We start from the raw sequence: 533,329 nt of genomic DNA, 5'->3' as shown, positions 1-533,329 counted from the left end.
AGAAGTGTCTATTCATGTTTTCTGCCCATTTCTTCACTGGGTTATTTGTTTCTCGGGTGTGGAGTTTGGTGAGCTCTTTATAGACTTTGGAGACTAGCCCTTTGTCCAATATGTCATTTGCAAATATCTTTTCCCATTCCATTGGTTGCCTTTTAGTTTTGTTGGTTGTTTCCTTTGCTGTGCAGAAGCTTGTTATCTTCATAAGGTCCTAGTAGTTCATTTTTGCTTTTAATTCCCTTGCCTTTGGGGATGTGTCGAGTAAGAGATTGCTACGGCTGAGGTCAGAGAGGTCTTTTCCTGCTTTCTCCTCTAGGGTTTGGATGGTTTCCTGTCTCACATTCAGGTCCTTTATCCATTTTGAGTTTATTTTTGTGAATGGTGTGAGAAAGTGGTCTAGTTTCAACCTTCTGCATGTTGCTGTCCAGTTGTCCCAGCACCATTTGTTAAAGAGACTGTCTTTTTTCCATTGGATGTTCTTTCCTGCTTTGTCAAAGATGAGTTGGCCATACGTTTGTGGGTCTAGTTCTGGGGTTTCTATTCTATTCCATTGGTCTATGTGTCTGTTTTTGTGTCATTACCATGCTGTCTTGATGATTATAGCTTTGGAGTAGAGGCTAAAGTCTGGGATTGTGATGCCTCCTGCTTTGGTCTTCTTCTTCAAAATTACTTTGGCTCTTCAGGGTCATTTGTCGTTCCATATGAATTTTAGGATTGCTTGTTCTAGTTTCGAGAAGAATGCTGGTGCAATTTTGATTGTGATTGCACTGAATGTGTAGATAGCTTTGGGTAGTATTGACATTTTGACAATATTTATTCTTCCAATCCATGAGCAGGAATGTCTTTCCATTTCTTTAAATCTTCTTCAATTACCTTCATAAGCTTTCTATAGTTTTCAGCATACAGATCTTTTACATCTTTGGTTAGATTTATTCCTAGGTATTTTATGCTTCTTGGTGCAATAGTGAATGGGATCAGTTTCTTTATTTGTCTTTCTGTTGCTTCATTGTTAGTGTATAAGAATGCAACTGATTTCTGCACATTGATTTTGTATCCTGCAACTTTGCTGAATTCATGTATCAGTTGTAGCAGACTTTTGGTGGAGTCTATCGGATTTGCCATGTATAATATCATGTCATCTGCAAAAAGCGAAAGCTTGACTTCATCTTTGCCAATTTTGATGCCTTTGATTTCCTTTTGTTGTCTGATTGCTGATGCTAGAACTTCCAACACTATGTTAAACAACAGCAGTGAGAGTGGGCATCCCTGTCGTGTTCCTGATCTCAAGGAAAAAGCTCTCAGTTTTTCCCCATTGAGGGTGATGTTAGCTGTGGGCTTTTCACAAATGGCTTTTATGATCTTTAAGTATGTTCCTTCTATCCCGACTTTCTCAAGGGTTTTTATTAAGAAAGGGTGCTGGATTTTGTCAAAGGCCTTTTCTGCATCGATTGACAGGATCATATGGTTCTTATCTTTTCTTTTATTAATGTGATGTATCACGTTGATTGATTTGCGAATGTTGAACCAGGCCTGCATCCCACGACTGAATCCCACTTGGTCATGGTGAATAATTGTTTTTATATGCCGTTGAATTCGATTTGCTAGTATCTTATTGAGAATTTTTGCATCCATATTCATCAGGGATATTGGCCTGTAGTTCTCTTTTTTTATTGGGTCTCTGTTTGGTTTAGGAATCAAAGTAATACTGGCTTCATAGAATGAGTCTGGAAGTTTTCCTTCCCTTTCTATTTCTTGGAATAGCTTGAGAAGGATAGGTATTATTTCTGCTTTAACCATCTGGTAGAACTCCCCTGGGAAGCCATCTGGTCCTGGACTCTTATTTGTTGGGAGATTTTTGATAACCAATTCAATTTCTTCGCTGGTTATGGGTCTGTTCAAGCTTTCTATTTCCTCCTGATTGAGTTTTGGAAGAGTGTGGGTGTTCAGGAATTTGTCCATTTCTTCCAGGTTGTCCAATTTGTTGGCATATAATTTTTCATAGTATTCCCTGATAATTGTTTGTATCTCTGAGGGATTGGTTGTCATAATTCCATTTTTATTCATGATTTATCTATTTGGGTCATCTCCCTTTTCTCTTTGAGAAGCCTGGCTAGAGGTTTGTCAATTTTGTTAATTTTGTCAAAAAACCAACTCTTGGTTTCGTTGATATGCTCTACAGTTTTTTTAGATTCTATATTGTTTATTTCTGCTCTGAGCAACCAACTCTTGAGTTTAGCTCAGGTCATGATCTCACAATTCATGCAATTGAGCCCTGCATCAGGCTCTGCGCTGACAGCACAGAGCCTGCTTGGGATTCTCTCTCTCCCTCTCTCTGCCCCTCCTCCACTTGTGCTCTCTATCTCTTTCAAAATAAACAAACTTGAAAAAAAAAAAAAAAACCAAACCTATAGACTTTATCTAAGTCACTGACTCTAAGTTTCTTTTGATTTTAAAATAAAAAGTAATGATACTTTGGGGCAGCTACACATGAAAAGAAAGCAAAACTAATCAATATCTAATTTTAAATGGTGATATTTACATGTAACAATAACTGTCATATTATCAAGATAACTCTCCAACTTCTCACTATATATGCTCCATGCCTCAGGGCGTTCACTTCTGTCAGGAAGCAACTTCACCACTATAAAACATACTTTATAGGAAGTGAAGAAAGAAAGAAAGAAAGAAAGAAAGAAAGAAAGAAAGAAAGAAAGAAAGAAAGAAAGAAAGAAAGAAAGAAAGGGAGAGAGAGAGAGGAAGGGAAGAAAGACTTCTGGGTGGTTTGTGATAAAAAAAAAAAAAAAATCTCATTGCTTAGAATAGGAAGCACCATGGCCACAACCATTGCTGGGGTTTTTGTGGCTGGTAAATTACCAGGAAGGAGAGAGAACATGAATCTACCTTCTTTTATACCCACCCTACCTATCAAAAACAGTCCTCTTTTTCATGCCTTATTAGATGTCTGTCCAGGAGGATAACACAGGAGACCACAGAGGAAATAAGCTTACTTCAGTGTAAGAGACCATTTATTTACATTTTGAGGTGGAGTAACCACTCCAGGCTCATCTTTTTTTATTCCTTTCAAGGAGATGATTGCTTCAGATAAGCCTGCCACTCTTTTCCTACCCGGAGTTCAAGTGCTAGTTGTCCAGAGGAGACTTTAAACAGAAGGTGTGTTGCCTAAAATAGGGTCCTATCAGCAGTTTAAGGAGTTTTGTATTCTAGTCACTTGTATTGTACTTATTATAGAAATACACACATTGCTGATCCAAGCAAAACCACATGGCGCATGAGATAGAAATAGGTCTCAGCAGGGTCATCCCTACGGGGGGCTGAATACTTGTTCTGCCCACCTGGAGAACCAAAAATATTAGGCAGAGAATCTGACCCAATTCAAGTACTTCTCCTGAGTAATATAAGAAGGCTTAGGAGTTTGTTTGATTATTTATTGGTTGGTGAATTGATTGGTCAATTGGCTCAGCATCTTAAAGTACAACTAAAAACAATGTTCAAATTGATTAAACTTACCTAATGGAGCATATTATAAAGAATGTAGAATATATAGAGACAGACACAGCATACACAGACCCCACACCACAAATACAGGCAAACTGGTGGGAACAGCAGCACCTCTCTACTGAGGTACTGGTAAAAGTGTTAACCAGGAGCAGCTAAAGGAATCATGCAGACTGGTTCTATACAGATCCTTTTTTCTTTATTTGTCCAATGTACATAATTTACAAACCTCTTTGATGGCTATATAGAACTATGTTCTATCTTCATTGGTCACTTCCTTTCACCAAAGCTGATGAATTTTCTGACTGAAATTGCTCAAAGTTCAGATTTACAAACTTTTCAACTGTTACAGCCTTTATTCAACTGCCCTAAACAACATGGATTTCTTTCCCCTCTGCTCTCATTGGAGGTGATTCCACCCCTGGCAAGAATTAAACGATTTCTAGGCTAAGTGCTACCTCAAGGACTCTCTTCTCATTATTCAAAATAAAAATCATTAGGGCTTCCTCTGCCAAATTGTTGTTGAACAATTTCAGGCTCACTAATGGGGGAGGGGGGGGCTTAAAAAAACTACACAGATGAATGATAAACAATGTGTAGTATATATAATGGAATATTATGAAACATAAAAAAGAATAAAATCTTGCCATTTGCAATCACATGGAGAGACCTAGAAGGTATTATGCTAAGTGAAATAATTCAGATAGAGAAAGACAAACACCCTATCATTTCACTTATATGTGGAATCTAAAAAATAAAACAAATGAACAAAGAAACAAAAAAACAGAAACAGACCCATAATTACAGAGAACAAACTAGTGGTTGCCAGAAGTGGGGGGAAAGGGGACGGTGTAAAATCGATGAAGGGGAGTGGGAGACACAGGTTTCCCATTATGAAATGAATACATCACAGGAATGAAAGCTATAGCATAGGGAATATAGTTAATGGTATTTTAATAGTGTTAAATGGTGACAGATGGCAGCTACACTTGTGGCAAGCACAGCATAATATACAGAATTATCAAACCACTGTGTTGTATACCTGAAATTAATGTAAAATTGGTGTGCCAACTATATTTTTAAAAATACACTACAAAATCTATAAATTAAGGAAATCTCATTTTACAAATGTGTTCACTGTAAGATTCACTTAAAGAACACATTCTTCTACCTCCTTTGACTTTTGACATTATTTAATTTATATGCCACATTTTAGATTCACATTAATTGAGCAAAATTGGCTTGCTGGTCTTCCTAAAATACAATTTCATTCATTTACAAGTATGTACTGCCACAGAGAGTCATTTACAAATACACATTGTCTATAAGGTTCTAGTATATTAAAAGCTAAAACAAAGCAATGGAGCCCACTACTATAACATACTCTTTCCACAAGGTAAAGTTTAAAGTTCCTTCTGCAAATCCCTGACAGGGATAGTCAGGTGAATTATGGTGGTAAAAATAAAAAGATTATCTCTAGGGAAGATTCAAAAGTGACAGATGGGGATTCCCATGTCTAACACAGTGGCAGACTAGACAACGTGAAAACCTTCTACAAATGCTGACTTTGCATATTCACACCCTCTTAAACACATTCCTTAGAAAACTAGAAGGTAAGAGAAATAATCCCCCAATGCTAAAAAAATATCAAAGCAGTTCAAATGTACTGAAGTTTTGACTACTTGGGAGTGGAGATGTCAGTATCTATTTCTATAAAATAAGATCATAGTTTTAAAGACTATATGGAGACAGAAAGACCTTAGGCTCAGATAAAGCAAGATGTTGAAACTCGGGCCATATCATGAAGCCAGAACCCTCAAACGGCAACATCCTCAGTAAGAAGTGAACTAAGAAACTTTCTGCTCACATCAAAGAAAACAAGAACTGTTGTCTATCTCACCTTGACTCTGTGCATCAGTTATTGACCACTGCATAACAAACACCCAAAACTTTGTGGCTTAAAGCAACAATGATTTACTATTTCTCAGAATTTTGTGGGTTAATTGGTGATCTTCCCCTGTCTGCCCCAAGGCATTCCTGCAGTTTCAGTCAGAGGTCACTGGGAAAATCTAGAAGATCCAAGATTTCATCCCAGATCTGGAGCCTTTGTGCTGGATGTCTTCCTTATGACCTTCATTCTCAAGATAATTAGACTAGGTTATCCTACATCTTTCCTTGGGCCACACTTGCATCATGGACTGACAGCTCCCCCAGCCTTCCCCTGCTCCCTCTCTACTTTCTTTCACATAGGCACTTTCCTATGAAAATCCCCATACACTTAATCCCATTTTGGTGTCTGCTTCCAGGAGGACCTGGATTAACACACTAATTCATAATAACTATAAACTGGGAAGTAATTATTTGCTTAACAAAGTAATTCTATTAAACAATGAATTCCCTTGGAGCACTTTTACCTTTTTTAGCTTGAAGTTTTTTAACCTTCAGAAAGTACTAAAGATAACATAATAAACACTTATGTACCCAACACCTGTAAGGGACTAAATTTAGCACATTTTATGTGATTTGATTGAAATATAATTTTTCTAAAGTTAGGCAAGCTATGATTGGATTAGTGTTTTGCCTCTCAGAAATACACTGCTCTGTTCACCTCTCCAAATTCATGAGGCTCTAGGACAACTCAGGAAAATTAGTTGTCTGATTCCTCAATGTTCTGAATAATAAAAACATTAGAGGATTACAATAAACAACCTATAATGTGTACCATTTGTTCATTTTTAATTTGGGGGCCATTTGATTATAAGCTTCCTTTAAAAAGATCCCATGAAATGCCTCTGCAAAGTTAGCATAGTGGTTCATCAGCATTTTTACTCATCAAGTAGGAAAATGTAAGCCTTGAAATTCCAAATGTCACAGTGATTCACTTAGTGGGGTACCATAGGTGTTACTTAAAATCCATTATTTTTAAGAATAATTAAACCAGAAAAGCTTTAAAGACCTATATTTCAAAATAAAAAGAACATTCTCAGAAGAAAACACATTTGAAAGCAATGTTTTTATTGTAAATATTTTGTAATAGTAGAGGAAAATGTAAGAACTTTTTATCTCTAACTAAAAAAAATACATTTTCAGAAGGCCTTGGGATTCCTTTCAAAAAGAAATGTCTTCCATAATTTGTATAAATGAAGCACAGTTTTTATTTCTAACTTTGTATCAGTCATGAAAAGATTTGTTTACTTTCCTCTGAGTTCACTTATTCACTCACTCATATATATAACTTGTTATTAAAGAACACCAGAATATTTAGATGTAGTTAATGATCCAGTTATGTTGACCATGTAACAGTAAAACTCCAGAAATCAAAACTTAATTCACATCTGTTCAGAATAACAATAAAGGTAAATATCACTGTTTAATTCCATGCCACTCAACTTTTTTCTAAACTCTGTTGAAGGTGCAGCTTTAGGAAGCTTTTCTTAACTATAGTCTCCTATCTGCTTCTTCATTAGGACACTCTTATAAATGAAAAATAAAAAGGTTTATATATTGAAGAACATGGATTTTTATTTGAACGTGTTTGCATAATCTGAGTGGTTCCAGACACATCTCTGCTTCCAATTCTTCTGTACTGTCCTCAAGGCTAAATTTTCTACTTTCTTTCAGGAGATTTTTATTCTGTCACTCTACTGAATTTCCTCCAGCCATGACATTAGGATTAGATAGCTGTCAGAAACACCAACGAGATGACCAAAACTCAGAGACGTGGGCAGGAATGTCTGATGCCACTGTCTCTCCTGCTAGAATCTTTCCTCCAAAGAGTGCTGAAGAATTTGTGTTTAGTCACATTGAGCACAATATCTCAAAGGTCATAATCTTAGTCTATTCAGGCTGGTCTAACAAAGTACCACACGCTGGGTGGTTAATGAACAATAGAAATTTATTTCTCATAGTTCTGGAGGCGGGTCTAAGATCAAGGCACCACCATAGCCACATTTTGGGCCCTCTTCTGATTCAAAGCCAGCACCTTTTCTTGCTATGTGTTCTCACATAATAGAAAGGATGAGGAGCTGAATGTCTTCCTTAAGAAAGTCTTCCAGAGGCTTCAGATGAAAGCAGAGACCCATGTCAGAAACATGGGCTGAGGCATCTTTTGCCCTCTCCATCTGGTTTGTTCCTCACACACTGCCAGGCCTTACCAATCCCCTAGTCGGTCATCAGTCATCAGTGCAGGCTCCACAAACCTGTGCATCACCGCTACTGCATTATCCACTCTGCCCTCCTCAGTTCCCAGGTGCACGTGACCTGTGCTGGACCAACCAGCACTGCCTGGTCTCAGTGAATGATCTAAGGGAAAGGGCATATGGCCCATGCCAGGTTCCCTTTCTCACCTGGAATTGTGTAACTGCATTAGGATAGAAGATTCTCCTTCTTCTTGAGGCAAGATGCTATAAGGCTCCAAGCCAGAATTAACCTAAGGCTATGTGCCCTAATAAACGGGAAAAGCTCTTGTGAAGTAGGAGAAAATGAAGTAAACAGGTAGAGGGAATCAAAACCAAAAGAATGAGAAAGAACTCTGAAAACTTTTGATTATCTTGGTCAAAGACAGCTCTCCCTTATCCTTTTCAGAGTTGGTTAGATGAACCAATTAATTTCCTATTTTTGTTACAGCGTGTGCAATTAAGTTTCTGAAACTTAGAACCAATGAGTCCACACTAATGTTTTCTACTTTTTGTGCATAGATAAAACCACAAGTTAAACAAGTTTCATTGTAAGATCATGGGCTGATTTAAAGTTGCTTTACTGAATGTCATACTTGAAAGGAAGATCTCGGTATTTTCTTTTATCACGCTTACTTGACAGTATGCTATTCTTGTCATAGCTTCCCCTCATAATGAATATATAGTATCACAATCCACTATTGTAACAGAGAGAAATAAAATGAAATTTGAAAACCAAAATGCTGTATCTCTTTCTGTATTCTGAAAGGGGGATAATGGATGAGATATGGGGACAAATCTCCACTCTGTTCTGTTCCTCTTGAAGAGCCATATAGAGAAGGATGGATAGGTGGGCCCAAAGTTGACATTCTATTGCTTAGCATAGCCCTATGAGGGTCTTCAGACATACAACAAACATCCAAGGACTAAGTTTAGAGACAGGGGTTGGAGAAAGCTGAACTAATCTGTACATAAAAGGAACAAGAACTAGGGACAAAGAAGCAAGAGAAAAAAAGGAAAAGATGGAAGGAGAAAGAGAGTCCCACACATATACCCAGAAACTGGAGCCACGTTGTGCTATGAGGCTCTTTTGAGAACAGGGAAGCCGAATATTTAATTTAGTAAGTTATCTGCTTCCTGAAGTTGTAGTGTAAGTAGGACACCCATATAATTTATGACTCAAACTTGTGCCCTTTGAGAGTAAAATGGGGTGCTATTAATAATCATGCAGTGTCAATAGATATAAACCAGGGCTTCCACATGCAAACCAGACTTACTGTCCCCTCAAGCATAACCTTGTTATTATCCTCATTATTCAGTGAAGTTGGCCACACCCAGATGATTTGTGTGAGGTTCTTAGAGGGAAAATAAGAAAAACTCTGCCTCAGATTTTGGATGGTGAATGCTGAACAGGAACAACTTCCGCATGACTGCTAAACTCCATTCACCACACTGCCCCAGTGGGGTGAGGACTGAGAGCATGGTCATGGTGACTAAGAGACAGGCCGGTTGGGGATATGTAACCCTCACTGCATGTGAATTTGGAATCAACCAATCATTTGAACACTGGCCAACAAATTAGTTACACCATGTTCCACCTCTGTTGTACTTTCTTTCTCTCCTTTTCAGAGATTAGATTATTAGGAGTTAAATAAACTCTCAACTGGAAAACAAAAATTTTTCATTTTAATTTTTAAAAAATGTAATAGATGCCTCTTTCCCTATAGCATCTCTGCTATACAGTTCTAACTTCTACAGTTTCTCCCTTTACTCATCTAAAAAAGGAAGAACAACATTTTGGGGTCTTTCCAGAGTTCCCAGGCCTACCCAGGTGGCCAGATAGAGTTCCAAGTGTGTTAGAATATGGCAAGAACATTCCCTGTGGCTGACAGCATACATACCCCTGAGTTTTACAGCCTGTCCAGAAGTCACAAGGCAGAAAAAAAGAAGTTAGTACAATGATTATCATGAGTTCTGATATCATGCCCTTCCCTCACTCTCAAGCATGCAGACATTCACACAGACTTAGATTTGAATCCTAGCTCCATCGTTTACCACTAGCCTTGTAAATTAACGATGATATTAACTACCCTACCTGAATCTGTTTCTTCCTCTTTAAAATGGGATGATAGCACCTAACTGATAAGGAGATTATAAAAATCAAATCAGCGTATCAGGCATCTACTGTGCCTTACTTCATATTTTCTTGGAACAACTTCTTTATTCCAGCCACTGTACAGCCTCATGCAGAGTACCAGTCTCATGCAAAAATAATTCAACAGCCAAAGAGAGCTACATCATTTGGAGGGGTCAGTGCAAAATGAAAACAAAAGGCCCCTGATTCAAAGATTATTGAGAATTTCAAGACAACGATATGAGTGAATTAAAGCTAAGCACTTGGTTGAACATATTGCACACGCATGGAGCCAGTCCTACTGCTCCTCCTCTCCACTGTAACGTCCATCTCTCCTGTTCTGCCCCAGGACTTCTCGGACACCATGGCACTCATACCTGTGCAGTCTGGAAGCCTGAGTGAATTACAACTACAGAACAACCCTGGAGCAATGGATGATGGGAGGCGGTGAATAAATGCCACCCTCTTCTGTCGCTTAGGTGGACAATCAGAGGTGCATTCTACATGGCTCTTCAGAGGCTGGCAGGAAAGGATCCAGCTTTAGCCACTCACAGTGTAAAGAGCCTGATGCTGAGCCCATGAATCAGCTTTGCCTCCTTCCCTTCCCCACACACAAGCTGTCTCAGGCTTAGACAGGGGTACTCTTTTGGTAAAGTACTCTATGAAGACCTGGCTTATCGAAGCCCTCCTCCTCTCCCCTTCTGAGCTGCAAAATCCAGTGACCAGAAAAGTAAAGTGAGAATCAAATTCTGACCATAGCCCAGAAAAGAAAACAAAAAGAGAACTTTATGTTCATCTACCCTTCCATCCTCTCAGTTTACCCCTCCCCAGCCATCCACCCCTCCTCTGCCTTAATACCATATACTCAGGTTTTCTTTAAAACCCATCTGGTTAGTCCTTGATACAAAATTCTAAAGATTCTATTTATTGAAGTCCTATTTTCCCTGACATTCATTTGGCCTTGGTCCTGTAATAATCTCACTAGAAGAGAAAACATGATCATGACTCAGGCTCTGAATGAGAAAAGAGTAAAAGTCATTATTTTTTACCAATAATACAATAAACTAATTTAAAGGAAGTAAAGTACTCTCAAGACACTACTTTAAAAGAATAAAGAACAATTGGATTCTTGGCTAGCTATGAAACACATTCTGATAACTATAAAAAATTTATATATTTCACTTGTTTTATATCATATGTTACAGTATTGTACTTTGTTCTCCCAAAAATAGTATCCATTCTTTCATATCTTTTATTCATCAGCACAGTTATTCAATAATGTCACTAAGAGCCATATTAGAACAGGAAAATTGTATGAAACAATAAAATGACCTTGGCTGAGCACATATTGGTTGTACCTCCAATCTAGTTTCTGCCAGCTACTAGATGCCTACTCTTAGGCAAATTTCTGTAAAAAACCAATTATCTGACAGGATCCAAACTGACACTGTATCAGTACCACAATTAGATTTTTCTATAATGCTGAGTATTACACTCCTAATATCACATATACCAAAATACCTCTCAGTTTTCATCATTAAATCTACAATACAATACTTACAAAAGCACAGTACTGTAAATAGAAAAGTATATTCTAGAACCCACTGGACATGATAGATTGTAACACACTAGTAAATCAATACCTATAAATATTATAAATAATATAAATATTAGTTTGATCTTTCACGGTGTAATTACTAACATGTTGCACGTTTGGTAATTTATTGCAGGAGATTAGGGTACATAGTATCTTCATTAAACATATTACATGAAGCTTAAAAAATTATTATGTCTGTAACTTAAACCATAGTTTCTTTTTTTAACCAAAATCATAACACACTATTTAGGTAATTTTGAATAAATGTATTCCACATTTACTCATTCAATAAATATTTCTTGAAGACTACTATGTGCCAAGGGATAAAATAATACATAGAAATGGATTCTAGCCTTTGGGAATTTATATGCTGGTCAGGAAAACAGACAAGTAACAAGCAGTTAGAATACGGAACAAAACTACTGTAGAGTGCACTGAATCCATACATAAAAGGGTCAGGGAAGCTTCTAGAAGGAAGGGACAATTACGCTGAGACTTGTAAAATGAGTAGTAGAGGTTGGACAAACACAGGAGAAGTGCAAAGACAGAAAAGATTTAAGTCAGAGAAAATATATGTTCAAGGCCATGAAGGCAAAAAACCAAGGTATATTCTTTGAGGGACTGAAATAGATTTCACATAGCTATATTATCCAAAGTTTTAAAATGCTTTGTATTTCTTAATGTGAATAAAATTTACTTAATATAAATTAAACCTTTCCTTCCTGCTCTGGCTGCTCCACTGTTGGGATGGACGCACCATTGACACCCCAATGCCTTTGATGTGTTGATGCATTAATACCACTGATGCCCTGGATGCAGTCCCCAGCTAATTGTCACCAAGAGAGACTCTATACTTCCCTCTCTGACAACCTAATCATAACTGTTTACCTGATGTTATTTTTAAAAATTCCGTGCTTTCTTATACAAACTATTAGTTATAATTAATATGCCTTAGGTATCAGAAAATACTATAATACCAAATTTAATTTCCTCATTGTATAGTTGACCCTTAGATAAAACAGGGGTTAGGAGCGTCAACCCTCTGCACAGTGGAAAATTTATGTACAGCTTAACTCCCCAAAACTTAACAACTGATAGCCTACTATTGACCAGAAGCCTTACCAATAACATAGTGAATTAATACATATTTTGTATGTTATATGTATTATATACTGTATTCTTAAAATATTCTAGAGAAAAAAATGTTAAGAAAATCATAAGAGAAAATACATTTATAGCATAGTACTGTATTTATCAAAAAATATCTGCATATAAGTAGACCTGCAAACCCATGCTGTTAAAGGGTCAACTGTATATGTTTTCATTTTCAGTTTCTGAGGTATCGCCCAAAAATCTTGATGCTCTCATTCTATCCATTTACCACTGAAATCCATAACCACAAAGGGTTTGAAGAGTTAGTTAAAAAGCTGAACATGAGGATTATCCAGTTTATTTTCAAATGAACAAATATTTTTGGCTAAAACCTTAACCACTCAGATCTATCCACTACAGAATGACACATTTTTCAGTTGCAAATAGGGGTCTTTAAGAAACTAGAGGTTTCCCAGAAGAAAGGAGCCTATTTTTCCAGGTGGCTGCAGATTTTTCAATGCTCATTTGTCTCCATTCATTGTGACACAGTTGAAGGCTTCTCCCACCAAAGACCCACAGCAGTTTTGATCAATACACCAACCAGAAACAGGCTCTTATTATCGTGTACTGTTACACAGATTTTCTTCTAATGATTTCTCAACTCTTTCAAATGTAACCAGGGAGAAAAGATTCTTAACTTTGCTACACATATATATATATTCAAAACCAAGTTTCTTCTATCTTTCTCAAAAGTAAGCAGCATGTCCTAGTCTGATGCTGGGCACCTAATAGGATTAACTGAGAAAAAATACAGACAGTGTATCAAGGTTACTAATTTAGAAAGACTTCCAAAAACATTGATCAGGAAAAGACCAACAGACTAGAAGGAAAATGGACAAAATATATGAACAGACAGTTTACAGAAAAGGAAAGGAAAAAGGCTCCGGAATGTATAAAGTAATGTACAACTTCACTCGAAATAAGAAAAGTACAAATTAAAGCAACACTCACCCACTGTTTTTTGACTATTAGATAGGCAACAACCAAAAAAATTAATAATACACTATGTTGGTAAGTGTATGGAGAAATGGGCAATATTATATATTACTGGCAGGTATGTAAACCGATTCAACTTCTATGAAGTGCAATTTTGCAATATATACCAGGTAATCAACTCTTAAACATAGAAAATTCCTTTTCTAGGAATTTATCATATAAATTGAGTCAAGCATGTATAAAATTATATATGTATAAGATATTCCACTGCAGCATTATTTGCTATTGCACAGACTAGAAACAACCTACATGTCTATCAATAGATGATTGATTAAATAAATGACATATCTATTCAAAGAAATATTCTATAGCCATAAAAATTAATGAGAATTCTCTTTTTGTAACAATATGAAGTGATTTCAAATGTTGAATTAAAAAAAAACACACAAGGTATAAAATCATATGAAGAGTATATTACCATTTGGATAAAAAGAGATGAGGAGAGTATACATATACTTATTTGTACATGCATTAAACACTTCTGGGAGCATACTTACAAAACTGATAGCATTGCTTCTGTCCAAAGAGGGGAACTGAATGGCTGAGGAATGGAATGGAAGGGAAGGGAGATTTTCATTAAAGCCCTTTTTTAATTTTTTTAAATGTTTATTTTTTTAATTTTTTATTTAATTAAATTTTTTTTTTTTTTGAGAGAGAGAGAGAGAGAGAGAGAGACAGAGCCTGAGCAAGTGAGGGGCAGAGAGAGAGGGAGACACAGAATCTGAAGCAGGGTCCAGGCTCTGAGCTGTCAGCACAGAGCCTGACACAGGGCTCGAACTCACAAACTGTGAGATCATGACCTGAGCTAAAGTCAGATGCCTAACTGACTGAGCCACCCAGGCGCCCCAATGTTTATTTATTTTTGAGAGAGAGAGAGCACATAAGCAAGGGAGGGGCAGAGAAAGAGAGGGTAACAGAGGATCCTAAGCAGACTCTGCACTGACAGCAGAGAGCCTGTTGCAGGGCTCAAACTCACAAACCATGAGATCATGACCTGAGCTGAAGCTGGACACTTAATTGCCTCACCCTTTTGTAATTTTTGATTTTTGAACCATGTGGATATATTTCCTATATAAGAAATAAAATTTAGATTAAAAAAAAAACACCTTAGGCTGAGAGTATCAGGAGCTCTGATCACTGGTTCTATCTCAGCCTCTCTGGTCTTAAATCACCTCATGTCTCCAGGGCTCAATTTTCCCTTCAGAAAAGAATTAGACTGGCAAATCTCTAATTGTAAAGTTTTACACATATATAAGAAATCATAGCTGCAGGGGAGAAACAAAATAATTCTTTAATGCATTTCACATACAAAGCTTAATGGTGGTTCTGGCCAACACAACTCTGATTCATTTCCACATAATCATATAGCAAAAGGCCAGATTCTATGCAAACAGTCCTACTCTCTTACAAATACGTGACATCAACATGGTCTTTATGGAAATTGGAAGTATACCCCAAGAGTCCCCATAACCACATGCCAAACAAGCAGGTTCCTGTCATTCTCCAACTTAGGACTCCTGAAAATAGATGGTTCTTACTTTTTTAACACAGCTCACTTAAGGAATGCCAAAGACCCCAAGGCCCATCCATCTCACCCATTCTCACTATAGGGTACATCTGCTTCATTCAATATACAAGTATGCTGGTTCACATCTGTGCATACACAACTTAGTGTTGCATATACAACTTAGTGGCTGGCATACATTTATGTATACAATAAAACATACTATACATATTTACCTAAAGGTAAATTTGCTTATTTTATATAATATATATATTATATATATTCCACTAATACACATATATAAAAGTAACCTTAAAGTAATAACTTACCTTAAAATCTATTTTGATAAAAAGAGCTACAAATATCATTGTTGCAAATATGCAAACATCCTACAGTGTACAGTTAATCAAACAACTCACAATACTCTAACAGTAACTCATAATTACAAGACAAAGGAGCATCAACTAAAATCATTCCCACAGTCAAGAAAACAAGGATGATGTAGGGATAACTGAGTGCTTTTCCTTGACATTGTGGGAACTGCAACTATCTACATGGGAACAAGTACAATAGAAGTTTTGTAAACTCACCAAATACATAGTAGCCAGACTCTTTAGTCACATATATACTGACTTAGAGCCCTCTAGTTACCTATTAATTTTTCTCATGAAAACCAAATTTTAGTCAATTGCAATGATTCACTTAATAGATTATTGGTTAATCAACCCTTACTCATAACTTAAAAATGAAAGTCTATGAAACATGTCAGTTGCCTCTGTAAAACAGTTTGTAAAACAGTACTTATTCCAACCTCACAGGATTGTTTGGAAGATCCCATGATAGAAAAGGTTGTAACAATCATTTATAAACAGCAATGGGGTTGTTAAATCCCCCATTAAACCCTAAAATGACCCTGGCTGCAAAAGCCATGACCTAGAGCTGCCAGGTACAATAACTGCTGAATTGTTAAAGGTCTCAGAGGATCTTCGCAAGACTGAGGAAATTAGGATAAATGTTAATGTTTAGTTGAGTGACTGAAATTAAAGTTATTTATAACTGTATAACTAGAAAATTATATATTGAAGATGCACTCATAGATACATAGAGATAGATAGAGATATAAGTAGATATAGATATCCACATATATAGATACAGATTTGAGCAATGAAACAGATTGCCCAACAAATACAGCTTACTGAAACACTCAATCTCTAGTTTCTGGTAAACAACTGTTGAAGTAGCAAAACAAGCCAAATTTTCACATTCTCCAACTGGGAAATATGCCCTGTAGATATTTAATAATGTATTCTGCTTTTTTGAAATTATTATATTAGTATATACAAACTTACCTTGAGGATCTGTTTTAATTACAAATGTGTCATACATAAACCATGTGGAATCATTTCAATATGTTCATTATCCTTTGCCCCATTCTTCAATTCACAAAGCAAGTTTAATTGTGGTATATTCATCAACTCTTCTATAGTCTTAAGATTTCCACAGATATTAGTTCAGCTGAAATTTCTAGAAAATAGTCCTCTGGCAGGTTACCCCTGATTGGGTTCCACTTCAGAGGACAGTATTAATCAATGTACTGGAAAACACATAAGCACCAAAACCATATTAAATCTAAGCTCCATCCCATAGGGCTCTGATTATGTAAATAGATTCACATATTTTAGTGAGAATATTAGCAGCCACAATTCTTCCTCAAATGAAACCTGAAGCAGTCACGCAGATTAGCACCAGTTTAACATTTTAAAACTTTGTTTTTAATCAGGCTTGGGAGGAAACGATTGTAGCCTCCCTGGTTATTTATTCTCCCTTCTTCACTAAGGTACCATGAAGCTTAATTATACTTATGTTGAGGCTATTTGCTCTTCTGAAGTTTAAGTTTATATGAATGTTCAATCATTAAATACCTGCAGTGGAAACATAAAAAAAAAATCCTTTCTCCAAATCAAGAGACTCAGGAAATCCCAAACTACCTGAAACTGGAGGAACTGAAACGTAATTAGTTAATAGATATAGTAATACTTATTTGAAACAACAAACCAGAATTTGATTCTGGGATGAGGAGCCAAAATGGAAAGCCACAGAGAGTGAAAATAGAGGCAAACTCCTAAAGAAAGCTAGAGATCTTCAGGAGAAAAACAAAAGTAAGAAGTTATTACAATTGGGTGGAGTATTAAACAGTGAGGGCATCTGAGGTGATTTTTTTTATAAGGATGAAGTGCCCTGAGGAGAAAGGGTCTAATCGAATTGGAGTTCAAGTGGCTGAAAAGAAAGCAATTTTGACCAGTCATCAAAAAAGTGGTTTTGAGATGAAGACTAAAACAAAACAAAACAAAACAAAAACAAATCTTTCTTTCCCAATAAGGAAAGATGAGACCAGAGAGAAACAGCTCTATCTTTATACTAAAGCAATTGTTTTGTATCCCTTTTCCTAGCACGACACAAGTCAAATGATGTTTTCATTTAGGACACATCCCCCACAAGCACAAATACATGCAACTATTTACATTTCATCCCTCTCTCTCCAACTTTGGAATTGTAATGTGTGACTATACCATCTTTATGGGATAAGCACTCTAATGTGTGGGAAAGGCAATTATTCATTACTTGGAACATACTTCACAAATGACTCCAACAATGTCGCTTGTTACCCAACCAGAGCTAAGACAAATTAGGAAGGGTAACTAGAAATCCCCAGGAAAGACTAAAATATCTGACTACTTGTAATAAGCTCATGAGAACCCATAGGTTAAAAGAATTTGATATTCCCCAAAGACTCTAGAGTTGAGCCCTGTTACTCACTACCAGTCCGCCATATTAGGAGCCAAGATACCTGTACCAAGCTCACATTACCTTCTATTTTGAGGTTAAGAAATCAGAACAAACAAAATCCAACGCAAAATCTTAAATTTTGGAACCCTTTGAAAATCTATCAGCTCACACTCCCAAACAGAATTTTCTAAACAATGTTTTATAAAGGATAGACCAAGAAAAACAAAAGTTGGCCACCAAGGGAACTTGCTTCTGACTTGGAAGTGGTCAAAAATATGAAACTAAAGACTCACTACAGGGTACTGAAATACACAGAGAAAGATCAAAAAGTCTTTTTCATTTCACATCTTTTAGGAAGCTTATTTTGTGTATATCTCCATTATCTGAGATGCAGTACTTATCGTCATTACCATGCAGACTAAAACTGACGCATATACACCCTGCAAGTTTATTTAATTTTTCTGTTTGTCTCATCTCTCCAATTAGATTGCAAATTTCATATTATCAGGATTGTAACCCTCTTAGCCCTTAGATCAATGCTAAGCACCAAGAAACCATTCTGTTAAATTTTTATATGATTAACTAATAAAGCGATTTTAATTAATTCCTACCATTTCTCTAACATTGTTTTCTTACTGTCTATTGTTTTCTGTGGATTTATGTAAATGCTATTACAGTTAAAGTGTGTCTGTGTGTGTGTGTGCGTGTGTGTGACACACGAAGGCAACTGGCAGATATCATAAATTGCAAATTAAGAAAAATGTCTGCCTTTAAATCAGATACATCATCAAAAACGAAATATCCTTTTCATCTTAAACAGCAATTGCTTTTAGCATGGAAATCTTATCAAACTCTTGGGATAAACAGACCAAAATGTACGTCAAAATCCAAGGAATCTTTTTGTTCTATATATCATACTCCTAATGATATAAGTTGTGTTTATTTTAATATATCATTCTAATGGTTTCTTTTTGCATCAATTTTACTATTGAAAGTTATCTTCTTACTTCTAGTATTGCTTTCTTAAAGCAAGCTTTTACAAAGATAAGTCTGAGAAAAATGTAAATCTCAGTAAGACAACATAGAGAACTTACACAGAGATTCACATTTACAGCCACTTTATTAAAATCAAAATTAAAGATGAGCAGTGCCTAATCGTATGTCCCTGGCCAGTTTTATAGAAATCCCAAATTAGAAAACACCACAAAAGCCAGCAACTAGATTTTACTGTTATGCCCATTATGGGGAAAATTACAATGAGGAAAAGAGATCAATAAAAATCCATGTGTAGGTAACTTGAATTCCTCAAGGAACAGAAACAGGTTAGGTCTTTGGTTCTCAACTCTTACTAAAAGTTGAAACTGAGCTTTTAAAAAATACCAATGTTTGGGTCCCAGCCCCAGAGATTCTGATTTACTTAGTCTGGGGAGGTCCTAGGGATCTGCAGTTTTAGAAGCTCTTCAGATGACTGTACACCCAGATTTGAGAACCATTAGGTTAAATGATACAAGATTACAAATAAACTTTCTTTAAAAATTCTTACATTTTCCATGTGTCTACTTCCAATACTAATTCATACAAAGTCTTAACTTTAAGTACAAAGAGTTCAAAGTTACCCTTTTAAGTACAGCCTGCTTTATGTAGGCTTAAAGCAGTAGGTTTCCCCTGAAAACCATCTGCCAAAATTATACTATGTATAGCTACAGCCAAAATTGTAAAGACTAAGTTTATAAGTAATGTTAACTTATTAATTCTATTGCACCTCCATGGACTCTTTTGGTCTGACGTGATGAAAGCTAATCAATCTAATTTAAATGAAAGAAAAAGGGAGAGTGGATTTATCAGCTAATAACTGGAAAAGACTGTAATAGACCTAACATTACACACACCAGATCCAGGGCTCAAAATGTCACCAAGACTTGCTTTCTCATTCTCTCATATTCCCTTCCTCCCATTCTTAGCTCTACTTCTCCCTAGATGTTGGTCTCAATCTCTGCCAATGAGTTCCTCCAAATGATAGAAGCCCCAGGTTCACATCTTAGCAGCATCTTTACCTGAAAAGCAAAAGAGAGTCTTTCCCACTCCTCTCCAGAAGAAAAGTCCCAGAAAATGACTCTGATTACCCCGAATTGGATCATAAGCCCATTGTAAAAATATCAAAATATTATCTATCTACAAACATACTACTCAACAATCAAATTAAGTTTTAAAACATTAATAGGAATGAAGATGGGAAAGCAGAGAGAGTAAAAGCTCAGTCTAGATAACTCTATGTTTGGAGCAAAATATACCTTACAGCAGATATAAAAGTTGAATTACAGAAATAGTCAAGGGTCATATCAAAGACAGAATTTTATCTTAAAGAGTTGAATTCCATTTTTATTCTGAGAGCTAAGAAGGCCACAAAAGGGTTTCAGCAGAGGAATGAAATAATCAGATTTGTTTTAGGAAGATTACTTTGCCATGTCGTTATAGATTGAAGAGAATGCATTTTAAAAATAGGAACCAGTTAAAAGGATATTGCAGTTAACCACAAGAAAAGAAATCTAAACTTATACTAAGGCAGTAATAAGACAAAAAGAAACAGGAAATGGTCTCAAGAGATTTTTTAAGAAGGTGGTAACTACTGTAACTAGATTGTGTGTGAAGTACTTAGAAAGGGAGCGGATTCAGGATAACTCACTGATTTCTGGCGTAGGACACTTGGAGGATAGTGATGCTATTAACTAAGAGAATTCAGGAAAAGAGGCAGATTTGGAAGGACTAGTTTATAAATTCAGTTTAACATATTAAGAGTTATCTATAGGCTAAAAAATGGAGGTTAATTCTTGCCCATGTCTGAGCCTGGTTCTCAAACCTTCCAAGTACTGGATATAAATTCCTTTTCTGTTTAAGCTAACCAAGGGTGGTTTCTGTTGTTTGCAAGCTGTAAGTTCAGCTGCAAGATCAACTTTAATTGTAAAGTCATGGTGCTGGATGGGGCACCTGGGTGGCTCAGTTGGTTAAGCGTCCGACTTAGGCTCAGGTCATGATCTCACAGTTCGTGAGTTCGAGCCCGCATCAGGTTCTGTGGTGACAGCCTGGAGCCTGCTTCAGATTCTGTGTCTCCCTCTCTCTCTGCCCCTCCTCCACTCATGCTCTCTCTCTCTCTCTCTCAAAAATAAATAAATATTTAAAAATTTTTTTTTAAAGTCTGGTGCTGGATGATTAGTGAATAAATATACTAAAGTCAGTACTCCAGACAAAGGCAGAACTAAAAGCAGTGCTCAGGATGATGAGCCATGTGATATTTCTAATCGACATACAGGCAAGGCAAGTTAGTCAATAACCCCAACTAGAAGGGTGTAAGGGTTGGCATAAGCCCCAAGGAGATACAACATGAAAAGAGGAACACAAGTTTTGAAGTGGACAAAATGGATGCTGATCTCCCCTCACCTCTATCCAGATCTGTGGTTTGGAATACCAAGGAGGAGCACAATGACTTGGCCAGGATGCTAAGGGGGTGGGGACTTTAGAGGAAAGCCAGGTCTATAGTGCAGATTTCTTTCTTTTTGGCCCTTCAGTATCCGAATCTTAGGACAGAGGCAGTGCCCTGGCCCCTGCAAAGAGGGCACTCCCATGTAGCCTAGGTTCAGCTAACTCCATGTCCCGCGTTCCACCTGAAGGCAGTCATGTAAGGCATGTAAACGTGCAGCCAACTTGAGAAATTCCTCATGGCACAGGCAGCAGCTTTAATGACAAGCAGGATATGAGGCATATTGTAAACATTAAATACTCCAACATATGATATCCCCCAAGCAACAACAGGGTAGGAAAAGACTCCCAATACTCACTTTATCTTTAAAGGCACCATTTTCTGTCATGTCAATGTATTCTTTGGTCTGCTCTAATCTGGCAATTTGGGCAGCATAACAGAGGTAGGGGGGTTGTCGACCAGGGAGAAATAGACAGGTATGTCAATTTGAAAAACAGCAGCTGGTAATAATTATAAACATAAAACATCTTGGTATTATTTTAACTCTAAAATATTAATTTCCACATATACCACATGTATTTTATTATTGAACTAGAGAACATGGGTGGCTGATAGTCCATGGTAGCATGATGTAGACTGGAGCCAGTGGCAGCCCCCTAAACAAATTGGCCCAATACTGCACTTGGGCTGTGATTCCAGCAGCAGCTGCCCCAGCTTCCCTTGGTTCTTGCCCATTTTCTGAGTCTGGTTCTCAAGCCTTCCAAGTACTGGGCATCTTTGCAATAAATTCCTTTTCTATTTAATTTAGCCAAGGGTGGTTTCTGTCATTTGCAACCAAGAATTCTTCACAGCTACGAGGGACAAAGGTTTTTATAGGCAAAATGAAGGGTGTCATATGCTAGAGTCCCCGGCTCTGTTAAGACCCCTAAATTGTAGTATTAGGAGTTTCAGAGTTTCTAAACATAAAAGCAAAAGTTCAAAAGAGAAAAGTGATGTGACAAACAAAAATTAAAGTGTTTCTATATCAAAATATACCATAACTAAAATTAAAAGGCAAACCAGAAGAGTATTTAAGAAAATGGCAAGGTATCCTAAGGGCTTTCCAAAATTAGTAATATGTCCTATCTCTGGTCCAGACTGTGTGTTGGTTCTTTGGATCCTCACGAGAAAGAAATTATATAAAAGATAAAACTTGTCAAAAGATTTCACTCTCTTTTTCTTATTAAATGCAGGGCCCAGTAGAACTACCTGTACAACTCCTACCTCTGCCTGAAGGTGAGAGTCTACAACCAAGTAAACCATTCCTGGGTTTGAGAGATGAAACTCACTCGGCAATGAGTGTTTTGGTGACAGAGGGATGGTCCTTGAACTTAACAGAGTTAAGCCTCCATGGGTGTAACAACAGTCTTATCAAGGCAGGGCAGAGAGTAGACGCAGGGTCGGAAGAGAGTATTGTTCCCATCACATTGTTTCTCACTCAAGCAGGAAGTTATGATTCGAACTACATTGCTAGTTATAATTTTCCTTTACCTTACATGGGCTACCTAGGGAAACATGTAAGGCAAACAACCATGATTGCTAAATGAAAGGGTTTCTAGCAGGTAAGTAGACCTTCCACGTTTTCTTGTATTGATTATATAGCCCATGTCTGGGAAAGGCACTGTTAAAAAAAACAACACAAAACAATTCAACTGAGTAAATCTGAAGATCTAATTGGCTTTATCAACAGTTCATGAATAGGTAATATCTCACCTACCAAACAGAAGGGAGCTCTGAGGAGTTGTACAAAATGGAAGGCTTTTATAAGCAGAAGGAAGGTGGGACATGGAAGGTAAATGAGTAGATTATGCTGGTCAGGAAACTCCAGGCTGATTGATTTAAAAATCTGCTCCTGGGACAGGCTGATACTGCCTTTAGGTTAGGTATTAAGTCTTGGTGGGGCTTGGCAAAGTGACTCCATTTGGGGCCTATTGTTTCTTTATAACAGCACAAAGACTGGTTGCCTCACTTACACAAAGCAGCTCATGGTCACAGTCCAGGCATCCCATGTGCTTCCCATAAAAGGAAAAGATAACTTCCTAAGTGTCAAGTCTCATGGAGTAGACTGTCCCAACGTTCTCCCTATCTATATAAAATCACTTTTTTCTCAGCATCTTGGACTCAGCTTCAGCCCCACAGCAGTAAACTTACATATGACTGATTATGCAAATTAATGAATTGAACTCCAATGAGCTCCGTTTGTAATTGTGAAACCCTTTGCAATTATGAGCAGCCCTGTTAGTCTGGAGAATTCCAACATACAGGAGGTCCAAAAGGCACAGTGGAAAAAACTGACAGAGGGCAGTGTGGGGGATGGTTTGAAAGGAAGAGGTTGCAGCACGGAACCAGGCTAGAATAGCCATATTGGAAAGGACAAGCCTGAATGGGCTGACATTTCAGGGATAGGGAAGATGATACAGCTAGAGGCAAAGTGAGGTTAGCTAGGCATAGTTCTGACTGGAATGCATCACAGGTTACTGTGCTGAGACAGAGTAAAGAATTGAGTGTTGTCTTGTTACTGCAGGACAGGCAGAAATCTCTACAGAGAACTGACCTGCTCTGGGCTCTGAACTGAACACTGGCTGGGAGAAAAAAAAAAAAAAAAGTTTTATGCCTTAGCAAATTACAGGCACCAGGGCACTGAGTTGTCAGATGAGGGTGAGGCCCATGTCAGAATGGAAGTAACCAAAATTTTGGCAACCTTTTAAAGAAGCAAAGCAAAATGACAGTAAGGAGATCTCCTCTGTCCTCATACTCAAACTCACAGGATTCCTGTTTGACTTTTACCTTAACACGTAACTTTCCAATCAGTATGCTTCCATTCTACACTCTGTAAATTCTAAGCCCAGGAGGCCAATAACGGTGTCTGTCTTGTTCCACACCACATCCTTAGCACGTAGCACGGTGCCTGATAAATAGGTGTATCATAAATATTTGTTGAATTAATGAATGCATTAGATTTTTGACCCAAGTACCACATAATACTCTATCATCATATCTCCCACTTTATCACAATACACTGAAAAATTTAAGAGGAAACTTCTAAAATATTCTTATGTCATTTTTCAGGCCCTTTTTCTTGGGTAGGTACAAAACTATTATGTCATAGATTACGAACTTAGAGCAAACTCTAACAATTGAAATAATAAGTAAGATACTAAGGATATAATGAAAGTAAAAATAACGTATACCAACACATGAAATCTTCGACATTTCACCGAGGTGGGGATAAGCTCTTGATATTCATTCCATCCCTATGCACACTACATTTCTATCAGGTGAGTGCACACGTTGCTATATTTGGACAGGGGGTGGTGATTGGGAGGCAGTGGTATATGACTATCAGAACAAGAGCAGCTGTATAACTTTTATTTATTTTTTTTAACTTTTTTTATTTTTTTAAAGTAGGCTTCACACACAGCACAGAGCCCAAGCAGGGCTTGACCACTTAACCAACTAAGCCACCCAAGCACCCACAGCTGTATGACTTTAAGCAGAAATGTCTTGACATTCATAGAATAAAGTTTTCTAAAATATTAATTTCCACAGATATTTCAGCAATAAACTGTGGAACACTGGAAAAAAATTACATAAAAAAACATGAGTGGCGACATACGAAATTCAGAAACATCCTAAGTACATTTTGCTTAGTAACAATCTTACCTGTATATGTCTTTTAGTAAATGCTTGTTACTACCTCAGAGAAATGTGGCACAGATTTGTAGCCCTTAAAGATTTCAAAAAATAATCAATTCTAAATGAAAAAAAAAAAAAGACTAATATTCCCCAGGTATTACAAGTTTTACCACTTTAGCAACTTTAAATTTTTCGGGGTGTGCCTGGGTGGCTCAGTCAGTTAAGTGTCCAACTTTAGCTCAGGTCAGGATCTTATATCTCATGGGTTCAAGCCCCGCATTGGGCTCTGAGCTGACAGCTCAGAGGTTACAGCCTGCTTCAGATTCTGTGTCTCCCTCTCTCTCTCTGCCCCTCCCCACTCGCACTCCATCTCTCTCTCACTCACTCTCTCTTAAAAATAAATAAACATTAAAAAATAATAATTAAAAAATTATAAATTATTTGGAAACTATGCATTTACAGTTGAGCTAATATTACAGAACAGTGTGGAGTTATTCAAATCATTAACTTTCTCCAGTCATAAATATGGAAGAAAACTATTTTGCTTAGAAAAGATTTTTCCCCCATGAAGAAAATATGAATATCTACTCTCAGTAATCTGCCCACCTATACCTGTCTTACAATCTTTCTGCTCCACTGGTTTTTTTTTCTTTCAAGAAAGCCATGAATGTTATTGCAAAATTACATCTTCCTCAATATTTGTGTAGCTTTAAATCTTTGGTTAATCCTCTCCTTCTGGAAAACTCTCTCTTCCATTTGAGATAAGACAGTAAACAATCACTTAACTTCCCTGGGCCACATAAGTAAAAGAGAAATAATATCTACGCTACACAGTTATTGTGAGGAAAAATTAGACACTGTCTGTAGCAATCCTTTGTAAACTGAAAAGTTTTGTAGACCTATTAGTGTCTCTCAATATTTGGCAACTAAAATTTTGGCTCATTCCATCAAAGATCTATCATCCCTACAAACATCTTCAACTTTAATGCAAATAATCCAATCAAATTCCAAAAAAATCTATGTTTAATATATTAAACACCTATTCAATGAGTTTTCCCATATTAATTGTGCTAGGAACTAAAGTTTCAAAAAAGGAATAGTCAAGGAGGAAGGAGAAAATCGTATGGGCTCAGCTGTCCCAATGTATTTAACAGAAGAGAACAACCTTGAGCCTTGTTGTATACAAGCATAATCAAAATGCTTGACTTTTTTTAACTGAAGGTTTTTTTTTTCTCCCTTTATGTTTGTTCACTTGCTAAATTTTAAGAATGCCTAGAGAGGAAACCTAAATTTTATTTAATTAAAGCTTTCAGAGCATTGAAGTTGCTATAGAACACTGTGCTCTCAGAGACAATAAACCATCCTTCCCATCAGTATGTTTAAAATCATAGTGCAATTAATATCAAACACATTTTTTAGTCTTAACACATGGAAAGGCTGACAATCTCTCAAGTCCTGATTCCTTTATTAACTGCCTAACTTCATCAGAAATCATTAACAGCATGTTTCTGGTCCTAAGCCCTAAGGCCTCTCTTATTTGGGTGAGCTTGGACAGATCATGTATAAATACAAAAACTAGTTTGTCAGCCAAGGCTATAGTCAGACTCTCCACGTTTCCTCTATGCCCTACCCTAGTGCCTGCTAGCACTAGACTTCCCAAGAGTGAAAGTGAAACTTAGTGGAAGCAGCCCTAAGCCCTTTTTATCAGTTATTCTGGAGAGAAGAGAGAACACTAGAAAGGAAGGGAAAAGGAAGACACCCAAAATACATTACCACTTCCAAAAAAATATCATGTGAAAAAAGTACATTTACCCTCTTTGTACCTCCGTCAAACTTTCCCCATTATGCCACATTCAACGCCACACTCCAGCTGTATACACCTGAGGACTTTACTCCAGATCTGAGTTGCTTTTCCCTAGCAGGGAGAGAGGGGCAAGCATGAGTTCCTTGAGCCCACATCGAGACCACAATCAGCCACTATAATACCAATTTAACCACTTCAATCATGTTTTGTTTTATGAAACTCAGTCCTTAATTTACCAAAATGATAAATCCATTCACAAAGGAGGAAATTTAAAAGGTTATTTTTTAAAATTTGCATGCAAGTGCTATTTGGACCCACCCCTATCTGCTATATCCATTAAGCTCTTGTTTTTAGTTTCATTTTTGGTGAGCTAAGAGAACAGAGACCTCTCCCTATTGAATGCCCTGAGTACCTCTCAAACTCAACTTTAGTAAGGTGAGTTGGGTCAAAATACATATAAAGACTGGCTTTTGAAGAATTACTACTTCTGAGATGATATCAATGAAAAGAAAACTTTATTCCACCTTATAGAAACCATACTTTATCAGAGCTAGAAGGAACTCTGGACTCCATCCACTCCAAAGCTTTGCACATTGGGCTCTCTACCATAGTAGAGAAGCTTGGGAGTTACTGAAAGATAAAGGGATGGCTTAATGAATAGGACTTTGCTGCCCAAAACCATCCCACCCCTTTTACCTCTGTCTTATCTGAGGTTTCTGCTCAGTTTGTTTGGCTGTTCCTAAGAAAAAAAATCCCGATGTTAAATATAAATTCAAAAACCAAATGACTCCTTGTTTTCCAGGCAAGGAAAGGTCCAGAGAGATAATATGCCCAAACTGCTAAATTATGGCATAGCCAGATGAGGATGCAAGCCTTCCCACTCCATAATATATACTGCCTCCTCTCCAAAAACATCCTAACAGGGTCAATTACACAGGGACAGAGAGAACCTGTGCAAACTTAACATGTTTTTTTCTAACTCAAATTACTTTTTTTTTTTTTTTGCAATTGGAATAAGAAATCAAATTGAAAGTCTAACAAATTAGCCACTAGACTACATGACTTAAGTTTTAATTAATTAAAATGAAACAAGATGAAACATTCAGTTACTCAGTCACACTAGCCATATTTCAAGCATTCAAGAACTATTGTGACTATATTCAATAGCTACAGTGACTACTGTTTGACATCACAGATACAGAACAGTTATATCACTACAGAAAGTACTATTGGAAAGTGATGGTATAGACAGTATCCCAGCACTGTCTAAACAAAACAGCATTTGATTCACATGTCACAATGCCACCAACAGATACTAATCACCTCAATTCAGCATTATAGTCCCTTTCAAAGAAGAATAGGGCAAGATACACATTTTACTCCCCACTTTCTTCTATTTAGTTGAAAGCACAAATACGTCACACAGAAACTTTGGAATTTTTCCTGTCACACTTTTAATACAGCTAAATCATGTTGAAGGAGAAGTACAGAAAAAAAGTATTTTTCAACTGTAACTGTTAATATTTTCCTTCACATAATCTTATGTGAAGCAAATACAAATGGAAATAGCATTGCCAAGATTTTTTTAATAGGGTTAGGTGGGGAATCTGGGAACTCTATATTGATACTTTAAGTTCATTATTACATTCTCTACAAGAATCAATCCAAGTAAAGTTGATCCAATTTTTCATAATTTAAAAGGAAATTCCTACAGTAAGATACATTTTATGATGATACTCTAAAGGACCATAAAGCATGTGAGAAAATAGTATTATCATTAAAAAGATTTCAGTTTGATGTTGAACCTGGCCCCAAGGTGAGTCAAATTGCTTCAGAAATTCTTTGGCAATGTAGTAAAAGATAAATTAGCTTTTTAGAGTCAAAAGCATTTCAAAATGGAATTCAATGAAAAAGAACTACTCTAAGATAAAAATTATATTAGAGACAGAAAGAAAGGAACCTGGAAAATTTTACAGCAAGCCCTCGTTTCCTGGCATTAATCAGTTTTACATAAAGGTGAATTTAAGTTTAGTGCCTTTACTACTCTTGCCAGAACTCTTAACAAAAATCAGACACTTACCAGTCTAACAAAACAAGGAAATAACTATAATTTAACACTTTCTTAAAAACACAGTCAGATATGATCTGGTATTACCATATGGAAATGCCCATTTTAGGTAATCCCCTTATTAAAGTGTGTAGGGCAGGGGCACCTAAGTGGCTCAATTGGTTAAGCATCAGACTCTTGATTTCAGCTTAGGTCATGATCTCATGGTTTCATGAGTTTGAGCCCCTCGTTGGGCTCTGCTCTGACAGTGCAGAGCCTGCTTGGGCTTCCCTCTCTCTCCCTCTCTCTCTCTCTCTCTGCCCCTACCCTGCTCACACTGTCTCTGTCTCTCTCAAAATAAATAAATAAACATAAAAATAAAATTTAAAGTGTGTAGTGCATATTTCTATACACTGATTATAAAATCCCTTTATTTACACTATTTCGTTGTTTTATTCATTCAGCAAGCATTTATAATGTACATATTATGTGTGAGGCACTACAGCTAAGTGTTAGAATATAAAGACACAGCTGTTACAGTTCTTGCTCTCAAGGAGTTTATAATTTGGAGAGAGAAATTTGCAAATAAACGGTAATAATAAAAACAAAGCAGTGAGCAATTATTATGTATCAACTCACACTATCTTAAGTGCTATGATAAAAGTATATAAAGGATATACAAGAGAGGGTTCCTAATCCAGACCACAGAGAGACTGGCCTTTAGGAAAAGGGAAGAGGCGAGAGAACTTGGCAGGTTCAAGGGCAAAGGAAAGGTCTTGGAAAGAGAAAAGCAGATGCTTATCACTTGGAAAGGACAGGTACCCAGAGTAAGGCTAACAGTCATGGAAGGTATATTGTGATTGTCTGGAGTCCAGTTGCTTTCGTTTGGGACAAACTACAACCCTGGATGGTGTCAAAGGCTTTGTGAAGCTTCAAACTGGCAGCCTGGGCTTTGGACTTGGAGGCTAGCCCGCAACCAAGGCCCTAAGTGGAAAGGCAGTCTAAGGACAACAGCAGTTGGCCAATCAGCAGTTTATTATAAATGCTCTAGACCCACAGGTGCTAAACCTCAGGTATGGCTGGAGCTTTCTTGACAGTGGAAGCCAGCCCTCTGTTCTGTAGCAGGCAACAGCTAGGCTGAGATTCATTCCCCAGGTAGGTCCCAAGTATGGTCTTCAGGCGCAGTCAATCTGTTTCTTCTAGCTGTAGATGGCTTGCACTAGTTCTTAACTGTTGTATTTTCAGGAATTTTGCAAGTTGTTAGGGTGACCAACTATCCTCATTGGCCTAGAACTGTCTCAGTTTTACTCCTATGTCCAGAGAAACTCCTCAGTCTCAGGTACAGCTGGCTGCCATCAGACTGGTAACCTAAAATCAGTCATGGTGGGAATACATCTGCAATGAAAACTGGCAAACACAATAAATCAGTCCCAGGCTTTCCCCTCTCCTCATCCCCACAGGTGGTTTTTAAATATTTCCTAGCATGCCACTAGATTCCTCTCTCTGCTGTAAACATTTATTTATTTTTAAAAAGTATCAAAAAAGGAATTGCTGGGGTGCCTGGGTGGCTCAGTCAGTTAAGCATCCGACTTTGGCTCAGGTCATGATCTCATAGTTCATGGGTTCAAGCCCCCCATCAGGCTCCATGCTGACAGCTCAGAGTCTGGAGATTGCTTTGGATTCTGTGTGTGTCTCTTTCTCTGCCTCTCCCCTGCTCAAGCTCTGTCTTTTTCTCTCTCTCTCTCTCTCTCTCAAAAATTAATAAACATTTAAAAATAATAAAAAAAAAGAAATTGCCAGGGTGCTTTCTGAGATCAGATTATATTGTTATATTTGCTATGTCCACTGACAATGGAAGAGGACAGCACGCTAAGACTAGAAAGGGCCTCTGTCTGCCCCAATGAGGGGTTGCTGAGCAGGCTCTCAGACCTCTCTACTCCCAGCAACAAAGGTCATCTGCTTCAGCAGGAAGACTGAAGGCTTTGACTCCACTTCCTTCCTGCTCATTCACTACTTCTACCAACTCATTACTTAGTCACCTCACTCACATGTTGAACTGTTACATCACTTATTTAACTTTATCTCTCAATTCTTTTATTTAATCTACCATGTGCCTCAGTTTCAGCTTTCCATCTAACTTTACCTTTAACTCAGTTTTATTTTTACTTTTGTCCTTATTTCATTTTCTTCACTTTTTTTATTATTGAAATGCAATTGACATACTATGTTGTATTAGCTTCAGGAGTACAACATTGATTCAACAATTCTAAACATGACTCAATGCTCAACACAATAAGTCGAGTCACCATCTGTCACCATACAACATTATTACAACTTTATTGACTATATTCCCTTTGCTGTACCTTTCATCTCTGTGATTTATTTATTTTATAACTGGAAGTACAAACTTCTAGTTGTCCTTATTTCATGTTAAAATCATTAATGTTACTGCTGGAGTTTTAACTTGTCTTATCCTAATTCTTTTCTCTTTTCCTTTGCAGTTTTTAGCCTCTCACGCATTTCTTTTATTTCCTTTCTACTATCTTAACCCTTTCCTATTTCTCTAGGATGTAGTCTTAACTTATTCCCATGTTTAAATCATCTTTCATTGACTTATCTATATAGGAAGGAATGTGAACAAGATAATCTGGAGAGCATCCACATTAGATTCCTGGAAGTGTGGAGGCTTTCTTCTCCCTGCCCACATCACCCCTCTACTCACGTCTCTCAATTCCTTCAATAATGCATTATTTCTGCTCTCAGAAACCCATTCCCTAGCCCAGTACAAGATGGTTCTGCAAAGCACCTAAGTCCATTCCCTAACGATGCTAACCACATAGTCGATGCTAACCACATAGTCGACTTGTTATAAATGTTTCCAGTCAATCCCATTTACAACTACCAAAAACCGTAAAATATCTAAGAATAAACTTAACCAAAATGTGAAAGACCTGTACTCTGAAAACTGACAAAAGAAATTCAAGAGGATGAAAAGAAATGAAAAGACATTCCATGTTCATGGGTTGGAAGAACAAGTATTATTAAAATGTCTATAATACACATCTACAGATTTAATGCAGTCACTATCAAAATACCAACAATATTTTTCACAGAACTAGAACAAACAATCCTAAATTTGTATGGAACAACAGAAGATCTCGAGGAGGCAAGGCAATCTTTAAAAAGAAAAACAAAACTGGAGGTATCACAATGCCAGATTTCAAGTCATATGACAAAGCAGTAATAATTGAGAGAGTATGGTACTGGGATAAAAACAGACAAATAGATCAATGGATTAGAATAGAAAACCCAGAAATAAACCCACAATTATATGGACAATTAAACTTTGACAAAGGAAAGAATATCCAATGGGGAAAAGACAGTCTCTTCAACAAATAGCATTGGGGAAACTGGACAGTCACATGCAAAAGAATGAAACTAGACCACTTTCTTTCACCATACACAAAAATAAAATTAAAATGGATTAGACTTAAACGTGAGAGGTGAAACCATAAGAATCCTTGAAGAAAGCATAGGCAATAATCTCTCTGACATCAGCTATAGCAACATTTTTCTAGATATTTCTCCTTGAAACAAGAGGCACAAAGGCAAAAATAAACTACTGGAACTACATCAAAATAAAAAGCATCTGCACAGCAAAGGAAACAGTAAACAAAATTGAAAGGTGACCTACAGAATGGGATATAAGAAACAAGGGGATAGTATCCAAAATATATAAAGAAATAATATAACTCAATACCCAAAAAAACAAATAATCCAGTAAAAAATGGGCAGAACATATGAACAGACATTTCTCTAAAGAAGGCATTCAAACAGCCAACAGACACATGAAGAGATGCTCAACATCATTCATCATCAGGGAAATGTAAAGAAAAACTACAGTGACACATTGTTTCACACATGTCAAAATGGGTAAAATCAAAACACAAGAAACAAGTGTTGGTAAGGATGTGGAGAAAAAAGTGGGAATGCAAACTGATGCAGCCGTTGTGGAAAACTGTATGGAGGTTCCTTAAAAACACTATATGTAGATTCCTTAAAGAATTAAAAATAGAACTGCCCTACAATCCAGCAATCACACTACTGGGTATTTACCCAAAAAATATAAATACATTGACTCAAAGGGATACATACACCCCTATGTTTATAGCAGCATTATTTACAATGACCAAATGATGGAAACAGCCCAAGTGTCCATCAATAGATGAATGGATAAATATGTGATATATATACAATGGAATATTATTCAGCAATAAAAAAGAATGAAATCTTGCCATTTGCAACAACATGGATGAGCTAATAAGTCAGTAAGAGAAAGACAAACATCATATGATTTCACTCATATGTGTAATTTAAGAAACAAAACAAACAAGCAAATGAAAGAAAAAAAGAGAGAGACAAACCTAGAAACAGACTCTTAACTATAAAGAACAAACGAACGGTTACCAGAGGGGAGGTAGGTGGGGAGATGGGGGAAATAAGAGATGGGGGTTATCATGATGAAAAAAAAAAGAAAATGATTTTAAAAAAAGGAAAAAAGTGTTGCCTGTCAAGATTTCAAACTGTCACACTCATCAGTTTCCAAATAAACAATAGATCTGGAGCAAACCAAGATAATCACAGGTCATGAGCCAAGAGAAGATCTCGATAGGAAGGGACTGCTTACTCTTTCCATCCTAATTCTTACAAGATGTCACATTCTTCTTGGAGGAATTTTTTTTTTTTTTTTTTTGAGAGAGAGAGAGAGAGAGAGAGAGAATGCATGCAAGCAGGGGAGAGGGGCAGAGGGAGAGAGAGTGCATGCAAGCAGGGAGAGACAGGCAGAAGGAGAGAGAGAGAAAGAGAGAGGGAGGGAGAGAGACAGAGAGACAGAGAGAGAGAGAGAGAAAATCCCAAGCAGGCTCTATGATCAGTGTGAAGCCAGACTGAGGGCTCAATCTCACAACCATGAGATCATGTCCTGAGCTGAAATCAAGAGTCAGACACTTAATTGACTGAGACACCCAGGTACCCCTTGGAGGAATTTGTTTTATTTTTTATTTATTTTATTTTTATTTTTTATTTTTTTTAATTTACATCCAAATTAGTTAGCATATAGTGCAACAATGATTTCAGGAGTAGATTCCTTAGTGCCCCTTACCCATTTAGCCCATCCCCCCTCCCACAACCCCTCCATTAACCCTCAGTTTGTTCTCCATATTTATGAGCCTCTTCTGTTTTGTTCCCCTCCCTGTTTTTATATTATTCTTGTTTCCCTTCCCTTATGTTCATCTGTTCTGACTCTTAAAGTCCTCATATGAGTGAAGTCATATGATTTTTGTCTTTCTCTGACTAATTTCACTTAGCATAATACCCTCCAGTTCCATCCACATAGTTGCAAATGGCAGGATTTCATTCTTTTTGATTGCTGAGTAAGACTCCATTGTGTGTGTGTGTATACACAATGTGTATATATATATATATATATATATATATATATATGTACTGTGTATATATATATATGTACTGTTTATGTATATATATATATATGTACTGTGTATGTATATATATATATATGTACTGTGTATGTATATATATATATGTACTGTGTATGTGTATATATATATATATGTACTGTGTATGTATATATATATATACACATTGTGTGTGTGTGTGTATATATATATACATATATATACATATGTATATATATATACATATATATACATATGTGTGTGTGTATATATATATATATATATATACACACATTTTCTTTATCCATTCATCCATCGATGGACATTTGGGCTCTTTCCATACATTGGCTATTGTTGATAGTGCTGCTATATACATAGGGGTGCATGTGTCCCTTCGAAACAGCACACCTGTATCCCATAGATAAATGCCTAGTAGTGCAATTGCTGGGTCATGGGGTAATTCTATTTTTAGTTTTTTGAGGAACCTCCATACTGTTTTCCAGAGAGGCTGCACCAGCTTGCATTCCCATGGAGGAATTTGTTTTAAAAACCTCTTGAGGTCAGGCTCTTCCCCAGCTCTTTTCATCTTGGAGGGATAAAAAGCAATCTATATCAAGGGCTACTCTACAAAGAACATAATTTAAAGCAGCATTTGTGTTTTGCCCCACTGGATGGTTCTTAACCTGAGGCATGGATTCCTGTGCTTAGATGCTCAGGCCCCCCAGGAGAGGTGTCTTTGGAAATGACAGAGTAGCTCCTCTCACTTTCCTGTTCAGGATTCAGTGGATGTGAGGCTCATGACTGGAGTACAGAGGCCAAGAGGCTGTATTACTTTGATATCCTATTAGATAAGGGGAAATTAAATATTGCCTTGGTACCTCCAATTTAAGGTTTCTCTTTTTCCACATATTGAGAAATTGAAGATAACCTTAAATCAGAATTACAAAATATAATCAAAAATATAAATCTGCCCTTCCTAATACCTGTTTTTCAAGACTTTCAGGTAGCTAAAATAATTCTGTGTTCTCACAATAATAAAAAATACAAAATACAACTAACAAGCATTATGAAGTATTTCCCTAGGCATTTCTCCTTCAGACCCCCCGATAACACTATAAAGTTGGTTTTTTTCTACAAATGAGGTATTCTTACAGGTAGAAGTGAGATTTGTATGCCAACCTCCTAAATGCAAGATCCCATGCCACTTTCACTGTGCCGCATGAGGGCCCACTCTCTTTGAAAAATGAAAGACTAACTTGCATCTATTTGCCATCCAGAAACCTATTCATTTTAGCTTCAGATCAAAGCTGAGTTTCCAGGAGACAGAAGACTGGATGGCTGACGTCCTAATAGGAAGATCTCAGTCATATCACAAACCAAAAAGAAAGGGAGAGAGTTAAGACAGAAAAATCAGAGATGGATATGAGACAAAAGGGATCCTAACCAAATGTAAGCCATTTCTATAGTAGCAAACATAAATTCAGTAATAAAAAAGGATTAAGGCTCTAATTCAAGATGGTGAGACAGGAAGACTGAACTCACCTCCTCCATGGAACACACTAAATTATACCTATTAACAGAACTCCCGAAAAACTAAGGGCTAACTGAATAGCTAGTGAACAACTAAAGACAGAACAAGCGAGATGGAGACACAATAACAAAGTGAACTCCCACCCTTGATGCTATCTGGGAACTGCAGTGGGGAGGAATAATACTGAAGGACTGGGAACAGATTCTTCTGTTCTTGGGCACAGAAAAAAAAAAACAACTCACATTTTAAAAGAGCAACTAGCACATAAAAGAGACAACACTAGAACTCTGCCAAGCAGTAGAGGAGCTGCAGGAAATTTCTCCAGGCAGACAGACTAGAGAACAACATAGCTTATGTTCCCACCCCAGCTAAGCCTGAATGGGAGCAAAGTCCAGGCACCATTGGTGGGCAGGTCCAATTGTCTTGGTGGGCTTGCATCTCCAGTCCACAGGCCCACACCGGCCCTAGACACACTGGGACACAGAAGAAAAGTGAAGGTTTACAGGGGCCAGGGAAGTAATGCTCTCTCAAGGGCCCAGACCGAAGCAGGGTCTGGCCACCATAAGGAGTGGTTCAGATGCCATAAATGGAGGATCAGATCATCACAGATGGCTTACAACCTCAGCAAGCACAGGGTACACAGGCCCACCTCAGCCCTACCTGCACTTGGGAAGCAGTTAAAAAACCATGATTTAGGGGGCAAGGAAACTGCAGGAACACTCTCTCTTCCACCACCTTAAAATCCCAGAAAGGAAGACACTCCAGCTCACAGTGAGCTTGCAACCTCAGTGAGCCCAGGGTCCACAAGCCCACACCTGCCACTCTGTGATGTGGGGGCACAGCAGGTAAGCCATAGTTTTATGGGGTTTGGGGGCTTTTTTATTGTTTTATTTTATCTTGTTTACTTTTTTAAAATGTGTCCTGTTTTGGTTTTATTTTTTTATTTTTGGTTTTGTTCTTCTCTTTTTTATTTTTTCTTTTTTTTCTTCATTCTTTTTTCTTTTTCTTTTATTATTATTTTTTCTTTATTCTCTCTGTAAAAAGCCACAGTTGAAAAGAGTAACTATCCTGAAACCAATACTACACTGTATGTTAACTAACCTGAATTTTAATAAATGAAATAGTAACTAGCATATACAATCACAGCTCCAGCCCAGCCAGAATAAGTAACCAGACACACACAGTCTGCATCAGGGTCGCCACACACAAGATCATTCTTTCAATTTTAGGAGAAGTAGCCAATTCACTTAATCCATACAAATACACACAGAAAATTAAGCAAAATGGGGATACAGAGGAATATGCTTCAAAAGAAAGGGAAAAAAAAACCTCAGTAAAAGAATTAAATGAAACAGAGATATGCAATATGCCCAATAAAGAATTTAAAGTAATCTTTATAAATATAATCACTGGGCCAGAGAAAAGATGGAAGAACTCAGTGAGACCTTCAATAAAGAGAAAATATTAAAAGTACCAATCAGAGCTGAAGAATACAATAACTAAAATTAAAAAACACACAAGGGAATCAACAGGAGATTAGAGGATGCAGAAGAACGTATTAGTGATCTGGAAGACAGGATAATGGAAATCAAACATGCTGAACAGCAAAAAGAGAAAAGAATTTTTTAAAATGAGGACAGAATAAGAGATCTCTTGAATATCAAATGAAAAAACATTTGCATTACAGGAATCCCAGAAGGAGAAAGAGAAAGGTGTAGAAAACTTGTTTGAAGAGATAACTGAAAACGTCCTTAACCTAACAAGGAAAATAGATATCCAAGTCCAAGAAGCCTAGAGAGTTCCAAACAAGATGAACCCAAGGAGGTCAATACCATGACACATAATAATTAAAACGCCAAAGGTTAAAGATAAACAAACAAACAAAAAGGATCCTAAAAGCAGCAAGAGAGAACAAAAAGTTACCTAGAAGGGAAAACCCTGTAAGACTGATTTTTCAGCAGAAACTTTGCAAGCCAGGAGTGGCATGATATATTCAAAGTGTTGAAAGGAAGAAACCTACAATCAAGAATGGTTATCATTCAGACTTAAAGGAGATATAAAGAGTTTCCCAGACAAAAGAAAGATAGAGGAATTTATAACCATTAAACCAACCTTACAAGAAATGTTAAATGGATTTCTTTAAGTGGTAAACAAATGGCCATAATTACACATAAGAAAATGTGAATAAAAAGATGTAAAATATGACCACATATAAATAAAATGTGGAGAAGGGAGCACAAGGGAAGAGAAGGGGTAAACAAAGAAATTTTTTTCTGTTTGTTTTTTTGGGGGGGGGGTTAATAATGTGTTTGAACTTAAATGATCATCAAATTAATATGGACTGCTATTTACTTAGGATGGTATATATGAACCTCATGATAATCACAAACCCAAAACCTGTAATAGATATACAAAAAAATAAAGAGAGGGGCGCCTGGGTGGCGCAGTCGGTTAAGCGTCCGACTTCAGCCAGGTCACGATCTCGCAGTCCGTGAGTTCGAGCCCCGCGTCGGGCTCTGGGCTGATGGCTCAGAGCCTGGAGCCTGTTTCCGATTCTGTGCCCCCTCTCTCTCTCTGCCCCTCCCCCGTTCATGCTCGGTCTCTCTCTGTCCCAAAAGTAAATAAACGTTGAAAAAAAAAAAATTTTGAAAAAAAAAATAAAGAGAAAGAAAGTAAAACAAAACACTGTAGATACTCAATGATCACAAAGAAAGAAAGCAAGAGAAGAAGAAAGGAATAAAGAAGAGCTGAAAACAGAATTTTTAAATGTCAATAAGTATATACTTATCAATAATTACTTTAAGTGTAAATATCCTAAATGCTCCAATCAAAAGACAAAGAGTGACAGAATAAACTAAAACGCATCTGTATGCTGCCTATAAGAATAAAACAAAACTCATCTGTATGCTGCCTATAAGAGACTCACCTCAAACCTAAAGATGCATACAGACTGAAAGTGAAGGGATAGAAAAACATTCACCGTGCAAATGCAAGTGAAAAAAAAAAAAAAAAGCTGGGGTCACAATACTTATATCATACAAAACAGACTTTAACACAAAGACCATAACAAGAGACAGAAGCATTACATAGTGATAAGGGAGTCAATCTAACATGAGGATATAACAATTATAAATATCTATAGACCCAACACTGCAGCACCTAAATACATAAGGCAAACATTAATGGACATAAAGGAAGAAACTGATGGTGATACAATAATAGTAGGGGACTTTAACACTCCATGTGCATCAATGGATGTATCATGCAGACAGAAAATCAATAAGGAAACAACATCTTTGAATGACGCATTAAACCAGATGATCAAAACATACAGAACATTTTATCCAAAACAACAGAATAAACATTCTTTTCAAGTGCACATAGAACATTCTCCAAAACAGATCACTTGTTAGGCAAGAAAATAAGCCTCAATAAATTTAAGAAGACTGAAATCATACCATGTATTTTTCCAAAAAAGACATACATGGCCAACAGACACATGAAAAGATGCTCAACATCACTCATCATCAGAGAAATGCAAATCAAAACCACAATGAAATACACACACACACACACACACACACACACACACACACACACACACACACCGTTAGAAAGCTAAAATCAAGAAGACAAGAAACAAGTGTTGGCAAGATGTGGAGAAAAAGGAACCCTTGTACACTGATGGTGGGAATGTAAATTGGTACAGCCACTTTAGAAAATAGTATGGATATTCCTCAAAAAATTAAAAATAGAACTACCATATGATCCAATAATTCCTCTACTGGGTACAGTAAAACCTTGTTCTGTGAGCGTTCCACAAACAAGGAAACATAAATTTTAACTTGATAAAACAAGCAATGTCTTGCAATACAAGCAGTACGTGATGCCAAACATCACATGATCACAACTGAGGCAATGGTTCTTTCTCTTTGCGAGATTGTGGGTGATCATCTTTCATGCTCAGACGCTCGGTCGCAGGCCATGGTGTTTGGCAGAAATCAGTGATTTTTCAGAACTTTGGAAGTTGCCCACAACTGGCACTACTGTATTTTTTGTCACTTCAAAGAACTTATGGAAAGTCCTTTGTTTTACCATACAAGAGTAAGCTTAAGAATGCTTTGCTTCATTCTAGGCCAGGCTTCCTACAGATATAGACCCTTTCTTCTGCTGCCTTATTGCCAGTTACATTAAATACAGTATATGACAAGAGTTTATTAATACTCTACTGTAGTCAACATATATTAGTGATAGTGAGTCATCCTACACAATAACCCTCCTCTCTCTGCACCAGCCATGAAGATTTTCAAAAGTGACTGAAGGTTAATTTGTTTATTTTTGTTTATATTCTGTATTTTATTATTTTGTATTATATTACAGTATTTTAATCATTTTTGTATGAATATTTTTGGGTTGTGGAACAAATCATCTGAGTTTCCATTATTTCTTATGGGGAAATTCACTTTGATATACAAGTGCTTTAGATTACAAGCATGTTTCGGGAATAAATTACACTCTCAAACCAAGGTTTTACTGCATTTACCCAGGGAAAATGAAAACACCATTAGAAAAGATATATGCACCCCCATATATTTAATGCAGCATTTTTTGCAACAGCCAAGACATGGAAGCAACTAAGTGTGCATCAGTAGGTGAATGGATAAGGAAAATGTGATGTATATACACAATGGAATATTACACAACCAAAAAAGGATGAGATCGTGGCACTTGAGACAATTTGGATGTTATCTAGAGGGTATTATGCTAGGTAAAATAAGTCAGACTGAGAAAGACAAATAGCATATGATTCTACTCATAAATGGAATCTAAAAAAACAAAAACAATGAATAAACAAAAATCAGAATCAGAACTGTAAATACAGAGAACTGATGGTTGCCAGAGGGGAGGGTGTGGGAGGCTAGCAAAACAGGTGAAGGGGAGTAGGAGATACAGGAGGAATATGTTCTAATACACACACAAATGCGCACACACACACACACAATACTACTACTACTGCTACTACTATTACTACTACTACTACTAATAATAATAATAAAAAGAGGGTAGGAGGAAACTTTGGGAGGTGATGGATATGTTTATGGCCTTGATAGTGATGATGGTTTCACGATGTATACTTTATCCCCATACTCCTATGTTGTACGCATTAAAGATGCATCAGTTTTTACATGTCAATCACACTTCAATAAATCGTTTAAAAATAAACAAATAAAAGTGTGGGTTTTGGAGTGAAACAGACTGGGGTTCAGGTCCCAGTTTTGCCACTTATTAGCAGTGTGACTTTGACTAAATCATTTGAATTCTCTGAATCTCACTTTACTCATCTGTAGAATTAGGACACCATGGATAGAATAATATGATGTCTGGGATTGTCTTTTTAATAGTCCAGGTGGGAGGAGTGGGCAGGGGTATAAAGTAATCAAAACTGGTCACAGGTTGATAATTGTTGAAGTTGAATGATGGGTATATAAAGGTTCATTATATCATTCTCTTATTTTGTGTATGTTCTAAATTTCTATATTATAAAGCTTAGAAAAATTAATTTGAAAATATGAATGCCTCACCAGAAGACATGGGTAATCAAAAGGAACTGTTGATAATTCATGAAAGAAATACAAATGGCCTAGTATTTTTAAATGTTTTATTTTACTAATAATTTTTTTAAGTTTATTTATTTATTTTGAGAGACAGAGAGAGAGGGGGGGAGAATCCCAAGCAGGCTCTGCACTATCAGCACAGAGCCCAATGCAGAGCTCAAATTCATGAACCACGAGATTATGACCTGAGCTGAAATCAAAACGCAGATGCTTAACTGACTGAGCCATCCAGGTGACCCTTACTAATAATTTTTAAATGCAAATTTTACAAATAAAAATAGTACCTCTTAAGTGATGCCCCAAACCAACAACAACAACAAAGTTTGTGGACTGATCATATCTGATTTCAAGATGTTTTATAAACTATAGTAATCAAGATAGTGTGGAAGTGGCATAAATAAAGGCATAGCTTAATGAACAAAACTGGAGTGCCTGAATGGCTCAGTCGGTTCAGCATCAGACTCAATTTCAGCTCAGGTCATAACCCCAGGGTCCTGGGATCGAGCCCTAAATGGGGCTCTGCACTGAATGTGGAGCCTGCTTAAGATTCTTTCTCTCTCTCTCTGCCCACCCCCTCAAAAATGAAAATAAAAATAAAAACAAAACAAAATGAAACAAAACTAAGAATCTCACAATAGACACATATATCTCTGTCAATTGTTTTGACAGATGCCAAGGCAATTCAGTAGCAGAAAAGAAAGATTTATCAACAATTAGTGCCGTATGAACTGGTTATACATTTGGAAAAAAATAAATGTTGACATTTACCTGACACTATACATAAAAATAACTGTAAACAGATCACAAACCAAATTGTATAAAACTTCTAGAAGAAAAAATAATAGAAAATGTTAATGATCTTGGGTTTAGTTAAGATTTTTTTTTTTAATTTTTTTTTTCAACGTTTATTTATTTTTGGGACAGAGAGAGACAGAGCATGAACGGGGGAGGGGCAGAGAGAGAGGGAGGCACAGAATCGGAAACAGGCTCCAGGCTCTGAGCCATCAGCCCAGAGCCCGACGCGGGGCTCGAACTCACGGACCGTGAGATCGTGACCTGGCTGAAGTCGGACGCTTAACCGACTGCACCACCCAGGCGCCCCTAGTTAAGATTTTTTTAAATAGGACACAAAAATCACAAACTAAAAAAAGGAAAAAAAACACAAACAGAACTTTGTCAATATTTTCTCTTTAAAAGACACTGTTATACAATTTACAAGATATAGATCAATTCCTCAAAAACCACAAATTATCAAAAAACTACCAACACGAAATAGATAATGTGAATAATCCCATAACTATTAGATGAATTTATAATTAAAAGCTCCCTAGGGGCGACTGAGTGGCTTAGTTGATTAAGCGTCCAACTTTGGCTCAGGTCATGATCTCACGGTTTGTGAGTTCAAGCTCCACATTGCACTCTGTGCCGACAGCTCAGAGCCTGGAGCCTGCTTCAGATTCCGTGTCTCCCTCTCTCTCTGCCTCTCCCCTGCTCACACTCTGTCTGTGTCTCTCTCCCAAAAATAAATAAACATTAAAAAAATATTTAAAAAGAAAATGGAAGGGAAAGAGGGGAGAGGAAAGGAGGGGAGGGAAAGGGAGGAAAGGAAAGGCAAGGGAAGGCAAGGAAAGACAAGGGAAGAAAATGGGGAGGGAGAGAGAGACAGAGAGAGAAAGAACTGTCTAGAGGAATTCACACACAAAAAAATTCTACAACTAATAAATGGTCACAGGATACAAAATCAACACACAAAAATTAATCACATTTTATTTAGTAACAAAAACATGCAGAAACTAAAATTTAAAACACAATACCATTTACAATTGTGCCAAAGAAAATGAAACGCTTAGGTGTAAATTTGACCACAGCATGTACAGTGGGGTGGCAGTGTGGTATGGGATTGAGGAAGACAGGTTAGCAGTGATAAACATAAGTAGAACTAAAAGTGAAAAAAAAAAAGAAAAAAAAAGACATGCAAGGATCTGTATGCTGCAAATTATAAAATACTGTTTAAAAAATTCAAAGAAGACCCAAATAAACAGAGAGCTATAGCAGGGTTTTAAAGATTCAAATATAGTAAATACATCAATTATTCCTAAATTGATATATATAGATTTAATTTATCCCTATGAAAATTCCAACAATATTTTGTAACCAGCAACAGGCAGAATAATAGCACCCCAGAGATCTACATGTCCTAATTCCTGGATGTAAGAGTTGTGTATCTTGACAATGGTGATAATTACACAAATCTGCATGTGTGATGAAACTGCACAGCCCTATACACACACTGGTCCATGTAAAACTGGTGAAGTTTAAATAAGCTCTGTAGATAGTTCCAATGTCAATTTCCTGACTTTGATATTGTACAACAGTTATTCAAGATGCAAGATGTTACCATTGGGGGAAACTAGATAAAGGGTACACAGGACCTCCCTACATATATTTCTGCAACTTCCTGTGAACATATAATTAAAAAAAAAAAAAACTTTAAAACAAACAAAAGACATTGCTGAGAAAATTAAAAGGCAAATCTCAGACTAGGAAAAAACATCTTAAAACCTATTAAACAGAGAACTTGTACCAAGTATATATAAAGAACACTTACAACTCAATAATATAAAAAACAAACAACCAAATAAAAAACAGGCAATGATTTGAACAGATTCTTCACTGGAGATATACAGATAGCAAATAAGTACATGGATAGAGGCTAAAAATCATTTGTCACTAGGAAAATACAAATTAAAGCCACAATGAGCTATTACTTCATGTAATAGCTAAAATCTACATGATCATACCAAGCATTGACAAGGATGTAAACAGGAAATCTCATTTGCTGCTTGTAGAGAATATAAAATAATACAATCACTTTGGAATACACTATTTCTTAAAAAGTTAAACTTATACCTACCATATGACCCAGACATTCCACCCTGAGGTATATATCCAAAAGAGATGAACACATAGATCTATACCAAAATTCACATACAAATGCTCACAGAGACTTTATTTATAATTTCCCCACACTAAAAACACCATAAAGGCCTACCAAAAAAATTAATGTAGGGAAAATTTTAAGAATTTTCTTAATTGACCCCCAGTAACCCAGTAGAATCCCCTCTTCTTGGACTGTGAGTGGAACCTGTGAATAGGAAATATCACTCCCATGATTATGCTATATAATAAGGGAGATTATCCAGCTGGACCAACCTAATCACATAAGTCCTGTAAAAGCAGAGCCTTTTATCTGGCTGATAGCAGCGATCAGAAGCACAAGAAGGATTTGACACACCGCTGCTGGTTCTGAAAGTGGATGGGAGTGCAGCTTCCGCAAGCTGAGAGCAACCACTGCTGTGGCCCAGCAAGGAAACAAGCAACCTGTCCTACAACCACGTGGAACTGAATTCTGCCAACTATCTGAATGAAGTTGGAAGCAGATTCTTCCTGAGAGCCTCCAGATAAGAGTCCAGCTTGACCAACCCCTTGCTTTTAGCCTTGAGACCATAGGCCAAGAATCCAGTCTAGCCCACCTAGAATTCTTACCTACAGATTTGTGAGATTTAAAAAAAAAAAAAAAAAAAAAAAAGATGGTTTTAAATCCCTATGTCTGTGGTAATTTGTTACACGATAATTAAAAAAAAAAAAAAAAAAAGTGACACACACTCTGGTACCTAGATGTGGGATGCTGTGGTAATACCTAAAATGTGACTTTGAAACTGGGCAGGGGGCAGAGACTGGAAGAATTTGGAGGAGCATGACTGAAGTCCTGAACAAACTATGAGTAGAAATGTGGCAGTTAAAGATGATGCTGGTGAGAGCTCAGAAGAAGTAAGGAACATGTCACTGGAAACTAGGGGAGGGAAATCCTTGTTATATAAAGGCATAATATGTAGCCAAATCATATCCTGCAGTTATGTGGAAAGCAGAATTCACAAGTCATAAACTTGAATATTTAGCTAAGATGTCCAAGCAAAGTGTTGAAGGTGCTTCCTAGTTTCTTCTTGCTGCTTATAGTAAAATGCAAGAGGAGATAAACTGAGGGGAAGTGTCTTAAGGAATCAAGATGCTGATTTAGGAAATTCTTGGCCTTTCCAGGTGGCAAAATATGCTAAAAGTAAGAGAGTGCTTCTGAAATCATGGCATAAAGAAATGGCTGGGTGGGTGACTGTCCAACCCTTTGATGAAACCTTGGAAAGATTAAAAGGCCAGAGTATTCAGGCATACAAAAAATCCTTCAGAGAGATGAAGAGTATTCCTAATAGATCTTCTCAACCAACCAAGAGGACTCAAGGAAGTTTAAGAGGATTGGCCCTCAGTCATTTCAGGAAAAGGCAAAAAAAGAGAAGGGATTATCTTTTCAAAATCTGTGGATCTGGCTCTTGTCTGATGAGTGAATCCCCTTGAATTCGAAACAAGGTCCACAAGGTTCTTGAGAATTTTAGAGCAGCAGAAATTATACCAGCTTAGGCTGAAAGGGAGAGAGTATAAAATTAAAAGAAAGCTGTCAATTATACTCCAATTATACTCCAATTATACTGCCAGGAAGCAGGCTGATAAAAGTAGTCAGCTGTAAACACATGCTACCTTTCACAGAAAAGGAAGGATGACACAAAGGATGAAAACCAAAGCCAAGAGAGATGAACCATAGCTCAGAGGGTGGAGCCAAGAGCCCTAAGTGCTAGCAGCCAGGGTTATTGCCAGGCCTTACTAAACTTATATTGAATCCTAATCAAGGAAGTCTGCCTAGAGTTCACCTGGCTAGATTTTCAGACTGATTTGGATTTAAGTAAGGCCATTTTTTCCCCATATCTTCTTTTTTAACTAGAATAGCTATAACTCTAATGCTTTAACTGTCCCGCTATTGTATGTTGGTTGTGTTAGAAGCAGGTCACTTGTTTCTTGAGTTCCACAGGTCCACAAATGGAGAGGAAATTTTCCCAGAAGCTGTACTTAATGGATTATACCAGAAGCTTCTGTTCTAACCTGATTTAGATTTTTTAAATGATGAGATTTGGGGCTTTTAAGTTGATGAAATTTAGATGAGATCATGGACTTTGAGTTCATGCTATAATGAAATGATACCCTTGCAAACCTTGGGAAGGGCTGAATGTATTTTACATGTGAGACAGACATGGAATTCTGGGGGCCAGAGGCTGGGCCCATGGTAGGCAAAATTCTAAGAAAGACTCCCAAAGAGCTTCACAACTGTAAAGTCTCCTCCCCTTTGAATTTGGTTGGAACCTGTGAATATAATGACTTTAACACTCACAAAAGGGAGATTATTCAAGTGGGTCTAATCTAAGCATAAATGCCCTTTAAAAGCAGAGAATTTTCTCTAGATGACAGCACATGGAGAAGTTAGAGTCGAAGCTAGTTACTGAAAGTGCTATTGTGACTTTGAAGATAGAGGGAGCCATGGGCAAGGACTGAGAGTTGATCCCTAGCTGACAGCTATCAAGGAAACAGAACTGTATTGGGCTATCAACCTGAATGACCTTAAAAATGGATTTTCCCTAAAGCCTCGATAAGAGTTCAGCCCAGCCAACACCTTGTTTTTGGTGTTCTGAGATCCTAGGCAGTGACCCAGGTGAGATTGCCAGAATTCTGACCTACAAAATTGTAAACTAATAATGAGTGTTTTTTTAAGCCATTATGATTGTGTTAATTTGTTAGGGCATCTATGTACAATTCTAGAAAATGCACACAACTCCACGGTACAGAATGCAGATCAGTGATTGTCTAGGGATAAAATGTAGAGGGGTAGTTATGGTAGATGGATTATATAGGATCTTGACAAAATCTTGGGAGATAATGATAACATGTTTATTATCTTGTTTGTGATGGTGGCTTTGCAGGTACACATATAAGTCAAAGCTCATTAAACTATCCATTATAAGTATACACAATTTGCATCAATTATACCTCAATACAGCTATAGAATCATAAAAATAATCCTACAAGAGGCACCTGGGTGGCTCAGTTGGTTGAGCTTCCAACTCTTGATTTCGGCTCAGGTCGAAATCGTCTGAGCTCACAGTTCAGTTCATGAGATAGAGCCCGATGTCAAGCTCTATGCTGACAGTGTGGAGCCTGCTTGGGATTCTCTCTTTCCCTCTCTCTATCCCTCCCACTCATGCTCTCTCTCTCTCTCTCTCAAAATAAATAAACATTTAAAATATAATCCTGCTAGACAACTCTAGAAAAGATGCCCAAATAACATTCTCATTCAAAAGGTAGAAGATCTAGAGAAACAGGTAAAAAAGCCTCAATTAATTTAGCCTCTAGTTCTATTAAATTGATCAAATAAACTGCATGTACTAATATCCTCTGGATTTCTGGAGAAAAAATTTTTAAAATTTACAATCTAGAAAGAACAGAATGCTTTCTTTGCAACTTCTCTGAACTCACACATTTTAGCTGCCTACTGTCTAGTAACATCATCAGAGTTATTCCTACAGTTAGAAAATAAACCAAAATTTAATCAAGACTTGTTTCCTATTCTCTGTTTCTCATATTGCTTAGTGATCTCTAAGTGATCTGCTTCTCTAAACTTGTGCATCACTTTCCACCTATTCCATCCTTTAGTCTTTGACTGTATACTGTGGTTTATTATGTTCTAATGGTTTCTTACATGAGTCTTACCTAACTCAAAGATATTTGAGGCCAAGAGTCAGTTTATTCATTCATTAATTATTGGCAGTTCTAGGTATATGCTGGTATGAGAAACATAAATAAAAATTTTTCCTACCTCCCACAATGTATTCAAGAGGATATGAATTCATCTATATGTTTGTTTGTTTTCAGTGAGCCACCTAAAGAATAAACCACTTTCTGTTTTCATGATAAATGTGAGAAAAAAACCTATCTGGATAATCCATATATGTGGAAAATGGCTCTAAGGGCAAGTATAAAAGCCTCCCTTTAGAAAGAAAAAAAAAAGTGGATCATGAAATAAAAGGTGTTGCCAGGAAGACTGTAAATACAGAGAAATAAGCATATACATTGAATAACTTCTAGGTACCAGGTCCTATGTTAGATACCTTCACATATGTTACTTCACTTCATAATAATCCTACTAGGTCTAAAGATTACCCTTCTTATTCCTCAGAAAACAGGATAGCATAGTTAAATACTTATTCAGACACTCAGAAGATAAATATCAAGACTCAATATATAGATCCAGCTGATCCCACAGCCTAGTCTTTTTTTCTGACTGAGGAAAATCCATGAGCAAAAGTAGAGAGTCCTAAATTCAAATAACAACAAACAGTCCAGTTTGACTAATAATCAGGATGTATGCAGGTGATTTTGGGAGAAGAAGCTAAAAATCAAACTGGGTGCCTTATATTTTTTGTTAAAGATAGTGACCAAAAATGATTTTAATACTACAAGTGACCATTCATTTGCCTTAGCTGTCGTCCAAACTTGTCCCATGTTGTGTCACAGTTATCTGATAATCAGGCCAAAGCCTAATTGGAAAAAGTAAATGGTGAATGAAAAAAATTTTTTCCTCATGTTCTCCACCCCTAGAGATAAATTTGTTTTTATACAGTCCCAAGGATTTGGACTGCTACTGAAAAAGTCCAAGAGGTTCTCCTCAAGTTCCCAGAAGCCCCAGAAGATTTAGGTAAACTCCTAGTAATATTTAGAGGGAAAGGTTGATTGTGGAGTTATCATGGTATTCTGACTTGCTTTCAAGCTGGAGGAGACTAGTCAATAGAACCATGAATTTAATTAAAACCATCTACAGAGTTCTGGGTTGGTCCATACATCCAAACACTGACAACAGGTCACCATGGTACATATAATAATTTGCACCTGTACTTACCTTATTTACTCTCTCCTTTCTAACCACTTGAATAGCTGCCTTCAAATCCAATTCTATATTCTGCAGAAGAGTTTCCTTAAAAATGTGAGCTTAAAATGCCTAATCTGATTGAGGGACACATGATTGCATGGTAAATGTGCTAATGGCTTATGTCAACGGGTTTAACAGCTTGTCTGATTCTGAGTGATTCTGAGTGGAACTCGGGCTATTAGTTCAACCAATGTCACTAAAATCTCTAACAAAAAATACTGTGTTAAAAACTCAAGACTGGTGATATCATATATTGAGAAAGGTTTGTTTGGATCATTATATATAAACCATTCTAAATCGCTTCAGGCCACCCAACAGATCCTCTGATTATTAGCTAATGAGCCTATTATTAAGATCTCAGGTTCATTAGCAAACATGATACAACATAAAGTGCCTTAATTTAGGAATCAGAATTCAAGTCTTAGTTATTGCTTATTAGCCATGTCAGCTAGCCTCTATGAACCTGTTCCTTCATTATAACTACAACTTCATAAAACTGCTTTGAGCGTAAAGTGACATAACTGAAGTTCAAGAACTCTGATAACCAGAGAGCTATGCCAACAGCACTGTGGTGCTTCCCAGAGTGTGGTAGGCCAGTGGTGCATGATAGGAGTCAAATGAGGTGAACTGGAGAGCATCTTCAGGGAAGGGAAGCCCCTTTAATGTAATTATAATCCTCCTCTGAATCACTATCAAGAAAAAACCCAAAGTCTCACTAAAGCTGAATATATAAAAATTCACTAAAGATATGTCTCTAGGGTACCAAACCTGAAAAGGTATGTTTAGGGTTTCTGATAAGAATGAGTTTGAGTCACAGAATTGGAAGAACTAGAATAGGACAAAGTAAATAGAGCCTATAACAAGGACAGAGCAAAGGGAGCAATTAAAGCCAGGCCCAGACCTAAGTCATGGACTAAACTCTCTGTCCTCTTCCAAGAAAACAACCAGCCCACAGTAATGTTCGCCTCTCGAAAATGTTGACATCCAAGAGAAAAATCCTATTCCCCACTGGTGCCTTTCAGACCATTGGAAGAAAAAGGCCTTATTTACTTGGTCTTTACCTAATCAACTAGAAAATCCCTTTGGTGGCTGTCTCAGTCAGTTCCAGGCTGAATAAACATTTATTCTTCAGGGTTCAGGAGGGCCAAAGCTCAAGATCAGGATGCCAGCATGGTCAGGTTCTTGGTGAGAGCTCTCTTCCTGGTTCTGTCCTCACCTGGCCTCTTCTTGGTGTGTGCATGCAGAGTGAGGTTCCATAAAGCCATTAATCCTATTATGAGGGCCCTACCGTGATGACCTAATCTAACTCTAATTGCTTCCCAAAGGCCACACCCCTAAGTACCATCACTTGAGGGTTAGGGTTTCAGCATATGAATTTTGGAAGGGTACAAACATTCAGTTTGTTGCACAGCAGTTGCACATAAAAACCAAGTTCCTATAAAGGGTAACAGATCATCTAGCAAAGTGTAAGAGATCTATTTTGAACCAAAATTAACATGACATGAGCCTAAAGTCTCTGAATGTAGAAAAAACATCAGAAAGGCCACCAATCAACCACCTATGGAAGTCATCAAAGAACAATGCAGAGTAACTATGAAGTTCAGAGTCAGCATGGCAGTACACAATCAAGAGCTGAAGCCCAACACTAAATATGGCCTTTGTTTTAATTTGTTTTTAGTTACTTGTTTTTAGGCAGGACCACAATGGGAATGATGGATTTCAAATCTTCCTCATGTAAGAAACCAGGTACAAGCTAGGAAATCTGATCTCAAGAAAAAGATCAAGAAAATATGATGTTCAGACAGAAAAACTCTATGGAGAGTATTCAGGTGAATCTCCTGAATTTGAGTAGAGATTGTGATAGAAAACCTTTTTGACCTGAAACTGAAAAATATGCAAGCAGTTCAAACATTTATTGATCACTTAAAATATTCCAAGTCCAGTTCTAAGTGCCTTACGTGTATCAACTCATTTAATCCTCATAACTTAAGAGGTAAGTATTATAGGGGCACCTGGGTGGCTCAGTCGGTTAAGCGTCTGACTTGGCTCAGGTCATGATCTCGAGGTTTGTGAGTTCAAGCCCCACGTCGGGCTCTGTGCTGACAGCTCGGAGCCTGAAGCCTGCTTCGGATTCTGTGTCTCCCTCTCTCTCTGCCCCTCCCCCACTTCTGCTCTGTCTCTCTCTATCAAAAATAAATAAAATTTTTTTAAAGAGAGATAAGTATTATTATTGCCCATTTCTATGGATGAAGAGGCTAAAGCATAGAGACTTAACTAACTTTCTCAAAGTCTTAAGCTACTAGCTGAAAAAGTTGGGGTTCAAACCTAAGCAAGTTGGCTTCAGAATGCACTGACTGCTACACTGAACTTATTACCATCTATACAAAAGAGGCCCTTGCCTAAAGTGGCCAAGAAACTGAAAGAAACTAAGTCAAACTTTGACTAGAGGATACAAATAAAGGCTGAGTAATAGGGTCTATCCCTTTGCCTGAGCATTTCCAAGCATCCTAAAAGACTTTAAGTCTGTAACAAAATATGATAGAAAAGAAAATCCTAAGAAGTTTTAAAGGTAATATAAAAATCTCTGAATGAAAATATCTTATTAAATAAATTTGATAATAAAGTTCATTAGGTCAGTTGGCTACACTCTGGTAATGAAGTCAAAGGTTAATCTTAGTCTGGCCTTTTTGTTCCCACATGGCATATGACAGTTCCGTTTTCCAGAATCATCCTTTGTTCAAAAAAGAGCCCAACACTTAAACAGGAATTACAAACAAGGCCCAGAGTTTGTACACCTTAGGAGCAGAGGTAAGACTAGAACCACTGTTTCTTAAAAAAACAAAAAAAACAAACTTCTGTGTTTTGAATACCAGACTCAGTGAATAAAAATTCTCTTTTTCTCTCAAGTATCAGGATTTGTGATGCAAAAATAAAAGTCCAAAAACTTGGTGAGGATAAAATGTTTCCACAAACTATATAAAATCTATAAATACTACAAGAAGCTGGAAAGAGTTTCAAATGAGGTTTGGAGAGGTTTGCTTCAAGCTTAATACCTTTTTCCATTTCTGTAACAAGTTAGAGTATCCCTATAAATACAAAGTTCAGCCTATATTACCATATTCACACACTCAAAGAATGAACAAACTTCAAAAATAACACTTCTCTTTGGCAAAATCAGTAAATGAATTAATTTTGTCATATAATCATTTCAATCTAACATTTTACTTAGCAGATAAATATTTATAAAAAAGCTGTAAATTGTATAAATACTTTTGTCAAAATGCTAAGGGAAAGAAGCCAGACACAAAAGATTACATGTTCTATGATTCTATTTACATGAAATTCTAAAAAAGCAAAACTAATGGTAGAAAACAAATCATTGTTTACCAAGGGCCAGGGGTGGGAGGAAGGGAATGACTGTAATTGGATACATGAGTTTTGGAGGTGAAGAAAATGTTCTATATTATGACTATGGTGGTAGATAGACAACTGTATATACATTTTCTAAACCCATCGAACGCTATACTAAAAACTGGAGAATTTTATGTGAAATTATATCTCAATTTGAAAAAAGATTATACATAATAAATCAGCATGCCTTTCAAAGAATCATTTCAGTAAAAATATTTTACTTAGTAAAGAAATATTTGTGGAAAATCTGTAAATAATATCTTTTAAATCATAAGCACTGTTTATTTTCTGACATTTTTATAAGAAATATTTCTTAAATATTCTTCTAGAAAACAAAGCAAAACTATGAAGCACTTGAAAAGTAACTTTGAATGCAATTTAAAACCCTCTAAAATGTTTCATAAACACAACACAATGATGACTTGGTAGGTCTTTCAGTATTTTTTCCAGAATGTAACAGTATACCGAAGGTCATAAGTTTAGGTTGCACAGGGGCCAAGTAGACAACACAAGTGAGTAGCACGGAGCAAGTGTTAACTATAGTAAACTGCAAAACACAGGTCCCTTCCCAAGTGAGCTGCTACCAGTGGTTCCTACTTACTGATGCCAGGAAAGAATACAGACCACAGTGCAGCCAGAGCTTCTGATGTTTAAAGAAAAGCAGAAATCTAGACTTTATGTGAAATTCCCTCATTTTTTAGAATGGTGGTTTAAATTTTTTTTACAACACCATAGGGCCAAACAAAACATATCCATGGGCAGAATTATGACCTCTGGTCCACAGTGCATGCTTTCTGAACTTTTTCAGTAACAAAGTCTTGTCATTTTTCTAACTGCTTGCCTTTTTATTTACAGTGAATCTGGAATAATGGGGAATACTAATGCAACTGAAGTAAATTCATCTCAAAATTACATAAAGACTAGTCACTTATGGTCTTTTGCAGAAAAACCAAGTCCTGTTTACATTTCTAAGCATACTGGTTGGTAAGAAAAGGAACAATCAGTTAGAATGAAGGAAGAAGGGGTGGGGAAAAACTGAAGAAAATCACAACTTTAAGACCACAGTCAGCTTCTAGACTCCAGAGCAACAAAATAATCCATGTGTTGAAATTTGAGAACTTCATTGCCCCAACTAGTCCAACCCGGCTGTAAATTTCGAGCAAACAATTCCAAACATTCCCCATCTGGCTTGACATAGTCTTTTAGAACCTCTGTCCAAAAAAGAGAAAAAAACATAAAAATTATTATTAAGAAAGGAATCAATTTCCTTTTAGCAGTTAAAAGCAAAGAACAGGGATGTTTCCTTTTAAAAAAGGGGTGGGGAGGAGGATAGCTAATTAATTTCAAGGATTTCATCACAGGCTTTACTATTTATAGTTAGAAATCATTTGAAATGAGCACTCCTGAGATTGGGGATAATACCATCAGAACTTTGAGAAGTCCTAATTTATCAGGTTTCATTTGTAGATGAGAAATAAGGATTTTAACACCCACACAGGTGACTTTTCAATTTTCCAATACTGACACATCTCCTGAGTACTAACTTAATTTTTTAATAAATGTAATCCACGCATGAAAAATAAGTGTATAGGAACAATACAAAAACAATTCACTTAAAAAACTGAGATAAAAATATAAGTGTCTGCAAGCATATATACTAGCAAAAGAGCAGTAAATGAAAAATTAGGCATCAATAAAAATATTGAGAACACATAACTAACAAATATAACAATATCCTCTTAGCTATAACTGGATATAGTACATTCCCTCATTTCCAAATTATAGACCCTTTTTACCTAAAATTTCACCATACTATTTCCACAGATAAGTATTTTTTATTTAATGTATATATGTATTAATAACTACTGAAAACTTTATTTTTGAGAAAAAAAGTACATCATATATATGGTGACTAAATGCTATGACATACAGTGACAGAAAGAATATACCATAGAAGCCTTTTTTTAAAGTACATGTTCATTTGGATGACAATATTTAAATCAATTTAACCTTGATCATGTTCTGGTTAGCTATATTAACATTACAGGAACTGGGTATGAAAATAATAATTGAGGGATGAAAAGTCACCAGAAGAGTATTTTCTAAATATAGTTCTTAACTGCTATACAAGATTGAGCTTAGAAGAAATCTATCAAATTCCCTTTAGGAATGATAAGTATTCCTTAGGAGTACTTGATATAGGTAAAATTTAAAAGAAAATGTATTTAAAGTTGCAGAGAGGGAGGGAGGCAAACCATAAGAGACTCTTAAATAGTGAGAACAAACTGAGAGTTGATGGGGGTGCAGGAGAGGTGAAAGTGGGTGATGGGCATTGAGGAAGGCACTTGGGATGAACACTGGGTGTTCTATGGAAACCAATTTGACAATAAATTATATTAAAAAATTTTTTTAAAGAAAGAAAATATATTTAAAAACACGTTTCATAATGTTCTCCAGTTGCTCTCACAGCAAAATAACGGTTTATTTGTTTAAAAGCATTGGTATTATTCACCAAAAATCAAGGAATTTATGAAGTATTCATTGTCTATAACCCAAATGAACTCAAATTTGGGCTTTGATAGTTTTTAGGAGATGCCAACATGAGGCTTCTAGTTCTTTTTTAAGTGTATAATTATAACTAAATGTCATTAAGCCTGAAAGAAAATTTCCCCAGAGTCTTAGAGGACAATAAACCTATATCACATTTCTATTTTTTCCTCATGAATTCAATGCCTTACCAACCTCAATTCACTTTTACTGTCATCTAAGGTTATAGTGAAGGAAGATTTTGTTTGTTTTTGCTTATTTGTTCGGTTTTTCAGTTTTTAGGCACAAAGATGTTAGCAACTCTATTTTAGACCCTTAATCTGGAGTCTAAACTGGAGTCAGACAGTCAAAATTGTTTACTATTCTGAGCACTCACTATAATTAGTGCTATGGAATTTAACAAAGGAAACAGTTATCCATGTTTTCTAAGAGCACACAAGCTAGTAGAAAACGATGGCCATGTACTTGGAGTTGACAAATACAGTACATAAAACCTAAACCCATTTACTACTTCCTACTTTCCCAAGGTAACATATTTCTGCATGTGTTTTTTTTTTTTTTTCTGGTTGAGAAAACTAGAAAATCAAGGAGCAATGTTTTTAAAATGTTAACCACATTTCAAAACAAAGCAAAAGAAATGAGAGCAAATTAATGAAAATGTTTTCTTTTCTAATCTTAAGTATCAATTTAAAAGTAAACTCGAGATCTTAGAAGTTCTAACCACAAGGAAATATATTTTATAACTGTGTGTGGTAATGGATGTTAACTAGACTTGTGATCAGTGACTATTTCTCAATATATACATACACGAGCCATTGTGTTGTATATCTGAAATTAATATTATATGTCAATTATATCTCTATTTTTAAAAAGTAAATTCCAATGTATAAATTTAAGTATGAATATGATATATACACATACTTAAGATAATTACATAACATTGGACATTAGTAAAACATGCTACTAACCACAGAAGAGGAAATAATCCGTACATAGCCAGTCATTCCTCTTTTGCTCTAGGAGCAAAGGGGCAGGGCCGGGTGGGGGGCGGGGGGGGGGGGGAGAAGCAGCTCGAACAACTGTGCACAAAACCTCATCAAACTGTGTTTTACTCTTCAGACAGAAACTGTTAGTGAATAAAGTAGTAAAAGGGAGTAGAGATTCCTCTAAGGTAAAATATGAAAACCAATTTTGATTCAAATACTTTCATAGTTTTCCCACCTTAAATCTTTAAATTTAATAAACATTTATAAGGTTATGTGATAAGTTATAGCTATTTATGACTTATATATGTATCTTTTAAAACATTTTTTATAGTTAGCAGTAGAAATCAATTAAAAATTTTTAAAAATCTTAGTGTTTCTAGAAGTAAAAGAACATTTCATTTTACAAATTTGCACAAAACAGTTTAAGAACCTTTACATGTAAGTTCTAAGCATATATATAGGACATGTAGTATCCCAAATCCCAGAGTTATGATTTCAGAGTAAATTACAGTCAGAAATCTGAAAATTGTTTTTTGGTGGCTTTAGTTTGTATGGCTCTGTACTTCTGTACGTGCACTTGCTAGACATAGTAACATGAATTCAAAAATACAGAATTACAAATACTTCTTGTCTACCACTACCTAACTAAAACATAAGGATTACATATATCAAGTCATATAGATTTTTCCCCCCCAAAAATCTTTCTTTTCAAAATGTTCCAAATCCTAAAAATATGTTTGTGCTGCTCTCTACTGGGAATATGGCAGAACTACACTTCATACACAGGCTATAAAACTAATTTTTATTAGCATTAATAAAAGACTAATTTTTACTTACTGTTTTAAAACCTTGCTTCTTAACACTAATATTTAAACATTATTTTATTCTATGTACAAGGAATTGATGAATATTTTAACTATAATCTTGGCATGAAAGTTTAGGTCTTAGCATTTAGATTTTTAAAAGTAAAAACATAAGCCCTGGGGTGCCTGGCTGGCTCAGTAGGAGGAGCATGCAACTCTTGATCTCAGGGTCATAAGTTCGAGCCCCATTCTGGGTGTAGAGATTACTTAAATAAATAAAAACTAAAAAAAAAAAAAAATCCCTAAGAAAAACACTAAATTATTCTTTGATACTTAACTGATAAAATTCAAATGAAAAGAATACAAATTAGATTTCCTCCATCAAATATAACTGGTGCCAACCATTATTTTCTTCTCAAAGAACAGTACAATCTCACTTTTCATTTAAGTCACATATTTAATGCATTAAAGAGTCTACGATAGTACACGGCTTAAAGACAATTACTCATTCAGCATTTCTCTAAGTCAAAGAATGGATCATCAGGTAAACATCTGAATATTTTTCAAATTAAGCAACACTACAACACTACAAGACTCTTCTGTATAAGCAATTTAAGATAAAAGAAATTCTAAGTGTTATCAATATAAATTACCTTGGGAATTTATATTCACTTTCCTATGTATTCTAGCTCTATCCCATATTCTACAAAATAATATGATAGGTTGGGAACCTTATAGTTTTCCTGAGCAGCATCTTGAAAGTTTTTGGTTTTTTAAGTGAGGATCACAAAATCAATACAATAGATATTCCTAAAGAAAATTTTTAATAGATAACTCATATCAAATTTGGTGTCTCTCATGAACTTACAATTCTATTTTTTTAAACTATCACTTGAAAAATTTAGCATATACTAACCTTCCACTATATGCTACAGAATTTCAAATACATTATAATCAATCCTCACAACTCTAAAAGATTAAATACCATTAGTCTCTCTTTAAATGAGGACTTTCAGGTAGAACATGTTAGAGTAACATATAGTAGCAGAGTCAGGATTCAAACTCATGTTAGTCAATCTCCAAATCCAAACCTTTCCACTATTCCTTGGTGCTTAGTTTTGCTGAATGATGAACATTACACCAACGCATTAAGACTAGTAAGAACCGTAGCCTGCAGCAATTACCTTTCCAGAGGTTCAGAATAGCAACACCAGCTCAACATAAAACTGAGTCTCTACCAAGTATCAAGGGGATTCTAACCATGTCTCTGACTGCTATTCTAAGCACCTGATTTCAGAACAAGCTAGGGACAGAGCCCTCATAGTAAAATAAAGCCACTAGTAGAACTACAGTCCTCAGATGCCCCATCAGTCTATCAAGGACAGTGGGGCAGTAACAACCAAGGGGAACCTAAATAAATGGTATTAAGGGGAAAAGCAGAGGTGAAATAAAATGAACCTATGCGGCGCATCAACAGTTCATAATCTTATTCAACAGTCTTTAGATGGAACCAGTCTCTGACCACCTTCTAACTACTTTCCAACCTTCTTACCAGGCACAACCTCTAGGACCAGCCAACACCATTTTTTGTGGTTAGCTCCTTATTGCTGACCAACAATGAGCTCCCAGATTTGTCAGAATTATTCTACTGAAGTGTCAACCACCTGATCAACCTGGATCTGTGGGCCTCCTACACCTACTTCTTAGGGCTTCTATTTTGACTGTGACAATATGACTTTGGAGGGCCTGGGCACTTCTTCCACAAGTTGGCCAAGCATCTCTTGGAAGACGCAAAACCAGTGCAGCAGCTGTGCCATCTGCCAAAGCATGAAGAAACCCTCCCAGGATGAGTGAGGCAAAGCCCTCATTGCCATGGAAGTTGTCATGGCCCTGAAGAAGAACCTGAACCAGGCCCTTCTAGATATGCATGCTCTGGGCTCTGTGTACACAAATCCCCATCTCTGTAACTTCCCAGAGAGCCACTTCCACATGAGGAGGTAAAATTCATCAAGAAGTTGGGTAACCACCTAACTAACCTCCACAGGCTGGATGGCCACCAGCTGGGCTGGGCAAGGCCAAGTATCTCTTTGAAAGGCTCACCCTCAAGCACAATTAGGAGCCTCTGGAGCCCAGCAGCCTTTGAGGGACCCCTCCACACCCCCTGATGTCAGAGCTTCTGCCTGCACTTCTCCCTGCAGCCACTAGGCAGCTCTTTAACCATCATGGAGCCCCCTCTCAAGTCATGGACCAAATGAAAACAATAAAGCTTTTGCAGCAAAATAAAAACAAAAAACACTATTCATAAATTCTTCTATAAAATTTTAGAGAACTAATAAAAATAAACATCTGATTTAATTTCCAAATGTCTACACCAAATACTAAATTTAATCCTTTTCTCAATTTGACAGAAGTCATAACAATTCTATTTTATAAAAACATACCAGCAAGCGGTGGCTTATGTGAGTGAAGAGTACAGGGCACACTGACAATTAACTTGTGATCTGGAATAGGAAGCACTTTTACATCTGCATTCCTAATTAAAACAAAACAACAATGTAAATTATACTTTAAAGGACAATTTTTCATATATAAGCCACAGTTGCCTTGATTTTTTTTTTTACTTTTCAAATACTATCTGAATTTAAAAATAAATTCAAGAATAGAAAAAATAATCAAAATCAACAATTTAAGTATTGAGACATTAGTGATAATTTCCTTTTCTTCAATAATGGCAGTTACACACTATATAAAACAAAGGATAATATAAAATTTCATGTGCCATACCATTCATACTTTTCTGGTCTGGGCCATTTTCAGATTTTCAAAAATGTAAAAATTTAAGGAAAATCAATGATCATTATGCCGTTAATTTTATAAAATGTATAATTGTATACATTTATACAGTTTTGAAAAATCATCTTTCCTACCTTAATGGTACAGCAGTTTTTTCTCGAACTCTCCCCAATACAAGACCTTCATAAGGCTTTTTGTGTGGAGAATCTAATGGGAACACAAACTCTCCTGAATTGGTGATCTGATAGGAGGAGTCAAAAAAACAAAACAAAATTAAACCATACATCTGTAAATACCCAGGAAAGAGTCTGGCTTTTTATCTATCACTATACAATTTCCACCAAAGAAAAAAAAATTATTAAACCTCTAGGCTAGTGTTAATAAAAATATAATGTAAACCACAAATACAAACCGCATTTGTAATTTAAATTTTCTACTAGCAACATTAAAAACGTGAGAAGTTGGGGCGCCTAGGTGGCTCAATCGGTTGTGTCCGGCTTTTGATTTCAGCTCAGGTCATGATCTCATGGTTCATGAGTTCAAGCCCCACTTCAGCTCTGAACTGACAGCGCTGAGCGTGCTTGAGATTCTCTCTCCCTCCCTCTCTCTCTGCCCCTCCCTAGTGCGCACATGCACACACTCTCTCAAAATAAATAAACATTAAAAAAAAAGTTGGAAGCATGTGGTAAAAATAATTTTAATTATATATTTAGCTTAATTTCACATATCCAAAATATTATTTTAATATGTAATCAATTCAAAAAGTTACTGAGGTATATCACATTTTTTCTTTCATACTGCCTTTGAAATCCAATGTACATTTTACACTTAGCATCAATTCAATTTTGAACAGCCGTAATTCACGTGCTGAAGAGCCACATATGGTTAGTGACTATCACATTAGACAGAGCAACTATAAGGGACTAAAATATTTTAAATATCACTTTACACATAAAAATCTACTTTTCATTAAAATTTATTCCTGGAAGCCATGTCATCATTAATTCATTTATTCACTCAAATAACATTTACTGATTACTGATAATATAAATAAGTAGATTACAATAAAGTATATTCCTTCACAGAAAATAGTGTCATAAACATTGTCAGAGCGAGAATTAGTAATAAAACAACTCAGGGATTGATAAAATAGACAATACTTAGTCTAATCCCTTGGCATTATAAACCCAGAAATTCAATTTTACCATTTCACCTGGAGTTATTATACTCTCAAAGACTCACTTAAGCTAATCAAACTGAAAACACTATAATAACAATATCAATTTATTAACCATTGAAATACATATTTTCACTATCAGAATATTCATATCTATGATCTATGGAACACTTTACTCAACATCAAGATACCTAAAAAGCCAAATCGGTAAAGTCCTTTTATCACCTCTAGGACCCATAAGAGATAGATCTCTTTCACATAGTGCTGTACAAATACAGACAAGTTCTTATTCTTTGGATATCTTCTATATTCCATGCAAATTACTCCTTCTGTTATAACAGTACATATAGTTACCTAATAGTGTTTCATATCACTTACTGCATTTTTGTCTTAAACTCTAGGCTTATCATATCATCTCTCAGAACTGATTACTACTACAAATAAATAACTTAGCTTTTATGTGCTAACATTTTATTGGTTTTGATTTCAGAAGGTACCTTTTCCCTGACTTTGGCCCCAGTTTCTGACAATAAAAAACCTGTAATAATGTACAAGGTAGAATGGGTTTTATATTCCTGTCAATGTCCACATCAACCAAATCAACCAAAGCTTAGCCCAGGGTACAACATGAAAGCACAGATACAACTATTAATGTTTTTTTCCAAGTCCATTAAAATAGGTGCAAATAAACAATATACACAGCTTTTAGAAGATATACCAGAAGAGCCTTTAGTGGCTCAGTTGGTCAAGGGTCCCAACTCTTGATCTTGGCTCAGGTCATGATCTCACGGTTCGTGGGATCAAGCCCCATGTCAGGCTCTGCACTGACAGCACAGAGCCTGCTTGGGATTCTCTTTCTCCCTCTCTGCCCCTCTCCTACTCATGCTCTCTCTCTCTCAAAATAAATAAATAAACTTTAAAAAATAAAAGAAGATATACCAGTAGACTACAAAATACATAGGAAGAACATAAACATAGAACTCTCCTGTCTAAAATGAATATATCAGCTATATAAATATTAAACATTCAATTGACAAGTTGGCTTATCTTTTTAAAATATAGGAGTGCTTCTGCAGGATTCATCTAAGTAGACAGAATCTTTAAAAAGATGTCCAACGGACTCTGAACTGATGCCTTATTTTTCTGTATTTTTTTATTTTTATAGCAAGCAGAGATATTAAAGACCAGTCAACCAATCCAAGAGTTGGAATCATTTCTTTCAAAAATAGGCATAGCAGCACATAGGCACTGAGGACCTATGTTAAAATTCAAAGTATGTAAGGTTCTTGGTTCTTTCCACCTCTTCCATGCTGAGTTACTTGGGTATTCTCTCTCCCATCCCCAGCAACAAAAGAAAAAAGAAAAAGAAAAAAAAAAAAGAAGGAAAGAAGTTGCAAACGGTGACTGAAATTGTGGATGTGAAAAGAGGAAGAAAATGAAGGGTAAGACTATTTCTATGTTTAGTGCTAAACAGATTTTCCAAAGTTTTTGTTTGTTGTTTTTAAACTACAGACATCAGAGCTTTTTAAAATGTCATCCTGATATCTCCCTGAGTGACTTCCTAAGGCCAGCACGTTGGGACTCTACTATAAAAAGACACAGAACAAATAAGCAAAAAGCCTCCAAGAATAAGAAAATAAAAGTATTTAGTAAAAAAAAAAAAAAAAAAAAAAAAAAGTATCAAATTAAAAGTTTTAATTAGACCGTGTTAAAGGAGTAGAGCAGTAACATGCTAAGCATTAAAAATTACATGCTACATTTATGTGTAAGTTATGTGACTTACATGGCACGCTATATAACAAGTTAATTTCTGAACTTACTTTTACCCAGTGCCATTCAGCGACTACCTCAACAGACCAAGAAGGATAAAGTTCTTCCTTTACAAAACGCAGGTGCTTCTGTCTATTGGTCACCCAAGTAATAACAAGGCAGTTTGGAGCAGCCAGTTTAGGGATAAGTATCTCCTTTATTTGCAGCGGTGATAAATAACTGTACCTACAAATAAACAGAAAAAAAATATTAGCAAAATTCACTGCAAAAAGGAAGAATAAGCAGAGAAAAGACCCATATAATACTGACTCCACAAACACAGAGCTCTTATAGCAGTTTATTTATATAACTAAATATGAGGCCACAGTGACACCCAGTGGACATACTATTACATGCAAATTGGAATTAACCCATTTTCATTTTTAACAGTGAAAAATTGCCAGGCTATATTTATCATTTTTAACTGTATTACATTTCAGTAATTTCACTAATATGCTTTTCTCCCATTCAAAATTAAACAAACATTATTGCTTGTTTTTCCTAATCCTACAATATACAGGGACCCTATCACACAGTGAGTCTTGAAACCACCAACCCTGTCTATCATCCTGCTTCTTTTTTATTCCTAATCAATTCTACTGGGCTCTCTGAAACCTTCATACTTTCATTTTTTAAATATTCTATATAGTCTTGCACCTCTGAATCATTAACAGTACAAACTTTGATTTCTCTTGCTAAAACTACTTGCTCTGTAATATCCAATTTAAAGAATGTGGCCCTTTCTCTAACACTCAATACACACCAGAAAGAGAGAAGGGTCAATATTCTCCTAGCTCTCTTATTGCTGCTTCTAGGCTATACTCCTCCATCTGCATAAAATCCACTTCTCCTTGAGGGACATGCCATCCAGCTATGCTAGACTGTAATGTTCTATCAAACCCATTTCTTCCGCACTCCCCATAATCGATGAAGCCTTAAGCTCTAAGAACCTTCTCCCTTACCAACACAAATCTTGCCATTATCCTGGGCAATTTCAAGACACAATTTATATAATGTGCACACTTTGCCTAATCTTCCCGTAAACAAATACAATTACATTCATCTCAATATTCCATTCCCAGTGACCCCAACCTGGACCTTGGCATCACTCATACTTAATTCCATCTCAAACTAAACACCAATCTCTGGCAGTAAATACCTATCTCTTACCTATTCTTTAACCTTACCAAAGCATCCCATGACCCATCCCTCTACTTTTACTGAGTCTATCATTTCTTCCTGACCACATGTTCCTCTTCTCAACAGACTAGCAATCATCAATCATTTCACTGTCCTCTCATTAGCACCCTAAATTCCCATCCCCTCTTTATCCTTCACCCCACAGCTCCTTCAAACCTCCAATCTTCAAATCAACTTCCACACAATTCACTTCTACTTCTTCATATGGGGAAAATCTGATGGTGGAAAACGCAGAAGTGAAGAATTGGCTCAATTAAACCCATTCTGAGGTTCTCAAAACTACTAAAACTACTCATCAATTCTTTTATTTATTCTTGGTCAACTACAAACCCTCAACTCTTTTCAAATCTCTTGCCCAAATTCACTATTAGCAGATGAAGTTAACTCATATTATCAGTAAAAATAAAAGCCAACAGACTCCTTCAATTTCCTAATCCTCTCTTCTTATATACCTTCACTTATTTCTATACATTTCCTCTTAAATGAAATGGTATGGCTTCACCTATTTAAAGCTTATCAGTCCAGCTGTGTTCTCTTATTCCCATTTTCTACTATCTTATAATGCTAATTATTCCTCTCCTTTGTATTTCAACCTCACTAGTAGTTCCTTACCATCAGCCTCAATATTAAAGGAAGAAAAGAAGAGAGAAAGAGGGGAAGGAGGTAGTGGAAGAGAAAAAAGACAAGAAATTCCCTCAATTCAGTCTTCTAATGTCTACATCTAACCTAAGGACTGGTATGCATTTAGTCTTTCTACTTTCTTCTACGTTATTCCTCAATGGACTATAATAGGCTTCTACTATTACACCTGTTCTAGAAAAAGTAAATGACATCCTAAAGGCCAAATGCAATCAATATTGGAATCCAACTCTCATACACAGCAACTGTATGATATAAGGAAGTGATCAATAAGTATTTTCTTAAACAAATAAGTAATATAATTCAGATCTCCTGCACCCAAGTTTTCTGCCATCCAGACCAGTGCTCTTCCAGTAGGCTAGCATTTCATATAATCAAAGTGATAATTTAAAAAAAAAAAACTAAGGGGAGCCTGGGTGGCCCAGTTATTAAGCATCTGACTTTGGCTCAGATCATGATCTCACACACAGTTTGTGAGCTCGAGCCCCGCTTTGGGTGAGCCCCACTTCTCCCTCTCTCTCTCTCTCCCTCTCTGTCTCTCTCTCTCTCTCTCACTCTCCCTCTACCCCTCCTGGAATTCTTTCTCTCTGCCCCTTGCTCTTTCAAAAAAATTTTTTTTAATTAATTTAAAAAATTAAAAGCTTGGGGCTCTTGGGTGGCTGTCAGTTGAGCATCCGACTTCGGCTCAGGTCATGGTCTCACAGTTCATGAGTTCAGGCCCCGCATCGGGCTCTGCGCTAACAAACAGCTCAGAGCCTGGAGCCTCCTTCGGATTCTGTGTGTGTGTGTGTGTGTCTCTCTCCCCCTCCCCTGCTCATGCTCTGCCGCTATATCTCAAAAATAGATAAATGTTAAAAAAAAAATTTTTTTTAATTAAAAACTAAGTTTGCCACAGTGTGAAAAACATCAAGTCAAAAATTTGAAGTCTGATGTTCCCAATAACTACAGATTCTTTGACTGTCTTAATTTCATTTAATTGGGTTTATTTGCCACGGGTAGTGGAGAATGAAATATTCCATTTATTAGTGTTATTCTCCTAGAAGTTATTCAACAAATTCTAAAATATGCATCTTTATCACCAAGGTAGTATTCTAGGCAAAAAATGTTTCACCTGAATCTAATCATGAAAAAATAATCAGACAAATCCAAATGGTAGGAAATCTACAGAAAAGTGGCATGGGATCTTAAAAAAGAGTCAATAACCTGGAAAAAAAAAAAAAAAAGCCAGGAGATGGTTGTGCAGTAAAGGAATAAAAAAAAATAAAGACCAAACGTAATGTATGATCCTCGATTAGAGCTTAAATCTGAAAACCAAAAAGAAAAATATAGCCATAAATAATAGTTTGAGAAGAGATAAAAAAATATATATATATTAGTATTTAATGTATATTTGATACTATTATATTTTACAATATTAAACTTTATTGGGAGTAATACTGGTATTATAGTTATGTAGGAGAATATACTTGTTTTTAGGAGACACATGCAAAAGAATTTGTGGGTGAAAGCATGATGTCTGCAACATCAGATAAAAAAGCAGACAGATGGAGAGCGAGAAAATACACACAAATGTGGTACAATATTAATAACTGATGAATCTAGAAGAAAGGTAATTTGACATTCATGTACTATTCTTTCAAATTTTCTCAAAATTTGGAATTTTTTAAATCAAAAGTTAAGAGAAAGAAGCAATACAATAAACATTACAAAAAGATCATAAAGACACACCTATAAGCTAAATGGGAGAAAAAAAACAAAAAAATGTCAAAATATGCTGTGTAAAACCATTACAAAATATTATAAAAGGAATAAGTCTATTTTTCTGATTTATAAAAGCTGCCCCCAAAAATGCAGGACTTGTTTACTTTTTTAAAGTTTACTTTTTTAAAGTTTTACTTTTCTAAAACTTCTAAAAAGGATAAGAATAACCTAAAAAACTATCAATTTTCATTAAAGTAAAAAGCAAATGAAATTTAGACTGAGTATTTTTTTTTAAATGTTAACATTTATTTATTTTTGAATGAGACAGAGACAGAGTGCAAGCTGAGGAGGGGCAGAGAGAGAGGGAGACACAGAAACTGAAGCAGGCTCCAGATGTGGGACTAGACTCACAGACTGCGAGATCATGACCTGAGCCGAAGTCAGCCGCTTAACCAACTGTGCGACCCAGATGTCCCTAAACTGAATATTTTAAAAAGTAATTCTTAGAGCATCTGACTTCAGCTCAGGTCATGATCTCACAGTTTGTAGGGTCAGCCCCGTGTCGGGCTCTGTGCTGATAGCTCAGAGCCTAGAGCCTGCTTTGGATTCTGTGTCTCCCTCTCTCTCTGCCCCTCTCCTGCTCGCACTCTGTCCCTCTCTGTCTCTCAAAAATGAATAAACATTAAAAAAAATTTTTTTTTAAGTAATTCTTAGAGAAAACTGGAATACATTACCAAAGAATATCATAAAATTGGACTCTTTGATTCTTTTCAATTTAACACTGAACTCTAATGAGAAGCAATTGGGAACAGTCTTTTCAACAAATGATGCTGGGACAACTGGATATCCAAATGCAAAAGAATAAAATTGTGATTTTATCTGATTTCATATGTAAAATTAAACTCAAAATGGGTCAAAGCCCTAAATATGAGAGCTGAAACTCTTAGAAAACAGGTGTACGTCATTGTGACCGTGATTAAGGCACTGGTTTCTTTTTTTTTTTTTTTTTTTTTTTTTTTTTGAGAGAGAGAGCAGGCACAAGTGAGTGAGGAGCAGAGAAAGAAATAGAGAACTGGGGCTCACCCAGAGCTCGTGTTTTACCCAAAGCAGGGCTCGTGCTCTCACCAAGCAGGGCACAAGCTCACCTGAAGCAGGGCTCGATGTGGGACTCAAACTCATGAACTATGAGTCAAATGCTTAACGACTGAGCCACCCAGGTGCCCTAAAGGCAATGGTTTCTTAAACACAATACCAAATGCACAAGCAACAAAGGTTAAGTTTGACTTCCACAAAATGTAAAACTTTGTGCTTTGAAAACAGTAGAAATTAAGTGAAAAGGCATCATGGCAAATAGGAGAAAATACTTACCAATCATACAAGGTAAGGGCCTAGAATCCAGCATATATAAAGAACTCTTAGAAATCAACAAAAGACAAATAACTTTAAAATGTGCACAGGATCTGAACAGTCAATTCTCCAAAGAATATATACAGATGATCGATAAGGACATGAAAAGATGCTCAATATCATTAGTCATTAGAGAAATGCAAATCAAAACCACAAGACATCACTTTATGCCCATCAGGATGGCTATAATTTAAAACAAACATCAACAATAAAAACAGAAAATAAGGGTCACTAAGAATGTAGAGAAACTGGAACCCTCATACACTGCTGGTAGGAATGGAAAATGGAAAATGACACATACAATGTGAAAAATAGTTCAGGGGCGCCTGGGTGGCTCAGTCGGTTGAGTGTCTGACTTCGGCTCAGGTGATGATCTCACGGCTCATGAGTTCGAGCCCTGCGTTGGGCTCTGTGCTGACAACTCAGAGCTGGAGCCTGCTTCTCATTCTGTGTCTCCCTCTCTCTCTGCCCCTAACCCACTCACATTCTGTCTCTGTCTCTCTCAAAAATCAATAAACATTAAAAAAAAAGAAAAGAAAAGAAAAATAGTTCAGTGGTTCCTCACGAGCTAAAGGTAGAATCACCATATGATGCAGCAACTCTATTCCTAGGTAAATACCCAAGATAATTGAAAACATGTTGCCTGGAATTAGTCAACTACAATGCCTGAAGGAACAGGCCTTAAGACTGCCTCTCTTCTACAACTAACTAGTTTGGGCAGTTTCTAAAACCACTCTGAAGTTCAATAATTTGTCAAAATGACTCATAGAACTTACTGAAAGCTATTATAATCATGATTACAATTTGTTATAGAAAACGATTTACTACAGTTTTTCATGTAAAGGTTATTATGCTTTATTACAGATTAAAATCAGGCAAAGGAAGAAATTCAGAGCAGAGCGGGGTTGGGGGGGTGGGGGGTGGGCGCTTCCAAACACAAAGCCTCCAGTGGTCCTTTCCCATGAAGTCAGAATGCATTACCCTCCTGGCATCAATGTGTGATAATGCACACAGAGTATTAATAACCAGGGAAGTTCACCCCAGCTTCAGTGTCCAGAGTTTTAACTGGAGATGCATTACATACGCATGACAGAGTGACTAACTGCCCAAGTGGTTGAACTCAGTCTCCAGGTCAACTAATACCATTGGGACTCAAAGCTCCTACCTTAAATGACACCAGACTGTCTCTAGTGTAGACAGTCCCTACCCTAAAACTGTTTATGTAACCAGTCTCCCAACTTCCCCACCCCCCAACTCAAGCACACTAAAATAAAAATAATCCTATCAGATATAATATAGATTACCTCCCAGAAGCTGAAGACAAAGGTCAAACTTCTGTTTGGGCAAGGCCAAATTCTTCAATACACGTGTTCATGGAAAAGCTTATATACAAATGCTTATAGCACCATTACAGCCAAAAGCTGGAAATCATGCAAACATCACCAACTGCTGAACCTATAATATATTAAGGTATGTATGTATGTATGTGTATATATATATATATATACGTATATATATATATACATATATATACGTATATATATATATATCTACCTACCTCGATATATATGGATATATATGGATGTATAGATATATCCATTCAATAGAATATTGTGCAGCCATTAAAAAGAATGAAATACTGATATATGCTAAAACATGGATGAAACATGAAAACAAATATCAAATGAAGCAAGCCAGACACAAAGGCCACATGTTATATGATTTCATTTACATGTAATGTCCCAAAAGGTAGGTTCATAGAGACAGAAGGAAGATTAATGGCTGCCAGCGTATGGGCAAAAAGGGGAACTGAGAAGAACAAAGATTCTTTTGGGAGTGATGGAAATATTCCAGAATAATATAAGGTAATAGTTGGACAACACTATAAATGAATTAAACCACTAAACTGTACACTTTAAAGTGGAGAAAATGGTTAATTTTATCTCAGTTTTTAAAAACCTATATTAGCACCCTTCTCTCAAAGAGCACACAATCTAATGTTTATAATATAATAACAAAAGAAAAAAGAGATCACTCACCCTTGTAACTAAAATACAGAACAGACTGAAAGCATTAAAACTTGCTAAGAGGGTCCAACATAGCAACATAAGACTCTGAATTCACCTCCTCCCACATGCTAAATCTAGGCCTATATAGAGACAATTCCTCTGGAAGAAGACAGGGCTGATTACACAGCTTCTACACAACAAATGGTAAAGGGACCAATAGGAAAAAGTAGGAGAAATATGGATAAAACAGGAACCCCACTCCTGACTAGGTGACCTAGAGGAGAGAAGAGTATTGATGAGAGGCCAGCACACTGACTCACCTGCTCTCAGGCATAGCAGTTTAAAAGGCAAATAGACTGTAAATGAAGGAAACACATTTACTCACACTAGAGCATTGAATAAAGAGGTATAAAACCACTGGAACTCTCACTGGGGTTAAGAGGCATTTTTACATTCTACATCCACCTTCATACCATAAATAAGACCAGGGTCCAGGTACTCTACCAACTTGCTAGGGCCACCCCAGCACACTCTAGACCTCTGGCCCACACCAGCTCCAGCTATCCCTCAAAGACAGCCCCCACACAGTACACAGGTCCCTAGCCATGTCAGCCCTAGCTCCAGCCATCCTGCCAAGTCAGCCCTGACATAACACCCTCCAGAACCCAATGGGCCTATGCCAAATCCAGCCATTCCACAAAGGCAGCCCAGCATAGCACATCCACATAGGACATACCCAGCCTACACCCACTCCAGCTCCACCATTTCCACAGAGGTAGCCACAGCACATGTCCCAGGACCTCCAAGCCATGCCCACTCCAGCTCTAGCCAGCCTGCCAAAGTCATCAGGCACACTGCCTATACAGCAGGCAGTCCTACACAAGGCCACTCCTTCAATACCAAGAAAGTTAGCTCTTTTAGCTAATTCATACAAACACACACAGAAAGTCAAACAAAATGAGACAGAGAAATACATTTCAAACACCAGAAAAAAAGAAAAACCTAAAGAAAAGAAGATAAGTAATTTACCTGATAAAGAGTTCAAAGTAATGGTCATAAAGATGCTCACCAAATACAGGAGAAAAATGGAAGAACACAGTGAGAACTTCAACAAAGAGAAAGAAAATATTAAAAAAGAACCAATCAGAGCTGAGGAATAACTGAAATGAAAAATACACTAAAAAGAACCAAAAGCAAATTACATAAGAGAGAAGGATGAATCAGCAATCTGGAAGAGAGAACAGTTGAAATTATACAGTGAGAATGGCAAAGAAGATTTTTTTAAGGAGGATAGTTTTAAGGGCCCTCTGGAACAACAAGCATAAAACATTCTCATTATATGGGTCCCAGAAGGAAAAGAGAGAGGAAAACTGCCAGAAAATTTGAAGAAATAATGCCTGAAAACTTCCCTAACTTGGGAAAGGAAATACATACCAAATGCAGAAAGCATAAAGAGCCCCTAATAAAATGGGCCCAAAGAGCTCCAACAAGACATATTATAAATAATAAAATAGCAAAAGTTAATGAGAGAATGTTGAAAGCAGCAATAAAAAAACCAATAGTAATAAATGAGGAAAACTACATAAGATGATCAGCTCATTTTTACTTTAGAGAGCGAAAGAGAGAGAGAGCACACACACAAGCTGGGGAGAGGGACTGAGAGAAAGAGAGAATCTCGAGCAGGCTCCATGCTCTGTACAGAGCCTGATGCAGGGCTAGATCCCATGGCCCTGGGATCACGACCTGAGCAAAAATCAAGAATCAGACACTACACTAAACCAAATGAACCACCCAGGCACCCTGATCAGCTCATTTTTCAGCAAAACCTTTGCAAGCCAGAGGGAGTACCAGGATATATTTAAAGTGCTGAAAAGGTAAAACTTACAACCAAAAATACCCAGCAAGGCTGTCATTCAGAATTGAAAGAGAGATAAAGGGTTTCCCAGACAAGCAAAAACTAAAGGAATTCATACTAAACCAGCCTTACAAGAAATGTTAAAAGATCTTCTTCAAGCAGAAAATAAAGTACCATGACTAAAAATAGGGAAATATATGAAAGAAAAAAATCTCACTCATAAAGCCAAAAACTATAGTAAAGGCAGCAGTAGATGAACCAATTAAAAAGCTAGTATTAGGATAAAGACAAAAAAAGTAAACTTGGGCACCTGGGTGGCTCAGTCGATTAAGCATCCGATTAAGCATCTGATTTTGGCTCAGGTCATGATCTCACAGTTCGTGAGTTTGAGCCCTGCATAGGGCTCTCTGCTGTCAGTGCAAACCCTGCTTCAGATCCTCTTTCTCCCTCTCTCTCTGCCCCTCCCCAACTTGCACATGCGCATGTATGCACACATACTCTCCTTCTTTCAAAAATAAACATTTTTTAAAAACTTAAACTCAACTATAGCTACAATAAGTAGTTAAGGAATACAAAATTTAAAAAGATGTAAAATATGATGTCAAAAACAGAAACAACAGATATACAAAACATAAAGACAAAAGAACCCAAACATAACTCTAAAGAAAACCATAAAATCACAAGGGAAGAGACCAAAGGAAGGACAAAGAAACACAGAAGAACTACAAAAACAACCAAAAAACAATTAAGATGTCAGTAAGTACATACCAATCAATAATTACTTTAAATAAAATGGGCTAAAATGTTCCAGTCAAAAGACATAGGGAAGCTTAATGGCTAAAAAAAATAAGATCCATCTATATGCTGCCTGGAAGAAACTCACTTCACATCTAAAGTCACATATAGACTAAAAACATAAAGTGATGGAAAAAGGTACTCCATGCAAATAAAAACAAAATGAAGGCTGAAGTACCAATACGCATATCAGACAAAATAAACTTTACAACAAAAGATAAAGAAGAGCATTACATAATGACAAAGGAGCCAATCCAAGAAAATGATACAACAGTTACAAATATTTATGAGCCCAACATAGTAGCATCTAAATATTTAAAGCAAGTATTAAAAGACCTAAAGGGGGGCGCCTGGGTGGCACAGTCGGTTAAGCATCCGACTTCAGCCAGGTCACAATCTCGCGGTCCGTGAGTTCGAGCCCCGCGTCAGGCTCTGGGCTGATGGCTCAGAGCCTGGAGCCTGTTTCCGATTCTGTGTGTCCCTCTCTCTCTGCCCCTCCCCCGTTCATGCTCTGTCTCTCTCTGTCCCAAAAATAAATAAAAACGTTGAAAAAAAAAATTAAAAAAAAAAAAAGACCTAAAGGAAGAAATTGACGTTAATACAATAATAATAGGGGACTTCAATACCCCACTTACATCAATGGATACATCATCCAGATAGAAAATCAATAAGGAAATATTGCCCTTAAACAACACACTACACCAGATGGATGTAATAAATATATACAGCACAATTCACCCCAAAACTGCAGAATGCACATTTTTTTTTAATGGCACATGGAACATTCTTTAGGACAGGTCATGTGGTAGGCCACAAAACAAGTCTCAATAAGTTTAAAAAGACATGGAGCATCTTTTCCAACCACAATAGTATGAAACTAGAAATCATTTATAAGACGAAAACTAAAAAAAAACCATAAACATGTGGAGACTAAAAACTGTTACTGAACAACCAATGAGTAAACAAAGAAATCAAAGAGGAAATCAAAAAATACTTTGAGACAAATGAAAATAGAAACACACAGGGTGCCTGGGTGGCTTAGTTAAGTGTCCAACTCTTGATTTCAGCTCAGGTCATGATCTCAGGGTCATGGAATTGAGCCCGTCTGCTTAAGATTCTTTTTCTCTCCCTCTGCCCCCCCCCCACTTGCATTCTCTCTCCAAAATTAAAAAAAGAAATAGAAAAGAAAAGAAAAGAAAAGAAAAGAAAAGAAAAGAAAAGAAAAGAAAAAAGAAAAAAAGGAAAGGAAAGGAAAGGAAAGGAAAGGAAAGGAAAGGAAAGGAAAAGAAAATGGAAACACTTTTCCATCTTTTTGCAACTTTCCAAAATTGCAGCAAAAGCAGTTCTAAGAGAGACGTTCATAGTGATACAAACCTATCTAAGGAAACAAGAAAAATCCCTGAGGTTTGGCTGTAGGGTACTTGGGTGTTTGGGAAGGAAGAATTTTTAAGTTTACAGGTCTAATAATTAGGAAACCAAATTACTATACTTATTGATAACTGAGAATTCTGTAATTTGGAGTAAACATGTACTAAAATGAAAAGGGGCTTTCAGTTGAGGCTAGGGAGAATAAACTGTTTTCCCAAAAGGACACTGTGACAGCTGTGTGTCAGACCTCTTGAAGCTGGCATGTGGGGGCATAAATGAGGGTTCTTGCTTTCCAGAAAGGAAGGGAAGTTGTGGATAGTCTGTATGGTTGGCCTGCTGGGTAGTGACACTCAGGCTGGTCCCAGGCCATGAGCAACAGCTGACATGAGATGTAGAAAGAAGGGGCAATAAAACAGCTTGTAGCAGAAAAAACAAAAAGAAGAAAGAAGAAAAATCCCAAATAAACAATATAACCTAAACTAGAAAAATAAGAACAAAGCCTAAAGTTAGTAGAAAAAAGGAAATAACAAAGTTTAGAGTGGAAATTAAAAAAAAAAAAAAAAAAAGATTATAGTGGCATAACTGAAATAGAAACTAAAAAAGAAGAAGAAGAAGAAGAAGAAGAAGAAGAAGAAGAAGAAGAAGAAGAAGAGAAGGAGGAGGAGGAGGAGGAGGAAGAAATCAATGAAACTAAAATCTGGTTCTTTAAAAAGTTAAAATTGAAAAACCCTAGTCAGACTCATCAAGAAAAAAGAAAGGGCTCACATGAATAAAATCAAAAATGAAAGAGAAGTTACAACTGAAACCACAGAAATACATAGGAGACTATGTATCACAGAAGAGTACTAAAAAGAATTATGTGCCAACAAAATGGAAAACATTGAAGAAATGCATAAGTTCCTGGAAACACACAACCTTACAAGACTGAATCACAGAGAAATAGAACATCTGAATATACCAATTACAAGTAATGAAATTGGATCAGTAATTTAAAAATTCCCAGAAAACAAAAGTCCAAGACCAGATTGCTTCATATATGATATCTACTAAACATTTAAAGAGGAGTTAGTAACTATTCTTCTCAAATTATTCCAAAAAATTGAAGAGGAAGAAATTCTTCTAAACTCATTTTACAAAGCCAGCAGAACCCCAATACCAGAATCAGACAAAGATACCACTAAAAAAGAAAATTACAGGCCAATGTCCTCAATAAACACAGATGCAAAAATCCTCTTCGAAATACTAGTAAATCAAAATCAACATGTTAAAAGGATCATACACAATGACCCAGTGGACTTTACCAATATAATGTACCACATTAACAAAATTAAAGATAAAATATGATCACCTCAATAGATGCAAAAAAAGCATTGACATATACAACATCCATTTATGATAAAAACCCTAAAAAAGTGGATACAGAAAGAACACACCAAGTATAATAAAGGCCATATGTGATAAACCCTCAGCTAAAATCATACTGAGTGGTGAAAAGCTGAAAGCATTTCCTCCAAGATTAGGAGCAAGACAAGGATACCCATTCTCACCACTTATTCAGCATAGTACTGGAAATCCTAGCCACATCAATTAGGTAAGAAAAAAAAAAATTAAAGGCATCCAAATTGAAAAAGAATAAGTAGAACTATCACTACTTGCAGATGACATAATAATCATCTATAGAAAACCATAAGGCTCCACTGAAAAACTATTAAAACTAAAAAAATATCAGGAAAATCTCACAATACCAAATGAACATACAGAAATCTAACCCATTTCATTTATGTACACTAATAATGAGCTATCAGAAAGAGAAGTTAAGAAAACAATCCCATTTACAATTGCACCAAAAAGAATAAAATACCTAGGAAAAAATTTAACCAAAGAAGTGAAAGACCTGTACTCTTGAAAAGTGTAAGACATAGATGGAAAAAACTGAAGACAAGACAAATAAATGGAAATATACACTGTGCTCATAGACTCGAAGAATTAGTATCGTGAGAATGTCCACACTACACAAAGCAATCTACAGATTTAACGCAACCCCTATCAAAATACCAATGGCATTTTTAACAACTAGAACAAAGAATCCTAAAATTTGTATGGAACTACAAAAGCCCTAAATAGCAAAAGTGGTCTTAAGAACAAAGCAGGAAGATCGTGCTGATTTCAAAGTATATTAAATGTACAATAATGGTACAAAGAAACACACATACATCAACAAAACAGAATAGAGAGCCCAAAAATGAGCCCATACATGTACAATCACCATTTAGCAACTACCTTAAAAATAAGTGATTTGGGCAAGACTCATCAATGAATGCTGTATTACTTTTTTATTGCTACTTTCAAAAATGTCAATTGCCAGGATGCCTGGATAGCTCACTTGGGTTAAGCATCAAACTTCAGCTCAGGTCATGGTCTCACGGTTCATGAGCTCCAGTCTCAAATCAGGCTCTGTGCTGACAGCTCAGAGCCTGGAGCCTGCTTCAGATTCTGTGTCTCCCTCTCTTTCTGTCTCTCCCCTGCTCATGCTCTGTCTCTCTCTCAAAAATAAACATAAAAAATTAAAAAATTTTTTAAATGTCAATTTCCTGAAACACCTGAGAAAAGTTCCTGAGAAAAGACTCAGGAACTTCCAAATTAAAGGATACTAAAGAGACATGACAACTGAATATAAGGCATGATCCAGGATTTTATTTTGCCAAAAATTTCCGGGATAACTGATAACCTGAATAAGGTCTATATATGAGATACTAGTGCTATATCAATAACAGTACTATATCAATGTTAATTACCTATTTTGACAATTGCATTATGATTACATGTGAGAATTTCTTTGTTTTTAGGAAATATAGAATGAAATATTTCAGAGTAACTTTTTCTCTTAAATAATTTATTTTCAAATGGCTTAGAAAAAATTATGTATAGATATCTACATACAAACACACACATAGAGGATACAAGAATACTCTGTATGATTCTTGCAACTTTAAGAGAAAAATATCCCAGCTCATAAACAAAAAACGACAAGAAAACTGGAGATAATTGTGGAGATAAAGAAATTTCACATGAAGTTGAAGTCAAGGTAATAGGAAGTGTTCAAGTCTAGACCTGAACATTCAGGGGAAATATAACTGAAGATATTCACTAGTATAAGAGAGGAAAACTTAAAGTTTAAAAAAAAAAACTATTAAAAGGAAATGTCCTCGAGGCACCTGGGTGGCTCAGTCCATTAAGCAGACTCTTCAGTTTGGCTCAGGTGGTGCCTTACAGTTTGTGAGATGGAGCTCTGCACTGGGCTCTGTGCTGACAGCATGGAGCCTGCTCGGGATTCTCTCTCTTTGTCTCTCTCTCTCTCTGCTCCTCCCCCCGCTCAAAATAAATAAAAAAAAGAAAAAGGAGAGGCGCTTGGCTGGCTCAGTCGGTTACACGTTCAACTTCGGCTCAGGTCATGATCTCGTGGTCTGTGAGTTCAAGCCCTTCATGGGGACCTGTGCTGACCACTCAGAGCTTGGAGCCTGCTTCAGATTCTGTCTCCCTCTCTCTCTGCCCCTCCCCCCATCTCTGCCCCTCCCCCTCCCTCTCTCAAAAATAAACATTAAAAAAAAAAAGGAAATGTCCTCTTAGTAATTAAACTGATTACTCTAAGAGATGACATACAAAAAAGCTGACAAAGTAAAAAAGTTAAAGATAGGGTAGACAAATTCATTCATAGCAGCTACTGAGGAAAACTATACAAGCATACCTCAGAGATACTGCAGGTTCAGTTCCAGACCACCACAACAAAGCTAATATCACTTTAAAAAAGTGAGTCAAGCTAATTTGGGGTTATGCTTATACTACACTCATCAACTAAGTATGCAACAGCAATATTTCTTAAAAAACAACACACATATTTCATTGCTAAAAAATGTAACCATCATCTGAGTTTTCAGTAAGTTAATCACTGATCACAGAATACCATAACAAATATAATGAAGAAGTCTGAGATATGGCAAAATGTGACAGAGAGACACAAAATGAGCAAATACTATTGGAAAAATGATGCCAAAGACTTGCTGAATGCAGGGTTGCCAAAAACCTTCAATTTAAAAAAAAAAAAAAAGGCAATAACTGCAAAGCACAACAAAGTGAAGCACAATAAAACAAGGTATGCCCATATTTTGGTACATATTTCCAAAGTTAAAAATTTGATATCAAAGAAGGCAAAAATGTTGCCATTTGGTGTTATAGAAATATCCCTGAACTGGTTCAGTCAGTAACCTCAGTCATTAATAAGTATATCACTTGTGACACTTTTATTTTACCTATACATAGTTCTAATCCAAGAGAATTACCTATTTAGGGAAATTAAAAATTTAAGTGAAAAGGGGCACTTGGGTGGCTCAGTTGGTTAAGCATCTGACTCTTGATTTTGGCTCAAGCCCACCACACTGGGCCTGGAGCCTACATAAGATTCTCTCTCTCCCTCTCCCTCTCCCTCTGTCCCTCCCAGGCTCACGTGTGCCCTCTAAATAAATAATAGACACATAAATATTTTTAAAAATAAACAAAATTTAAATGAAAATATTTTAGTAGTTTCAGACAAACTTTATCTCAAAATAATGCTTTTGGCATATGTAACTAGAATTTACAAAAAAGGACAATATCTTTTAGAAACCACATCTAATAAGTAATTTATTTATTCTTACCTGTTACTCCTTTTAACTGATTTGTTCTGCCATGGTGGATCTATCACAATTACATCATATGTTTTCCTACCTGAAAACAAACACACAATGTATTTCAGAAAATACCTTCCATAGATGATCACTTTAAAACTAAAGTGCAATGGGGCACCTGGGTGGCTCAGTCAGTTAAGTGTCTGACTTCAGCTCAGGTCATGATCTCACGTTCTGTGAGTTCGAGCCACCCCGCGTCAGGCTCTGTGCTGACAGTTTGGAGCCTGGAACATGCTTCAGATCCTGTGTCTCCCTCTCTCTCTGCCCCTCCCCCACTCACACTCTGTGTGTGTCTCTCTCAAAAATAAACATTAAAAAATAAATAAATAAATATTAAAAGTGCATTTACTACAGATACAAATATAATGGAATGCAACAAAAGGATTTGTAGCATTTATTCAAATAGAATAATTTAACATAGAAAAATTAAATTTCCCTTATAATTTAGTACAACTAGAATTTTAACATAATTTCACCTATTGCTATTTATTCAAAGACTACCTGAAAATAACTACAGCTCACTTAGCTAGATACCAATCATCTGTAAATGCCCTATAAATCTTTGTAGCCATGTTAATATGGTCCTTTCAAATGTAGGAGGGGTTAGTTTTTTGGGGTTTTTTGGGTTTTTTGCTTTACTTTTTTTAAACTTTCTTTTGAAATAATTTATCTTAAACCTGATATGCCCACCATAATATAACTTCCCCAATTGTCTATAATTGCCTTTTTCTGGCCCAGGATCCAAACCAGGATCACACATTGCATCTAGTTGCCATGTGTCCTCAATCTCTTCCACTCTGGAAAAGTTCGTCTTTTTTTGTCATTTATTATCGACACTTTGAAGGCTACTGGCCAGTTATCTTATAGAATGTCTCCTAATTTGGGTTTGGTACTTCCTCATGATTAAATTTAGTTATTAATTTTTGGCAAGAGTATTACCAAAGTAATCAGGAAATAAGAGATGTCAAAATGTCTCATTATTGGTGATACTAACTTTAATCACTTGGTTAAAGTGTTGTCTACCAAGTTTCTCCAGTTTTCCCTTTGTAATTAATAAATATCATGTAAGGAGATATTTTCAGACCATGCAAATATCCTATGTCTCATCTTTTCACCTACCACTTTGACATCCAATTACTATGGTGTTTGCCAGATAGAAACTTTCTAGTTCTATCAGTCTATCCACATTTATTAATTGGAATTTTACTGTAAGGAAGAGCTGTCCTTTTATAAACATAGCTTTTATAAACATAGCTATATTTTGGTAAATCTAGAATTTCATACATAATCAAAACAGTGCGAATTAAAATGAGGAAGTAACAGTTTTCAAACTATTAGAGTGACAAATATCAAAAAGAATGGAAAACAGCATTCAAAATAGCATAATTTCCCATTAATTTATTATCCTGTCATCTACCCTGAAGAATCTGACATGAATAACCACTCGTATGTAACATGGCTTGATAGCAATTAAAAGAAGCTTTTCCTTAATGAACTATGTCAATTAATACCTTAAAATGTTGCTATTAAATGCCCAAATAACAATAAATAGCAAATTTAAATATTTCTTTCCTACCTCATCTCTTAGATTATAATAGTAACAATTTATTAAATATATATAAGTCCCTGACATAAGCAATTGATGCATATTAATTCACTTAATCCTCAAAATGACTTTCAGAAGTAGGTTATTATCATATCCATTTTATAAACTAGGAAACCAAGGCTCTTTTTATTAGCCCAAAGACTAACAGTTAAGCTTCAGAATCTAAATCCAAATTCAGCTGTGGACTTCAATCTTTAAATTGTGTTAACATTATACAGGAAAATATTTCAAGAAATTTTAGACAATAAATGTGAACATTAGCTTAATATGTAACCTAAAAGGTTATGGTGTAAATATTCATATCTGAAGTGTTTCTAATTTGCTATAAAGAAAAGTTAAATAAAATTGTTTAGGGGTGCCTAGGTGGCTCAGTTGGTTAAGCATCTGACTTCAGCTCTGGTCATGATCTCATGGTTTGTAGGTTCAAGCCCACGTTGGTCTCTGTCCTCACAGCTCAGAGCCTGGAGCCTGCTTTGGATTCTGTGTCTCCCTCTCTCTGTGACCCTCTCCTACCCACACTCTCTCTCCAAAAAAAATTTTTTAATTTTTTTTTTTAAATTTTAAATAAAATTGTTTGGCCAAAACCAAATGTGTCCTGAATTCCAAAGTACAGAGCAGCAACTGTGTTTGCTCTCATGGGGACTAATTACTTTTTGATGCTTTGTTCATAATTCTTATTTTTTAATTTTTTTTTAATTTTTTAAACCCAAACTCAGCACTTTTAAAATTTTTAAACAAAATTACACAGAGAAAATGAAGTGTTTACCCTATCCTCATAAAATGTTGACCCTCATTCAACATTCAGACTAGCTCTTGACTTTTAATGCCACAGAAAAATTGTATTTTTCTAATAGCATAATTACTTACAGTTCAGAAGTGGATGCATGCAAGAAATGTCAGACAAAAGAAAACTGCTTTTTGGTGGCACCAGGTATTTCTGTCCCATTAACGTAATGATTTTTGTAAAGCTAGAGTTGTTTTCAACAATCCGTGAAAATAAATCCTGTTCTGTAACAGACATATCCTCTTCCGTCAATTGTAATGCCTGCAGTTCCGTTTCATTCAAAAAAGGCAAATGCTTTGCCATTGCACATAATTCTGACAAATTGCAGGTATCAAGTGGTAAAGTAATGGGCTCACTACACTTGTTCCATTTTTCAGAAAGTGGATGAAGAAAGCCACTTTTGAGGCCTTCTTGGATTAACTCCGAAGAGCCATCCAAAATCAGTCCCCTGATCTGTAAGAAAAATTTGTTACAGTATATTAAAAAGTCATTAACATTAAAACAATTACCTAAATCATGAAATTCCTACTATGTTTTGAGTATTTGAACTTATGGATGAAATCAATATTTTTAAAGCTTACACTAAAATAATTTTAACATACAATGTAAAAATAAAACTATGTGAGTATACCTTTGAAGTACTGTTTCTTAAATGTGGAATGAAACAAACCTCATAAATTCACTTACAGTTAAATAACTAAATAATGCACATTAAAAAAACACATTCTTAAAAATGTATTAAAACGAAGGGTGCCTGGGTGGCTCAGTCAAGCATCCAACTCTTGATTTCAGCTCAGGTCATGACCTCAGGGTCATGGGATTGAGCCCCAGGTTGGGCTCTGGCTGAGCATAGAGCCGATCAAAATTATCTCTATTCCTCTGCCCTTCCCTACTCACCACCCCCCCCCAAAAAAAAAAAAAAAAAAAAGGTATTAAGATGAATTTGAAAAAAAACAAAACAAGGGTGAATTTGATAACATGCATGCTTCCAAAAGAAAGCAGAATTTCTAATCTGTAAAGCAAACTAAGTTTAAATCACATATAATATTGTTTCTTTAGTGATCCACTTTTAAAATAAACATACATTTTAACTCTAATATAGTACTTAAATTGTAAAGGAAAAAGCAACTGTTGGGGCACCTGGGTGGCTCAGTCGGTTCAGTGTCCGACTTCAGCTCAGGTCATGATCTCGCAGTTTCTAAGTTCAAGGCCCGCATTGAGCTCTGTGCTGACAGCTTGGAGCCTGGAGCCTGCTTTGGATTCTGTGTCTCCTTCTCTCTCTGCCCCTCCCCCCAATCACACTCTGTCTCTCTCTCTCAAGAAATAAACATTAAACAAAATTTTTTTAATAAAAAAAAAAGAAACTGTTAAATGAACATAAAAACACAGTTCTGCGAAAATATAACTACAATAATTATAAAATTGAAATCTAAGTTCCACTTCTGGACAAGATGGAGTACCAGAAGTCAGATTTCACTTTTCATCTGAAATTACTTTTTACAAATGTATAAAATGTGTAATTTATTAAAAAGGCTTTCAGACCTTAGATGGATGTCAAGTAATGAAGAACAGTGGTCCCTAAAAAAAAGGAGAAACAAAATGATTTCTCCAGCTTACTACCTTGAGAGTTTCCAGGCAGCAGCACAGAGAAGGAGACCCATTCAGAGTCCATGAGTTGACTTGGGAAGATGGGGCTGGAAAGGTCTGGAAAGGTCAAAGCAGCTAGAATTTGCCAGGCAGGATACCAAAGAGGAGACTACACAGAGAGTTCTTATAAGCTGCAGAAGGGTCCACTTAAGTCTACCCAAGGCCAGGGAAAGAAATAGATGTGAAATGATCATAGGAAAAAATACACAGAGCTCATAGAGAGCTGGGAACAATGCTCCCAACAGCCAGAATGGAAAATCTCCTAATTTACAAAGCAACAGGTAGACTACTCAAAAGGGTATTGCCTCAATGTTGGGGAGAAAAATAACTCTAAAATAAAGGCTGCTCTGGTTCTAACTAAAAAAGCTTAGAGCAAGCTTCAAAACCTTTGTTTAAGAAAATCACAGGGTGCCAAGATGGCGGAACAGCCTGGAAGTTTTTTGGGGGCCTCTCATCCCTGAAATGCAGCCAGATCAACACTAAACCATACTGTACACCTAGAAAACTGATGTGAGGGTTAACACAACAATCTGAACAACCTGAACCACAGAACTCGGCAGGTACATAGCATGGAGAGGTGAGCTGGGGGAGAGAGAAACAGCGGAGGGTAGGGAGCTGTTTTTGCTTGTGGAGAGAGGATAGAGACAGGGGGAGAGCACAGGAAAGCATCCACCAACCCCCAAAAGCAGCTGGAGAGAAAAGAAAGAGTACGCAAGGGACTGAAAAAAAAAAGTGGGGGAAAGGAGAAAGGAGAGGGTTTAAATTCCACTAAGACTCTAAACAGAGGGAGCACAGAGTCTGAAACTCCACAGCTCATTACCCAGAGCTGCTGTGATAGGAACAGCGAATCCCCAGGAACAGAGAACGAGATCCAAGGGGTCCTCAGGCCACACAGGGAGGGGCGGTTCCCCTGCTATGAGGACATTTGGTGGAGGATGTGTGGTCACCCCATAGGCAAAGATCCCAGTGGACCTGAGAATGACCACATTGGCTGGTGCTAGAACAAGAACTTTAAGGAGGAAGCCTGGTGCCAGATGTGTGTTGTAATTTACCATAATCCCTGAAATGCTGCTGCTATACAATCACATGAACTTTTTCTGGGATGGGCTGGCACCCAGCCACAGTCTTTGGGAATCAGCAGCAGCAGGGTCCCATGAATGTTCCTGGGGGCAGCCGAGCACCTGGCCATTGCTCAGTGAGATGCTCCGCCAGAGGGTCAGAATGGGTCAAAGTCACAGTCCCTCAGAAGTGAGGAGTTGGGAAATACAGCCACACCTGGGAAAAACTCAGGAGGGAGGTGCCACCTGGCAGCCTAATGGCTTGGTAATGGAATGTAAAAGTGGGGAGTGGATAGAACCGGAGACAAAGGAGGGGTGCTCGATTGCCAGTCAGGGAGAGCACAGAGTTCTGATACTAGAGTCTGGGTAGCTGGGTGACACCATACTCAGCCCTCACACACATGCGCATACACACCTACATGCACCACAACAATCCACCCCAGTAAGCTAAGCAGCGACATCTAATGGAGAATGGAGCCGTTACACTAAACCCCGCCCAACTTGGCCAACCTCGTGCTACAGGAACACAAGTCTCTCCACCTGCTTAGTTACAGACTATAAAGTGCTTCATACTGCTTAGTTACAGACTATAAAGTGCTTCATAGCTTGACTTCTAGGGGAAACTGATGTAATTTCAATTATCTTCAGCCTGTTCCCTGGTCCATCTATTCAATTTTTTTCTTTTTCTTTTCTTATTCTTGAATACAGAAACAGAAGAAGTTTATTTTTATTTTCCATTTTTATTAAAAATATTTTTTTAATTTTTTATAATATTTTTCACTTTTCTGTAAATTTTTTACATTCTATTTTACTTCCATTATTTCATTTTATTATATTTTAGTGTATTCACTTTTTCAAATTTTCAAACATTTTATTTTTCTGTTTTTCTTTTCTTATTTTTTCCTTTTCTTTCTTTTCATACCTTTCCCTTTTTTCTCTACTATACCAAGCTCCTTTCAACAAACGGACCAAAACACACCTAGGATCTAGCATCACTTATTCAATTTTTTTGTGCTGATTTAATTTTTTAATTTTATTTTTTTTTACCTTATTAATTTCTTTTCTTCCTTCAAAATGATGAAACAAAGGAATTCACCCCAAAAGAAAGAATAGGAAGAAATGACAGCCAGGGACTTAATCAACACAGTACAAGCAAGATGTGTGAACCAGAATTTAGAATCACAATAATAAGAATACTAGCTGGGGTTGAAAATAGATTAGAATCCCTTTCTGCAGAGATAAAAGAAGTAAAAAACAGTCAGAATGAAATTAAAAATGCTATAACTGAGCTGCAATCACAGATGTATGCTGTGGCGGCAAGGATGGATGAGGCAGAACAGAGAATCAGCGAGGATAAACGTACAGAGAATAATGAAGCAGGAAAAAAAATGGAGATTAAGGCAAAAGACCACGATTTAAGAATTAGAGAAATTAGTCACTCATTAAAAAAGGAACAACATCAGAATCATAGGGGTCACAGAAGAGGAAGAGAGAAATAGGGGTAGAAGGGTTATATGAGCAAATCATAGCAGAAAACTTTCCTAACCTGGGGAAAGACACAGACATCAAAATCCAGGAAGCACAGAGGACCCCCTTTAGATTCAAAAAAACTGACCATCAACAAGGCATATCATAGTCAAATTGACAAAATACTCAGGCAAGGAGGGAATCATGAGAGCAGCAAGGGAAAAAAGTCCTAAACCTACATGGGAAGACAGATGAGGTTTGCAGCAGACCTATCCACAGAAATTTGGCAGACCAGAAAGGAGTGGCAGGATATATTCAATGTGCTGAATCAGAAAAATATGCAGCCAAGAATTCTTTATCGAGCAAGGATGTCATTCAAAACAGAAGGAGAGATAAAAAGTTTCCCAAACAAAAATTAAAGGAGTTCCTGACCACTAAACCAGCCCTGCAAGAAATTTTAAGGGGAACTCTCTGAGGGGAGAAAAGACCAAAAAAACAAAACAAAAACAAAACAAAACAAAACAAAAGCAGCAATGACTAGAAAGGACCAGAGAACACTATCAGAAACTCCAACTCTACAGGCAACATAATGGCAATAAATTCGTATCTTTCAGTACTCACTCTAAACGCTCCCATCAAAAGACATAGGGTAATAGAATAAGATCCATCTATATGCTGTTTACAAGAGACCCACTGTAGACCTAAAGACACCTTCAGATCGAAAGTAAGGGGATGGAGAACCATCTATCATGCTAATGGTCAAAAAACGAAAGCCAGAGTAGCCATACTTATATCTGACAATCTAGACATTAAAATAAAGACTGTATCAAGAGATGCAGAAGGGCATTATATCACAATTAAGGGGTCTATCCACCAAGAAGATCTAACAATTGTAAACATTTAAGCTCCAAATGTGGTGGCACCCAAATATATAAATCAATTAATAACAAACATAAAGAAATTCATTGATAATAATACCATAATACTAGGTGACTTCAACATCCCATTCACAGCTATGGACACATAACCTAAACAGAAAATCAACAAGGAAACAATGGCTTTGAATGAAATACTAGACCAGATGGACTTAAAAGATATATTCAGAACATTCATCCTAGCAGCAGAATATACGTTCTTCTCCAGTGCACATGGAACATTCTCCAGAATAGATCACATACTGGGACACATATCAGCCCTAAGTAAGTACAAAAAGATGGAGATCATACCATGCATATTTTCAGACCACAATGCTATTAAACTCTAAATCAACCACAAGAAAAAATTTGGAAAGGTAACAAACATGTGGAGACTCAAGAACATCCTACTAAAGAATGAATGGGCTAACCAAGAAGTTAAAGAGGAAATTAAAAAGTACATGGAAGCTAATGAAAATTATAATACCACAGCCAAAAACCTCTGGAATGCAGCAAAGGTGGTCATAAGAAGGAAGTATACAGCAATCCAGGCCTTCCTAAAGAAGGAAGGTCTCAGATACACAACCTAACCTTACACCTTAGGGAGCTGGAAAAGAACAGCAAATAAAACCCAAAACCAGCAGAAGACAGGAAATAATAAAGATTAAAGCAGAAATCAATGCTATCAAACCCCCCCCCCAAAAAAAAAAACAAACAAACAAACAGTAGAACAGATCAATGAAACCAGAAGCTGGTTCTGTGAAAGAATTAAAATTCATAAACCCCTAGCCAGTTTGATCAAAAAGAAAAAAGATATGGCCCGAAAAAATAAAATCAAGAATGAAAGAGGAGAGATCAAAATCAACACAGAAGAAATACAAACAATAACAAGAGAATATTATGAGCACTTATATGCCAATAAAATGCGCAATCTGAAAGAAATAGACAATTCCTAGAAATATATAAACTATCAAAGCTGAAATAGGAAGAAATAGAAAATTTGAACAGACCCATAACCAGTAAAGAAATCGAATTAGTAATCAAAAATCTCCCAAAAAACAAGAGTCCAGGCCCAGATGGCTTTCCATGGGAATTCTACCCAACATTTAAAGAAGAGTTAACACCTATTCTCTTGAAGCTGTTCCAAAAAACAGAAATGGAAGGAAAACTTCCAAACTCTTTCTATGAAGCCAGCATTACCTTGATTCCAAAGCCAGACAAAGACCCCACTAAAAAGGAGAACTACAGACCACTTTCCCACACGAACATGGATGCAAAAATCCTCAACAAGATACTAGCCAACCGGATACAACAATACATTAAAAGAATTATTCACCACGACCAAGTGGGATTTATACCTAGGATACAGGACTGGTTCAATATCCACAAAGCCATCAATGTGGTACATTACATCAATAAAAGAAAAGAACCACACGATCACCCCAATAGATGCAGAGAAAGCATTTGACAAAATCCAGTATCCTTTGTTGATGAAAAACCCTCAAGAAAGTAGGAATAGAAGGATCAAACCTCAAGATCATAAAAACCATATATGAAAGACCCACTGCTAATATCATCCTCAATTGGGAAAAACTGAGAGCTTAGCCCCTAAGGTCAGGAAGAACACAGGGATGTCCACTCTCACCATTGTTAATTCAACATAGAATTGGAAGTCTTAGCCTCTGCAATCAGACAACACAAAGAAATAAAAGGCATCCAAATTAGCCAGGAGGAGGTCAAACTTTCATTCTTCAAACATAACATGATGCTAAACCCAAAATATTCCATCAAAAACTGCTAGAACTGATTCATGAATACAGCAAAGTTGCAGGATATAAAATCAATGCACAGAAATCGGTTGCGTTCCTATACACCAATAATGAAGCAACAGAAGGAGAAATCAAGGAATAGATCCCATTTACAATTGCACCGAAAACCATAAAATACCTAGGAATAAATCTAACCAAAGAGGGAAAAATCTATACACTGAAAACTATACAAAGCTTATGAAAGAAATTGAAGAAGACACAAAAAAATGGAAAAAGATTCCATGCTCCTGGATAGGAAGAACAAATATTGTTAAAATGTCAATACTACCCAAAGCAATCTACATATTCAATGCAATCCCTGTCAAAATAACACCAGCATTCCTTAAAGAGCTAGAATAAACAATCCTAAAATTTGTATGTAACCAGAAAAGACCCTGAATAGCCAAAGCAATCCTGAAAAAGAAAACCAAAGCTGGAGGCATCACAATCCCGGACTTCAAGATGTATTACAAAGCTATAATCATCACGACAGTATGGTACTGGCACAAAAACAGACACTCAAATCAATGGAATGGAATAGAGAACCCAGAAATGGACCCACAAACATATGGCCAACTAATCTTTGACAAAGCAGGAAAGAATATCCAACAGAATAAAGACACTCTCTTCAGCAAATGGTGCTGGGAAAACTGGAGAGCAACATGCAGAAAAATGAACCTGGACCATTTTCTTACACCACACACAAAAACAAACTCAAAATGGATTAAAGACCTAAATATAAGACAGGAAGCCATCAAAATCCTAGAGGAAAAAGCAGGCAAAAACCTCTTTGACCTTGGCCACAGCAACTTCTTACTCAACATGTCTGCACAAGCAAGGGAAACAAAAGCAAAAATGAACTATTGGGACCTCATCAAAATAAAAAGCTTCTGCACAGCAAGGAAACAATTAACAAAACTGAAAGGCAGCCGATGGAATGGGAGAACATATTTGCAAATGACATATCAGATAAAGGGTTAGGATCCAAAATCTATAAATAACTCATCAAACTCAACACCCAAGAAACAAATAATCCAGTGAAGAAACGGGCAAAAGACATGAATGGGCAAAAGACTTCTCCAAAGAAGACATCAAGATGGCCAACTGACACATGAAAAAAAATGCTCAACATAACTCGTCATCAGGGAAATACAAATCAAAACCACAATGAGATACCAACTCACACCTGTCAGAATGGCTAACATTAACAACTCAACTCAGGCAACAACAGATGTTAGCAAGGATGTGGAGAAAGAGGGTCTTTTTGCACAGCTGGTGGGAATGCAAACTGGTGCAGCCACTCTGGAAAACAGTATGGAGGTTCCTCAAAAAATTATAAATATAACTACCCTATAACCCAGCAATTGCACTACTAGGTATCTATCCAAGGGATACACATGTGCTGTTTTGAAGGAGCACATGCACCCCAATGTTTATAGCAGCACTATCAACAATAGCCAAAGTATGGAAAGAGCCCAAATGTCCATCAATGGATGAATGGATAAAGATGATGTGGTATATATATACAATGGTGTATTACTCAGCAATCCAAAAGAATGAAATCTTGCCATTTGTAACTATGTGGATGAAACTGAGGATATTATGCTAAGTGAAATTAGTCACTCATAGAAAGACAAGTATCATATGACTTTACTCCTATGAAGAATTTAAGATACAAACCAGATGACCATATGGGAAGCGAAATGAAAAAGAATATAAAAAGAAGGAGGGGGACAAGACATAAGAGACTCTTAAATATGGAGAACAAACAGAGGGTTGCTAGAGGGGTTGTGGGAGGGGGCATGGGCTAAATGGGTAACGGGCATTAAGGAATCTGCTCCTGAAATTATTGTTGCACTATATGCTAACTAACTTGGGTGTAAATTAAAAAATAAATAAATTTTTTAAAAAGAGAAAAAAAAGAAAAAGGAAAATCACAAAAGGATCAGCCAGTTTCAAAGTAACTTTGTCCAAGACAAAGTTCAGGAATATTTATAGGAATATGATGGGGTGCCCAGGTGGCTCAGTTGTTAAGCGTCTGACTTCAGCTCAGGTCATGATCTCTCAGTTCAAGAGTTTGAGCCCCACACTGGGCTCTCTGCTTCAGCACAGAGCCTGCTTCAGATCCTCTGTCTCCCTCTCTCTCTACCCCTACCCTGCTCATGAGCTCTCTTTCTCTCTCTCAATAATAAACATTTTGAAATTTTTAAAAAAAATGATTATTTATAGGAAAATGAAAATATTTAGTACCCAATAAGCTACAACTGAAACATCTTACAATAAAATTTAAAATTACCAGGTATAGGGGTGCCTGGGTGGCTCAGTCAGTTTAGCATCTGACTCTTGTTTTCAGCTCAGGTTATGATCTCACAACTTGTAAGTTGGGAGTTCCATGTCAGGCTCTGTGCTGGTAGTGGGGAGCCTGCTTGGGATTCTCTGTCTCTTTCTCTTTGCCCCTCCCCCACTCTGTCTCTCTCAAAAAACACAAATGAAAAAAAAAAACTTAAAAAAATTATCAGGTATACAAAGAAAGAAAACACAACATAATGTTGGAATAATCACACATAGGAATAATACAGATGATACAAACAGTAGAAATGTATGAATAGATTTACTTGTAGCCCATTTAAAAGATTGAGAACAAGAGCAAAAAAAAGGATAATAAGGCACTTATCATAACCATATTCATATGTCCTAAAATGTAAAGCAAAAAATGAGAATGTTCAGAGACATAAAAACTACTAAAAAAAATTGAGCTTCCAGAGAAGAAAACTACAGCATACCACAGAAATATTGTGGGTTGGGTTCTAGACCACCAGAATAAAGCAAGTTATCTTTATAATAAAGGGAATTATTTGAAGGCAAGGGCTGTAAGCTGTATTTTGTAAACCAGACATAGTCTATTAAGTGCTCAAGAGCATTATGTCTTTAAAAATAATGTACATATCTTAATTAAAAAACACCTTATTGCTAAAACATGCTAACTATTATCTCAACTTTCAGCAAGTCATATTCTTTTTGCAGACGAAGGGTCTGGCCTCCATGTTGACGGGTGTTGACTCATAAGGGTGGTGGTTGCTAAAGGTTGAAGCAGCTATGGCAATTTCTTAAAATAAGACAACAATGAAGTTTGCCACATCAATGGATTCTTCCTTTCATGGACATCAATTTCTCTGTAGCATGAATGCTGTTTGATAGCATTTTACCCACAGTAGAACTTCTTTCCAAATTGGAGTCAATCCTCTCAAACTCTGCTGCTGCTTTACCAAGTTTATGGAATATTCTAGGGTCTTTGTTGTCACTTCAACAATTCACAGCATCTTCACCAAGAGTAGCTTCCACCTGAAGGAACTACTTTCTTTGCTCATCCTTCAGAAGCACCCCTCATTCATCATAAGCAAACCCTCACCCTTTAAAGTTCTGTTATGAGATTGCAACAACTGGGTCACATCTTCAGGATCCACTTTTAGTTCTCTTGCTATTTCCATCACATCTGCAGTTACTTCCTCCACTGAAGTCTGGAACCCCTCGAAGTCATCTTTTAAAGTTGGAATCAACTTCTTCCAAACTCCCAGTAATGTTGACATTTTGACCTCTTTCCATGAATCACAAATGTTCTTAGAGACATCTAGAATAGTCAATCTTTTCCAGAAGATTTTCCATTGACTTTGTGCCCAGATCCATCAGAGGCATCACTGTCTGTGGAAGCAATAACCCTATGAAATGTATTTCTTCAATAAGACTTGAAAGTCAAAATTACTCCTTGATCCATAAGCTTCCAAATGGATTTTGTGTTAGCAGGCATGAAAACAACATTCATCTGACTGTACATCTCCATCAGAGCTCTTGGGCAACAAGGTGCACTATTTATAAGCCCTATTTTGAAAGGAATCTTTTCTTCCGGTGAGTAAATCTCAAGAGTGGGTTGAAGTGATTCAGTAAGCCATGTTGTAAACAGATGTGCTGTCATCCAGACTTTGTTGCTCCACTTAGAGAGCACATGCAGAGTAAATTTAGCATAATTCTTAAGGGCCCTAGTATTTTCAGAAGGGTAAATGAGCACTGGCTTCAACTTAAAGTCACCAGCTACAGTAGTCCCTAAAAAGAGAGTCAGCCTGTCTTTTGCACTGAAAGTCCTAGATGACATCTTCTTCCAATAGAAGGCTGTTTCATCTACATTGAAAATTTGTTTAGTGTAGCCACCTTCAGTAATGACCTTAGCTAGATCTTCTGGATACAGCTTCTACTTCATCACTTGCTATTTCACCATGCACTTTGATGTTACGGAGATGGCTTCTTAAACCTCATGAACCAACTTTTGCTGGCTTCAAACTTTTCTTCTACAGTTTCCTCACCTCTCAGCCTTCATAGAATTGAAGAGAGTTAGGGCCTTGCTCTGGACTAGGATTTGACTTAAGGGAATGTTGTGGCTGGTTTGATCGCCTATCCGTACAACTCAAACTTCCTCTATATCACCAATAAGGCTGAATGTATCATTCCTATGTTCATTGGGTTAACACTTTAAATTTCCTTCAAGAACTTTTGCTTTGCATTCACAACTGGGCTACCAGTTTGGTGCAAGAGGCCAACATTTCAGCATACCTCAGCTTTTGACATGCCTTCCTCACTAAACTTAATCATTTCCAGTTTTTGATTTAATGTATGAGACATGCAACTCTTTTTTTCAGTAGAGCACTTAGAGAAAATTGCAGGGCTATCAATTAACCTAATTTCAAGGCCGTTGTGTCTCAAGGAATAAGGAGACCCAAAGAGAGAGAGACAAACGGGAGCAGCTGATGGCTGGAGGAGTCAGAGTACATAATATTTATCAATTAAGTTTGCTATCTTATATGTGCACAGTTTGTGGTGCCCCAAAACAATTGCAATAGTAACATCAAAAATCACTCATCACAGATGACCATAACAAATATAACATAATAACAAAATTTGAATTACCTAAATGTGACACAAAGTGAGCAAATGCTGTTGGAAAAAAATGGCGCTGACAGACTCGTTTGATGCAGGGATCCCACAAACTTGCAAAGTGTATAATAAAACAAAGCACAATAAACAAGGTATGCCTGTTCAATATAAAAATGAAATATACACTAGGTTGTACTCATAGCAGGCACTGAAGAAGAAAAGATTAGTGCACTTGAAAACAACACACTACACAAGTGTCTAAACGAAAAGGACAGAAAAAATATTTGAAGAGGTAATGGCCAAAAATTTCCACATTTGCTAAAGACTATTATTCACAGATTCAAGCTTAACAAACAAAGGAGGGGAAAACTGCCTAAAGGAACATTATAATCAAATTGCTAAAACTCAATTATAAAGAAAAAATGTTCAAAACAGCCAAAGACTTCTACTTTCAACCAAGATGGAGTAACAGGAACAATAACTTTCAAGATACAGAACATCAAGTAATAAAGCACAGTGAAAGAAATCATAGGTAAGGACTACTGACTGCCCCAGCTAAGACAACAAGAAGGAAGAATCTGGACAGAGGCTGGGAGAAATCCAGAGCTGAGCAGACAAAGCAGAGAATATGGGGAGATCATGACAAGATTTCACAGGACAGAGCACCAGAGAGGAAAGAGCCACCCAAAGGGAGAACTCTGTAGATGTATAGGTAGTCACCCTGGAAAAATTCCCCTAAGTACTCATGTGCTTAAGTGTGTGAGAGAACTATCCAAGGCCAAGAAAAGAACCACCCAAAGGACAGAAGAAAAAGTGCCAGTTCCCACAGAGCCAACAATATTGCCTGTTTACAATATTCAGACTGAAAAACCTCATGATTCACAGGACAAATGGGAGACAATTCACCATGAGTCTCTGTGAGAGGAGAGGCACTGACAGTTTTCGTTCCAGAATAAATCCTCAAGGTTATGTGTACAGCATGGAAGATAGATACTGCATCTCCCTCCAAGGTAGAGGGCAGATTTATTTCCTGTCCAAGTTAATACAAAGGCTCTTTAGGCTAAACGGTTAGACAGATGTGCTTGCAACCCATTTAAAAGACTAGGGTTTCCATTCTATTGAGGATAGAAAGCAAATGGAATTCTCATGCATTGCTGGTGTGAAATGCAAAACAGTACAGTCACTGTGGAAAACAATTTGGCATTTTTTTAATAGAGCTTAATAAACATTTACCATCAATCCAACAATACTACCCCAACATGGAAACTTAAAAATTTACTAACAACTCTTTAAAAAATAATAATAAAATAATATAAATAAATAAAATAAAAATTTACTCTTAGGCAAATCTCTAGAAAACCATAATATTTAAATGAGACTTTGTATCACAGTGCTTAAAATACAACATATCACAATATGAGATGTTTCAGTGCCCAGAGAAAAATTTGTAACGCTGAATACTCCCATAAACAAAAAAGAAGTAAAAATGTGAATTAAGAAAACTCAAAAAGTCAGGAAAAAATTAACGGAAGGATTAAATAAATACAGATTAAAGCATAAGTTAGAAAATAAAAATGATAAAGTTAAGAAACAACTAATAAATTAGGTAAGCCATTCGCTAATCTATCAAGAAAGAGACTAAACATACAATATGAATAATGAAGGTGAAATAACTATAGACACAGACTATGCATAAATTTTAAAAACTTAATGAAACAAATAATGTTCTAAGATAACATACTTTACAAGACTGACTACAAAAGAAAATGAAATTTTTTTAATCTAAAACTTATTTCCAAAGAAGAAAAAGGTTAAATTGTCAAAGGAAGTATGTCCAGAAAAGATAACATGCTGAAATACTTGCAAAGAAGAGCTCTACCAAACTTAAAAAAAAAAAAATTTTTTAATATTTATTTATATTTGAGAGAGAGAATCAGCACAGGCAGGGAAGGGGCAGACAGAGAGGGAGACACAGAATCCAAAGCAGGTTCCAGGCTCTGAGCTGTCAGCACAGAGCCTGACATGGGGCTTGAACCCACAAACAGTGAGATCATGAGCTGAGCCAAAGTCAGATGCTTAAACGACTGAGCCACCCAGGTGTCCCTCTACCAAACTTTAAAAAAAAGATTACACCAAAGACTTGGGGAGGGGGGAAAAAAAGAAAAATTTCCAACTTCCAATATTGATGTATACAAATATGTGTATATAATTATGCATAAACAAGAACTATATATCAGATTAATCTCACTTATCATTATCTCAAATAAAATGTTAACAAATAAAATTTAGTAGAACATTTGGAAAATAATACATCATGGTCATTTGGAATACATACTTCAAATACAAGGATGGTTGCACATGAGGAAAAAAGTCAAAGGAAAATATTAGGGGAAAAATCAGCTATTCAATCTCCACAGATGCCTAAAAAAACATTTCATAAAATTCAATAAGCATGTTTGATAATAACAATAAATAAGAAGAGATGAAAATTTCTTTAACATGCTATTTGCAGCTCAGCCCAAAAGCCAGTATTATGCTTAGTGAGGAAATCATGCCTACGGATTCAGGAACAAGACAATGATAAATACTCTATTAAATATGATTTAACATTGTATTTTATTTTCCACCCTGTAGAATTACAGAACACAAATTAACTAGAGATACAATAATTGGAAAGCTGTAAGTAAAAGTATTACTATTTTCAGGAGTTTTAAGTATTACTTAGAAAACACAAGAGATTAAAAGAAAAAAAACTATAGCAACTTAAGAAATTGACAAGACTTTTATAAAGAAAATCTTATAAAAAGACAACAGAAACTGAAACAAATGGGAAGACATATTCATGTTTGGGGGCAGAATCATCAATATCTTAAAGACCTCAGTAAGCCTAATTTAAAATTTTAAGTTTAACTTGATGCAATAAGAATTCCAATTGCTTCTTTTTTCTAACCAAGTTAAAATTGATCCTAAAATTGATACAGAGGGATGCCTGGGTGGCTCAGTCGGTTGAGCCTCCAACTTTGGGTCAGGTCATGATCTCGCAGTCTTGTGAGTTCAAGCCCCACATCCAGCTTTGTGCTGTCAGCTCAAAGCTTGGAGCCCGCTTTGGATTCTGTGTCTCCCTCTTTCTCTGCCCCTCCCCTGTTCACACTCTCTCCCTCTCTCTCAAAAATAAACATTAAAAAAAAAAGAAGGAAATGCTCTAAAATTCATATGGAAAAATAAACAAAATAGAAAAACCGTGTAGAACAAAAGCAATAAGGATGGGGGGGAGGTGAGCACATCAAATAGTAAAACATATTATAAAACCTGAAAAGAGACTCGAAAATAAATGAATTAAATAAAATCATAAAGTGCAGAAATAAACTCAAATACATATGTGAATTTAGTATATCTAGCATCTCAAAACAGCAGAGAAAAAACTCAACAGATGATGGCTGGACAAATGGGCAGTCATCCAGAAAAAACAAAGTTAGACCCTTAACTCTTGCTTTACACCATAATGAAATCTAAATGAATCAAAGATACAAATGTGAAATGAAATCATAAATATTCTAGAAGAAAAAATGGGGAAATTCTTTTAAATTCTTGAAGAAGAAATACCTTTTCAACTATGACTCAAAAATCTGGAACTCACAAAAGAAAAAATAATAATAAATTCAACTAAATAAAAATACAATACTTATGAGGTAAAAAAAAAATCGTAACTAAAATTAAAATGACAAACTGGTAAAAATATATTTGCAATTTATATCATAGACAAAGAACTAATTTCCCTAACATATAGAGAGAGCCTATAAATTAAGGACACAATTTTTTTAACATACAAAAGAAACAGTTCACATAAAAAAATACAAATGGTTTTTAAACGAATGTGAAAATACTTAACTACACTCCTAATAAGAGAATGCAAATTAAAATCACACTGAAATATTATTTTTTACCTATCAGATTGGAAAAGATCAAAAACAATACATCACATACTGTAATGGTAAGGATGTGGGAAAATACGTAGAATTACACATTTCTGGTTTGCTAATAAGAGGATAAAACCTCTACAGTAGCAATTTGACAGTATCTACCAAAAAGTTCAAACCTCTGACCCAGAAACTTAATTTCTTGAACTGTATCCTGCAAGATATACATGTGGAAAATGGCATGTGTATAATATACCTAAATGTTAGCAGCTAAAGACTAATTAAAGTATGAAAAAAAATGAGACATAAAGCAGTTTGTAAAGTATGTTCAACTGAGGGGAAAAAAGCAAGGTGAAAAACTGGGTCAAGTATGCTACCATCTAAATAAAAAAGAAGGGGAATATATGTATTTATCATCTTTCACATATGAACACCACCACTCTACGAATGCACTGGGAAGAGGAAGCGGGCGACTGAAGGATGGGGATTAAAGAAAGACTTTTTACTGCATACTCTTTGTACATTCTGAAGTTTACCAAATGAATGCATTATCATCCAAAAATAAATAAATATTAAATAAATAAAATAAAATGCAAGTCTGGTCATGTCATCTGCTTTCAACAGCTTCCCACCACCCTTAATATTAAGTCTAAATGTCTTAAGCTGGGCTTGTAAAACCTTACATGATCTGCAACTTATCTCCCCAGTTTCACCTCTAACCATTCTCTCTACATTCCACAGCCCAGCCACACTGAACCTTTTACAGTTCCTTAAATAAACTTTATTCCATCTTGCTTCTGAACTTTAGCAAATCCTATTCTTCTCAAAGACTAGAATATTCTTCATCACCCTCTTCATATGACTAATGCCTACTGCAAAGACTCAAACAAAATCACTGCTTCCATAAAGCTTTTCTTGATACCCCGCCCTCAAGTCTCAGTTGGACACCCACCCTCTGTGCCCTCCTAGCATCCTAGAATTCTATGATAGTGCTTTTTAATATATATAACAGTTTAGTTTAATTGTGTCCCTCAAGAACATAAGTTCTGGGATGGAAACATTATATCTACCTCTACTTCTACTAAAGTCCCAGGGCTAACAATGTCTGGTATAAAGTTGGCATTTAATGAATATTTATAAGTAAACTGAATTAATTTAATTAGTGAATAAATGTATAAATAAGTAAATGAATTAGACAGGAAGGAAGGGAGGGGCACAGATAGATTCAGTAAAGAAAATAATAAGACAAGCTCTACTACAGGCTTTTCCTTAATATATGTTCCTTAAAGTCATCTACATATCTTGTCTATTAACAGTCCTCGTACCAACCTTGAAAATTCTATTATAGCCAACAGATTTTAATTTCTATAAAATCGTTAATTGATAACAAAATGGCCATATATTATCTTTATTCAAATTTACTACTGAAACTAAGAGTTGTAAATTAGATTTTGTAAATATTCTATTCTATGACTTAAGAGTTTGATTGCACTCTGTAGCACATAAATGTTTCACAATTTATAGTTATCATTAACAGTCACAAGTATTTAGCAATCCGAATGCACATGAATTTAAGAAATTCTATTCTCTAATTTCATTTAACATCTTAAAATTATTAATCTTTCTTATATCAGACCCTGGATTTTTGCATACTTCTGCAGTTTAATCTTGCAAGTAGCATTTCCAGGCAATAGAAAGAGTTCTAAAATTAACAAACTAGAGAAGACTTTTGGTATTGAAAGATTTAGCATTTGTATATTCAACTATCTTCAATACATGTAAAGTCCAATGTATTAGTGGAAACCACAATGAGATAGCATTCCATTCTTACTAGGATGGCTTGAAAGAAAGAAAGAAAGAAAGAAAGAAAGAAAGAAAGAAAGAAAGAAAGAAAGAAAGAAAGAAAGAAAGAATTACAAGTATTAGTGAGAGTGTAAAGAAACTAGAATACTTGTGCCCTGCTGGTGATAATGTAAAAAGGGTGCAGCTGCTGTGAAAAAGTATGACAGTTCCTCAAAAAGTTAAACATAAAGTTATTATATGGTCCAGCAATTCACATTTGGGTACATACCAAAAAGAATTGAAAGGAGAGACTGAAATAGATACTTATACACCAAATATTCATAGCAGCATTATTCTCAATAGCCAAAAGGTAGAAAGAACCTAAATGTCCATCAACAAATGATTGCATAAAAGAAAATGAAGTATAGACATACAATGAAATACTACTCAAACTTAAAAAGGAATGAAATTCTGACAATGAAATGGATCTTGAGGACATTATGTTAAGTGAAATAAATCAGATACAAAAGGATAAATATATGATTCCACTTATATACCTATAATAGGCAAATTCAAAATATAGAAGGTAGAACAGAGGTTACCAGGGGCTTTGGGAAAAGGAAAATGAGGAGTTACTTAACCAGTGTAGACTCTATTTGGGATGATGAAAAAGTTCTGGAGATGGATGATGGTGATTAGGGCACAATATTGTGAGTGTACTTAATGCCATTGAATTATACACCTAAAAAATATAGTTAAAATGGCAAATTTTGTTATGTATATTCTCCCACAAAAAAGATTAAAAAACCATAATGTCCTATCATCATATTAATACATGCCCAAGACTGTACTTATTATCATCCCTCCTAAGCCAAATTCCAAACCCAATTTTTCCATTTCAGTCAAAGGGTTCCTTAGGGAGTTAAAGCTTAAAATACTTGCATACCCTCTGTTTCCCCTCATTTCTTTAACTACTAGATCCCTTTATTGCTATGTTCTAAAAATGTATCTTTTACATTGTTCATGCTTTCTTCTGCATCTTAATAAGTTGTTTTAGCTACGGACAACAGACTTTAAAACTTATCAAATTTCTAAACTTAACCAATATAGCATAAGTTCACTTATGTTAAACAGTAAACTAATAGAAATATATAAAGTTTTAATAAAAACTGGTTTGAACTGTTTATTACTGCTAAAGTAACAATAAATCACTCCACTATTAAATTCTAACCTTGATCAAAATAATTAATCTTTAAGAATATCCATATTTATTTTGTACATTTATACAACTTCACATTAATCTTCCAATGTCATCAATGAATATTTTATACCTTACCTTTGTATGGTATTCCATAGCGTCCAATTCACCTTGATTGAAAACAACACATCTTTTACGCTTCTAAAGAGTAAATTACAGGGAAAAAATTATGTTGCCATCTATCACAATATTGATAATTTGAAATATATTAGTATTTCTTTTTCATCACTTTTCCATAGCATGTATCTCAGTCTTTAAGAGGTGATAATTGACAACTAAGGTCAAAATCAGTGAAAAGGGCATGGACTAAATAAAAAATTCTATTTTTATTTATTATTATTATTATTATTATTATTATTATTATTATTAGCTTAATGAGTGATACAAGGTCACCTTAGCTTTATCTGCCATTAATAAGAACTAGTACCAATGATAAAATGTAGCACAGACATCCAGGTAACACAAGAAAGCTGATGCTGTATAAAGTTACAAGTGTTATCTATCAGTTAATATATATGGTATAGTTACTCCCAACTTCTTCGTTTCTGAGGAGAGGATCTATCCATGTTCCATCTTTAAAAAAAAATCCAATGTATTTTCAATAGCTCTTTATGATTGATTTGAGGGCTAGGTACAAATCAAACATACTAACACAGTTCTATCTGTAACAACTCCATAGAAAAGAACATGTAAGACAGTACAAAATAGAGCAGGAACTTCCTACTTCTTACTGCTGAAACAGCAGTGCTTGCCATAGTCACAAATTCCTAGTAGGCTAATAATAAATGTTTGCTGGCTGAATAAATAAAAGGTCTTAAGATTAAGCTAATTGTACAATTTGCTTTGGCATATCAGAAATAAGGTAAGTTTTGTCAAGATAATTCATTAAATAAGTTTATCTATATTTTTCCATACTGAAGTGAGAAACTTATCCAACATAACAGTATACACATTAAAAGATGTCCATACTTGGTAAACTGCAAATGCTGGTTATTATTTGTCTGAATTAGTAACAGTAATGATAAATCTATATAGTATTTTACTGAAATCTCCATTCTATGGAGATTCTATGGAGATTTTCCATTCTATGCCTGACACACAGCAAATGGTCAATAAATATTTGTTGAAAGAAAAAAATTATAAGAATATTAAAAGTTCTACTTTGGGAAACTAGAACAATGTAATAAATTATCTCTATTACTTTCTTTATTCTAATTCTTAACATGCTTTCTCATTTAATATCTTTCTTTATGGACCTCAATTATAAGATCCATGAGGGCAGGACTTGTGTTGGTCTTGTTTCATCCCTGTATGTACAACAGCACACAGAAAGATCCAAAACAAAACAAAACAAAATGAACAAATAAAAAAGATCTCAAACATTTGTGGATGAGTAATAAATGTTATTCCTATCTTAATATAATCTGATATGGACTTTATATAATCACCTCTGAACTCTTCAGAAACATAAGAAGTATTAAAATATAATTTGATCCTGTATGGTACTCTTGAAACTTCACCAAAAGACTGCACCAGTGTATAAATGGACAGGTCTCTAAAAACCTCCCAAAGTCCATATACTGCTTTAGAATTTTGCAGAGAAAGCAGCATGTTGTTGAAAAAAACAAATGTAAAAAATGCAATTAATACAAATGACTAAGCAGAAAGAGTTTTGTTTGTTTAGTTCGGTTGGTTTAATTTACACAGCATTCACTTTTGAGCAAACATTGCTTGCTTTTGAAATATGCAAATTTGGTCTTCTAAGAATGCCAGAACGTTAGTAAAGAGTTCAAAATTATATTGGATACACTAAAGCCTTCCTACACTTTATTGATTATTTAGACATAGTAAATTACAAGATATTTGAGATACTGGAATAACAAACTTCTTTTGTGTGTTCTGTAGAAAAATAAAAATTTATTAAAACTTTCTACCTTTCCAATAATAGAATTGAAGTTTTCTTCTTTAACACCACTCATTGGATCCTCCTTTTCATTCCTTTGTTGGCATTCTTTGTAAACAGCTGGAGTTATGTAAGGTTTGGTGACATTAAATAGCTCAGATCGAAAAACATATTTCTGTATGAAGACTTCACTATTTCCTCTGTCATCATAATCTGGCTTAGAGGCAGAGTCAAAAGCAATAAACGTAGTAGAGGTTCCAAAAGAGGTCAAACAAGGCTCGTGATACTGGTGAAGTTGATAGTTTATGTTGTTAATGAAAGAAAGATGATCTAGTAACCATCCTGGTGACAGCTGATGCACCACAGACATTTTCTTCTTTAAAAAAAAAAAAAAAAAAACCTCTGGAAATTAAGGTCTAGATATAAAACCCAACTTTCCAGATAAGTTCTTAAATGTCCTGCATTTCCATAAAAATACACTTCATATACACAGGTAGATTTCACGTATAAGAATATAAACTTGACATTTAAACAAAAGAGAATTTGACATTCATGATACATTAAGGAAAAATGTAATGTTTTAATATAAACTTTTAATTTCAGGGTTAATTCAAAATTTTCAGCCAATTTAGCAAAAGAGAATTAAAACTTGATCTTATTTCTGGAATCTCAATTGAATCCTCCCATCTTCCTGGGCCCTCCACACAACTTTCTGTTTGCTCCTTGAAACTGGCCACTAGGTCCACATCCTCCAAGTCAGGGAGTCATTCAAGATAGTGTCCTGTCAAAGCAAAGAATACTACATTACCTATGTGAATCCACCCTTTTTAATGAGATAAACCTAGAGAGGTCACAGAATTTCAAGAGGAGTTATTAGCTGATCAGCCCTTTTTTTTTTCAAAGCACATTTTCTGTAAGTCAGCCCATTCTCCAGTAATAATACTACCCTGTTTAACCAATGCTACCAAAAGAGTGCAAAAAGGGTAAAATGAAAGACTGGTCTAGGCAGAGCACAATTTTAACAGATATCATAAGTATCAAACCCTAGCAAAATTCAAAATTGCAAGGTTATGGTTAAGGTAATTGGTTCTGAGCAGTCCTCCTCCAGCAACTAGGTTTTTCAAAACTTCCTTATCTTTTTATAAAAGATGGTAAAGTTCTCAACATTGCTTACTAAATCCAGTGTAATGGAGAACTTAAGAGAGGGACAGAATAAAATACGTATAAGGGGTTAATAGCACAGTTAGTAATACTAGACTTAGATCCAACCTTCCAACTCCAGGTAGCAGTACGGCCATGGGCAAGTTATTTGATCTCACTGAGCCCCAAATTCATCATTTTCTAAGACATCTCAGATGGCAGTTTAGAGAATTAAATGACATAATCTACATGAAGTGCTGTGCAGTACCTGACACATCGCATTGTTCAAATACTACTAGTAACGGTAATGCTGGTGCTGGCCCTGCCTTCAGAGTCACCACTAATGTAGTATCTAGGGAGAGCCAAAAATGTAGTCGAGAAGACTGAAACTCAGAAAAGGCGACGTGCCCCAAACTTCAATTCTAGTTAACCGCACAATTGCTCCAACAATCAGGTATCCGGACTTTGGCTCAAAGGTTTCCTTCCACCCCCACCACTCTCCAGGTACTGGGCAGTACTCGTCTCTGACTTCAAACTCAGCGAAGCGGAAAGTCTTATTTTAGCAAAGTAAACTATTGTGCTTAAACTCTATTTCACCTACCTCTCTGCTTCACACCGAACCCCACCCCCCAGCCCCGTGGGTTCCTCCTAGCTTCACTCGCGGGCCACCGCTAGAGGACCATGAAACCCTAGCGAGCAAATTGCCAACCCGAACCCTAGCGGTGACCACTAGGGTTCGATCCTCGAAGCCAACTACACCCTACCTCAGCATTAACTATCTCCTACCTCACTGCTTCCTCTGTCAGAAAATTGCACGACGCCTCCCAGACTTGCATTATGAAAACAGCACCCTTCTAAAGAGTGGTCATGAAAGACGCCACTTGCACAGCAAAGCAATTTCTCCTTTCCTACGAGCCGACGGGCGCGGCCATGTTGCTGTACGGAAAACGTGTTTCCAGGGCGATTTGGAGCGCTCTGCCCGCTAATTAGCGACGCAGAGCGCCCGCGTCTTCAGCGCTAACTTTAGAAATCCGACCAGACGTTGGAGCGGACGTTTGCACTGACCAGAGACACCAGTATGCTGAGTGAGACGATGGGACGCGCTCAATACGCACCGTTCCAGGGACTGGGAGCGGCGCGTAAGATTTGCGTAGCCGCGCGACGTACGTGATGACGTAAGCGCCGGCGGAGATTTTAAAATTCGAACCGCGCTGGCGGGTGGAAGGAAGAATTGGTGTTTTGGCGGCTGCTGTCCTGTCCCTCAGATAGTTGCACAGGTTACAGAAATTCGGTCCCTGGGTCGTGTCACGAAACTGGAAGAAAGGTAACTTTGGGTTAATTTCGTGCAGGCAGAAGTGTTCTGAAGGGAGAAAGTGATGGCGCCAACAACTTAGATTTAGAGGTCCTGAGGGACGTTTTAGTGTCTACTGTTGTGAGAGGCCTCCGGGGCAGAGTCTGTGCGAGGCGCGTTTCCCGGAGTCTATCAATAAATTTCTACTGACAGTGATTTACCGAGGGAGAAGAGGAGGGACTAGGAGCATAGTGGTGGGGAGAAGACAGGCTGGAGGAAAGGGGAAGAATTGATACGCGCAGGGAGTGGAAGGACAAGATGAACTGTTTCAGATGTTGCGTGAGATACTCCTAGTGGGCGTGTAAGGAAGTCTTAATCTTAAATTAGGTTTTAAGTAGAGATTTGGAGTGCACATATAGGTGAGTGGGAAAGTTGAATGGATAGTAGAAATGTATAAAGGAGAAGAAATTGGTGGCCTATCGAAGATGGAAAGTGTAATCAGTTTGAAAAAAATGTTTTTAATGTCTGTTTATTTTTGAGAGAGAGAGGGAGCGAGCGAGCGAGTAGGGGAGGAGCAGAGAGAGAGGGAGACACAAAATCTGAAGCAGGTTCCAGGCTCCAAGCTATCAGCACAGAGCCCAATGCGGGCCTCGAACTCACAAATTGTGAGATCATGACTTACCTGAGCCCAAGTCGGTCGCTTAACGGACTAACTGAGCCACCCAGGTGCCCCGGAAAATGTAATCAGTTCAAAAGACAAATGACAGCCCAGAAAAGAGAAGGGATAACAGCAAATGTCCACTTCCCAGGAAGCCAGGCCAGGACCTGAGAAATCTTAAGTGTATAGTGTCGAATGCCACACAGAGATGAGAAAGGATCGAAAGTTTTGTCAATCATGAGTATCCTAGGAGGCAACAGTTTCAGTAGATATGCAGGAAATGAAGTGTTAATTTTCTCAGAAATGAGAATCAGTAGACCATTTTGTGGACAGATAATTAATCTTTGTTAGAAGAGGGATTGAAGTAAGTGGGGCAGTGATTGAGTATAAATGGGAAACAGTGGGTTAAGGACAGAACAAGAGAGATGGAGGTTAGGAAAAGAGAATAGCTGTATTCTCTAAGACCAAAGAAAAGGAAACATGTTGAGGTAGTTCTTGTCAGGCCGTCTCTGACTTTTTCCCGGTGAAGTCAGTACAGCCAACAGCAGTAATGTGGTCTAGGTGAGGATTCAAGGCTTTAACTACCATAGATACCCTTGCAAAGGCAGGAATTATACCTTATTTATCAGTGTATCGTTTCAGTTGCCTTGCACACTCCCAGTGTACACGGTAGGCAGTAAGTAAATATTCGTGTGTGTTGAATAGTTTTAAATGAAGTTAGATAGATTTCCCTGCAAATGAGGGCTTCACCTGCCTGAACATGAGGGCCCAGGAAAACATTATCTTGAAGAAACAACGGAACTTGGCTGCCTTCTGTTTGAGGATGAAGATAACAGTTGGTGCTTAATGCACCATCTATATCTGAAAAGATTTTTTAATATTGAATTCGTGAATGCAGGTAATAAGCATGAAGCGCAGTTCAGTTTCCACCGGTGGTGCTGGCCGCCTCTCTATGCAGGATTTAAGGTCTCAGGATTTCAATAAACAAAGCCTCCATACCCCTCAAACGTAAGTACCTCACACCTTACTATCTTGGACAAAGAAATCTGTAAAGACGGTTAATACAAAAATGTACTATGAGTGATGTTCTGATGAATCTTGTTTGCTCACGGTGGTACCCAATTTGGGGTCAGTGAAGGGTAAAAACTGGCATGTATTACATGTGTTTTATCTAATTTGTTCCTTAAATTTCCAAAGCTACACCCTTTGCCAGGCAACCTCTAAAAAAGACTGAGTTCCCTGCCAGCACTCTTTTCCTTATTTTCCTCCTTTTTTCTAGACCTGCTAATGTGAGTGGGCTCATTGCTACAACTTTGAATTTACTAAAGTATATCCAACCAGCAAAATTCTTAATCAGAGTTATTCAATGATAAGCTGGTTTAGAATAACCTACAGAACCACTTCTTCAAACTGTTTTCTCATTATTCACTGGAAAAAGGGGTGTATAGTTTACTATCATAAACTAGTTTTTCTCTGTGAGTTTCTTCTAATTAAGAGAAGACTATTTGTGAGCCACTGTAGAGCTATATCAGTCCTTCCCTAATACCAAGGTACAAGGTACTTGCTAACTGTACTTAGGCCACTTATGTTTATGTAGTATAAGCCCCTGCTACTTTTAGAAATTTGAAATATTTGTATCTTTTCCTTCTGAATCAGATAAATTTGTTGTACTATTACACATTACATACACTGAAAGATTAAATTTATGCCTCAAATTGTATTGGAAGCCAGAAGGCTGCTATTGTCAATGTTTTGATTCTGTTGTTTAAATAATATGTGTTTTTAAGTGTAGCTGCAATCCGACAGAGTAGGCCTTAAAAGAAAAATGTTAAATGTAGCTATCATCCTCTGACTGGAGATACTTACTTTTAAGTCTTTTTCCTGTTACCCATAAATGTACATACTTTAAGATAATTGAAATCAGAATGTAGATATGTTTTTTTTTTCTGCTTTCTTCTTAACACTTTAGTATTCCTGCTTACACATGTTGTTAGGTTAGCCTATCCCATTTATAAGAAGCTATGATTGCTACTAAAAATTTTCATGATTCTGAGTTATTTTTATAGGTAATGGGGAAAAGGTTTTAGTTCCAATGTATTTCTAAAAGTTTCTTAAACTAATATTTTTTGTATTTATTTTTTAAAGTTTTTGTTTGTTTGTTTGTTTGTTTTTCCATTTTGCTAAAGCAAAGAGAAGCCAGGCTTTGGAAAGTTGAGTATAAACAAACCCACATCTGAAAGAAAAGTCTCTGTATTTGGTAAAAGGTAATGATGTTTTTTTATTAGTTCTAATGAAGGTGTTCTCAAAAAATTAGATGGCATGGTCCCTTACAAGAGAAAGTTATAAACTAGCTTTCTTCTGTTTTAAATAGTTATATGGTTATATCTGCTTTAGATAGAGCTAAGAAATATATCAGCACTTCAGACCACTGTTTCATATTATAAGTGAATAGTTGATTGAAAATCCTGTATCTAGCTTTCAAATAGTATGGAATCATAGCATTTTAAAATTAAAAGGAACCATCATCTAGTTTGACATTTTAGTCCCCAACTTTTTTTATACTCTTAAATATTAAGGCTCTTTAGAGATGAAATGTTTGTTACCTTATGAAAAGTTTTTGCCTTGAAATCAAATTAAGGTATTTCTGGTAGTCATTCCAGTTGATGAAAAATCGTAAGGCTTTTTTTTTTTTTTTTTTTTTTTTAATTTATTTTAAGAGAGAGGGAGAAAGTGTGCACCCACCGGCAGGAGGAGGAGCAGAGAGAAAGGGAGAGAGAGAGAATCCCAAGCAAGCTTATGGTGTTAGTGCAGAGCCTGAGGCATGACTCAAACTAACCAATCATGAGATCATGACCTGAGCTGAAATTAAGACGCTTAACGGACTTAGCTACCCAGGTGCCCCTTAAGGCATTTTTGTAATGTAACTTTTCTCTTGGTGGTGAACTTAAGAGATAATGATGATTATTATAAAATTTAACATTTACTGAACATTTTTATAAGCCAGATGTTGTTTTAAATGCTTTATCTATGTTAACTCTTTTAATCCTCAAAAGCACCCTATGAATAGATATTGTCATTGTATCCATTTTATAGATGAGGAACTTGAAGCACAGAGAGCTTATTTACTCAAGGTCATAGAACTAGCAACAGAGACAGAATTTGAAACCACAGACTCTGGTTCTAGACACTATGTTCTTGAGCTATAAATTGAATGATACAGTATTTGGATTGGTTGAGGAATTCTCTTAAAATTTAAAAAAATATCTAAGGGTGCTGTTTTGTGTAGAATACAAGCTGTGTCTGGGGTACCTGGGTGGCTCAGTCTGTTAAGCATCCAACTCTTGATCTCATCTCAGGTCTTGATCTCAGGGTCATGAGTTCAAGCCCTGTATTGGGCTTCACACTGGGCATGGAACCTACTTAAAAAAAAAAAAAAAAGGGGGGGCGCCTGGGTGGCACAGTCGGTTAAGCGTCCGACTTCAGCCAGGTCACGATCTCGCGGTCCGTGAGTTCGAGCCCCGCGTCGGGCTCTGGGCTGATGGCTCAGAGCCTGGAGCCTGTTTCCGATTCTGTGTCTCCCTCTCTCTCTGCCCCTCCCCCGTTCATGCTCTGTCTCTCTCTGTCCCAAAAATAAATAAAAACGTGGAGAAAAAAAAAAAAGAAAGAAAAAGAGCCAAGTCTATACACATATTCCTTTTATGGTAAAAAAAAAAAAAAAAAAATTAAAGATTAAGTAATAGCAGTATGTAGAAAAGTGGTTTTCAAATTAGCAAATTGTCAGGAGAAAAATAGCTAATTAATCCAGGCCCAAGCTAAAGAACTTTTAGAGCCTTGGCAGGAGAGAACTTGCAAGCAACAAGCAAATTTGCAGGGAGAAATAAAGCTCTGATGAACGGAGTTCAGGTGTTAGAGCAATGTTCATTGCAACTTAGTTTTGTGGCACTTGTTCAATAAGAAAAATTATTATTCTCAGGATACTTAATAAACTACAGTTGTTAGCTAAATTGGGCCCCAAAGTTAGGCAAAAGGAACCATTATAAAGATATAAACAAAGTTTTGTTTGGGGGGGAGAAGGGCTTAAAATGGAGCATATACGTTGTATCCATTAATAACTAAAAAGTAGAACCCTGTATATTTATGGTAAATAAAAATCAGATAAATAATATTGCATGACACAAAATATTCATGAAAAAAAAGCATGCACAACCTATTTTAACATCTCAAAAGCAATTTTCCCACAAGAAATGATGGCAAATGAAGGGGTTGAGAGTGAAGAAGCGATGATGAAAAGCTAAAGAGGATGGTGAAAGGATTTAGATTATTGGATAGACTTGGAGAATGGTTGATACAGAAGATCTAGTAGACTCAAAGTTTAGATGATAGTATAAGTGTTAATGCAAAGCACCACAAGTGCATTTTTCTTTCCACCTCACTTTATACTTCTCATTGTTTGCTCTTTTTCTTTGCTTTGAATAAGAGAAAAGAATTGAACTTTAATGTTTGATGCTATTAAAATATAAAATCACCTTGAAATAATTTACACTTGACCACAGAAGGAAATAGTGTTGACTATTTATGTTTCCAGAACGAGTGGACATGGATCCCGGAATAGTCAATTTGGTATATTTTCCAGTTCTGAAAAAATCAAGGACCCAAGGCCACTTAATGACAAAGCATTCATTCAGCAGTGTATTCGACAACTCTGTGAGGTATTTAATGTTCTCTTAAGTATTTTCCATTAGTTTTTCTATTATCAAATGTTTGACGTTTCATAAAAATTATTGTAGTTTCTTACAGAAAACGGATATGCGTATAGCGTATCCATGAAATCTCTACAAGCTCCTTCTGTTAAAGACTTCCTAAAGATCTTCACTTTTCTTTATGGTTTCCTGTGCCCATCATATGAACTTCCTGACACAAAGTTTGAAGAAGAGGTTCCAAGAATCTTTAAAGATCTTGGGTTTGTATGTTATATTTCTTATTAGCCTAAAAAGATTGTTGGAACACAGAGAAGAATCAAACTCAATTGATTTGTGAAGATTTTGAGTCAGAGAAATCATCTTTTAAGTTGGTCACTGTGGGCAGCATATGTTAGGATAAATTTAAAAGGAGAGAAAAACCACTGTTTGGAGGTTATTCCTGGACTATTGAAGATGATAGATCATAAGGCCTTCCAACTACTGACGTGAAAAATAAATAGGATGGGCTGGGTTCGACAGATTCTATAGAAGCAAAAAAGACAGGATTGAAGCGCTGGAGAAAGTGGGATGGGATGAAGTCAAGAAGGGCTGTGTAGAATAAACACAAAGAGGATGGATTTGAGGATGAAGAGTACACTCATTGGAATACATTGAATTTGAGGGAACAAACAATCTTTTACAAGTCCAATATACTGGTTGTAAATCAAGCTCTGCAGCTTTAGGGATATATGTACAAAGTAATCTGCAGAGAAGAAACCAAAAAATACACAAAATCATTTGAGAATAAGATAACCAAGGACAGAATCTTGATAAATATGTTACTTCTAAACAAGTCAAGACTGTTGATATATATGTGGAATTTTTCTAATGTAACTTCGTGCTTAATTTAGCCCTTATTTTCACAAAATGAACATTGTTAGCTTATTTTTTTTCCCAATTTTTCATAGGTATCCTTTTGCATTATCCAAAAGCTCCATGTATACAGTGGGGGCCCCTCATACATGGCCGCACATTGTGGCAGCTTTGGTTTGGCTAATAGACTGCATCAAGGTATTTGATTTTTCATTTTAAAATGTATATGTAGAAAAGATTTTTTTTCCCCTCAAGGTAGTGTTATTTCTCTTTCAGTCTTTCTTTTGCTAGTTATGTCACAGTCTGCATCAGTTTTAATTTTTCAAAGCACATTTGATTTTAAGTTCTTCAAACTGTTAATAAATTGCTTCCAGAGGTGAGAGGAAGTAAGTAACACATTGGCAAGAAGATCATTTTCACAAGGTTTTAAAGCTTTTTAAAAAAAGTTAGTAGGAAATTATTTCTTCCATTATATACATAATTTGCTTTTCTCTTTTTTTAACTGAAATCCATATTCACTGGAAAAAATTTTGGAAAATACAGAAAAGCACACACAGAAAGTAATGTACCCATAATCCCCACAACTCAGAGACAACAATTTAAAAATGTTGCTGGACTGTAGTTTTAAAGATGGATTTTTGCTGCACAATTTAATGTGTTTTTTTTTAACTTTGGATATATACTGACAAATTCCCCTTCAGAAAACTTGCACCAGTTAAAAGCTCCTCAACAATGTGTGAGCATATGCATTTTCCCACTCTGTACACATCATTATTTTAAAATCTTTACCATTTGAGAGGTGAAAAAAAAAAGCTTGTTTAATATATATATTATTAAAGCAATTATGTTTTTGTATGGTTTGTCATTGATATTTTGTGTGTGTGCTTTTTTAGCCTATTTTATATTTCATTTTTTTGCTTCTGCTATTAATTTGAGCCTTTATATATTAAATGCTTTATATGTTAGCTTATCAATATTTTTAATGAACACATGACAAGCAAAAACATCATCTTTTCGTATTTGCAATTTTTGTTTTCAACTTGAACATTTTTCACATTTATTACAACTGCCTGTCTTTTGCCATTTTTCTATTTTCTTACTGATTTGTAGGAGCACCATTTTGTACATCAAAAACAATCAAATTGGGGAAATTAACTCTTATGGATATGGTGCAATTATTTTTTTCCTTTTTTTTCTTTTGATTTATTTACTCTATTTTGACTGTTGAGAAATATAAAATTTTATCTAGTCTAATTCAGTCTCTTCTTTTATAGTTTCCGAGTTTCCTGTCCTTCTTAGTGCTTGGAATCCTTAAAACTAATACTGTCCCCCTGGCATTCTCTTGGCTATTGGCAATCCCTTAACAAAATACAGGCAGGCACTACATGGATGGATTTTGACCCAAAAGACATCTCAGTACTTGCAGCACCACCATTGTCAAGATAGGAGTAGAAATCCAATACTATAGCCCATTAATACAACTCACATTTTACTGAACTTTATATATAACATTTGTGCATTCAGTTTGTCTCTTCTCAGTGATATCCATGGGCAGTGGATAGCTACCTCTCTGTTCCCACCACCAAATCCTTGTATTGTCAGAAGAACACTTTACCCTTGTTTGACTAAGCAGCTTATGTCATTCTTATGTGATTGGGAGATAGCATTTCCACAGTGATGCAGGAGCTCATGGAGTACCTGTATTGGCTTCTGTTGGAGAGAGACCCCTTGAGATGCCTCCAAGTGTGTTATATAGGTTGAAATCCCCTCCTTCCTATCTTGGTTTGCTTGAGGTGGTAGAATTGAACACTATAACAGTGTTAGAATCAATGAGAAATCATAGGCCTCTTGTTCTAATTATCTTTCCCAGTTAAGAATCCTAGAAATTTAGCCAGACTTAGGATGGCTCCTTTAGTCTCTGATTTGAAAAAAAAAAAAAATTCTACTTTTTTCTCTACTGTGTTTTTAATTTCATTGTATTGTAAATATCTTTATAAGATAGCTTGAAATTGAAAGAGTATAATGTCTCCCACATTGTTCTTTCTCAGGATTGCTCTGGGTATTTGTGGTCTTCTGTGCTTCTATATAAATTTTAGAATTATTTCTCTACCCCAGTAAAAAAAAAAAAAAAAATGTCATCGGAATTTTGAAAGGGATTGCATTGGTCTGTAGATTATAGATAGATGGCTTTGGGTAGTATGGACATTTTTTTTTCTTTTTTTTTTTTTTTAACGTTTATTTATTTTTGAGACAGAGAGAGACAGAGCATGAATGGGGGAGGGTCAGAGAGAGGGAGACACAGAATCTGAAACAGGCTCCAGGCTCTGAGCGGTCAGCACAGAGCCCGACGCGGGGCTCAAACTCACGGAGTGTGAGATCGTGACCTGAGCCGAAGTCGGCCGCTTAACCGACTGAGCCACCCAGGCGCCCCTAGTATGGACATTTTAACAATATTAATTTTTCCAGTCCATGAACACAGGATTATCTTTGCATTTATTTGTGTCTTCAATTTCTTTCATCAATGTCCTATAGTTTTCAACATAGAGATCTTTCACGTTGTTATTTAAATTCAGTCCTAATTATTTCATTGTTCTGATGGTATTGTCAATGGTGTAGTTTTCTTTCTTTTTCAGATAATTTGCCATTAGTATTTGGAACTGCTACTGAGTTTTATATTTTAATACTATGTCCTGCAACACTACTGAATTCATTGATTAGGTCTAACAGTTCTTTATGGAGTCTTTAGGATTTTCTATATATAAAATCATGTCATCTATAAATAGCCATAATTTTACTTATTCCTTTTCAATTCTAATGCCTTTTATTTCTTGTTTTATTTTCTTGGCTAGAACTTCCAGTACTAAGTTGAATAGGCGTGGTTGAGAGTGGGCACCTTTGTCTTGTTTCTGACCTTAGAGGAAAAACTTTCAACCTTTTACCATTGAGTATGATGTTAGCTGTGGGCTTTTCATATATGCCCTTTATTATGTTGAGGTACAATTCTTCTATAACTAATTTGCTGAGTTTTTATCATGAACAGATGTTAAATTTTGTCAAATGCTGCCTCTCCGTTTGCTGAAATTATGATTTTTTCATTCATTCTATTAATGAGTTATATCACATTTATTGATTCATGCATGTTGAACCATCCTTGCATGCTGCAGTAAATCATACTTGATGATGGTGAGATCCTTTTAATGTACTGCCAAATTTGGTTCGTTAATGTTTTATGGAGAATTTTGCATCTATATTCAGCAGGGATATTGGCCTGTTTTCTTATAGTGTCCTCATCTGTCTTTGGTATCAGGGTTATGCTGACCTTATAGAATAAGTTTGGGATTATTCCCTATCATTCGAAGGATTCTAAGGATTTGCATTAATTCTTTAAATGTTTGGTAAATTTCACCAGTGAATTCATCTGGACTTGGACTTTTCTTCACTGGGAGATTTTAGATTCCTGATTCAATCTAATAATTGATCTGTTTTCCTGTTCAGATATTCTCCTTCCTGATTCAGTCTTGGTAGGTTGTAAGATTCTGAGAATTTATCTGTCTTCTATGTTGTTAATTTTTTTGCCATACGTTGTTCACAGTGGCCTTTTATGATCCATTGTATTTCTGTGGTACCAGTATTAGTGTCTCCTCTTTTATTTATAATTTTGTTGGTTTAGGTATTCATCTCTTTTTTCTTTGGTTAGTCTAGCTTAAAGGTTTGTTGATTTTGTTTATCTTTTCAAAGAACCAACTCAGTATTAGTAATCTTTTCTATTGTTTTCTTGTTCTCAATTTTCTTTGTTTCTACTCTATTGATTCTTTTCTTCTAACTTTGAATTTATTTTGTTCTGCTCTTTCTACTTCCTTGAAGTGTATAAAGTTAGGTTCTTTATTTGCGATCTTTCTGTTTTCTTGATATATGCTTATATAGCTGTAAACTTCCCTCTAAAAATTGCTTTTGCTACATCCCATAAGTTTGGTATGCTGTGTTTCCATTTTCATTTGTCTCAGGATACTTTTTCATTTCCCCTTTAATTTCTTCTTTGATAGATTGGTTGTTCAGGAGAGTGACGTTTAACTTCCATGTATTCATGACTTTTCCAGTTTTCCTCCTGTTGTTGATTTCTAGTTTCATATTTAGAGAAGATACTTGGTATGATACTTGATCATACTAAGACTTATTTTGTAACGTAACATATTCTCTCCTAGAAAATTTTCCTTGTACTCATGAGAAGAATGTATATTTTGCTATTGTTGTATAGAATGTTCTGTAAGTGTCTGTTGAGTCCCATTTGGTCTGTAGGGTTTTCAAACTGCTATTTATTTATTCTGTCTGGATTATCTCTCCATTGTTAAGAGTGTAGTATTAAAGTCTCCAACTATTGTGTTGCTGTTATTTCTCCTTTTAGTTCTGACAGAATTTGCTTTATATATTTAGGTGCTCCAATGTTGTTTGCATAAATATTTACAAATGTTTTATCTTTTTTATAATGTTTATTTATTTATTTTGAGAGAGACAGAGAGGGAGTGCACCAGTTGGGGTGGGGGCAGAGAGGGAGGGAGGGTGAGAATCCCAAGCAGGTTCCACACTGTCAGCACAGAGCCTACCAGGGGCCAATGTTTTATCTCCTTAGTGAATTGACCTTTTTGTCATTATATAATGACTTTCACTGTCTTTTCTTACCATTTTTACTTTAAAGTCTGTTTTGTCTGGTATATCTTTTTTCATCCCTTCACTCTCAGTCTGTGTCTTTAAAACTAAATTGAGTCTCTTGTAGGCAGCATATTTTTGAATCTTATTTTTTGTCCATTCAGTCATTCTGTGTATTTTGGTTGGAAAGTTTAATCCATTTACATTTAAAGTAATTATTGGCGAAGGGTGCCTGGGTGGCTCACTCAGTTGAGAGTCCAACTTCGGCTCAGGTCATGATCTCATGGTTCGTGAGTTCAAGCCCCACATCAGGCTCTGTGCTGACAGCTCAGAGCCTAAAGCCTGCTTCAGATTCTGTGTCCCCTCTCTCTTTGACCCTCCCCTGCTCACACTATGTCTGTCTGTCTCTCTCTCTCTCTCTCTCTATCAAAAATATTTAAAATGAAATAAAATAAAATAAACAAATATTAAAGTAATTATTGGTGGGTAAGGACCTATTGCCATTTTTTTAAATTGTTTTCTGACTGTTTTGTAGGTCTGTTGTTCTGCTTGGTCTTTATTCTACTATCTTCTTTTGCAGTTTGATGATCTTTGGTATCAGCGTGCTTTGACTTTATCATTTTTTTATGTATCTACTTTGTGTTGTTTCCTTGTGGTTATCATAAGGCTTACATAAAACATCTTTAAAACTATACCATTCTATTTTAAAGTGATAATTTCAACAACTTCATAAACTTTACACTTTCACTTCTCTTTTTACATTTTAGGTTATTGATGTTACAGTTTACAAACTTTTTATATTGTGTTTCCGATAACCGATTATTTTAGTTATGGTTCTTTTTAACACATTTGTTTTTTAACTATTAAACTAGAGTTGTAAATTAATTACACAGTACCATATTAGAAAACCAGACTTTGTATGTTTATCATTACCAGTGAGTTTTACACTACCTTCATATGTTTTTACAATGTTGATTAGCATTTTGTTGCTTCCACTTGAAGAACTCCCTTTAGCATTTCTTGTAAGGCAGATCTGGAGGTGGTGAACTCCGTTAGCTTTTGTTTTGGAAAGCCTATATCTCTCCTTCATTTCTGAAGGACAGTTTTGCCAGATAATGAATTTGGGGTTAACCTTTTTTTTCCTTTCAATATATGTTTCAACATAGCCCAGTTTGGGTTCAACCTATTTGGGGTCTTTTGAACTTCATGGATCTGGATGTCCATTTCTCTTCCCAGGTTTGGAAAGTTTTCACCTCTTATTGCTTTAAATATATATTTTTGATGGGGCATCTGGGTGGCTCAGTTGGTTAAGCATCTGACTTTTGATTTCGTCTTTGGTCATGATCTCACAGTTCTTGAGTTCAAGCCCCACATTGGGCTCTGTGCTGACAGTGCAGAGCCTGCTTGAGATTCTCTCTCTTTCTCCCTCTGTCTCTCTGCCCCTCTCCCACTCACATTGTCTCCACCTCTCTGAAAATAAAGTATAAAAAAATGTTTTTTAATAAAAATAAATATACTTTCTGTCCCTTTCTCTTTCTCTTCTCCTTTTGAGATTCCCATAATGCAGATACTGTATCATTTGATGATGACCCATAAGTCCCATAGTCTTTCTTCACTGTTTTTTCATTCTTTTTCCTTTCTGCTTCTCTTACTGGATAATTTCAAATGTCCTGTCTTCTAGCCCACTGATTCTTCTGCATGGTCAACTCTGATTTTGAAACTCTATTTAATTCTTTAGATAAGTTGTTTTTTTTTTTCAGCTATCATTTGTTTAATTTTTTTTTTTTAGTTTTGTTTCTTTGTTGAATTTTTTGTTTTATTCTTGAATGTTTTTCTTTTATTTATTTATTTATTTATTTTTTTAATGTTTGTTTATCCTTGAGACAGAGCACAAGCAGGGTAGGGACAGAGAGAGAGAGAGAGAGAGAGAGAGAAAGAGGGAGACACAGAATCTGAAGCGGGCTCCAAGCTCTGAGCTGTCAGCACAGGGCCTCATGCAGGGCTCGAACTCACGGACTGTGAGATCATGACCTGAGCTGAAGTCGCATGCTGAACCAACTGAGCCACCCAGGCGCCCCACATGTTTTTCATTTAAAAAAAAAAAAATGTTTATTTATTTTGAGAGAGAGTGCAGGGGAGAGACAGAAAGAAGGAGAGAGAGAATCCCAATCAGGCTCCATGCTGTCAATGTAGAGCCCAACACGGAGTTCAAACCCATGAACCACAAGATCATGACCCAAGGCAAAACCAAGATTTGGACACTTAACTGACTGAGTCACCCAGGCGCCCCTCTTATATCATTTTTCTAATTTTGTTTAGTTGGCTCTGTGTTCTTATAGTTTACTAATCCACTTTGAGAGGATTATTCTGAATTAGTTCATAGATCTCCATTTCTTTAGGGTCAGTTATTGGAGTTTTATTCATTTCCTTTGGTAGTGCTATGTTTACCTTATTTTTCATGATCCTTGATTCCTTGTGATGGTACTTGCACATTTGAGTAAGTGGTCTCTTCTTCCACACTTGAGAGGATCTCTTTGGCAGAGACAGTTCTTTACCAGTCAGCTCAGATTGGGTTTTTAGATGTGTCCTTATAAACGTGGGGTTTATATCAAGGTCTGTTTTTGGGAAAGGTCACTGTCCATGCTCTGAGGATAGGGGAGAGAGGGAAGTGCTGCTGTCTGAGAACAGTTAGAGAGGACTGCTGGCTTGGTTCCCTGTCCAAGTGAAGCTATAGGGTAGGCTCCACAATTTCCTGGTCAGGCTTCCTAGATAGTTGGGACCAGCTACTGTAGTCAGCTGTAGGCAGTGCTAAAAATTAGCTTCCCTGCTTTGGTGGGGCAGGAGAATAGCCCCAAAGCCTCCATGGCTTGTTTGGGATCCGAAACCAATGGTATAAGTATGTGCTGAAATCCCTGGTCAGAAGAGGCTACCACTGATTTTTGTCTACATACAAGGAAAGCCATGAGCTATGCTCTCTCTTTAAGTGTCACTGTCAGTAGGGCTGTAGGATGGACCACACAGCCTCACATATCCTCTTATTAGGTTCCCTGGTCAGGTGGGCTGAAGAGTGTAAAGAGCACTGGACAAGACAGCAACTTAGATTCCATGCCTAGGAAGGGGGGGAGGGGGGCATATACATGCCCCAGGATTGGAAAGACTCTTGTTTGGGGATCAAACTAGGCAGGACTATGCTCTAAGTTCCCTGGCCTAACAGGCCACCATCCCAGCCCTGCAGATGGTAGGGCAACCAGTCAGATTCTCTACTCCAGTGCCACTGTAATCAGAGTTACAGGGTGAGCTAAATATACTCCTAGGTGCTCTGGTTAGGTTTTCTGGTTAGGTGGGACCAGAGGCTGTATTTGGCTTTGTGGGCTACTGAGATTTCCATGAGCTCTCGTTAGGAGGGTTGGAGGCTGTAGTCATCAGTGGGCAGGGCTGTGGATTAGATTCCCTACCAGAGTAGAAGAAGGAGGCAGAACAGACCCCAAGACCAGCAGGATTCTTCTTGGGTAGCTAATCAGGCAAACCTTTGGCCAGACAAGGTTTGCTGGCTTGGCTCTGCAAATGAACAAAGCCCCAGCCAAGCTCGCTTCACATGCTCCTGAGCTAGGCAGTTATTATCTAGGTGCTCCAGCTGGGCTTTCAGGTTGGCCAGGGCCAGAAGCTACACTAGCAACGGGTGGGGTCGTGAATAAGTTCCCCTGCCTGAGCAGAGCGGAAGAACAGACCCCAAAGGCTCTTTGTGGTCTTCACTTAAGCCAACCCATGCCCCAAGTTTTCTGTCCAAATGAGGTCACCAGCTTTCTCTGTGGATGATCAGTTCTGCCTTCCAGGCTCTTAATTCTAAGTGTTTGTGAGCCAAACAGCTTTTCAGGTGTCCCAGCTAGGCTTTCTGGTCAGATGGGGCTAGGAGCTACAACCGAGCAGTGATTAACTCCCCTGCCTGGGCAGAGTCATTTGTCCCTGTATAAGGGTCTTTTTGAACTTTGCAGAGTATCAACAATATTCACGTGGACTTTTGACATGACAGCACTTTCTTTATCTACCCCAATGACAAGGTAGAAGATTCTGTTCTTAATCTTGGGCTCTGCTATACATGTCTTTCAGATTTAGTTAAATCTGATTGTCACTTGAGACCTTGTCAAAGGAAGAAGTAAAGGATGAGTTGATAGAGCTCACCTACATCCACCTTAGATATACAAAAAAAGTCTTATGACTGCCTTTGGAATAGGAAAGGTGTAGATACGGCAAGCAGCTCTGGGCTAAGAACAATATTCTCGCTCAGGAATCTGGTGTGTAAGTCCTAGGATAAGAAAAGTTAATGAAACATTTTTAGCAGAAACCACATTCTTTTACATTCCTAATGCATAGTCCTTTTCTTAGAAGCTTAGTGTGCATTATACTAGATACACATTTATATATTTATATTTTATAGCAAATTCACTTATGTTTTCTAGAGTATTTTTCATGTTTGGAAGGTTATATTTTTAAAACAACTTATAGGGGAACCTGGATGTCTCAGTTGGTTAAGCATCTGACTCTATTTTAGCTCAGGTAATAATCTCAGGGTCGTGGTATCCAGCCCCACAATTGGCTGTGCACTGGGCGTGGAGCCTGCTTAAGATTCTCTCTCTCCCTTTGCCATTTCCCACTCGTTTGCTCTCTCTTTCTCTCTCTCTCAGAAAACAAAAAATATAAAAACACGTGTTCCAAAATGGAATTTCTTTGCCTTAAAAACTTTTAGCCATTTTCTTTTTAGCTTATCAATTATAAATATCTGAATATTTTGCTATAATGTATTCTCTATTTTTCATTTTCAAGCTTAAACAATTGTGTTTCTAAAGATTTTCTATTATAATCAATCTGAAGTTCATATTTATACATACCAAAGGAGTCTGTTGTTGATATGTAAGCACCAAACTTGAATTCATAATCTTTCTGGTTCACCTGTGGCAAGTTTTTTTTAGATTCTCAGAGTTGCATTAAAATGTATGTATATGCTTTCAATGGATTAATAGCAGCATAAAGATCAGCATATTTTATAGAACTAAATATGGAATCCATCCTTTTTTAATCCTAGTGGATTTAGTTACTGAAATATCAAAAGGATATTTTAAGCCTCAATAAAATAACGTCTCAAGAGACTTTCATTCATGCAGTAATTTAAATCCTTCTAAAAATGACACTAAAACAAATTTGTCAAAACATGAAAACTATGTGTTTTTCTCCTAACCTTTATCAACTTAAATATGTTGCTTGTGTACTTATCAGTTACATACCGCCATGAAAGAAAGCTCACCATTATTTGATGATGGACAGCCTTGGGGAGAAGAAACTGAAGATGGAATTATGCATAATAAGGTACCACAAACATGAGAGTTATCTTGGTATCATTAACTGTGTCACTATTGAAATTAGTCTTTTGTATAAGTTGTCTTTTTGCTTCCTGAAAAACTTCTAAAACTGATTTTTTTTTTTTATGTTAATAGAGGGGTGCCTGGGTGGCTCAGGCGGTTAAGCATTCAACTTAGGCTTAGGTTATGATCTCATGGTTCATGAGTTTGAGCCCCACATTGGATCTCCACAGAACCCACTTTGGATCCTGTCTCCTTCTCCCTCTCTCTGCCCCTCAGTTTCTTATGTGCTCTCTCTCTCTCAAAAATAAACAAACATTTATAAATAAATAAATAATAAGCAAACAAATATTAATAGATTTACTCTTGGAATCACATTGTAATTTCTTAAAACTAAGTAGGCATAGAAATTTCAAATGTTGGGGCTCTTGGGTGGCCGAGTTAGTAAAGCATCAGACTTCGGCTCAGGTCATGATCTCATGGTTCGTGAGTTCAAGCACTGCATCGGGGCTTCAGCACTGAGCCTGCTTCGGATCCTCTGTCTCCCTCTCTTTGCCTCTTCCCGGCTCATGCTCGAGTGCACACTCACTCTCTTTCTCTCTCTCTCTCTCAAAAATAAATATTAAAAAAAAAAAAAAGGAAATTGAAATGTTAACTAAGTTAAAAATGCAATGAAATTAGAAGTAAATCATAACATTATTTTATGTATAGATGTAATATTTCTTTATGTTTTAGAATGAAGATATCAATACTGATAACATAAGTCTAATATAATTCTTTGCCAATACAAAGCATAATCTTTGAGTCTTAAAATATTACATTGTAGGTTTTTTGTTTTGTTTTGGCCTTTTTAGTTAAGCATATTGCCACTTAGATCTGAGTTATCACTTCAAAAAGGGGTTGAGATAAAAGTAAACAGGTGGTCAAAATTGGTTCCCAAACCATACTTTATTGGAACTGAAACTATGTAACTAACCCCACCCTGTTTTCTAAAATGAGCAAATTTACGTGTGTAAATGGAGCAAATACCAACTCCAAGGAATAGTTTATAATATTGAAATTAAACATTAATGTGCCCTAGTACATGTAAAAGATCACCATGCAGGTCCCTAAGAAGAAAAACTATTTTCTGTTTCTAATTCTAACCTACGCTCTTTGAGCATCTGACTTGAAAGTGGCAAGAACTTCAGTTTCATCTTTTATTTCTACCTGGGAGATAGTTCAAAGAGGTATCTGAGTTTTTTTGTTTTGGGGTTTTTTTAAACAGAGAGTAACCCTACCTTTTACTGCTTCAGCAATGACCCCTGCTGGTGAAATAGTTAGAAAGCCTTTGATCCTACTTGAGAGAATTTTCCTCCCATGTTGCAATATGTGTACTGGACTAGATTTAGTTGTACCTCAGTTTTCAAGCCAAATATAATTACAGCATTTATTAAATATTAATTTTTTTATATTTATCCTAAAGGTTAAACCAGTAAAAGGTATTTTCACTCTTTTAGCTATTATTTCAGATGAAAATATACAAAGCAGCACTTTGGAAATTATAAAGTGCTATTTTTTAATTAAAGAGGGTTATCAAAATATCCAGTTTCACCAGATTCTTTGCCTCAGCTTTGTAGATCCAGAAACTCAGTTTGTTACTGGCAGAGCATTTGACTGCAGAAATTCAATTTGTTTTTTTAATCTGCAAAATCAAAATTGACCAAACTTAAAGAAACTGATTCATTGTCACCAAATTCATAAGAGACTGATCTGAAAGAGAATGAAAATGTATTAATTTATCATTAGTGGTATACCTTTCCAGTTAGAAGAATGCTATTCAGGGTATCCTTTCCATATCAACCAAATAATATGAAGGTTGCTTAATTAGAGAATCCGCACAAAGGGAATTGGTTTGTCTTGAGGGATATTTCTTTCATCTAGGCTTTGGAAAATTCTGATCAGCCATCCTCACCTCCTAACAAAGTATGCATCTTCAAAGTGACCAAAGCACCACATAACTACAAACTGTAGTGTTACTTTCTTTTGGATAAATATTAAGGATTCTAGTACTCTACTGTTTAGATCTCTACTAACCATGCCACTTTTGAGACTGAAGTAACAATGTATTTATAGCCTTCATTCTGATTTTCACAGCTAGACATTGTCAGTTTGATTGTACCTAGGTGATCATCAATTCATTTACCTTTTTCATAAGGTTCATTCATAGGGATGATCTATCCCTAAAGGTAAATGTGCATTTTATGTTGAATTTGTTTATTTTTTTTTAATGTTTATTTATTTTTTTTTTTTTTTTGAGAGAGAGAGACAGAGCAAGAAGGGGGGGAGGGGCAGAGAGAGAGGGAGGCACAGAATCCAAAGCAGACTCCATTCCAGGCTCTGAGCTGTCAGCACAGAACCTTACATGGACCTCTAACCCACAAACCATGAGATCATGACCTGAGCCGAACTCGGAGGCTTATCCAACTGAGTCACCCAGGCACCCCTGAATTACGTTTATTAATAAGCTTCCTTATTTGACCTCAAAATTCTGAAGGTGTGGTTTCTTTACTAAAAATCACCATTATCCAAATTTAAGTGTTCTTTTCATTCTCATTCACATTAGAAACAGCAGACTAAGCAAGTCTGTGTAACATAATTATATATCCTAGGTTTGTGTCTCATTTATAGGAGTTCATATAACTACTTAGTAGTCTTGACCTTTATTTTTTAATTCAAATTTAAATTCCCACTTAGAAAAATGGAACACACTAAATAGAGAATAATGGCTTTTTCTAAAATCTGCTTAACCCAATCAGTTGTTTTTGGACTACACCATAAAATGCTATGAGAGTTTCATGACTGGTGCCGACAGCTTTGAAGAGATGAACACAGAGTTGCAGTCAAAGCTGAGTAAGTGTTCTCATTCCTAGTGTGCGTGCTTTTAGTCATGTATTAAACTCTATTCATGGAGCTATAGCTTATTTAACCACACCCAGTGTTTAGATGAGCTATTCTAAATTTGTTTGGATGCCTACTGATTTTTGTCTTCATTGTTTCTTTGATGGAGAAAAGTTAGTTAAGCTGAAAGAATGCTGATGTTAGAGTCAGACCTGAGGCAAAACCCCTTCCTGCCTATGTGACCTTAACAAATTAATTAACCTCTCTAACAAAGTTTTGCAAGATTAGGTAGCTGTGTACATAAAGTATCAAACACACTACCAGGAACACAGAAGATAATCACCAAATGTTATTCCTGTGATATCCCTATAATATTCTTGCTTTACTGTTTGAGTAATTAAAATTAATGGGCCATTATATTTCCAAAGAAAAAAATTCTTTATTTTTCCACTCAGTGATAATCTAGTGACATTCAGTATATACTAGCTAACTCTAAAATGTTCCAGAGGTATTCTTTTACATTTCTTTCCTTTTATTGACATAGTCTTGTATATAAAATAGTAGAACTGTGGGTAAAATAGATAAATTTAATGGAATCAGTGGAATCCAATGGAATCAATCCAAACAGGAGAATATCACCTTGCCACTACTGGCAGAAAAGTTGAAAGCATTTCCCTTATGTTGCCATGGGATGTATCTTGCTGAAGTAACAGGACAACTTCAACTTGTCCAACATAAGAAAGGGACCAAGGTAAACGATGTTTCATTTTAAAAGAGGAAAATTCACAGTGATCTAATATAAAAAGCATCTAGTGAAGTTTTTGGTGTTTTTTTTTTTATAATTAGTTAAGCCAATTAATAGTATTCATTTATTCAAACAGTAATTTATTATATGCCTACATTGGTCAAGCCACCATTTAGGCACTGAGAATACAGTCATGAATAAGAGATAGAAAATCCCTGCTCTATGAGGCTACCTCTAACAGAGATGATAATCAAATAACTGTAAACCAAAGGGTGGCAAGTACTATGAAGAAAAATAAAGCAAGGTAAGGGAATAGACAGTGTAGTAAAGGGAAAGGTTTGCTATTTTAGAGGGTAGTATATCCTTCACTGGTAGTATTTTGACCAGTCTAGAAGGAAGTGAGGGAGAAACCAGTGGTGAAAACCTGGGGGAAAATGTTTCTAGACAGAATTGAGATCTCACTAAGTTTTGGGGTTTTCTCTCCAGAGGATTTATTTAATGTAGATGCTTCCAAGCTGGAATCATTAGCAGCAAAAAACAAAGCATTGAATGAACAGATTGCAAGATTGGAACAAGAAAGAGAAAAAGAACCGGTTAGTAAACATGCTTATTATCAGTAGGCTCATATACTTAGCTCTTTTGGATTTTTGGATTTCCTTAGAGAACGCCAGCTATTTCTTTCCCTAAGATATAAATAAATAGCAAAATAAGCTTCTTAAAAGTTAATTTTTTTACATTGGACAGAACTCCCCATGAAAACATGTTTGGTGTCTCTAGAGCTTTGTTTTCCCTTGTGATTGATCAGTCTTGTGCTAATGGTGTTCACAATATGATGAAAGAGTCTAACCTACTTACATAAGACCAAAAAGATCTTTTGAACAAGGTCCCCATGTTACACACCTCTAGGGAACACTATTTACAAGAAGCCCTGAGTTATGTAGTTAATGAAAAGGGAATGGTGTTAAGTGGGTTTATATAATATATTATATTCTTAGGGTTTTCTAAAAGCTAAGTGATAATATCCAGATATCTAATTTTATTTTGTGTATTATACTATTGAACTATCTAGAGTGTTCTGTAAAATATCAGATTTTAAATGTTTTTGCTCCTTCATCCTGGCCCTTGACTTTTTGTATCCCAAACTGACTTCCTGAAAACTACATCTTAATTAGGTAGTAATGCCAAAGTTTCCTTTTAGTTCTTTTGACTTCCTCTAAAAGTGAAAGGAAAATGTAATATACTTTTCTCTAAGATGAATTTAAATAATATTGTGTCACTTTTAAGTAAGTATGGAATGGTTATCAATAAGAATATGTTCTTTTCTTTTAAAGAATCGTCTAGAGTCATTGAGAAAACTGAAAACTTCCTTACAAGCAGATGTTCAAAAATATCAGGCATACATGAGCAATTTGGAGTCTCATTCAGCCATTCTTGACCAGAAATTGAATGGTCTTGATGAAGAAATTTCTAGAGTAGGTAAGTACAACCAATGAATGCTAAAAGAAGACATTCAGACTGGAATGTGGACTTTCCTGGGGTTTATCACATGCAGAGAGAGCTTTGTCATCCATATCTTTTTTCCTTTAATGGTGAGTGGCTATAGCAGGCTACCAAGTTTTCAGTGCCTTCTACATATATTAGTTTTCTGAGGCTGCTATAAAAAAAAAAAAAAAAACACAAATTTGGTGGACTAGAACAATAGAAATTTTTTGGCTCACTGTTCTAAAGGCTAGAAGTCCAAAATTTAGCATGGCTAAGCTTCCTCCAAGGACTCTAGGGGAGAATTCATTCCTCATCTCTTCCAGCTTCTGTTGTTCTTGGCATTCCTGAACTTTTGGCCATGTCACTCCAGTCTCTTCTTCATCCTCACATTGCCTCTTCTGTGTATCTGTCTCTCCTCTTTATGTTAATTTCTCTCAGCCTCTATCTTTTAAGGACATTTGTGATGGCATTTAGGACCCACTAGATAATCCAGGGTAATCTCATCTCAAAATACTTAATGTAATTATACCTGCAAAGCCCCTTTTCCAAATAAGGAAATGTTTATAAATTCCAGGGATTTGGACTACGTAACTTTGGGTGGCCATTAATTAGTCAACCTACTGTACCTTCTAACGTGTTTTCAGGTGTCTGATTTTTTTGAAGCAAAGAGGGACCTAACTTAAGAACATATACTACCTGATATAAATATTTATTCTATTCCACCTTGTAATTAGTAAACCAGATTCTTTAATCTTTGCTGGCTTCAGTCTACTACAATTATCTTATGATCCATCACTACCTCCTAAGCTACTTGGCAGCTTAAGCTGATTGGAAAGTAAGATGAAAAGATGGAACTACTATAATTCTCTGTAAGGAAGAGCCCAACTAAAGAACGTTTGTTTATATCCTTGTGTGTTCCTAACTTTGTTTTCATAAGCACGTATCAGTCATAAAACTCTAATAATACTGTGACACATGAATTAATTGATAGTTCTGTAGTGCCAGAAGGAGAGCAAAGAAAGGTATCCATAAAAGGCAGAGCCATTGGATGGCACTTTACCAAATGAATAACTCTGTGGACCTACTGTGCTATTTTTTCCAGGTGTTTGCCTGCTTCAGTTTTATTCTTGTAGGATTTTACAGGCTGTGTCTTTCCCACATAGGATTTGTGTAGATAGTCCTTAGGATATTTGATTTATTTCTTAGTCTATGGAATATTGACCATCTGTCAAGTCAAGGATAATATTTGTCTGGGGTATTTGTTTAATCAGTTTATTTTTTTCCAAACTCTAATTACATATATTAGATTTACTCTAAACCAACTCTAAATAATTTACACTTGGTCCCTAATGTTTGTTCTCCGTGATGACAAGAAGCCATAGACTAATTTTTTATTACAGCAATATTTGTAATTAAATCAATAATTTATAATATTAATACTCTGTCTTCCTCATTGGTATTTAATTAAGACAATTTTCATACTTTCTACTTGTGAGAATTTTTTTCCAATAATTACAAGCTGAAGAGGTGAAAGAGATACTTTAGCAATCATTTACCATTCCAGATTGACTTAGTTTGAGATAATTTGATAACTTAATCTAAAATGTTTTTATTCTGAGTATTTTAACTTTATTGATTATTTAAAGTCATTTGTGGCCAAGAATGAAAGAGACCTATTTAAACTGTATGGATAATGTACATTGTGGATTTTTTGTGCAGATTCCTGTGATAAATATAAAAAATTTTACTTAAACCAACTATTAATTTATTTTGAGCTCAGATTGGAGCTTTCCAAGTATAGTGCTAAAACTGAGTTATAACAAAGCCAAGATCTTGATCCTGTCAGCCTTTGGGGTGATTCTCATGGCCCCTTTGGTCATGAACTTCCTCGTCCACCTATCCCAGACTGCTTAAAAGTACTATCATATTCTTTATAAGCTATGAATAACAAAAGGTTAGAAAACACTATTCTGTATAACCCCAAATATTTTAAGTTTGAAAACTTCTTTCTCTTTAAATGATCATTTCCTGTTTGTAAGTACCATTTTGTCTTAGTACAATATAGTCATTTTTTGTTACAAATTTTGGTAAATAGACAAAGCAAGAACTTAACCATTATAGTTACTTAATATCTGATAAAACTACTGAAAATGTCAGTGAAACAAAATGTATTTAAATACAAATTTTTTGTTTGTTTGTTTGTGAAAAACTTGTGGGTTTTCTGACTTACTGAAGAGAATCATACTGGAGTATTAAAAGCATTTGAATACCAGCAGACTATCCCTCTTTTTTTATTTTTTTATTTTTTTATTTTTTTTAACATTTATTTATTTTTTGAGACAGAGAGAGACAGAGCATGAACGGGGGATGGGCAGAGAGAGAGGGAGACACAGAATCTGAAACAGGCTCCAGGCTCTGAGCAGTCAGCACAGAGCCCAACATGGGGCTCGAACTCACAATACCGCGAGATTGTGACCTGAGCCGAAGTCGGACGCTCAACCGACTGAGCCACCCAGGCGCCCCCAGACTATCCCTCTTAAGTGTAGTAATTCTCAATCCTAATCATTATGTGTGGGGCCATATTTTTTTCATATAGCACTTTCTGAAAATCATAGCAAGCCAATAGGGAAATATGTTCCTAACATAAAACTTTAATTGTACCATCTTTCAGGAATGTTATTAACAAAGTGAGATAAAATAGAATTATCCCCCCCCAAAAAAGAAGAGAAAATATATATATACATAACTTGGAAATTTAGAAATCTTAATCAACTCTATTAAATAATGGCATCAATTTCTTTGTATGAATTGAAAGAACTTAACAAATTTTTTTCAATGCAGAACTAGAATATGAGACAATGAAACAGGAGAATACTCGCCTACAGAATATTGTTGATAACCAGAAGTACTCAGTTGCAGACATTGAGAGAATAAATCATGAAAGGAATGAACTGCAGCAGACTATTAATAAATTAACCAAAGACCTGGAGGCTGAGCAACAGCAATTGTGGAATGAAGAGCTAAAATATGCCAGAGGCAAAGAGGCGGTATGTCATACCATTTTCAGAGTGGCAACTCAGAGCTGACAGTTTGTAAAGACCTATCCCTGTTAAGAAAAACTGAGTGGGTAGAATAGATTGGCTAAAAAGGTAAAACTTTTTGCATTGACATTTTACTAAAATCCACTCATCCTTTTATGTCAAATCAGTAACACCCCAATTTCTTTCAGTCAGATTTAAGTTAACTATGTTTTTTAGCAGTGAACCAAGAAATAAAAAAGTCTCTAAAGCCGTGAAAATAATTTTCATAAACCTTGTGCCTTTCATTCAATGTGAGTCCATTCTTCCTTTACTTATTTACTATTCAAACATTTATTTAACACCTGTTGTGTGCCACTTAGAAGAAGCTGGGCTTAGAAGAAGCCAGACTCCACTCTCCCCTTGAGTAACTTCCAATCTAGTCAATATTTTTCTACCATGAGATCAGACCCCGTTTGCATGGGGTACTGAGGAAGCATATAGTATACCTAACCCAGATGTAGTGTGTGTGGTATGGGGAAATGTATGAGGTGATTTTTAGAAAGGCTTCCTTGAGGGTGCCTGAGTGGCTCATTCAGTTAAGTATCTGACTTCAACTCAGGTCATGATCTCACAGTTCATGAGTTCAAGCCTATGTTGGGCTCTCTGCTGGAGATAACAACTGAACTGAATTGGGAAGTATAAGGAAGAGTTATCTTGGCAAGTTTAGGGGAGTCAGCAAACAGCATTATGCCCTCTGGCATCAGAATCTTTTCATATGGCTGCAGGTTAATAGCAAGGGATAGGGACACATAGCAACAGATAAAGACTTAAGAGAAAAAGTATAGACTAGATGATAAAGATTCTTTTCTTATTTAAAAGTATGGACTGTATCCTAGAAGTTCCAAAAAGCCCTTAAGATTTTTAAACAGATAACTATATTTCAGAAAGATCTTGTTTTGGGTCATGTGAAAAATGGATTGGAAGGGAGCAAAACAGATAAGGATCTTTGGCAGCAATGTGGTGAGAAGTTATGAGCTGAATTTAGAGTGTATTAGTGGAAATTCAAAGAAGTAGGTGGATTCTGACTACTTAGGTAGAGTAAATAAGACTTGATGAAAGAAAAGGGATACATTCACAGTGTCTGCCTTGAGCAATGGGACAAGCAATAGTAAAACTCACTCTGAAATAGAAGTTGCCAGTCAGGAATGGAAATGGTATGCTGACCTGTTGTGTCCATGGGGTGTGCAAGTGAAAATATCTACTAATCTATTATGTATCTGAACCGCAGGATAAAATAATGTAGGTTTGCAATGTAGATTAAGTAAAACTCAGTATGTATTATGATTGAAGGCATAAGGGTAGATGAATTCACCAAGGAAAAATACATAGGAGGAAGGGAGCACCAGCATCTTGAAGGACGAAGGTCCCTTAAGAGAAGCCTAAAAGAGACTGAGGACTAGCCAGAGAGGTCAAGAAGATAGAAGCTGAGAAAGGAAGAGTCAGGAAGGAATTAACAGTGTCAAATGCAATAACAGGATTTAAACATTTCTGTCAGATTCAGTAACGGCAGTCACTCTCGAACTTTACCACAACCAAATTATTTGACTTTATTTCAATTTTGTAGGTGGTACATTATCCTTTTAGCCAACATTGTTGAAAAAGTGGGCTCATTGACCATATGAATTTCTAGATAATTAAAGTCTGTCCTTATTTTTGTTGGCACTCCCTTATAAATGTTCCATACTTCTGCCTTGCTTAGAGCTATGCACTATTTTTCTTACTTTTTTTTAATGTTTTTTTATTATTGAGAGTAAGAGAGATAGAATGTGAGCAGGGGAGGGGCAGAGAGAGAGGGAGACCCAGAATCTGAAACAGGCTCCAGGCTCTGAACTATCAGCACAGAGCCCAATGTGGGGCTTGAACCCATGGACTCCGAGATCATGACCTGAGCTGAAGTCGGATGCTTAACTGACTGAGCCACCCAGGTGCCCCTCTCTTACTTTTTAATGTAGCTCTCAATAGACGTGAACTTTTTCTTAATGGTTCAGCATAATTTATGGACATGACACCAATGTATTCTAAAACAATAAATTAACAAGTTGTCTAGGGACCAAATGTTTTCCTATCAAATAATTTCAAAGTGATCTTTTTCGCAATATACACTATTACATTCCTAAGGAAAAAAAATGTAAGGTAAGACTCTTTTTTAAGAAAAGGTAGTAAAACATGTCTTTCTAAGGGCTCGCTCTCTCTCTCTCTCTCTCTCTCTCTCTCTAAGTTTATTTATTTTGGGAGAGAGAAAGCACGAGCCAGGGAGGAGCACGGAGAGAGGGAGAGAGAGAATCCTAAGCAGGCTCTGCACTGTCAGCACAGAGCCCAACACAGAGCTCAAACTCATGAACCTCGAGATCATGACCTGAGCCAGAATTAAGAGTCAGACACTTAACTGACCTAGCCACCCAGGCGCCCCTCTCTCTCTCTCTCTCTCTTTTTTTTTTTAATGGAAAAAAACCAGACTACAGAGTTTCAAAATTAAATTTTGGTTTGAAGTTGTCTACCCTAATATTTGTTTATCTATACAGTAGGTATAGTACTAAAATTTATATTTCACTGAGAAAAATTTAATCTCTGTTTTGTTCCAAAAGTAATGAGGTTTTCTCTTCTACTACTTCAAACACTTTCCTTAGTACATTATTTCTTACATATATTTACCACTATTGTTGAAATAAAAAAATGTAGTTCAAAGAAAGCAGCTGTTTTTGCCCAATAAGACAATACTGGTTTTTACTCCTGGTCACCTTATAAAGTATGTTATCATTATAGGCATAATACAATAGTTTCTTTGTCAGGTTTTAACTATTTTACATTTTTAAAAATCTGTATTTTACACACCTACATATGTAATTTTTAATGTGGAATGGACAGTTCAGCATGAGCAGTAAACATTGTCTCCTTTTTTAGCCCTATTTCACCATATTTTTGCTTTGCCTTGCCTATCTGTACTCTCTCATCCTCCTTATCCTCTACAGAATCTCTGTCCTGTGTATCAAGGAGAAACATAGACATTTATAAGAAGTAGACTATAGTGGTGATCCCAGAAGTCTTTGAACCTAGAATTTGGTAAACCTATATTTTAACCCTGGATTTGCCATTGCATACCTGTGTGACCTCAACCTGTTATCTAACCTCTCATAGCCTCAGTTTCCTTATTAATAAAGTGAGGTGTTGTTGAACTACATCAGTGAATCTGAAATGAGTTCCTTCAACATACATTAACAAATATATTTTTTCTCTCAAGCACTATGTGGGAAAGGGGAGTTTATGAATCTCTGGACCAGGTGAACTCTTAAGTTTAGCTAGCTAAAATTAGCTGTATAAATACTGTTTATTTGGAAGATCAGGATAAAAGAAGAATTTTTTTTTTTTAAAGAAGAATATTATTTAGGAAATAGGTAAGCAGTGATCTAATGAAGGCCAGAGTAGGCCATAGACCAGAAAACCTTAGGGTACTAAGAGAGAGAGAGATTAAAGAATGATAGCAGAATGTAACAGCTCAATGTAAACATTTATCCATCATCTTTTTTCTGAACTTATTTTTATTCCGCATGCCACCTCTGGCTGGTAGTAGCCTTCTGGATCTATGTTGAGATAGACACTGAGCCTGCATCTGCTCATGAGGAAAAGGTGTGATCAGTTTTCACTGTCTTAATTGGCTGTAGAAAGAATAAATGTGCCACACATTTACTCTCCCTGCAATAAGACGTGATGAAGTGCATGGGCTTGTGAAAGCTGTTTTCATTTAGATAAATAAAATGTTAGTGAAGAACAGAAGCAACTACCTCTAAAACCATTTAGTATAAACACAAATAGAGCTACATATCTTAGTACTCCCTAGAGAGCTACCGTATTACAAATTGGAGTAGTTGAAATTATTTCCTGATTCATTAGTAAGAAATCTTAAATGTAATATATATCTACTAAATGCCAAGTACTCTTCTAGGTCCTGAGGGGATGCAGCTGCTTTCATTGAGCTTGCAATGAAAGTGAATAAACATGTCAAGTAGTAATAAGTGCCATGAATAGGGGCTCCTGGGTGGCTCAGTCAGTTAAGCATCTGACTTTGGCTGAGGTCATGATCTCACAGTCCATGAGTTCAAGTCCCACATCGAGCTCTGTGCTGACAGCTCAGAGCCTGGAGCCTGCTTCAGATTCTGTGTGTCTGTCTCTGCCCTTGCCCCACTCATGCCCTGTCTCTGTCTCTCTCTCTGTCAAAAATGATAAACAAATATTAAAAAATAAAAATAAGTGCTGTGAATAAAAATAAAGTAAGAGGATTAAGAAATTTGGGGGGCTACATTTGAGCAATGTAATTTCTGATAATGTAATTTGAACAGAGCCCTGAAGGAAGGGATAGAGACCAGGTAATATGGAATTGTTTTACTAAAATATTTTTGTTAAGGGGTATGAGCCTGCTTGGGATTCTCTCTCTCCCTCTCTCTTTGCCCCTACCCCTCTCATTCTCTCTCTCTCTCTCTTTCAAATAAACATTTTTTTAAAAATAAAATATTTCTGTTAAAATAACATTTGAGACTTAAATGATTACATTTCACTTATTTTAGATAAATGAAATGTTTTATTTTTTAGGGGCTCCTGGGTGGCTCAGTCAGTTGGTTAAGCATCCGACTTTGGCTCAGGCCATCTCATGGTTCATGGGTTCAAGCCCCACATCAGGCTCTGTGCTGACAGCTCAGAGCCTGGAGCCTGCTTCGCATCCTGTTTTTCCCTCTCTCTCCACCCCTCCCCGGCTCGTGCCCTCTCTCTGTCTCTCAAAAATAAATTTAAAAAAAGAAGAAATGTTTTACTTTTTAAATTGATAAATCCAGGGGTGCCTGGGTGGCTTAGTCAGTTGAGCATCCGACTTTGGCTCAGGTCATGATCTCATGGTTTGTGAGTTCAAGCCCCACGTCAGGCTCTGTGCTGACAGCTCAGAGCCTGGAGCCTGCTTCGGATTCTGTGTCTCCTTCTGTCTCTGACCATCCCCCGCTTGTGCTCTGTCTCTGTCTCTCAAAAATAAATAAACAAATGTAAAAAAAATTTTTTTTGAAAGATAAATCTAAAGTTTGTGTTGTTTTCATGATTTCTCTGCCTGGCACTTTAAAAAGTAAATTTTAATTTATACCTAGATATGGATTCTTGTTCCGAGCTATTTGGAAATGAGAAGAACATTAGGAAGAACAGTAAGATAAGAACAGATAAGAAAGAACAGTGGGATATTGCTTACTAATTATAGTTTTTAAATTACCCTACAGATTGTGAATAATATCTTTCATTCTTATATACCAAATTACAAAACTAAAAAAAAAATACGTATAATTTTTGTGTAAAATTGCAGATGCCAGTTGAAAACCATATGGAATAGGGCTATTTGGTTTACTTTAACATTTATTTTGGTGTTCTTACAGATTGAAACACAATTATCTGAGTATCACAAGTTGGCCAGAAAATTAAAACTTATTCCTAAGGGTGCTGAAAATTCCAAAGGTTATGACTTTGAAATTAAGTTTAATCCTGAAGCTGGTGCCAACTGCCTTGTCAAATACAGAGCTCAAGTATATGTAAGTAATCATGAGATTAATTAATCTTCAAAAGATTTTTAAATGATATGATTGATGTTTATTTATTTATAACTAAGAGTTTAAACATCAGCCTGTTCATGACTGAGGTCAGAGCATGGAAATAAAACACTAAAACCTTTTATCTTCCATCTTTTTGATAATTAGAAATCTATTATACTTTTTGAATTACAAAGCCTTTTCTTCCTCTCTACCTACTTTATCAACTCAACTATCCAATAGAAACTTTGATTACATTTAAAATACACACCAGGATGGGGCGCCTGGGTGGCGCAGTCGGTTAAGCGTCCGACTTCAGCCAGGTCACGATCTCGCGGTCCGTGAGTTCGAGCCCCGCGTCGGGCTCTGGGCTGATGGCTCAGAGCCTGGAGCCTGTTTCCGATTCTGTGTCTCCCTCTCTCTCTGCCCCTCCCCCGTTCATGCTCTGTCTCTCTCTGTCCCAAAAATAAATAAACGTTGAAAAAAAAAAAAATAAATAAAATACACACCAGGATTATAAAGAGAAAAATTACCTGACTCTTAATCTTAAATTGCTACTTGTCCCAATAGAGACAGATATAAGTAAATAATTGCTATATATGTACTTTATTAGAAATGTTTACAAGATATGGTATTGGTCAATTCTTGCCAGAATTAAAGAGAAAGAAAAGTTTCTACAGAAATGGTGAACCTGGAATGAAGTCTTAAAAGATGAGGTATTTATTGGGATGGTCTGTGGGAAAGAGTTTCAGGTACAAGGACACACATGAAGGCATGAAATATAACAGGACATTAAGTAACACCAGTAGTCAATAATGAAAAGTGTGCACCTAATTTTTAAATATGTCCAAGGATGTAATTTGGAGAAGAAAATTTTTAAATCGTTCTATTGCAACTTCTTAGTTATTCACAGATATTAGTATTTTAGTAGCCCCCACAGAAATGTCAACTTTCAAAATACTTAGTTTTTGAATAAAGAATATCAGAGTATAAAGCTATGCATTTTTCCCTTGAGAATCATTCATTCAATACATTATTTATTGAGTACATATTAAGTTCCATACCAGCTAGGTGCTAGAGATGAAACACCCAGAAAGATACAGTTCCTACTTTCCCAATGATCACAGTTTATTTGGTGAACAGACTGTGATGAAATAAAGTCAGACTTATTTTCAATAGAAAAAAATCCACCCAGTAAACATTTAATCTTTTACTGAATTGTTTCTCAAGCAATAGCTGGGTAGGCAGGTAGACAGACACTAGTGCAAGAAAATAAAACCTGCATCAAATCAGTATAGGAAGGATTACCCAATACAAAAAGAATGCATATTCTTGGAAAAGGGGAAAGTTTTTCTGTGATCTTTGGACATAGTTTTACATAATAATAGAACAATAGAAATAGAAATAGCATTCAGAAGGTGCAACCCAACCATCACAAATAATATTTGGAGAAAAGTTCTTAGATTAAAAAGGCATTGCATCTTTCAAAGAAAAAGAGCAGCCAAAATTAAAACTCCGCAATTAATAACTTCAAAAGACCTACTAAAAACATAGTAACACAAAATTTTCTTTTGGTGATGAAGATGATTTGGAACAAGAGGTGGTGTGGTTACACATCATTGTACTAAATGCCACTAAACTATACACTTTAAAAGAAGTAGTTTTATATTAAATTCATTTTAACTTAATGATTTCAGTTTAACCATTTTAAAGTGAGTTTGACCTCAATTAAAAAATAGTGATGGGAAACTATTAGAATAGAGGACAAACATAAGGAATGCAAGCAGATTATGAGCTTCAAGACTGGTGAACATGTGGAGAAGTAGGGAGAGTGGCACACCCAGAGGGCATGGAAGCTCTGCATCCCTTTCCAAGTACCTTACGCTCTGCATCTCTCCCATCTGTCTGTTCCCGACTTTTATCATTACTTAAATAAACTGGTAAACATCTGCTTATTCTGGACACCCATCTTGCTTTTTTTCACGGAACAACCTCCCCTGGTTATCTCTCCGCAGTTGTATTTCAAGATCTTCCCAGTTCTTTTTGCAGCCTCAGACTCCTCCATGTGTAACTTATTCAGTCATGCCCTGCTGGTGGATATTTGCTGTGTTTGAAGTCTTTTCTATTATAGTGGAGTTCCAATGAATAGCAAAAAGAAGAAATACAAGCAGATAATTGTGAAACTAAGCAGTTGAAAAGGATTAAGAGAAAAATACAAATTGTTTTCAAGAAAGATACTGCATTAAAATAAGTATACTTATAAAATGTTTAAATAATAGCAGTGAATCTCCAGAATGGATAAAGCAAATCTAAAATTTTCCAGGTATTGAGAAGCAAAAGCAAGTTGCATTCTACAGTTAGAAAAATTACATTGAAAATTAGTTTTATTGTCTTATTTCTGATGTATTAATTTAGTTTAAAAATATCATAGCTTCACTTTTTTTTCCTCCAAAATTGGCTCCTTCTATTGCAATGTGTAGATGCCTCATGAGAAATTTTGTAATTTCATATATCGTATGGATCTCCTAATACTATGTCTTTTGTAGGTGCCACTTAAGGAACTGTTGAACCAAACTGAAGAAGAAATTAATAAAGCTCTAAATAAAAAAATGAGCTTAGAGGATACTTTAGAACAAGTAAGTAACAAAACAGTTATTAAAAGCAAAAGTAAGGGGAGCCTGTGTGGCTCAGTCGGTTAAGCAATGACTTCGGCTCAGGACATGATCTCGCGGTCTGTGGGTTCGAGCCCCACGTTGGGTTCTGTACTGACAGCTCAGAGCCTGGAGCCTGCTTCGGATTCTGCGTCTTCCTCTCTCTGTTCCTCCCCTGCTCATTCTCTCTCTCTGTCTCAAAAATAAATGTTAAAAAAAATTGTTTTAAGTAAAAAAAATAAAAGCAAGAGTAAGATATTTAACACTTAAATGTGATTTGTAATTTTTAATTGTTAAGGAATGAACTTTTAATAAGATATTATGGAAAATGAGAGTTGGGTATACCCTTGACTTGGAAACATTTGAAGTAATTTTTTAAATAACTTAAACATTCTAGGCTTTACATATCATTGATGAAGTGATACAAAACTGAATAAATTTCCCTTGACTTTAAATGGAGAATTTCCTCCTTCAACTTGAAATAATTTAATATCCTTTTTTTTTTTTAAGTTTTATTTTTATTTAAGTAATCTCATACCTAGTGTAGAACTCAAACTCACAACCCCAAGATCAAGAGTTGCATGCTCTTCCAACTAAGCCGGACGGGCACCCCTTAATATCCCTTTTTGTGCTTAAAGGAATTTGACATGGCTCCCTTAAAAGTAGATATATATCATTTGGGGCTAGAGGCTAAGTAGCTCTGATAAATTAAGAGATTTTTATTTATCAAATTTTTCACTCCGCACCATGAAATTCAGGGGAACTCAAATGCCTATAAAAGTCTATTTCCAAAAGTAAGTTTCAGAAAGTTCCTGCTTCTAAGATACTTGAAACATGATATGACCAATATCTCTCAGAGAGAACAGTACTATTGATTTGATAATCTTTAAATATTGTTATACTTGATTAAGAAAAGTTAAGAAGCTACTTCTCAACTGCAAACAGAAGGTATTGTTTATGTGACACCAAATAATTGAAGGAAAACCCCAGTTAATTCATATCTTCAAGAACTGTTGTGGCATTTCAAGATACAAAATCCTATCTTTACCTGGAATAGAAATTTTTTTTCTCATCTGGAAATAAAACCTATGCATTAAACGATTAATTATGCAAGTAACCCACGTTTTTTACATGTTAACAAATTGTATCAAGATTTACTTTGTATTAGAAAGAATTTCCAATCAAAAAAATAGTAAACTTTGTAACATTAGATAAGTGGGCAGTTTCATGATACTACTGTTATTATAATTTGGGGTTTCTGTAACATCACACATTGGAAAGAAGGAATTGGGACTGCTTTAACAGGTACTCCACAGATGTGACTGTTATTCAAGATGAAGTCTTCCCTTAGCTTCCTTCAGTTTGATTTCTCTCTTCTGTTGGAATGGGCACTAAACCTATAGATTTTCAAACTGAATTGAAACTTTTTAAAACTTTTTTTAATGTTTATTTATTTTGAGAGAGAGAGATAGAACAGGGGAGGTGCAAAGACAGAGCATTCCAAGCAGGCTGTCAGCACAGAGCCCAGCACAGGACTCGAACCCACAAACCACAAGATCATGACCCAAGCTGAACCAAGAGTTGGACGCTCAACTGACTGAGCCACCTAGGCACCCCAGACTTGAAACTTTTTAAGGGCTATAAGCAGGAAATTTAGGGGGGTGAACAAAATGGGGATTATAAGATGCATACTATAGGCTAGGCCCAATATTAATATTCCAAAGGTAAATATAACAAGTTTATATGAAATATAAACTACCATTTGGAGGAAAAGACTGACCTGCGGTTATGCTAATCAGATTTGCATTTTTGCAAAACCCCTTTCGACATAGAAAAAAATGACTTGTGGGGAAGCAACTAAAATTGTTAAGAGGTTAAACCAAAGTACAAATAGAAGGAAGTGGACAGGTTTAGGAAATGTTGAGGTAGAACCCAAGCATTTTTGATGGACTTTTAAAGCTAAGAGAGAAAGAAGCACTGACAGTGACTTCCATTTTCCCGGTGCGGGTAACCCTGCAGAGAAAAAAATGAGTGCATGTGACCAGGAGAGTACTAGAGATGTTGCGCTTACTGTTTACAGAACATAGACCTCCAAAAGGAAGCTGAAACAATAGATTCAGAACATAGGGGAGAGATCAAGTCTAAAAATATACATTTCAGGGTCTTTACCATATACATGATACTTTGAAGCCAGATGTGAGTGATATTTCTTAGGATATGTAGAGGAAAGTGGCAGAGGATTAAATCTTGAGAAATAGCACCACTTAAGCAATTCAAGGAAGGAGATTATGGGGAAATTATGGGGAAAACTCTTAGAAGTGGACAAAATAGTTGGAGATCACTGGAAGAGAAAATGCTATAAAAGCCAAAAGCCAAAGTAGGGAAGACTTTCAAGAAAGTCCTGATTTTAACTCAACTACTTATTGTAGTGTTAGTTTTCTCTCTCTCTCTCTCTCCCCCCCTCCCCCTCCCTCCTCCCTCCTCCCTTCCCCCCCCCCTTATATCATATATACCTTACACCTATACAGTGGTATATATACATTATATCAAAACTAGGGGAAAAAAATGATTAGTAATATCATATGCTTCAGAGACTGAAGATTAAACTATTTCTTAAATTTGACAATTTAACCAAATTAAGATAGCATAAGATAAAATAGCTATTTGACATAGTAATGGCTAAACGTAAATTAATGAATTAAAATAATTAAACAAATGCTAAAATTTCAACTGGGTAAATTTGAAGATCTAATTGACTTTACTCAGCAATTCATGAATTGGGCAGTATTCCATTTAACAATTAGAAACTCTAAAGGACTACAGAAAGGAAAACAATTTTTTTTTTTTAATTTTTTTTTTCAACGTTTATTTATTTTTGGGACAGAGAGAGACAGAGCATGAACGGGGGAGGGGCAGAGAGAGAGGGAAACACAGAATCGGAAACAGGCTCCAGGCTCTGAGCCATCAGCCCAGAGCCCGACGTGGGGCTCGAACTCACGGATCGCGAGATCGTGACCTGGCTGAAGTCGGACGCCTAACCGACTGCGCCACCCAGGCGCCCCAGGAAAACAATTTTTAATACAGGACAAGGAAGTCACACACATACACACAAAAGGATCATTTCAGGCAAGATTTCACCTCCCTTTGAAAGACAAAAGGGTCTTATGAGGTGGATTACCTCAGTGGTGCTAACCAGAAACTCCAGACTGACCTGTTAAGATTATATTCCTGGGGAAGGTTGAAATTGCAGTTAGGTTGAATATTAAGCTCTGGTTTGGTGACATGGGCCCAGCACAAGTAACTCCATTTTGAACTGGTAGTTTCCTTTAGTTTTCCCCTTTTGATCACGCTATCACCTTGATTGAGAGATACGATCACAATTTAAGGCATCAGCACCACTTGCAGCTTTTGTTGTTCCTTTGTGTGATATCCATGACCTAAGTCATGACATTTGTGCTTAATCTCTGTGACAGTCACAGGTCTCAGTTCTAGGTTCATATTCCTTAAGTCTGTCATTCTTTTCACTTTTCTGATGTTCTAGTCCTAGGGAGATCATTTGCTTGATAGTTCAAGGCTGCAAACATACACTTAAAGTTTTTGAGAGAATACAACATAGTAGGAGATTTTTATGATTATAACAAATAAGTCCAATGTTTGGACTGTACTTTCCAACCATGGTCCCCAAGACCCAAACCAATCAAAATCAAGTAAGTCAAAGAAAGACCCCACTAAAGGAGTCATCTTTTTAAACCAAGTGGCTTACTCAGTGATCTTATATAACTGAGTTTCAGTTTCCCCAGAAATGTTAGTCCAGGTGCAACAGGTAGTGTTGGCCATAGCACAAACATCTCCCTGGTCAGTTAAAAGATAATCAAGGGCTGTCCTGTTACCAAGAACAACTTTGGCCAGAGTCAAAGGAAGCTAATTTTGAGTCATGAATGCCTCCTACGAAATCCCTCTGACTTGACAGTTTAAATTTAGGGAGTTGACCAGTGAGGTATCTCAGTATGGGCAGTTAGAGGCACAGTTAAATAACCTAAGAGGCATTATCCAATTATATGTTAGCCATTTAGGCCTTCATAGTCCCAGGGGGGATGATAACCACCACAGACAAAGAAAAACCCTGTTGGGGCACAAATCATTCCCATTAAGGAAGTCCTGTTAATGGATTAAATCACAAGGATTGCTGCATTTACCTATACATACCAAGGGTCAGTTAGGTTTTGTCCTAGCCTGAAATAAAAAGTTGTTCCAAATACCCAGTTAGCAATGGTCTGGGAGATACAGATGATGGCTTTATCTTTCCAGAACAGTGCCAAAGTAAAGGAAGAGAATAGAAGATGTCATGTTTAGTTAAAGTATGAAGTCTTGATCCAGTTTCTTGAGAAGAAGCCGTCTACCTTGCTGTCAGCTATTTCTCTTCTTGGTCAATTTGATTGGGAAGTCTCCATCATTTGCACAGGACTAGATGTCAGGCAGAGCCTTCTTCAGCTGTGAGATATGTATTTAGGGTTCAAGTCCCTGAAATCTTGCTGCCATCTGGGTAGTAAGGAAGTAGTAATAGTCCCTTTCAAGGAGATTCAAGGCAGTCTTGGTTCTTAATGTTCCAAATCAGAAGTCGGGGGAGAAAAATGGAAACATTAATTTGGACAGTTATAGCCAGATATTTGAAGAAATTAGAAGAATCCAGGACCTAGTCCAATCTATAGGTATGTAACAGAACCTCAGAGACAACAGGATTAGAATTTAATATCTACACAGGTTCAAACATAATTTTTCTCTCTACAATTACCCCCATTTTACCCAAGATAACCACAATAAAACTAATTTATATGCATTAGACTTGGCCTGATTAATTACATAAGAATAGCAAGAAAAGTGATTGACCATATAAGCTCTTTTTAAAATTACTTTGCTGGAAACTTGTAAGCAAGGTATACCAGATTGATTTTTGCAAGGGGCTTTATTGACTCCCTTAAAGTCAACCTTAGTTCCTTAAGAGTGTCCAGTCATATATGAGTCTATGCAAACCTCTCTCAAATATGAAAATCCAATCAAAGCCTTGATAATATACCCAATATTTCCAAGTGTGTGTCTTATTACAAGGAGACAGATTGTTAATGAACTTCTACAAATAACTAACTGTATTATCATGAAAAGAATACTCAAAAGAGTTTCCAAAATCTGGACCAGGTAGAAAAAGTAAATGTTTCATCATTGCTTATAAAGATATACTTTAGGAGTGTCGGGGTGGCTCAGTCTTGGTTAAACCTCTGACTCTTGATCTTGGCTCAAGTCATGATCTCATGGTTTGTGGGATGGAGCCCTGCATTGGGCTCTGTGCTGACAAGCGCAGAGCCTACTTGGGATTCTCTCTCCCTCTCTCTCTCTGCCTCTCCCCACCCAGATACATAAACTTTAAACATATATATAGATACACACACACACACACACACATAACCAAATTGTTGTAAATCCTACATATCTTAAGACAAAGGTGTCCTTAAATCTGGAAAAGCAAAACATTAGACAGCATTTCAAACAACAAATCATAAAAAGTTATCATCCTCCTCAATTCATTCAGTTCCATGTTACTAATTCTTATTATACTTGAATACAGTTTACTGTTAGTTTTGGAAATTCTTACCCAGTTCAGTTTTATGATCATAAAGTTATCAGAAATCTTTACTTGTCAAAAGCCCTTTCCTTACATCTCCTTGAAGATGAAGTATTTTTGCAGGAAACTATTGCAGAGTATCGGGGTAAAACAATAACAGTCTGTGAATGGCAAAAGACTTGTAAAAATGTCCATTGTTGAAATCTGATTAAAGTTCACTGTAATGGAATTGACAAGGAAAGTTGGTTATTTCAGTAACATGGAATATTTTAAGATAATAAGTGAAATTATGACTGATAACACTATACCAAGATATATTAGACTTTGGGAATTTAGTACAATTTCTAGAAAACATATATTTACATAAATACAATAGAAAGAAAGCTTAGTCTTCTTACTTGACAATACTTCCTGCATAATTTAACATATCAAATAAGCCTAATTAGTTTAGCATCTCTTCTTTTTCTGGAGAGATAACAAGTCTTTTGGGAGGTTCTAGAAGCCCTCCAGAAAATCTCAAAGTTAGTTTGAGGTTGAAAAGTTAGTTTGCTTTGGAGAAGTTTGTAGGAATATCAAGAGGTTTTAAGATACTTTGTCAAATAAGATCATAGGTCACTGTTAAATAATACTTAGTTATCCATTTAACTATGGTGACAAAGACTTCACAGACAAATACAGAAAGTAAAATAGTTATAAGTAAAACTTAGCTCTTCTAGTAGAGAATGCTCAGCTTTCTTAAGTAATCAAAGACCTGATAAAAACAACACAGGAAATTATTTTAAGAAAACAAAATCTTTGCTTTCTAGGCAGATTACTTTAAAAGTTAAGAAAAAAGTTTGCTTAAATTTCTAAATAAGAGTGGACCAGTAATCTAAGAAAACTTTGCTCTATTAACAGAAAGAAAACCACATTCTAAGTTTGTACTAGCTTATTTTTTATATTAAAACTCTCTTACTTAATTAAATTTATTCTTTTTTTTTTTAAATGTTTATTTGAGAGAGAGAGAGAGAACAGGGGAGGGGCAGAGAGGGGGGGAAGAGAATCCCAAGTCCCTGATCCGGGGCTCAGACTCGCAAACCGATCATGAGCTGAGCCAAAATCAAGATTTGGACACTTTACCGACTGAGCCACACAACAGCCCCTAAATTCATTCTAATCAGCCAACCCTGACCACACATAGAATGTGTTTCCCTTATTATTTCTAGCAATTTCAGTTACACATAGTAGAATTTTTAACCCTCGGAAACTTAATTGCTAGTGAAATCTAAGTTAAGAAATTATAAATTGTCTTTTCCATTACCATTATATGAATTAGCAGACTAATAAATACTTTTTTATGACTTTAAGAAACATGTGCTTTCTCACAGAAGATTTGTCAGAGCAGCATAACACATGTTTACTAGTAGACCCACATAGCTTTATAGTTCCTCTGTAAAAGGAAGTAAAAAGTGGATAAACCGATATTCAGTAATTAATGTTTCAGTATTTTATCTTATTTGGAAATAATATGAATAGTGAATGAATTTAACGCAACTCATCGTTTAACTTAACCTAGCAAAACTTTAAAGTTCCAGGTTAAAAAAAAAGATTTGGGAAAACTATTTAAAAATTCACCTAAAAACTTTTTATCTAATTTACATCCATTTAATATACTTGTTCTTTACTGTGTTTATTTTTTAACATTTTTAAAGTTTATTTATTTATTTGGAGAGAGAGAGAGAGATGCAGAATGCCAAGCAGGCTCTGTGCTGAGGCTCTAACTCACAAACCAAATGATTATGACCTGATTGAGATCAAGAGTCAGTTGCTTAACTGACTGAGCCACCCAGGTGCCCCTTTACTATGTTTAGTTTACCCTCCAAAAGTTTATTAAACAAAGTCACCCATCAGCCCAAGCAAATTTTTCTTGCTGACAAATTTTGTAACAGATAACATTAACTCATTTGATTGAGAAGCCCAGGTGGAATAAGATTTGTATGTAAGTATTTTATTCAATGTTGATAACTCTTAAGGAAGGTTTATTTTAATTAAATCAACAAAGTTAAGCTAACTTAAGCACTTAGGTGATATGCATTCAGAAAGCATTTGGGTTAGGGGTGCCTGGGTGGCCCAGTCGGTTAAGCATCTGACTCTTGGGTTTTGCTCAGGTTACAATCTCACAGTTAGTGAGTTCCAGCCCTGCATCAGGCTCTGTGCTGACAGTGCGGAGCCTGCCTGGGATTCTCTCTCTCCCTCTCTCTTTGCCCCTCCTCTGCTCTATCAAAATAAAAAACTTTAAAAGAAAGAAAGAAAGAAAGAAAGAAAGAAAGAAAGAAAGAAAGAAAGAAAGAAAGAAAGAAAGAAAGAAAGAAAGAAAGAAAGAAAGAAAGCATTTGGGTTAGTTTCTATTATATTTTAACAATTTTTATGAATACTTTAAGCACTTATTTAAGTCCAGTTAAATAGAGCTTTTTTACAGACTAATTTTAGTAAGACCGTCCAGAGGCAGAAAATACCACACATCTATAACACACATATAATAGACACACATAAACATGTAAACAGAGACCTTATAACTTGTGTTTTTCATTTTTTTCTTGATAAAAACTACCTTCCTGAAGTTGTACTTTAACATGTACATCTCAAAGGCACCAGGAAAGAATACAAGTTACAAGTCATTTAAGATAAATAGAGGAGGTTTGGGGATTGTTTAAAATAAAAATAGATGAATTTTGTATTGTCTCTAGGGCTGCATTTCTAGTTTTGTAAAGAAGTGAGTAAATTTAAAGATCTAATTGGCTTTGTTCAACAGTTCATGAATCAGGCAGCATCCCATTTAACAAACAGAAAAGAGCTTCAAAGGACTATAGAAAGGAAAGTTTTTAAAGGCAGGACAAGGAAGTCATAAACCAAAAAAGAGGATTATTTCAGGCAAAGTCACCTCCCCTTGAGGAACAAAATGGTCTTATTAGGCAGATTATTACCTCATTGGTGCTAACAAATTCCAGACTTGACCTGTTAAGATTACATCCCTGGGGAAGGTTGAAACTGCAATTAGATCTGGAGAAACAAAAACATAGTTATGAAGGAACTTGTCTATTCTTTTTTTTTTTTTCTTTTTTAAGTTTATTTATTTTGAGAGAGGGAGAGCATACAAGCAGGGAGGGACAGACAGAGAGAATCCCACTCAGGCTCCGTTCTCACAGCAGGACTCAATCTCATGAACCTTGAGATCATGACCTAAGCCAAAACCAAGAGTTGAACATTTAACCTACTTAGCCACTCAGGTGCCCTGGAGCTTGCTGTTCTTGATTACTGGTTGCATTCTTATTCTGTAGGCACCAGATACCATTGAAGATTTTTAAGAGAAAGCAGAACACCTGTGTATTTTTTTTTTTTTAATGTTTCTTTTATTTTTGAGAGAGAGGGAGGGAGACACAGAATCAGAAGCAGGCTCCAGGTTCTGAGCTGTCAGCACAGAGCCCAATGCGGGGCTCAAATGCATCAACCATAAGATCATGACCTGAGCCAAAGTCAGACACTTAACCAACTGAGCCACCCAAGTGCCCCAACACCTGTGTATTTTAGTAAGCCCACGATGTTGGCATTTTGAAGACTAAGTTAGAGGTACATGAAACTAGAGACACACAGTTAAGAGACCTAACAGTATCCTGAGTGATAAGTAAAGCCTCAAACCAAGGCTATTGCAGTGACAATGGAAAAAAGAAATATAAAGATTGAGACTATGTAATATAGTGGTCTATTTGGATGTGAAGGTTAAGGAAGAAAGAAATTAAGAATGCAGGTGTCCACCTTTGGTATATGCTGTTAAAGGAAAAGAAAAATTAGCCATGACACTTAATGGTGGTAAGGTAGACTTTATTCAAGGGGGAGCTATTACAAAGAAGTTTTATAGTAGGTGAGAAACATTGGGCTTATCTCCAAGTACAACTGAAAGAAAAACTGGGAATTAATAACCAAGGAGTAGTGTGCAGATCAGTGGATAAAAATTTACTGAGGGAAATGCTAGGGGTAAGGGAGGATTCTGTCTAAACCGACCTAATAGGGTTTATACTGAAGGCAGGTCAAGGTGATCAGATATCAACTGGGAGATGTTGGAGAATGAGGAACCTGATTAGATATTGAGGTTAGGGATTCTGATTAAATTGTCTTAGCATGGTTCTTGCTAAATCTGAACAATATAGAGGACAAACACAAGCCAGAAAGAGAGGTCAGGGGCACCTGGGTGGCACAGTCATTTAGGTGTCTGACTTTAGCTCAGGTCATGATCTTGCAGTTTGTGAGTTCAAGCCCCTGTCGAGCTTTGTGCTGACAGCTCAGAACCCGAAGCCTGCTTCAGATTCTGTATCTCCCTCTCTCTCTCTCTCTCTCTCTGCCCATCCCCACTCATGCTCTGTGTCTCTCAAAAATAAATATTTAAAAAAAGAAAGAAGAGTTCAGGAGAGCATGAATGGTTTGGTCAAGAAGAGGATCTTTCAGTGGTGACATTCTAGAACGTTGATAAAGAATACAAGAGAAGGGTATAGAAGAATTTCAGGCTGGGGTATGCTGAGTTTCAGGTCTCTAGGACATCAGAGTGGAGAATGCCCTGTAGGAAGTTTAAGTTTGGGCATAGTTGTAAATAAGTATCTCTTAGCATGTAGTAATTAAAGCCAGGAGATCTTTCAGGTGTGAAAATGAGAGAGAGACAGAAAGAGAGAGAAAGAGAGCTCTCACAAGTGAATAGATAAGAATACAGCAAAGATCAGAATCCTGGGAGAACATCCACTACCAAAGTACAAGCAGAGAAAGAGAAATCTGTAAGGAAGAATTAGAAGGACCTCTCAAAACTTAAAAGAGAAAACTAGGAGCTTCCATGGTCATAGAAACCAAGGAAGGGAATTTCAGGAGGGAGTGATCAGCAACTACAAATGTTAGATAGATATCTAATAAGATTAAGTCTGAAAGGTGTTCATTGACTTTAGTAATTGAGATGTTACTGGTGATATCTGCAAAAGCAACTTCGTGAAGCAGAGGAGCCAGAAAGCATATTATTATAGACTGAAGTTTAATGGTAGTAGAGGAAGATGCTGTAGAATATGAATAGTCTACTCTCTATGAACTACTACAAATTAGACTATCACAAAAGTTTGAGTCTGAGGAAAGAAAATGGAATAATAGGAAGTGGTGTATGGAAAAGGTTTTCATTTTTGTGCAGTGGGGTTTTTTGGTGGGGGAGGGAGTTGTTTGGTTTTAAAGATGAGTGCGTTCAGGGGCACCTGGGTGGCTCAGTCGGTTGGGCATCCAACTTGGGCCCAGGTCATGATCTTGCAGTTGGTGGGTTCGAGCCCTGCGTCAGGCTCTGTGCTGACAACTCAGAGCCTGGAGTCTGCTTCAAATTCTCTGTCTCCTCCTCTCTCTGCCCCTCCCATGCTCATGCTCTGTCTTGCTGTGTCTTTCAATAATAAATAAACATTAAAAAAATTGTTTTTAAGATGAGTGCATTCAAGGGAAAGATAGTAAAGTTTAAGAAATTATGATCAAAAAGGATTGATGGGTTTGAATATGGTTCATGAAGAAATATGAAGGCTTGGGGTCCAGAAAAGAGCTAAATGTGTTGCTTATCTTCATGAGTAAAATGGGTGTCCTGCATCCTGAAACTGACTGGAAGGAAGAAGGAAAGGTCTCAAACAAATATTTTGGTTGGGTTGACTGAAGGCAAGAAGTGATGGAATTCTATTCTAGTGGCTTCTGTCTTCTCAATGACAGAAGAAAAAAAATCATCTAATTAAAGTAACTAATGATATCTTCTTTGCTTATAAACTGCTGGACACTTGCTTATTGAATGAATGAGTGAATGAATGAATGAATGAATGAATGAAAAATACTAGAAGAAGTATGCCAAATATGAATAGTGGTTCTTTGGGATTGTAGTATTATTGGTAATTGTTATTTTCTTTAAGCTTTTCCTTATTTGCCACCATGGAAATGTATATTTTTGTAACTGGAGGGAATGTTCAATTGATGAAACTTTGATAAAGCTTACATGGAAGGTAGAAGCTGCTCAGAGATAAGTAAACATGATTTTGACCAAACATGACAGCCTAGTGGAAGTCTGATTATTTGGGTGTCCATTGGTCTTATTGCAGGTAAACTTAATGCAACAACTTGTTTAATTTAGTAGTTATTTCAGAAATAACATGTCTTTAGACTGGAAGTTTATAGTGTCAAGGCCAAGGGCACATTGTCCCAAGATGTGCCATTTGGCATGCAGCTTATTTAGAGCTGAAAACATTCAAGGCCCAAAAGACTCAGAAACTTTGATCTCCATCCCCTAACTGCCTAAAAGAATTTAAAGGATCTGCTCCCAGAAGACAGCTATCACCACAGATAACTACAGTATAATATAAACTGGGGGTGGTAGACAGGGAGGAACTTAGCAAAGTCCCTTTGTTAAAATTCCTTTCTGTGTCCCATTGTGTCTGTGTGGCCCAGCAAACATTTGTTCAACAAACACTTACTCTTTTCATCTTCCCATGAATTGCTGTCCTTTTCTTGAAGTCCCAGGCCCCTACCCTTATCCTTAGTTCAGGATAACACTCATACTTCATTTTGCCTGTCTTTAGAATCTCATATCTTTGTGGATTCCCCATACATACGAGATTAAATTTGATTCTCTCCTGTTAATCGGTCTCATGTCAGTTTAATTCTTAGATCAGCCAAAAGAATTTTAATGGCAGAGAAAATTTTTTCCTGCCCAACAGTAGCTTCAGTAACTCCATCCTTTAAAATAACTTGAAAGTCAGGTGGTATAGAAAAGTCCTTGGAGTTAGTAGAACATGTAGTTTGGAGTTCGGGGCATATGCTGGTTGCATGATCCTAAGTGAATAGCATTTATTCTAGCCAACTCTTCTCATTTGTAAAATAGGAAAAGAATATTCCTTACTAACGGACTTTGATAATTGAATGTGAAGTATATGCAAGTTTTTTTTAATAAATATGTAGTCATTTTACCATCCTATCTTTTACCAAATAACAATTGCTTCATTAAATTTTTCCCAAATATATATATAAACATAATTTTTTTATAACTTCATATATGTGTTGAATCGTTCTTTTAAGGAAGGATCCAGCAGGGCGCCTGGGTGGCGCAGTCAGTTGAGGGTCCGACTCTTGGTTTTGACTCAGGTCATGATCTCATAGTTCGTGAGTTCGAGCCTCACGTCAGGCTCTGCACTGATGGCTTGGAGCCTGCTTTGGATTCTGTCTCTCCTCTCTGCCCCTCCCCAGCTTGTGCTCGCTCGCTCTCTCACTCTCTCTCAAAAATAAATAAACTTAAAAAAAATATATCCAGCTTATTTATACATTTTGCTATATTCTGTTTCATGCAAGAAATACCTTCTTGGTCTAGCTGGAAAACGTTCCGTATTAATTACTGGTATCACCTGGTATTAGCACTTGTTGACAGGAATTGAACTTTGGAAACACTTTTTTTTCTTTAGTTTTGGTTTCAACAGATCTTAAAGCTCAAAGTTTAATAAGACTAAATGTGGTTACTTTATTACTTTTTGGAAGGAAGCACTGACTAATAACCAGTTAGCAGACATCAATGAAATCACTATTCATACTTCTCTTTTCTCCTAGAAAGTAAACAAATTGGAAACTAGATAGCTAACAAAATAGATCAAGTCTAAGTAAAGCTAGACTTCAAAACTAGAGGGCAAAACAACTTATATGTACTAATAAATTAATATTAAAATGTTAAGAGTATATGTAATATGTATAATATTGTTACAGTATAGAGCTTAAAGACACTCCCACAGCTACTAGTGGAAGAAGTTATTGGTATCATTATTTTACTGAGAATTAAGCCACATTTTTTATTCCTAACCAATGCCACTCTGCATTTAAGTATTATATGTTAAAAAACATAAGTTTTTTTGTTGTTGTTTGAAATTCCTCTTTGGGGAATAATAAATTTGGGGTATAAATGATAGGTGAGAATAACATGGTTCAGTTAGTAGACTTGATAATATGAAAGTTCTATAACTTATTAAGATGTTTTTGATGTATGGTTGTGATTTCTCAACCAAACTTTTTTTCCCCGAGTTAAATACAATGATAACAGAAAGCAGGAGAGGTGTAAGAACTCTGAAAGAAGAAGTTCAAAAGCTGGATGATCTTTACCAACAAAAAGTTAAGGTAAGAACTTTGTCATAGTCTATATAGGTGAGCCAAACTATGTCATAATATTTACATGTTCCGACATCTAACTGAATCTCTAAGCCATATCCTATAACTTGTGTTTTAGTCTCATCTTCCAAAGTTTATTTTAAAGAGTTATTTTGTTCTTTTAAAGGATTTTTTTCTGGAATTGGGCTGTTATATCCTAGAACATGTTTACTGTCTAATTAATATTTTAGACTTGTTTATAAGATTCTGCATGCTTGTAAGACCAAAACATGTTTTAAAAATAATCTCTTCTACCTTTTATAGAGATTTAGTGTTAAGTACTCCTAAAGCATAAACCTCCAGTAAGGCCTGTGTATGTGGGATAGCCTGTAAAGAGTCATTGCAAACTGACTCTCTTGACCAAATTTCAAAGACCATTCGTATGAAATCTAGAATGTGGGTTCATTTCCCACCACCTCTAATTCATCCCCTTTCTGGCCAGCATTTTACTTAGGGAAGCACTCATGTGACTGTTCATTACCACCTATCCAATTTAGGTGAAAATTTTAGTCATACCAATATTATTTACTTGGTTACACCAAAAAAGTAGCAGGAATTGAAAACTTATCTCTTGGCCTTGTACTGTATTATGTTTAGGGACTATACATTTTGTTAGGCAGGGTAAAATTTTTAGAAAATATGCCACGGTAATGTGATCTACATGTGAAATATGAGGCAATTGGTAATCATTTGTATATTTTCATATGTTCTCCATGACAGTACCTCAGTTTATTCTCTTAAAGCACTTCAGTGAAAGGCTCTCATATTTCATTTTGAGAAACCTAAGAATTGATGACCCTGAGCTCCTTTGCCTGTGCATAATTAATACACTTGTGAAATAAAAGTAGTATGAAAGTGACCCACATTTTTGCCTATATAAAAGGCCTTTTTGATGATCATAGGAAAAATTCAAATCAGTATCATAAGATTTCCTATAGTACATACTTGAAAGTACTGCTGAGTGAATTCTATACAGGCCTGTTGAGAAGGTCACATTTAGATTGCATTTAGGTTGACACTATAAAATTCCCAACGGAGCATTTTAAAGTCTCTTACATGTAAAATAGTACACATTCTGAGAATACAAATGGTGATGCGACCTGATTTTTTTCAATGCTTCACATATATATGGTACGTAGAGTATACATAGTATATGGAGTATATAGAACTTGAGTATCACACACCACAAGGGTGGCTTTATCTTGATAGGAAGCTGAAGAAGAGGACAAAAAATGTGCCAATGAGCTGGAGTCCTTGGAGAAGCACAAGCACCTGCTGGAGAGCGCTGTTAACGAGGGCCTCAGTGAAGCTATGAATGAATTAGATGCTATTCAGCGAGAGTAAGTTTGTGTCACCAAGATTTATAATGTGTATTTTCAGGTTAATTATTTAACTTTTTACTAGATCTTCATTTATTTGCTTTGATTTATATTATAGAGCTATTTGGGGGAGAAGGAGTAATGAACAGTACTTACATGAAAGCAGCTTATAACTTGAGATACTGTCCCTAAACAAATATATTCTGCAACTATTATAAAAAATCATTCCTTTTTAAATGTTTTTATTTATTTATTTTGAGAGAACACATGCATGCAAGCAGGGGAGGGGCAAAGAGAGAGGGGGAGAGAATCCCAAGCAGGCTGCATGCTGTCAGCACAGAGCCTGATGCAGGACTCCATCCCATGAATAGATCATGACCTGAGCCGAAACCAGGAGTCAGATGCATAACAAGACTGAGCCACCCAGGTGCCCCAGGAATCATTTATTTTTAGATCTAATTAATAAATAACTTTTAAACCCTGAAAACAACATAAAATTTTAAATCAATTTAAATACTTTGGCTATTTGTTAGTATTTTTAAGATATGTATACTTTCTAGAGATCACATGTATTATATAGTAAACTATATACTATAAATCATACAATCGTTCTATAACACAACTTGTGTCCTCATAATAGGCACCACAAAATCATGCAATAAAAAATCAGGACTTATAGGAAAATTGGGATTAGGGCACAACACTCAAAATCTCTGTCAGTGACACACAAACAAAAGATAGGAACCTAACAAAAATGTTAGCACAATTGTACACATTGTAAATGGTTAAGAAATACATAAATGCTATGATAAATATGACACTTTATCTTAAAAAGACTTGAAGTTTGCCTATGGGAATGAGCATTCAAGGGTTGCAACTTGTAAATTATTGAGATGGGGTGGAAGGAGGATTACCTAAAATCAGATGGAAAGTTTTTTTTTTTAATGTTTTTATTTATTTTTGAGAGAGAGAGAGAGAGTGAGTACAAGCTGGGGATGGATAGAGAGGCGGACAGAGGATCCAAAGCAGGCTCTGCACTGACAGACCCAGTGTGGGGCTTGAACTCACAAACCATGACCTGAGCTAAAGTCAGACACTTAACCAACTGATCTACCCAGGTGCCCCTCAGATGGAAAGATCACCAGATGTGGATGCATGTGGCTCATCACACAATGCAATGAACTGACAGAGCTGGTACACACACACATTTGTGGGCTAATGTGTTTTGTGTATTCCTTTGCATCTGGATTCAGCTGAGTACAGCTTTCTACGTTCACTTAGTGTTTCTCAAGAAGGTAAAGGCATATAGGAATGCCTGGCTGCCTCCGTTGGAAGAGCATGCAACTCTTAATCTCAGGACTGTGCGTTTGAGCCCCATGTTGGGTGTAGAGAGTACAAAAATAAATAAATAAACTTACAAAAAAAAAAAAAAAAAGGAAGGAAGGAAATGGCATAAGCAAATACAAATTTTGCATTATGCTCAAATTGCTACATAATATATCAGTCCAGTTGGAACAAATACATATTTCCAAACAAGCAGCATAACTATATATTATGTTACATTTCTCATCGCTTCTCGGCCTTTTGGCTAAGATCAAGTGTAGTATTATGTTACATTTCTTAGAAGTTCTTCATTATCAAATTACACACTGTCAAGTTTTCTCTCTTGGTTTCCCTTATTTTAAACCTTACATAGGAAAAGTTTTAGCCACATTGTTTATTAACAGTAACTAAAATAGCGACATCCCTTTTTGAAAGAATATTCTGCCTTTTTGTGTATAATTCTCTCATGCAACCTATGTAAAATCAACATACCGAATAGGTAATCCATATGCTCTTTTTTCTAAAGTTTCAATAAAGGGGCCCTCAACTAAAAAATTTTCACTTTTAGGTTAGAAGTACAACCCTTCAGAAAATCATACCTCTTCATTTGCTTATTTGTAGTTTAGGGATAAAAAACTCAGCTGAAGGGTTTTTTGGCTTGCAGTTTTTGTTTTTAATTTGAATTTGCATGCCTAAAGGTAAAGACTCCCACTCCCCCATTCAAATGTATTTAATGCCTTGCCCCTGAAAGCATTTAAGTTTACAGTCTTTTTGGAGATTCAATTAAGACCATTTGCTCCCAGGTTTTATATGTTAAAGCATGAGGTTTTGGTGCTGTATTGTTTTGTTGCTTGCAAAGGATCTTTGAAAATGTTTTTTGGTGTCAATGGTTGAGAAGTAAACAGCACATATACAATCACAACGTGGTCTTATTGAATATGAAAAGAAGTGAGCTAACTAGAACTGATACATTAAGTTTTTCCTAAGCAACACAAGTAAGACTGTTTATTCTACAGATACCAACTAGTTGTGCAGACCACAACCGAAGAAAGACGAAAAGTGGGAAATAACTTGCAGCGTCTTTTAGAGATGGTTGCTACACATGTAGGGTCTGTAGAGGTAAGTGTATGAAGGTCTCCCCTACATGCTAAGAAAGCTTTTTAAAATGATATTTCCGTTTTGCTTCTACAGATACAAATGATAAATTGCATTTCTATGGAAAATATGTTCTAGTGAAAATTTATCAGAAGAATCTTGTTTAGTGGTATGGTAAGGGGACATCTGTGCATTTCATAAAGTAATCTGTTTTTTTCACATAAACAGCATATAATGATATTTATTATATCATGATGTGCCAAGCCACATTCTGCATACTGAAAACATATCAACACACTTTAGAATCCACTAAAATGAAAGAACATGTGTTATGACAAATATTTTTCCTCTCTGTTAATTTCATGTAGAGTACTTATAAAATATTGAATAGAGTACTTAGGAAACATGAAGCATAGCTTGAAAGTTCAACAATAACACTGTTCCTCCAATCTGCTGTATGGAGTCCAAAAGCCAAGGCAAATGCTAAACTTTAAAATTCCTGGGTAGTTTTTTAGATGGCAATATATTTCCAATTGTGAATGGATTAAGAGGAAAAAAACTCATTATATCACATTGACAGTCTTCCATTTATTGAAAACAGAACATATGGTATTGTTACAGCAAATACGTGACACCCAGAAAGAGACAAGTGACACGCACTCGGAAAATCAGAAAAGACTGTTTATTTTGCACCAGTGCTAGCCCTGAGGAGTCACCTGCAAAGGCTGAGCCCTGAGCCCTGGTGCTGGCCTTCTTTCATGCCTGGCTAGCTTCTAGGCACTTGGAAACATTCTATTGGCTGCACCATGGGGTGGGGTACTATCGGTTGTACTACATGGGCAGCTGGCTGATGCAACTGAGGCAAGCAAGATTACAGAAGCCAAAAGCATGCAAGGGGAGTATCCAGCCTCAGACATCTGGCTGGCCCCTTTTTTATCTGCTCTTGCCCGCATTCCTTCTCATTACCCCCTCTTGATTCTCAGGCTTCTGTTGCCTTAGAGAAAATCAGTTTGTGGGGGGCAGGGAACCCCTTGCTGTCACAGGAGGAGGGGCAAAAACCATTCTGGCTTCTTCCTGCTGAACAGGGGCATCAAAGGGAGGGGTGTGATAGGTAGGGTTCTTCATCCAATGGGGAGTAGTGACAGCTATAATGGTCCAACTGGAGCATCATCTGGAGTTTATAACTTCTAGGCCAGAGGAAACAAACCTGGTTAGCATGTTCAGAATATAAGGACCAAACAGGAGGGCTATGAAAAGCATTAGGAGAAGACCAGCTAAAGGGAGGATCCAGGATGCCCAGTTCCATATGTTGCTCCAAGAGTTCCATGAGTCTGCTAATTCTTGCCTCTGTTTGATGATCCACTCCCTTAGTTGTTGGGCCATATCTCTAACTATCCCTGATTGGTTAACATAGAAGCAGCATTCCTCATTTAGAAAGAGATACTGTCCTCCTTTGTCAGGAGTTAACAGGTCTAGCCCTCTCCCGTCTTATAAGACTACTGCTGCTAAGGAGTCTACTTGATCCTGTAAAACCACGAGACATTTGGCCACTCATTCTATGTCATCCATTAGGTCCTTGGATAATTTATGATAATAAGTGGTTGAGGAGTTAATAGGGTAACATTTACAGTTGCCTGTGTGATTGGAGTAGCTGCTTAAAGGGGCGGGGGGGCCTGTGGAAAGCAGAGCCATCAGCCTCTGGCCAGACTGGGATTGGTATCATTGAGGAGGCGATGAGTTGTACTCAACACCTGGTGCAGACAGGGATCTAAATCAAGTGGTCTGCCCAATTCAAGTCTAGGCAAAGGCCAATAGGTTGGGTTAGCAGTGACCCAACAGGCATGGAGAACATCAGGGCAGGTTGGATCAGGCAGCCCCCAATAGCGTCTTATTTTTATTTTTCCCATCCAGTAAGTTCTCCCATTCCTGTTAAGGTAGTGATCCTCCTAGCATTATAACATCTGTCTGGCATGTGGGGATAAACAATGGCACAGAGGCATGGTATTATCTCATCTTTTATGGCCAGAGGAGCAAGAGAAGGAATGGGAATAGGGAAGGGAATATGAGCAGAGGAAGAGATAGTGGAGTAATAGGGCAACCTGGGCCTGTAATATAGGGCTTTCCCTCATGGAGGCAAAAGACAGCAGAAGATCCTTTGACACATCCCTCCAGTCAGGGAGGAAGGTTCCAAGAGTGGCAGTGGTAAGTGGAACAAGTACACGGTAAGTGGAGAAGATTCCTTTTGAGCATGTTAGGAACAGGTATATGTGCAACAGGGATAGGAGACAAGGCTGATTCAGCATTGGAGAGAATGATTCCATCCTGAGGTAGGAGACAGTTATAAAGGCAGAGAACAAACATGCAGAGAAAGATATCAATCACAACTCAGATCATATACAGCTAAGGAGAATAAGGCAGCCTGACACTAATAAGTAGAGGAAGGCTAACAAGGGTTTGTGACTGAGGTGCCAATCTGCAGGAATAACTTGTGTCGGCCCCTACAGCAAAGAGTATAGCAACAAGTATGGAAAGAGAAATAGGGATGACAATGAAATTTGAGAGAACAAGTTGCTGTAATTCACTTAGGTCACTTCATGATTTCCTTAAGCTTCTGGTTATAGAGTGTTCTCAGGTGTTGGCTGCAGGCTGCTTATCGTCTGCCATCTTCTTAAGGGTGATCTGTAGAGGACTTTTCTGGTTAGCAGTTACTTTCCATTCCAAGTGGTTATCAGGTGACAGATGGGCTGCCTCTACTCGTGAACGGTGGATCCAGGCAGTTAGTCCTGCAACCTTGAGGGCTATGGGCATGGTTAGCACAACTAAATAGGGTCCCTTCCAGGTAGGTTTCATTGGTTCCCTTTGCCGATCTTTTATCCAAACCTGATCCCCAGGTTTTTGAGGGTGTAGAGTTGTTCCTAGGGAAATGGGTATCTTGTCTGTCACCCATCTATGTATCTCAAATATAGTTTTCCCTAATCCTTTTAGTTGTTTTTGTATTTCCAAATTCCCTAGCTCTGTCAAGTCTCCCCTGAATTTGACTAGTAGGTGGGGTCTTCTGTATAGGATCTCAAATGGGGAGAATCCTATTTTTGTCTGTGGTGTACAGCATATTCAGAGAACTAGGGGTAGTATATCTGGCCGGGGCAAGTTAGTTTCCTGACATAGTTTGGCCATGGCTAATTAAGGGTCTGGTTCACACATTCCACTTTCCCTGAACTCTGGGGCCGGTAGGCTGCATGTAAGTTCCATTGGATACCTAGGGTTTTGGACTTGTTGCAGCACCTCGGGCACAAAGGTTGGGCCGTTGTCTGAGCCTATGGTTAACGGCATTCCATGTCTGGGAATGATACCCCTTAGCAGAGCATTAGTTGCTTCTCTTGCTTTTTTGGTGAGTGTAGGGTAGGCCTCAACCCAACCTGAAAATGTGCAGATGAATACCAGAAGAAATTTATATCCTCCACTGGGTCTTATTTTGGTAAAGTCCACCTCCAAATTTTCAAAGGATGCTTGACCACAGCATTAGATTCCCATGAGCCCATTAGGGCCTTATTTAGCGTTATTTTGAGCACAGGGGCAGTGTTGAGAGATCGAGGTACAGAGGGATGGGAGTCGAGCAATTACATAGTAACAGCTCAGTAAGATTTCAAGGGCGGTTTTTCCTAGGCGGGTGAGCTCATGCTTTTGGGAGAGCCACCTGGTGGGCTAGCTGTTCCCATATATATACTCTTTGGTCTAGAAGTACCCACCATCTTTCTTTTGTCTGGCTTCTCTTTTCCTGTTGTGCCCATTTTGTTTCTTGGATTATGTACCTTGGGGAAGTTGGCAGTTCCAGGACCAGCATGATTTTTGAAGGTGTTTTTTGTTCTCCTGCTGCTTGTTTAGCTGCAACGTCTGCCCATCAGTTACCTTCTGCCACTGAGTCTTTTTCGTGTCCCTTGCAGTGAATGACTGCTACTTCCCTTAGTTCCCAGACTGCACTTAATATTTTCAGGATTTCTTCCTGATTTTTTATTTCTTTTCCTCCTGCAGTCAAAAGTCCTCTCCTTGTAGAGAGCCCCATGTATATGTAAAGTGGCAAAGGCATAGCGCAAGTCAGTGTGTATGTTGACCCATTTGTCTTTACTGAGTTCTAGTGTTCTTATTGGGGCCCACAGCTGCTCTTTGGGCTGACCACCCTTGTGGAAGGGCCTTTGCTTCTATGACCTCAAAATCAGAGATTACTGCATAAGCGGCATGTCTTTTGCCTTCATTCATGAAGCTGCTGCTATCGGTGTACAGGATGAGGTCAGGATTTTGTAAGGGCCTGTCTGATAGTTCGGGTCAGCTAGAATATACTTCATCAAGTACCTCTAAACAATTATGCTCTGGGGGCCCCACCGCTGCCAGCAGGAAAGTGACAGGGTTTAGAGTTTTTACAGCTTCCAGTCTTATTCATGGGTCTTCCTATAGTATTCCCTGATATTGTGTCATCCCAGCATGAGTTAGCAAGTGTTGCCCTCTGGCATTCATCATGGTAATAACAGAATGGGGAACCTTAATATTTAGGTTTTGTCCCAACATGAGTTTATCTGCTGCCTTGATTAAAAGTGTGGTGGCTGCCAGGGCCCTCAAACAGGGTGGCCATCCTACTGAAACTGAGTCAGTCTGCTCTGAAAGGTATGCCACTGGTCTTTGCCAAGGTCCAACGAAATTCCTGGGTGAGAACCCCCAGGGCTACCCCATTGCTTTCATGTACGAACAGGTTGAAATCTCGTGGTACATCTGGGAGTCCCAAGGCTGGTGCCTCTGTAAGTTTTGTTTTTATGGTCTTGAATACCTCTTCTTGATTAGGGTCCCAAAAAAGGGGTGCCCTTTCTTCCCCCCTTTAGTGCTTCGTATAGAGGTCTAGCCAACTCCGAGAACCCTGGGATCTATATTCAACAGAATCCTGCTGCTCCCAGGAACTCTCGGATCTGCCCACGGGTAGTGGGAACTGGAATGGCACAGACTGCCTGTTTCCTTTTGGCTCCCACCATCCATTTACCTTGGGTAATTTTGAAGCCCAAATACTTAACTTCCTGTTGACAGATCCGTGCCTTTTTCTTTGATACCCGGTATCCCGCCTCTGATAGTAGCCTGAGTAGGGCCCTGGTTCCTCCCAGCTTTTGGTTTGCATGCAACTGGCTAGCAGGAGATTGTCCATTTATTTATTGGAGGAGTCCCATCCCGGAAACCTGGCTAAGTCAGATGGCAGCGCCCCACAAGTTTGGTGAATTTTTGAATCCTTGTGGCAGCCTAGTCCAAATGAATTGTTCCTGTGCTCCTGTGGTAGGGTTTTCCCATTCAAAGGCAAATAGGGGTTGACAATTAGGCCTTAGCTAGAGACAGAAGAAGATGTCCTTTAAATCCAGACATGTGAGCCATCCTGCCTCAGAAGGTATGAGTCCTAGTAGAGTGTATGGGTTAGGCAACCCTGAATGTAGTGTGATGACTGCTTCATTAATTGCTCTTAGGTCCTGTACAGGGTGGTAATCATTTGTCCCAGACTTTTTCACAGGCAGCAGGGGAGTATTCCATGGGGACTGACGTCATTTTAGAAGTCCCCATTTGAGTAAACTGTCCAAGTGTGTCTCGATCCCCAGGTGTGCCACCCGTGGGACCATATATTGGTGTATTTTGACTGGTTGAGTCCCTGGCTTTAGGTCAGTTAATATTAGGGGGTGGTTTTTTTTGCCAGACCAGGGTGGTTTCCTTCTGCCCAAATTGAAGGGAATTCAGCTTCTAGCTTGGGGGCCACAGTTGGCTCACCAGGAGGGGAAGTGTATAATCTCCGTTCCTCTTCTCGTGGAATCATCAAGGACAAAATCATGGGCTGGGTCTTTTCATTTAGGCACAATTGTATCTCTCTATCCAAAGTGAAGGCTATTCCTGCCCCCAACTTGTCAAGGAGGTCTCTACATAACAGTGAGACCAGGCAGTCAGGTAGATACAGGAATTCATGAACTGCTTGGTGACCACCCAGCTGGCATTGTTGGGGACCACAAAATGTCCTTTGGGTTTGCATCTCAGTGACTCCTATGATGGTGACTTCTCGACCAGACAGAGGTGCCACCTTCTGTGTCACACAGAGTGTTCAGCCCCAGTGTCGACCATGAAGTCTATTGTCTAGCCTTGGGCTTCATTTTGACCATGGGCTCATGGGGGTCCAGTTGGATAAAGCCAGTTTTTCCTAATCAGAGTCCACTCCTGCCAGTCCAATCAGGTCAGCCTTGTGTGGTTCTGGTTAGTAGTGGCAGGCTGGAGCAGAAGTTTTTGGTTTTCCCTTTTGGCATTTGGGGCATTCATTTTTCCAGTGTCCAGATTCCTTGCAGTAGGCACATTGATCCTGTTCCCGTGGTGCCCTTCATTTTTGTTCTTGAATCCCTTGTGGTTTCTGTGGGGCCCCTTCTAGAGGGGATGGTCGCCCCAAGGCTGTGACCAGCAGAGCTGCCTTTTGTTTCATTCTTTGGTCTGCCTCCTTTCTAGCAACTCAATCCCAATTTAAAAAAACCTTGTTGGCAATTTTCAGTAGTTCAGTGGGATTCTTTCTAGAGAATCCTTCCAATTTTTGGAACTTCTGTCTAATGTCACTTTGGGCCTATCCCATGAAGGTAGTATTGACCATGTGCTGGTTTTGGGGGGCTTCTGAGTCGAATGGAGTGTAAAATCTGAAGGCTTCACGTAATCTTTCATAGAAGTCAGCTGGACTCTCCTGCTTTTTAGGACCTCAGATACCTTTGCCATGTTGGTGGGCTTTTGGCCCCTGCTTTTACCCCTTGGAGGGAGGCAAGTCAGTATCTTTCTAATCTGGCCCTTCCCATTTCTGTGTTGGGGTCCCAGCAGGGTTCTCTTCGGGCATAGCCTCCCATGCCCAAGCCTTAAAGTCTAGTTGTCCATCTGGTGCCTGAGTCTGGAGCCTTTTTCTGGCTTCGGTGACTATTCATTGGTGCTCTTCTGTGTTGAAAAGGGTGAGCAGAAGCTGCTTACAGTCAACCCAAGCAGGGAAGTGAGACTGAAATATGAATTCTAGGAGATCTATCATCACCTGCGGCTTCTCAGAGTAGGGCAGTATGTGCTGTTTCCAGTTGAGGAGGTCAGTAGTGAAGAATGGTTGGTAGTAGAAAATTGATCCCCCCTCTCATAGGATCCCGTCAATGGCATCCTAGTCTCCCCTAGTCTCCCACAGTGGCATCTGAATTGCCATTAGGGACCTTGGACCTTGAGCTGTAGACCTAAGGCATCTTCCTACCGGTTCAGGTGTCTCTGGTTGGGGTGGACTGGCTGCTGGCGGAGATGAGACTGATGGGAGTAGACTGTCAGGCAGGCGAGGTTTCCCTCCCTCAATTGATGGGGTGCTGGGGGCATATGGTGGTAGAAATGGAAGAACTTCTGAATTTTCCTGGAAGATGGGGGGTAATTTTTTCTGCTGTGAGGTCTTCTTCTCGCCCCGTGGCACTAAGACCCTTCATTGTCCCTTACTATTAACGCAGAACCGGACTCAAGGAAGCTTGACTGGGGCTATTTCCAGCCATTGATCGATGTATGGGAATGGGTTCTGGTGGCCCGGGTCTCCAGTAACTACTTTATAAACAGCTTGGACTGTGGGGACATCTAGGGTGCCCTCAGGGGGCCAGCATATACCGAAGGTAGGCCATTCTAATTCACAGAGGGTGTGTAACTTCCCGGGGGTCAATTTGACCCCATAGTCACCTGAAAATCCCTTTTTAAAATTCTTAATCATATACTCCAAAACCGTTGGTTTTGAGGAATTTCCCCCCCAATCCTAGTATCCTAGATGGGTCCCTCCCAATGTACGATGTCACAAGACAAACACAAGAGAAGAGGTTGTTTTATCTGCCTGGCCACTCCCCTCATGGGGATTAGACATCTCTTAGCATTGGCAGGTCAGTATAAAACCCCTGACTTGGATCCTGCCTTGAGCCATATGAGGTCATCGGAATTTCAGGGTAGGACCCACTCAAGCTCTGTAACCAAAACCGTGGAGCACAGGCATTCAACACACACATTCAGACAGATTACAGACTTCCACCCAAGACTTCCCTGTTCTGTGTCGTACCTCTGTCGCCTGGGAGGTGATCAAGCTCCCCTTTCACCTCTAGAGTGAGCCTGAACTCACTCTGATGTCCCCAGGACACTTACGATCTGACATCCTGAAACAGGCCTTTTCTATTCCCCTGGAGTCCGTTCAAGCACAGTGGTGGCCGGCTGTTGTCAGGCCCGGCAAGGGTCGGGGTCCAGTGAAATCACCGGTGGATACGCCTTCCTTTCCGTCACATGGGCTGGTGATAAGTGGCCTCTCCGCTGGCCTCCAACAGTGGTGGCTCAACAGGCCAGCGTGGCTGTCGACTTCCTGGCCAACGCACCAAAAATGTTACAGCAAATACTTGGCACCCAGGAAGAGGGAAGCAACATGCACTCAGGGAATCAGAAAAGACAGATTATTTTGTACCAGTGCCAGCCCAGCAGAGTCCTCTCCAAAGGCTAACACCTGAGCCCTGGTGCTGGCCTTCTTTTATGCCTGACTAGCTTCTCGGTACTTGGAAACATCTTATTGGCTGCATGGGGGGGGTCACTATCGGTTGTGTTATGCAGACAGTTGGCCGATGCAAGAGGCAAGCAAGATTACAGAAGCCAAAAGCATGCAAGGGGAGTGTCTGCTTCAACATCTGGCTGGCCCCTTTTTTATCCTCTCTTGCCGGCTTTCCTTCTCAATATCCTACCTCCCCTCCTTTCTGCTAAAAGACATTGATCTGCATTTTCTTGTTTGCCAGTGCTCTTCACTTTCCTAAGAACTAGGAAAAACATGCTGGATCCTATATCACAAAACCTGGATTCTACCTACTTCTTCCTAATTCAGCCACTTAATGGTTCTATAGCCTTCCATGGATTCTTTTTCAACCAGTTAATTTAAATTTTAACCAGAGACCAGAAAACTATTTGAGTAATTACTTTCTCATTCTCCAAAGGATGATGTATAATAGATGCCTAAAATAAAAATTCATTCACAACATATAATGGTTGGCACATAATTGGCAAGTATGGAAGGAGCACATAAGTCTACCAATCATCTTTAAAACCTAATATGGGGAAATTTTACAATTGGTGAAGTTTGAAGAAAACAGGAGTTTGTATCTAATGGTATCTTTAGATGGAATATTTTTCCTCTGGGGCAAAGCATTTCTTTGAGCAGTTGCTGGTTGGAGCCTCATGTAGGTCCTCATGTGGCTTGGTATTCTAGACTAGGAGACAGCAAACTACATATAGTCCACAAGCCAAATTATTTGGCCCTTTTCGGGAAGAGGTTTCTGACTCCTGTTCTAGACTCCTTCCTTCTTGAGGGGCACAAAATCTTTTTTGTCTGTTTAGATGCTCAAAAATTGTTGTTAAGCTATAATAACTAATCCATTGTAGTATTGATGCATATAAACCAATCTCTCTGATTCAGAGTACAGAAATAGATGATGAGCAAAGACAAACTGATTCATGAGAGAGGTACTATTGCAAACCAGTGGGGTGAAATGAATTTTTCAATTAACGGAGTTGGGATTCCTACCTTAAACCCTAGAAACAAATCACTTCAAGATGGATTAAGAAATTAACGTGAGGCTAAATTTTTAACTTTTAGAAGAATTACGGGCACTATATATACACCTCAGGAGTTGTAAAGAAGTTCTTAAATTAGACACAAGGAGTACAAACCACAAAAGAAATTATTTATAAATTCAGCTTTGTTAAAATTAAGATCTCTATATCAAAACATAAAGAGTGGAAAGGTAAGCCACAAAACAGTAGATGATATTTTTTAAACAACTTAATAAAGGGAGGCACCTGGGTGGCTCAGTAGGTTGTATCCTGACTCTTGATTTCAGCTCTGGCTCGTGGATTCAAGCCCTGTGTTGGGCTCTGCTCTGACAGTGTGGAGCCTGCTTGGGATCCTCTCTCTGTCTCCCTCTCTTTCTGCCTCTCCCCTGCTCATGCAGTCCTGCTCTTGCTCTCGCTCTCGCTGTCAGATAAATAAAGGGAAGGGGCACCTGGGTGGCTCAGTCAGTAGAACGTCTGACTTCAGCTCAGGTCATGATCTCGCAGCTTGTGAGTTCGAGCCCAACATCTGGCTCTGTGCTGACAGCTTGGAGCCTGGAGCCTGCTTCAGATTCTGTGTCTCCCCCTCTCTCTGCCCCTTCTTTGCTTGTGCGTGCTTTCTCTCTCTCTCTCTCTCTCTCTCTCTCTCTCTCTCTCTCTCTCTCTCAAAAATAAACATTAAAAAAAATTTTAATAAATAAAGGGAAAAAAACAACTAATAAAGAATTAACATCCAGATACATAATGACCTCTGGAAAATAAGTGCAGAAAGTGGGCAAAAGACTTGAATGGGAATTTCACAGAAAGCTAATATGGCCAATAAACATATGAAAAGATACACCACTTCCCACCCTTAAGAAATTGGCAAAAAAAAAAAGTTTGAGAATACTAAATGCCAGCAAGAATATGGAGAATTGCAAGTTTTTATTTATACTGCTCAGGTTTTAAATTGATGTTAACAATTTTAGAAAACAATTTGGCAATAAAATGGTACAGTTCCATTCTAGGTATTTAATTAAATTTTTACACTGTGTGCTGGGGTACTGTACTACGTTGGCTAGTATTCCCCCCAAAATTCATGTCTATCCAGAATCTCATAACATGACCTTATTTGAAAATAAAGTCTTTGTGGATGTAGTAGTTAAGACGAGGTCATACTAGATTAGAGTAGGCCCTCAATCTAGGGACTAATGTCCTTATAATAGTCCATGCGAACATGGAGGCAGAAATTAGAGTGACACACCTGCAAGGTAAGTATTACCCAGAACTGCTAGAAGCTGGTAAGAGGCAAAGGATTCTTCCCTAGAGCCTTGAGATAGAGTGGCCCTGTCAGCATCTTGATTTTGGACTTTAATCCTCCAAAACTATGAGAGAATAAATTCCTGTTGTTTCAAGCCATCTAGTATATTGTAATTTGTTACAGTATAATTGAAATAGTAAGAAAACAACCTGGTTATTGGCAAGTACACACACCATATCAAAAGCATTAAACCATCATTCACATGAGAAAACACCCTATATTAGTTTCCTGTTGCTGCTATAACAAATTACCCCAATTTAATGGCTTAAAGCAACACAGATTTATTTCCTTATATTTCTGGAAGTCATGAGTATAAAATGGGCCTCCCAGGCTACAATCTTTCTAGAGACTCTAGAGGGGAATCTGTTGTTTTTTTCCATTTTCTAGAGGCAACTACACTCCTTGGCTTGTGCCCTCTTCATCTCCAAAGCCAACAGCACAGCATCTTCTATCCCCTCTGACCTCTTCTGTCTTTATATTTTCCCTCTGACTCTCACACTGCTGATTACCTCTTACCAGGACCCTTGTGATTATATTGGACCCACCAGGACAATGCAGAATAGTCTCCTTTTCTTAATATCCTTAACATAATCACATCTGTAAAATTCCTTTGCTGTGTAAAGATAACATATTCACAGGCTCTGGGGATTAGGCCATGGACATCTTTGAATAGGCTGCTATTCAGCCTACCATACCTGGGAACAAATAAAAATTCGTTTGTAGTAAAATGGATAAGTAAATGTTGATATATTCATGAGTAGAAACTATATAGCAGTACATAAATAAACTGAAACTATCTGCATTAACATCAGTGAATCAAAATACTGGGTGGAAAAAAGTCAAAGAATATTATATTTAATATCATTCAGTAAATATGAAGGTTAAAACCAGGTACCACTAAACTAGTATATTGTTTAGAGTTACATACATACATATCTGTGTGAGGTGGAGGGTAAAGTATAAAGAATAGCAAAGCACTGTTCAGGAGAGTGTTTGGCTCTGGGGAAATGATTAGGAAAGGGCATAAAAGGAGATTCAAGAGCATCCCTTTTACTCCTGCCCTTAACAGTTGTTACATGCTTGTTTGTACACTTCACAATTAAATTCTTTGAAAGAAATTAATGTTTTTTATATTAACAATTGTTTATTGTTTCTACTAGAAACATCTTGAAGAGCAGATTGCTAAAGTTGATAGAGAATACGAAGAATACATGTCTGAAGATCTCTTGGAAAATATTAGAGAGATTGGAGACAAGTATAAAAAGAAAGCTGCTCTACTTAAGGCTTCTGATGAATGAAGATAAAATTAAGCAAGAACTTTATTAACAAGTGTAAATTTTTAAATGTCCTTTGTAGGTTTGAAAAATCTCTTAACATATCCTTATACCCCTCCTTACAATGAAGTCTCATGACCATATCTTCCCAAGCCTGTGAAATATTTTTATATCTTTTATAAACCTAGTTTATTAATTTAAAGTATGTATAACCTGAAATTATGATAACTTGTTGGATTGTTGTCTTTAGGTGTGAAAGACTAGTTGTATTATGTACCCAGAGTTAATAAAATTACATCAATAAAGTGTGTTTTTCCCTGATTTCTCAACTGAACTTCAGATGGTCAGAAGATAGTTATTCTCATCTAAACCAGGAGTCAACAAACTGGACCACATGCAATCACACCCATTCATTGACATATCTGACTGTTTTCATACTACAATGGCAATGTTTATTATAGGAGACAGAGACCATATGGCCTGCAGAGCCAAAAATGTGTTCTATCTGGCCCTTTACACAAAGTTTGCCAGTCCCTGGTATAAACTATACAAATGTCAGGACTCTTTAACTAAAAACATGGTCCAACTCACTCCTTATTCAGAGCCAAGAATCTTTCTGGTTTCATGCTACCATTACTCTGAAATAAGCAGAAGAATATGGAATGTGAGAATCAGAAGAAATAAAATAATCTTCTTCAATCCCCTTAGAGATGAGAATTCATTTCTAGAGAAGTTCTCATTTACCTCTGATGACACCTCTTCATAGCAGTAGAAGCCACACAGGAAATTACACATTACACAACTCTGACTACAGCCAGCCACAGGAGCTGTGAAATACGTATGTTTTGGATGGTGAGGAAGTGGTAAGATTTTTGGAGGTCTAAATTGTTAGGAAGCTCCTTAAATTGAACTGACATCTGCCCCCAGTTGAACTTTCTATTCAAACTTTATTACAACTCTAATGCAAGTCAGAATGAAGAACATGTTAAAATGAAATGTACACAATATAAGAGCCCAGAATGGAATTCCAGCAAAACTTTGTGAAAGGAGGTCACACAGCCTGAGTGAGTGGGTTGAACAAAGACAGGTCATAATTGAGAGATAATAGGACACGATTAATAGTCACCAATGTAGTCGAGAATCTTGACTCTTAACATGCAGCAGAACCTTCGTCAATGATGGAAATATTTTATCTGCACTATCCAGTATGGTGCCAGCCATATGTATCTATCATGCACTCAAATGACACATCTGTTTATTACAAAGACAGCTCAAGAGGTTTACCACTCAAATGTGGTATGGAAATTGCAGCATTAGCATCACCTGGGACTTGGTGTTTTAGTTAAAAACACTCTTGGCCCCACCTACTGAATCAGAATCTGAACCTTTTATAGTGTATTGACATAAACTATACATATTTAAATTTTTGTAAGTTTTTTTTTAAATTTTTTTTTTCAACGTTTATTTATTTTTGGGACAGAGAGAGACAGAGCATGAACGGGGGAGGGGCAGAGAGAGAGGGAGACACAGAATCGGAAACAGGCTCCAGGCTCCGAGCCATCAGCCCAGAGCCTGACGCGGGGCTCGAACTCACGGACCGCGAGATCGTGACCTGGCTGAAGTCGGACGCTCAACCGACTGCGCCACCCAGGTGCCCCAAATTTTTGTAAGTTTTGACATCCATATACACCTAGAAAACCATCACAAACTAATGAATATATCCATCACCACTAAGTTTCCTTGTGGCCCTTTGCAATCTTTTCTCTTGCCCCTGACAGCTGTCCCACACCTATCCCCAGACAAGCACTGCTCTCCTTTCTGTTACTGTAGTATAATAATTTAGTATATATGTTTGCATGGCTTCTTGCGGAATATTTTGAGATCTATGTTTTTTTGGAGGTCCAGGTTGCACTGGATATCAGTAGTTCATTTCTTTTTGCTGACTAGTGTTTCATTATATGAATATATTGAGTTTGTTTATCCATTCATCTGTTGGGTATTTGGGTTCTTTACAGTTTCTTACAAACGAAGTCATGAACATTCAAGTGTTTGTACGGACATATGCTTTCATTTCTCAGGTAAACACCTAGGAGTGGAATGGCTAGTTCATACAAGGTAGGGGCATATTTGACTTTTATAAAATTCGTGAAATATTTCCTATAGTGATGGTACCATATGTTCCTACCTACAGTGTATGAGACTTCCCAGTTGCTCACATCCTTACCCACATATAGTATGGTCAGTCTTTAATTTTAGACATCCTAAAGGGACCTAAAGGAGTGTGGTCCTATCTCATTGTGATATTAATATGCACTTCCTTAATGTTAAGCATTTTTTCATCTGCTTATTTGTCAGCCATATATTTCATGACGAGGGTATCTTCAAATATTTGCCCATATTTTTACTGGGTTGTTTCTTATTACTGATTTGCAAGGCTGTTTATATGTTCTAGGTATAAGACCTACATGTTTTGGAAATATTTTCTCCAGGCCATGGCTTGCCTTTTCATTTTCTTAATAGTGTCTTTTGAAGAGGAAAAGTTAATTTTGATGAAGCCCAATTTATTTCTACTTTTATACTTTCTGCATTTTGTGAAGTATTTAAGGAATCTTTGCCAAACACAAAAAATCTTGCCAACATCGCTATGCTTTTCACCTATTTTATTCTAGAAGTTCTACTGGTTCTTTTGGTTCTACTGAACCAAAAATCAGAATCCAAACCTGAATCTTTAAGAGGTCTCCAAGTTGGGGCACCTGGGTGGCTCAATCAGTTAAGCAACTGACTTCAGCTCAGATCATGATCTCACTGTTCATGGGTTCAAGCCCCATATCAGGCTCTGTGCTGACAGCTCAGAGCCTGGAGCCTGCTTCAGATTCTGTGTCTCCCTCTCTTTCTGCCTCTCCCTCACTCATGCTGTCTCTCTCTGTCTCTCAAAAATAAATAAAAACATTTTTTTAAAGTTTAAAAAAAATAAAAGCCCCCCAAGTTGTTTGTATTTACATTAAAATTTGAGATGCACTACTTTAAAGTCACCACTAAAGTATTATTAATGTAATATTATTTAATAGTGACTTTAGAAATGAAAGGAAAGACGTACTAAGTTCAACCAAAATTATTGCCTAAGCACAATCTCAGACATGTTCAAGAGGCAAAAGTGATCAGCAAATTTGTAGGACACTTTTCACTCAACATATTTTACCTCACTTTACATACAGTTTCCTTCTGAATTCCTAAGGACAACGCATGTCTACACCATTGAGGTAGATATTATTCCAGTTTAAAAGTTCTAAGAATCCTAGAGTCAGAAAAGGCTTTAGATATCATACAGTTCAACTTCTCAATCAGTAAGGAATACTGCCCCTGGCATTTTTTTTTTTTTAAGTTTATTTACTTGAAAGAATGTGCATGTAAGCTAGCAAAGGAGGGGCAGAAAGAGAGGGAGAGAATCTCAAGCAGGCTCCATGCTGTCAGCACAGAGCCCAGTCCCACAAACCATAAGATCATAACCTGAACTGAAATCAAGAGTCGGACACAACCTACTGAGCCACCCAGGCACCCCTCCCTTGGCATTTTTGTAGATGATGTATCTAGTCCTGGTCTGAATACTTTCAGGGATAGGTCTGCTTTCAAATTCCTTAATTACTTCAAAGCATTGATGGTTGCACAATGCTACTTGCCAGAAGGTTCTATCTTATAATGGCCAAAACCTGCCTTCATGTAACTTCCTCTAGTTCCATCTTTTTGTCATAGAATATTTATCATAGTCTCCAGTTCCATTTAGGGACTCCAATGATCTATTATTGTTTATCTTATGTTCAATCCCGTGCTTGATGAAATCAATCTCTGCAATTTTTTTAGAAATTTTTTGTTTATTTATTTTGAGAGAGAGTGAGTGGGAGAGGGGGACAGAGAGAGAGGGAGAGAATCAAAAGCAGACCCTGCACTGTGGCGCAGAGCCCGACACAGGGCTTGAACTAACGAACCATGAGATCACAACATGAGCCAAAATCAGGAGTCAATGCTTAACCAACTGAGCCACTCAGGCACACCACAGTCTCTTCCCAATTATTTTAATCTCTTTGTTATTCGACCTTGTTTTCAATGTTACTATGTCCTCTATGGAAGTATCTTTATTTATTTTATTTTTTATTTTTTTATCTTTATTATTTTTAGTTTACATCCAAGTTAGTTAGCATATAGCACAACAGTGAATTCAGGAGTAGATTCCTTAATGCCCCTTACCCATTTAGCCCATCCACCCTCCCACAATCCCTCCAGCAACCCTCTGTTCTCCATATTTAATAGTCTCTTATGTTTTGTCCCCCTCTCTGTTTTTATATTATTTTTGCTTCCCTTCCCTGTGTTCATCTGTTATATTATTTTTGCTTCCCTTCCCTATGTTCATCTATTTTGTCTCTTAAAATCCTCATATGAGTGAAGTCACATGATATTTGTCTTTCTCTGACTAATTTTGCTTAGCATAATACCCTCTAGTTCCATCCACATAGTTGCAAATGGCAAGATTTCATTCTTTTGGATTGCCGAGTAATACTCCATTGTGTGTGTGTGTGTGTGTGTGTGTGTGTGTGTGTGTGTGTATATGTATATATACATATATATATGTATATATACATATATGTATATGTATATATATATACCACACCATCTTTATCCATTCATCTGTCAATGGACATTTGGGTTCTTTCCATACTTTGGCTATTGTTGATAGTGCTGCTATAAACATTGGGGCGCATGTGCCCCTTCGAAACAGCATACCTGTATCCCTTGGATAAATACCTAGTAGTGCAATTGCTGGGTCGTAGGGTAGTTCTATTTTTAATTTGCTGAGGAACTTCCATACTGTTTTCCAGAGTGGCTGCACCAGTTTGCATTCCCAGGAGCAGTGCAAAAAGATCCTTTTTCTCCACATCCTCGCCAACATCTGTTGTTGCCTGAGTTGTTAATGTTAGCCATTCTGACAGGGGTGAAGGGCTATTTCATTGTGGTTTTGATTTGTATTTCCCTGATAATGAGTGATGTGGAGCATTTTTTCACATATCAGTTGGCCATCTGGATGTCTTCTTTGGAGAAGTATCTATTCGTGTCTTTTGCCCATTTCTTCACTGGATTATTTGGTTTTTGGGTGTTGAGTTTGATAAGTTCTTTACAGATTTTGGATACTAACCCTTTATCTGATACATCATTTGCAAATATCTTCTCCCATTCCATTGGTTACCTTTCAGTTTTGCTAATTGTTTCCTTCGCTGTGCAGAAGCTTTTTATTTTGATGAGGCCCCAATAGTTTATTTTTGCTTTTATTTCCCTTGCCTCTGGAGACGTGTTGAGTAAGAAGTTGCTGTGGTCAAGGTCAAAGAGGTTTTTGCCTGCTTTTTCCTCTAGGATTTTGATGGCTTCCTGTCTCCATTTAGGTCTTTCATCCATTTTGAGTTTATTTTTGTGTATGGTGTAAGAAAGTGGTCCAGGTTCATTCTTCTGCATGTTGCTGTCCAGTTTTCCCAGCACCACTTGCTGAAGAGACTGTCTTTATTCCACTGGGTATGCTTTCCTGCTTTGTCAAAGATAAGTTGGCCATATGTTTGTGGGTCCATTTCTGGGTTCTCTATTCTGTTCCAATGATCTGAGTGTCTGTTCTTATGCCAGTACCATACTGTCTTGATTATTACAGCTTTGTGATACAGCTTGAAGTCCATAAAAGTATCTTTCTTTAATTTTAATTTTGAAATAATTTTACTTTAGGAAGTTGTAAGACTGGCACTAATAACCCCTTCACACAAATTCCCTAGCTAATATTTTACTATTTTTACTTATCATTCTTTTCCCCTGCCTTTCCTGTTTATCTATTTATCTTAACTTACTTGTGAGTAATTTGCAGATGTGATATCCCTTTACCTCTAAATATTTCAGTGTATATTTCTGGAAAACAATGACAATCTTTTATACAACCATAAGACAATTACCAAAAACAGAAAATTAATATAGGTACATTAGTACCTAATCTACAGAATGTACTCAAATTTTGCCAAATGTCCTAAAAATTTCCCTTATTAGGATTTTTTTTCCTGGCCCAGATCCATTCCAAGATCACACATTCCAATAGTTGTTAAATCTATTTACTCTCCTTTATGCTGGAAGAGCTGGTCATTCCATCTTTGACTTTCATGATCTTGGTATTTTAGAAGAGTCCAGTAAATTTATAGACTGTCCCTCAATTTTTGCTTAATTCATTCTCATGATTAGATAGGATATGTTTCTTGTGGATATCACAGAAATGATGTTACATTCTTTTCAGTAAATTGCATCAAAAAGTACATGATATTTATTGGTACCATTAACGTAAACTTTAATCAGTTGATTTTGTTGGTATATGCAAAGTTCCTATTTTCCCCTTTGTAATTACAAAGTGGGGAGGATACTTTGGAACTATAAATATTTATAATTAAGCTTTCACCTACTACTTTTAACATCTATGTCTCTTGAATGATTTATCACTATGATAGTTGCCAAAAAGTGATTTTTTATTGAAATATAATTGACATATAACATTATATTAGTTCCAGGTGTACAATGTAATGATTCAATATTTGTATATATTGCAAAATTATCACTACAACAAGTCTAGTTAACATTCATCATCACACATAGTTGCACGTTTTTCTTGTGTTGAGAACTTTGAAGATCTACTTTCTAAGAAACTTTCAAATATGCAATACAGTTTCATTAATTATAGCCAACCTGCTATACATTAAATGATTTTTAATTTTCTAATTCCAGGGATGCCTGTATGGCTCAGTCAGTTAAGCATCTGACTCTTGATTTTGACTCAGGTCATGATCTCATGGTTATGAGATGAAGTCCCATGTCAGGGACCATACTGGGCGTGGAACCCGCTTAAGATTCTCTCTCTCTCTCTCTCTCTCTCTCCCTCCCTCTGCCCGTCTCCCCAACTTGTATTCTCTCTCCAAAAAGATTCTAATTCTAGAAATGTTTAGTTGCAAACTGATTTTTAATTTCTAATTCTATTCATTACTTCTATATAATCAGTTGGCATTCTACTCTAAGGAAGAAATTGCCCTTCTCCACTGTTTATTTCCATTAGTATGGACCTCTAGACCTTATTTTAATCAATGGGTTGTAATCTATAACTATCATTATTTATTTTTATTGTTAAGTGGTCCCAGGTTTGACCAGTGAGAGTCCCCTTCAGGCTGACTCCTCTGTCCTTTTTTGACATTTCTCTGTCATTCTTTAGTATTTCCTCCTTTCTGGCATATTACCATGTTTCAGGCCCAGTATTTACTTTCTCTGCTCAATCCCTGGTATTGGCCAGTTCTCCAAGCATGACTGGTCTCTTTTAGGGGACAATAATATTTAGAAACCAAAATCTGAGCACTATATGTGTTCATTGCTCCTAACATGCCAATGCTTTTAGGTCTTCGCCAAGGACAGAGCTAGAAAATATAAGCATTCATATACATACATATATCTATACATTTCTATCTATGTCAATATATTAAAAACCATGAGTTCATATCAATATCTCCAGTTCCAATCCAATACCACACAGGTGCTTAATACTAATAGGTTCAATAAGCAAGAATTCATTGGCTTAGGGACACTTTTTCAGAATATGGAATTTACCACCCTGGAAAGGACTCCAGAGGATGGGGCAAACTCACTGATGAGGTGGCTCTTAGACTAGATAAGATGATGGGTAATTCTCAGCCACGTGGAAATGCCTGAGTTTCCCTGGCAGGAAGTAGAGGAAGAAATAGAAAGGCTGAGGGAAGTGAGAATGTTGTAATACATAATGTAAAGCCAGAGGAGCTCCCAGTGTTTCACAGGAGGACTCTGAGGACAATCCATGCATGAAGGCCACAGAGACTGTCCTGGGGAGAAGGGCAGCAGTATCACTAGAAAGCTCAGTGGTAGCTCTTCTACAGACTGGGTTGATGGGAGAGTGGGAGAGGCAGACATAGAGCTCAGCTCATGAACATTTATGGGGATAATGGAGTCCTGAAGTAACGAAGGCCCACAGTGATGGACAAGTTCAGAAAGGCAGTTAAAGGGGCTTAATCTGAAAAAGTTTGTGGAGGTGGTTAATAAAAATGGTATCTTTAGGGGCAAAGAGAAGGACGGAACTAAGTCAACTGTCTTACCCTCTGTGATAGTATAGTCCAAAGAAATATGAGCTGCTTTGATATCATACCGATCCAACAAAGAGGGGGGGTGAGGGCAGTAATATATTTTTTAATTGATATACTATACTTCAGGGAAGTTTTAGATTGACAGAGAAATTGCACAAGGGTGATTTTTAACTCTATAATTAACTAAAAGCAAGAATACTAGAGCCAAGAGCTAAGGATGGTCACCTCTATAAAAAGTCATAATCTCTTGCTCAGTTCCTGGATCTGGGCCATTTTCAGATCTGAATCCCATTGGCTGAAGTGGTAGCTGAGCCTCTAGAAGGAAGGACCTAGCAACACCATGACAAGTGTATACACTGAGGATTCCCCCAGTCCCCAAAGAGACCCACAGTGACTCACTTGAGTGATTGTACAGTGTGGAAAGAAGACTACCCAGAAAGGGGAACCTGGGTGGCTCAGTCTGTTAAGTGCCTGACTCTTGATTTCAGCCCAGGTCATGATCTCATGGCTTGTGGGATTGAGCCCAGTATGGGGCTCTGCTCTGTGCTTAGGATTCTCTCTCTCCCTCTCTTTCTGTTTCTCCCCTGCTCATGCTCTGTCTCTTTCTCTCAAAATCGACAAATATACATGAATAAAAGACAACTAACCAGACAGTTTTAGGACTATTTGACACAGGATCTGACTTGACATTAACCAAAAGCACCAGCACAGTCGGCCCATCTATGACAACATGACCTTTAGGACCAGCTAATGGAGTCCTGGCTAAGATCTGGCTCATTGTATAACCATTGGATCTATGAACCCACCCAAAGGTCATTTCCTCAACCTCCAAGTGCATAACTGAAATTGGTATATTTGGGATTTGGAGTATACCCCACGTTGCATCTCTGGTTTATAGCATAAAAGCTCTGATAGTGAAGAAAGCCATACGGAAACTGATGAAACTGCCTACCTACCCAAGATAGCAAATAAAAATAACATCACATACCAGGGAGGATGGCAGACATTAGTGCCACCATTAAAGACCTGAAGGATTCAGAGGTGGTAAATGATTCACTATCATATCTCCATGATATTCACTAGTCTGGCTCTCTCAGAAACAGGGTGGCCCCTGGAGAATGACTAGGTACTCCCACAGACTTACTCTAGTTAGTAGACCCTTTCCCATCTACTATGCCTATAGTATCACTGATAGAGCACATCAATAAGTCCTTGGGTATATGGTATGCATCCACTGATTCAGTGACTACATTCTTTACCGTATCAATTGAAAAGAGGATCAGAGCAGTTTGCATTATTGCGAGATGGACAACAATACTCATTAATAGTCTTTTACAGTGTTGTCACAGGCTATGATAACTCTCCTGCCTTCTACCGTAATACATTGAGACAACCTGGACAACATACTGATCCATTATATCAATGATATCCTGATTAGATAGGATGACTACGAGCTGGCTAGGATGGTGGTGATATGCTCCAGACGATTGGAGATAACCCTTAAAAAGATTCATCAGAGACTTGCCGCCTCAGTGAAGTTTTTAGGGCTCTAGTTGTTAGGGGCATGCTAGGATATCACTTCCAAAGTAAAAGACAAATTGCTACATCTTGCATTCCCTACCATATGAAAGAAAAAGTGCCTGGTATACTTCTTTGAGTTCTGGAGACAACACACTTCACACCCAGGAGTATTATTACAGCTCATATATTGGGTGACCTGAAAGGCTTGAATGGGGCCAAGAACAGCAAGTCCAGGCAATGGTGCAATCAGCCTTGCTTCTTGAATCATATAATCCTGCAGACCCTAGTATTAGGGTGGCAGTGACAGGAAAAGATATATTACAGAGCTTATGTAAGCTCCAGTGAGAGACTTAAGTGGCAGATCTCTGTGGTTCTAGAGTAATTCATGCCACCCATGTAGAGAAGTGCATACTCTTTGAGAAAAAGCTCTTGAGGGTAGAGACAGAACACTTGACCATTGGGACATTAAGTGTCTGTGCTTCTGGAACATCCTACTGTGGCCCGTGAAGTCATAATGTCAGACAAGTCCAACAGCAGTCCATCATCATAAGATGAAAATGGGGCAACCAGGATCAATCTGAGCAGGACCACAGAGCACAAAGGAGCTGTCAAGCAGGCAGTTCTGACCCTCATTTGACATACTACAATTGCACCCGTGTTCCTTCACCAGCTTTCACCTATAGACAGAGAAGATCCCATACAACCCACTGAAAATGGAGGAAAAATTCCAAGCTGGGTTTATAGATGAGTCAGCTTGTATATAGGATCCAAAGGGGAAATACTCACCAGGTGCATTGCAGCCACATTTGTGAATAGTCTTGGAAGACTGTGCCAAGGGAAGATCTTCCTAATGGGTAGAAATGAACTATGAGCAGTGCACCTGGATAGGAGAAGTGGCCCAAGATGAGAGTATAAAACAGCAACAATGGCTTGGCTGTCTGGTCAGGGCCTAGAAGGCAAAGGACTAGAGGACAGGAGACAAAGTTATCTGGGGTAAAACCAGGGGATGAGCATATGTGAATGGGTACCAAGCGTGAAGATTTTTGTATCACATATTAATACCCACCTGAAAACATCTACTGCAGAAAAGCCACTGTCAAATTACTCATCCAGCTGGAATTAGACAGCACTGATGTGATGGGCACTTGAGGGGACTGGCCATGCTGTCAGAGATGGTAGTTCTGTGTAGGCCCAATAGCAAGGACTCCCACCTACCAAGACTGACCTAGTTACTGCTACCTCTGAATATCCATCTTGTTAGCAATAAAGACCCGCCATAGAGCCCCTAACACAGCACTATCCTTGGAGGAAACCAACTGGCCACGGGGTGGCAGATTGACTATATGAGGTCCTGTCCATCCCAGAAGAGCGAACACTTCATTTTCAGAAGAAAACATAGCTATTCTGGATAAGACTTTGCCTTTCCTGTCCATAGAGCTTCAATCAACACCCCTGCCTGGAGCTTATGAAATACTTGGAACATAGGCATGATATTGCATACACATAACATCTTAATAATGAAAGAAAAGTATAATTAAACCCATAATTATGGAAACCTATAAACATGGGGTCGTATCATGTACTAGACTATCCACAGGACTTTCTAGAACGCTAGAACGGCCTTTTAAACATGCAACTGAAATATCAGCCTAGAGGGAACACTCAAAAGGATAGGGCCCTACCCTTCAACACATAGCATATTTATTAAATCAGAGAGCTCTGTTTGGATCTGTGTCCCAACAGGAAGGCTAGCCGGGATGGGAATCAAGGAGTAGAGATGTGTTTTTCCACTTGTCATCATTCCTAGTGACCTACTGGAGGTTTTCTGCTTCTCATTCCCAAAACTCTGCAAGATTAGAGGTCCTGCGTCCATAGTGGACACATTCTTGCCAAGTGACAGAGCAACAGTCATGTTGAACTATTGGTTCCAGCTGCCACCAGGACACTTTGGACACCCTATGGTCAAGAGACAGCAGAAGACTAAAGGAGCCACCATCACGAGAGGGACAAATGACTCTGCTCAGCAGGAGGAGCTAGAGACACTTTTACAAAATTGTGGCAGAGCCAGGTGATCCACTGGGTCACCTCCCAGTATGCCCTTGCCCCGTTGTAACCATGAACAGATGGTTCAGTTTTGGGGTGCAGCAACCTCAAACTGGGAAGGAAATACCTATCATATGTTCAGGCCTTTCAAGTATGAGAGTTTGATTCATAGCACCAGGTAAGCCCAAGTGATAGTTGACAATGAAGGAATTTCAAATGGACAGTGGAAGAGGGAGAGAATGAATACCAACTGTGGCCCTGAGATCAACCACAGCAACAGAGGCTGCCATTATTCCTACTAACCACCCTCTTGCATTCTCTCAGTAAGAAATATCCATGAAAAAAGCATGGGGGAGTTGCTCTCTGAGCCTTTGTGAAGAAGTAGATATCTGTAGCACAATAGCTGAGCTTGTTCCCCTGCTCATTCTCTCTCTCTCTCTCTCTCTCTCTCTCTCTTTCTCTCTCTCTCAAATAAATAAAAAACACTAAAAAACAAAAAAGAGTTGAATGGTCAAGTAACTGAGCCACCCAGGCACTCTGCTCCAATTTCTTTCTTTTGTCTAATTGTATTGGCCAGCAAAGCAAATATAATATTGAATATTTGTGAGAATGGCCATCCTTGTCTTAGTGGAGATGCTTCAATTGTCTCTCCATTAATCATAATACTAGCTTTTGTGCTGAGCTAGATATATCATGTTAAGGAAGTACTAAGCTTTTTTTTTTTTTAAGTAATGGTGGTTGAATTTTATCAAATGACTTTCAAGCATCTATGACATTGAATATATTACTTTTCTCCTAATATTTTCATCTGATTATTTTCCTAACATGTAAACATCCTTGTATCCATAGAATAAATCCTGCTTGGTCTTGGTCATGATGTATTTCTTTTCTTTCTTTCTTTCTTTCTTTCTTTCTTTCTTTCTTTCTTTCTTTCTTTCTTGTGTGTGCTGCTGGATTCTGTTTGTTAATATTTTATTTAATATTTTATTATTACATTGATATTCATAAGTGAGATTGGTGGTCTGATATATATTTTTTTTAACTTATGTCAGGTTTTGGTATCAATGTCATATTCACTTCAAAGAAAGAAATTAGAGAGGGGTACCTAGGTGGCTCAGCCAGTTAAGCAACTGACTCTTAACTTCAACTCAGGTCATGATCTCACAGTTCATGAGTTCAAGCTCTGTGACAGACTCCATACTGACAGTGCAGAGACTGTTTGGGATTTTCTTTCTCTGTCCTTCCCATGCTCATGCTCTCTCTCTCAAAATAAATTTAAAAACTTAAAAAAATTTTTTTTTAAATTAGACATTTTCTTTCTTTTAAAAATTTATCTGGAACTGATATCAAACTATTAGAATTATATGCTTTTATTTTTTATTTATTTTTATTTTTATTTCTTGAAAGAGAGAGAGAGTGTGAGGGCAAACAGGGGAGGGAGCAGAAAGGGACAGAGAGAGAGAGAGAGCGAGAGAGAGACAGAGAGAGAGAGGGAGAGAATCCCAAGCAGGCTCCATGCTCAGCACAGGGCCCAACGAGGGGCTAGATCCCACAACCCTGGGATCACAACCCAAGCTGAAATCAAGAGTCAGATGCTCACCTGAGCCATCAGAGCACTCCTAGAATTATATGTTTTTAAAGTTTGTTAGAATTTCCCATCTTGTGTGCTGCTTTTTGTGGGTGTAGTTCTTTGACCATTTTACCTATTTCTTCTACAAAAATCAGTTTTAAGTCTTTGTTTTTAATCTCTTCTATAGCCTTGGTAAATTATATTATTATAGACATTTTTTTATTTAATCCAGTTTTTGAAAGTGATTTGCATAGAAATGAACTAAGTAATCTATTGCAATTCTTCTTATTTTCTGTGTTTTATTATTTCTCCTATTATATATTATATATAAGAATATATTATATAAGAATATGTTATTTCTCCTATTATATATTAGGTATAAGAATATATTATATTCTTACATATTTGTTCTCACTCCTTTTTCCTTGTACCAAGTAGCTAATTGTTTCTTCACTGAACTAGTTTTTTTTAAATTAAACCTTATGTATTTCTGTTGTCTAACTTATTAATTTTTACTTTTTTCCTTAATAAATAACTTCTGCTTTTTCATTCCACTTATTTTTTGTTTTTTATTTTCTTTCTAACTTTTTTAAAAAGATTTATTTTATTTTTAGAGAGACAGAGTTGTGCAAGCAGGGGAGAGGGCAGAGGGGGAGAGAGAGAGAGAAAGAGAGAATATCTTAAGCAGCCTCCACTCTCAGTGCAGAGCTCAATGTAGGACTTGATCCCACAAACCTGTGATCATGACCTGAACTGAAATCAAGAGTCAGATGCTCAACCAACTGAGCCACCCAAGTGCCCCTTTCCCTAACCTTTTGAATTAGATTCTTAATTAATTTATCTTAATTCTTTTTTTTTAATCTAAGTATTTAAGACTATGAATTTTCCTCTGAATTCTATCTTAGTAGTATTCCACAGATTTTATTTGTTTCTTTATTTTTTGGTTTTTTTTTTTTTTTTCCAATTTACTATAGCACTTTATTTTTCTCACACAATGATATGTTGCTGGCACCTGATGTTCTCACCTGATAGTGGAAAACCAAAATTTGTTGTCATCTCTTAAATAATTGAGAACTGTCTACAAAAACTTTACATGAATTAAAAGGATGAAAAAACAGGTAAAAATGCAAACTGCTTTCCAACCCAAGAGAAGTAACGACCCACCATTTCTGGTGGGGAAAATATAAGATAAGAAAGGAAACTGAGTGGGAAGGGTTGGAATTTGCCAACCCTGTTAGATTAGCAAGACAGAAATAACAACTGGTCCAAGAATTCTTTCCAGCTTCTAGAGAAATCTTGGGATAGTCAGTTCTTACACATTAATACTCTACACATATCAAGAAATGGATGACCTCACAAATTCTCACCAAGCCAATGGATTTCTCTTCCATAAACATGTTCTCTCACCTCAGTTAGAAAGTGACTAAGCCATATGTACTGATGGTTTAAATCAAAGATACATGCAAGGTTTTAAACATATATCAAGATAATAGTTAACTTGAATACAACATCAAAATCAGCAGCGAATTCTACAATCCAGTGCTAATGTCAGATACAATGTTCAAGGATAAATTTCTTTTCAAAGGCTTATTCCAGTTTCATGAGGCCAGCATGAGGGAGGCAAATGTATACTTTTGAATAACCTCATGCAGCAAATGTTATACATCTTCTTGCAGTCCGTTTAGAAACACTTGCAGTGGATGATGGAGAAGCCCAACTTGTTCTTCTCCTGCTTACTGGTCCACACCTGCTGGAAGGTAGACAGTGAGGCCAGGATGGATTCCCCACTCCACACTAGGTACTTACTCTCAGGAGGAGTGATGATCTTGACCTTCATTGTGCTGTGGGCCAAGGCAGTGATCTATTTCTGCATCTTATGGCAGTGCCAGAGTATGTGATGGCCCTGCCATATATACTGTGTTGACATACAGGTCTTTCTGAATGTAAACATCACACTTCGTGATGGAGTCGAAGGTAGTCTCATGGATGTGATCTCATAGGACTCAATACCCAGAAAGGAGAAATGGAAGAACTCCTCTGGGCAGAGGAACCACTCATTGTTGATGAGTACTGACCACTGGGCCACCCATAATTCTTCCCCTGGTAGGAGGAGGACAAGATGATAGCCATCTCCTGCTGCAAGTCCAGGGCAACATAGCAGAGTTCTTGATGTCATGTACAATTTTTTGCTCAGCAGTGGAGGTGAAGCTTTAGCCATGCTCCATGAGGATCTTCATGAGGTAGTCAGCCAGGTCCCATCCAGCAAGATCCAGAGCCAGGATGACTAGGGATGAGTGTAGCCCTAGTATATGAGCACCGTCTGGGTGACCCCATTCCTAAAGTCCATGACAGTACCAGCAGTGTGACCAGAGGCATAAAGGGACAGCATGGCCACATACATGCCTAGGTGTTGAAGGTCTTAAACATGATCATAGTCATCTTCTCTCTATTGGCCTTGGAGTTTAGGAGTGCCTCAGTCAACAGGACCAGGTGCTCCTCCAGAGTCACATGTAGCTCGTTATACAAGGTGTGAAGCCAGGTTTTCCCCAATTCATCACAGTTGGTGATGATGCTGTGCTCCATGTGGTACTTCAAGGTCAGGCTGTAGCAATTGCTCTGGACTTTGTCACCTATGTAGCTGTCCTTCTGCCCCATGTCCACCATGACACCTTGGTGTTGGCTGCCTGACAACAAAACGGAATACGTCTGGGGGTCATCATCTCCATTAAAGCCAACTTTACACATACCAAAGCCATTATCAATGAGTTGTATGGTGATTTCTTCTTGTATTGCAATCCACGAGAGCTGGGAGGAGAGGAGCCAGGAAGCTGAGCCACAAGAGCACGTGGAATACAGGCTGACTGCAGCAAGTAGCATCCCAAGTTTTTGTATGCTGTGTTATTATTGTCTACAGCTTCAGTTGGTGACCTCTGTTTGTTGTCGACATTGTTTAAAATAGTTTTATATTTCCACACAGAAGAAATTTTATCCCCCTGATTTTTATTAATTTCTAGTTGTATTGGATTATAATCAGAGAATACTGTCTTCATTGTTTACTGTTTGGACTTTGCTGAGGTTTTTATTTGTGGCCTAATAGATTTTGTGAGTGTTCATGGGCAATTGAGAGAGAAGAGTATTCCCTTCCTGAGATATTTCATTTAATATGTTATCAATTAGATATACCTTATCAGCTATATAACTAAAGTTTCCATAATTGACTTGTTTTTTTTTTTTTGACTTGATCACTCATACATTGAGAAACACAAAGATTAAGTGATTTTACCAAGTTCTCATTAGTAAATAGTAATGTTCTTTAGTGAATAGCAAAACTGAATTCAAGCACTTTGGCTTCAGGACCTCCACTCCTAACTACTATACCATACCGACTTTCAGGGGCGTTCATTAAATTTTTCTCTATGTGGTATCACTGGGGTGTCAAACCATTCAGAAGGAGGAAGAGACATCTCCCAAGGGAACAACTTGAAATCAATAAAAAGGATTGCTTCCCTAACTCCTATGGAGTTTGGTCAGTGAAGTTGCCAAGGGTGTGGCATACTTAGCCAAGGTTGCAGTGTGGCGGGGCAGCGGAGATGCAGTTAAATTTGGGATGGTAAATGTCTAATATCAAGCAACAGAGGGAGTGGGAGACAAGTTCCACCAACGATCTGTATGAGGGTTATGATAGTGAGATAGTCATCCCTTACAGACTTCCCAACCTCTGACTGGGAAGGAAGATATGAGTTCTCAGGCATGAGACTCCACCTACCAGACAATTGCTGGGTTAAGATACAAAGGGGGAAGGCCCCTGACTTGTTTGCCTGTGAAAAGGAGGTGATCAGACTCCATTGTGGTGGAGGATAGGGTAATGAGTAGCTCTCCACCGGCAAAACTTTCAATTCCTAAAGAAGGTGCTGAGGAAGCTAGTTTGTTCACTAGCAGAGATACGCTCACCTTGGAGAAGTCCTGTGGTATTATGTCTAAAAGAGGACACAAACAGAGCAGTACAATTACAAAGAAAAATTACTCCCTGCTTATCTTTCAGCCTCAGAAGTAAAAAGAACATCTGTTCTCTACAAATTAGTTGCCCAAGCTTATAAAAGAAGGCCTTTAGGTCCTTGCTCACAAGAATGGACAATGCAAAACTCCACGAATGTGGTGGGAGAGAAATGGAATGGTTATAAAACTGATTCCCTAGGTATCTGACAGTTTTGGATTGGGGAAGATAGAAGTAGGTCTGTTTGAGAGGCTTCGTTTCTTAGGCACCAGAAAGGTGAAGATCCAAGTTATTTGGACCTTGGAAAAGGAATTCCAGATCTGCTCTCATACCTACACCCTCATGTCTCACATCCTGGAATAGAAATATGGAGAAGTGAAACAGCTGGTTATTTGAAATTGCCCATTCTCAGGGCGCCTGGGTGGCTCAGTCAGTTAAGTGTCTGACTTTGGTTTGGGTCATGATCTCACGGTCTGTGAGTTTGAGTCCCGCATCAGGCTCTGTGCTGACAGCTCAGAGCCTGGAGCCTGTTTCGGATTCTGTGTCTCCCTCTCTCTCTGCCCCTCCCCTGCTCATGCTGTGTCTCTATCCACCTCTGAAAAATGAATAAACATTTTAAAAAATTAAAGAACGAAAGAACAAAAGGAAGAAAGAAAGAAATCGTCCATTCTCAGGCACCAAGAGAAGATGTGGAATTAAATCAAGCCAGAAATGAAGTTGGCCATGGAGGAGGGGAAAGGCTAAAGTGGCTCTCACACATCCAGCAGGATGCCTCTGGAGGAAGGTGATGGGCAAGCAGTAGGTACTGAAGGCAGCAAATCCCATATGACCCTGCGGTGGATACACCCAATCTATGGGTGAAGAGAAGGTGAGTAATTGGATAACTGGCAACTGTGAACAGCATATATTCTGGTGTCTTTTCTTAGGGAAACTGTATCCTGGGGCAAAGAAAGGGAACGTGGGGAGCTTCATTAAGTGAGTAAGATAGTGTGGCTTCTAGTGAAAGGGAGAATAAGGGGACTCCAATTCTATAGGACAGTCACTCTGAGAATTAAAGAAGTCATCCAGAACTAATACAAGCCAGTTAAAGCCCAGCAACCAAAGAAAAGACCACCAAGCCATACCTGTTTTTAAAAGTTGCGTTTATTGAACTTGCTATAGTTAAGAGGAACTGGTCATGAGACGTCTCAGTAAGATAGAATAGAGTTTGTGCTTGTGCTGGTGGGTTCTGAGAAGGGCTGGGTTCTGAGAAGGGGCCATGTCTGCAACTACAGGATAGTCTTCAGTGTGTTTCATTAGAAACATTGTTGTGTTGGCCTGAATCCTGTTCAAAACATTATTTATCATAGTCTGATTTATCATATCATAGTCTGACTAGCAGAGTTGTGCTGCACTTTCTCAGGCTGAAATTAAGATTAAAGGTCCCAGTTGGGGACCGTAATTTGGCTAAGTAAAAGGCCATGGAAAAGCTTCAGTTGCATTGTAGCTCTAGGGAAGCACTCAAAGAAAAATTCCAAGAAAGCAGACCAATTGGAAATATGGCTTGTGTAGAGGCAGGAGGCTGCTTAGCAGTAATCAAAATATCTAAGGTGAGCCTTACCTCAGATACCCAGTGTTTCCTGCACTTCCATGGATAACCTACTCTGTGAGGAGATTTCAGCACATTGGGAGAGAATAACAAAATCCTATTAAGTATAAGATACCATGTACTTGCCCTTCCTGTTGTCGTTGGCTTTGAGCTAGAATACACCTTGAGGAATTTGGCTTTGAGTTGTAAGCAGTCTTTTTTCTTAGAGAAGCAAAATTGGAGACAATACACTATTTACTATAAATTTCTGTTTGTTCTGAAAAAGCTATAGGACAGCTAAATGGACAGGTTTAGTTTCATACTGTAAGGCCATAAGGCAAAAATGTTTTCTAAAATGGAAAGGGTTGAGATACTGTGAATCTAAAAGTCTAAAATGTTCATAGGACCCTATGAAGTATCTTGTGTGTGTGTGTGTGTGTGTGTGTGTGTGTGTGTGTGTGTGTGTGAGTACTTGCAACTCTACTCAACTTCTTTCTTTTTTGAGAAACCTTTTTTTAGGTTTAGATCACAGAAACAGGAGGAGGGACACACCCAACAGCTGTAGAAGCAGGAAATATCTACTCTAACACTGAAGAACAAAAACACGAAAATTGAGAGTGTTTGTGCATATTTTGTTCCAACTAACTTTCTTGAAAAAGTCCACATTTCACCTACATATGATGGGCAACAGGGATGCTTGGTTCTCTTTGTACAATGTATCCAGTATGATTTAGGCGGTTTTATCTTTGCAACCTTATGTTTTCCTTTGGAGAGTATTTCTTTTCTAAATCACATTCCAGAAGCAATATGGGAGCTAAACGCCATAAGACAGCAGGGAGGCAATGAGTCACAGGGGTGATGTTCACCTCATACTGAAGGAGGGTCTGTGAAGAGAAACAGACCTGAGTCCGGCTGAGGTCAACATGAACTAAATCACTGATGAGAGTATTTAGAACTAAAAAACAAAGACACTGAGGAATGCGAAAAATACAAGTTGTCCTTGTTTCTCATAATTGATGTGTTCATGTAAAAGTAAATGAACCACTTGTGTCTCTCTGATGAGGATGCTGACTCCTACCTTTGTGACAGGTCAGCTGCCTTGTAAGGGAAGAATAAGTAAGATCCAGTTGTCAGGAAAGAGCTTCTCTTTCAAGAAAGTGAAACCTAGATAGGAAATGGAAACTTCGTCCATGAGGGAATTTGTGTTTCTCTCTGAGCTTTGTTTGGGAATGAACTGTATGTTTGAGAGACTACTAACAGGGGCAGACCACCTCCACCCATCTTAAGGCAAGGGCTGTAAGCTGCAAAAGATTCACCAGTGTTTTATAAATCAGATTCTATATTCTTTTCTATATCCATCACTCTTTTGTCCCCTTTGGTCCAGTCTTTCTCAAAATATGGTATTTGGACTACCTCCATTATAATCACCAGCCACCACAATAGAGTGATTATTTGAATGAAGTGAATCAAATGAATGTTCTGGTTTTTCAGTGCATATAAAAGTAATGTTTATACTATACTGTAGTCTATTAAGTGTGCAATAGCATTATGTCTAAAAACAATGTACAAATCATAATTTAAAAATAGTTTATTGTAAGGGCACCTGGTTGGCTCAGTTGGTTAAGCAGCTGACTCTTGATTTTGGCTCAGATCGTGATCTCACCATTATGAAATCACGTCCTGCATCAGGCTCTCTGCACTATCAGCCTGCTTGGGATCCTCTCTCCCCTATCTCTCTGCCCCTCCCCCTGCTCGCTCTCTCTCTCTCTCAAAAGAAATTTAAAAAAATTTTTAAATAATAAAAATAAATAAAAATGCTTTAGTTATTAATAGTTCTCCATCACCTGAACTGTCAGTGAATCATAACTTTTTTGCAGGTGAAGGGTCTTGCCTGCATGTTGATGGCTGTTGACTCATTAGGGTGGTGATTGCAGAAGGATTTCTTAAAAGAAGACAACAGTGAAATTTGCCACATCAATTCACTCTTCCTTTCATGAACGATTTCTCTGTAGCATGAATTCTGTTTGATAGCATTTTACCCACAGTAGAACTTCTTTCCAAATTGGAGTCAATCCTCTCAAACCCTGCTGCTGTTTTACCAACTAAGTTTATGGAATATCCTAAAGCCTTTGTTGTCACTTCAACAATGTTCACAGCATTTTCACCAGGAGTGGTTTCCACCTGAAGGAACTACTTTCTTTGTTCATCCATCAGAAGCAATCCCTTATCCTTTAAAGTTCTATCACGAGATTGCAGCAATTTGGTCACATCTTCAGGCTCCATTTCTAATTCTAGTTCTCTTGCTATTTCCATCACATCTGCAGTTACTTCCTCCACTGAAGTCTAGAGCCCCTCAAAGGCATCCAGATGCATCAGAGGAATCACTGTCTGTAGAAGCTTTAGCCCTGTGAAATGTATTTTCTCAATAGTAAGACTTGAAAGTCAAAATTACTCTTTGATTCCATGAGCTGCCAAATGTATGTTGTGTTAGCAGGCACGAAAACAGCATTCATCTTATTGTACATCTCCATCAGAGTTCTTGAGTGACCAAGTGCATTATGAATAAGTCCTATTTGAATTTTTTTTTTTCAACGTTTATTCATTTTTGGGACAGAGAGAGACAGAGCATGAACGGGGGAGGGGCAGAGAGAGAGGGAGACACAGAATCAGAAGCAGGCTCCAGGCTCTGAGCCATCAGCCCAGAGCCTGACGCGGGGCTCGAACTCATGGACCGTGAGATCGTGACCTGGCTGAAGTCGGATGCTTAACCGACTGCGCCACCCAGGCGCCCCAATAAGTCCTATTTGAAAGGGAATTTTTGTTTTTTTCTGAGCAGTAGATCTCAACATTGGGCTTAAAAGATTAAGTAAGCTATGTTGTAAACAGATGTGTCATCATCAGACTTTGTTGCTCCACTTAAGCACACACAGAGTAAATTTAGCATAATTCTTAAGGTATTAAGGATATTTAAGAATAATAATTAAGAATAATCAAGGTATTAATATTAAGGTATTAGTTTTCAGAATGATAAATGAGCACTGGTTTCAGCTTAAAGTCACCAGCTGCAGTAGGCCCTAGCAAGAGAGTCAGCCTGTCCTTTGAAGCTTTGAAGCAAGGCATTGACTTCTCCTCTCTAGCTATGAAACTCCTAGATGGCATCTTCTTCCAATAGAAGGCTATTTTGTCTACACTGAAAATCTGTTGTTTAGGGTAACCGCCTTCATTGATAATCTTAGCTAGATCTGGATGATTTGCTGCAGCTTCCACATCAGCACTTGCTGCTTCCCCTTGCACTTGGATGTTATAGAGATAGCTTCTTTCCTTAAACCTCATGATCCAACCTCTGCTAGCATCAGACTTTTCTTCTGCAGCTTCCTCACCTCTCTCAGCCATCTTAGAATTGAAAAGAATTAGGGCTTTGCTCTGCATTAGGCTCTGGCTTATGGGAATGTTGCATCCAGACCACTAAGGCTTTCTCCATATCAGCACTAAGGCTGACTCAGCTTTCTTATCATTCATGTGTTCACTGAGTTAGCACTTTTCATTTCCTTCAAGAACTTTTGCTTTGCATTCACAACTTGCCTAACTGATGCAAGAGGCTTAGCTTTTGGCCTATCTCAGCTTTCAACTGGCCTTCCTCACTAAACTTAATTGTTTCTAGCTTCTGATTTCAAATGAGAGATGTGAGACTCTTCCTTTCCCTTGAACACTTAGAGGCCATTGTAGGGTAACAAATTGGCCTAATTTTAATGTTGCTATGTCTCAGGGAATAGGGAGGCCTAAGGAAAGGGAGAGAGACAGGGGAACAGCTGGTGGGTGTAGCAGTTAGAACACACAACATTTATCACATAGGTTTGCTGTTTTACATGTGCACAGTTCATCATGCCCCAAAATAATCACAATAGAAACATCAAAGATTACCATAACAGGGATGTCTGGGTGGCTCAGTCAGTTAAGCATCCAACTTCGGCTCAGGTCATGATCTCACAGTTCATGGGTTCAAGCCCCGTGTCAGGCTCTGTGCTGACAGCTCAGAGCCTGGAGCCTGCTTTGGATTCTGTGTCTCCCTCTCTCTGCCCCTGCTCCCCCTCCCCCCACCACTCCTGCTCTGTCTCTTTCAAAAATAAATAAACATTAAAAAAATCACCATAACAAATATGATAATAGTGAAAAAGTTTGAAATACTGCAAGAATTACCTAAATGTGACACAGAGACACAAAGTGAACAAATGCTGTTGGAAAAATGGCACCAACAGACTTGTTCGATGCAGGGTAGCCACAAACCTTCAATTTGTAAAAACGCAGTGTCTGTGAAACGCAATAAAGTGAAGTCTAATGAAATAAGGTATGTTTGTACTTGACTGATTTAAAATATCTGGGCATGGAACCTAAGAATCTGTATGTTAAACACCCCTTACATGTTTTTCTTATGCATATTTCGGCCTGATCGTCCCAGCAGGATCTCAGCTGTGCTGCCAGGAATTAAGGAGAAGATCTGTGTTTGTGACAGTGATAGAGTTTTAAAGAGGGAGCTGGTGGTGAAAGCAACGTAAAGAGATTCCCAAGTGCAAGATTGGAGTTTCAATATCTAGCTGTTTTATAGAGCCCGTGTGTAAATTCACTTTCTATTGCCAACTGAGAAGACTTTAGTTTGTTATTGCAGGAGGTGGTAATTTCCTGTAGACTTTGACTCTTTCTTTCTAGAGAAAGGCTATAAATACCTTATCTATAATTTGCCACCAGAGGAAGCCTGAAACTTCCAAGTTGGGCTGCTGTTAAATCCTTAAGAAGGTGGCTTTCGTTGAGCCAGTCAATGTCTTTCTGCAACCATCTGAGTAGGATCTCTCTCCGGTGTTCAGTTCTATCTTCTCCAAGTACCAGAATGAATCCTCACCAACATTTTATTTGGAGCCAAAGTCAAAGGTTGGAAAGTAATGCCCTGGCTTCTGTGTGGCCTCACAGGGCCTCTGATGTACCCGAGTGCTCATACAGGACTGGTAGGAACCTTAGTAACAGTGAATACTTCCGCCTTTAATATTTTCTCCCCCACTCACTTGCCTGCCATGCCCACCCCACTATATACTTACACATTGTTAGTCCCAGCCTTCCTGCCTCCTTTCCTTTCCCTCTGCAGGAGTTATTCCAGTACTAATCTGTAAAAGCAAAACTCACACTTTGTCCTGCTCCCAGGATGATTAAGAACATCACACACTACAGTTAGAAACAAAACAAAACCATTTTGCACTGTTAGGTAAACTGAAAATAGTAGGGTATTCCTGTCTTGTTCTTGTCTCCAGAATAATACACCCTGGAAAATTTCCTGCAAATCTGGATTCTCTAGAAAAAAAGTTGGGTGTTTTTTCCCATTGTCAATAGAATAATGTGAATTTGGTACCTCTGATCATTTTGCCTTTCTTTCCCTTTCAGTGTGTTTTGAATTTGGTGAACCAGTCTTTCTGGAGTCCTCAAAAAGAAGTCTGACACCTTCGTACTGATGACACATTTAGGAAAGTTTGTCCAACCTTTCCTAAATGGGTCAGTTTCCTGAGTATTCCTTTGGTGCTCCCTTCCAGCCCTTTGTATTGTGCCCTCCAGAACCCCTTACATTTTACTAAGATCATTATATTTTCCCATCACCATAAAAGTATCGTTATCCACCCAGTGGCCTGAACCTAAGAACCTGGTAGTCATCCTTGACTCTTACTTCCCCCCACTCCCTTCTCTTATATCTTAAAAGTCTTTCATACAAGTTCATAACACAACCATGACTTATTTATTTATTTATTTATTTATTTATTTATTTATTTAGATGTGAGAGTTTTTATGTTTTAATCTGTTGCTTTTTTGAGAACATCTCTATTGAGATATAATTCACATATCATAAAATTCACCCATTTAATGTGTACAATCACAGTCTAACCTTAGATATTTTTATCACCCCAGGAAGAAATCAGCACCCTTTAGCAGTTAACTACAATCTCTCACTTGGGTTCCCACAGGGCTTAGTTTAAGTGATCCATTAGTGATCCATTCTTCATACTACAGTCAGAGAATTTTCTAAAGTGCTAATCTAAATGCACCGTATCCTAGATTAAAAACCTTCAATAGTTCCTTGGGGTGCCTGGTTGGCTCATTTGGTTAAGTGTCCGACTTTTGATGTTGCCTCTGGTCATCATCTCACAGTTTGTGAGTTTGAGCCCCACGTCAGGCTCTGCACACTGATCCTGCACAACCTGCTTGGGATCCCTCTCCTGCCTCTTCCCCACTTGAACTGTCTCTCTTGCTCTCTCAAAATAGATAAATAAACTTAAAAAAAAACCCAAAACCTTCAATAGTTTCTTACTCCCATTGTTGTCCTGAGAGAGTACAAAACCTTTAAGTTGACTCCACGGCCTTTAAGAACTAACCCTTTTCTGAATTCAAGGATAAACAGTATTTTACAGTCATCTAGGGCCCATGAGGGACCTCAGAAAATTGATGAACCCCATGAATGTGGATGCAAAAGTTGATATGTGCTCGGATATGTTCTCCTCTCGTGGAGAAAAGATGATAAATTGCATGAGATTTTCTAGGGTTTAGAATATCTGGAAGAACAGATTAATTATACATAGTTTTACTCATCTTATAGTTTCGTAATGTTTGTACTTTTATTTGTGGAGTGGGAGACACAACCACATTTTCAAAGTCTGAGATTTCTAAAGATCATTCTGGCCTGGGGTGTGGGCTATGCAGCCCAGGGCATGAAAGTCTTACTTGGTAGAATAAAGTCTGTGTGAGCCTAGGTTAGGTTAGTTAAACTAATCATGTAGGGAGGTGATTGGTAGAGGAAGAAAGAGCCGAGAAGGGCCACAGAAAGGGGAGAGGAGGTTATGGAGGGAGAATGGAATGTCAGTGCAGTGAGGCTGATCATTATACCCTGTGGGTGGGATGGGGTGGAATGCTCTTTTGTACATCTTTGAAACCCCAGTGCTTGGCACACAAAAAGCATAGGATTGGCCGCAAGTGCTGAATGGATTAACGAATGAATACTTTTTTTTTAATCATTGTTTTTTTTTTAATGTTTATTTATTTTGAGGGAGAGGGAGAGAGAGAAAGCAGCGGAGGGGGAGAGAGAGGAGAGAGAGAATCCCAAGCTGTCAGCACAGAGCCTGTGGGGGAGCTTGATCTCACAAACTGTGAGATCATGACCTGAGTTGGTATCAAGAGTCAGACGCTTAACCGACTGAGTCACCCAGGCGCCCCATGGATGAATACTTTTAATAAGGCATCACAGTTATTTGTTTCTGTGCCTGTTTTATTCATCTCTGACTCACTAATTTTACACGCAGTATTTGTTGTATTGCCCTTAGCTGAATAGCGAGATAGAGGCTAAGTTTGGCACTTGGGAGCACATGTTTTTACTTGTAGCTTAGTTCTCTTGTCCCTGCCACCATGCTGACTCTTTAATGCTGTATGAGAAAAATATGCTCCTCCGAGCCTTCTCAGAGCCTCCCAGACACTTACAAACCACAGTTTCTTTTCTGACAGTTTCATTTCTTCTCGGCTACACCTCTTATGCATAAGCAACATTTTTCTAAAGCTGTGAATTTCAAATATTCAAACCCTTGTATTTTAGGTAAATATAGATGTTTTATCTAATGTATTTAAAAGAGCACAATAAGTGTGTACTTTTGAATCTGCCATGGTACATAATGTCTTAATGGTAATAGACGCCATCTGAAAAGCTTGGTGTATTTGCCAGTATAGCACTTTGCCTCCAACTTCTAACTGATCAAAACGAAGTCTACTGAAACTGAAACTTTCAGAAAAACAACTCATTTTGCCTAAATTTTAAACAATACTAACAAATATTAGAATTTATTTTTAATTACGTTTATGGTTCTTGCTAGAGAATAAGTTTTCAAAACAATGACACACCTTAATATTTTAGCCCTAAGTTCTACAGAGTTAGAGGATTTCAAGAAGATTTGATACTTGGTGTGAATATACATTGAGGTTACATAAAGAACTGAATTAATGGGAAAAAATGGTTCAATTCACAATATTAAATGAATCCCAAATGAATTTATCTATAGTGTATAAGTGTTCAGGCTTCAGAGTCAAATAAATTTGGATTTTCATCCAGCTCTGTCAATTACTAGCCATATGACCTTGGACAAGTGATTTTCCTTTATGTCTCAGTTTCCTCATTTACAATATAGAAATAATATCTATCTAGCAGAATTAATTGCAATAAGTGCCTCAATCACTCAATAATTATTGGCAGTTATTATTATGACTACGTTCACAGTAGGAATATCAATCTGCAATATATCAATTAAGGTTTTTAGTTGCAAGGAAAAAAAAAACTATCCCTGGCTCTTTTAAAAGAAACATTATTGGGGCACCTGGGTGGCTCAGTCGATTGAGTGTCCGACGTCAGGTCAGGTCATCATCTCACAGTTCGTGAGTTTGAGCCCCGTGTTGGTCTCTGTGTTGACAGCTCAGATCCTGAAGCCTGCTTTGGATTCTGTCTCTCTGTCTGTCCCCTGCTTGCACTCTGTCTCTTTCTCTCTCAAAAATAGATAGACATTAAAAAAATTAAAAAGGAATGAATCTCCATTAATAAAAAATATAAATAAATGACAGAAACATTATTTTTGACAGGAATCTGTGTAGCTTGTGGATTTCCTGGGAGGTTGGAAAACCCGACTTAATAGCTACATAGCCAAAAGTATGACTAGAACCAAGAACTGCTTCCGTGAGAACACCACTGACAGCTCCAGAGTGGACATCACTCTACCCTAGGCTAAAGTGCCTCTGTTGCCTCCACTGGCTGGATGCGATGGTTGCTGTTTCATTAATGTCTGATTGGTCACATGAGTGTGTCTCAGAGGCCTGGGAGACTAGAATAAGGAGTTTCTGCCACTTACAGCCACACATTCAGTCAGAGATGTGCTCTGTCTGGCACCTAAATTTATATGATGGGAATCCTTCAAATATAGGAGATTGAGAGGCTGCATAGCCAAAAAAACACAAGTATGCATTGTACTTCCCAGGGAGAAACAAATATATGAGATTGCCTTGACTCCTCTCTTTTTCCCATTCTCCACAGCCAATCCATTAGCAAATCTGTCAGCCTCACCTTCAAAATATATCAAGAACCTGACCACTGCACCTCAGCTCCCTCACTACCAGCCTAGATCAAGCCCTTATTATCTCTTGTCTGGATTATTGAGTCAGCCTCTAGCCATTAAGCCTCTTACAGTCTATCTTCAACATAGTCATCAGAGTAGTTCTCTTAAAAAATGTGTCAGATCATGGGGCACCTATCTGGCTTAGTCAGTTAAGCATCTTGATTAAGACTCTTGATTTCAGCTCAGGTCATGATCTCACAGACCACGGGATCGAGCCCCGTGTCCAGCTCTATGCTGGCAGCGTGGAGCCTGCTTGTGATTCTCTCTCTCCCTTTTTCTCTGCCCTTACCCTGCGTGTGCTCTCTCTTTCTCAAAATAAATAAATAAACCATTTAAAATTATATATGTCAGACCATATCACTCCTTTGCCCAAAGTCCTCCAATACTTTCCCTTTTATTCAGGGTGAATATCAAAATTATCACAGTGACCTACAAGCCTCTTTCCATTAATCCTTCTCTCCCCCATTTCTCTCTCTATTATTTTTATTCCCATCCTCTATTACTCTATCACAACACCAACTATGCTCAAAACTCAGGATCTTTGCACTTATTTTTCCCTCTGCCAGGAACATTTGTCTCATTGATCTTTACAGCTTGCTCCTTTACTTCCTTCAACTTTCTTCTCAAATATCATCTTATCAGAAAATGTTCTTTGTCCGTTGTATAAAATAGTGACCCTCCGGCTCCTAGGACTCCCCTCCTTTAAAATTTTTCTCCACAGCACATTAATCATCATTCGACATTCTGTATATTTCATTGTTAAATTGTTTCTGCCTCCTCCTATTGAATATGAACACCATGAAGATAGGAATTTTGATTTTATCCTCAATGTTTAGTTGGCACACAACAAGCATTTGATGAATGAATGAATGAATGAATGAACAACAGATCTTTAATTATCACTTTATTTATCCTCTAAATAAGGTACTATAAGGTACCCTATTTACTGTACTAGATGTCCAAAATAGCGTCAGCACAAAATGGTGTTCTTACAGTTATGTTTTTAGGATAGATCTTATTATTCCACTCACACATATATAATTTTTCTCTTGCTTTTGATTGCTGATAAGCTTCTCAACATGGGGTATGAGAGGGTGGAGAAGTCACAGGGTCATTCTAGTCCAGAGGGTCAATTTTAGTTTTAGAATTTGAAGGAGAAGTTTTCTAATTTTTTTTAAGTTTATTTATTTATTTATTTTGAGAGAGAGCATTCACAAGTGGGGAAGGGGCAGCGAGAGAGGGAGAGAGAATCCCAAGCAGCCTCTGTACTGTCAGTACAGAGCCAGACACAGGGCCTGAACCCACAAAAAGCAAGATCATGACCTGAGTCAAAACCAAGAGCTCAATAGGCTGAGCCACGCAGGAACCCCAAGAAAGTTTTCAATTTTGTTCCTCTTTAAAAGTTTGCCACATGCATGTTTATATACAAATAGAATCAAGTTTTTCCATTTGGTTCAGTTGGGCAAAATCATGAAAATCCAGGAAGGAAAAAAATTTATGTAAGCAGTGAGTGATTAGAAAATTTATTCCTTCTGTTGTTAGGAAACTTTGTCTGTTAGTCCAGTAATGGAATCAGAATGCACAGAGTAGTTAAGAACACTATGCAAAAGGGTTTGGGGGAATCTCATAGTGAGCTTGATGTGGAGGCAAATAACAGCTTTCCAAGCACAATTAAGTCTTTAGTCTTAAGTAATACCAGTCAGTTTTAAAAGTTTATACTGCACTCAGTTCCTTATTAAACTATGGGTTTTGCTACTGTAGAAATGGCAGTTAACCACAACCTCAAGTATCTCTTATGTGAGAAAACACTAGGCAAAAAGAGGAAGAGATCATCACTCCTTCAGTGACACTTAAAAATAAACTACATGACCTGACACCCCTGAAGAATAAGGTGAGGTGGTTTTCTCTATTGGAAATAAAAATAAATAAATAAATAAAACTAGATTATTAAAGCAGTGCAATATTACCAGAGAGGAAAAAAAAAGATTAACCAAAACAACACTCTAGAAAACCTAGGAACAGCAGAATGCATTCAATTACACAAGATATAGCAGAGAAAAATAGGCTGACTATTTAATAAATGATGCTCAATAGTTAATTATTTGTTAAAAAAATGAGATCAGTTCCTTTGTCAAGTATGATACAAATAAACTCCATTGAAATTAAAGAAAACAATTTTTAAATGGAAAAAAATTTTAACTTTAAGAATAAAATTTGAGAAAACATTGGAAGTAGAGGAATTTTTATTTTTTTTTAATGTTTATTTATTTTTGAGAGAGAGAAGCAGACACAAATTCCGAAGCAGCCTCCAGGCTCTGAGCTGTCAGCATAGAGCCTGACATGGGGCTCAAACTCACAGACTGCAAGATCATGACCTGAGTCGAAGCTGGACACTTAACCAACTGAGCTACCCAGGCACCCCTATTTTTTTTAAGTTTATTTATTTATTTTGAGAGAGAGAGAGAAGGGGGAGGAACAGAGAGAGGGAGAGAGAGAAAATCCCAAATGGTTCTGTACTGTCAGGTGGAGCCTGACACAGGGTTCAAACTCATGAACCATTAAATCATGACCCAAGCCAAAACCAAGAGTTGCATGCCTAACCGACTGAGCCATCCAGGCACCCCTGGAAGTAGAGGATTGTTAAAAGGAGACCACAAAACACTAACCGTAATGGAAATAATTGATAAATTACATTATATTAAGATCAAGTATTACTGTTCATTAAGAGATCTCCCAAAGAAGGAACAATACAAGCCACAAACTGGGGAAAGATGTTAACAAGATATACAAGCAGCCATGGTTTAGTAGCCACTATATAGACAGAACTCCTAAAAATCAATTGTAAATGTCAGATAAACCTATAGAAAATGGGCACACAATGTGAGAGGCATTTCACAGAAGGGAAAACACAATGAGGGAATACACATATGGAAAGATGCTCAATCTCATTTATAAGGAGGGAAATGCAAATTACAACCATAATGAGATAGTATTTCTCATTCACCAGATGAACAAAAAAAATTTTTTTTTAATTTTTTTAATGTTTATTTATTTTTGACAGAGAGAGAGAGAGAGAGAGAGACAGAGCATGAGCGGGGGAGGGGCAGAGAGAGAGGGAGACAGAATCCGAAGCAGGCTCCAGACTCTGAGCTGTCAGCACAGAGCCCGACATGGGGCTCGAACCCACAGACTGCGAGATCATGACCTGAGCCGAAGTCGGTCGCTCAACCGACTGAGCCACCCAGGTGCCCCAGGACAAAAAAAAATTTCAAGTAAAAAACACTCCTAAGTGTTGACAAGGGAAGGGAGTGGGCAGTAACTCTTCTACAGTCTTGCTTAAAATTTTGGCCTTATCTGGTAAATTTATAAGTACACATACTCTATGACACTTGATATATATTCTATGCGGTATATCCATTGCATAAGAAAGTCAGAACATAACACACAAATATTCATAGAAGCCTGATTTTTAAAAAGCAGAAACAAACAAGAAACCCAAATCCTAGAAATAATTAAAACATCTATTGAGCCCATCTTCCTCCCAGGAGAGGCTGGTGGCATAATGGTCACCGTGCTCCTCCATTGTTGTGTGGCCCCACAAAGTTGGCCCCAGTGGGGACCTGGGCATCCCTTGGAGGTAAACACAGCAGATGGGGACAACAGCTTCAGGGAAGCAGGATATGCTGCCATGTTGGACTAGATCAATTCCTGTCTGGACCATATAGAGGAAAAATGAACACCTCCACCCCTGCTTCCAGGAGCTGCTTGAGTCCCACTTGATAGTTGAGTTCTGCCTTGGGTTCCAGCAGCAGATGGGGGAGGGTCCTAGTGATGTCAGCCCCCAGGCTCTGGGAGCCCCTAACCAACCCCAACCCTACCTCCCTGGGCTAGGCTCTGGCCTAGGCATTCATCACCTGGTTTAGATAGCTTCTCAAGGGCTGACCTACAGGTCATCTGGGCCTCCCCTTGTTGTGCCTGGATCAGCCCCCTCCTGGCATCCCATTTGGGGGTCAGGTGTGGGCCTGCCACCCACCCACCTTGCCTGCCTGACCAATTCTTGGGTACTCCACTCTGCCCAGGCCTTGAACGACCACATTAAATGGGTCTCCAACATAATAATAAATAATAATAATAATAATAATAATAATAATAATAATATGTCCATTGATAGAATGGAAAAAATGTATTATATCAAGAAATATTGTATAGAATGAACTACAGCTACATGCATCAGCATGAATGAATGTCACAAATATTCGAGCAAAAAAAAAAGTAGTTGCAGAAGAATATATAAAAGTATATGTGATAACTGTGATTTATAATATGAAATGTATATCTGATCTTGCTGTTCCTGACACATAGCCCTAAAACCCTTAGAATTTCTTAAGTGGTAAGAGAGATTCATAACAACCCCCTTACAACTATTTCTGAGTTTATGTTAATGAGGGGATTCTTAGAAAGCCCTGAGGATGGAGGTTGTTTGCCAGTGGAAACAACCAGGATTGGAGGAATTTTCAGTCCCACCCACCTACCACCCATCTCCTAGGAAGGGAGAGGAACTGGAGGTTGAATCAGCCACCAATGGCTGATGATTTAATCAATCATGCCTATGTAATGAAGCCTCCACAAAAACCCAGAAGGATGGTTTGGAGAGTTTCTGCATTGATGAAGGCACAGAGGTTCTGGGACAGTGGAGAGCCGAGAGAGAGACAGAGAGAGAGAGAGAGAGAGAGAGAGAGAGAGAGAGAGAACATGGAAGCTCCATGTCCCTTCCCCCATACCTTTGCCTAGACATCTCTTCCCTCTAACTCTTCTTGAGTTATGTCCTTTTATGATAAACCTGTAATCTGGTAAGTAAATGTTTTCCTGAGTTCTGCGAGCTGCTCTAACCAATTAATTGAACCCCAGGATGGGGTAGTGGAAACCTCCAATTAATAGCCATTGTGTCCGAAGCACAGGTGACAACATGGACTTGTGATTGAGCATCTGAAGAGCAGAAAGGAGGCAGCCCTGTAGGACGGAACCCTTCACCTGCGGGATCTAATTAAACTGTAGGGGCCCTACTGGTGTTGCAGAACTGCTTGCTATGTGGGAAACACACATCTAGGGCCAGAACTGAGGTAGTGTTGTAGTGGAATATTGAAAGTAGAGGAGACACACAGCGAGTGTTGTTTTTCCTTTACACTATATAAAATTCAAAAATTTTTGGAAACCAAATAACCTATCGTAAACAAAAGGAAAAAATACCTACACATTTCTTTTTTTTTTCAGTATATGAAATTTATTGTCAAATTGGTTTCCATACAACACCCAGTGCTCATCCCAAAAGGTGCCCTCCTCAATACCCATCACCCACCCTCCCCTCCCTCCCACCCCCCATCAACCCATAGTTTGTTCTCAGTTTTTAAGAGTCTCTTATGCTTTGGCTCTCTTCCACTCTAACCTCTTTTTTTTTTTTTCCTTCCCCTCCCCCATGGGTTTCTGTTAAGTTTCTCAGGATCCACCTAAGAGTGAAACCATATGGTATCTGTCTTTCTCTGTATGGCTTATTTCACTTAGCATCACACTCTCCAGCTCCATCCATGTTGCTACAAAGGGCCATATTTCATTCTTTCTCATTGCCATGTAGTACTCCATTGTGTATATAAACCACAATTTCTTTATCCATTCATCGGTTGATGGACATTTAGGCTCTTTCCATAATTTGGCTATTGTTGAGAGTGCGGCTATAAACATTGGGGTACAAGTGCCCCTATGCATCAGTACTCCTGTATCCCTTGGGTAAATTCCTAGCAGTGCTATTGCTGGGTCATAGGGTAGGTCTATTTTTAATTTTCTGAGGAACCTCCACACTGTTTTCCAGAGTGGCTGCACCAGTTTGCATTCCCACCAACAGTGCAAGAGGGTTTCCGTTTCTCCACATCCTCTCCAGCATCTATAGTCTCCTGATTTGTTCATTTTGGCCACTCTGACTGGCGTGAGGTGATATCTGAGTGTGAATACCTACACATTTCAAAACAGAAAGTACCTTAGTAGTAAAGAGATGTTATTTTGGGAGGGGCCTTCAAAATATCAAGAATACTATTTTTCTTAAGTTGAGTGGTGGCTATACGTCTTTAACAGAAACTTAGGTTATATATACTGTTATATGTGGAATAGAAGAAAGAAAACAAATGAACAAAGGAAAAAGAGACAAAAATCTAGACTCAAATACAGAGAAGAGACTGTTGCAGTGGGTGGGGGGGGAGATGGGAGAAATACATGAAGGAGATTAAGAGTACACTCATCGCGTGGAGCACTGAGAAATGTATAGAATGGTTGAATTATTATATTACAGACCTGAAACTAATATAACACTATGCTAATTGTACATCAGTACAGAAAGTGTTTTCTCAAAAAAGATCATTGATATTTTTGGAATGTTTGTTACAGGAACAAAAGCTGACTGGTATTGATGGCAGACATGGGGAATTTCCTATTGGTGGCAAAGGTACCCCATCTCCTTTAGTTAAAGAATATTTGGAAGAACAAGTAGCAGAGCTTTGGGGCCAGTCTGGGTATAAGTTTTGAACATATTGACTAACCTCTTTGAGTTCCAGGTTGCTAAATTGTAAAACGGCCTTTCTGGGGTGGATGTGATACTTAAATAAGATAGTTTATGTAAAACCCATTGCTGTAATGAGGACATACAAAACATGTGTTTTCTTCCTAAACATGATGAAGGAGCAGAGATGAATACTTGAGGAATGACTGAGTGAATGAGTGAATCCTTCCAAATCTGTGTCCTATTCATTGGAGCACCCCCAAGTCTGCATGTGTTCTTGTACCTTTCTTCTTCACGGCTGTTTTTTTCTTTTAATGTTTATTTATTTTTGAGAGACAGAGAGAGAGAGAAAGAGAGAGACAGACCAGGAGGGGGGGGGCGGTGCAGAGAGAGAGGGAGACACAGAATCCGAAGCAGGCTCCAGGTTCTGAGCTGTCAGCACAGAGCCGGATGCGGGGCTCGAACTCACGAACCATGAGATCATTACCTGAGCCGAAGTCGGAGGCTTAACCAACTGAGCCACTCAGGTGCCCCTGTTTTTTGTTTTTTCTTCAGCCGCTAATTTATCCTGGGCAGAGTCTGAGAAGGGTTATTCTGCTTCAAACAAGAATCCTGGGTCTTTAAAATGCTGCAGTGCTGGCAGTCCAATATCTGGGGACCTTCTTTGCTTCTTCAGTGACATATCTTTTTCTGCTGGATAGATTTGTCCAGTTTTAAGACCTCTCTAGCCGTGGTGTCCTCCTCCCACCAGCAGAGCCCCCCAGGCAATAGGCTGGATGGGGTGTGACCAGGGCTACAAGGCTCAGAGGCCCAGGCCAGGGTGCTGCTGGCCCTATGGTCCTGGCAACTATATAGATTTGTTTTGAAGGAAATACTAATCAATGTTTTATTATCAAAAGGTGAAAACACAATCAAACCGTTAATTTAAAATGTTTAAGGTGTTTTATTCAAAGTTGGTTCTTTAAGTGACATGGAAATTAAAGCTAATATATCAGGAGAAAGTTGGGAAAGGCTTATATGGCTGGAGATATATTCTGAGATCTTAGCTTATTTTAACACGTTTTTCCTTCTTTGATTTTCCCATAACCAACCCCACCAACTGCCTACTGTAATTCAAGAAAATAGCAGACTGTGTGATTTCTTGCCCCAGGAGAACTTTGTCACAATTACTTTGGTGGCCCTCAAAGACCCATTTCTCCCATATTCTTGCCTGTGGTATCATCCCTTCCCTTTAATCTAGGTTGGCCCTATGACTTGCTTTAACCAATGGAGTATGGCAGAAGTAATGCTGTTCCAGTCCTAAACCTTCAATTTTGCAAGCTTCCACTTTTGTGCTCTAGGGGGAGTCAGCCACTAGTCTGACTACACTGAGACCACCTCTATGAAAATCCTAATTTAGCCATGAGGAAGAGTTGAGAAAGAGATCTGAGGGTCCTGGCCAACACGCCCAGCAGAGCTCCCAGCAAACAACCAGCGCCAACTTGCCAGCTATATGAGTAAGGCATCTTAGATGTGACTCCTCAAAGAACTGCCCAAGTTCTTTGGGCAGAGTTCTTTTTTTTTTTTTGCCCAAGTTCTTTTGGGCAGATACCATCAGGGGCAGAGAAATCTGGTTCCACCAAGCCTTGCCAAAATTGCCGAATCATGAGAAAATGAAAAATACTGTTGTTTGGGGGCATCTGGGTGGCTCAGTCGGTTAAGCGTCCGACTCTCAGTTTTGGCTCAGGTCACAATCTCATACATAGTTCATGAGTTTGAGCCCTGCGTTAGCAGTGTGGAGCCCGCTTGGGATTCTCTCTCTCCCTCTCTCTCTGCCCCTCCCCCACTTGCTCACACACTCTCTGTCTCAAAATAAATAAATAAACTTAAAAAAAGAAACAAAGGAAAAAATTATTATTTTAAGCCACTAGGTTTTAAGGTAATTGGTTATACAGCAATAGATAACTGAAACAAGGTGCAGAGTAGAAAAGATACATCCCCCCTGGGAACTTTTTTTCTAAAGACCTAAGCTCTTAGAGGAATTCAAAGGGCTTTGGAGAGGGGATGAAAATGAGTGAAGGACTTCTAGGGATAGATAGAGTACCTTGAAGAAAGATGAAGAGAGATGGATTAAAATTAAAATTAAAGGGGCACCTGGGTGGCTCAGTGGGTTAAGCATCTGAGTCTTGATTTTGGTTCAGGTTATGATTTCACGGTTCGTGGGATTGAGCCCTGTGTTGGGCTCTGTGCTGACAGTGCAGAGCCTACTTGGAATTCTCTCTCTCTCTCCCTCTCTCTCTCTCAAAATAAATAAACATTTGAAAAGAGTTTGTTTATTTATTTACTTATTTATTATTTTTGAGAAAGAAAGCACAAGCAGGGGAGAGGCAAAGAGATAAAAAGAGGGAAACAGAATCTGAAGCAGGCTCCAGGCTCTGAGCTGTCAGCGCAGAGTCCAACATGGGGCTTGAACCCACAAACTGTGAGATCATGACCTGAGCCACCCAGGTGCCCCCATAAGTAAACATTTTTAAAAATTAAAATTAGGGGCGCCTGGGTGGCGCAGTCGGTTGAGTGTCCGACTTCAACCAGGTCACGATCTCGCGGTCCGTGAGTTCGAGCCCCGCATCGGGCTCTGGGCTGATGGCTCAGAGCCTGGAGCCTGTTTCCGATTCTGTGTCTCCCTCTCTCTCTGCCCCTCCCCCGTTCATGCTCTGTCTCTCTCTGTCCCAAAAATAAATAAACGTTGAAAAAAAAATTAAAAAAAAAAAAAAATTAAAATTAAAGAAAGATTCCCTCTGGGCTGGTAAGAAGAGTGGGTACTCCCAACTCTCCTAGCTAGCTATATAGCACACCTAAGCAGATGAGATCAAAGCCTTGCAAGTGGTTCCCATGTTCGAGGTAGCACAAAAGCAACAGGAAGCCATCAGATCTAAAGAGGCCATGTTGACAACGATGAGCTTCTCTCCCCACTACTCAGAACTTGGAACTTTTGCTGTTGTTGTTGTTGTTTTACCTTTTTTATTTTTGAGAGACAGAGAGAGACAGAGCACAAGTGAGGGAGGGCCAGAGAGAGAAGGAGACACAGAATCTGAAGCAGGCTCCAGGATCTGAGCCGGCAGCACAGAGCCCGACACCAGACTCGAACTCAAGAACTGTGAGATCATGACCTGAGCCAAAGTCGGATGCTTAACCGACAGAGCCACCCAGGCGCCCCAGAACTTAGAATTTGTTAAAACTAGAAACAAAGGAACCTCCAGATGTTTTCTACCAACCTGGTAGATTGGGGCTCAGAGTCATAAACAATTTTAGCTGTCAAAGTCTGAACTCAGTCTGAGTCACCGAAATTGTCCTTACCTTTCTTTACCTTAAGAAGTGTACTTAAAAAACATTTGGGGGGCACCTGGGTGGCTCAGTAGGTTAAGCGTCCAACTTCGGCACAGGTCATGATCTCACAGTTTGTGAGTTCGAGCCCTGAATCGGGCTCTGTGCTGGCAGCTCAGAGCCTGGAGCCTGCTTCAGATTCTGTGTCTCCCTCTCTCTCTGCCCCTCCCATGCTCATGCTATGTCTTTGTCTCTCAATAATAAACGTTAAAAATTTTTTTTAAAAGTTTTGTTTTTTGAGGGCTGCCTGGGTGGCTCAGTTGGTTAAGCCTCTGGCTCTTGATTTTAGCTCAGGTCATGGTCACACAGTTGATGAGTTTGAGCCTCACATGGGGCTCCATGAGGTCAGGGTGGGACTCGCTCTCTGCCCCTCCCCCTCTGCTTGGGATTCTCTCTCTCTGCCCCTCCCTCTCTCTTCCCCTCCCACTCTCACACGGTTCATACGCTCCCTCTCAAATAAACTTACAAGAAAATTTTGTTGGGAAGATAGGAGTATTCAAAAACTCCCTTTCCTTGCTCTTTATATTCTAGGTATTTTATTTGAGGAGAATTTAACTTCATCAGCAAATCCTAACAAGACTGTAATTTCTCCCCCTTCTTTCTGCCAACTGTCTTAGACCTATAATATTTTATCAAACTGGTCTCATCACAGTACACAGACAACAGCACTAACCCAGAATCAGCAGGGATTTCTGTAAGCTTCCTTGTATTGTGGGATAGGACCACTCAGGAGTTGGGCTATATGACTAGCTTTGACAAATGACATCAGCAAATGCAATGCAAGCAGAGCTTTCACAGGCATTTGCACATTAGAGTTTTTCCTTTTGAAATTCTGTGACAGCCAAGTAAGAAAACCAAGCTCATTAGAGATGCCTAGTAGAGGTAAACTGAGCTTCAGTTCCCAATAGTCTCAGCTGCCAGCCAAGTGAATGAGACCATCGTGGACTTTAGCCCCAGTCAGGCTGCTAGGTGACTTCTGTTGTAGATGTGATCTCAAGTGAGACCAGCAGAACTGCCCAGTGAAGTTGAGTCCAAATTTCAGAATCATGAGTAAATACATGGCTCCTGGTTGAAACCACTAAGTTTTTAAAATTTTTTTAAATTATTTTTTATTTTTTTAAAGCTTATTTATTTTGAGAGAGACAGAGACAGAGACAGGGCAAGTAAGGAAGGGGCAGAGAGACAGGAAGAGAGAGAGAATCCCAAGCAGGCTCTACGCTGCCCGCACATAGCCCAATGCAGGGTTTGAACCCACAAAACCGTGAGACCATGACCTGAGCCAGAACCAAGAGTTGGACACTTAACTGACTGAGACACCCAGGTGCCCCCTACTAAGATTTTTAAATGTAAAACTGTTTACTGACCACTGTTTACCAATATTTACAATAAAGTAAGCAATACACAGTTGAATGACATTCTGATTACTATAGAGTTACTGTGTTTCCTGACTTCTGCTGGACCAGTAACACAAATACTGAAAAGACTGAACCTACGTGTAAGGAATAGGTCGGGTAGAGGAAAAATATGCAAATCAATAGTTTAACTACAAAAGTTTGTTTGCTCATTTATGCAGTAGGTCCAAAACAGCAACATTTCTCATCATCTGATTGGTTTCATGAACACTTTCCATGAATTACGATCTTTCAATCAATATAACACAAGGATTTCAACCTTTTGTAAAGGAATGGTTCTCTAAGAAGAACTTTGAATGCCCATTTAACTAAGCCTTGTTTGGCTTATTAAAAAACACCATTATTTGTTTAGTTTTCTCCCCTGAGTGGTTAGGTTATTGGTAGTGATAAAATTTTTTCCTTTCAGGGAGTTTTGCAAATAAACTGTTACATTTATATAATTATAGATAAAGTAGGAATTGTGATGTCTACTTTAAATTGTTTAATTAATTATAGAATCATCTATTTGGTTGAGAGTTTCTGGCTTCAGAAAACTTTCAACTTAGCCTGAAGTAATCTATTTCTTGGGTTGCTCAGAATGATGGCATCCCAGAAACAACATGAACTTACTCATGGTTGTAAAATGCTATTTTTGTTTTGGTGAATGCAAAAAAAAAAAACCAAAAAACAAAAAACAACCAACCCCCAAAAACAAAAACAAAAACAAAACCCCATTAACAACCATTTACACTTGTATTTATGTATACACACAAAAACACTTAAACAAAATACCCAGAATGGTCCTTAGCCATTATAGGTTAAACATAAGTTCTGATTCAGTGATGACTATGGGCATTTTTTTAACATTTAGAAAAACTGTTCTGTAATGCAGATAGAATAATATACAACAGTATCATGTGTTCTTTTCTGATGGATGAAGCAACTATAGCTTCATTTTTATTTGTCCAAAGTAACCAGTGCTATTGATGCAAAAACCAAAAACAACCCAATAATTCTCTCAATACTACTCAAAATGAACAGATTAAATTTGATTTTCTTTAGAATGAAAATGGTTCAGTTGGTTAAACAATCAACTCTTGGTTTCGGCTCATGCCATGATCTCATGGCTCGTGGATTCAAGCACCATGTTTGGCTCCATGCTAATGGTGCAGAGCCTACTTGGGAATCTCTCTCCCTCTCTCTCTCAAAAAAAAAAAAATACTCATAAAAAAGACATATATATATATATACATGAACAATTATTGAGCATCTTCTGGACAAGAATGCAGAGTTTGTCTCCTTTTTTAAAGAGCAATTACAATTTAAGGGCACTTCATGTTTGCCTCTTTTGCCAACACTATGTCTGTCTCATCTGCATCTTTCCATTTCATGAGAAAGATTAATTCTTTGTTGTTGTCTATGACACTAAGTATTTGTTTAGGACCAAGACCATTGGCAAAACATCTTGGTTAGTCAGCAACATCTCTTTTTTTCTTTGATTTGCTATCATCAGATTCACTGTCAGATAAAGATTTTCTTTGTCCTTTTTCTTTAATGGCTTTTTGAGAATTAAAAAAAGTTTGATTAACTATGGATGATCTAAATTTTCTTTAGGTTTTCAAGTATTGTCAGAATCTGTAAATCTCTTCCACTTAAAGAACTACTCCACCCTCTACCGTACTTTAGGCTCTTCAACTCTTTTACTTCTTCCTTTTTAAATTTTATTTTATTTTTATTTTTTATTTTAGAGAGAGAGAGAGAGCAGAAGGGGGGCAGAAGGGCAGAGAGAGAGAGAGAGAGAGAGAGAGAGAGAACTTAAGCAGGCCCCATTCTCAGTGCGGAGCCTGACGCAGGGCTCCCTCCCACATTCCTCGATCCTGGGATCATGACTAGAGCCAAATTCAAGAGTTGAATGCTTAACCAACTGAGCCAGCCAGGTGCCCCTCTTTTACTTCTTCCATTTGTTTCTTTTCCATTTTTAAAAAGTTTTTTATTTTGAAAGAGACAAAGACAGGGCTAGCGGAGTAGAGGCAGAGAGAATTTCAAATGGACTCTGCCCAGTCAGCACAGAGCCTAATGCAGGGCTGAAACTCAGGAAGGTGAGATCATGACCTGAGCCAAAAACCAAGAGTTGGAGGCTTAACCGACTGAGCTACCCAGGTGTCCCTCTTTCCCATTTTTTGCAATGTAGTGTTACTGGAGGCCATTTTTAGTTGTGGGCTTGAAGAGTTATACTATTCACTGCCTTCCAGCAGCTCCAGTCTGGGTCTATGGCATTTCAGATTATGGGGGCCATGTCCCGGAGGGTGGGCCCTGGAGAGCTGTGCAAGAAGCTACTTAGTTTTTGGGGTAGATTGTTGTACAGCAATAGATAAATGGTAAAGGAACACTTATTTACAGTCTATATGGTAAGATGGCTAATGAAAATAAAAATTGAGTCAGTTGAAGAGAACTAGTTGTGATACTGGGTCATTACAAACTTTTTTCAAATTGAATAAAGAGCAAACTCATCTTTTTTTGTTGAAAAAGCTATTTGGAGAGTTTCTTTGGAGAACAAGTTATGGAAATGGTTCTGAGGCTATTCAGGTTACCATACTGGCACATGAGACTGATTCACACTTGACCTCTGAAGAAGATACTATCAATACTTCCATCAATAGTTGCCCATAATATTATAGTACACTTCTCTGGCAGTTTTGTATTTCTCCTCTTGGCAATTATCTTCAAATCTCTTCTACAGACGTGAAAAGAGTTTCTGCTCGTATCCACATATCTATACTGTACAGAGAAATGGGACTCCCCTGATGATGAACTGGCCCTAATCTCAATTTGATGAAAGAGTAACGCAATTTGTTTTACCCATTAGCTAAGAATTTTATTCAATTTGTATTTTTCTCGAGATATTTATATCAAAGACTATTACATTATAGAAGGAAATAGTTCACATGAATTTGTGAAGTAAAACATGACATCAAAGAAATCCCATAGGAGTTAGAGGTTACTTTGGTCTGCCTTCTCCTACTTCTCCCTTCAAGAACATTAATGGCATTTGGCCACAACTTGCCTCTTGCCAACTATATCTCCCACTATCTACTGCTCTATTCTCTCCACTTCCAGTCCTAATTATGTTCCCCAAACATACATGCCTTCACACTCTTGTTCGTACTATGTTCTACCTTTAATATCTTAAGTCTAGCCACTCCCCTCCCCCAAGATTCTGGAACAAGCAAATCTAAGCTTATAACATACACTAATGATAATAATCCATCTATATACTTAACCATGAAGATCTTTCCAAACCTAGTAAAACGGAAAATATACTAAATAATTACCCGAAATTTTTGGAGAATTGAAAAATCCCAGTCTGCTACTTTGGGATTTGGGAATTTAAATGTCACTCTCAAGTACAAAATAGTCACTAAACATTTTTAAGAATTGGAGAGTAGGGGCGCCTGGGTGGCTCTAAGTCCAACTTGGTCTTGGGTCATGATCTCACCGTTTGTGGGTTGGAGCCTGCAGGCTCTGTGCTGACAGCTCAGAGACTGGAGCCTGCTTCAGATTCTGTGTCTCCTTCTCTCTCTCAAAAATAAATAAATTAAAAAAAAAAAAAAGAATTGGAGAATAAATGACTGAGTCCTCCCAACAATGACATTTTTATTTGTTGTTGAGTTAGGGCACTACGGGCGGTAAGCATGTTTAATGAAAGGCAATAAAGACATTTATGAAAGCAGACTATATGGTAAGCATTTTGCTAAAATTACGTAACTTAACCCTTTGGCATAGGTGTTCTCATTCACAATTTTTGGCAACAAGACCGCCGCGGTGAAGGTCTGGCCAGTTCAGTGGGAAGGTTTAGAATCGCAGACATTTCAGGACCCTCAGAGGCCGCCTGAGGGAAGGCCACAGTGACGTCACAGAATCTCGGTACGGACATTCTCAGGGACCAGCTTTGTCTCAGTGGCCCACACTGGAGCCCACAAAGAACCACTAGCAAATGGGGTGGAAAAGGTGGCGTAGGTGCCTGGGCGTCTGTTTTCTCCGCGTGGGGACACACGTGCTCGCTACGTAGGAAATCCCACCCAGCGACGCCCGAGGCCCGCCAGCCCGACCTCTTCCAGCCTCCGCATTCAGGCGACCAGGACGCAGAGGACGCAGCCCTGGCCCGGGCACCACCGCCGCAGCCCCGGGAGCTCGAGGCCAGGGAGAGTCGGTTGGGGTCACGCTGAAGCGGGAATGTACCAGGACATTCTCGGCCAGGAGAAAACAACCACTCAGAAGACCCCTGCCGCAGGTCTCCGAACTAGCTCTCCTTCTTGGGAAATGGGTCGCCCCCCAGAGCGCAGGCGCCCACAAGGAACCGCACTTCCCTCCCAACTTCTGGAGGGCGAAAGGGGCGGGTCCAGGGAGGCAGACGCTGAAGCCCCGCCCCGCCCGCGCGGCCTGCCGGATTCGCCCCGCCGCCTGTGCGCCGCGAAAGGCCCTTCTTCCTCCTGCGCCACAGTCCGGGCGGCGGCCCTGGTCGTGGGTTGCACTGCGAAGCTCGCGTGGAAGGCGGCGGGCGCGGGTCCCGGCCATACGGAGAGCGCGCTGCGCGCCCCCTTCTCCCCGGGATCGACGGGCCGCGGAAGTGACGTGTGCAGGAGCAGGAGCTCGTTTGAATCGGTTCCCGGGTGATCCTCGCGCCCGGCGCTGCTCGGCCGCCGCCTCCGCCACTGAGGGAGGAGCTGCAGCGCGCCGGGCTAGAGGCCTCGCGCCGCCCCGGGGGCTGGAGCTAAAGGCGCCGAGCGGAGCCTGCACCTCGGCCCCGAGTCGGCCGCGGTAGAGGCCGGCGCTGCCGTTTTTTCTCCTTTCCCCCAATATGGCAGCGGCGGGCGGCGGCGGGCCCTCGGTGGGAACTGGAGAGGACGGCGGAGGCGACGGCTGCAGGACGGTGTACTTGTTTGACCGGCGGGAAAAGGAGTCCGAGCTCGGGGACCGGGTGCTGCAGGTCGAGGAGCGCTCGGACTACGCAAGGTTCCGCGCCTCTGTGTGTCAGGTACGCCAAGGGTCCGAGGAGGGATGCGCGGGTAGAGTTTGGGTTGGGAAGGTGACGAGACACTCAACTTGCTCACCAAGGGCAATAAACCTGTCACCTGGCCCTAGTTCTGCGGCCTTGGCTTCTCTCTGCCGGGTGCCCGCCATGCCCGTGGCCGGGCGGCTGGAAGCCTTGGGCTGGTCCCAGCCTCGGCCTGGGAGTGTAGAGCCAGCAACTCCGTGGGCCTCCCCCTGCCCTTTCACGGGGTTGGGGTCGGGGTGGCCCTCGCTGCCCGGGATTTCTTAACCTCGCGTTTAATTGGCCCGTGGCGACCTTAGTACTCTAAGCCCTTAGTACTCTAAACCCATCTTCCAGGAGGGAAAAGTCACTGTGTCTCTTTCGTGAGGAACTTTTTGTTTTAAAATAGAGAACAGAGTTGTAACCCGATGGCTCTGTTTTGACTTGCGATGGTTGGGAGTTCTGAAATTCCTGGAGTCGGTTTACCTCAGGTTCATTAAATGAGCCAATAATTTCCCCGGTCGTCCTGTCAAGGAGGTTTGTGGGCCCGCCCTGGCAAGGTCCTTCTTTCCCTGGTGGAAGCACTTGTCCGAGTTAGCTTCGCAGGTGGAGCTGCCCTTCTGGTTTTCTGAACCGTAGCCCTTGAGAGTTTTAGAACTAACTCGAAAGGTGTCTGTGGGTAGCTGTGAAACATCAAAGAAGGGTGTGTGTGTGTGTACTATATATATAGTGTGTGTATATATAGTGTATATATATGTGTGTGTGTGTGTGAGATGTGTATATGTGTGACTATATATATTTGTATATGTATCTCGACTGTGTTAGTTTGCTTTAAAAATTACTGATTGTGTAGGAAAAGCTACTTTAAACTGTCAAGTGTCTTCTAGATATGTGGCGGTGGTGGTGCCTGAGCTTTAAAGAAAGGATATAGCCCTGTGCTGCTTTAACCACATGAAGTTCTTTTTAAGCTACAAAGCTACTTAGCTTCCAAGGAAAGAGAACTTTGTGTTGAAGCATTGTTTTAATTTGGTGAGGCTGGTGATTTAGTACTGTTCTAGACACACAACTCTGTGTAGTTGCTGAAATAATAGAAATCAATATCTGTAGAATAAGAGCGACTTAAGAGCAAGGACTTTGGTTTGTTCACGGCTGTATTCCCAGTGTCTAGAACTGTGCCTGGCACCTGGCAAATGCCAAAATTATAAACAGTGCATTCATTCCGTGCCTGGAAGTAGCAGATTCCCATGTATTTGAAAACCGAATGAATGCTCATCTTTTTTTGATGAATGTTTCCAAAACCATTCCACAAAAAGGGAACTCTTTATGTTCATTATTTTTATTAAAAATATCGGCACATTAAAGAAAATATGGAACGGGAGAGGAAAGGAAACCTTTACTATAACATTTATAAATACTGGTAGCACTTGGAGTTATTTTTTTGTATCCTTATCCGATTTAAAAAAAAAATTTTTTTTAACATTTATTTATTGAGAGAGAGCACGAGCGTGGGAGGGGCAGAGAGAGGGGGAGACACAGAATCCCAAGCAGGCTCCAGGCTCTGAGCTGTCAGCACAGATCCCGAGGCAGTGCTCAAACTCAAACCTAGAGATCATGACCCGGGCAGAAGTTGGATGCTTAACCGACTGAGCCACCCAGATAACCCTACCCCGATTTTTTTTTTTTTTTTATTGTTGTGATGGATGTTTGCATTCTATTTTTTCAGTTAATATTGTCAGCATTTTTCTATTTTAATGCAAGTCTTCATAATCAAAGTTTGAAATAGTTTGTTTCGTACCACTGTTTACATAACCAAATCCCTTCTTTTTGTCAACATTTACGTTACTTTCAATTTTAAGTAATTCCATGATAAGCATCTTTGAATACATCGTGTTTTATGTCTTTGTCTTTTGTTTAGAAACTTGAAAGTGAATTTTCTGTATCAAAGGTCAGGAATATTTTTAAAGCTCTTGATAGGTATTTTCAGATTTGTTTTCAATAACATTGTACTAATTCACTCCCTCTTTAGAAATAAATTCTCCCTTGTGAAAAGTGTCAGTAACTGTTATTTAGGGGAAGTATTATTACAGAAGTGATAACTCACTTTTAGAGATGGTGACTCACTTAAGTAGAACAGTACAGTCTTGAATTAGGATTCAAACCCAGAACCCATATTTATACCACTTTGCCTCAAATTAAGTTGTTATAGGGAATAGATATTTATTATATCTATATAGGGAATAGATTATTTATTCCATTCCTTCAGTATTTTAATTTGAAAACCAAACAAAATCTTTCTTTTGACTAATTCTTTCCTCCTTCCCACTTTTTTCTGCTGGAAGAGACAAAGGTGAAATTTGATCAGAGGGAGAGGGAAGAACTAGTTAAGGAAAAAGAATGGAAGGCTAACTTTTTTTGCAGAATTTATTTATTTTTTTAAATTTTTAATGTTTGTTTATTTTGGGGGGGGAGGGGCAGAGAGGGAGGAAGGTACAGAATCTGAACCGGTCTCCAGGCTCTGAGCTGTCAGCACACAACCCAATGCAGGGCTCAAACTTGGGGACTGCGAGATCATGACCTGAGCCGAAGTCAGACACTTACTCGACTGAGCTACCCAGGTGCCCCGCAGAATTTATTTTTTAAAGCATCATTAGATTATGTAACCTAATCCCATAACCTTGCCTCCATTACCTACATGAAGAACTGCATTAAATTACTGAATTAATTCCAAGATTACACAGTTAATAAGCAGTGAAACTAGGGTTAAATCTAGGTCTCTTTGATTCTGAAGCTTGTATTTTTATTTAAAAAAACCTCCACAGTGCCCACGTTATTTACTACAGCCTTTATTTTCCTTGTTGGGGAGGAGGCAAAATAATGCACTAAGTAAAAGTTTTTCATTAAAACTTGAACTAATAAGTGTTTGTAGTGCTAGAAAGTATTATGTATTCTAAACTGTCATTTGGGAAAAGTTCACTTTGTGGAAAAAGGGAGCAGTCAAGAGGAAAGAAGAAAGTTGAAAAAAAAAAAAAAAAGGAAGGAATAGATTTGGAAGAATTCCTTACACTTGTGATATGCAGCTATGGACTTCACCTGAGCCCTTGTGGCCTTGCAGAATCATAGAAGATGATTCATTTGGCTAGCTCTTCAGAATATATCCAGACATTAAGTCCCAAGTATGCAAACCTTCCCCTCCATCTCCAATTTTGAGGAAATGTTTACTTTTTTCTTTGTGTGGTTCCACTATACGTTGTTACTCTACCATGGCACCTTACTCTACCATGATACTTAAAAAAATCTGTATGCTTGTTGAGGGCAGGAGCTTTACCACTAGTTAGTTTATAGCTGTTAAATGAATCACTCTCTTCCTTTTAAAAAAATTTGGTACATAGGGTACACATATTAAAAATTCTGGGGGGCTCCTGGGTGGCTCAGTTGGTTGAGTGTCTGACTTCTGCTCAGGTCATGATCTCGTGGTTCATGAGTTCAAGCCCCACGTTGCGGTCTGTGCTGACAGCTCAGAGCCTGGAGCCTGCTTTGGATTCTGTGTCTCCTTCTCTCTCTGCCCCTCCCCCACTTATGTTTTGTCTCTCTCTGTGTCTCAAAAATAAATGTAAAAAATTTTTTTAGAAAAATTCTGAAGATGAGGGGTGCTTGGTTGGCTCATTTGGTGGAGCATGTGACTCTCGCTCTTGAGGTTGTGGGTTCGAGCCCCAAGTTGGGTGTAGAAATTACTTAAAATCTTAAAAAAAATTATTTTTCCAGAAGATTAAAAGAAGAAGCAAAAGTGGGTATAGGAAGGAATAAAATAGTAACCTGACGAGAGTTAATAAACTTTGATAATATCTTCCACCATTGCTTAGCCTTGAACTCAGCTTTGAGTTTCTTAGAGGTCAAACCAAGGAAAGATAATTGATAGAAAAACTACAGTGTCTATAAAATAAAAACATTCCATTTGCTAGTGAAGCAAAGCTTTGATTTGAGAAATAATTTTCCCTAGATTCCTTTGGAATCCTCATAATACGGACAACGTCCTTAAAGAGAGGAAAGGCTGCTGCTTATTTCCTTTAATGCAAGGTAGGGTATGTGTTATTTAGGGTAATGCAAGCTGCTTTAACCAGTAACCACTCGGATTTTTTTAAGTTTTTTTTTTTTTTTAAGTTATTTATTTTTGAGAGAGAGAAAGCATGGGTCAGGGAGCAGCAGGGAGAGGGAGAGAGAGAATCCCAAGCAGCCTCCACTCTGTCAGTATGGAGCCCGATGTGGGGCTTGATCTTTCGAACTGTGAGATCATGACTTGAGCCAAAGTTGGATACTTGACCACCTGAGCCACCCAGGCACTCCTCAAATTTTTTTCTTCTTTTTTTTTTTTTCTTAGAAATTTCTCATTCACGTGCAGTATGGGTGTTACTGGTCTGTGGGTGATTCAGGGACAAAACCTGCACATTAGGTATAATGTCAAAGGACAAATTAAAGGCTAGTTTGCAGAGTTTCAGAACAATGCGTCGAAGTATGTAGTTTCTGACTTAATCTATGGATGAAATTTAAAGTATTTGAAGACTTTATGGACTCAATTTAGTTAGCCGTTAAGAAATATTTAAAATTGGCTTTTGAGGAAGGTTGGACAACAGGTAGCTTGAAGGTGACCTAAAGAGATGGAAGGCAGGTAATTTTTATTACCCATTAAAGGCAGATCTGTCTGCTTTACCAATTAACCCAGAAAACGATGGGATCAAAGTATTCTTTTAAAAATGAAAAAACCTAGGGGCGCCTGGATGGTTCAGTCGGTTGAACGACCCACTTCGGCTCAGGTCATGACTTCAAGGTTTGTGAGTTTGAGCCCCGTGTCAGACTCTGTGCTGACAGCTCAGAGCCTGGAGCCTGCTTCTGATTCTGTGTCTCCCTCTCTCTCTGCCCCTCCCCCACTCGTTCTCTCTCTCTCTCTCTCTCTCTCTCTCTCTCTCTCTCTCTCTGTCTCTCTGTCTCTGTCTCAAATAAATAAATATTAAAAAAAAAAAAAAAACCTAATCAAGTCTCTTGCCCAAATAGAATGTTATTCTGCTTTCGTATAGGGAAAGGCAGAGTAAGTGTATCTGTATTCAAGGCCAGGTTAATACAAAACATGAAAGACTTTAGTTTATGTCTTGATAAGATAGGATTTAGACTAAAAATATGGAGAGAGAAGGATATGCCGTCTTGAATAAAAGCATAATGAATTATGTAAAAATGTAATTTATATTTGCTAAATATCAAAGATTTAAAAATATTGAGAAAAATTATGATTTCAAGAAATAATTCTCATATACAGAATTATAGGTAAGGAAGACAAAAGAAAGCTTAGTATCTTAGTTGAATAATAACAGATTAATGGAGAGAGTGTATGGAATTATTAGATATAATTCAGATGCATGTAAATCTTAAAAATTCAACTTGGCACATAGTTTTTCAGTAACTGTAAGAACAGACTTTATTCTGCAGGGTACGTAAGCACATGATCTAGCAATTGGGCACTGTAGAAATAAAGTAGTACTGAACTAAAAAGTAAAGACTCATTACACAAAACTAATAAAGGTCTGTAAAGCCAGTTTTTATTTGTTAAACAAGTACAGTTTTATTCCCCATCAGTTTATGTCCATAGCTTCATTTCTGTAGGGTGGAATTCCATAGGATATGATTACCTTTAATTTTAGTAAAGTATACCAGATTGCCTTTTTTTTTTTTTTTTTTACAGTTTATTTAAGTAACCTCTGTATCTAACATAGGACTTGAACTCATGACCCCAAGAGCATCAGTCACATGCTCTTCGGACAGGGCCAGCCAGGCACCCCCAGATTGCTTTTCAATATAGTTGTATTGATTATGTCTTTTTTTTTTAATAAATATTTATTTTTGAGAGAGCATGAGTGGGGGAGGGGCAGAAAGAGAAGGGGACAGAGGATCCAAAGTGGGCTCTGTGTTGACAGCAGTGAGCCCAGTGTGGGGCTTGAATCCACAAACCCTGAGATCATGACCTCAGCCATCGGGTGCCCAACCGATTGAGCCATTCAGGTGACCCTAATTATAATTTTATTTATAGTGTATAGGCCCAGTTTCCCTGTGTGGAGGCCTGTACTTTATATTATCAGGACTTAAAATTTTTGCCGACCTCATGGGAATAAGTTGTTTTAATTTCTCTACTAGTGAGGATGAGTGTATCTTCATACTTTCTAATTTTTTCCTTTATGGCTTGCACTTTTTATATATTTTGAGAAATCCTTTCCTCTGTCTTCTCAAAATTATTCCTCTGTGTTCTCCTCTAAAATTTGGGTTAACATACAGCATCTTTAATTCTCTTGAAATTTCTTTTTGTGTATGTTAAGATGGGGATCTTATTTTACCTATTTTTATGCAGTTATCTAGTTTCAGTATCATTCATTGAAATTATTCTTTCCGCACCAATTTATAATGTCACCTCCTATTTCCATGTATATATGTGTGGGTCTGTATCACGATCCACTGTTCTCTTCCACTGGTCTGTTATAGTATATTTTATGTTACACATTTCTCTTACGAAAAGCTTCAAACATAAAGAGATAATAGTATAATGAGCCCACATTAACTCATCATCCAGATTCAACAGTTACCAAGTATTTTACCACACAAGTATCATTTTTGTCTTTTGTGGCATATTCCAGTTCTTGGTTCACTTTACTGCTAGCTTTTCACATGGATTTCTGTGATCACACCATCAAAATTAACATCTTAAAATATTGTCTGATAGCTTTGTTCATATACAGGTATCTCTGATTATTTCAAAATGTCTTTTTATAATTGGTTTTTTAAAATCAAGATTCCATCAGGGTCCTCATGTTGAATTTGTTTTTTTATATTATGAATTTAGAGCATTTCAGCACAACTGTCTTTCCCCAATCTCTGTTTTTCTTGACCTTTGCCTGTTGAAGAAATCAAGCAGGTTTTTCTTGAATAGTGCACATTATGGATTTGTGCTCCTTCATGGTGTAATTTAACTTGTTCTTTCTCCATATGTCCTGTAAACAAGTTATTTTTAAAGGTTTATAAGCAAAATTTAGGTTCAACTTCTTTGAGGTATGGAGGCAAAGAATACCTCATAGGTAGGTGGTGCTGGTACTTTATGTTACATTGTGTCAAGAGGCATGTAATAAACGAATATTTCTCCCACTCTTAGCAGTACTAAGATCATATTAGCATTCAGGTGGGATTCAGGTGGTTTCACCTGGATCCCTCCATAACAAAATTTGATCTGATAGTTCATCCATTAACGGTGATATTTTGATTGCCATTCCTCCTGTATTTATTAGCTGGAATTCTCTAACAACTTTGCCTCATCAATTAGAGCTCTTTGGTTACCCCTAAATACAGTTGGTACCGAAAAGGCAGGATAAATGCTGTGTTTTTTCCCTTAATTTCTTTCTAAGTTTATTTATTTTGAGAGAGAGTGCATGAGAGCACACAAGCGGGGAAGGGCAGAGAGAAGAAACAGAATCCCAAGCAGGCTCCATGCCATCAACACAGAGCCCTACAAGGGTCTGGAACTCAGGAGCTATGAGATCATGACCTGAGATGAGATCTAGAGCACTCAACCAACTGTGCTACCCAGGCGCCCCTTTATTTTTTCCCTTTAGTTGTGTTTAGAATAAGGAGTTGGTGCTTTAACAAGTTTCAGTGGGAACCAATAAGGGTTTAGTATCGCTATTGAAGATTTGAGTATCATCAGTCCAGTTGTCCGTCCCACCCCGGTGGCAAAGTTGGTCTAAGATTAGTCCATCATTACTCAAAGCAGAAGTCAGTCTTTTCACTTAACTATACATTGTTGTATTGTTTAATTTTAGAAAGAGCATATGTCTTTTAATTGTAAAGATATGTAAAATTTTAATGGAAATGTTAACTCATTTTTCTTATTGTCATTTTTTGATCAGTTGTAAAATGTCTGTTTTTTGTATGTTTATTGGTCATTCATTTGTATTTTTTCCTTTTGATCATGATTTTTTGTTCTTTTCTCTTTGTTGATCTTCATCTTGTTTCAGGAAGGCTTTTGGTTTCCTAAGGATGCTCTTTGTCTCCTGTTGGAATTCCCTCTCAGAATTTATAATTTGCCTTAATTTTTTAAAGTTACTCTTTTGGAAGGGGTTATAATAGATTAAAGAGATTCTTTAATACAGAAAATCCTGCATAGCATGGCTATTCTTACCTCTGTGTTATAAATATTAACTTCTCCTTTTTTCTAGTACTTTTCGTGTGTTTAAGTATTTAATCTATATGAGCATAAGTGTTAATGCTTTGCTTCAAATGAGTTTACTTATGTGTTGACATGAAATAGCATGCCTTTTGCCTAGGAGGCCCTGCTCATATTAAAACTCTTTTGAAATATTTCGTCTAATCATCATGTTCCTAGGTGGCTTTATATGCCAGTAGAAGAAAAAACAACCTTGTTAAGCAAATAGGTAATTAATAGGTAGAGCTGTCCTTAATTATGCAAAGGAAAAATTTTTAAATATCAAGACTTACATTTCTTAGGTGAATACAGTAATTGTTACAGGGTTATGATATACTATCAATATTTTCATATTCTTATGAACTTGAATGATGTATTTATTTCCTTTGTGTAATAATTGATTTTATTCCTATTATTTTGGATAGACACTTGGCATTTCACCTGAAGAGAAATTTGTTATTACAACAACAAGTAGGAAAGAAATTACCTGTGATAATTTTGGTAAGCAGTGTTTAATTGATGCTTTTATATTTAGTATATTCTAGTATATTATAGGGCAGTAGCTATTTTATTACACAGATAAACATCTAAAATTATTGATAATTTTGGTTACTTTCGTGGAGTGGAGGGGGAAACTGATTATATGTGCACAATTTGTGTAGAGGTCATATTTTTCAAACAAGATTATAGAAAAATAGTTTCATTTACGGCTGCAGAAGATGAGATGTTGTGTGATACTTGGCCACATTTCTTTTACATGGGCCCTCAAGAAGTTGATTCTCACCAACTTAGATTCTTCCACTATCTTTTTTTTAAAATTTTTTTAATGTTTGTTTATTTTTGAGAGAGAGACAGAGTGTGAGTGGGAAAGGGGCAAAGAGAGGGAGACACAGAATCCAAAGCAGGCTCCAGGCTCTGTACTGTCAGCACAGAGCCAGATGCGGGGCTCGAACTCATGAACCGTGAGATCATGACCTGAGCTGAAGTCGTACGCTTAACTGACTGAGCCACCCAGGTGTCCCCCACTATCTTTTTTTTTTTTTTTTATCCAATTAGATTCCAGGACCTGCCAGTTTTCGTGCTTGATTCCTTTTGAATTTAGTTCTTTGTCTGATTTCCTGTGATAGTTTAACTTATTAAGAATTGAGTGTTTTAGATGAGTGGAAATATTTGGGCCAATTCCACTGTACTATCCTTAATAAAACACAACTGAATTTATAGATAGATCCATTGTGTGAGGGTTTGCCTGTACCATCTCTAAAGATATCTTATAGATATAATTTGCATATTCAGAATTATAAATTCATTGTGTTTCTGATACTAGTGTAGCACTTAAGTTATTACTTCTTAATTACAGATGACACTGTTAAAGATGGAGTCACTCTATACCTGCTACAGTCAGTCAATCAGTTACTACTTACAGCTACAAAAGAACGAATTGACTTCCTACCTCACTATGACACACTGGTTAAAAGTGGCATGTATGAATATTACGCAAGTGAAGGACAAAATCCTTTGCGTAAGTATTACATCCGTACTAATTTTGACACACTATTACTATACTTTATCCCTTGACCACATGTTGCATTCCTTCACTTTTTAAAAATTCTATTTCTACTTTATTAGAAGATATGACTGGTCATTGTGAACTTCCTTGCTTCAACCTCTTCATCACAATATGTTTCTTTTTCTATCTAAGTCTTCTTCAGAGTAAAGATACCTCTCTTTTAAAACTAATCTAGTTAGTATTACAATTTCTTCCACTTTAATGTATAAGAAATATTGTACCTACATATCTTTCCATCTCTTGTATACTCTGATTTATTCTTCCTGGCTTCCTGTAGACCTCTCCTAATTGAGAAAAATTTTTTTTTATGTTACAAATTTGTATACCTGAACTACACAAGTAAGTGGTTTTTGGTATGGTTTCCATTTCTTGTTTCTTTCTACCATTACTTCTCACCACTTTTTATCCTACCTTTGGATTGTTTGCTAATGACCTTTATATAAATCAGTTGATTTAGAGAGTCTTTTCTGTCTGGATCCTGCCAGTGTGTTCAGTACTACTTAGATATTCATTATAAACTTATTAAAAATATTTTTCTCATTGTATGCATTATAGTTTGTAGGAAATTAGAATACATAGATAAGTAAAAAGAACACAGAGAACATCATATCTCTACCACACAGATATAACTACCACTTAAACTTTGGTGTTTATCATTTCAGACCCTTTCATAACTTTTTTAGTGGTTTTATATGGTGCATACTTCTTTAATCTACTTTTTTGTTTAAAATAAAATGAATATGTTTAATATATATGTCAGCGTATATTTGTTTTTAGTGTTTATACATTATTTACATAAATTTCTTTGAGCAGTGTTCTACTGTTAGACATTTAGGTTGTTTTTAGTCTTTTTTATGTTACACATGACTGAATATTCTTTTGTCTAAATCTTTGTACACATCCTCACCTGAAGTACTGGTATTACTACTGTCAGCTGCAGTGGCAGGCTCTGTGCCAAATGCTTTATGAACATTATCTCATTTAATCCTTAATCCCATGTAGTAGCTAATGTTAGGTAATGACCCTACTTTGCAGAAGAAACTGAGGCTAAGAGATTTTAGGTAGTTTGACAAAGGCCACCCTACTAGTAAGTGTTGGAGCCAGGATTTGAACCCTAGCAGAGGAAGAACTACTGAACTTGAACTCCTAACCGTTATATTTATTACCTCTGATATTCATTATATACAAGAAAGCTACCGTCTTATTTCTCCCATCTTAAAAACATCATACTTACTTACACCAGCTACTGCCCAGTTTTTGTTCCAGTTTACAGCAAAACTCCTTAAAAGAGTTGACTGTATTTACTGTCACTAGTGTCGCTCCTCTTCCCATTCTCTCCTTTTCACTCTCTTGTATTTTTTTTTTAAGGAGAGTGCGAGCCAGGGGAGAGTGGTAGAGAGTATCTTAAACAGGCTCCATGCTCAGTGAGGAGCCCAACAGGGAGTTTGATCCCACAACCCTGGGGCCATGGCCTGAGCTGAAGTCAGGAGTTATATGCTCAACTGACTGAGCCACCCAGTTGCCCCTGTACTTACACTTTGAAAGTCTCCAGTGACTAAATCCAGTGATCAGTTTTCAGTTCCCATTTTACTCAAGGCATTGACAGTTTATCACTTCTTCCTCCTTGATAAAATAATCTTCACTTAACTTTTGAGAAACCATACTCTATTTTGTTTCTACCTCACTGTCTTCTCTGTAGTCTTCTCTCTCCATCTTCTTTTTTTTTTAATTTTTTTTTTTATTTTTTAAAAAAAAATTTTTTTTTTCAACGTTTATTTATTTTTGGGACAGAGAGAGACAGAGCATGAACGGGGGAGGGGCAGAGAGAGAGGGAGACACAGAATCGGAAACAGGCTCCAGGCTCTGAGCCATCAGCCCAGAGCCTGACGCGGGGCTCGAACTCACGGACCGCGAGATCGTGACCTGGCTGAAGTCGGACGCTTAACCGACTGCGCCACCCAGGCGCCCCTCTCCATCTTCTTTTTTTCTTCTTTTTCTTTTTTTCTTTAATTGAGATATAATTGACCTCCCTCCTCAACCTTCTTAATCTTGAAGTGCCTCAGGGCTTAGTTCCTTGGTTCCTTATCTTATTTAGTCATCCTATCCAATGTCATTGTTCTAAATACCATCTTTATGGCAGTGACTCCTAAATGGAGGTGATAGAAATGGTAGTTTTTAGTTAAATATTGATAATAATGTCAGACTTCTCTCCTGAATCCCAGTTTTGTCTGTGCAGCTGCCCATATGTTATCTCCACTAGAAAACCTAAGATGGGAGCCCTGATCTGATCAATGAATCCTAACTACACATAATTTTCCCATCCAAATTGATTATCGCTGTTTTTTTAGTTGCTTAGGCCAAAAATCAAATTGATCTTTCATTCAGTCTGTCAGAAAGTTCTGTTGGCGCTATCCTCCGTGTGTATCTAGAAATGACAGTTTCTGTTTCTTTAAATCTGATCTCGAGGAATCATCACCTAGATTATATAGTGAACTCTTAATTCATTTCTATCTTTTCATGCCTGTCCATGTAAGGTTTGAGAAGTCAGATTGTGTTACTCTTCTGCTGAAAACACTGATGGTTCCCCATTTCACTGAGAATAAAAGCCGAAGTCTTTTTAATCATCTATATGGCCTTTGTAGCTCTGCTTTGTGAGTTCTCTGCCTTTGTCTCAACTCTTCTTTTTGCTTGTTCATTTTACCCCAGTTCCAGCTCTATACTTAGCTTAGGGCCTTCTGCCTGTAATACTCCTTGTCCAGATAGGCCCTGTCTCATTGCCTCACCTCTTTGAAGTTTTGTTTATTACCTTCTTAACAAAAATTAACCTGCTTAAGATTGCAACTGTATTTCCTTTGTGCCTTTACTGTTAGTCTCTTTGCTCTTTCTTTTCTCCATCACGTATACAACTTTCTAACATGATTATGATTATATTACATTTTCCATCTCTCATCATTTTCCATCTTTTTAAAAAAAAATTTTAATGTTTGTTTATTTTTGAGACAGAGAGGGTGAGCAGGGGAGGGGCAGAGAGACAGGAAGACAGAATCCAAAACAGGCTTCAGGCTCTGAGGTGTCAGCACAGAGCCTAATGTGGGGCTTGAATTCACCAGGAGTGAGATCATGACCTGAGCTGAAGTCAGATGCTTAACCAACTGAGCCACTCAGGCGCCCTGATTCTTCCATCTTTTAATTAGAATGTTAACTCCACAAGATTAGGACTCTTGTCTGTTTTGTTCTATCCCTAGAATAATGGCTGAAAATAGTGTTTAAATACTTGCATATTGAATGAACTTGTAATTCTTTCTCTGGAGATAGATTTCTAAATATGTAATTATAGAGTGAATAGGTAGTTCATTTTCAAGATTTGATATAAATTTAATTGCCTTCCAGATTAGTTGTGCTAGTCATTCCTGCTGTCATATGAAAAAGAAAGTCTCCCTGTTTAAGTTCTTGCTTTGATTACTGTGACTTTACATTCCTAGGTCTTTCCCTCCTTTTGTTTCATTGGCCTTTGGTGGTGCTTCTTACTATCCTTGACCGTATAGTGGATATTTCTTCAAGTCATGCTGCTCTTTGTTTATACTTTTCTCTTAAGTGATCCAAGCCTTAACTGTTCTGTCAGTGAAGCAAAAATCCTTACCTCTGGCTGTTTTTATTCTCTCAAATATCTGTTCTAGCTCCCTATGGGCCACCTCTACTCATTGAGTTTGATGTAGTAGTGGTGGGGCATCGCAGCTAAAACGGAATGATTGTTTTCCTTCCCCTCTAAATTTTTCCTTACTGGTAAATATGACCATTTATCAAGTCTTCTAGAGCAAAGACTCAAAACCTTCTTGAATTTTTTTCCTTTGTTCATTCATATTTCTGCAGATACCAAATTCTTCCCTCCAAATTTCTCTTAATTCTTTCTTTTCCTCCCATTTCTTACAATGTTCCTCCTCCATTTTCTAGACCTTACCATTGGCCAGATCCTTATATGTAATCTGATTTGTGGTAACATCTTTGTAGTTTATAAACATAGCCATTCTGTAAGTGTTTAGACTTTGGAATGCTTGCTGGGGTGCTACTCTGTGGATTAATTTATAGTGTTGGGTTATGCTTCAGGGAAAGTAAGAGACATAAATTTGGTATGTTGCCCTTTTTAATTAAGGAAATAAAAGTGGAAAATAGTTTTAGTAGTGACCTTGAAAAAAGAATATTAGGTGATAATAGTGAGCCATTAAGAAGTTGAATATCAGCTTGGTTGTTGTAGGAAATAATTAGCAGTTCTCTGTTAAACAGACACGTTCTGCCATTTGACAAGTTGCTGTTAGTTACAAGATTTCCATATCTAAATTAGTTCTTAATAGACACTTTTATAGTTGCTTTAGATTTGCCCCTTCATCTCTAAATGTGTTTACTTTTGTGCATGATGTATTACATACCACGAACTAGTATTTGATTTTATGGTTATGGTCTTCTGTTTGTCTTCTATGTCTGTATGTCTGTCTTTAGATTATAAACTCCTTGAAGCCAGGAATCATGGCTGGCTGACTCATGCCGTTTAGTGCCTTACAAGTACTGGGTGATGACTGCTTTTTTATGCGGTGGTGATTGGTGATGATGCCTTTATTATGTATTATATCATTAGGATCAGGATAATACTTTAATTCTAGCTCTTTGGAAAATAAAAGTGATGGCTTAAGGTACTTCAGAGTTTCTTTTACTTTGTACTTTTAAATGAAGTATTTGGGAGGGAAAAGTTAAGCAGTGATGTCTTCTCATTCTCTTCCAGCATTTGCTCTTGCCGAATTAATTGACAATTCATTGTCTGCTACTTCTCGAAACACTGGTATTAGAAGAATACAGATCAAATTGGTAAGAAAATAATACTATAAAGAAATTTTACTTTTCCTTTTATAGAAGTACCGTAAGTTCATTGTAGAAAAATTAGAAAATAAGGTCAAAAACTAAAAGTAGAAATAATTATTTGATGTCTCTTCATTGTTAAAATTTTTTATGTGCCCTTTTTCTATGCATATATGTATATATATATATGTGTGATCATAGCTTACATTTTGTTTTTTGTGATTTTCTACTTTGCCTTGACAGTACGTTGTAGACATTTGTCATATGAATATTCTGCAGTATAATGTTGTTATAGTTTCATTTATTGGTTATATGATAAATTATATAATCTACTGTTGTTGAACATTTAGATTTTTTTCTGTATTTTTGCCATTGTGAGGAATGCTGGCATGATTGATAGGTCTTTGTACATGTATCTAGTTCCTTAAGCTAAATTCTGAGGTATGGAATTTCTGGATTAAAGGACATGAAGAATTCTAAGGCCTTTGATTTATATAGCTGAAGTACCTTTTAGAAAGTTGTAATACATTTACACTTCCACCAGCAATGTGTGAGTGAGCCCATTGAATTACTTCTTTAATGTTTAACTTTTTATATTTTTAATATTGATTTGACTTTTCCTGTCTTTGTGAACTTATTTCATAGCTTTTTGATGAAACACAAGGAAAACCTGCCGTTGCAGTAATAGATAATGGAAGAGGAATGACCTCTAAACAGCTTAACAACTGGGCCGTGTATAGGTTGTCAAAATTTACAAGGCAAGGTGACTTTGAAAGGTTAGAAAACCTTACTCACTTTTTGATGGGGAGCTGGGAATTTTAATAAGGATGGGAACTCTAATATGTCTTTAGTTAAATGTGGTACATTGGAGGTTTTGACATTATCAGCATATATATTGTCAGCATATATACTTAGATTTTTATATTATTGAGTTTTTATTATCAGTACTTAGAAATAGTCAAAATTACATAATATTTTGCCCTTCCACTGAAGAAATATTTTTGCATTTCCTAAGATACGTAGAAGCTATTATGATATATTAAGTACTTTGGACCTTTCACCCTTTCCTTACTAAAGTTTGATGAGAGCTTTGTGGTCTCTAGAGCAGTAGGATGGTTTTAAACTAGGCTTTAGAAATCACCCGATGTGACTTACAGTGTCTAATGAACCACATTTAGTTCTGTTGAGTTCACCATTGCTCTACTTGACAGGTCTCTGCTTAATAAAACATTCACAGCTGTTAGTGAATACTGTCTAGTCAAGAGTTTTGTATCAGAATATGCTTATAGAAAATATCCTGAATGAGAATGTTATAGGGGAAACAAAATATACTAGAAGTTGTCAGGGTTATAAAGATTTAGGTCTTTGGGATATTAGCTGAATTCTAGTAAGAACTGTGACCCACAAGTCTTTTGGTATTTTCAGCTATGTTGTGTACTTCAGGTAGCACACTTGGGAAGAATCTGTTATTGTTGTTAATATTATTTTTAAGTAATGTTTGTTTGTGTCCTATTTTTTTCTTTTTGTCATGTCAAGGAGAATCAGTCAAATTTAGGGATTAATCTTAACATTGTTAAAAATTAATATAGTTCGCATATTTGCCTTCTTGTTTCTGAAATTTCAGCACCCACAGAATTTTTATCAAATTTGTACACACTTACAGTGTCATGGTTAGAGGCCATATAGTGAAGAAAGTCTCAGAAATCATTTGGCTTGGTTTGAATCTAGCCTTAATAGTTGCATGACATTGGTCAAGGTATTTTACTTCTTTGGGTTTCAGTTTACATATGTGTAAAATGTGGATAATACCTCATGAGGTTTTGTGAAAACCAAGTGAGTTAGTACACTGTAAAATCCTTAGAATAGAGCTTGGTTTATGGTAAGCAATGAGTAAATACAAGCTCTATAAGCTATCATTTTAGTTACTACTTTCTCACTGTTACCCTCAGACTTTTCTACAACCATTCTTTTTCATTATATTCATGAGTACATGTCATTTCAAGGATTTATAAAGTATCCACAGAGAAGGCAAAGACCATGGTCTTATATAATGTAAGGATAGAATTTAGCATGCAATAGAAATATTAGGTATAAGGGAAAGGAGGACAAATAGTAGATTGGGCAAAAAAGGTAGAAAAATGTCATTTAAATCAAATGGAAGAGTAGAAACTATAGTGTTAGATTAAATTTTACCTGGATTCATGGAACATGGATGGACTCTCATTTTTCTCTAGGTCTTAGCACAATGTAAACTTTTAAACTTAAGTCAAACGTTAGGGAAATTTAAAATTTTTAACAGTCATTTATTTATTTTGAGAGAGTGCGAGTAGTGGAGAGGGAGAGAGAATCCCAGGCAGCCTTCATGCTCAGCGTGGAGCCTGACATGGGGCTCGATCTCACAAGTCATGAGATCATGACCTGAGCTGAAATCAGGAGCCGGACACGCTCAACCAACTGAACCACCCAGGCACCCCAAGACATTTTATTTTTTGGTAGAAAGCTAACTGTTGCTGGTTTTGGTCCTAGCATTTTAGGTATCACTAAACAATCAGTTGTTGTAGCTACTATATACTCATAGTCTTTGAGTTTAATATCGGTCCCTTGACCCACCCACTCTGATTTTTGTTAACATCAGATGTTAACAAAGCTTATTCCCCTAGCTTCTGCTCTTGTAGAAGAAAATTATCAGTTGCTTTACTATTTCCAGTTTAGTTTTTACTGGCTACAAGAGTGGATGTCATAGGACACAGGCTATGGAAGACAAGGAAGGACAGCCTAAAATATAAAACAACTGACTCTCTTGGCCTGTAGGTTATGTTGTAGAGAGAAAAACAGAAGTAAAACACACAAAAAATTTATAAGCATTCCAGTCATGGATTATTGCTGTTAAGAAAATATTGGTGGGGAGAGAGGCACCTGGGTGGCTCAGTCCATTAAGCATCCAACTCTTGACTTCAGCTCAGGTCACGATCTCACGGTTCGTGGGATAGAATGCCTCATTGGGCTCCAGGCTGAGCATAGAACCTGCTTGGGATTCTCTCTCTCATTCTCTCTCTGTTTCTCCCTCGTTCAGTCTTGCTCTCTGTCAAAATATATGAATAAACATTAAAAAAAAAAATCAGGGGCGCCTGGGTGTCTCAGTCGGTTAAGCGGCCGACTTCGGCTCAGGTCATGATTTCATGGTCCGTGAGTTCGAGCCCCGCGTCGGGCTCTGTGCTGTCAGCTCAGAGCCTGGAGCCTATTTCAGATTCTGTGTCTCCCTCTCTCTGACCCTCCCCCATTCATGCTCTGTCTCTCTCTGTCTCAAAAATAAACGTTAAAAAAAAAAAATCAGGTGATGTGTTAGAGCTTGATGGGCATCTCTTACGTTAAAATCATTAGATAAGAGGGCCTCTTTGAGATTACATTGGTTGAGGCTTGAATGATTAAAAGAAAATAGCCAAGTGAAGATCTGGGGGAAGAATATTCCAAGTAGAAAGAATACCAGCAAAGACAAAGACCTTGAAAGTATTATCAGCTTGTTTTGATTGGGACAGAGCAAGGAGACAAGTGTGGTTAGACCACAGTATATGGAGGGGAGAATAGAGGGAGATGAGGTGAGAGTTGTTACTTGCCAAAATTCTTTATAACTCCTGCTCAACCTTGGTACTCCTCTTCTACCCACCCTTTTTATTTTGAAAAAGTTAAAGCTAACAGGTTGAAAGAGCAGTATTAGCATGCACGTATCTTTCACCTAGATTTATTTGCTAAATAACACTTTGTCACATTTGTTATCTTCTGTCTATATGCATACTCACATTCCCTTCCTAAATCGTTTTAAAAATTAGATTCTTTATGAAATTTCACTACTAAATACTGCAGCAAGTATCTCTTTCACAGGGATACTCTAATAATGATAATACCATTATGACACCCAAGAAATTTATCATTGATTCAAAATATATAATGTTCATATTCAAGTTTTTCCCCTTTGTTATGTCTCTATGTTCTCCTTTACAATAATTTGTCACATATATGTCTTTAACAATACTAGTTTTTTGTGGAGTTCAGACTAGTTGTAGAAAGGTTCAAAACCTGGATCTGAGTGTTTCTTCAGCACTGTTCTTTTCCTCAGCAGTTTATGAACATTGTCATACAGAAAAGTTGAAATTCTACAGTGATAACCCAGATATTCATACCTACATTCTTTTTTTTTAAATATAATTTATTGTCGAATTGGCTTCCATACAACACCCAGTGCTTATCCCAACAAATGTCCTCCTCAGTGCCCGTCTCATACCTATTTTCTACCATTGATTGTTGCTTTCCCACTAGTCTATCCTACTGATCTTCAGTTCAGGTTTTAAAATTTAATTCAAAATAAATTACAGATATCTGTAAACTTTTTCCTAATGCTTAAAGCATTGATACCATTACTAGATTCTGTTTCTTTTGAGGTAAAATTTATATGCAGTGAAATGCTCACATCTGTCTTAAGCTTTTCATTGGATTTCTTTTTTTTTATGGTTCTATAATTTACATACCATAAAATTCACCATATTAAAGTGTACAATTTAGTAGTTTTGAGTATAGTCACAAAGTTGTGCATCATCACCACTAATTCCAGAACGTTTTCATCACTCCAAAAGAAAAGAAACCTTTACTCATGGTAGTCACTTGTGTGTCCCCTCACCATCTCCCTCACTCTTAGCAATCGTTAATGTGCTTTCAGTAGTTGTTAGTCTAATTTTTAGTTGTTTTTGTAGGGATTACAATTAACATTTTACAATCCAGTTTGGATTAATAGCAATTTACTGTCTGGAATATACAAAGAATTTGCTTCTGTATGGCTTTATTCTCCTTCTCCTTTCTGTTGTTATTTTTATATAAGTGACATCTTTATACATCATAATTGCATCAACATAGTTTTATAGTTACTGCTTTATGCAGTTATCTTTTAAATCAGAAGGGGGAAAAATCAGAAAGGATGTAAAAAGCATCATCTTTAGTAACTATTTTGGGCAGATCTACTAGCAACAAATTCCCTCAGTTTTTGTTTATCTGGGACTGTCTTAACCTTCCTTTATTTTTGAAAGTTGAGTTTTTTTTCTTTTAATGCTTTGAACATGTTCACCTACTGCCTTTGGTTCCATAGTTTCTGATGAAGAATCAGCTGTTAATCTTATTGCATATCCCTTGTGTGTGACTAATCTCTTCTGTTTGCTTTCAAGATTTTTTTTTTTTTTTTTCTGGCTTTTAATAGTTTGATACTGATGTGTCTAGGTTTGGGTCTTTTGAGTTCCTTCTACTTGGTGTTTGAACTTCTTAGATTTGTAGATTAATGTTTTTCATCACATTTGTGGAAGTATTTGGCCATTATTTCTTCAAATCTTTCTCCTCTCTGGCTCTTATTATCCATATATTGATATGCTTGATGGTGTCCTATAGGTTTCTGAGATTGTGTTCATTTTTCTTCAATCTCAGTTGACCTGCCTTTAAGTTCACTGATTCATTGTTCTGCCAACTCAGATCTGCTAGTGAGCCACTTAACTGAATTTTTTTAAATTGCAGAACTTTTATTTGGTTCTTTTTAAAAAAATAATTTCTGCCTCTGTTGTTGTTTATTTGGTGAAACACTGTGCTCATACTTCACTATTTACTTCATGATTTCTGTTCATGTAATGCACTTTAAAATAGCTGATTTAAGGGCTCCTGGGTGGCTCAGTTGGTTAAGCATCCTACTCTTGGTTTTGGCTCAGGTCATGGTCTCATGGTTCATGAGATCAAGCCCCACATCCGGTTCTTTGCTGACAACGTGGAGCCTGCTTGGGATTCTCTTTCTCCCTTTCTGCCCTGCCCCTCAAAATAAATAAGTATTTAAAAAATAAAATAACTGATTTAAATCTTTGTCTAGTAAGTCTAGTGTCTGGGCTTTCTCTGAGACAGTTTCTTCTTACTGCTATTTTTCGTGTGTGGACTATACTTTAATTTGGCATGGCTTATAATTTTTTTCTTTTTTTAAAACTATTTTGAATGTTTATCATTTTTGAGCGAGAGAGAGAGAGAGAGAGAGTGTGTGTGTGTGTGTGTGTGTGTGTGTGTGTGTCTGTAGAGGATGAACAGAGAGAGGGGGAGGCACAGAATCCAAAGCAGGTTCCAGGCTCTGAGCTGTCAACACAGAGCCCAATGCGGGGCTCGAACTCAGGAACTGTGAGATCACGATCTGAACCAAAGTTGGCCACCCAACCTACTGAGCCACCCAGGCGCCCCAGTTTACAATTTTTTGTTGAGAATAAGACATTTTAAATAATACAGTGTTGCAACTCTGGAAATTAGATTGATCCTTCTCCCCAGGGCTTGTTTGTTGCTTCTGGTTTTTTTGTTATTTTTATAGTTTCCCCTCTAAACTAATTCTGTAAAGTCTGTATTCTTTATCTTGTGTTGCTAGCTAGTGAGTGGACATTTCCCTAAATGTGTGGAACCATTAAGTCTTCCAAGCTTTTACCAGTGCATTCTGTTTGCATATTGGAGTATGTCTTTAATGTTCTGGTAGGAAGTTTAAAACTCTGCCTTTGTCTTCTTGCTTGCACAGAACCTCAAAGTCAGCCAGAAATGAAAGCTTAGGGCTTTCTTGAGCATGTGGCTAGCCCTGCATATGAGTATGCCCTTCTTCTCTATTCTCATGAATATGTTGCAGCTTTTAAAACCCACTATGGACCTCTCATTCTCCAGCTTTTCTTTGTCAGTTTTTGGCCAGGTTCTTATTTCCTCCCAGTTGTTTTCATTGCGTTCCTCAGCTGTGATCATAAATAATTACCATTGATAAGTTTTTGACAAATGACTGAGGGAAAAGTGGTTCACAGTGAGCAGGTTCTGAGTTGGGTCAAATAAAGGCAAACCCTACGAGTGGAGGTTCCTTGGGAACTGTCAGACAAATCTAATAATGGCAGTTCTATGGGAAAGGGGCTTTAGGGGAACTCCAAACCTGCTCCAGTAACTCCTGGGTAGCTGGTTTTCACTGTGATTGTAAGGCTATCAGTTTTCAAGGCTTCTGTGGAGCTGGTGAGGCGGGAAGTGGGATACGGCATGTTAAAACATCACAGAGCTCACTGTTCTGAGATTCAACTGTGTGTGTTGAATAAACACTCCTTGGATTGTTCAAGCCTTTGGTTAATACTTATTCTGAAAATGTTGATTTTTGACAATGTTTGCAGATGTTCTCGTTGCTTTTATCAATGAGTGAGTTTTCATAGGTCCTTACTCTACCATTATGGAAGTGCTCACTCTGTTAACCAACTTTTGACAAATGCATTCACCTGTGTAATTCAAACCTCTAATAACATGTAGAACATTACATGAATGGCTCATCACTCAGGCATTATTATAATCATTGCCTTAGAAGTTAAATTCGGGGTGCCTAGGTGACTCCGTTGGTCGAGTGTCGACTTCAGCTCAGGTCATGATCTCGCAGTTTGTGAGTTTGAGCCCTGCATCATGCCCTGTGCCGACAGCTCAGAGCCTGGAGCCTGCTTCAGATTCTGTGTCTTCTTCTCTCCCTGCCCTTCCCCTGCTCATGCTCTTTCTCTCAAAAATAAACAAACTTTAAAAAAAAAAAAAAAGTTAGAGGGGTGCTTGCATGGCTCAGTTGGTTAAGCACCTGACTTTGGCTCAGGTCATGATCTCACAGTTCTTGAGTTCAAGCCTCTCACAGGACTATCAGTGCAGAGCCCACTTTGGATTCTCTGTCTTTGTCTCTCTCTGCCCTGCTCCTGCTGGTGCTCCATCTCTCTCTGCCCCTCCCCTGCTAGTGCATATGCTCTCTCTCATAAAAAACATTAAAAAAAATTTTTTTTAAAGAAGTTCAATTAGATACCTAGAACATAATTGCTGTGTGGTCATAATCCAGATGTGTGTTGAATCAGTGCTACCTCCTGCTCAGCCACTGAAAGGTCCTCAACTTAGGTAGCCTTTTTTTTTTTTTTTATAAAAATAGTATGCCACATAGCTTATTTCCCATGCCATTTTTTTTTAGGTTGTAGAAATGGACCCTCAACAGGATTTTCCCTAATTTTGCTAAAGAAAAAGTTCGTCTTCAGTACTTTTCTGCAAATTTAGATGAACTTTTACTTTCTGATATTTGTGTTACTTGAATTCAGAGAATGATTATGTAACATTTAGGCATCCTACTTTAATTGGGTTAGTTTCATTGTGTTGCATAGATTTATTCCAGAAACTCTAATAAGGATCTGTGGCCATTTGTCAGTTTTATTGGAGGTAAAGCTTTCTTTATTGTGGGGTTATTCCCTTTGATAGATTCAAGATAGATATAAATATACATATGTAGTCACTCTACCCTATTTCCTGGCAACCACTTATATTTTAGTTTCTTTTACTAATTTTATTCTCTTTCTTGTTCCTTTTTCTTACTTTCAACACCTTCTGTGATTTCTTTTCTTGCATATTTTTTCTTTCTTTTAATAAATACAGTACTAATATATCAAAAAGATACAGTGTCCTTTTACATTGTATCAAGAATATGAATGTTTTTTGAAATTTTTTTGGACTGTGATATGTTATTCCTGAGGGATCTTTCTAAATTCTCTAGAGGAGTGCTTCTGTGATGCAAAAATTTTTATAGGGTCTTAGATTATCTTTCTCTTGTACTTACCTTCATGAAGGGATGTTTATATAACCCTTGAGTGTAGATAAAGGAAATTTTCTGGACTTATTTACACAAGTCTGAAACCTAGACATTTGTGTTCTTAACCTTATTTGCTATGATAGGGTTTTTGCCTAGGTTAGATTTGCATAGATGCTTTGGGTTGAAAAGTAGACTTAATTCCTGGTGATTATGTCCATTCACTGTCAGTGACTAGAATTCTTAGTTTTGAATCAGTCTAAGTATGTGTGTGTTTAATCTCGGAGTCCATCTCTCTCTAAACTTTTGTGTATTTCCCTTATATGTTTTTAAGATAATATTGGGGGGTATTTTCAGGTTGTTTCCTAGAAGCATTGCCATAATAATTAAAGTCTTAGAAACCATTTACTTGTTTGTAGGGGTGGGGGGGTCAGCTCGATCTCACAACCTTGGAATCATGAGCTGAGCCAGTATCAAGAGTCAGTTGCTTAACTGGCTGGGCCACCCAGGTGCCCCTACCTTTTTTTTTTTTTTTTTTTTTTAATACATTAGGTTCATAGAATTTAATTACAGTTTTTGGTTTATAACAATTTATCAATTCAGGCATTGTATTTTTAAGGTTTATTGAAAAATTTAATAAGCCGAATAACCAGAATTTATCACCCAAACCAGTAAGTAGCACAGTTTCTGTAACTTACATCTGTGTGTTCCTCCCTTGTTCTGTTTTTTTTCCTCTCCATCACAGTTAACTATCTTGAATTGTTTTTCTTATTTCCTTATTTGAGCAAAATATTTTATATTTTATTAAAAACAAAATTTTTTTTTTTTTCAACGTTTATTTATTTTTGGGACAGAGAGAGACAGAGCATGAACGGGGGAGGGGCAGAGAGAGAGGGAGACACAGAATCGTAAACAGGCTCCAGGCTCTGAGCCATCAGCCCAGAGCCTGACGCGGGGCTCGAACTCACGGACCTCGAGATCGTGACCTGGCTGAAGTCGGACGCTTAACCGACTGCGCCACCCAGGCGCCCCAAAACAAAATTTTTTTAATGTTTATTTATTTTTGAGACACAGAGCATGAGCAGGGGAGGGGCAGAGAGAGAGGGAGACACAGAATCTGAGGTAGGCTCCAACTCTGAGTTGTCAGCACATAGCCACCCAGGCCTGAGCCACCCAGGCGCTCCTCCTTATTTTTGTTTTTAAATGTTTGTTTATTTTGAGAGAGGGGAGGGGAGGGACAGAGAGAGAGAGAGAGACAGAGAGAGAGGGAAAGAGAATCCCCAGCAGGGGAGGCTTTGCTGTGTGCAACACAGGGCTTGATCTCACAAATCAAACTGTGAGCTCATGACCTGAGTCGATACTGAGATTCGGGATGCTTAACCAACTGAGCCATGCAGGTGCCCCCTTATTTCCTTATGTTTAAAAAATCTAACTTTGCTTGTTTTTTGATGCTGTGAAAAAGGATAGTCATACTATATGTTGTTCTATAAGGGACTTGTATTTTCACTTAATATTAGGTTACTAAGATTTCGTCTTTGTGTGGGTCTGTAGTTTTTTCTTTTTCATAACCATATAATATTCTTTTGTGCATACTTAAAATTGCACTGTATTTATCCAGTCTCCAGTCAGTGGGCATTTTGGCCCCCCATGCCACATTTGGCATTATAAGCATTACTATCTTACTTATAAGTGTTTATGTGTGTGTATAATGTTACATATGTATTTGCTAGTCCAAATCTACGTAAGTTCTTAGATACCTAGAAGGGAATTTGTGGGTTAAAAGCTAAAAGTTCCAATGTACAAGGTAGTAAATTGTTTTCCAGAGTGATTGTATTTATTTATACTTCCATCACTTATGTAAGTTTGAGGTTTTTTTTTTTTTTCTTTTGAAAGTTTGGGTTTTGAAACTCACATACGAAGCCATTTGAGTCTGTTTTGGTGGGAGGAATTTTTTACTATTGCTTTGATTTTTTAAATATAGTTATAAGAATATTTAGGCAATTACTGACTTAGTTTTGGTAAGTTATATTTTACTAGGAATTAGTCCATTTCATTACATTTTCAAGTTTAGTAGTGTATATTTATTGGTAATGTTTTCAAAGAAATGTGTGCTTTGATAAATTAAAAAAATTTTTTCTCTTGAGGTGTGGAATCTTAGATGATTGATTTGAGATTTTTCTAAGATGATGATTTTGTGCTACAAATCTTTAAGAACTATTTTCACTACATCCCACAAGTTTTGATAATGGTGTATATTCATTGTCCTACAGTTTGGTGTATTTTTTATTTCCTTTGTAATTTGCTCTTTGATCCATAGATTGAGGAATGTGTTGTTCAATTTCCACGTGTTCTTAACATATTTTCCTCTTTATGTTGATGTCTAGTTTGGTTTTGTTATAGAGGAAATATTCTCTATACACTCTATTTAAATTTGTTGAGATTTGTTTTGTGCTCCAGAATATGATCTATTTGGGGGAATTTTCTGTGTCCTTGAAAAGAATATATATTCTGCTGTTGTTGGGAGGAGTGTTCTTTAAATGTCAATTTGATTCCATTTGTTGATATTATTTAGTTCTTTTATATCCTTGATGGTTTTATATCCTTGCTGGTATATTCTTTTATATCCTTGCTGGAATTTTGAAGTCCCCCACTTATTTACAGGTGTGTTTCTTTTTTCACTTCTTAATTTCTGCTTTATGTATTTTGAACTTGTGTTATTTTATGTATATGCAGTTAGAGAATTGTTATGCATTCTTGGTAAGTGGATCCTTTTATTATTCTGTAATGCTACTCTGTCCTTGATAATTTTCTTGCTCTGAAGTATATTTTATGTGATATTCTTTAGCTTTCTTTTCATTCATGTTTTCCTGGTATGTCTTTTCTTACCCATTTTCTTTTAACCTACCTGTATCATTATATTGGAAATTCTTGTAGACAATATATACTTGGGTCACTTTTTTATTCATTTTATTTAGTGTATTTGTATTGTCACATTTACTATAGTTCTTGATATATATGTCAGGACTTAAGTATGTCTTGTATAGCTTCTCTATTCCTTTTATTTTTCATTTTTCTGGCCTTTTTATGGGTTACTCAACATACTTTTCTGTATTTTGCTATTTTTATAAAGTGATTTTGACTATACTTTTGGGTTTTTTTTTAGTGGTTCTGAGGAATACTGTATACATACATAACATTACATTGTACTAGTAAGGATATTTTACCACTTAAAGTGAATTTTAGAAATTTTAGCAAATTATTTAGGTCCCCTCACTGTCTCTCATTTATAATTGAGTTTTCTTAAGTTTTACCTCCATGTACATTGAGAACCATATCAAACGGTGTTATTTTGATTTCATCAGACTAATATAATTTAAAAACTCAAGAGGAGAATGAAGACCTCTTTATGTATTTGTTTCATTGTTCTTGCTTTTATTTATTTATTTTTTTTGATCGTTTCCTGGTGATACTCCTTATCAGCTTGCTTTGATGTTACTGTAGCTACTCCAGCTTTTACATTTGTATTGATGGTAACTTTTTTTCCAACTTTTTAACCTATTGTCACTTTATATTTAGAGAGTTTCTAGAAAAAAAATAGTTTCCTTAAGATAGAATATAGTTGTGTCTTAAAATTACACAATCGCTGCCTTTGAATTGAGGTTTCAGACCAGTTACATTACTGTGATTATTGGGATGTTTTGATTTAAACTCTGCGGTCTTTGTTATTTGTTTTTTTCATTGTTTTTTTGTTGTTGTTGTTCCTGTTTTTCTTTTTTCGTCTGCCTTATTTTAAAATGAGTATTTTGTGTGTATTTTAAAATGAGTATTTTATTTCCTTTGTTGGCTTATTATTTGCTACCCTTGTTGTATTTGATAATGTTAGCATTCAAAGTATGTGTCTTCAATTTTGTCACAGTCTATATCAAGTAATAATATACTACTTACATACAGTATTAGCATACCACAGCAGTAATACCTGTGCCATTTACTGTCTTAAAATTTATTTAGTATTATTTTGAGAGAAAGAGACAGAGTGTGAGCAGGGGAGTGACAGAGAGAGAGGGTGACACAGAATCCAAAGCAGGCTCCCGGTTCTGAGCTGTCCGCACAGAGCCCAGCACAGGGCTTAAATTCATTACCTGAATTCATTACCTGAAGTTGGATGCTTAACCAACTGAGCCAGGTACCCCCATGCCATTTACTGTCTTGATGTTTTGTTTTTACAAAGTTTCTGTTGATAAATATTGAATTGTATTCTTTTTATTTTCCTTTATTTTTTTTTTTAAGTTTATTTATTTTGAGAGAGAGAGAACACGCATGAGCGGGGAAGGAGCAGAGTGGGAGGGAGGGAGAAAATCCTAAGCAGGCTCCGTGCTTTCAGCACAGAACCCAACATGGGGCTCGATCACATGAACTGTGAGATCAGGACCAAGAGTCAGATGCTTAACCGACTAAGCCACCCAGGTGTCCTCGTTATTTTCCTTTAAACAGGAGTCCTTCCCTCTGTTTAATTCACACATTCATCACCTTACATACTTCTTTTTTTTTTCCCTCTTAACGCAGAAGAAAAAAAAAATTAAAAAAAAAAAGACAGTTAAGTTTAAATCAAAACATACCAATAGTCACAGTAATGTAATTGGTCTAAAACCTCAATTGAAAGGCAGAGAAGAGGATTTTTAAATTTTTATTCTCTTAGCACATTTCAGTTATACATACAGTAGTGTTAGTGATTAGATCCTCAGACATTATTTTTCTTATAGCTGAAAATTTGTGTCTTTTCTCAACTGCTTCCCATTTCCTGACTCCCCAGCTTTTGTCAGACATTATTTGTAGCCTTTTCCATTTTTTCCTCTTCCTAGAACTATGCTTGTAGTGTAGTGAGATAGTTTCCTACTTTGGAAAGGTATGTCTTTTATACCTACTTTGATATTTTCTGTTCCTTTTCTTTATTTCTTATGGGTAAGTTCTTTGAATGCTGTCTTTGTATTTTCTCTTTCTAGCTGTGCCACATCTGATCTTTAGCTTTTCCATTGAGTGTAATAGGGGTTGTAGCCTCACCCCCAGTTCTGTTTGTATCTGATATTGGGAAATGGTGTCCCTTGATACCTAGCCTTTATTTTGAGAACCCAGGGATGCTTAGTCTCCAGAGTGTTGTTATGGTGCCATAAGAGGTTCTTTTGTGTCATGTTACTAGGAAATAAGAAATGTTTTTGCTATAATTCCCATTATTCAGAAATTATTTTTACAAGTTTAGAAGCAGTAAACAATTTTGAAGGGACAATTCTAGGGGCAGTAGGATATATAAGGGTACAGATATTTATTTAGTCTTGTTTGCTAAGAGAGTTTATGATTTAGTAGGGTGGGCCCAAGAAGGTGCATTTTTTGAGTTTCCAGGTGATGCTGATATAGCTGGTCTGGGGAATACATTTTGAGAACCACTGGACTATTTATCTTGACTTTGGGCTCTGATTCTTTTACCTTGAATGGGGGTGTTGTCTAGCTTGGGGATCATTATATTAACACTTAATAAAAGTGCTTTAACAATTTCCTTTGGCGTCTAAGTAGCTTGTTTAAAGTCACTGCATTAATGTTTTATTTTAGTGATCATTCAGGATATGTTCGTCCAGTACCAGTGCCACGCAGTTTAAATAGTGATATTTCCTATTTTGGTGTTGGGGGCAAGCAGGCTGTTTTCTTTGTTGGACAATCAGCCAGAGTAAGTAAAAAGATTTCTTTTAAATGAGAGTTGATTAAAATACTTGGAGGTCGATTCTGTCTAAATTACTAATTAGTTTAACTTTTAGGAATTTTTAAAGTAGTCTTTAATATTTAACAGATGATAAGCAAACCTGCAGATTCCCAAGATGTTCATGAACTTGTGCTTTCGAAAGAAGATTTTGAGAAGAAGGAGAAAAATAAAGAGGCAATATATAGTGGATATATTAGAAACAGAAAGGTATGATACATTTTAACTCATTAATTATAAAGTTGTTAAATTGGACAGAGACAAGTACTTTTTTTTTCGATTTCTAGCTAAGATACTTAGCTATTGCTTTAAAAACTTGAAGGTATGGAATTTTCAAATTCCATTACTTTTTCTTTTTGTTTTAGTCTTGTGAATAGCAAAAGTGACCATATACATGCTTTCTCAGGCTGGAAATCTTCAATGCAATAAGATGTCTCATAAAGCTGAGTAAACTTCCTTGGAAATTGATCATATAATTATAAACTTTTTCCCTTACACTGAGGTTGATTTTTTAAATCTTTTTTTGTCTAACAGTTTCACACTTAGAGTAGAAAACACTTATAGTATAGGGAAATAAGCTTTTAGGAAATTGGAGCTCCAGAGAAATAAATGAGTGATTTACTTTTGTTAGAAATTTGCATTCATATTCTAATTTTAATGAGCAGAATATTAATGAATTTGAGTCTTGGTGGTGAGTTCATAGTATTGTATTATTCAACTTTTCTCCACTTGAAATATTTTAGAATTGTTTTAAAATCTTTAAAGTTTGAGCTTCTTAAGTCTTTTCTTATTCTAAAACAAGTTATAAAAAATTTATAGAAAAGTACAAATAAAAATGTGCTCAGATTCCAGAAAAAAATATCTCGTTGAATTTCTAGCCTTTTTTATTTTATTATATGGCTATAGGGTGTTTTGTTTTTTTGTTTTTTGGGGTTTTTTTTTTTTAGTATTTTTAAATTTTAATTCCAGTGTTACACAGTGTTGTACATTAGTTTTGGTGTGCAATACAGTGATTCAACAATTCCGTATATTACTCATTGCTCATCAAGAGTACACTTATTGAAACTAATATAACACTGTAAATAACACTGGAATTAAGAATAAAACCTTATTAGCATCTTGAGTTGGAAGGGGAAAGTATACTCTTAATCCCCTTCATCTACTTAATTTTTTTTTATATAACAGTTTTGAGCACACATTTTTTTTTTTTAACATTTTGAGTATTTCTCCATTTTATAAAATATTTTCCTGTACCACACACTTTTATTTTATTTTTTTTTATGTTCATTCACTTTTGAGAGAGAGAGAGAGAGAGAGAGAGAGGGAGAGACAGAACTTGAAGCAGGCTCCAGGCTCTGAGCTGTCAGCACAGAGCCTGACATGGGGCTCGAACCCATGAACTGTGAGATCATGACTTGAGCCAAAGTTGGATGCTTAACTAACTGAACCACTCAGCTGCCCTAGTACACACACATTTTTAATACCTTCATGGTGTTTTGTCTGAATGTGTTATAATTTGACTATTCTGTTGAGCATTTACTGTATTTAAAGGATTTTATTATAAATACACTGCCATGAATGTCTTTGCAGTTTTTTCTTCATATAGCTATTAGAATTTTAATAGTTATGACAATGAATTTAAACTTTTTAAATGTTCATGGTGTGTATTACAAAATTGCTCTTCTAGAAGGTTAAACCCACATCTAATATACTCCCCAAAACAGTATGTGGAAGGGCCTATCTGATAATTTCCTTTTTTTTAAAAAGTGGAGTGGAGGGGAAGGCAGTAAAATGCTGGCAATTTGACAGGTGAAAATAATACCTTTTCTTTATTAATGGGCTGATTATTTTTTTAATACTTTCAAGCCACCTTTATTTTCTGTATAACTTAACATTCTCCTCTGTTTAGGAAATTTCTTCATTTTGCTCATCCCTCTTTTCCCCTTTTTAAGTTTGTTGTATTTATTACACAATTTATATATCATGTTATATTTACATACTGATATTCCATCTTTCTCATCTTATGTTACCATCACAAAGCCCTGTAAAGTATATTTGTGGAAATATTATGCTGTGTTAAAACTGGTGGAAAATAGGAGTTCAGAATTCAAGTGATTTTTAAAACTGTATAGGTATGATAAAGCTTGGATAGAACTAATGTCTCTTGGATCATCATTTCTGCCACTTTTTCCTGTGATTTTGTGCTTAATTTGTCCTAACATAGGTTTCATGGCTACTGGTAGGTCCTTGGTCTTTTTCTTTTTCTGGACAATCTTTTCCAGCCTACTATTTGGCTTCTCCAACTTTTACACACAGTTATTACAATGTGTACAGAGTTGGTGGCTCTTGATGTGCAACCAGGAGTCTTGCTTTTTCTAGGAGGCAATATATATGCTACTTAATACTAACAGTTCTTAAATCTGTATTTGTCAAGACTTTTCTCTTAAGATTGAGACACTGAATCAGGCTGGACTCCATTGAGGAAATAAATCATTGTAGGCTCTTCAAACAGAAAAGGATTTAATAAAAGGAATTTGATGTTTGCGTGATTATTGAAAGCGCTAGGAGTGGGCTCTTGGCTGAGCCTCATAGAAAGCTATTGGGACACTCTGAAGTGACCTTCAAGGCATGCTGTAACATCTGCTATAATAAGGTAGCTGGAGGACCACCACTGGATCTGGAATTTAGAAACACCCTGCCTTATCTGTGATCCAGGTGTTGGAAAAGTCTTGCTGCCACAATTGCTCCCAGCACCAAAACACAGACCTTCTGGCTATAACCCGTGCTGTATCAGTGCTAACACTTGAAGCCAGAACTTGAATGTTGGTCTTTCAGTACCTTGCATGATAACAGAAAACGTTCAAGACATCTCAGGAAATGGGCTTTGAGTCATTTTCCTCTTCTAAATCTTTGGCTCCTACATCTAATTGATGAAACCGAATTCGCATCCACAACCTAAAATGTAAGGGAGTCTGAAAGGTAGACTTTTGGTTTTCCATTCTCTGCAGCCCAGGAAGGGACAACAAAAGGTGGGATGAATTGGTGCTGAATACCAGCTGATTATATCTGGTATACTCATTTCCAATTTCAGGTAGATGTCCTTCCAGATGTTCCATAAAGAACTCACTTTTGGTACCTCTGAAATCAGATTATCTACATCTTTCCTATTCTTTCTTTCTCTTCACCTTTCCTCTACCCTTTTCAATTAACAGTATCCCTTGGCCAGAATAGTTAGTAATTGTGTAATCCTTGTTAATCATTCACCATTCACTTCTGACTTTTAAGATAGTTTTTCATCTACCCTCTCTTCCATCCATTTTCACTGCTTCTTTCAGCCTTTCCAGCCTCATCTTTCATCATATATTTAATATATACTTCAAACTACCTTGTTTGCCTTATACTCTCAAATCCTTCATATTCTCATGGGGCTGGAATGTTCTAATCTTCTGGGAAAATGTCACACTCTTTTTAATTCTGTAGCTCTTGGTTCATATCTTTATAATGGCACATTGTTTTGTAATCATTTGTTTCTCATCTATTAGATGGAATTTATAGGGAGGAGGGGCACTGTCTTAGTTAACTCTTATCTTCCTTGTGCCTATATTGAGTCATAGGACTTAGAAGGTGCTTGATAAATATTTGGTAATGAACCCACATCATTAGTAAACCCAAACTAATCCACTTAGCTCTCAAAGGGTATAAAATGTATTTGTATACTATATGTTGTAGCTGTAGTATTAGTGTGTAGCGATGCATTGGAATGGTTTTGGAGGGTTGGTTTGTTTGAGTGTTTATTTTTTTGAGCAAGAGAGATAGAGGGTGCGTGCATGTGCCCGAGTAGGGGAGGGGCAGAGAGTGAGGGAAAGAGAGAATCCTAAGCAGGCTCCGCATTCAGCAAGGAGTCTGATGGGGGGCTTGATCTCAAAACTGCAAGACTTAAGCTGAAATCAAGAGTCAGATGCTTAACCATCTCTGGCACCCTTAGAGGGCTTGTTTTTATTTACTTAATTTGCTGTAGTAATATATGCTTATTAAAAAAAACAGTTTCCTAGATGTAATAGTTCAGCGTGTATCCTTACAAGCTTTTATGTATATAGCAACATACATAGTGTATGTATGTGTATACATGTAATTTTAACACATGTAGACTAACTGTAAAAACGAGACATTTGTAATTCTTACCCTCAAACACTCCCCGTTCTTTCCCCCTCCCCACTTTTCTTCTGAGCAAGCTATAGATATTCTCTGAAACTGGACTAGGGCACAGGATGATTTTACTCCCTTTTAAACACAGTTCCTTTGGGCTAAGCCAGCTGGGTTCAGGCTGCATCCCAGTTTTCTTGAACATGGAGAGCTGGGCATTTGTCCTGACCAATTTAAGTGGTAGGTATCTCAAGGAAGAATTCTTTCCACCCTAGGGTAAGTGTCCTTAGTTTTTTTTCAGCATTTTTAAACTCATTATTTGTTGTTGTTGTTTTACCTTTTCTTTTATGATTCTACAATTGGTTTAGCATTATGGTATAGGGTACTCCTGTATATATGCCACATTAGCAATTTATGTTAAAGCTATCCAGCTCTCACAGCATTGTCACATACTCAGCTGATTTGTATTGGGCTATTTTCCTTCAAAAGTTTTTTGAAGCTGTTTATGAAACTATCCAAGCGAATCATATTAAAAGTCAATATAAATGTTATTTGTTTATTACAATTAAGTGTATCTAACCTATTGTATTTATATTCACTCTCCTAGCCATCTGATTCTGTTCACATTACAAATGATGATGAAAGATTTCTACATCATCTTATCTTAGAGGAGAAAGAAAAAGATAGCTTTACTGCTGTGGTTATCACAGGAGTACAACCAGAACACATACAGTACTTGAAAAATTATTTTCTTCTTTGGACAAGACAGTTAGCGTAAGTAATTATTTGAGGACATGTTACTACTTTTTTAAGACAAAATATTACAGATACATCAAAAACCTCTTTGCTGTGTGTTTTGTGCCTCATTTCCTTCCCTTCAGTACAGTAACCAGTGCTCTGATCTTGGCATTAAAATACTTCTCTATTCTGTAAATAAATATTGATGACTTGCAATATGTTGGTCATTATTTGAAGGACAGGCTTTTGAGACCTGTCATAAAATTTAAAATAAACTTAGGAACTTATATCAAATTCAGCACCATCACTTTCATATTCCCCTTTTGTGGTTCTTCTCTGTAGCACCTATCATAATCTTCTGTACCATGTATTTTTTTTTTTTTTTTTTTTACTTTTTTGTCTGCCTTCCCCTATTGGAATCTTTTTTTTTTTTTTTTTTTTTTTTTAAATTTTTTTTTTTTTTAACGTTTATTTTTATTTTTGGGACAGAGAGAGACAGAGCATGAACGGGGGAGGGGCAGAGAGAGAGGGAGACACAGAATCGGAAACAGGCTCCAGGCTCTGAGCCATCAGCCCAGAGCCTGACGCGGGGCTCGAACTCACGGACCGCGAGATCGTGACCTGGCTGAAGTCGGACGCTTAACCGACTGCGCCACCCAGGCGCCCCTGGAATCTTTTTTATGTACTACTATATCCCTAGTGTTTCCTGTTAAATAATAGATGCTCAATAAATGTTTATCGAATGCATGAAGTCTGTTAAAATAAAAATACGCAAATTGGCCTATATGATCTAATAATACTGAAAATAAATTGTTGTATATCTATTCCAGGAAAACTTTTAGGGAGTGTGACATATTCCATTAGACTAAATCATCAGAATGTTTAATGGTTCTTAGTTTTTTCTCTATAAACATAGTAAGGACCATTTATTTCCATAATTTGCATTAGTCTGAATTACTGAGTATGGCAAAAATGGGTACAACTGCACAAAATTTACATTTTTTAAAAAACATTTTTTGTATTTACCCAAAAGGCTAACTAATGTACTTAATTTGAGATTTTTTTTTTATTTTGTATAGAAATGTATACTAACAGTGTAAAAATTTTTTATGGGAAAATAATTTTATTTTAGAAGTATCTTTTCTTCTTGCTGTGTATTGATGTTTATTGACTCTGTAACCTAAGGATTTTAAATAGGACTTTGGAATTTTTATTCTCGAAGTACACATCTCATTAGCTATTTTGTAATGATTTCTTTTAACCAAAGGAGCTCAGTGTACATAACACAGAATATAATCTTGCTGTAGCAAAGAATAATCTATTACTTTAACCATTCTTTGAAATTCTTTTAAGCTATTTATATTACTTTCTTAATGTATTCTTGTAAACTAACTGTTGATTACGGTAACACTTTTGATATGCATGAGGAAAGACCTAAAGATTTTCAGTGATTTCCTTTTATCTCAGTATTTTAAAGATTAGCTAGGATAATTTTTTACAAATAAAATTCACATGAAGGAATATTGCAAATACTTGTTTGAAGAGTAAATAATAACATAGTATGGTTTAGCCCTAAATAATCTTACCAAAAAACTTTTAAAACTTAAAAATAAAGTAGCAGTGAGTTGTGAATTGGTTTTTAAAGGGATTATGTTGAATTTATTAGTTTTGCTTTAGGAATGTTAGGGCAAGAATGTCTCAATGCTGTAAGAGAGGAGAGACGAGAGTTATAGAATAACATTCTCATATTCAGATAGCTTAAAAATATCCAATCCTATGTACTCCCTGATTATTTAAATCTCTTTTAGAACATGCCTGACAAGTAGAATTATAGTCTCTTGCCTTCTAGTTTTCATACTATACTTCTTAGAAGTGTAATTTATGTGGGCTTTTGATGTTGGAAAGGCTAGGATTGTAGTCCACCTGTCTCCAACTCTAGTTTTGTAACCTTAGATAAATTGTGTAAACTCCTTGCACCCCAATTTCTGTATCTATAAAATGAGATCGTAATACCTGCATTTCAAATTGTTTATACCGTTAAATGGTATACTGTATTTAAGAATGCTTAGTATAGTGCTTGGCTGGTACCTACCAAATAGATACTGCCAAATAGTGGTAATAAAAATTATTTTTGTAGGTTATTATGTGAACTGTAATTTTATGAATTAAATTGAATTAAAAGTATAAAGTTATTTTTCTATATTTTAGGCATATTTATCATTACTATATTCATGGCCCAAAAGGCAATGAAAAACGTACATCAAAAGAAGTTGGACCTTTCAACAACATTGATATTGAAGTAAGATAAAATTCTTTCTTAAAATATTACAAGTTATTAGGTATCTGTTCCAGTTCCAAATGACTTTGGATAAGAAAAATCAGTCAATAGACAACCCTTCTCTCTTTGTCTTTTACCAAAGTATTTTGGCAATTTAATATTTAAGTAGAGAGATCATTATTAGATCTATGTAGTTTTTGAACCTTTATTTACTATAGTATTTGCTTTCTTTTTCTCCTGTCTTCTTTAGAGATGTGAGTTGTTGCTGAACATCAGATATCAAAGTGGGGAGGAAAAGGGATATAAAGTTTCTCTTTGTTCATAAAAGTCTTATGATGGTGAAGTAAGATTTAGAAGTATAGAAAACTGAATATTGGGTTCTCCATATCCTTGCCCACATCTTGGAAAGAATTTCACATGCATCGTTGTCTCACTTCCTACCTCTGGCAAGAAGCCTTAAATGTACTCCTGAGTTAATTGTTCTCTAGCTCTGCTTTGCTTATGTTCTATTTTTTTAAGTAGCATATTGTGTTCCTTATTGGGATGCTACTTATGGTTATTTAACCCATATATAAATATATTTATTTAATTAAGCTATATGATTACTTGTTTAAATACAAGTTTTTACCTATTTTGTTGTTAGATCATAGTTGAGAGCAAAAGTGAAGTCACCATAGAATTTAATTATTTTTGTTTTTATTTTAGATTTCTATGTTTGAAAAGGGGAAGGCACCTAAGATTGTCAACCTAAGGGAAATAGAAGATGACATGCAGACGTTGTATATAAACACAGCAGCTGATAGTTTTGAGTTCAAGGCTCATGTTGAAGGAGATGGTGTAGTGGAAGGGATTATTCGATACCACCCTTTCTTGTATGATAGAGAAACTTACCCCGATGATCCATGCTTTCCATCAAGTATGTTAATCTGTTATCTTAGCTACAAACTGTGAAGTTGTGATTTAGAATTTTTTAATGATTATTATTAGTTGGGCCCTGAGGGCTAGATAAATTTTAAAACTTGTTTTCTTAAGCATGTCTTAAATTCTTAGGTATTTATAATTTTTATAATTCTTGATTTATGTGTGTATTCACTTCCAGATGAGTAAAGCACTGGCTTTAAAGAATATTACATATTCTTTTCTCATGAATTGCTTACTGAACTTTTAGCTATGTACTGCATATTAATCCTTTACATATTGTCTTCTCATTATCTTTGTAGGTATTTATAAATAAGTTTTAAGCTTTTCATAGTCATGTCAGTTTTTTTTTTTTAATGCTTTCTGATTTTGTCTTGCTTTGGAAAGCCTTCTTATATTTCCAGATTATAAAAATGTCCTGTAGTTCTCTTTAAAAGTCATTTTATGTTTAGATCTTTAATGCATGTAGAATCTCCTTTTTTTTGTACTACAATGAGGTAGGGCTTTGCCTTAATATTTTCCATGTGAGTATTTGGTTTTGTAGCACCAGTTACTTAATGTTACTGTTTTTTAAATAGTTTGAAATATTTTATAATACTGAGTTCCAATAAGTACACACATTTGAATTCTTTAAGTTATTGATCTATTTTATATTTATATACATGAATAATGATACTTTCATAGCTTTGTATTGTATGTTGATACTTGCAGATCAGGAAACTTAACATTCTTTTTTGAGAAAATTCTTAATCTTTTGCTCTTTTGGGTAACCTTTGGAATCACTTTGTACATTCACTTAAAAAAAAATCCTGGTGGAGTACTGAGATTGCATTGAATACATAGAGTAACAATATTAAACTTTCTCATTCAGAATACTTGTTAGTCTTGTGAGTTCTGGAACCAGATTTCCTAATGTAAGTCCCATCTTTGACACTTCGGGTTGTGTAAACTTTGACAAACTACTCCTTATCTGTTTCTTTATCTGTGAAATGGGAGGTCATCTCTTTCCTTGTAGAGGTGTTGTGAATTTTAGATAAGAAGCTGGTGCAAATCCTTAGAATAGTGTCCAACATTATTAGTAAGTGTGGCTCTACCTTCCACAATGTAGCTGACCCCTTTTTAATTTGCCAACCTTTGTCATTTTTGTATGCTGTAGACAAAAAGATAAAGTTCTTCAAGTGATATCTTAAAATAAGAATCAATAAGTTGAGTGGTCCAGAGGGATTCTCCAAGAGCAAAGTGATTGGGTTTGATTGAAAGGAACTTCTTTGTTGAGTGTTTTTTGGGGGAAGAAGAGTTTATTTTGTGTAGGTGCCTGAATGCCAAAATAACTAAGGTGTTACTCTATCAGGACCTTAGTGTTTGATCCTAATTTGTTTGGATATATGAAAATGTATTGCTCAGAAGCATAAAAGTGTTATAGACAATTGTGCTAATAATGCTTCTGATGCTTTGTAATATAATTGTAGCTGTATCACCTGAATTTGATCTTTGAAAATTTAATAGGTTATTTTTAAAAAAAATTTTTTTTTTCAACGTTTTTTATTTTTATTTTTGGGACAGAGAGAGACAGAGCATGAACGGGGGAGGGGCAGAGAGAGAGGGAGACACAGAATCGGAAACAGGCTCCAGGCTCTGAGCCACCAGCCCAGAGCCTGACGCGGGGCTCGAACTCCCGGACCGCGAGATCGTGACCTGGCTGAAGTCGGACGCTTAACCGACTGCGCCACCCAGGCGCCCCAAAAATTTAATAGGTTATTTAAAGTAAAATTAAGTTTAGTGTTATTGATTAATTTGTTCAAACTAGGCACAGTTGCTGCTATTAGATACTGTAGATTTCGCAGATGATTTTTATGTGAACCTACTGGTTCTGACAGAATTGTGAAACTTGTATTTGAGGTACAGTATTCAAGCTCCTGTATTTGTAGGGAAGAGCGATTCTGCTATAGGGCATAGTCTCTTTGCATGTGTGACTCTTCTACACTGTAAATAGATTTTAAAGATTGCAGGCTTAGCAGCTCATGTAGTACTCCTAACACAGATTGATAAGTAACGTAATTATATATTAATATAAATGAGAACACCATTGGTAATGGGGAACAACTTCAGAAATCTGCCTTTCTGAGGGCAAACTAAAGTTGTCATTAAGTTTTACAGAAAACAGTGTGAGAGACCTAATGAATTTTTGTCATAGTTTGTCTGAAGCAACTTTAATATTTCACTTAAAGAAGTGGTATAAATTGCATAAACTCTATAGCAATAAACATTTTGCTCTACTCATGCATTTGCTTTAGAATTAAAAGATGAAGATGATGATGATGATTGTTTTATACTTGAGAAAGCAGCAAGAGGGAAAAGGCCTATTTTTGAATGTTTTTGGAATGGACGGCTAATACCATATACATCTGTTGAAGAGTAAGTTTTGATTTTTGCTGAAATTACATTGATTTATCAACCTTATCTTTTACTAACTAATGTTTTATTCTGTTCAAGTTTTGACTGGTGTACTCCTCCGAAGAAGAGAGGGCTTGCGCCAATTGAATGTTACAATAGAATATCTGGTGCATTATTCACTAATGACAAATTCCAGGTCAGCACAAATAAACTGACTTTTATGGATCTTGAGCTAAAATTGAAAGACAAGAACACCCTTTTCACAAGGATTTTAAATGGACAGGTATGATTTTAAATATAAATTTTGAATATTTGCCTATGTTCTATTTTAAGTACAAGAAAAATCACAAGTAGTATAGACTTGTACTGATAATTTTTTATGCTTTTTATTTTATTAAATCAAAAGAATATAAATTCTTGAGCATTTATGTGTTCACATTACTCAAAAATTTCAAACTGATTAGGCTGTGTTTGGATGAAAATTTTACAGATATTTAGATCTTGATATTAAGACCTATGACAGTGAATAGAAGCTACAGAAGCATGTCCATTTGATGAGAGCATATAAAATAATATTTTATACTATAAGTGCTGTACATTGAAGTGCAGTATAAAAATTTGGTAGGCTTAACTTTCTTCAGTGATAAGATTGGTTTTCCAGTTGCAAGTTAATAAATTTAAGGTGAAATTTTTTATTTTGTTCCATTTTCATTTGGAAATGGTATATTATACAGTAAGATATGTAGGAAGAAACGAACTTTACTTCATGTGTTATTGTCTGCAAAAGCATGTACTGTGGAGGTTTTTTTCCCCTACTAATTCTCTTAAAGACAGGCATTAAACAGCTTATGCTTGAGTGTAAATCTTTCTATACTATCTTCCAACAGGGTGAAGAATGGTAAACAATAACACATTTTCTTATTATTAGAAAACACTTAATTTTCTATACGTGTTTTAACTTTTTTTGAATGGGTACTATACATATACATATACGTATATATACGTATATATATGTATATATAATATGTAAAAGGAAAAATGTGTTCAGTATAGCAGTGTTTCTCAACCCTTTTTTCATTATCCTCCTCATAAGGAGCTTTTTAGACGTTTTTTTCCCCTGATATCTTAATACCATAGATACACTGTAGGTATGTTTACTGTGTGTGTGTATATATGTATATGTGTGTATATATATGTGTGTGTGTGTGTATACATATATATGTGTATGTATATATGTATATGCATGCTTGATAAATGGAGAGAAATTTTTATCACCTTTCTCTTTCTGCTAGGCAGCCAGTATTCATCATTTTTGGTGTACTCTTAAATTCGTACCAGAGAAGGAAAGCTTTTTGTTGTTGGTAGTGACCATTGAGACCTTGGTTCCAAAGATGATAGCAAAGACTTTTTTTCTTTAGTAATGCTTTTGTTAGAAATCTAAATTTGTATGGGAGAAAGTTCCAGCAGAATATTTTAATTTTCTATTAGGTTTTCTGAGGGTGGGGTATGTGGAAGAAAAAAAGGAATGAATGACCAGCATCTATGGTTATATTTGTTTACTAGTAGCTATATTTCATAGAGCATTAAAAATTGTTTTTTACAGGAACAGCGAATGAAAATTGATAGAGAATTTGCTTTATGGCTGAAGGACTGTCATGAGAAGTATGACAAACAAATAAAATTTACATCTTTTAAAGGAATAATTACACGTCCCGATCTTCCTTCTAAAAAGCAGGGCCCCTGGGCGACATACTCAGCAATAGAATGGGATGGAAAAATATATAAAGCAGGACAGCTGGTAGGTTTAACTTATTTCTGGATTCAGTTTTGAATAGAATCTGAAACTGAATGAGATGTATTAGTATTTAACAACAAAATAGTGCTTGTATTGGCTCCTCAGGAGCCAGGAAAGAATGAAAATATCAAACTGATTTTAATGGCATAATTTAATGTGGCATTTATTAAAAACCTGTTTCCCAAAGGCTCTGTTAGTAAGGTTTTTATTTTTTTTTCTTGCACTAAACTTTACTCAAATGGAGAGTCTTAAATTTTTTTAATGTGATGTAATGAGGTTTTTGCTTTGTTTTTGTTTTTTTTTACTAAATTTTCGTTACCTGTTTGCTGCTTGTAAGTTACTCTGCTTGTTGATTACATTATAGAGAATGAAGAGATCTAGGAGAGAGATCTTTTGTCCTTAGGGACATTATAGTCTAAACTTGGTAATAACCTAAACATAAATAATAATAGATAAGAGAACAAGTGCTTGAAAGGAGAGAATGAATACTGCTTTGGTAGTTTGGAAGGAGAGGAGAGCATTTTCTGACTATGAATGGGCCTGGGAGAAGAGCAAATCATGACATTTCTTTGGGCAAGAAGTGGCATTTGTATGAATCTTGAAAGAGGTGGAGAGTTGGGTGTTTATGCAGATACTACAAAGGTTGAAGGTGTCCATTCACTCTGTAGTGGGAGAGGAGTCATCGTGTATTTAAAGCCTGGGAATTGTATGTGATCATCTAGAGAGGTGTAAAGTGTGAAGTTAGAGCCTGGCATTTCCAACACATAGGGGGGTTAGCGTGAAAAGGATGCACTGGTAAAGGAAAATGAAAGGGATAAAGATAGAAGGAAACCCTGAAGTCAAGCAGTGAGTTACAAGGAGGAAGTGAACACTTTTGTCAAGTTCTGTGTGGTAGTTGAGTAACGTGCTTTCTCAGAGACCATAATCTGAACGCAGACAACAATACAGGTAAGTGCAGTGAAACACCAAGTAGTAAAGTTGGGTTGTCCTGCAGCATGTTGTGTGTGAAAGGAAATAGTTTAGAAATGAGGCCGAAAAAGTAGGTTGTGTATAAACTCTTGTAGTCCCTGTCAAGAGTTTCTGAATTGAACTAATGAAAATTATCTTTAGATTTTTAAAGCCACATAAGGAAAAGAAGTACCCATAGGCAAGCTTTGAGCCAGTTTATTTGAAAGGAATAAGTTGTCAGAGTTATTCACTGTTCATAGTCACTGTTCATAGTCTGAAAGCAAGATTTTGTGGGAAAAAAAGGGTTCGAGGTATTTTGGCTTCATAATTGACTTTGGAGGAATTCTAGACCTTTTAGACCTATGCATAGCAATGACATTTTTGTATGAAGAAGCCACTGTGTCTTTACAAAGGTATGTTAAGAATAAGTGGGAAACTTATATAAGCAAATATAAATAAATGCAACTTTATTAGAATGTTTTTTTTCAGTAATTTTTCGATACTGAATTTTCCCCTTCAGTGAAATAGTTCTATGATTATTAATATTAAGCCTGTTTTAGTAAATACTAAAAGCCTTTTTCTAAAAACTATTAGGTCAAGACAATCAAGACACTTCCTCTCTTTTATGGAAGCATAGTAAAATTTTTTCTTTATGGTGATCATGATGGAGAAGTATATGCCACAGGAGGAGAGGTTCAGATTGCAATGGTAAGATAGCAAGTAATAAAACATTTTTATTGGAAGTCTCTTGGTACTGCTTATTTTTGTTTAATGCTGAAATAAAGATACAGTATTTTATATTTTGCTTGCATTTGGTTTTTCTGTTGGATACATTAGTGTTAGCATGAATTTTTGTTTCTTATTTGGTGTTTTCAATAATCTGTAGAGCTTAACATCTGCCCAATGTTTAACAAACATACGTATGTTATTTCTAGTTGTCAGAATAATTTTGTAAAGTGCAAATTTTGTCCAAGGCCCACAAACTAGTAAAAAATTGGAGCCAGAATTCTTTCTCAAGGATGAATAACTCTAAAATGAGAGTGGGCTTTATCCTTATATTCTTGATAATATTTGAATGGTATTTAATTATGTCTAAGGAGGTTACATGAAAAATAGAACCATTGTGGTATAATGTAATAATGGTTATTATGACTTACATACTTAATTGGGGTAAAATGTTTCTTTGGAAGAAACAAATGTTTTCATTGTAGCCAAATTTGAATATTTTTTTTTGAAATGTTGATATAAATTATTCAGGAACCTCAAGCACTGTATGATGAAGTAAAAACTGTGCCAATTGCAAAGCTCGATAGGACAGTTGCTGAGAAAGCTGTGAAAAAATATGTAGAAGATGAAATGGCAAGGTAATTCACATTTCAAATTGCAGGATAAGAGTAACAAAATAAAAAATGAATCATAGCGTTTTTAACTCTTCTTGAGTGTGTTGTTAATGGACACATAATAGGACATTTGTAGTCTTAGATTTACATATTGTGAGGAACTTGCTGTTAAAAAAAATTGAGAGCTTTGTAAAACAGAATCCTGCATTTTGTAGAAAAAGTAAATTTTATGTATCTAAAGTGTCACTGTTATAGGCGCTATGACTCCAATATGTTAGAAAACAACTTGGTTTGACCTACAACTAGAAGAAAGTCGTAGTAACTGTTGGGAGGTAAAGATCAGTACCAAAGAAGTAAAGGAAAGTAGAAAAACAAAATTGTTTGTAGCTCTTGCTTGGCTAATGATGCAGTCATTTTGATTCTTACTGAATTTCAATAATTCTCTTATAGTTTATTGTATTTCCCAAAGGTAACTTGTACTGTAAAAGAGCAGAGGAACGCCCTCCCCCCAATTGATAATTCTTGGTTCTTAATACCAAGAGATTTTGTATTACTGTTTCAGTAACCACAGTAATGGTTAGGGAAATTTTTTTAGATTATTAATCATATAGAATTTTAGCATTAGCCTTTCAAAATACTATATCAAAAATAAATATTACAGTTTCTAGTGACTTGTATTTATCTTATTAAGACCATAGTTAACATAGTTCATGAAACATTAATATGCTGGTTTCATAATAGGCTCCCTGATAGATTATCAGTAACTTGGCCTGAAGGAGATGAATTATTGCCAAATGAGATTAGGCCTGCTGGAACCCCCATTGGTATGTTTTTTTTTTTTCCCTTAATACTGAAAATATGCTTTTTGTGTGTCTTACATATTTAATATGTAAAAGACCATGATGAATTGAAACACTATGTCAAGACCTAGCAGACTTATCACATTTTTTTTTAATATATGAAATTTATTGTCAAATTGATTTCCATACAACACCCAGTGCTCATCCCAAAAGATGCCCTCTTCAATACCCATCACCCACCCTCCCCTCCCTCCCACCCCCTATCAACCCTCAGTTTGTTCTCAGTTTTTAAGAGTCTCTTATGCTTTGGCTCTCTCCCACTCTAACCTCTTTTTTTTTCCCCCCTTCCCGTCCACCATGGTCTTCTCTTAAGTTTCTCAGGATCCACATAAGAGTGAAAACATATGGTATCTGTCTTTCTCTGTATGACTTATTTCACTTAGCATTACACTCTCCAGTTCCATCCACGTTGCTACAAAGGTCCATATTTCATTCTTTCTCATTGCCAGGTAGTACTCCATTGTGTATATAAACCATAATTTCTTTATCCATTCATCATTTGATGGACCTCATCACATTTTTTGAGTGTAACTAAGACATTCTTATTTTAAATTTTGGACTGGTAGGTGCATTAAGAATTGAAATACTGAATAAAAAGGGGGAAGCAATGCAGAAGCTTCCAGGAACAAGTCATGGAGGGTCAAAGAAACTCCTGGTTGAACTCAAAGTTATATTGCATTGTAAGTATGCAAACTAATTTGAATCTTTAATATTTGTTCTTAAATGTGTAATGCAGGTTTTAATATCTACATATAATTATCGATGACCTAACAATCTGAGAGACACAGTAGATTTGATTAAAGTTAGGAATTTCAAGTGTGTTATGACTAATTTTTTAATCGGTATTTTTCCAAGGGTTTTTTTTTTTTTAAGTTTATTTACTTTTTTTTTTTTAATTTTTTTTTTTTAAGTTTTATTTATTTTTGAGACAGGGAGAGACAGAGCATGAACAGGGGAGGGTCAGAGAGAGGGAGACACAGAATCCGAAACAGGCTCCAGACTCTGAGCTGTCAGCACAGAGCCCGACGCGGGGCTCGAACTCACGGACCGAGAGATCAGGACCTGAGCTGAAGTCGGCTGCTTAACCGACTGAGCCACCCAGGCGCCCCTATTTACTTATTTTGAGAGAGAGAGAGAGAGCGAGCACGAACAGGGGAGGGGCAGAGAGAGAATCCCAAGCAGGCTCTGCGCTCTCAGTGTGGAGCCCAGTGCAGGGCTCAAACTCAAGAACTGCAAGATCATGACCTGAGCCAAAACCAAGAATCCAACGCTTAGCCGACCGAGCCACCCAGCACCCAGGCACCCTGTTTTTTTAAACCCTTTATTCTGAATTTTCCCAAGAAGGTGACTGTGGGCTAAAATAAGATATGGTGTATATATGTGTAGGAATTTGTACTAGATAGGAATTCAGATTAGCTAATCCATAAAATCTGTTGTAAATCAAAAAACTGGCTCTGAACCTGTGAGCTAGAAGTACTTGGCTTAGATTATAGGCCTGTTGACTGGAGAAGAAATGAGTATTCTTGCTCATTTTATATTTCCCTAATTTGAATCATCTTGTTTGTTTCTTGTCTGTTGCTTTTTCTTAATGGCCTAAAAGTATTTTCACTTACGTTTAAGGATCTGTTCTATCCCTACATACTGTGTGTCTCATCCATGGATTTTGAAGATACAGTATTTTATTTGATATATGTTTATTTCCAACAATTTAAAAACTAGTCAGTGATCCTATATACTTTATGTAAATGTCTTCTTAGGTCTCTTGGCATTGAACAGTTTGACTAACTTATTTTCCTGAAATACTCTCATTTTTGGCCTTTGTGACACCCGATACCTTATTTCTCCAACCCTTTCCCCACCCCCCCCCACCATTTATTAGGTATTCCAGATGGGGTTCACTGACTAAAATCAAAGTGTCAGGATTTCGTTCCTTTTGGAGGCTTTAGGGCAGCCTTGCCTTTTCCATCTTGTAGAATCTGCCCACATTCTGTGGCTTGTGGCTCATTCCTCCATCTTCAGAGTCAGCAGTGTAGCATCCTTCAGTCTTGCTGTGACTCGGACTCTCCTGCCTGCCTCCCCTCCTATAGTTTTTCCAACCAAAAGCATTTTTTATTATGTTAAAATATATATAACAGAAGTTTATCATGTTAACCATTTAAAAACATACAGTTCAGTGGCATTGAATACATTTATATTGTTGTACAACCATTACCACTGTCTATCTCCAGAACTTTTTTTCAACCCAGACTGAAACTTTGTAGTAATAAGTTCCCATCACTCCCTCCCCACATCTCCTGGTAACCATTGTTCTACCTTGTGTCTCTGTGAATGTGACTATTTTAGGTATCTCAGTAAGTGGAATCAAGTAAGTGAAATCATATTCTATTGTATGCTTGTGTACCACATTTAGTTTATCCATTCATTCATCAGTGGACACTTAGGTTGCTGTCATGTATTAGCTATTATGAATAATGTTGCTGTGAACATTGGTATGCATAAATCTGTTTATGTCCCCGATTTCAATTCTCTTGCATATACCCAGATGTGGAATTGCTAGATCATATGCTAATTCTAATGTATAACTTTTTGAGGATCTTTTTGTCAGACTGTTCTTCACAGGGGCTGCACCATTTTACATTCCACATCCTTGCTAACACATGTCATTTTCTGCCCCTCCCCACCCCACCCGTTTGTTTGATAAAAGGCATCCTAATTGGTGTGAAGTGGTTATTTTGTGGTTTTGATTTGCATTCCCCTAATGATGAGTGAAATTGAGCATCTCTTTGTGTGCTTATCGATCATCTCTATATCTTTTTTGGAGAAGAGTCTATTCAGGTCCTTTCTCATTTTTAAATTCTGTTGTTTTGGAGTTGTAGGAGTTTTTATATTTGAATAATGCTTATCAGATACTGTATAATTTGCACATAATTTCTCTTCATTCTGTGGAATGCCTTCTTACCCTATTGATGGGGTTTTTTGATGCAGAAAATGTTTTAATTCTGATAACGTCCAATTTTTCTGTTTTTTGCTTTTGTTGCCTTTTCTTTTGACGTCCCAAGAAGTCACTGCTAAATCCAGTGTCAGGAAGCTTTTTCTTGTATGTTTGTGTATAAGATTAGTTTTATCATTTTAGCTCTTAAATTTAGTTATTTGATTTATTTTGAGTTTAATTTATATAGATTAACTTCTTTTGCATGTAGATATCTAGTTTTCCTAGCACCAATAATCAAACACTTTTTTCTCCATTGAATGGTCTTGGCATTCTTGTCAAAAATCATTGGACCATATATTCAAGGTTTTATTTCTGGGCTATTTCATTGGTCTGTATGTCTGCTCTTAAGCCAGTACCACACTGTTTTTGATAACTATAGTTCTGCAGTAAACTTTCAGAGGAAATGTGAGTTCTCCAACTTTATTTTTCTTAAGATTGTTTTGGCTGTTAGGGTCCCTTGAGATTCCATCTAAATTTAGCATGGGTGTCCTATGCCTGGAAGAAGTGATATTGGGGTTTTGATAGGGATTATATTGGATTTGTAAATCATTGGGTGTTTTTGTCATCTTAATACATGAACATGGTTTGGTATCATCCAGGTGTGCTGAATTTATTTATTGACTGTAAACAGTTTTTTTGTGGAATCTTTAGGGCTTTGTACATAAAAGATCGTGTCATTGGGGCATCTGGGTGGCTGGCTCAGTTGGTTAAGCGTCCGGCTTCAGCTCAGGTCATGATCTCACAGTTTGTGAGTTGGAGCCTCACATTGAGCTCTCTGCTGTTGGCACAGAGCCCACATCACATCCTCTGTCTCCCTCTCTGTCCCTTCCCTGCTTGCATTATCTCTCTTTCTCAAAAATAAACATTACGAAAAATTGAAAAGATTATGTCATCTACAAACATTGAAATTTTACTTCTTTCTTTACAAAGTGGATTTTCTTTTTTCCTAATTGGTCTGGCTAGGACTTCCAGTACCATGCTGAATAGATGTGGTGTAAGCAGACATCCTTGTCTTCTTGTTCATGATCTTGGAGAGAAAACTTTCAGACTTTTATTTCTGAATATGATGTTAGTTTTAGGCTTTTCATAGCTCTGCAGGACTCCACACATGATCTGGCCTTGTCTCCCTGTTCAACTTTATTTCTAACATTTTCATCCTCACTGTATTCCCAATCATAATTCTTTTTGTTCTTGTACAAGCCCAATTTTCCCACCTCTGGACCTTTGTATGTATTTCCTCTGCCTGCAACTTTTAAACAGCAACTTTTCTTTCTTTCTTTTCTTTCTTTCTCCCTTCCTTCCTTCCTTCCTTCCTTCCTTCCTTCCTTCCTTCCTTCCTTTCCTTCCTTCCTTCCTTCCTTCCTTCCTTCCTTCCTTCCTTCCTTCCTTCCTTTCTTCCTTCCTTTCTTTCTCTTTTCTTTTCTTTTCTTTTCTTTTCTTTTCTTTTCTTTTCTTTTCTTTTCTTTTCTTTTCTTTTCTTTTCTTTTCTTTTCTTTCCGTTTATTTATGTTGAGAGAGAGCAAGAACAGGGGAGGGGCAGAGAGCGAGAGGGAGCAAAAGAATCCCAAGCAGACAGTGCAGAACCCAGGGCGGGGCTCAGTCTCACAAACCATTGGATCATGACCTGAGTTTAAATCAAGAGTTGGACGCTTAACTCACTGAACCACCTAGGCACCCCTAAACAGCATATCTTCGATAAAACTATTTCTCAGGTTTCAGACTGCCACTTTCTTAGACTTTTTTCTGTTTTTTTAGTTTTCTACTAATATACTTAGATTTATTTGTATAACTTGGTGTTTTGTTATTTCTTAAATGTGCCTTTGCTGTCTAGAACAGAGGTGGCAAATTATTTGTAATGGATCAAATAGTACATATTTTGGCTTTGAGGACCCTAAATTCTTTGTCACAGCTACCTAACTGCTATTCTAGAATGAAAGCAGCCATGGGCAATAAAGTAGTTTGCAGACTCCTTGATCTACAAGATGGAAATTCCATGAATGCAAGCATATTGTTGGTTTTTTTTTCACTTTTTTCTAGTGCCTAGGATACAAGAGGTAGTTATTCAGTTTTTGTTGAGTAAATAAAAAAGATATCAGAAAGTTGCTTGGTCTTTTTTAGAGAACTCTAATGGCTTACTGTCTAATATTCATTATAAATTTACAGTTGCAATATTTTTTAAATTATGTTATGGGCTCCAAGATACATTGGTTAACCTAAGTCAACAAGAAGTATTTGGTTGTACTTGTTTGTGTGTGTGTGTGTGTGTGTGTGTGTGTGTGTGTGTGTGTGTGTGTGTGTGTGTGTGTGTGGTGAATCTCAAGTACATGTATCTTTAAAAATATGTAATTTCAATTATCACAGTAATTCCTTTTGGTCATCTTATAACCATCCAACTTAAATTTCTCTGATTTTCTAAAATGATAGACTTTTGTGGTGGTTTTGGTATCAGACACATGTATTACATTTAGTTATTATATGTCTTCAGTTTCTTTTTTTTCAAAGTAGAGCTCCCTCCTTTTTTTCTTCATGCCAGTAATTTGCTGACAGAACTCAATCACTTGTAGTGTAGTGGATTTCACAGATTCTGTTTGTTCCTTTGGGATGTCATTTAACTTCTTTTCCTATTTGTTCAATTGCCAGAAAACTGGAAGGTAAGCCTAAAAGATTGAATACATTTGGGTTCCTAATATTTTTGTTTTGTAAAGTAAGAATCAGTACTTTATACCTAATCTGAGTTTCTTATGGTATTATATGTTAAGACGCATATGATATATGCTTGTTCCACATTAAGTGCTGCTAATGGATCATTAAATTCACTTGGCTAATTATAAAGTTCTCTTTCAACCATTATGTAATAGTCTCATCCATTGTTGATTTTGCCTGAATTATTTGGTGAATTAGTTATTACAGGTAATTCTTTTCTGATTCTTTCGTTCCTTCCTAATTTGTTATCCAGATTTCATCTGTGAAGAATTTTATCAGTTAGGTTCATTGGTTTACCTGAAATGCAGCTTTTATAGGAAAGGCACTAAAAAGTATAATTCTTTTTCTTTAATTACAAATTACCAGTTAAGCATTGTTGCTGTACAATAATGCCTGGTGAGCAGTTTCTGTTTTTTGGTAGTGTTTTTGTGAGTTTGTGGGGTTTTATATATTTAACATGGCTTCATTCATTTTGATGTGCCTTCATATTGGCTCTTCTGTCTCCTTGATGTGATCCTTTTTGTCTTTGATGCGAGCTTTCTTGCTTCCTGACTCAAGATATCCTAGAATATTGTTATACATGTTCTACCCTAGACTTGGTTTCAGCCATTACTGCTGGTTCCTTTCTGTGGGGAATGGTGTGTAGAGGCCACAATCTGAGTGGTAGAGTTGCTCATTGCCCCCAGGTGAAATTGCTTTTAAGCTTTTTGATAGCTAATCACAAACATTTTTTGAAAAGAAAAACTGAATTCACGTTGACATTTTGGGTTTTTATTGAACTAATTTGACTTTATGCTTTTATTTCATTTCTTTAATGCTGAAAATCCAGATTCCTTAACATTAATGGTTATTTGCTTTATCCTACAATGTATTTCATTTCAAAATAATAATACTAACATAATTACTAACAATAAGACTTGATAAATTGGACTATTTTGCAGCCCTGTCCTTAAAATCTTTCTTTCTGTATAAATGGTAAAAATGATTCTAATGTTACTTGAAATATACTTTTTTTTTTTTAAATGTTTATTTATTTTTGAGACCGGGAGAGAGCATGAACAGGGGAGGAGCAGAGAGAGAGAGGGAGACACAGAATCCGAAGCAGGCTCTAGGCTCTGAGCTGTCAGTACAGAGCTCGACATGGGGCTTGAACTCACGGACCGTGAGATCGTGACCTGAGCCGAAGTCGGACGCTTAACCGACTGAGCCACCTAGGCGCCCTGAAATATACTTTTAAAATGTAGTCAAGTCACCTACTTAATACACATTTTGGTTTTGTTTATGAATTGCTGTATTTTAATGCAATTTCTTGAATTTTTAAGTCATTTACATAATTTCAAAGTCAGAAATAAAACTTCAGAGAAGTTATGTCATCCCTGTACTCTTTTTTTCTTCCCTCTTTACGTAATGATTTTATTAGTTTTTGGCTTATCTTTCCTGTGTTTCGTGCTGTAATACTGAGCAAGAATGTATTTATATTTCTGTCTTTTCCTTATAAAAAAGGTAGTATGTTTGATATATATGCTTTTACTCCTTTCCCATAACAATAGGTCACTAGGTCTTAGCGATTATTCTGTATAAATATAGTATTTTAATCTTGAAAACTCCTAAGGAAAATTATTTTTAATATCAAAAAATTATCTGTTCTTTTGTATCAATCTTATTTACAAGATATATTTTTAAGAAACAAAGGTGTTTTAATGAGCTAGTTTTCATTATGCTGTTCACTTGCATAGGATAGCTTTAGATCTTTTAATGAAGTTTTAAAACAATTTTAAAATGTACAACAAATAAAGATATTTGATACCAGTGTGACATTTCATATTCATGTTCTGTTTTCAGTTTCTCAAGGTATAAATGTTTTGTTTTTTCTTTTATTAAGCTTCAAATGGAAATAAAGAAATCATTTCACATATTAGTCAACATGGAGGAAAATGGCCTTACTGGTTTAAAAAAATGGGTGAGTTATTATTCTGAATGTTAAAAATTATGTCAGTATTATGTTGACTTGATTTTTAATTTCTTCTTAATTTGTCCAGAAAATATTCAAAAGTTGGGGAATTATACATTGAAATTACAAGTTGTATTGAATGAAAGTAATGCAGACACGTATGCAGGAAGACCGCTACCATCAAAAGCAATTAAATTTTCTGTTAAAGGTAAGTGAAATACCAGTATATAACTACATATTATGCTGAAGGTGGCATTTTAAATAAAGGGGGAATAGATAAATAATTCAGTAAAAGATGTTTGGCCAGTTGTATAATCATCATTATCTCAAAATGACTTTATAGGGGTGCCTAGGTGGCTTAGTCAGTTAAGTGTCCAACTCAGAATTTCAGCTCAGGTCATGATCTCCCCACCATGAGATTGAGCCCCGCATTGGGCTCCATGCTGGGCGTGGAGCCTACTTGAGATCTCCTCTCCCTCTGTCTCTCCCCCTCTTGCACTAGCTCTCAAAAAAATAAATAAAATGGCTCTATAATTCTGCTTCATAATCATTTCTTTTAAGGTTTTTACTTGAATTTCAGTTTGAATATACAGTGACTATACAGCGTAATATTGTTCCAGGTACACAGTTTAGTGATTCAACACTTCCGTACAACACTCAGTACTCATTTTGACAAGTGTACTCCTTAATCCCCATCACCTATTTAACCCATCGTCCACCACCTTTCCTTCTAGTCACTGTCAGTTTGTTTTCTGTAGTTAAGAGTCTGTTTCTTGGTTTGCCTCTTTTTTTCCCTTGTGCTTGTTTATTTTGTTTCTTAATTTCCACATATGAATGAAATCATATGGTATTCATCTTTCTTCTGATTTATTTGGCTTAGCATAATACTCTCTAGCTCTGTGTCATTGCAAATTCATAATGATATTTCTTTAAAATTTTTGAAGTCCTCATTGTTTTCTTCTGTTGTTGCTGATAACATCTAAAGCTATTCAGATTCCTGACCTTTGCTTGTGAGCCTCTCTGCCCCTCACCCCAACCCCAGTCTTGCCTCTTCTCTGACCGCCAGCTGTTTGGAGAATCTTTTTTTTGTTCTAGTTTCTGAAGTTCTAAATTCTAGGAATTTTTCTTGAATTACTTTGATTTCCTACTCTGTTTTCCACGTTATCTAATATTAAGACAGTAGACCTCTTGACTGGTGTTTTAATATTCTTTTTTCTACTTTTCATTTCTTATTTTACTATATTATGGGAAATTCCTTTAACACGATATTCTACCCTTTCTATTGAATTTTTCCTTTATGCTGTCATTTTTTATTCTCTGTTCAAAGCATTGTCTGCCTACTTCATATATTCAGTAATTCTCGGAGGGTATCAATAACAGTGGTGGTCTTTTTTGAAGCATTTAAACTTCATTCATAGTCATTTTCCTCCATGGTTTTGTTTTTGTTTTAAATGTTTGCCCTTTTAGAATAGATGCTCTCTTACACGACTAGTGATTTGCTTACACTTAACAACAGGACATTTGAAAGCTTTTAGTTATTTGGGGGAGATTATGAGAATTTTTAGGTTTTCTTTTTTTGACTGTTCAGATTCCCCAGAGTAGAGCCTTCCAGTCTCCTGGTAGGTGGGTAAATACCTGTCTGCCAGCATTTTGGGAGCAAGCTGGGGAAGACTGTTGGGGTTCTCACATCTATCTAATCTTTCACTTGCTATTTTCAGCAGACTGTGACACATTTAATAGTGCTTTATCCCTTACTTCTTAACCCTACTCTTTTATCTTCCTCAGAGAATTAGCCATCTGTTGGTGGGGATGAGGAAGACAATTGACTGGTTTTGTGTATTGAGGAGTAGGGATTTGGGGAACTCTTTCTTTAAACAGACTTCAGCAGGTCTTTTTCATTCCCGTTTCATTCCAACATACCATCCCTGAGACTTTTGGGTATCCTGTAGTGTGAATTAGATTGGTTCTCTGCTTGCTTTGTTGATAATTGAGGGTTTGATGTTCTTGGGTCTTTCCGTTAAGTCAGTTACACTTAAGACATATGGAGAACCCATATGGTCTCCAGTTTCAAAACCTATTGCTACTGTATATTTTGTTTTTGTAGTTTTAGACCTCTGTAAAAAAAAAAAAAAATCTCTGAATAAAATCTCTGTAGTGTCATTATTATGGGATTTTTGGAGAGAGCTGATTTAAGTGCCTGTGATCACCTTACCTTCTTTAATCAATCAATAGGGCCACCATGGAAATTGTTCCTTTGTGTACGTACAGATCTACCACATTGTTTTAAGAGCTGTGGAACACATTCCATAGATGGACATGCTATAGTTGAAGTAGTTTTCTATTGATGAACATATTGGTTGTTTCCTATTTTTTTGGCTATTACAAACCATGTTTCTATATGGGAAAAAATTTATGCTGCTTTGTGTACATGTGCTAGAAGTTCTGTAGCGTGGACACCAAAAAGTAGAATTCCAAAACTGATACGTATATGCCTTAATGTTTAAATACATTACTGTCAAATTGCCCTTCCTAAAGGTTGTGCCAAGGTACCCTCACCAGCAGACTATGAAAGTTCTAGTTTTCCTGTGCCGATTCCTGGCTGACCTCTGTATTTATCCTACTTGGTGGTTAAATTGTTTAATTATTAGGTTGTGCACCTCTTCTTGCCTTTCTTGGGCTGTGTCATCTGTGAAAGCCTGTTTGTTTGCTGTGCCCATTTTAATAGTTTAAAGCTGTGGTTCTCAAATTTTGGCTTTGTATTTTAATTACCTGGAGAACTTATTAAGACACACACTGCGGTGGGGCGCCTGGGTGGCGCAGTCGGTTAAGCGACCGACTTCAGCCAGGTCACGATCTCGCGGTCCGTGAGTTCGAGCCCCGCGTCGGGCTCTGGGCTGATGGCTCAGAGCCTGGAGCCTGTTTCCGATTCTGTGTCTCCCTCTCTCTCTGCCCCTCCCCCGTTCATGCTGTGTCTCTCTCTGTCCCAAAAATAAATAAACGTTAAAAAAAAAAAAAAAAAAAAAAAGACACACACTGCGGGGCATCCCTCCCAGAATTTCTGACTCAGTAGGTTTGAGTGAACCCTAGAATATGCCTTTCTAATAATTTCCCAAGGGATGGCTGAAACCATTAGACTAGAGACCACACTTTAAGAACAGCTGGTGGGGTGCCTGGGTGGCTCAGTCGGTTAAGCGGCTGACTTCGGCTCAGGTCATGATCTTGCGGTCCGTGAGTTCGAGCCCCGCATCAGGCTCTGTGCTGACAGCTCAGAGTCTGGAGCCTGTTTCAGGTTCTGTGTCTCCCTCTCTCTGACCCTCCCCCGTTCATGCTCTGTCTCTCTCTGTCTCAAAAATAAATAGATGTTTAAACAAAAAAAACAGCTGGTTTATAGGAGGTTTTTATGTATTCGGGATTTTAAACCTTTGTTGGATATGTTGTAAATATTTTCTCATATAAAGCATCTCTTTTAACTTTGTTCATTATAACTAATATATTTTGCTAAATACATTCTTTCATAGCTCCTGAGTACAGTAATCCCTCTTGTGTGCAGCAGAAATGTTGCAATACCACCACCAGTGAATCCCTTGAAATTGCAGATAGTAAGAAATCATATTATGTACTGTTTTTTCCTATGTATACCTACCTATAATAAAGTATCATTTATAATTTAGGAGCAGTAAGAGATTATATAAGAGTAAGAGATTGTTGTAACAATGAAATAGAACGTTTATAAAAATATACAGTAATAGAAATTTTCTTTCTTAAAAAATCTTACACTACTTTACTCACTCTTCTTGTGTTGATGTGAGATGATAAAATGCCTGTGTGATGAGGTGATAAAATGCCTATGTGATGAGATGAAGTGAGGTGAATGACGCAGGAATTGTAACATAGCTTTAGGCTACTATTGACCTTCTGAAACTATGTCAGAGGTGGAATCATCTGCCTCCGCACTACAGTTAACCACTGATGAGGAGGGATATTGTGTTTTGCCTTAGTTTCTCCTATGATAAGGTTATAAAGTTTTTCTTCATTATATTCTAATAATTTCGTAGAATTTATATATAGTGAGATAAAGATCTGACTCTTCCCATGAGGGTTATAGGTATAATTTATGTAGGGGAGCCTGGATGGCTCAGTCAGTTGAGCTTCTGACTCTTGGTTTCGGTTTGGGTCATGATCTCATGGTTCGCGAGTTCCAGCACAGAGCCGCTTGGAATTCTCTGTCTCTGTCTCTGTCTCTCTCTCTCTCTCTCTCTCTCTGTCTCTGTCTCTGTCTCTCCCTCTCTCTGTCTCCTCCCCCCTCACAGTGTCTCTCAAAATGAATAAATTTTTAAAAACACTAGATTTAATTTATATAAGTTTTTCACAGATTTAAAATGCCATCTTTGTCATAATTTAATATCCTGTATATAAAATATGGCTGTTTCTGACCTATGAATTTGCTTCTCATGTTTACTTTTTTTTTTTTTTTTTTAAAGAGGGTAAACCAGAGAAGTTTTCATTTGGTCTTATGGATCCTCCTTTTCGTGTTGGAGTCCCATTCAATATCCCTCTGGAGTTTCAGGATGAATTTGGTCATACTAGTCAACTAGGAAATGATATTCAGCCAGTTTTTGAAGCAAGGTAATTTGAAGGATCACTTTGTATATGATTTTTCATATTTACTAAGCATTTAGTCTTTTTTTTTAGCTTAAATTATTTGTGTATGTTTAACATTAGATTTATCATTTAGAGTGTATAGTATATTTTATAATATCTGGGGGATTTATTTACTCCCAGGCTATGCTTTGTGACTACAAGTGTCATTATAAATTGCTTTAGTTTTGACAAATTATTGTTAAAGTTGTTCAAGTGAAAGTGATAGCTCTGTCTTACTCCATTTTATTCTGCAAGTATGAAAGAAAGTTATTGCTACTTAAACTTAGTGTTATTGCTTACTCTAGAAGGTTTTTAACCTGGTAATACAGTTTTGGGTTTTTTTTTTTAAACTATAGCCATAAAGTTTATGGTTTCCATGGAAATTTGAGTCTTTCCTTGGAATTTCCCTCTATGTAATGGTTCTTTAGTGTTGTGATTGGCTTACAATAAGAAATCAGAAACTTAACTATGATTGAGGATGTTATTTTCCATTCTCTCTTTTTAAGGTGCTTTGGGAGAAAGTCTTGTTCATTCTCAAGAGCATGAATACTAATTGTTTCTTTTTTGCATTAGCTGCCAAATTTGTCTTTTTGAGCCCACTTTTTACGTATGTTTTCTTCTCTTGTCTCTGTACTTTTTTCCCTTTGTGTTGTAATCGTTCACTCTTAATCATCTGAGCATGTGCTATGTTGTAGGCATTTGTAGCTAGACATATGGAAGTGAATAAGGACATAGTATTTGCCTTCTAGAAACTCACATGGTTAAGTTCTTGAAAAACAATATATGGTTATAAAAAATACTCAAAATGAGTTTTTTAGCTTTATGTTCTCTTAAGGTGCAAAAACTGATGCTTGTCTTTTGACATACTGCATTCATTTGAATATTAAATGGTAATGGAAAAGTTGAACACTTAAATGTGTTTGTTTAAAAATAAAACGCTTAAAAGTATATCCCTTCTAGTCACAAATAGAAAATATTAGTGCATTATTTGGTACCTATTATTGATTATAATTCTATCCTATCCTTATAAGGGTATTCTTACATAAGAACTCTGTCACATGTGCATGCATATTTATATTCGGAGTTTTCAAGTTAGTGAAAAAAAAATCCTTACTAAAAAAAAATGTGAATTTGTCTTCAACCAAGACCATTTTCTGCGTGGGTTTCTTTTTTTTTTTTTCAGTGTTACATTAAAAAAAAATCATTCATATAATTTAAAGAATCAAATAGTATGTTAAGGCTTAGTATTAAAAAAAAGGGCAGTTTCTTTTCTCTCTGCCCTCTCTATTCCACCCACAACTCACTTCTCAGAGAACCATTTTCAACTTTCTTACTTGAATCTGTTCGTAACTACTGCCACATACCTACATTTTGAATTGCTATTCTTCATTCTTCAGTTGTAGGCATTATTGCTTGATTTACAGCTGTAGATAAAGATATCCTCTTGTTGCCACTTCAGTTACAGATAAGCTTCCTTCCTATTCCTGTATTCCTCAGTAAAGTTTATATTATGGCTTGATTGGTATTTAGTGCTTGCTGTGTTGCAATTATGTAGATACTAGTCACTTTATTGTACAACTTTGTTACTTTTTTCCTTGGATAAATTTATTACAAATTAAACCCTATGCTCTCCGCCAAATTGTCTCATATCCTCTTAAGATGTTTTAAGTGCATAGATAATCTATCAGTTTCATATTTTTGGAGACATCTCTCTTGGAGCTTGTGATGTGCTAAAGTCTATACTGATTGTGTTTATGCTTGTTATAGTTGACATTCTGTTATCTTCCTTCACCTTCATCTTAGGAATTCCCTTTGTCCTCTGTGTTGAGGAAATAAAATTAAAAACAAAACCTACCCCTCAACCTAGAAAACTTCTTCATGAAGGTAGAAGAGAAAACAGTTTCATTATTGACTGAACATTAAACCAAAATGTCATAATTATCATAGGCAATCGGATAAAGAGATTGCAAGGACTGAAGAAAACCTTATTCCTTTATGTGGATAAGTGGCTATAACTTATATATTCATGTTTTAAAGATGAAATAACTAAGTTTACCACTGGCTGTAGGATTTGCAATTTGGAGTCAGCTGACTGGAAGTTAGGCTCAGAAAACTGGGAGATAGGGATTTTTACCTTTTTTTGATGAGTACACTGCAGAGAGTTGTTTTTCGGGTCCTTGAGGAAACATTCCTGAATTGTGAGACTGTTAAGTAGCTTATTTTACTTAGCATTTACTTTTTCATGGCTCTCCAGTTTTTTAGAAGCTTCTCTTGCTGAAACACATCCTTCACTAGGTTCCTATGAAGGAGTACCTGTGAGAGACAGTTATTTCTCAAAAATGTCTCTATTGTACTTGATTGTATTGAAAGTTGGGCACTGTTTTCCTCAAAATTATGAAAGCATTGGGGCGCCTGGGTGGCTCAGTTGGTTAAGTGTTTGACTTCATCTCAGGTCATGATCTCACGGTTTGTGAGTTTGAGCCCCGCATTGGGCTCTGTGCTGACAGCTCAGAGCCTGGAGCCTGTTTGGGATTCTGTGTCTCCCTCTCTCTCTCTCTGCCTCTTCCCTGCTTGTGTTCTCTCTTTTTCTCTCTCTCTCTCTCTCTCAAAAATAAACATTTAAAAAATTATTAAAAAATTATGAAGGCATTGCTCTATTTTTGCTTTTTAGCTTCTGCTGTTGATAAATTTAAACTTAGTTTTACTTTCATTTTTGTGTTTTCTGTGTATTTTTTCTGAAAGCTTATAGGATCTACTTTTAATTCTCAACATGGCAAAATTTTACAGTAATACATCTTTGCATAGGTCTCTACATTATTTGAAGTACTTTTGTCTGCTTTCCATCATCGCTGTTTTTTCTTTCTGGTAACCTTATGTTTTGGTAATGAACATTCTGGACTGCTTCTCTGATTTTCCCAATTTTTCTGTTTTTCTTATTTTTGTGTTTCTGCTTTCCTTTCTGACAGATTTTTTTCAACTTTACAACATTTCCATTGAATTTTTCCTTTCTACTTTTTTTTTAAAAAAAGATTTATTTATTTTGAGAGAGAGAGGAGAAAGAGAATCCCAAGCAGGCTCCATGCTGTCAGCACAGAGCCTGATGTGGAGTTTGAACCCACAAACCCTGAGATCATAATCTGAGCCAAAATCAAGAGTCAGACGCTTAACAGAACCACTCAGGCAATCCTCCTTTCTGCTTTATTTTTAATTTCCAAGAGTTTTCTTGGTTCCCTGAATTTTTTTTTTTTTTTTGTAGATCTCGTTTTGTAAATGTAATATGTTTTTTCATTGATAAATGATGGTTTGTTTTTTTTTAAAGTTTATATGCACAGAAACTCTGTTTCTCCAAGTTGCTTTTTGTTTGTTGGTTTTTTATCTCTTCAGATACCTGGTAGTCTTTGGTTCTCTGCTTATAACTGAATGACTAAAGTGTAGATAAGGAAACAGAATGTGGGAGAAACTGTTGACTATGAACTCCACTATAGGATGATATATCTGTAATGCTTTATTGGGGGAAAATCCTGTTGTCAGTATCTTCAGGTCTTTTTCTTGGGCTAGGCAGTTTTCTCAAATATTTAGTCTCTTGCCTGGAGGGGAGTGGTTTGGCTGTCCAGGTTCCTAGCCAGTCCAGGAACAGGGCTGGGATGGGAATAGGGATGGGAAGGTCTCAGCATCCTTATACATTTATTCAGGATTACTCCTATACTTTTTAGTATTTTATCCTATCTTTTGCTTTATCTACCCTCCCACACCCCCATGTAGAGATTCTCTGTTTTAGCCTTGTCAGAGATTAATCTTCCAGTCATCTGCCACAGGCCAAGAGGGGGAGATCTGGGGATCCAAATTTTCATCAATCTTTTTTTCCCACCTTTCTCTTACCATCCCCAGAGCTGTACATAGAAATTCTGGGTCATAGTTTGCTTTCTAGCCTTTTCCATTGCTATTTTAAGGTTACTTTTTTTTTTTTCTTTAAGGTTAAGTTTTCTTGAGGGACTACTAAGTCCTGTATTCTAGGAGATGAGTTTTATTGTCCTTGTCTCTTTTTCATTTCCTTCCTTTGCTTAGCCTTTTAACAGTAAACAAAAGAAATCCTTTTGTTCTCAAAGTAGAGATTTAAGAGATAGTGAAAGCAGATGTGTATGTTTAATATCCATTTCTCCCAAGGAGTCTATTTTATCTTACATGTCACTTTACAGCTTTTTTTGAACAAGGCATGTTATTTAATTTTTATAACTTATTCACTAATACCTGTAAATATTTAAATTCCATTTTTCAGAAAACTTAGGCTTTTTTCTGCCTTTTCCTTTTCTTCCTTCACCTTACCCCTTGACAAGAGTAAAATGTTTACAACGTAAGGACCTACATGTGGTCAAAGATGATTTAGGGAATCTCAGTATATATTCTAACAAAGTTACATCATAAGACTATACTTGATTATTTGGACTTTATCTAAAACTGCTATTCAGTTTAATAAGTGCCAGATGGGGCACCTCGGTGGCTCAGTTGATTGAATGTCCGGCTCTTGCTGCCGGCTCAGGTCATGATCCCAGGATTGTGGGATTGAGCCCTGCATTGGTCTCTGTGCTGACAGCATGGAACCAGCTTGGGATTCTCTCTCTCCCTCTCTCTGTGCCCCTCCCCTGTTCACTCTTGTGCTCATGTGCGCGCGCTCTCTCTCTCTGTCTCAAAATAAACTTCAAAATATATATACGTGTGTGTGTGTGTGTGTGTGTGTATAATTCCACAAATTTTCTAACATCTCACTGGGTGAAAGATTTGAAAAAAATACATGGCAAAGTCTGAAGATGTCCCTAATAGGGACAGGTGGCCTATTTGTATATTTCCTTTTCTTAGACCTGGTCTAGCATTTGTTGATTTCCTGCTTTGTATCTTATTCAATAAATGATGTTTTACATTTTATAATTTATCATTGATAGGGTATGGCCCAGTGCTATCACTTATGGATCATTTATTTTATGTTTATTTTTGAGAAAGAGCGCATGCAGGGGAGGGGCAGAGAGAGGGAGACACAGAATCTGAAGCAGGCTCCAGGCTCTGAGCTGTCAGCACCCCCTGATGTGAGCCTTGAGCTCAAACTGCGAAATCATGACCTGAGCTGAAGTCAGACGCATAACTGACTGAGCCACCCAGGCGCCCTGGATCATTTTTCTTTATAAAAGAAGTTTTTGGGAATTTTCTTTGGTTGAATTATTCCATTTTTTTAAAATAATATTTTATTAGAAAAGTGAATTAGACATGAGAATGGTACATGAGCAAGTAACACATTTGTAGCTTCTTTGGTGAGTTATGGAGGGGAAGTTAAAAAAAATTTATGTTTTCCAGTGGTTTATCTTTGCATTATGAAGAAATAACCAAAGGACCAAATTGTGTAATTCGAGGTGTTACAGCTAGGGGCCCTGTAAACTCTTGTCAAGGCAAGGTAAGCATTGTACTGAAATATTATAATACAGGTTTATTTCTTTTGTCATAGAAATGAAATGGAAAATTTCAAATTGGATAACATATATTTGTGACAGGATGACAATATGGTGTTCCTAAGAATTAGGAATATTTCACTGAACTTTTACATCTCTAAGGAAAACTAGCATGTTTGCCTTTGTTTAACAGTAAATTAGATATTTTTCAGCTGTCTTCATATTCATTCCAGTCTTCCAATATTCAAAGTCATTTTTTCAACAGTGACCCAGTACTATGTTTCTTTTTTCTCTTCAACTTTTTAGAACACAAAAGTATGAGAAACTTTAGCTCACATTTATGAACGTATTGGGTTTGGTATTTGGATTAAAGGAAAGTGGTTGAGAAGGGATAAGGTTAGGAAAGTAAAAAATACAATGCAATAAGGTAATTTTTCAATCAGGTATGTAAAGCAGCTAGTAGATTTACATGACGAAAGGGATTACTATGGCTAATAACAAGTAATACATAGCCTTTTTTCACTGCATCATTAGCTTACAATATGTATTTAAAATTTTTCTGTCAAAATGGTGTTTAAAATAGAGCATGTGAATGTCTTTAAATACTGTATGCTATGCTGTATTGTTTAGTCAAATTAAAGGTCAAGTTCTCTACATCTTTTGGAATTCAGAGTTTTCTGGAAGAAGAACTTGAAAATCAGGGAAATTTGACTTTAGTAAGATAAGCTTACTAAAAAAACTAAAATGATTTCTAGGTTTTTATAATCTTTTTTGAAATAACTTTATATTTACAGAAGAGTTGGAAATACAGTATAGTTTGCATATGCTCTTTACCCAGTTAGTTTCCTTTATTAGTCTTATATAGTCAGCATTTATCCATTCTAAGAAATTAACATTGCTACAGTACTAGTAACAAAACTGTAAACTTTATTCACATTTTACCAGTTTTTTTGTTTTGTTTTTACTAATAACTAGTGTTTCAATCCAGGATCTAATCTAGAATACTACATTGCATTTAGAGATTTCTAGATTTTTGGTATTTTACACTTCACTATTTTCTGTATTTTTTGTAATCCCCATCTTGATTCTGATTATTCAAAGGTTATTCCTTTTGAATTAGAAGAAGCTGGTATCTCTAAGGGAGTAATAGAAGTTAATTTTTTTGACCTTTATTTCTTACATACATAAATGATAATTTTAGTATAAATTTACTGAATAGATTTCTGTAATGTTACGGGAATGAAAAGCAAAAGTCAGAATTGAGATGATAAACTACTGAGCTATTTAGGACTTGGATTTAATTAAAGTAATTTTTTTCAACAGAATTTTAATTTGAAGGTTATTCTGCCGGGTTTAAAAGAAGACACACAGATTTTAAAAATTAGATTACTACCAGGTAATGTTTTAAGAAATACTCCTAATAATCACCTTTAAAATAATATTCCTATTATACAATACAATGATGAGATGGTTTTTGGTTTGGTTATGGTATAAGTCTTGAAAATAATTTGAATGTGAAATCACTGACAGAAATGACTAATAGAACAAAAAAGGAAAACCTTTAGGAAGACATTATTAAAGCTCTGAAGTAATTGGGAGAAAGGGAATATTGAAACGTATTAGGGAACCACTCTTAGAAATATACTAATTAGGCTTATATTAGAGCCGGACCTGTCTTTATCTTTTCTGATATAACTGTAAATGTTTCATTTTTTTAAAAAGAAAAGTTTTTCATGAATTTATGTTGTTATTTTGATAATGATTTAGCAACTTGATAATGAAGTTACCTTAAAGTAACAGGGTAGGAAATGCTGGCTAATTTGAGGGGCAGTCTGTCCTAGGTTCAGGATAATACATTCTGGTATTAGCCCTTCTGGGTTTGAATCTAAGCTCTGTAATTTATGAGTTAGGTAAAGTTGTCTTATACCACAGTTTCCTCAAGTATAAAATGAGACATCTACTTTCTCATGGTTGTTAGGAGGATTAAATGAGTTAATATAGGCAACCCTCACTTTGCAAGATTTTTTGGTAACTGAATGGAGGACACAGTTCCAATATATATGAGTTCTCACTAACACAGTACTGTGCAAAGTGAGATGTGCTTGTAAAATACCTACAATAGTGATTGGTATGTCAGTTTTAGCTCTGTTTTATTAATAATAGTATTATCATATCTTTGTTCACATGACTCTGTACCATTTATTTAAAAAAAATTTTTTTAACATATATTTATTTTTGAGAGACAATGAGAGGCAGAGCATGAGCAGGGGAGGGGGAGAGAGAGAGAGGAAGACACAGAATCTGAAGCAGGCTCCAGGCTCTGAGCTGTTTGTTAGCACAGAGCCTGACACGGGGCATAAACTCACAAACTATGAGGCCATGACCTGAGCTGAAGTTGGATGTTCAACCGACTGAGCCACCCAGGTGCCCCACTTTGTACCATTTTTGGATGTGAAAAGAAACATGTTAGCTACATCCTTGTACAAATTCAAATAGTTTGATGCTTCCCTCAAGCATAAATTGATGAAGATGTTTAAATTAACACATTGGTAGAAGTATAAGAATAAAATTGTTGGAGTACCTGCCTGGCTTATTTGGAAGAGCATATGGCTCTTGATCAAGGTTGTAAGTTTGAGCACTGTGTTCAGTGTAGAGATTACATGCACGCAAACACACTTTTTAAAAAAATATTAAACGCTAAGTAAACGCTTGCAATGCTTTTATTTTAGAGGTTAGCTAAAAAGTATAGATTTGAGTAGTGAAATCCTTACTAACCAGATGGTGTGGCATTATTTTTGAATTTGACAATGAAAATTGTGAAGTAAAAAGTAGCATGGTATGATGATAATGGTCAAGAAGTTTCAAATTACTTAGAACATAAACCTGAGCCTGCTGCTTACTAGTCATGTGACCTGGACAAGATACTTAATCTCTCTGGATTCCAGTTTTCTCATTTATATAATGAGGATAATATATTGCCCTTTTCATTAAGATTATTGTGAAGATTATGAGAATAGTGCTTAAAACTTAACACACTGCATGGCATATAGTAAAAAGTAAATAATGTTGCTAACATTAGTGTTTTTCGTAACTGTTCTTTGTGAATTTTTGTTACCAGCATTTATCATAAATTGTATTTAAAAACATCAATGTTTATGGAGCACATCAAATCATCTTGGTACAGTAGTGTGAACCCTCTTTGATCTAAGAGGAAACTTGTAGCTTGCTTGTAACATCAGAGTAGTGGACAAACAAGTAAATTATCTGGTTATATCTTTACATAAACTAATCCTTTGAATACTGTTAACCTAAAATGTGTTTTTTTCTTAATATGTTTTTGAGAAACTAATCATTGTGTAAAGTTAAAGTGAGTAAAAGTATATTTTAAAAATTCTTCTTGAATATTTTTTTTCCAGGATCTCTTTAAGGTTTTACACCTGTAGGTAATTTCTAGCATTAGTTATTGTGTTATAGCTTGTTGCATAAAACTAAGTCTAGACCTCAAATATATACTTGAGACAACTCTGATCATTCATAGAATCTATATATTTTGGGGATAGAAATAGTTAAACATGGATATTGCTTATTTTTTTCTTGTCATTTTTAAGATCTTAAAACTTGAAATGTTGCAAGTTGTGGTTGTTGTTTCAGTATTTCAGTCTTAGAAACTTGAATCTATATTTCATTATGTAATTTTCTGGTAGGTCCCCCTCATCGATTGAAAGTGAAACCTGATTCTGAAATTTTAGTTATAGAAAATGGAACAGCTTTCCCATTTCAGGTAGAAGTTCTGGATGAATCAGACAATATAACAACACAACCAAAATTGATTGTTCATTGTAAGGTAAGTTACTGTAGGGTAAGAAGAATATGCAGATTTTATTTTGAGTCCTATGGTAGTCAGTGGACTTGACTGTCTCTTGTACCTACTTTATAGTGAGACTTAAATTGTATTTAGGCCTTTAATGATTATTCCATGGAGAAATTTGTGGGTATCTCATTGCCTATACTTTCAGCATCTGTAAGCCAGTAAAGGTGTTAACTGTATCAAGTTTCATAAAGAATTTTATAGACAAAACATTTTTGTTTTGTCTATAAATGGACCCATCCTTTCTTGGTCCATTCCCCTCAGTTTAGATGAAGTATTTAATTTATGGGTGGAATGATCTTTCAGGGTTAGGGATGGGTAGACAAATGAAAATAAGTTAAAAAAAAAGGCACAAAAAGAAAAGGAAAACCCAAATAGGTAAAATTTTAAAAAAGAATAGTGGTTGAGGAAATTGGTGTTTCAGAAGACATAAATTTTAGTTAGAATTATAGAAAATTACTCTTTTCATTCAGCAGTTGTCTAGAGTATCAGTGAATTCTGTTTCCTTTTTCCAATTTATAGCCAGAAATAGTAGCTGTATTTGAAATTATTTGAAAATTTAAATAATAGTTCTTGAATAATTTGGTACATTTGATTGGGGTCTTACAATTATTTTGTATGTTTTCAATAGTTTTTCGGGGCTCCAAACCTTCCAGTCTACGTTGTAGACTGCAGCAGTTCTGGAACCAGTATTTTAACAGGATCTGCAATTCAAGTGCAGAACATTAAAAAAGACCAGACTCTGAAAGCAAAAATTGAAATACCTGTAAGTTGTTACTGTTATTCATTGATATTATGTTGTTTTCATACAAATATTTTTAACAGCTTTATAATATTTTAAGTAATATTTGACACATAAAAATGAGGTATTTGTGGTTCTTTTAGCTAAGGTGAAGAAAAAGGCAATGTGAAATGGTATAGTGAGTAACATTTTGTATTAGTAATTTTGATTAAAGCTTTTATAATATCTAAGGCTATTGATTACATATTCTTAAAATTAATTTTTTCTTCTATTAAAATGTATTTATGTGTCAGTTTTATTTTTTTGTTTCTTATAGTTAACACTTGTTTCTTAGAAAGTTTGGTAAACAACCAGTGAAGGACATATAAATAATTCATATGTATAATTTTAAAAATAAATACATGGTTACTATTTTCAAGTAGAGTTTTGTGGTAATGTACTAATAGGATATTTGTTACTGGATGGATATACATCATGGCTGTAGGTGAAGCCAGCCTGGAAGAGGGCCAGCAACTGACCTCCTAAGGTTGCAGAATGAGACAACAGATACTTAAGTTAAATATTTCAATGTGATTTCTCCATTATTGGTATTGTAGATGATGAGTAATCTAACCAATTGATTAACTGATGCTTTTCTACTCATTATACATCAATTAACATATCTTGAGTCACAAAAGGGCAAAATACGACTGTGTTGTTTTCACTAGAATGAGATGGCTCCTTACTTCATTCCTCTTCTTTACAAGCTGATTATATTGATAACCTTCAAATAACTGTTACGCAGTTTTTTAAATTCAGTAATGTGGGCAGCAGGCTTTTGAGCATACTATCTTGCAATCGATCAGGAAGAAGAGACTTGGAGTTTGGGAGGAATCTGGGTTTGGGAGCAAAGAGTAACAAACATTAGGAATTACATAAATACTGTAGAACAGCAGCAGGCAGAAGACCAAGAATCTAGATCAGATATGCAATTAGAAAATGTTATCCAAAGGCAGTAACTCTTGAGTTTGAATCAAGTAAATGCAATATGCTTATAGTAGAGATGTATTTGTTATTTCCCTGATAATTCTGTAAGGTAGGAATTTTATATATATCATCATTCATTTGATTGGGCTTTGATAGGAATGACTACAACTGGATGAGGAAGGAGAAATGGGCTAAATAAGATTGTAAAAGTATTTTAGGCTTAGGCTTACTTTGAATTTTGTATATCCTGTGGAATGCACTATGACCTAGATTATGAAATAATGAATGTAATGTTTTAATTTTTTATGCCTTTAAAATCAGTTTAGTGTAATCCAGTTTATCTGTACTGATATGTGGAAAATTGTTGTGCCCATAATATAAATGTGCCAGCTTAGCCTTCATGGCATCTAGAGTTCTCATTTAGCTATAAACAACATTATTCACTCACTTAGTTTCAGTGTATTCAATGTATTGCTTCAATATAAATAGTGTATTTTATGGCAACTATTTTCTGATTTTATGGGAAGTTACTAATTTCACACATTTTTATTCTTATTAATAGACGATAGTCACCAAATGTGTCATGTGATTACAAATAAGGGAGAGTGAATCTTTTTAAATCCAAATATGCTAGTTTTTGGCTTTAAGAATGTGGCCACTGTCATTATTTATAACTTGATGGTATAAAATAGGAATTATTAATGGTATAGTGTGATCTTAATGCCAAAACTTATGGATATTAACAGTGTATAAGATGATCTTCCATAATACTGGACATAAATTCTTAAGCAATGTAGAAGACTCACCACTGAAGCCCAAAGATAGGTTTTCAAAAAGTGCAGATGTCATTCAGTATATCTTTCTGTGCTCTTTTCCTAGAGTTGTAAAGATGTGGCACCCGTGGAGAAGACTATTAAGTTGCTTCCTAGTAGCCATGTTGCGAGATTACAGATATTCAGTGTGGAAGGACAAAAGGCAATCCAGATCAAACATCAGGATGAGGTTAATTGGATAGCAGGCGATGTTATGCATAATCTTATTTTTCAAATGTATGATGAAGGAGAAAGAGAAATCCACATAACATCAGCTTTAGCGGATAAAATTAAAGTAAGTATCTCCAAATAGTTATTCACAAGAATTTTGTTCATTTTATGATTGGAAGACTCTGAACAAGAAGTTTTATCAGGTAGCTTCTAAGAAGCTTATCAGAGACAAATAGTACTATTATTTAAAATTTCAGGGTAGGGACACCTGGGTGGCTCAGTCAGTTAAGCTTATGATTCTTGATTTCGGATCTCATGGTTCATGGGTTTGAGCCCCATGTCAGGTCTATACCAACAGTGCGGAGCCTGCTTGTGTGTGATTATCTCTCTCCCCCTCTCTCTGCTCCTCTTCCATGTGTGTGTGCAGTCTTTCTCTCTCTCTTTCCAAAACAAAAAACAAACAAAAATTCCACACTAAAAACTTTTTTATGCACATTCATATGAATGATTCATATGTGACAAATGCATACTTAGAGAAATGATTTGGACGCTTAGCAAAATGCCAAAGATTGGAATTCTCTTTTAGTTGTATACTTCCTGACCAACTGTATTGCTGCAGTCACAGTTAAGATTACCATACCAAAGCAATGTATAGTATTTGTAGCTGCTCTAAAGGCACTAAACCAAAGGTCTGTTAAAGGCAGACAGTGAAACATTACTGTTACTGTTTTAACTACAGGGCCCTGATTTGACCATTTGAAATTGGCATATCACTCTCTAAAAGCCTGATCTTAGAAAACAGTTTTGTAGATTCTCAGCTTCATATGGTCCTCATCAATCTGTTGTAATCTAAATTTATCATTTGCACCTTGTTAGGGTAAATCTGTATGTTGAAACCTAACATCTCATTTAACAGAACCAAATCAGAATAGATTGTTGTCACCTATAGTAGATACCTGTAGCACTCCTCTTATGATTGATTGTAAGACTACTGGGCATTCTGTGCTTCCTCCTTTCAAGGTACAGTCAGTTCTGCTATAATGAAACACATGCATTTTTTAAAACTTTTTTTAATGTTTATTTTTGAGAGAGAGAAAAACAGCACAAGCTGGGGAGGGACAGAGAGAGAGGGAGATGCAGAATCCAAAGCAGGCTCCAGGCTCAGAGCTGTCAGCACAGAGCCCAATGTAGGACTTGAACCCATGAACCTTGAGATCATGACCTGAGCCAAAGTCGGACGCTCAAACAACTGAGCCACCCAGACACCCCAAAACACATGCATTTCTTAAAATCACTGTGCCAGATAAAAGGGTAAAAACCAATAAAAATCACAGGGTGTATGGGGGAAATGGGAATTAGAGGCACAGTACTCAAATTTTATCAGTCACCCGTTAAAGATAGAAGGGGTGCCTGGGTGGCTCAGTTGGTTAAGCGTCTGATTCTTGGTTTCACCTCAGGTCATGGTTCATGAGATCGAGCCCTGAGTCAGGCTCCATGCTGACAGCATGGAGCCTGCTTGGGATTTTCTCTCTCTTTCTCTCTCTGCTCCTCCCCTGCTCACGTGCCACTGTCTCTCTCTCTCTCTCTCAAAATAAACATTAAATAAAAACATTAAAAAAAAGAATACAGCCTTAAAAATTAAAAAAAAAAGAAACTAATAAAGTAGTCCCAATACATTAGTAACAATAACACATTAAATGATTAAAAAGTCCACAAACACTACAATAATATGTCAGTTTACTTTGTAGAACTGAGTGCAAGAAGGGTTGCAGCTTGTGGGTTACTGTGAAGTTGTGGAAACTCCACTAAGTGTGGACATGTGTGGCTCAATATACATAATCACCTGAGGTGGCTGGCAGGTTTGAGTTATGTTACTTGTGTATTTCTGCATGGATTGGTTTAGCTGGGGACAGTTTTCTGGGTTCATCTATTGTTTTCATGGATGAAATTGTACATAAGACATAAAATTTGCTTTATTCTCAAACTGTTCCCTAATTTTTTAATATCATTGAAACAAATACGCATTTTCAAATCAAACGTTATAGCAGAACTGATTGTACTTTTTCGCTTGTCATCCATAAAGAAAAGAACTCCTTAAATCTTGTGTGAGAAAATAATTTTTAAAAATCCAGTTTTCTTTAAGGCAGTTAGAGACAAATAATTCCCCCTTTCTCTGGAAAGCCAACATTTGCAGGCCCTTATATAAGGGGTCCCAATTAACTAAATTTGTGGAGAGTTACTATGTGGGATAGGAGGTAATTATTTCTTTGTACTATTTCATCCTATAGTCATCTTGAGTTTCCAGATATAGGATCTAATATTTAGCCTGTGTATGGCGTGTGGCAGGAGGGCAGAAGGAGAGGGAAAGAGAATCTCAAGCAGGCTCCACTTCCAGTGCAGAGCCTGACTGTGAGATCATGACCTGAGCCAAAACCAACAATTAGATGCTTAACTGACTGAGCCATCCAGGGTGCCCCCTTGGGATCTGACATTTTAAAAGAATTGTTCAGTAGGGGTTCAGCTGCCTTTACTTTTAAATCTTACTTGAAATATCCCTTGTCCCATCCCCTCCGTAATGAAGGACTAGAGAATTGATAGAGAAATAATCCTGATCCTTCTTGGAAGGGGAGGCAACTTGTGTTTTATCTATATCAGTAGACTTAAAGTTGAGTGATTTAATAGTGGTGCCAGGAACCTGGCTTCTGAACTGGTTCCTTGCTTTCTCATAGTTAGGTTCCCACATTGTGGTTTCTTATCAAGATTAAGAAGAAACATTGACTTGAGAGCCTCTACCTGTATATAACCTTCTTTTTGCCGTTCAATAAGCATGTGACCAGCATTTGACACCTTTTGGCTCAAATTTAGTAGTTAAATACTTCTTGGGTTCCAAAGATTTTAAAACATGCACCTCTTTATTGGCAATAAAAGATATCAAATGTTATTTTATTATATGTATAGTTTTTAAAGTGATTTCTGTGGTCTTCAGAGAGTTCTCCAATATTGAGGAAAGTTAGCCCTGAGCTGGGAATCTATTGAAGGGATAGCACGGCTAGAGTGGGGGGAAGAAAGCCTTTTGGAAAAGTATAACTCCTGCTTTTTCCATTATTTAAATTAAAAAAAAGGTGTGTGTACAGACTTACATATATATTTACATATATATATATATGATACAGTATAAAAGATGATTAAAATTAAAAAGGTGACTAAGAAGATTAGAACAGCTTAAACTGTGAAACCTTAAGAATCACAACTATAGAAGGCTAAAAGAGAAAGTTGAACTAAGAATTCTTACATAGAAAAGATTAGAAGTTTAAAAGTAGGATAGAAGTAGAGTGCTCAACTTAAAAAAGGGATCAAGTAACAAATTAGTATGTGGAATGCAAGAGATTTAAAATGAAAGAGCTAAAAGCATCCAAGAATGGATTAAGACTCAAAGGTAGCCAGAATGGTAGATGATTTGTTTTCTCATCTTAGTGAATAGGAGTTAACCCAGATCTCATTCAAGGCCCCCATTAAGAGGTTTCTTTTAACAAAAATTTGAATATTACTCTCAGAATTGATCATTTGATTTGATGTGTATGTTATTTTAAGCTATAATAACCACAGTGGTAATCCTATGGCACAACGTGAAAGAAATGACTGAAAAAATTTTATTCCACTGAAAGATATGGTAACATTAACAGTGAAGACAAAGGAAGCATTTAAAAATTTGAGTATAGTTGACATACAATGTTATGTTAGATTAGTTAGGTTACACACAACCTAGTGATGACAAATTTGCCTCTTCACCACAACTGTAGCTACCATCTGTCCTGTTATGTAGTTATTACGCTATCATTGACCGTATTCTTTATGCTGTGCCTTTTATTCCTATGACTTACTCATTCCATAACTGGAAGCTTGTACCTCCCTCCCCTTGACTCATTTTGCCGAACTCCCCACCCCCCTGCCCGCACCTTCCCTCTGGCAACCATCAGTTTGTTCTCTGTATTTATATGTCTGATTCTGTTTTTTGTTTATTCATTTGGTCATTATTGTTTGTTTTTTAGATTCTACTTATGAGTGGAATTATATGGCATTTGTCCAACTTATTTTACTTTGTATAATATCCTCCAGGTCCACCCATGTTGTCTTATATGGCACAATCCCACGTGTTTTATAGCTGCATAATAATATTCCACTGTATATATACACCACATTTCCTTATCCGTTTGTCTGTTGATGGACACTTAGGTTACTTCTATATCTTGGCTATAGTAAATAATGTTGCAGTAAACATAAAGGTGCATGTATCTTTTTGAACTAGTGTTTTGTTTTCTTTGGGTAAATACCCAAAGTTTTTGTTTTCTTTGGGTATTCCACCCGAATAGTGGAATTATTGGATCATATGGTATTTCTATTTTTAATTTTTTGAGGAACCTTCATACTGTTTTCCAGGGTGGCTGCACCACTTTATATTCCCAGTAGTGCACGAGGGTTCCTTTTTCTCCACATGGTTGGCAACACTTGTTATTTCTTGTGTTTTTTTATTTAGTCATTCTGACAGGTATAGAGTGATATCAGTGTAGCTTTGATTTGCATTTCCATGATGATTACTGATGTTGAGTATCTTTTCATGTGTCTGTTGGCCATCTTTATGTCTTCTTTGGAGAAATAGGTATTCAGGTATTATGCCCATATTTTAATCGGACTCTTTTTTTTTGGTATTCAGGTGTAGGAGTTCTTTATATATTTTGGATACTAACCCTTTATTAGATACGTCATTTGCGAGTATTTTCTCCTATTCAATAGATTGTCTTTTAGGTTTGTTGATGGTTTCCTTTACTGTACAAAATCTTTTTATTTTCATGTGGTCTCAGTAGTTTATTTTTGCTTTTGTTTTTCTTGTCTCAGACATATCTAGAAAAATGTTGCTATGGCTAGTGTCAGAGAAATTACTGCCTTTGTTCTCTTCTATGATTTTTATGCTTTCTGGACTCACATTTGGGTCTTTAATCCATTTTGAGTCTGTTTTTGCGTATTGTGTTAGAAACTGGTCTGGTTTCATTCCTTTACACATAGCTGTCCAATTTTCCCAGCACCATTTATTGAAAAGACTGGCTTTTCCCTTTGCATATTCTTTCCTCTTTTGTCCTAGATTAATTGGTTATATAATCGTGGGTTTGTTTCTGGCTTTCTATTCTGTTCCATTGATTTATGTGTTTATTTTTTATGCCAGTATCATACTGTTTTGATTACTGCAGCTTTGTAGTATGTCTTAAAATCTGGTACTGTGATACCTCCAGCTCTGTTGTTCTTTCGTAGGATTTCTTTGCCTATTCTGGGTCTCCTGTGGTACTATACAAATTTTAGTATTATGTGTTCTGCCTTTGTGAAAAATACTGTTGGTATTTTGATAGGGAGTGCATTGAATATGTAGATTGTTTTGGATAATATGGACATTTTAATAGTATTCTTCCAGTTCATGGGCATGGAATATCTTTCCCTTTGTTTTTGTCATCTTTAGTTTCTTTCATCAGTATTTTGTAGGTTTTGGAGTACAGGTCTTTCACCTCTTTGGTTAACTTTATTCATAAGTATTATATTCTTTTTGGTGTAGTTGTAAAGGGTTTTTTTTTTTTTTAATTTCTCTTTCTATACTTCATTTTTAGCATATAGAAACATTTCTGTTTTCTGGGTGTTAATTGTATATCCTGCCACTTTACTAAATTTATTACTTGTACTAGTTTTTTGGTTGGAGTCTTTAGAAGAGGGAGAAACTCCTTAATCTCACTAATATATGTATGAACCACCATCATTTATGGTCATAAAGGGACTTTCTTTTTCTGTGGAGGTGGTGAAGATGGGTTATAATTTAACTTTGATTCTTCAGTAAGATAAGTGGCATTAGGAGTACATTAGGCTAAGCTTTATATTATTCTTAGGTATATAATTTCTCTTTTAGGTTAATTGGACTCCTGAGATTAACAAAGAACACTTGCTACAGGGTCTGCTTCCTGATGTACAAGTACCGACATCTGTGAAAGATATGCGCTATTGCCAGGTTTCATTCCAAGATGATCATGTGTCTTTGGAAAGTGCATTTACAGTAAGGTTTGTGGGCATATTATATTTTGAGGTATTTCAAAATTCAGCATATGATAACAAAAATACTTGTCTCCAAAGCACACTAGTGAAAGTTATTTTTAATGTAGAAAAGATTGCAATTTCTGTGAAGGTAGATTGTCTTTGGAATAAAGTTTCACAGGAGATAGTGATTAATTCATCAGTCTTTTCACCTCTTTGGTTAAGTCCATTCCTAAGTATTTTATTCTTTAGTATACCCTGTGCTTAATGACCCTCTGGTATCTGTAAGAACTAGAATTGTCATTAAAGGAAAGCCCTCCTAGTGTAAGCAGCAGTGAAAACACCTGTGAAATGACAGATATTAAAAAATATAAAAGATACAGTGTGATCAGTGTGTTGCTCAGAAGGAAAAATTCTTTCATTGCTTCATGATTAAAGCTGAGTCCTACCAGACCACTATGTATTGCTGATAGAAAAGAGAAGACTTATGTAAATATATATAGAAAAATCTTTTACCCTGGCCTCAGTTTCTTGCTCACCTCTTCCAGTAACCTTATTCACTTGAATTCCTCCATCCGTTTTCATAGTATTTCCAGGCTCCATAGTTGAGATAAAATTTTTAGATATACTGCTCTCCACCTGCCACCTGATCTCTTGATGAGTTATTTTTACTGACCCACCTTTTCTTTCTCAGTTCTCTAGTCATAATTTCCTTTTAATCCAGCATGGATGCTATGATTTAACACTTTGTAAGCTGTCTTTTCTCTGTTTCCATTTGGTTTAATAGTGATGTTATATAAATTGAGGTATTTTTGGAGGGGTGTTGTATTTAAGATTTAGAAAGTGAGTGATATATATATGCCTACTCTTTAGCATATTAAAACTAAGTTTTTTCTACAGTCAAAGGTAGAACTAAAGCCTTTTCTTAACTAATTTCAGGCCACTTCCTGATGAGCCTAAACATTTAAAATGTGAGTTAAAAGGAGGAAAAACAGTACAAATGGGCCAAGAGCTTCAAGGAGAAATAGGTTAGTATGGTCTGCATTTTTTCTTTAAAATACTTTTAGAATATGTGCTTACCTACATTCACATTTTGGCATACATGATCTGAAAGGAAAGCTTTGGTTTTATATACATTTGGTGTTTTAAAATCTATTGTTAGAAAAGATTGCTGTATTTTTACTATCTTTGCCTAGGCTGACATAACTTTAAATCATTTTGGCAAAAATAGTTTCTTGGGAAATTTTGTTAGAATAATAATAGTTAACATTAAAACTATTACATTAAAAGTGCAAAGTAAACGTATCAGTGGATTCACGTTTATTTTTCTTACATTTAGAATATTACCTGAATTAGAATAATATTGAATTATTTTCTTCAAATTTTGTGGTAAGATTAACATCAAAATGGTGTTATATATAATAAATATAAGCACAATTAAGTAGATTGTTGATTTTTTTTTGGTAGCGATTATATAAGAAACGAGTATTATTTTTTACAAAAAAATACATAAGAGAACAAAGTTACAGTGGTTTTCCTAAGCATAATTTTAAGTGTTAAAATTAAACTTTCCTTTTTTATATAGTTGTAATAGTTACAGATCAGTATGGAAATCAGATTCAAGCATTTTCACCAAGTTCTTTATCTGCGTTGGGAATTGCTGGGGTTGGACTTGACAGCTCCCATTTGAAAACTACTTTTCAGGTATGATTACTTTTCATAGCAGTTGGCTTATGCCATTGGTTTACATTTAACAACATTTGGGAAAAATTAAAATAACCGAAAGAAGTTTGATTTTGGTGTTAACAATGCAAAGTCACAAAAGGGATTAAGATGGTTTTGTTATGATCAACTTTAAACATATGCAAAAAATAGAATAGCAGAGGTAATCCCCATGTTTCTATCACTCAGCCTCAATAATCACCACTTTCCACTTCGCCATGTGTTTTGTTTTTTTTTTTTAAGTTTATTTTGAGAGGGAGCACGTGCACAAGTGGAGGAGGGATAGAGAAAGAGGGAGAAAGAGAATCCCAAATAGGTTCTGCTCAGAGCCCAATGTGGGGCTCTATCCTACCAACTGCGAGATCATGACCTGAGCTGAAACCAGTCAAGTGAGCCACTCAGGCACCCCATCATTTTGAAGCAAATTCCGTACGTTATAATGTCATCCATACATTGGTATGTCATACATGAAATGTCATCCATAAATATTTTGATATGTATGTAAAGGTAGTTTTTCATAAATAAATAAAATTTTAGTGCTTACATCCTGCATTAAACAGGATGCTAGTGAAAAAATTGGGGAAATTTACAGCTGTGCAGTTATTTGAGATTAGCTTGAAAAAAAATTACTGTAGTGGAATCGTTTCAGTTTAAAACAGGCAAACATGATGTATTCTGCTTGGAAAGATCAAAAACAACTCTCAGGGAAAAAAAAGATGTGGGAGTCCAGGCTTTAAGGAACCTGCCAGGCCATAGTAGGTGAGAAGGAATTCTAAGGCCCGAGTAAAGCTGAATCCAGTTAGGGCATTTAATGCTTTTTAAAAACTCTTCTTCCTTTTAGAGTCTCCATTACAGTCTTTAACCTGACAAAGGAATCATAAGAGTAGTCTCTTTGTTCCCCTTCCTTACTAGAGTTTCTTATTCTCACTAATCTGTTGATGGTATTCTAGTTCTCACGACACAACTCACTATGTCTTAGTGCCAAAGAACTTTTTTTTTTTCCAAAGAACTTTTAATGATGTTTTGTTTACTTTACAAAGATAAAGTTTAGTGTTTGACTTTCAAGTTATTGCATTATTTATCTCCACCCTATGTATATATGAAATCAGAAGATAACTATGTTTCTGCTGTATGCATGAGCAACCTGTGCCTCCTATCACTTTATGCATAGACACCATCTTCATTCAATAATTTCTCCTAAATTATAACCTGCCTTCCTGCCTCTTCAGTTTTCCCTATCAGATTCCCATCAGCACGTAAACATGCTGTCATATTTCTCATTTTTTTTTAAGTGTATTTATTTATTTTGAGGGAGTACGTACAAGTGGGAGAGGGGCAGAGAAAGGGAGAGAGAGAATCCCAAGCAGCCTCTGTGCTGTCAGTGCAGAGCCTGATGTAGGGCTCAAACTCAAACCGTGAGATCATTGCCTGAGCAGAAATCAAGAGTTGGATACTTAACTACCCAAGATACCCCTGTCTTACCTCTCATCTTAAAAGACAAATTATAACCCCCCCCCCCCAATCAAAACATCCTTGGGCTCTAATTCCCTTTCCATCTGTTGCTCTCTTTCTCTTCTTTCCATGGTGTAACTCCTTGGAAGAGTTGTATATACTGTTTCCACATCCTTTTTTGTCATTCTAAGGCAAGGCACTCATCATTTTTTTTTTCCGTTTCACCTGACCAAATCCATTGTCCATTTTCCTTTCTCATTTTATGCCACCTATTAGATCTATCAGCATTTTATACTGTAAATTTAGACTTCATCTGCTTAGTATGGCCTAAAATATCCTTAAAGTATCCTACCACAGCATAATCTCCCACCTTTCTCCATAGCTCATTATTCTTCAGCCAAGGTGACTTACTTTCTTCCTGTTGTCATTTTACAACTGAGGTATACTATCTTGTTTTCAAGCATCAGGAGTCTACCCCCGGTCTCTACAGAGAAAAAATCAGAGGCTTCTGTTTTAAAACTATTTTTTTTAATAGTGGTTTTTTCCTAAATAAAAAGTAGTTTTAATATGTTATTGATTCTTCAAATTATTTCTGCATTTGCATAAAATGTACTGCTATTCTGAAGTACATTCCTTTGATAATTTCAGCATTAGACCATAGCACCTTTCAGAATTTTATATTTAATTCTATTTGAACTCATCTACAGTTTGTAAATGCATATACAGATTTCCTTTTCAAGATTGGAAGTAAAACCAGAATAACTTCCAACAGGACTTAAACAAGAAATCATGTCTTCAAAAAGCCTTTTAATGATTCACTAATAAGTATCGAATTCTAGGTTATACTTCATATATTTTCAGTTATCAGTATGTTTTACTAATGAATATTTGTTTTCCAGATATTGAAAAATTCTGAACTCATTGGGGTTTGATTAAGTTTAATTATTTTGCAGTGTCTTTGTACAGAAAATGTTCTAATAACAGTTGAGAATGTCAAACATGAAATTTTAACGCTGATTATTAACATCTGATGGAGTAGGGACACCTGGGTGGCTCAGTCGGTTAAGTGTCTGACTTCAGCTCAGGTCATGATCTCACAGTCCGTGAATTCCAGAGCTGTATCAGCTCTGTGCTGATAGCTCAGAGCCTGGAACCTGCTTCGGATTCTGTGCCTCCCTTCCTCTGCCCTTCCCCCTTCCCCTCTCTCTTTCTTTCTCAAAAATAAACATAAAAATTTTTTTTCAATCTGATGGAACAGATTTGTGTTCATCACAAATTTGAGATAAAATTGTTAAGGATCATTGTTAAAATGAATACTAGGGTACTCGTGCCACTGTGGAATTAGTTTATATCATTCCATCACATAGCAGAAATTATAGACTAGTTTCATTGATTCCCATTAATATGCCGTGAACCTGAAATTGGGCAGTAACAAATCAAAGCCCCTACCTTCTTGGAGATCACCTTACAATGGGAAGAGCATGCAGTAGGTAGGAAATGAGGGATAAGAAAAATAAAATGGGGTAGTGGAAACAGTACCATTATATAGGGTAGTCAGGGAACACCCCTCTGATTAAGGTATCCTGTATGCAGAAACCTAACGAAAGGCCATGTAGATTGGTAAAGAATTTTGCAAACATCAGGAAAGAACAAGTGCAAAGCACACTTTTTGGGCAGCACACTATTGGGCAAGCACACACTTTGCTGTTTTGGGAATAAAAAGGAGATGGTGGAAATAAGAGGTTAATTAGGAAAAGAGATAAAAAGACATAGCACCTTTTAGATCTCTCTCTCACAAAAAAGAAATTCAGCTTCTCCTTTCAAGGAAGTGAATTTGATAGTATGCCAGTATTGGTATGTGTGCAAATTATTTGCCATTAGTTATACGCAGAAACATATCTGTATGCATAGTGGGTTAATGACAACATTTTCTTTTTTTTTTTTTTTTTTTGAAAACTAAACATTACATCCCTCTTTTCAATGTACCTTTCCTCACTAGGAAAATACACAAAGTATAAGTGTAAAAGGCATCAAATTTATTCCAGGCCCTCCTGGAAATAAGGATCTTTGTTTTACTTGGCGTGAATTTTCTGACTTTATTCGAGTGCAGCTAATTTCTGGACCACCAGCAAAACTTCTCCTTATAGACTGGCCAGAATTAAAGGAGGTAAGTAACTGCCTTGATTAAAGGAAAGAATTTACTATCACATGGCTTATTACTTTCAGGTTGTGAGTGGGTAGATATATTTTACTGTTGAAGCAACAGCAAATAGCAATGGTAACAATAACAAAAGGACAAAGTAATATACTAAATACTTCGTTATTTAATTCATCACTTGTGTCCTCATTTGTTAAAGAATAGGGAAATAACTTGAACACTGAGAAATGTACAGTATGTTATTTTTGCTAGAATTTAAATTAAAAAAAATTTTTAAGAGTGTAATCACACCTTAAAATTTTATTACAGAAATTTTCGAACATGCATACAAGTGAAAATAGCATAATGAATCCCCAGGTTTAACAGTTACTGTTTTTTTCCCAATTTTGTTTCATCGTTCTGTCTTACTGTCTTAAAATGTTTTCTCTGGATTTTGACAAAGCACATCAGATATCAAGTCATTATACACATGAAAACATTGGCATGCCTTCCTTTACAAATAGTTAAATCTTAAGTATAAACTTTGCAAATTTCTGTTAAATCTGTTGAGTTTTTACTAAATGTTTAGAATTCTGGTTTTAAAATATTTGGATTTTTGTTTTCAGTTTTGGTCTAGCAGGGCTCTACCTGTTGGTATGACAGCTTACATACTTTTCTAAAGGAAGATGAGCTTATCACCATGGTTATGGATGAAATTAATACTTTTAAAGGAGTACATCACCTAAGAAAAGTGTACATTATCTGTGGTCTAGTTTGAGATTGCTCTTTTTGGTTTGTGAATTTAAAATAGGTAAACAAGTGGTGACAGTGAGCTCTAAAATTTTTTTCTGTAATGTGTTGATTGAGGAGTTTTACTGTAAAGCCAGTGCTTTTTTATTTGGGAGCATTTATACTACATAAGTAATACACTTTGTGTTTAATGAAGTCAATAAAGGATTTGTTGGTTGATGACATTATGAAATAATTGTTTACCTTTGAGGTGGAAAAAATGTTAACATGTTCATCTTTTTATATGGATTTGTGTTGGGGAATGTCAAAAATAATGACAGTTTAACTCAAAAGATTTTTAGAAGATTAATTTGCAGATACCATAGAAATCCAGAAGCTTTAAAAAAACTGATTTCTCATTATGTTAGAGAAATGGTTATATGTAGATAAGGCTGTAAAAGTAATCACTGAATGTCTGGTATTCCTAAAATTTCCTAATTCTGTTTTTAAAAAATTTATTTAAGCTCAAGTTAGTTAACAGTACAGTGTAGTAATTCGTTTCAGGAGTAGAATCCAGTGATTCATCACTTACATACATATAACACCCAGTACTCATCCCAGCAAGTGCCCTCCTTAATTCCCATCATCTGCTTAGCTGTCCCCTCACCCACCTCCCCTCCAGCAGCCCTCAGTTTGTGCTCTGTATTTAAGAGTCTCTTATTGTTTGCCTCCCTCTCTTTTTTTTTATCTTATTTTTCCTTCCCTTCCCCTGTGTTCATCTGTTTTGTTTCTTAAATTCCACATGAGTGAAATCATGTGATATTTGTCTTTCTTTGAGTGACTTATTTCTCTTAGCCTAAGCCATGTTGTTGCAAATGGCAAGATTTCATTTTTTTTTTTTGACCACCAAGTAATAATTCCAGAGTGTATATATACCACATCATCTTATCCATTCATCAGTCAATGGACATTTGGGCTCTTTCCAAACTTTGGCTATTGTCGATAGTGCTGCTATAAACATTGGAGTGCAGGTGCCCCTTAGAATCAGCATTTTTGTATCCTTTGAATAAATACCAAGTAGTGCAGTTGCTGGGTCACAGGGTAGTTGTATTTTTAATGTTTTGATGAACCTTCGTACTGTTTTCCAGAGAGGCTGGATCAGTTTGCATTCCTGCTAACAGGGCCAAACTGTCCCCCTTTCTCCACATCCTCACCAACATCTGTTGTATCCTGAGTTGTTTATTTTAGCCGTTCTGACAGGTGTGAGGTGGTATCTCATTGTGGTTTTGATTTGTAGTTCTGTGATGATGAGTGAGATTGAGCATCTTTTCATGTGTCTGTGTGCCATCTGGATGTCTTCTTGGGAAAAGTATCCATTCATGTCTTTGGCCCATTTTTTTCACTGGATTATTTGTTTTTTGGGGTGTTGAGTTGGGTAAGTTCTTTATAGATTTTTGATACTAACCCTTTATCCAGTACATCATTTATAAATATCTTCTCCCATTCCATCAGTTGCTTTTTAGTTTTGTTGACTGTTTCCTTTGCTGTGCAGAAGCTTTTTATCTTGAGGAGGTCCCAGTAGTTCATTTTTGCTTCGGTTTCCCTTGCCTTTGGTGACGTGTCTAGTAAGAAACTGCTTCTGGCCGAGGTCAAAGAGGTTTTTGCCTGTTTTCTTCTCTAGGATTTTGATTATTTCCTGTCTCATATTTAGGTCTTTCATCCATTTTGGATTTATTTTGTATATGGTGTAAGAAAGTGGTCCAGTTTCATTTTTCATGTCTCTGTCCAGTTTTCCCAGCACCATTTGCTAAAGAGACTGTCTTTTTTCCATTGGATACTCTTTCCTGCTTTGTCAAAGATTAGTTAACCTTACATTTGTGGGTTCCTTTCTGGGTTCTCTATTCTGTTCCATTGATCTGTATGTTTTTGTGCCAGTACCATACTGTCTTGATGATTACAGCTTTGTAATACAGCTCGAAGTCCGGAATTGTGATGCCTCCATCTTTGGTTTTCTTTTTCCAACATTACTTTGGCTATTTGGGATTTTCTCTGGTTCCCTATAAGTTTTAGAATTATAGCTCTGTGAATCTAGCTCTGTGAAGAATGCTGGTATTATTTTGATAGGGATTGCATTGAATGTGTAGATTACTTTAATCGACATTTAGCAATATTTGTTCTTCTGATGCTTGAGCGTGGAATGTTTTCCCATTTCTTTGCATCTTCTTCAGTTTCTTACATAAGCTTTCTGTAGTTTTCACTGTACAGATCCAAATCAACCTCTTTGGTTAAGTTGATTCTTAGGTATCTTATGGTTTTTGCTGCAGTTACAAATGGGATCAATTTCCTGATATCTCTTTCTGTTGCTTCATTATTGGTGTATAGAAATGCAGCCAATTTCTATTTCTTTGATTTTATATCCTGCAACTTTGCTAAACTCATGTATGAGCTCTAGCAGTTTTTTTGGTGGAGTTTTTAAGGTTTTCCATGTAGAGTAAGTATCTTGTCATCTTGGAAGAGTGAAAGTTTGACTTCTTCCTTGCCAATTTGTATGCCTTTTATTTATTTTGTTGTCTGACTGCTGAGGCTACGACTTCCAGTACTATGTTGAACAACAGTGGTGACAGTGGACATCCTTGTTGTGTTCCTGACCTTAGGGGGAAAGCGCTCAGTTTTTCCCCATTGAGGATGATAGTTAGCTGTGGGCCTTTCATATAAGGCCTTGTGATGTTGAGATATGTTTTGTCTATCCCACTTTCTTGAGGGTTTTTATCAAGAAAGGGTGCTGTATTTTGTCAGATGCATTTTCTTTCTTTTTTTTTTTTTTTAATGTTTATTTATTATTAAGAGACAGAGAGACACAGAGCGTGAGCAGGGAAGGGGTAGAGAGAGGGGGAGACATAGAATCTGAAGTAGGCTCCAGGCTCTGAGCTGTCAGCACAGAGCCCGACACAGGGCTCAAACTCACAAACTGCGAGATCATGACCTGAGCTGAAGTCGGTCGCTTAACCAACTGAGCGACCCAGGCGCTCCTGTCAGATGCATTTTCTGTATCTATTGAGAGGATCATAGGTTTCTTATCCTTTATTTTATTAATGTTGTGTATCAGGTTGTTGGATTTGTGAATATTGAACCAGTCCTGCAGCCCAGGAATAAATCCTATTTGATTATAATGAATAATTCTTTTTTTTAATGTTTATTTTTGAGAGGGAGGGAGAGACTGAGCACAAGTGGGAGAGGGGCAGCAAGAGAGGGAGACACAGAATCACAAGCAGGCTCCAGGCTCTGAGCTGTCAGCACAGAGACTGACACAGGGCTCGAACCCATGAGCTGTGAGATCATGACCTGATTCGAAGTTGGATGCTTAACCAACTGAGCCATCCAGGCACCCCAATGAATAAATCTTTTAACATACTGTTGAATTTGATTTGCCTAGTATCTTGTTGAGAATTTTTGCATCCAGGTTCATCAGGGATATTGGCCTATAACTTTCCTTTTTATTGGGGTCTTTGTTTTTGGAATCAAGGTAATGCTGGCTTCGTAGAATGAGTTTGGAAGCTTTCCTTCCGTTTCTATTTTCTGGAACAGTTTGAGAAGAATAGGTATTAACTCTGCTTTAAACATCTGATAGGATTCCCCTGGGAAGCCATCTGGCCCAGGACTCTCTTTTTGTTGGGAGATTTTTGATAACTGATTCAATTTCTTTGCTGGCTATGGGCCTGTTCAAATTTTCTATTTCTTATCATTTGAATTTTGGTCATGTGTGTCCATTTCTTCCAGATTGCCCAGTTTGTTGGCATAAAATTTTTCATAGTATTAACAACTGTTTGTATTTCTGTGGTGTTGGTTGTGATCTCTCCTCTTTCGTTACTGATTTTTATCTTTGTGGGTCCTGTCTTTTCGATACGTCTGGCTAGTGGTTTATCAATTTTATTTATTCTTTCAAAGAACTAGTCTTCAATTTCATTGATCTGTCTACTGGGTTTTTTTGTTTCTATATCATTTATTTCTGCTGTTATCTTTATTATTTTCCTTTTTCTGCTTGTTTTAGACTTTATTTGCTGCTGCTTTTGTAGCTCCTTTAGGCGTGAGGTTAGGTTGTGTATTTGAGACCATTCTTGCTTCTCGAGATAGGCCTGAATAGCAATGTACTTTCCTCTTAGGACTGCCTTTGCTGTATCCCACAGGGTTTCGACTGTCGTGTTTTCATTTTCATTGTCTTCCATGTATTTTTTTTTTTAATCTCTTTTTCAATTTCCTGGTTAACCCGTTCATTCTTTAGTAAGATGTTCTTTAACCTCCGTGTATTTTTTCCTTTGGTTGATTTCAAGTTTCATAGCGTGATCTGAAAATATGCATGGTATGATCTTGATCTTTTTATATCTATCGAGGACTGATTTGTGTGACCCAGGATGTGATCTATTCTGGAGAATATTCCATATGCACTAGAGAAGAATATGTATTCTGCTGTTTTAGGATGAAATGTTCTGAATGTATCTGTTAGGTCCTAATTAATTCTTGACCCTACCTTCCCCCTAATAGGATCTGAAGTGGAAAAGGGGAACTAATTTAACACCTAACTGATAAATAGAAAAAAAGGTATAAATGTTACATTAATATACACATATGTTCTTTCATTTAGTCTTAACATTATGCACTTTTTAACATTCTTATTTTATAAATGAGGAAACTGAAATCCTGAAACATTGTTACATTCCAATATTAGAAAGTGGTAGAGGTTTGTAATTATGAACATTAGATTTTGGATACTTCCTCCCCCCCCCCCCCCCCCCCTTTCTCTCAGACAACTCTGTGACTAACAGTTTAGGCTACAAGTCATTTATTAAAGAATATTCTTTTTTTTTTTTTTTTTTAATTTTTTTTTTCCAAAGTTTATTTATTTTTGGGACAGAGAGAGACAGAGCATGAACGGGGGAGGGGCAGAGAGAGAGGGAGACACAGAATCGGAAACAGGCTCCAGGCTCTGAGCCATCAGCCCAGAGCCTGACGCGGGGCTCGAACTCACGGACCGCGAGATCGTGACCTGGTTGAAGTCGGACGCTTAACCGACTGCGCCACCCAGGCGCCCCTAAAGAATATTCTTTAAAAGTAATTACTGTGTGATGGGTAGACAATGTGTTTAGGAATAAAGTACCATGATAATGTTTGCATTTGGAAACTATCATTGATTTTTTAAATTCAGGCTTTTAATAAACTTTGGCAGATGGAATATAGTCAACTATAGCCATGTAAAATTTGTGATCGTTAAGCATTTTAACTAAACTAGTCTTAAAGTTCTTTTTTTAAGAAAAATTAAGTCCTATCCAAAACACATTAGTATTTTCCCCACTTTTAGCAACCTCCTAATTTGAACCAACTACCTCTAGTAAAGTGGGGCTTGGAGGAAGCAGAGGAAACATTATTAATAGGAAAGAGATGATAAATCACCTTTACTTTTTCACTAGTCAGTACTCTCCAATCTTTTTTTCAGCTTTTAAAATATGATACATAAGATTGGAACTTCATCAGGTTTCTTGCTAGGCAGTGTGTTTCCTTTGAATATGTTCAGTACAAATAGGTCAACAAGCAAATTCCCAGAATTACATAGCCGTTACATGGAGGAAAAAAAACAAGCATTTTTGTATAGATTATCAGCAACTAGTCCTATTTATGTATGTATGTTTGTATGTATTCTTTTTTTTAATTTAAATTTTATTTAGTTAACATACAGTACAATATTGGTTTCAGGAGTAAAATTCAGTGATTCATCACTTACATACAACACCCAGTGCTCATCATAAGTGTCTTCATTAAGTACCACTCTAGCCCATCTTCCACCTACCTCCCTCCGTCAACCCATATATATGTCCTTTCTCTATCATTAAGAGTCTCTTGTTTGTTTCCCTCTCTTTTCTAGTCCTGTTTAATGAGTGGTAGAAAGCTGTGTATTACTGCTTCATGTAAAGTGCCTGAGTGCTTGTCCTTGACAGAGGAGCTAAACCATAGACAGCCAGTGCTAAATCTGAGAACCTAAGATAAGCTTTTAAGTAATTCCTTTTTTTTAAAATGCTTATTTATTTATTTTTGAGAAGGAGGAAAAGGGAGAGAGAGACTGTGTACGAGTTGCAGGAGGGAAATATATAGAGGGAGAGAGAGAATCCCAAGCAGGCTCCACACTGTCAGCACAGAGCCCAGCATGGGGCTTGATCTCATGAACCATGAGATCATGACCTGAGCCAAAATCAATGGTCAGACGCTCAACCGACTGAGCCACCCAGATGCCCCCATTGAAGTCATTCTAATATGTAACTTTTAGGGATGTGTTAAAAGCCATAATGTCAAATGCTTTTTTTTGAACTTTTATTATAATTAATTACTTCTATAAGATGATGATCACTGGTGACAATATAATTCACTTTCAGAAGTTTATTTTAATAGATGAAGAAGCCATTTGTGACTAGAACCAAGATAAATTAAGTGATCATTTAATAAGTGTACAAGTAGTAATTATATCATTTGGCACATATGCTTTAATGCTTTTGAAAATATTTATACCTGTTTTAGTCCATTCCAGTGATTAATGGAAGAGAATTACAGAATCCTCTCATTGTTCAACTTTGTGATCAGTGGGACAATCCAGCACCTGTACCACAGGTCAAAATAAGTCTTGTGAAAGCTAACAATTTAAAGGTAAGTTTTAAAACATCCTTACATAATTTTCGTCTACTTAAAATTTTGGGTTTCATTGTCCTAATGTTATTAGATGTCATATTTTTAAAAACATAGTCTTACATAACCTTGATTATTGCTTAGTTTAAATCACCTTAAAGATTTTTCATAATTATTTTGAGGAACTAAACTTCATATCTTGCAAGCAATGTAATAAGGGGCAGTATTCTACAGTTATGATTCTTTCTTTTTTTTTTTTTTTTTTTTTAATTTTTTTTTTTCAACATTTATTTATTTTTGGGACAGAGAGAGAGACAGAGCATGAATGGGGGAGGGGCAGAGAGAGAGGGAGACACAGAATCGGAAACAGGCTCCAGGCTCTGAGCCATCAGCCCAGAGCCTGACGCGGGGCTCGAACTCACGGACCGCGAGATCGTGACCTGGCTGAAGTCGGACGCTTAACCGACTGCGCCACCCAGGCGCCCCAGTTATGATTCTTTCAATACTAGTATGTATTTGGATTTCAGATTAGAATGAATAGATGACACTGAGAAAGTGAGTAAAGGCAAATATAGTGGCCTACAATATGGGTTAAGGAATAGGCATTACTTGGGAAACTTAAGCTAAAGGTGATCAAAAAGCATCATGTGAGTACCTGTCCTCCATACCTTATGGAGTGCTACCAGGGCCTGGGCATAGCTGCTAGACTTATACTGAGTTATATTCTAGGATATGGGGCAAGCATGAGTGTCGCCTTGTAATGTTTGGGGGCAAACATTGTGCTTAATACCAAGAAGTCCTAGATTAGGTACCACCTGTTTACACGAGCACTGGGATTGCCAGCTTCTTGGGTTCTAGTGGGAACTTGGGGTGCCTGGTACAGAGTTGGAGGCCCTCCTGTGAGGGGAAATGGGAGAAGCTGCTTGTCCCTTGCAAAGTTGTATTGTGACATAGTCCCTCCTAATGAAGTCAATTAATTTGTCCCAGTCAGGTTGTTACCAGGCAGCACAGAGACCATTCCTGGGGTTGTCTTCAGCCAGGCTTAAGTATCCTTCTATGAACATTTTATCATTTTAGTAGATAAAAACAGTTGAGATTATGTAAATATTCAGTTGTCTTAAAAATAATCCATTAATTCAATAAGAACTCGTAACAGGTTTCTAGGACCTGACACGTTGATCTTAAAAGTCATATGGGAAATTAAAATGCCAAGAATGGCTTGGGATCCACATAGACTTATTTTCATAGTAAAATAGTCAGGGTCAGTCTTTCTGTTAAGAAAGACTGTGGTATTGCTGCGATACACCCGGAAGTAGAAGACATGCTTCTTGGGCTTAGCAACAAGAATTTAGGACCCAGATGGAAGAAATACTTTGAGAAAGATGAGTTGAGAGGTAAATGGATCAAAGGGTAAATGAGATAAGTAAAATAAAGGATTTTATTTTGTCATTTTGATTGTGCCTTCTCATTTTCGCCTATTGCTTTTTTGCATGTACCTACCATATTACCTAATTTTTAGGTTCCATTAAGCAGAAATGGATATCAGAGCTTAGGAAAGAGTCTGATATTCTGCTACAACAGTTTACAAATTCACTTTTGTTGTCAGTGTTTGCGTTTAGGAGAGTTAAACTGATTATTTTCTACCACAAATAAGAATATTAGTCTAGTTTCACAGAAGTATTTGTAGAAGGCTGAGAGATTCTTTTAACCAGTGATGAGTACCATTGATTTTTATTCATTGGAAAGTGAAAGCTTGGTTGTCACTAAGAAGGTAGTGTTGCAACAGAGGTCTAAGGAACACGTCTGAGTAAACATGAAGAGAAAGATGAGTAACAATGGACATGTTATCTTGATGCCTTGACTTAAATGTATATTTATGGTATATTTATGTTTATTTCACCTGTGCCATTCCCCCACCCCACCTCCACAGCCCCTATTTTGGAATGTACCTTCAGTGTTTGTATAACCAACCTTCACTTGAAATATCATTGCTGTTGAAGCAGTGAGCATTGAATTCTGCAACTTAGTAACTGAAATACACTAAATTATAGTTTAATTGATCAAGATGAGAAGTTGTCCTTTGGGTTAAGTAATTATATATTACATTATTTCTACTAGTTCAGATTAGGAAATCAAAGATTGTAGAAGTGTGTGCAAGTACAAATTTTAAAATAGTAATGGAGGAAAAGAACATTGTAATAGGGGAAAAGAATTTGTTCTCTAGAATTGTCTAATTAACCGTTTTGTTTTGTTTTGTTTTGTTTTTAGCTTACTCCTTCAAACCAACAACATAAAACAGATGAAAGGGGCAGGGCTAATTTGGGAGTGTTCAGTGTTTATGCCCCTAGGTAAGAACCAAAAGTTTGATAGTTATTAGTCATATAAAAATTGAGTTTTCTTATTCCTTGCCGAAGTTAAGAGTAATAATTAGCCTTCTATTTAGTGTTAGGTAGTAGATGGAACTGAACAGGAGTAGAGAGGTTTTGTAAATGAGTTTAACTTTGTATAAGTTGTCTCAATTTTTAAGCTATAACTATAATGTAATTAGAACTCTTTGTCTCTCTTTTTCTCCCTCCTGTTAGAGGAGAACATGTGATGCAGGTTAGAGCCATTTATAACAAAAGTAACATAGAAGGACCTATAATTAAGTTAATGATTCTTCCGGACCCTGAAAAACCTATTCGTCTCAATATTAAATATGACAAAGATGCTTCCTTTTTAGCAGGGGGTATTTTCACTGGTGAGTAAGTCACAAATTTCAAATAGATTTGTAATGATAATTGCTTTTTACACTAGTGGAATAAATTATTTATTCTAGATATTCAACATGATAAAAAACAAGCCTGCATAGCATTTTAAATGGCAAAGAAAATGTTTGATTTAACTATATCTTCTTTCATCTCTGTTGTACATTCCCTTAATGGTCAAGAATGAACGGAAAGTTTGTACATAAGCTGAGAGCCTGTGGTAATGGAGTTTGTGTTTGTTCATTCACTGGATTGTGAAGTTCTGCAAAAGAAGGATGGCAAGAACTGTGGCAGTTCTATTACATAGGTTGTAATGTCATCTTCAACCAAATAGAACCAGGATTGTTTAACTTAATTTGGATGAAAACATCAGAATTTATTATTAAAGCTATTTCAGAACAAAAAACATTTCCTAAATACCTGCGATGTCCAGACACTGTATTGGGCTCTTGGTTCCAATAATGAATACAACAGTTGCCAATGAGTTCTGTCTACTGTAGAAAACACTTAAGTAAGCAGATAATTTCAGTGTAGTCTGGCAGTGTAGTCTTCCTATTTTCAATAGGAAATGGTATTTACTTTATATGGGTAATTTTCTTGAAGACTTTGTTTTCTTAAAGGGATGAATTCCTATACATAGTTATAAGCAGTAGAAACAAGCAGACCAAAAAGTTTAGATTATAAAATTAATAATTTTTAATAATTGTTACATATATATATATAGCCTTTATACTCATAATTTTAAGTCTGTTTCAAGAGGTAAGACCTATTTCCTGTCATTAAAAAACTATATCCATCAGGGGTGCCTGGGTGGCTCAGTCAGTTGAGCATCCTACTCTTGGTTTCAGCTCAGGTTATGATCTCACGGTTTGTGGGTTCTAGCCCCACGTTAGTCTCTAAGCTGCTGGTGCAGAGCCTGCTTGGGATTCATTCATTCATTCATTCATTCTCTCTCTCTCTCTCTCTCTCTCTCCCCGTCTCTCCCCCTCCCTCCCTCCCTCCGTCACTCTCCCCCCTTCTGCCCCTCCCCCACTCACATGCTTGTGCACACTTGAACTTTCTCTCTTTCTCCCTCCTTCCCTCCCTCCCTCTAAGTAAACAAAACTTTAAAAAATTATACCCATCATATGAGTGCCAAGTGAATAAAACCGTAAAATATACACTGAATTCTCAGAATACATAAAGCACATGGATTTATGACCAGTTGCCTTATTCTGTGTTGCTGAGTATCCACAGTCTAACCTTTTTGGTCTTGCATGGTAGAACTTCTAGCAAGGCAGATTGTGAAAATAAGGCAAAGGATTAATAATAGTAAAGATGTATGTGTTAGATTTCTGGAAGAGATTTAGCATTAGAGTTGTCTGTCAGGATTAGTACATTTTTATAGACAGATTATTGGGGAATGCTGATTACAGAATGGTTTTGTTTTCTTCAGAATTTCATTATTAACATTTAAACAAAATGTACACTTTAAGACGTACGGTTATTTAACCAAATTCATTAAGTGGACTAGGAAATAATTTTTTAATATTCACCATGACAGATTTTATGATTACTGTTATTTCTGAAGATGACAGTATCATCAAAAATATTAATCCAGCACGTATTTCCATGAAAATGTGGCAGCTGTCTAACAGTGGGAACCGACCACCAGCAAATGTGAGTTCTGGGGAAGCATTTTTAGAAGTTAAAATTAACTCTTACATTTAACTTAAATGTAATTTAATGCAAGAATGCAGTCTGTATATACTGAAGAACTACACATTAACCCACTTCATCACTTGAGATATGTATGTGTATATGAGTATATTAGAATATGTTTCAAAATTAAGTGTTGATTCTTTTGAAAAAGAGTAGCCTACATTGTGATATTCCTTGAACTTTAAGATATTTTACACTTTAAAATTATCTAAAGGACAGGGACACCAGGGTGGCTCAGTCAGTTAAGCAGCCGACTTCGGCTCAGGTCATTATCTTGCAGTTTGTGAGTTCGAGCCCTGTGTCAGGCTCTGTGCTGACAGCTCGAAGCCTGGAGCCTGCTTTGGATTCTGTGTCTCCCTCTCTCTCCATCCATCCCTACCTCCCTCCCTCTCCCTCTCTCTGTCTCCCTCCCTCTCTCTGTCTCCCTCCCTCCCTCCCTCCCTCCCTCCCTTCCTCTCCTTCTCTCTGTCTCTCTCTCTCAAAATTAAATAAACATTTAAAAAAATTCTAAAGAACAGTGGCACTGTTAAATACCACTAAGAGATAATATATAAAATGAGACAGTAAAGAGATGTGATGATATACTTACAGGATACAGGAGGGAGGGTAGAGTGGTGAGAATAGTTGAGGGTCTAAGCAGCACAGTCCAATAGAAATATAATACAAGTCACACATAATATTTATATTTTTCTAGTGGATACATTAAAAGAGTAAAAAGAAAGAAGTAAAATTAATTTTAAAGTAGTTTTAACCTAACGTCAAGTTACCATTTAAACATGTACTCAGTATTTAAAGTTTATTAATGAGATTTTACATTCTTTTATGTTACTGGTCTTTGAAATTTCATGTGTATTTTATGCTTACACCACCTTTCAGTTTGATCCAGATATATTTCAAGTGCTTAGTAGCCACGTGGAGCTTTAACTAGGTTCCTTAATTTATACTGTCAGTCCCATCAGGCTGCTATTACCATGTCACCCCCACAGAGATCTATTGTGTACCTTTTACATGGTATGTCACAGGGGCTCCTGGTTGGCTCAATCAGTTAAGCGTCCGACTTCACCTGAGGTCATGATCTCACGGTTCATGGGTTCAAGCCCTGAGTCAGGCTCTGTGCTGACAGCTCAGAGGCTCGAGACTGCTTCAGATTCTGTGTCTCCCTCTGTCTATGCTCCTTCGCTGCTCACACTCTGTCTCTCTCTTTCTCTCTCAAAAATAAACATTAAAAAAAATTTTTTTTAATGGTTGTCCCCATGATTAATCTCATTATTGAATCTTAAATGCATTGTAGGGGCGCCTGGGTGGCTCAGTCGGTTAAGCATCCGACTTTGGCTCGAGTTGTGATTTCATGGTTCGTGAGTTCAAGCCCCACATTGGGCTCTGTGCTGACAGCTCAGAGCCTGGAGCCTGCTTCTGATTCTGTTTCCCTTTCTCTCTGCCCTTCCCCTGCTCATGCTCTGTCTCTCAAAAATAAATAAATGTAAAAAAAATTTGTTTTAATTTTAATGCATTGTAAAGATATATATGTATAGCTGTGTGTGTATGTATTTATAAATCCAGATGTGATCTGTGTATTTGCGTTTAGTGGAAATATAAAGGTTTCATCCTGATTTCTCCCTCCCCTCCTTCTCTCCTACTTCCTTTCTAGGCAGAAACATTTAGTTGTAATAAAATAAAAGATAATGACAAAGAAGATGGCTGCTTCTACTTCAGGTACTTCTCAAGTCATTTCATATTTTTATGCATAATTTGTTATAAAGTGATTTCAGCCTTGATGATGTTTGTCTGGCTCAGCTGGGGAAAAAGTAATTTATGATTGAAAAGAAAATGTTAGTGTTTTAATTTTTCTCAGGAATTATTTTGAGAAAATAAGTATTTTGTTTGTAAGCTTTGTAAAATGGTTTGGGGAAGGATTGTTGTGATGGTTATATTAACTTTCAAAACTAGGATCAGAAAAATTTATGTTGCCAGAGCACTTTATAATATATACATTTGTATAGTTGAAAACTGAAAAGGTATGAAGTAAAATAGGTAACTGAACTAGTGTTGTTTTTGTTTTTTGTTTTTTGTTTTTTGTTTTTTTACAGTTTTACTAAATTACTTTGGATTGAATTCACTTGAATTGTTGCTTTTGTTTTCTGGACCTCTGCTGTGAAATATGAAAATTGTCTGCTTTTTTTTTTTTTTTTTTTCCTCAAGTTAGTTAATATACACTGTAGAATCCAGTGATTGATGACTTACATATAACACCCAGTGCTCATCCCAACAGGTGCCCTCCTTAATGTCCATCACCCATTTTCCCCACCCCTCACCCCCACACCCCCATTAAACCTCAGTTCTCTGTATTTAACAGTCTCTTATGGTTTGCCTCCTTCTCTGTTCATATCTTATTTTTGCTTCCCTTCTCCTATAATCATCTTTTAGTTTCTCCAGTTTACCTATGAGTGAAATCATGTGATATCTGTCTTTCTCTAACTTATTTCACTTAGCCTAATATCCTATGGTTCCATCCACATTGTTGCAAATGGCAAGATTTCATTTTTTTCATCACCAAGTAGTATTCCATGTATAGATAGATAGATAGATAGATAGATATCTTGATGGACATATGGGCTTTTTCCATAATTTGGCCATTGTTGATAGTGCTGCTATAAACAGTGATGTTCATGTGCCCCTTTGAATCAGCATTTTTGTATCCTTTGAATAAATTCCTAGTACTGGAATTGCTGGGTCATAGGGTAGTTCTATTTAATTTTTTGAGGAACCTCCCCATGTTTTCCAGAGTGACTGCACCAGTTTACATTCCCACCAACAGTGCAAAAGTGTTCTTTCTCCATATCTTGCCAACATCTGTTGTTTCCTGAGTTAATTTTAGCCATTCTGACAGGTGTCAGTTGGTATCTCATTGTGGTTTTGATTTGTATTTCTCTGATAATGAGCAGTGTTGAGCATCTTTTCATATGTCTGTGTGCCATCTGGATGTCTTCTTTCGAAAAGCGTCTATTCCTGTCTTTTGCCCATTTCTTCACTGGATCATTTGTGGGTTTTTTGGATGTTGAGTTTGGTAAGTTCTTTATAGATTTTGGATACTAATCCTTTATCTGATACATCATTTCCAAATATCTTCTCCCATTCCATTGGTTGCCTTTTAATTTTGCTGATTGTTTCCTTTGCTGTGCTGAAGCCTTTTTATCTTGGTGACATCTCAGTAGTTCATTTTTGCTTTTGTTTCCTTTGACTCTGGAGACCTGTCAATAAGAAATTGCTGCAGCTGAGGTCAGAGAGGTTGTTGCCTGTTTTCTCTTCTAGGATTTTGATTATTTCCTGTTTCACATTTAGGTCTTTCATCCATTTTGGATTTATTTTTGTATATGGTGTAAGAAAGTGGTCCATTTTCATTCTTCTGCATGTCGCTGTCCAGTTCTCCCAGCACCATTTACTAAAGAGACTATCTTTTTTTTCCATTGAATATTCTTTCCTGCTTTGTCAAAGATTAGTTGGCCACATATTTGTGGGTCTGTTTCTGGGTTCTCTATTCCATTGATCTATGTGTCTGTTTTTGTGCCAATACCATAACTGTCCTTATGATTATAGCTTTGTAATACCAGTTAAAGTCTGGGTTTCTGATGCTTTCTGCTTTGGCTTTCTTTTTCAACATTACTTTGGCTATTCAGGGTCTTTTGTGGTTCCATACAAATTTTAGGATTGTTTGTTCTAGCTATGAGAAGAATGCTGGTGTTACTTTGATAGGGATTGTATTGAATGTGTAGATGGCTTTGGATAGTATCAACATTTTAACGATATTTGTTCTTCTAATCCATGAGCATGGAATGTTTTTCCATTTCTTTGTGTCTTCTTCAATTTCTTTCATAAGCTTTCTATTGTTTATTGCTAGGTATTTTACGTTTTTTGGTGCAATTGTAAATGGGATCAATTACCTAATATAATCTCTCTTTCTCTTCATTTTGGGTGTATAGAAATGCAACCGATTTCTGTACTTTAATTTAACATCCTGCGACTTTGCTGAATTCATGGATCAGCTCTAGCAGTTTTTTTGGTGGAGTCTTTTGGGTTTTCCATGTAGACTAAGTATTGTGTCCTCTTGGAAGAGTGAAAGTTTGACTTCTTCCTTTCCAATTTGTATGCCTTGTATTTCACTTTGTTTTCTGCTGAGGCTAGACTTCCAACACTATGCTAAACAACAGTGGTGACAGTGGACATCCCTGTTGTGTTCCTAATCTCAGGGGGAAAGCACTCAGTTGTTCCCATTGAGGATGATAATTAGCTGTGGGCCTTTCACATATGGCTTTTATGATGTTAAGTATGTTCCTTGTATCCCTATGTTCTTGAGGGTTTTTGTCAAGAAAGGATGCTGTATTTTGTCAAATGCTTTTTCTGCATCTATTGAGAGGATCATACGGTTCTTATCCTTTATTAATGTGCACGTTTTTGGATTTGTGAATATTGAACCAGCCCTGCAGCTCAGGAATAAATCCCATTTGATCATAATAAATAATTCTTTTAATTTACTGTTGAATTCGATTTACTAGTAGCTTGTTGGGAATTTTTTAAAAACATTTTTAAATGTTTATTTTTGAGAGAGAGAGAGAGAGAGAGAGACAGAGCATGAGTAGGGGAGGGGCAGAGTGAGAGGGTGACAAAGAATCAGAAGCAGGCTCCAGGCTCTGAGCTGTCAGCACAGAGCCCAATGAAGGACTCAAACCCATGAACCACGAGATATGACCTGAGCTGAACTCGGATGCTTAACTGACTGAGCCACCCAGGTTCTCCTTGAGAATTTTTGCATATATGTTCCTCAGGGATGTTGGCATGTAATTCTCCTTTTTATTAGGGTCTTTGTCTGGTTTTGGAATCAAGGTAATGCTGGCTTCATAGAGTGAGTTTGGAAGCTTTACTTCCATTTGTATTTTTAGAACAGTTTGAGAAGAATAAGTATTAACTCTGCTTTAAATGTCTGGTAGAATTCCCCTGGGAAGCATCTGGCCCAGGACTCTTACTTTTTGGGAGATTTTTGATAACTGATTCAATTTCTTTACTGGCTATGGGCCTGTTCAAATTTTCTGTTTCTTCCCATTTGCGTTTTGGTAGTGTGTGAGTGTTGCCATTTCTTCCAGATTGTTCAGTTTTTTGGCATAGAATTTTTCATAGTATTCTCTTATAATTGTTTGTATTTCTGTGGTATTGGTTGTTACTTCTCCTCTTACATTCATGATGTTATCTATTTGGGTCCTCTCTTCTCTTTTTGATAAGTCTGGCTAGTGGTTTATCAATTTTGTTTATTCTCTCAAAAAGTCAGCTTTTAGTTTCATTGATTCTGCTGGGGGGTTTTTGTTTTTGTTTTTGTTGGATTCTATATTGCTTATTTCTGCTCTAATCTTTATTATTTCCCTTCTTTTGCCGGCTTTAGGCTCTATTTTTGTTCCTTTTCTAGCTCCTTTACGTGTAAGGTTAGGTTGTGTATTTGGGACCTTTCTTGCTTCTTAAGATAGGCCTGAATTGCAGTGTATTTTCCTCTTAAGAAGTGCTTTTCTACATCCCAAAGTGTTTGGACTGTTGTGTTTCATTTTCATTGGCTTCCATGTATTTTTAAATTTCTTCTTTAATTTGCTTGTTAACCCATTCATTCTTTAGTTTTTTTTTTTAAATTTTTTTTTTTTTCAACGTTTATTTATTTTTGGGACAGAGAGAGACAGAGCATGAACGGGGGAGGGGCAGAGAGAGAGGGAGACACAGAATCGGAAGCAGGCTCCAGGCTCCGAGCCATCAGCCCAGAGCCTGACGCGGGGCTCGAACTCACGGACCGCGAGATCGTGACCTGGCTGAAGTCGGACGCTTAACCGACTGCGCCACCCAGGCGCCCCACATTCTTTAGTTTTTTAACCTCTGTGTTTTTGGGGGCGTTACAAATTTTTTCTTGTGGTTGATTTCAAGTTTCATAGTGTGACCTGAAAATATGCATAGTATGATCTCAGTCTTTCTGTACCTGTTGAGAACTGTTTTGTGACCCACTATGTGATCTGTTTTGGAGAATGTTCCATGTGTACTTGAGAAGAGTGTGTTCTGAATGAAATGTTCTGAATATATCTGTTAAGTCCATCTGGTCCAATGTGTCCTTCAGAGCCATTGTTTCCTTGTTGATTTTCTGCCTAGATGATCTGTACATTGTTGTAAGTGGAGTATTAAAGTTCCCTATTATCTATACATTTATTTATGTTTGTGATAATTATATATTTGGGTGCTTTCATAGTGGGGGCATAAACATTTACAAATGTCAGCTCTTCTTGATGGGTAGACCCTTAATTATGATAGAGTGCCCTTTTCCATCTCTTGTTACAGTCTGTTTTAAAATCTAGTTTGTTTGGGGCTCCTGGGTGGCTCTTAGATGGTTCTCCATCCTCGTTTTCAATCTTCAGGTATCCTCATGCCTAAAATGAGTCTCTTGTAGGCAGCACATAAATGGATCTCGTTTTCTTATCCATTCTGATATCCTGTGTCTTTTGATTGGGGCATTTAGTCCATTTATAATCACAGTGATTATTGAAAGATATGGATGTAGTGCTGTTGTATTATCTGTAGGTTTCATGTTTGTGGTGATGTCTCTGGTCCTTTGTAGTCTTTGCTGCTTTCCACTCACAGAATTCCCCTTAGGATCTCCTACAGGGCTGGTTTGGTGGTCATGAAATCCTTTAGTTTTTATCCGGGAAAGCCTTTATCTCTTCTATTTTGAATGACAGCCTTGCTGGATAATGGATTCTTGACTGCATATTTTTCTTATTCAGCACATTGAATATTTTCTGCCACTCCCTTCCGGCCTGCCAAGTTTCACTGGACAAGTCTGCAACTACCCTTATGTGTCTGCCCTTGTAGGTTAAGGCCCATTTGTCCCTAGCTGCTTCCAGAATTCTCTCTTTATCTTTGTGTTTTGCCAGTTTCGCTATATGTCATGGTGTTGACCTGTTTTTGTTGATTTTGAAGGGAGTTCTCTGTGTCTCTTGGATTTGGATGCCTGTTTCCTTCCCTGGATTAGGGAAGCTCTCGGCTATAATTTGTTCAAATAAAACTTCTGCCCCTTTCTCCTGCTCCTCTTCTGGAACTTCTATGATATGGATAGTGTTTTGTTCATGGAATGACTTAGCTCTCTAATTCTCTCTTGTGGTCTAGTAATTTCCTTTCCCTCTTTTTTTCAGCTTCATCTTTTTCCATACATTTATTTTCTATTTCACCTATTCTCTCTGCTGCTTCTGTCCTCACTGTCACTGTAGCTAGTTTATTTTGCATCTCATTTACAGTATTTCTTAATTCATCGTGACTATGTCTTAGTTGTTTGATCTCTGCAACAATAGATTTTCTACCATCTTCTATGCTTTTTTCAAGCCCAGCTATTAATCTTATGGCTGTTATTCTAAAGTTTTGTTCAGATTCATTGTTTATATTTGTTTTGAACAATTCTGTGGCTGTCATTTCTTCTTGCTTTTTCTTTAAGGGAGAATTCTTTCCTTTCATCATTTTGGCTAAGTATGTGTCTTTTGTGTGTTTTAATAGCTTGTTATGTGTCCTGCACCTGAAAGTACTATATTAAAAAGGGGTCATACATTGTCCAGGGCCTGACCCTTGAGGAAGTGTTTCTGGTGTATGTTGCATGCTATCTGTTGTTGCGTTTTGGCTGCTCTGTCACACTGGTCAGTCCTCTGCAAACCCTTCCACCAGGTGTGCTTTTGATTTGTTTGTTGAAGTAACCCTAGAAAAAAAGGAAAAGAGTTAGTGGGGAAAGCCTGATCCCATGCAAAGAGAAAAATGGAAGGGGAGACTGACTTTCTTGGTTTTTTTTTCAATATATGAAATTTATTGTCAAATTGGTTTCCATACAATACCCAGTGCTCATCCCAAAAGATGCCCTCCTCTCCCTCCCACCCCTCCATCAACCCTCAATTTGTTCTCAGTTTTTAAGAGTCTCTTATGCTTTGGCTCTGGGGAGACTTTCTGATGAGAAATCTGATCAGGTTACTGGGGATCCCTTGTATGTAATGATTCGCTTCTTTCTTGCTGCTCTCCATATTCTATTTTGTATTCTCTTTGTCTTTTGTAAGTTTGATGATAATGTGTCTTGGTGTGTGTATCTTTGAGTCCATTTTATGCAGAATCTCTTGAGCATATTCTATATATATATTTGTGTCTTTCATCAAACTTGTTAAGTTTTCAGCCAGTCTTCAAAATATTCTCTCTTCCTCTGGTGAAAGAGAGGACACTTGCTAGTGTCCCAGTGGTCCCTTAGGTTCTGTTCACTTTTATTCAATCCTTTCGACTTTCTGTTCCTCAGACTCTAATATCCATTGTCTTCAAGTTCACTAATTCTTCTTCCTGCTCAAATCTGCCTTTGAATACCTGTAGTGAAATTTTCACTTCATTATTGTTCTAGCTCCAGAATTTGTTTTTGGTTTCTTGTTAGGTTTTCTATTTCTTTACCAATATTTCCATTTTATTCATATATCACTTTCTGAATTTTCTCCACATCTTCCTTCAGTTCTTTGAGCATCTGTAAGACAGGTGTTTTTTAAGTCCTTGTCTAGTATATTTGCCATCAGGTATTTTTCAGTAACATTTGTTTTTGTTTTTATTTTTTTCCCTTTGAATGGCCCATACTTTCTTGATTCTTTGCCTTGTGGTTTTTTTGGTTAAAACTAGACATTTGAAGCTAATAATGTGGTAGCTCTGGAATTCATATTCTTTGCTTCACCCGGGGTTTGCTGGGTTTTATTTTTGTTTATTTTTTCAGTTGTTACAGGCTGTTTGTCACAGATCGGTCTTAGGTGTATACTTGAAGTCTTGTCATGTCTTTTTCTGATTCTTTCCCTGGGCATGTGTGGTCACTTTCTAATTTTCCCCATATGTGCAGTTGTTTATGAATGTCCTTTAATGTCTGGTTCCCTAAAAGGGAAAAAGAAAGTGAAGAGAGGGAAAGAGTGCTGGCCCTTTAAGTCCCTTGGACATTACTTAAACTGGAGAATGAGGGGCTTGCAAAGTATGGGCTGGGGCAGGAACAATGGCTGTCTGCATTTTTGTCTGCTCCTCTGTGATCAGAGGCAGCAGAGCACAGATCCCCAGTATTTGGAGGGGTAGGGTCCTTTTTGCCCACGCTGGCTCCTAAAAGCTGTGTATAGACTGCTCTAAGGACATACATCTGCCTGCCATCAGGCTGGGAAGGGGGGAATGAATAGTTACTTCTGTGCTAAGAGCTGAAATTGATCGAAATTCACTGTAATTTACTATCTTAGTCTTCAGTAACTTTGAGAGTTCCAAACTTACATCAGACCTATTCTGCTAGTACAGTTGTTTTCTGGAAGGGGAGACCAATTCCTGGTGCTTCCTACTTCCCTTGTCTTCTCAAAATCCTGAGAAGGATTTGGAAAAGGTTTATTTTTAAAATTCCTTAACTCATCATCAGTAGAGTCAAAATTATTATTATATTAATATGTCCAAACTAACTGTATTGAAGGACCATTTTGTTTTTTTAAATCTTTCGTAGACACTCCACTTTTGTTAAAGATCTTCTGACTGTGCATTTGTTGTAAAGGCAATGTTAGATTGCTGTATGTTTCTTTTTTAATTTTTTTTAATGTTTGTTTATTTTTGAGAGAGAGAGAGAGAGAGACAGACTGTGAGTAAGGGAGGGGCAGAGACAGAGAGACACAGAATCGGCAGCAGGCTCCAGGCTCTTGAGCTGTCAGCACAGAGTCCGACACAAGGCTTGAACCCATGAACCGTGAGATCATGACCTGAGCTGAAGTCAGAAGCATAACCCACTGAGCCACCTAGGTGCCCCCTCCCTTTTAATGTATGTTTATTTTGAGAGAGAGAAGAAAGGGCTGAGAGAGGGGAAAAAAGAATCCCAAGCAGGCTCTGAGGTGTCAGCCTGGAGCATGATGCGGGGCTTGATCTCCTGAACTGTGAGACCGTGACTTGAGCCAAAATCAAGAGTTGGCCGCTTAACTGACTGAGCCACCCAGGTGCCCCTCTATGTTTCTAAATAGGCTTGAGGGGCGCCTGGGTGGCGCAGTCGGTTAAGCGTCCGACTTCAGCCAGGTCACGATCTCGCGGTCCATGAGTTCGAGCCCCGCGTCAGGCTCTGGGCTGATGGCTCAGAGCCTGGAGCCTGTTTCCGATTCTGTGTCTCCCTCTCTCTCTGCCCCTCCCCTGTTCATGCTCTGTCTCTCTCTGTCCCCCAAAAAATAAATAAACGTTGAAAAAAAAAAATTAAAAAAAAATAAATAAATAGTCTTGAGTTTGCTTATTATGTTGTGACAAACAACAAAATATACCATCACTGTCTTTATCTTATACTGTGTAACTTTAAGTCTTTAAGGTACACTCATGTTATTGCATGGGACTCATTTAAACATCCAAGAAAGCACATACTGCCTTCTTTTCAGACTACTAAATTATCTTTTAGTGTATGAATCTATTAAAATATGTGGTAATTGGGCTATTTGTATTCCAAAATATTTAAATAATTTGTTTTAATTGAATCTTATTTTAGCATTCCAGGGTATCAGAAGGAAAGTTTTAGTAATTCTTTTAAATATAGTCACACATTAAAAAAAAAAAAAAAAAAAAACTACATATAGTATTTGCACAACAATGGGAATGTACTAAATGCCAATCAATTGTACACTTAAAATGGTTGATTTTGTTTGAAATGAATTTCATCTCAATAAAAAGAAGTCTTAGCTATATAGGGGAATGGGCAAAATAGGGAAAAGTGATTAAAAGATGCAGACTTCCAGTTACAAAAACATGAGGATACAATCTATAATTTAGGAGGATGTAGTTAATATGTAGCAATATTGCATGGTAAGTGATGGTAGCAAGATTTATTGTGGTGGTGATTACTTCTCCAAATACGGTTTATGCTAAACCTTTGCTTTCCTTCTGGGAATATGGAAGTTTTAGATGTACTAAGCAGAGGACCCTTAGGTGACCAGCCCCCAATAAAAAACTGTGGTTGATGAGTCTCTAATAAGATTACTTTGGTTAACAGCATTTTGTGTGTGTTATCATAACTTGTTGCTGGGCAATTAAGCAAGTCCTTTGTGACTCCACTGCAAAAGAACCCTTGAAAGTTTGTGTATGTTCTCTCTTGGATGTTGCCTATTCATCTTTTCCCTTTCCTGATATTGCTTTGTATCCTTTTACTGTAATAAATCATAGCTGTGAGTATGACTATTAACAGAGTCCTGTGAGTTCTCTTAATCATCAAACCTGGGGGTGGTCTTGGGAACACTGACTCTTTCCTTGTTTTGTTTTTAATTCATTTAAGCCTTCTCTTCACCCAGTGTGTAGCTTGAACTCATGATCCTGAGATCAAGAGTTGCATGCTCTTCTGACTGAGCCAGCCAAGTGCCCCAACTTTGTCCGCTCTTTTTTATTATAATTTTGTACAGTTATTCTTGGAATTAATATTTTTAATGTATGAGGTATAAGTACAGGTCAGGTTTTTTTTTTTAATTTATGTATGCATAAATAGTTGTGTCTGTATTTTTTATTGAGATCATTGTTCCACTGTGCCATTTTATTTTAAATCATATGTCCATATTTGTGTGCATCTGACTCCCTATTTTGATTTCTTCACCTGTTTGTATTTTACCATACCGTACTTCTTGATAAGTTTGATATCTTATAGAACAAGCCCTGTAACTTTGTTCTTTTTGAATATCTTGGCCCTTAATTTTCCATATAAATTTCAGAATCATATTACCAAGTTCAAATACCAAATACAATTTTAATAACAGAAGCTGTTGGGATGTTTTGGTAGAAATTTGGGAACATCTTGCAGTCTACTAATATGTCATATTCCTCTATTTTTTCTTTAGTTTCTCTGTATCATTTTGCACTATTTTGAATCAAAGTGTCCTACATCTTTACTTAGATGAATACCTAAATAGGTGATTTTTTTCAATTTTATTGAGATATAATTAACATATAGCATTGTATTAGTTTAAGGTATATAACACTGATTCAAGATAGATATATATCTCCACCCAAATGTTTCCCATGGTAGTTCGGTTAACATGCATTACCTTAAATAACTACAAAGTTTTTTTCTTGTGGTGGAAACTTGTAAGATTTACTCTCTTAGCAACTTTCAAATATACGCTACAGTATTGTTAACTGTAGCCACCATGCTACACATTTCTTCCCAAGGATTTACTTAACTTTTAACTGAAATTTTGTGCCTTTTGACCACCTTTATCCATTTCCTCCATCTCCCAGCTCCTACCTTTGGCAACAACCAATCTGTTCTTTGTATCTACGAGTTTGAGTTTTTTAGATTCTACATATAAGTGAAATAATAGAGTATATGTAATTGTCTGATTTATTTCATTTCGCATAATGTCTAGATAAAGATCGTTGATATTTTGGATGCTATTGTAGACAACATCCTTTAACGTTTTTTACGTTTGTTGTTGGTTACAGAAATCCAGTTCACTTGTGTTTATTGACATTGTAGCCGACATCTCTCCTCACTTCCTTAATCTCCAGTTTTGTTTATAGATTCTTTGGGATTTCAGAATAGATGCACATCAACGCCTGTGAATAATGATAGGTTTATTACTTTTCAGTCATTGTGCATTTTCTTTTTCTTGCCATATTTAACTGGCTTGGACTTACAGTAAAATTTTAGATATGATGAGAGTGGTCATTCTAATTCATCCCCAGTTCCTAATTTCATTGGTAGATATATTTATCAGTCTGTTCATTTCTAATCATTAGTAAGAGAATTTCTATTTATTATGGGTTGACATTAGATTTTATCATCTATTGAGGTAATATGTGATATTTTTCCTTTCTTTTTTAATGTGCTGAATTTTACAGAACATTAATTTTCTGAATGTTCATTCAGCCAGTCTTGTATCACTGGAGTAAATACATTTTCATCATGATGCATAACCTCTTTTATGTATTGACCGTTTTGTTTTGCTAATATTTTGATTGGAATTTTTTCATCTACATTAATGAGTCAGGGTTGCCTACGCTTTCTTAAACGTTCTTTTTAGGTTTAGTATCTAGGTCATGAATGCCTCACTAAAGTAACAGGGAGAAGTGGGCCCTAAGTCTTGGTTTATTTTCTGAATCTTGTGTGAGAGTCATTATTTCTTCCTTAAATGTTTGGTAGATTTCATTAGTGTAGACATCTGTGCCTGTAGTTTTGGGGAGGAAGGTTGTAGTATGGATTCAATTTCTTCAAATTCAGCAGTTATATGAGTATTTGTATTTCCTTGTTGTCTTTGGTCAGTTTTGGTAACTTACAGTTTTCAATTTGTCATTCTTTATGTTAATTTAAAAATTCATTCATAATTTAATTTTAATGCCTGTAGGATCTATAGTGATCTCCCATTGTTCACATTATTTTTTGTTACTCAGCTAATCTTACCAGGAGATGTAAATATTGTAGGTGTTTTTGAAGAACCAACTTTTGCCTTTTTAAAACTTCTTAGGATTGCTGCTTAACATGCTTATTTTCAGCCTGTATATACATATATGTGACTATAAATACTTATGTTTAAATATATGTGTTTATCCATGTAGAGGTATAAATTTTGCAAGTTTTTTTACATTGTATTTTCATTATTATTTGGATCGAGATATTTTCTAATTTTGATTGTGATTTCATCTTCTACCCATGGCTATTCTTTAGAAGTATATTGTTTAATTTCTGAATTTTGGGATTTTCTTATTCTTTTTCTGTTGCTGATTTCTGGCTTAATTCCACTGTAATCAGAGAGCCTACCTTATATAATTTCATTTCTTTGAAACTAATTGATAATTGTTTTTGTAGTATGTGCATATGGTCAATTTTGGTAAATATGTACACTAGAAAATATTAAACACTGCATGTGAAGTACAGTGTTATGTTCATTCAAAATTTGGTAATCCTTGTGTTTCATTTTTCTACGTTTAATTTTTTTCCATATTTTTAATTTTTCTATATACAGTAAAACCTGGGATTGCAAGTAACTTTTTTGGAGAGTGTTCTGCAAGACAAGCAAACATTTCTGATAAGTTTTAACTTGATAAACAGGTGATGTTTTGCAATACAAGTAGTACGTGATGCCGAATGATCACAACTGAGCCAATGGTTCTTGAAATTCGCTTTGATATACGAGTGCTTTGGATTGCAAGCATGTTTCTGGAATGAATTATGTTCACAAAGCAAGGTTTTACTGTATATATATTTTTAAATGTTTATTTTGATAGCACGAGTGGGGGAGGAACAGAGAGAGAGAGAGGAAAGAGAGAGAATCCTGAGCAGGCTCCTTGCTGTCAGTATAGAACCCAACACAGGGCTTGATCTCACAAACTGTGAGATCATGACCTGAGCCGAAATCAAGGGTCGGTCGCTTAACCAACTGAGTCCCCCAGGCACCCCTGTATAGGTGTATTTTTTAAGCAGTGTTGCAAATCTCCCATTATGAGTACAGAATTACTTTGCCTCCTAGTTCTGTTAGTGTTTACACATTTTATTAGGCTATGTTAATATTTACATATAGATTTACATTATTATGTTTTTTTGGCCAATTGAATTGGCTAACATTATGTGAAGTATTCACCTTTTTTCTCTAGTGCTTTTTGCTTGGAAATCTACTTTGATAACAGTATACCAACTTTCCATATAAGTCACCTGCAAAAGCCACCTTAGGGATCATGAGAGTTTTTGGATAAATATCTTTTTTCATTACTTTTGTATCTTTATATTTTAAGTGATCTTTTATAGATGGTATTATAGTTGTTTTTTAAAATAATCTTTTAAATGAAAAGTTTAGATCTTATAAATAAGAACTGAAAGCACTTGCTTTTGACTCAACCTGTTTATTTGATCCTCCTACTCTTCCCTTTTCTTCAGAATTTATTGTTTTTAGTTATTGTTTTTTCTCATTAACTTGGTAGTTATACGATCTTACTATTCTGTAAGTGGGTTTTTTAAAAGAGATTTCAGCATGCATAGTTGGCATCCTATAGCAATGTGTGACGACACTTTGCATTTTTTGCCCTCTCTTTGGCCTGCATGGATCTTAGAACACTTAAACACCATTTCTCTCAACTTAAATGCCTTCATTATTGTATATGTCAAGCCTATGAATACATTATTGGTTTATATAGTGTTCATTTAGATTTACTAACTCATTTATTCTGTTAATCTTCCACTCAGGTTTTGCATCTGAGGAAGTTCCTTTAGTATTTCCTCTAGTGTACATCTGCTGGTGATGAATTGTCTCTTTTTTACCTGAAAATATATTTACTCCACCTTCATACTAGATGAGTATTTTTCTTAGAAATGATATTCTAGATTGGCAGTTCTTTCTTGCAGTACTTTCAAGCCAGCCTTCACTGTCCTGTTGTTTACGTTGAGGAGTTAAGCTGTCAGCCTTATTTTTATCTTGAAAAGTAATCATTTCCACTCTTCTTTGGTTGCCTTAAGTTTGGTTTTCAACAATTTTACTATGACATGCCTATTCATGGATTTCTTTTTATTTATTCTACTTAATTTTTCAAACTCAAAGACCATAAAATCAAAGCCTATAAAAACTATCAGCCATTTATCAAATATGGCTTCTGTTCATTCTTTCCTTCTTCTTTTTCTGGCATATTAGTCCTTACATCATTCTCAGTCTTTCATCCTCTTTTCTCTATTTGCCACTCTTTTTTTTGTCTCCCTTCATTCTAGATATTTTCTTCTGAAATACCTTCAGTGTATCCAGTTTGCTATTAAACCCATCTTTGAATAAACAATTTCTGTTTGGCATTATTAGTTTAGTTTTGTTTTTGCTTTTTAAAGTCCAGTTCTATGTTGGAATTCCCAGTCTTGTCTTTTATTACCCTAAGAAGCAGTAACCAGAGTTTATTAAAAGTCTGTCTCAAGTTCCTTTTGGTCTGTTTCAGGGGTCTTTTGCTTCTGTCGGTTTTCATTCTAGTTTTCTTGCCTCTTTATGTACCTGTTTTTTATTGTTTACCATACATTTTGTTTATGAATATTTATGGAAATAATTTGAAGTGTCAGGCACTTTCTTTCTCCAGGTTGGGTTTACATTTGCTTCTGTTATTGGGGCCAGTAGCAGTCTTTTTATCGTTTAAGTCCACATTCAGAGATTGACATGATTCAAAGCTGAGTTGTTTTTGCCTTGGAAGCCTATCTGACTAGGTTCACCTCTATGCCTAGGATGTGTTCCCAGGATTGATTAAAGCAGCCTTAAATGTGAAACTCCCTTCCCAGGATCTCCATGCTATCTTATATCCTGTTGAGTTATTTTTCACTTTTGTTATCTCTTTAACATCTTCAAGCAAATGCCTTTTAAAATACACTTGTTTAAATATCAAGACATATGGATCTAGAGAGTATAATGCTAAGTGAAATAAGTCAAAGGAAGACAAATACCATATGATTTCACTCATATGTGGAATTTAAGAAACAAAACAAATGAAGAAAAGGGGGAAAAGGGTCAAACGAAAAAACAGACCTTTAAGCATAGAGAACAAACAGGTGGTTACCAGAGGGGAGGCAGGTGGGGAGTATGGGTGAAATAGTTAAAGGGGATTAAGAGTACACTAACCATGATGAGCACTGAGTAATGTGTTGAATTTTGAATCACTATATTGTACACCTGAAACTAATACAACACTGTGTGTTAACTATACTGTAATTAAAAAATAACTTTAAAAAATAAAATAAAAATAAAATATGCTTGTCTTCATCAGGAAGAGTTTGCCTTCCATTTGGAAGCAGAGGTCTTGTTTCAGTCTTACTATGACTTTATTAGGAATTCTTCTCTTGGAGAAACATGACATAGATTATTTTCTCCAAGTTTTCATATATATTGCAGTTCTGGGATGTCAATACAGATACATATTCAAAGCCTTTGTTCTTTTTTACTCCGTTATCCAGTATTTTGAGAATGTGAATGACATGCAAAAGCCACCTTAGAGATTTAGAGCCGTGTTGCACATATCATGCAAGTTATACCAGAAAATGTTATTCATGTTTTTGCTTTCATTAGGTGTGATCAAAGCATACTAGTATGTGTACCTCTTATTAAGTACTGAGCTCTTTATTGATGAGTAAGTCATAGTGAATGCCTTGTGTTATATGTAAACTTAAATATTTAGAATGGTGCTTGAAAGGAAAACAGTAATATAAAAAGATCAGGATATCCTATAATTTTGAAATCTAAAACTGTGAGTTGGATATTTATTTTGTAGAAACAAGGCAAAATTCACTTGACACATAACTCAGCATTTTTGTGTTTACTAGTTTGTCAGCTTTATATTCCTGTTCTTGTGAACTTTTGCCATATCCAGAGCTTCGTTTCTGGGTATTTTGAGAAAGAATATCCAGGTAAGACAGACCTGGAGTAAAGCTTGATATTATGGGAAATATTTGTTGAATGAAGGCAAATTTAGTAATAGTAATTGTTTTTGTATGCATTTTGTGGAAGGAACGGAATATGTTGATGCTTTGAATTCCTTATCTTTTTAATTAAAAGTTGTCAGTGATCTTCTCTTTCTTTCTAACTTAGGGATAAAGCAATTCCTAACAAAGTGGGGACCTATTGTGTCCAGTTTGGTTTTATGATGGATAAAGCAAATATTCTTAACAGTGAACAGGTTTGCTTACTCTTTTTATATACTATAGTTAGCTTTACATTTTCTTGCCTAGTGTAGGAATGAAAAGGTTTTGTTTTAAAAGTGAATTATTGGATGCAAAGTATAAATAGTGCAATTTTCAGGACTTAGAAAAGAATATATTTAAATTATGTTCAATAATATGACCTGATGTAGAAATTACTTTTCCCATTTCTCTTTATTTCAAAGACTCCAGAAGGCATTTTAGTGTATATCATGATAAGGTTACTTCTATCAACCATACATGAAAATTTTTCAGTTAATAACATTTTAGATACTAGTAATTCTGAATAATGAAATTTAAAGTAATTTTGATATACATCATCTCCATTCAATATCTTAGTGTACTAAATTTTTAAAAATCGTTTTTTTTTTTTAAAGTTTATTTATTTATTGTGAGAGAGTTGAGTGAGGGAGGAGCAGAGAAAGAGGGAGAATCTCAAGCAGGCTCCACGCTGTCAGCACAGACCCCATGCAGGGCTTAAATTCATGAAACCCTGAGATCATGGCCTGAACCGAAATCTAGAATCAGACGCTTAACTGAGCCACCCAGGTGCCCCCAAAATTGTCTGTATTTTTAAATCCCTCTAAATTTGTTCTTAGATGACTGTTAACATGCAAAAATTTATCTCTGAATTTATCTTTTCTGAATTTAAAAAGTAAGTTGATTCCAAGTTTAGGAGATTAAGATCTATTTTAGAAGGTGACGTTTCATTTTATTTAGTATATGCTAGCATTATTTCTTGTCTTACTCTTAAATACTAAACCATCAATATATTATTCATCACAATGCTGCTTTTGTTTTGTAAGATTATAGTTGATGTTCTACCTAATGAACCTGTGAAGTTAGTTCCTAAAATCCAGCCAGCTACACCAGCTGTTTCAAATGTTCGTTCAGTTGCCAGTAGGACCTTGGCCAAAGATTTACATCTTATTATTACGGTAATGTTTATTTACTTCCAAAATTGCAAAGAATAAGAAAAATTATTTCTAGTTTTAGTGTACAGAATAGTTATTTATAGAGTTAGACCTTAATTATTCAGTTTAAGATAATATGGAAAATTTGTGTGGGTGAATGAAATGTTTATAAACACCTTTGTATTTGAATACAGAGAATGTGTAACATTATACATAAAATATATCCAGATATACTAAGTAGGACTGACTCAAAAATGCAGGAATTTGCCTACCTTTCCTAATACATACCTTTCTTTCATGTATGTATTATGAATATGTGTGAAGTAAATTGATTCCTCAGTGTCCATTTCACTATTGGGATAGAAGGAAGTAATTATTTTTGAGAGATCTGCTCTGATGATTGATCACAATGAGCTCTTTAAAGCTTCTTATTACCGAGAGAGTAAGCAGCAATAGAGCTGCTGAGAATATTAACAAAAATACGTAAAACACAGTAGCCGACTTCACCTTTATGGAAAATTTTGCTGGTGGGATACTTAACTCCTTTCAGAAAGTTTTCTGCTGTTTTAGACGGGTGAATCATTCTTCTCTTCCTAGATCAATAGATGAATAAAAGTAAAAGACAAGGTGAAATTTTAAAATGGGAGTCCTTTTAATATAGAAAGTTATAAATCATTATATTAGATGGAAGCCTCTGGTTCTTTTACAGTTTCTCAGATTATTTTCTGCCTGTGGAGCTCTTAATCCGAGAACTGAATTCTGTGTTTGGAGTAAGAAGGATGATGATAATTAGATATTTAGAGTTTATATTGTATTTCTGATACATTCATTTCCTTTTCTGGATTTAATCTCCTTACCAGTTCTTCTAATTTATCTTTTGTTTACTTGAAGGATGACTACAATAATCAAACTGGAATTGATTTGGTTGGCACTGTAGTAGCTACAATTAAAGGTTCTAATGAGGAAGATACAGATACACCACTCTTTATTGGGAAAGTTAGAACGCTGGAATTTCCCTTTGTGAAAGGCTCAGCTGAAATCACGGTAATTTTTATGTCTTCTGGTAGATAATATTTCTGTATTTAATATTATAAACCACAGAGTTAAATACCCGTTCTTTTGTGTATATAACTATGAAGATGTTCTAAGTATAGCATTAAATTGCAAAGTCAGTGGAAATACTTTGTGATTTTGCTGTAAGCTATTACACATTGGACCCAGGATCATTCTTTTAACAAATTTTTTATTTTTTTTTTTTTATTTTATTTTTTTTCAACGTTTATTTATTTTTGGGACAGAGAGAGACAGAGCATGAACGGGGGAGGGGCAGAGAGAGAGGGAGACACAGAATCGGAAACAGGCTCCAGGCTCTGAGCCATCAGCCCAGAGCCTGACGCGGGGCTCGAACTCCCGGACCGTGAGATCGTGACCTGGCTGAAGTCGGACGCTTAACCGACTGCGCCACCCAGGCGCCCCTGGACCCAGGATCATTCTTACTATAAGCAAGAACCTCTTTTTCCCTATGGATGACTCTTTCCTCTGATTGTAGTGATTTTTAGCTTTGGTGATAATATATTCGTGTTTCATTGAAAAGTTACCATTCTGTGGATAGAAATAGAATATAATACAGCCCAGGTAAAATATATACATATATCAAGGCACCTGAGGGGCTCAGTCAGTTAAGCATCTGAATCTTGATTTTGGCTCAGGTCATGATCTCACGGTTGCTGAGATGGAACCCAAGTTGGACTCTGGGCTGACAGCATGGAGTCTGCTTGGGATTCTCTATCTCTGTCCCTCCCCTGCTTGTGCTCTCTCTCTTTCTCTCAAAATAAATATTTAAAAAATGTATACATATCTAGAAAAAATTTTATAAAAAGCTTATCTTTGTTACTTTTATTTTTCAAAATGGAAATACTTTTACTTGTGTAAAAAATACACAGTTCAGAAACTTCAAAAACAATCACTATTTTATCACCCTTCAGAGATAATGTTGATTAGCAATTTAGTGAGACTTACCTTACAGACTTTCTGTATATACACAAACACTGCACAGATACCCCATGTGTATATTATTTATATACGTGAGTAGGGTATAAAATTTCATTAATATAAAACTGTGCTTTTATAAAAATTTTATTTAACACACCCATGGCATATTTTATCAGTACGTATAAACTTACGTCATTGTATTATGATCATAATTTAATCAGTCCTAAGTGGAAATTTAGTTGCTTTCCAAAGCTTGTTATCAACAATGCTTTCATCAGGTTTCTTCTGTGTACATCCTTTTCCACGTCTGATTATTTGTTTTAGAAATTGCTAGAAGTAGAATTGGAGGCAGCATTTTAAGCCTTTTGGTAGGTAGATATTGCCAATTGCTGTTTAGTTTACATTCCCACCAGAAATAATGTGTATTTACCTTCATAATATTACCAGCCCTAAATATGAATGATTTTTGGAACTCTAACCCAAGTTTCCTATATTTAAAAAAATATTTTGTTATTAGTGGGGTTGAATATTTTTCTTGTTCTTGATCTTTTTAGGATTGTCCCTTGATGCTTTGTCTTTTGGAATATTCATCATTTTCATAATTTTATATTACAGATAATCATGTTCTTTTGTATATAAGGATTGTTTCCTGATTTTGTTTTTTAGATTTTAGCTTTGTTTATACTGGAGTGCAGAAAGGATTATGTCCACAATTCCTGCCCTAGTACTCTTATGCCATTAATCTTTTGATTATTTTTAACATTTTTCAAATTCATTAAGTTCCTTGGTATCATTTATTGAATAATTCTTCCTGTACCTGTAAATCTGAAATGTCACCTTTCTTATATTTATTTATTTTTTAATGTTTGTTTATTTTGAGAGAGAAAGAGCAAGCGGCAGGGTGGGGCAGAAAGAGAGGGAGAAAGAATCTCAAGTAGCCTCTGCAGTGTCAGTGCAGAGCCTGATGCAGGAGGGCTGGATCCCACATGAGATCATGACCTGAGCCTAAATCAAGATTTAGACGCTAACTGACTGAGCCACCCAGGTGCCCCTATATCTATTTTTGAGAGAGAGAGGATGCACATGCACACAGCATGGAGGGGAAGAGATAGAGAGAATCTTAAGTAGGCTCCATGCTCAGTGTGGAGCCCAATATGCAGGGCTTGATTCCACATCCCTGGGATTATGACCTGAGCTGAAATCAAGAGTTGGATGCTCAGTTGACTGAGCCACCCAGGCACCCCATCTTTCTGGTATTTTTTTTATTGTTGCCAGTGTTCATCTTTTTATCTAATCCAGTGCCAATACTACATTGTTTTAATAACATTAGGCTTAAAATTGGGGAGCCTGCCTGCTTGCACCTGGCCTGCAGTAAATGTATTGGTTAGTCTGTCGGTGACAGACCATTACAGCATTTCCATCTTAATTAGTTTCCAGTATTTGAAGTTCTGGAGGTTTTACATAATGATCTGCATCTCTGATTTATGTGGAGAATTCTAAAGATCTGGCAGTACTGGACTATGATTCTCTTAGGGCAGAAGGATTTTCCAGTCCCTTGTATTCATGCCACTTGTTTTTATCTCTTGACATTGAGGGCAGTTGTCATTTGTTACTTATATTCACACTTGTTCTTTTATTTTTGTTATAGTAGAGAGTAAAAGTGAAATTTTCTTGTACCCTAACAAAAATTAGGTAATGAAAGCCACATGTTGAAAGACAAAGAAAACATTTTGAATGTGCAAAGTAGGTTTGTGTTGGAAGAATACACCTAGCCCACTTACCTTTGTCTTGTTTCCTTGACCTCCCCTCCCCTTGTAGGCATTTGAAGTTGCTACTCTGGCTGTACACATTTATGAGGTTAAGATGGTGACTTAAGCTATTCCCTTGCAGCTGCATATATAGAATCTAAGCTTCATGTCATTCATATGACTTTCCACTAGAGGTTCCTAATATCCCACTGAATAAGCAGAAAACTCTCAAGTCCTTCTTGGCTTCTGGCCCAGCTGTTGATTTATTAGGTCTAAGATAGGGGCTCTGGAATCTGATGTAACAAGCAGGTAGTTCTCATCAATATGGACATTTAGGAAATACTGGCTCAGAACAAGACTAGTTATTTGTTAGTATAACAATAATATAATGGTTAATTATAATTAAATGTTCCACATTTGATTGAAAAGAATGTGTATTGTTTAATTCAGGTTATAATCTAAGCCTATTGTTCAAGTTGTTTTCTAATTCTCTTTATTGCTTATGTCATCTAGAAATTTCTTATTTATTTATTTATTTATTTATTTATTTATTTATTTATTTATTTATTTATTTTAATTTACATCCAAATGAGTTAGCACATAGTGCAACAATGATTTCAGGAGTAGATTCCTTAGTGCCCCTTACCCATTTAGCCCATCCACCCTTCCACACCCTCTCCAGTAACCCTCTGTTCTCCATATTTAACAGTCTCTTATGTTTTGTCCCCCTCCCTGTTTTTATATTATTTTTGTTTCCCTTCCCTATGTTCATCTGTCTCATCTCTTAAAGTCCTCATATGAGTGAAGTCATATGATATTTGTCTTTCTCTGGCTGACTAGTTTCACTTAGCATATTACCCTCCAGTTCCATCCACGTAGTTGCAAATGGCAAGATTTCATTCTTTTGGATTGCCGAGTAATACTCCATTGTGTGTGTGTGTGTGTGTGTGTGTGTGTGTGTGTGTGTGTGTGTATGTGTGTGTGTGTGTGTGTGTATATATATATATATATATATATATATATATATATATATATATATACATACATACATATATACACACCACATCTTTTTTATCCATTCATCCATCAATGGACATTTGGGCTCTTTCCATACTTTGGCTATTGTTGATAGTGCTGCTATAAACATGGGGGTGCATGTGTCCCTTTGAAACAGCACACCTGTATCCCTTGGATAAATACCTAGTAGTGCAACTGCTGGGTCATAGGGTAGTTCTATTTTTAATTTTTTGAGGAACCCCCATACTGTTTTCCAGAGTGGCTGCACCAGCTTGCATTCCCACCAGCAATGCAAAAGAGATTCTCTTTTTTTTGCACCCTCACCAACATCTGTTGTTGCCTGAGTTGTTAATGTTAGCCATTCTGACAGGTGTAGGGTGGTATCTCATTGTGGTTTTGATTTGTATTTCCCTGATGATGAATGGTGTTGAGCATTTTTTCGTGTGTCAGTTGGCCATGTGGATGACTTGTTTGGAGAAGTGTCTATGTCTTTTGCCCATTTCTTCACTGGATTATTTATTTTCTTGGTGTTGAGTTTGATAAGTTCTTTATAGATTTTGGATACTAACCCTTTGTCTGATATGTTGTTTGCAAATATCTTCTCCCTTTCTGTCGGTCGCCTTTTAGTTTTGCTGATTGTTTGCTTTGCTGTACAGAAGCTTTTTATTTTGATGAGGTCCCAGTAGTTCATTTTTGCTTTTGTTTCCCTTGCCTCCAGAGACGTGTTGAGTAAGAAGTTGCTGCAGCCAAGATCAAAGAGGTTTTTGCCTGCTTTCTCCTCGAGGATTTTGATGGCTCTTTGTCTTAATTTAGGTCTTTCATCCATTTTGAGTTTATTTTTGTGTACAGTGTAAGAAAGTGGTCTAGGTTCATTCTTTTGCATGTCGCTGTCCAGTTTTCCCAGCACTACTTGTTGAAGAGACTGTCTTTATTCCATTGGACATTCTTTCGTGCTTTGTCAAAGATTAGTTGGCCATACATTTATGGGTCCATTTCTGAGTTCTCTATTCTGTTGCACTGATCTGAGTCTGTGTTCTTATGCCAGTACCATACTGTCTTGATGATTACAGCTTTGCAGTATAACTTGAATAAAGTCTGGGATTGTGATGCCTCCTGCTTTGGTTTTCTTTTTCAAGATTGCTTTGGCTATTCGGGGTCTTTTCTGGTTCCATACAGATTTTAGGATTATTTGTTCTAGCTCTGTGAAGAATGCTGGTGTTATTTAATAGGGATTGCATTGAATATGTAGATTGCTTTGGGTAGTATCAACATTTTTAACAATATTTGTTGTTCCTATCCAGGAGCATGGAATCTTTTTCCATTTTTTTGTGTCTTCTTCAATTTCTTTCATAAGCTTTGTATAGTTTTCAGCGTATAGATTTTTCACCTCTTTAAGTTAGATTTATTCCTGGGTATTTTATGGTTTTTGGCGATTGTAAATGGGATCTATTTCTTGATTTCTCTTTCTGTTGCTTCACTATTATGTATAGGAATGCAGCCGATTTCTGTGCATTGATTTTCTATCCTAAAACTTTGCTGAATTCATAAATCAGTTCTAGCAGTTTTTTGGTGGAATGTTTGGGTTTTCCATATAGATCACGTCATCTGTGAAGAGCAAAAGTTTGACCTCCTACTGGCTGATTTGGATGCCTTTTATTTCTTTGTGTTGTCTGATTGCAGAGGCTAAGACTTCCAATACTATGTTGAATAACAGTGGTGAGAGTGGACATCCCTGTCTTGTTGCTGACCTTAGGGATAAAGCTCTCAGTTTTTCCCCATTGAGGATATTTGCATTGGGTCATTCATATATGATCTTGAGGTATGATCTAGAAGTTTCTTTTTTTTTTTAAGACTTTCTTTTTTTTAAGCTTATTTTTGGGTGCCTGGGTTAAGTGTCTGACTTAGGCTCAGGTCATGATCTCACAGTTCATGGTTTCAAGCCCTGCATCAGGCTCTGTACTGACAGCTCGGAGCCTGGAGCCTGCTTCACACTCTGTCTCTGTTTCTGTCTCTCTCTTTCTCTCTCTCTCTCTCTCTCCTAAAAGTAAACATTAAGAAAATTTTTAAAGTTTATTTATTTAGAGAGAGAGAGACAGAGCACAGCAGGGGTAGGGGCAGAGAGAGAGAATCCCAAGTAGGCTCCACACTATCAGTGCAGAGCCTAACGCAGGGCTCAAACACACAAACTATAAGATCATGACCTGAGCCAAAATCAAGAGTTGGACGCTTAACTGACTGAGCCACCTAGGTGCCCCTAGAAATTTCTGAAAAAGATTTCTAACTTTTATTCCTTTATGGATTTGTTCGTTCCCCATATTCCAAATTCCCATTTATGCTTGGATCCACTAATGGACTCTTCTCTTCATTTCCATTATTCTTTGTATCCTTTTCTCTTGCTAAGCTGTACATCAGAGGTTACAAACCATAAAACTTTGAAATAGGAAGGGCCTTCTTTTTTTTTTTTTTTTTTTTTTATGTTTATTTATTTTTGAGAGCAGGAGACACAGCTCCAGGCTCCAAGCTGACAGTAGAGAACCCGATGCGGTGCTCAAACTCACGAACTGTGAGGTCACAACCTGAGGTCACAACCTGAGCTGAAGTTGAATGCATAACTGACTGACCACCCAGGTGCTCCAGGAAGGGCCTCCGTAGTAATACATAAAAGAAAAGATTTTATATTTAACTACATAAAAAGTTAAAACTTTATGTACCATAATCTTATCTTGAACAGAATTAAAAGAATAGTGGCAACATACTGATAATTATTGACCCTGAAGGGTGGGCATGTAGAGATTCATTATATGACTGTACAATAAAAATGTTTTTAATTAAATTGTGTAGAAATACTGCAGTGCACTCACACCAGTATTGGGTTAGGTATATTAAACATATTTCTAAATCTCCTTAAGAACTTCCTGCAAATCAATAAGAAAAAAGACAATCTTGTAGAAAAATAAACACTGAAGAATATGAGCAGGCAGTTAATGGAAGAGGAAATATAAAGGGCCAATAAACAAGAAGCATAACCTTAACACCAGTCAGAGACATGCTAACCAATAATGACTGGTTCTTTTTAATCCATTTCATTGGGTGGAGGGGGGAAACTTGATAATTAAGTGTTGGACAGGCTCAGGGAAACTAGGTATTTTTACACTCTAATGATGAGAGGATAAATTGATGGGCTTTTTGAAGGGAAATTTGATAGTACCTATTAAAATAGTGTTTTTAATGAGTTCTGTTTCTCATTATTCTAGAGAACATACATAGAAATACTGAAAGATATTTTCTTTGCTGTATTTATAAATACTAGTTTAAAATTTGTAAGCAAATTAATTGTTCACCTGATGAGAGGATATAGTGTAGTATACCTATACTATTCCATAAATTTTACGAAGTGCTATCTAGACATTCACTTGCATTGATCAACAAGTCAGACTCCTTGCTAAAAGCCAACTGCTGAACTATGAAATTCAGTTTATATATTTTTAAAATGTGACTTGTATTTTATTTTTGTGCGACTATTCATGTAAATACATTGAAAACAATTTTCAGAAATTATGTGTGATTGCGCCTTGGTTTAATGGTGGGCTTGTATTCTGTATTCCTTGGAAAGAAAATTGTTATCTGTAGTTTATTTGTAATTTTATTTCATGGATTTTTCTACACTATTTTTACCAATGTAAACTTTTAAAAATTCTACTTCTCTATCAGTGAATTGTACTAGTAGTGTAAACCTACTAGTGATACAGCTAGTATCCTTGTTTCCTATAAGAATGTAATAAATAATTTAGGAGGTAACTATAATTTGCAGTATTGTTATGTGCTATGGTCTTAAGCTAAAATATATCAGAAGTGTTTGTGTGCATTAATGAAAATATAATTAAAAAGAAAACAAATCTTTCAAGCTTTTTAGGATCTTTTGTTTGGTCACCTGGGACTAGTGGGTCTACTTCCATGGTAACAGCTGTAACTTAAACTCAGCATTGGGCTTTGGGCATGTCTTTGTGATTGTTTTTATAACTTTCATGCCATCAACTGTTTCACACTGCTTCAACTTCTTAAAGGTTGGCATCAAGAAGACTTTGCAGGTCAAGACAGTAAGTGGCCATTGATACTTGCGTTCTGAAAGAAAAGATACTTTTTCTTATAATTATCTATTATATATAATTTTTGTATAATGTATTTATTGATAAGATCATTTGACTTTCAAACCAGTACCAAAAGGTAAAAAGTTTTATGTCTTGGGTGGTGCTGATGTTTTAGTGAATGTTTAATGGATCTTAAGGATCAGTCAGTGCCTTTTGCCTTGAACGTTTACCACTTGGAAATAGAAGACAGTGAGATACATAACATTTATACGTTGACAAATACATTCTTAAATCTTGTTTTTCCTTACTGCTTTTTTTTTTTTTTCTTTTTACAGAATCTAGTGCTGGCAGAAAGTAGTCCTGGAAGAGATAGTACTGAATATTTTATTATATTTGAGCCTCAGCTACCTGCTCTATCAAGAACATTAGAACCATATATCCTACCCTTTATGTTTTACAATGGTAAGATTTTAGGAAAATAGAGGATTTTTCTTATTCTTGTGGTTCCTCAGATAACCTTGTTTTGCTTTCCATTAACCTGGTGCTTTTTAGTTCTCTAATTATGACATATTTTGAAAAAGTCACAATTTTAGGATTGTTTGAAGTAAATCATCTGAATGTTTTTCTTAGATGTTAAGAAGCAGCAACAAATGGCAGCACTTACAAAAGAAAAGGACCAGGTATCTAAGAATATTATAATGTACAGAAGTTTATTTGAAGCCAGCAAACAGCTTCTTGATGAAATGAAGTGTAAGTCATTTTGTATTCAAAGGTAATAAAAAAAAAATTGGTTTGGGGGAATGTAAGGCAGAAAGTTGAGACCATGAGAAACAAAAATTGTTTGCTTTCCTGAACTACAAGTAAACTGCAGAACACTGCAACAATGGTGTAAGTGAGGCAATAATACCTTATTAGTTATTTGGTCTTAGGATGATGTATTCCATCATTTTAAATAAATTTATATTCTGCTTACCTATAAAAATTTGTAATTTTTTTTTTTATTAGAAATCTGTATACGTTTAAGGCTTTTGACGTGATAATGATGTTTATATCCAGCTTCAGGTTCTGGCAAAAGATATTGAAAGACATTATTACTGCGGAAGTGATAGGTATTTTAATTTTTAGTTTGAGTCATGTATTGAGTCTTGTATTTTACTTAAAATATCTGAAGTATGTCACACCATGGAGGTGTACAGGGCAGCACACACTTGTATAGAAATACATAAGTTACTTATAAGTCAGTGCACACAACGTTTGCTGCAATTTTTAATAAATTTTGAATATTGTTAAGATAAGGCATTTGCTGAATCATTTATGTTTTTCCATTTGTCTTATTTTTTCACTATGGCTTTTGGCTTTGTGTTACATAATTAAAATGTTGAACCATTAACCAACAAATTTGTTCTGCCTGCCTCAGAGTACACACTTTTGTATATCTAAGATGAATGATATTTAGAGCTAAATAGGATGATGATAATACGTCAGTAGTAGCAGTAAAAATTCTTTTTATAAAGTCTTATTTGGTTCTTGTCACAACCTTTAGGCAATTATGTATAAGTTATGTATAGTCATGTGGATTAGAATTAAATGATTTATCTAAGATTACTTGGAGTTTGCAGTATTAGTATATAATATCTTCCTTAACTGTATTGAATTTGTTTTTTATTTTGTGTATTTTTTATTTTTGTGTAGTATATAATATCTTCCATAACCCTATTGAATTTGTTTTTTATTTTTGTGTATTAGATCCAAATCTTAATTTTAGACTTCGTTTCATTTTGAATTTCTAAAATAGTTACTATATATTTTACTTTAGCATCAATCAAAAAGGAAAAAAAACAAGAGATTGAAAATATTTTTCAAAAACTGTCTTTTGGGGGTTATTACAAATTGATACAGGTTTGTTTGTTTTTAATTTTAGGCCGAGTTGAAGAAGCAAAATTAAAAGAGGCTCAGTTGCAAACTGAACTAAAAACACATAATATTGACATTCCTACAACACAGCAGGTACAGTTTCCAAGTATATGTAAAAAAAATTTTTTTAATTAAATTCTAGTCTATAATTTTTTTTTTTTTTTTTGGCCATCCATTTTTATTTAGAATGTTGTAGGCACTCTTGTTGCAGGGGTACCAAGACATGTGGATTGCAGTCTAATCACTTACTAACCATTAAAAGGACTAACAAAATGATAGAGTGCTTTTTTCAAAGAAATTGCAACTTGTATTTCTAATGTAATAACCCCAATAAGTGAAATTAATAATCCACCACTTTGGGAACTGCATTGAAGGGGCTGCATAAGTTATAACCAGTATATGTGGTGGCAAAGAAAATGAGAGAACATGACAATAGGGTTTTTTTTTTAAACTTCTGTTTCTTTGTGTGTAACAAAAGAGAAATCCTATTGTAGGTTATATATTTCTTAACTAAGATAAAAAAGTCAGTGAAGTGGAAGCTTTACATTTCTGTAGCCACATTCTTTTTTTTTTTTCAATATATGAAGTTTATTGTCATATTGGTTTCCATACAACACCCAGTGCTCATCCCAAAAGGTGCCCTCCTCAATACCCATCACCCACTCTCCCCTCCCTCCCACCCCCCATCAACCCTCAGTTTGTTCTCAGTTTTTAAGAGTCTCTTATGCTTTGGCTCTCTTCCACTCTAACCTCTTTTTTTTTTTTTTTTTTTCCTTCCTCTCCCCCATGGGTTTCTGTTAAGTTTCTCAGGATCCACATAAGAGTGAAAACATATGGTATCTGTCTTTCTCTGTATGGCTTATTTCACTTAGCATCACACTCTCCAGTTCCATCCACGTTGCCACAAAGGGCCGTATTTCGTTCTTTCTCATTGCCACGTAGTACTCCATTATGTATATTAACCACAATTTCTTTATGCATTCATCAGTTGATGGACATTTAGGCTCTTTCCATAATTTGGCTATTGTTGAGAGTGCTGCTATAAACATTGGGGTACAAGTGCCCCTATGCATCAGTACTCCTGTATCCCTTGGGTAAATTCCTAGTAGTGCTATTGCTGGGTCATAGGGTAGGTCTATTTTTAATTTTTTGAGGAACCTCCACACTGTTTTCCAGAGTGGCTGCACCAATTTGCATTCCCACCAGCAGTGCAAGAGGGTTCCCGTTTCTCCACGTCCTCTCCAGCATCTATAGTCTCCTGATTTGTTCATTTTGGCCACTCTGGCGTGAGGTGATATCTGAGTGTGGTTTTGATTTGTATTTCCCTGATGAGGAGCGACGTTGAGCATCTGTTCATGTGCCTGTTGGCCATCCGGATGTCTTCTTTAGAGAAGTGTCTATTCATGTTTTCTGCCCATTTCTTCACTGGGTTTTTTGTTTTTCAGGTGTGGAGTTTGGTGAGCTCTTTATAGATTTTGGATACTAGCCCTTTGTCCGATATGTCATTTGCAAATATCTTTTCCCATTCTGTTGATTGCCTTTTAGTTTTGTTGGTTGTTTGCTTTGCAGAAGCTTTTTATCTTCATAAGGTCCCAGTAGTTCATTTTTGCTTTTAATTCCCTTGCCTTTGGGGATGTGTCAAGTAAGAAATTGCTACGGCTGAGGTCAGAGAGGTCTTTTCCTGCTTTCTTCTCTAGGGTTTTGATGGTTTCCTGTCTCACATTCAGGTCCTTTATCCATTTTGAGTTTATTTTTGTGAATGGTGTGAGAAAGTGGTCTAGTTTCAATCTTCTGCATGTTGCTGTCCAGTTCTCCCAGCACCATTTGTTAAAGAGACTGTCTTTTTTCCATTGGATATTCTTTCCTGCTTTGTCAAAGATTAGTTGGCCATACATTTGTGGGTCTAGTTCTGGGGTTTCTATTCTATTCCATTGGTCTATGTGTCTGTTTTTGTGCCAATACCATGCTGTCTTGATGATTACAGCTTTGTAGTAGAGGCTAAAGTCTGGGATTGAGCCACATTCTTTTAAAGTAATGCCTGTTTAATGACTTTATGCTCTTGAGTTGTCCAGATTGTTGATTTTTTTCTGCTGTCATTCTGGGATGTCTGGTACGGGAGTAATTGGTCTTATAGTTAATTTTTCTTTACAAATTACAGATGCCACACATTGAAGCACTTTTGAAAAGAAAACTATCAGAACAGGAAGAATTGAGGAAAAAACCTAGAAGATCATGTACTCTTCCAAACTATACTAAAGCCACTGGAGATGTTTTGGGAAAGGTTTGTGTTTAAGCCTTTTAAGAGGCAGTACATTTTATTATGTTATGTTTAAAACATGTTTTAAAGTAACATAATAAAAAGTGTCAGGTTTTTTTGTACTTTTTAATGTGTTCCCATAAATTACTTGTTCTCGTTACCATAATAGTGATTTGGCGGAATTCAAAACTGGCATAATTCCTAATTGTGGAATTCCATAGTTCTTACTTTTGAGGGCTGTGGCAGAAATTAAATTAGTATGTCTCAGTCCGAGGCTTGTTACCTGCTTAGAGATGCTTTCATGTCAGATGACTTTATAGGTAGCCAAGACCTTTTCATGTGACTCAAACCTCAGTGAGACAACAAAAGAAAAAGGTAAGAATTTCTCTCAGTCTAATAATGTTAGCGAGTTCTGGGGTGCTCCTAGAATTTAAAAAACAATAGCAGAAAATTTCATACATAATTGCTGCCAAAAGAGTTCCATCCTTCTTTAATTCTTTGCCTCTTTGGTTTTTCCTTTTGTCAAATGAATTGTATTTTCATTTTTATCTTTTGATTATTCAATCCTGAACATTCTGTTTTATAGAAAGTTTTTCTTGTAGATGTCCCCAACACCTTTAGTTTTTAATGATGTTAAGGTTTGTGGTGTTATTACGTATTTGTGTTTTACTTGTTGAACTTTTCCATTTCATATGCATCTCTCCTTTCTGCTTTTACCTCTGTTTTATTTTTTTTTTTATTTTTTTTTTCAACGTTTTTATTTATTTTTGGGACAGAGAGAGACAGAGCATGAACGGGGGAGGGGCAGAGAGAGAGGGAGACACAGAATCGGAAACAGGCTCCAGGCTCCGAGCCATCAGCCCAGAGCCTGACGCGGGGCTCGAACTCACGGACCGCGAGATTGTGACCCGGCTGAAGTCGGACGCTTAACCGACTGCGCCACCCAGGCGCCCCTACCTCTGTTTTAAAAGTGAGGAAACTGAGGGGCACCTGAGTGGGCTCAGTTGGTTAGGCGTCCTACTTCGGCTTGGGTCATGACCTTGCAGTTCCTGGGTTTGAGCTCCACATCAGGCTCTGTGCTCATAGCTCAGAGCCTGGAGCTTACTTCAGATTCTGTGTCTCCCTCTCTTCTCTGCTCCTCCCCCATTCATGCTCTGTCTTTTTCTGTCTCTCAAAAATAAATAAACGTTAAAAAATAAATAAATAAATAAAATTGAGGAAACTGAAACTGAGGTAGAGAGATTAAAAAAAAACTTGCTCAAGGTTACATTACATGTGGGTAAGCGGCAGAGCATGGGCTCAAATCCAGGCAGAGTCTGTCTCCAAAGTCTGAATGTTAATCAGTGTTCTTTATACCTATGTGCATCATACTACTTTTACAACCACTATATGAGTTTTTTATAGTATTTCTAGGTTTTGCATGAGGATATTGAAGTTCAGGAATTTAATTGTCAATATATAGTTAGTAAGAGGCAGAACTTAGACATAAACCAAGGTTTTTCTGACTCCAAAGCCCATTGTAGTTTCTTTATAAACAGTTTCCTAGCACCACAAGCCAACTACACAGTGAAAAGAAAGGGTGATGGTTACTCTCAAAGTGTGTAGCTGTGTGTACTACCTAAACCAATAATGGTAGCACTGCCATTAATGTGTTGCATTATTACTTAAATCCAAAATATGAAAATTGAAAAACTAAGTTATAAATTCATAAATTAGAAAACAAGATTCTGATTTATATTTTTTAAAGTTGTTATTCCTCAGAACCCATTTAAAGAATTTATAGAAAGAGGTAGTCTTTGTAGAAGAAGCAGTCTTACAATTTAAGCTTAGTCTAAATGTTAGGCTAACAGTCCACACATTCAGTGGTTATTTGATACAAAATTCTTGCTCAGTAGGTAAGATTTTTACCAAAGCATAAAATAAATTTCAACAGAATAAATATATTGTAGTCTTCCGTTCAAATATTTCTCATCACAGATCTTAAAAATCTGGGAGAACCTTTGAAATCTCATTTTACATAATTTCTCCTTTGGCTTCTCAGAATACAAGTCCTCTCCTAACCATCAAGAGAAAAATTTCTACTCCCTCCATATCATGCTTAATCTTCCTTGATTCCTCTAGGAAAAAAAAAAAAAAAATTCTTGTATTTATTCTGGTATAATTCTAAACTAGAATTAATAATTATGGAATATAGTAAGGGACAAGAGGAGATTTTTCACCTAGACTTTATAATGTGTTTATTTTTGTAATTTTGAATACCTTAGTTAACTTGGATGTTTTAGTCTTCCTCTCCTGAATTCCAAATACCTTGAAATCCCGTCTGCATTTCTTTCTTTTAAGTGCCATTCATCTCCCATTCCTGAGAAAGAAGTCATGACATCCATGAAAAATGGCTAGGGTGGGCTTAAAAGAGCTGAAAAATAGTTAAAGCTTGAATGAACAGAACACTGTATATGGTACACAAGTAAAAATGGTTCATGTTTTCTACAGGATTGTGTTTTTGGAAAAGAAAATCCTATATATACTTCACATCACCTGAAAGTTTAAGAAGAAAGTGTAATGTTAAGGAGCCTAGTGAGAACTTCCAATTATATCTTTATTAAGAAATAACCCAATTATAAGATCAGGGTACTTGTAGAACAACCACAGAATGGGCACCTGTCCTCACACATGTGGTCACAAGTAGAATGAGGTCACTTACTTTGATTTGCCTCTTCTAATCCTTCCTTTGTTTGTTAGAACATTTTTTTAAATCTTCATTTACATGTACTAGTTTCTTTGCATATCTCTCTTACCTTTATTCCACTAACTTAGAGGATTGGAATACAAGAGTAGACATTGTGATGTTTCTAACAATGACAGGACATTTTCATTGCTAGGGCATGTTTTTGCAACCTGGTCAGGTAAGAGTAAAGGATAGATGCTACCATAACGATGCAGTGAATGAGGTTTTGAAACTGGCCTCAAAATTTCAATCTTGTTGGACTTTGAGCAAGAATGTTTGTAACTAGGGGCGCCTGGGTGGCTCAGTCAGTTGAGCGTCTGGCTTGGCTCAGGTAATGATCTCACAGTTTATGGGTTCGAGCCCCGCATCGGTCTTTGTGCTGACAGCTTAGAGCCTGGAGCCTGCTTCGAATTCTGTGTCTCCCTCTCTCTCTGCTCCTCCCCCGTTCATGCTCTGTCTCTCTCTCTCCTTCAAAAATAAATAAAAACATTTAAAAAAAAGTTAAAAAAGAAGAATGTACAAATACTGAAGTATTTGTAAATAGGAAAGTAAGTTTATTCTAAGTTCCAGTGTGTTCTTATAAGCAGAAGAAACGATTCTTATTTGTGACATTTAGATTTGTTTTCTGAAAGAAATACTGTATATTGGAGTGAGGTGTCTACTTAGACGGGTATGTGATGTATAACTATATTTATGTTTAGTTGAATCTTAATCCTTCATATATGTATATTATTTTATGGTTATTTTATCAATTAAGATCTATCCCAGTAGTGAAGGTATCATATATATCATTAATTAGCTAATAACATTCTAAGTATTTTTTCCTTGCTCATTTGCCAAGTTTACAGGAGTTTACTCTGTGAAACAGTTTTTCCAAAATTTAATAGCAGAATAGACCGTTAACTATTTAAGCCAGTAAGCTTTTATAGTTTGAGAATTTTCATGTGAGTATTTCAGAAAAGTTTTTGCTGTTTAGATGTGGTTTTTAAAATACTTAATATCAAATTTTTATATATTTAAAAGTTTTTTACCTGATTTTTAAAAAATGGGTTGTAGATTGCACACCTGGCACAAATTGAAGATGACAGAGCCGCAATGGTTATTTCTTGGCATCTGGCGAGTGACATGGACTGTGTTGTCACCCTGACCACCGATGCTGCACGTCGTATCTATGATGAAACCCAAGGTCGTCAGCAGGTGTTGCCCCTTGATTCTATTTATAAGAAGACTCTTCCAGATTGGAAAAGGTTAGAAAAAAGTGGGAGTAATGATTTTTTTCTGAAATCACTTTTCTGTTATCAAAGTGCTTAATTTTGAAATGGTTTCTGTAAAAGATGCCTAAAACAAACTGAGCAGTGACCCACATTAACTAGGTTATCTTTACCTTCTTTACAAATGAGTATACTTCATTAAGATGAGTATTGCAGTGAATTTAATCAAATATGCCAGGCATGTTTAATTTGCCAATTAAATGTTATTTGTGTATAAGTCACACATGCACACACAAATCCAAAGCAAGTTTTTGGCTTTTGTAACAGGAAGGATGTCAATATCATTGATGAAATACAAAACTCTTTTATTTGGACTAGGAGTGTAGATTCATGTCTTTTGTCCTGTTTATGTCCTGTGAAGATAAGCAGTCATCATTTAGGTAGAGAAGGTCTGCATTGGAACTGCCAATAGCAAAGTTGAAATGTAAAAGACTAGTTAGAATGTTGTATTATTATTTTAATATAAATCTAGTTTTTTTAATTACTTCCCCATTTACTTTTCAAAGTATGTTTTTAAGGAATAACTATGCAAACCAATTAGGCATTTTTTATCTAAAAAATACTTTATGTGTACTCTGATTTTGAGCTTAAAAGACTAGAAGGAAATGGTAACAAAACAAAGTAAAATGTATGATGGAGTATTAATGAATAATTTTCTCAGACTTATAAACAAAGTTGTACAATTGGGTAGGAATAGGGACTTGACGGAGAATGGGACCTCTATTAATATTATATATGAATGTTATTAAACTAACATTAATTTCATTTTGTAATCTAAAAATGGTTTGAGGAAACAACCAGAATTTGAACTCAAATCTGTCTGCTTTTAAAATCTCCCACTTCGCTACTAGTCAGTACTCATTTTAAACAACACAGGAAATCCAGTAATTCCTGTGTTCATTGAGGGTAATACTTTTTGTATGAATAGTTTTTCCTTTAGGAGGGCCTCTTTTGTCTGCAGAATCTGTGAAGACCAAGTTAATATTTGACTTAGGGGAAAGTATGAATTTGGTATTTGCGGCTAATGTTTGCATTAGAAGTTAGTTATTCTCTCCATTCCTGGTATTGTGCTTCTTACTCAGATTGAGTTAATAACTAGCTCCTAGAGCCACCCCTACCCTGCAGTGCTCCTACTTTCAACATTTGAGAAAACCAGCACCATGTGTAAGGGAAAGGTCATGACAGTCTAGTTAGCCTCCATCTCTTGAATCTCATTGTTCTCTCTGGGCTGCCGTTGCTCATTCTGTACCCTGTATGGAAAGGACAGGGAGCCAGAGTACTCGATCTCCCTCCCTCACATGGGTCTCTGTCTTGGGCCTTGCCTCTTTCCCCATCCGTGCTAGGGCCACTCTCCACATGAAATAGTCATCTCATTTAGGGGCAACTTTTGAGGCTGCTTTTCTTTTTTCCTTGTTAAACCCAACAGCAGTTTATATTGATTTTAATAGCACCGATAAAACTAAACAGATATTCTTATATAGTATATATTATTTTCATAGTTAATCATTTAGGAGTGTCACTTGTGGATAAGGAATTGATTTAAATGACCACAATAATGATAAGCAACGTATACATATGCTTTTCATATTATGTTTTTTAATTAAAAATTTATATTTGCTTTAGTATTTAATTTCTTTTCATTCAGACCTCTACCTCATTACCGAAATGGAAAATTGTATTTTAAACCCATTGGAGATCCAGTCTTTGCCCGAGATTTGTTAACATTTCCAGACAACGTAGAACATTGTGAAACAGGTAAAGGAAATTGTGAATTTTTTTTTTTAACTTTATTTATTTTTGAGAGAGAGTGGGGGGCGAGGGGGGTGGTAGGCACAGAGAGGAAGATAGAGAATCCAAGGTAGTAGGCTCCACACCATCAGCAAAGAGCTGAGCGTGGGGCTCTAACTCACAAACTGTGAGATCATGACCTGATCTGAGATTGGACACTCAACTGACTGAGCCACCCAGGTGCTCCTATAGTGACTTTATAATAAAGATGTTAAGACTTATGATCCAGATATACAAATTACTGGTTATGGAAATTTACGTTATTTATTTTTTTTATAAGTTCTAGTTTTATTAATATTTAATTCTCTTTTTTTTTTTCTTGTTAGAGGGGTAAAATTTTGATGTCAGCATTCTAAGAAAATTTTGTATGCCAACATTTTAATATGACCAAAGATATCATAATTTAAAAAATTTATTGAACTTTTTTAGTATTCGGTATGCTGTTAGGAGACACCATTATTTTGGATAATTTGGATGCTGCCAATCATTACAGAAAAGAGGTATGTATTTGAATTTTTTTTTAATTTCTAGCTCTACTTTTAATGTGTGTTTTTAAAGTTTTACATTTTAAGGCCCTATATAGGAATAATTTTGTGATAATGTTCAGATGACTAACCTTTTCAAAACCAATTTAAATCCTGCAAATTGACAAGCAGCATAAAACTGGACACAGTATGTGAATGAATGGGCCAGGATACAAATTAAAATGAGACATGTTTGGGGGATTTGAAATTATCTCAAAACTAGTATCTGCTGTTGATGATGGTATTGGAAAAAGAGTATTCTCAGATAATGTTTGTGGAAATGTAATTTGATGGAGCTCTTATTGTTAGGGCTGCTTTGACAAAGTGCCACAGACTAAGAAGCTTAAACAATAGAAATTCATTGACTTACACTTCCAGAGGCTTGAAATCCAAATTCAAAGTGTGGGCAGTATCGATTCTTTGTGAGGGCTGTGAGGAAAGGATCTATTCCAGGCCTCCTTCCTTGGTTTGTGGATAGTCCTCCCTGTGTCTCTTCACATCCATGCGTATCTATGTCCCCTTCTTATAGAGACACCACTTGTTGGATTATGGGCCCAACCTTATAACCTCATTTTAATTTGATGACTTCTATAAAGACGCTATCTTCAAGTAAGATCACATTTGAGGACCTGAGGGGTTAAGACATTAACATAGGAACTTTGAGGGACACAATTCAATCCATAACACGTTTGAAGGGCAGTTTGGCAATATAAATGTTTCAGTTATCGCTTCCTAGCAAGCACTGCAAAGGTTAGTAGCTTTAAACAATAACAGCATATTAGTTTTCAGGTCTCTGTGGGTGTCTCCAAATAGTGTTAGCTAGTTGGAGTGTTGTCTAGTTACACTTGGGATGGTGGGAACTCCAGAGTGCCTCACTCACACAGCTGGCATTTGGTGCTGGTTACTTTCTGGGAATTCAGCCGAGTCTGGTCAGAGGCTCAGCTGGCACTATCTTCTGTTGTCACTATTCTCAAACTGCCACCCCAGGGTGTTGTGGTATAATGCCATTAAGAATTTTTAGGGGTGTCTGGGTGGCTCAGTCAATTAGCCATCCAACTCTCAATCTCAGCTCAGGTCTTGATCTCAGGGTTGTGAGTTCAAGCCCCACATTGGGCTCCATGCTGGACGTGGACCTATTTAAAAAAAAATTTTTTTTTTTTAAGAAACCCTTTTGTCTACCTAAGAATCTAGGAAGCAGGGCCTTATATCTGAGGTCTTAACAAAGGAACATCTTTAATTTCATTTTGACCCTTAGGATACATTTTACTGGCGAGGCACTGGGTTTGATCTTTGTTCTGAGGTTCTTCATTTCTTTTTGAAGAACATTTTGGTTACTGAGCAGGCTGGAGATGAAAAATCACCTAGCATGTCCAGGGTTAGAAATATTTCATTGACATTATTTTTATTTTCTTATTTCCCTTATTATTATTAATTTCCTTGAAATTATTTCCTACTTTATCTCCTACTCATACTGACTAGTTGATACTGGCTGCTGGCTGGGCACTCAGCTGGGGCTGTAGGCTGACACACGTGGGTCTTTTCATGTGAGTCTCTTCTTGTGACTGCTTGGGTTTTTTCAAATGGCATCTGGGTTCCAAGAAGGGGTGTTCCAAGCAGTTAAGACAGAAGCTGTAGGTCTCTTAAGTCCCATCCTCAGAAAGTACATTTCATAGCTCAGAATCTGGCCAGCCCAGATCCAAGGGGGTAGGTGGGGAGGTGGGAATAGACTCTCCCTTCTCCATGGGAGAAGGGGCAAAGAATTTGCAGCCATCTTTATACCATCACAAAGTGTTAAAATAATTTATCTTACAGACACACTCCCACAAGTATATGAAGATGTGCACAAGAATATCTATTAGGGTATTAAAAGAATTTAAAACGGGAAACTTTGGAAACAGTCTTAAATGTCCATCATTTAAAATTGGGCAATTCCATTATAGTAATGTATACAGTAGAGTATATGTTGCTGTTAAAAAGAATATAATAAATTTCCTTCTCCTAACAAGGAAGATGTATAAAATATATTTTGTTGAAAAGTTGCAAAATTATGTGTAAGATGTTACTGTCTTAAAGAATAAGCTTATGGTGGTGAGGGGAAGGGAAAAATGAGTAGAGAGGAGTGGGAGATACAGACTTCCAGTTATGGAATGAATAAACTATGAGATTAAAAGACATCATAGGGAATTTAGTCTGTTATACTGTGATAGCGATGTATGATGACAGATGGTAGCTACACTTATGGTTAGCACAGCAAAACATATAGAGATGTCAAATCACTATGTTGTAGCTTGAAACTAATGTAATATGTGTCAGCTATACTCAAAAAATGTTTTAGTTAATTTAAAAATATTCTTGTGTTACTTTAAACAAACTGAAAGAATATGTTGTCTACTGTTGGATGTGCTAAGGATTATCACTTCTATATTACTTTTAAGTTTTACTTATAAAAAAGGAAACCTCTGAAGGATGGCTTTTCAAAGGGCACTTCCAGAGATTGAATAAAATAATGCACATAAAGCATTAAGCTAAGAGCCTGGAATATGGTAAAATTCCAGTAAAGGAAAGTTCTGTCTGTATCTGAGATCCAGAGGTCTTGAATTCTTTGATACAAAAGAAGTATTAAGTTTAGTAAGTATAGTGTTAGGAGTTCGGAAATACCAGGTAGTAAACATGTATGAAAAACATTATAGGCTCTCAGATTACTATAACTGAAAATGAGTAAGAATATTTGCAATTATGTAAGAGAAAACAGAGGCCAGTTTAAAATACTAGCCAGTATCTACAAATAGTGTATTCTAGAATCATGGGTACCTTAGAGATGATATGCTCTCACTTTCTAAATGAGAAGTCTCTGAAGGATGGCTTTTCAAAGGGCTCTTCTTAAGCTCAGGAAAAATCATGGATGTGTACCAAATCACATCCATTTATGGCAGAACTAGAACCGAGAAGTTTTTCTTTGCACCCAGTTAAGAAGAAATAGTAAATGTACTCTGATTTAGGAGAGCTAAGTTAGCGAGATTACTGAAAATTACGCAACTAATTGGGGAGTAGTATTTGGCATATTGATGAATGTTTCCATGGGAGCCCAATAATGACTTGTAACATACTGTACCAGCGAACACTTGTGGATGGAGAAGGTACTATATTCTGGTAGTGGTTAGAATGTGTATATATCCTAAATTATAGAGTAGAAGTCATACCCATTAAATGTCATGACAACATGAAAGCTTACTAGTGAGAATAGAAGTAACAAATTGGAGAATAACTGGAAGATTCTAGTTCAGTCAGTATTTAGACACTTAACTGTGTATGAGACATAGTGGATGCTATTAAATGTTGAACAACTGGCTCTCTGGTGAGTGGGGTGATAGGACCCTGGTTTGTAGCTTTTGCCCAAGGTGTAAATCCTCCTATCATGGCTGACTTCCAGTGGCCTATGTGTAGCCACTGAATGAGACGCTCAGGAGAGTTTGCTCTCTTGACCTGATAAACACTGACTCCAGCATACCACCAGGCACAGTGCTAGGCACTGAGGGCTATCAGAGACAACTCAGAGGAAATTCCTACAAAGATAAACTAAAAGGCTGTTTCTGGGTACGTAGGTTATATATCTTAAGGTATGAACTGTCAAGAAAGTAAGATTTCTAAGTGAAGGTGGAACTCAGATAAACAGAACTCTAAAGCCAGGATTTGCCTAGAGAACATTTGTCAAAGTAATTGAACTAGAGCATCATTTTTCATTCCTTTGAGAGACTCAGAGGGTAAGAGGCAAAACCCAGGGCTTTAACCAGAGTGGGGAATATGATAAAAGATCCCTTTCCCAATAAACTGGATCCCCCAAAGGGCTAAACCTTAGTGTAAGTTGAACAGAAAAAACTGCCACTTTGATCTCAACTCCAAGTGCCTCTGGAGACTGCAAGAAAATTACCTCTTTTGAACCTTGGCAATAGGTGGAAAAGGGAAAAAAACAAAATCAAACCATTTTCCTGAGAATTCATCAATATAAATAAATTGGCCTCTGTGTCCTTAGATATCTGATTGGAGGAAACAGATTGTCTCTGGAAGAATTCACCTTTATCTCAAACTTGAAATAATTTCCATAGTGAATGTAAAAGCAAATATTTTTCTTAAATATGTTTAATAAAATTCAAGAAAAGTGCCAAAAATAAGAAAAGAGCAAGTTGACTTGAGAAAATCAAACGAGCTTCTAAAACTAGAAAACACACATAAACATGAAATACTGGGAAGGTTAAACAGTATAATAGAGAATTAGTGAATCGGAACATAGGTCAGAAAAATTGTGCAGACTGCAGCCTATGGGGAAGGAATGACTGTAAGAGGAGGAGGAAGTTGAGAGTCATGGAGGACAGAATGAGAAAATCTAAAAAAAAAAAGTCTAATTACAGTGCCAGAGTGGAGGGAGAAAAAGATCATAAGGCAATATTTGAAGAATCTAATGGCTGAAATTTTTTTACGTTCCTCATAACTAGTATAGCAAATACTGATTGCTTTGCTTCCAAAGTTTTGAATCAGGTCTTATAATTCCACCAGTTAAGTACTGTTCTAAAGCTCTTATGAGAAAAGGCATTTATGGCATCCCTTTGTAACATTGTTTTTGGTAGTTTGTCACTGTTTTCTCTTCTTGAATGCTTTATGCAATTTCTACAGAGTCAACCCCTTGTTTTTATTTCACCCCTTCCTAGTCCCCAGGGCAGGTAGTTTCCCAGAGCTATACGGCTTTTGCTCACTCACTGAATTGGCAAAAGGTGTCATCATCTTTTTTGTCCAAATTCAGTGCTTAGAGGGTAGAACCGTAAGATTGAAGGATACTTTAAGAGTTGAAACTGTCCATGAAAGTAGTATTTGCAGAACTGTTCTGAAAGGGAGCCAAACTATCCTTTTTCCTGGAGGCTTATAAACTCATATTGTCATTCTACTGACAAGAAATGGACAAGTCTGTAAATAAATTTGAGTGTGTGTGTTATTTAAGATGGTATCAAATCCTTAAAAACATTGCATGAATCCTGATAAATGGATAGTACATGAATACAGTTTGTATTTTTAATGTTCACTTAAAGAAAACATAAATCCAGGGACGCTTGGGTGACTTGGTTAAGCATCTGACTCTTCATTTAGGCTCCGGTCATGATCTCGGAGTTTGTGGGATCAAGCCCCATGTGGGGCTCCACGCTGACATTATGGGGCCTACTTGGGATTCTCTCTCTGCCCCTCCCCTGCTCTCACACTCTCTGTCTCAAAATAAATAAATAAAACTTAAAAAAAAAAAGAAGAAAAGAAATCTGCAAATTCAAACCAAAACTAAGAAAGTTGTGCCTGCTTGTAGTAAAACAAAAAGATTTATTTTACCAGAGTTTACCACAGATTTTCTTCTTACTGCGTTTAAATTTTTTTTGAGATTTTTTACTGTTAAGTAATTTCTACACCCAGTGTGGGGCTCAGACTTAAAACCCAGAGATCAAGAGTTGCATGCTCTACTGAGCCAGGCACCCCTGCATTTAATTTTTTTTTAAGTTATTTGCTTATTTATTATTTTTATTTATTTATTTATTTTGAGAGAGAGCTTGCATGCACTCACAAGCTGGGGATGGACAGAGAGAGAAGAAAGAATCCCAGGAGGGCTCTGCACTAACAGTGCGGGGCTCGAACCCACAAACCATGAGATCATAACCTAAGCCAAAGTCAGATGCTTACCTGACTGAGCTACCCAGACACCCCCCTGCATTTAAATTTTTTAAAAAGTATCCACCTCAGTGGGAAAACATTTGTAAAGTACCCATAGAATTAATATTAAAAGAATAAATACTAGTCATGATTTTATATTACGTTTTTCATTTGTTGCTATTTTTCATTTTTAAAAAAGTCAAATTTTATTTAATATTTTATTTTTATAATTCAGAGACTCTTTAACCCCAATATTAGATTGAATTAGGCATTTTTACATATTGTTGTGTTCTTCAGTCATTTTTTTAAAGTATGCATTTTATTTCACTGTGTATATGTACCATAATTTATGTAACTTGTTGAGACATGCAAGTTTCATATCTTTTATTAAAACAATGTTTTAGTGCACATTGTTCACATCTGTGATTTTTCTTCAGAATAAATTCTTACAAGTGGAATTGCTGGCTCATGCAAAACATTAAGCTTTGTAATACTTGTTACATTTCCTTTGAGAATGGCTGTCCAGAACAGATTAGTACAAGAGGACCTTTCTACATAGCTCTCCCAACATTCAAAGTGGTGTGTGGTGTGTGGTGTGTGTTAACATTTTGAGTAGTGAAAAGATGTTACCTGAATTCCACTTCTCTCATTTTTCATTTTATTTTTTGTCTGTTTTCTAGACCTTTTTTGAAAAAAACATTTTTAAAAATCATGAAATACTAAACCCAGTGTCTTTCTTTTATTCTGACTTCTCTGAAGCATTAGAATTCTTCACTAACCCTTCCTACTTCCATTCCATGACTTGGCTTTACTACATAATTCTAGTCCTCCCAACTCTGACATTACTAGCTCTTTTTCTTCCCATAGTTGAAATTACAGTTTTGTCCTCTAATGATTCAACCCTGTGCTTTTCTGTCTGTAGTCTTTGGTGTCATGCTCTTGGTATCCTTTGGTCATCTGGAAAACTTCTATCTAACAGAAGAAAACAGAGCTAGTGATGATGCTGCCCTGGTACTGCCGTGGCTTTCAGAAGCAAGTGCCCCCTCTCTTCCTTCCTCTTATCAGTCAAGCCATCAGTTTCACTTTTCCATGTGCTGTGTCACTATTCCAGCTTAGGCTGACACTTGAGAAGTAATCGAATTCATCTCAGTGCCTCTGGGTTTTTACCCCAGTTCATCTTAAACTTCACTAACTTATTTTGTGAAAATACTAGCGTGATCATGTCATTTCTAATCTCAGAACCCTTAAGTGATTTCCTCTTTATTAGAACAATTGAGATACATTTTATAGGCTCACTAATTAATATTCATTTGCTTACAATAGGTTGTTAAAATTACACACTGCCCTACACTGCTCACCAGAGATGGAGATCGCATTCGAAGTAACGGAAAGTTTGGGGGCCTTCAGAATAAAGCTCCTCCAATGGATAAACTTCGGGGAATGGTATTTGGAGCTCCAATACCAAAACAATGCCTGGTCTTAGGGGAACAAATAGGTAGGTTGAATACGTACTTAAAAATTTCTCATTTGATTTCGATCCTTTGAGGCTTGTGTACTAATAATACTCTGACATGAAAAGTGAACCAGTAAAAATCTGAATATAATGTTTTTGTCTAGTACTTTCAACTATCTTATATCAGGTAGTTTTGAATTACATAGAAGGTAGGTTTTCCTTCATTTTCATTCCTCTTGTTTTGAAATCAAGAAAATACTGTCCTTATTGAAGAAATTAGTATTTCATCTAATCATCATACTTCTTTTTATATTAAAATTGGTAACTATCTCGATTACAATTAAGAACTTGAGAATGTATGACATGTGACCTTCCTCCCCCATTTTCCCTTCTGCAGGTCTGTCCCCTTGTTTCTAGGCAGCTGATATAATTGCCTCTACATCTGTACTTTGAAGTGTGTATACTTTACTGGAGTCCCCTATAGAGGCTGTTGCCTTAGAGCCTGTTTGCTCTTACTTTTACATAGTTCTAATATGCTTGGGTATGTACTTTCGCAGCAAGAAAGTAGTGTGCTGTCATTATTAGCTTTAAAAAATACAGTAAATTATGATAGAATACACATTATATAATACCATCTTGACCATTATTGTGTGGTTCAGTAGTGTTAAGTACATTCACATTGCTGTGCAACCAATTTCCAGAAATCTTTTTATTTTGCAAAACTGAAACTCTGTGTATTTGAACAGCAATGTCTCACTTTCCCTTCCCCCATCCGCATGGCAACTACCAGGGTTTCTGTCTGTGAATCTGACTACTATAAGGCCTCATAAAAGTGGAATCATACAGTACTTGTCCTTTCGTGCCTGGCTTATTTACTTAGCTTAATGGCTCCCAGGTGCATCCATGTTGTAGCATGTGTCAGAATTTCCTTTCTTTTTAAGCTGAGTAATATTCTCTTGTATCTATATACCATGTTTTCTTGTTAACTTTTATTAAAGTATAATATACATATAGAAAAGTGCACACTTGATGAACACAGCTTGATAGATTTTCACAAAATGAGCACTGCCCCTGTATTAAGGAATAAAACATTGTCACATCACAGAAAGTCTCTCGTGTACTCCAGTCACTGCCTAACCCCCTCTCGAAAGGTAACAAGTACCTTGACTTAAAACTGCACATCTGTTTTCGTACCTTATATAAATGGAATCATACAGTGCATACTTTTTTGTGTGTCTGGCTTTGTTCATGCAACACTGTGTATATAGTTGTTCCTTTTCATGCCAGGATAGTAGTCCATTGTGTAAATATACTGTAGTTTATTTCTTTATTCTACTGTTGAGGAACTTGGATAGTGTTCAGACTGGGATTAATACTTCAGCCACTAGCAATATTTAAAATAATAGTTGGAAAAGATGGTGGGAAGAAGGTTGTCTTGTGTTCTTTTATGAGATGGTCAGTCAGGTGCAGGTATATAAGAGGAGACACAGGAGAGGCTTGGGAAAACAAAGTGTATTATACTCACAGGTCCTAGAGACAGGAGGCATACAACACCACTTAAGGCCATGGAAAAATACGGAAAAACATAAGGGTGGTGAGGAGACAGAAGACAAGAGCAAGGAGAATGCTTAGGCTGCAGCCTTGATGAGGCTTTCCACAGGAAAGGCAAGGCATGACAGGGTGAAAATAGTTTAGGGTTGACTAGTTTGAGTAATTTCAGTGGGCTTTGGGCTATAGGTATGGTCTCTAGCTGGTTGCCTGGTACCTGGCCCTGAAATGATTAAGGCAAAGCAATACTGCTTCCTGGGGTGCACAGACTAGATAGAAGAGGTTTGACTCTGGATTGGTTAGTTTGCATATCAAAGCATGCTGGGCCTTTTGCTATCTAAGAATTGTCTAGCTCCATAGGGGGAAGTCTTTACCAAGCCAGAAAGGTTTTTTAAGATGTCAAAACATCATACAGAAAATTAAAATTGTACATGATACAAAGAGTCATACTTCTGTGTATGGTGGCAGTGAATGTGTGCAAAAATCGTCTCCGTAGACGATAAGTGAACATCTAAATAAACTGATTTTAAAAATCAGAGGGGCACCTGGTTGGCTCAGTCAGTTAAGCGTCCGACTTCAGCTCAGGTCATGATATCATGGTTTGTAGATTTGATCCCCACGTCGGGCTGTGCACTGACAGCCCGGAGCCTAAAGCCTGTTTCGGATTCTGTGTCTCCCGCTCTCTCTGCCCCTCCCCTGCTTCTGCTCTCTATCTCTGTCAGAAATAAAGATAAATAAACTTAAAAGAAAAACATCAGAAAAAACAGGTCAGTCAGGGCCAATGAAGCAACATAAAAAGTCTCAACTCATATCACTCTAGCACTACAGTTTATGGCAGTGGTTCCCAAGCCAGAAAGAATTACCTGTGGAACTTTAAAAATGCACAGGTGTGGTACTGACAGTTTTCAGTTTACATGGGCATCTTAATGTCAGTATAACCGCATAAAGCATTATCTAGATCTTTGGGAAAAAAGCATTTAATTCAAGATTGTTGTGCCCTTGTTGGGCTGTCAAATATGTAAAGTTAACAGATAATGCAAGGATTTCAAAAATATGTTACATACCTTTCTTGTTAAATATCTTCAAAAATACACTCCACCTGCACACTAATGATTCAGCAGTAAGAACTCGTTAAACAGTTTAAAAAATGAAATAAGATAATTTAATATTATTGATATAAGATACTTTTGGTTGTAACCAATAGTAATCAGCCATGACCACTTTAAACAAACAAGAATATACTGGAAGGAAATTGGAAGAAATCACAGATTCAGAGGAGATTGGAAACAGCCAAGACAAAATCAAGGATGACTCTGACATTCAGCATCCTTGAGTTCCTTGCACCCAGACCTCAGTTTGCATTTTTTAACATGACTCAGGGAGGTACCTGGCTGGCTCAGTCAGTAGAGCATGCGATGCTTGACCTCAGGGTCGTGAGTTGGAGCCCCACATTGGGCATGGAGCCTACTTCAAAACAAAACAAAAACCCAAAAAACATGACTCAGACTCTAAAACTCCTAGGAGAGAGATAATCCCTCCTTAATCAGCTGACCATAGTTAGCTGATCAGATCAGGTAGAACAAACAGAGCTTTGAGAGATTCACAGAGAAAAAGCAATTTTGAACTAGACCATCACCACAAAAATTGTCTCCTACTAGCACAATGAAAAACAGAGTGTTTGTCTTCTAAGTAATTTTCCCTCACAGTGTTTTGCATCACAGTATTTGATAAGAGATAAGAGCAAGTAAAATCAGCATAAAACATAAAAAATTGGTACTTACATGTTGTAAAATAAAGTGATTAAAAATGAGATCTTGAATAACATGTAAGTACATGAATTTTTTTCATTAAAAAGCAAAGACACTTAGATTTTAAAAATCTAATCCCAGAATATATAAAAATTGTCATTTGTTGGGTGCTTAATAGATATGAAGAAGTTATAATAAAGGAAGAGGAAGTGAGTAAAGAGAAACTTGAGAAAATTTAAATGACAAACACAGTGCCACATGATTAGTAAACTATAAAACAGGAATCTGTTATGTAAAGGCTGTGTCTATGACACTGCTTTATGTTCTTTATAAGAAATCTAACAAAATATAAGGTAAAATTAAAGAATTGACAAAAATGCCATGTAAACGTTGAATAGAAGTCCCCAATAACAGGTATTATTGATGCCAAAGTTAACCTTAAGGCAAAGACACTAAAAGGACAAACATAAATTGATTTTCATAAAAGATATATTCTATACTAGAGGTACAAAACTTAATAAACTTGATACAATAAATACAGAACCAAAATTTTTAAACTGTTAACAATAAAGATAGAAACATTTTGAGGAGCCATTATTACATGACAAATTATTAGTCAAAAAAAAAAAGAAATTACCACCTAATAAGTTGCATTACCAGTATCTTCTTAGATATTTATAGACTATGTCACAAAAATTGGTCATACTTTCAGTGGATCAAATTGCTACTCAGCTACAGTGAGACTACAAATGTTAAAAAAGCAAATTTTACTTAGGGTACGTTTTGTGGCATAAGGTAATAGAACTCTAAAAGTAACTATTCCTTTTCTCCCACAGTAACTACCCCAGAGAGTCTACATTTAGAAATCAGTATTTCATCAAAAAAGGTAAAGTTTAAGTGTTATGAATTAGACTTAGGAGACATGAAGATAGCCAACATCACATATAGATCAAATCTACAGGCTGAATGCTTTTATTGTTAAATGAGAAAGAAAATATTCAAGTCAAATGACAGGAAAAAAAATACATTTCAAGAAACAAGGACAACCAAATGAATTAAAAAAAAAAATCTTGTACTGAATATGTAATTCCTAGAGATGGTCTTGGGCAAGAACAGATACAAGAGGAATATTGGGTCAGAGCATCTATTTAGACAAAGAGATAGCTTAGGTTTCTATATTATAAATACATTTAGCATCTCCAAATAAAATGGACTAAATTCTAGAATTGAGATGAGCAAAATTGAATTAAATAAGACAGAAAATTTACATAGACCATTACCTGAAGAAGTATTCAGAAAGTTCATCCTATAGGGTTTTTTTTTAAGTAAATTTTAAATATAAATTGTTGCAGAATATAAATATGGAGACATACCCAGGTCATCTTACGAAATTAATAACAAACCTAGTATTACCACTCTTGAAATATGTTCAGGAAGTTCTTGGCACAGTTAAATAGAAATAAGAGCTTAATATGGAAAGAAGTAGTTTAATGTTCCCTTTACAAACTACAGTGATTTTGCCCCAGATACATGCATGGTTGGCTTCTTTCTTACCAGTCTGTACCCTCATGTTACACCTTCAGAAAGAACTTCCTTGATGACCCTATCTGAAATTAGAAGGGATTTGTTACAGAAGTACTGAAAGAAATGAGAAGTATTTCTCAGTTAATTAAAAAAAATTTTTTTTAAGTTTATTTATTTTGAGAGAGAAAGAGTGTGCGCACCCACAAGTGAGGAAGGGACAGAGAATTCCAAGCAGGCTCTGTCACTGCAGAGCCTGATGCAGGGCTCGAACCCACGAACCATGAGATCATGATCTGAGCCGAAATCAAGAATGTTGCTTAACTGACTGAGCCACCCATGTGCCCTATAGTTAATTTTTTTTTTTTTTAAGTTTGCAGAAAATTTTAAATCACTGGAGAAAACAGAAAGGCAAATGATAAACTTGGAGGGGGGGATTGCAACATATGCTAGGAAAAGGTATTATAGCCCTATTATTAAAAACAACCTTTAGGGGTGCCTGGGTGGCTCAGCTGGTTGAGCATCCAACTTCGGCTCAGGTCACGATCTCTCAATTGATGAGTTCGAGACCCGCATGGGGCTGTGTGCTGACAGCTCAGAGCCTGGAGCGTGCTTCGGATTCTCTGTCTGTCTCTCTGTCTCTCTCTCTCTGCCCTTCCCCCACTTATGCTGTCTCTCTGTCTCAAAGAAAAACATTAAAAAAAATTTTAAAACTTTAAAAAAAGAGGAAAGATTATAGGAAAATGGATGGATAATATAAATCAGCAATTTTCAGTGGAATAATAATAGTTAATATTTGAAGGCTTACTTAGATATTGGATCCTTTGTTAAGCTTGTCACTGGAATGATTTCATTTACTGCTGCTTTCACTGGATAGATGAGAATGTAGAGGCTCAAAAAGGTTAGATAACTTTCCCAAGTTCAGAACAGTATTTGTTTTCATTTTCACAGTGAAGTGAAAGAATAGAAAGAAAATTGTTTTATTTCTGGATTACATAATTAAGATGATTTTCTTTTCCACTATCCTTTTCTATATATTTTTCCAGATCTGTGTGTCACTTTTATAATTAGAAAAGGTTCTCATTGTTCTTAATACTGAAGTTCTTTGAAGCAGTAAATGATCTTCTAGGGAATATGCTTACATAAACCATCCCACATATACACAAGGCTTTTCTTTCACTCAGGTGAATATTTAAAATAGCACATTTTTTCAAGCTAAATATTAGAAATGTTAAATGCTTTAATTGAATTTAGAATCTGGGAAATGCCTGATATAATGTTAGAAGGAAAATGGTTAGAACATACAAATGCAAATATCATACATGATAAAAATTAAACATGCAAACTTCATGGAATGAAAAACAAGAAAAAGGTAAGATGATACACCTACTGATTTTTTTTTCTGACCTTTTCTGTATTATTCCACGTTTTTTATAGAGATCTCATAAATAGAAATACCTCTTAAAAAAGTATTAATAACTGTGGACATTGTAGAAGCCAACATACAGACATATGTATTCTATGTCTGGCCAGCTTAGACATTGTTATATCATGTTTAATTTAGTCTAATATTTAACCTCTCAGTTACTGCTGTCCATTTATTTTGTTGTCGTTTTAAATAAAACCATTCTTAATGTTTTTAGAAGTAGTGACCAAGATTATTTAAGTGCTGTGGTTTTCAGGGCAAGGACATTTTGTTCTATTATGAAAATAAATAGAGCAGTAACAATGAACTTCCACGGACCTGTCATCTAGTCACTCTTATTTCATTCATAACCCTCTTATCTCACAACTTGCTCTGTTCTCCTCTCTCCAGGTATATTATTTTGGAGCAAATCAAAACAGAGCTTCTATTTTTTTTCTCACCCAGTCATAAGTGCTGATCAGGTTTTTGCCAATAAAGTTCTTAGAATCATATAGAACATAAAAGTTTGAGGAGACCTAAATATTACTTAGTAAAGTCTACATGCCCGTCTACCTGCTTGAATCTTCTAGTAGTAAAAAAGTTGCTTTTGCCTTCTAAGCAGACTTTAAATATTTGCCTAATACCAGCCATTCACATATACTTTCAATTCCTTTATATTATTTTTAGTAACTGCTTACATGGTCATTCCTCAGGGTACATTGAAACAATCTATATATTTCTTTAATATGTTTCATACATAAATGAATGCATTGTATTTTGAGCTTTGTTCCCTTTATATGAAGTAATTTTTTTTTTTAGTATTTTGCTGTTTTCACAGTAAAATTTCATCAGTGGATTCCCTAGATAATTGAAAGTTTCAGACAACATACAAAGACTAACAAATCATTTATAAACAGAATTAAATGTGAATTTTGAACGTTTCTCTTTGGCAAAATTCTTTTTAGTGAGTTAGGAAAGACTTTTATAGACCCCATGGTAAATAGAAGTTACATTTCATGAACAAAAAATTGGGTGTTAAGGCATATTAAATTAAGCTGCTAAGGGGTGCCTGGCTGACTCAAGTTGGTGGAGCATACTCTTGATCTTGGGGTTGTGAGTTTGAGCCCCATGTTAGGCTTAGCGATTACTTAAAAAAAAAAAAACTGCTACTGTCCATCTTATTCATAAAATATGAACCAACTGTTAGTGCTGCATTTAATGAGAAATATTAACTAATATTCCATCCCTCTGCTTATAAATAAAAGGAACCCTATTCTCTTAAAGTGTTTGAATATACTAATTTCTTGAGTATTTAAAAATGAAAGGGGGCACCTGGGTGGCTCAGTCTGTTAAGCATCTCTTAGTTTCAACTCAGGTTATGATGGTTGGTGCTCTGCACTGAGAGTGCAGAGCCTGCTTGGAATTCTCTTCTCTCTCACTGCCCCTCCCCTGCTCATAGTTTCTCTCTCTTTCTCTCTCTCTCTCAAAATAAATAGACTTTAAAAAAAGGTAAAGGAGGGGCGCCTGGGTGGCTCAGTCAGTTAAGCGGTCGGCTTCGGCTCAGGTCATGATCTCGCGGTTTGTGAGTTCGAGCCCCGCATCGGGCTCTGTGCTGACAGCTCAGAGCCTGGAGCCTGCTTCGGATTCTGTGTGTCCCTCTCTCTGACCTTCCCCCCATTCATGCTCTGTCTCTCTCTGTCTCAAAAATGAATAAACGTTTAAAAAAAAAAAAAAAAGGTAAAGGAATATAAAAATACAAGAACCTCATAACTAACTTCTTAAGAAATAGGATATCAGACTCTTAAGTATAGAAAAAAAACTGATGGTTACCTTCCAGAAGGGAGGTGGGTGAAGGGATAGGTGAAATAGGTAATGGGGATTAAGGAGTCTGCTTTTTTTATAATGAACACCATGTATTATATGGAAGTGTTGAATCACTTGTACACCTGAAACTAACAGAACACTGTGTGTTAATTGGAATTTAAATAAAAAATAAATAGAATATCAAGCCCTAATGGCCTGAAGTTTTGTGTATCTTCTTCTAAAGGGCAGCATTCTGATGTATACAGATCTGGAACATAATTTTGTAATTCAATCACATCCAAAATACGAACATTTTTACAGTATCTTACTATGTAAAGAATGCACTTTGCCATGTAAAGAATATACTGTGTAAAGTAAGAAAACATAACATTACTAGGAAATTAAAAGTACTATCAGACTAGAAAACCAATCTTTTTTCTAGACACCTTTAAAAGTTCCCCATATGTCATAAAGAATTAAGGATCATCAGGACCTTGTCATTACTCAGTTTTGTATAGAATATGTATTTAAATGTATGAACATACTGGGGCACCTGGGTGGCTCAGTGGGTTAAGTGTCTGACTCTTTAGGCTCAGGTCATGAGATCAAGTCTCATGTCGGGCTCTGCACTCAGAGCAGAGATTGCCTCTCTCTGCCCACCCCCTCCCCCCCACATACACTCTCCGTCTGAAAATAAAGATTTTAAAAGTAAATATATGAATATATTCATAAGCATACACATATGCATGTGTATTTTTTTGCTTCTTCATCAGAATGCTAGGTTTCTTTTCCAGACACTGTTCTTGCCCCCTAAAGTGCAGAATATTTCATCTTATATCTGACTCTTAAATAATTTTTCCATAATTTTATATGTAAACTAGTTTATATATTAAATGTTTGGGCATTTGTGTGTCCATTCCCATGCGTATTGATCATCATTTTGTGTGACCAGAGTGTCAAAGGCCAGATAGTAAATATTTTAGGGTTTGTGAACCAAGAGGCAAAATTGAGGGTATTACTGAGGTATTTATATAACCATTTAGACTGTAACAATTTAAAACTATATAAAGCATTCTTGTCTCTTGGCTGTAATCTTCTGGCCTCTGAATTGGGAACCAGATTGTATTTAATAATATTAATATTTAGTGTCTAATAAATCATACAGGCAAAAAAAATAGTCTCAAACCTGAATAATGTAATACATTTTTAGGCATAGTAAGTTTTAGAAAGTTAAGCTTTTTGAAAATAAAGTATCAAGAGTGCATTTTTGAAAGCTATGTTTAAGATAAGGGTCATATCTGGAAGTAGTGATTTTTCTAGCGGTACTATTTTTCTTTAAGTAATTTCTCTGTCCAGTGTGGGACTCGAATGCAGTATTCCCAGATCAAAAGTCACATGCTTCACCCACTGAACCAACCAGGTGCTCATAGCCATACTATATTTAATGCATTTGCTCCCTTCCCCCCGAATTTCTCTATGTGGAATTAGAATGAATACTGACTATCAGACATAATATAAACATTGACTGTGAGAGTGATCCAATTCACAGAGCACTTTTACATAGAAAACTCTTTCCTGACACAGAAATAAATTTATTAAAGTCAAGCAATTGAAGAAAATTAAAATGTAATAAGCACCAGTCTTGTGCTGGGTCTAAACTATATTTTGTTTACACTGAACAAAGTTTTGTGGCTTTAAAAGAAGTTCCCACATGCTACTATAATAAAATGCCCAGTGTTGCTAATTCTTCTTTCCTAAAACATTGACTTGATATATCAGTAGTTTTAATCAGTTATCTTTGGTTTCTTTGCAGATCTTCTTCAACAGTATCGTACTGCTGTGAACAAGTTGAACAATGTGATTGAGGACCTTAACCGTCAGTTAGAGTACCTTCACACTCCTGATATGAAGAAGAAAAAACAAGAACTTGATGAACAAGAGAAAAATCTGAAACTAATTGAGCAGAAACTAGGTTTGTGCTTGTTTTTTGTTAACTTCTACTTTCTCTGCATGAAGATAAATATTTATGATTAGAGAGAGTTCAACTATAAGAAGAAAGAAGGTGAATGATTCATAACTTAAGTTGATGCTCTTGTTCTCCAAGTCCTTTGATAAATGATTGTAAGCTGTTTTCTTAGCAGGAATAGTAAGAAGCATTCTCAGTATTGTTTATTAGTTCTTTTTATAAATTAAGATATACATAAGTTCATTTTCTACACTTTCTATCTTTACAGGTATGACTCCCACGCGTAAGGGTAATGACTCATTGCGCCATCCAACAAAGGTTGAAATGACAGATTGTCCAATTCCTCCTAAAAGAATGAGAAGAGAAGCTTCAAGACAAAATAGGTGAGTTTATTGTGATCTGAGAGTTATTATTGGTTAGTTTATCAAAGCTCTTGGGTCATCATACTTAAAAACCAGCACAGGGGTGCCTAGGTGGCTCAGTTGGCTAAGTGTTCGACTCTTGATTTTGGTTTAAGTCATGATCTCAGAGTTAGTGAGTTCGAGCTCCACCTTGGGCTCTATGCTGGCAGCATGTAGCCTACTTGGGATTCTCTCTCAAAATGAATAAATACATAAACATTAAAAAAAAAATTAAAAAAACAGCATGAATTATTTCTGATTTCCCCCTTGAGCCAGAATTAGGGTTTTGTTTTTGTTTTGTTTGAAAAATAAGTGATGAAAAATGAAGATAAAACATAATTATTATATTGTCCTAGGATACTGCAGTTTTCTAAATGATTTTTGCTAATTATTTAGAAGTGTTTATAGTTTAAGCTATTTTGTTTAAATTCAGTGTTAAGAATTTTTTTTAATTTTTTTAAGTTTATTTATTTTTGAGAGAGAGCATGAGTGGAGGAGAGGCAGTGAGAAGGGGAGAGAGAATCCCAAGCAGGCTGTGTGCTGCCAGCCCAGAGCTCTATGTGGGGCTCGAATCCATGAAACCATAAGATCATGACTCAAGCCAAAACCAAGAGTGGGACGCTTAACCAACTGAGCCACCCTGGCATTCCTAAAATCAGTGTTAAGATTTAAATTGCATTTCTGTTGTTTGACCTACTTTGTAGATACACTACATTCTGCTTCATAGGATCAGTAGCTTGCTAAATTAGAATATACAGAACCATTTGTATGTTATTTACTTAAAAAGTGCTTATAATGGTTGGTTGGGAAAATCAGATACCACTTAGATAGCTCCCCAAAATCCCAGCAAAGCCATCTGCAGCCTAACTCAGTGGTAAGAAAACTGTCCTTTTTTAGATTAGGTGTTAGTAAGGCCATCCCATAGTGAGATACTATGTATGGTACTGGGGTTTCTTGTACATTATTTCAAAAGGTTTAAATATGGACTCTGCCTGAATAAATGTCTCATATTGACCTTAGAGGAATTTCTTTGAGACTCTGGTGTTTGGGATTGGTATTCCATGCCCTTTCATGTACATATTCTCCATTTATTCAGTAACTGTGTGAATGCTTATTTTGTGCTGTATGTTGCTGGGTGAGTAAAAATGGCATGGTTCTTTCCCCCTCATGGAGCTCTACAATCCTGTGCAGAAACATAGTTCCAAAAAGTAAACATTTTCCTATATATAAAATAATGTTAAGGTCTATGAAAGAAAAAAGGATTAAATGATAGAGAGTGGGGAAACTTGATTCTCAGGAAAGATCATTTTAGCAGAGAACTGAAGGGAAAGAAGCTGCCAGCCATATAGGGATTGGTTTCAGTCAGAGGGAAAACAGGCATGGAAGCTCAGAGAAAGTAACAAGTGTAGCATGTTTGAGGAACTGAAAAGATGCTTTTGTGTGGCTGAGGCATGGTGGAAAGAAGGAAGAGTGTTTGGAGAAGTAGCCAAAAGCCAGATTATCTGCCTCCCCTCTCCCCGCAAAGATAAATCTGTGTTGCAAAAAATTGTGAGAGAAAATACCTTATATTTTATGTCCATTCTATGTTTTGAGTACCTAATATTGTGTGCTAACAAGGGGAAGGGTCTCTTAGAATAGCTTCCTTTAAAGTAAATTGAGAAGGAGAGCTACTGAAGTGATGAGATTTTAAGAATACAGTTCTCATCAATATGAGAGAGGTGTTTCCACACATGGGTATATGAATGGTGTGTATTTGTTATGGGTACACGATATATAGAAATTATTCTGACCACTGAAAGTGTGTTGGGACAGTACAGCATCGGAAAGAATATTTGCAATGGATTTAAACACATACAGTTTTTATAAATCACAAGTTCAAAATGCAAAAGAATCCTCACTGATGATCATTGGTAATTGCTAGGGTGCTGACTCATTGCTATAAAGATAGACATATTCATAAAGATATATGTGTTCTTTCTTATATGAACTGTGTTTCAGGGTAACCAAATAGAAAAAAAAAGTTTTCATAGAAATTCTTTAGGGGTGCCTGTGTGGCTCAGTCAGTGAAGCGTCTGACTTTGGCCCAGGTCATGATCTCACGGTTTTTGGATTCAAGCCCCACATCAGGCTCTGTGCTGACAGCTCAGAGCCTGGAGCCTGCTTCAGATTCTGTGTCTCCCTCCCTCTCTCTGCACCTCCCCTGCTCGCACTCTGTCTCTCTTTCCAAAAATAACATTAAAAAAAATTTTTTTTTAATTCTTCTTTAAAATATTATTTATATAGGTGCACCTGAGTGGTTCAGTTGTTTAAGTGATCTTGATCTCAGCTCAGGTCTTGATCTCAGGGTTGTGAGTTCAAGTACCACATTGGACTCTACACTATGTGTGGAGCCTACTTAAAAAATCTTCAAATTGTAACATCATGATTTTGCCACCACTAATACATAATAGATCCAGGCAATAATAATAGATACCCAAATGATTAGGTAAAAAGTTGATGGGAAAACTTAATGGAAAGATCAGATTGATACACCTGAAGCCACTGATTGATCTTAGCAACACTAAAAGCAGGACATTTGCAATTGTGTGATTGAGTAGGAAGTAACCTGAATCCAATGAAGCTTCTAGTTAGTGCTTCCTGACTGAAGCTCTGTGGAAGAATTAAGCACTCGAGAAAATTATTTTCCCTAGGATGGTATGTAAATGGTAACCTTCTAGATGGTTTGGGAAGGAGGTTAATTCATTGCATCCAATCGATACCTTCCAACATAAGACCTTAATTCTCACAAACTGAGAACAGTTTGATTTAACTACCAGTGTACAGGAAATAAGGGGAATTTAGGAACAAGTTAAATGGTACCATCAGGAAGTAATCAGCCAATCCAGAATGTCAAGAATGGGACATTGTACAGGGCAAATGACTGGTTTTGTTAATTGGTCCCATAAAAGAAGGATAGGAAGAAGGATGAGCTAACTTTTGTAGGATAAAAGTGTTTGAAAGTTGTAAGAATCAAATGCAATGTGAAATCCTTGTCTGAATCCAGATTTGAATCTTTAATATGACAACTTTGGAAAAATTTGGAGAAATTTTAGTGTCTCCTAGATACTAGATACATTAAGGAATTATTTTCTGTATAACATTATATAGTATTTACATTAAAATAAATATATTAGAAATGTGTACTGAGGTATTGGTTAAATAACCTCATGTCTGAGGTATACTCTAAAATACTGCAGGAGGGGGGAAAAAGTGACAGGATATCAAAAGAAGATTGGGCAACATATTATAAAATTATTGCAGCTTGAAATGGGAATTCATTATATTATTCCCTCTTTTTTCATGTAGGTTTACTATAATGTTTTTTTTTTTTCTTGGCAGTTTTTTTTTTTTTTTAATTTATTTCAGTAATGTCTATACCGAGTAAGGGGCTCAAACTCAACCGTGATAACAAGAGTCAAATGCTCTTCTGACTGAGGCATATAGGCACCCCTACTATAATTTTTAAAGAAGTGTTCTATTTTTTAATTTATTATGGGGACCATATTTCCAGTTTTCTAAGAGACCAAGGAGGAAATTCCTGCTAAGCAGTTCTAGAGTAAAGTACACATTTTTAAAGTTGCACCATAGCCCCAGACCTTGTACTTACTAAAGTACAACTATACATGTCACTGATTTGGATCTTAATTAAGATTTTAATTAATTAAGATTTTGTAGCAATTCAGAGGTGGCATGGGCTAGAGTTGATTTTTTTTTTTTTTTTTATGTTTACTTATTTTGAGGAGCACGAGCAGGAGAGGTACAGACTCTCTAGAATCCCTGTCAGTCTCCACACTGTTCATTGCAGAGCGTGACTCGGGGCTTGATCCCAAGGACCGCAAGATCATGACCTGAGCCAAAATCAAGAATCAGATGCTTAACTGAGCCACCCAAGTGCCCTGATTTTTTAGTTTATCATTATGTTGTTAGTAGTGGTAGTATCATTTTCATTAAAGTCATACATGTATATAAATCAAATGCCATATAAGATTTAATGTTCTGTAATGTGAGCCACATGTTTAATTTTTTAAGTTTTCTAGGAGTTGTGTTAAAAAGAAACAGAGGCACCTGGGTGGTTCAGTCAGTTAAGTGTCCAGCTTGGATTCAGGTCATGATCTCATGGTTCATGGGTTCAAGCCTGGGTAGGGTTCTCTTCTGTCAGTGCAGATCCCACTTCAGATCCTCTGGCCTAGCCCCTCCCCCCTTCCCCCCCCCCCCCCGTGTGTGCGCGCGTGCTCTCTCTCTCTCTCTCTCTCAACATAAATGAATAAACTTAAAAAAAAAAAAAGAAGAAGAAACATTAATAGATTTTTTTTAAGTTTATTTGAGAGAGACAGTGACAGCACAAGTGGGGGGAGGGTCAGAAAGAGAGGGAGAGAGAGAATCCCAAGCAGGCTCCACGCTGCCAGCGCAGAGCCAGCACAGGGGTTTGAACTCAAGAAACTGTGATACCATGATCTGAAATGAAACCAAAAGTCAGTTGCTTAACAGACTGAGCCACCCAGGCACCCCTTAATAATTGATTTTTTTGAATCTAGTATATAAAATGTTATCACTGTAACATGTAAATAGTGTAAAAAAGTTTTGAGATACTTTAAATTCTTTTTTTCATACAAAGTCTTTGAAAATCAGGAGACTGTAAATCTCTAAGAACTAGTTACATTGCAAGTGCTCTGAGCCACACGTGGCTGGCGGCTACCATATTGGAGAGCACAGGTATAAAAAGGGGCTTATGATGATGAAATCATGTATCCTATGCGTTCTCACCCATCCCATTCCCAGAGGCAACTTTACTCAGTTTTAGTTATTCTGTTGCTGCTTCCCTATTTTTTATATACTGTGTCTGTCTTGTTGTACCAGCTTTAAGACAGTACAACTCACCTGGCCCCTTAGTGTGGAAGTCCATATTGCTTGGCCCACCTAATGACTTTTGGACTGAATTGTTTGGAGGTGTTTTAGAACTTTCCATCATGATGCAGAAGGAGTTATAGTTACAAAAATCAGAATATATTATTAGGAGAAGGATAGAGCCAGGATAAGGTAACAGATTACAAATACTGTTACTGAAAAAACTAAAGTCAAACTTCACAGAAAAATAGAAAAAATACATGAAGACAACAAAGGAGAGACAAAAAACCAATTCTGACTATTGGGAATCCTAGAATGAAGAAAATGGAGAGGCAAAAATATGTGAAAGAGAATTTCCCAGGGATTATTAATTCATGAAAGGGCCCACTGAAGGCCCAGCACACTGACTGACCATAACGGCACAATGACTGATGTACCAGAATATATTTCATAGTAAAATTTTAGAGTATCAAGGGAGAGGGGACGAGCATAAATGTTTCCAGAAAGCAAAACAGAACCATATTGTCTGTACAGCTTTTGACACACAGAAAACAAAGCATTGTTGTTTAGCTTTGTGATAGCAGTGTTAGAAGTTTAAGGTTGAAAATGTGATATATTCTATCCCATCGCTTTCTCCCCTTTTGCATCCTGTTTATCTTTGGAAGATTTAAAATGTTTAAGCTTCCATTTAAAACTTAAATTACTGGGGCACCTGGGTGGCTCAGTCGGTTAAGTGTCCGACTTCGGCTCAGGTCATTATCTCGTGGTTCACGAGTTTGAGCCCTGTGTCGGGCTCTGTGCTGACAGCTCAGAGCCTGGAGCCGGCTTCTGATTCTGTGTCTCCCTGTCTCTCTGACCCTCCCCCCATTCATGCTCTCTCTCTGTCTCAAAAGTAAATAAACGTTAAAAAAAATTTTAAATTACTGTTCAGTAATTTCCTCATCCCTAATCTCTGCCAGTTCTCCATAGATCTTGAACCAGTAATTCTTGCACAATCTCAAAAACTTCAGAGCATTTGAAATGAAAATATCTTGAGGTACCTGGGTGGCTCATTCAGTTAAGCATCTGACTCTTGGTTTCAGCTCAGGTCCTGATCTCATGGTTGTGAGATCGAGCCTCCATGTCAGGCCCTCTGCTGACAATGCAGAGCCTGCTTGGGATTCTCTGTCTCTCCCTCCATCCCTCCCTCTTTGTCTGCCCCTCCCCCACTCACATGTGTGCGCTTTCTGTCAAACATTAAAAAATATATATCTTAACAGTATTGAAATACTGATATATTTCATCCATACAGTTGGAAACAAATTTACTATTAAGTAGTAAATAGCATAACTTTGTATTTACGTTTTTATTTTTATTTGTATGTATATTACATACTTCGGTATGTTAACTTTTATAGAGATTACATACTATATTTTGTCAACTCTAAGATGATATTATAAGAATCAGTATTATTTTATGAGATGTTAAAACATTGCAGATTTACTCATGACATTAAAAGGTAGGCTTCCAAGATGTTAAATGTGGATCTTAGAATCCACAAAATATGTTTGGCCATGTATGATAGTGTGCAGTAGGCTCATTTTCTTCAGTAGAGGCTTCAGTTTCCTAATTCGTTTTCTACTCATAGAGTTAAAAATTAGCTGTTTATCAAAAATGTGTGTCTTCTGTTTGGAGATGGCAGTTCAGGGAACTCTCTTTAGGAAATAAAGTATTTAGATATATCTGACAAAAAAAATACTGGCATACATATATACATACCAAAGTGTTCATTGTGTTCATGTCTGTGTGAATGGGATTATCGGTATTTTTAAATGTTTTTCCTTTTGCTGGTATTTTGTGACTTATCTATAATAAGCATTATAATTCTTGTTTATTTCTAAAGCAGTAATCTAATTTAAGGAAAAGGGGAAAAGAAAAGCAAAAATCTTAAGTTTTGAGGTCTGAGATATGCCAATCAAAGAACTATAATACAAATTACCTGTTACTCTATATGTTAAGTACTGCTTTTATTTTGGAGGATTTCTCTCTTTCTTGGCATACATGTGAAAGAAGTAATTATATACAAGGATTCAATTAAATATGTTTATACCAAGAATTAACATAATTAATGGAACATAGTTCCATTGGGTACTTAACCATCTATGTCTGATGTGGGAGTTTAGGAAAGGAAAACTGTGGTACCTAAAATTTATTACTTTTTTTTTTTTTTTCCCCGCTTTGACTAGGATTATAACCAAATCAGATGTGTGAACAATTACAGAGAAGAGGGAACCATTGGTCTCACTGAGAATGCCCTGCCTTCTGCAGCTCTCTTTCAGAAGACCAAGAGAGTGACTTACCAGACTGAATATTTCTGGGGGACGATACAACTATCTGGGCATGCATTTTGATGTCAATCCAGATGGGACTGGAAATAGCCATTCAGTTTTTTGAAACTCACTGGACAGTATGGATTTACTGGAATTATTGCAGTCATCATGCCCTTTGGTTGTTATTATCTTGCAAATGTGTCAGGAAAATATGCAAATATGGCAGTGACTATAGAACTGGCACATAGCATTTATTAATCCTGAAGAAAAGTATATGTACTATTTTTCAGTATGATTATCATGGATATGCTAGAACTATTTCTTGAAAAAAAACCTTTTTAATACTTTTGTGTGAATTTATTTAACAAAACTGTTTTGTCTCTTGTGTCTAAGGAAAGTTCTAGAGGTTAGGTATTTAATTGTAAATATGTGAGGGAACTCTTAATGAAGAATTCAGAATAAAAATAGAAAAAGCACAGGTATCTGGGAATTCAGATATTAAGATACATGGAAAAACGTTCAGTTGATGAGTGAACTTGTGACAGCAGTAGCATTTTAAATTTCTAAAGACTTATCCTGTATATATATAAGATATGCAGCGGCATCAATTTTTATAAGTATTGTTTGACTTTATTAATACTAGATGATATAGTCTCAGCCTTAATTCTACATTTTCATTATTTTGTAATTTTTTATTACTATTTTTAAAGGGTTAAAGAAGTCGTACACTCCCACATTAATGTAATAGTCTACTAGAAAGTTGCTGCAAAAATGTTCAAATTGTGTTTTAATTCAAGCTAATGTATGTCAATATATATGTCTTTGTGTAAGTCCAGGACTATTGTTCTGTGAAGTTATTTTGTAAGGAAATGCTTTTGGTACAGTTTTGTGTCCCAGGAAATGTGTGTGTTTTTTAATCCTTTCTGAGTATACAGTAAGGTTAATAAAGAGGATTGTTTCTTCCCTATTAGATAAGTGTTTTCCTTTTTTAACATTGAAAGCTCTATAAAAGTTAAGTTGGTAAAACAAAGCTAGAGGCATCATGATTTTGGACTTCAAGCTATGTTACAAAGCTATGGTCATCACAACTGTATGGTGCTGGCACAAAAACAGACACATAGATCAATGGAAGAGAATGGAAAACCTAGAAATGGACTCAAAACTATATGGTTAATTAATCTTTGACAAAGTAGGAAAGAATATCCAGTGGGAAAAAGACTGTCTCTTCAACAAATGGTGTTGTGAAAACTGGACAGCAACATGTAGAAGAATGAAACTGGACCACTTTCTTACAATGTACACAAAAATCAAAATGGTTGAAAGGCCTAAATGTGAGACAGGAAACCAACAAAACCTAGAGGAAAACACAGGCAGCAACCTCTGACCTTGGCCAGAGCCAATTCTTACTAGACACATCACCAAAGGCAAGCGGGAAAAAACGAACCACCAGGACTTCAAAAAAAGATAAAAAACCTTCTGTGCATTGAAGGAAACAATCAACAAAACTAAAAGGCAGCCTATGGAATGGGAGAAGATATTTGCAAACAACATATCTGATAAAGGGTTAGTATCCAAAATTTGTAAAGAACTTACCAAGCTCAATACCCAAAAATAAATAATCCAGTTAAAAAATGGACAGAAGACATGAATAGAGATTTTTTCCAAAGAACACCTCCAGATGGTTAACATACCTGAAAAGATGCTAAACATCACTGATCATCAGGGAAATAAAGATAAAACCATGAGATACCACCTCCCACCTATCAGAATGGCCAGAATTAATACAAGAACCAACAGATGTTGGTGAAGATGCAGAGGGGACAGAAAGAAGCTCACCTCTTTTAAGGACACAGCACCACTGAATGCATGTGACAGTTCGTAACTTTTTTTTCCCCCAAACTCAACATATTTTACAATGTTCTGAGGAATAGGATATTTAGTTTGTGTAAGAATCATTAGCCTTAGTGACAAATAAATTCAACTCAAGGTTTTAATGTATACAAAGGCTACAAAATACAGATTCAAGGGGACGTATGCACCCCAATGCTTATAGCAGCATTATCAACAATAGCCAAACTATTGAGAGAGCCCAAGTGTCCATCAACTGATAGATAAATAAGATGTGGTATAGGGACGTCTGGGTGGCTCAGTCGGTTAAGTGTCCGACTTCAGCTCAGGCCTGACCTCATCATTCATGAATTTGAGCCCTGCATCAGGCTCTGTGCTGACAGCTCAGAGCCTGGAACCCACTTATGATTCTGTGTCTTCCTCCCTGTGAGACACTGTGTCTCTGTCTCAAAATTAAGTATTAAAAAAAGGTTTTTTTTTAAGAAGTTGTGGTATATATAGACAATGGAATATTAGCCACCAAGAAGAATGAAGTCTTGCCATTTACAATAACAATCATGGAGCTGGAGTGTTTTATGCTAAGCGAGATAAGTCAAATACAAATACCATATGATTTCACTCGTGGAATTTAAGAAAGAAAACAGATAAACATACGGGTCAGGGGGAGAGGGAAACAAACCATAATGGACTCTAGAGAACAAACAGGGCTGATGGAGGGAAGTAGGTGGGAAGTGGGTTAGATGGGTGATGGATACTTGTGATGAGCACTGGATGTTGTGACAAATCACTGAATTCTAAAACCAATAATGTACTATTACATGTTAACTGACTAGAATTCAAATAATTTGAGAACAAAGAAAAATACAAAAAAAGTTACCTTGGTAAAAACTGTTAGGGTATTTATCTTTATAATTGGAAGTGATTTAACTTTTGTTGAAGAAGGAAACAAAATGGCAATAATTTAGGAAAATTGGATTCCTTTCAAATGACACTATTTCTTACTAGTTAGATGTTAGCTAAAAGCTCCATCTTCTAAATTTTTTAACTTTTGACTGTATGTATGACTTGGTTACTTAATCATTATGAAATGGGTGAGATAAATTCTGTAATACTTTGTATAATTTTCAAATAATACTTGTTAGTAACAAGTTTGTATTTGTATCCATTTTATACTGTCAGAAATGTCTTCAGTTATATTAGCTAAACATTTTCATGGAATCATCTCTTCCTAGGACTTCATGACTATGTAATTATATTTATACATGTTCATTTTTTTTTGCATGTCTGTTGGACAGTGTTTCTTATGACTTCAAAATTTAAGTTGGTACTTGTTATTAGCATGTATATGCTTAGATTTAGGGATAGATAGGTAGCAACATTAAAATTCATTATAGGACATCTGGCCTTAAAACATTATCTTAAATATAAGGTAAAGTTTCTCCAAATCTGGCTTTGTGCAAGCAGGTATTAATGGATTCATCAGTAACCTAAGTGTCTGAAGATATTTTCCTGTTTAAAATTAATTCCCTTTTGGAGAGTAATCAAATTGGTGTTAAAGAATCACCTATCTCAGTGTCAAGCAATTCATAGTATAGACAGACATAATATCTTTATGTTAGGAAGGTTAAATTTAAGGTAAAATAATGTCCAATAGTATAGATTCCTAGTATTCTGATTCTTTAGACCATGCTCCAATAAACATATGGAATAGAAAATATTAGTAATTATATCTCTATAAAGTACTGTATTTAAATCTTTGCTAATAGCATTTGCTTACATCTACTTTTCTCATGTTTCTCTCCTACAGCTACTCTTAATTTTATTTTTTAATTTTTGAGAGAAATGGAACATTGCATTTCATTTTTCTACATTTTTATTTTAGTAGGAATAAAGAATTGTGTGCCTTGAAAGTTATTTACTTGATAGTCCATTGGGCAAGATTTTTTTGTTTGTTTTTTTAATTTTAGAGCATTAGTTGGGGAGAGGGCCTGGGGAAGAGAGAGAATCTTAAGCAGGCTTCACACTCAGCACAGAGCCCAACACAGGCGTCAACCTTACAACCCTGGATCATGACCTGAGCCAAAATCAAGGGTCAAATCCTCAACCGACTGAGCCACTCAGGTGTCCCAAGTTTTTAATTTTTTATTACTTAAATGTAATTGGAATTCAGTATTATGCTTGAAAATAGCAAGAACAAAAACCAATATAGAATGAGACCATTACTTATGTTGTGCTAGAATTATAGGGGAATATTTAAGGGCTAGAAGGATCTTTGTATTCTTATATCATTTAGATATTCTGTGATATATTTAATGATAAGTGGTCAACCAATTTAGTGGAAAAAATTTATTTCCATGCTTTCATATACCAGAATTATGTTTTGATTTGTTAAACTTATGGCATATTTCTCTTCAGTAGTTCTGCAGAGAACTGCAGAGTTCTGAATTACCTCTTTGAAGAACTGCTGACAAGTCAACCATGGATCTCTTTACACAAATACTAATGAAAAGTCAAAAGAATCAAACCAATCAGATATGCTTAAATGGAATAATATATTGAATCTTGGCTACATTTGTATGAAATATTCATGTGTAAATTTCCTAATGTTTTATTTAAGAGAATTTAGATTATTCTATTGGTTAGAATACCAATTTCATAAGACATTTATAAATAATGATTACTGAGATGCTACAAAATGTAAAACCAAAATTTGGACTTCGTTGTCTGAAATACAGAATAAGTTTTACTTTTTTTTTTTTTTATCTTTATTTTTGAGAGAGAAGGCACAAGCCAGTGAAAGGCAGAGAGAGATGGGGACACAGGATCTGAAGCAGGCTCTTTGCTGACAGTAGGAGAGCCTGACATGGTGCTCGAACTCAAGGCCCATGAGATCATGACCTGAGCCGAAGGCAAGACACTTAACCAACTGAACCATGCAGGCGCCCCAGTATGATTTTACTGCAACATTTATAAATTCATTAATTCAGCAAGTACCTCCACCTGCATTTGCAAACCAGTGTGTCTGACCTGTGGAAGAAGATAATAGCTACCATTTAATGAGTAACATGCTGAGTGAAACATTTACATACACGTTATTTACAAGACACATTAGATTCAAAAGCATAAATAGATTAAAAGGATGGAAAAAGATATGCAAACAGTTAAATCACAGGAAATCTGAAGTGATGATACTAGTATCAGACAAAACTGACTTTGAAACGTGTTATTAGAGATAAAAACATTTTATCATAAAAAGGTGAATTGGGGAGATATAACAATTATAAACATACATGTATCTAGTGACAGCACCAAAATACATGAAACACAAACTGACAAATGAAAGAATTCAGCAATGGTAGTTGGAGACCATGAACCCTGTTTTCAATAATGGGTAAAACAGTGATACCAAACACAGTAGAAGACTTGAACACTATATACCAACTTGACTTAACAGACATAAAGAAATTGCACCCAACAACAATATGTATTCGTCTCAAGTACACAAGGAATATTTCCCATACCAACCATAAGACTAGATACTAGCATAAACCAAATCTTAATAAATGTCAAAGAACAGACATAAAGTTATGTTCTCTGATCACAATGCATCCAGTTTGAAATTAACAGAAAACTTTGGGAGCCTCACAAATATGGGGAAATTAAGACACTCCTAGATAACCAATGGGTAAAAAAAATTCATGAAATATTTTGAGATGAGTGAAAACACACAATAGACCAGAACTTATGAGATGCAGCTAAAGCGTGCTTCGAGGATAACTTACAGCTGTAAATGACTAAGAAAGGGAAAAGATCTCAAATCAATAACCTAATCTTTTACCTTAAAGGAGGAGAAAACTAAAAGTAAGCAAGAAGAAAATAAAGGTTAGGGTGGAAGTGAAGAGTATGAAATAAAGACTAGAAATACAAGAAAGAAGTAATGAAACCCGAAGTTGGTTTTTTTAAAAGATCAACAAAATTGACCAAACTTTGGCTAGTGTAACCAAGAAAAAAAGAATATACTGGAATAGAGAATACAATTGGCCTTTGAATAGCATGGGATTAGGAGCACCAAACCACCTTCTCCCTCCCACTCCCCACACACACTTCCAAAAATAAAACTTTTTGACTCTCCAAAAATTTACTAATCGCCTACTATTGACCAGAAGCCTTATTGATAACTGTTGATGAACACATATTTTTTGTGTTATATGTATTATATACTGTGTTCTTAAAGTAAGCTAGAGAAGAGAAAATTTTAAGATCATAAGAAAAACATGTTTATGGTACTGTACTATATTGAAAAATTTGTTTATAAGTGAACCATGCCCACTCAAATTCATACTGTTCAAGAGTCAACTGTACACTAGAATCAGACATGAAAGAGGGACATTGCTACTAATCTCACATCAAATTTGCATTCCAGTTACTCAAGCTGAGATGTCCTTACTCAAGTTGAACATATTGTGAGTAGAAGATATCTTTTTCTAAGAAGATGAAGAGAGTCTTTGGAGAATGGCCTCACTAACTTGGTAAGTTAGTTTTCTCAGAATCTTGGTGATTCCTCTAGTTCTTCCATAATTCCTCAGTGCTCTTGCCATCTTCTGGTAAGTCATGGTCTTCCAGTTGCCTTTTCTTTTTCCCCCAAGTTGGGCAAGTTTCCCTTCCCTTCCCTTCCCTTCCCTTCCCTTCCCTTCCCTTCCCTTCCCTTCCCTTCCCTTCCCTTCCCTTCCCTTCCCTTCCCTTCCCTTCCCTTCCCTTCCCTTCCCTTCCCTTCCCTTCCCTTCCCTTCCCTCCCCTCCCCTCCCCTCCCCTCCCCTCCCCTCCCCTCCCTTCCCCTTCACTTTTAATAAAATCCAACCCCTTTTCGTTGTATAAGTAAAACACTAGTAATAAAAGGGTACTTCGTCAACCTGATGAAGGTCATCTATGGAAAACCCAGAACAAACATCATACTGGATGCTTTTCCTCTAAGATCAAGAACAAGACAAGGATATCTGCTCTTACCACTTACTCAACCTTATATTGGAGGTTCTAAGCACGGCAACTGAGCAAGAAAAAAAGTCATACAGATTGGAAAGGAAGAAGTGGAACCATCTCTGTTTGCATATGACATGACCTTGTATATAGAAACCCCTAAATAATCTGCTAAAAAATTAATACATGAATTCATTGAGTTTGCAGATATAAGATCAATATACAAGATCAGTTAAATTTCTATACATCTGCAATGAACAATCCCCAAACCAAAACAATCTCCCAGTCACATCAAAAAGAATAAAATATTCTTTAACAAAGAATTTAACAAAGGAAGCACTAAATGTGTACTCTGAAAACTATAAAACATTGCTAAAAGATCAAAATAAATGAAAAATCTCATATTGGTGGGTGGGAAGATTTGACTGTTAAGATGACAGTACTCCTCAAAGTAATCTACAGATTCAACACAATCCCTATCAGATTCCAGCTGACTTCTTTGCACAAATTAAAAGTTGATTCTGCAATTCGTATGGAATTGCAACACAGAATAGCTAAAACAATACTGAAAAAAGAACAAAGGAAGACTCACACTTCCCAGTGTCACAAATTACTAGAAAAACATCAATAAGACAATGTGATACTAGCACAAAGATATATGACTAAATGGAAGAGAATTGGAAGTTCAGAAATAAACCTATGTTTCTATGGTCAGCTGATTTTCAGCAAAGATGTCAAGACCAACCAAAGGGGAAACAATAGTCTTTTTGACAAAGTGTGCTGAGACAATTGGATAACCACATACAAAAGAATTACGTTGGACCTTTATCTGATACCATGTACTAAAATTAACTCAAAATGGACCAAAAATCTAAATACAAGAACAAAAATAAACTCATAGAAGGAAAGATAGGGATAAATCTTCATGATACAGGATTTGGCAAAGAATTCTTAGGCATGACACCTAGAGCAACAACAGGAAGTAAGATGAATTGGGCCATCAAAATTAGAGTTTTTTGCTTCAAAGGAAACTATCACAGAGAAGTGACAACCACCAGAATGGGAGAAAATGTGTACAAATCATACATCTGAAAGGGGCTTATATCTACAATATTTTTAAAAACTCTTACAACTCAATAAAAATTGAAATAAAAGCAGTATGGTATTTGCATAAAAACAGGTAGATTAATGGAACAGGAAATAATCCCATGCATACACAGTTAATTAATTTATGATGAAAGAGCCAAGATTATACAGTGGGAAAAAGACAGTCTCTTCAATAAATGGTGTTGGGAAAACTGGCCAGCCACCATACACAAAAATTAATTCAAAATAAAGACCTGAAGGTAAGACCTGAAACTTAAAATTCCCAGAAGAAAACAGGTGGTAAGCTCCTTGACATCAGTCTTGGCAATAATTTTTTTTTTTTTTTTTTTTGGACCAAAGACAAGGAAAGCTTAAATAAATAAGCGGGACTACATCAATCTAAAAACCTTCTGCACAAGAAAGGAAACCACCCATAAAATAAAAAGGCAACCTACTGAATGGGAGAAGATACTTACAAATCATATATCCAGTAAGGTGTTTATATCTGAAATATATTTAAAAAAAACCTCACACAACTCAATAATAAAAACAATCCAATTAAAAAATGGGCAAGGATCTGAATAAACATTTTTCCAAAGAAAACATACAGATGAACAATAGGCACATGAAAAGGTATTCAGCATCACTAATCATCAGGGAAATGCAAATCAAAATCACAATGACCTATCACCTCACACATATCACAATGGCTATTATCAAAGACAATAAATAATAAGAGTTGTTGAGGATGTGTAGAAAATGAACCCTTGTTCACCATTGGTGGAATTTAAATTGGTATAGCCACTATGGAAAATGCTATGGAGAGTCCTCAAATAATTAAAAATAAAAGTATTATATGATCTTCTGGTTATTTATCTGAAGAAAACTAAAATAGTAACTCAAAAAGATATATGCACTCCCATGTTTATTGCAGCACTATTCACAATAACCGAGGTATGAAAACAACCTAAATGTCCATCCATGAATAAATTGATAAAGAAGGTATGGTGTGTGTATATGTATATATACATACACACCCACACACAAATATTCATCTATTAAAAAAACACAATCTTGCCATTTGTGATAGACCTTGAAGATATTCTGCTAAGTGAAATAAGTCAGAGACAAATACTGTGTGATTTCACTTATATCTGGAATCTAAAAAACAAAACAAAACCCAAACTCATACATACAGAGAACAGACTGGTAGTTGCTAAAAGAGAGGAGCTGTGGGGACGTGGGCAAAATGCATAAAGGGGATTGAGAGGTGCAAAGTTCTTCTTACAAAATAAATAAGTCATGGGGTTGTAATATACAGCATCGTGACTATAGTTAATACTACTGCATTGCATATTCAAAGTTGCTAAGAGAGTAGCTCTTTAAAGTTCTCATCTCTAGAAAAAAAATTGTAACTATGTATGGTGATGGATATCAACTAGACTTGTGAGGTCATGTTGCAATATATACAAATATTGACCGATTATGCTCTATACCTGGAACTAATATAATGTTATATGTCAATTATAACTCAATTCTTTAAAAAAAGAAATTTAAAAATCTAATAACCCTAAAAACAGAAATTTAAAGATCTAATAATCCTTTTTAAAAAGTAGTGGAAAATCTAAATTTTGGAATTAGCTGAAAAGAAAAGAGGAAATGAATAGAAAAATCCTAAGCAATGAGAGAGGGAATAAAGTGATTTATGATATCTTGCCATCATAGAGCTAGTCAGGAGTTCAGAGGTCATGAAGACCAGTCCATCTCTCAGAACCAAGCCCTCCCCAGTGTATTTTTGACTCTTTGAATAAACAGTCAAAAATGTTTTAACAAGTTAACAAATATGTTTTAAGCTTCAATATGAGTACAGAATGGAGTCAGGTTTGTAGAACTTTCTAGACATAGACAAATGCACCATAATTTCCTTAAACATTTCTATGTTTCAAAGCAGCACCCAAATCATTTTTTTTTCCGGGATGACTTAAAGGATACAGAATCCCGTTTTGCCAAGTATGCTTTTTAAAAGATTCTTATTGTGAAATGTATATAGTATAGTATATGTTTTATTTATATCAGTGTGTAAAAATATGTATGAAACAAACATCCACTTAATAACTACCTACAAAAACAAAATATCTGTCAAAAACAAGAATGCTGCTCTAGATGCACCCATGTGCCCTTCTAATCTCTCAGTGCTCCCTCTCTGGAGGAAACCACTATCCTGCCTTGTTTCTCTCTTGTCTTTATATAATTTTATCCTATAGTGTGTATCCTCAAAGAACATAGTTTAGTTATGGCATTTTTGAACTTTACATACATTTTATTTTATTTTATTTTTTAAGTTTATTTATTTATTTTGGGAGAGAGAGAACAAGCTCAGGGGAGGGGCAGAGAGACAGGGAGGGAGAGAGAATCCCAAGCAGGCTCCGCATTGTCAGCGTAGAGCCCAATGTGGGGCTCGAACTCAAGAACCGTAAGATCATGACCTGAGCCGAAATCAGGAGTTGGACATTTAACCGAGTGAGCCACCCACGCACCCCTGCATAAATTTTACAAATCATACTTTAATGGAATATCTTTCTCTAACTTGCTTCTTTCATTCTCTGCACTGACAGCAGAGAACCCAATGTGGGCCTCATACCCGAGAACCATGAGATCATGACCTGAGCCAGAGTCAGAAGCTTAACTAATTGAGCCACCCAGGAGCCCCTGATACTAATTAGGTATCAATTTACATTTCCAGGATGTTAATGAGATTTAGCACATTTTTTAATTGGCCATTTGAGTTTCCTCTTTTGCGAAGTACACATTCTAGTCTCTTGTGCATTTTTCTTTTGGATTGTCTTTTTCTTGTTAGTTATTGATTTGTTAATTTCCTCTATCAATTCTTTATCAGTTGTATGTTGCAAACGTGAGAGGACCTAGAGGTACCCAAGAAAGCTTCAGAGAATGGATGAAGACTCCAGGGTCTTGAAGATGGAGTTAAAGTTCTCCAGTCATGGAGAAAATTCCACACAGAGGAAATAGGTTATGCAAAGATTGTATTGTTTAAGGACCTCAATCAAACATAACTTGGAAAAGGTAAAAAAGAGAAAAAACCACTTTGCCTTCTCAGCCCTCCTCAGGCAAATTAGATTTGCTTCTGGATTTAACATTGTTATTTTTGAAGACTAGTTTTAATGTGGTTGAAATGGATTTGTGTGTTTCTCCAGTTTGGGGTGTCATTTTGCTCTTTGAAGCCTCATCTCTGATACAATACAACATACCTCTGTGCAAGGAGGAAGCGGGAAATTAGAGGAAACCATCCTCTAAAAAAAAAAAAAAATGTTTTTATTGTCCAGACTCGCTCCCTTATAATTTTTTAAATATTTATTATTATTTTTATATATAGAGAGAGAGTACATGCAGAGGAGGGGCAGAGAGAGAGGGAGACATGGAATCTGAAGCAAGCTCCAGACTCTGAGCCTGATGCGAGGCTCTAACACATGAATGGTGAGACCATGACCTGAGCCAAAGTCAGAGGCCCAATCGACTGAGTCACCCAGGTGCCCGAACAATTTTTGAAGTATCTGAAAAAAGTATTTAAAACTCCAACTGAATGAGATTATTCATAATGAATCTGTCCTTCAGTGGACATAATTTATTTGTATTTCCCTGGGAATCATTGAGGAACAGCAGATCAAAGCCTGAAATGGATTTTCCTCTGATTTGTTATCTCCACAGTTGACAGATCTTTCTGGCTAAGCAGGGATTTGGCAATGTTTGGTTCTTAACTCCAGCTTTTTAAAAGTACAGCTAAGGAAAACTGTAATTCTGAGGTGACATATGATTGAAACCTCATTTGGCCCCTTATTACCTCATTCATTAGGGCAAGAAGCACTCTGGCTGGAGATCACATGCTGTGGCCCAGGGAGAGGGTGACTCTTATTTTTTTCTCCAACTGACCTGGCCTCAGAGCGGGGTGGAGAAGGACTGAAAATAGTCATTTCTTGGCTGCATTGGTCAGATGGGAGGGCCTCTCTAACATGGGTCCATTTATGAGTGAAAGAGAGAAACAAGGTCTCTGGAGGTTGGACTCATCGGTTACAGTGGATATGATGTGAGCAGAGTTGGTTAAGGCCCAAGGAAAACCACAGAGGCTTAGATTTATTTGAGTCATTTACATTTGTTAAAAGATAAAACTGAAGTGTATACTCTTCTGGTCTAAGTTTGAGTTTTCAAGTTAGCCTCCCCAGATCCCAGTTCACCCCAAATTTAATGCTACATTTCCTCCTATATATAAAATGTATGTTAACTTGATCAACTGTCTTATAAAAGTCAGACATCTGTCTGCTTTCTTTCACTTATTCAACCAATGTTTTTAAATAAAATGTTATGTGTGAGACACTGTGCCAAGTATAGGGATAAAATATAAGATGAGTAAGAAATAGTGGGTTTTTTTCTTCAATAAACATGTATCCAATATTCAAAACTAATCGAGGGGCACCTGGGTGGCTTAGTCAGTTAAGCATCTGACTTTGGCTTAGGTCACGATCTCACGGTTCATGGGTTCAAGCCCCACGTCGGGCCCTGTGCTGACAGCTCAGAGCCTGGAGCCTGCTTCAGATTCTGTGTCTCCCTCTCTCTCTGCCCCTCCCCTGCTTGTGCTCTGTCTCTCAAAAATGAATAAACATTAAAAATATATATATTTAAAAAAAACTAATCAATGGTGTTGGAGGTCAGAATCAGTGTGACTTTGGGGATGGATTAATGATTAGAAGGAACCTTGCGAGGCCCTGGGGTGCTTGTCATGTTTTGTTTCATGATCTGGGTGCTGGTTATGTGACCATGTTCAGTTCATGAAAATTCATTGAGTCATCTATGACATAGGCACTTATTTATAAAAATGCTATACTTTGAAACGATTTACAGGAATAGACCACAAGGTACAAACACTTACTTTTAAAAATCCTTTATGAAATTGGAATCCCTAGGAAACCCTGGATTCTTTTTGGGTTCAAACACGTTGGAACTGAGTTCTGATAGCTTATTTTCTGATGTTCTTCCTATTTCTCCCAGGGATCCTGGCACCACTTTGCCCTCAAACATCCCTTTGGAAAGTATAACCTCAGAATATTCATGTAATATTCTCAGAAAACATGTGAGAGTGTAATAGAAGACTAAGGCACTTTCCTGCTTGACCCCTCAACATTCCTGAGTATGAAACTCTTGTCTCACCTGTATTTTCCATTAGTCAAAAGGTATTAGGAACTTTTATCTGCCCATGGCATATTATTTATGTTGTTTTAGTTTTTTTAACCAGTAAATGTCCAGAGATGTCAAAGGGGCTTAGAGAGCTTCATTTCAGTAGGCTCTTCCTTGCTCTGCACTATTTAAATGTGCTGTGACCAAGCCAGAGTGTTTAAATAGAGTGGAGCACCACGGTGCTGTGTTCTACTTACTTAGCTCCTGAGGATGAGTTTAAGAGTGATTAAGTCTGAGAAGACAGAACCAAGGAACCTCATGCAAATATTCACCTTCGTCAACAGCCAACTAAACAATCAAGTCTCTGGTGCTTAATGAGCTTTGTTTTTTTAAATAATATAAACTTTAAAAAGTTACCAAAATGTTCATGAGGCAGTAACAGAAGAGGCTGCTGCAAGTAAAGTTTTGACTTACTGAAGACCAGTTCTTTCTCATTTTCTGATTTTATTATTTGCATTGACATTTATTAATGTTCCAGCCTTTTATAAAGGCTAAACATAGTGTGGCTTTCCGTTCATTTTAGGGCTCTTAGAATGACCCTATAATTTATTGTCCAAACCCAGGCACTTTTGAAGATGAAAGGAGACACTAAAAATAATTAATAGTGTTAACTGATCCACAACAGGAGTAACCTGGGACTGGCCTAGGCAAATCAGAACATCTGGTCATTCTACCTATTGTTAGATAAGGGAAAAAGAGAACCAGTTTGTTTGTTTGTTTGTTTGTTTCTCCAACCAGCCTGTACTGCACTTTTTCCTTTTGTTCATTACTCCTGAACCCTACCTGGCCTCTCTGCCTCACCTACCCCCTGGCTACGTCTAGGACCACATGCCTTATAATCTAGCTAGTCTACCAGCTGAACCCTGCCTTTATTATTAAAAACATGGAAGGTACAAGGTTACATTAACTTGTACCCTTCCTCACTAGTGATTACATTCACTTTTGATATCATAGATGACTTAAAGGAAAGCAGAACAAAAAATATAACACTTAGCTTAAACCCACACTTCTCAGGGCACCTGGCTCGCTCAGTTGGAGGAGTATGTGACTCTTGATCTCAGAATTGTGAGTTTGGGCCCTATGCTGGGTGTAGAGATTACTTAAAGAAACTGAAAAAAAAAAAAAAAGCACCCACACTTCTCTGTCCTAATGTGCAAATTTTCTGATTGCCTCAGATCTATTTCTTTATCACCTAACTAAACAGTTTTTACTATGGTATATTCCATGTACTGAATGTAACTATATGTTAAATCATTTCATACATGTATGTCCTGCATCTCAGTCAATTAAGAAAGAACAAAATCTGATTTTCCTCTCGCTCCCACATTGCCTGGTATAGCATTCAATATACAGAATTTACCCAATCTGCTTACTGATAAAACGCATCTTTTGGCCACAAAATTGCAAGAACTTATCCCCCTTATCCTCCCAAATGTAACATTTTCTTACTGTTCCTGGACTTAAGCTGAAATATAGTTCATCCTCATTATTCATAGATTCTGTATTTGTAAAATTGCCTACTTGCTAAATTTATTTTTAGATCCAAAAGCAATACTTTTAACACTTTCATAGTCATTTGTGGACTTGTCCAGAGTGGTAAAAACCTTCCTTGTCTGATGTGTGCATTCCCACCCAGTGAGACAGTGCTCTGCCTTCTTGTTTTCCCTCTCAGCTTATAAGTAAGTGTCCTTTTCATGGTAAATGTGGTGTCCCTTTTTGTTTGCCTTTTTGTGCTTTTTGTTGGCAGTTTTGCTATTTAAAATGATCCCCAAACATAGTGCTGAAGTGCTAGCTAGTGTTCCTAAGCACAGGAAGGCTGTCATGTGCCTTATGGAGAAAATATGTATTAGTTAAGCTTGTTCAGGCATGAGTTACAGTGGTGTTGGCCATGAGTTCAATGTTGATGAATCAGTAATGTGTATTAAATAAGGTATCTTTAAATAGAAACACACATAAAACAAGGTTATGTATTGACTGGTTCACAAAAACATTGTGACCAGAGGCTTATAGGAACCTAACCCTGTATTTCTTTAGGAGCAATTGTTCTGTATTTGCTAATTCAGTGCTGGCAGCAACTTTATAGAACATACTACATTAAATAATGAAAATTGACCATACTTACATACAACATTGTTTAGAACTGCACAATCTGAAATACTAGAAAGTATCAATTTGCTCATGAATACTTTTCTAGTGAGTATAGATTGAGATTGTGCTAAAATATCATGTATTTCATAATCATCAAACACATTCTGCCTATTGAAAACATTTTGTTGGTTCCAGAATAATCAACTCTTATTCCATAAATAGATGATGAACTACAACATAGTTTGAGGTGGCTCATATAGGAAGACATTATGCCTAAGCTATTACAGCTCTCTTGGAAGCAAATAGAATTCTAAGAGCCTATTTTTGTCAGTTATTTCTTATGAAGAAAAAATGTGTTCAAAACCACACCATAAGTGTGACAGCAATGAATTCCCAAACATATTATTTGGCTATAGGAAGCATTCTTAGAACAAGGAAACATCTGAAAAAAATTAAGAGATATGGAATTAGAAACAAATTTCATGTTTTTGAGGAAGAAGATATCCACAATTGAGTTGCCTGATGATCTAAGTTTATTTTTGTAGAGTTATCAATCCAACCAAAGATCTCATTGAATTGTCTTAAAATAAATTTCTTTGCAATGTAGGGGCGCCTGGGTGGCGCAGTCGGTTAAGCGTCCGACTTCAGCCAGGTCACGATCTCGCGGTCCGTGGGTTCAAGCCTCGCGTCAGGCTCTGGGCTGATGGCTCGGAGCCTGGAGCCTGTTTCCGATTCTGTGTCTCCCTCTCTCTCTGCCCCTCCCCCGTTCATGCTCTGTCTCTCTCTGTCCCCAAAATAAATAAAAACGTGGAAAAAAAATATTAAAAAAAAAAAATTTCTTTGCAATGTAGAGGATGAAATCTCCTGAACAATAAACCAAGCTATATGTTTTCCCCTGGGGGCCAATAAAAAGAAAACTGGGCTGGAAGTCAAAAGCCCAGTATTGCATTCCCAACTATGACATTTAGAGTCGTTCTGAATGAGTCACGCATGTGCCTTCATGGCAGCCATTTCTTTATATTTCTTACTTAGGAAAAACAAAAAACAAAAAAACTGTAGTGGATGGTCAGCTGCTCACTTCACTCGGCACAAAAAAAGAATGACAAAACTCCTGAACCTGATTGCAAATTTGTTGGCAGTGCTAGGGCAGTAACAGTAAGGATTATGAATATTTATCCTCCACTTGGCCCTTGTGTATGCCAGGCACTGTGCTAAGCAGTTTACGTGTGGTAACCCAACTCATCCTCCCAGTGGCCACACAAGGGATTCCCCTTTTCAGAGCAGAAAATGGAGGATAGAGAGGTCTGCTGACTTGTTTGAGATCATTCAGCTAAGAGGTGAGGGTACCCAATTTTGAACAGTACGTTAACTCCATTGCATGAGCTGTTAATGACACCGTTTGTTTTCAAGTGTGATTTCAGGCATGATTTTAACTTTTCACAGTTTTGAAGTTCTCATGTGATAGTTTATAATGTATTAAGTCACACACCCCTGATCAATATAGGGGAATTTGCTCCTGTTATCTCTCAAGAAAGATGATTAAAATAATGGCCACAATCCTTAACAATGTCATTAAATCAATCAATCAATCGATAAATGAGATCAGTCTTGGTTTCAGAAGATTGGAGACTTTGAATCTTTAGGTATGTATAGTAAGTGGGATATTTGTAAGTGATTAAATTTAGAAAAAAAAATTGAAGAGATCAGTTCTTTATTCTGTTTTGGTCTATTTTAGCAAAGTCTTTGACAAGACAGGAAAGTACCTGTTTGTAAATTTTGAAGTCTAGGGTCTTCTCTCTGAATTCATTCTGAAGGTGTCTTATGCAATGCGATGCCTATATCAAATGTAACTAAATGAAATTGTATCAACCAAACTTCATCATCCCAAAACAGATCAAGCTAAATAGTGCAGTTAATTTTTCTCAGAGATATTTCTGTCTCTTTTTCCCTACCAAGCTGCATTTCTTTTTAATGTAGGGCATCTTATCACTAACTTATGAATGTGTAAGACATTTTCTTAGGGTGTATTATGTTAGGAATGCTTTGCAATCAAAATTTATTCAAGATATCCAGTCTTCAAGGACTTTCTTTTTCTATCATTAGATAAGCAGCACAAAGAAGTGGTAAAGACACGTAAAAGTACACCTCGAAGTTGTTGGAGCAGGGGGTGGGAGGGGAGGGCTTCTTTTTGGAGTTCTCAAGAGCAAAGACAAGAAGTGGGAAGGATGGGACACCCAGGCTGGTCTTATGACTCTTGACCACATACATCCTAGATACGAATCGGTTCATCTTGATCAAATGTCATGTGCTCGGATGACTGAATGCGAGGATGGGGGAAAGTATGCCCCTGCTGCCTCTGTAATCACTCACCCTCCTCCACCAGGTAACTAAAGGGGAATCTGGGGGTTCTGGGAGCCCAGCAGGCTCATTGCTTCATGAGACATGCCCCTAAGTACAGAGCCTGATGAGCATTTTTATCATGACCAATAGTGAGGGAATAGATTTTAGGAAGTAGGTCTAACTTTGCATTTTTGCTTTAGCTAAGTTGGTCACACAGTTAAGTGTGGAACTTACTATGGGGCACTTTGATTTTAAAAGCAGAAGAAACTCCTTCAAATTGTGATAGGAAACTGACAGTTTTCAAGTGCTTATTTAAAGTAGTTGGCGGCTTCTAAAGAATTCACACTTACAGCCTTCTCCCAATTATAACCCTATTATTCCTTATGGCTGGGGCCACATGGCCCACCCAATTAGTTTGTTTCCTCATGTGCTTAAGCTCTCTATCTTCAGGAATATTCCCACTGCTTTCTGGAAGAGCAATTTCTGGTTCCTGAGTTTGATGTGTCCCTTCCTGTAGCTAGAGAAGAGAAAGGGGAGAGGGTCCCTTGGGATCTTGGCCTCAAATCCTCCTGAGAGCCAAGTCTTCTTCCATCTTCCCAGAGCAGCCCCATGCCAGGTACACATGGGCATGTGTCTGGAGAAACACACGGTCTCACTTCATTGACTGTACATCAGAAATTTTATACCCTTCACTGTACAGGAATTCCTGGAAGTTCTGGAAACACAGAGCTCAGGTCAGTTTGGGCTCACTTGTGAACCCTCACTATCTTCATACAATGCCTAGCATGTAACAGATGCTCAGAATAAAATTTATCTACTGATAAGTGCCATTTATAACTGACTAAATACAGTATTATGGTCATCTCAGTGGAAAGATGGTCCTCAAACTCTTGGAGTAGACTGCAGCTTCTTAAGCCTCCTAGTATAACTTTAATGGAAAAAATAGATTTGACTTCATCAGTTCAACTTACTCTCACATTTGAGAATGACCTGTACTGAAGTTGTGGTTGTTAGCAGCTGGTTGTAGACACACATCATTTGTGTGTGTGTGTGTGTGTGTGTGTGTGTGTGTGTGTGTGTGTGACTCTCCTTCATTTCTGTGCTGTTTCTTCCCTTATGACACTCATCAGCAAAAATGGTGTTAGGATGGGGAGGAGGGGGAAGTCATAGAAAGATGCAGCCCAGGTTATGCAAGACCACTTTTTATCTCTTTCTGTGATTTTTCCCCTCAGGGTGATTCTTTTGAAGACTTGGATGACTTCAGTCCAATATTTGTCTGATCTTCCATTGAGAAAGTTCATGGAGACACTATGTCCTTACATGGTATAATTTTCTGCTTGGCTCTTGTGAAGTTTCTACTTAGGGAATTTTCTTTCTTCCATTTGCAAATCAAAAGGCCCAACAACATCATCAAAGCCTATTAGAAATAAAATGGACCTCGGGCTTCGTTGAGGGAGCATAGCAAATGTTCATTGTCCATATAACAATTCACAGCCAACAGCAACCTGTTTACTCACAGATACTGTAGTTAGTTTGTGCAGCCCGCAAATAACCTCAATCTAGTGTTTATTAGAGCAGGTTAACTCAAATACATCCCCAGAATACAAGCACTTTGGCAGGGATTTTATGTAACATTTTTCTGTGGAGTTGTTTGATCCCCAAAAGAAATGGGTAGACATTAGTGGAACTCAAGAATAGGCAGAAAATACGAAGGTAAGTGAAAAGATGAACGTCTAGCAGTGTTTGAACGGTTAGGAGCAAATGTGACCGTTGTGGAGTAAATGTCTTTAATGTTGACAGAAAAAGAAAGTTCAGAGTAGGACATCAGAAGCAGAGGCTGTGAGATTATCTTTCAAAAATCAGTGTAGCATTTATTAGAGTCTGATGCTGTTGTGAACTGGTGGGGCTGTCCCCTGCTGCCCTGCACGTTGACTTGGAAACTGAAATGGATGCACGAGGCAGAGTTGAGTAAAGAGAAGACCCGTGTTCATTTCCCTGTAAACTCTTGTAATTCCAAATGTGAGGGAATGGCCACGTCTTGCCAGAAGAGGAAACCCGAGTCGGGTTCTCCCAGGGACTGATAAAGATGTCCCTCACTCGCTCCGGGGAGCCGGCACCCGGGCACAACAGGCACGACGCGAGGACTGCCAGACTCGCCGACTGCGGCCACTTCCCCAGGGGCAGGGGCGCGCCTGCTGGAAGGTGGGAGGCGGAGTTGCTCCGCTTCTGGGAAGAGACCAAAGGAATGAGTAATTGGAAATTCTGTAACTTAGACCCTTCTCCTAAACTCTTCAGCCCTTTCACCCCAAACCCCCTGCCGAGAGGCAAGGGCACCAGAGACGGGGAGCCGTGGTGGAGGGAGAGTCACGTTTCGGAGAGGGAAGTGAAATAAAGAGGGCGGCACCCGGGGGGGACCTGTGCGTCATTGAGGGACCGAGGAGAAGCGCGGGCGCACGCGGTGGAAAAGGAGAAGTGGGAGCTAGAAGCCGGAGGGGGCGGCCGCGGAGCGGGGGCGCCGAGGAGCGCCCGAGCCTCCTGCCTTCTCTGGCCGCGCCCCGTCCGCCCGCAGCCTCGCGGCGCTAGCCTCGACCCGCAGCGCTCCGGATCCGGCAGGCGGGGCGCGCTCGCCGCGCGCAGAATGTGGCCGAGGACAAGGCTCTGGCCCCGCGCGCCCTGGCGCTGGGCGTTGGCGCTGCTGACCCTGGGCGGTGCGGGGCTGTGCCATGCCGGCCCGCAGCCCATGCACCCCGCGCGGCCGGGCGCCAGGAACAAGTAAGTGTGCGGTCCTTCTGGCTCCCAGCACTGCGATGCTCCTTCCAAGAGCCCTGGGCCCCCGCCCACCCCCACTCTCCACTAGCAGCCGGCCCGCAAGCTCCATGCCAAAGGCTATGAGCAGCAGCCGGGGGGTCCCCCTCGGGCTGCCCCGGCGGCGGCGCCTCCCCCGAGACCGTGCGCTCTACGGCCGGCGCGAGGCGTCCCGGGTAACCTCGCCGGCGCTCCAAGCAGCGCTGCCTCCGGGGCTAAGGGGCGCAGAGAGTGTCCCGCAGAGCAGGGCGATCCCAGGAATTACTGAAGCCCTGGGACCGTAGGAGCTTTTCTTTTCCCTGTCTTTTGTCGGCTTAAGGTACACGCTCCCCAAAGGCGCAGCCGCGTACCCTCCTGATGGCCGCTTTGTCGGGCTCCCACCTCCGCAGGGACGGCGGGCTCCCTGACCCTCAATGCGCCCGCTGCCCTATCGGCTTGCCCCGGCTCCCCCAGCCTCATTGTTCTCTGGGTTGACACTGTGTCCTTCTCGCTCTCTCTCCTTCACCCCAGGAACTGGTGCGCCTACATCGTGAACAAGAACGTGAGCTGCTCTGTGCTGGAGGGAAGTGAGAGTTTTATTCAGGCTCAGTACAACTGTCCCTGGAACCAGATGCCCTGTCCGTCCGCGCTGGTGTAAGTCGTTGAGCCTAGGAGCTGGCGGAGTGCGCCAGGGCCTGGGCGGTGGGTGGCGTCGGAGCGTTGAGCTCTGGCCCATCCGTAAATCTCTTCCAGAGTGGGAGAAAACTCAGCAGCTGAAAAGTCTGAGCGCTGAGCGGGGTCCCAGGCATGCTGGGGGTATTTTGGAAGCGTGTGTTGCCCTGAGTGTGGAGGATGCGCACAACTTGCGAGCTTGTGATCACCGGGGCATGGGAGGGGTGAACAAAGCTCCCACCCCCACCTCTCTGTTTTTTTTTTTTCTTTCTTTCAATTTTATTACTAACATAAGGCAGCTGGACCTAATTAGATCCATATTGTGTGTTCTGGGGCACACAGAAGGTTCCAAAATGTATACTGCTAAAAACTTTGAAATGTAGGATTAGCTGAGAGGTTTGTTCTATCTCGTGTCCTAAAACAGGCGAGTTTTGTCCAAATGTCCCCATAAAACGGACCTCTTCCAGTGTTGTCGCTCTCTAAACTGAAGTCCCAGCTATAACTTGCTTAAAAGTGAGTTGCTGTATTTTTCATGTTAGATTTGGGGATTTGACCAAGAGGTCGTCAGGAGAAAATAGTCTTCTTGTTGGTGAAAATCATCTTTCTGCTTATAAAGATTTCACCATCTTAAAAAAAAAAAAAAAAAAAACAAAGAGGAAGCAATGCAATAGAATGCAAATTCTGTTAAATACATCACACTCATTCAATTGTCTTCCAGCAAGCCTTTGTGTTTTTGTGTAAGTTATCAGAGGATAAGCGTTGTGAATCAATGGCTGTTGGGGAACACATGTGATGGTTGCAATTATTTGTTTCCCCCTAAGAATAAGTTGTTTGTCTTAGAGCACAGTTGTCATTACAGCAAAGAATAGCCAGTAGGCGGATCTGTCTTTGGCAAGGCAAAGGGACAGACTGAAACTGGACTCCAGAAAACCTTATTCCAGAAGGCAGTAGATGAGCCTTCAAGCTTGTGGGGTGGAAGTGGTCTCTGGATGGTTCCACTTGGGCTGTGGTGGGAACTGCAAATCGGGAAGGGGTTGTTCCTGTTAGGCCAACAGCAACAACCTAGAAGAGACCCCCACTTTCAAATATAGAGAGAATCAGGCAGAAATGGAATCTCTGGCTCATGACTTGGATTTCTCAGAGAGGTGCAGCACTGTCATATCTCCAGTATCTCTAGGTGGTAATTTGTAGACCTCACAGTCCATGGCCGGCAGTCACTGAAATGAGAATCAAGTAAGATTTTTACGTTGTGGTAGAGACACGAACCAAGTATTCAACACAATTTGAACGGGTTTATTTATTTATTTATTTATTTATTTATTTATTTAATAATGTTGGGTCACGTTTTTTATTCACACTGCCAACTCTTTGTTTTTTTTTTCAACGTTTATTTATTTTTGGGACAGAGAGAGACAGAGCATGAACGGGGGAGGGGCAGAGAGAGAGGGAGACACAGAATCGGAAACAGGCTCCAGGCTCTGAGCCATCAGTCCAGAGCCTGACGTGGGGCTCGAACTCACGGACCGCGAGATCGTGACCTGGCTGAAGTCGGACGCTTAACCGACTGTGCCACCTAGGCGCCCCTGAACGGGTTTATTTAAAATTAGAATTATTAGTCAGGAATATTTCATTTGTTTTACACAAGAACTACATTTTATGATTTGCTATAATCTTAATACTTCCTTGTGGTGACTCAGATAAATGAATTTTTAATTTGGAGAGGCTTTTCATTTAAAAGATGTTTTTTCTTTTAAGGTTTCTGAAATTATTTTAGCGCTTGCAAAATCAAATGATGATTTAATTGTTGTATTTGACCATAACTCAGTGAAAAAGATTCTTTGTCGTCAGTGAGGAGCAAATCACCTCCAGATCTCAGGTTAAATGGGAGGCAGTTGGAGCATATTTTCACCACCTACTGGGAAAGACAACAAACACTGCTTTAAGAAATGATAGATGTTTCTGTTGTTTTACTTTTTAAAAAACTTTTTAAGGTTTTATTTATTTTTGAGACAGAGACAGAGTGTGAGTAGGGGAGGGGCAGAGAGCGAGGGAGACACAGAAGCCGAAGCAGGCTCCAGGCTCTGAGCCATCAGCACAGAGCCCGATGTGGGGCCCAAACTCACAAACCATGAAATCACGACCTGAGCTGAAGTCAGCTGCTTAACCGACTGAGCTACCCAGGTGCCCCTGTTTCTGTTGTTTTATTAAATAAAATCAAAATAAGTGACCAGGGTGTTTTTCTTCACTAATAGCAACATTCAAACACAATTCAAGTGTGTTTTTACACTTTAGACACTGCATTGTAAGTGCGAAATTTAAAAAATAAGACAGTTCTAGCTGATCAAGCTGAAAATGTTGAAATTAACTAATTCAGTGTTGACTTTTTTCTGTTTCCTTAGAGCTAGGAAAGGAATGGCTTATCTTATTTTTTAATTACTAAATGTTTCCTAAATTTTTATGATTGGTGGATGATTGAAGTCAAAGCCACTGTATACTTAAAAGGCTGTTTAACATGGAATTTCCTAGGTATTTCAGATAAATCCAGAAGCCCGAGCAACTTCTCTTCTTTCACGGGTGTTGTCAGTAGAGGTCTCCTTAGAACCTGAGATGTATGGAAGTGAAGGTCCTTTGGAAACTAATCCTGCAGTTACTGAGGGATACTTTCCAGTGGTGTTAGAAGTGCAGGGCTGGAGATGTTGGAGCTAGAATGCAGATGGGCAGGTGGTGCTGGCTTAGCGCCTGGGAGTGACAGGTGTGTGCCAGCAAGGCCTTGAGAGAGTTGGGGCAGAGTGGAGTTTCTAGGGATGGTGGAGGGAAAGGAGGAAGAGGAGCCAGGAAGGGGAGAGAGCAAAGCCAAGTCTTTGGAGGAAGAGAACACATCTTAGAGACTTCAGGAGGAGAGATCTGGAGGCTAAGGGGTCCAGTGAGGCCAGTGGCTTTAACTAGCAGGGAGAAATTGCTTCTGCAGAAAGGACAGTTTCGGGTCAGTGGTGGACGGGCATTGTAACTTGTGTGAGGTTAAGAGAGTAGGTCAAGAGGAAACTCAGGTTACAAAAGAATCAAATGTATCTCAAAGGCTTTGGTGGAAAAAGAGAGTTGGGGCACCTGGGTGGCTCAGTCAGTTAAGCATCTGATTTAGACTCAGGTCATGATCTCACAGCTCGTGAGTTCAAGCCCCACGTCGGGCTCTGTGCTGACAGCTCAGAGCCTGGAGCCTGCTTCGAATTCTGTGTTTCCCTCTCTCTCTGCCCCTCCCCTGTTCATGCTCTCTCTCTCTCTTTCTAAAATAAATAAATATTTTAAAAGATTACAAAAAAGAAGAAGAAGAAAAAGAGAGTTGATAGTAGCCAAGCAGGTGAAGCACACTGCATGTTCTAGGACAGAAGTAGAGAAGCCAAGGGAGACCCCAAATCAGCTGGGAAACAAGAGGTTTTATGGGGAAGTCCATAGAAATAAGGGGAGAACATCTATGCCTGGTCATGACTGAGCCTCTGCAGGCATGTGCATTTCCAAAAGGTTTAGACTTTGTTCCATTTGTATATATGAAGAACCTTCGATTCCAGATTGCAGATTTGGACATCTTTCTGTGACAGTGAGAACAGTGAAGGTTTTTGTATATGTGGGGATTTTGAGTGATCATTTTCCCTGAAACTGTAAAGACACTTCTATGTGTCAAGCACTGCATCAGGGCTTTTTATTCTGTATGAGGTTATTTAATTCTTGCAACAACCCTTCAAGATGAATGCCATGGTCCCCATTTTGCCAATAAGGGTCTTGTCTACAGGTCATGTGATGGTAAATGGCTGAGCTGCCCACAAATCCAGGGCTGCTGGCCTTTGTGGACTGGCCTTTGTCCCCCTAGCAGTGGAAGATGCATTTGTTTGTTTTAGTGTGTACCTTTGGTGGATTGCACTATATTCAGCTATCAAGAACATTTATACCTTCTTTCATGGAAGGCAATTCCCACCTAAAAGTGAGAGCTGTGTGTATGGCTGTGCACTTAAATATCTTTATTGTGGGTTATTTGCTATTATGCATTGGACTATCTCATTTTTCATACTCTTCGTTAGGCTCCAGTTGGTTTCTTCTTTAAATTTTTCCCAGTTTTACTGAGGTGTAATTGACATGCAGCACTGCATAAGTTTAAGGTGTACAGCCTGGTGACTTACATATGTTGTGAAATGGTTGCCACAGTAAGTTCACATCCGTCATCTCCTAGATACAAAAAAAAAAGAAAAAAAGGAAGAAATAATTTTTTTCTTGCAATGCAACCCTTAGGATCTACTCTTAACGGATTTAAACATACTATATAGCAGTGTTAACTACATCGATCATGTTGTATGTTACATCCCTAGGAATTTAGGTTACAACCGGAAGTTTGTACTTTTGACCATCTTCATCCATTTCCCTCTCACCCCACCCTTGCCTCTATTAACCACAAATCTGATTTCTTTTTTCTGTGAGTTTGTGGTGTTTCTAGATTCCACATGTAAGTGAGATCATACAGAATTAGTCTCTCTGACTTACTTCACTAAGCATCATACTCTCAAGGTCCATCCATGTCGCATGGTAGGATTTTCTTTTTTCTATGTTTATTTTATTTTTGAGAAAGAGTGTGTTTGTGTGTGTGTGTGTGTGTGTGTGTGTGTGTGTGTGTGTGTGTGTGCGCGCGCGCGCACTCGCATGCAAGCAGGGGAGAGGCAGAGAGAGGAAGACAGGATCCAAAGCAGGCTCTGCACTGACAGCAGAGAGCCCCATGTGGAGCTTGAACTCACTAATGAGATCATGACCTGAGCCGAAGTCAGATGCTTAATAGACTGAGCCACCCGTGTGCCCTGGATTTTTTTTCTAATGGCAGAATAGTATTCCATTGTATGTATATATCACAACTTTTTATCCATTCATCCGCTTAGGTTGTTTCCATGTCTTGACTATTGTAGACAATGGTGCTGTGGACGTGGGGAGCAGAGATCTGTTTAACATAGAGTTTTTGTTCCCTTTGCATATATACCAAGAAGTGAAATTGCTGGATCATATGGTACTTTTAATTTTTTGAGGAATCTCCATACTGTTTTCCATAGTGGCTGTACACGTTTACAGTGCACAAGGGGTCCCTTTTCTCCACATCCTCAGCAGCATTTATCTCTTGTTCTTGTGATGTCTTATTTTAATAAAGTATTCAGGGTTGACTTGGGTGAAAATACCACCCCCCCCCCAACCCCGGAGCACATTACTGTAATGAGAGCAGCCCCTTCATCACATCTATTCCATGGGGGCATTATCTCCATTCTACAGAGGGTCACGTAGTTAGGAAGTAGCCCATTCGGGATCCATATCCAGTCATATTTCCAAGCCTTAGGCTCTTCCTCCTGCATACTCCGTGGCCCCTTACTGTCTGGACCCACCCAAGGGTGTGTGAGTGTGATGCCTGCCACAGAGCATGCTGGGACATTGGCACCTCTGGTGAGATGGGAAGGGAAGGATGAGGGTCTGAGGTTTCCTAGATCCCACTATACACAGGCTGGTGGTGTTCGGGAGTACTGCTGGCTAGCAGACAGTGCTATCTTCTCCCTTTGGGCTAGGCATGGTTTCCTTTCATGCAGCATTCATGCTTTGTGGCAATAGTTTCAGATAGTCCAGAACCTCCCACTCTACTTGCGTCGGTCCAGCTGACTGCTATTAGTATTTGAGGCATTTGGGGGCGTCCTGCTGTGTGGAGCAGCTGCCTTGTAGGTGAGGACATCCGGGCATCCCAGATGTAAGGCAGGATTATTCTCCTGTATTCGCTTTGCTCCCAGCTGAGGGCTGAGGCTCCGTAGGGTGGGGTTTCCTACTCCCTGAGCCCACAAACTGACGGGTTTATCAGCATCTACCCAACCCCACTCCTGCCCTCTTCTTGGGTGTGTTGCATCTGGGTGGAATTTTTCCTACGAGCTCTTTAAAAGAATCTCATCAGTTGGGGGAGGAACTGGGTGGGACTAACTAGGGGAGCCTGTTCTGCTGTGATAACACAGAAGAAGAATTTGTGAATTTGTAGCAGGTGTGAGTTCTAAGTGCTGAGTTCCAGAACTCCTCTAATTCTCAGATTCCAAGGGGAGCAGATGGTCATTCAGTTGGAAGAAAAGTTGTCTATTAGGAGGCAATCTCAGCCAGGAAAAGCTCGTAAAAAAAAAAAGACACACACACACACAAAACGCGCACACACACACAAAGAACACTTAAGGCTGCGAAAATAATGAGGGCTTACATCTTCTAGAGCCAGTCCTACAGTTTCTCTACCTCCCGGAACAGAATTCCATTCAATTGGAAAGCATGCCTCTTGGGTGTGTAACTTCAGGGGAATTGGTTTTCCTTCAACTTTTAAACATCTTGCAATCAATTGGCTGTAAAGAGTTTTGCTCCTTGGTTTTGAGGGTAATTTGAATTGATGAGGGAAGGCTGAGCTAGCCCACGTGCCTGAGGCCTTCACTCGCAGTGCCCAGACCCCATGAGCCCAGTACACTTGCCTCCTTCCTTCGGTCGACCTTCCTTCTCATCCTTCCGCGCTGCTTCTGCACTGCTGCCCTGGAATCTTCTGACCTTCCTTTTAAACTTCCTGGTAAATCGGATGCTAGGTTTGTAGAGCCCTTCTACAGTCGTTATTTTATTTTCTTTTCATAAACTCAGCCAGATTATTTAGGGCAGAGACTGGGGTCTTGGAAAAAGAACTTTATGGTTATGGGCTACGTTTTCCACCTTTCTAATCTTGGAGAAAAGTTAATGGGATTCAAATAGAGGTCACAGTCTTAAGAAAAACAGTTGCTTCTCATTAAACCCTGTTTTGGTCCCCTTAGTTGGTCTTTCTCCACTGATCTATTCCACTGTGTTGGCACTTGGTAAATCAACTAAAATTCTGAAATAGCCAGAAAAGGGGAGGTGAGTGGGAGCAAACATCCCCTGAAGGAGTCCCTCTAGGGGCTGCCTGGTGTGGACAACATATTCTGGAAGAGGAAATAAAAAACTTGGCTTCTGGCCTGAGCTCTACCACCACTGAGCTGTATGACTTCAGGCAAGTCCTTCAACCTGTCTGAGGTATGTTTTTTGCTTTTTGTTTTGGTTTTTTTTTTTCCATCTCTACGTTACTAGTGGGATACTGTAGCTGACAGAACTTGTTAAAACTGCACTATCATACTCATATAGGGTATACTCAGCAGGAATGTCTCATGAACACGCCTATTCTCATCGTTTGGAGTGTTGTTGCCTCTCAGGTGGGCTCATCTTTGAAGGCTTTGAGTTTGAAATCAGTGCTTCTGGACACGTTAGAGGCTGAGGTGCTAAAAAATGAAATAATTTCACGGGGCACCTGGCTGGCTCAGTCGGGGGAGCATTGGACCCTTGATCACTGGGTGGTGAGTTCAAGTCCCATGTTGGGATTAGAGCCCATTAATAAAATAAAATCAAGAGAAATAAATTCGGTAAACTAAGATAATTAAGCAAATGAAATGAAATGAAAATCAACTTTTAGACATGAAGCTAATAACTTAGAGATTGCTTTGGAAGGCAGAGCCAGTTATGGTTTCTTTGGGGAATGCACGTAAATGAATACAGTCGATTTAAAGTGAACGTTCCACTTGCCGTGGGCACCGAGTGCTGCTTCTGCAGATGCGTGCCTGCCTGTGGTAGCTCAGCAGAGAGCTAGTTGGGATGTCCCAGGTTTCATGAGCAGTGGGCGAACACTGCCCATCCTCCCGCCACCTTTCAGCCCGCCACCACGCTGCTCTAACCCTTTGCCTTTAGAAAAAAGCCCTCTTCCTCGGGTTGGTAACAGCAGGATGTTACTCACGTTTACTGAGTGTGAATAATGCAGTAGGTACTGCACATGGCAGATCCCAGAGTTTTACATACTGTATTTTAAAACCTAGGGGCACCTGGGTGGCTCAGTCGGTTAAGCATCCGACTCTTGATTTCAGTTCAGGTCGTGATCTCATGGTTTATGAACTTGAGTCCTACATCGGACTCTGTGCTGACAGTGCAGAGCCTGCCTGGGCTTCTCTCTCTCTCTCTCTCTCTCTCTCTCTCTCCCTCTCCCTCTCTCTCTCTCTCTCTCTCTCTCTCTCTCTCCCTCTCCCTCTCCCTCTCCCTCTCCCTCTCCCTCTCTCCCTCCTCCCCCCTCCCCCACCCCTACTCATTCTCTCTCTCTCTCTCTCTCAAAAATAAATAAACATTAAATTTTTGTAACCTAAAACTGACAGACTATGCCAGTGTTCAGACGACTTACAGACTGTGACCCAAATGTGCTGATTTATTGCTGGTCCAAACACACACTGACGTTTTTACTACTTGGAATTAACTGCTTCTGTCCTTGGTGAAGCAGCCTTCTGGAGTTAAAAATAGCAAAGAACCACTTGATAAGAGGAGGTGAACCTGACTTGTCCTTATAAAGCACAATTTTCCTGGATGGCTCGAGAGAGGAACATAGTAGTTGTCAATGTGACAGCAGTGTATATGTTCGAGGAAAATAATGAAATGATTGAAGTGAAACTCACGCATAAGTTTTCTTCTTTCCTTCCTGTTTTACAGTGGTGATGGGCGCTGGAAAAAAGTAGGGAGAGTTCAAACTCCCCAAATCCCTAGTTTGGAAATGCTGTAGAAGCAAACTTTTCTGGGTGTGTTAGAATCCGGCTGTTCTTTTTTTAAAATTTTTTTCCCCTACTTTCCACTAAGAAAATATTAGATTAGGGAATACGCCTAAAAAGTATTTTCTGCAGTGTCAGCCTTTCAGGGCAGTATATTTTACTAGGCGTTTGGTTAAGAGACCAGTGGTTTTAGGTGAAGCCTTCTCAGGCTGACCATTTCGATGAAAGGGAATTTTCTATGCGACCTTCTCACCTGTTTCCTAACATTCCCCATCTTCGTACATATTTGTGATTGTCCGGGGTCTGCTGAATGGGCTTTATTTGGTTGCCTTTTACAGCAATTTGCTCACAGTCCGTTATAAAACAAGGTTCTAGAGATTCCTTCTTGCTGCAACTTGTTTCTCTACAGCTGCCCAGCAGGGATGCTGTTGAAGGATCATGGGATAGGGACCTACATTCTTTTTTTTTTTCCCCCTAAACTGTAGTCAAAATGCCACTTGTTTTTCTGCTGAGGTTTTCCTGTATCTTGAAAACAGAGCCCCATAGCTGTGGCCGTGATTGCAACAGAACCCAGGGCGGGGTGAGTTTCACAATCTAGCGATCGCAGGAGATCTTTTCACCATTAAAGTGTTTCTCTGGCTAGTGTCCGTGTCAACGCAAAGAGCTCTCACGTGCTGGTGGAATGAAGGCTTTGGGCAGGGAGGCAGAGCGGAGCCTTTCTGAGTATTTTGAACATTCCAGAATCTCCAGTCTGGCCAGCTGTCCTGACAGCGTTCAGGTTTGTTTATGCGTCAGGGGGCCTGCTTTTCAGCTGCTTTTCCAGCAGCTTTCCAGGACAACAGCGCCAGGTCAGAGCTCTGGCTTGGTCATGATAAACGAGGCACCCTTTTCCCATCCCAACACTCTGCATCATCTTCTGGCAACTCACAAGATATTTGCGAGTCGTTCCGTTGCATTATTGCAAAAACGGCGAGATATAACCCAGATGCCTTGCTCGCTGGAGGTGCAGGAGGGAAGGCAGAAACACCATCTATGGCTTGTTTCCTGAACCAAATAGCATGGCACCCTCTAAGCACCTCTTGTCAGAATTGTCACTGAGAAAATAATAATCCCAAAGAGTAGTCATCCCTTGTCATATTTTAGAATGCTAATTTATATCTTTGATGTTTTGTGTGTTATTTAATATAAATGACAATTTGAAGGCTGTTATAAAAAAAGAAAATTGTTTTGACTATCTTCCTTAGTCACCGATCCATACCTTTGAAAGTACAAAAATAAATATTAGGTCTAAACCCCCAACAGATAAAGCAAATGGTTAAAGCAAAAGAGTCATCCAATATGTTAAAAAAAAAAAAAAAAACACTAAAAACTTTAGTTAGATCCTCATTTTGAAACTGTGAAAAAGACTTAATGCTGTGGTTTTGGTTTCTACTGGTAGAAGCTTAGCTTAAATATAGATTTAATTTAATTAAATTATTTTTTTTAAGCTGAGCTATATTATTAGATAGTCAGGGCAAGACTATCTGGTACTTGATTTCACAGTCCTGAAGAGATTTAAGGCACCCTAATGCAAAAATGCATGTGTATATGTGTGTGTGTGTGTGTGTGTGTGTGTGTGTGTATATATGTGTGTGTGTATATATATATAATATATATAAAATATATATTATATAATATATGTATGACATATATAATATATATTATATAATATATATTATACAAAACAGCTTTATCGAGGTATGATCTACATACACAAACCATACATGTTTAAAGTTGTGTAATTAAATGTTTTGATACGTGTATGCACCCTTAAAGCCAAGATCATAATCAAGACATTGAATATAACCATCTCTCCCAAAAGTTTCCTCATGCCCCTTGGCAATCCTTCCCTCCAGTTTCTCCCCACACACTCCCTAGGCAACTGCTGATCTGCTTTCCATAGATAAGTTTGCATTTTCTAGAGTTTTATGTAAATAGTCATACAGTATGTACTCTTAGGTTAGCCTTTAGCCTTTGTTCACTCCACAATTATGTTGAGGTACATCGTGTTGTACTATGTATCAGTAGTTGATGACTTTGTATTGTTGAGTACTATTCCTTTGTATGCGTATACCACCATTTGTATATGGTTTTTGTAGCTGGGGACTTCCTTGTGGCAAAATGGTGTAGAAAATCATTTGTATTGATAGCAAGGTCACTTCTCTGATTTTTCTGAAGGCAAATTAGATGGTAAATATCTAACAAATGAGAGCATAGATAAAACTATAGTGGAGTAAGAAAAACGCATTTCACACTTATAACCCTGGAAAATGTTGGATTTAGGCCACATAATTAACTTAAGCCACTTCGAATTGGCAGAAAACTCAATAGGGTAAAGAAGACTTCTTTGCGGACTCTTGGTTACTCAGTTTCATTAAATAAATATTTTTGTGAAAGGACTATGTGTGGCCCAGGACTAGGCCCCATTGGGACCCAGGAAGGAACCCAACCTCTCTCTTGCCCTCCGGAAGTTCACATCCAGTCAGTGAAATGAGACATAGAGAGAAATAATTATAAAATAAAAGGTAGAAATTAGAATTGCTATACATAAGTACAAATAGCTGAGGATGTTCAGAGGTGGAAGGAATTATTTCCAGCCAGGAGGAATCTGAGAACATGTTTGCAGGTGATGACATCTTAGCAGGGCTTTGAAAGATTGTTCTAGTTGAATATGTGCAGATTTGAGAAGACACCAGCATAAAACAAGAAAACATGGGCTGGGCCTAGAGGTGGGAAATGAAGGGGCGTCCACAGGCCAGGCTCCTCCCGAGGGCTGAGGGAAGGTGCTGCTCGGGACTGTTCTCCCTGGCTGGTAGGTGGTCACCTTCCTGCCAGTATCTGTCACATCCTTTCCCTCTGTATGTGTCTCTGTGTCTGAGTTTCCTCTTATACACACACCACTCATTGGATTAGTGAGGCCCATCCCAATGGCCTCATTTTAACTTGATTGCCTGTGTAAAGACCCTATCTTTAAATAAGGTCACATTCTGAGGGACTGGGTAGGGGTGAGGACTCTAACAAATCTTTTTGGAGATGACAATTCAACCTGTAACAGCCAGTGTTAGGAGGTTAGGCTTTATCATTTAGGCAAAGGGGAGTCATGGAAAGTTTTTGTTCTGGGACACCATCAGAACTTTGCTTCCAAATGCTGATCAGGCAATGTGTGCAAAGTAGATTTGAGTGGGGAGAAGGAGGGGTGTGGGCAAGGGGTGGTGGGAAGGGCATTGTCAGGAGACTGGCCACAGTCCCTGTCGGACCTGTGCTGGGTGTGGTGGGGGAAGCAGACCAGGCAATGCAGAGGTTGAGAAGCAGCGGCCCAGTCTAATGGCCAGGTGACCTCTTCTCTGTGTTTAAGTGCAACAGCACTGTGTGGGGGTGAGGGTACATAAAGAGCTGTCACTGAGTGATGTGTGTGGTCTGTTGTCAAGGGTATTGATAAAAAGGACCACGTGTTGTGAAGGAAGTCAAGATAGTTCAAGGACTGTCATTTGAAGGTTATGTCAGGATTGCCTTTGTCCCTGGGATAGTCAGCACCTCATTATTCATCACCTGTGGTCAGGAGCCAACTATAATTCTTCACATGGGCCATTGAGACCATTATTATGGAAGGAACCCGTATATATTTTTTAATGTTTTTTAAAATTTATTTGAGAGAGAGAGAGAAAACGAACAAGTGGGGGAGGGGCAGAGACAGGGGGGGACAGAGGATCTAAAGCAGGTTCCACATTGACAGCAGAGAGCTGGACATGGGGCTTGAACTCATGAACCATGAAATCATGACCTGAACTAAAAGTCGGACGCTTAACTGCCTGAGCCACGCAAGCACCCCAAGAAGGAACCCATATTTTTAGTCTTTTTGCAAATTTTTGCCCTATGATAAATTTATATATCCTGCATGTACACGACACACAGAGTGTATGCATTTCATTTATAAGTATTTATTTATTTTGACAGAGAAACAGCATGCATGAGCATGAGTCGGGAAGGGGCAGAGAGAGAGAATCCCAGGCAGACTTCACAGAATCATCATGGAGTCCAACATGAGGCTCGAACCCATAAACTGTGAGATCATGACCTGAGCCAAAATCAAGAATTGGGTGTTTAACTGACTGAGCCACCGAGGCGCCCCTGTGGCTTGTGTTTTTAAAATGGGAATTGTGAGGGGCGCCTGGGTGGCTCAGTCGGTTAAGCGTCCAACTACGACTCGGGTCACGATCTCGTGGTTTGTGAGTTCGAGCCCTGTATCCGGCTCTGTGCTGACAGCTCAGAGCCCGGAGCTTGCTTTGTATTCTGTGTCTCCTCCTCTCTCTGCCCCTCTCATGCTCATGCTCTGTCTCTGTCCCTCAATAATAAATAAACGTTAAAAAAATTTTAAAAAGGAATTGTGACACACATATAATCTTGAAAATAATTGTAAATACTGAATGAAAATATAGTGGCTTATAGCTAAAATGAGGATTTGAAATGTGATGGATTCTAGTTAAATCAATCAGGGTAATGATACAATGTAATTTCCTGAACTGGCAGTCTCAATATAACCTTTAAAAGTTTTTTGCCAAGATGTGAGTGTATGTTGACTATCTCTCTGATAGGAGAGGCAGCTTTCCTTCTATAAGAGTTCATGTTACACGATTGTAAATCAAAATTCAACTTGATTTGCTGACATGAGGCTTAGCGCAAGTGACTCTGTTTTGGTTCTGTTATCTCTCTTTTTTTTTTTTAACACAACTATAAAGAATGGTTTGGTGTTACTGGGAAGTTAAAATGACAAAAGACAGAACTTCATCTTGAGAAAGTTAAATTCTAAAAACATAGGGAAGTATTTTAAAGATTAATTCTGTGGCTTTGAAAATATCCTGCTTGCTTATATATTTTGTTTGTAAAAATTGAAGCCAGTTTCAGTGAGGGCTTTTGGTTATGGGCCAGCTTAGGAACCTGCTTATTAGCAGGATGAGAACCACTATTTAAACCAAATATTTAATTGTTTTACCTAAAAAACAAACAAACAAACAAACAAAAAAACAGCACAGTAATGCAATCTATGTCATTTTTCTTAAAAACAACAACATGATTTCAAGGAAATGGAAGCTAGCCACCTATCTTTAAAACTAGGTAATAGAGGTTAGGAGAGCCTGGGTGGCTTAGTCAGCTAAGCGTCCAACTCTTGATTTCAGCTCAGGTCACGATCTCACAGTTAGTGAATTCAAGCCCTGCATCAGGCCGCATGCTGACAGTGTGGAGCCTGCTTCGGATTCTCTCTCTGCCCCTCCTCCGCTCGTGCTCGCTCGCTCTCTCAAAATAAGCAAACTTAAGAAAAACTAGTGTTATTCAGGCCCCCTTTCACCTCAAAGTCTATATATTTGTCTCACTCCCTTCTTGATTTGCAAGAATTGTGGATGCCCAGAAGCTTTCCTGTAGACTGGGATAGTGTCCAAGGCCAACTCTCCCATAGCCCACTGTGTATGTGGGTTCTGTGTGGCTGTCTCAGAACCCCATGGAGTTGGCCAACGTACACCCTCCAGTCCCCAGAGAAAAATCCAATCCAACAAGCCTGCATGAGCAGTGAGGACTTTGCTGGACACTGTGGCAATACAAATTGTTAGAGGATGCCATAGTGATGCCAACCTTGAAAATCCACTGGCCACCCTAAGTCACCTTGGAGAATAGTTCCTCGTCACTTCTGCCTCCTCCAGTGGCCTCCTGCTCTGTCACCCCTACCCATTTGAAAGCAAATAAGCCAAATTCTTCTTTTTGCTCACCCCCTACTTGTCCACACCTTCAGACCTGGGCTGTCGCAGCCCCTTCAAAAGGAAAACCATGCTCTTTCTAAGCAGAGTGCAGGTGGATGAAAATGTCTCCACTTCCCTGTGTTAAGTGTTGATTAAAAAAACCCTAAACTGGGGTGCCTGGGTGGCTCAATCGGTTAAGCATCTGACTTTGACTCAGATCATGATCTTGCGGTTCATGAGTTCCAGCCCCGCATCGGGCTCTGTGCTGACAGCTCAGAGCCTGGAGGCTGCTTCAGATTCTGTGTCTCCCTCTCTCTCTGCCCCTCCCCCACTCGCACTCTGTCTCACTCTCTCAAAAATAAATACACATTAAAAACATTTTTTTAAAACCCTAAAGTAATATTGGGTTATCCTGGACAGTGTGAGAAATATGAAACTAGACTATTTTGGTACTTTTTCTCCCCAATGTCATAAATTAGAAAAGAAATACAAGTGTTCCTGTATTTTCAATTCCCAGATTATTGCTTTTACTGAGAATGAATTCGCCCAAAGGAAGAAGGTGGTGTTTTTGTATCTGCTGAGACATTCCTACTGTCTCGGGATTTTCTAGGCGTCTAAAGGACCTCACCAAGTCACAGGTGTGGTCTAAAGCTTGCCAGCATCCATAGTCTTCATCCAAAGGACCAAGATCCCTAAAGGGGAAGGTTGGATGTTGCAAACCAAGTCCAAGGAAACACAGGAAAGAGGATTTTGAAATGACTTTGAGTTTTGTAGCAGAATTTGCGGAAATGATTTTTGCCCTTAAAAAAAAAAAAGAGGAAATAATCAAACTAGTTATTTGGTAGTTCTGAAAGGAAAGGTTTGGATCCCCAAACCATGGGAAGTTGTATCTGTGGTGAGCATCCTGCGACGGGCTGAGGCCGGCAGATGTTCTCATGGCTCACGCTGTGGGAAACCAGAGCAAGAGCAGGAGGAGTGTCCTGCGGTTCTGGCTCCAGGAACAAGGAAACATGATGTAAGCTTGAGAAGGAACAGTATAGAATTTATCTGGGGAAGCAGCCTGCAGCAGCGATGATGACCGTCCTGGAAAGAATCCTGTGGGGGAATGTGGGCTTTCATTAATGGCGGATTACGATTACAGAACCCTCCAGAAAGCTGGGACAGTGAGCCTTCCCACGGTGGCTTGACTTTTGTAATGGATTTCCCAAAGTCAGGAAGTTAAAACTAAGAATGTGAATTCGTAGGAACGCATGCATAAGCTGTATTTCACGGTGCCGGCCACGCCCTGTACTTTTGGAACATTGTCATTTTCAGCAATGCAAGCCTTCGTGGAAGGAATGTAAGAATAGCAGCTTCACTGGCTACTGGTGGCCGAGCCTCCCCTAAGCTGCTGTGGTGTTCCAGAATCCCCCTCCTTCACCACTGCAGAGACTTCCCCAGGATGAAGTGGGTGATAATTGTAAAGAACTGGGTGGGTGTGTCGGGACAGGGGTATTACTTTTGACAAGTCTGTGTGATCCGAGCAAACTACTGAGGGGTAAAGAAGATTGCAGGTTTTGAAATCTAACTTGCCACTCTAAGTACGCGAGGAAATTAATTCAAGAGGAAACAAAAATAAGCAACTTACGATCCTGGTGTCCCCAGCAAATATATCCTTTGTACTGGGAAGCAGACAGTCTCTTGTGTGTACATTTTCATTTTGAACACATTGCTTTGGTCTAGGATCTGTTAATAATTTTTTAAGTGTACAAACCTATCTTGTAATCTGATTTCAATCAGGGCTCATCAAGGTTTTAGTTTTATTGGGTGCATTTTGTATTTCAGAAATATATTTGCCCGAGCATTCTGGCTTTTAACACCTAGATGAATTTGCCAACAAAGTCAAGGAAGATACTCTATTTCTTTCCTTCCATTAATTTCTCCATGCAGAGATCTAATTAAAAATGTGTCATGGAGCAGAAACAGATAAGATGAAAATTGTGGTTTGTGTGTGTGATGTGCTTTAACCTGGAAGAAGGCCCTTTGGTTCCTTCACTTTGTCCTGTGTGGGAGACTTCTTCATCCTGTGGGAAATTATAATTGGGAGGGACCTGGGACGGGTAGAGTCATCTCCTCGGATTGCAGAGATTGTCATTGTAGATGTACATGGTTTCAAATGGCCAAGGTTTGATTGTAAAACAGAGTGGATTGAAATCAAATGGCAAGTGTCTCTCCTGCTGGTGCAGAACCACTTTCCCTTCCCTATCATTCTGGAATCACTTCCAGTTTCAAACTTTATAGCCATTATTGCCTGACTCTATTTTCTGTTGTTACTTCCATTAAAAACAAGTCTATTTATTCGTTGATTGATTAAAAAAAAAAAAAAAAAAGCAATAATAACAAAAGCCAGAAAAAAAGCCCATTTGTCACAAGTAGTTTTTGGAAAAATTAGTTTGCTGTCTTGTCAATCTCTAAATCAGAACATGAGACCAAACTTTGTGAAAGTGAATTACTATGGAAAAGAAAGGAAATTTTGACACGTGCTACAATGTGAATGAACCTTGAGGGTGAAGGAGTTCAGAGCAGGCCACCCCAAACATGCCACTTTGACATATTGATTATTTTGAGCTGAAGACAGTTGAGAAAAAGCAGAGACAAGAAGAGCCCTCTGTCTTCCCTCTTTCTGTCTAAAATCAGGGTTCTAAGTTTCCTGCCTCTCCTGTACCAGGCTGAAGAGAATGACTTTTGTCACTGTAGATACACAGTTGGCACCAAGATAAGTCTGCATATGCGAGCCTTACTGACATAGCCCTTATCTTCCATGAGTTTCCCCTCTAGATTTCCCAGCTATAGTCCCACAATTTATTGCCCCTAGAAGCCCAAACCCCTTTTCCTTGGTCTAGTCACTTCACAATTTATCACCCTGTGTTAAAATGGTATATAGTCCCCTGAGTCCCACTGCTTGTTTTCACTTCTTTTCTGTGAAACCTCCATGCATGTAAAAAACATTAACATCCATACAGTTTGGATGTCTTTTCTCCTGTGAATCTGTCTTTTGTCAGTTTAATTCACAAGACCCAGAACAAACCTAAGAGGGTAGAGGAAAAGTTTTTTTTTCTCCTACAAGGACATTATGCTAAGTGATATAAGTCAGTCATAAAAGGACAGATGCTGTATGATTCCACTTAATATGAAGTCCCTGGGGAGGTCCAATTCACAGAGACAGAAAGTGAGATGGTGGTTGCAGGGGCCAAGGTTGGGGAGAGGGAAATGGGAAGCTGGTGTTTAATGGGTACAGAGCTTCAGTTTAGGAAAACGAAAGGAATTCTGGGGATGGATGGGGGTGACGGTTGTGAACAATGTAAATGGACTTAATGCCACTGAACTGGGCTCTTCAAAATAGTTAAGATGGTAATCTTTTTTAGGGACTGGGTTTGACTCAATTATACCCTTGCACGCTACTCCACTCACCCCTGCCCCGTGTCCACGCAGACAGGGCTCATTCACCAGAGCAGTCTTTCCTGGATGAGGACCAGGAATGCTTCTCCATGGCTCTCTCACTGCCCTCTCTACTTCATCCTGTCTTTCAGCACTCTTCCCTGGTTAGGATTTTCCTGAACTTAGGGGGAAAATATTCTTCTTCAGCCCCCCTTACCTCCTGGTTACCACCCTATTTCTCATTTCCCATCACAAGCAAACTTGATGGAAGAGGTTTTTTGGTCTGTACCTCCTCTTGCTTATTTCATTCTTTATTCTGACCCAGCGTCCTCTCTCAACATTGATCTGAGCAGCGCTGGCTCAGTTCACCGAGAATCTCCTTGTCTTAAGAACAATATCTCTCAGTCCTTCTGTTACTCGACCCTCTCGGCAGCGCTGGAAATATGACCTTGTCTGCCTTCTTGACATACTCTTTCCCCTTTCCTTCTTAGATATTGTGGTTTCCTTGTGTCTGTCTAGCAGCATGTGCTGGCCACTTTCTGTTTGTCCCCAGATCCATTTTCTCTCCTTCTCCCTCCTGATTTTGTTCTAGGAGTCTGACCTGGATGGGTTGTAATTTAATCCTTTCATTGTATTGATGAAACTGTGGCCCAGAGGTGGGAAGTTCCTTGTCTGTCACTCAGGGGACTAATGAGAAGGGCTTTTGCTTTTAGTCTAGGGATATTTACAGTTGGTTGCTGTTTCCAGAATTATCTCACTAGTACTGGTCACTGGGTTCCCTCACCATCTGGCTTCCCACTGGTCTGGCCACTGAAAGTCACCTGCCCTCTCCCTCCAAGTGAAAGTGGGCAGTGACTGTTTCCTCTACGAAAGGCCACAGCTCCTGTCCAGCAGCCTTCTCCTAATGCTCTGGTTACAGCCTTGTCCTCTCCTGGCCCCTTTAGTCCTAGGGTTGGTACATTTCTCCCATTCTTTTTTTTATTATAAATTATTCAATTAATTTAAATTAAAAAAACAGTGCACCCATTTCTCCCACCCCCATCCCCTACCCTTGGCAAACACCAGTCTGTTCTCTGTAACTGTAAGCTTGTAACTTACAAGCTGTAACTAAAACAAAGTTTTTTAGTTACTTTGTGTTTTTTTGTTTTTTTGTTTCCACATATAAGTGATATCATATCGTATTTGTGTTTGTCTGACTTATTTATTTTTTTATTTTTATCATTTTTAATTTTGTTAATGTTTATTTTTGAGAGAGAGAGTGAGAGGGAGTGGCAGAGAGAGACGGAGACCCTGAATCCAAAGCAGGTTCCAGGCTCTGAGCTGTCAGTAGAGAGCCTGACTTGGGGCTCAAACCCACGAGCCATGTGATCATGACCTGAGCCGAAGTCCAATGCTTAACTGACTGAGCCATGCAGGTGCCCTTTAAATTTCTTTTTAAGTTTATTTATCTTGAGAGAGACAGATATAGCGTGAGTGGGGGAGGGGCAGAAAGAGAAGGAGAGAGAATCCCAAGTAGGCTCTGCACTGCCAGCACAAAGCCTGATGCGGGGTTTGGACTCCTAGAACCCTGACATCATGACCTGAGCCTAAACCGATTCGGGCACTTAACCAACTGAACCACCCAGGTGCCATTGACTTATTTCATTTAGCATAATACCCTCAGGTTCTATCTATGTTGTCACAGGTGGCTGGATTTCATTCTTTTTTATGGCTAAGTAATATTCCTGTGTGTATATATGTCTGTGTGTGTACCACATCTTTATTCATCCATCCATCCATCCATCCATCCATCCATCCATTCAAGTGTCTATCCATGGATATGTAAGTTGCATCCTAATCTTGGCTATTGCGAGTAATGCTGCAGTGCACATGGGGGTGCAGTTATCTTTTCAAGTTAGTGTTTCTTCAGATCAGTGTCCAGAAGTAAGGTTGCTGGATCATATGGTGGTTTTGTTTTTAATTTTTTGAGGAATATCCATACTGTTTTCCATAGTGGCTGCTCCTGTTTACATTGCCACCAACAGTGCACCAGGGTTCCCTTTTCTCCACATCCTCACCAACACTTGCTATTTCTTGTCTTTCTTGACACCAGCCACACTGACAGGCGTGAGGTGATATCTCATTATGGTTTTGATGTGCATTTCCCCGATGAGTAGTGATGTTGAGCACCTTTTCATGAACCTGTTGGCCATCTGGATGTCTTCTTTGGAAAAATGTCTATTCAGATCCTCTGCCTACTTTTTAAACATATATATATATATATATATATATATATATATATATATACACACACACACGTATACTACTTTTTATGCCTACTTATATGCCTACTTTTTAAGCATATATATATGCATATATATATACATATATATATATATATATATATATACACACATACACTCACACACATTTTGCTTTAAGTTGTATGAGTTCTTTATGTATTTGGATATTAGCCCCTTATCAGATACAGGATTTGCAAATATTTTCTCCCATTCAATAGGTTGCATGTTTATTATGATGGTTCCCTTTGCTGTGCAGAAGCTTTTCAGTTCAATGTAGTCCCACTTGTTTATTTTATGTTATGGGTATTTTACCCACATGTTATACATATTTACCACAGTTAAAAACAAAAGTCAGTTACCTGTCTGGATGTGGAAAACTTTGTGTAGTACCTGAATGCCAGATAACCGAGTCTGCCTTGGATGTGCATCCTGAAAACTCCATGAAATGACTTCTTGCTTGTATGTACATGCTGACTTTGTCCCAGATCAGTGGTTATCCCTTCAGGCCTAGGATGCTCCCTACAAAAGAGAAGGAGGCACCTCTTCTTTCTAGCTTCCTTCTCCATCCTGAGAGTCCATTCCAGTCAATACTGTACAGGACCACTCGTGGGATGAAGCAAGAAGAGTTGGCTCTGGGGCTTTGGGGACAAGCCAGTGCCTGGAAGAAAGAGAGGAATTTACTAGAAAGTCTGTTCTTGGGAGGAATCCCAGTCAGGGGGGCACTGGGGTGTAGATTTGTGCACTGTTAGTGGCATGAATCAAATAAGAAGTTACAGGCGAATACTAAATGCAGGGAAATGAGCCTTACCTTGTAGAACAGCTGTCTACATGATCCTCTGCCAGTGATGTGTGGCTATTTCTGAAAAGCCTTCTACTGGCAACCCGGAAGGAATGTGGGAGGAGAGAGAAGATGGGTGGGTGTGAGATAGGAATGAAGAGATGAACAGATGTGTGCCCATTGCCATTCCCTTGATAGTCTCATGAGGGTCTAGGCCAGCTCTGTCCCGGAGACCTCCCTGTAATGATTGAGATGTTCATGCTAATACTGCATGTGGCTACTGAGCACCTCAAATGTGGCCAACGTGACTGAGGAAATGAATGTTCAATTTTGTTTACTTTTAATCACTTTAGATTAAAATAGCCACACCTGATTAATGGCTATATAACTGGACAACACCACTGAAGGTCACCTTCTGGTGTGTGATTCTTGCCTAACTCATTATGACCCGAGGACTCTGGAGCTTGATTTCGTTCTGGGAAGACTTAGGAATTCACATCGGTTGGGGTTAGACCTGAGGACAACTCTGGGGCTTTTAATATGGACATTGGATTCCCCAAAACCATGTCAACAGTAGACTTAGTATCATTCATTATTGTTTGATTAATGATTAATACTTCATTCTTTATTGAGCACCTACAATAGGACAGATTGCTGTCTTTAAAAATGGGGATGTTGTAGAGAACAAAACCAACAGGAATTCTTGCCCTCGTAGGGCTTATGGTCTGTGAAAAGACAAACACTGAACAAGTGTGAACCAAAGCGTATTATGAAAGAATACGTTATCTGTCAGTAGGAAGGAGTCTTTATCGGGGGGTGATAGATGTCCAATGGAGGCACAATCATTTTGTCATATTTTGTTTTAATGTGTACATTCCAGTCATATGGTCCCTGAACCCTGATTCAACTTTTCCAGTCCTTTTCTTGCCACCTTCCTTCTCAGGAGAATCTTCTGGGTTGATCTAATATTACACATTAGACACAGTGGATGAACTCCTAAAAATGGTGAACCCTTGTTCCCCACCCCCACCCCAAAAGGGTTTCAGAGGTAGATGGTGGGGGAGGAGAGTTGAGGAGAGGCTGAGTTGCGGAGTGCTGGCTAGTGTGGGGGCAGGCTCGGGCTGCCAACCCCCCTCCCCACCGGGAGCCCCTAAGAGCACCTGAGGCAGCTGTGGCCAGGGCTCCCCTGGGAGACAGGATTTTGTTACAGTCCCTGCCCAAGACTGGGATGGGGGCCAAGGCTGTAGCCTGAGTCAGCCTTCCAGCTTTAGCCCAGCACCGCCTTGACTCTGTCCCTTTGGCTATCAGTGCCTCAGCTGGGTGCAGTCAGCTGATTCACTAAGTGTCCCTGGGGCACCTTCTGTGTGCTTATAGCCCATGGACCCTTGGAGTTAACACTTGGGCTGCTTTCGGTCGATTCACTTCCCCTGCCTGGTTGCCTCAGAGGCTCCAAGCTCCCGTGAGGAGGGAGGGCCTATGGGTGCCCTGACTTATGGGCTGCACTTCTCAACTTGACAGTTACTTGGGGAGTTTTTGAAAGGTACACATGCCTGGACACCCCTGCCCCCAGGCCAGTTAAATTAGAATTTTGAGTGTAAAGACGTGAGCTTTTTTTTTTAAAGCTCCCTATCGGGGATATTGTCCTGCAGAGCACTGAGGGACAGAAGGAGGATCTGGGCATCATGCTGTGTTCCTCCCATCCTCTGGAGGACCTACTGGCTGGCTCTGATGGAGGCAGGAACCCGTTTCTGCAGGGAAAATCCCAGTGGGGCTGAGGGGTTGCACAACCCTACCTCTTTCCCTCACATCCCCCAGATTGAGGACCCATGGCCGCCTCTGGGATCTATGTCCCTGTGCACGGAGCAGTCGGAACGTGAGCTTTCCCACGGCTGGAGGTGGCCGCCTGATCACTTCCAGCTGTCATCACTAGCCAGGAAGGCCTCTTCCACACGCTGGACTTAAAACTCTGTTAGAAATGCTGTCAACCTGAACTCCATTGCCGCAAACCGGAAACCCTACAGCAAGCTGATTAGGCAGAGGGTGGGAGCGGGGAATGTGCGTGGGGCTGGAGAGGAAGGCAGGAACTCCAGGGAACTTTCCTAAGTTATGAGCTGGCTCCAAAATAATAACTGCCTTTAAAGAAAATAATGAGGTGTGTTGGAAAGGCAAGCACTTTCTTATACTCAGCTCTGTGGTTGGGGCTGAGGCCTCTGGGTGGGGGGTGTGGGTCTCAGGCTCAGGGTTTGCTCTCCTGGTCCCTCGCAGCCGCGTCCAAAAGGGTTTGCTATGGGCTGTCATCTGCTGGCACGTGTACAAAACCCGAGAGCAAACACATTTTCACATTCAGTCTTAAATGCTCAGAGGAACCAAGTTTTTCTGAGATTACACATTTTTGCAGCATTATGTTATACTTGAACATGCAAAACAATGAAGTGGAATTTTTTCTTTCTTTCTTCTTCTTCTTCTTCTTCTTTTTTTTAGTATATGTGCTGCTGAGGCAAGCACTCTTGATTTTTTTTTAATAGTTTTTTGGACCACACAGGGACTTCTTTTGGTAGGTTGGGTGCTAGGGGGCTGGGGGCTAATGTGGACTGTGTCAGATGTTCAGACAAGTGTTTGCTGAATGGGGATGGCAGCTGTCCTTTGACCCTGCTTACATGGCCTTCTGGAACATCTCTGGGTGGGTGGAGTTCTCTCCACCCGAGTCTCTGCTTCTGTGTGCTGGGAGGACCGTCTGGGGTACAGGGGCAAACACTTGGGTTTAAATCCCAGCCCTGGCCCTTCCTGACGGTTGGAACTTGGACAGGTCACTTAACCTCTGTGAGCCTCTGTTTTCCCATTTGTGAAAAGGGGAAACTCTATAAATAGTTAGGCCTTAATGGGGTGTGTGGTGGCAATAAGAGGGAATAAATAACCTAGAAGCGAGGTCTTGCCCCATGCCCCCCCCCCTTTTCTGTTTCATTCATTCGGCTTTGTCTTCTGTTTTGAAAAAGTCTCCCTCTGGGGCTTCTCAAAACTTGTGTCCCCAGGCCCCACTGCAAGCCAAGTAAATAGAATCTCTGAGGGCGAGAGCCAGGCATCTGCAGTTTTTCACTCTTCCCTAGTGATTCTGACACTCAGCTAAGGTTTCAAACCACTGCCCTAGAAGGGCCGGTGAACCAGGGACAGAGACAGGTGTTGGGACACTAACATTTGGGTCAGTGCTGTCCCCAGGGCCTTCTGGGAATTCCAGAGGATCACCTTGGGTCCTGGCGATGGGGGAGTTCCTTACACCTAAAGTTTTAGTTGTCATGGTTTTGACCCTCAGGAAGGATGCCAAAAGCCCATTACATTTACTAATTTGCAATTTTCTTGGGAGTGTGACTTTGAACTACACCCTCATCAAGGCTGGTGCTGAGGTGGAGTCACCTGACCGGCACCAGTCCCCATGGGCCCCCCAATGCCCCTCTGAGCAGCACACAGTCCTAGGAAGTGACAGAGAGCTGATTCCTTTCAGGGAATTGGCCCCCAAGGAGGAGGGCAGCTGCTAGTGCTGGTGTTCACAGTGAAGAGACAGTGAGGACGTTCTAGAGAGCCATGCTTCCAAGCTGGAAGAAGATGCTGGGATAAGTTAAGGAGTGGCCCACATCTGTGCTGTGAGCAGGGGCACCTGGGGGTGTTAGACCCCTGCATCCATCCTCTGAGTGTACGGGGGGCTGCTGGGTTGCCACTCTCTGGCCCAGGCCCAGTGCTGGGTCTGGAGGACTTTACAGCTATCACAAGAATCTCGGTGTGATATGCACGTGCATGGGGGAACGTGCACTTAAAAAGGGATCCTTATTTCTACCATTAGCTCTACAAATCAGGGAATCTTTTTATTTTTTATTTTTATTTATGTATTTATTTTTATAATCGTTTTTTAAATGTTCATTTTATTTTTGAGAGAGAGACAGCGCAAGCAAGTGAGGGGCCGAGAAAGAGGGAGACAGAGGATCTGAAGCGGGCTCTGCCCTAACAGCACAGAGCCCAATGTGGGGCTCGAACTCACCAATGGTGAGATCGTGACCTGAGCTGAAGTCAGATGCTTAACCAGCTGAGCCACCCAGGTGCCCCCAGGGCATCTTTTTTTTTTTTTTTTCAACGTTTATTTATTTTTGGGACAGAGAGAGACAGAGCATGAACGGGGGAGGAGCAGAGAGAGAGGGAGACACAGAATCGGAAACAGGCTCCAGGCTCTGAGCCATCAGCCCAGAGCCTGATGCGGAGCTCGAACTCACGGACCGCGAGATCGTGACCTGGCTGAAGTCGGACGCTTAACCGACTGCGCCACCCAGGCGCCCCAGGGCATCTTTTTAAAAAGGTCTGGACACAGCTAGCATGAGGTGCCCTCTCTGAAGGCTCATGGCCTGCTGCCTTTGCAGGAAGGAAGGTGCCAAGATGAAAGCACAAATGCTATGGAGACGAAGGTGTCAGGGAGGTTTCTTTAAAATACAAAAAAAAAAGGGGGTGCCTGGGTGGCTCAGTCGGTTGAGCGTCCGAATTCGGCTCAGGTCATGATCTCATGGTTCGTGGGTCCGAGCCCCGCATCAGGCTCTGTGCTGACAGCTCAGAGCCTGGAGCCTGCTTCCGATTCTGTGTCTCCCTCTCTCTCTGCTCCTCAACTCGTGCTCTCACTCTCTTTCAAAAATAAACAAACATTTAAAAATAAATAAATAAAATACAAAACAAATGACACTGAGTTACCCCAGAAAAAAAATCTCCACAAAGCAGTGAATTGTGGAACAAAAATTTGTGTGCGAAACAAAAGCTCAGTTTTAGGAATTGCGGGGCCAGGCTTTTCTAGGTTGTCTGTCTTTCTGGCCTTTAGTGGGAGGGCAGCTGAGTGCAGGTGGGTTGAAGATGGATGAAGGAGGCCAGTCTGATTTTGGCTGAGCCCCAGGCATCAGGGCTGGACTGAAAAGACCAGTGGTCCCTTCTGGGTCAGTGTGGAGAGGGCAGGCAGAGCCCTGAGTGACCTGGATCCTCTTCATTCAGGTACAAGTCAGGGGGGCCCGGGGCGCTGGCAATAGCCAGTAAAGAGAGATGCCACCCTTTTCCTCGGCAGGTATCGTGTGAACTTCAGACCCAGATACGTCACCAAGTACAAGACGGTGACTCAGTTGGAATGGAGGTGCTGCCCTGGCTTTAGAGGGGGAGACTGCCAGGAAGGTCCCAGGGACCCTGTGAAGACTCCCCGCCCCACGCCCGCTCGGCCTCGAAACAGCGTGAAGAAAGCCACAGGTAACTTCTTTGTGCTTCCCTGTGCATGGCCACCGCTGATCTTTCCAGTGCTTCTGCAGACCGTAGGATTTATGATTTAGAATGTGGAGCTCTCCAGGGTCTTACAGTAACACGCATGTATGCCTACAGTAGACGCATGTGGCATACAAATTTATTTGCAGAAGCAGTAGCAATCAGAATACAGTTTTGTTTTGATTTGTTTTGTTTTGTGTGGCAAGTAAATTGCTTTGTTAGGGCTGGTTTGTGAAAGCAAAGGATTTGGCAATCAGCGTAGGGGAGGCTGATGGTTTCAGACTGGGGTAGTGTGGGCACAGATGCGAAGAGATTCATATGTAGCGATGCTTTGTTTTTACTTTTTGTCTACAAGTTCCCATAGATCTGAATTTGAAGAAACTAATTGTTTTAAAAATAGGTGAATCAGGGGCACTTGGGTGGTTCAGTCGGTTGAGTGTCAACTTCAGCTCAGGTCACGATCCCGTGGTTCATGGGTTCGAGCCCCGCGTCTGGCTCTGTGCTGACAGCATAGAGTCTGGAGCCTGCTTCAGATTCTGTGTCTCCCTCTCTCTCTGCCCCTCCCGTGCTCACATTCTGTCTCTGTCTCTGTCTCTCTCTCAAAAATAAATAAACATTAAAAAAAAAATAGGTGTATCAGAATCATCCTCATTCTGTTTGGGGTGAGAGATTTGCAAAGGTAAGCCCCAAGTTCGATGTATCCAGTGAAGTTGTTCTTAAATTTGTTTGTGAATTTTTTTGGAAGTAGCACAAATTCAGTGAATAACTAAGAAAGCAATGATAATTTTCACCTTTGCTTTTAATTATAACATCAAGAGAATGATTTTTATGGCTAAAAATTTTCTGTCCTTTTATTCTATGTCACTTTATCTTTCCTCTTTTTTAAGTTGAGTGAGAATAAATGTAACCTAGATTTTCTTACCAATTCGATATTTAAGTCGTCTTGAAATGATTGTTTTCTCATGAAGTATTGTCAATTTTGAAACTTGTAGTGTTTCCCCATATTGTTTGTAAAATAGATTTTAAAATAATTTCTATGACAAAAGTAATATATATCAATTATAGAATCTTTATAAAGTCTAGGGGAATATCTAGTTACACATAATCTCACTGCTAACATTTTGTTATCACACATTACTCTCCTTCCTATATCCGCTTGTACATGTCGTTAAGGAAAATTCACTTATCCCACACATGTTTATTGAGCTTCTTTATCTGGCAGGCTCTGTACTAGACACTTGGGAAAAGTGAAAAACAAGGCAGACAGTCCCTGAACTCATGAAAGGCAAACATCACACATGTAATCGCAATACGTCCTGATAGGTACTATGATGGGCTCACATGAAGGGGATCTGTTGGATCATAATAGGTTACTTTTGTTTTATTTTTATTTTATACAAGTTTAAACCCGTAAGAGTTGAATAGCTTTAAAAGGACTATTAGGAAAGCAGTGACCTCCCTTTCTCCCCCACTTTCCCTTCCCAGGGGTAATTACTTTAAACTCTTTAGATGGTCTTTTGGAATTTACCTCCATATCTATTTTTCAAGTTTATTTATTTTATTTTATCTTGAGAGAGAGAGAGCGCGCGTGTGTGTGTACCATGTGTGTATGAGTGGGGGAGAGGCAGAGAGAGGGAGAGAATCCCAAGCAGGCTAGCACAGAGCCTGCAGCAGGGCTTGAACTCATGAACTATGAGATCATGACCTCAGCCAAAATCAAGAGTCCGATGTTTAACCTACTGAGCCATCCAGGCTCCCCAACCTCCATATCTATTGACTTCTCATTATGGAAGGTGAAATTATGACTCCTTTTCATCTGCTTTCCTCATCCTTTCCATACCGTTTATACCAGATTTTTAATTTACTTAATACTTCTTATTTACATTGTGGTAACTAGGTAGACAATGTGTACAGCTGAGCTATGTAGTATGCTATGAATCTGTTGGCTTTCCTATATAGCTTTTTGGTTTTTTTAGAGTTAGTGATTGTTTTATATTTTCCTTTGCTTGTTTTTTTTTTTTTTTTTTTTTTTTATGTCTTTGTCCCTATTTTAACCCGAACTGTCCTCAGGGTGATAATTTAGATGTCCTCTCATTATGTTCAGACACATCAGTTTCACCTTCTTGGAGCAATCCCCACCAGGACTGGTCATCCTCTTTTCCTTGTTCACAGCTGCCAGTCTGCGATCTTACTTGTTTCCCTCCCACCGATTCCCTGTTTCCTATACTCTTTGATTGTTCTCAATGTACTCCCTTGTTTTGGTAGAGCACATTCTCCAGTAGTTTTATGAGAAGATTGTATGGGATGTACACTTCCTAATATTTTATAGTCTGAAAATTTTTATTCTACTTTAGAGTTCTAGATTGGAAATAATTTTCCTTTAGAATTTTGAAAGCATCACTCCGTTTTCTTCTAGCTTCCAATGCAGCTGTTAAAATGCCCAAAACCATTCTGATTCCTAATTTTTATATGTGACATGGTTCTGTTTTTTGTTTTGTTTTGCCACTTTAGTGGGATTTCAGAAGGCAATGAAAGGAAATGCTTATCCTTAATCCACTATCATTGTAAAGAACATACAATTTTAGAACTAATTTTTACACTTAATCTATAATGAACAACTATTCATTAAATAGTTTGCAATATCATTTAATGGCTTTGAGAGTGTGATTATTTGAACACAGTCCCCTACTGTTGGTCACTTAGGTTGTTGGTAGTTTTTTATAGATAGTATTTGAATAAACATTTTTTTCCTGTTACTATTTTGGATTCATCTCTGATTATTTACTTGAATAAACTTCTAGAAGTGTAATTGTTGGGGCGAAGGGATTCTGAGATTTTGATACTTACTGCCATGTTATCCTTCCAAAAAGTTGTAGCAATTTCCACAGTCACCAGGAATATGTAGAAGAAGCATTTCCTCATGTGCTGTTCTTCCCTCTTCTCCTGCCCTTTGCTTTTACTTCCTTTGCTCAGAAAGGCATTTCATTTGTAAGTGATTCAACAACTTGTTTTTTCCTCCTGGTGTCTTGAGGTAGAATACATTTTTCAGTGTGGAAAATAAGGTGTTCTTTATAGTTCTCTGCTTGAGACTTTGGCCATCTGACTTCCAGTCTTGATTTTACCACAAAGCTGATTTTCATGAATAATAGCTGTTGATGGTTGTGTGCAAAAGTTTAGGGGAGGAAAAAACAACGTTAAAGTCAAATATCTACAACATTCTACATTTAATTCTAGTGCTTGTTCAGTGTACCTTAATGCATTTTATTTCATTGCAATCTCTATGTTATGTTCGATTTTTTTCCATCCTTTATGATAGTCTCTGTATCATCTCCAGGCTTGTCGATGTTAGCCCCTTTCTAGTATTCCTTGCATCCTACTGTAAGTTCAGGGGTGTGGTTTGCTTTCAGGTTCCTACTGCCTTACGTTTCAATAATTTTGTTTTTGGTTAGTTCATCTATCTCTGTATCTATCACTTTATTTTCATTTTAGGACTCATCACAGTCATCCTTATTAACTTTTTTTATTTCTTTTGGACTATTTCCTTGGAAGTATATTTCTCAGAGTAGGATTATCAAAAAGTCAATGTTTATATTCTTTGGTTTAGTGAATCTTAGTATATATGACCACATGGCTTTATTGTTAGGAGGTGACAGTAGAGTCACTGCTTTATCCCTCTTTAGCTTTTAGTTTCCCCAACTGCATAACAGTGCTAAACAATGTCTATGAGACTTTGTTAGCATAGCGATGCTAACAAAAGTAAAATAACATTTAGGAGTTGCTTGGAGGATAATTGACTGCTTAATATGATATCATATCACCCAACAGCTAATGGGTGGATATCACTAAAGTGGCTTCTTGTGGTTTTACAGTATGTAGTCAACCATTGGGGTGTGGCTGCAGCTCACTAATGTGAGAATGATGTGTTCATATGACAAAGTAGATTAAGAATATTTACCTTTAGGGGCGTGTGGGTGGCTCAGTTGGTTGAACACACTGATTTGGACTCAGGTAATGATCTCACAGTTTGTGAGATCGAGTCCCGTGTTGGGGTCTGCACTGATAGTTTGGGACCTGCTTGGGATTCTTTGTCTGTCTGTCTGTCTGTCTGTCTGTATGTCTGTCTCTCTCTCTCAAAAATAAATAAATAAACTTAAAAAAAATTTCCCTTTAGAGTGAAAGAGACCATGGACTACCTACTATGTACCATGTGCTATATATTCTCTCAACAACCCTTAAAGGGAAGATAGTACCTCAGCTTCATAGATGAGGGGATTATTGTTCACAGATGTTAATTAACTTGCTCCAGGGCAGACAGTAAACAACAGAGCCAGAATGCAACGGGAGGCCTATTTGACTCAAAGGCCATAGTCTTTTTCTCTCTACTACAATAATTGCCTATGGTGAGAGGGGATCTATAAGTGAAGGTTTAAGTGCATTCCTTAAGTACCCTGTTTATTGTCTTTGCAGAAAATGGGAAAAGGTAGAACTTGTTAAGTCATGTCCAACTCTTTCTTTGTAACAGATAATGAACCAAGCCAAGTCTCAGAGCCCAAGAAGATTTTGCCACCAACTCGTGCCACAGAACCAAGTCAAGTCATAGATCCAAAAGAGGGGGCGCAAGAACTTCAGGAAAAAAAAATCCAGGTGCTTGAGGAGAAGGTTCTCCGACTCACAAGAACAGTTCTTGATCTCCAGTCTTCCATTGCTGGAGTGAACGAAAACCTCAAACATGCCGTTCAGGATGATGCCAGCAAAATGCTGGCATCATGGCTCAGTAATCTGCATCCCCAGCCAGTGCCCGACAGTGCCATTGGTGGAGACACAGAAACTGTCCAGCTTCCTGATGTCCTCAACAATAAGGAATCTGGCATGAAGGACATCAAATCCGAATTGGCCGAGGTCAAGGATGCTCTGAAGACCAAGAGTGACAAGCTGGAAGAGCTGGATGGGAAAGTGAAGGGGTATGAAGGACAGCTCAAACAGCTCCAGGAGGCTGCCCAGGGCCCTACGGTGACCATGACGACCAATGAACTCTACCAAGCCTATGTTGATAGTAAGATTGATGCCCTGAGAGAGGAGCTCATGGAAGGAATGGACAGAAAGCTGGCCGACCTGAAGAACTCATGCGAGTACAAGCTGATTGGTCTCCAGCAGCAGTGTGATGATTATGGGAGCAGCTACCTGGGAGTGATTGAGCTAATAGGAGAGAAGGAAACAAACCTGAGAAAAGAAATAAACGATCTTCGAGACCGGGTACAAGATCCTTCAGCTCGGTCCAACTGCTGTAATAGTGAAAAGAATGGTGACTTTGGGCCACAGATCAAGATGTTAGACCAGAAAATTGAAAGGGTTGCTGAAGCCACCAGAATGCTGAATGCACGCCTGGACAATGAATTTGACCGCCTTGTAGTTCCAGAGCCAGATGTGGACTTTGATGCACGATGGAATGAACTAGATGCGAGGATCAATGTGACAGAAAGGAATGCGGAAGAACATTGCTTCTACATTGAAGAAACCCTTCGGGGGACCATTAATGGTGAGGTAGATGACTTGAAGCAACTTCTTGATCAGAAAATCCAGTCTCTGGAAGAGCGCCTGGGGAGTGTTCTCCTGGAGGTGGCCAATAGCACTGATGCAGAACTCATCCCCCCAGCCTCAGCCCTGCCAGGTGTGTCAGGGGCTGGGAGCAAACAGCTCATGATAGAGTTAAACCACCTGAAGAGCAAAGTTCAAGTTGTTGAGGATATTTGCCTGCAGAACTTTCAGGGAGAGCCTCATGGGATAGAAGATACTTTGCCAAACGGAGAAGACCACATAGCGGGTGATAGTTTGAACCTTTTGAAATCTCTGAATGACACAATGCATAGGAAGTTTCAAGAAACCGAACGTAGCATCCAGAAACTTCAACAGGATTTTAGTTTTCTTTCTTCTCAACTAAACCACACAGAAGACGATGTGAATCATCTCCAGAAGGAGCTAAGCAGTTGTAGAGAAGGTAAAAATGCTGCAGTGGGGGGGTTCTCTAAGGGGGGTGAGAAGGAAAGGACGGTGGAGCCCCTCCCGTCTCCCCAGGACCCCATGGCTCATTGCTGCAGCCACCTGGAGGAGAGGTGGCAGCAGCTGCAGAGCCAGGTCCTCTCTGAACTGGACACTTGTAAGGAGAACACACATGGGGTCCAGAGGGACGTGTCCGTGGTTGAGAGCAGGGTGTCTCATATGGAGAAAGCCTGCAGCAAGCTGGACTCCATCTCCGGAAGTCTTCAGAGGATCAAGGAGGGGCTCAACAAGCATGTCAACAGCCTCTGGAGTTGTGTCAGGCAGATGAATGGGACACTCCGGTCACATTCCAGAGACATATCTGGCCTGAAGAATTCAGTCCAGCAGTTCTATAGCCATGTTTTCCAGATTTCTACTGACTTGCAAGACCTGATCAAATTTCAGCCATCAGCAAGTAAGTTGCCCGTTACTATCCCATTTCTTGTATTTGTTCGCAGCATGCATTATGCTAGATTTTGGATGGTCTGTGGAGTTCACTACATCAGTGCTACCCAAAGTGTGGTTCGTAGATTGGTGCCAGTTTGTGAATCACTGGTGCTGAGTGGCAACGAGATAAAAACCAACATCGAGAGTTAGTATTTAGAAACTTTTATTTAAAACAATTTGACATCACTGCAGGATTCAGGCACACCATCTGTGCATTTTACAAAAGTTATCAGTCCACAACAAATTGAAAATGAAACTGCTCCTTTGCCACAGAGGAAGAGGGCAAGATGTGGATCTATATATACTGTCATGTTGGGGAGCTTAGAGTTGGGGTCAGATTTTTGGCCTAACAACTTGGAACACTGGCTGCTTAGGGAGACTCCCATTTGCTTATCTGTTCACTTCTCTATAAGCAGTGCTTTTTGTTTGCTGGTGTCATTATAATCTTTGTCATCATTATCTTTGGGCCACCTCCTGTCTCCTGAAATCTAAGGTCTAGATGATGGCAGATAGAATACGGTCAGATTCCTTTCCAAAGACCATGGACAAAAAGCATTTTAGGGGGCAGTAACTGTTTAAAGCCCTATAGTGCTTACAACAAGGAAGCATATCAGTTGTGTTTAGGCAAAGCTTGCTGCACACTAGACACGGAGCAAATGATTGTTGAATGAATGAATGAGTGGTTCCTTAATAACATGAAACAGTATATTCAACAAAGTTAATTTCCTTGTTCCTTGAGTGTTTAGCACATCATCCATGAGGGACATAGCTTCTCTTACACCTGGATTCTTTCATGTAGGTGGCCTCAATAATGAGACAGCCTTTTCTAATTGGAAGCAGGGAGGGAAAGTGTGAGTTCACACTTATTGAGCACTTTCTGGGGACCAGCACTGGGCTAGTTCCCTCAGGCCATGTCATAGAGCCCCACAACAACCTCTGCTTTCCCAAGGGGAAGTGTACCCAGGGGCACACATCTAGGGAGTGGCAGGGCCAGAACAAGAGCCCTGGGTGGGCTGCATCCAAGAATTGTCTTCCAGTCCAGCACACATCTCCTTCGTGTGTCCGAGAGTTGAATGCAGACTTACTGGTTCCAAAAGGACTTGTTGAGGGCCAGCTGTATGCCCAGAAGGACCCTACTTCCTGACCTGCCCTCTCCCTGTTTTCTCCTCTCTTCCCCTTTGGGCTTTTATCACCTTTTCCACCTTGCTCAGCTCCAGGTGACAAAGACCCCCAACACTGAGCTGAGATGTCATGGCCTGGAGTGAGCCTATAGGGTTTTATGTCCAAGCTGAGTCATAAAACCCAAGGAGCGGAGGGCTGAAACATGAGGGGCAGTTGAGCACGGGCCTGGCTGGGGAGAGTCATGGTCAGGTCCCCGGGAAGCTGGAGGATCTGAAGTAGTCAGGTGGGAAAATGCTTTGGGTGTTCTCAGAGAAAAGGAGTTTGTAGATAAGGAGGTACCCAGGCCAGCCAGGACCAGGAAGCTGGCCTCCACCCCAGTGCTGGGCCCACTACACCACACTGTTCATAAGCCTCCCCTCCTCCCAGGCCCACACAGCTCCTGTATCTCTGGAATGTTGCGTAAAGGTCACAACACTGTGTGTGTTCATAGAATGATTGTCCCTTGTGGTGACAGTGCTGTCTGGACTGTGTTTTATAATAACAGATTGAATCAGATATTTCCAGTTGATTTGCAACTCCCAGGCAGTATGGGAAGCTGTGTTAACTCTTTCACACTTTGTCTGCTGAAGTAGAAGTTGGAGGTGAATGTCTTTAAAGAGAATGTAGCTTCTAAAAGATTGTCCTTTTGGAATGAATTCATTGCTGTGAATGTAGAATGTGTGGCCTTTCAAGAATTCCATTGATTGAAAAGAGCCAAAAATAAACCAGCAGAGCCTTCTCTGTCCTTATACAGTGTCAAGGTCTAGGAGATCTGCAGCCTGAGAAGCAGAGGTCTAGGGGGGAATCTGGAGTTAAGGTCACAGTGAAAGCCATACATTGACCAGTTAAAAGTCAACAGAGCATTTACTGAGCACCTGCTGTGTGCAAGACTTTGTGAGAGGCGTGGAGATGAGTAGCATGATCCCTAACCTCAAGGCATTTTCAGTCACAGTGGTAAAGAGACACAGGTCTGCAGAAGGAATGAATGCAATAGTATGTAAATGTCCAGCGAGTGGTGTAGGGGTTTGTTCTTTCAGTTCATAAGGTCTTACTGAGCCCCTATTATGTGGTAGTTAGCTATGTGTGTGGATTATGTGGATGACAATGCATGTGACAATAACAGTCTGGGGACAAACCAGCTGACAAAGGGATGGTCATGGGCATGGGGTGTGCACAGGCCTGCTGGGTGTGTGGAGAAGCGCTTATGGCCACTGTGGAAGTCAGGGAGGGCTCCTTGGAGGAGAGAGCCCCTGAGCTAAGCCTTCGGGGTTGAGGAAATTGAGAGTTCAGAGGCTGGAGGAGTGAAGAGCGAGGTGGAGTGAGAAGAGAAACTTCTGGAAGGAGGTGTTACTGGAGCTAATAATTGAGGGTTGGGTATGGGCCCAGAAAAGCAGGAGGGTTGGTATGAATGGGCCGTTATCTATTGTCATGTAACAACCTGCCCCAAATCTTGGTGGCTTAAAACAACAAAGATGTATTATTTTCCACTATTCTGTGCATCAGGAGCTCATCAGGGCTTGGCTTAGCTTGGCGTGGTGGTTCTTTTGCTCCATTTGGCATCAGCCTGAGTCACTCAGCTGTAATCAGCTGGCAGTTGGGCCTGGCTGGGCTGGAAGGTCAGGAAGGCTTTCGTCACATGTCTGGCCCCTCAGGCCTCCTCCATGCGGCCATTCTCTGTCTTTCTCTCTCTCCATGTGGCTGACTTGGGCTTCTTCACAGCATGGTGGTCTCAGGTTAGTCAGACTTACTACATGGTGACTGGCTCATAAAGGAAACTGGAAACCGCTAGCCCCTTCCAGGCTGGGCGCTGAGCTGCCGTGGCATTCCTTCTGCCACATTCTCTTGGTCAAAGCAAGTCAGCTCTGGAAGGGGGATGTGGTTTCTATGTGTTGGGAGGAAAGGAATATTAATGACAGTTACCATATCTCCCTTGGTGAAAAAAGGCCCAGGGAAGAGGATGCATAACGTAGGTTTGGACCAGTGACCAGATTGATGGCCCGGGGCTGCAAACTCTGGTGTTTCTCCTCAGTGCACCACCCTGTTCTCAGATGCTGTTCTTTTCTTTGGAAACATCCCTAAGGGGGCCTGAATTATCCAGGAGACAGCTAGTGGGAGCAGAAGGGGCTTCAGCTGATGCTCAAGTAGATCTCTTGAGTATTTTATCTCCCTCCCATTACTGAAAATGTGCTTCCCTGGGTTTTAAAAGGGACTCTTGAAACTATTTGCAAATGTTGGCTTTTTTTTTTTTTTTTTTTTTTTTTTGGATAAAAAGTCCATGGCTTTCATCTAGGTCTCAGAGAGGTGCCTAATGTCCAAAAGGTGAAGAACCTTCACTCACCTTCTCACCTTCAGCTCAGTAAAGTGGGTGTGATGCCTGTCTCCCAGCCCCCCTCCATCCTACCCATTCATTCATATGCTTTCAACTGAGCCGTGTGCTAGTGCTGCAGTGCCGGCCCTCGTGAATGTCACTCTAGCGGGACGACAGACAATGCACAGCCAAGCTAAATGCTGATCGGATTCTGGCTAGTGATCAGTTTGCGAGGAAAGACACAACAGAGCAAGTTCATGGAGAACAGGAGACAGCGGTATATTTTAGGTGAGTGGTCAGGGAGGGTTGCTCAGTGGAGGTGACTTCGTTGCAGGGCTTTGCAGAGACCTGTGGGAAGTGGTCCAAGCAGTGGGAACAGCATGTTCAAAGTCCCTGAGGCAGTAATGAGTTTGTCCTGTTTGAAAAACGCATGATGTATATGAACAAGGGGAGGGTGGGAAGTCCTGGGCATTGAAGTCAGGAAGGAACCAGGTCACGTAGGATTTTATAGGCTATGGTAAAGGATTTGAATTTTAAGTATGATGAGAAACAATCAGAGGATTTTAATTTTTTTTTCATGTTTATTTTTGAGAGAGAGAGAGAGACAGAGTGCAAGCAGGGGAGGGGCAGAGAGAGAGGGAGACACAGAATCTGAAACTGGCTAGAGCTGTCAGCACAGAGCTGGAGGCAGGGCTTGAACTCAAGAACCTCAGGATTATGACCTGAGCCGAAGTTGGTCGCTTAACCGACTGAGCCACCCAGGCACCCCCCCGCCCCTTTTTTTCCAATGTTGATCAGAGGATTTTGAGCCAGGAAGTGCTTATTATTTCTCAGCTTTGCCATCCTAGCTACTTCCATGCTTTCTCTGGGACTTTGGGCAAGTTATTTATCTACCTAATTACCTCACTTTCTGCATCTGTTACTTGGAAATAATAATGACGCTGATCTCAAGTTTGTTTAAAGAGGATTAATACTCATAAAGAGTGGAGTATTAAATAGTGCCTGGCCCCTTGTATTTATTCAATCAGTATTACCTATTATTTTAATCCTCTGACCCCTATAATGTTTAATCTGCTCATGGCTGCACTTTTCTCCCTTTTTCTTCCTACAAACCCCCAGGCATCCAGCCTCAAAGGAGTCAGAGCAGCCTGTCCACACAGCAGACATGGAAGGAGACCCCTGGGTGTCTGGCTCCTGGCTGCTCTGTGGAATGCTCTAGACAGCCAGTGGGGGTTTTCTCACTTTCCCTTTCTTTTTCTTTAAATTGGGGGGCAAGTAGAAAGTGTACAAAGCCTAGAAATCTCCCCTCCCTGGCATTCAGGAATCACATTCAAATACGTTTGTTGACAAGAGGCTCAGCACTGGGGTACTTGGGCAGTTCAGTCAGTTAAGCGTCCAACTTCGGCTCAGGTCATGATCTCACGGTTCGTGAGTTCGAGCAATACACCAAGCTCTCTGCTGTCAGTACAGAGCCTGCTTCAGATCCTCTGTCCCCCTTTCTCTGCCCCTCTCCCACTCACGCTCACTCTCTCTCTCTAAAAAATAAACATCAAAAAAAAAAAAAAAGAGCTCAGCACTTGGGGATAAGTTAGGTTCCAAATGACAAGGTGGTTCTTAAGTCCTTTGTCCTTCTGTCTGATGTGGCCATAACGGTTTGGCTGTCTGCCTGGGCACGCTCACTCCCATTGTCAGGCATGGGTGGGGCACTGTGCTTCTGGCCAGCACCCCCTCCATTTCCCTTGGTCAGCATCTTGCGGGGCAGGAGTTCCTCTGTGGCGGGCAGCTCCAGGGTCTGCTCCCTGCATGAGTGAAAGGTGTCTTTTCCTGCCTGAGCCTGAGGACTGCCCTGGCCTGTAACTAGCGTTGTCAGCAAGGCTGTGGCTGGCTGCCCTCTCTGACAGCCGGCACATCCCAGCCTTCTTGTGTGACACAGACGCTGAGCCCTGGCTGGACTCCAGCATTTCTGCTTACAGTAGGAGAGAGGGGACTTCCTGGTGTTGAAACACCTGGGGCTCCCGCTGGGTGGAGATGATGGGCAGAGGAATATTTCTGTGCATCAGGGAAACTCTTTCCCTACGTCACTGTTCCAAGAAGGGACATGCCTGCCTAGATGCCATGATGTTGTTTCAACAGACTCTAGTGACAGGAGTATCACTTCCTTTTTCAAATCCGCCCCCCCCCCCCTTCTGCTCAAGTCTGAGGGCTGTTTCTCTTATAACTTGAATTATACTAAGCACAACATTTCATTTAGTTGTGTTAGAGATTTAGGAATCCCATCTTTATCAAGTTGCTTAATTCAAGCTATGCTACAAAAATGAAAAAGCATGGATTTTCTAAATATTTAACCATAAAACCTGGCCAGGGGAAGAGTGGCCTGATGCCACAGTCATGCCCTCAACTTGAAATCGGCTGGGTTTGGGCCAGTTTAGGTCCAAGATGGCATGATGGACCAAGTCAGGGTTTTAGAAATATCTGACGCCTAAAATAAACTGCATATACTCAGACCATCCTGACCCTTGCAATGTGCTCCCTTACACCCTGCGGGCATCTGGGGTTCGTAATGCCCTTTGGTGGGGGTAAGTTGCGGCTGCCTTTCTGCATCTTAACCATTGAATTTAGAACCATGGTATTCTCAGGGCTGAGGTGTCCCATAGCTGCATGCAAAAATCCTCTGGGAGCTTTAGAAAAATAAGAACTCCTGGGCTCACTCAGGAGATTCCTGCTCAACAGGGATGAGGTGAGACCCAGGAACTTGCAATTAAATTTGTTATTAAAACAAAACAACCCCCCCAGCTCTGGTCCCAGAAGAAGAAGGAAGGCCACCTCAAAGGCAGCAGGATATAACCACCCAGGGAGAACTGTGCCCAAAAGAAGGGCAGAAACAAGGAGGAAAGAAGAGGAGAGGGAAGGAAAGCCATGACTTGGACACCGCACCAGCAACAAACGTGGACAGCGTGTGTGCTAGTTCACCTGGGGACCCTGTTGTAGTTGTTGAGACATGCTCTAGTCTTGAGTATGCAGCTTTGCCGTAGGTCTTTTTTTTTTTTTTCAACGTGGGTTTTTTTGTTTTTTTTTTTTTAAATTTTTGGGACAGAGAGAGACAGAGCATGAACGGGGGAGGGGCAGAGAGAGAGGGAGACACAGAATCGGAAACAGGCTCCAGGCTCTGAGCCATCAGCCCAGAGCCCGACGCGGGGCTCGAACTCACGGACCGCGAGATCGTGACCTGGCTGAAGTCGGACGCTTAACCGACTGCGCCACCCAGGCGCCCCGATTGCCGTAGGTCTTAAAACCGGGGAGTGTAGACCCTGTGCATTTCCGCAGAGATTTTAGAATCAGGTTGTGAAATTCTACAACAAAAAAATTCCCAAGCGATGCTGAGGCTCAGCTAGGTGAGAACCCCTGCCCACCCAACCCTGAGATTCTGTGATTGCAGATTCCTTCCCACTTCAGATGTATTTGTACAGCTGTCTGTATCTCCGTGTTCTCTAGGTTGTACTTTTCAGAAATGCAGAGCCGTTTTCGCTGTTTAGCCCGATTCCGGGGCTGCTTGCGTGGTCACGTGGGGACTCATTGTCCCCTCTGTGGTGTAAGCAACACAGCCCTCCTCGTAGGCGCCAGGCCTTCTTTCGTTCCAGCCCAAACCACAACAGCTTCCGGGTCACCATTTGCTCCGAGTAGAATCATTCCCGCGAAGACCTGGTTTCCCTTCAGGTGTCGTCAGAACAAGTCCGGTTTTCTGTAGGTTGACTCCTCAGCCCAGAGCACACCTGCGGCCCTCCACGGCCTTCCCCCTCCCCTCTGCCGCCCTTGCCCTTGCACCTCAGCCTTTCTGCGGGGAGCAGGAGCAGCCGCTTCCTCCAGGCAGCCCCATTCTCATGGGCGCGCAGTGTGAGGGTCTACCGGCTTTGCCGGACGCATGTCGGCGTTTGGAAGGATTTTTGTAGAAATCCCGTCTTGATGGCGTCCGGGAAGGAGGTCGCGTTGTTGCCGGCTGTGGCCTGCAGGTGCACCCCGGCTTCCCGGGAGATCGGATGCCCCCTCAGCCGGACTTGGCGCCTGCGCCATGTGTCCCTGTTAGGGATGAGCACCCGCGCCCTCGCTCTGTCTCGCTGGCACCCAGTTCTGCCTAGTTGACGAGAGGGCGCCGTGGAGCTGCCCGTTTAATGGACGGGGTGGATGAGGTAGGAGGGGTCAGTGGCTTTTGCACGGCCGGGGTCCCGGGCACAGCCTCTGACACCCGGGGTCACTGTCTGTCCCCCGGCCTCTGGCAGTGTAACAAGACCCCACCACGCTGCCAGGCACACCTAAGGGCCCTCATGCTTGCAGTTTACTTTCTCGTGGCCACCGGCCTCCCTTCAGGCCTCCCTGACAGGAGGCAGAGACAGCCTGTCAGGGGAGCCAGACACACGTTCTTCGCAGCTCGAGGATTAGGGCGGATTTTCTTCGGCAGGTCTTTGTTGCAGTGAAGTCGAAATTGGCTTTTAGTAAGATGGACTCTAGAGGAGAAGCAGCGGCCTTCCCTCCTCGGGTCCCTCTCCGTCTTCGGGGGGAAGGCTGTGGCCCTGCCTGAGGCCACACGGGCGCATCAGGACTGGAGCCTGGGGCAGGTTCCCGGACCCGAGGCAGCACCCGTGGGGCCGCGCCGTCCCTTCCTGCGTGAGCCTCACGCCTTAACCACAAGGGCAGCAACTCTGGGCTCTTAGGGAGAACGCGGTTCAAATGGTCATTCTCTGAATTGGAAACACATGTTGAGTTCAGAAAGCCATCCGCTGCCAGGAGTGATCTTTCCAGAATGAGCAAAATGCTGTCCAGTCTGTGTTACAGCTTTGTAACAAATGCGTATACATTGGAAACACCTGGCATGAGATGGGGGAGCAGGGGCTGGGGGAAATGACTGCACCCAGGGCAGCATTGCCGTGAGGTGACAGGTTGTCTCGGAGCAATCAGTTGCCCCCAGCCAGGCATGGGTGTGCTCGCCATGGAGATTGGGGGGGGGGGGGGGGGGGGGCGGGGATATTTGGCCCAAGGGAAATATTTGTTCATTCTTTTCCTTCTGCCTTCCAGTGCGTGTGATAAACCTGAGTGTTGAGGGAGTGATGGACATAAAAGAACCTTCACCATCTCTGTGTACCGGCGTTACCCTATTTGGCCCCAGAATGACAATGATTTTTTGGCAGAATTAGGATGCCTAAGGTAATGGCTGGTAAGGTGTGGCCCATGATGCCTGCCCTCCTTCCAGCCTTCATTCATTCACCACACCCTTAAATGTCGGCAGTGTTGTGTACCAGGCCCTGTGCCAAACCCTGGGGACAAAAGATCATTAAAATGTGTCCTCAACTGCTCATCATCCAGCATGACAGAAACAATAGTAAAAAATTGAAAGAGCCCTCCGAGGCTCAAAGGGCCTCAAGGTTCAGAGGCAGGATTATTCAAGCTCTATTGGGCTAATCCACGATGGCTTTCCTGAGCAGGTGGTCTCTGAACCGGGACTGAAGTGAGGGGTGCTGGAAGAGGCTGTTTTAGGCAGTGTAAACACTGAAAGCAAAGGCGTGTGGCCAGGGAAGCTCAGAGGAGGGCTGGGCACCAGTGAGGACACTGAGGGTGCAGTTGGAGGTGGAGCAGGTGGCGGGGACTCAGGATGTCAGAGGAGCTTTGATTGGATTTTATAAGCATTGGAAGACGATTGCGGATTTTTGAGGAGTGAGGGAGGGAGGGAGGGAGAGTGAATGAATATGACAGTGCCTGGGTGGGGGGGTCCGGGAGAACAGCGGTGGCTTTCAGAGGAAGAGCAGTGGTTTGGAGGGTGCGGTAGGAACAGGTAAGAAAATAAGGACCAGTGTGAGGGGCTTGTACTTTGCCGACTGCAGTCCATTGAGGACGGAGGGGACGTGTTTACTTTTAAATTTTGGATGGAGACCCATACACTTGGACTAAAGGGCAGGAGCCGTGGGGGCAAGGAAAGAGGCCTGAGGGAGTGGATGGGGCAGCCCCCAGAGGAAAGACAGGCCGGCTGGGAGGAAGGGCTCTGAGCCAGGGGCTCCCTGTGAGGAGGAGGGAAGGGAGGACCCACCCAGAGTGCAGGAGGGTCTTCTGCAAGTACGTTTTATAAAATATAAAATAGTACAGAGAGATTTATAATAAAACCAGGCCCTGGCCCCCCCGTCCCTGGCACTTCTAGCTCCCCAGAGGCAGCCACGTGCAATTCTTTTGGCTGTTTTCCCCTGATATTTACCTCTAGGTTTCTAAATTCATGTATTACTTTTAGATTTCTCTACATACAGATATTATATATGTAGTATTTAGACATTATATATATCATGTAGCAGCTGTAGGCATTAGTTTATATATTAGGCTTGCTTATATCTCCCCTGCTTCCCCTCCTCCCCATCTCCCACTAGAACTTACCACAATAGCCAGTATTTATGCTGTTATCAATAGCCAACCAGTCGCCAATATTTATGCTGTTATGAGCTAAATAGCTCAGTACAGCTGAATGATTGTTGCTTTTTGTTTTGCTTTTCTTTGAATTAGTAGTAGTGTATTATTTGCTAGATTTTATGTATCTATTTTGGATTCCTCTTACCCTAGGATACCCTCTCAATATAATTTTCTATACCATAAAAAGTATCAGATCATTTTTTGTTTTTTGAATTCATGAGCTCCCTTCTGGAGTTCTCTTTTTACTCCAATCTGGACTGTTTATTCTCTGGACTTGCTAAAGGACTTCAATTTGAAACTTCTTTCACTACCATCCTAGAAATTTCTTGAACCTCTCTCCTGTCTTGAACTTTTTTTTTTTGTTTTGTTTCTTTTTTGTATGGTTTACTTGTTTCAGTGGAGTATGTTTTCTAAGCTTTTTAAGAAAAGGGGCCTGAGGGGTGCCTGGGTGGTTCAGTCAGTTAAGCATCTGACTCTTGGTTTTGGCTCAGGTCATGATCTAGCGGTTTGTGAGTTTGAGCCCCATATTGGGCTCTGTGCTGTCAGCACAGAGCCTGCTTGGGATTCTCTCCCTCCCTCTCTCTCTGCCCCTGCTTACTTTTACTCTCTCAAAACAAATAGACTTAAAAGGTGGGGGGGGGGGGGGGGCTGATCGTTTATTTGTTTTTGTTTTTTTTTTAATATTGCATGTCTAAAAATACCTATTCTTGAATCATAATTGACATTTTGGTTGGGTATAGAATTCGAGGTTAACAATTTCTCCCTCAAAATTTGAAGACCTTGATCTTTTGTCTTCTAGTTTCTAGTACTGTTGTTGACAAACCTGATGATGCCTTTTGGATTTGAAGTCACACTTTAATTTTTTTTCCCTGAAAGCTTGTAGGATCTCCCCTTTTCCTCAGTGCTCGGACTAGATCTTGGTTTAGGTCTTTTATTCAATAATTTTGCTGAAATAAAATGGTGTGTATGTGTGAGAATTTGATAATTCTTGCCTTACCACCTCATCATCCTATGTCCCAGTTTTTCTGATTTTTTTTTCAGGAAAGATTTCTTATTGTTTCCTTCCTGATGTCCATCATTTTGTCTTGTCCTACCTTTTTTTTTTTTTTTTTTTTAAGTTCTTTCTTTCTCATTTTCTCCTTCCTTCCTCTCCGTCTCTGTCTCCATCCTTTTCTTTCTTTGAGACAGTGCAAGTGGGGGAGAGAGAGAGCGAGCGAGAGAGAGAATCCCAAGCAGGCTCTGCACTCAGGGCTTAAACCCCCAAAGCTGTGAGGTCATGACCTGAGCTGAAACCAAGAGTTGACCGCTTAACTGATTGAGCCATCCAGGTGCCCCATGTCTTCCTGTCCTACCTTCTGAAAGATTTCCTTGCTTTTATCTACCAACTCTTTCATTGTATTTGCTTATTTTTGGTAAGAATATTTTTATCAGCAAAGGCTCATCCTTATTCTCTGATTATGTCTTTTTAAAAAATGTTTTGAGAGAGAACATGTGGGCACACATGTGAATGGGGGAGGGGAAGAAAGGGAGACAGAGGATCCAAAGCAGGTTCTGCACTGACAGCAGAGAGCCCGATGCTCAACTGAGACACATGGGTGCCTCTGATTATGCCTTTCTTATACCAATGTATTCTTGCATCTTGGACTGTGTCTTCTGTTTGAGGGTTTTACCTCTTTATTTTCTTGCATTGTGTGTTTCCTCAGAGTTCCTTTTCATTGGTATGTTGGTTGGCTTGTTTTGGTCTTTCTTATCAGAGGTTTTCTGTACATCAAGTGATCTTGACTATGGTTCACATTTAAAGGTGAGGCACTGGATAAGATTTTATGCTGGTGGGTTTCTTACAGGGTCATTTTGAAGATTCTCCCTATCCCCAACCTAAGCTATAAATAAGTAGGTGTCCTGGGTGTGAGCAGGAAAAGGGGGCGAGGAGCTTCTTGATTCAATGCGGAGACTTCGCGTTTCCATGTTCTCCTACTCCTGTCCTCCACTGTGGCTGGTGTCCACATGTCTTTAGTCCACCTGCCTCAGTTTCTGTCTAACCCAGCCCTTCTCAGTGGTGGTTCTGAAGAGAATTACGGCCTGATGCTATTCCACGGAACCACATGAATTCTCTTCTCTGCATCTAGGTGTTAGCTCTGTATTATCTTTGGGACGACTGAGGAAGTGGTGAATCATTCTCAGTAGGGCTGAAGTCTCTCATGGAGCACTGGTCAGGAAAGGCTGTTTGAGAAATAGCCTCCCTTGGGGGCCAGAGGTGGGTGAGCAACCTGGCTCTGTAGCGGAAGGGGAGGGGAGCATGTGTTTGATTACTGTAGTTACCTTAGCGAGTTTCAAAACTAGACAGTGGGTCAAAATGCAATCACTGATTTTGCCTGGACGTTTATTGTATAGCTTTGGAACCTGGGCACACTGCAGGTACCACACAGACTGAAGAGTTGGGTGGGCCCTCAGGAAGCCTTCATGGAAGGCTGGTTCCAGGAATGTATTCATAGGAGGAAGGGGCAGCCGCTTCCTGGCTGTGTCACAGTGCCCTCCCATGAGGGCAGGGAAATGTGAATCAGAAACTTCCTCCCATGGAAATCCCCTTAGTTGGTGATAAGGCTGTGGCAAGAGGCGCTGGGTGTTTCTGTGCCTGCTGCTGAGGTGGCTTAAGCGCTCTCACACCAGCTGGGGTCACTGTGGCATCTGCTGCTCTCGGCAGGGTCCCAGCTTGTGAAGCCACCCACAGTGACCCCAACACTAGCTGGTTTGGGAGAACATTTGTTGGTTGGGCTCAGCAGGTCCCTTTCAGTAATTTGTGATATATCCAGGGTATCATCATGTGGTGAAATCAGAAGTTTTGGTGCTGGGGCCAAGAATGGTGCTATTTTGGAGAGCATGACTACTGTGTAGAAAGGAAGGCTGAAAATCTCCCCCCACTCCACCCCTGTGCAGGGGGTCCCCATGGCTCTTCTTATCGGCTCCTGGGTGACCCAAGGTTAGCTTGACCTGTGGCCCCCTTCTGAAGCCATGAGGCATGCTGCCCCCACACTGTGGTGGCTGCTCTGTGCTGGCCCAAGGCAGTGCCCGTGACTCTTGATGCTTTGGGGACAGCCACCAAGCCCACATCTTCACAGGGGGCCCAGCCCATCGAGTCTCATAGAGGCGCCTGTGGCTGAGCAGTCAAGTCTGAGGTTTTTAATCCTGCATATTTCTCTCCATTTTCCAAATGCCCAGCGGAGGAGCCCTCAGAAGCACCGCAGCCCCCACCACGAGGGAAGGCCCCACAGGTGCCTGGAAGGCCCTCCCACCCAGGGCCAGTGGAGGCCCCCACGGAGGCCTCTCATCCCAAGCCAACCCCTCTGCCGAGGCCAAGTACTCCCCCGCTTCCTGAGGAGCCTGGAAAACGTCTGCCCACAGGCCAGCAGCCTGTCCTACCCAAGAGACCCCTGCAGCCACTGCCCCCACCAGCATGGCCACGCTGGACGGGGCTGCCCTTCCTGCCTGGCTCCACTGGGGTCATTATGGAGACTGGAGAGGCCGGGCCTCCAGGGAGGATGGGCGTGTCAGGGCGGGGCCTGCCCCAAGGAGTGGATGGCCAGACGGGGCAGGGACCCATCCCCAGCGCCGAGGGCTTTGCAGGAGCACCAGGTAAGGGCCCTGCGGCTGGACACCTCCAAGTGGTGGGGGTGACACTAGATGGAGGAGCAGCCTGAGCCTTAGGGGGTCTGCTGCAGGGTCTTTCCGGGTGCGAGTTCCAAAATCCCCGAAGCACCACAGCTGCCAGGCAGGCAGGGTCAATGCTGGGAACACAAGGAGACACCTTTGCCCTCAGCCGTTCTCTTCCTTTGGTCCTGCTCAGCCACCCCAAGCTGCAGAGATCACAGGGCTCCCCCCACAAACATGCCTTTCCCAGGAGGATACGCATTAGGGATGTTTATACTCCTTGGGGCTGTGCATTTGCCTGTCCATCCATGCTTCCACCCCCTCCCATGCATCCATCAAACACTCATCCAGCCTCACTTTCTTCTCGGATCCCCCCAGCCAGCTTGCCCTGACGGACCTTCTCTGCTCTGTGAGAGGGGGCTAGTGAGGAAGCAGGCACAGTGGGGGTACAGCTGTGCCCGTTTCTGGGAGGGCAGCTTGGGAGGGGCGCTCTTGCTCTAGGTCTAAAGGAGAACAGTGGGAGGAGCCGGGAGAAACAGAGGGGCTCCTGTTTGATGTCCCACTCCCATTTTGTTTTTCAGGATACCCCAGCTCACCTCCTGTGGCCTCCCCAGGTATGTCTGCTGGAAGACCTTGGTGGGAGGCTGGTTCTCCTCGGTGGCCTCTGCCCCTCCCCTGCGTGTCCGGCCTCCTCCCTCTGAGCTATTAGCGTGGGTGGAGGCCCGGCCCAGCTCTTTTGTGCCCACCAGCCGAGGGACAGACCTCTGCTGACGGGACTCTCGGCCCCCGCCAAGATTTGCTCCTCAGAGAGGGTCTGAGTCATGCCTGAGACTAGGGCTTTTCCCTCACACATCTTCCCAGCCCATGGAGTTGGCGGTGAGGCTCACTGGCTGGGTCTCTGCCTGGTGTGGCTGTGCCTAGCTTCCTGTTCCCCACTCCCTGCCTGCCACGAGCCCCCGACACACACACACAGTGTCACACGGTCTCACATGTCCACTCCCAGACAGTGCTTGTCCTGCTGCTCACCGTCCCCACCCCCAAACCGACGAGGACTGGCCTGGCCCTGTGTCCCACAGTGCTTTGCCACCTTAAGGCCAAACAGCACCGTGAGGCTGCCTCTCCAGACTGGCGCAACCTGATCCCTGTGAATACTTCATGTCCTCTCTGCTCCAGGGACTCCAGCGCCTTCTCTGGTGTCTTTCTCTGCGGGGCTCACCCAGAAGCCTTTCCCCAGCGATGGGGGTGTCGTCCTCTTTAACAAAGTGCTGGTAAATGACGGGGACGTGTACAACCCCGACACTGGTGAGTTCTGAGGCGGTGCACGGTCTCCACATGCCAGCGGGCCCCCTGTCCTGTGTGCGGGGTGGGGACGCCACGCCCAAGGTGCCTGAGCAGCTGTGGGTGCCTGGGGGACCAGTTGGCCCCTGTTGCTCCTCCCCTGATTTGTGGAGTTTTAGGTGAAGAAGTTTGCAGCTGCCAGGCTGTGGGGTGGGTGGGTGAATGTGCAGTGACCTTTTCTAGTCATGAGAGCAGCATACCAGTCCTTGGCACTGTTGTTAGGCTCTGCCCACCACTGACTGCACCCTGGCCCCTCCCCGCTGTCCTCCAAGCCCCGGGGAGGTCTTCTTCCTAAGCATCTATTGTCCCCACACCCCAGGACAGGATGGGGGAGAGCCCACCCCTGCCCTGCCTCCTTCAGTGGCTTGTGGCTCATTAACAGAGCCAAAAAGGGTGACAGCACTCCTTCCGGAAGGGACCGGACCCGGTTGCGGGGTCTCCTGCTCTGGAATAGAACTGCTTTAGCTGTGGGCCTGGGTCCTGCCTGCAGCATCTGTCTTGTTGCCCAGATTATCTGTACGACAACGGAGGTCACCCTGGGTTCCTGGCTTCCTCCTTCCCGCCACACCTGTGCCTGGGCTTCTGTCCATCTTTGTCCCTGGGGACTGAAGTGAGAGCCTTCCTTCCTGAAAGGCCAGACATGGGCATCTTTTCTCCTCTATAAGGGGAAGGCGTGTCAGGGCCCCACTTCCTGGAGGGAAGCACAGCTCCAGGTGTGGCTGGGGCAGGGTAAAGCAGGACCCAGGGGCTTGTGCCGAGGGCCCAGTCACCTTTCCTGAGTAGCTCACAAAGCTGGGGAGGCCCATCTCTGATCACATCAAGTGCCAGCATGCTGCCGTGCCCACAGAAGTCCTCCCTGAGGAAATGCACAGGTGTGAGGGCAGGAGGAGGTCAGGAAGGTTACAAGGAGGCGGATGGAACAGAGTTCCTTGGCAGGCAGAGATTTTAGGCCTCACTCTCGTGTTTGTCCTGCCCGGCCGTCCTGCCATCTAGCTAAATCCCACTGTTCCTAGGACAAGGCTTAGGTTTTAGTGAGCATAAAAGTTACCTACGGAACTTGGGAAAGGAACTCGGGGTCCTCCAGGCCAACTGGAGTCAAGCTCAGGACTCTGCTGTTCTCCAGGCTGGGGTGTGGGAAGAGCCTTTGCTTTCAGAGACTTTCACTTTCTCCACAAGCTCAGGTTCCCCTGGGGCCCTCACCCCATGCTGCCTGGGTGGTGGGGACAGCTTGTCCACCCTGACGGGTCAGGTGACGTTTGCAAGCAGAGATGGTGACTGACATTTCTTTCACATTCTGGGTGACCCCGAGTGAGGCCTCCCCACAGGCAGTCTCTAAGCGGCGTAGGAGGCCGTGCGTTCTGGTGCCTCAGGAAGACTTGTGGAGCTTTATATTACTTGTCATTAAAAGCTGGGGAAGGGAGCAGCAGGGCCTGGCAGTTTCTGACCATCTTTCAGGGCAGTCCACGAGATTCCTTCTCGGCTCCTGGGCCCTCCATTCTGTCACTTTTGGCCTGTGGTCGGGGTCCGTGCCTAGCCCTCCCCACAGCCTGTGGGAAGTGGCTGCTCCCACCAACATTTGGTGTAGGCTCCGACCCTTGTGGTTTTGGGGCATCTACAGTTGCTGCTTTGCAAATGGGTCTATCTACCAACCCATGTACCCTTCCTCATGCCATCCCCCTCCCTCCAACCACCACCTCCCCTGCTTCCCCATGCTCAGAACCTGTGGGCCACTGGCTCAGTGAATGCCTGCTTATTTTTGGCCACAAATGGATGCCACCTGTATACTGATCCCGTGCAGGGGGACTGGCTCTTCCAAGTGAGGAGGGCTGGCTGTGGCCTCTCCCTGGGTTAGTGACAAACTTTATGGGTTCTTTTTGCTCTTGCCTCCTCAGGAGGCAACTCAGGCATTTTGTGGATGTTATGCCCAGCACACAGGTTGTGAGGCTTATTCTAAGTTGGCCCTGGGGTGCTCTCAATGATGGAGGAAACTCCCAAAATGCAACCAGGATCTGGGCAGCTGCTGCTTCCCCACTAAACCTTGGGTGAGGTAGGAGCGGACCCTGCGTCTTCATACCTGCGCCATGCACATAGCACTGCTGAAGCTGGTGTGTACCCCATCGCCAGGAATGTTAAAGCAGCTGAACTCTCTTCCAGCAAGGGTGGGTGGTCCTCTCCGTGCTCACCGCATGACAGCATGGGGAAGGTTATTCTGACGGCTGCTCCGGGCGTAGGTGAGAGTTCTAGTCATCAGAGCACATCCTGGGGGTTTTGCAAGATTTGTCCTCTCCTGGATGTTCCAAGCAGAAGACAGGGGGTGTCACAGTGAGGACTGGGCCAGCTAAGGAGTCTGTCATTGGGTGGATGGAGGGCAGGTGCAAGTACGTCCCCTCAGGGCAACCTATCTTCTAGAGGTTGGGTGACCACCTCTCCCCGTTGGGTCTCCTGGGACAGTCCTGGACAAACAGAGATGGTTAGTTCCCCAAATCTGGGTTAACCGATAACCTGTCACAAAGGTCCTGTGATGGTGTGACAAGTGCCTGCCTTCATCCTCCCAGGGATCTTCACGGCTCCATACGATGGGCGCTACCTGATCACAGCCACCCTCACTCCTGAGAGGGACGCGTACGTGGAAGCTGTCCTGTCGGTCTCCAATGCCAGTGTGGCCCAGCTGCACACAGCCGGCTACAAGAGGGAATTCCTGGAATACCACCGGCCCCAGGGGGCTCTACACACTTGTGGGGGCCCAGGGGCATTCCACCTCATCGTGCACTTGAAGGCAGGAGATGGCGTCAACATCGTGGTGACTGGGGGCCGCTTGGCTCACACGGACTTTGATGAAATGTACTCCACGTTTAGTGGGGTTTTCTTATATCCTTTCCTTTCTCACCTCTAGGGTGCCTGGGGAAAGGGAAGAAGAAAGATCGTTGTGAGAACTTGGAAGCTTTAATATATGCAGTTTATTATGTATGTAACTGGAGCACTGGTCTAGTTTTCTGCAGACGCCCCAACACCTCCCCCAAGATACAGACCTTACCTGGCTCCTGAGGCCACACACCCGAGAGTTCCCAGGCAGGTGGTGAGGACACATGTGCCTGATGGGGCCACCACCTTCTGTCATTCCGACTGGACACCTGAGGAGCTGGGGCCTCCTCTGTGGCTTCGCTCACAGAGCCTGTGCCGGGCCCGTTGGGTGCTAACCGCAGAGCTTAATCTGCTGCCCAGGACCACATCTTGCTGATGGAGAAGAGCTGCTGGGCTGCAGGGCTGAGAGGCGGCGGGCCGGCAAAGTGGTTCCTGTGGACGCAGTCTGCATTTATGCTGCCTGCGGGAGAGAAGTTCAGATGCACTGAAGTGCCGAGGTGGCACGTGCCACCCCAGAGACCTCAGGTCTCCAGGGTGGGCTATCCCAGGGCTGGTTGGCACCGCTCACTTGGGCCCATGCCCAGCTGTGAAGGAAGGCAGAGGGGGCTTGTGCAGCTCGTGGGGCTCCTTGAATGACATGTACATTTGAAGTGCAAAGACAGGGAGTGTCAATAAAGATGAAAAACCACTTCAGATTACTCCAGTCTGGTGCCTTATGGACTGAGAGTTGTTGCTAAAAAGCAAACTGCAGAAAGGTAATTTTTTTATGCTTGTAGAAAGTAAGCTTGAATAAATCTCAGCCATATCACTGTTACCCCTCACTATCCAAGCTATACACTTGGGGGTTGATTTTTGCTTGTAAAGACAAACCAGATGTGCTTAGAGGTCAAGGCCCCCCTGTATCTCTGCAGCTAAAGAGGGGCTCCTCTAGGGGATGCTTAAAATTCACATCTAATCAGCAGCTGGCCGACCCAATGAGATCGCTCACTGCACGCCTCAGCTCACAGCAGATGCGGCTTTACAGACTTGCGGGTTCCCCGGCAACAACAGGCCCAACATAAAACTGATCACACACTGAAAGCTGAGATCATCGGAGAAAAGCAGGCATCTTCCCATGGAGAGCACATTCTGTTCCAGGGAAGCCCAGGCACATTGCTCCTTTATCTGCAGCCACAGAAACCCCTAGGACACAAGACTCTTAGCTTTAGGTGGTCTCTGCTCATCAGGCTGGTAAAATCTTTTGGCCAATCAAGTGCCCCTGGGAGAGGCAAGTCGCCTAGAGTCCCAGGGAAAGTTGTAGATCATAGAAACAAGTTTCCTGGGCCTGAAATCAAGCCACTGGATACTCTTTTTTTTAATTTATTTTTTTAATGTTGTTTATTGTATATTTTTGAGCGAGACAGAGCATGAGCGGGGGAAGGGCAGAGAGGGAGACAGAATCCAAAGCAGGCTCCAGGCTCTGAGCTGTCAGCAGAGCCTGATGCGGGGCTCAAACTCATGAACTGTGAGATCATGAGCTGAGCCAAAGTCAGACGCTTACCCGATTCAGCCACCCAGGATACTCTCATATGCTGTAAAAATTATGTGAGTTTCTAGGCCTGCTTTCAAATGAGATGATAGGGTGGCCCCTGGACACTTCAGAAAGGAGCCTTCTTCCTCATCCCCTTCCCCCAGGTAAGCAGAAGTGACCCAAGAATTTCAGGTTTGTGGTTTTAGGACTTTAAAATCTGGATCTCTCTATCCAGGAGTTGGGGGGAGGGGCACTCTCCTTCCCTGTTTCTACAGCTGGGGAATTGGCTAATGGTGGCTGTATCACCGGCCGACCTAGACATGACTCATGGAAAAAAACCCAATGCAGTGGAGCATTTCAGGAAAACCCAGCTGGCACGTGCACATACTTTAGCCCTCTCTCCCTCACACCTCCCTGTAAAGACCTTAGTGCCAAAGGGGACAAATGCTCAGCAGCTGGAAAGACAGGCCAGACAGAAGGGAGACAGGGACCATTCTTTCTACTCCATAGATGGTTGTCTAGAGCACCAAAAACTTGGTCGTCTTCTCTCAGTGCAGACTGACTCATTTACCAAAAAAGGTACATTTCAGCACTCTGTATCCAAGATAGGCAAGATAAATGAAATCTAATGACAGCAGGTCCTGCATTTAGTTCAAGATAAAATAAATGAAAACTCAGAAGTTTCTTCTCAGAACACAGCATCTTTCAAAAAGGAAAAGGCCGTCCTCTGTACTGAGGGAAACCGCAAGGCTGGCCAAGCTCAGGACCCTGGGAGCTCTGGAGCAGTCCCTTCCAGGAGCTGACAGGCTTTAAGCTAGGAACCATGCCCAGATGCAATCAGGTACCAGAAAATGACTTCTCAAAGGTGCTGTTGCCGAGGAAAAGGTCAGGGCACTTAAACAGAGACAGGACTGGGACCCGCCCCCCCCCCCCCCCCCAACATTAACAAATGGCCTCATTTAAATGATTAACCACAAATAAAGAGTGCAAATCAACACCCACTGCATTTGAAATTATTTCCATGGTAGCGCATTGATTCAGCTTTCTCAGTGACCCGATCATCTTTCGAGTGGTCTCACGAGTGATCTGCGGTTTGAAAGAAGGGTTTGCAATCAGGGAGACAGACCCAATCCACGCTTGCAGATCTAAAACATGGCATCGTACATATCCATGTCCACTTTCTAAACAAGTTCCTTTCCCCCCCTACACTGTCCTATCCTCAAGGGAGGGAAAAAGGCTGCACTCTTCAGGGCTGCAGGAAGAAGCCCATGCTTCTCTGCTCCCAGGCACTAGAAGCCGGTTCCTTACAGTCACTCTCCCTCTGAGCGCTTCCTTTCTATTCCCTAAGTACATCCCCAAGACCCTCTGTCCCCTCACCCTGCCCTGCCCTCCTGTCAAGGTGAAGAAGCATGAAATGAATAGCTTTGCCATACTGGAAGGCAGGCTCTCAAGGAGGGCTTTGGGATTCGTATCCAGCGTATGCTGCACCTGGTAGGGCCAGCAATCTGAGGGGATAAAAAGATATTTAAATAGTATGTGGATGTGGTTTTTGATCCAAGATCACTTGGACTCTCCTAGGCTGATGAAAACATCAGGAGTGCTAAGTGGTACTCACCTTGAGGGAGGGTCTAGTGAAAGGTGGGGTGGCGAAGGCTCGGAGCAGGTCTCCCAGGGGACCCTTGAAGGGCTGAGGGGGCAGCAGTCTAGAGGATGCCAGTGCGGACACACCAGGAATTACATATGTATGAATGAATCATTCTCTGGCAGAACGTACAAAGCCAGAGAGGTTGGTTCCTGTGGGTGTAGCCGCACTTCTGGAGTCAGGTTTTATAAAAATAAGCACCAAAAAGAAGTCCTTTCTGTAGACAAATTTAAGTGTCAGCAAAGATCAAAATGCTAATTTATGGAAATTATCAATTTCTGGCAAGAGTACAGAGAATACGGTTTAAATGTCCTCTGAAGGAAGGAGTCCAATGCACTCAGTTTACGTTTGTTTATTGTTGTAACATTTTGTTTTGAACATCAAACACTGCACCAAAATATGAGCCATTTATCTTAGGATAACTGTCTTTGCCGTGACTGAGTACTGTACTGATGTTTACAAGTAATTTCTGACAACTCAAAAATTGTTAGTGGCATTGCTAATAATCAAATACTTCATCACAGACTGAATGTAATTATTAAATTAAAACAACAAAGTTACCCCTCCCTTTCTTACCTTCAAAACAAACCAAAAAAACTAGTTTTCACCTGGAAAGAGCACTTACTTTAAACAAAAACTCCATTTTTAACCGGTTTCATTAAACACAGCATGTTCTAAAGCAGAGGAAAACAAGGCTTCCCACAGTAACTTAAAAAGATGATAAAATTTCCTGGAAGAGTTTGTTTTCACCAACTAGCATTTACTAGAAAGCATTTACTTTCTACCTGTTTTTAAAAGGTCTTGCTCACACCTTCAACAATGAAGTCCGAAAGGGCCACACGCAGTCGCTACAGGGCACAGGCACTTTCCAGTCACGTAGCTGTTGTTCCTGGCTGTTCTCCCAGTGATTATCAGCAGCTTTCATTTTAGGACATCACACTAGGAAGTTTTTCTTTTTCTAGTTGGAAACTATGCAGATGGTTTTAAAGCACAGCAAACACAGTCCTCACACAGGGGGGCTAAGTGTGCAAGCTCCGGGCCTGCACGTGCACTTCCTAATTCCTGCCAGAGACGCAGATGTCGACAACACAACCAGACAAGCTTCTTCAGCACATGGGCATCAAGACAAACACTCAAGTCAGGGTGAACTGGAGAGAGGGAGACGGGCCAAGGCCGTTTCACCAGGGGAGCCTAGAGAACGACTTAGAAAAGCCCGATCAGCTTGCAATCACCCCTGATACCACCCACCACCGAAAGCAGCGCGAGGCTAACGCTTCATTAACTCACCATCGTAAGGGTCTGTGTACAAACACACTCAAGGGTAACGCTCTTTCACAGAAAGAACAAATGTCATTTGTACCAAATGGCAATGGGTTTCAGCACAAACTTAATACTTTCAGAACACTATAGTGATAGTAATCATCTACTTTCAGCAAGAGGGACTCCTTTTAAATAAGGAAAAAGACTCACGTTAATTAGCAAACGTACCCACTGGATCGATCAATCTGCAGCAACAAAATGACAAAGTCTAGTGCTTATGGACACCGGGGACAGAGGGGTCTGCCACCCTCAGCACACGGCTGGGAGACCCGGGTTCCTGGCCTGGACCTTGACAAAGCCTGTGTGTCCAGAGGGAAGAGCTTATCAAGGGAAAAAACTGTCTAATCAAAAACTCTTTAAAGGACAACCTGAAAAGCACTACAGAAGGTATAGAAGATTTTCCGTACCGTGCATGTGCAGAGAAGCCCTACTAAAGCTCATGTTCTCCCTCTAAAGCCAACATGGGGGGGACACGCTGTGGCGTCTATGAGATCAATAGCGGCACGCTGCTCTGCCAGGATTTTGATTCGCTAACTGGGCAGAATTTCATATAAACATAACCTAGTTTGCCTAACCTGTACATAAATAAACTCATTAAACAATTAGTCTTTGAACTGTTTAAGGTGGGCAGGTTTGCACTGGAAGAAGCAGGTGTCATTCCTCCTCTGGGAACACGTGCCTCCAGGTTCTGCCACTGAGAACTGCGTTCAGGGGACTCTACCATTGTCACCGCATCCAACAGTGCTGGGAGAAACAGCTGAACTCAAAGGACTTCGACTCTCCAATCTGGAAAAATAACTACTCCCATTTCTCCATCTCTAGATCACTATCACTGGGGTGGGGCCAACTAAAACGGGGGGGGTGGGGAGCGAATGCCACAGTACAACTACGGGCAAGCGCGGGGGGTCGGGGGGTGGGGGGGTGGGCAGAGGGAGGGGGACAGGAAACCATCCCCAGCGGGCGCCTGGATCTGCAGCTCCCCTCGCTGCTCTGGAACTCGGCTCACCGCTTCCCTCCCAGCTGAGGCCTGTGTGTGTGTACAGAATCCTCCTCTCCAACAGTTCTCTGGCTTCGAACACTGAGGTGACTGTTGACACTGAGGCTCCTGGTTCTGGAGGGGCGGATGGGGCAGAACCCTCCCCCGGTGCTGTTCTGAGACTGACATGTCTCATTACAACCAGGCGGAGAAACTGAGCTGCAGGCAGAGCAGAGAAAAGGACTCTTCCAGAACCCCACACAAGTATGTATTTGCATTTCTAAGGCCTCTCTGAAAACAGATCAGTTACTTGTCCAATCTACTTCTGCTGTTGGCAGTACTCTTCCTATAGGCACCAAGCAGGCCCAGCAACACCTGTCTGTCCTGGCTTTGTCCACAGCTGAGAAGACAGTGATCTAAGGGACTTTCCTTCCCCAGAAGCCCACATCTGCGGGGCTGGGACGGTGGCCTGGGCCCCTGTCCAGAGCAGCCCGCCTGAGCAGGTGTCTTGTCTCACCACAGGAGGGAAGGAGGCGCCCACAGAAGAAATGTGCATAGGCGGTGTGAACCAACATCAATCACTAACTGGACCTTTGGCAGCTCAGTGGACCCTGATCCCATAAAGAAAGCCCTGGTTTTAGAGAGAAACGCTCTCAACTGCCCAGTGGAAACGATAACACTTTTACTTTATACATGTTTTGGTCCACTCTTATTTAGCTTCTTTTTTCTTCCTTTTAAATTATTCAGTTAAAGAAGCACCAGCACACACTTGACACAGCGCGTGTATGAGGACGACCAGTGATAGGAGCCCAGGCTTCCAAGGTCAGGTCCGAGTCCTCCCCTGCCCGCTTGCCCAGGGCACTGAGCCACAGCTCTGCCAGGCCTAGGAAGGGGAAGGATGACAGCAGTTCCAACTTCAGGAGCTCTCCCTGTGCCTGCTGGTCCCTGGCTGTCAGCATTGAGTCCCATTCTGCACCTGTGGCTTGGAGGGTAGCCCAGTGTCCTCTGTCCAGCAGAAGTGCTGGTCACCTTCCCTTGCTGCGAGGCGAGTGACGGAGGATCGCCCCTGGAGGTGCCATTTCACGCCAGGTCGTCCAGGTCCACTTTGGGGATCGGGTCTCGCCAATAGCAGAAGGAGCTGAACTCTGGGCACGGAAAGGCAGAATTCTGTTCCTTATTGAGAAGTGGGAACACGTGCTCCACGAGCTCGCTCAGTCTGTGATACCTAAGAGAAGGGATTGGGGGAAAAACGCACAAAGTGTTACTCTGAAATTGATGTAAGAGCACAGGATTGCATATCGTGAAGCTAGTTACAGAGATTCCTCAATGCAGTAGGATCTGAGACGGGCATGCATCCCTTCCCAGGACACAGCCTTCCTCTTCGAAGTCTAAAATAGTCAGTGATCCCAGTACAGACACTATTACAGAGAAGGACACACCCAGGCAAAGAGGAAAGCCTCCAACAGACAGGTACACTACTGATATTTCGAGCTGGGCCTGATCCTCAGAATCTCTGTTCCCAACTCCACCCCTGGCTGCCGGGCGGCGGGCTGAGGAGGAGGAGCACACTTACGATGACTTGTTCCCTTTGGTCCTTTCTTGTATTAATTCACCCTTGGGGTTCACGGTGAATATTCTGCAGTCTGGAACTCCAACTTGCGTATAAGCATAGACATCCTGCAGAAGAAAACATTAAATAAGGTGATTATGAGAGAAGAAATCAGGAGATGCTTCTCTGGTTCCTTGTGAGCCAGAAAAACAGTATGAACACAAAGGCTGTCTTGGGAACACGTGGTGCAGGCACAGTGTCCCTCTGCCACTGCTAAAACTGAACTTTAGACAAACTGAAAGAGTGGGGCCAAACCCAAGGGCACTCGGAGTCAGAAAACTGGGGGCTGACAGACGCCAGGGGCCCTGGAATGGGAGAGGGGCCCTGCTGCCTGCCAGAGGCCAGGTGGCAACACCTTCCGCACGCCTGGAAACTGAGGGCCCGTGTGTGGGTAGGCAGGCTGGGAAGCTTTCTCGAAGGCGGAGCACTCTCTGGGGTGGATCCAAGGACATGGCTTAGAACCACTTACACAGGAGTCAGGACTGCCCGAGGAGATGGAATCAAAGCCATAGAAACAAAGAGAAAGTGCCCTTTCTCATATACCAAAACTCTAGGGCAGATGTCTTACAGGACCCAACAGCAGAAATTTGGAACAGATAAATGAAAACCCATTTAGCAGAACATTCATTCTGTTTATACAATTGGTTTGACAATTATATCCGGGCTGTACCCTAAAAAATACACGCCTCTGAATTTTACCCACCATACCAAAGGCTACACACTTACATTTGGACGGTTTCCAAAGGCGGCATAGAAGGGCTGCTTAGAGGGGGCAAACAGATTCTTGATATCATTTAGACACTCTATTTTGAATTTCTCTGGTTTCTTTTCTATCACTTCCCTAGGGAGAAAAAAAAAAGTACAAATACAATGACCAAACCTGAAATGGTAGTTTTTCCTGGTATGTGATCCTGAAAAGATTTTAGTGCTCACAATCACTCATTTCTTAAAATATTTTATAACTGATATCTTTCTTTCTCTTCCTTTGCCAGTCAAGAAAGACTAAGGCTCTGAGTGATGGTGTTTAGGGAAGGAGAAAACGTGACAGCTTGATTTTTGGACCGTGTTTGACACAGACTAGGATGAGCTCTGAGTTAGAATGCTCTGGGTCTGGGGGAGCCGAAGAACCAAGAAATGCCGAAGCTCAGAATCAGATACAAACCCTTATGATGAGCTTGACCTCCAACCTCCCCATTCAGACCCTTTCCCCCAGCGCGAGCAGGCGCATGCACCCACACATGTGCACACACATGCATGCACACACAGGTGTACCTGTGGAAGGCAGAGAACAAGCTGCTAGGGGATAACATCAGAGGGCCCCGAGGCAAGATTGTGCCCTTGTCATTGACCCAGTGCAGGTAGCCACGGGTCATGTCGGCCATGCCGATGGCACGGGCGGAGCAATACAGAAACTTGTAGCCATTCCTGAAAGAAAAGAGAACACATCCTGTTTAGAAACACATACTGTGGCAAAAATGGAAAAAAAAAAAAAAGGGACTATTCTTTTAAAAGATCCAAATAAAGCTCCCTTCGTTTGTTGTGAAAATCAAATTCTTAAATTTAATAAGGAAAGTAGTTAGGATTATAAAGTTCTCACTTCTCCATAGAAAACATCATAGGGAAAAATGGGGATATATGCAACTAGGGATTATGCTAAATTTATAAATACTGATATATCTTCAGCAACCAGTCAATGAAAGTCAGATTACGGAACAAAAACCCTGGACTATCTTTAAGTTATCTGCATAAAGGCAAGATGCAAAGGATCTCATTTATAAAGACAATTTGTAGAATGCAAACCATTCTGTAAGACAAGGAGCAAAATCATGGGTAACAGACATACAATTTTCATACTATGGCATTCTCAACTAATGCTTAAGACACTAAGTTTTCTTTTTCCTTTTTTTTTTTAATATTTATTTTTGAGAGAGAGAGAGTGAGCGAGCAAACATGAGGGAGGGAGAGGCAGAGAGAGAGGGAGACACAGAATCTGAAGCAGGCCCCAGGCTCCGAGCTGTCAGCACAGAGCCCAATGCGAGGCTCAAACTTGCAAACTGTGAGCTCATGAGCTGAGCCAAAGTCAGACATTTAACCGAATGAGCCACCCAGGCGCCCCAAGACACTAAATTTTCAAATCTATTTAACTCATATGGATTATGGTCCCACAAAGGCCACAGCACTGTTTTCTCTGTTGCCCCAACAGAGAGGACCCCATGGATGACCCCATGCATGCAAGTATTAGCTACTCAGTGAAATCCAACTTAAAAATATCCAATTAGGGGCGATGAAGTGGCTTTTGATTTTTGAGTGTCCGACTTTTGGTTTCGGCTCAGGTCATGATCTCAGGGTTGTGAGATCGAGTCCTGCCTTGGACTCTGTGCTGGGTGTGGAGCCTGCTTCAGATTTTCTCTCTCTACCCCTCCCTCCTACTTGTTCTCTTAAACAACAACAAAGCAACCCCAATTTAAAAAAATGTAAATCTGGCTCTTCTGTAAAAGCTTAACCCCCCAATGATAACTATAACCACAGATATATATAAGTAGTGCCTCAAACTCCTAGCACTGTGAGGATGAGAGGTACAGGTTAAACATGTAACGCAATGACTGATACACAGCTCATGTTCCAGAAATGGCGGCTGACACTTTTCTTTGTATGAGTCTACAGGAAAGGAAAGCAGGAATAGCTGGATCATGAAGACACAATTTCCATGGACTGATGTATGCCATTTTTCTGTAGTTCTTAAAGCAAAATTCTAGCTCACTTGAGTACGTGGCCATGTGGGACAAGATACCTACTCATTGATGGAATGGTAGAGCTTTGCTATACCCTGATGAGTCCAGTCTTTACCCAGCTGTGGAAGAATCTGCCCCAAAGCATCAGACCTGAGAGGGAAGAAATAGGAAAAGGTATCAGAAAACGAAGCATATACAGCCAAGTGTTTGCCTATTTAAATACCAGCTGCCAAAAACCACTGGGTAGAGGCAGAGTGGGGGGACAATATAATCTACAAGGGTGATTTTGTCACAACTTGCATAGCAGTGAGGCAGTCCCCTGAACACTCACAGAGGAATTTCTAAAAATAGAATCAGACACAAGAGCCAGACGTTCATTTTCAGAGATAATTCGCAACACATCCTCTTTTTCTTCTCCCTAATCTCAACAGTTTTTTTTTAAATTTTAATGCCAGAACTTAGAGACTACATAACTAAATCTTGCTAAAAGTTTCTGATGTTAATTTGTACAGCTCCACCCATCTCCTCCATCCACAGAATGATCCTGTGTGTGACCACGTGTGACCTCTGTATTCAAGTCTCCATGCGTGTAGTTTAAAACACTTCCTGACGGTGGTCAAGGAGGGATTCCCCCAATCCTGCCCCCCATTGCACAGTGACCTGTACCTATCTCCTCCCTGCCACCCACCATGGGCTCGTGCTTACTTGGTTATTGTTCCGTCAATATCAGAGATGATGATCTTGTCATTCCAGTTCCACAGGTAAATGGTCCCTGCACAGCGGCAGGTACCTTGATATTGGGTTGTAATACTAAACACAACATCATTTGGGCCATCTTGGAGCTTCAGTTTTGCCTTTTATAAAAAGTAAGAGAATAAAGAAAATCATAAAGGGAGAATTTTGAAAATTCATGGTGTATCACTTTGATGAAATTATGTGCAACTAAGTCAGTTTCCAATAATATGTAGTCACTGAGAGATTACAAAGGTATCATGTTAAGTGAAAAAAAATTCTAATCTCCTAATCTCTGAAATATATGTATGTGTACATACATATATACACATGTGTGCGTGTGTGTGTATACATATACATATATATATATATGGCAGAAATGTATAAGGAATGGAAAGAAATACATAAATATGATTACTATAATAAGAGAAAAAAAATCAGCTGAAAACATACAATTCTCAACAGGGTCTGAATATTTACAAACCACCACCAGTGTTTCAGGACGTCAGCTTAAGGCAGGATGGTTTCTGTTGCGTTGGCACACACACAGCCCAGTGCTGCGTGCATAGCTTGTTCACAAAGAGTTGAGGGAGCCACTGCCTGAATGGTGTTTTGGAATTCTAAGAAATTTTTCTGATTCTCCAAAAAACCAAATGTCTCTGCTCTTCCTCCACACCCGACCGCCCTAGGGCACAGCGAGACCATTTCATACTGAAAATGTGTGAAAGGGAATGGGAAACCAACAGGAAAAAGGAAACTGAATTTAAGTAAGAAAATGACATTTCTCTGTTGTTGTGGCTCCTAAAAAAAAAAAAAAAAAAAAAAAGTGATGGCCTGGCTATGTAAGGTACATCTGGGAAGAAGGTTAAAAATACTTATCTGTTGGTTCACTCTCAGAGACTGAAGTAGAAGTCTGAGGTGGTGCAAGAAGCATGTCCAATTAAACAGTTACTAAAGTAATCTGACTGGATCCACACGGATCACACAGGACTCACAATTTGGTCTGAAGAGAGTCGAAGAGACTTTTTATAGGAGGTTGTGCTGCCATGGCTTGGGGGCTCTGTGGGAACAGGGTCCACTTTGATGGATTCTTCGAGCTCCTGTGACCCTTCATCACTGGATGAGTCATCCTCAGCCGGCCTATCAACAGCAATCCAGTTACTGAAGAGGCAGCAGGGCATTTTAATGACAAGAGCTTTTCTTTAGGATCAAAGAAACAAAGAGATCCTAAATCCATTCCGGGGAAGGGAAGAGTTGTTCACTCGATTTCCAGTGCCTGAGTATTCACATCATGAAGGGAGAAGGCCACCTTCTCCCTCTCATGATTAGCCAGCAGTCTGGCTATGACTGATTATTTTCTGCTATGACCAGTGAATGCCACTAGGTCTACTGACTCTTGTTGAAAAGACAACATACATTTCAAAAGATAACAAACCGTAGAAAATATAGTTGCTTATACAAATTTAAAAAACTAATAAAAAGGATTCTATATACCCTTCCTTTAAAAAAAATATTTATTTTGAGAGAGAGTACAAACGAGAGTGAGGGGGTGGGGGCAAGGTGGAGAGAGAGAGGGACAGAGGGAGAGAATCCCAAGCAGGCTCCATGGTGTCAGTGTAGAGCCTGACTTGGGGCTCAATCTCACAAACTGTGAGCTGAAATCAAGAGTCAGATGCTTAATGGACTGAGCTACCCAAGTGCCCTATAAACCCCTTTTGAAAGAAGAGGGTAAAGAGCAAGAAAATGAAAGCTCAGGCTCAGACCAGCAGCTGAATTAAAGAGCTGGAGCAGGAGGAGAAGGAAAAAGTCTGGCTGGGCAAGTAGAAGAACAGCAGAAATGAGAACAAGGTGCATAGTGGCACCTCCTTTCAGGGCCAGCCAATACAAATATCCAAGAGGGGCTACATTTTCCAAGAAATGAAAAGGACCCACACTAATTTTGTTTTTTGTTTTTTTTAGATAGAGTGTATACTCATGTGAGTAGGGGTGGGGCTGGGGCAGAGGGAGAAGGAGAGAGAATCTTAAATAGGCTCCATGCCCAGCCTGGGAGTCCAACCCGCAACTGTGAGATCATGACCTGTGCCAACCCCAAGAGTTAGATGTTCAACCAACTAAACCACCCAGGTGCCCCTAATTTAAAGAAATTTCTATCCCAATGTGGGGCTCTAACTCATGACCCCGAGATCAAGAGTTGCATGCTTTATCAACTGAGCCCACTAGGCTTCCTCTGAAATTCTTTTGCATCTCCCTTTTGTGTCGGATAGGAAGCTAGAGGGCGGAGACACCGAGGATAGCACATCTTAGGACTCCTCAAGATCCCTTTCTCAGAGGCCTCCATTTTACAGGCATCTGATTCCATGGCTCCAGGATGGGAGCAAGGCATTTAAAAAGCAGTGATGGGTGTATTTACTCCTCTAAACTGCTTATAATTTTTAGAAAAGCAGAAATTATCTTCTGAGTGGCACAAACAAGCCACTTATGGTCATGGTTGTCCCTATGAGAAAGAAGTTTCTGACCAAAAATTAATCAAAATTGTCAAAATCAGCTTGAATACAATGGCTAAAAAGCAGTGAGTGAGCAAGTGCTGTGAGTCTGGAGGAAGGACAGGGTGCCCCACCTGCCACTGGCTGGCTCCTTTGCACTTGATGGCAGGTCACTGGTTGGCGGTACCTCGGATTTTCCTTCCTTGGCCTCTGGCAGCTAAAACAATAAGACAGCAATGGCGATGTGCAATTATTCCCCACCTGCCCCCAGAGACTGACAGGTAAAAATTTATCAGCAGCCCTCTCTAGCAATAAGCAAAATGGTTTTCTGAATCCCTAACTTGAAAATGCTTAAGAAACAGCCTTTCTCTATTTTGAGCCAAAGGACAGAAATCTGAGACAGAAGTCATATGCTGTTATGCAAAAGCTGTTCACTACAAAACAATTAAAAACTTTTTTTAAAGTTTATTTACTTATTTTGAGGAAGAGCAAGAGCAGAGGAGGGGCAGAGAGAGAGAGGGAGAGAGAATCCGAGGCAGGCTCTGTACTGTCATTGCAGAGCCCGATGCAGGGCTCAAACTCATGAACTGTGAGATTATGACCTGAGCCCAAATCAAGAGTTGGACACTCAATTGACAGAGCCTCCCAGGTGCCCCAGAAGTAAAAACTTTTTTTTTAAAACATTTTTTTTTCAACGTTTTTTATTTATTTTTAAGACAGAGAGAGACAGCATGAACGGGGGAGGGGCAGAGAGAGAGGGAGACACAGAATCGGAAGCAGGCTCCAGGCTCTGAGCCATCAGCCCAGAGCCTGACGCAGGGCTCGAACTCACAGACCGCGAGATCGTGACCTGGCTGAAGTCGGACACTTAACCGACTGCACCACCCAGGCGCCCCCAGAAGTAAAAACTTTTAAAAGAGCACCATTTCAAGTCACAGACTATAATACAACTGGTCCACATTCATTCGGTCTGCTCCAGGGACACCAGTACTACAGAACAGAGGTTCCCCATGCCGCCGCCCCCACTGCCTCCTCCTCGGTAGGAGAACAAGCTCTTGCTTCTGTCTGGAAGGTAATATAGTGGGTGGGCAAAGGGAAAGAGGCTTTGGAGCTGAACCCTTGGCCAAACCCTAGCTCTGTCCTTCACCAGTTATGCGTGTTTGGTCAACTCACCTCACCTCTTCGTGCCCTAGCTTCTTTACTTGTAAAATGGGAACTCAAACATCTATACTGAAGGGCTGTAGTAAAGGTGAAGGGTAATGTACGTAAAGCATCTAGCATAGTACCTGCACATCAAACTGTTCATAAATGGCAGCTATAATTACCGTAAGACAGTATTATAAGCCCAAATTGATTTTCTTGTGCTTGGCAAAAATGTTTTCTGAAAAAATGAAAAATTTGCTTCTTTTCAGCCCATGGAAAAAAATTACCTCTCCGGGTCCGTTACCTGTTTGGTCATGCTTTCTCTCTTACGCCAAAACCACCAGCGACCAGATTTCTTTGGCATCTTATCTTTGACCCAGGACTCGACTGTGGCCTGGAAACAATCAATTTGGGTCAGTCTAGTCATCTGTCAGTCACAAAACACCCAACTGCTTTCTATCATCCCCCTGCAGGACAGTGCCTTATTATGGAATGTGAGCAACATTCTCTACACCTCCCAACTCCTCCAGAGTTTGTAACACCTCTGACAGATGGACAGTCCTCTTTTGTGGTAGCACGGCTTTGCAGCAGTTCTATGGGATGAGACTGGGTGGTCTGGCTAAACAGGAGCAGGGGGCTGGTAGGTGCTGCTCTCATTTCTCTACCACTGGAAAACATGTTCTCATGAGTTATGAGGACCAACTGCGCTGACAGATTTAGAACAAATCTTCAGGTTCTATATCACAGGTTCTATATCTTATCCAATCACACTAATATCACACTTCTGGTGGGCACATCACCCTCGTCCCGCTGCTTCTTTCCATATTAATGAGAGGAATTCCTTTTCATGCATTCCATATTTAGCTAACAATCAAATCTCTCAACTTTTATACCCAACCAGAAACCAGTATAAACATCTAATAAAAATGACAAAGATATGGCAGCCCAGCAAGTTTCCTAGATTTGGGGCATGAGATAATTTGAGTGGGCACATAAAAATCTTTGGATCTTCTGTAATATTAATCTAATTTCATTAAAAACTTTTTTTTTTAATGTTGCTCCAACTCACCAACTGTGAGATCATGACCTGAGCTGAATGAAGTCAGACACTAAACCAACTGAGCCACCTGGGTGCCAGGTGCTAGAATATTAAATTAATTTTAAATAAAACTTTGAGTAGTATCTAGTTTAGAAGTGTGCACATATGAATTTTTCTAAATACCATATGTTGTAGATACTTAGAAAACAAATGGTGGATCATCTCACCTTCGGCAGACTCTTCTGGAATACTTGCAAGCTAAGGATCATGGGAGCAGCCAAAGCCCAGTTATAGTAACTGTGAGAAATAAATTGTGTAAAACCATTACACAGAGAAGGGAGAGAGGGAGAGAGAAGAGAAGGGGGTAGAGAGGAAGGGAAGGAGGGAAAAAGAGGAGAGGATGGGGGCACAGAAACAACATGAAATTCCTTATTCTTTTCAATGAAGAGACGATCAGCTAAATTTTTTCCCCACATGAATGATCTCTGCTTCAAGCCAAACTTCTCTGAGCAGAGAAGTAGTAAAATCTATAAGACAGAATAACATTTCAATGCTTCATTGAAAAAAAAAAAAAAAGAAAAAAAGGCTGAGGCGTCATTTTCATTTCAAAGTCACTGCCCACTAGCTCATTTATATGTGATGGCACATTTTATAACAAGAAAACTAGAATAGTTAAAAAGAGCACTTTGAAAAAAAACCCTGGAAGAGTATTTAGCAATTATAAAAGCAGGAGTATTTACCGGTTATAGATCCGTATTACAAGGTTAGGATTGTCTATAAGTCCAGGGTTTTCTGCAAATTCATGATAAGTAATGATATGCTCCATGAATTTTTCTGCAATGTAAAATAATGATCCTTTGGTTAGATATTACGTAAATTTCTAAATGAGAATATCACAATACTCTGCGTTGAAGGATCTAAAGGATAAAATGCGTCCTTTAAAAAAATTTTTTTTATATTCATCAAAAGCAAAATATCATTTTTTTTTTATCCAGGACAATAAAGAACACTTCCTTCTTCTATCCTTCCCCTCTTCTACCACTCCTCCCACAATTAAAAACAAAAAACAAAACCACAACAACAAAAACAACACAGGAAAAAGGGATATGCCACAGAATTTCAGGAAAACAGACTATAGAGGTGGCCAGAGAGAGAGAAAGGAAGATACACATGTGTGCACACACATTCTCTAGAATTAATGAAAACTGTAGTTTCATTCTTAACAAAGACAAACATTACTGGCAGGCAGGCAACTGCATAACTAGGGAATATTCATGGGGATCTTACAGCTGTCAGGGCATGCTACATTAGGAAAAACAATCAAAACATTTTACAATTGCTTGTAGAAAAAAAAAAACCTAATAAATACACACCACACTATGGCTTAGGATCAGCCAAGAAATGAACCCCAAATTCTTGAGAAATGAATGAGGATTCTGCGTGAATTTGAACAGATCAAGGCTAACAGGGAAATTTCTCACTAGGACTGTTCCTCCTGGTGATTTGTAGATTATTTACGTTTACTTGCCATTTCTGCCTCCTCCAATAACAAACTCTACCTAAGTACCCAGAATTTTAAGTGTATATTTTATGGTTTATAGAACTGTGTACTTTCCATTCCACCCCAACTTGTATTTTTTAAAATGAAGACTTATGAGGATTAAGAGCTACTGACTATAACCTGCTCTTAATTTCTTACAAAAAATAAAACAAATAGAATTAAGAGATGGAGAAGAGGCAAAATGAGCACCTTGTGACCTGAAAAAGAGAAGGATTCAGGAAAGCACAATTATGACTCTCAGGGCACCAAGTCTGCCAAACTCAGGCCTTCAGCTGCTCTGAGGGGGAGAGAAGACAAAAGATGATACCAGTTGTGGAAGGAAACTCTTTCCTTAGAGGACAATCAAAGGCCACCAGCCAAACTGAGAAAATATTAAGAAGAGTTTAGGTACAAAGGAAGGTAAAACCAAAAAGGCCAAAGAACTTGGGGAAAGATACACCCGAGTGCTCACCCCACCCTGGAGTCCTCTGAATTGCCTCTGCTAAGCTTCTTCCTTTCTCTTCAGCAACTATACTTTCCAGGGCCAAGTCTCAAGATTGAGACAGAAAGTAACCCCTTCTACTTTTTGCCAGAAAGACTATTTCCTCAGTGGACAATTAATTTTCCACAACTTCAGCCCTACTCTCATATCTAAGGCTCAGTGCTTTCCAGGAGGGCAGCTGGGCCCCAGTCCACACACATTTCAACTTTACAGATGAGAAAGTGGGACACAGCATGAGCTGACCCTGGCTGCTCCACAAACAGGGCAGCCTGAGAATTCTCCACCTCTCCATGTGAAATGAGAGCCTTCGAGGCACACGAACTTACTCGAGCCATTTATATGTAAGGTCACCCCATATGAGGTACCTTAAATGAGGAGCTATCTGACATTAAAGGGAGATACCTGTTACCTGCACAAGATCGTTAAAGAATTTAATACCCCGAAGTGGCTGAACAGCAAGTTTTCTATCAAGTAACGACCAGGCTGCTTTCTCCAGTGAAGACAGGGGCATGATTGCCCAGCGTACCTTTGGAAATCTCTCCGTTCTCACTGAGACCCCCACAAAGAGAGAGGGTGACATCAGGCAAGTCCATGGCAGAATCTGAGAGGCACTCGGTGCCGCTATCTGCAGCCGCACTTCCAACGGACTGTGGGGACTGGGAGCCAGAGAGCGTGTCAGACTCAGGCCACTGCCGGGAGCCAGGGTCCGATTCACTGTGGGCAGGGGATGGGGAGAAAAGGATTTGCCTTATTACAACTTCTTGTATTCCTGGCTTACTACAGGGTTCTCTGAGGGCTTGAACCAAATAATATATCCCCTTAAAAAAGGAACAGATTGACCTGAAGACACAGCTTTCCTTAGAGTTTAGACTCTATCACAAATGACATTAAAAATAACTTAATAGCACTGCTGAGGAATTAACTGTGAATACAGTAAACAGGTCACAAAAATCACTACAGCCATTCACAGTAAGACAAACTTTTCAACTACAGCCTTTTTTATTTTAATTAAAGGATTCCAAGAGTCATAACCATTTATTTACATTTCCATGATGAAAATGACAGAGTAATTAAGAAAAATCTGATGTTTGGAAACCTTTGATCCTAACCTCCTAGAAAAAGCTGTGGTACTGTACACATCCTGTAGAAAATTACTGTAGTTCAGGGTTGTCTAGACCTTTCTAAATTCAACTGTTACTTCACAAAATAGAACAAAGAAATTAAGCAAGAGGAAAGTCTCAGGATGGTAGACCTACCTTGAAAACATTTTGAGAAATAAACTGGAAATAAACTATTGTTACACTAACTAGCAAGGGTTAGGACTAAAAAGGTGAAGTTATTCAATATTTTCATTTTTCTAGATGTTAAGTCACAGAAGCCAGGTTTTAGAAGATGATCCTAAGGGAAACTTTGTAATGGAGCATAAATCTCAATCCAAAAGAACAAGGAAATGGTACCTTAAGTTTCCTATTCATGAATGTTTACTGCTCTACACCCTTTGAAAGGATACTTAATGTCATGTTGAAAAAATGTTCTAGAAGTTTCAAATTCTTTTGTTTTATTCAAAAAGCCAGCCTACTTAATATGATCCATCAAAGTTTTATGACTTTTAGGAAAAAAAAAAACCTTCAAATTTGAGCAGTAGGTGGCAGCAGAGTACAGACAGGTCATAAATAGAAAGCAGTTTCCAAAGCTATTATGTTTTGCATTTGAAACAATGAAAGATTTAGGTTTCTGAAAATTTTCTTTCTTAGTAGCCATGCACACTCATACCACAATATTGAAATTAATTAGATCAACAGAATGTTCTTACTGGAAATGGTGAAAACGCCAACGTAAAGCAGCAGTTATGGAGTCAGGGAGCAGGGATGACCCCGGGGAAAACATGAATAGAAGACTGTGATGTGTTTCCTCTTTCTCCTGGGCCCATGGCTAGGTCCCCTTATAGTGAGGTGTGGCCACATGACCATGACTGACTTTTTGGATGTGGACAGAGGGGTGTGCTGTGCCCTTCCCAAGCCTAGCCCCTGAAAACTCCCCTGTGTGAGCCTCCCTCTTTTCCCAGTCTTGGCCCTAAGGGAATGGTGGAGCCTCAAGATGGAAAAAAGCTTATGCTCCTGAATCCTTGTGTGCAAGGTGCCTCCCACCAAACACCAGCACTGGAATAGCATAGTATGACCAAGAAATACATTTCTATTGTGGTAAGCCACTGAGGTCCTGTGTTTTGTCAGAGCAGTTAGCGTGATCCAAAGCAAAGTGACCCCTAAATAGATGGAGGAGGCCATCTGACTCAACATGTCACCAAATCCAAAGGAGTGATGTGGTTTAGACTGAAGTTTAGCTATATTATTAATACTGGATACTTAGTCAAGATGACAGGATCGGGACAATTAACAAAACAAATGCTTAGAAGCCTTACAACAGTCTTAGTATCTTTAAGTATTTATGAAACGTCTCCAGAAATAATTTGTTCAGTAGGGTCAGGAGGGAATAAGCTAATTTGGTGAACAGGTGATGACATTAGGCAGTCAAATTTATAGAGCACAGTAAGGTTCTATTGCATGAGTTATTCTCCTCATTTTAAATTTATTAATTACTCCCCATTTTTTAAAGGGGAGACTAAGAACTTGATCTTTGGAACACTAATAAAGGACTGGGAAATGTGAAAGAAAGTGATAATTCTAGGATAGCTTACATTTTAACTTTCTTATTGAAAAAAAAAATTGGAGCACTTCCGATTCTTTCACCTTAAAAACCCAACTATTCCTTTATGTGAAGAAGATATTTTGAGACAAATTTAGGGCAGAGAGCTAGGAAGGTGTTTTAAGGACCTTCTAAAAATATCCATAAAAAATTTAAATATCTTCGTATTAATCCCATGTTTCTATTTTAACTAAAAACGTAACAAGTTTTTCAATAATTTACTTAGAAGTGCTTAATAATATGTGCCTATGGCTCAGTATTTCAAACCATACTTTCTATGGGAAAAGTAAATTGTTTTTTGTAATCACAGAGTCCTATAATAGAATATCCTGAAGGATGGAAATAAACTTAGGAAAACAGTACAAATACAGCATATCTGAGGTTTTAGTTATTCAAAAGGGAGAAACTGAGAGGGGAGAAGAAAGGGTGACAAACGGTAAGAGGTCTAGGGAATGTGGGGTGTACAGGTCAACTGGAAATGGGGACTCAAGAGGCCCAGCCCAAGTTCAGAAAAAGCCTGGGAGCTCAGACTCACTGAAGGAGGACATTCTTTGTAAAATGTTTTTGAGTAAAGATATTATTACCTTTAAAACACATAATAAATGAAATAATGCTAACGAATTTCCCCCAACATGTTCAGTTTGTATTAATGACCATAAGATTTGCTAGTCTGAAGTCGTAACCATTGGTACACCCTTACGTAGACTTAAGTAATGTACCTTTTCTCACTGTACTAAAACTTTCTTCATAAACAGGTAAATTATTCGTTTCATATCACTACAGTTCAAACACCACACAATTTCTGAATTTCCCCAAATCTGAAGCAATCATCCAACTTGGGTAAAGGTCATCATCACTTTGCTCTTTTTTCTCAGTGTTTTGCTCTAGATATAGCCATTATATTTCACAGCTATTCACCTTTCAACATCTAAGAAATACAGTACCTTTTAGGGAAGTAGAGGGCTGCAACTTCAGGTTCTAGAGCCTTTAAGTCATCCAGGTAAATATCATCAGGTCCTTGGTGTTGGCTTCTCTTGTGGACACCTATTTTTTATAAGAAAAACACACTGGAGGTAAGAGTTTAAATTATTCTTCATTTACAACTCTGCTACAAAACAAAGGTTTGCAAACGATAAGACCAATCATGATTCAAACTGCGTTTTATTTGTAAAGGTGTCAATTAATGTTTTCCTACGTGTTGGTTCTCAACCATCCATGCCAAAGAAGGAGAAATTTGGTGTTACACACATACAGTTGCACAATAAACATATGCTAAATTAAAAAAAATTTTTTTTTAATATTTTTCAGAGAGAGAGAGTGTGAGCAGGGGAGGAGCAGAGAGAGAGAGGGAGACACAGATCTGAATCAGGTTCCAACCTGTCAGCACAGAGCCTGACACAGGGCTCGAACTCACGAACCTGAGATTATGACCTAAGCTGAAGTTGGACACTTAACCGACTGAACCACCCAGGTGCCTCAACTAACTTTAAGTTTATTGAGAGAGAGAGAGAGAGAGAGACAGAGAGAGAGAGAGAGGAGGAAGAAGAAGAAAAGAGAGAACACGAGAGACAGAACATGAGAGAGACAATGAGAACATGAGCAGAGAAGAGCAGAGAGAGAGATCCCAAGCAGGCTCTGCACTGTCAGCACAGAAGCAGACATAGGGCTCAAACCCACAAACCGTGAGATCATGACCTAATCCAAAATCAAGAGTCAGATGCTCAACCGACTGAGCCATGCAGGTGCCTAAACATGCTTATTCCTTCATCTGCTTTTACATGAATAATCCTAGCTCCTAAGTCATTTATTTATATTTGATGATAACGTTTTTTTACAGTATAAATAAGCATGACCAAACCTGATGAAATCACTGGCATTGAGAAAGTGGTCCTTATTCTAAAACCATGAGGGAAGGGTTGCTAGAAAGTCACATGGTACCAAAGGATCACCAAGAATTACCTTCAGGTTGCAAAAGGACAAAAATCGCTTATAATGGATAAATCTGGAAGGTAACACCTTAAACAAGCGATCACATTTAGAATCACTAACACTGGGACATTATGAGATGCTCTATGAAGTACTCAATATATTCCATGGGTAATCTTTAACTCAAAAAATAAGGGGCGCCTGGGTGGCGCAGTTGGTTAAGCATCCGACTTCAGCCAGGTCACGATCTCGCGGTCCGTGAGTTCGAGCCCCGCGTCAGGCTCTGGGCTGATGGCTCAGAGCCTGGAGCCTGTTTCAGATTCTGTGTCTCCCTCTCTCTCTGCCCCTCCCCCGTTCATGCTCTGTCTCTCTCTGTCCCAAAAAAAATAAATAAACGTTGAAAAAAAAAAAAAAATTAAAAAAAAAAACGTTTAACCCAAATTTAATTAAGCCTCTAGGTCTGTACTGCCCACTACAGTAAGTCACCAGTGACACGTTTCTACTAAGCACTTAAGTGTCCTAGTCCAAAATGAGGTATATAAAATTTTTTTTACTTTTATTTTTTTTAATATAATTTATTGTCAAATTGGTTTCCATACAACACCCAGTGCTCATCCCAACAAGTGCCCTCCTCAATGCCCATCAACCCTCGGTTTGTTCTCAGTATTAAGAGTCTCATGGCTTGCCTCCCTCTCTCTCTGTAACTCTCATATTTTTTTTCATAGTCTCCAATCATTTATTATATCTTTGAGCTTTATCTTTTTTTTTTTTTTTTTTTTACTAAAGAATAAAAGTAAAATGTTTAAAAAAATGTGTAAAACACAGGGGGTGCCTAGGTGGCTCAGGTGGTTGAGCATCTGACTTTGGCTCAGGTCATGATCTCATAGTTTGTGAGTTCGAGCCCCACGTCAGGCTCTGTGCTGATAGCTCAGAGCCTGGAGCCTGCTTTGGATTCTGTGTCCCCCACTCTCTGCCCCTTCCTCACTCACACTCTTTCTCTCTCTCAAAAAATAAACAAACATAAAAATTTTTTTTTAGGGGCGCCTGGGTGGCGCAGTCGGTTAAGCGTCCGACTTCAGCCAGGTCACGATCTCACGGTCCGTGAGTTCGAGCCCTGCGTCAGGCTCTGGGCTGATGGCTCGGAGCCTGGAGCCTGTTTCCGATTCTGTGTCTCCCTCTCTTCTGGCCCTCCCCCATTCACGCTCTGTCTCTCTCTGTCCCAAAAATAAATAAAAAACGTTGAAAAAAAAAATTAAAAAAATAAAAAAATTAAAAAAAAATTTTTTTTTTAAAAATGTGTAAAACACACACCAGATTTCTAAAATTTACTATAAAAAATGTAAAATATCTCAATTTTTATACTGATTACATGTTAAAATTGTAACAGTTTGGGCTTACTAGCTCAGAATATATTACTATACTTAATTTCGCTCATTTATTTATTTAAAAGTTTATTTATTTTGAGAGAGACAGAGACAGCCTGAGTGGAGAAGGGGCAGAGACAGAGGGAGAGAGAGAGAATCCCAGGTAGGCTGCGTGCTGCCTGTGCAGAGCCTGATGCAGGGCTCAGACCAACGAACTGTTGAGATCATGACCTGAGCCAAATCCAAGAGCTGGACACTTAACCGACTGAAGATTTAAAATGAATATTCAGCTCACATTACATTTCTATTGGGAACTGTTGTTCTAGAGTTAACTTCCAGTTTAAGGAAATATGGGGATGTCACCTTGAAAAAAACTAACAAATATAATCAAAACATGGGAAAGCATACAAAATAACTGGCCAGACTCTTGAAAAGGTCAGTATCATGGTTGCAGAGGGGAAAAAAGGAGTGAGGGAACATGGGTGGATGGCACCATTCTAAATAAAAAAGGTTAATAACAAAAAACAAATGCAACATGTAAACCTTGATGAGATCTTGGTTTAGAAGAAAAATAGCTAAAAAGCTTTTCTTGGTACATTTGGGGAAACATGAATATCAATTCTTCAAGATGACAATTGTCCTGTGGTTATGCAGAGAGTGTTCTTATTCTTTGAAGATGTGTCTTACAGTATTAAAGGTGAAATCTCAAAATGCTTTTGAATGTTTTCAAATGGTTTAAACAATAAAAAACTGTTATCTGTGTGAGTGGAGAGACAGAGAAAGCGAGGAAGGAAGCAAAGATGCATACAACTACATAATAAAAAACGAGGGGTGGGGGTGGAGAATGAACCCAACTGAATGGTGGAAACCGCTCAGTGTCCCGATCTCTATCTAGTCACTTCCTATATTATGTGCTAGGAATAGGGTCATTATTTCCTCCAGTCACTATGTGCTAGCAATAGGGGTTGTTATTTTCTTTTTTTTTTTCAACGTTTATTTATTTTTGGGACAGAGAGAGACAGAGCATGAACGGGGGAGGGGCAGAGAGAGAGGGAGACACAGAATCGGAAACAGGCTCCAGACTCTGAGCCATCAGCCCAGAGCCCGACGCGGGTCTCGAACTCACGGACCGCGAGATCGTGACCTGGCTGAAGTCGGACGCTTAACCGACTGCGCCACCCAGGCGCCCCAGGGGTTGTTATTTTCTAGTGTAATACAAAACATTCACCCTGAAAACTAGATTTTCCTCCCTAACATTTCTTAAAGCAGAATACATGGCCTCTGGTTGCATAAGTGCTGAGCTCTGAAAAAAGAAGGTCACAAGTTAAGCAGGATCATTACCTGGATGATCATATTTGGCCACAAATACCCCTGACAGTCAAATTCTTTTATTTTCAATAAGTTATTTCTGAATGACTCTGAAGGTTCATACCTGTAGTACTTTCTAAGTCAGTTTGTGATTATTTAACTTTTCGTGTTCAAATTTTTAAAAAAGTGAATATGGTATTTGGCTATTATGTGACAGTGGGTATTTTCAATTTTTAAGTAAGGCTTTACTTCCATAAAAATAGGGCCAAGGCCAGTGTTCAGACAATGAGTATGTTCTGGCTCTTACTGTACTAAGTATCAATGGACAACTTTATATTTTAAATAGTAAGAATATTCTGATTTATTAAACTTGTTTTCCAAAAGTGAGACACAGCTGTTGAGCAGCCAAGAGCTGGACCCCATCTTTTAACTATTTTAGAGGAAAAAAATCAATGAAAAAAAGAGAACACTAATAATTAGCATACATTTATTTATATCCCATGTTACTAGAAAAAAGGACTTAATCTGGCCTCAACTAACCAGATGCTTTAGGTAAAAACATTTTTCTCTCATCCAATTATTTCTTTTTCAACATGTAATTTTTTAGGATTTCACTTCACTCTATTGACGTTTAGTCAGTAAAGTGGTTAATTTTATGCATTAACTAATTTGAACATGCTCATTAATTTTTTCAATAACTGCTTCCCAAGGGCACACTGAGTAGCAGCAGTCGGGGGAGAACAGGAAGTCAGAATCCTGCTCCAGTGGCATCTGGAGTGCAGCGGGGAAGCCCTATTAAATAAGTGATCCTAACTGTACGATAAGTTCTGATCAGGGAGTAGAAATACAAAGGCAGCCATCGAGTATCATTTGAAACACTGAAATAATTTATCATCTAAATTTGCAGTACCTGACGCCAAATTAAACAAATGATTACCTTTCTTCTTTGATGGTGAGTCTACTTTAGCTGCAGGTTTTGATTCTGAGATAGCCTCCACTAATGATGGATTAGGAAGGTGGTCTGCATCTAACATAGATGAAATCTGAGGAGGCTCCAGGGGAGGTTCGAGAAGTTCTGCAGCAGAAGTTGCACTGCTCATCTGCTTACACGGGGCTCTGGGTTTGGGTTTCACTATGGTACAGACCGTTTCTCCCATGGAAGCATCTTTTTCAACTTCACTTATGAGGTTCTCCTCACTGGGAATTACCCGAAAGTGGGTATTTTCTGATGGTGTAATTGTAGCTGTCCTAGGATGATGATCAGATCTCTCTCTTTTGCTGACCTAAAAAAAGGTGAATTGTTTAAAAATTAAACTATTTTCAAAGGTATTTGTTATAACGTATTTCTTAATCTGGATGCAGGTAAACGTATTCATTTTATTCATAACATTCAGTAAGTATATTACTTTATGTGTGTGACATATTTCATAATTAAGAAGCTGGAAAAATAACTGCATTTTGTTCAATATCATGATATTTACAAGAGATCTATTTGTAACTGTTGTACTATGAAGAGTTAAGCACCAGAGAAGACTAAGGAATTACGACAATTTTTAGATGCCAAGAGGAAGAATGTTCCTTTCAGGGAGAAAACTTGAGTGCTACATGAAAGGTTAGCCCTGCTTGAACTACCTCAAGGCTCTGTTGAAATAGCATAAAAGTGGGTAGTCAAGTATCCATGCAAATTACACATATAAGCAAATGTATACTTTTTATAAACTTACAGGGACTAAACATTTTCTCTCTCAAGTAATGTATCTTTCCAATTCTTTCATTATGAGCTGGCAAAAAGTTTTCATAATCAATTTCCTATTTAAAACTTCAGTGTGGAAATCCTAGTTTCCTTTAGGTACCTTTGAGATTTTCCTTATTAAAATGTTAATTAGCAATCAACATTACTAACTAGAAACACACAATATAATGCTGGAATCCCTCTGCTGCAAACAGTTATGAAAAATGTTAACTTTGGATTTCTTTTCTGTGACCACACGAGGGCACTACCATCATTTATATTCACGGGCACTGGCTCAGAAATCACCACTCCTCCTTTACTCAGAGACAGAGACACCTCACAGGTTTTTAACTGGATGTACTCCACAGGCAAGTGAACATCAGTACCTTGGTGGACTCTGGGAACCCTCCCCACGTCCACTCCATGTGGGACTCCGATCTGAGCAGGCTCTCGGCAGGTTTCACCTCCAGCTCTGAATCACTCTTAGGACACACTGCTGTTGGGGAATAGGGGCTGTAAACAAGGGACAAAAAAATGTGATGCCTTTAAAGTCAGAAACTTCAGTCTTGCTGAGCTCGACACATTAAAGGAAATATAAGCTTGAATATACCAACTTTATCCAGCCAGTATAAAGACTCCTATTGAAGGGAATATAAATTATTTCTTCCATTTGAGTTCTTTAATAATAATAAAAACAACATCAACCAGGATCTAATGAGGACTTGCTGGGTTCTCTATAAACACTTTATATACATTATCCTTACTGATTCTCACAAGAAACCAATGACAAAGATAATTTTACAGGAGATGAAATGTACAGAAAAGATGGGTTAAATGAACAAAATCAATACATGAGAGAAACTGGATTTAAACACAGAACAAAGTGTGACTGCGCCTTTCTTCACGTTATCCGTCTACAGTTAATAGTTGACACAGTAAGATCAGAATTTAAGAACTGTAGAGGGCTAAATTCTATGCAGATTATACAGATCTACACTAACTAACATTGTGAGGGTTAAATCATATCAAATTTAGGAACAAAATAATTGAGAGAAAAGGTCCATATTCATGTTAAAAGTACACATTCAGTTCTCCTATATGAGAGAAATAGGAAATATCATTACTGTCAAATAACAGAAAACCTATTTAATATATCTTTTCTTAAACAAATGGAGAAATTTTAAAAATACTTACTTGTCTAAAGGGGACCAGTCTCCATCAGATAAGGGGTAATGGTCCCCAGAATGGAAGAGCAAAGGCTCCTTAAATTCATCTTCCTTTAAGGAAGCATTTGAAGATCCTCTGTGAAGGAAAAAAACAAAATCAGGAATGATGACACTGTCAGCTTAAAAATATCTCCAAATCTACGGACACATTGTCTAAATGATGCAAATGAAGAAGACCAAATGATTAATAACTAATCCTCTTAGAAGAAAAATATGAAGGAGAAGGGGGATTCACTGATGCCACCATGCCACCCACCATACACTACTGCCATCACTATTTAAATACGGAATAAACAGAGGAAGGACAGAAAAGAATGTGTTTAAAAATGATGTGATTGGGGGCACCAAGGTGGCTCAGCTGGTTAAGCGTCCAACTCTTGATTTCGGTTCAGGTCATAATCTCACAGTTGGTGAGTTTGAGTTTGAGGTCAGGCTCTGTGCTGACAGTGTGGAGCCTGCCTGGGATTCATTCTCTCTCTCTCTCTCTCTCTCTCTCTCTCTCTCTCTGTCCCTCTCCTGCTTGCTTGTTTTTTCTCTCTCAATAAATTAAAACTGTGGAAATGATGTGATTAACAATTCCCAGGGTACCTGGGTGTCTCAGTTGGTTGAGCGTCTGACTTAGGCTCAGGTCATGATCTTAGAGTTTGGTAAGTTCAAGCCCCACACATTGGGCTCACTGCTGTCAGTGCAGAGCCTGCTTTGGATCCTCTGCCCCCTTCTCTCTGCCCCTCCCCCACTCATGCTCCCTCTCAAAAACCTAAACATTAAAAAAAAATTTTTTCCTTTTATAGCCCTTCAGGGTAATTGATTCAAAGGCTTCAAGAGGAAAACTAAGGCTTTATGTATATTTCATTTAATCCTTACAAATCTGAAGATACCTTAGTTTTTTTAAGTGTTTCTTGTGTGTGTGTGTGTGTGTGTGTGTGTATGTGTGAGTGGGAGGGAGGGAGGGGGAGGGAGAGAGAGAGAGAGAAAGAGAGAACAAGTGAAAGAGGGGCAGAGAGAGAGGGAGACACAGAATCTGAAGCAGGTTCCAGGCTCTGAGCTGTCAGCACAGAGCCTGATGTGAGGTTTGAACTCACGAACCCTGAGATCAATGACCTGAACTAAAGTCAGAGGTTTAACCGACTGAGCCACCCAGGCACCCCAAGAATATCTTATTTTAGATATCAAATAAATCAAGAATCCAGAGAAGTTTAGTAATTTGCCCAGAGTCACAGAGCTAGTAAGTAGCTGTATTCAAAACAAATCCTTGTTCTTTCACTATATTCTTCTGTGTATTAAAGAAAATATAAGACTATGAGCTAAAAACAAGAGTTATGGTTCAAAAATTCAAAAATATTCTAAAAAACTCTTAAAAACATGCAGAATTTATTTTTCTTTTTGTTTGGACCAAGAATTACCTGAGAACTTTCTCCTTATTTAGAATCTACATGACGTGTGGATATGAGGATAATGATACAATAACATAAAAAATGTTTTTTTAAGATTCATACACAGACCTTAGAACTATAGGAAGATGAGGGGTGCCTTGGTGTCTCAGCTGGTGAAGCGTCTGACTCTTGATTTCAGCTCAGGTCATGAGTTCATGTTTTGTGAGTTTGAGCCCCCCCATCAGGCTCTGTGCTAACACCACACAGCCTGCTTGGGATTCTCACTCTCCCTCTCTCTCCCCCTCCCCCTTGCACATGTCCCCATATTCTCTATCTTTATAGGAGGATGAACTAATGCCAATAGGGTTTTAATTAATTTACCCTTTGGTTTTTCTTGAATCTGCATAGTTAATGTAACTAACTTGCCCTATAACCTTGAAAACATCCCTCAGAAGCACTGTGGGCCCCAGTTTTTCATATTTAGTTGGAAATTTATCACTTGTCCTGTCTATTTCAGAGTTTATATGAGATTTACGCAGTGTATTATGCTGAGAGCTCTGAGAAGTATAAAGAAAAACTATACTTTCCAGTTTGAGAGCTTCTTATAAAAAATTCTACATTCTACCAGGACAGATATTCTACATAAAATGAGAATATCTGTGTTTACTTAATATGGCAGACTAAAAATAAAGGTAAAAATCACTTTAATTTTTAATGTTACCTTTCTTCCTTTATATCTTTGTTTAACATGCTCTGCTTTACTACCTCTGCCATGCAATAGTTTTTCCATATAGTTGTATCTTCTAATTTAAGGTTTTCCCAACTCTAATATTTCTCTCAGAAGAATTAAACTCTGGTATAATACCTCATTTCAAGGGGAGAAAAACCTATACTTGAAAAAGGCAGATATCTAGCTAAAAACATTCTATTTCTCAAAAAATGAACATCAGGAGGGTGGGTTTTTTTTCAGGTTTTTTTTTTTTTTTTTTTTGAGAGAGTGCAAGTGGGGGAGAGGGGCAGCAGGAAAGACAGAGAGAATCCCAACCAGGCTCTGTGTTCTCAGCACAGAGCTTGACGCAGAGCTCAATCTCATGAACCATGAGATCATGACCTGAGCCAAACGTTTAAATGACTGAGCCATCCCAGTGTCCCTTAAAAAATGAACATCAAATGGTAACAAAAAGGGAAAATGTGATGCTTATGAATCAGATGTTTATTTGACAAATTTAAAAGGAGAGTAGAGTTTGACGCATCACTATCCATATGGTTTGAAAGTGGTTTGAAAAGAACAATGTAAAAGTCACAGAAACTTACTTATTTGGCATCTATTTCACTGTAGTATAAAAGCTAAGTCAAGAAGAGCTCAGAAAGCAATCTGGTATTAGTAAAATATTGCTGAGAGAAAGAAAGATCAAGATCAGGCACCATTAAGAACTTATACCCCAGGGAAGACATGAAATGGTCTTCTCTGGGCATATCCTGACAAAAATTAGGCCCGTTAGTTTAGACGATTATTTTAGGTGATGAAAAAGGTTGCTGATGTTGAGGTTCCCTTTGGTCCCATGATCCATTAAATAAAATAAGGCTTCTAAAAACTTGCTAATAAGCACTTTTCAAAATGGCACCTGTGCCTAAGAACATTCAACAAGCTAGGTAGACCATGACAGAGGAACTTAAATTGATGATATGAGGGTAAAAGGGAGAGTAGATACTGGAATGTGAGGACAACAGTACAAACGCTGACTACATCCGTGTCAAAATATAGGACAATTACGTACATTAACACTGAACAGCAGAGAATTCGCAGTAGGGTAAACAGTTTAACCCTGAGTCAGGGTTGGGGGATGTGGGAGGTCCAGTTGCTGGAGTTCATACTAAGTGTGTATAAGAGAACACTTCAGCCTTCACAGATGTATCTCAACATGGCTTCAAATTCAAAACCATTTCATAAACGAATTATCCTTCCTATTCAAAAGCCAACAGAGGTTACATGATGTATATACAACTGACAAAAATCACTCAATTGCATACTTGCATATTTAAATTCTATAAATACAACTATATGTAAATTATTATCTCAGTTTTTTAAAAGCAGGGAAAAAAAATCAATAGAAAGTTAAAATAAATGGCCTGCTTTATTTAAGTGGGATAAATTAGAGGGACTAAATGAGTCTTTGTCTATTTAACTGGGGGTATTATGTAAGAGATAAATAGGGTTGCTAACCACCATGACCAAAGATTACTAACTCGGTAAACAATATGTTTATCCTCAGCCTTAGCACAGTACTGGTCAATAAATTTCAGTGTGGCTAATGATCTCATTTTGCTTTTGGATATGGGACATTTCCGATAAAAGATAACCTCATAATAGGATTGAAAAGAGCCCTGCAATGTTTATCTGTCTACTGTGTCAGAAATCAAAGGGAGGAAAGGCAGGGAGCAGGCTGTAAGATTCCAGTCATCAGAGAAGAACATGGAGGGTTTTCTGGAAGCCAGTTATTGATCAGGAGATGAAGTCCGCAGCCTCAGGGCAATGGAGGCTGTTTATAAAAAGTCTTAGGCTCCCTCTACTTAGCTCCCAGATACAACTTGCAAACAAGTCTGCTTTGGTGGATTAAAAGAAGAGATTCCTTTCTGATGGTGCAGTCTTAAGCCTCCATTTTTAATAGTGCTGGGTATTTTAAGTATTTCACCAGTGGCATATTTTGTACATTTGCACCCATGATTGTGCTACAGCACCATCCAATCCGAAAAGACTCTTCCCTCTAAAAGATTACTTATCCTAGGTACAACATTTTTAATACATATACACACTAACACATCCTTCCATCCTCTGGAAGGACAAACAAGGCTTCCATGCTACATACAAGTCCATCTTGAGTAAGGGAGAGGCTCACTAGGTACAATTTACACAAAGCTCTCTGTAGTTTAAAGCTCTCCAATTTTCACTTAATGTGTTTCTCCTAGCTATGCAACAGCAACTTGGTTTAAGGGTGGTTTCTTCTTTCACCTGCTTCATTCATGGAGCCTCAATTAACCTTAATTCTATTATCCATGAAATTCTTGAAAAGTAAAGAGAACGCTATTTAAGTAGGACACTATTTATCAAAATAAAATAAAAACCACTTTTAGGTATTTCTCTGGCAACAGAATTTCTTTCCTAAGTGGTAGGGGCCTGAGGAGGGGAAGATACTCGAAAGCTGCAAATGTCCCAACCCTATCTGATTTCTAGGTTGCACAACTGCAAAAGCAGTTGACTTCCTATTCTTTTTCTCTGATTGTTTAATATGCTGCTAATACTTTTGATCCTAAGTATCTTTCTCCAAATTATTTTAGAATCTACTGAGTTGGAAGGGGCCTTGCAAACCACATAGTTCAATTCTCTTATTTCACAGATTAAAAAACAAAGGTCCAGAGTAATCAAGTGGCTGCTATTCCACAATCAAAAACAGAAGAGGCCCCGTCTTCTACCTTTTAGCTCAGTGCTTATTTCAGTATACACCTGACCTGAATTCTCAAGACTGTTACATTTTGTCCTTTTTTTTTTAAGTCCTAATTTCTGTTGGCTGCATAATTAAGCAGATCCTTTTTTAAAGGAGATTTTAGGAAAGAGTTCCTCCACGCGGCCGTATCTATGATCCACGTAATCCAGAGAAAAAGCAAACCACCAAACTCCTGAAAATTATCATAAGCCACTACTTCACAAGCATTCTGACATGCCTGCTTACCAAGCAAGCAAGGTTCTGGCTCAGAGAGAAAGAACTAACAACCATGAACTGTTGACCAAATCAGTATTCTGACAGATTTGGCTGAAGCAGGCAGTTGTTCACACAATCTAGAAAGTAAGGCATGCACTAATATATCTGCAATGCATTCACTTTCAACATTAATTTTGTAAATTAATTCCTTTAGAATAATGATTCTTATACATTTATCAGGTAACTCTGCATATGTTTTAGAAATGTTTTAACTTCCTAAACTGAAGCTGCAGGTTGTTCAAGAGTTCTAAACTTTGCTCAATTGTGTTATGATAAAGGACACGAATAAACTTTAAGGGCAAAAGTGTTACTTCAGTGTCCTTTCTGGTGGATCTTGGAAAAACTGTAGGTAGAACTTCAGGGTCACTGCGGGCAACAACTTCTTGTCCAATGCTCATCAGTAAAGTAAACCACCCCATGACACACATATGGTCCTCTTCCAATGCCACAGCAGTCACTGAGTGAACAGGTGGAAGATAACCTTTTACAAATTGAACTTCTGAACAAAAAAATACATGTTCTACCCCCTAACCTTCCAAACCCAGTGCTGACCTAAAAATTGGCATATTTGAGCTCTTCTACTGAGCTGGTAAGTAAGTGGTCAAAGATTTCTCACTTGAAAAAAAAACACCACCACACACACAAAAATCCTCCTTTCCTTTTCAATTTACTGGGAATGTTTTGATGATAAACTCAAAATAAAAACTCTAAACTTCTCAGAAACAGGTGAGATACCAAGACTACTGAGTAGGGATATACACCAGATGTGGCCTCAGGGCCAAGTCACTAATTCAGACCTTCTTTGTAACTTACAATTTATTTGGCTTTTGGAAACCTACTGATGGAAAGACACACACTGCCAGTCTGCTTCAAGTGGTATGTCAATACCACAGCAGGACGTCTGATGGCAAATTTTATAGAAGAGCAGAAAGGAAAAAAAAAATGCCTCTTACACTGATTCCACAATAAATTGTCATGGGGAAAAACAAGTGCAAAACTCACACTGCAGATCCATGAAAGAAACAACAACAACTCACTGTACCTCAGCTCTGCCCATAGCATGTGTGGATGCCTGGCAACCACACTAAGAGCCCTACCTTGCTGACTGGGCCCCCTTGTCATCGTCAGAGCTCATTTCCACATCCACGGTATCTTCTGCAGCAGGAGAAGCGGTCTGGTCTTCCTTCTTACTGTCCTGTTTGCATTTCTTTCTCCTTCGTTTTTTCTTTTTCACAGAACTTGAAGTGAAAACTGTTTCCGTTTCCAACATGTGGGAGATGTCTGAACTCTGAGATGGTCTTTCATTTCCACTAGATTTCATCAAAGGAGTATCGATATCTTTAAAGAACTGATCTTCAGTAGGAATTGGTGAGGTGGCAAGGTAGGCAGGAAGCTTTTCCTTAAAGAGAACATGGAGAAAGAAAAGTCCCTGACAAAGTGGACAGTGAATCAAAACAATAATGAACTCTTTGCATATCTAAATTCACAGTGGTAGGAAGAATACATAGTCCTTAAAGGTAAGAATGTCACACTGAACTACGTTACTGCCCACTCTATTCTGAATAGGTCTTTACCCTGGTACACACAGATAATTCATCTGGTCCATGTAACTGAATATATTTGAAGGAACCAATATACCAAATCAGCACACACACACACAAACTGTAATTAAAGCACAGCCAGTTAAATTTTCTATAAAGGGAAGTTCAAAGCAGCAACAGCAGCATTCCAAGGAGGCAATACGAAGCACTGTGTCAAAAACTTACAAAGAACAGTAACAGGATAAAGCGGAAGGCAGGGATCAGGAACACCCCATCAGACAGGGGGCAGTAGGACAGGTAAGTGAAGTGAGGATCTCCGGTAAATTGTGTTTGCTAAATTAAATGAGGGTGAAAAGGTGATTAAAATACACAATACCCTGTTACAAATGAAGTTGGCAGATTTTAAAACTGTAACGTTATTTAAAACATCCTTTCAGGAATTCAAAAGAAGAAAATAGGCTCAACAGTTAGAAATAAACTCGTAATTTAATATCAAATAAATGACCAAAGTCTGGTGTTCAGAAGATTAACTTCGTAGTTACTGGCTTCACCCCTTTGTATCATGGGGGAAATGGAAGGTAGGTAACATATAAATTAACTTCAAGTAACTTAGAATACTCAAGTTTTTACATAATAGTCCTGAAAATGAGTGAATTTCCATAATTGTTCTAAATCAAGCTTTTGAATTTGGCTTTGACAGACATATTACCCCGGAGCCAAAATTCTGTTTATCCAGCACTGTGATGACAGGATATTATTCCACATGTCCCCAGGGCACCCAAGTTACAGGCTGTGGTCTCTGACTTCCAGGGCCTTTTAATTCAAAGGTCTTTTTTATTAATTGTATAAATAAAGTTTACTGGTACTTTCTAAAAATTTTTTAATTTGAGACAGAAAGATAGAGAGAGAGAGAGAGTTCATGCACGAGTAGGGGAGAGGGGCAGAGAAAGAGACAGAATCTTAAGCAGGCTCCGTGCTGAGTGGAGGGGGCTTGATCCCACAACCCTGAGATCGTGACCTCAGCTGAAATCAAGAGTCAGATGCTGAACCGACTGAGCCATCCAGGTGCCCCAAAGTTTACTGGTACTTCTTAAAAGCTATTTTGTCTCTGGTGGTGTTTCCTAGTTCTATTATAGCACTATGTGTATTGTGTTGGGGGTGATGAAATAACCTAAATCTCTATCAGTACAAGAATGGTTAAATTGTGGTGTATCCATACTATGGATGATTGTGCAGCTATTAACAGGACAGGGTTAGATACAGAACTACCAGCTTGAAAAGGATGATGATATACAGTTCAGATGAGCAAAGTCTGAGAGAAACAAGTATGTAAATAAATGGCAGCCAGATGGGTGTTGGTAATGCTTATCCCTTTTATAACTGTAAACTCCTGGAGAGTGGGGGCATATTTTACTCATAGTATGTGGCATAGAGTAGTAATGTTGGATGAATTAATATTTAAAAAAAAAATTCACAGAGAAGCATATGAAAGAAAATCTGAATAATTTGGTGATACATGGGATAGGCATAAGGGGCTGGAAAGCTGACACTCTCCAAGTTAACCTTACTAAGCATAGTTGAAGTGGAATCATCAGAAATGACCACGAGAACCACGTAACAAATGATCGATAACCCAGCCCTCTCGCTCACTGATTTACACAAAGCCTAATCAACCAATGTCCTGAAATATACATGATTTTAAGGAACACATCAAAAATATTTTATTCTTGGGGCACCTGGGTGGCTCAGTTGGTTAAGTGTCCAACTCTTGATTTTGGCTCAGGTCATGACCTCATGGTTTGTGAGATTGAGCCCTGCATCAGCTCTGCACTGGCAGCGTGGGGCCTGCTTAGGATTCTCCCTCTCCCTCTCTCTGCCCCTCCCCTGCATCCATGTATGTGCTTTCTCTCTCAAATAAATAAAAGTTAAAAATATATATATTTTATTCTTGTGGTAACTCATTTATTGTATCATTCTGCCTCTTGCTTCTGTCTCTGATGAGGAAAAACTTTGATAAGGCCAAGCAAACACAAACAAGGTAATATAAAAACAAGTAATTAATAGGTACTAAAAAAAAAAAAGACTGCTCTGGACTGTTTTCATAACCATACTTTGCACTGCTGCTTTACATACTGGTATCTAAATTGTTGGTTTCTCTCTAAACTAAAAATGATAAACAATCTCATTCTATTTTTTGGTGACTTTTCTTCTTTGAAAACCCCAAAAAAGTAGTCCTGTATCCTTAATAACTTGAAGGTTATCAGTTTTGCTGAGATTTTATTCTTTATGATGAAAGCTAGAAGATGCCTCTTCTAAGATCCATCAGAAACAGTTTACCACCATCAGTGGATACATGGGGTGAAGGGGTGGGGAGGAACAAACTGTTCTCTCTTACTTAAAGAAGCCAAACATGCAATAATGGTTTAAAAAGATACAGGCCAATTAATTTAAATCTCTGGAGACCATAATAAACTCATTCACAAGCCTATTCAAGATTAGCGATTCAATGTCCCTAACCAAAACGGTTAAACATGTTTTCCAAGTTTAAAGGTCACACATGTACAAACACACACACAGCCTGCAGAGAGATATGCCTTCATTACTTAGGTGGAACTAACTTCCATTCAAGGTGTAAACTGTAACAGATACTAAATAAGAAAGCTCATTAAAGACAGAGAAAAAGAGCAAGTGCAAGGGCCTTCTATATGCTCTCTGTATTCTGACACTTGGTGCTGAGAAAAGTGCCTCACTCACTCTAGCTCCTTTCTGACAGCTTAGTTTTTCAACCTAAAACTAAAGCTTGTTTAACCTGCAACAATCACCTCTATAACTAACCATGAAAACTGAACATTTCTGTCTGGGGACAGATCCTGGAGCCTGAATACAATGTGTAAAGTAAATGTGACCCACTAGAACTTACATATTCCTCTTCAGTCTCCTCCACAAAGAAAGCTTCCCCATTGTCACCCAATTTCATGTGAAGATCCACTGCATCGCCATTGATTTCTATATCAATCTAAGAAGAGAAAGTATGATTTAATATTAAATCTTTCATTCATGCTAAACGAAGCCTAAATTCTGGGTTCTCAAGCCAACTTAGTATTGAGGTTCCTGGAGTGATAGTCTCTGAGAAACACTGCTACCTGCCCCACCAACCTGCCTTAAAAAACCAAACAGATCTGGGAAGGAAGGGGATAGGTAACCAGGGATTGAAAGAAAATATTGTATCATTTTTAGAACATAAAATCTTGTACTTAATTTCCCAAATGGCATAAAATAGAGAAATGTTATGGTCAACAAGCAATTGAGCACTTCCAGAGTTACACCACAGACAGGCCTCAGCTGGCACGCTTCAGACAACCACAAATTTCAGTTAATGCAATATGTTACCTGTAACTCCAGAGAGCACAGGCTTCACTGCCAGCTCTCTGTCTACAGATCACTACATAACAACAGATGCCCAGCATGACTGGTAACCCATCGCATCACTTTTTCAAAAAGTGCACTAGTGACTAGCGCACCAAATCTATTATTACTCAGTTCAGGCACAGACAGTAAAGCTTGTAGTGGTAGTTGTCTTCTTGTTTCCCACTGATAAACCCATGTGACATTTTATAAAAATGGATAATTCAGAGGAAACTGGCCAAGATCAAAATGCCACAAACTAAAAGTAACATTACTGGAAGTAAACTTCAAACTGCATGTCAACAGTTACAGAAGAAATAGCTGACTGCGGGAATGGGGACCCTGCTGCCACCTGAAAGGCTCAACATGTGCAGCCAGAGGCACCTGGTGAAGGCAGGCTCATCCACACAGAGGAGCAGAGTGGCTGTGACAAAAAGGATGAAGATGGCCCAGATGAAGTGACGTGGGCAAAAAATGTCCACACTGAAGGAACTCTGACATACTTCATGACATTGAATGTTTCAGAGCTGAAAACCTGAAAGGTGATCCAAATTCAGAAAAGCATACGAAAATTTGCCAAGACGAGAGATGTTTGTTCGGTATCCTAAGTTTTACATCAAGAAGGCAAGCACTGTTCAAACCAACTAATCTTGCTAAGTTATATTACAAAGAAGACATGTTAGTTCTCAATGTTCCTAATGTTTTAAATTGCAGTGTACTAAACACCAACTTACTATTTTTCATTTTCTTACACATTTTTAACTGACAATAGAAAGTTTTTACAAAAATTTGTAAAATTCATGGAAAAATCCTAATTTTTCTCAGTTATTAAGTTTCCTTTGGGTTTTGACTTGCCCATTCATTTTTTCTATGTATATATTTTTTATGAATAGAATTTATTGTCAAATTGGCTTACATATAACACCCAGTGCTCATCCCAACAAATGCCCTCCTCAATGCTCATCACACATTTTCCCTCTGCTCCAACCCCCATCCACCCTTAGTTTGTTCTCTGTATTTAAGAGTCTCTTGTGGTTTGCCTCCCTCCCTCTCTGTAACAATTTTTCCCCTTCCCTTCTCCCATGGTGTTCTGTTCAGTTTCTCAAGATCCACATATGAGTGAAAACATATGATATCTGTCCTTCTCTGACTTATTTCACTCTGACTTATTTCCAGTTCCATCCATGCTGCTGAAATCTGCCCAGTCATTTTAACGATCTACACGACCATGCAAAGTAAGGACTGTTTATATATAATATTAAATACTACTTACCACTTAAAAATAATGTAGTCGTTCATCTGTAGACTGTGAATAAATGTTTTTAAACATCTTATAATAATAAATGAACACCAACTTTCGAAACTCTTACAGATAAACTTGTAAACTCCAGTTTTAGACTGGTTCAGGGGACATAAAAACGAAAGTACAGAAAAACGTAATACGTATATAAATAGAGTAGTCCACAATTTAAGTGTTCTTAAATTTGCAAAACCATTGGGTTTTTCCCAGTGAGGACCAATTAATTATCCCTTCTGACACTGAGTGCTGGGTCACATCAGGTCAGTGAAGATCATTAACTGAAACATGTTGTCAAAATGCTTATTATAAAAATCCTGTTAGTAACATAACCACACTAAGGGATAAGGAATAAAACTAAATATTCTAAGACTAAAGACAAAAAGCACTATAAACAAATATTGTAGTAATTAAAAAAAATCACAGAGATGTGGGTAACAATTCTAAAACTATTTTATGTGTATTTTAGGATTGAACAAATAAGTAAACATATTGTAGGTAATAAGAGCCATGTTTCTCACTGTCAGAAAAAGAAGTTATAAATAAGGAGATGAGAAGGAACCTTCTAGGGATGGACTGGAATCAGAGGAATCAGTGTGAACTCATAATTTTTACAGACAAATGTAGGTACACGTATTTACATACAGAGATTTTCCAGCTCTGCCTGCTGACAGGGCCTAGAGGCAATGACACCTCAGTAATGAGCACACCTAGTGACCAGATGCTTTGTTTCTAGATACGATTCTCTAATAAAAGGAACCACTGCTCCTCAGAGAAACAAAATAATTACATTCCAGGGCTGAGGCAGGTAAAGTAGATTCTTGTCAAATAGCTCATGGTGCCAAAAAGTAAGGAAGTGCTCAAAAAATGATGGGAACATATCAAAAGGACTCAACCTGAAGGAGCTACCTACTAACTGCCATATCTGGGACAATTTGAGCAACTACATAATGATAATGGATTATAACCCAAAGAGTAAAATTAATATTCAGAAGTCCATACTGATCTGAATAAATAATTGAATAAGTAAACAGAAGGATAGCTCTTTGATACAGTAGAATTTCAGTTAATAAATGGAGTAGAAAGGATGGAAAACAGAAAATCATTTGGCAAACACCACAGTAAGAACTACTGCAAGCAAAATTCACCAATGTATGCTAAAATCGATGGGTGGAAGTACGATGAAAAACAGTATATTTGCACAATCTCCAAGTTTCTTCCCACAAATAAATTTTTAGACGAGGAACCTAGTAGACACCACTAACCAAGGGATCAAAGTTAACATCACCAATAATGAGATACGGCACCATGATGGGCTTCCTAAGATGATATACTGAGAAGGGCACACTATCACTCTGTGTTATTCTTCCCCAAATGAGAAAACATCAGACAAACTCAAACTGAGGGACAATCTACATAATAACCATTCTGTCCTCCTCAAAAGTCAAGGTTGTAAGGAAAGACAGAATGGTTACAGAATATAGAATGAAAGTAATGTGGGATCCTGGATAGGATCATAGACAAAAAGACCGTAGTGAATCTGAATAAGGTCTTTAGTTAATAATATTATACCAATGTTAACTGCCTAGTTCTGATAAATTGTACCACGGTCATGTGAAATGTCAACAGTAGGGGAAGAAGTGGGTGACAGATATAGAAATTATTTAAAATACATTTGCAACTTGTTAAACATCTAAAATATAGGAGTTAAAAATATGCTAATGTCATTAAAAAACTGACTCAGAACAGTCACAGACTGGAAGAGACTGTGAGGACAGCTAAGTGTTCCATGTCATGACTACAGTGATGCTTTCATGAGTGCACCTATGGTAAAAGTTTTAAAATTCTATCCTTTGAATATGTGTTACTGTGTTAATTACAAAACGAAAAAAGCTCTTAAAAAAGGAAAAAAAATTATAACAGAAAATGAGAAAAATAGGCAACTATTAAATACAAAATAACAAAATCCTATGCAAAAGAAAATTCCTATTTAAGAAATGTTAACAAAATTATTATTTTGTAAGAAACTCATTTTTCTTTCACTTTTTAAATTTTTTTTAAATCTTTTTTTATTTTTGAGAGAGAGAGAGACACAGCGCAAGCAGGGAGGAACAGAGAGGGAGGGAGACACAGAATCTGAAGCAGGCTTCAGGTTCTGAGCTGTCAGCACAGAGCCTTATGCAGGGCTCGAACTCACCAACAGTGAGATCATGACCTGAGCTGAAGTCAGACACCCAACCGACTGAGCCACCCAGGCGCCCCGCCCCTCTTTTACTTCTTAAAAGAAAAGGGTGCATAAAATAAGTTTCCACAGGACAAACATTAATTCATTTCCCAACTAAGTTCTTCATGTTTTAGATTACTGTGAATATTTATGGCTTAAATAAAGCTGGGCAGGACATGGAATCTAATGCTTCCAAAACCAAGTAGTGCAACAAATTCCTGGGCTAAAAAAATATTATTTTCAGGTTAAGTTTAAAATGTGTTTCATAATAAACTGGTTGAAGTCACATAAGCATCTCGAATCATCTATTTCTGAAGCAGCTCTAATAGCAGCGGCTTCTACATAGGAAAAATGTTTTCTAAGTTCCATGAGGGCTGATGAAGTAAAGAAATAGGTATATTTTCCTAGACTGTAAGAGCAAGGGGACTGGGAAAACTAAATTTGCTCCATAATGCCAAATTTTAGGCTTCTCAGGATGACTTAAATACTTAATTGCATTTTTTCAACTAGAAGTTGGACATAAAAATAATTGAAATTATCATTTGTTTATTGATTTGTGGTTGTATAAATTCTTTAAGTTAAATTACACACAAATTAAATATTAAAGTTATTTTACCTTTCATAAAAAAACATAACAGATTCAAACTAGTATCCTTCAGATGTTTCATCTTTGTAGGTTATCCATTTATCCTAGGGAGTTGGGAAAATAGAACAATGCCTCTTTCAGAATGCAGTCTGGTTTTAAACCATCTTAAAAAAATTCACCCTTCATTTATAGCCTGTCTGACTTTAGTGATCAAATATGACATTTTCCAATATGACTAGTCTCTTATTCTGCCTCTAAACGGAGTTTGGTTACCCCCAAATTAAATCTAACATCAAATTGCGGCAATACTAAGGGTACTAAAAGAATATGCCAGAAGCTCTTTAAGTAACAAAGCAAAAATATTAAGAAATATTTTGAGAGATGGCACCAAATTGGAATAAATGCTTCCCAAGGTGATTATTTTAAAGAGGGTACTCATTTTGATGTACTACTCCTTATAAACTGGTATCTAAAACAATATTCCTATCTACATAGTCTTACTTCCTACACTGTGGCTTAATCTTGCTCAATATATATGACTGAGATGTTGAAATAGAACTGATTTACTTTTTAGAAATACCTGCTATAGCAAACACTTGTTTTGGCATACCACTCTTCAGGTAAGAATATCAGTGGTGTCCTCTGGAGATCTCCTCATCCTCTATTTCAGACAGTTTCAGGCATGGCTTCATGGGGCTGCTGTCTAAGCCAAGCCAATCAGTACATTCCACCACAGCTATAGTGACTGGTCTGCAAGGTACATGTGACTCAAGACTGACAGGGAGATTAAACACTGATACTTCTATGGGAAGAAGCAGCTCTCTTTCCCCTAGGGTTGCTGAGTTCATGGGAAATAAGCCAGGAGGTACTGTGGCCATCTTGCATTAGAGAGAGCATACACAAAAGGAGACAGAGCTGAGAGGTGGGCAGAGACAGGGTTCTGGTTAACACCCTCAAAGACCTGATTAATTCAAATGCTCCTGGACATTAGTTATGCAAGCCAATAAATTCCCTTTTTTTGCTTAAGCTAGTGCGAGGTGGATTTTTGTCACCCACAATGGAAACTTCCTGTCTAATACACTGGATTATTTAACTTTGATAAGTAATCAAATCATTAGTTTTGCGTTAAATCAACAAAATTAGTATTTTAAAAACAGCAACTGCAGGTTTACCTTCTGAAATTCAACTCGGGTTATGAAATATACTGGGAGTAGTGGTGTTGTATCAAACAAAAACATACCAGTGACAGTGGGAAAATTATTATACAGTATCTCCCTAACCAGAAGCTTTAAGATGATTATGATTTCCAGTCCAGGTGCCACCATTATAGGTGTCACCATAATTGGGGTCTTAGTGTAAAATCAGTGAGTAGCTTTCCCTAGTCCAAACTGACCTAAAATAAGACAGTTAATCCAAACTGCCTGAGTATCTCAAGGCAGACATGGTTCTGGTTTTACTGTCGCAGGAAAGCTGTGTTTCAGTCAAAGAGCCAAATTTCTGCTCAAACACATCCTTTGAGCTCCTAGGGTACTAGCGCAAAAGAAAGTTTCCCTTTTCCTGTGTCTCATGGACAGACTATTAAAATCCAAGGGTTTGACAAGATACAGAATACAGTCATTTCGGTAGCCTGGTACTGAACTTGTACTTTCTTAATTAGAGGCACACAGCATGTAGAAAGAGGTATGTTGTCTGTCCGGTCACCATTTATAGATACACAAATGCTTACATGTAACATCAGCCTGCAGATTCCATTCTGAAAGGCCAAAAGACTTAACCAATCTACTGATCAAAATCCAGATCACAGAAAAACAAACAAAAGTGCCATATAAGCCATTTCCTGAATAGATCCTTGCACAACTAATGGGAAATTTCAGCGCATAAACAATTTTGTACAGATTCTCCCAAAGCAGATAAAAACTGAAAGTACTATACGTTAGTGTTACTGGCTAGAAATAAAAAATTCCAAGAAGCTAAACTGTGGCTAAACACTGTTTTGCAAGGGAAAGTTTCCAAGTTACTAAGTGAATTGCGACTGCTTTTGGTTTCCAAAGGGTGTCTCTGAACAGAGGCCGACCATACAAACCCTGCCATCCTGCAAGGTGGTTCTCCAGTGAAATACTGATCTATAACACCTCGGAAAAAAGATGTGTGTTTGTTTTGAGGGCTGGGGGGGGGGGGGGGGGCAAGTGGGGAGAATATATAGTTGTGTGCAACCCATAAGCCTTTTCTTCCATCCCCCAAAAAACTTAAGTCTAATTAAAACACAAATTTCTATTTTAAAGAATAAGATTAGCTATGCAAAATAGCCAAAATCTGAAAATAGATGATTCGAATTATGCCAGTGGTCCTCTAACATCTAGTTCTGTGACCCAAAATGGTGTAGATCTTTCATTGTGCTTTATAATCCTGACAAAATCTCCCTCCATTGTTTAGGTAAATAACGTGGGGTAAGAGCAGAAGGGTAAAAAAAATACTACCATGTACCTGCAAAGTTTTATTACTAGCTCAATTTTCTAACTTGATTGACATCAAATATACTAACATGTCTTACCATTGTTCCAATATTTGAAGGAGAGAGGATGTAAGAAAAAGGAAAATACAAATTATCTTCTTTCTAAATGAACCTTCCCTGAAATAAAACTAAACGCCAACAAGCCCATGATGTGAGTTTGCATTTAGTAAGATCTGGAGACAAGTCCTGGTATCACTAACAAAATTTAGATACAAATAAGATTCAACAGCTTTCTCAAAACAAGGAAAACTGGCATTAATTTTACTTAAACAAATGTAATGTATTCTTGATTACCTCAGTCTATTCCATTCATAAATGGTATGAAGCCACTGCTCTAAATATTTTAAAGTAGTATATAAGGTAAAGAAACTTTTTCTAAATATACCTAACATTCTCCATTTACAACTCCAGTTTCTCTATTTTGCTCCTCTGAGCTGCAACAAATGGGATTATCAAGATAATTTTCAGCTTTTTTTCCCCCTTGGAGAGACTTTCTATGCTTATGAATTCAGCAGCAACTTCAAAATAAAACATAAAGGCTGACTTCTCATATGATTATCTTCAACATTATACAGGTTTTCCTTAAAAAAAAAAAAAAAAAAAAAAAAAAAAAAAAAAAAGAGCCAGAGAGAGTACACAGGAACAACTTATTCTGTTCCCATCTAACCTTTCACCCTCCTTGAGAACAAGCTGTCTCCTGTACTCACCACTTTCTCTTTGGATCTCAGGACTCCCAGCTTCCCAAATCGAACGTGAAAAGGCGAACACTGATAGGTGCCATCCTGCTGTCGCACCACAATGACATCGATGCAGCCAGACAAAGTAGCTTGGTTAATGCCCTTGTAGAGTTCCTTCACAGTGACAATCACCTGCCCAGCCAGCTGTCCCACATAATTCATGGTTTGAAACTACAAAAGACAGGGGAAAAAAAAATAGATGAGACAGTAACACTGAATCTGTGGATCTAATGACAGAGAAAAAAACAGTGGTGATTAAAAGTGTATTGAGCATTTGTATGTCATATTAGACATTGTTAACTGTGCTGATCTTGAACCAGTTAGTCTCACGCTACCACTGTTTTTACACAATTCCACACAACGACAAAATCAGATGGTTCTCCTTTGTATCATGCATGAGAGGCTGTCCCAGACAGGGCCTGAGGCATGCCACTAATTCACTTCTCTCCTCACCCCAGCTGGGTTAATTTATTCATTCTTTAGACATCTATTTAACTGTCATTCCCTCAGAGGAGCCAGGTTTGATTTTCTTTTGTAGGGCTGATCATGATTCTAATATATTAATTATCTGTGTACTGTCTGTGCTTCCTGCTCCAACTCAAATTCCTTCCCCAACATTGCCAAACTGTAAAATTCTAAGTTCCCTTTCCTTTTCCATCATCATGGATTCTGCTAGCTGCCAGCAGGGGTGTCCCTCTGAAATTTAGAACCTGTACAGAACCACCAAAGAACCCGGACTACCACCACTGCCCTCTTGCCCAAGATCACTAGGAACCTGGGGCAACTGCATCCACTGTGGCCACAGCAGCCAAGCAGAAAAAATGAGCAAGGATCACATTTGGGAGAAACCAGAAAATCCACTGTTTCTGCTGAAGACAATTAAATGAGAGATGAATTTTCTACAAAACTCTACAAAAACTGAATATGGTTCAGAGGCATGCTAGATTAAATAAACAAACTCTGGGTGAGCTAGACTGGGTCTAACCTATTTATAGTGTTATTTTTATCAAAAATCCCCTCAGTGCTTGAACACAACTCACTAGAACATACATTCATGTTCTATAAAGTTCAAAGTACAGAAAAGGGTTTTAATCTTGTTGGTCAACTACAATTAACTAGTCAAATCGGGATCACTATGCTATAAAAGGATCCTCCAGAAAAGGTTAAAGATGGACATGAATGTGCACCTGACCCAGGCTGCAGGGTCGCTAGGAAATGCTTGCTTCCTCTGCCCCACATCCGCTGTGGCTGAGGCTAGGGCTGGCTTTATCTGACCACAGGTTGGGGCGCCTACCATATAGTATGCAATGAAGACCAGCAGGGAAGTCTCCTTGAATCCCCCTCAATTCTTTTACTAATTAGAAAAAAATAGCTCTTTAGTCCTAACGTTATCAAATTTCATCTCCACTTATCAAATACCACCACATTTCATTCATTAGACACCAACAACCCTAGTTATTATGTCAAAGCACAATTCAGCAAGTCATTCGCCTGGGGACAGGAGGGATATAGACCAAACAAGAGATCCTCCGTGGCTCTGGCTAAGCCAAAGGCCAACTTTCACTGAACCAGAGAAAAGACAATTTATTCTCCAGATCATTCCTCATAAACACATCTGTCTCTTTACCCCCAGCTTTTCAGGTGCCTTAAGCTTGAAGTTACATGCACAGAAAAGCTACCAGAGATCGCATTCTATGTTGAGAGAAGTCCAAAGCTGAAATGGGAGTTTTCCTACTCCGGTGGGAAAACTTAGGGGTGTGCTAAGACATGTGCCTCCAGAGAAACTCACCCTACTCCCCACAGGTGAGCGAGTGTCTGCTGGCAGTGCCCAGATTGCACTCAGACATTTTTTCTGCTCTTATACACAGATGAATGTGTAATCAAGACCCATCAGTTTTATACTACTGAGCACAGCCACAATAATTTTACCCCGGAAATTTTTTTGAATATTTTAAAGCTAATGTTACAAAGGCCCCAAAATGTACCTCCAAAAGAGATGGCTCTGAGGATGTAAACTGGCTGCAAAATTTACTACTAAATAAGGTAGTATCCTTTATAAAATAGTTGCAAGTTAGTTTTGATTTTGGTTTTAGAATAATTCATTAGGTAAGGCCAAATTAAGCATATACCAAGTGCCCAATAATTATTTCTTCAATGAATAAAGGATCAAATGAACCATCAATAAATGAGACAAAAAAAAATTAGAAACGTGTGTAGGGAGGAAATACTGTTTCATCAGAATATTCGTATTACATCTCATTTTTAAAAATTAATCTCTTTTGTTTTGCAGTAACTATAGTTTTGCATGCATGCAATTTTAAGAAATACAAAGAGATCCCATGTATCCTTTAAGCCAGGTTCCTCCAACATCTTGCAAAATTCTAGTGCAATATTACAATCAGGGTACCAACACTGATTCAGTTAAACTTGAGAACATTTCCATCATCCTAAAGATCTGTCCTATTGCCACATACACCCAATTCCCTCACTCTCTCCTTAATCCCTGGAGACCATTAATTCTGTTTTTCGTTTCTGTCACTTTTGACCTTTTTAAGAAAGTTAGGTATATAACCTTTTGTCATTCATTGCCTTTTCCCTCTTATACTGCTATGGAGACTCATCCAGGTTGTTGCATGTATCAACAGTTTGTTCCTTTTTATTGTGAGGCAGCACTGTATAATACGGAGGTACCATAGTTTGTTTAATTACTCAACTGTTGAGGAACACCTGAGTGATTTCATGTTTTTGAGTACTACAGTTAAAATTACCATAGCACTCATGTATAGGTTTTTGTGTGAAAATCAATTTTCAAGGGCGCCTGGGTGGCTCAATCAGTTAAGTGTCCGACTTCAGCTCAGGTCATGATCTGTTTGAGCCCCACGTCGGGCTCTGTGCTGACAGACAGACCCTGGAGCCTGCTTTGGATTCTGTGTCTCCCTCCCTCTCTGCCCCTCCCCCGCTCATGCTCTGTCTCTCTCTCTCAAAAATGAATAAACAGGGGCGCCTGGGTGGCGCAGTCGGTTAAGCGTCCGACTTCAGCCAGGTCACGATCTCGCGGTCCGTGAGTTCGAGCCCCGCGTCGGGCTCTGGGCGGATGGCTCAGAGCCTGGAGCCTGTTTCCGATTCTGTGTCTCCCTCTCTCTCTGCCCCTCCCCTGTTCATGCTCTGTCTCTCTCTGTCCCCCCAAAAATAAATAAACGTTGAAAAAAAAATTAAAAAAAAAAAAAATGAATAAACATTAAAAAAAAATTTAAGAAAATCAGTTTTCGAATTGACTAGAATAATCCTCCCCGGGGATGTGACTGCTGGGTTCAATGAGAACTGCATGCTTAGTTTTCAAGACACTGCCACCAGAGTCACTGTACCATTATACACCCCCACAAGCAATGTCTGAGAAATGTAATTTTTCTACATCTCTGCCATCATTTGGTACTTTTTTATTTTACCATGATGACAGGTACAGGTGATATTAGTTTTAATCTACATTTCCCTAATGGCTAATGACACTGAACATCTTTTCATATGCTGACTTGCTACCTGAGTATCTCATTATATTTTGTTTCATAAAAGAGCACTACCACTTAGAGGAAAAGAGAATAAACATCTTTTTGTTCCTTATTTCTGGGGTCATGGTGTACAATTTTTATGTTAGGAATGTCTCCAAAAACAAAGGTGAAATAAAATTTAATCTTGTATAGTTCATATTTTCACTCTCTTTTATCAGATGGTATTTTTTTGGCAACCTAGAACTGTCCATCAGAATGTTCATAATATGTAATATATGCTCACGACATGCTTTTTGCTTGTCATGGCATGTACATTAATCAGCACCCAAGCAGTCCATCTTTGTATAACTGCTTGACTGACTGGTAGCCATTTAAAAATGAGCTTTGGGGGCGCCTGGGTGGCGCAGTCGGTTAAGCGTCCGACTTCAGCCAGATCACGATCTCGTGGTCTGTGAGTTCGAGCCCCGCGTCAGGCTCTGGGCTGATGGCTCAGAGCCTGGAGCCTGTTTCCGATTCTGTGTCTCCCTCTCTCTCTGCCCCTCCCCCGTTCATGCTCTGTCTCTCTCTGTCCCAAAAATAAATAAACGTTGAAAAAAAAAAATTAAAAATGAGCTTTGTTACAAATTTTTAAAAATTTCGTTAACTAATTATATAGGCCTTTCCTTAAAAGAAACTGAAAAATGATAACTTTAAGCATCCTCATTCAGCCATAAAACAAGTCTTATAAACTAAATGTGTAATAAGCTTACATCAACTAGAGCACAGAATCCATAATTAAGTGTAACTACATCTATTCAAAATGATTTTAATTACCATGGTTAAAGGATGTGCTGTTATACAAGAAAGTCTATTGTGTAAATGCCAGTTGCTAAATGTAGAAAAATACAGGCTGTCAAATGATTGGTTTTTTTCTTAGCAGATATAAAACAACTGTTTATATTACAAAGGCTGGTAAAACAAAAGTAAAGGGACGCCTGGTGCCGTAACATTCACTACACCCTGGGAATGAGGGGCACAACTCTGCTAGGAGGAGCACTCCAACTAGGTTGGGAGAGGGGGCTGCCCCATGGTTATGTCTGGGGGAAAAGCAGCTGGTTGTTATATGTGCGATATATTAACCAGTTTCATCCAGGGGTGCCTGGGTGGCTCAGTCGTCAAGCATCGAACTTCAGCTCAGGTCATGATCTCAGAGTTTGTGAGTTCGAGCCCCATGTCAACTCTGTGCTGTCAGCTCAGAGCCTGGATGGAGCCTGCTTCAGATTCTCTGTCTTCCTCTCTCTTGCCCCTCCCGTGCTCGCTGTCTCTCTCAAAAGTAAACATTAAAAAAAAATTTTTTTTTAACAAAAAAAAAAAAAAAAAACCCCAGCTTCTTCTTTAAGCATTACCTAGTACCATAAAACTTTATTCCTACATGTCCAGCTCAGCACTAGCCATAATAAAGCCAAGTTGAGAACAAATTCAGTCCTCTGACACCTGTCCTGGTCAATGCCTGGGAAAGTGGGACTCTGAACAAGGGCAGAAAGACAATCAAGTAACCCAGTCACATGTCAGGGATACACCTCATTGAAGAGACTATCTTTTGAAATAAAACAAAGATTAAAAAATACAGTAAAATAATATACATTGCACATTACTCACCATATTTTATAGTGAATGATGAGAAAAAAAAGAGAGGAGAAAATAAATTCAAGGACAGGGACAAAGAGACTAACAGGGATGCAGAAAGAGATAAAAACTCAGAAAAAGCAAAGACAGAGTAAATACATAATCAGAAAGCAGACAGACATAAAGATGCCCACACAGAGCAATGTGGAACTGAAGGATGTTCATAGAGCAGCATCCCTATCTTCAGGCTCACAAGCACAGAAAAAAATATAAAAATGCATTCTTAGAACTCAAAGTATTTATCTAGCCCAGTGTTTCAACAAATATCAAAAGTGCTTCTAGCACACCCCTGAAATATGGAAAGTTAATCATCAGAATAGCAGCAACTAATTTTTTGAGAGCTTACTATGTACCAAATTCCTAAGCGTATACATAATCTCAGAACCACCTTATGAATGAGTAAATATTATTTCTATTTTTAAAGATAATAAAATTAAGGCTTAAAACAGCAGTTAAGCATTGTTATGGACTGAACCTGTCTCCTCCTCAAATTTGTATGTTGAAGCCCTAACCCCCCAAGTGAAGGTATTTGGAGGCGGGGCCTTTGGGAGACAATTAGATTTAGATGAGGTCAAGAGGGTTGGGCCTCTACGATGGGATTAATGTTCTTATAAGGAGAAAGAAAAACACCAGAAATGATGTTCTTTCCTCCTACCATGTGAGGACACAGTGAGAAAGTGTGCAAGCCACGAAGAGGACCCTCACTAGGAATTAAATTGGCCAGCACCTTATCTTGGACTTGCCAGCCTCCAAAAATGTGAGAAATAAATGTTCAGATCACCCAGTCTGTGGTATTCTTTATGGCAGCCCAAGCTAAGACAAGTATCCTCTTAAACAACATAATTGCCATACTGTTTTTCAATGTTGGGGTACTTCCTGTTGACAAAGATTCATTCCTTTCACCAAGAAGTTGATAACCATATCAGACAGCCCTAGCATTATGTCCACTAGAAGTCACCATGAATCTTCTAAATACCATTATACACCAAAGAGTTTGTTGTGCAACTATAGGTCTCATCTATTCTGGGCTAAGCATTCTTCTAAAATGACTGGGTTTACTTTCACTTTTATGACAAACTAAAGAACTTACTCTAAATGGGAGATCCAAAACTAGACACAGTGGTGTAGATAGTCCTGACTAATATACAGTGTATACAATGTATAGTGTGTGTTTAGGTCCAGGCACTGGCTCCCATAGGCTGGGTTAGATGTTGGGAACTCCCGAGACAGGGAGGTACTTACTGATCAGTGAACTAAAAATGGGAAGAGTCGGAAGACAGAAATTAACTAACATACTTATTAGAAACCAAATGGCTCTTTATGTGTAAAATTCAATAGACTGAATTAGTCCTTCATGAATGAAGGTGCCCACTATCAGATTTTTCTCATCAAAAATTTACAAGTAAACATACACTAGTATCTGGAATAAATGGGTAGTTTAAAGATTTGCTTAGTAGCTTTTCCTAAGCATCAAAGAAACTAAAGCAACCCATCATGGTATGTAGTAGAGATTTATAAATGGAATCTATCAGTAACGAGGTTCAAATACAGATCTTCTTTCTATAAAAACTGCTCAGAATCATTTAAAGGTGATATGTTCAATCAAAAACAATTTTTTGCTAAAGAAAAGGGATATAGGTACTTATTAAAATACTGTAATTTCTAAATTGTTATCAATACAAAAATGGATACATTCTAAACACGTTTAAGTTTACCCTCGTATCTATTCAATGCTATTATTACTAGTTAGAAGTACAGCTACTAACAAACACAACTACAGTTGTTACATGTCCCTCATGTGTCAAGTGCTATGGAAAACTGTGTATTATCTCATGTAATTTTCACAAGTATCTGGAGTTTGGTATCAATATTCCCATTTATATGAGGACACTGAGGTTCGAAAGTGTCCAAGGTCACCACAGTAAGTGGTGAAGCTGATATTCAAACTCAAGTCTCACTACAGCCTTACTGCATGTCTCAGTGATAGAAAAGCTCTAAAGCACTGATCTGAATGCCTTGATGAGACCCCACCCCCACCCCAGATTTTTTGCTGCAAGTGGGTTGCTTTTAGAACCTGGAATGTTATTTACTTAATACTACTTGGCCCTTCAAGTCTTTTCTGCACACTGTCATGAGAGGTAGCACTGACTACTAACTTGCCTGCTAGACCCACAATTCAAGATTAGGAAGTGGACTTCCTGGGAGATCATGTGTGGTTGGAGCTTATGGACAGAGATGAACTGCTTTTGTCTAAGAACTTGCCCTCAACATTCTAACCTTCCACTCACAGATGTGAGGAGTGTGCTGTGGGGGAACAGAAACTTCTAGAAACTTCAGTAAACAGACAGAACACATTCTGGCTTACACCTATGCTCCTAGACCAAACTCCTCCAGGCACCAAAGCTTATATTCTGCCTTTGAGTAGCACTTAATATTTTTCAAGAACTTTCTCAAACATACCTCATTTGATCTTCAAAAGAGAATTTAGGTTAAGTAAGGCAGACATTTTCCTTTATTTAAAAATAAAACTTTTTTTTAACGTTTATTTTTGAGAGAGACAGAGTGCGAGCAGGGGAGGGCCAGAGAGAGAGGGAGACAGAATCCGAAGCAGGCTCCAGGCTCTGAGCTGGTCTGTCAGCACAGAGAGCCCAATGTGGCGATTGAACTCATGAACCGCGAGAGCATGGCCCGAGCCAAAGTCGGATGCTTAACCGACTGAGCCACCCAGGCGCCCCAAGGCAGACATTTTTCATTCATTTTACATTTAGACTGAGACAAAAGGTATTTAACTTTCCATTACTATTCACTAGAAACCAGCTCTACTGCACTCGGGGTCCCAACCTTCTTGCTATTTCCCACCAGTAGCTTAAAATCATGGGGCTCTCAAGATCAGCTGGTAACCCTGAGGACAAGAGACCTGAGGCTGAACTCAAGTTGTACTTAAGACTACAGCTCTCTATGAATTCCAGAGTCTCTTAGAGGTGGCCAAACATAAGCCTGGAGGGCACCACTGGCTGAGAACTTTGCCTCTTTGAAAGTAGGAGATGAAAGAGCAATGGCACACACAGTAGCATCTGCTGCAAGCTTCTCCCTGGTCTGGGAGGTCAGGGGGTGAAAAGTCCCCCAGAGGACTTGCCCACATCCTGTCAAGACATTCTCTAAAACATTTACTCTGTGCTTAGCAGACACTATGGGGATCACAAAGAACTTAGCTAGACCTATGTAACGGAAAACTATTCAAAACAGTGTCATCTATGAGTGAGCTCAGACAACTGACACTAAGCCTGACAAATAACCAGTCTTCCTGGAAAAGCCACCCGTTGGCCATTTAAACTCAAATAAATGTCTTACTTTGTACCACTCAGCTTTTTATCCCCCATGACAGCAAAATGGTAATTTGTTTAATTTTTCTTATTTTATAATTAGCTGCTTTTTGACTCTCACTTTATAAAATAAGAAACAGGAAATAGCTGCAGCACAAGGAACAGCCCTTGCCCTCGGTGAAGGAGAGGGCCTCACCCCCAGGGCTCCACTGAGGCCCATCTAATCTCCTTGAAACCAAAGTCCACGAGGAAATGTGATAGCTGCACAAATTTTACTGCTCCAAGTCTCCTCAAGATCAAAGCAGCTCCCTTTCTGTCCTGCAGAACAGGGTGGCAGTTGGAACAGGGCTCTCCAATGTGTCTATGACCATTTAGTCCCCATGTACAGAATGTGTAAACTAAAACCCAGGGTCTCCCAGCAAAATTCCTGAATAATGTACAAACAATTCAAGTAAGACATGGCACAGCTCTAAAGGCAGAAGTGCAGAGAAGACAGAATCAGTAGGACCTGTGACAGACCCAAGGCGATGCTAAGGGAAAGGAAACAGCTGGCTAGGATCATGCCACAATTTCTAGACAGAGCTACATCTGGCATGTAGTTGGGATTCAGTAAATACTGCTGAAATATGGAACTTAAATATGGAAATAAAAAGGGCAGTTTTGGTGGGGAACTTCCTATTAAGGCTGAACTTCAAGAATTTTCACTTATTGCATTGGTTCAAAATTTTGTGTATATGAAAATCATAACAGTTTTTCAAAAGGCAAATTTTCTTGAAATTTTTTTTGAAGTTTAATAACTGATTAAAAGATGAGCCAGGTTTGTAAAAGCAAGAGATCCTATGATAACATTCCATGCCTATTTTTGCTACCTCCAAAATCAGTCTGTAATAAAATACATTACAAGAAGGCTTAAAGCCTTGGGTATTGTCTTGCATCTTTCTTCAGAGAAGATGTACAGGAAAGTTCTAGAAATATTTGAGCTGGCATCTGAACTCAAAAGATTCCTTCCTGAGAGACAGACTTAGCCAGGATGCGGTGTTCTTTGGAGGATCTAGTTTTCTAACCAGTTCCCAGTAGATTGAGCTGTCTTTCTAAAGAGTAACCCTATTTTTTGTATCAACTCCACTGTTTGAAGGCACAAAGGCCTTTTTATGTCTAACCAACTTTTTTCCTCTAAGTGAAGAAAACTGAGAAGGACCACAGTGTAGGTTAGTATTTCCAAAGACTAGATAGATCTCTGATCATAACAGAATCAAGTTTTGATGCTTAAGAGTATAGATTCCCAGACCCCCAATCTAAACACAAAAAACTAGAAATGGGGTCTTAAGGATTGGTTATTTACGATTCTGATAGGTATTCATGTTTGGGAACTAACTCAGTCTCTACTGCATGAACTTTCTCTTCCCAGTCCTGATTCAGCTTGAGCAAACCGAGTTGTTATGGGCTAACGTATGTATCCTGTCCTTTAACCGTATCTTATTACCTTGACCTGTAATCCAAACTTAATAGACCTTGAATTTCATATTTTATTTTTTTACTGTGTATTTTTGAGAGACACAGAATGCAAGTGGGGGAGGGGCAGAGAGGGAGGGAGACACAGAATCCAAAGCAGGCTTCAGGCTCTGAGCTGTCAACACAGAGTCCGATGCAGAGCTCGAACTCACAAATCATAAGATTATGACCTGAGCTGAAGTCGCGCATCCAAACAACTGAGCAACCCAAGCACCATGAATTCCATACATTTTAAGAAACAAATAGCTGGCCTGATCATTTTATAAGACTTGAATTCTAGGACTGACAGTGGTTGTGTCAAAAACTCATTTACAACTTTTTTGTTGTTGTTGTTAGATTTTAAGTAATCTCTACACCCAATATGGGGCTCGAACTCGTGACCCTGAGATCAAGAGACATATGCTCTACTGACTGAGCCAGCCAGGCACCCCTCATTTATAAAAATTCTGATCTGGGAAGACTGCTCTCCTTAGGGGTTCGTTCCCTAATTACAACCCACACAATTCAAAAACAACCATTAGGATAGACAGGTGAGAAGAGGGGATTTTTTTTTTCTTTTCACATTTTTATTTAAATTCTAGTTATCATACAGTGCAGTATTGGTTTCAGGAGAATTCAGTGATTCGTCACTTACACACAATACCAAGTGCTCATAAGTGGCCTCCTTAATACACATCACCCATCTATGCCACCCCCCCCACCCACTTCCATCAATCCTCTTTGTTCTCTATCTTTAAGAGTCTCTTACAGTTGTTCCCCTCTCTTTCCCTCCTCCTATATGTTCATCTGTTTTGTTTCTTAAATTCCACATATGAGTGAAATCATATGGTATTTGTCTTTCTCTGATTTATTTCGCTTAGCCTAATACACTCTAGTTCCATCCACATCATTGCAAATGGCAAGATTTCATTCTTTTTGATGGCTAATATTCCTGTGTGTGTGTGTGTGTGTGTGTGTGTGTGTGTGAGTGTGATCTTCTTTATCCATTATCAGCTGATGGACATTTGGGCTCTCTCCATAGTTTGGCTACTGTTGCTAATGCTGCTATAAACATCAGGATGCATGTACCCCTTTGAATCTGTATTTTTGTATCCTTTGGGTAAATACCCAGTAGTGCAATTGCTGGATCATAGGGTAATTCTATTTTTGACTTTTCAAGAAACCTCCATACTGTTCTCCAGAGTGGCTGTACCAGCTTGCACTCCCACCAACAGTGTAAGAGGGTTCCCCTTTCTCTGCATCCTCCCCAACACCTGTTGTTTCCTGTGTTGTTAATTTTAGCCATTCTAACAGGTGTGAGATGATTTTTCATCGTGGTTTTGATTTGTATTCCCCTGATGATAAGTGATGGTGAGTATCTTTTCATGTGTGTTAGCCATCTGGAGGTCTTTGGAAAAGCATCTATTCATGTCGTTTGTACATTTCTTAAGGATTATGTGTTTTTTTGGGTGTTGAGTCTGAAGTTCTTTACAGATATTGGATATTAACCCTTTACCACATATATCTTCTCCCATTCTGTAGGCTGCCTTTTAGTTTTGTTGATTGTTTCCTTCCCTGTGCTTTTTATTTTGATGAAGATATCTTATTTTTTATCTTGATGGAGTCTCAATAGTTTATTTTTGCTTTTTTTCCCCTTGTCTTTGGCAACATGTCTAGTAAGAATTTTCTCTGGCCAAGGTCAAAGAGGTTGCTGCCTGGGTTCTCTTCTAGGATTTTGATAGTGTCCTTTATCATGTGTAGGTCTTTCATCCATTTTGGATTTATTTTGGGGTATGATGTAAGAAAATGGTCCAGTTTCATTCTTCTTCATGTTGTTGTCCAGTTTTCCCAACACCATTTGTTGAAGAGACTGTCTTTTTTCCATTCGATCTTCTTTCCAGCTTTGTTAAAGATTAGTTGATCATATATAGTTGTGGGTCTATTTCTGGGTTTTCTATTCTTTTCCATTGATCTATGTGTCTGCTGTTGTGCCAATACCATACTGTCTTGAAATATAGATGGAAATCCAGAATTGTGATGCCTCCCGTTGCATTTTTCTTTTTTGGGATTGCTTTGGCTATTTGAGGTCTTTTTTGGTTCCATACAAATTTTAGGACTGTTTGTTCTAGCTCTGTGAAAAATGCCAGTGGTATTCTGATCGGGATTGCATCAAATGTGTAGACTGTTTTGGGTAGTAAAGACATTTTAACAATGTTTGTTCTCCCAATCCATGAACATGGAATGCTCTTCCATTTGTGTCCAAAGAAGGACTTTTCTTTAAAATATATGTATTTATTTATTTTGAGAGAGACAGAGAAAGAGAATCCCAAGCAGGCTCCATACTCAGTGTGGAGTCCAATGTGGGGCTCAATCTCACAATTGTGAGATCATGACCTGAGCTGAAATCAAGAACTGGAGGTTTAAACAATTGAGCCACCCAGGTGCCCCTGAAGAGAGAATTTTCTGACCCAATATTCCTGTTTCAGAATTTGAACAGAAGATGCAATGGCTAGCTCAGAGCATAACAATAAGGCCCCGTGGATCACCATGATTTTGTCTCTCAGAGATTCCCCCCCCCCCCAAACAAAGGGGTAAATCCCTAGTAGATTTACAAAGTAAATCTGTACTTTGGGGCTTAGGCCTTGGCACAGCTGACAGTGGGGTGGGGAGACATCTGACCCAAACAGATATTCTTGAGGTATGTATGGAGAGCCAAAGTAAGAAACTAGCTGAGCTACTTGAGCAGCAATCCAGAAGGCCCACCAGCTGAAGACACTGAGATGCCACATAGCCCCAGTCCTTGCTCTCTCATCATTTCTCTGACTGATGAATGGTTAGAAGTTTCTTTGTTTGCCTGGCTTAGTGTCCAATTCTGATATTTACCAACACAGTAGTTAAATACAGATAAGCTGATACTGATTCTGACCTGATAAAGCCACCTGGAACTCTCTACAACACCCCTCCCATCCCCCCAACCCGGCCAAAACACACTGAGAAAATTAGTGAAAGCCTTCCTCCCCTGAGCTCAGACTTTTTTTTTTAATATAAACACACAATGTTAATTTCATATGTACCACAGAGAGATTTGACAATTTGCTTTTGTTTTCTTGTTTCTGTTTTTTTTTTTTTTTTTTTTTAAAGTGAAAAAGCATGAGGCTGGCCTTAAACTTGGCTGGTGAGTTGATGAATTCAGATTTCAAATATGTCACAACATATTCTCTTTAAGGAAGTTTGGAAGCCGAGATTTCTGCTTACTGGGCTCACTTCTCTATGATTTCACCATACTCACTATCTACAAAGTAGATGAACAATTATCTTGGGCTGAGTAAGGTTGAAAAAAGGGAAGACACTTGGCCACCACAGCAATATACTTTTTTTTCCCTAGTGGTGGACCAAAATTTTACACAAGTATTTGCTTTAGCTTTTCAGCAGGTACACTTGAAGAAGGACTATGTCACCTATTTCATCTTCAAAAACCATCAATTCCCCACTTTGTACCCCCAGTCACTGACCTAATAATTTTCAGGCCAATCCTCCGTAATCCAACCTAAGTTTTCTTCTCAATCTATCCAACTACTACTGTTGGCTGTTGATCTAATATTTTATAAGAGGAACAAGGTTTTAGTCTTCCTGGATGAAGAGGAGATGAGAACAAATAAAGTGTGCCCACAACAGACTGTGAACAAACAGAGTACAATGCAAAAGATGAGAAAGAAATGGGGGTGGGGGGAGGTAGAGGCATGGGCTCAAGGGCTGAGAAGAAAGCAGCAGGTGGCAAGAAGGGGTTTGTGGCTGCCCTGCCCTGCCCTTTCCCTACTGCAGCACATAAGCACTCACCACACTTCAGTCATTTGCTTATGCACCTCCAAACTCTAAGTTCTGACAAAGAAAGTAAAAGTATGTATGCTGCTTCTTGTGTGCTTCACTGTCTCCCCAAAGCCTGGCACAGTGCTTAACAAAGGGAGGTTCTTAATGAGTATTTTGAGATGAATGTGTATGAATCGGTGAATACAAGATCTAGTGAATAGAATCAGCAAGGAGAGGGAAAAATATACACAATGTCTTGTATTGTAACCAACATGAGAGAATTCAAGATGTAAATGAAGATATATGTATATATACACATAGCCACACATTAAGAAAAATGCCAAGAATAGCCGGGACCAACCCAATGTTTCAAAAGTGATGCTCAGATATTCTGAAACCAATGCTTTTCTGCAGATGCTGGTTTAGACTTTACAGAAAAAACCTGCATAAATCTACTGTATGTGAGTGACAATTAAGAACAACACCCACCTCCCACGGGTAAATCTAAAAATATCCCTGTGAGAACAAATGACATCCATGCAAACTGCTCTGAAGAACGCTGAGCAGCTCTACAGCAACTTGTAGAAGAAGGGACCGCTCACTGGTCAGGGGAAGTCAGTGTGGTGAAGTCAGCTGAGGCAGAGGTAAGGCTGCAAGTGATAAAGATCATACTGTGACCAAAGACAATTACAGAAAAGAGCATGAAACGGAACAGACTCAGGTGATCATCTCCTACGAGCAAGTTTTAACTTACATGAAAATGCCCAAAATTACAATTCGATAAGGCACAGCCTTCAAGGTAAACAGCTGGTAGCAACAGTTTCTTTTCCCTAATGTTCAGCACTGTAAAAAAATACTTTAGCAATGTAACTGATGCAGAGCAAAAAAAATTAAATGTTCATTTTTACACATATCTTTAGATTTCACTATATGTAATAAAATAGGTGTTCCTTGAGTAGATCCTAAAGTAGCGAGCAGCACACTAAGGAAAAGTGGGCCCTAATAACCTTGCCCCAAATGCCACATCACTCCTGTGACCAAACTCGTTTCAAACTATTGCAGCTCTGTAAAATTTAATTGTTCTTGTTCTTGTATTTCTTCTTCTCCCTTCATTTCCCAAATTACAGAATACTGCCTTGAAACAAAGGCAATTTCTGATAATTTAGTTATTTTTTCCTGTCATGGCTAAAATATGCCCAGTTCTAATCTATTTGTAACATGAGGTGACAGGTTATGTTACAGGTGACATTTAACCTGACCAGAGACGAGAGAGAAACACAGAAGTAAAATCATTAGGAAATGTAATGAGTTTAAGATTCAGTGGATAATCATGAAAGACATTAAATTATTACTTAGTCAACCTTACTCTAATGGTTATACCTATCAGCATATAGGTATCAGCATATATGAAGTCAGCTATGAAATGCAACTTTAAAATTTTAAATAGCTACACCTTGAACTATTCAAAATAATTTTTTTCAAAAAAAAATAAAGGTGTATTTTACATAAAGTAAAATTAAGCCTTTTCTAGTGTACAGTTTTAACCATGCAATCATGTAATAACCACCACAATCAAAATACACAACTAGGTAGTTTCCCAAAATGTCCCCATGCCCCTTTGCAAGTCAATACTTTATCCAATCCCCATGCTAACCCCTGATCTGGTTTTCTGTCTCTATAATCTTTACCTTTTCTAAAATGTCACATAAATGAAACCATACAGTAGCCCTCTGAATATGGCTTCTTTCACTTAACATAATGCATTTGAGATTAATCATTATTGTTGCAGGTATCCACAGTTTGTCCCCTGGTGTTAAGTACTGAGTATTCTACTGTATGGATGTTCCAAAGTTTGTTTATCCATCTACCAGCTGAAAGACATCTGGGTGGTTTCCAGTGTTTGCTGATTACAAACAAAGCCATCAAAAATGTTTGTGTACAGGCTTTTGTGTGAACATAATTTCATTTCATTTGGGTAAATAACTTAGGAATGAGACTGTTTTAGATATATTTTGCAAGGGTGATTTTGCAGCTACTGTTTTTAAGGTATCTTCAGTGTACTCAGAGGAGTTTGCTATTAAAATAAAATCATTCTTGGGGCGCCTGGGTGGCGCAGTCGGTTAAGCGTCCGACTTCAGCCAGGTCACGATCTCGCGGTCCGTGAGTTCGAGCCCCGCGTCGGGCTCTGGGCTGATGGCTCAGAGCCTGGAGCCTGTTTCCGATTCTGTGTCTCCCTCTCTCTCTGCCCCTCCCCCGTTCATGCTCTGTCTCTCTCTGTCCCAAAAATAAATAAATGTTGAAAAATAAATAAATAAATAAAATCATTCTTTAAATTATTTTACAAAGTGGGAATAATTGGATTGTTTTATGGACTTAGAGTTTCACATGTGGGAGTTGCTTAAAATAAAGATTCACTTAACACTGGTGAAAATTCAAACTACTTACTCATACTATAACTTTTAGGCTATGCATATGCTTGAAAAAACCAACAATTCAGATTTTACTCCATATTCCTCCTAGTATTAGCCATGGGGAGGTGATGGGGGAAAAAAGAGAAGAGGGCACTAACATTTATCCCTTCCAAATGCCATTTCATATACCTCCTCTCATTTAATCCTCACAATTAAGTGAGGTAAATATCATATGCATTATACTAGCAATAAAATTGGGGCTCAGAGAAGATAAGCAACTTACATGAAGTCAAACAGTTACTCTGTGATGCACAGACAAAAGCTCAGGTGTGTCTGTCTCATACAGGCTCTTTTTACTGTATCCTGGGGCCATTAGCTTCTAAAAACACTAATGCTGATAAGTTTATGTAATTTTCAGAACTATGTATAGGAATTTCATAAGTAGCTTTTAGAAAGCCATGATGATTCTTCCACATGCTATCATACATGAAAAATGTTATGCTTTTTATGATGAGCCCTAAAGGTATGATTATATTACAGTTACAAATATGTTTTAAGGAACACATTCTCATCCTAAACTTTCTAGGACAAGAGAATTGTGTGGCTAACCTGTTTTGGTGATGACCACTGGTAACCATAAGGAACTCTAAAATCTAATTGACTGGCTCACTTTCACACATGAAAGGCACACAATCTTAGCAGGTTTCTAAGGAAACCATATGTTGTATTTTCAGTGATGACTATCTCTTTAGTCCAGACACTCGTAAACACAATTTCCTTTGAAACATTATGACTTTATTTGAAGTTCTTTTTACTCAGTGACTTAGACATCAGGAATTGACATCATGACTTCTACAGTTAAATAACAGCCGTGAGACTGGGAACAAATAAACATGTTCCTGTAGTTTGTAGGTCTAAGGAAAGACATGTTAAACTTATTTCATTTTCTTCTCATGCCCCCCAAAGAACCTCAGTTAGTGTCACAGATGAATTAGACATTTTAAACTTGTCCCATCTGTGTTAATTCCTTGGATTGAAAGTCCCTCAAGCCCCATCCCATCATATGGTACCCTGGTTAAGTCCAGGTAGGAACATGTCAGATAAATTACTCCAGTAGGATGTGAAAGTCACTGCACCTACTTTAAATACTAACTTAACAAGGGCGTGCAGGTCCTAACTTCACAGTCTACACATCCTCAACAGCCCAAGTCTGGAGGGTTTACTCTCAGCAAGTCTGATGGACCAAGTGCCTGCTTTAGAAAGAATGCTGTGCTTCAGAAAAAGAATGCAGGCAGCCTTATCAAAAAAAAGGCAATTCAAGGACTCAAATAAATTTGGCTTTAGTGCAACTGTGAAACTTTTTGTCATTTGAGTTGGTTGTGTGTATACTAATATACACATGGCCTCCCTGTGTATTCAAACCACTAAACATTCCCTCATGTGCACTCAATTTCTCTGACAAATTTTTGTAAAAATGCTGGCCATGAGACTGGTTTCTACTCCTCTATAAAAAACTGGGGACTTTTTCTCCTAGCTGGCTGAGTTCCCTTAGTTACAAGGGCTAGGAGTGACATAAAAATTATTTTCAGTGTAAGAAATGATGACTAACCTAAGAATGGAAACTAATGATGATTCAACAACAAAGAGTATTCATCAAGAAAGACTACTTAACAAGGCCACAACAGCCTTTGGGTACACAATGTACCTTACATATCCAAAAGCCATCAATCCTCAAGTAAGATTAATTATAAACACTTGGGAAGCTTCTAAAACTGTAATTTCCTAGAAGGAAGGCTAAAATGAACACTGTAGTATTGGACTAGAATTGGAAGTCTCCATGGACAGATGCACAAATATAGATGTGCTTAGGCCTGGACTAGAATACATATTTAACATGCTAGCTTTCTCTGTTAAGAGGATCTGGAATCAAGGATACCATTACAAGCAACCAACACACCTAGAGCCCAGATCTTGATGTATAAATACCATTCTTCCAATAAAAACAACCATGGCTCCTTGAAGAAGTAACTGATCCCAGGGCTGGAGACAGGGAAAAATACAAGTTGATGCTGGAGCATCTAACAGTGCCAGAAAAGTAGGAAAGTGCTCAAAATCAAGAGAACAGGGATATGTTAAAGGAACACAGGAGCTAACGTGAAAAGAGCTCCCAAAGGTTAAAGCTAGAACAATCTGAGCAACAAAATGTTAGTATTATAACCTCAGAATAAAACACTCATGAGTCCATAATGACAGACAGACAGACAGACAGACAGACCTACATACATACATAACCAAGCAAGCAAGCAAGCAAGCAAGCAGGGAGAAGGGGCAGTTTTCTCTTAAAGATGAATTCCAATTAATAAAGAATAAGGGAGATAGAAAACCACTATTAGAACACTACAGTTAATAACTGTGGCATGCAATGGATGTTTAAAAATAAGAGGACAAAAGTTTGAGGAGAAACAGGATGTTCACATACTCTTAAAGTCTCCCCAAAGACATATATTCATTACAAAAGGAAAAACAGTAACTTTACAGTAGAGAAACCTGGCAGATACCACCTTAATCAAGTGAATTTGGGAAATTTCACCAGTAATAAAACATACTGATGAGGCGCCTGGGTAGCTCAGTCAGTTAAGTGCCTGACCCTGGCTCAGGTCATGATCTCACAGCTCAGGAGTTCAAATCCTGCATTGGGTTCTGCGCTGACAGTGAAGAGCCTGCTTGGGATTCTCTCTCTCTCTCTCTCTCTCTCTCTCTCTCTCTCTCTCTCTCTCTCTCCTGCCTTCTCCCACTCATGCTTTCTCTCTCAAAATAAACAAACTTAAAAAAAAAAACAACAACCCATACTGGCATCATGGAACTCCTGATATTACATCACGTCTGTGGTATTGTTGCCAAAAAATACATGACTTCTGTCTTATTAGGAGACAACACCAAACAAACTCAAATTGAGGAAAATTCTACAAAATACCTGACCAACAGTCACTGAAAGTGTTAAGGTCATGAAAGATAAGGAAAGACTGAGGAACTGTCACTGGCAGACTACAGTGACATTACCAAACGCCAAGCTGGGATATTGGATTGGATCCTGAAACAGAAAAAAGACTTTAGCGGGGGAAAATATGAATAAAGTCTATAGTTCAGGTTTAAAAACAAAACAAAACAATTCCTAAGCTCTACTGCCCCCTTTAATTGTCTGGGAAATGGGAATCTCTGCCCTTGGCTGTCACTAGAATCACGGAGGAGCTCTGAGGTATCCTGATGACCAGGCCACCCCCCCCCCACCCGCCCCCACCAGATTACAGGTATAGGTACTTTTTAAAGCCCCAAGAGACCCTAAAATGGCATCTTACACCAAGCTGTGTCTGATGACTGCAAGCAAAGGGATCAATGCCTAGCCCCCTCTTGAGAACATCACTGAGTGGGGAGTGAACAGAATTGAAGGGTGTACTTCCTATTCCTCTCCTGCCTCACTTCCCGTAAAGGAATTACTTTTCTAATAAATTCTGACTATCACTCTATAATGGTTATGACTTCATGCTTTGTTAGAATATAAAAGACGACAAATGACTTTTACAATCTTAACTACTGCCCCTTGACCTAACTTATCATAGCCTATTTGCAGTTCAAATGAAGTTCAGATAAATTCCAGAGAATGCAGTAACATTCTGGAGATTACGTAACTCTCCCTTCAGGTTTTCCTGGGATTCACTTTAGGCAAATTTCTGATGAAGGTCTTTCCTACACAGATATAGCTATGGTTAAGATGGTACAGCAAAGGCACACGAAGTTCTAAACATGATTTTATCACAGTTAAAATGGTACTCTAATAAAATAAGATCAGCATACTGTTACTCCTACCCTTTGAAAAATACCTTCCCTAAATATCTTAAGTTAAGCAAAGAGAGCTCAGACAATGATTCTAGATAATGCAATAGGTTTCAAAGAAGGGACAAATAAATATATTTTTCTAGAACAGCCAGCAACAGTGAAAAATAACCAAAAAAATTATTTTCCCTACTTTCAATTAGCTAAGTAATGTAAAACACAAACACAAAAATTATCTACTCTAGGGGTGCCTGGGTGGCTCAGTCATTTAAGTGTCCAACTTCAGCTCAGGTCATGATCTCACAGATCCTGAGTGAGTTCCAGCCCTACGTTGGGCTCTGTGATGACAGCTCAGAGCCTGGAGCCTGCTTCAGATTGTGTATCTTCCCTATTCTCTGCCCCTCCCTTGCGTGTGCGCGCTCTCTCTCTCTCTCTCTCTCAAAAATAAACAAACATTAAATTTTTTTTTAAAATAATCTACTCTAGAACTGGAGTCTATAATTTTTTCTTCAGTAGAAATGGGCTGATTTTGAATATTTAATACCTAAGAAATGAATATAAAAAGGTAAATGTTTTTTCCAAGTGAGGTAAGATTTTTATTTCAATCCTTTCAGAGAGCTGTGTCTAATTCCTCTAGACCGGACGGACACCTGACTTGTAACATCTAAAGACAGTGATGGGATCACAACTTCTTTTTCCTATGCATAAGACTGACTCACCAGCACCTGGATCAAATCTGCAATATTGGGATTATTCCAATCAAATGGGTAAAAGCTCAGCTAATAGGGAGTATGTAATCAGGACCAGGTATGTGGATAAACTAAAAGAGGCAGCATTTACATAGCCACTTACTGAAATCTGTCCAGTTGTGTTACAAACTCAGAGCAGCAAGCAATTCAGACATACTAGTAAATGCAAAAAAAAAAAAAAAAAAGTGAGTATCTAACAGATCCAGTGTGGCACAAGATTTGCTGAATGAAAATAATTTTTTCGTCAATAATTCAGTCATGCACTCTACAGAATTGTGGAGTAGTTGTGTGTATGCACGTCTCTAAGTCTTTCATTTCTGACAATAGATAGGGGCACACATACAAAAATGGGTAATAATTTTCAAAAAGCCTAGACATATATCTGGCCAGAGCCTCTATCCTACTCTCCACAACTGGTGAGCTCATCTGTGGCATCAGGATTAAAGAGGCAAACAAGTGAAATTCCAGGAGAATTTACTCCCCCCAAATTGCCCACGTAGGAAACAACACCACATTTCTGTAAGGAAATAAAATTCTATGCAACTAAATATTTAATTTTGTGAACACTGTCGATGCTGGATTGGAAGAACATAGTTTGGTTTTGGACCCATTCATCCAGTGTTGTTCTAAGATTTCGGGCAGCAGGAAGTAATGACAAAATGTGCTACGGTTGGGGATTGAGGGGGAGGCTTCCCCATCTCCACAGAGGTTTCCTAGTTCAGTATAAAGTGCTCTGCCCCAAGCCACACGCCCCACCTACAGGGTGACTTGCTATCTTCTACCGCTGTTTGTTAGTAAACCTTGCTGAAATAATATAAACATACAAAATTCTCACTTACAAAAACAAAAACAAGTCTTTTGGACTCAACCACACTAGTGCCCAGGTCCTTTGACAAAGAGTGCAGAGGGACAAGGATGGAGAAGGACTGCCTTCTTGGCTTCCTCGAGTCCCCTGCCACTGGTGAGGACATGAAAACACAAAGTCAAGTTCTCTCTTCTGCCCCATGAGCAGGTCTTACAGCCTCTGTTGGGGTTCTCATCTCTAAAAGGAATGGCCAGATGCTGTCTAGAGTCTCCACGGAAAGATTTGATTCTAAAAGTATTTCTTAGGATTACAAGTTTGGCTAAGAACTCCTGTAGTCAATATGTTGCCCTAATTTAAATAAGTGGTGGAAATTAAGGCCAGCAGATTTTGGAACTTCAGAGTACTTAAATATGAAATAATTTGGTCTTTTTTCTTACCAAATAAAGGAATTATCTTCACTTGTTTAAAAATTATGGAAACCTTTTTTTCAATTCCTAATTTCTAACAAAGCATATAAGTCTTTTCATGGTTTTTTAAACTATTAGATTTTATACATTTATGTTCCAAATCCATAAAATCATCTCCTTTAAGATAGAGACATTCATTCACCTTCCAACAAGAGGTGTGCCCAGGCGGCATATGAGTAGTAAGGAGAGTCAGGGTCACTGAGGGCCTGGATCCTGAAAACTAGGTTTCTCTGTCTCCCTGCTCACCACACACATACACACACACACACCCAAGTTATAAAGTCTAACTCTCATATAATCAATACAGTTCATTAAGCAGATATCAAATCCAGTGTTCCAAACACTAGCCATCCAGAAAATCCAAGTTTCTCTTGGGGCAGGGGAGGTGACTCATGGGATTTCAATGTTCTAACATTAACATAAAAGGGAACTGTTAATAAAATGCAGTCTAATCAAATACCCATTGACCTCTCTCTAGAAAACACGAGTAGCACGAACCATAAGAACTTTTTCTGGTGATGGGTGGTTTGCTAACGTGTTAGTGCTACTCACTAAAAGAATTTTTTAAATATTTCATAAAGATTCAGCTATGTTCACTATTCTCTCTGCTGACCTTTATGACCAATGTGCATGAAGCCATAAATATATACTATTAAAAAGGAAATTTCAAAAGTAAATTACCTCTCCCTGTATACTTAACTTCCATTCATATTCAAACAATGTCCAGTTCCATAAGTTCCTGAGAACCCTGAACAAGTACACGTTCATCAAGTCCAAAAAGCAAAAGCACACAAATGTGATAACATTTTTAAAGGTGACAAAAATTTGTATAACTTTAAAAATCAACATGGTTATGAGTCACAGATTTTTGAAATTATCGACCTGTTCTTATTTTACCCTTGTTTTCATGAAAACAAACATTCTTAATCTTCTAAGAAATACCTTTACCCATGGTATTTACTTCTGATTATTTTTAAAGGAAAAGGTTCCACAGGTAGAGTTAAATTATATTATCTTCTATTTACCTGATTTTATTTCCTTAATGCAGACTTCTAGAACTTATACTTCTGTATGATTTTTTTTAATTTAAATTTCTTTTTAATGTTTACTTATTTTTGAGAGAGAGAGAGAGAGAGAGACAGACAGACAGACAGACAGACCATGAGCAGGGGAGGGGCAGAGAGAGTGATGGAGACACAGAATCTGAAGCAGGCTCCAGGAAGTCAGCACAGAGCCCGATGTAGGGCTCGAACCCATGAACCACAAGATCGTGAACTGAGCCAAAGTCGGACGACCAAACAACTGAGCCACCTAGGCGCTCCTGACTTGTTTTATTTTACATCTTATCTAGATTAAACAAAAAAAACAAAAAACCAAAACGTCAATTTGCATTTTGCCCACATAAGTCAAGTTTATAAAATTTTTTTGTTTGTAATCACAGAAGAAAGACTGCATTCTTTTGTATCATAGAATAAAATGCCAGTTTCAAAATATTAGTTTTCAAAAAATTGCGGCTAGGACAATAAAAACCATAAAATTTTTAAATGTTTTCTATTCCTCAACTACTGTACTTAGAGATACAAAAACTGAAACCAGATAGGTTTAGTCTGAAGCCTAGTTTAAAAAAAATAAGCAGCAACCTCATTATTTTTCTAGGCAGAAAGTTATTTGTTAATAGAGAAATAGAGAAAATAGAGAAGAGTATAAAGATGGTGTAGCGTGAATGAGGGAGAAGAGGTACCAGATATTTCTGTTTATGTAACATTAAAAGTTAATAAAATCCGTGACGATGTTACATTTTCCAAAGAAAAGGCATTAGCCATTTTCTTTTGGTGGGTGTCCCCCCCTCTTCCCTCTAGACTACAGACTGAGCCAGCGAGCAAGCAAAGGGAAGGACACTGATGCAAGTAACTCACCAGGATACCAGCAGGGGCCTTTCCATGGTAAACACCTTCAGTTTCACTTAATAGGCCTTCACGAACCTTCTTCTCTTCATCTGTACTATCATCTTCTAAGTAAAACATCTTAAAACTGAACTAGCTTATCATGTCTTTTTTTCAGAGACAAAGTTACAGTTCTAAATTATCAAAACGGAAAGCCACTCTGCTGACAAACTGAGTACAAACCGTTTGCACACACAGTAATATGGCTAAAACTGAAAGGAAATGGTTCTTTAAAAAAAAAAAAAGCAATACATACAACGTCTTTACCAATAAGATTTGCTCAAAACACCTCAACCCCTTCTCTCTAAAGAAGATAAGGAGGGGCATGGGACAGGCTGTGCCATGTGTTTACACTGATAGGTACCAAGTCCTGCCCAATCACGTGACAGTCCCTACAGCTTCCATCACACAGGACACGGATTGAGTTAATGATTCTCCAAATCAATCACATCCTCGTTTTTAGAAATAAAAACAACTATACTTATAGAGAAATAATCTTATACAATCATTTAAGGGAAAATAGTTTTCGTATATTTTCTAAGCATCAACAAGCTTCCCAAAGACAGCAGGTTACACATGCTTTCTAGAACTCAGTAACCAACAATTTTTTGTCATATTGGCATGACCCAATTTATTTTCACAATTTCTGAATGGAAGATAGTGTACTCAGCCCTGTAAATTATGAAAAATTTATAATAAATTATATGTTAACATATTATTAATTATATTGTTATATATTAACCTGTAGTACAACAATGAAGAGTATGACATTGAACCACTGTAAAAATCAAACATTCCTGGTATTTCCTTTCTACCTTTCTGTAAATCAACATATTTTACTCAATACAGTTGTCTAGGGCTGTGATGTTCCTTACAATTAGCCATCAACCACATGTGGCTATATCTATAATGTTGCTAGAACCAACTGAGATGTGCTGTAAGTATAGAATACTATACCTAGAATTAAAAAAAAGTGAAATAATCTAATTTTTTATACATACATGTTAAAATGATACTATTTTGGACATGTTGAATATGATATACTCTTAAAATTATATTTTACCTGTTTTTTTCTTTTCTTTTTACTTTATGTAATTTAAAATTACATAAACGGCTCCCATTATATTTCTATTGGACAAAGCACTACTGTAGGGCCCTGAGACAATCTTGAGAAAAAGGATGTTTAGTTGAAGTTCTACTAACGAAGAAATGAAGACAGGATTTTTAATCATTCCATGGAAGTATTGTGTTAATTCATCAACAATATACTAGCTGATCCTCATGTATTTAATGTTCAAATTATTAAACTTTTTTTTCTATGTCTAAACATCACAAAAAGACAGTATTTCCAAATGTTTGACCAAGTAAGGGGAGGCGGGTAAGGTTTACCACAGCAATATATTGCTAAGATCCATATAATAATAAAAAATATTAAATGGCAGAATTTAAAACTAAATTCACCAATATGAGAAGTGGCAAAAATTTAGCTTGATTCAGTAGGTTACACTGCTTGCTGCCCAACCTACAGATATTAATGTGTGCCTGGAGTACATGATGCCCACTGGTGCTTATTATCTAACTCAGTATATAACAGTTAACACAAATTCCTCTGTTTAAAAGAGAAGTGTGTTTTTTTTTTTTGGCCTAAATATTAAACATAAAACAATTTAAACCTCTTCCTCTATGTCCTATTATAGTTCTAGATCCCTGGCATCAGACGGCAGTAAGAAAAAAAACTGATATTGGGGTGCTACCAATGGGAAATAAGACATCGGGGAGAGGGAGAAGCAAATAAAAGAGAACGAAAAAGAAGATTAAGGAAAAACTACATAAGAAAATGAGAAAGGGGTTAAAAAGGAAAAACAGAGGAAATAAAACTGGGAAGTGATGAGAAAATACACAGGTGGAATGACAAGAAAAGGGGAAAACTGTTAAGAAAGGTAAATGGTGGGATAAAGATACTGGAAAAAGGGAAAAATAAAAACTTCATTTTAAAAATGAGTAAACTGAGGCATACAGAGACATCAGGCAGTTAGCCCAAGGCCACCCATTTAGTTGGACCTGATTTCTGGTTTGGTGCTTTCTCCCATAATGCCATGCTGAGACCGGAAGAGAAAGTGCTAGGGAAAGGAGGATGGTGGTTGACCAGAAGGAAAGAGAAAGGGCTAACAAGAGAAGAGAGGCAAGAGCCTAAGATTAGTGGGTATGACCTCTGTTTGGGCAACCTTCACCTCAAACACCTCTTACACAATAATCAACCCCTAGGCCAGTCACTTCAGTTTTCTCTTAAGTCTTGGTATCATTTCACTGTTTGTTTGGATTGATGACTCACAGAATGTTCTGACTGCAAGTGAACATGCACCATGGACCCAGACAGGGTGAGCGCATCTTCCAAACACCAATTTTGTAAGAGGCACACACCTCCAGCTTCCCCTAGCTGTGACTGTGGATCACCTGACTCCCAGCTAGTACCTGACATTCTGGTTCCAGCCCATCATTTGAGTGGTGGCACTTTTTGGACTTGGTCAATAAAAGTTAAAATTACAATGAATAATTCTTAATTATCCATATGGTTTTTCAGAGAAAAATGTTACTGTACTGTCAAACTTTCCCTCTACAGGCAAAGATAATAAATGGTAAGTAGTCAAGAAAGACTACTTTTTACTTTTCCTAGACTTAAATCTTTCAAGAAAAGGTCTATCTTGGAGAAACAAAGCTAAAATGCTAGTCAGGAGAGTCAGAATCTTGTTTAGACTCCACAGCTGATAATGATGCTAGTAAAATACACATCTTTGTTTCTTTTCACTACTGATCCCCTAAGTATATGAGACTTAGGAGATTAAGTATTAAAAAGCTTTTAAAGGTGGCACAGGGATTTACTTAAAACTTCTTAACCTGAAATCTGCTTATTTGAGGTTGAGCTAAACTGGTTCCACAGAAGTACTTACACAAGTTATATTCAGACTTTGATACAAAAAATGAAAATAACCTACATCCCCCCAGTGGTCAAACTGTGGAATAACAACTTATTTCTACTGAAATACCCATGACGAGGTAAAGAACACTAAAAAGTTCTTACTAGAACTCATGATGAAAATACTTTTTAGGGGCGCCTGGGTGGCGCAGTCGGTTAAGCGTCTGACTTCAGCCAGGTCACGATCTCGCGGTCCGTGAGTTCGAGCCCCGCGTCAGGCTCTGGGCTGATGGCTCGGAGCCTGGAGCCTGTTTCCGATTCTGTGTCTCCCTCTCTCTCTGCCCCTCCCCCGTTCATGCTCTGTCTCTCTCTGTCCCAAAAATAAATAAATGTTGAAAAAAAAAATTAAAAAAAAAAAAAGAAAATACTTTTTAAAGCCTCGGTTACAAACAATTCATAATCTTTACCATAATTATTCTACAGCAAAGGAATTAACTCAAGTACATGTCCGTATCTTCAAGAGCACTCACGACTGAGGCCCACACACAAAGGACTACAGAGTTCCTTGAGCCAGAATGGCTCTCATCATCTATACTAATGAAGTTTTTCTTCTTATATCTGGAATTACTTATAATTCACTGTTTACTTACGAAAAAAGGGACTTACATGCATTCTTCAAAACCAAGAGCAAAATTCCTCTTGATAATTCTCTGAGGTTTTTCAAACATTTACAATTTAACTGCTTATTGGATAATGGCTAGTTTACTCAAGGTTCTAGTGTTTCGTTATATCCTCATACAATCCCCAACTCTCTGAACAGGGTAGCCAGTGACTATTTCACTTGAGCTTTGAATGAATGAAAAATCAAATGCATTTGGGTCTTTTCAGGAACAGAGGAGAAAAAACTGGAAGGGTCTCCTGAGGCCCAACTTAAAGTATCTTTCTCAAAGGTAATCTTGTTGACAACTTATATTTTAACCTTTAAAATTTAACACATTTTGCATTCTACTCTGATGCATCCATTTAATATGAAAAAAAAGTGACTGAATAAAGGTTTCTTCTACAAAATTCAAGGGTTAATTTATCACATTTACTCTAGGGCCTAGAATATCTTCAGTTAACATATCCCATTTTAGGGAGTTTGGGACTAAAAAATCTTTGAAGCTGAACCCTTCTGACACTAATGTTCTAGGTCAAACTTTCACCCAATATTCTGAGACCAGAGAGATTATACTGAGAGTTGTCTGGCTGTAGCTATCAAGTGTATCTGTTTGATCATTAAGATCATAAAGCTAAACAGCCCAATTAAGGATGAGAAGAATCATGGCTTGACTTGTGTCACCAATTCTGGACAACACTTCCAATAAAATAAAGCCAGAAACAAATGGGGAATGCTCTGCTCTGCTCCAAATTCCCATGGCAGCTGCTTCAGTGGCTGTGGCTGTGGCTGTGTGTGTGGGTGTGTGTGCCCATCCACGTCCTGTTAATCACAACTGTTTCTGTTTAAATGTTTCTCTTTCTTTCCTCATTTCACCCTCTGAATAGCGGTGTGAAATGACCCTGTCGCCATGGTGACACTCAGAGATGACACCCTAAGTACATAAACAATTTTCTGTACTAGGACTAGGTCACCCCATTTCACCTACACTCAAGAAATCCTGTTGAAATGCAAGCCATATTATTATCAAATTTAAAAATTGTGAATAATTTAAAAGTGTGACACTTCTATCTTTTAGAAACAAATTTGTTGCTATAAACTCACCACTAACAGGAGCACACCAGTGTATCACACTGAGGCCAAATGAAGATACTTTAAAGGAAGTACAGTATTAGATTTCTCCATGCCAGGTCAAAAGTGAGATGGCTTAGAACTTGCCATAGAAAACTACAACAAATAATAAATGAAGTAAGCAAGACTTAATATCATTAACACAATCCAAAGAAAAATAAACAAAAATTCTAACAAATTATGAGATAAGCATCGTGCAAGGACCCAAGTCAGTTGTACACTCACATTCCTTGGCTCTCAAGAGGAATTTCCCCTTCTTCAGCTAGTTTTGCATATATCTAACTAAAGATTTTCTGGACCACTTGAAAAACTGGTGATGGTTGTTTTAACTACTTTGTTGCTGTAACTGCACCTCCTTGAATTCCTTACAATTTTAATTAAAAAAATACTGGTAATTAGCTGGTACTCGTCTTCCAGTCCTCTTCTTCCATCCATATAAGTGAACTGCTACTGTAATGTTGATTAAGTATTTAGAGACCAGGAACTCAGCAACAATCTCTTGGATATGTAGTTTCTTGAGGAAAATGTAAAAATTCTATCACACATAAAATTCATACAAATAATAATAAATATGCTAGGACCTCAAGAGAGAAGTGTATAAAAAGACATAACCAACTGACATCCCATATACATAACTATTACTGACAGTGAGAACCTGCTCAAGTTTTACAGCTGCTAGAGAAGCCAGGATATAATAAACCAAGGCTTGACTCCAGAGCCTTTGCTTTTAACCACTTCACTGATGTTTAATTTACAATTTGCTTGCTATCATACTGATAAACTTAAAGAAAATACCATCCAAGCAACTGGGATTATCATTTTAATAAAAAATCATCATGAGCACTACTGGGAAGAGTCATCCTGGTAGGACAAACAGGTGAAAGTATAAATTTTTATCTGTAGCCTTAAATGGGCCCCCAGTGTAATCTGGCAACCCTGCGAAAGGCTTGCTCTCCCAATTTGTTTCTTTTTCAAACCTGCAGGTTTCTCAATTTGATGGCATCTACCTCACCCTTCCCTTCCCATCAGAATATGCAGCATTTCATACTCTTGTATGCAGGTTCATTTGTGTTCTTCAGGAAATGAACAGCAAAATGGCTAAAATACATTGCTATGACAATGGTAACTTTAGGAATTTCCTTTTACAATATTAAGAAAATTCTAATGCTATATCTAGCATTAGATATAATCTAGCCAGATTTTATTCAACTGGCTAAATTTAAACTAAAATGAAAATAACCAGAACTCTTAGATTATTGTCTTTCAGAAATTCAATCTGCCTACTTCAACCTAAAGTTCCCCTAAGATGCATTAAGAGAAAAAATTGTAGTGGGGTACCTGGGTGGCTCAGCTGGTTAAGTGCCTAACTCTTGATGTCAGCTCAGGTCATGATCTCACGGTTCAGGAAATAGAGTCCGTCGTGGGGCTCTGCCCTGACAGCACAGAGCCTGCTTGGGATTCTGTCTGTCCTCTTCTGCCCCTCCCCCCATTTCCTCTGTCTTTCTCTCAATACATAAATAAACATCAAAAAAAAGTAAAAACTGCATGATCACTATCATTACTATATGGTCACAACTCTTAAACAGCACAGAAGTAGATTATTGTTCATCTCTCTGACATGCATGATCCACCAGATGTTGCTCTAAATGACTTGTAGCTATTGTGAAAACCCTAACCTACCTTAAGGGGTAAAAACCTTCCACCACTGAGCATAAAATGATATATTTTGAGACTCTGAAAGTAATTTGAAAAGAAAATGGAGTTCCAAAATGTTGTAAGTATGATAGCATCATTGAAATGCATATATTGCACTGAAGTGGGCAGTGTACATTTATTTGATCGCATTAAGTTTTTAGTCATATTCCTTCACAGGAACATCTTTTATAGGAGTATCAACAGTTTCCTTATTCATTTGTAATGGAGCTCATAGCTGAAGAACTTATATTAGATCTTATGGGTAAACTTTACACTTCACAATGTGTTGCATCTTTTATTTAAATAGTATTTTTCATTGTGAATAATGTCCATCAATTGTCATCATCCATCACCCCCATCTCAATAAGCACTGTGAGGATGCAGGAAAGAAATGACTATTTGCTCACATCCCAGGACAGTCTTGTATCCAATATCATACATGTAACCCAGAACAACAGAACCACTTCTTGTTTCTCCCCTCCTCACCACACATAGAAAGCATCATGTGGTTTTACAGAGACCTTACCACAGGCACCAGGTTCTCTAAATCACCTAAGAATTTCAAAGCTGATTGTTAGCTTTTGCAGGAGAGGTACCAGATTCAACATTTTGTGAGTATGCACACTTCATTTTTGGAGCTTGAATTTTTTTTAAAGAATTTTTAAAAGTTTATTTATTAATTTTGAGAGAGAGAGAGAGAGAGAGGGAGGGCAAGGGAGGGCGAGGGAAGAGAAGGGGCAGAGAGACAGGGAGACAGAGAATCCCATGCAGGTTCCACGCTGTGGGAGAAAAGCCCGATGTGGGGCTCGAATTCCTGAACCATGAGATCGTGAACTGAGCTGAAGCTGGACACTTAATTAACCAACCAAGCCACCCAGGTACCCCAAGAGCTTGTATTTTTCTAAACCTACCTGAAATTCAAAGGAACATGACTGAGGTCAAAGCTGTAGCAATCACCTCTGGGACAGCATCTGAATGCCAGGCCATTTCCTTATAACCCTTCAGGATACCATGATGAAATCAAGACAGTACCACAATTCCAGTTAAAAGGTGACTTTTGCTACATAAACCATTTGACCAGTCTCACACACTGCATCAATCAACTTTCAGTGACTCCTGTAGGTGGAGAGAAAGGTCTTCCCTGTACTGGTAGCATACGAATAAAAAACAAGAAAAAAATAAGTACCAATCTGCCGGCTTACTTAAATGATGTCATAAAAGTGACCAGGAGAATTCCTCAGCTCCTGTAACACATATTCAGTTTTTATCTTTTTTTATTTTTTTTTCAACGTTTTTATTTATTTTTGGGACAGAGAGAGACAGAGCATGAACGGGGGAGGGGCAGAGAGAGAGGGAGACACAGAATCGGAAACAGGCTCCAGGCTCCGAGCCATCAGCCCAGAGCCTGACGCGGGGCTCGAACTCACGGACCGCGAGATCGTGACCTGGCTGAAGTCGGACGCTTAACCGACTGCGCCACCCAGGCGCCCCCATATTCAGTTTTTAATAACACCTGCAATCTCTCTTACATTTAACTCTCAGAATGTAGCACCTCCCTCCCTGTTTCCTAGATCAGGAAGCACAAATTCACTACTCCTCCACTCTTCTCTTTGGAACTGCCTGGGTCTGTCTCAATTAAACAGAATGTGGTGACCATGAGGCCAGGAAGCAGGGATATGAACTCCTGTGCAGCCATGCAAAGATTCCACTCCCAACTCCAGGCATCCCATATTGGCCATATTTCCCAGAGGCTTCTGGGAAAACTGGGAGAGGCTGTGGAGATGGATGAGAGCCTTCCACCAAAATCCAATTAAAATATAACTCAAATTTCAGGCCCTGTTTTATTGTGCACAATTACTACTGGAACCCTAGTAGGATTTTCAGAAATGTTAGGGGGGAGCTCCCTTTCCCAGCCTGGGAGGACATTTGGGTGGATAAAGGGAGAATCTGTGGAGACAGTAGCCATCGCCAACTGCACCGCTATGAGAGCCACTCATCACTCCAGTTTGAGCTGTGTCCTAGTTTTACAGTTTTGCAAAACAAATGCCAGGTAAGGCTGAGCCACTTGTGTTATCACAAGCTGACTTGTACACTGAGCTACTTCAACAAGACAGAAGGACTTCCAAGAGCAAAAGCAATTCAGTGAAGCAACATTTGGAATGTTGGAAAATAAAACTTGTTTCGCTCACTGACCTGTTTAAAAGCAGGGCCTACTTTATAACATGTTAGGCACTATTCTATTCTCAGATCAAGCAGTGAACCTGGTTGATGCACCTGCTCTTATAGCATTTAGATTCTAATGGAGAAAGAAGAGACAAGAAATAAAAAATAAAATTCTAGACTGGGATAACTATTACACAGGAAATTAAAGAGAGTGATGCTGCCAGAAAGTAAGGAAGGAAGGGTAGGCTACTTTTAGGTAAAGGGAATGAGAAGCCAAAACCAAGAAAATGTAGGATAGAATTTTTTAAAACAAACAAACAAACAAACAAACAAACAAACAAACTCAACCCAGGAAGGCTCACATCTGAAAAAACAAGTATAATTAACACGAAAGAGCATTAGAACCTGGCTGATCATACTCCCATAACTATGCCATGATAATATACTTAGGATTTACTTTCTCACAAGCCACTGCTGCTGTTCCTTCTTTAGTCATGTTGCCAACCTTCAAATTACTTTAGAAACAGAGCAAGAGTAGGAAAAAAATGAGGTGACTCAGATACTAAGTTATCAAACATTCAGGAAACCAGCAGAAATTTAACAGTCACATAAATCTGAACAAAAACTGCAAACCGTAACCTAAAAATTACTTCCTGAGAGTTGCTTTCTAATCTTCAGTGAAGATAGATGTGACTAAAACAGTCTTTAAAAACATTACAATAACTAGACATTCTGTTAAACACAAAGGAAGACATACACTTTATTTTCATTCTCTCTTAAAAACCCAACTGTTCAGAATTGAACTGTGCCGCCCCAAAAATGCTAAGTTGAAATTCCAACCCTCAATATCTCAGAATGTGATATCTGGAAACAGGATCTTTATGGAGGTAATCAGGTTAAAATGAAGTCATTAGGGTGGGCCCTAAACCATCATGACTGGCTTCCACAGAAAAAGGGGAAATTTGGACCGAGAGAGCGAGAGAGAGAGAGCGAGAAAGAGAGATGGACACACACATACAGAATTCCATGCGACCATTAAGGTATCTACAAGCCAAGAAATGCCAAAAATTGTCAGCTAACCACCAGAAATTAGGACAGAGGAATGAACAGATTCGCCCTACAGGCTTCAGAAGGAAATAACCCACCCTCTGGAACAGTGAGACGATAAATTTTTCTGTTGTTTAAACCATCCAGTTTCTGGTACTTTCTTGCAATACACTCACTAACATAACAGTAAAGAAATATAAAAGGGGTAACTCACAAGTATAAAGAATGGCTAGAGGCAATGACAGCAAATGAAAAGAGGTCAAGTTTTTAAAAGATGAAAAATGGATGGAGGAAAAAAAATGGAGGATCAGAAAGTAATTAAGTGCTTAAAAAAAGAGCCCACATTGGTGAAGGTATGTAAACAAAACAAAAAAACACATTAGAACTACATAAAATTATTACAACTACAAGATAATTTCCCAGGGGGGTGCCTGGGTGACTCAGTGGGTTGAGTGTCCAACTCTTGATTTCAGCTCAGGTCATTATCCCAGGGTCATGGGATTGAGCCATGCATCAGGCTCGGTGCTGAGCACAGAGCCTACTTAAGATCCCCTCTCTCCTTTTGCCCTTCTGCTCCTTATCCCCCAGTCACACATTCTCTCTCTCTCAAAAAAAAAAAAAAAAAAAAGATAATTTCCCAGAGTCAAAAACATGATTTTCCAAAATGAAAGTTCCCACCAAGTGCCCAGCACAAAAGATGAAGAGGTACCTGAACTGTAGTGGCCTCTATCAAAGGCAGCCACAATGGAAAGATGCCAATAAACAATGTTAAAGGCTCTGTGGTCTTCAAGGACAAAGGATTCAGCAATCACCCTGTGGGCATGGCTACACAAAGCAGGATGCACACCATGCTCTCAATCAGAGGCACAGCACCCAATGCCAGCTACCTCCCAAACTTTTCATGAGGACATACAGCTGCAGGTGATCCTGTCTGTGGCGTGAAGCCTCACCAGATCTGAGAAGCACTCATACGTTCTGAGTGTTTTTAGGCCCTTCTGACCTACAGACACTGATGAAATACCTGCCTGCCAACCAGGCATGAACGTACAAAGCAAGGCCAGGACTGTGGGTTCACCGTGAAGCCAGGTGAGGAGGGCTCTTCCCAGTTGTTCCAGTCACTCCTTCACCATTAATGGTCCAGGGACCACAGCTGCAAATCACAAATGAAGGCACCTCATCAAAAGATGAAAGTAAGAGCGACTTCAAAAAGAAGTAAAGTTTTGAAAGAAAAAGAAAAGAAAGGAAAGAAAGAAAGAAAGAAAAACAAAGAAAAGAAAGAAAACCGGAAGAGAAAAGGAAAGGATACATAGAGTGGGAAGGAAAGAGAAACAGAAATTAAAAAGCTTGGGATTTCTCAACAGTTACAAGTCAAAATTCTAAAGGAAAAGTATTTCCATTCTAGCATTCCATAGCCAGCTTAACCAATTAAGGATGAGGCTAGTATAAATTTCCAGTCAAGTAAGGTCTCAGAGTTGACCTCCTGTGAACCCTTTCTCAAAAAGCTACAGGAGGATGTGCCCACCAAAAATGAGGAGGCAGGCTGAGAGAGGAATCTCTAGGAAAGAGTACCCAACAGAGGTGAGAAACTAATGGGATGCAGGTGAGGTGTTCACTGCCCAGAGCCCTGTAATTCGGTCTGAAAGTGGGGGCCTGAATTTGTGACTGGTACTAAGAAACATGAGCCAACAAAACAATTAACTCCAGAAAAAACAGAAATTTGAACTGGTGAAGAAATTAAATCACTGTATATGCCTAGTTTTGAGCAACACTTGGTCATGAAAACATAAATACTGAATATAGAGAAAATAAAAAATTATGATATGATTACCTTAGAAGGATAGAAGGAAAAGTGTGTAAGGAGGGTTGTATGAGAGATGAATCCTCATCTAGCAAAGTAAGAAACCCACAGAGAATGTCTAGATTTGGAAAAACAAGCTGCAGTAGTTTAGGCATAGACCCACAGAAGAAAATCCCACAGGAAACAGGTAAGAGTTCGAAGAAGTTGTTTCTAGGAAGCAGTAGTCAGGAGTGAGGAAGAGACTGGTGCTTTTCACTATATATCTCAAAGTGCTATCTGAATTTTTAAACTACACTTAAAAAAATACACTTAGGGGCGCCTGGGTGGCTCAGTCGGTTGAGCGTCTGACTTCGGCTCAGGTCCCGATCTCGCCGTCCGTGAGTTCGAGCCACACGTCGGGCTCTGTGCTGACTGCTTGGAGCCTGGAGCCTGTTCCAGATTCTGTCTCCCTCTCTCTCTGACCCTCCCCCGTTCGTGCTCTGTCTCTCTGTGTCTCAAAAATAAATAAACATTAAAAAAAATTTTTTTTAAAATACACTTAAAAATGTAAAAGACGAATAGCACTATTATATGATGGAACTACATGCTAAAGAATCCTATCTACAGGAATGAAAACTATTAGAGAAAAGAAAAAAACAAACACCAAGCAAATAGCTCTGTGGGGTTTGGTTTTGCTTTGCTTTTACAGGAAAACCTCTTTTCTGGCTCTCAGCATCAGCACTGAGCTTTAGGTATGTCTCATTAACAAGACAAAACAAATGAACCAGAAAATTTAAATACAGTAAGGTTCTTATTAAGTTGCCCAGTTCATTCACTTGGGAAAGGGGAATGTCCTAACACAAAAGCCCTTTTCATTCTATAGCAAAGATAATAGCAAAAGATTTAGCTAACAGTTGAAAAGGATGATCCTTAGAAGATTAAAAAAAAAAAAATCCACCATTAACAATACAGGTTTATTAGTATTTTTCAACTAGTGAGAAATGTCATGTAATTATATAATCTAAAGAAATTTTAATAACAGTCACGTACTAAAATTTATAGAAAAATGTTACAGACTTTTGAACTAGACAGCAAGAGCTTTGGGGGTTTTTTTAGTTACGCATTTACCTGCAGTGTATAAAGGACAGCTCTGCTTTCTAGATACAAAAGACAATGTTCCACCTATGGGCCTAGGCAACAAAATTCACAGAATAAGAGATGAAATGATGGCAAAAATCACAAGGCTTAAATTTACAAACATATGTAGTGCATAAGATTTGGATACAAAACAGCTAACATAAAAATGCATTTTCTATTTTGACACTATAGAAATAAAAGTTCTGGGTCAAGGAAATTTTAAGCAAGCACAAACATCTTTAACTAAACATCATATCCTCATGCTAAAAATATAAGCAGAGAAGTTCACTCCAAATATTTCCTTTGACTCATTTTTCAATGTTTTATTTATTTTTGAGAGAGCACAAGTGGGGGAGGGGCAAGGACAGGGGGACACAGGATCCAAAAAGAAGTGAGCTCAGCACTGAATGAAGTCAGGAACCGCAAGATAACCTTAACAGGAGCCGAAGTCTGGACACTCAAGTGATTGAGCTAGCTACCCAGGGGTCCTCCTCTAACTCACTTAAAAAAAAAATTTTTTTTTTACATTTATTTATTTTTGATAGAGACAGAGCAAAAGTGGAGGAGGGGCAGACAGAGAAGGAGACACAGAATCTGAAGCAGGTTCCAGGCTCTGAGCTGTCAGCACAGAGCCCGACGTGGGGCTCAAACTCACAAACCTCGAGATCATGACCAACTGAGCCACTCAGGTTCCCCTCCTATGACTCACTTTTAATCACTCATGTAGTACTCCTTTCTCAATCCTTACCTGTTTTATAAAATTCTGCTTCAAACAAGTCTATAAGCTACTTCAAGGCAAGAGGAATGTGCTATTTGCCTTTTGCCCTTTGCCCCTGTGCCCCTCAACACTGGCATGTCTTGTCGGGTTAGAAATCCTAGCCTGCCACTCTTCCTCTAGACCTCTAGGTGGCTTCTGGCTCTGGTTTAATACACAGTCTCAGCTAGTCCTCAGAACCAGGCCATCAGTAGGTATTGTTATCTCCATATTACAGATAAGACAACTGATAAGCTATATGCCAAATGTGTAATCATGATTTAGGAATTCCTAACGGTCCATGACTATATTTCTGTTTCATAAGTTATTCTGTATTGAAGAATTGATAAATACCAACTTATCCATTTATTCAATTACAGTAGGTAAAACACCATTAAAATTCCATCACAAAGAATCCTGTCTGCAGATCTAGTTACCAAGCGAATCAAGTGATATAATGAAGAAAGTGCCAATTCCAAAAACAAATCTGTTCAAAAATGCAAACTCAGATACTCGACAATATTAGGGGTTTCACCTGGCCACCCACAATGTGATGAAACAAGGTTCCTACATGGATTAAGAGGCCAGAAGCTCTGTCCAATTCTGAAATGTTTAATTCAGGGCCCCTACTCACAATCAAGTTCCACATAACCCAGGGGTTATGGAGTGTAATTCTCATATCAGGAACAGTCAAAATTACCAAGGAAAATCCTTCAAGAAGACATCATGTTGGATACTGACATACCATGTCTCAAAAAGCCCAACTGAGCCCATTTCTTCTTCCCAACACTAAAAAGAACTGCCTTCCTCTCAAGCAGAGTCTGTGAGCAAAACTTAGCTACAATTTAGGGGTCAGGTTTTAAACACCTGATCCCAACTCAGCCCAGTGATGTGCTCATATTACAGAAGGCAGGCAGATGATCATCAGCTTCATATTGTTTAGCTCATTCCTGAGCAGGCACCAAGTAGGTGTGGTGGAGTCAAATCACCTCCACTGTTTTCTTGGCTGGTCTTTCTCTTGCATATATAAATGATTCAGAGAAACCCAAGGCTTCTATGCAGCAGGTGCTATCCCTCTACGAGCAGTTTACAGATGCAGACATTAAGAATAAGTTCTCCAGGGCATCTGGGTGCCTCAGTTGGTTAAGCATCCGACTCTTGATTTCGGCTCAAGTCATGATCTCACAGTTCATGAGTTCGAGTCCCACATAGGGCTCTGCACTGATGCTGTGAAGCCCGCTTGGGATTCTCTCTCACTCCCTCTCTCTCTCAAAAATAAATAAATAAACTTAAAAAAAAAAAGTCAATTCTCCAGTTCTACCTAACAAAGTAAAAACAACACCCCCAAATTAGTTTTGGCATGTCAAGCAGATTCCTAAGAATTCTTACAGTCCCTTGGGCAGTGTGGTGGCATGGGAGCAGGGACAATGGAATGGGGGTGGGTGGGTAGGTCAATGCCAATACACAGGTGCATGCCTTTGACAAATCTCTTTCCGCTTCACTGTCTTCACCTAGAAAATGCAGCTACTATCTCTACCTTGCAGGGTTGTTGTGCCTCTTAGGAGATAATTTATGTAAAACACAATGCCTCAGCCAAAGAAAGTACTTAATCATGTAACTGTAATAATAATAATAATCTTTTACAGACATTAAACACCTCCTAGAAACAGTGTTCCTAAAAAATAGGCATCAGCACCATTTTACAGACTGAATCTCAGTGGATAGAGTATGCTAAAGACACCAAAATTCCAAATGTTTACTTTTCAAATACCACTACTTTAGGCAGGATATTTTGAATTGGTTGAACCAGTTAGAAAACCCTACAACACAAGATCAATCCTTACTTATAAAGCATCTCTAATACACATTTTAAATTATAAAATAGAGAGCTTTCTATTCACAAAATATTTAGATACTTCTCTAAATAAGTCCTGTTCCTTTGCAGTTCATATATAAACAGATGTTATGAATATAGTTATGTCAGATGGATAAGTATTACTGATCCAAAAAACACTGAGATTAAAATAATTTAAAATATATAAAATGTGGGCAAATAATTTTGCAATATTTTACAAAGAAAAAAATAATTACACTTAGTATCGTAAACAAAAAGTATATTCCCCATGGTTCTTCAGTAAGCCCAAACATTGCTTGACTTAAACTGGTTCGAAAAAAGGCACATCACTGGGGCACCTGGGTGGCGCAGTCGGTTAAGCGTCCGACTTCAGCCAGGTCACGATCTCGCGGTCCGGGAGTTCGAGCCCCGCGTCAGGCTCTGGGCTGATGGCTAGGAGCCTGGAGCCTGTTTCCGATTCTGTGTCTCCCTCTCTCTCTGCCCCTCCCCCGTTCATGCTCTGTCTCTCTCTGTCCCAAAAATATATAAAAAACGGAGAAAAAAAATTTAAAAAAAAAAAAAAAGGCACATCACTTTACAAAGACCACAAATTTACAGGCAACTGTTGGAGAAAGTAACATACCACACTTCAGAGAGTTCCAATTCAGAGTTCATAATTCACATCAACTATCTGATGGTTTTGCTGTCTGAGATTCCTTTATATTTAATAGATTATGCCCAATACCTTATAAGAGCTATTCACATTCTGGATACCTCTCTTTCAGAATCAGTAAACACCAAGTCTCTAGTGCAGCTGGACACATCTATCTTGCCAGGAGCAACACATGTCACATCATAATGCACTGAATAGATTAGAACCATCATGGAATTGTACAATTCCATTGTTTATTCAGAAACATAAAAAAAGCTTTTAGGTAGATTTCAATTCCAGATTAACCAGTCAATTTTTCGTTTGTAATTAAGATTCTTCCTATAAAAATAAAACATCTTACTACAGATATAAAAACAGATTTTTTTTTTAAAAAAGATGTTTACAACCAATTATCCCTTCCATTATACCAGAAATAGGTAAATGCAGAAATTTAGTCAGTCACTAAAGTTACTTGGTACCATGTGCCTTTTTGTTTTTGTTTTTTTTTTTTTTTTGAGCAAAATCACTGATAATTACTTAGTTATGACCATCAAAACCAAATAATTTTTAAACCTAGATACTGGTACCCTTTGTCTTTGAAATGCTATGTATTTAATCATGTTTCTTAAAACTTTTAGAATCCACATCCCTTTACACCCCTGTAATGTTACTTAAAATTTCAACTCAATTCACGAGTGACCAAAAAAGTTAAAATATCAAAACAATGGTAGATAGCATGCCAAACCCTCAAAAAGTTTCCACTGAACTGCAAATACAAGGTCTGTACAGCCACTCCAGCTCACTCCATTTGAGCTTTCTTCTGCACATCAACCTATGAAGGTCTGTCCCTTCCTCTTTCCCCTTGTAGTTACTTTTAAAATCAACAGATCCTATCCTCAGGACCATCCTAAAAAGTTGCTCATGTTTCAACGTCCTTTCCTCCTCTCCTCAAATTCTACTTTCTCTACTAGACTCTGAACAAAAAGGCTAACTTCTTACCACTTCCATTCAACAATCCATCTCTTCCCTACTCCTCCCCTTAGTTCGACATTTACAGAAAAAAGGCAAACTAGCGCTACCAGCAGGTCACATGAAGTGTCTAAAAATTAAAGACAACAGTTATTTACTCTAATACTGGTTAACAGCTAGAGCAACGCCTTCCACAGCCTAAGGTAATCAAGAAAAGTGAGTACTGAAGGAAATGATAAATGTTTGGGGCCAGTGGAGATGGGAGGGAGAAAACGGAAATAAGAGAACAGAGATGGGAAACTTCTATTTGCTGAAACAGGTGAGAATGGATCACTGTAGATTCTTGAACAGTTAAGATAAAAAAAGATGCCAGGAGTTGAAAACAACTTAGAATTTATAAATCACCTTAAATTTTATTTATACTTTGCCTCATTGAAAAAAATGATTAGAGGCTGTTCAGACAAATATACGTATTATTCAACAGTAAAATTAAGAGAGTTGGTACAAAAGTAAATATGAAATGAAATAAAGTCAAGAAACTCAGTTACTATTCACAAAATTAACTACAGAAGACTTTCCCTACTGTTCAAATATGCCAAAACGTCAGATAAAGGCAATCCCCTAGCTACCCAAACATCTCAAAGTGGACTTTTCTAGGAGCCAGTGTTTCTCTTCCAAAGAAGTAGAAAAGCCTAATTTGGATGGTTCATGTTGAAAATCTGTAACACCACAGATAAATATAAACATCAGATAATAAAGTTCTAAATTCAAAGATTACAAAGATAACTACACGGATTCTAAATGGACTTTTAAAAGATCTCTATGAGCCCTCCATTTTTCCAACACATTTATGTAGTCTCTCAAATTATATATTTGACCTAAATAAAAGTTAAAAGATCCTCTAACACACAAGTCACCTGACTTTCAGCTAGACCCTCTTTGTACATAGGTAAAATGAAGGTAGCACAAGGAGCCAATGCTGTAACTTTTGTTACACTTTACAAGTTCAAGGATTTCTGGCTCCTTCCTCATTTTTTTAGTAATAATTTTAACACCAATCTAAACTGACAAATACAGGATGACAGAAATTTGGCATTCAAGGGCTTTAGAAGAAAAAGATTCTGAACTGTAGTCAGTGAATCAAATTTTTAAAATGTGTATCTTATCATTATTCTAATCCTAAAAGTCACATTTTGGGCTTATCTTGCATTGCAGCACAGCTTATCTCCTAACATTTTTTTTCTTCCCCTTCCTTCTTTATAGACTGAAAACTTACAGCAGAATCATCCAGTCTCAGCATTTTAGAGCAGAGGTGGACGATGTGGGCCAAGCTTCCTGTGGCTGGTCAGGAGAGCAAGGCAGCCAGAGGTGAGGCCAGCAGGGCTGGAATGGCACCCCCAACACATAGGTTGCCACGGACTCTCAGAGATACCTAGCTGCTTCATCTGGACCTCCCTGGGTGAGCACACATTTGTCTTAAAGACTAAAGGAGTGATACTGTGTTACTAAAAGAATCAAACCGACAGCAGACAGCAAGGGAAGTGGATACCAAAAAGTGCAGTTCATTGTTAGCAAAGTCACCGAGGAATCTTTGAATGCCTTCTGATACAGCCATAAAGTTTACTACTCCAGCCTATAATAATTATCTTCCAAGTTTTAATAAGACAATTTATATAGGATTCTGCCAACTAGAGGTTCTGCCTACCAACTTGTGAGTTATTTCATTATGAAGAAGGCAAATGACAGTTCAGAAGACTCTGGGGCTCAGCCAGAAATACAACATCTCATAAATGAAGGGAATAAAACAGATAAAAAGGGGCTTTCAAAATAAAGGTCCCAACCACTGTCTAGCCATTGACTGGCAAGTTAATATGCACACACATACACACACAAACCGTGACAGCTATTAGGGTCAGAACAAAAAGGGTTGGATTTAAATTAAAGGCAGGTGGACTTAAGTTAGACTTCAAGAAAAACCTCCTGACTTACATTACTAAGCACCTAAGAAAGGTAGCTGTATCTACCTCCCAACAAGACAAAGCTTCCAGCTAAGTGTTACCGTGCTGCCTTATACGAAGAAATTACTAAAAAAAAAAAAAAAAAAAAAAAAGGCATACCCAGAGGGAATAGCTGTTGACACAGAGAACCAAGCTATATTTAAACTAAATATTAATATTTAAACTAAACATTGCAAAATGTTCCCTGTAATACTCATGAGCTTAATTTAACCTTTTACCACCTCTAATGCATGGCACCACCAGGATCATTCAACCAAAGCTCACAATTCAGGAAAGTTGAGTGTACAGGAAGTGCCACCAGCTCTCAGGTCACTGGTAAGGACACACAGACTGACTGCTGCTTTCTATCTTTGTTCAACAGCCCTCCATGGAGATTCTTCTAAAAGCTGGCTCAGCATTTGGTACCAGGCACCTACCAGAGTCTGGCCTTCAAGGACTTTCAGTCTAGTGCAGGCGACAGTCCAGTCAGTAAACCAAAAATTACAATACAGGGCAATGAGTACCTTTATTGCTACATTCTTGGAGCAATGAAGGACACAATGCCCAGCTGACTCTCTTAATTGTTTCTTCACAGTAGCTTTACTATAGTGTTGAATGGTTTTCAAATGCTCCCGTTTCCAGTTCCTCTTAAACATAAAGCTTCTCTGTTGGCTCTCAACTATGCCATCACGTTTTAAGACAGAATCTATCGTTTCATTTCTAGCATTCTAGTATGGCCGTCTCTATCAACATTTGGACATGGAGATACTTCACTCTGATATATCACAATCAACTGCATATTGAACTGGAAGGAAGAAGCCACACTCCCTGGCCAGTGCTCTTTCACAGGTGGCCTTAGGACTGCTTTTTATACACTGGCTGGGTATGGCCTGAGGTTGACTGCCCTTCATGAAAAGTGAGGATGCTGCACTAGGGGACCACCTGAATCCTTCCCCTGCACCTTGTGGGCCCTGTCTCTCCCCATCTCAGCATTATCTGCCATACTTCACGTGCTTAAGCCACTAAGATCAATATCAGACCATCAACATATCAACCATATGGGCCACTAAATGTGTATTTAAATTTTTTAATGTATTTTTAATACATTTTAATACAATTTTTTTTAATTTGTATTTAAATGTATTTAAAATTTGACTTTGTATTGTCAAAGCATTATGAACCAGCCAGACCAAGTTTTAATAAACAGTAACACTTACAGAACATTTCTATTGGGCAGAGCTTCAACAGGGCCTGGCCTGACACCGAGGTAAGTGACTCTTTTTCACTTTAAAACAAACAAACAAACAAACAAACAAACAAACAAACAGGTTTGGAAAAATAATCCCCCGATGTACCTTTAAAATTAGTATAGCGGTCTGTTAAATAACACTTCAGAGCATTTCCAAATATTCAGAGTTCCAGCACTTTCTGCAAGGAAGGGTTATCTTTCTGCCTGTTCAGTATGCCTTCAAAATGTCATCCCAAATTTTCAACGAGAACAGTCTTAATTTGTTCGCAAGAGTGGAGAAAATGGTGATCCGCCGGGTTAAAAGTTGAGAGAGAAGCCCTTACTATGAAACTGTGTCTTAACACGTTCCATACAAATTGAGATTTACCGAGGGAAGGGGTGGTGTTGCGAAGGGAAAAACTACTCACACTTAGGACCGGGTCTACAACCTGGAGGTGGAGACACAGGGCAAACGAACCGCTGCAGAGAAATAACAGCAACTTCCCAGCCCTGGATTGAATGCGATCACGTGCCTCGGGCGCCCCCTCCCCCAGGGCCGGGGGCGGGATGGAGACGCGGCCTCCAGCCGCGCTTTCCTCGGCGTGCGCGGCTCGGCCAAGCGTCACTTCGGCCTCCGCTCCAGCCTTTACGCCAGAAACCTGCGAGTTGGGGGTTCTGAAGTGACTATCACCTCGGGCAGCGGCGGGGGCACCCGCATGTTTCAGTCTTCACGTCCCCCTCCTCACGTTCACCCAGCACCCGCCGGTCCCAGCCGACCCCGCAAACCCGTCCTGCCACGACGCCGGCGGGGCCCGCGTCTACGTGACGGCGGCGGCGAGGCGGGGGCAGGGGTCCCGGCCTCCGTCAGAGCGGCACCGCACCGAGTTGGCGACCCCAGCCGCCCCGAGCGCAGAGACGCGACACCCGCCGCGGAGCCCGAGCCACGGCGGGGGGGGGGGGGGGGCGGGGGGGGCGGCGCAGCGGCGCGAGGACCCCGGCTCGGCGCCCGCTTACCTGCGGTGGCTCAGCTCCCAACCCGCAACGGCGCCCGCGGGCGGCCGACGGGAGGCGGTGGCTGGACGGCGACGGTGAGGACCGGCCTCGCAAGGCGGGCTCGTCGGAGGCTGAGGGGGCGGGGCCGTGCGAGGACGCGCGCGAGGCCCAGGCGCCCGCCGCCGCCGCTGCCTCGGGAGCCGCCTGGGCCGCAGCCGAGCCGGGCGGCCCTCATGAATGGGACGCGGCGGCAGCGGCGGCGGCGGCGGTAGCCGAGGGGCGGGCGGGCGGCGCGCAGGCCCCTCCCCGGCCACGTGACGCCGCGCTCGGCCGCCGCCTCCCGGCCGCGCGACACCCTAGCGGCCTCCCTCCCTGGCCAGCGCCGCCGAATGCGCCGTGGCGGCTGCTTGTCTCCTGCGCTGCCCGGCCAGGGGCACTGGCCTCTTTCTTGAGTAGGGCAACGCTAGGGATACTTTTCTAAAAAAAGTTTCTGCTAGTCTCCATGGCAACCGTGTGGCGCGTCACGTGGAACTTAGAGCCCAACTGCCAAAAAAGATGTATTAAAGTGCAAAGAAAGGTGTACAGTTGAATGTTTTTTAATCCACTTTTGATCAACAGTAGCCACTTCGCCTGTTTGGTTATTCTCCCCACCCTTCTCTTCCCCAATCCCATTACATATTTTAAAATACACTTTTAAGAAAGGGATTGCCGAAACCATATTACCGCACACGGTTTTTATCTTTTTGCAGCCTATTATTGAAAGTTATGAATGAAGTATATGTGTTACTTACAAACGTCAGTTAGTTTCTCAGTACGCATTCTGATAATGATAATTTATATAACTTTGAGGATCTTGGAAAATAGGCACTGATGTAAAGCTCCTGCGTGGTGAGCCCAGCGGCTGCACAGTTTTTTTTCCCACAGATGGAGTGTGGCTGGGTTGGGCTGGGACCCAGGAAACCGGCTTCCAGTCTCAGGAACCCCCTGTGGTTCTGCAGCAGGAACAAGGGCAACCACTTCCTCATCTAAGTTCCTTCGGCCTCTTTCTCATCAGCCAAGCTTTGCCCCATCCTTAACCAAGGCCCTACGAAGACTAGATAGTTTCACTGGCCTAAGCACACTAGGAATTTTCCTCTTTTCTGTGCCTTTCACCCGGCTTCCAAGTGAATAAAAATTTAGAAAGACAAGAACTGGAATTTCTGCTCCATTATTTCAAAGCATTTTACTCCACTATGAAAAAGTGGAATTGAAGAGAGGAAAAGAGCTGGATCCTCACTTTGTACATCAGTAAGATGGAAATATTAATGCCTTTCTCACAGGATTGGTTTGCCTACAGAGTGCCTAATTTAGCTTAATGTCTGGAACCTGGAACATGCGGTTACTGTTTGCTCTCTTTCCTTTCTTCCATTTTTCCTGCTTTAGACTTTTCCTGTTTCTCTCAGGCTATTTTCACTACCTCCTGCCTAGGAAGGGAAATATTCTACCAAGCTTCCTTCCTTTCATAATTCAGGAAGACCTAGATATCTCCTCCCTTCCTCCAAACAACCTTAGGTTTGATACCTCACTCTGAATGACTCGCATTTCTAATATTTCCTCATTCTCTGGTGCCTACCTAATTTACAACACCACTTAAGCAAAGTAGGGACTCACTAAATATTCGTTGCATGATATCCCTTCATTTCCTTCCCCTGATGCCTAAGAAGTCTGTTGGGAACCACCAAATTCCACCTACTCCACTGGAATGTCAGAGGAAGGAATATCTTCCTTCACCTGTCCTCTGACCCCACCACCTTCCAGCTCCATGGGGGATCCTCATTCTGCTAGTTGTCCCCCCTTGCTCAACTCTGGGTTCATCCCTTAGCTTCAGAAGACTCAGGCTTCTCGCACCACTTAAGATAAAGGAAGAGGTGGGGGGAAGAGGAGGCGAGGGAAGGAGGAAAAGAAGCAGGAGAAGACTCTTTTGTTCCTTTGTTCCTTCTTAGGCAATCAATTTATATCACAGCTTCACTCCCCAGCCAAGCTACCTGGAAAGAGGAGTCTCTGCTTTTTCACTTCTTCAGTCTTCCTTCTGCTTTGGTCCTCTTCCTCCCCTGAAACTAAAGTCAGCAATGACCTTCTGGTTGCCAAATACAGTAGATCTCTTTCAGTCTTCTCTCTCACAATCCATAGGGTAAGACACAGTTGACCACGATTTCCTTCTTGAAACTCCCTCCTCCTCCAATCAGCCAGAAACTCCTCTGAGAGCCTCAGGCCTGTGCTTGGTGACTTTAGACATCTCCTCCACCAGCGTGGCCCACAGTGATATCCAATTCATGCCCATCGTGTTTGCTTCTTTAAACCTGCTCCTCCTGAATCTCCTATCTTGGCTAATACGCCATCACTCATCTAGTCGTCCTGGCCAGAAAAAAAACTAGGAGGGAGTCTCATTTCCCTCTACCTCATTCCATGTACATCAAGTCTGTTCATTTCTACTCTAAGGCAACTGCCATGTTGGCCACTTGCAAGGTCTTCTGCAGTTGCACAGCCATGTGTTCTCACCCCTCTAGCAATCAGGCCCTTGCCACGTCTCTTATCCATCATAGACATATTTGAGCTGGTCTTCTGCCCTCCAGTAGCCTCCACTCTGAATTGCAGATCTGACTGTAGCACAAGCTATTGGCCATCCGTGCCTAGAGGAAAAAGTCCAAGTTCCCTAGCATGGTATCCAGGGTGTTCTTTTTCTCTCCAATTTTCTCTCCTGCACCTCCCATCTCATATGCTTTTGCCATTTCTTTTGAAACAGGATAATTTTTGAAATATTAACTTCTATTTTTCTCCGTGCATTTTCTTCTTTGTCCTTCCCACCCCTCCCACCCCATTTTAACAATATAACCAGGCATTGTGCTTGTCTCAATGAACTTCTGGAAAGCAGAAGTGGCCTGCAAGACGTTTCCTTTATGTCTCTAATTCTCAACACTCTAAACTCGCTGAGGGACTGATCTAAGTCAGGAGGGACAGGGCCAGTGAAAAGGATTCTCTTTAAGGCAACTCAGAAGTGGAGAGGATTTTCCCTAGAATAAAAATCAAGTCTTCCCAGCTTGGAGTGGGAAGGGAGGTAGTTTTTATGCCCTCCCCTTGGCAGCTCCCATGGAAGGTGATTAAACCTTAGAAAAATAACTTTGTTATTCCCAGTTTATGCATCTCTTCTGTGAGGACTGTCAATCTCAATAAAGTGAAGTGAGTCAATCTCGAATAACCAGAACTTGAGGTTATCTAGGAATAGCAGAAGAATTACAATTTGGGAAACTTGTGCTACAGCTACAAGCAAGTCCATTGAGGAGTGAGTCCATTTTATGGGCCAAAGAAGAGGAAGTCCAGCCAGGGTCCAAGCAGTAAGTTCATTGGCTTGAGGATGGAGAAGGACTCTTGGCAGATGTTCACTGGTCAGAAAATAAGTCTCAGTCTTCTGTAAACCAGGCATTTATAGGAAATCAGCCTCTGAGTTCTTAAGTTCTGTTCTGAGGGTGCATGAGTGAGATTCTCCATTTCATATCCTCCAGTTCCATTTTAGGTTGAAATCCTTTCACAGGACAAAGACTACGTAGCATTTTCTGGGCCATCACTGTATGCTCAGTTCTTTTAAAAATTCTAACTACAAGCCTATGAGTTATCTCTATCATTAACACCAATTTATTGATGCAAAAGAACTGAGGCACAGAGACTTTGAGTGACTTGCCTCAAGTCTCACAGAGAGTAAGCAGTGACCCTAGGTTTCATCCACAGGCATGCTTTCTCCCAAACCTGTATTTTTAAGCACCCATTTTCACCACCGATTGGTTGCCCCCACTATCCTACCCCAATGTCTCTTTTTCTCATGTTACTAGTTCACCTTGGATACAGATCACAATTATAGATCTTATTCCTCACATAGTAGGTGCCCAATAAATCTTTGATGAAAAATAAAACTAAGCATTTCCATTTTTAGTAATATGGTCAGCTAAATGTCTGGACTTTTTCAATTAAAATAACAGCAACAAAAATAGTGGGTAAAATATTTTAAAATATATTCTTGAAGGCATCTATAAACTGGCAAGAAGTTAAAAACTAGCACTAGGACAGAGTAAAGGCCAGAAACCAGTGGGGTAAGCAGAGTTCAAAGTCAACTTTTGCCTGGAAGGTATTTGCTGAAGCTAGTGAATTTGACTATTGGTGTTTGCAGCCTTGGGGGCCTCAGGGGCAGAAGTGAAAGACCGAGTGTCTGCTTTGAACATGCAGTTTAAGTGAAGGTCCCAGTAAAGGTGGGATCCCAAATGCAAAATCATAGAATTAGAAAAAAAAAAAATCAATTAATTTTGAGCCCACCCAAAAACCTCACTAAAGTTGATCATTGATTGAGCCATAAGGCAAGTTTCAACATATTTTGAAATTTTTATATCACAAAAACCATATGGTCTTACTGCAATGCAATTAAATCAAGAATCAATTTTTTGTGGGAGCGCCTGGGTGGCTCAGTCTGTTAAGCATCCGACTCTTGATTTTGGGTCAGGTCATGATCTCAGGGTCATGAGATCAAGTCCCACATGGGGCTCCATGCTCATCATGGAGACTGCTTGGGTTCTCTCTTTCCCTCTCCCTTTGCCCCTCCCCCCACTCCACGCACATGCATTCTCTCTCTCTCAAAAAAAAAAAGATTAAAAAAAAGCATCTATTTTTTTTAACGATAACTAGAAATACCCATTTATTTGGAAACTCATGGATCAAAAAGCAAATCATTATGGAAATCTGACAATAAATAAATGCTATGTATTAAATATTTGATACTATATGTAAAAAGTTGGGAGATAAAACTAAAGAAGTAGTTAAATTTATAGACCTAAAAGCTTATGTTAGAAGAGAAAATAGTTTGAAATATGAAGAGTAAAAGAGTTAGAAAAACAATAGTAAAATAAAGTGAAATAGAATAGAAGAAAGAAAATGATGAAAAATAAGAATATAATAAAATTAGGGGCGCCTGGGTGGCGCAGTCGGTTAAGTGTCCGACTTCAGCCAGGTCACGATCTCGCGGTCGGTGAGTTCGAGCCCCGCGTCAGGCTCTGGGCTGATGGCTCGGAGCCTGGAGCCTGTTTCCGATTCTGTGTCTCCCTCTCTCTCTGCCCCTCCCCCGTTCATGCTCTGTCTCTCTCTGTCCCAAAAATAAAAAATAAAAAAAAAAAAAAAAAAACGTTGAAAAAAAAAGAATATAATAAAATTAAACACAAACATACAATGGAAAGGACTAACTAAGCTAAAAACTGGATTTGTGAAAGACTAATACATTTTACAAACCTCTAGTAAAAATGATCAAGGAAAAAAGAGAAGGCACAACAATGTGAGAAATAAAGAAAAAGTTATAATCACACATGATACAGAAATTAAAGATTTAAAAAACCCTGTGAATCCTTTTAGGTGAATTAAATATGAAAATTTAGGTGAAGTGGAAAATTCCAACAAATATAAGTTAATAAAACTGAAAGAGAAAACAAGATTAGACTCATAACCATTTAGGAACTTGAATCTCCTGTTAAATATTTTCTGCAGAGAAAAATCTAGGCTGAAACAATTTTACCTGTGACTTCTACCAAACATTCCAGGAATAAATAATCCTAATCTCACACAATCTATTCTAGGATGTAGAAAAAGAGAGATTAGGGACACCTGGCTGGTTCAGTCAGTAGAGCATGCAACTCTTGATCTCGGGGTTGTGAGTTCAAGCCCCATGTTGGGTGTAGAGATTACTTAAACATGAAATATTAAAAAAAAAAAAAAAGAAAAAAGAAAAAGAAAGATTATTCCTTAACTCATTTTATGAGGCTAGCATAACCTTATGCCAAAATCTGACTTGGAGAATGTGAGAAACAGATATTTCAGGCCAATCTCACTCATAAATACAGGCATAAAACTCCTAAACAAAATTTCAGCAATTTATGGTCAGCAATATAATACATTATAACCAAATTGAATCACCCAGGAATTTAAGGTTAGTTTCAGATGAGAAAATCAATTAATGTAATTCACCATATTAAAGGTTAAAGGAGAAAAATCATACGATGATCTCAGTAAATGCAGGAAAAGCCTTTGATAAAATTCAATATCCACCCAGAAGAATTTCATAATAAACTAGGAATATTTTCTTTGATAAAAGGTATTTACACAATTTACAGTAAATATCATAAATAACGATTCCTTTTTAAATTGGGGAACAAGAAAATAAAATGGGGAACAAGAAAAGTATGCTGGCACTTCCACTTCTACTCAATATTATACTAGGAGAACTAAAGAAAGGAGTAAGGCAAGAAAAAGAAATAAAATATATATAGACTGGAAAGGAAGAAATCACAATGACATGACAGTGTGTGTAAGGAATTCAAAAAAATATGTACATAGTCTATTGAGATGAACATGAGAGTTGAGAAATATTGTGGGTACAAAAGCCAATATACAAAAGTCATTTAGCATCTATATATTCCAGCAATACACAGAAATGATTTTTTAAGAAGATGACAATGTTTAATTACTGCATACTCCTTAACCTGCTATATTTCTATGTGACTGCCCACTCTTTATCAAACCTAGCACAAAAATACTAGTTTCCTAGGATTCTAACAAGTTCTAACTTGTTTCTTCAGGTCTTCATTTCCTTATGAACACTCCCACATCATGTAAAACTGAAATAAATGTGT

At 38.3% G+C, this 533,329-nt stretch overlaps 5 protein-coding genes, 2 long non-coding RNA genes and 3 pseudogenes across 11 annotated transcripts; 5 read left to right on the top strand and 5 right to left on the bottom strand.

The window, feature by feature from the left end:
- Nucleotides 1–52,370: 52,370 nt before the first annotated feature.
- On the bottom strand, nt 52,371–103,919 carry METTL4 (methyltransferase 4, N6-adenosine). 2 transcript variants are annotated; one of them, XM_025931359.2, is made up of 9 exons: nt 103,834–103,919; nt 101,660–102,409; nt 99,804–99,866; nt 81,035–81,404; nt 78,532–78,601; nt 62,878–63,052; nt 60,015–60,121; nt 59,529–59,620; nt 52,371–53,962 (listed from the first exon to the last, which is right to left on the bottom strand). In XM_025931359.2, exons 2-9 carry the CDS (start codon nt 101,996–101,998, stop codon nt 53,817–53,819), a joined length of 1,362 nt encoding a protein of 453 aa, XP_025787144.1. In that variant the 5' UTR covers nt 101,999–102,409; nt 103,834–103,919; the 3' UTR covers nt 52,371–53,816. The 2 variants fall into 2 exon arrangements, with proteins under 2 accessions (XP_025787144.1, XP_086538694.1); XM_086682568.1 differs by lacking the exon at nt 103,834–103,919 and adding an exon at nt 103,555–103,826.
- Nucleotides 103,920–103,936: 17 nt separating this feature from the next.
- On the top strand, nt 103,937–166,719 carry NDC80 (NDC80 kinetochore complex component). Its single transcript, XM_025931259.2, has 17 exons — nt 103,937–104,092; nt 105,616–105,725; nt 106,904–106,981; nt 109,303–109,426; nt 109,505–109,677; nt 110,365–110,467; nt 120,185–120,274; nt 123,066–123,159; nt 124,379–124,485; nt 125,224–125,368; nt 128,216–128,421; nt 133,857–134,009; nt 136,553–136,642; nt 150,363–150,455; nt 151,695–151,825; nt 154,144–154,246; nt 166,301–166,719. The coding sequence occupies exons 2-17, from the start codon at nt 105,625–105,627 to the stop codon at nt 166,436–166,438; spliced, it is 1,929 nt and encodes a 642-aa protein (XP_025787044.1). The 5' UTR covers nt 103,937–104,092; nt 105,616–105,624; the 3' UTR covers nt 166,439–166,719.
- On the top strand, nt 153,373–153,455 carry LOC112868458 (U2 spliceosomal RNA; annotated as a pseudogene).
- A 14,675-nt stretch (nt 166,720–181,394) lies between the features above and the next one.
- Nucleotides 181,395–182,503, bottom strand: LOC112868385 (actin, cytoplasmic 1-like; annotated as a pseudogene).
- A 1,465-nt stretch (nt 182,504–183,968) lies between these two features.
- On the bottom strand, nt 183,969–207,955 carry LOC147575525 (chromobox protein homolog 3-like; annotated as a pseudogene).
- Nucleotides 207,956–210,464: 2,509 nt separating this feature from the next.
- On the top strand, nt 210,465–366,326 carry SMCHD1 (structural maintenance of chromosomes flexible hinge domain containing 1). 2 transcript variants are annotated; one of them, XM_025931088.2, is made up of 48 exons: nt 210,465–210,783; nt 219,436–219,511; nt 220,368–220,529; nt 225,352–225,434; nt 226,071–226,201; nt 239,644–239,758; nt 239,879–239,998; nt 244,539–244,705; nt 246,878–246,968; nt 247,653–247,863; nt 250,160–250,280; nt 250,359–250,542; nt 251,863–252,057; nt 253,597–253,710; nt 254,260–254,366; nt 255,084–255,166; nt 255,769–255,882; nt 262,780–262,857; nt 262,937–263,056; nt 267,330–267,474; nt 272,833–272,929; nt 274,248–274,320; nt 276,629–276,768; nt 277,424–277,558; nt 279,380–279,607; nt 285,428–285,576; nt 286,489–286,577; nt 287,135–287,253; nt 290,723–290,890; nt 298,151–298,276; nt 300,524–300,603; nt 300,838–300,995; nt 302,546–302,661; nt 304,352–304,416; nt 320,292–320,379; nt 321,208–321,339; nt 322,207–322,359; nt 330,496–330,622; nt 330,791–330,910; nt 332,082–332,167; nt 334,233–334,355; nt 338,113–338,303; nt 339,973–340,082; nt 340,545–340,615; nt 347,645–347,816; nt 357,613–357,771; nt 358,034–358,148; nt 365,276–366,326. In XM_025931088.2, the coding sequence occupies exons 1-48, from the start codon at nt 210,607–210,609 to the stop codon at nt 365,298–365,300; spliced, it is 6,009 nt and encodes a 2,002-aa protein (XP_025786873.1). In that variant the 5' UTR covers nt 210,465–210,606; the 3' UTR covers nt 365,301–366,326. The 2 variants fall into 2 exon arrangements, with proteins under 2 accessions (XP_025786873.1, XP_086538693.1); XM_086682567.1 differs by lacking the exons at nt 210,465–210,783; nt 219,436–219,511; nt 220,368–220,529 and adding an exon at nt 225,148–225,262.
- On the top strand, nt 310,625–313,339 carry LOC147575524 (uncharacterized). Its single transcript, XR_015242480.1, has 2 exons — nt 310,625–312,752; nt 312,998–313,339. It is a non-coding gene; the product is annotated as an uncharacterized LOC147575524 (long non-coding RNA).
- LOC147575523 (uncharacterized) lies at nt 338,472–341,728 on the bottom strand. The gene is made up of 3 exons (XR_015242479.1): nt 341,520–341,728; nt 341,010–341,268; nt 338,472–338,729 (listed from the first exon to the last, which is right to left on the bottom strand). It is a non-coding gene; the product is annotated as an uncharacterized LOC147575523 (long non-coding RNA).
- Nucleotides 366,327–385,142: 18,816 nt separating the features above from the next.
- On the top strand, nt 385,143–437,452 carry EMILIN2 (elastin microfibril interfacer 2). 2 transcript variants are annotated; one of them, XM_086682563.1, is made up of 8 exons: nt 385,143–385,711; nt 386,255–386,377; nt 412,339–412,514; nt 417,049–418,977; nt 432,136–432,549; nt 433,146–433,178; nt 433,738–433,866; nt 436,458–437,452. In XM_086682563.1, the coding sequence occupies exons 1-8, from the start codon at nt 385,578–385,580 to the stop codon at nt 436,793–436,795; spliced, it is 3,276 nt and encodes a 1,091-aa protein (XP_086538689.1). In that variant the 5' UTR covers nt 385,143–385,577; the 3' UTR covers nt 436,796–437,452. The 2 variants fall into 2 exon arrangements, with proteins under 2 accessions (XP_086538689.1, XP_086538690.1); XM_086682564.1 differs by lacking the exon at nt 385,143–385,711 and adding an exon at nt 385,924–386,063.
- Nucleotides 437,453–440,252: 2,800 nt separating this feature from the next.
- LPIN2 (lipin 2) lies at nt 440,253–526,784 on the bottom strand. Of its 2 annotated transcripts, none has more exons than XM_086682566.1 (20): nt 526,653–526,784; nt 481,655–481,855; nt 473,844–473,939; nt 470,480–470,781; nt 464,220–464,327; nt 463,412–463,538; nt 462,231–462,576; nt 457,640–457,739; nt 454,519–454,706; nt 452,691–452,784; nt 452,178–452,247; nt 451,216–451,305; nt 449,903–449,985; nt 448,281–448,425; nt 447,259–447,407; nt 446,617–446,703; nt 445,094–445,246; nt 444,548–444,662; nt 443,786–443,889; nt 440,253–443,437 (listed from the first exon to the last, which is right to left on the bottom strand). In XM_086682566.1, the coding sequence occupies exons 2-20, from the start codon at nt 481,844–481,846 to the stop codon at nt 443,293–443,295; spliced, it is 2,694 nt and encodes an 897-aa protein (XP_086538692.1). In that variant the 5' UTR covers nt 481,847–481,855; nt 526,653–526,784; the 3' UTR covers nt 440,253–443,292. The 2 variants fall into 2 exon arrangements, with proteins under 2 accessions (XP_086538692.1, XP_086538691.1); XM_086682565.1 differs by lacking the exon at nt 526,653–526,784 and adding an exon at nt 505,656–506,104.
- Between the last annotated feature and the right edge of the window lie 6,545 nt (nt 526,785–533,329).

The sequence above is a fragment of the Puma concolor genome, chromosome D3, assembly GCF_028749965.1.
Source record: "Puma concolor isolate L17-30 chromosome D3, mPumCon1.1.hap2, whole genome shotgun sequence".
Taxonomy (NCBI): Eukaryota; Metazoa; Chordata; class Mammalia; order Carnivora; family Felidae; genus Puma; species Puma concolor.
Note: the sequence above shows the minus strand (reverse complement) of the source record. Positions and strands in the feature narration are given on the sequence as shown.

Excerpts from the sequence above, each read along its gene's own strand:
- METTL4 (XM_025931359.2), bottom strand. The coding sequence starts at position 101,998 with ATGTCTGTGGTGCATCAGCTGTCACCAGGATGGTTACTAGATCATCTT. Across the intron at positions 99,867-101,659 it reads TCAATTCTATTATTGGAAAG|AAGCGTAAAAGATGTGTTGT; the intron begins GTAGAAAGTTTT and ends TTTACTCTTTAG. Across the intron at positions 78,602-81,034 it reads CATGCATCCACTTCTGAACT|GTAGGAAAACATATGATGTA; the intron begins GTAAGTAATTAT and ends GTTTGTTTTCAG.
- NDC80 (XM_025931259.2), top strand. The coding sequence starts at position 105,625 with ATGAAGCGCAGTTCAGTTTCCACCGGTGGTGCTGGCCGCCTCTCTATG. Across the intron at positions 134,010-136,552 it reads AATACAGAGCTCAAGTATAT|GTGCCACTTAAGGAACTGTT; the intron begins GTAAGTAATCAT and ends TGTCTTTTGTAG. Across the intron at positions 150,456-151,694 it reads TTTACCAACAAAAAGTTAAG|GAAGCTGAAGAAGAGGACAA; the intron begins GTAAGAACTTTG and ends TTATCTTGATAG.
- SMCHD1 (XM_025931088.2), top strand. The coding sequence starts at position 210,607 with ATGGCAGCGGCGGGCGGCGGCGGGCCCTCGGTGGGAACTGGAGAGGAC. Across the intron at positions 330,623-330,790 it reads ACCCTTTATGTTTTACAATG|ATGTTAAGAAGCAGCAACAA; the intron begins GTAAGATTTTAG and ends TGTTTTTCTTAG. Across the intron at positions 332,168-334,232 it reads ACATTCCTACAACACAGCAG|ATGCCACACATTGAAGCACT; the intron begins GTACAGTTTCCA and ends TACAAATTACAG.
- EMILIN2 (XM_086682563.1), top strand. The coding sequence starts at position 385,578 with ATGTGGCCGAGGACAAGGCTCTGGCCCCGCGCGCCCTGGCGCTGGGCG. Across the intron at positions 385,712-386,254 it reads CGGCCGGGCGCCAGGAACAA|GAACTGGTGCGCCTACATCG; the intron begins GTAAGTGTGCGG and ends CCTTCACCCCAG. Across the intron at positions 418,978-432,135 it reads CAAATTTCAGCCATCAGCAA|CGGAGGAGCCCTCAGAAGCA; the intron begins GTAAGTTGCCCG and ends CCAAATGCCCAG.
- LPIN2 (XM_086682565.1), bottom strand. The coding sequence starts at position 505,763 with ATGTTTTACTTAGAAGATGATAGTACAGATGAAGAGAAGAAGGTTCGT. Across the intron at positions 446,704-447,258 it reads ATTGACGGAACAATAACCAA|GTCTGATGCTTTGGGGCAGA; the intron begins GTAAGCACGAGC and ends CTTCCCTCTCAG. Across the intron at positions 443,438-443,785 it reads ACCAAAGGGAACAAGTCATC|GTATCACAGACTGAGCGAGC; the intron begins GTAAGTGTGCTC and ends CCCTTCTCTTAG.